The 576,716-nt window shown below is 38.9% G+C and overlaps 2 long non-coding RNA genes and 1 pseudogene across 2 annotated transcripts; all 3 read right to left on the minus strand.

Annotated features, from left to right (window-relative positions):
• Positions 1-11,018: 11,018 nt before the first annotated feature.
• On the minus strand, positions 11,019-28,897 carry LOC119623840 (platelet-activating factor acetylhydrolase IB subunit alpha2 pseudogene; annotated as a pseudogene).
• Positions 28,898-34,120: 5,223 nt separating this feature from the next.
• On the minus strand, positions 34,121-43,056 carry LOC140712790 (uncharacterized). The gene is made up of 3 exons (XR_012094574.1): positions 38,156-43,056; positions 37,255-37,343; positions 34,121-35,265 (listed from the first exon to the last, which is right to left on the minus strand). It is a non-coding gene; the product is annotated as an uncharacterized lncRNA (long non-coding RNA).
• Positions 43,057-45,966: 2,910 nt separating this feature from the next.
• On the minus strand, positions 45,967-303,570 carry LOC140712875 (uncharacterized). Its single transcript, XR_012094686.1, has 3 exons — positions 302,992-303,570; positions 95,645-95,710; positions 45,967-46,697 (listed from the first exon to the last, which is right to left on the minus strand). It is a non-coding gene; the product is annotated as an uncharacterized lncRNA (long non-coding RNA).
• Positions 303,571-576,716: the final 273,146 nt, after the last annotated feature.

The raw sequence follows: 576,716 nt of genomic DNA on the forward strand, positions 1-576,716 counted from the left end.
CCAGACTGTTTTCACCAAAGCCCTAATTCTTAGAAGATATTTAATTGGTTCAAGGTCACATAGTTTGTAGATAAGTGACTTGATTCTGAGTAGTTGTTTTCCCAGAAGAGTGACTATAATTTGACTCACTCACATTAATTCCAGATCATTATGTAAATGGATGAATGGCAGAGGGTGGGAGACAGGTTTCTCACTGCTGGAGTGAGAGTTTACAAAAAAGCAAGGGGAGGAAGCTGGAGTGAGACATGTAGTAATGATTGAAATTGGAGACATCAGTATGAACTCATACTTAACTAAATATACATGCAGATGATTACATATAGAAATATCTAGGCCAGACATGGTGGCTCACACCTGTAATCCCAGCACATTGGGAGGCCAAGGCAGGTGGATCGCTTGAGTTCAGAAGTTCAAGACCAGCCGAGGCAACATTGCAGAAATGTGTCTCTACAAAAATTACAAAAATTAGCTGGGTATGGTAGCACACCTGTGGTCCCAGCTACCTGGGGGACAGAGGTGGGAGAATCGTTTGAGCCCGAGAGGTTGAGGCTGCAGTGAACCTTGATTGTGCCACTGCAGTACAGCATGGGTGACAGAGTGAGACCTTGTCTCAAAAAAAAAAAAAAAAGAAAAGAAAAAAAGAAAAAGAAATATCTATAGACACCTGTGTATTTTTAAATCTACACACATATGTATTTCCTTGCTCTTTAAGCTCAGAGGGCATAGAGGAGCCAACACTCCAGTAACATGAGCAGAGATCTTGGTTTTCATTCTCCAGTAAAAGAAGCAAGGATTCTATCTTAGTTGTTTGTGTTGCTGTAACAAGATACCTTAGAATAGGTAATTTATACACAACAGATTTTGTTTCCTTATAGTTCTTGAAGCTGGGAAGTCCAAGATCGAAGCACCAGCCTTGGCGTCTGATGAGGGCTGCTCTCTGCCTCCCAGATGGCACCTTGTTGTTGTGTCCTCACATGGCAGAAGGTGAAAGGGCAAGAGAGTGCTTCCATTGACCTCCAGCACTTTTGAAGGTTGTCACCTCCCAGAGGCCACACCTCTTAATACTGCTGCACTGGGGATTAAGTTTCAACATAAATGTTGAAGGGGACGCCATTACTTAAACCATATCAGGCTCCTTGAAGAACTGGCTTAAAACGGCAGATGTACGTCTGGGGCATGAAATATACGAGAATAGCCTGAAGCATCTTATAGTGCCATAAAATAAGTAAGTGCTCAAAGGACAAACAAAAATAACACACAATGAAAGAAAGAATGCCAAAGGAATACAACTGAAAGAGCTCTAAGTAGCCAGAGTTAAAACAATTTGACAATAAATAAACAAATAAATAAAGTATTGGATGATAACTTTAAATATAATATAAATATCCCACGAGCCCTACTGATATAAGTAAGGATTGATTAAACAAATGAGGGAGAATAGACAACTCCTCCGTGCAGAAGAATTCCAAATAATTTATGTAAATCTCCACTCTCAAAGATATAGAGCATAACACCTTATTCTTTAGTGTTGCTGCACACAACACCTCATTCAGGTGATCAAGGGTCAACAACAGTGACGTCATGTTGATAGTACGTATCCATGATACGATGTAGTGAAAAATAGTATTTTTCCTCTGTGCTTTTCCTCCCCTAAACCCAGAGCCCCAATCTAATCATGAGAAGAACTTTGGACAAATCCCCAAAGAGACATTGTGTGGAATATCTCGACAGTACTCCTCAAAACTGTCACGGTCATCAAAAACAAAGATAGCCTGAGAAATTGTCACAGTCGAGAAGAACTAAAGGAAGTATGATGATTAAATGTGATATGGTATCTTGGATGGGGTCAGAAGAATGACATTAGGTAAAGACTGAGGAAATCTGAATAAAGTATGGACTTTAGTTAATAAGAAGAAGGAGGTATAAATATTGTTTCATTAATTGTGACAAATACTAATGTAAAATGTTAATAGGGAAAATTGAAATCAGGGTATATGGGAATTCTATTATATTTGCAATTTTTCTGTAAATCTAACACTGTTCTAAAATAAGAAATTCACATGTATAAGAAAAAGTAACTGAAGACAGAATTCCTAGGTAAAGTACTCAGAGAATAAGGGGTGGGCAACAGGAGAAAGAGAGTTGAAGAAGAAAATAAAGGTAGTTATTTTCTGAGACTTTAACTTGAACTAATTAACAGGTTCACCTACTTCATTCATCTGTTTACCTAACACATATCATTTGCCTGTCTGCCTGTACCAGGACCTCTGCCAAGAGATAGAGACACAATGGTCAACCAGGAAATGGCATATCCCCTGTCCTCAGGGAACCAAATGAGTAGAGAAGACAAAATTTACTAAAATAAACATTTGAGTAAATGTAGAATTTCAAGGGTCGTTAGAGTTACAAAGGAGAGGTACACACTACCATGAGAACACAAAAGGGGCATTTGTGTCCATCAGAGAAGCTAAGAAACATGTCACAGAACCAACATGAAACCCACAGTGGTAACATGTGGACCACTGTGAGAATGTAGGGAAATACTTGAGCTCTTTACCAAATATAACGGCAGCATTTGAGATTTCTTTGCTTCATTTTGTTTGTTGTAGTTAGCCCAGATTGACTGTTGTGCAAACAACTTCCATTGGTTTAGTTTTTGATAACTCATTTTATGATAGGCAGCTGCTTCTTATTTGAAGTGAGAGACGAGGTAAGAAAGAATTCAGAAGATTTGAAAGCTACCTGACAGGGTCGCTTCATGATAACAAACAGCCATTCTCAATGTTTGAAGTGGAGGGCATTACTTCCTCAGGGTCTTGTCAGTTTTTTCTCTTTCGTTTTTCGTTTTTTTCAACTGTGTGCTCCCCCTCCCTATTCCAATGATTTCTCCCATAGATAAGAAATAATTGCTTGTTTCTTGAAGAATTTTTTTTAAAAGGACTCTCCTAAGGCTGCGTTTCTCATATTTGGTATGAATATGACTAATGTCTATTCTAATCCTTGAGGCATTCTTAAGAAGAGGCAGCAAACGAATTTTAAAAAGGCTTTAACCTTTTTCCTTTGCTCATTATGTAAATTCTATTTTTCAGCTTCCCTTTTCCCCCCACCATCCACCCTTCATGCTTACTCCTCTCCTGTTTATTTTTCTGAATGAGTTTTCTTCTCTTTTGTCTTTTTTCAGGATAGATGTTATCCTTCACATTCTTTCTGGGTGGAGGGGGATATACTAAGCCTATTAATATGTTTACCTTTTTAGCTATTTAGAATATGGTGAAGGACAAGGAAAATAAAATGAGTAAGCGGTGCCTTCTGAATAATGCCATGGAGCTTATGGTAATGACGGAGCCTTTTCTGAGCATTAAAGTGGTAATCTGGCTGCATTGTTAGAGTAAATAGAGCATTCAGCCTTCTCATCTTTCATATGTAACAACAGCCCAAGTACATTAATTATAACTTCAGAAATCAATGTGAGCTTCTAACACACAGGTACCATTTTCCTAAGGGCAGGAAGAAACAGTGTTAGCATAGAAATAAAATAATCCTCATAGTCACTGCTCACCTTTGCCCTCATTTTCATTCCTGGTTTTATTCAGGAGTAACTAAGCAGGTTAATGTCACAGAACTGCCTGTGATTATCTTTAGTTTAAACAACAGTGTCTGCCCAAGATAAATGCACGTGTGAGATAGATTTCACCCCTGAGAGCAGTTCATCTTTCCTTCTGTGTGCCATTTTCCCTGTACTGCCCCTCAAATGGATTCTGAACATATAGATTACATTATCACATTAAATGAGGATGAGTAAACTTCAAAGGGTTCAGAGTTAAGATGCACCTGGACGTTTAGATTCTGACTTGAAAGTGAACTCACATTAACTGATCCATAAAGCTGTGATGGAGACACCTAATGTCGTTGTCAAATTCCTCTGAGTAGTTTTGAAATGAGCCAAACCAAATGCAGGACTTCAGGGCTTGTGAGTTATTCTCTCTAAAGTGATGCTGCAAAGGAACATAACATAATGATTGACAATTTTACTAAAATCATATATTATAAAAGTGTATTTGTATCAGTACTCACAGCCAATTGTATACCTACCCAGTTGTAACCATTTAGTTGTTACACAAGAAAAAAATGTGTATAAATCGCAGTTTGGGGGCACATAGAAACCATACTATATACAAATTACAATTTGTATTCATTGGTTTATTCCTTTGTCTATTCATTCAACAAATACAGATGGGGCTTCCACTGCATCCAACCACCATGCAATCAGGTGAGTCCATGAGGATATCTTTAGCCACCAGGCTGTGAGCTGAAATGACACGTGTCATTTCTGGGCCAAAGATTTTAATTGCTGGTGCAAGACTCTCCAGAGCTCTCTTCCTCTGCTGGGTGACTGAAAGGTTCATACATCTCAGATGGTTCAGTTATAATACCAGGGGGACTATTAGCCTGGGTTCTGAGCGTAGCCCTCACTAACCCACAATGGATGTGTAGTATGGGTGAAAAACAAATCCTTATTGTGTTAAGCCATGGGATTTTGAGATTGATTTGTTATTGCAGCATAAACTCATTTTTCTTGGCTAGCTAGTGGAGTAGTTAATGCCTAAGTGGTAATCATGATTATAAACATTTCCATCTATTAAGTTCATAGCAAAAATCCTGGAATATAGCCATTATTATCTGCATTGCAGAGATGAGGAAACTAAAGCTCAGAAAGTTAAGTTACTCAAGGTTTCAGGGTTTATAAGCAGCAGAGAAAGGCACTGAACCAAAAGTTGTGTCCATAAATGTTTCTCCTATACTCTAAGTATCATAATCAGAAGCTACACATAAGAAGGAAAAAGTTCTTTTCCAATATTAGAAAGATAATTGCTAATTCATCTATGTAGTTCAAACCTGTACAGTATCCATAAAACAGAAATACCCCTGTAAACAGTGTGTCCCACAATGCATTCTACAAAATCTTCAAGATATTAATAGAACTTGTTCTATGGTCAAATAATTTTGTGGGGCTATCTATACTATTTGTATAAATAGTATGCATCCATTCAGATTCACTTAACTTCTCCTGTCTCCCAGCTGCTACTGTTGTCTTTTTGGCTATAGCTGCTACTACCTCATCTACCAGCATTACCAGCTCTCTTGGCAAGTATCAGACTACAGCAAGGCCCCCATTACTCCTGTTGCTGTGGAGTTAAGACACAGTTCACTGATGTGTCAGCAAGACATACTGGTGCTTGCTAGAAATAGATTGCTACTGCATGGCAGCCACCGCATGGGTGAGCCTGAAGCCCTCCCAATGGGCAAAGATGCAGGTAGTATACAACAATTGGCCACAGACTTGATGTAGAGAAGTACCTGTGATATGGATATGCATTGACTTCTCGGCAGCACAAATGGGCTACCTAGTTGGCTCATTAACTAGAATAAACGAAACTAAAGGATCAATAACTAGAGTGTCTGGGATGGAGCTAGGTAAAGGGATCTGTGGAAATGGGTAAAAACAAGCCAGCTTTGATAGGTTTAGAGATCAAAGAAGAATATCTCTAAAAAGATCAGATTTGAGGGAAATACAATAAGACTTTCCTTGATACTCAATGCCCTCCAATTGCTCACGACTGTAGCTTTTACCATAGAACCCTATTTCTTCTGATCTCAATATGGAACTAATCTATATTTATATGAAAAGCATCACCCTGACAAAATTACATGTCTATTGTGTGCCCTTCAAAAGTGTAATGTAAATGAATAGGTGTTGGGGACAGATATCCACTACAGCAGCAAAATGGTAGAGGAACTAGCTCTGAGCAAGACAGCCCTTTGGCGCTTCCTGGATCAGAGTCATCAGCTCTGCCTGAGGCATCTAATTCTTCAGTAGTATCAGCATCTCTCATGAATTTTCCCATTCTGCCCAGTATGCAGGCTTCTAAAAGCCTAGGGACACACTGGGAACTCTTGAGACAGCACAGGGCTACATAAGGGTATAGCAGCACTGAAATGTTTGATGGGAGAAAGAAGGGCAAGGATAGTAACATTTGTGCTTCTAGCAGTGTTTCCTGAAGTGTTATTCCTTACAGTTGTTTTTCTAGGAAGTAGGGGTCCCTGAAAATATGATAGTAATGCTGAAGATAACGTTGTGAAGTCCCCTCGGATGACGTGGACTTGAATCCTGGCTATGCAACTTACTCAGTAGGTAACTCTGGGGAAATAGTTTAACTTGTCTCAGTTCTCTCACCTGCAAATTGGGTGTAATAGACAATATCCACTCTGCACGTAAAGTTATCATGAGTTTTAATAAGACCGTGGTTCTTTCATTATTTGTATAATCTTGGGCAAGTCAATTAAATTTTCTGAGTCCCGTTTTCTTCATGTCATCTCTATATTGGAGGCTTAGTTCCAATAATCACCATGATCCTTCCAGCTCTGATATTTGAGATCTATGCAAATGGAAGTGTTCATTGGGAAATGTCAGAGAAATGTAAATCTGATTATCCTTATAGTTTATAATATTTGTATTAATATTACTATTTTGAATGCAGCAGTCCTTAGGAACCAACTTCCTCTAAGGAAAGAAAAAGTATGATCTTTGATATTCTCCACCTGGGACTGTTGTCTATGGCAGGGATGTGTCTCTGTAAAGCCCATTGCTAAGAAGCATGGAGCCCCTTTGCTCCTCCTGCTTGAAATTGATGCCCTTTCCTGCTCTAACCACCAGAGGGGAGACATCATCTGTTTCATGTTCTGATTTACACACAGGCGCTACCAAAGACAGGTTTGAAATTAATGAATCAACGCCCTCAGAAGTCAGAAGCAGCAGAATCATCTATTTCTCATTGATTTCTAGGCAAGAAGGGGAATGAAGACTCTGCCCTCTCACCTTCTCTCCTCTGCTCTCCTTGGAGGATAAATGGGGTACTGCAAAGGAAACCTGGTTTCCAAAGGGTCATAAAAGTGCTCCTGAAAGTCACCATGTTTTCATTCCTTTACAATGATGGTAAACTACTTATTAAGCCTTGACTGAGGAGTTGGCACTGAGCTCTGTTCTTCGCTAGTATTTTCTTGTTTAATTCTCACAACAACTCCATGAGGTAAATATTCATCTTATGCCCAGGACATGAGAGCATATAAAAGGTAAATAACTGAGAAATCAGTAAAATGGGGATTTCAATCTATGTTTGACCCGGAAGTATGAATTCTAAGCCAGCAGTTCTCAACTCTTTTGGTTGCAGGACTGCTTTACCTTATCAAAAATGACTAAGGGTCCCCGAAAGTTTTTGTTTGTGTGTGTTACATCTATGAATATTTATTGTATTAGAAATTCAAGCTGTGAACAATGTAAAGCACAAGAATATACAAGCAAACATTCCACTAGTCATTGGGTGATACCATCACATGTTATTTAGCCTCTGGAAAACTCCACTGTACATTCAAGAAAGAATGAGAGTAAAAGAGGCAAATGACATCTCAGTATAATTATGAAAATACTTTTGACTTTGTGGACCCCTTAAAAGAGTTTTGGAGACCAACACAGGTTCCTAAGCCATACTCAGTAAACCACTGCTATAAACTTCTGCATTTTGCTGTATCCTACTGCACACTATGCTAACATGCTTTGCATGTCTAATGTAATGTTCAAGTTGACATAAGTATCTTCCACAAATCAGACAGTATCTATAATTCTCAAATGTGTTCTCTATAGTAAAGAATGCCCCCTCTCTCTATTTTGTATTTATTTATGTATTTATATTTTATATTTTTATTTTTTGAAACAGGGTCTTGCTCTGTAACCTGGTCTGGAGTGCAGTGGTGCAGTCATGGCCCACTGAGGCCCCCATCTCCTGGGCTCAAGTGATCCTCCTACCTCAGTCTCCCAAGTAGCTGGAACAACACGAACCCATCACCACACCTGGCTAATTTTTTATTTTTTGTAGAGTCAGGATCTCACCATGTTGCCCAGGCTGGTCTCCGACTCCTGGCCTCAAGCAATTTTTCCACCTCAGCCACCCAAATCACCATGAGCCACCATGACTGGCCCTCTCTGTCTCTTTTAAATGTAAGATCTAAAGTCTTTATATTTTTCTCTTCAAACAATAATTATGAAAAACCTATACAAATGAAAGGTGGTATTACTATTATTGCCAACTCTTCATAATCCTTCCTCTTTACTTATAGAGTTCTGAAAATCTAAATGTTACCAGATAATTTTGCATCATTGCATTCTGTACAAAAAGATACTATTGGAAGTAGTTCATTTTTGTCTTCAGGAAGTATTTATCCAGTGCCTCTCATGTGCTCATCACTGAGGTAGACCCCAGGTTTACAATGATGAATGTAATGCAGTCTCTGTGTTCAAGAAGCTCAAAGTCTGGAGTGAAGGATAAACAAATCAAATGTAATGTATAAAAACAATGTGACAAGATAGGGATATAGGAGCACATCGGAAGGATACCTAATTAAGCTTTCAGTGATTCAAGAAGATTAAAAGATATACTAGTAATTTCACTGCTGTATTTCAAAGTTTCCATTTTTAATTTTCATTCCATTATCTAACTTGATGTTACTTTAAACATTGACTTCCAGTTTCTCCCTGCTATTTAAATGTTGAAGATTTCCTTTTTTACACTCTGACATATCACTTTGCATTTTCAAAGTCAAGTCTCATTGTTATTCCTTCTCTAGGTCCTTTTGTATCATTTCTCTGATATCCCTGGTATTCATAATATCTCCCAAATGAGTACCATCTGTGAATTTCATCAGTGCGCTGTCTGTTCCCTATTCTGGCTTATGAATGAAGATGTTAAATCAGAACAGACATTGTAGGGCAGCTGCTTTCTGCCGCACCCCACCAGGAATCGTCTTAACGTTTATGACACCTCTTCGCTTGCATTCATTACCTTTTGTTTATAGTCCTTCAGGTAGCTTTGAATCCCAAGTGATAAGGATGATGTTCAAGTGAATTTAAAGTTTTGTGATTAAAATTTGAATTGAGACATGGCTTGCTTTCTATTCAGTTCTGAGTTCTGAAAAGCAGTTATCTAACTTCCTCCCCTCTCTGCCTCTATCCCAAAATGACTCTAGTATTTGCTAATAAACTTAAAATCTGCATGTGGGGGCTACTTTATCTCAGCGTACAGGATGATAAAATGGAAATTGGTGTCACATTCTGATGTGAGATGAGAAACCATGATGTGGAATTTGAAAGGAATGTTATTTTTAAAATCTGTTAAAAGATTCTTAGCATGTGCAAGAGGTGAGACCCTATTTCTACACACACACACACACACACACACACAAATAGTCAGGCATGCTGGTGCCTACTTGTGGTCCTAACTACTCAAGAGACTGAGGCAGGAGAATCACTTGAAATCCAGGTGTTCAAGGTTGCAATTAGCTAAGATCTCATCACCACAGTCCAGCATGGGTGACAGAGTGAGACCTTGTCTCTTAAAAAAAAAGATTCTTAGCCCAGCACCCCAAGGAGGGTAGCAGTAGTTGGATTATTGGAGATTGCAGAGGAGTTTTGGAGGCAGCTGCTGTGTCGTGAGTCTCACTCATTTACTAAAGTGTAGGAGGGGTACTTCCACCTCCACCTCAAGCCAATAGAGAGGGAATTTAGGATGATTCAGAGAACTTGATAACTATCCTCTAAGTTTGTGGGATACTATATTGGGATCTTTCACCCACAACAACATCTGAAGAGAAGAAGGGGTGACTGTGCTAGGCAGCTTGCTCCTCCAGAATTAATCTGAGCTAAAAATGTGAGGTCATGTGTAGGACATACCCAAGGGAAAGCCGCTTGGGCTCATTGTTGGGTTGTCCAAAGGACTCCTTTCTGCTGAAAGGAGTTCAGCAGAAAGAAGCCAACAGCTCCACTCAATTTCTACTAATGAAGAATGAGAGGTAAGCATTCAGCCAGAATAGAAATACATTCCTTAAGTTCAAGGAAACTGCAGGTGCAGATGGGGTGGGAATTGTGCAATTCTGAAGAGCCCATCTGTATTAGTAAACTTTTGCTGCGTAAAAACACACTTCAAGACTTAGCGGCTTAAAACTCACAATTATTTAGGTCACCAAGTTAGGTGGAGCTCAGCTGGGCAGCCCTTACAGTCTTGGCTGGCTCACACATGTGTTGTGGCGAGATGTGGGTCAGGTGAGGGGTCACCAGTCTAATGTAGCCTCATCTGGAATAGTCAGTCTCTGCCTCACATGGTTTCTCATCCTCTAGCAGGCTGTTTTGGTGGCACCAAAGCAGATTTTAAAAGTCTTCCTGTGGCTGGAATATCTTTGATTCCTTCACATTCTGTTGGTCATGGCATGTCACAAGGCCAAACCAGACTCAATGGGTAAGGAAACCGATTCCACTACTTTGTGAGAGGATTGTAGTCTTTTTCTGCATCATTCTGCATGTAACATGAACATGAGCCTGGAGGTACAGCATCCATTTTGTGACCATGAGATTATACACATGCTGAAGAAGGACTCGTGCAGAGGGGGAAATACTCTTGGGGAAACAGATGGAGTTTTAATCACATCTTGAGCCACTACTAACCTGCCCTTACTACCTACCCCCATGCTTTTATTGCATGAGACAAGCAAATCCCTTTCCCGTTTAAGAAATTATGTGTTAGGGTTTTCTGTTACTTGCAGTCAAATATATTCTTGACTGATGCAATACATTTTTATAGACGATGAGCTAAACTGAGTTGTACAACTAAAGAGGGATCAAATTAAAAGAAGAATCATAAAAGATGAATTAAGAATTACGTGACAAAACATCAAAGCAAATAGAATTTTTCTGGTCAGAAAAGAAAATGCAGAACTTGGAGAGAGAGTTTAGCAAAATTGTGTGAATAGTTAGGTGCAAAAACTTATGAACAGGTTGATCTTTATTTTTTTTTATAGAAAGAACAAAACAAGAACGAAGATTACTCTGTAAGATGGTTAGATGAATGAATTTATCTTTGATGAGAACAATGTAAGTATTGAAATTCTGTCTTAGCATGGTTCTGAATCTCCTTTTCTAGAGATATTGAAGAATGGAAAAATGTCTTTTCTACCTAGGATTAGACCTATTTTTATCTTTGTTTTTTTGCACATTAGTAATGAGGCAGATTTTTGTTTAAAGGCTGGCTATTAGAATACTGTTGCCTGAATAGCTATGGTAGATCTAGAATGTAGCGATATTTGAAGTTTACATACATAAGCAAAGAAGCGGAAGCCCAGCTCACAAAGGGATATTTGATCCTCCGTCAAGAGAAAAGCTAAAATCACATGCTCAGTTGGGTTTATTTGGACCATACTCTCACTCTCTGACAAACAGAAAAAGATCTGGATAGGAAATTGTCTTTGCACACACAAAATTCTGGCTTAATTCTCCTTCCTATACAACTGTACCTCAGTTAAAACAACAACAACAATCTGTCTTGAAAAACTCAAGAACCTGGACTACTAAAAATAAAAAGGAAATTTTAACATAGTAAACAAATTTAGTGAGCACCACGTGTATTCTGTTATTAATGAAGACATGATACATTTTTAAAGTATGTATTTTTTAGAAACAAAAAAAAACAAAAACAAAACAAATCTAGAAGGAGTCTTGACTAGAAAAAATTGAGCCCAACTTTTATCCCTCTCAATCAGAAGTGGGTTTTAGCACCAATCAGCAACCCCTCCTCCAGCACACAAAGGCACTGCCATTTGCCTTGTGAGCAGAACATAACACATACACCTTAGCTATTGAATTTGAACATTAAGCAGAATCACTGCAGAGCACATTTTGATGGGTTACTTCAATACCCACCTGGTCTAGTTCACAATATCTGTCTGTACATCCAGTTTATACATATTCTGCAGGTATATTGAACAATATACCATCTATTGTCCCATTATTTATTTTCACATGGCAGTTCTTGTAGCTCAAGCAAATGTTAAGATCATAAAGAGCTCTCTTGAAGGAAAATCTCAGGTGAAGGTACGTTAATGAGAAACCTTAAAAGTTAAACAAATCTGGTTCTTTTTTACTAAACTGGTGGGATAAAAGCAGAATGGGTATTATGAAGAGCAGTTTTATTTGTTTCCTCATGGGAAAAGACCAAACTTTTCTGGACTGCTTTAATTTAAAAACAAAGTCAATTAAAAAAATAAAATATATACCTTGGGATATTACAACACTTGAAATAATGGCAGGTATTATGGAATGGGAAGCAGAGTTTTTTTTTTTTTCATTTTGTTTTTTGTTTTTTTCCAAAAAAGGAAACTATAACAGATTTTAAGGGGAAAACAAACAAAACATACCAGAACTCTGAATACGGGCAGCACTACGCAGACTCTACAGTGCAGAACACCACAAAAGAATCAGTTCTACATTGGTAATAGCATAAGAGTGACGTGGGGGCTAATATTTCAGAGAAGAGGAAAGACTGCAGGCATAGGTTTATTATAGACATGATATTTAGCCACATAAAAATGATACCTTCCAGCTGGGCGCAGTGGCTCACGCCTGTAATCCCAGTACTTTGGGAGGCTGAGCGGGTGGATCACCTGAGGTCAGGAGTTTGAGACCAGCCTGACTAACATAGTGAAACCCCGTCTCTACTAAAAACACAAAAAAATTAGCCAGGTGTGGTGGTGGGTGCCTGTAATCCTAGCTATTCCGGAGGCTGAGGCAGGAGAATCGCCTCAACCAAGGAGGCAGAGGTTGCAGTGAGCTGAGATCATGCTGTTGCACTCCAGCCTGGGTGACAGAATGAGACTCTGTCTAAACAAAAAACAAACAAACAGAAACAAAAAACCTTCCAAAGGATTCCCCGCATGGGGCAAAATTTGTTTTTCACTGCTAAGCATAGGAAGGATTAAGAAAGTGGAACAAATTCCCTTGTAACTATAGTATCTCTCATATTTGAATAGCAAGCATGTTCAATCTGTTGCTACATGTTAAGAAAATATTGAGGATACATATGAATAAAGCAAAATAAGAAAAAAGGCTAAATTATGATCTTTAAAAATGAGAATAAAAATCTGTTTTTAAGCCAAGTAGGTGTGATTCTGATAATTATTATATATGATATAACCCACAGAAAGCGAGGCCAAGAAATAAATCTTCATACTGTTCAGTACTTGGACTTGATATTGTCCTAGAAAAAACAGTGATAAGTCAACAAATGCATCACACATACAACTAAAAAGTCTCCTTCTGGTTTCATATAAATTTAAACAACAATCTTCCTAGGCTAATTTTTTTTCCTAGGCTAAACCTTCTACATGTAGGACCAGTGTAAATCCCTCTACCCTTTCAAACACTAGATGCGAACATCCAGGAACATTCTGCAATGCAACATGCCTTGAGAAAAAGATGAATTCTGTAGTACCAATGACGTAACTGATCAAGGAAGCTGGGAAGAGATTAACACTGATGGGAGCCAGTCAGGCAATGGTGGTTTGTTTCTCCTTGGGTGTTTCCTCCATCTGCTGCACGAACAGTTCATAGAGGGCTCTGCAGAGCTTTGCATAGCCCTCTCCTGTAAGATGCAGAAAATCAAATATCTCATGGCAGGAGACGGCAGTGTCAGGGTGCATGAAGCCCCTATCTGTATGCAGGACCTACACATGGGCAAGCTTCAGCAAGGAAACCTTGAGAAGCTAGTTCACCTTTTGCCTCAAAGGGTTGGGCTTCTTACCTCAAGGTAACACTTCCAATACAAGAATTTTGCCTTGTGGTTGCCTTATATTGATAAATTGATAGAGTGAATGATGGCCTTGATCCCACCTTCTAACTCTACTGCTGTATTTTCATGGTTGTTTGTTCCTACCCAGGCAACAATGACCTTAGGTTTAATATTCTCCAGTTCTCTACTCTTTCGTTTCTGTAAAACATGTCTTGTATCTTCCTCAGTTCCAAAATTCAGTGCGTGAAATGGGGAAAAAAGCTCTCGCCATAACTCATGTTGCTGCGTTAACTGCATCATGGGGTCTCCAACAAACAGAACATTAGGCTTTTTGTCTTTACCATCCAGGACAAATCTGTTGTGCTGAGATATCCATCTGTCGTCTGCTTGAATATCTTCCACTGCATGTGGAATAGCTGCTGTGTTTGAGTCTGCTTGGCTCATTCTACACTCATGTAGAGGGTCCATGGAGGCCCTACAAGGTTGCAGCATTGATGGGTGGTGCGTCTGTCACTCGCTCAATTCCTGTGGCCCTCCTCCGACGTGGACCCCTCGGGCCCCAGCACCAGCAGCAGCCTAGAGATATTTTTATCCCAAAGAAAAAGAATTTAGGTAACTTCTTTATGGGATTTGTCAGCCCTAGATTTCTTTAACAAATTCTTAATTATGCACATAAGAAATAGATACGTATATAAAGCAAACATGATTCCTTCAATAACTCAAGGTAAGCATTCGAGAAGCAAGAGCATATCCTCTGGAATGCTGTGGTAGTAGCTTATGCTTCTATTTCTTTACACTCAGAGTCAGGATCTTGACTTCATGACTCCCCATACGTCTCACACTTAGCTTTATTCAATAAAGGAATCTCTTTTTCTTACAGTGATTTGGTGTTTTTGTGTATCTCCTTCATAATAGAAAAGTAATTCATTTCACTATCAACCATCATAGATTTTATAATTAACATTTTAAATCTTGTTTAAATTTTGTCATAGAGCATATTCATCAGTTTTTGGGATCTATTGTCATCATTTCCTTCATTTGCTCTAGTTTCTATGTACCACCTGAAGAGCCCACTATACTTTTAAGCTTTCAGTTCAGAATGTCTAGTTTTAGTTATTGCAAATAGTGTACTCACAATACAGGTGATTCTTTCAGTCTTTGAAATATGTTATCTTTCTGTAACTTGCAGCATACCCAGCAAATAAGTCTTATTAAGACAGAATACTATATAGAGGCTATTTACCCTCATTTAGCCCAACTTGAACATTAAAATCAGGACTAAAGACTATACTAGTGATGTAGTGTCCATAAAGCTCAGTCACTTGCCCAGAGGATTTACAGACAACAGCAGAATTTGAGAATGACTGAAATCTATACTAAAGGATAAAAACTATAAATGTTTTAAAGTATATTCTTTTTTCCCTTCTTCTTTTCTTTTCTTTTTCTTTTTTTTTTTCAAGAGACAGGGTATTTCACTTTGTCGTCCAGTTTGAACTGTAGTGGTATGATCATAGCTTACTGCAGCCTCAAACTCTTGGGCTCAAATGATCCTCCTGCCTCAGTTCACCGAGTAGTTGGGACTATAGGAGCATGCCACCATCCCTGGTTAATTTTTGTGTTTTTTTGTAGGAATGGGGTTTTGCTATGTTGCCCAAGCTGATCTCAAACTCCTGGGCTCAGCAATCCTCCTGCCTCAACCTCCCAAAGGGCTGGGATTACAGACATGAACCACCATGCCTGTTTGGCAAGTTCTTATATTTAAAAGAAAACTATTTCTCTGCTCACAACACTTTTGATACCAAAGGCATGGGAATTTTTCTTCTTGTACCAACCAGTTCTCCAACTTTCCAGACACAAACTGAGTGTCCTGTAGCTTAATTCAATTCTGACACTGACTACACATAGTTAAGACAGACCTCATAGGTTAAGGGTTCAGTCCCAGAAGACTGCCCTACTGCCAATCACAAGTACTGGTTGTCCAGGGTATCCACACTTCTGTCCAACTTAGCTACAAATCAGGGGTTCCCATAATCCTCCCCTCAGGTTCAATAATTTGTTATAACAGCTCACAGAACTCAGGGAAACACTTTTATTACAAAGTATTTTATAAAGGCTACAAATCAACAGCCAGATGAAGAGGTATATGGCGTCATGTCCAGAAGGGTCCTGAACAGAAACTTCTGTTCCCATGGATTGGGGTATGCTACCCGTCTGACACATGGGTGCATTCGCCAACCTAGAAGCTCTCCAAATTCCAGCGTTTAGGGATTTTTCTGGAGGCTTTATCATATCGGTATGATTGACTATTAACTCAATCTTCAGTTCCTCTTTCCTCCTCCTATGATAGGGAATGGGGCTGACAGTTTCAAATTTCTAATAATGGTTTGGTCTTTCTGATGACCAGCTCTTCTCTTGAAGCTATTTATGAGCACACTAAGAGTCATCTCATTAGAACAAGAGATTCTAATGTCACCCAAAAATTTCCAAAGGATTTAGGAGCTCTGTGTGAGACATTTTTGTCAACCCCATCACTCAAGAAATTGCAAAGGTTTTAGAAGCTTTGTGTCAGAACAAGAGACAGAGACCAAATATATATTTCTTATTGTGTCATAATATTCAATGAATTATAAATAAGACACTTTGTGTCTGACAGTAAAATACTGTTTCTCCCCAATAAGAAATTAGATCTGTGGGAATACTAACATACCCATTTGGATTTTTCTTGTAGTGTGTTCTATGACATTCCCATCAGTTGACATGAGAAATGTCTGTATGGTACCTTGCTTTGGGACCCTAATTACTAAGTATGATTTATCTCTAGTCTTTGATAATGCTTTTTCTCAAAGAACAGTCTCTAAATGCTAAGTCATCATCAATAGCATTTTATGGGGGAGCTTAGCTTCCCATCTTTCCTAAGCACTCAGGAAGATGCCGGCTCGAAGAGAGTTGGATTTACCATGAAGCTAAGAAACTGAAACTTTGGAAATCTTCAATTGCACTACCCCTTTTCCAAGATTCTGTAAATGTGTAAAATTTGCAAAAGTGAAATAACTACCACAATTACTGAAGGCCATGGTTTCTTTCCACTCCACTCTCTGCTGTGTCATACTTTCCTTCAAGTCAGATATTGTTGATGTAGCGGCAGGTAATTTGGGAATCTGACTAAGGGAAAATGGGATTAATCATACATTAATTTGTGTTTAGTGGATGTATTTGTGTAGCTCAGTTCCCTCTGTGTGAAATCAAGTTATTGCTCGTCTTTCTGTTGATGAAATGGCTTCCAGGCACACTTCTACCATTCATTGCACTAACTCATTTAGCTTCATGACATCAAGGTGCAGGGCCAAGGGCCATATCACCATGATATGAGCATGTCCAGTGGCACAGGAAGAATGTGGGATCCTGGAGGGGAAACAGGTTGCAACTGTGTGGAACCAGGAGCTAGTCTGTGGAAAATTTATTAGCAGACATGTAAAATTGAAAAGGGGGCAATTACTTCTCATTAATGTCTATCAGAACAGAATTTCTCTCCCGTCAGAAACATATTCATTATAATATGGTATTTGCAATCACAAACGTTACAAAGATTTTTTTTTGATGGTGACAGTAAAAAAGAGAATTTATCACATACCAGTATTATAAATAGTGGGTACATCTGTAATAGCTCATATATAACACAACATGATAATAATTTTCTTAAATTTGTGAGATAGTGCCAGTAATTAGTGTTAAAATTTCTAAATTATTAACAATAAAAACAGATATTAATCAATATTGCTGAAATGATGATTGTTTTTTATTTTCCCTAGAAATAACTACATTTCAAAACTATAGTCATTTGAAGAAACAATTAGAGAATATGCAGCTAAAAATATTATAGAGCTGTGTCAGGCAGTTGAGTAATATAAACATTGTTATTTTTCGTGATGTTTGTGGTATTTGTCAGCTTTTAAAAATCTATTGTTTGTTGGATTTCTATTCTAATTCTAAATAGTGATTCTGATTATTAAGTTATTATTTATAACTTTAGGTGCTTTTTAAAAAAAAAAAAAAAAAAAAAAGCCTCCCTAACTTGTAAAAGTTTCAGGATGACAGAAATTTAAATCCATTCTAACAGGAGTTTTTTTTCTCTCTTTCTTTTTCTGCTATTTGCTCTGTGCCACCCTCTTGTTCCCAAGAAGAACAACCCTACCTGGAATGCAGGTTGACCTCTTGGGTCTGAAAGCACTCCTTCTGATGCATTCATTTTCCTTATCTCTTTCTCTTTGGTAAAATGAAAATTAAATGTATAAGTTACATTTTTACATTGGCAAGTTCTTATATTTAAAAGAAAACTATTTCTCTGCTCACAACACTTTTGATACCAAAGGCATGGGAATTTTTCTTCTTGTGCCAACCAGTTCTCTAACTTTCCGGACACAAACTGAGTGTCCTATAGCTTAATTCAATTCTGACACTGACTACACATAGTTAAGACAGATCTCATAGGTTAAGGGTTCAGTCCCAAAAGACTGCCCTACTGCCAGTCAGAAGTACCAGTTGTCCAGGGTATCCACACTTCTGTCCAACTTAGCTACAAATCAGGGGTTCCCATAATCCTCCCCTCAGGTTCAATAATTTGTTATAACAGCTCACAGAACTGTTGGAACATCTTTCTCTCTCTCACACACACACACATGCACACACACACATAGTTTAGTGCACTTGACCTCTGTGCTCTTTGCAATATGTACAATGTATATATTGCAGGGATGTCAAATATATATATATATATATAAAATATATGCTGCAAAGGACTATAGATAGATTAAGAGATCTCTATATGATATACCTATATGATACAGATATGTGGATGCAGATAGATATAGTTAGATACAGATATACACATAGAAGCACTGTGTGTGTGTGTGTGTGTGTGTGTGTGTGTGTGTGTGTGTGTAGAGAGAGAGAGAGAGTCAAATCTGGCTTCTTGATATTTTAGTTTAGAAAGGGACATTTTAAAACTCTGATGTAATAGTCACTTATTGGGGGAAGAGGAAGTGGTGTCTGAGAGTTGATAAGAGAAAAATGGACTCTTCCATCAGCTTCCATTTTAGCAAGAGGTGTTAACCATTTCACATGAATTATGAATTATTATGTTAGTGACATTGAAAGCAATCTCCTCCTGTATGATTTTTTCTTCTTCCTCCTCCTCGCCTATCACTGCCACCACCTTTAATAAATCTTGTACATTTAATTTTCATTTTACCAAAGAGAAAGAGATCAGGAAAATGAATGCATCAGAAGGAGTGCTTTCAGACACAAGAGGTCAACCTGCATTCCAGGGAGGGTTGTTCTTCCTGTGAACAAGAGGGTGGCACAGAGCAAATAGCAGATGTAGAACCCACGATTCAGATTAGAAGAATGTTGATGTCAAATGGCAGGTGGTTGGTTAGGGGTTGGAGGAAGTTCTTTTACCAGGGAAGAATATAGACAGACATAAAGTTTTGATAGGCCTAAGGACAGAGCCAGGGTACTTGAGACACAACTAGAGTCTAAATTAGAGACTGCCGAAGGGATGCGGGATGAGCCCATTGCAAACACTCAGAGACATGGGTTCAGGGAGTCCTACATTCAAACCAGAAATTGATGCAGGATCATGGATGTAAAGCCAATGTCAAGCATTTCTAGGGCATGAATGGCTTTCAGAGCAAGGTTACCAGTCAGTGCCCTGGAAATGGTGGAGCAACTCCTCCAAACTCAATGTTCCCTATTTTGAAGGATTGGATTTTGCTGTTGACTGGCCATAACAGCATGAACTCTAGGGAATCAGGTTCTTAATGGTTCCAGGATTAGATACAGATGACATCTTCATCACGGAAAAATTCCAATTTCACATAGGTATCACTACAACTTTCTTCTCAAACTTTAAGGAGGCAGGTGGCACATTTGGAAGGATATGAAAGATTTGAGGCTTCAGGTTGCAATCTTCTTTCCCAGGATGAAGTCCTTCAACCCCATGCCTCTCTCTACTAACTGATAACAGCAACTTTTCATTATCCTGCAAGTAGTTGCTAAAATCATTCATTGATATTAGTGAGGTGAATTTTTAAAAATTATTCATTATATTAATAGTATTGGCCTGCTTCAGAGGTTTTTTCATTTTTCTTCTTCATTAAAGAAACAAGGCATGTATCCTAGATATTAGAGTTGCTATTATTGGAAGGAATAGTAGCACCATCACTTAATTCTACTTACACATTTTATTATGTTTGTCCAACTGAGTATTATTATGTCCCAGAATAATGGAAGATATTCATAACCTTCAATCTAAAAATAAACCAAAGACTTACAGTTTTCCCCAGATACCTCTAGTCTTGAATTCAAGTATTATTCCTTCTTGCACATTCTTCCATTTTGTTCTATGAGAATTTTAAATATTGCTTCAAACCCCTGAAGGTTTCATGAACTTAATCACAGGCTATATTTGAACAGACTTCGCTGATAATTAATGAGTTGAATGTGTTTAACTATTACTCATTGTCCAAATAAATGCAAAATAAAGTACCTTAATTTAAATGTACAAAATACTCATCTATAAATTCATAAGCAATAAAGTTATATAGTTGGATTTGTTCCATTTCTTTGACTAAGATAAAAATAGAATGTTAGCCCCTTGATAATATTTTCTTATACTAAAGAAAGATATCACACTTTTGATTATCTATCAACTTTAATATTTACTGATATGGACAAGCACTAGTGTCTGCTAAATGCGGAGAAGCCTTGACCTACTTTATTTGGTTTTGACATTTTGTATTTTAAAATGTAAGATCAAGAATTGTAGGCCGAGACGGGCGGATCACGAGGTCAGGAGATCAAGACCATCCTGGCTAACCCGGTGAAACCCCGTCTCTACTAAAAAATACAAAAATCTAGCCGGGCGAGGTGGTGGGCGCCTGTAGTCCCAGCTACTCGGGAGGCTGAGGCAGGAGAATGGCGTGAACCCGGGAGGCGGAGCTTGCAGTGAGCTGAGATCCGGCCACTGCACTCGAGCCTGGGCCACAGAGCGAAACTCCGCCTCAAAAAAAAAGAAAAAAAAAAAAAAAAAAAGAATTGTAGATTTTTATCATCTCTCCTTAGCCTTCTTTATAATAAAGAGAACACAAGGACATTTTGGAAAGAGAAATAATACAGGGCTCGTGAGGCCAATTTGGTAGAAAGTATTATTTTAAATAAATTCGAAAATGAGACACATTGAGACTTGTGCAGGGAGAGACATGGAATTTTCTTCAAATCATGTAAAAAATCAGGTGTATTCACAATGAATGCTTGACTTGCAAAGGTTATTTTATAAGCCAGTGCCTCCCATTCGTCTGTCTCTCATAAATCTGCCAGACACTGAGGGACATGAGATATTGGGAATTATCCTTTGGAGTTAATTGGAGAAAGGGCTGTGCTTGTCTATAGGGAAAAATCTACTGTTAAGTGTCAGATTTGGGGGTTACTGATAGAGTATTCAACAGACATGGTTAACTGAGGAAATCAAGCAAATCTAAACCACAGAAGAGAAAGACAATAGCATTACCTTCAGGAGACACAGTTAGGTGACAAGACGAAAAAGGAAATAGTTTTGCAGCTATCAGCATCCTGAACAAGAGATTGCATGAAAAAACTCAAGAAGATACTGTCACAGGGAGCTACAGCAAGAAAGGAGGAGAGCTAATGAAAGGAATGAGGTGTGTGGGGCAACTATTGAGCATATGTGATTGCTAGCATACTTCTATAAATAGATATCTGGAAGGGAGAATTAGATTAAGAGGGAAGTTGGAGTTCCTGCAATCATGGATAGCTGCAAAGTCAGAGAAATATGGTTTAATAACTGGTGTTACCTATTCCTACCACCCATCATAGCATGAATTAATACAACATAACTCCAAAAAGAATTTTGGAAGAAATCATGGAATTCCAGACACAGCTTCCTTGTAATTTATTGTTACCAAGGACAGACCTGTTATTCAATTATTAAGCAGTCTGAACATTTTCTGATTTGGGTCTGAATAACTACAGCATTCAAATCAACATATTTTATGCTTACTTGTCTTAGTTTGAGCTTCCTCCAAAGTAGATCCTGATTGCCTTTCAAGCACATACCTCTTCATCCCCTACCACTCATGATAAACGTTGCAAATGGGTTGTGGGAAAGATATTACAGTGTGATGTTATTGGCATGCTCTTGAGTCAAACTACTGGGTAGGTGGTCTGATGTTGCCATTTACTAGTCATGTGACCTTTGAGTAGTTGCTGGTCTGTGTCTTGACATTCTTACAAAAAAATGCTCATATTAATTCACCTCTTAGAGTTGTGGCAAGTATAAAGTAAATTAAAACAAATACCAGGTTTAGAATAGGACCTGGTACATGACAAGTGTCCAATAAATATTAGCTCTTTCTATGATGGATTTTTTTCCTTATGGCTTCAAAACCCTTCTCAAAACAGTGTTCCAGGCAGCCACTGCCAAGTAATCAGAGTTGACACAAGAGACGAAACCAATTTGTCAAGTCTCTATCCTCCTTAAAGTGAGAAGATGGCAATACAAGCAGAGGAATCTGGGGTTCTATATCTATCTGGCTTTGAAGGCTTGGAAATTAAAGAATCTCAGAGGCGAAAGAAACCATAAAAGTCAGCCACTCCAACCTCTAATTCGTTCTGGAAATTCCTTCTATAGTGTGCCCTAACACACATTCATCTAGGGCCCTGCTCATTCAATGCTCATTATATCATTCAATTTTAGCTTTTAGACATTGCCTTAGGCAGCTTGGGCTGCCATAACAAAATAACATAGACTTGGTGGCTAAACAGCAAAACTTATTTTCTCACAGTTCTGAAGGCTGGGAAGTCCAAGATGAAGACGCCAGCTGATTCAGTTCCTGGTGAGGGTCCTCTTCCTGGCTTGTAAATTCTCATCTCACTATGTCCTCACATGGACTTTTCTTGAGAGAGATGTTTTCCTTTTCTTATAAGGCCACCAATTCTATTTGATTATGATCCTACCCTTATGATCTCCTTTAACCTTAATTACCTTTAAAAAGCCCTAGCTCCAAACATACTCACATCAAGAGTTAAAGCTTCATCATATAAATTTGGTTGGGTGGGAGTGAGGAGCTACAATTCAGTCCATAGCAGAAATTTTTAGTTTTTCTTAATTGAATTACGCCTCACTATTAGTTGCAGTTTTGTTACCAGGAGCAACAGAAATGAGACCTTCCAAGTGAAAGAATTTGAAGAATTTAAAACACTTAAAATACTCTCCCTAGGTTTTACCTTCTGATGCATTGTCCCCATTTATTTAAATAATTTTTTTATCTAGACTTCTCACCATCCAGTGAACACGATATCCTTTGTAAGTTCATATATTTAAAAAGAGTGTCCACAATTGAAAACAGTTTCAAATGTGATCTCTGATCAATATAAAATGCCAGGGAATCAAGATCTTCCCTCTTATACCTATTCTGGCTTTGCTGCAAGTTGAGATTGCCTTTATTGTATTAGTTGTTTAGTGACAGTTTATAGGAAGTAGCTTACTGCCTGCACATTAGGTACTCAGTAGACCCTGGCTGAATGAAACTGGAGCCCATTCTGATGGAATTTTTGTTGTCGTTCTTACAGTAATTTTTCTGGAGATGATTCATATTTTTCTGAATCATCTCCAGTCGAAAGAACTCATAGAAGATGGCAAGCTAGGCCATTTTAGAGTTCTCTTGAAATTTTTCATTTACATGAAAATGGTAGTAAGGGTCTGGACCAGGATGAAGAACAACTATAATGAACCAATATAGAGAATGCCTGCACTGAAGAAAAACTGAGAATATGTTTTTCATCTCTTTCTAGGACTGCATGGACATAGAGAAAGAGTGAACAAGGGGCAAGCTTCTGTTATGTCTTCAGTAATTACTTGAACATGTGACTTGCTGTTTAAGGAATAAATGACATTTACTAAGGATTTAATATATGTCAGCTACTGTGCCAGGCACTTTCACATTATCTCATTAATCCTCTCAACAGCCCTGTGAGGTAGAGGTTATTAGATCCACTTTACAGGGAAGTTATGGGGCTTGCCTAATTTTGCATGCTAAAGATAATTCTTGCTTTGGCTGCCAAATCCCAAGAGCTTTCCATAACACCCACACTAGTAAAACTGGAGCATACCAGGGGATACTGGAAAGCACAGACAGAAAATGGCACACCATCCTGGGATATTAATATTCCTGATGGCAGGTGTATTGGTTTACTAAGACAGCCATAACAAATAACACAGATCAGGTGGCTTAAACAACAGGAATGTACTTCCTCACAGTCCTGGAGGCTAGAAGTTCAAGACCAAGATGTTGGAAGTGTTTTTTCTGCCTTCCCCTCCATTTGGTTTGCAAATGGCCATTATCTTCCATTGTCTTCACATGGGCTTCCCTGTTTGTGTGTGTCTGTGTTCTAATCTCTTCTTCTTAGAAGGTCTCTAGTCTTATTTGATTAGGACTCACCCCCGATGACCTTATTTAACCTTAATTAGCTCTTTAAAAGCTTTTCTGCAAGTATAATCACATTGTGAGGTACTAGAGATTAGGACTTCTACATATGAATTTCAGGAGCACACAATCCAGCCCATAACGGCAGGTAATTCAAAACACTCTAGAAAGGAAGTAAAATATAATACATAATAACCTGGACTTTGGACTTTGATTGCTTTGGTTGAATCCTGATTCTTTCATTAACTAGGTGAGTAACCTTGAGCAACTCATTGAACCTATCTTCCCCTCAGTCTCCCAGTCTTTAAAATGGAGATAATCTTTTGTAGAATTTTGTGTGTGTGAGAAAATAAAACAAGTTAATACATATTAAGAACTCAGAAGAACCCCTGGAATGTAATAAGTACAGTATATGTAGTAACTTTTATAGGATAGATGAAGTAAAATGAAAAATTCTTTAATTTTTATTGTGTATATTTAAGATGCACATGTTTTGTTATACATAGGCATAGTGAAATGACTATTACAGTCAAGCTACTTAACATAATCATCATCTCGCATAGATACCTTTGCATGTGTGCATGTGGTAAAAGCACCTGGTGTCTATTCTCTCAGTGAATTTGCAGTATACAATAAAATATTTTTAATTAGAGTCATGTGCCATGCATTAGGTTGCTAGACTTATTCATTCCACATAACTGCAACTTTATAACCTTTGAGCTACATCTCTCCATTACCCCCTTCCTTAACACCTCTGCCCTTGGTAGCCACCATTCTACTCTCTGTATAAGGGAAATCATACAGTATTTTTACTTCTGTGTCTGGCTTATTTCACTTTCACATAATATCCTTACGTTTCATCCATGTTGTTGGATAAGGCAAGATCCCCTTCCTTTTGAAGGCTGAATAATATTCCAATGTATATATATTGATATGTGTGTGTGTGTGTGTATCACAATTTCTTTATCCATTTATCTGTCAATGAATGTTTTGGCTGATTCCATATCTTGGCTACTGTGAATAACACTGCAGTGAACATGGGAGCACAGCTATCTCTATGAGCTGCTGATCTCATACCCTTTGGATATATACTAAGAAGAGGGATTGCTGAGAACAGAATACAGACCCAGAAATAAATCCAAGCACATACAGTAAATTAATTTTTAACACAGGAACCAAGAAGACACATAGGTAAAGGGTGGCTTCTTCAATAATGGTGCTGGGAAAACTGGATATCCACATGTAAAAGAATGAAATTGGACCCTTACATTAGAACACACAAAAAGATCAACTAGAAATGAGTTAAAGACCTAAATGTAAGACCCAAACTATAAAACTCCTAGAAGAAAACATAGATAAAACATTGGCAATTATTTTTGGATATCCCACCAAAAAATCAGTTGAGAAAAAAAACAAACTAGTGGCACTACCATGAAATAAAAAGGTTCTACACAGAAAAGAAAACAATCAACAAAATAAAAAGGCAGCCTACAAATTGGGAAAAACATATTTGTAAGCCATGAATCTGATAAGGGGCTAATATCCAAAATATATTAGGAGCTTACACAACTCGATAGCAAAAAATACAGTAAATTAAAATAATCTATTTTAAAATGGGAAATTAATCTGAATAGACATTTCTCCAAAAAAGACATAAAAATAGCCAACAAATATAGGCAAAGGTGCTCAACTTCAGTAATTATCAGGGAAATACAAATTAAAAGTACAATGAGATATCACTTCACACCAACTAGGATGGTTATTATAAAAAATACAAGAAGAGTCAGGCATGGAGGCTCAAGTCTCTAATTCCAGCACTTTGAGAGGCCAAGATGGGTGGATCACCTGAGGTCAGGAGTCTGAGACCAGCCTGGCTAACATGGCGAAACCCCATCTCTACTAAAAATACAAAAAAAATTAGCCGTGGTGGTGGTGCAAGCCTGTAATTCCAGCTACTCAGGATACTGAGGCAGGAGTATTGCTTGAATCCAGAAGGTAGAGGTTGCAGTGAGCTGAGATCGCGCCATTGCACTCCAGATCGGGCAACAGAGTGAGACTCTGTCTCAAAAATAAATAAATAAATAAATAAATAAATAAATAAATAAATAAATAAATACAAGTGTTGACAAAGACGTGGAGTAAAGGAAACCTTTGTACACTGTTGGTGGGAAGGTAATCGAGTACAGCCATTATGGAAAACAATAAGGAGGTTCCTTAAAAGATTAAAAGTAGGATTGCCATATAACCCAGAAATCCTTCTTCTGGGTATATGTGTGTGTGTGTGTGTGTGTGTGTGTGTGTGTGTGTGTGTGTGTGTATTCTTTAATTTTTAAGTTAAAACATATCAAAGAATTTTCTTCATTTCAGAAAGCTGCCTCAATCATACATATCTGTTTATTCTCCTGTTTTTTGTTGTTGTTTTTGATTGTTTGTTTTTTGAGGCAGAGTCTCGAGTCTTGCTTCTTCTCCCAGGCTGGAGTGCAATGGTATGATCTCAGCTCACTGCAACCTTCACTTCCCAGGTTCAAGCAATTCTTCTGCCTCAGCCTCCCAAGTAGATGGTACTACAGGTACCCGCCACCACACCCGGCTAATTTTTGTATTTTTAGTAGAGACAGGGTTCCACCATGTTGGCCAGGCTGGTCTCGAACTCCTGACTTCAAGTGATCCACCTGCCTCGGCCTCCCGAAGTGCTGGGAATACAGGCCTGAGCCACGGAGCCCGGCCTCATTTTCCTCTTCTAATGAGCTGTAGTAAAGGAAAAAGTCTAAGAAGTGCTTTCTGCTAGCACACATTTGCTCTTCATGCCAGGCCGACTTCTAAGGTGGCTTCCAATGATTCCACTTGATGGTATTCATGTCCCATGAAATCCACTTCCTGTGAATATAGGCTGAACCTAGTGACTCACTTCTAATGGATAAAATATAACAAAAGTGGTGGAATAGCACTTCCAAAATTTGGTTATAAAAATTAGTGACTTCCATCTTGCTCTTGCTCTTTCTCTCCAGCTCTCTCTCTCGCTCTCACTCTCATTTTCTCTTCTGGCTCTTTTTTCTTGCTTGCTCTGATGAAGCAATTCATCATGTTTTGAGCTGCCCTATGAATATGTCTATGTTTTAAGGAACTTGGGGCTGTTTCTGGCCAACAGCCCTCAAAGAACTGAAACCTCTCAATTCAATAGCCCGCAAGAAGCTGTATCTCGCCAACAACTACATGATTGAGTTTGAAAGTAGATTCTTCCCTAAGCAGATTTCCTTTCATGTCTTAGGGTGACTGCAGCCCCAGTTGGCCCCTTTATAGCAGACTGTGGGAGACACTGAAGCAGATGACCCAACTGAACGGTGCTCAGATTCCTGACCCACAAAGACTATGAGAAAATAAATGTTTAAGCCACTAAATTTTGGAGTAATTTGTTATGCAGCAATAGATAACTAATACAGCCTTCCAAAAAGTGGAGAATATTGTGGGAATAGATGGGGACCATCATGATTCAAGTGGACAATGAAATTTGTGTGAGCACAGCAGAAGGACCCAAAGAACAGAGGGCAAGAGAGGAGCTTGGAAGATCCCAACTATTTTCCAAGAATCACCCGCTCAAGCAGTTTTTCCTCATCAGCATGACTGGAAATAACCGTTAATTAGCTAGCTTGCAATACTCTTACTTTGCACTAGTTGCATTTCAAAGTATTTAAATTGTTCAACCTGCTCCAATACATTTACTCCTACTGTTTTCACCATTAATGAGGCATTCAGCTTTTGGAATCTGGGAGATGACCTAAAGATCAAAGTTAATTTAATTTAAAATCAATGTACCAGAAAAGAAAGACCCTGCCTCCAGTATTGATGTTAGGCTGTGGGCTTTTGTAAATGCAGAAGCAAAGGCACATAACAGCATATGCCATGCTATTATTTCTAACCAGGTGAGAATATATTCATGCAGTCACAAAGGTCTACTGAAAAAAGATCCTGATAATTGGTCTCCACCTGATTTAATACCACTTATTGGACAGACTTTGTTTGATCAAGTGAATTGCAAACCACTTCCTGGATTCATTATTGAGTTTTAAATCCCACTGAGTAGCTAAGACCAATATCAATGAATCCTACCTTCCTGATATTTTAGAGAAAGTCATTCATAAGTGAGATAATCAAAGTGCTTAGATTTATGAGCAAAGTTTCTTATAAAAGACTTATGTTTTTAACTGAGTTCTATTGGCAAAGTTACTTACTCCTGCTGCAAGAAATAAGAAGACTTTGTAATGCAATGTCTGGAGGCATCTATTTCACTTATTATATTTTTAATCCTCAAAGTCTGTTTTCTGATTTGCAATGGTCTGCAATTACATGGTTTCACAGTTAATTATTTTCTATTCATTCACTCATGCGTTTTCTTATTCAACAAATGCTTGATATCTCCTCTGTGCCAAGTACCATGCTATGCCGTGGAGGTTCAAAGAAGTACAAAATAGTACATCAGTCAAAATAAACTGGTTTTGCTAGTATAACTAACAATATTAAACTTACCTGAATGGCTTATCCCAACCAAGGTCTATTTCTTGCTCACACAGTCTGGGCGGTCCATATGATACCTCCATGCTGGCTTGGGCTTCTAAATTTGCTCAGACAGGGGAAGAACAGACTGGGAAGCATGCCAGTAATTAAATACCTCCATCAGAGAGAGACACAAACTCTTCGGTTTGCTTGGCCATATCTGCCTCTAAGTAGAAGTGCATTCCCCGCAACAGTTTCTTTAGGGAAAGAAGCAGAAACAGAACACACTATTGTCTATCATATACAGACTACACCTTCTGCCATTAGCCTATGCAGTCTTGTCGTGGGCATTTATATGATTTCTATAAGACCCTTAAAATGTTAAACATATGTTGGTAACTCCCATTATTGCTTTCATGGACAGTTAAGAGAACAGGGACTCCATTTTAGAAATGATCCCCCTGCCTTCTCTAAAGATACCATGGCCCTTACATCCCTCTCTTCTCCTCTGCCTCTGATAGGAAGGCCTGGTCACCCCTAGAGAGTGAAAAAACCAACAAAGGAGGACATGGCTAAGACCGAGTTAGACTCCGAGAATTACCGTGAAGTTTTTCATCATTTCTGTCATCATTAGACCATTTAACCAATAGGCCTTGAGCATTCCTACTATGTGATGTGTGCTAGAAATGAAATGTTGATTAAAATAGACATGGTTCAAACTGTATAATGAGAAAGATTGTCAAGTAAACGGACAATCGCAATGCAGTGCGGTAAAAGCTATGCTAGAGAGGCGCAGGGAGCTCTGGGAGCACATGACTGGGGAGACCCCGTGGATAAGGGAAAGTCTCTGGAGAAAATGATGTCCAGGCAAAGGCCTCATGCCTGCATAGGAATAAGCTAGGTAAAATAACTGGGGAAGGAGTGATCATTCTAGAAGAAGAACAATGACTGGAGGAAGGAAAGACAGAGGAAGAGGGACACCAAGAAAGAGAAGAGAGAGCAGGTGGAGCTGTTGGCCTAATCAGGGAGCTGCAGGGAGCCAAAGCATAGATTCCAGGTGGGGGGATTTTAAGACATGAGATTAGAGAAATGAGGAGAATCCAGGTTTCAAAGGACCTTGTAAGCTATGAACACAGCTTTGGACTTTTTCCTAAGAGGAGAGGGAAGGCGTTGAAAGGTTTCAAATAGGAAAGAGACTGATATGATAAATACTTCAGATTTGAGGTAACAACTGCCCTTTACAAAAGCCTGGCAGTTATTATACTGGTAAAGTAAACAACCCAATGCCTGTTTATAGCAGTCCTGGTCTTTGGCTGATTTCCCTAGTAGGATGATTTATGAGGAGGTAGATGGAGGATTTGTGTGTTTGATATGATTCGGAATACCGGGAGAGCCCTTAACACAAAACTATATATATTTTCTATTCCCTTCCATAAACACTGAAACCCCATTCTTTATTTCTTTTTTTTTTTTTTTTTCATTTTTCTGGTCAAATATGCATTGAGCACCAGAAATGTAAATGGAATAAAGCTCGTGCACTAAAGAAAATGAGATAAGGGCAGGATTCTTGATTCCAAAAGGCTAAAAGATCTCGTAGCAGGGATAAGATGAGTTTAAGAGTGTGGTGTGTGCGAGGAGAGCAGAGCAATAGGGATCCAGAGGGAGAAACGAACCTTTCAGGCCTGGGAGCCCTGGGAAGGCTTTGTGGAGAAAATACCACTATGACTGGGCCTTAAAAGATGAATAAGATTTTCTCAGTGCTGAGCCGTGTTTTTATCAGAAGTCTTTCAGCTATCCACGAGAGAAACTTAACTCAAATGAGCTTAAACAAAAAGAGGGCAGTTATTGGTTCACACACAGAGACACAACTGACTTCAAGCCTAGCTGGATCCATGGCCCCAGTGTTATGATTCAAGCTTGCTCTTTCTCTCTCCATTCCTAGGACAGATCCTCCCTGGTGGACAAAATGGTGTGAAAGGAAAATAAATCCTGGGACCCCAAAATCACTAAGCCAAAGGGAAAAGTCAGGCTGGGAATTGTAGGGCAAGCCTGCCTCCCATTCTATTCCTAATTAAGATAGAGCAAAGATTTAAAAAAAAAAAGCTACCTCCCTCCCTCCCTCACAATTTGCTCATAAGGAAATCCCCTGTGGACAAAGGACAGACAGAACTCAAAGTCATCCCTTTGCTCATGTGAGGCAAAAACATATCTGAGTGCTTCCTTTGCCCTATTGTTTCACTAAGGCTGGCTAAGGTGTAAGTGACTATTCCTCTAGATTGTGTATTCAGTGAAAGGCTAATCAGAAACTCACAAGAATGCAACTGTTTGTCTCTTATCTATCTATGACCTGGAACACCTCCTCCCCACGTCAAGTTGTCCCAGCTTTCCAGACTGAACCAATGTACATTTTACACAAACTAATTGATGTCTTATATCTCCCTAAAATGTATAAAACCAAGCTGTGAGCCTGCCACCTTGGGCACATGTCATGAGGACCTCCTGAGGTGATGTCACAGGAATGTCCTTAACTTTGGCAAAATAAACTTTCTACATTTATTGAGACCTGTGTCAGATACTTTTTGGTTCACAATGGCTCTCAACAAACCCAGTGCATTAGTTTCTTAGGGCCACTATAACAAATCACCATGAGCAGAGTATAATAGCTTCAAACAACAGAAATGCATTTTCTCACAATTCAGGAGGCCAGAACTCAGACACTGGAAACCAAGGCATTGGCTGATTGGTTCCTTCTGTGGGTTCCTAGAAGGACTCCATTGCGTGCCTCTCTCCTAGCTTTTAGTGTTTGCCGGAAGTCCTTGGCATTTTTTTTTTTTTGAATGCATCCCTCCAATCCCTCCCTCCACCTTCGCATTGCCTTTTTTGTGTTTCTCTTCTGTGTCTCTCAGAAGATCTAAAATCTCCCTCTCTTTTATGTTTTGAGGATACCAGTCACTGGACTGAGGGTCCGCCATAAATCTAAGATGATCTTTCTGGAGATCCTCAACTCAGTGACCTCTCTACAAATATTTCATTCCAAACAAGGTCAAATTCTGAGGTTCCAAATGTACTTCAATTTTCAGAGGGTACTCTTTCACCTACTACACTCAACAAAACCATTCCACTGTCTATAGCACTGGTACCCAATCTTTTTGGCACCAGGTATCAGTTTCATGGAAGATAATTTTTCCATGGACCGGGTACGGGGGAGGATGTTTTGGGATGATTCAAGTACATTACATTTATTGTGCACTTTATTTCTATTACTATTGCATTATAATATTTAATAAAGTAATTATACAACTCACCATAATGTAGAATCAGTGGGAGCCCTGAGCTTGTTTTCCTGCAACTAGACGGTTCCATCTGGGGGTGATGGGGACAGTGACAGATCATCAGGCATTAGGTTCTTGTAAGGAGTGCATAATCTGGATCCCACACATGCACAGTTCACAAGAGGGCTCATGCTCCTATAAGAATCTAATGCCACCACTGATCTGACAGGAGATGGAGCTTAGGCAGCAATGCAAGCAATGGGGAGTGTAAATACAGATGAAGCTTCGCTCACTGGTCTGCCACTCACTTCCTGCTGTGTGGCTGGTTCCTAACAGGCCATGGACTGGTACCGGTCTGTGGCCCAGTGGTTGGGGACCCCTGGTCTATAGCACAAAAATCCCACTACCATCAGCCCCTCATGGATCAAGGGTCAAAGCTTTGGTGGAGGTTGGGCTGTGGAGTTCAGCCTCATCAAAACTACATTGATTAGATTCTTAAGAAAAAAATCCTTCTGATATCAGAACATAAGGCGTGCTGCAGAAACGTCAATGATAGGATCTTGGAACAATCACTGGAAAAGCCTTCTGGGGGATGTATGTATAGTAAGACATTTGGAATTATTATGCCTCCCAACCAAATAGATTCTAGAGGGAAGTTATTCTGTTGGCTTCCATTCTTTTTATAAATGAGGAGCCCAGAAGCACATGGAGAAAGTGATTGAGGGCCCCTGTATCCGACAGCCAGTGGAAGGCATTCTGATGGAGGACAGGTGCCACCTGACCTACATATAGGGAGCAGGAGGCACCCAGCGAGCTGGGCAAATAGAAAGGGAGAGGAGCAATGCCAGGGACATGAACAGATCTTCAAAACACTTTCTGCATTTATTGCTACAGTTATCCTTGCCTTAGTTTACTTAAGCATTTTACCTATACAGCTAAAAGTTAGGCAATTGGTTAGTGATGGTTAATACTGAGTATCAACTTGATTGGATTGAAGGATGCAAAGTATTGTTCCCGGGTGTGTCTGTGGGGGTGTTGCCAAAGGAGATTAACATTCGAGTCAGTGGACTGGGAGAAGCAGACCCACCCTCAATCTGCGGGGGGCACAATCTAATCAGCTGTCAATACTGCCAGAATAAACCAGGCAGGAGAACATGGACGGACTTGACTTGCTGAGTCTTCCTGGTTTCATCTTTCTCCTGTGCTGGATGCTTCCTGCCCTCAAACCTCCAACTTCAAGTTCTTCAGCTTTTAGACTCTTAGACTTACACCAGTGGTTTGCCAGGGGCTCTCAGGCCTTTGGCTACAGACTGAAGGCTGCTCTGTCAGCTTCTCTAGTTTTTGGGTATGGGAAGAGGGGTTCATAGGAGAAGGGCAATGGAGAAGGCTAGGGCGGGTGCGGTAATGTAGAGAATAGTAGTAGATGTTGAAGGTTTTAAGGGTTCTTTGGTGAAGAGCTTTACTGCATCAGCAAATGGTTGTAGTAATCCGTAGGGACCTACAACATTGGGTCCTTTACGTAGTTGTATATAACCTAGTAATTTTCATTCAACAAGTGTAAGGAATGCTAAGTTTTGTGACTGGGACTGGCTTCCCTGTTCCTCAGCTTGCAGAAGACCTATTGTGAGATTTCACCTTGTGATCGTGTGAGTCAATACTCCTTAACAAACTCCCTTTCATCTATAAATCTATCCTATTAGTTCTATCCCTTTAGAGAACCCTGACTAACACAGGTTTTCAGAGGTTACTCTGAAGACCTGTGTGGGAGTCATGTTTGCATTCATCTTCAGTAATATCAGAAAAAGTAAAATAACATAGAACTTTTTAAAACATCAAATTAATTCAAGGTAAAGAAATGTGTTTTATTCCTAATTATATCCTTTCTACCTTTTTGGTATTTGTTAAGCTTTTATTGTATTTAATCATGATCACAGTAGAAGGTAATTTTGTCTTGTTTGATCTAGATTTGTGGCCTATATTTAGCAAATGAAAATGATGATGACTCAATATTGGCTTTCCACAGTTTTGGGTGGAGAAAATATTTACTGACTCATGACATCCAAAGGCCTGGGATCCCTAATTTGACCAACTGCTATGTCTCATTAGGTAGCCCCCAAGCTGAGCAACCACAATGAGAAATCAAAGGGACTTCCCTAACCATTTATTTTCTTAAGAGGAGAGTGGCTTTGATTCTGAATGGACTTTTACTACATTTGGCATGTTTTAAGAAAGCTGTTTAGCTGAGGATGAGATGAAGTTTGTTAATTGCATTATGGGTTGCTAAGGGACGTGCCACTCTGAAGTGCCGCATGCATGTGGCAACTCTTTAGCACCTGTGGCCTAGGGACCTTACCGCCATTATCCTGCATGTTCAAAAACACAAGACCCACTTGTTAGTCAAAGCAGCTGACCTACGAATACCTTCTAAGTCAGTTGAAAAGCTTTGGCGATTTTTCAAACAGGAAAATTAGCCAGGTATTGTTCAGAATGGTTGACCTGTGAATTTGATTTTTATTTGTTTACCTACACAGCCATGACACCAAATTAGCAATAAGTAGACTTCAGCCAGACATCATGGCTGGTGACATCTGAGCTGCACATCATCTACCACATTCCAAGCATGTGTGACTTCCCCTCCCCACGATTCCTGCTATTCAGAATAAGTGGAGGCAGGGAGGTCATGGTGAAGGCTTATTAAAAAAACAGTCAGACATAAAACAATTGTTTCCTTGGACTTAGAAGGACAAATTTTCTTTGCCTAAGCAGGAAGCAAGGAAATATTCAGGAGAGGCTATTGGCCATTGATCATGTCCCTATGGAGACCTGAGTTTATGTGAGTGATACTATTGGATCTACTTTCTCCACCTCTCCCAGACTATTTAAGTTTTGGTCAATTGCAGCAGAATGAAAGGGAGAAGTGTTGAAACTCCAGCAAAGAAAATATATGAGGGTAAACTAGTAGATGAATGCCCTCACCCTCCAGGCCTTAGAACAGAGAAGACAGTAAACATCTCCTACTCTTCTCATTCATTGATTGGTTCAGTCACTGATGGGCTGACCTCATCATTCATTGATCATTTGCAAATCAAAAATTTTAATAGTGACTGTTATATGCAAATTATTCTTAGGACCACGGGATGGAGAGGTAATAAAAATGAGTGCAAAAGGGAAATGCTTTTAGGAAACTTGTTTTAGGCTGGTGTTGAGAATGTTGGTTTCTTGAGAGCCCTTGGGTATCTTTTTGGCCTCAAAAGAGCTGAGTAGGTTGGAGGTTTCTATTTCGGAAGAGATGAAACAGTCCATCTGGCTGATGAGGGCTCACTCCAGTCTTCATATCTTAAGGGAGAAAAATAAATACATCATTCATGTTTCTTCCTCAGGGCCAGTCAGTTCCCCAGGGAAGAAAAACAGATAAATATTTAGGGCATAAGCTTATCTAGGAAGAGTGGGTATGTCCCCTGGAATTTAAACTCACTGGGAAAGAGAGAAAAAGACCAATTGCTAGCCACCCTCATTCACTATTAACAGAGTTTATTGATATTAATAATTATTATTGCTTGTTGGATATTAACAATTTAAGCACATGTTTAGTGTCTACTCATCATCATCACTGGGCTGAAGATACAGAAAGTCAAAGCATAGCTCTTACCCTACCAAAAGTTGCTCATTATCTAGTCAGGGAGGAAGCTTGGTCAAGAAAAAGAAGGCAGAGTCCTGCTTTCAACTGAGCTTTATAAAACACATGAGATGATATAAAATCTTTTCATTCTTCTGGTATGTAATTGGAGGGCTGGTCTATCACAATGAAGATTATAACTGCCATGTGTATTGCATACTTACTATTTGCCAGAGACTATTCTAACTACTTTGCATGCATTATCCCATTTACAACCACGTGAAATAGGCAATGTTATTCTAGATTTGCAGATGAGGAAACTGAATCACAGTTAAATGATTTGCATGAGGTTATATGGCTAGTAGATAGTGGAGCTAACATTCATATTCATGTAGAGTGCACCAAAGTTTCCATGCATAACCAATGTGCTATATTGCTTTGCATCTGAGAGATTATTACGTCAGAACTATGGCTTAGGAGGCACCAAAGACTGGGCAGAGCAAGCACTTCAGGACAGGTTCTATCAGCCATATCAGCCATAGATGGTTGTGGGCATCACATAATCCAAGAAATCAGCCATGTTGAGGGAGATGAGCCCTGGATACCAGACAAACAGAGATAAAAAATGGACTGAGGAGATGTGATGTGCCTTTGGAGGGAGCAAATGTAGCCACATTGACAGATCACAGAAGAAGGAACTAGGTAGTCCTCTAAGCAGGTGAATAATAACAAAATTAACATATGGATGACTTGCAAATGACTGTGCTCATCAAGTGTTTATTTGGCTCCAAACAAAATAAACTAAATATAAACCATCTTAAATAAACAAGGGCACCTATTAGATAATGAAACTGAAGTGTCTACGGGTATGTTAGCTTCAGGAATAGCTCAATCCAGCTGTTCAAATCAAGAATCTGTTTCTTTACCTTTGAGACCTGCTTTTTTTGTTGGCTTTATTCTCAGTTTTTCTTTATGTAGTAGTGTCTTGTTGCTTAGCAACCACAGAGGAAAAAAGTTTCTTTTTTCCAATAGTTTATTATTTAATTAGAGTGCTTCAGGAAAAGGGAAGAGCAAACAAACTTCTAGGATCTGTTTGGTTGGAGAACACAAGCATTAAATTCTGTGCTTTGTAAATAAAGATGTGCAACACTTGGACCATGCATTCAAGGAGTTAATAGTCAAATTGGGGTAATTGACAGGTTTAAAAATAGAAACAGTGTAAGTTGATTGACACTGTGTTTGTTTGTTTGTTTGTCAGGGTATCTCTGTTTCCTAGGCTGGAGTGTAGTAGTGCAATCACAGCTCACTGCAACCTCGATCTCCCGGGCTCAAGCTATCCTCCCACCTCAGCCTCCCAGGTAGCTGAGACTACGGGCATACCATTACACCCGGATAATTTTTTTCTAATTTATTTTTTGTAGAGACAGGGTCTCACTATGTTGCTCATGGCTGGTCTTTAATTCCTGGGCTCAAGCAATCCTCCTGCCTCAGCCTCCCAAAGTGTTGGGATTACATTGTGATGTACCTGATAATAAATTTTAGGGTACACTTGGTACTTAAAAACATGAATCAGAGAAGGCCTCAGTTGGGAATCAAACCTTTTCTTCTGGGATAAAAAAATGTGGAGCTTTCATCATCACACACAGTAAACAAAATTATGGTTGTGATTTCCGTAACAGGGTCTTCGGTAATTGTTTTGTTTTACTCACAGTAAAACTTGTTGAGAATAGCAGGTTATATTTACATCTGCATATCTGCTCAATGATCTGTAGCATCACTCATTGATGTGGTGATGAATCTGAAATCCATCAAGAAAGAATGGAACAATAAGATTTACTTCACAAAGGTTAACCTTAAAATCCAGCACTGTCTTGTTGCTGTGAATAAAGGAACACTTGCTAAGAATCCCCAACTAAAACCACCAACCAAGCTCACTGTCTCTTTCTGGCTTGCTCTCTTTCTCCCTTATGCACTAAAAAAAAAGGATTTATCTTTTAATTTAGCTTTAATTCACAATTTCACAATTAATTAAACATCAGCCTAATCATTATACCCACAAAGCATTTAAACTGATGTTAGGAGAATGATGGGGAAATGAATAATGCTTTGAAGGTCCATTTCAAATTAGTTATTTGATTAATGAATATTTCACAAGGGCATTTGGGAGATGACCTCTGTTGATGACTTAAAGAAAGACAAGTCTGTTTAGGTAATGAGACGACAAAGCGAGTTTGAGTTATCTCTGGGTGTACGTTGTGTAGAATTACAAGGATTAATCCATACAAAATGTATTACTTTTCCCGTGGCTCGTTGGAGATAACATAGAATTGTAAGATCAATAAATAAAGTTTGGCATTTTGAAGATGCTGCTTGATGATAAACTGCAATGTGCACCCCAGACCGCCAGCCATGAGCACAAGCCGCCCACCAGAGGCTTATGAAAGAAAGCTGGGCTTGTTCCTGATAAGGCCTGTGGTGGGGCGGGCTGTTTGCCTCATAAACTCTCCATAATCCCTCCTAGCACCTGACCTTTCGATTTCTTAGATGTAGAGGAAGAAAATTGGCTGTCACCAGCTTCCTATATATTCAAACAAATAAGAAACAGCTTACCTTGTTTTGTGGTTTAGAAGGAGCCTTTTCCCAGCAGTTTCATGATCAAAAGCACATATTGCAAGAGGGAATCAAATATAGGTCAAAGACGCTGACTGCAGCACACGATAAGAATAGGACAATGAGGAGGAGGTGGTGTAATCACAACCAGCCTGCCTTCTTTGGCAAGGAACACTTATGGCAATCTCGCTGTCCTCATCTTGGACAGTTAAGTCACTTTTCATTCTTAATTATGTTAAATCTTAGAACAGTCAAAGCTGAATCAAACATGGAGGTCATCAGGGAGGGTCCCAAAAGGATTGGAGTTATTTGAACATGAAGCAAATACTAGAAAGGGTTTAATTTTTATGGTAAGCAACATACCACTGTTTTCCTCCTGAGTTTTTCTTTTTGTCTTGAAACTATGGAAGTGACTCTCCAAAGGCAGAGTTTCTGTTCATTCCACAAATAATAATCCAAAGCCTTCTAGTGCTAAATCACTTCCTCATAGCAAGTTGAGAACTTGAACTCTTATGGACCCTGGGGGACGCCTGGACACCCAGTACAGAGGGTGAAACAGAGCCTCTGGTTGCAACACACAGGGCAGGTGAGTGGGGCCAGGCTCCAGTGCCCACCTTCCCCCGAAGTATAAAGGATGAGTTAACATCTTCTAAAACCATCTATTAAGCCATTCTAAATGACTCTAACTCTAAGGAAAGACAGACAAATACCCCTTTAGAAACAGGAGACTTTATGACATGGCTTGGAATTTAAGACTAGTTTGGGGTAGTAGAAATTTTTGAAATTATAAGATTAACTGTTCAGCTTTAGGCAAGTCACTTAGTGTCTCTCCTCTAAAAATGCAAGCACTTTTGCAGCTTAGAATTTCCTTTGAATTCAAAACCTCTCTTCTCCTAAGGTTTATTCCTCGACGTGGGAGAAAAACAATTCAGGAATTATGGCATTAAAATTGTGTGTAGTCATTGCCATGTGACCATTAGGCAAACAGATTTTTAGCCTTTTGAGTGGTTGTTTCTTCGAATCTGAGTTCTCAATTTTTGATTTTCATATGTACTTTAACATAAATCATCCAACAGGAAGTTATTTGTTACAGCTTGCATTTATCTGTACTCACTTCCAAATATTATTTGAGACCCAAGTTTCTCATATCATTTCCAGCATTGCATCATGATTTCAGTGCTTTTTGGCATATTTCGTTTTGGGCTTGAAATATTCTAGCTCATGCATTTCTAAGGTTATTGGCTAGGGAAAATCCTTGCTTTCATTTAGCCTTATAAAGAATCATCTCATGCTGAATATCTCCCAGATAACCTTCCTCCAGGAGATGATTTAAAAGTCAAATGACACGACAAGACTGGCTCTCATTTTCCCTTTTCAAGTCCAGAAAGGCTTTCTCGAAATATTTGGCATCCTACTCTCTGGCAAAGCAACATCTGGGAATTGCTCAGGATGTCAAGCACTTCTTGGTTTCTTTTCTCTTGCTCTTTCTTCCCTCAAATGGAGACATCCTTGCCCTTGGAAATGATTCAGGCTTGGGACTAAGGGATTTGAGTAAGTCTAGTACCTCTCTCTGGACCTCATTGTGTCTTCCTCAACATGCCTTTAGTTTGGACTCTGTGTCCTGCTCTAATGACTGATTATAAACCATTGTCCTTTCACATTTGTGTCTTCCTGAGAGTGATGGTGTCCTGCTCCTTGAACTGATGGCTAATGACTAGAAATCTCATATTATGACCTGAAACTTTCCTGATGGCAGCCACTTGCCTGGCTTTGTATTTTAAAAAAAAAAAAAAAAAAAAAAAAAAAAAAAAAAAAAGATCTTGTTCTGGTTCAGAAGCAGGTTAGATCTCTTCAAGAGTGCCCTCAGGGATGGCAGGTCACCAAGACTCCAGAGATCTGATCACTTCCTCATTTGTAGCTGACTTTACACTTCTAACTTTGGCTGCCCCTGGAATTCATTTCTTGACACTAGTCCAAATCAGAATTGGTGCCTGGTTTTAACATCCTAGTTGATTCCATCCTCACCATCATGCATAACAATTTCAACAAAGGGCAACACTCTCTTATACAAATAGCGTAAGTATTTTCCTTGTTATAAATTGATCAACATGTAAATTCTTTTAGTTTTACTGTTTGTTGATACCTACACCACCTTTCAGGGTCTGTATGGGGACCAAGATTTAACATCACAGATATAATTGGACAGTGACAATCTCAGGTTACGTTCTTATAAATACAGCTGTTGTGCTGCCAGATTAGCCATCATCATATCTGGATGCTTCCACTTCTTGCTGAAAAGAACTACTCCCTCTATCAGCAAGCTCACTGTTAGGAATGTCTGGTTTCTTGTTTTAGGTCCTCTCTTTCTGGCCCCAGTCCAACCAGCTACACCCTACCTGTCCACATGCAAATAATGCCAAGGAACCTGATGGAAAAACAGATTGACATAGGACAGCTTTGCTAGCAAGAAATGTCCTATTGCTCAAAAATTTGAATGCTGCCAGATCATTCCCCTTCCCCACTTACGCCCATTCTATACCATATTTTCCTTTCATATCTGGTGCTACCTTCTCATTAGTATCCCAGTAGGAAAGAACCTTCATGGATAAAGGATGCTGACTGAAGTTGTCCTTGTAGAAACCTCTTCCCCTACTTGCATTTTCATGACTGAAACCTGTGGTTATATTTGCTCCCTACCTTTATCACCTGGGCTTTCGTGAGAAAGATGCATTTGAGAAGCAAATAAGATTGGAATCTGAAAAGACCAGAAAGTGTACTTCAGGACTGAATCTCCAGCAGAGAGAAGGTATTTGGGAGAGTAGTTGCAATCTTTATTCAGAAATGGACCCAATTCAGAGGGCTTTTAGTGCAGTAAATCACACACTTGATAATCATCAGACATGATTTTTACAGTGAACTATCATTGTGAAGTCCTATTTTAAGGCACTAAACTTATTGTCCCCACTCTGTAAAAGCTCAAAATCAGGGCTATTGTGAGTTTACCATACCTTTAAAATTGGTGAGTCCTCCCCGCCTCTCCTATGCCCAATCCCTAAAACAAAACACATTTTTGCACATACAGATAGAATACACATAAAGAATCCTTAAGATTTTGGCATATGGCAAATGTTAAATTTGGCCTGTGGAGTAACACCTCCTAAGGAAAAGAGAAGTAAGGAAGCTTTGCTGCATAGTCTTCAGTGCAAACCTGCAAAAGTCCTGGGGTCGTGGGTGATTGTGTGAAGTAATCTGAGCTTGTCTAGCTTCAGATCTATTTTTCTTGGACTATCCAAAGTCAGGTACTTATTGGGGTTTAGATGTAAAGAAAGACAGTCTGTAGCATCCCTGGGATCCTTGGCTGTGAGTATTGTGATTTTGGATGAAGAAACTAATCTATTTCTAGCAATTCTTTTTCTTCTTGGACAGGTTCTTAGGATTTGGGTGCAAAAATGGAAGTGGAAGTAGGGGGAGGGTGCAATACAGTGATTTATACCTTATGTTTGTGGGTTATCTTCAAGCCATTATTTTTGCTACTTTTTAAGTAACTGAGATCCTCCCAGAGAATAAAGAATATAGATAACCTCTTACATTATGGTGCCACTGAAAGAACTTGTTTAAGCACATTTCATTGCAAAGCAGAAAAACCTTCCTAATTAAAAACACAGAAGGGGTCCTAGGACCTACTTGCAGGAAGTTCAACTATGCTTTATACTTGCTGGCTCTGGGAACATAAAAAGTCAAGATGTTCTTTCTGCAAACTATCTTTCTGTACTTGCCCATGGTCCAACAAGATTTTAATCTTCCCATATTCCTATTACAGTTTGCTCGGCTCAAATTTATAAGTGTTTCCAGTATCAACGAGGTCTGGCCAGGAGGGACAGATTCTTGTATGCCCAAACCCTAGCACAATGCTGAGCACACAGTGAGTATGCAATATACTTATATCAAATGAATTAATGAATCAAATGATCTTTAAATAAATTAGAGAGATAGCCCTGCAAAATCTCTTCACTCAAAATATCAAGAAAGCAATGATCTCAAGGAAAATAAAAACAGACTTAAATGAGGAACAGGCACAAAAGTTCACTAATGCGAAGACCTCTGACATACTCGGGATGGTGCTACAGAGGGAGGCAGAACAGAAATAGGCCGAAAGATGCTGGATGTAAAGTTATTCCTCAGAGAGGAATATGATATTGCATGAGACCCCCAAAAGCCGTCTAACATACTGGCTTCATGTTTTAATCAGAAGTATCATGTCTTAAAAGAAGATACTCAAAAAAGGACTACAAAAGATAACATAAAGCTTGATTAGTGTAGAAAACATTTTTGCAGTTAGACTTCCAAACATACTCCATGGAGATGTCCCCAAATAAAGACTCCATGTTCGGCCAAGTTTAGTCAGATTCCTCTGAGTCCTCTTCTTGAGTAAGTTTCAATTTTTAGCAAGAATCCTGCTAAGTCATGTTAGCTATAATCTCTAGCCTTTGATATCAAATTCCTCACCCACTCCTCTTGATACCTAAGCTATTGGCCCAACTTTAGCAAGCGTACTGTTAGGCCAGTTTAGCAATAATCCATCCTCCCATCCTTGATATCTTGTCTTGGTAATTTTCCATCTACTGACTCCCTCACTCTGGCTATGAATCCTCAGGTGTCTTTGCTGTATTTGGCATTGAATTCAATCCCTTTATCTTACTGCAATATTTTTCACCCCTATTATGATAGCCTTAAATAAAATCTTTCTTATCTTCTTCTTTTTTTTAAGTGTCAGAATAACTTTTTCTTTGACATCCCCTCTTTACTTACTAGCCATTCTTCCTCCCAGACTACCTTTACTGACCTCTGAAAAAAGAAGGACAATGACTGCTTCTTCCTGTAGCAACATCCAGAATATTACACAGAGGTTCTCAAACTAGTGAGTTTTCTGGCTACTCCTCATTCAAGGGAGACTTGGTTTTCTTGGAGACCATGGCTTCCCTGATATTTTGTGAAATGATATTTTGTGATATTTTTCTAATTCATTTATAGATTATTTGATTCATTTATTCATTCATGTGACAAAAATATCTTGAGTGCCTAGTATTTTCTCATCATCATGCTAGAAATTGGCATACAAAAATTTGTAAAACTCATAGTCATGTATTTTTTAGGTTAATTTTAAATTAACTTTTAAATTGTTTAAAATAATTTAAGCAATATATTAGTAAAGATCTAATACCCTCATGAACACCCCTGCTCTCTCACCTCTAATCTCCCTCCCTGGAGAGATTCTTGTGATTTTTCTCCAAATTCAAACATAAGGGAACAGGTTCAGGAGGGTCAACCAGATTTTCTCTCTCCTGCAATTTGAAATTGAGACCTCATGGCTATTTCATCTTCATGTCTTTCACTGAAAGTTTTAACCTAATCCTGATGTCTGTGAAAGGAAAATAAAAACTCAGGACTCCAATTCACTATGCCAAAAGAAAAAATTGGATTGAAAATGGAGTCAGGTAAGAAGCTGCCTTGCCTTTTGTTCCTTAGCAGACAGTTACAGATAAGAGGTTAAATACCTCCCACAAGTAGTATTCTTGTGTTCCCCTTATCTTACATGAAGTACTGGTTTACTGAGCATTAGATGAATACACAATTAACTATTCCTCCCTTCTCCCTCCTTTTCTCTTGCAACATGTGGATTACCATACCCTTCCTTTTTTCCCTCCAGGCCATTTTCCCCTCTAAATATTGAAGCCCTGAAAATCATCTCTGAAGAAACAGATCCCAGACTATTTCTGTGATTCTATGTTTATTTCTTCTTTAAACTTGGCAAAATAAACTTCTAAATTAATTGACACTTGTCTCAGACAGTTTTTGGTTTACATGTCAAAGGAGTCAACCTTTATGTACAGTGTCTAGTATGCTGTAGGTGCTCCATAAACATTTGTTGAGTGAGTCATCCTCCATACAGACACCTTGGCTAATCCAGGAGCAACTGCTACTCACATAGAACCTTCTATATCTACTTTGCCATAAATGACAGTTCTCTCATCTGACCTACTCTTGTATAATAAATACACCCTTGTGTGTATATTTTCCATATTATTTTGTTAATCTTGTCTTATATGTATATCATGTCTTTCAACTAGAATAAAACCTTCTTGAGTGTTCAAGGGTGCACCTTACATTGACAATGTGCCAGACTTTGGAGTAGGTCCTGGGGAAGTGATAATAGTCACTAATACTTATGAGTACACATACTTCATTGAGAACTTCAAGTGAACTAACTCATTTAATTACATTACAACTCTCTAAGGCGGGTACTATTATTAGCAACATTTTGCTGCAAGAAAACTGAGACACATCGAGGTAACTTGCCTAACCTATCCAGCCAGTAAGTGGTGACACACAAAGTAACTTGCCTAAGCCTATCCTGCCAGTAAGCGGTGCAGCCAGGTTTCAAACCCATAGGGTTCAACTTCAGATTCCATGCTACTGGTGAGGTCTCTGTTTTAAAGTCTGACTCATGGTAAGTAATAAACACTTTCTGACAAATTAATTAGAATATATGGAAAGATCACATTTTCCCACCATTCACTCAATCTGAAAAGAACTGTGTTGGAGAACATAGGTTGGCAAGTTTGACATCTTTTTAGCTGGTTTGCTTGAAGAGACGCCTGCTGTTCTGGAAATAACTTCAGCATGACATTGTGTTTTGCCAGCCTCCCAGCTAATTTAAACCGTGTGGGTCACAACTATAAATGCTCTGTCCTTTTTCTTGTTGGGATTCTGAATTTGCAGGGCTTACATAAGTAGATGTTGTTAAGGCAAGGATGAGAGATGATTTGATTCGGGTATATTTGCTCAGGAAGGGAGTGCAATAGAGAATTAGCCCTGAGAGAAAGGACATCGGATATCAGTTTTTCATTTTCCAGAGAATTCACTGTGCCTTTAAGCAAGTCATTTTACTTCTGTCGGCCTATGTGCCCTTCTCTAAAATGTGTAAGATAATTCCTATGCCTCCCGGAAGCAGATCAAGAGGCTAGATTATTTAAATACCAGAAAAAATAGAATAAAAAATTCTATTGTTACATGCTCTTATGACACTACACAACAGCAGATTTACAAGAAGTTTGAAAGACTCAATACCTTGAAGCAGCAGGTGGCACATCCACAAGATTAAGCTCTGTTAAGGCACCATTGGGTAAGAGGGGCTGCTTACCTACTTACAGGCACCCACTCTGGATCCCTGAAGTTCAGCTGAAATAGGCTTTGAGAGTCTCTTCTAGAGATATCAATATAAAGTATCAGGAGGAGCTTTATTTCAGAATCTCATGAATACAAAAGAAATTGTTTAGAACGACATGAATACACATTACAAACAGGCTAGAACATTATTACATATACATAAAAATGACAAATTCAGCCAGGCGCGGTGGCTCACGCCTGTAATCCCAGCACTTTGGGAGGCCAAGTTGGGCAGATCACGAGATCAGGAGACTGAGATCATCCTGGCCAACATGGTGAAACCCCATCTCTACTAAAAATACAAAAATTAGCTGGGTGTGGTGGTACGTGCCTGTAATCCCAGCTACTCAGGAGGCTGAGGCAGGAGAATCACTTGAACCAGGGATTCAGAGGTTGCAGTGAACTGAGATCGTGCCACAGCACTCCAGCCTGGTGACAGAGCCAGGTTCCATCTCAAAAAAAAAAAAAAAAAAAAAAAAGTTAAAGTCTATGCACATGAGGTTCTAAAAAACCTCAAGAAATAAACTACCAATTTTTCCTCACTTAGAAACTGATGACAATGCTTAACTAAAGGGGTAAAAAAAAGAGACTCTGTTCTCATTGATTATGGATTTGTTTTTTCTTTTTCTTTTTTTTTTTTTTTTCAGAGTCTCAAAGACTGGTGTCTCCAGGCTGAAATGCAGTGGTGCGATCTTGGCTCACTGCAACCTCTGCCTCTTGGGTTCAAGTCATTCTCCTGCCTCAGCCTCCTGAGTAGCTGGGATTACAGGCATGCGCCACCATACTTAGTTAATTTTTTATGTTTTTATTAGAGACGAGGGTTCACCATGTCGGCCAGGCTGGTTTCGAACTCCTGGCCTCAAGTGATCCGCCTGCCTAGACCTCCCAAAGTGCTGGGATTATAGGCGTGAGTCACCACAGCTGGCCTTTTATGGTATGGATTCTTTATTGAGATTCTCCTGGTTGTGTATGTGTGTTTCTCATAACCTGTGCTGAGGTTGGTAGTTTCTTAGTTTCTTTGCATTATTCCTTAATACTTTTTGTAGATGGTTTTCAGTCTCTGTTGATGTGTTGGTAGAAAGTTCATTCTAAGTAGCATTTATCCATTGATAGGGAATTCAATGCCCTCCAACAGGCTCCCCAAGATGCCTGTAGTCATAATGTTCTACTCCCAGACTCCTATGTCTATTCCCCTCTCTTTGCTCTCTATTGTACAGTGTGGTAGGGAGACATATTTACTCACCTAGTTGGAGGCCAAGTTGAAGACAAAGCCTCATCATTCAGGACCTTCAAAATGCCATTATTCAACATAGCCCTGAAGTTGCAAACAAAAGCAAAACCAAACATCTTTATGACTAATATTATCATACCTTTTATCATTTTCTTTATTGCCTTAATATCAATATGCCTAGGGGATCTTGACTTTCATCTGGGTAATGAAATATAAAACCTGTTGCATGTGTAAGAAAGTGATGAAGTAGAGGGAGGAATGGAGAGATAACTTCAGGAAGTGAAGGAGAACAAACTATGAGTTGAATGTCATATCGGTTTTGCATTAGGATTGTGGCTGTTTCCTTTTCTTTTCTTTTCTTTTCTTTTCTTTTCTTTTCTTTCTTTTCTTTTCTTTTCTTTTCGTGTGTGTGTGTGTGTGTGTGTGTGTGTGTATGTATGTATGTGTGTTGAGAGGGAGTCTTGCTCTGTCGCCAAGGCCTGTCACGCCATCTGGCTTACTGCAACTTCCATCACCTGGGTTGGATTCTCCTGCCTCAGCCTCCTGAGTAGCTGGGATTATAGGCACCCAAATTGTGGCTGTTTTCCCGTTTCCTTCCATCTGAGGAAACAGATACGTGTGATGTACTTTGATGCAGGGAATTATTTTTATTTACTTCTATCCCATTCCAATGATTCAACATTTTTCACAATCATCAGGAGTTATTTGGAATGTGAGAAAAAAGAATAATTTCACACTTGAAATTCTGTGGAATAAGAGGGATGGATTAGGTAAGGAAGAGACCCAAATACATTCACCACATAGCTTTCAGACTGGGCTGTTATATTTCAAAGTATACACAGGTGTGCTAGTATACGTTATAAATGATGAAGGGTTGTCTCAATGCAAAGTAGCTCTTTTGATGTAAGAAGAAGTTGGATCTTGGCATACCCTTTGGCATTTGGATACATTAGCAGTGGACAATGAAACTTAGAAATATAGGCAAGGAGCAAAATGAGTCTTCTGCTTGTCAATGTGCAATACAAGCCTATTTTACATTTGATTTGGATCAGTGCCTCTAATTTACATGTTAGTCAGGCTCAGGATGGTTTGCCCAGCAGCATTTCCATGACATCACACCTGAGAAAATGCACTTGATGAACTGTTATCTGTGTACATGATGATGATCCTTGTGTGCAGAGGTAAGAAAATTAGTTTTATGCTGTTTGTGGAGTGGTGAGGACAAGACAGTCCTGAAATGCAGTGAACTCATCTGTACCACTATTGTTTCATTCTTCCCACAGGTGGGAGGCCAAAATGTCTTGGGAAAGGGTGGGTTCCTAATCCCATCTTAGTTTACAATATTCCACAGAGCAGTGATGGGTCCTACAGAGTTTGTTGGTCGGGCTGAAACTGGAGTTTTCCATCTGTTTGGGTATAGCATTAGCCGTAGCAGGATTCCTTCTTTTTATGCAACTCTTGGGTATGAATGGAGCAAGAATCTGCCTCAGTGCCAGGTGGTGTGGACAGGCCATTGGAGGGGAGAAACAGAGTTGTCTTCAGAGTTGAATTTTGACTCCTCTGCCTCCCAGCTATGTGAAGAACAGGTCACTTAAATTCCCATAACTTTAGTCTTCTTGTCTCCCAAACACCAATAATAACGCTCACTTTATAAGACTGTTTTGAGGATTTTTATGAGATAAAATCAGCATAGAGGGTGTTTAGGAATTGCAAATTTCCTTCCAAATACTATACTCAAATAATGTTTATTCACTCCAATAGCACACAACTATATATGTGTGTGTATATATGAGGGTACTACATATACATATATGTACATTGATATATATGTATGCATTTGGTGTTTTCCCTTAGAATATATGTTTGTGTGTGTGTATATATATATACACACACACTCACAAGACACTAGTGCGTTGTCAACAAAGAAGGGGAAGGAGAAGGAAATTTGCCATTCCTAAACACAATTCCTAAACACATATATACACACACTTATATATAGTTGTGTGCTACTCAAGTGAATAAACATTATTTGAGTATAGTATCTGGTGCCATCCCTTGGATCTAATTTTTTGCTTACCAAAAGCAGACAGTTTTTATCCAGTCTGGCTGCAGGATTAAATATCACATATTTTAAAATAAGAAAACAATTAAGGAACAGCCATTATTCTAATTATTATAATAAAACTTTTATTTTAAAGCAGTTAGTGAAATTTTAAGCATATAAATGTCTTACACACAATAAAAATAGGTTAGGCTTGCTACCAATAATTTCAACCTGAAAACCAAACATTTCACTTAGCCCTCATTGTACAGTATGTTCATTTAGTGAGGCTGCTTGGAAGTTATTTTTAAACTCAGCCATTTAAATCATCATGTCTAGCATACTGTCTAGAAGATGCAATGTTTCATTATCAAACAGAAACATTATGTACTGTGGCATATGAGTCATTAAAGGAACAGCAGATATGTTGTCACTTCCAAATAATAAGGCTTGTTACCATTATTGATTATATGTCTTTATAGAACCTCTTATCTGAGAATCTCAAATAACATTATAATTGAACTATATAAAATTCCAATAATGCAGGGATTCTAAAGGATTTTTGTATTCACAGTTCATGCTTTTATTTACTTAACAAAAATGTACTGAGCATCTACTACGTGCTAGATAGAATCCTTAGCCCTGGGAACTCAAATAAAGAAGACCAAGACAAAGCCTTATGCAAATCAACTAGTATTTACACAAATCTAATTAGACACTCTTTTACTGTCTGGTTTACTTTAACCTCCGGAGTAATCTCTGTACACTAAAAACCCTCCCTCTCTTGTAGAATTAAAAATAGAAGCTGTTGGGATGCAGATTTCAAAATAAAAAAGCAAAGATGATTTCTGAAAACCATGTCATTTGGAAGAAACCAAGAGACCATTCAAAATCTTGCTATATTCTGCTTAAATATATTTTTGGTTTAAGGTAATAATGGGAGAAAGTTGGAGAAAATCCAAATTGGATTTTCGCGGAGGGGTTCTCCTAAAAGCTGTCAAGAATATTATGCTAAAAAAAAACAAAGACCAACATGAGGTTTATATTTGGACTAGTGATTTAAACCATATATGTTGTCGTTTATTTCAGCTCAGAGGAAAGGGAACACAGTCGAAAGACTATTAAAACATGTAATCTTTTTTTCTGATAAATATATAAGTAATTAGGTTTCTACTGCCAGACAGAGAGAGAAACTCTTTAAAAGTTTTTACTCCCATAAAGCTCTGAGACCCCAAAGTACTAGAAACACATGTACATACATACATACATACATACATACATACATACATACATACACATCAGGGGGTATGCATGTAATTGTGTGTGTATAGGTATTGTGTGTGTGTTTGTGTGTGTGTGTGTGTACTTCCTCAAGACTTTTGGACTTTTATCATTAATTCACAGCACTGTGAAAAGGTTGCTCTCTATGACTCAGTAGGCCTAAATTAAATTAAGAAAATGTTGAAACAATGATCAATAAATAAAAACCTATTTTTAACAGATTTTGTATTGTTTAACATTTCTATTTTTAAAACGTTTCTCTGAAATGTCTATAACATTTCAAAATGGTAATTTATTTTAAATTAATATATCTTGTTCATAGATACTGTATTATAGGTCTAATCAGCAATAATGAAAAGATGAAAAACGAATAGAAAACTATACTATCTAATGTGTCTTCATCACTAATCACACCTTCAGAATACCTAGCAATAAATATCCCGAGAACAAAGTTGAGATTCTTGTTTTTAATGGACGCTTCATCAAAATTTAGTTCTAGTACTAGGGAGAAAATGAACATTCTTATAGTCATCTTGATGAATAGAAGCATTTTATATATTCACTTGGGAAACATCTATTGAAGGCCCATATTATGCAGGCCCTGTTCCAAGGGATGGAAGTATCACAGCAACTAAGACATGACACACTGCCCTTTTGGGTACACTGTCCAGGAAGACACTCAAAAGCACAATATGATCAAAACCAACGGAGCATTTACAGCTCCATGAAACTTTGTACCAACTCTTACCTATCCGTTTAGCGAATGCCAGAACATTCTCTCCCTGGAGTGTCTGTCCCCTTGTTTTCTGAACCAGCATTAATCCTGCTTTCAATCTCAGTTTAAACAATACTTTTTTTTTTTTTTTTTTTTTTTTTTTTTTTTTTTTTTTTGGGACGGAGTCTCGCTCTGTCGCCCAGGCTGGAGTGCAGTGGCGCGCTCTTGGCTCACTGCAAACTCTGCCTCCCAGGTTCACGCCATTCTCCTGCCTCAGCCTCCCGAGTAGCTGGGACTACAGGCGCCCGCCACCATGCCCGGCTAATTTTTTTTCTCATATATATATATATATTTTTTTATTTTAGTAGAAATGGGGCTTCTCCGTGTTAGCCAAGATGAACAATACTTTTCTTAAGACACTTTCTGTAACCCTGCAGCCAATTCTAGGTCTACCCGTTTGGTCTCCATAGCCCCCGTACTTTCTGTTTTTTTTTAAATCACAGTGCCTTAGAATGGTTTTTTTTTGGTTTTGTTTTGTTTTGTTTTTTTCTGTTTGTGCAGAAATACCACAAAGGCAGAGTCTGTGTGTCGTCCATTTCATGCTGTACCCGACATCGACAGCAGAAGATTCCCATAGCTGTAGGCCCTGGGAGGAGAGCATTAGAAGACATCTGCGCAATTGGGAACTTCCTGTTTCCTATGAACTTACTCATTTTTATTGGATTCCGGACTTCGCCCAGAGCCTGCTCAGCTCCCTATCTACTCATCTCTTCTTATCTAGAAACCGGTCCCAAACTGCTAGCCTGTGGAGTGCACACGAATTCGTTCTCTTGACCTCAGAGGGGCACTTGGAGTCTAAACGAATCTTCTCAATTTGGAACGCAGACTCTATTTCGAATGGTTGGCCTCCCAGTTACTCCCCCACGTGTGTATCACACTATCCCCCAGAGTCCTATGTTGAATTTTAGTTGAAGGCTTTCTGGTCAGAATTGATGGTTTTGTCAAGTTACAGCGCTGACAGCAGGCCTGGCAAGCACAGATCTACAAAGAGACACCCCACATCAAAGGCTTTGTGTTTGGAATTTTTGTTTCTTTTAATATTTAGGTTTAAATATTGATGAAATTTGTATCTGTACAAATTAGATGAGAAAACAAGGAGAGAAAAGGGCTTCCTAGATCCCATGAGAAAAATCAAGTAAGAGAGTGTGTTTCCTTCCACAACAGGACACATTTTGCATTTCTGCCTTCATAAATATTAAAATTTGAAGTCTAGCAGCAGTTATTTCTGAACAAAAATAACCAGATTTTTATAATAGGGTAAAAAGACTATATTGGCAATGCAACCAGATTTCTTGGTCTACTGGAAAAATACCAAAAATATGATAATTTCACCAAAATGAAAAAACCAGGACAATGCTTTTAGGAAGTACACACACTAGCTCTCTAACACTATGTTTGTACACAAAGATATAGTAAACATGATTTATAATATAAGTTCCTTTTACTTGCTATTGATAATTTTTTCAAAGTATCTATGAAATGCACATTTCAAGGTATATATTATAATTCCTGTTCTCAAAGGGTTCAAGGGGTTCTTCCCTGAAGAAGGGACTTTCCTACCCAGTCTTCCCTTACAGCTAGGTTTGGGCCAATGTTGTGCAAAGAACAAAATTAATTAATGCGGAAAGTTAGACCACAGCTTAAATTATTTCTTCTTCGAGTCCTTGAGAGTTACATGAGATTAAAGAAATAATTTGATATCTGAAATAAGTTAATTTTCTGACTCTTACAGTTATTTAAAATAAGTTATCTTGTTACCTTTCTTTGAATCAGTTAGATAGTAAATATTTAAGAAGAAACATGATATAATTGTCTTCAAATATCTAAGGAAAACACAACCAGCTGTTTTTATCTCAACTCCATAGAAAACAAATAAGAGAATGCATACTTACCCTGAGATAAGACAGTGAAAAAGAAAAGATCTCAGTAGTGATTGAAATACTAGGAACAAGCACTTTGGGAAGCCAAGGCGGGCAGATCATGAGGTCAGGAGATCAAGACCACGGTGAAACCCTCTCTCTACTAAAAACACAAAAAATTGACTGAGCATGGTGGAGGGCACCTGCAGTCCCAGCTAATTGGAGAGGCTGAGGCAGGAGAATGGCGTCAACCCAGGAAGCAGAGCTTGCAGTGCGCCGAGACATCGCCACTGTACTCCAGCCTGGGTGACACAGCGAGACTCCGTCTCAAAAAAAAAAATAATGATAGGAACAGTAAGCTAGAAATCATTGTTGTTGTTTTTATTATCATTATATACTTTTTTCAGATCACAAATGTTGCATAGTTTTATAAAATTACACGTTGTGGAACTAATACCATGAAAAGTGAATGTAACTCCAAAAGATAACTATTCTCAAAGCCTGGGTAGTTCTGCAACTTAATTTTATATATATTAATTATCTTAAATGTCTTTTTATACTGATAATATTTCTTTTTTCTCCATTTTCATTTCTCAATTTTTCCTTTTTTTAATTGCTGTATATTAGTAGTCCATTATAATAGTGTTCTTATATTTTTTAAAACATTTTCCTAGTGATTTTTTTTATTATTTCCATTTATGTTAATACAAGCAATACTGCAATGGATATTTTTGTATGCATTTATATGTATAAATTCTGGGAGTATTTCTGTAGGAAAAAGTTTCTTAAATGCTTGATCTCTTTAAAAATTATCAGTTACTCTACTACTGCTTTCTGAAATTATATGTCCATTTCCACACACCCTTGCAAGTATGGTATTGTCAATTTTTATAAAGATTCTACTAATTATAAGAATGAAATATCTTGTTTTTGGCTTCATTTTTATTTCTTTGCTTATTAGAGATGTTGAGTAATTTGCAAATAATTTTTTGTTTTTACCAAAAACACTTATCCTTTTTCTGTCTTTTCTCTCTCTTTTCTCTCTCTCTCTCTCTTTTTTTTTTTTTTTTTTTTTTTTGGTTTGTTCATGTTTTCTCCCATTGATTTATAGAAGTCCTTTACATAGCTAGTCAAAACCCTCTACCATTAAATGTTTTGTAATGTTTTCTAACAGTATCACATGTATTTTAACTTCAACCAATTATGTTACTTAAAGTTTGCTTGCTCAAAGTCAATGGAACACCAAAGCATGTATTCAGACTTCTTTTTTTCTTTTTGGCTACTAACAGACATATTCATATTATTTTAAGTCTGAGGGTGGAATTAATATATTTTCAGGCATGAATTCTATCCAAAAAAATTTTACCTCAGCCGGGTACAGTGGCTCACACCTGCAATCCCAGCACTTTGGGAGGACAAGGTGGGGGGATTTCGAGGTCGGGAGATCAAGACCATCCTGGCCAACATGGTGAAATCCTGTCTCTACTAACAATACAAAAATTAGCTGGGCATGGTGCCACGTGCCTGTAGTCCCAGCTACTCAGGAGGCTGAGGCAGGAGAATCACTTGAACCCTAGAGGCAGAGGCTGCAGTGAGCTGAGATTGTGCCAATGCACTCCAGTCTAGGTGACAGAGCAAGATTCTGTCTCAAAAAAGAAAAGAAAAATAAGAAAAAAATGTACCTCTAAGTCCCCTACTTTTAGGAAGCTACCAGAAAATATTCTCCAAATATTGCAATAGGAAATCTTCCCTGACCCCTTTGCTGGCCTTGCAACAGGAGTACCTTGCTTATTCATCCTGCAGCTCTCAACCCCTTGCAGGAGGGGAAGCATGCAGATGAGCAGATGCAGGAGCCAGGATGAGTGTATCTGGGTGCCAGCAGGAGCAAAATTCTGTGCAGGCCCCACATTAGTGTCTAGTAGGGGAGTACCCACAGCCCCCAAAGCCCCAGAGGGTGTGTGTTACAGGGCGCTCTTTTAGCTTTGCTGTCCATGGATGGCTTAAGTGTTAAGCAACTCAGTGGGCCCTCTGCTTTTTTGCATGAGGTGGTTATTTTCCACCAGCAAGGGCAAAGGCGAAGGGTCAGTGTGACAGCCTTTAACATCTGCACTTGTGGCACCTGAGCTCTTGTTCAGTGTCCAGGAAAATTCAGGTCTCAAAAAAGAATTGAAGAATGGTGAATGCAGAGGATTTTATTGGTGATGGAAGTGGCTCTCAGTGGCAAGGGGAGCTGGAAAGGGGATGCAGTGGGAAGGTATTCTTCCCTTGAAGTGTTGCCATCAAGCCATCCCTCTGAAGTCAAATTGCTTCTTTCTGATATACAGTTGCTTCTTCTCTTCACCCCTTCTCTGCTCTCTGCCAGTGAAGCCTGTTTTTATGGGTACAGGATTGGAGAGGGTGACGCAGAGTGGGCCATGGGTGGTTTTGAAAAAGGCAACATTCAAGTGGGAAAACAGGAATGCATGTTCTCACTTTGGGTCACACTTCCAGGCTTGAGAGTGGGGCTTCAACAGGGACCCTGCCCTTTTCTGCCTAGAATTCCCCTGCCTCCTGTCCCTATGAACTTGAATAAGTAAACAAATAAAAAAATAATATGTGGAATCCAAACCAAAATGCCAAAATGAGTTCAGCATGGAGAGGTGTGATGAGCACTCCTAAGATGATGAGTGTGTGGGAAAACCAACTCAAACTGTTTTTTCCTTGGCTCTCACACTACAACAATCAATGCATTTTTTGCCTGTGATACATTTTTCCACCAAAAAAGTCAACTAGTAAGTAAACTTCATAAGTTCGTTGCTGATAAAATAAACAAACAATCAATAGTTTTTCCTGTCTTTCAGCAATGACCACTTTGAAATTAGAATAGAGTAAGATTTCTCTATGGAGCAAGGTGGAGCAATGAACTGTGAGAATGAACTGTGAGAAACAAAGGGCACATTGCAATTGAGATTCAAAAAGAAGATTTAAATAGATGAAGAAAAATATTATCTGCCTTCAGAGGAATAAGGTACCTTATGAAGATGTTAGTTTTATGCAAATAACTCATTAACTTTAATAAAATTCTAACAAAATTTCTGAGGAACTTATATACCAAATAAAATTATAATTAAAGGAATATGATATTGTATGAGGAAATTTTCCAAATACAATATGAAGTGAGGAAAGTAAGTTGGAAAATTACATGCTTATGTCTTTCCATTTTATAAATTAACATCTAGGGGCAATCATTATAAAATACCTGGAAAAAATACTCCCAAAGTGACTGGTGCAGTGGCTCATGTCTGTAATACCAGCACTTTGGGAGGCCGAGGTGGGCAGATGAGGCCAGGAGTTCGGGACCAGCCTGGGCGACACAGCAAGACTCTGTCTCTACTAAAAATACAAAAATTAGCTGGATGTGATGGTGCGCACCTATAATCCCAGTTGCTTGGGAGGCTGAGGTGGAAGAATCACTTTAACTCATGAGGCAGAGGTTGCAGTGAGCCAAGACTGAGCTACTGCACTCCAGCTTGGATGACAGAGTGAGACTCTGTCCTGGAAAAAAAAAAAAAAAAAAAAAACTCCCAAATTATGGGATAGTAAGGACTGGGATTCCCAGTACAAATTTTCTGTATTTTTTTCAGTTTTATACAATGAGAATATATTACTTTCTGTATTTTTTAAAAAGATATGCAACAGAAGTAAATCTAGTAATTTTATCAGTGTGAAATAGGCACACTGTTGATGATGACATTGACATTGTTTTCTGTCAGTCACACTTGGGCCCAGCAAAAACATCATTATCCACACTGTTTTTTGTGCAATGGATAATATATTTAATAATTAACTCTCCACAGCATGTGGAAATTATGCTTCAATACTAAGTTTTATTTCACATAATAGATTTCAGTAATGTGTTTCAGCACCCACTATAATTAGTTGATGGGGTTATATTCATAAAGACATGGTCCAACGTAGAATTGTGTTCCCTTTAAGATCTTTTCCATTTGAATGTATCCACTCTGCTGTGCCTGGATCAATCACACACTCATATACACGCACACAGACATATACACAGACACCTTTTTATTCAGATTATCATAATTTGTAGCTTTCGGAGAGTGCTTTTCATTTTAATTTTTATTTCTAACTTGTAGTAGAAAAATGTCAAAAGACTGAAAGTCAGGTAAGGTTTAGAAATATTGGCAGTCAGGTGAGGTTTAGAAATTTAAGAAATTAAATGAAAAGAAATGCACTTTTATATATTCTGATATATCTTTTGTTTGTATAGATATATTATGATATTCTTATAGAGAATCTATCAAAACCTTTTCACAATACAAAAAATGATGCTATTACTATCACTTGGGTTTCAATGAGTGCTTTATTTCATAATGCTAGGCATTAAGGTTGACAGTCTTTTGATAGAAAAAGGTGGAAAAATCCGTGTTGGTCATTTATACAAAAGCTTCCTTTATATGTTGACATAATAAAATATTGATATTTGGAAGCCAAGTAAACATCTTAAGATATTTTAATAAAGTTTGTTTCTCTATTAGTTCTCAATCTCCATGCTACACTTTCATATATAGTGTTATAGGAATTTTACAATAGTTTAGTGAGTTTGATGTTATTATTGCAATATTACAGAAAAAGAAATTTTAACACAAAGATAATTACACAAAGTAATTTGTCAAGCAACAAAGAAAATAGTAGAAGGATCTAGCCTCAATGCTTGCTCATTATAATGCACAGTACTTTTGTTTTCCATCATATATCATATTTGTATCTGTGATATTTCCTCTGAATTTTTCAATATTTCTTCCGAAGTTATCAGAGTGTTAGTTATCTCGACATTTCCAGGCATTTACATTCAACAAACAAGAATGTCACATAATTTATATCCCTGGGAAGGGAAAGTTTATTTTTCTCCTATGCAAGTGAAACCTGGGGATTGTCTTTGTGGCATCCTAGGGCTCTTAAAATAAGATAGTCACAGCCAAGCTCTTTGCCCTGCTTGCAATGCCCTGTATGACAAGGCCCCGAGCTAGCTTTTTCAACCTTCATTTGTGTTGCCTGCCTGCTCCTCACCCTCCACTCTTCAGCCACGTGGTCTTCTGCTGATGCTCAGAATACCACAAGCTCTTAGCTGCCTCAGGAATATCTTACTTGGTGTTCCTTGGATATGGTTTGGTTTTGTTTCTCCACCCAAATTTCATCTCGAATTGTACTCCCATAATTCCCATGTGTTGTGGGAGGGACCGGTGGGAGAAAATTGAATCATGGATGCAGTTTTCCCCATACTGTTCTCATGGTAATGAATAAGTCTCACGAGAGCTGATGGTTTTATCATGGGTTTCCACTTTTTCATCTTCCTCATTCTCTCTTTGCCTGTTGACATCCATGTAAGATGGGACTTGCTGCTCCTTGCCTTCTGCCATGATTGTGAGGTTTCCCCAGCCACATGGAACTGTAAGTCCAATTAAACCTCTTTCTTTTGCAAATTGCCCAGTCTCAGGTATGTCTTTATCAGCAGCATGAAATCTTACTAATACATCCTTCCACCTGGCTCATTTCTCAGCAACCAGCTTCTCATGCTTCAAGTCTCATCTTAACTGCTATAACTGACCACACACGGTGGCTCACACCTGTAATGCCAGTACTTTTGGAGGCCAAGACAGGAAGATTGCTTGAGCTCCTGGGTTTGAGACCAGCCTAGGCAACATATCAAGGCCCTGTCTCTACCAAAAGTAAAAATAAAGAATTAGCCAGGCATGGGTAATGGTGTGCCTGTGGTCCTAGCTACTCAGGAGGCTGAGGTGAGAGGATTGCTTGAGCCCAGGAGGTTGAAGCTGCAGTGAGCCATGATTCCATCACTGCAGTCCAGAGTGGGCCACAGAGTGAGACCTTGTCTCAATAAAAAAATAAACAAAAATTAAAAATTAACTGCCGTAACTTAGAGAGGCCTTCCTTAAGCACTAAATCTGAGTAGGGCCCAGCCTTTCATTGTTTCCCAAGGCACCCTGTTTATTTCCTTTCTCAAATATAATACAACCAGTAATACTTTTATGCCTTTGTTTACTCATTTGCTGTCTCTCTTCCACCTTAGAACTTACGCTCAGTAGGAGTAAGAAATTGCCAACTCACTCATCATGGTAAACCATGTTCCAGGCACATTATTTGGACCACAGTGGGCCCTCATAAAAAACCGAGGGAATTAAAACTTTTTTTTTTTTTTTTTTTTTTGCGTGATAAACACATGACTGCTGGACAGAAAATTTCAGATACCCATTCTTTCACATAGTCCTAATTTCTCTTGCGAGTTTCAGTAATACAAAAGGCAAATTATGAGCCTTGAGCTAAGGTAGTATTCCATTGTCCTCTAAAACCAGGCTTATGAACACAGACTCATGAAATATTCAAAGAAAAACAAAATTGTGGTCAATCTCATTCACCAGCAAATCTGATATTTGTTCAATTGCTATAATTGTAGTGAATACCACTTTTAAAAAGATACCTTGCTTAAAAGGATATTGTTAATATTCACATAATGATTTTTTTCTTTTTCTTTTCAGAGTTTCTAGAAGCCTGTGGTGAGGAAATCTTTTGGTTTTCTAATTAGTTTTGTTTTTTGTTTATTATTGGTTTGTTTGCTTTTTCTGAAGAGTTGATTACATTTCAGAGTACATAAGGCAGACAGTACACAATCTCTTGTATCTTCCTCTAAATTTAACTTTGCAGTCAAGGGTCTTTGTTACCCTATGTTAACTACTTCTGCTTTGGGTTGTTTGAAATTGTGATTTACACTATGGATAAAAATCCAGCTATCAGACTATGTAAACTCTTTAAGAAAGAAAATACAACACATTGGAAGTTTAGTACTTTATCCTCAGCAGCAGGCATGTATCCTGCTCCTACTATATGCACAGTTCTAGCAAAGAGCAAAAATAATGCAAATGGCTATAGGGAAATAGTGCCTGGTATATCCTGCTATTTTTTAATAGGCATCTTCAAAGAGATAACCCCCAAAGAAGTGCTTATCTAATTTGAATTGAAAACATACAGGGGTTTCTTATAAATGGACTGACTTGCCTTGAAGTTGAAATGCCAGGATTAATTATTAAAATAACCTTTTATTTATGAAATTTTCTAAGTTACATTACTCTAAGACAAATGAAAATAAGAAATAAAATTAGCCAGGAAGCGTGCCATGATTAAAAAACAAAACCCCCAAATCCACTAAATTGCACGCAGCATCTTTCCTTTACATCATTATTCAGAAAACTGGGACTAGGACTTTTTTCATAGGCCAGCAGTAAATATGTTGGCTATGACGTCAAGGATCTTTAAAGCAAGCTCAATACAATAAGACTCATTATTCTTTGAGGCACATCATTATTGGCGTATGGTACATTCATTCCATGACTTTCTTGAGTCAGTGGATTACATTTCTCAAAATAATTCCATTTTTTTAATGCCTAAGCAAGCATGCATTTTAATTTACTGCAGGTCTGCGAAAGTTTGTGTAGAGTGACATGTCTTTAAGTAAATATAAATTTATCTTCGGTGACAAGCTAATACACATCACACCAGAGAATTTGGTATGGATTGATTTCTGTTTGTGGGAGAGAATAATTCTGGCATGTTTATTCTTCTATAAAGTTCATGGGGGAAGGGGATAAAGAAAAGATGGATTTTTTGAGTGGTCTTAATTACAAACAGATTACAACATTGATATTGTATGACAGTAATGGAAAAGAATATGCTTCGATTATGCAATGACAAAGAACAGTGGATTAGGGACCAGTGAGCTGGTGAATAAGTCGGAGGCTAGAGTAATTTGCAGGAAGATCACTTAAAGTCGAATTTTCCTAGGCTAGGAATAGCCTGAAATTAGGGCAATCATCTGAATAATTCTCTGCCTGACTCAGGACCTGGGGTTGATCAGAATCAGCAAATCATCTCAGTGGGAACAGAATGGAAGCATATTTGCTCCATAGGGAATATATACTTCTGTAAGACAATAACAGCTGGAAAGCTCCATTTTTGGTCTTAGGAAATACATAAAACATATAGAAACATCATTTCTCCATTCATCTTTGAACCAGGTCATCAACAAACATATGGTTTTTATCTTTTGTCTATTCTACACACAATGTTGTAAAAATTCAAAATGAATATAATCAAAGAGCATCCAGCATAAAAGTGTGATTATAGGGAGAAGGTAAGAAGATAGCACAAACAAATGCACGTTTTTCCACATTTAGTATCTCATGTTTGGATATCATGTATTCATTTTCGCTGTAGAGATATTAAGCTGCCAAATGAGAATATGGGGGAAGTCTATGTAAAACATATCTCTCTTTTTATTACATTTTAAAAGGCTGTCTGTTTTTCTATTTCGAAATTACTTATTACATAAGTTATGCCAGATCTTTTCATTGCCCCTCAAATGGCCCAAATGTAATCCTATAAAGTACAGACAGATACGATTTAATGCCCCAGATTTCTACTTCAATTCATTTTTAAAAATTGCTTATATTTAATGCTTCTTATTAAGCCCATGACTACTCAGTAATCCATTTATCACCTGCATTGGGCTCACACTGGGGGCTCAGCATTTGACCCAGATTCCTGTTTTGTTTTTGTTTGCCTGAATGTGTTATGGCCAAACCTAATTTAGCAAAACAAGAGATTAAACTTAGGGACAAAGCTTCAAATTCTTAACTTCTCAAGAAGTCTTTGTCTCTCCCCCTAAGAAAGTAAATAAATGAAGACATAAGCTAGTAAGACATGTTAAAATGAAATAATGGCTGCATTTAAGAATCAAGGTCAGCTCTTGGTTTACAGTGACAATGTGCATTTACATGTACATACTGTTTCCACAGTCCTCTTCCTGGGGGCGATTTATGGCCTCTGATGGCTGTTCTGAATTAAGCAAATTGTCCGAACACATCAAATATTTAAAAATTCAATATCCACAATTTTTCATGAATCATAAATGTGCTAAAGTTAATTCTCCCAAGTTTAATGACTATATTTTAGCAGATCTATGTATGTGAAAACTTCCATAATAGAAAAAAGTAAATCATTTCATAATTTTTCCCTATGATAAGGTAATGATAATGGTTTGTCCTAATATTTGTTGCACTGATCATGTGGCAGGCCATTTTATACTCATTATCTCGTCTGATTTTCTTAACTACCCTATGAAGTGGGTTGAATGAATAGGACTTTGGGATACAATCATGAGCACCTTTATTTGTCTCCCCATGTCCCTTTAAAATTTGTGCAGTGTCTCAGTCCATTTGTGCTGCTATAAAAATACTTGAGACAGGTTAATTTATAAGCAACAGATTTTTTTTTGTCACAGTTCTGGAGGCTGGGAAGTCCAAGTTCAAGGCCTGAGCAGGTTTGGTGTCTGATAAGAGTTGTTTTCTGTTTCCAAGATGTGACTTGTTGCTGCATCCTCTGAGGGGATAACTGCTGTGTTCTCACATGGCAGAAGGATGGAAGGGCACAAGGGCCTACCTATCCTCCTCCAGCCCTTTTATGACTCTCATCCATGAGAGCAGAGCCCTTATGACCTAATCACCTCCTAAAAACCCACCTCTTAATATTGTTGCATTGGGGATTAAGTTTTAATGTAAATTTTGGAGAGGTGGAAACATTCAAACTGTAGCATAGTGAGAAAGTTCTTAGGACTCTTCATGGAAATATAATCAGGCCCCATATTTTATTCTGACTTCTCTGAAGGAAGCAAAACTTCTACAGTCAATTTAAGCCACAAAATATAAGCTCAATTTTAGTATCTAGTTTATGAGGAATACTTGAAGTAAAAACTACTTTCTTCTGAGTCTAAAAAATATCATAATTCACATTTAGCATTCCATCCCAGAGCTACTTGCCCATCTGGTCATTCTTATAGGATAGGATCTGAGTAAATCACCATTCCTGAAAACATTCATAACGTCTTATAAAAAGCAGCTTAGATCCAATATTTATTAGATACAAAAAGTGTATTTATAAGGTAAGTTAAGGTATAATGACTAATAGGACAAAAAACTCCTATGTATACAACATTAGTGTAAGAAATAGAACATTCTGTGTGCCCTTCCTAGTGCCATTATGGTAATGCATCATTGTGCTGGGTATCTGTAGTTCATGCATTATCTCTATATTTTATTGTATGAACTTATTATAATTTATCTTTCTATTTTACTACTAATGGACATTGTACTCTTACATTGCATTTTCATGATTATTGATGAGATTGAGCATCTTTTCATATATTTATTTTTCATTCTTATTACCTCCTCCTCTGTCTTTTGTGTATTTTTTTATCAGATTGATTTTTGATTCTCTCTCTCTCTCTCTCTCTCTCTCTCTCTCTTTCTCTCTCTCTCTCTGTGTGTGTGGGGTGTGTGTGTGTGTATTTTTTCCTGGTCCTTAACCCATTGACAATTATGGCTATTGATATTTTATGTCAATGCATAGCTTATCTTTTTATTTTCCTTATGATCATTTTTAATAAAGAGGTCTTAAACCTAATGCAATCAAATGTACCAATAATTTTCTTTCTGCTTTGCATTTTTTGTTTTAACAATTCTTTATCGCAAGATTGTAAATATATTTTCTTATATTGCCTTCTAAAAGTTTTATAGTTTTGCCTTTCATATTTAAGTCTATAATCCCACTACAATTGATTTTTGTGTGTGGTGTGATATAAAAGCTCAGTGTCATTTTATCCATATGAATGACTCTCCCAACACCATTTATTGCAAGATCCATCCTTTCCTCACTGTTCTGTAAAGCCAGATCTGTTATCAGATTTCCACATATTTGTGAGTCAGCTTGGGCAGTTCTATATTCTACTCCATTGATCAATTTGTCTGTCCTTGCAATAATGATACATTGTCATAATTACCATAGCTTAAAAATAAGTTTAGACATTTTGTATGCCATTCAGCCACAAGGAGTTTCTCCTTCAGGAATATTTTGGACATTCCTGGATCTTTGCTTTTCCATCTAAATTTTAGAACCAATGTGTCACAGTTCCCACATACACAGAATGAAACTAAACAAAATAAAACACCTTGTCAGGACTGTGATTGTGATTATTTTAAATCCGTAGATTCCATTATGCTATCTATCCATTTTATTGATTAATAGTAAAATTATTAATATTATCACAGAATTATTAATTCCATGATTAAATCATGGGATCTATGAATTTACAATGACTGCAATCACAGTTCTGACAGAGTGGTGTCCTCATCTTGCCTTTATGACATATCTTCATATCAATATCAATGGGGCAAGTCCTTCTTTCTTAACTATGGTTTTTGGTGTTGGCTTGATTAGTTGGGGTTATTAATTTTTCCATAATATTCCATTGTGAAAAAATTTCAATTAATTCCGAATTTTAGAGTGTTAATTGAGTTCCTGGAAAAAAAATTCAACTAAGATTGTATTGGGATTGCAAAATTGTGGGTAAATTTAGGGGAGAATTTACACCTTTATAGTAGGTGGTACCATCCAAGAGCATAAATGTCTCTTTATTTACTTAGACTATCTTTTATTTTTAATTTAAGATCTGAGGCCTTCTCCATAAGTTTTATATCTTCCTGTTTAAGGAATGCTTGTTGCTGTTGATGGTATTTTTTTAAATTATACTTTAAGATCTGGGATAGACAGATTGCCCTCATAGACAATATGAGGGCTGTAATTTATAAAATCATATTATATTTGGGACTTTTGTTAAATAAGCAGATTTAAAAATATTATTATACTTTAAGTTTTGGGATACATGTGCAGAACATGCAGGTTTGTTACATAGGTATACACATGCCATGGTGGTTTGCTGCACCCATCACCCTGTCATCTACGTTAGGTGTTTCTCCTAATGCTATCCCTCCGCTAGCCCCTCACACCCCAACAGGCCCCAGTATGTGATGTTCCCCTCCCTGTGCCCTTGTGTTCTCATTGTTCAACTCCCACTTATGAGAAAGAACATGCGGTGTTTGGTTTTCTGTTCTTGCATCAGTTTGCTGAGAATGATGGTTTCCAGCTTCCATCCATGTGCCTGCAAAGGACATGAACTCATCCTTTTGTATGGCTACATAGTATTCCATGGTGTGTATGTACCACATTTTCTTTATCCAGTCTATCACTGATGGGCATTTGGGTTGATTCCAAGTCTTTGCTATTGTGAACAGTGCTGCAATGAACATATGTGTGCATGTGTCTTTATAGTAGAATGATTTATAATCCTTTGGGTATATACCCAGTAATGGGATTGTTGGATCAAATGGTACTTCTAGTTCTAGATCCTTGAGGAATCACCACACTGTCTTCCACAATGATTGAACTAATTTATACTCCCACCAACAGTGTAAAAGCGTTCCTATTTCTCAGCATCTGTTGTTTCCTGACTTTTAATGATCACCACTCTAATTGGCACGAGATGGTATCTCATTGTGGTTTTGATTTGCATTTCTCTAATGACTAGTGATGATGAGATTTTTTTTCATATGTTTGTTGGCCACATATATGTCTTCTTTTTGAGAAGTGTCTGTTCATATCCTTTCCCCACTTTTTGATGGGGTTGTTTTTTTCTTGTAAATTTGTTTAAGTTCTTTGTAAATCCTGGATATTAGCCCTTTGCCAGATGGATAGATTGCAAAAATTTTATCCCATTTTGTAGGTTGCCTGTTCACTCTGATGATACTTTATTTTGCTGTGCAGAAGCTCTTTAGTTTAATCAGATCCTATTTGTCAATTTTGGCTTTTGTTGCCATTGCTTTTGGTGTTTTAGTCATGAAGTCTTTGCCCATGTCTATGTTCTGAATGGTATTGCCTAGGTGTTTGTCTAGGTTTTTTATGGTTTTAGGTCTTACATTTAAGTCTTTAATCCATCTTGAGTTAATTTTTGTATAAGGTGTAAGGAGGGGATCCAGTTTCAGCTTTCTGCATATGGCTAGCCAGTTTTCCCAACAGATGGTGTTTAATTTTTATTAAATTTTCTGGTTACTTTTTTTTTTTTTTGTAGAAACGGCTATTAATTTTTGCCTTTTGTCCTATATTTAGCCACCTTGTAAAAGTATCATATTAGTTCTAATAGTTTTTCACGTTATTTTACTTTATTGTCTTTCTTTTCTTCTAATCTCTCTTTTTCTTTCCTCACACATCGAGAAGAACTCCAGTACCATGTTAATTAGTAGCAACAATATTAGTATCACATCAAGCACTCCTACTCCTATCAAAACCCTTTTTTCTGAGCTTTAGTTATAGGAGAAGGAGTAGAAATACACACAGAACATCAGCAGGTCTCTTTAGGATCACATAGCTTGCAGTAGTTCGAGCTGTGACACAAGCCTGCATCGTTTCATCCCAAAGACTTTGCTTGATCTTCATGCAGATGTATTGTATTTACTACAATAAACACTAGACTTAATTCACTTCAATAAATATTTGTTGATTATTTACTGGTAAAAATACATATTATTCTAGGTCACTTTTGGTTTATGTCTAAAATTTGTATTATAATTTCATGTAATTATACAATTTTGTTGTAGTATGATTACATTCATAAAAATGAGAATAATATAATATAGTACTTCATCTCATCAGTTCCTCAAAGAAAATTTAAAAATTGAAATTCTTGAAATATTCTCAGCTAGGAAACTCCTCAAACAGATTAGTTAACCAGAAGTTGAACAAGAACACGGCCAGTTTTCAAAGTATTAAATTACCCAAGTAAAAGCGTAGCATCAGTTTTATAAAAGGAATATTTTACTTTTCACTTGAATAATAGACCTTAAAAGCTAAAAGTTAGTCATTTCAAGTTTGCTCATCTTTCAGGGTTGCATTTGATTATTCATAATGAGAAGGCAGAGCCTTTGAAAGTGGACTATTAGAGGAAATACAACTGTAAAAATTTTTTCTAGTGACTGCATGAATAAAGAACCTCATCAATCAAGATGACTCCATTAAAAAGTTGGCTTTAGACACACATCACCATGCAGTTGTCATTTTTACCCCCTTGGGATCTACTTCATTTTCAGACACTTGCAAAACAAGTTTTATCCTCTTTCACTCAATCAAGATTCTAATCCCTTTGTCATCAAGTATTTGGAAAGTATTATAGGAGAGAGATGTATTCAACAAGCATTTATGAGGTACCAACTGGGCCATAGGTGTTGTGCAAGACCTCACGGTATAGAGGAAAATGCAATCATCTCCCTCACTTGTCTCCAAAGCCAGAGAAGAGACGTGAATTGAGCAGAGCCTTCCAACAGCAAGAGATAAGTACTGTAATCAAGGCCCGTTGGATGGCTAGAAAGTACAGGTAGAGAATGTATTAGATATCTATTACTGCATACTGATATTACTACAAATTTAGCAACTTAAAAGCAACACAGATATTTTATATTTCAATACCAAGGGATCAGGTTTGGGGGCATGTTTTGACTGTGTCCTCTCCAAAATCTTACAGGGCTACAATCAAGGTGTTGACTTGAGCTGTGCTCTTCTCTGAGGTTTGACTGGGGAAGTATCCATTTCCAAGTTCACATAGTTGTTGGTAGCATCAGTCCTTTGAAGGTGCAATAATTATGGCCTCATTCTCTTGCCAGGGGATAACCGAAGGATATCTCCAGTTCCTTGCTATGTGGCACTTTCCAACATTACAGCTTGCTTCTTCAAAGTCAGCAAGGAAGAGAGAGACCCCAGCAAGATAAGGACTGCAATCTTGTGTGACATAATTGAGTGCATATAACCACTTTTTCTGTATGTCTAGAAGCAATTCACAGATTCCACCCATACTCAGGTATTAGTGGAGGATCACATCAGAGCATGAACACTACATAATGGGGTCAAGTTTAAGATTCTGTCTGACATAGATCTCCTAATCTGGCCCTGGGTGCTAACTGATGCTTGAAAACATGGATGAGCAGGACAAACATTCCAAACAGAATGCATATACTCAGAGTAAGAGAGCAAAGTCTAGTTAGAGAAATTTAAATAGTCCTTGGACTGTTACATGATGGGGAGGGGGTGAGGCTGGGTTGAAAATGGATGGTAATCATAATGACCAGCATTGAAGAACATTTACCACGGCCAAGTTCCTTTCAGAGAAATTTACATATCTTGTTTTCCCTTAATTCTCATAGTAACCCCATGAGGTTACTTCTATTATTATCCCCATTTTGGAGATAAATTGAAGTAGAAAGAAGTTAAGACATGTTTCCCCAGGGAGGTAAACAGAGACCAGGTTATAAATAACTTCATATCACTTGTCAAAGAATTTTTATTTTATATTGATGATACTTATATATTTATTGAAGACTTATTGGAGATTCTGGGGAGTGTGTATGTGTTTGGGAGTTGTCAGTGAATTAGGATCAGGAAACAGTGCAGCTCGATTTTTAAGATATTGCAGTAATCTAAATAAATGCTGAGGGACTGGTCTGAGTCAGAGACAGTGAGCTTGGAGGAGATGGGCTAGAATTAAGAGATATTTAGAAGGTTCAGTACCAAGGCACTAGTCTGATGTGGGTGTAGAAGGAATTGGGGATGATTCCTAGGATTCTGATGGAGCAATTGAGTGAATGATTGCGCCACTCACAAAGACAGGTTAACAGATGGAGGAGTGAGTTTGGAAGAAAGAGGAGATAGTGGGTTCAGTTAAGGAAATTTTAGTGAATTCAATTCTTGTTAAGGTAGGAAGTAAGGTCATCAGCTAATGTGGGGTGATTAGGGGACAGTAGCCAAGAGTGGAGGACATCTGGAACTGTCACTGTGATGCACACGATAGTAATTTAATCAAAGGTAAATAAAGTCATGGCTGTATATGTAGAGTCTAGGGAGGTTGGAGAGGTTGATCATGGCATCTTGGCTGAATGGGAGGAAAACAAAGCCAGAACAGAGAAGGGACTAGAAGAACTGGCAAAGCATTGACAGAGAATGGAAAGTTCACATAGAAAAAAATCTAAAGCCCTCACCACAACCTACAGGTTCTACACAATTTTGGCCATGGTCATCTTTCCAAAAGCCCCAGCTTATTCCTTGACTAGTGTAATAAGTATGTTCCTGCCATATGGTGTTTGCAACAACTGTTTCCTCTACCCAGATTATTCTTTCCCACGATATCTTCATGCCCCCCTCTGAATTCCTTCAGAATTCTCTTTCTATGTTGCCTCCTCAAACTGTCTTTGCTTGACCGCTTATTTAAAATAGCACCTCTTTTCACTACCCATCCCCTTGTTGAATTTTATTTTTTATTTTTAGCAATGATCACTATTAGCTACTATGTGTAATTGCCCAGTGGGTTCTTTCTGCCCATTGCACAGATAAAATCAATCCACTGAGACTGCAGCATTAGTTGACTTGAGGCCAGCCCATATCAGAGAACTGGAATTATCACTTAAATCAATCTCCCTGAAGGATTGGAGGTTAGGGGTCTTTATGCAAAATTGGTGGGCAGAGGGCTAGGGAATGGGTGCTGCCGATTGGTTGGGAAATGAATCATATGGGTGTATAAATGGTCCTCATATGCTGAGTTCATCTCTGGGTGGGGCCAAGTGATCAGCTGAGTCATGGGGGTCATGAGTCCAGATGGGATCAGTTTGAAAAATATCTCAAGCAAACCAATCTTAGATTCTACAATAGTGATGTTATCTATGAGATCACTTGGGCAAGTCACAAATCTTGTGATCTCTGGCCACATGACCCCTGAACAGTAAGGGATTATAGAAACTACGCCTATGGTTTATCAGAGTTTAGGCCCTTCTCATAATCCTAGCCTTGTGGCCTTTCATTAGTTTTACAATGGCAGTTTAGTTTTGGGAAGAGTAGTATCATCTTTGCTTTAAGGTTAAGTTATGAACTAAATTCCTCCCAAAATTAATTAGGCCTATGCCCAGGAATGACCAAGGAAAGCTTGGAGGTCAGAAGCAAGATGAAGTCAACTGTCAGATTTCTCTTACTGTTGTGATTTTGCAAAAGTGGCTTCACATGTTATGTACTTATTGTCTCTTTATTTTCAATCTCTCCCACTAGGCTATTAGGGCAAAGATAATAACAACTTTACAATACCTTTGATTAAGTAAGTCTTACATATAATTAAAAAACCAAATGATTTTAATGTACAGTGAAAAGTCTTGTAGCAACTCATCTGTTCAGTCCCTCTTCCCTAGAAGATAGCCACATTTATTAAATTCTTGTCTGTCTTTTCAGTTTCCCTATAGAAGTGTAAACAAACATGAGTAGATGCTCTTAGATTCATTCTTCATTTTTTGCAGAATAGAGAATTCATTAACCATATCACTGGGCTACTGGCTTTCTCCATATTGCAGTTTTCTCCCATCAGTACATACAGAGAGTCTTCAGTTTATTTTTGTTTTAGGGATTTGGAGGTTGTGGATTGTTCAATTTACAGTGGCATAATGTTTCACTATATACCATAGTTTGTTTAACTAGACCCCCACTAATGAGCATTTGGGTATTTTCTAATTTATAAATTTATATCTCTTTATTCAATTAATAACTTTATGTATACATTATTTTGGCTATGTACATATATAGCTGCAGAAGAAATTCCCTAAAGTGAGAAAAAGGCTATATACATGTGTAATTTTGATAGATAATGCCAAATTGCTCCCCATCGGAATTGTACCAATTTATACTCCCACCAGCCATGTGTAAAAGTTCCTATTTCCTCACAGTCTTGCTAAACAAAGCTGCAAAACAAGAGTCTTGTCAATCAGTGAATTTTTGCCAGTCTGAAAGTTAAAAAAAATAAATAAATAACATCTTGGTATAGTGTTTTGTTTGTATTTTGCTAAGTATGAGTGAGGCAGAGATTTCTTCCTTCTGTGAAGAGCTTTTATATATTTACATGCCCTTTTCATTTCTAGAAATTGTCTGTTCTTTTATTTTATGAAAAAGACTGTCTATTTTCCCCACTGTATTCTCAGCATTTAGGACGGTACATAATCTATAGTGAGCTTGTTAAATATTTGCTGAATAAATGAATAAATGGGTATGACAAGGGTGAAATGCTAGGCTAAAGAAGTGAAAGAAAGAAGAGGTGGAAGCAAGAAGGGAAAACTTTGAGACCATGGTTGTGCTGGTGGAGCGGTTTGAAATAATGATGTGCTTTTTTAGGTGTTACCATGGCAGCAGGGGTCATAGCCACAAAGATCCTTATAACAGAGAAACATGACACCAAGGGATGAGACAGGTCATCAGCATAGATGAGAACATGAAATAAAACATCACACTGTGAGCTGTTCTGGGAAGAATGTGTATCTCTGAGCCCGCTAAAGGTTGCAGGTAAAAACGACGTTGTTATTATAATCGGGTGTCCCATTGACTTCACCCAAGATGATCCCCTGGGCACCCAATCCTTCCTGCTTTTGGTCTAACTGCACTCCTCATTCTCTCACTCTCCTGTTATTTTTCGTTCTGTCTCTGACTTGGCTACCTTGGTTTATTAACTCTTCTGCCCTTGGATGCACTCCCTCACCTGTCTCTCTGCTCCTTCTCCTTGTTGTTCAGATTCACCCTCTCTCCTTCCCTCTTGGACCCAGAATTCTGGAACCTGCCCCTCTCCCTGCTTTTTGCCCAGAGGGTTGGCTCTTGGATACAGAAAATAAATTTTATTTTCTTCCCTGCTCTTGTCTTTCATTAGCAAATGGAATCATTTGTAATTACCAAAGCTGCATGTTGGCAAATTCCTCTCTCACAAAAATGTGGACAACTGTCATAGAAAATGACTTTCTAAAGTAAGATTACTCTTTAACAAATTGGGGTATGACAATCATGAAAACGAAAGTGTACCCTTCCAGTCTTTGTGAAGCAACTTATCTATTCTGAAGTCTTTTTATAGTGTCACTGCGTTTTTAGTAGATATTTCTTTTGTTCACTCTTTATAATAGGAAAAACAATCCTATTACTGCAAATTCAATTGAATTTAGTAAGAATTTATTGAGCACCTAGTAATGTTCCTAGCATTGTGCTAGAAGTTGTGGGGAAAACAGATGAAGTATATGATATACCCTTGCCCTCGAGGAGTATAGGATTCTAGCAAGAAACAATATGTATGCAAATAATCCAATTAGCCTGGAAACCCACAGAGTTCAAATATGAAAAAGTCTAGAATAAAATAAATCAACTGCATATAAGTTATGCTCCAAACACACTGAAGCATTCATTTTTACTGGACAAACTAAACTTGTCCCTTCTTTAGGACTTTTGTGTAGAAAGCACCACGTCTAAACCCACCAGACGTCTGCTCCTATTTCTGATCACTCATGCCTCTGTAAGACCCTCCATAATGACCAATCTAAATTGTCCAGCCCTCTCCAGCCCCAATCACACTTTATCTTTTTATTTTCTTTGTAGCATTTCAGTCTCAGATTTTCTGGAGATTTTTCATTTCCTTGCTCATTGTCTGCCTTCTGTCACCAAATGAAACTTCCAGAGGCAGAAACTCTTTGTTCTATTCTCTGTTATGTTCCTAGGGACTATACCAGTGCCTGGTTCATGGTAGGACCTCAATAAATCATTTGATTAGTGCAAAAAATGGACAAAATGGGTGGGACCAACTCCTACTAAAAAGATGAAGAGGAATCAAAAGCTGCTGGAATTTCTGGTGTCGCTTCAAGGATGTGGTAAGATGTTAGGTAATATCATATCTGAAGATTACATTTCAGATACTATGAAAATGATAAATGAAGGTGACATTTCAGTGGAGAAAAAAAAGGAAGGACACTGACTGATTATCCAGTTAGCTGGTAGGTGTCTTACAGGAGAGAAGATTTAGTAAGCTTTTAGAATTATTTCTTTTCACTCACTGTAGAGATGCGTCAAAACCAACATGATTCACTTCTAAAAGGGAGAGCTGTGCTTTTCAAACACCATTGTATTAGTCTTTTCTCACACTGCTATAAAGGAATACCCAAGATTGGGTAATTTAAAAAGGAAAGAGGTTTAATTGACTCACAGTTCTGTATTGCTGGGGAGGCCTCAGGAAACTTGCAGTCATGACAGAAGGTGCTGCTTCACAAGGTGGCAGGAGAGAGAATGAGTGTCAAGCAAAGGGGGAAATCCCTTTTAAAACCATCAGATCTTGTGAGAACTCACTCACTATCATGAGATCAGCATGAGGGAAACCACTCCCATAATTCAATTATCTCCACCTGGTCTTGGCCTTGACACATGGGGATTATTACTATTTAATGTGAGATTTGGGTGAGGACACAGAGCCAAACCATACCAACTGTACACTGAAGAGTTTCCCAAACTGGGAGAGAAGAAGGGCTCCTGTGGCCACTGATAATTTGTAAATACCCATAAGGACACTTGATATTTTTAGCCAACGATAGAACCTCCTTCAGGACTCAAAGATAGACAATATTATTAGAGGACATTTGTTTAAAAAAAAAAATCTTCATGACTTCAAAACAAGGAGTTTGGGGGAAACTAAATTTAGTGCCTCAGGAGATAACATGGCAGTGTGGTTGAGTGTATTTCACTGAAATTATTTTCAAATAGAAGGTCAAGCTGTCTTGCTCAAGAAAGAACATAGAGACACTGTTTTTCTTCTTTTTTCCTTTCAATCCAGTCAGTCACCAAATATCATCAAATCTGTCTTCTGATAAATCCCTTGAATCTTCTCACTCTCCACTCTTCTCATTCCTATTTCCTCTGTATAATTCTCCGTAGTTCTTACCTGTCCAGCTGCCAGGGCTCCTAAGTGGATTCCCTGTCTTCAGTTAGAATATTTCCATCTAACCTCCACATTGCAGCAGAATAAATTCTAAGGAGCAAATCTGACACATCATATCCCTGCTTAAACCTGTTCAGATCTACTATCTTGTGGATAAATTTCACACTATAAATGGTGATAGTTAAGGCCACTAATGATTTATCTCTTTGCCCCACCTCCAGCACCATCTTTTAACATACCCCCAAACCTTTCCCTTATAGGCATATGGAACTGCTTGTTGATCCTTCAACCAGCTGTGCTTCCTCCTAATTCTGAACATAAGTTATCTTCCACTATTGGCTCTGACCCACAAGTCCTCTGATGCTCTTACCCAAGAAACTCTTCCTTGTCATTGAGGACTCATTGTATCAGTTGCCCTGAGGAGCTTGTTTTGGCAGAATCCCCACTGCCGAACCAATATTGGCTATTCATAGTGCCTACTACCTCCAGGATCCCACTGTACTCTGTACTTCCCTCTGTGGCATGTATCATACTCTGTCTTAATTGTTGTTTATCACTCTATTGCCCCAACAGCCAGAGAGGTTCTTAAGACCAGGATAGCCTCGTTCATCTTTGTACCCACAGAATCTCATGTATATCTGGCACAGTACTAATGGACACTTAATAAACAGTTAACTTTCAAAATAGGATACCCATCACAAAAGGCAAGGTGAAAAAATTCACTAGAAAACTCATGTTTGCCAAAAACTGATAGTTGCAACCCTGTGGTATCATTCAAGAAAGTGCAGGTGGGGTGCACAGGGTGGGGTTGGGTATAAAAAGTCTATGAGTGTAAAGCTGCCAAGGAGCTGAAGACTCAGCCAAGAACAATTTTAGGTTCTTATTTTCCCAGCAAGGCAGCAGCTGGTGCCTGGCAGAAGGGGATTGGTGTTGCCATGTCACTGAACAGCAATCGTGGAGTGGCCACAGAGCCAGCAGCCTAAATACTCTTCCCTGAGCCAGAACAGTGCTGTAGGGAAAAGGTGGTAGCTCAGTGAGCATCAGCTGGAGAAAGCAGCAGAGGCTATGGTGGCTCCTGGCAGGGAATTGCTTACCCAGGCGAACACTGTAATTAAGACTAATAGGGCACGAGGCCAATCTGAGAGGCTAAATACCCAAAATTTAGAATGTAGCTAAACAAACACACTGTTTATAAAATATCCCAGGCAAGAAACCTGAAAAACATCTTTCCTTTGCTTCCCACCACCTACATCCAGCCAGTCACCAAACCTTGATGATAACATCTAGTATATGTCTAAAGATTTCCCCTCTTTCCGTCATTTTTTCCGGCATCCTTTATCACTTGAATCTAGACTATCCTTAACAGCCTACTAATGGGTTTCCACGCACCAATAAAATTCCTTCAATCTATCCTCCATACTCCTGGAATTTATATTTCTGTAGAAGTTAAACAGGGTCATGTCACCCTCCTTTTTAAGGATAATTTTGCATCCCTAATTGTCTATAAATAAAGGCCAATCGTTTAGCATTCTTAAGAAATTGAATGCTGGTTTTCTCATTTTTAAAATAAGAAAACAATAGAACTCTTTGAGATTAACGAGTTTAATATATATGAAGCTTTAAAAATTGTGTCTAGCATGGAGCAAGGACTATAAGAAGTTAGTTATTATCAGTAATAGTATTTTTTTTAATCACGATGGCCTCCAAGATTTCTTATGATCTGGTTCAATCTCATTGGATAAACAAGAAAATGTGTATCAATGCAGACACAGGACTCACTGGTCTGGATTCAAATCTAGAAAGACACTAGCTGTGTGATATTAGGCAAGATACCTAAGTCTCAATTTTCTCATATGTAAGACAGGAATTGTAGTAGTTTCCACCTTAATGGATTTTCTGTTTTGTTTTGTTTTCTTGTTTTGAGATGGAGTCTCTCTCTGTCACCCAGGCTGGAGTGCAGTGGTGCACTCTCAGCTCACTGCTACCTCTGCCTCCCGGGTTCACACTATTCTCTGCCTCAGCCTCCCAAGTAACTGGGATTACAGGCGCCCGTCACCAGGCCTGGCTAATGTTTCTGTATTTTTAGTAGAGACGGGATTTCACCATCTTGGCCGGGCTGGTCTTGTAACTCCTGACCTCGTGATCCACCCGCCTTGGCCTCCCAAAGTGCTGGAATTACAGGCATGAGCCACTGCACCCGGCCAATGAATTATTTTGATAAGTTTAATGCAGAAGGAAAGGTTGGCAGAGATGATCAAGAAGGATATGCCTAAGAATTAGGAGGAGAAAACATGAAGGAATATTCTTCCAAATGCCAAATAAAAATAACTTGAAGAAGAATATGGTTGAAAGCTTTAAATGTTCCAGAAGAATCCAGCTGAGTGAAATTTCAAAGGAAGTCTTAGATTTGAAATAGGGAGAGTAAGGACCTCAAAAAGAACAGTGTTGGAAAATTAATGCAGAGGGAAAGTAATTTCAATGGCTCAGGGAAATGGAAGTATCACAGTAATGTGTTAGAAAAAAGTTGCTTGGAATTCAGGTTTTCCTGAGATTCTTTTGAGCGTCTACAACTTCTGGAAAAACAGGTATATATAAAAGTTGAGTCCTCAAATCTCAGGCTCGAGATTTGCCACTGACTAAGAAATGAGCAATATGAATCCTAACAAATATATGCCAGGTATAGCATTACTGTGTGTCAGCCTTTGGTTTAAGTGCTTTCGGTATATTCTAATAATCTAATCTTCACAAGCCTAGTATTCCTATTTTGTGTGTGTATGTGTGTGTGGTTTTTTGTTTGTTTGTTTGTTTTGAGATGGAGTCCTGCTCTGTCACCCAGGCTTGAGTGCAATGGTGCAATCTCACTCACTGAAACCTCCACCTCCTGGGTTCAAGTAATTCTCCTGCCTCAGCCTCTTGAGTAGCTGGGATTATAGGCTTGTGCCACCATGCCCAGCTAATTTTTGTATTTTTAGTAGAGATTGGGTTTCACCATGTTGATCAGGCTGGACTTGAACTCCTGACCTCAGGTGATCCTCCCAAAGTGTTGGGATTACAGGCATTAAGACACAGGAATATGGCCAGGCATGAGCCACTGCCTGGTCATATTCCTGTTTAAACGGGGAGAAAACTGAGGTTGGTAGGTGATAGAGTTAGGATCTAGAACCAGTTAATCTGACTCCAGACATACTGTGTCTGTTCATATGTTACAGCCCTTAATTCAATTCAACTTAAAAAATAAGTTTTGAATGTCTGTATAGTGCCAGGTACTGCTAAAGGCTCTTGGGGATGCATTAGAAAATAAAAAAGACAGCCAGGTGCGGTGGTTCACGCCTGTAATCCCAGCACTTTGGGAGGCTGAGGTGGACAGATCACAAGGTCAAGAGTTCGAGACAAGCCTGGCCAACATGGTGAAACCCCATCTGTACTAAAAATACAAAAGTTAGCCAGGCGTGGTGGTGGGCACCTGTATTCTCACCTACTTGGGAGGCTGAGGCAGGAGAATTGCTTGAACCTGGGAGGCGGAGGTTTCAGTGAGTTGAGATCGTACCACTGCATTCCAGCCTGGGCAATAGAGTGAGACTCAATTTCAAAAAATAAAAAGAAAAGAAAAAAGACAATGACATATCTTGCAGACACCAAAACTTTAAAAATGGACCTGACTTAAAGGCCTTGATCTATGCTTTTTTACTTTTTATGTCACCAAGTGTGGGCAACATGTCAAGAACATGCCATAATGTCAAGAATATGCCATCATGTCCAAGGATGGCCAACCTTCCTATTTAAGGAAGCTGTTTTTCATTCTTTTTCACCTGTCAAAAAACATTTTGAGTGGTGGAATTCTCCAAAGAAGCTGTATTGGGGTGGTAGTTGATTTGGTATGAGAGTGGTTTCCAGATGCCATAGGCTATTGGCAACTTTGCTAACTTATTTGTTACCTTAGACAAGAGTATGTATTCTCAGTGGTTCCCAGCTATGTGGGGAGAGTCACAGGCAGTTGTGACTAGGGTCAACCCTCAGAAAACTTGCTTGCCTGACCATGCCTGGAGATAGATTCTCTCTCTGTATTGCACCACTTCCTGTACCTTTTATCTAATAACACTTCTGCTCCAGCAAATGGCTTCAGTTTTCTATTGCAATAAAAGCTTAGTTGCTCAAGGACAAGTTCTCTTTGAGCTTTTGATCCTCCCCTGCTAAAGTCTTAAACCTTAGTTTTTCTTAGTTATCAGAAGTGAAATCAACACCTAATCCTCTCAAAACTCCTTTATGAAACCTGCCCTAGTATTTTTCCACACTCCAGGAATTATGCTGTCTGCTTCCATGTTGAAGTTTGCACTGTATTCTTTATTCAACTTACTTTTTCTTCCCCTATGAACTTGTTCTTCCCCTTCCCCAGGGTGGTCTTTTCATCCTTAGAATCTAGAACGGCAACTGGCACATAGTAGTTTCTTAATGTTTAATAAATTATAAAGAAACTGATATAGTACCCATCATGTCATAGTTCTCACTAAGTAGTGTCTCTTGAGTGTATGAATAAATGAATGAACAAATGAATGAATAAACAAACATAGATGCTAGATGTTTCCATCAGGGACTAAAATGCAAGAGCTACTAGTATGTCCAAGGAAGACCTGGCAGGTAGTATGCTTTAAAATCAATAGAAGAAACTGGGTGTTTTTTTTTGTTTTTGTTTTTGTTTTTTTGATGTTTAAAAGAAAAGAGAAAATAATCAGACTTGAAAAGCAACTACTTTGCCTAATAGTGTTATTAATGTTGTAAGGAATACTGGGCCCATTTGTTGTAAAATGACAACCATTTCACAGAAATTGCTTGGGGCCAGTTTGGGGGATGAAAAGTGTTCATTTTCCCTGTGTGCTTTCATGCGCCATCCCCAGGGACAAAGCAGAGACAAAGAGCTAACTCAGATCCTGTTTGGAAGGACTGGTACATTATTAGATACTCCAGTTTCTTTCCTTAAAAGCCTTGAGGCTTGGAATTGACCTCACGAAAGACACACTTCCACAATGTATCACCTGCAACTGGCCAAAACTTAGAATGCGTCAGAAAGAGGAATCTATGGAAGAAGCCACAGGAAGACAAGAGAAGCCTCACTCACAGGAGAATATAGCAGAGCTGCATGCTGTCACCAGTTGCCCATGAGAACCCAAGAAATAGGAAAAGGCGGGCCTCTGTAATAAAGGGGAACTGGAGGTCAAAATGTAGGCAGCTACAGCCATCCAGGTCCCAGAAAATCTTGCCTTTGCCTTTCTCACGTTTTCTCTCTGACACTCAGGGTCTTCCCTTTAGAATTCATTTTCTTTATTTTTTCACTCTTTACCCAATTTGACTACCTGACTCGCAATTTTGCAATTCCCGTCTTGACCTATGACTCTAGCCCCCAGCCAGTTTCTGGCTAATTGGTCCTTGCTCTTAGAAATCAGATGCTGTGTTCACCTCTCCAGTCTTTGCCTGTTTCGGGCAATCAGCTCTCCCACACTGCTCTTTTCCCAACTTACATTTCAGCTGGAGCTTGACACCAAAGGCAAGTCATTTAAGCATTTTCTTTCTCTCAGCCCCTAATTGTTTACTTTCTGTCAAGAAAAATAATCTTCAGGCCTGAGAAGGCAGAACTTATATGGAGAAGAAGGAAATGACTGAGCCCAGAATAGATAAAAGAATATAAGGGAGGAAGTAAGATATATAAAAATAATATTTTAATTTATTTATACTCTATTTTTAAAAAATAGACTTAAGGTCATTTTCAGACACAAAAAGAGCATTTCTAACAAAGTTGGAAAAACAGGCAGAAAAAAAAAGGCCTGTTAGAAAACTTGGATCAGGTTATCACTTAGAATGATATGCAAAGGGTATATCATAAAATCCAATACACTTGTCGGAAGTTAAGAACAAATACAGGCTTAAGTTTATCCTACTATACATACTGTTTTTTTTTTTTTTCTCACTTTAATTTACATCATTAAAAATTTAGCATTTTGCTACATTGCCACCATAATAAAATTGTTAAATGACCCACCATGTTCCAGTTTATGGTGTTACTGGCCAAAAAAAAAAGTGACATCTCTCAGTTTTTATTGCTTACTTTTTCTTGCTCTTAGTTATCCAGGGGATAATACAAAAGAGATTATTCAACTGGAATAATCTTAGGCCCTTGGTATCAAGGTAATGTCCAGTTCAAACCTGATTCAAAGAAACATTCACCAAGGCTGTGTAAGCACCAAGAATAGAGTCTTCCATAGTTTCTTCCCTGCTTATTCCCTTTCCATTACCATGCAAATCCATGCAATTAAATGGAGGAAAGACACCATCTTGTTCTGGCACCCTAGCCCTTTCTTTGTGATTCCAAAATGTATAATGCGATTGATATGTTCAGCTTTATGTCTTGAGCATCTCAAATTATGTACAATTTATATGCCACTGAGAATGTTTGCTGAGAAAAAAAATGAGAATGGGAAAATAGCTGAGACAACTGAAGGAACAAAAGTAAGAGCAGAAAGATATTATAAAAACTGGATCCCCGTTGACTGCTCTGCCTTGAGAAGATTTTGCCAGGTACCTGCAGACGCTAGTGCTGGGGAAATGGGGTCATTGCTATTGGGGTTTCTAATGGTTATTGATCTTCCTCAAGATTTTAGTGCACTCACATTTTCTTAGCATCCTTCTAAGGTCAGACATTTTGGTGACTTCCAACTTCCTGCTGCCATAAATACATCTACAGAGAACATCCTTACTCATGAAAGGTTTTCCACATTAAGATACTTTCTTTGGCAGAGATTCCCGGTAGAATGAGGAACTTCACCTCTGGACTCAGATTTCCTGCTTTCACATTTTAGCTCCACCATTCACTAGCTGTGTAGCCATAGACAAGTCAGTTGACTCCTCTCTGTCGCAGGTTTCCTCCTTTACAAAACTGGGCTAATGTTGGTGGCTATGCCATGGGGTAGGCTGTAAAACTTAGGTAACGTAATACATAAAAAGGGCTTAGGAAAATGCCTGCTATGTATATGTATAAGGCATTTTACATAATAAATACCCGATAAACACTATTACTATTTCCTACTTGTGGAGGTTAAATTATGAGCTTTCAGTCGTTTGTAAACTCCATGTGCAGATGCTAAGCCTTGGTTGTCTCTGTACCTTCACACCCCAGAACAGTGCCAGGTAGATTAACAGGTGGGTAGGTAGGCTTCTTCAGGGCAGGGACTGACAGTTTTGTGGACTGTTCAATATCTAGCACCTTTGCAGCATTGGACACCCAATTAGCACTCATTACATTTATTGTTGAATGTATAACTTTTAATAGGACTACAGAAAGTCATTTGAAACCCATTAGGGCAAGAGCAGGAAATAGTTCTGTATGTTTGCTATTGTTGCCTGTGTTAAAAAAAAAAAAAAAAAAAAAAAAAAAAAAAAAAAAAAAAAAAAAAAAAACTTCAGCCAAATTAAATTTAAAGGAGTTTAATTGAGCAATGAATTATTCACAAATTGGGCAGCCCCCAGAATCACAGCAGATTCACAGAGACTCCAATGCAGTCACATGATGGAAGAAGATTTATAGGCAACAAAAAGTGAAATGATGTACAGAAATTGGAAGTGAGGTACAGAATGGCTGGGTTGGTTACAGCTAAGCATTTGCCTTATCTGAACACAGTTGGAACTCTCAGGAGTGTATGAATGATCAAAGTACAGCCGCTGGGATTGGCCAAGACTCAGCTATTGTTATAGGTGCATACTCCGAAGTTGGGTTTTCAGTCTTGTCTACCTATTAAGCTAGGTTGCAGCTCATCCACAAGGACTCAAATATGGAAGTACTGAGTCCTTCTCAGGCCATATTTAGTTCGCTTTAACACCTGGAATGCTCAGACTATGAGACAGGCAAGCATTCAGTGACTCAAGGAGGTGGCCAGAACATGGCCAGAACATGCCCAGAGCAGAAGGGCTGCAGGCTGCCTGGTATTGGACAACACAGTGGGAGCCCAGGAGACACCAAACTTCTGGGGACAGAGAGTGTGTGGCACCAGAGGAGGATTAGAAAAGGGGGAGGTAGAGTTGCCAACAAAACAGACTTTGCCTCCTTCCTCTAAGGCAGCCATAAGAAAGGAATAAAATTCTTCTCCAGAACAGTTTCTGACATTGTCAAACTGTGAAAAGGACTAATTAAGTAGTTTGTATTAAAATAAAGGACTGTCCCATCGTGGAAAGAATAGGGGGAGGGGGCTATGGATCAAACAGGGCCTATTTGCAATTTCACCTCCACCACTCATCAAAATGTGACTTGAAGCTGAGCCTCAGTTTCCTGATCTGCAAAATAGGGCCAATATTGCCTCACTTACGTGGTTGTTGTGAGGGTTAAAACTTCAACCGCAACAGAGAGTCCAAGTTTCACAGTATAATGCCTGGCACCTAGTGGGCCCTAAATAAATGGTAACTAGTAATATTAAAATTAATCACAGTAATCAGGCCTCACAATAAAAACGAACATAGGGCTTATCAAACGAATTCTCTCTACTGCATGAAAGAAACATGAGAACGAGCCCAAATTAGCTTGCTATTTTCCAGCAGCGAGCCAAGGAGACTGCCGAAGGTCACAGCAGCCATCTCATAGGGAAAGAAAATGACATGTAACGTTGGGTCCCTGCTCATCGGCAGTGAATACCCACCCAATTAAGCCGATTAAACATTCACTCCTTGTGATGAAAAAGCCCCGTGCAGCTGAGCTAGGCCGCCTTCCCTGCTTCCTCGTCCAGAGCCTCTGTTTGTTAAATCACCCTTCCTTTCCCTTCTACATTCAGAAAATAATTGGCACTTGTTTAATGCCAAATTTACATTTGTTTTGCATGGGAACAAAATTTGCTTGCAAACAGCTATGTGTGTGAGCAAATGGGCATTTGTGCTGGTAAATAAAATAGACATGCAGTTTTCCAGTTTGAAGATGCATTATTCAACAAAACAAGCAGCAATAGCCTTTAATTTTCACTTATTCCTAAGTACTTAGGGACAAACTGTAGCCAGAAAAGCACTTTTTTTTGGTCATTTATGCTTGTTCCGAGGTTTTCTTTCACATTTGTCCCAAATGCATATATTATCAGAACTGACCAGACTTTTAGCACTTTTGGATTAAATCTTCTCAATGAAACAATTTATAGATTTAACGAATATTTGCTGAGCGCCTACTATGTGCTGGTTTATGGAGATTCACAGATGAATTCATGGTTCCTGCCTTTGGGGGATATTACAGATCATGGAGATTGATCTGTAAGTGGAATATGACCTTGGTGCTAAAATAAGTAATAAAAGAATTACCCTAAAAAGGCTCTAGGTGACCAGTTAGGAAGCAAAAACACGGAATAATTATTTCTGCCTGCACAGCTGGAAGAGATGATATTTGATTTTGGCAGTGAAAACAAAGAAATAAAGAAATAGGCTTCTGAAGCTAAGGAAAAAACACAGGGAAGCTTTAAAACAGAATTATTCGAAGGTATTTAGTGAGGGGTGTCAATGCAACTAGGGAGGGATGGTGGGAAGATATGAAGTTGAATTTTAAGGGGCCGTGAATGCTATGTCAAGAGTTTGGACTTTATCAATGTGTATCTAACTTTAATCTACATATTGGTCATCTGAGGATCTCATCAAATTTTTATTTTGGGTGGCTGGCAAGATGGCCAAATAGGAACCACTCTGGTCTGCAGATCCCAGTGAGATTAACACAGAAGGCGGGTGATTTCTGCATTTCCAACTGAGGTACCCAGGTCATCTCACTGAGACTGGTTAGACTGTGGGTGCAGCCCATCGAGGGCAAGCAGAAGCACAGTGGGGCACTGCCTCACCCAGGAAGGGAAAGGAGTCAGGGAACTCCCTCCTCTAGCCAAGGGAAGCCCTGAGGGACTGTGCCACAAGGAACAGTGCACTCCGGCCCAGATAGTACGCTTTTCCCATGGTCTTTGCAACCCACAGAGCAGGAGATTCCCTTGGGTGCCTACACCACCAGGACCCTGGGTTTCAAGCACAAAACTGGGCGGCCATTTGGGCAGACATCAAGCTAGCTGCAGGAGTTTTTTTGCATACCCCAGTGGTGCCTGGAACACCAGCGAGACAGAATCGTTCACCCACCTGGAAAGGGGGCTGAAGCCAGGAAGCCAAGTGGTCTAGCTCAGCAGATCCCACCCACATGGCATCCACCAAGTTAAGATCCACTGGCTTGAAATTCTCACTGCCAGTACAGCAGTCTGAAATTGACCTGGGATGCTTCAGCTTGGTGCGGAGAGGGGCGCCTGCCATTACTGAGGCTTGAGTAGGTGGTTTTCCCCTTACAGTGTAAATAAAGCCACAGGGAAGTTCAAACTGGGCAGAGCCCACTGCAACTCCGCAAAGCCGCTGTAGCCAGAATGCCTCTCTAGATTCCTCCTCTCTGGACAGGGTATCTCTGAAAGAAAGGTAGCAGCCTGAGTCTGGGGCATATAGATAAAATGCCAATCTCCCTGGAACAGAACACCTAGGGGAAGAGGTAGCTGTGGGCACAGCTTCAGCAGACTTAAACGTTCCTGCCGGTTGGCTATGAAGAGAGCAGCGGATCTCCCAGCAGAGTGCTCGAGCTCTGCTGAGGGACAAACTGCCTCATCAGGTGGGTGCCTGACCCCTTTGCCTCCTAACTAGAGACACCCCCAAGCAGGGGTCAACAGACACTTCATACAAGAGAGCTCCAGCTAGCATCTGGCAGGTGCCACTCTGGGACAAAGCTTGCAGAGGAAAGAACAGGCAGCAATCTTTACTGTTCTGCAGCCTCAGCTGCTGATACCCAGACAAACAGGGTCTGGAGTGGACCTCTAGCTAACTCCAGCAGACCTGCAGTAGAGATGCCTGACTGTTAGAAAAAAAAAACAAAACTAACAAACAGAAAGCAATAGCATCAACATCAACAAAAAAGACGTCCGCACAGAAACTCCATCTGAAAGTCACCAACATCAAAGACCAAAGGTAGATAAATCCACGAAGATGCAGAAAAACCAACACAAAAAGGCTGAGAATTCCAAAAACCAGAACACCTCTTCTCCTCCAAAGGATCACGACTCCTTGCCAGCAAGGGAACAAAACTGGACGGAGAATGAGTTTGATGAATTGACAGAAGTAGGCTTCAGAAGATGGGTAATAACAAACTCCTCCCAGCTAAAGGAGCATGTTCTAACCCAATGAAAGGAAGCTAAGAACCTTGAAAAAAGGTTAGAGGAATCGCTAACTAGAATAACCAGTTTAGAGAAGAACATAAACGACCTGATGGAGCTGAATAACACAGCATGAGAACTTCGTGAAGCATTCACAAGTATCAGTAGCCAAATCGATCAAGCAGAAGAAAGGATATCAGAGATTGAAGATCAACTTAATGAAATAAAGTGTGAAGACAGATTACAGAAAAAAGAATGAAAAGTAATGAACAAAGTCTCCAAGAAATATGGGACTATGAGAAAAGACTAAACCTACGTTTGATTGGTGTACCTGAAAGTGATGGGGAGAATGGAACCAAGCTGAAAAACACTCTTCAGCATATTATCCAAGAGAACTTCCCCAACCTAGCATGAAAGAGAACATTACAAAGATACTCCTCGAGAAGAGCAACCCCAATAATCGTCAGATTCACCAAGGTTGCAATGAAGGAAAAAAATCTTAAGGCAGCCAGAGAGAAAGGTCAGGTTACCCACTAAGGGAAGCCCATCAGATTAACAGCAGATCTCTCTGCAGAAACCCTGCAAGCCAGAAGACAGTGGGGGCCAATATTCAACATTCTTAAAGAAAAGAATTTTCAACCCAGAATTTCATATCCAGCCAAAATAAGCTTCATAAGTGAAGGAGAAATAAACTCCTTTACAGACAAGTAAATGCTGAGAGATTTTGCCACCACCAGGCCTGCCTTTTAAGAGCTCCTGAAGGAAGCACTAAATATAGAAAGGAAAAACCAGTACCAGCCACTGCAAAAACATACCAAACTGTAAAGACCATCGACACTATGAAGAAACTGCATCAACTAATGGGCAAAATAACTAGCTAGCATCATAATGACAGGATCCAATTTACACATAACAATATTAACCTTAAATGTAAATGGGTTAAATGCCCCAATTAAAAGACAGACTGGCAGATTGGATAAAGAGTCAAGACCCATCGGTGCGGTATATTCAGGAGACCCATCTCACGTGCAAAGACACATATAGGCTCAAAATAAAGGGATGGAGGAATTCACTAAGCAAATGGAAAACCAGAAAAAGCAGGGGTTACAATTCTAGTCTCCGATAAAACAGACTTTAAACCAACAAAGATCAAAAAAGACAAAGAAGGGCATTACATAATGGTAAAGGGATCAATGCAACGAAAAAGCTAACCATCCTAAATATATATGCACCCAATACAGGAGCACCCAGATTCATAAAGCAAGTTCTTAGAGACATACAAGGAGACTTAGACTCCCACACAATACTAGTGAGAGACTTTAACACCCCACTGTCAGTGTTAGACAGGTCGAGACAGAAAATTAACAAGGATATTCAGGACTTGAACTCAGTTCTGGACCAAGTGGATCTAATAGACATCTACAGAACTCTCCACCCCAAATTAACAGAATACACATTCTCAGCACCTCATCGCACTTATTCTAAAATTGACCACATAATTGAAAGTAAAACACTCCTCAGCAGATGCAAAAGAGCGGAAATCATAACAAACAGTCTCTCAGACCACAGTGCAATCAAATTAGAACTCAGGATTAAGAAACTCACTCAAAACCACACAACTGCATGGAAACTGAACAACTGCTCCTGAATGACTACTGGGTACGAAATTAAGGCAAAAATAAACAAGTTCTTTAATTCCAACGAGAACAAAGACACGAGGTACCAGAATCTCTGGGACAGCTAAAGCAACGTCAAGAGGGAAATTTATAGCATTAAATGCCCACAGGAGACAGTGGGAAAGATCTAAAATCAACACCCTAACATCACAATTGAAAGAACTAGAGAAGCAAAAGCAAACAAATTCAAAAGCTAGCAGAAGACAAGAAATAACTAAGATCAGAGCAGAACTAAAGGAGATACAGACACTAAAAACCCTTCAAAAGAAAGAAAGAAAGAAAGAAAGAAAGAAAGAAAGAAAGAAAGAAAGAAAGAAAGAAAGAAAGAAAGAAAGAAAGAAAGAAAGAAAGAAAGAAAGAAAAGAAAGAGAGAGAAAGAAAGAAAGAAAGAAAGAAAATCAGCGAATCCAGGAGCTGGTTTTCTGAAAAGATTAACAAAAAACATAGAATACTAGCCAGACCAGTAAAAAAGAAAAAAAAAAAAAAAGAAGAAGAATCAAATAGACACAACAAAAAATGATAAACAGGATATCACCACTGATCCCACAGAAATACAAACTACCATCAGAAAATACTATAAACACCTCTACGCAAATAAACTAGAAAATCTAGAAGAAATGGATAAATTCCTGGACACATACACCCTCCCAAGACTAAATCACGAAGAAATTGAATCCCTTAATAGACCAATAACAAGTTCTGAAATTGAGGCAATAATTAATAGCCTACCAACTAAAAAAATTCCAGAACTAGAGGGAGTCACAGCTGAATTCTACAGGAGGTATAAAGAAGAGCTGGTACCATTCCTTCCGAAACTTTTCCAAATGATAGAAAAAGAGGGACTCCTTCCTAACTCATTTTATGAGACCAGCATCATCCTGATACCAAATCCTGGCAGAGAAACAACAAAAAAAGAAAATTTCAGGCCAATATCCCTGATGAACATTGATGTGAAAATCCTAAATAAAATACTGGTAAACCAAATCCAGCAGCACATCAAAAAGCCTAGCCACTATGATCAAGTTGACTTCATCCTTGGGATGCAAGGGTGGTTCAACATATGCAAATCAACAACGGAATCCATCATATAAACAAAACCAATGACAAAAACCACATGATTATCTCAATAGATGCAGAAAAGGCCATTGAAAAAATTCAACACCCCTTCATGCTAAAAACTCTCAATAAACTAGGCATTGATGGAACGTATCTCAAAATAATGAAAGCTATTTATGAGAAATCCACAGCTAATATTATACTGAATGATCAAAAGCTGAAAGCATTCCCTTTGAAAACCGACACAAGACAAGGATGCCCTCTCTCACTCTTCCTATTCAACTTAGTATTGGAAGTTCTGGCCAGGGCAATCAGGCAAGGTAAAGAAATAAAAGGTATTCAATTAGGAAGAGAGGTAGTCAAATTGTCTCTGTTTGCAGATGACATGATTGTATATTTAGAAAACCCCATCGTCTCAGCTGAAAATCTCCTTAAGCTGATAAGCAACTTAAGCAACGTCTCAGGATACAAAATCAGTGTGCAAAAATCACAAACATTCCTATACACCAATAATAGACAAACACAGAGCCAAATAGTAAGTGAACTACCATTCAGAGTTGCTACAAAGAGAATAAAATACCTAAGAATACAACTTGCAGGGATGTGAAGGACCTCTTCAAGGAGAGCTACAAACCACTGCTCAAGGAAATCAGAGAGGACACAAACAAATGGGAAAACATTCCATGATCATGAATAGGAAGAATCAATATCGTGAAAATGACCATATTGACCAAAGTAATTTATAGATCCAATGCTATCCCCATCAAGCTACCACTGGCTTTCTTCACAGAGTTAGAAAAAACTACTTTAAATTTTATATAGAACCAAAAAAGAGCCCATATAGCCAAGACAATCCTAAGCAAAAAGAATAAAGTTGGAGGCACCACACTAACTACTTCACTTCAAACTATACTACAAGGCTACAGTAACCAAAAGAGCATGGTACTGGTACCAAAACAGATATATAGACCAATGGAACAGAACAGAGTCCTCATAAATAATGCCACTTATCCTACAACCATCTGATCTTTAACAAACCAGAGAAAAACAAGCAATGGGGAAAGGATTTCCTATGTAATAAATGGTGTTTGGAAAACTGGCCAGCCATATGCCAGGAACTGAAACTGGACCCCTTCCTTACACCTTGTACAAAAATTGACTCAAGATGGATTAAAGACTTAAATGTGAAACCTAAAACCACAAAACCCCTAGAAGAAAACCTAGGCAATACCATTCAGGACATAGGCATGGGCAAAGACTTCATGACTAAAACACCAAAAGCAATGGCAACAAAAGCCAAAGTTGACAAATGGGATCTAATTAAACTAAAGAGCTTCTGCACAGCAAAAAAAACTATCATCAGAGTGAACAGGCAACCTACAGAATGGGAGAAAATTGCTGCAATCTATCCATCTGACAAAGGACTAATATCCAGAATTTACGAAGAACTTAAACAAATTTACAAGAAAAAAATCAAACAACGCCATCAAAAAGTGGGCAAAGGATATGAACAGACACTTCTCAAAAGAAGACACTTATGTGGCCAACAAACAGGAAAAAAAGCTCATTATGACTGGTCATTAGAGAAATGCAAATCAAAACCACAATGAGATACCATCTCCCGCCAGTTAGAATGTCAATCATTAAAAAGTCAGGAAAAAACACATGCTGGAGAGGATGTGGAGAAATAGGAACACTTTTACACTGTTGGTGATAGTGTAAATTAGTTCAATCGTTGTGAAAGACAGTGTGGTGATTCCTCAAGGATCTAGTACTAGAACTACCGTTTGACCCAACAATCCCATTACTGGGTATATACCCAGAGGCTTATCAATCATTCTACTATAGAGACACATGCACACCTATGTTTATTATGGCACCATTCACAATAGCAAAGACTTGGAACCAACCCAAATGTCCATCAATGATAGACTGGATAAAGAAAATGTGGCACATATACACCATGGAATATGATGCAGTCATAAAAAAGAATGAGTTCGTGTCCTTTGCAGGGACGTGGATGAAGCTAGAAATCATGATTCTCAGCAAACTAACAGAGGAACAGAAAACCAGACACTGAATGTTCTCACCCATAAGTGGGAGCTGAACAATGAGAACACATGGACACGGGGAGGAGAACATCACACACTGGGGCCTGTCAAGGGATGAGGGGATAGGGGAGGGAGAGCATTAGGAGAAATACCTAATGTAGATGACGGTTGATAAGTGCAGCAAACCACCATGGCACGTGTATACCTATGTAAAAAACCTGCATATTCTGCATATGCATTCCAGAACTTAAAGTATAATTTTTTAAAAAAATTTGATTTTGACCTTGTTAAAATCCACCCAGTAGATTTCGGTGGAGCCTGAGATGCTGCATTTCTAAGAAGCCCCTAATTAGATGTATGTTGGCAAATATTTGACAAGAGTTTTGGACCAGTGGTCGGAAGAGCATTTAACAGTTCCGTTGTTATAAATACTCCCTCCTGAGCCTATTTCAAGTGATCAATACAATGCCAGTAAACATGGATTTGGACAAAGATGTGCACAATCAGCTCTTTCAGATCAGTTCAAGCTGGCTCCAGGACACCAGATCTCCTAGGTGTTGTCTAATCCTGTTGCTTTAAGGACCTTTGAATAGGCAGTGTCTAGTGCAGTGGTTCTCAACCTTGACTGCACATGAGAGTTACCTGCAGGTGTTTTATTTAAAAGGAAGGAGAAATGAAGAAAACTTCCTCCCAACCCCATTCATATATTCAACAAGTATTTTAAGACACAGTAGTAAAATGGTCAGAATTGATCTACATTTTCCATCCCTTTTTGCTATATTCTTCTTGTATTTCCACTCTCTCTCCAAGTGACTAGAATTCTCCATCCAGCTCATTTTGCTGACAAATATTGGTTGTTCCACTTTTTCCAGTAATCCATAAATTCTATTTTCCTTAAAACTTTCTGTTTCTAGTTTCCCTAAGAAAAAAAGAAAACCTTTCTTTTTTCACTTCAGGCTCTGGCGATCAACTCTTCATATATGGGTTTTATTACTATATAGGTATTGTCAGACCTGCAGATCAGAAGCTGATTGTCATTGAGAAGATATTTTATTGTATTTGCAGATCCCAAGAGGAATACAAGTCACACTCCAGGGGAGCCCCATGGGAAAGCACTGGGGGAATTAGGAGATAGAGGAAGAGAGCAGAACTGTGGACAAGAGCTTTCCTGGTGGTTTTCATGGGATGGAAAAGACAAGGTGGACGTGCAGATTTAGGATTGCATAGTTTGAAAAATTTCAACAGGATCTGGTGCACAGGGGCTGTGCCTGGTCTAGCGGCAGGTAGATAATGACCCAGAATGTGAAAACCCAGTAGGAAGCTGGTTTGGGATGTGGAGTCTGGATTGGTTGGTGTGTACTTGAAAAGACATCCCAGGCAGAGAACTCCTCCTAAGTGGAAGGAAGGGAAGGAGGGAGGCAGGAGGCCAAGGCAAAGTGACTCAGTCCTATTATTAGGTAGTTCAGAAAGAGGCATGTCTAGCACATGCTTGTATGGCAGATGTTAAACCATCAAGCGGATAGAAGGTAGAAACACGGTTAATACAAATTCATAATGAGATATAAATGACTTAGAGCCCTTTACCTTTCCTTGGGATACCTGAATTTTAAGAGCAGATACTTCTTAGGCCAAATGACTCTTTAGTCAGTGGCGTATTTAATGCTGTTTTATATGAGCATTTATCTTCTTATTCAATTAAACAAAATTCTGAGTACTGCTCCATGCAAGGCAAAATGATAAGTGCTGGAGATGAGAAAGACATACCTGGAAGAGGACCAAGGCAGAAAGAATGAATACAACACAGGTCTGGCCATCCTGCACCCTGCTATATAATGGGGAAGCCTGACAGAAAACCAGCTACTTGGAAAGCAAGGCAGAAGAAAGTGAAGCTTAGAGAATCTAGAGGAAAAAGATTTAACAGGTAACACGTATGGGGTGACCATTTTCTCAGCTCATCTTTGACAGGAGTTGCGTGACAATTAAAAGTGGAAACTACTCACAAGCACCAGAAATGTAGATTTTTCTGTGGTGTTCATTTAAAGGAGAATCATTTTCTCAGCATACCTACTCTCCAAGTAGCACATAGGGTGTTTTGCTCTGAAAATTAAAGAGTATAACTTCTAATTCTTTCTGTAGTGAAGGCTACTTCTTCAGCTTGTGGGTCAGCTGCTGGAATGCTAGAGGGAAGATGGGATCAGTTAGAATTTGTTCACAGAAAGTTACAGAAAAGGTGACTCGTGATGGTTTAATCCATAAAAATATTTATTGATTATATAGCAAGAAGTCTGAAGGTAGGTGGTCCCAGAATTTTTTGGAATTTGTGACAGTAGAAAAAAATAGCCACAATTTCTTTGTAATGCCTCCTATCAAGAGGCCAGAACCTATTTTCCATGCCTTGGGTCTAGACTGCCTTGCATCCTGCTCGAGCTAATAGAACGCAGCAGAAGCAATGTTGTACAAGTTTTGAGCTTAAACTTCAAGAGACTTTGTTCACTTCTACTTTCATTCTTGAATCCTACCTAACCACCTTGTGATTAAGCCTGGGCTGACTTACTGGAGGATTAGAGACCATGAGGAGTAGAAATGAGCATCCCAGCTATGTGTGCTCCCCACCCCTGCAGACCCACCAGCTCTTAGTTGACCTGACAGCTGATCACAGATGCATGAGTTAGACCAGCTGAGTCTGGGAGACCCACCCACCTGAGCTCAGCCCAAATTGCTAGCTATTCAATCATGACCTAAATAAGGTTGTTGTTTTAAGCAGCTAAGTTTTGGGGTGGTTTGTTACTTAGCAAAGTTAGCAGATACAGCATCTCAGTGATGTCACTAGGAACTAGGATATCTCTGCCTTTCTCTCCTGCCAGCCACAGTGTGTTATCAATGGCCTTCATTGTGGTTGAGGGTTGGCTACTGCAGCTCCAAACTTCACATCCTTACACTGTAGCACCACAGTAGGGAAAAAGAAGGAGGGAAAGAAGGCTTTCCATATTGCTCCAGCCTTTCACCAAGAGCATAAGCTCATTCAGACAACTCCTAGATGACTTCACTTTGTGATTCAATGGCCGTGACTGACTCACATGAAGTCCCTAGGCAATCCCTGGAAATGATATAACATGCATAATATTATTACATGTGTATAAGGTGTTTGAATTACCATTACTTTTTTATTGTTATTATTACTTTGTCTCTGGCAGTAGTCTTAACTTACCAGTTTCTGAATAGGGCCAAATTCAGTACAGAAAAGTTGTAAGATAAAGTGAGTTGTGAAGCAAGGAAGAGAATGTTCTTTAGTAAACTATCAGTGAGAGGAAAGCTTTCTGATGTTAGAAGGAAAAAACATGGGCTGTGAGAATATACACAATCTAAGCAAATGAATTATAAATTTAAGAACAGTTACATATAGCAAAAGTCAACTGAGAAGACTAGTAGCCAAGAAGTTGAGGTAATTGGAACTTAATTTTATATATAATTGGCATCTAATTTTAAAGTAAGAACACATTTGTTGGTAGTAGGATTTCTACACACACTAGACAAAGCCGACCGACCCATGCCTCAGAGTCAAGAATTTGATACTATAGAAGCACCCCAAGCATTTGATTTGTATAGGCATCTAGAGAGAAACTTTGAGTGTGTATACACATTGGGGGCAGAAAGAGGGCTCTCCGTGTGATAATCAGTACAGCAGGGAACAGCCTACTCATAAAACCCTTAATTTAATCAGTACCTTTAAGGTTATCATTCTGATAATAGAAAATCCATACCACAACAATGCAGTTACTTGTTTTATTATAGTAACATCCTTGAGAACCAGATAATAGTATTCAAAGGCAAAAGTGTAGCGTCATTAAATGAACAATTTATAATTGGAATTCCAATAGCTGGGAACTGAGGTATAGTCATTTTCTGTAAGAAGCTGTCAAAACAAGGAGTTTCATATCACCTGTGGAGCAAAATTAAATACTCGGAGGCAAAGGAAACTCACAAAAACCTACATCATATCCTGTTTGGGTTGAAATTGAGTATTTCCCCCACTGAATACTTTTAGACTCTGCCACCCCTGGTGTGAAATGTGGGCACAACAATTATATTGCATTTATAATATGAAATGAAAAGGGATTTGTGAGTGAAAACAAAAATCAAGCAAAAAATAATAATAATAATAAATCCAACAAACCAAAATAGGGAGTTTGACTCTTGAGAGAACTTGGAGGTCTCCAATATTTGACTTGCATATATAGAAAGATTAGACTCATTTTGTGCTTGGTGCTTGGTTATTGTATGAATGAAGGAAAAGAGGAAAGGGAGGATAGAGGAAAAAAGTAGGGGAGAAAAGAAGAAAATATGAAAATGAATAAATGAGAAAAATGTGGATCTGGAAGTAAAAACATTGTCTCAAGAACACAGATTTGGGTTCCATGTAAAGAATAAGTTAACAAAATTTCAATCTTTGCCTGAATGATAAAGGGGTTGCCTTGGGAAGTCAAGACATGCATGTCCTTTGAAGGGTTCAAGGAAAAGGTACATGGTCACTTGCTGTGAGTGTTATAAGGAATACTCATGCAATAGATGACAGTGGGACAACATGATATTTAGTGTCATTTCTTTTTTTTATTTTATTTTATTTTTTTGAGACGGAGTCTCACTCTGTTGCCAGGCTGGAGTACAGTGGCACTATCTCAGCTCAGTGCAACCTCTGTCTCAGCCTCCTGAGTAGCTGGGACTACATGTACGTGCCATCACGCCCGGCTAATTTTTGTATTTTTAGTAAAGATGGGGTTTCACCATGTTGGCCAGGAAGGTTTCGATCTCTCGACTTCATGATCTGCCTGCCTCAGCCTCCCTCCCAAAGTGCTAGGATTACAGGCATGACCAACCATACCCAGCCTAATATTATTTCTTAATCTGAGATTATCTGAGCCATAACATGCACAAAATACTGATTCACTTAGTTACCAGGACTAGACCTAGTCAAAACTACAGATAAGCTGGGAGCTTTTTCTCAAAATCTCTACATCTTCCTTACTCCATAATAGTTCTCTTATTTCAATATCCCCTTTCCTCTCTGTACCAGTTCTCACAATAATCATTGTCTCTAAAGCAACAAAGAAAATAAATCTTATTAATTCATTGACTTTATGGGCTTGGGACTCAAACCAGCGATTTCCCCCACCAGATTCTAAAAGGACCATAGAGGAAATGCAGTGCTTAAAGCAAAGGAATGAAGGATGCACTGAGCATGGCCTGCCGGAGATGTTCCTCTGCTTTCAAGATACCGCCCTTCTACCACTCAAGGCTTGTGGTTGTTCATCCCCAGTTGAAATCTGCCTTGTCAATAACTAAAGAATATGTGGCAGTCATAGGGAAGCTACTGCTGATGAGAACTTTGAATTTGCTTTTGCAGATGGGGTTTACAGCATGATTACCTCTTCTACTTCTTATTTCAGTTAAATAATTACGACTCCGGTATCCACTGGCATAAGCAGTTTGTTCTTGGTTCATATTTGTTAGTCAATTGATGTGGTTTGGCTCTGTGTTCCCACCCAAATCTCATCTCAAATTGTAATCCCCGTGTGTTGAGGGAGGTATCTGGTGGGAGGTGACTGGATCATGGGAGCGGTGTGCCCCATGCTGTTCTCAAGATAGTGAGGGAGTTCTCACGAGATCTGATGCTTTAAAAGTGTTTGGCAGTTCCGCTCGCTCTCTCTCTCTCCTGTCATCGTGTAAGACATGCCTTACTTCCCCCTCACCTTCTGCCATGATTGCAAGTTTCCTGAGACCTCCTCAGCCATGAGGCGTTGTGGGTCAATTAAAACTTTTTTCTTCATAAATTATCCAGTCTCAGGTAGTTCTGTATAGCTGCATGAAAGCAGACTAGTACATCAATTTTTAAAATATTTATTAGGCACAGCTAACAAATACTGTAAAAATTGACTAACAAGAGTGATGCAAGAGCTACCCAGCTTCTTGGAAAAAAGAGCATTTATTTAAATTCTTTGTAAATCATCTGTCCCAGCCATACAGAAATGTCAAGATTTTCAAAGACATCATGATCACATGTGAAAAGAATACACATTATCTCACAAAAATGTAAATGAAAGTTTCCCCAGTATCTTGATTCAGATCTCATCATCTCTTGCCTGGATGCCTAAAGTAACCTCCAAACAACAGGCTCCTCCTCTGATACCCATTTTCCTCAGTGCCACCAGTCACCTTGCTAGATCACATCAGATCAGGCCACTCTGCCACTTACAAACCTCCAATGTCTCCCAGTGACCAACAGAATCAAGTCCAGACGCTGTGTCTTGCTATGTATCTTTATGATACATAAAGACCTTGTATCATGCTATGTATCTTTATGATACATAAAGCTGTCATATTTTCTCAGTAATCCCAATTTAAACTTACCTTTCTTATTTTCTATCCTGTAGAATCTCCCAGAAATGTCAACATCTACCAAGTGGACTCTCATTCCTGCAGCAGCAAAAAAAAAAAAAAAAAAAAAAAAGTTTTTGTAAATCTTTTCTTAAACCATGGATCCCCTTTGTTTTTGGAAAGTATTATCACAGGTTTTTAAAAATCCTTTTATAATTGATTTGTTTCTCATTTCCTGACAAACATCACTTCTTTCATCTACACATATACCTAATGGTGAAACTACAGTTAGGTTTCATTCTTCCTTGGATAAGCCGTGTAGTTTTTGCTTCTATGACTTTATGCATTATGTTCCTTCTCTATGGAATGAGGCTTGCTTTTATCCCATCTGGCACACTTCTACTCATCCTTAAGAGACCAATTCGAATATTGCCTTCCATTTGAGACCTCTCAAAGGCAGAATTCTTTTCTTATCCTGCTATACTTCCAGGACATTTTGATACCTCCTTGGTAGTATTCATCACATGACATGTTGAGTCTTTACACATTTGTTTTCTGCCCTGGCTTATAACTTCCTTAAGTATTTCCATCACAGAAAAGGTGGTTGTGATATAATGACAGAGCACTGAACTTGGGGACTTGGACTCAATTCACAGCTCTGCTATTTATGCACAGTTTGAATTGCACTTTAAGCTTATAATATGTAGAATGATTGTGTGAGTTAATATATATTAAAGTGGCACACAGTTGCACTTGCTCAATGTTTAAGTAATGTAAGGGCAGATAAAGAAAAATATCCAGTTGTAGAACTATGAACTATTTTCTGAACTTTACACTTAATCAGGTACATATGGTAGGTACTCAACAAACCTTTGTGAATTAATATTAAATAATAATAATGAACAAGGACATAAAGAGATTAAAGAATAGCCAGACAGTGAATAATTTAGGCTTTGTGGGCAATAGGGTCTCACAGTTACTGAACTTTGCTGTTGCAGTGCAGAAGCATTGGGGTGCAGCTCTGTTCCCATAAAACTTTATTTATACAAGTAGACTTGGCTCATGGCCCATGACTTGCTGACTTCTGGTAATATGTGTTACAAATCTTTTTACCCAGTCTCCGTCTGCTTGGATTGTCTATTGAGATTATTTGTAGGTATTTTGTTATGTGAAAGGCTTTCTTTTTGATGTAGCTAAGTTTATCAAGATTTTTGTTGTTTTATGTTTTTCTTTTTTTAAAAAAATACACATTATTCTGTCATCCACATAACTTAATGATTGTCTCTTATTTTTTAAAAATAAATTTTAAAATTTGCCTTTCACATTTAAAACTTTGATACTTATAGAAACAATTGTTGTGTCTGTGAGTTACAGATACAATTGACTGATTGATGGATTGATTGACAAGGCAATTGTTCCAACATTTTAAAAGACTAGTCCATCTTTTCTCAACTGATTTGTAGTACCACCACTCTTCTGTTGCAAGAACATATCAGTTTCTGGGTTCTCTCTTTAGTTCCATTGGTATATTTGTCTGTTACTGCATCAATTCCACATTGTCTAGTAACACCAATCTACCCTTATTTTTAATTTTTCTGTTATTTTCACATGTATTTTAGAGCCAATTTACTTCTGTGCTAGGGGAAAAAATCTGGTAAAATTTTGATTGCAATGGCTCTGACTGTTTATATTAATTGTGGAGAATTTATATCTACATAAAATTAGAAAGTCCCATCTATAAGGCTGTTATATATCTCCATTTGTTCCATTTTATGGTCTTTATTAATGTTTCTAATTTTCTTCATTTAAATCTTGAACATTTTTGTTACATTTACTTTTAGATACCCTACTGATCTATTACGAATGGTGTCTTTTTCTAATGTTTATGGCTAGTGTTGAGGAACTTATTGAGTTAGATCTTACAGACTTTCCCCATTCTGAGCCCTCTTGTTAATTTGAACAGTTTTTAGATTTTCAATACAGACAAGTATTTTATATGCCAATAAAATTAATTTTATCTTTTTTCTATTACTTGCTTTCTTCTTGTCTTCCTCTTACTCCTCTCCCTCTTCCTCTCCCACTGTCTTTCTTTTTAGTCTTATGTATTTCCAAGGACTCTGGTATAATGCTAAACAAGTTAATGAGAAATAGTTTTGCTGTAGAGATGCTTCTAAAATGTTATCATTAGAAATAATGTTTGCTGTGGGTTTTCAGTAAACAGCCTTTATCAGAATAAGGAAGCCACCTTTTATTCCTGCGTACTAAGATGTTTTCTATCATAAATACCTTCTACCCCCAAGCTCTTGCACTTTCAATCTACATTCTCTGTTAAATGGTATCTCAGATACCTCAGTTGTTCATGACATAGGTATCTCCTTTGCAAACACCTTCCAACTCAACTCCTATACCAAGCCATCTTGATGTTTACTTCCAGTATATATCTTGAATCAATACACACAGGTTTTGTTTCTCATCTCTCTGACCCTAATCCAAGACACCATTATAACATACTATATTATTTCCTCATATCCTAACTGGCTCTCTCCAGCTGCTTTTTTCTCCATCTGGTCCTTCTGCTTACAGTAGCCAAATACAACTTTTTAAGTGTAAATAGGATCATATCACCCTTTTGTTAAAAAAAAAAAATCATGATTTCTCATCGCACTTAGAATAAAATCCAAAAAATGTTAACGTCCTTCAGGGTCTTGCATCCTCGATTTCCTCTCCAACTCTTCGTTTCATCCCCAACCAAACCTGGGTTCCCACCACACTGGTTTTTTCAGTTCCTCAAAGCACCCACACTCTTTCCGGCTTTAGGATCTTTCCCTAGAATACCTTCTCCCTATAATACACCAGGCTATTTCTAATGTATCCTTCAAATCTCGAGCTAAACCCCACTTCCTCAGAGCTATCTTCTCCACCACTTGTTTAGGTCTTCCTGGAATTTTTCTTGAAAGTATTTATTGCAATTTAAAATTCCAAAGCAATTTGTTGGATTGTTGGGGTTTATCTACTCCTCTACGATGGCAAGTTTCAATTTTCAACTACTATTAAGAACCAATTATATTTTTGAATAAAAAAATTAGATGCTGAAGAGTCACCCATAATTCAAAACCAACATTGTGAATCCATTTTTGCTTGTTTGCTTTTTTGCATTTCTTTGTTTAAATAATCCTCTTTCTTACCATTGGAATATGCCATAAAAATCTTTCTTAAAACTGAGGAGAAATTTCTTAGGGAAATTACGGACCTAAATAGCCTAGTTACACCTAAATAGTCTAATTGCCTAATGACTTTACTAAGGGACAGTTCTCAGAGAGGTCATCCATTAAATCATCTCTCTTTATGAAATAGGTTCAACAATAATGTTTTTGAAGTCAATTAGCGCAGTTAGATATGAACAGAATGCAAATTGTTTTTATTTTAGATGCATTAGTGTTAAGCAGTTAAGTAAGTCACATAGCAAGTCCCAAATGTAGCCTTAGACGATGTCTGGAATTTTCATTGTAGTTAGTTGTGTTCCTTGTGTTAGTTCTCTACTAGATAGAATCAGGCAAGAGGAATGATGAGCATTTGACACTCCTAAACTTTAAGCTATGCTGCAGAGATTATAATATCTAATAGTGTTATGAGAATTAATTAAAATAATATTGGAACTACCCAGATAATGGTACACAGGAGGCATTTAATAAATGGCAGCTACTATTGCTATTTGTTATCATACTATCATTATGATCATACTTCTTACAACAATATGTGAATAGTGTTATTACAGAGCTAATAATCAAAGAGCAATGAATGATGTTACTTAGATTATCATTTTTATGCAACTGCAAAAACCTTAAAGTTTCAGTAACTCTCCATTGCCAATTGGTTAAAGTCCAAGTTCTCTAGCAGAGTTTTCAGAATCCCTTACAATGGTCAAAGAAAATGAAGACAGAAGAGTAATAGCAAAAGGTCAATAAACATCAAATTAATATTTGGCATCACTTAACTACGACATAGAAAATATAACAATGGCATGTTATGTTTTACTATGTAATTAGCAAAACTATTTTTGTGCTAATGTATACTGTGGGTGACAAAACAATGAAAGAGGGACTGTCATGTTATCTCTTGCAGAAGTAGAAATCATTAAAACGATTCAGAAAAAAATTAATAATCTATCATCAGGAACTTTAAAGTTATTCTTACTTTTTACCCAATGTTTCAACTTCTAACAATAACAATTGATAATATTTGGATCAAGTACTGTGCTGAGCACATGATGTACATTATCTGATAAATACAACCCAGGAAATAATCCAAACACTGGAAAAATACTCATGCAGACAATGGCCATGATAGCATTGTTTGTAATGTCAAATACTTAAAAATAATATAAAAATTCATCAACTAAAAATGGTTGCATTTATTGACAGATTATGATGCAAACATCATTATGATTATGAAGAAGATATAACACAGAATCATGTACTAGTTACAATTTTTTTTTAGAAAAGCAACAGGCAGAATTTGATTTAATTTCAATTATATGAAGAAAAAAGAAAGCATACAGGAAAGGCTGGAAATAAATATACTGGAATATTAGCAATGATTTCCACTACATTATGGGATTATGGATTATTTTTTAATGTTTTCCTTTATGTTTTTCTAAAATTTCAATGTTTTACAGTAAGTATATATTATTACTTTTACAAATAGAAAAAAAATTTGTTAAGCTCCCTAACCAAACTGAATACATCCCTCAACAGCAGTCCTTCACCATTCATCCCAGACTCTTTTTTCAGACTCATCTCACGCCAAGCCTCTATGCCAACCCATCCTGAATTAGATGCTGTGCTCTTATATGCCGCTGCGCATTTGTAAGTATAAAATTTCTTTTGTGACGTTGCCTCTGTCCCATTCCCTCCATGACTCATCTTTTGAATTCCAGCTTGAATATCTCCTTCTCAAAGAAACCTTCCTTACAGACAAGGAGGCTAGGCTCTTCCTCTGAGAGCTCATTGCTCCTTGAATACACCTCCAGAATAACACTCTTCACTCCATCCTATGCTATAATTTGTTAAATTATCCACCTCACAATAGTCTGCAATCTTCTTATGACCCTAGCATGCAGCACAACACTAGACATGATAGATGATAGATAGATAGATGATAGATAATAGATAGAAGACAGATAGTAGATAGATAGATGAAAGACAGATAGATGATAGAGACATAGATGATAAAGAGACAGATAGATAATAGAGAGATATAGATAGATGATAGATAGATAGATAGATAGATAGATAGATAGATAGATAGATTAGATGAAAGGACATATGGACAATAACATTATATTAAATAGCCCAAAGCCACTCTACAGTGCAGATGCTGAGTGAAATAAAAGTCAAGGGGGTCTTTGAAATAAGAATGAGGGCTGTACAAAGTATCTAACACTCCTTCATTAAATATCAGTACCACGTGTGTCACACTAAAAAAGACACAAATTTCTCCCATTAAAAATATAGGATTAAAAAATCATGGAAACAGAACATAACCACCAAGTTTTTTGCATTAGTAAGTTTGAGTTGAAAGCCCAGTTTCTCATGTTGGCTCTTTGGGTAGGACACAGCATTGCGGTAAGGTTTTTTTTTTGAGTTTTGAAACTATTTAAGGGGTTTCAAGCAGAAGCTGATCTTGAAATGACTTCTGACCAGAGAACTGGGAGATTAAACCCTTTCTTTGAGTGTGATGCAGACAGCAATACCATTTCATAGTGTCCAAATATTATTTTTCATCAAACCTGTAGAAAAGTTTTCAACCTGCCCTAATTTTTACCAATGAATCTAATAGACCTGGATTAAACTGCAGGGAAGATGAGAACATAAATTTCATTCCTTTCATTCCTTGTAATATTAGGGTTTGTATTCTTTCCAGTTGTAATAACCTCTAGACTTCAACAAAATTGAAAACCTTTAAATAGCCTTTCACAACCTTTCGGTGGAGTAATGAAGTTTTAAGTGCTCACTGGGGATTTTTCAGTTCAGAAAAATCTAAGCAGCAGTAGATATTAAAATCTAATGTTTACTTCAACTCTTTTACAGCCTAATGGGTTTTTCTGACAGTGTAATTTTTAAAAGGTTGGGTTTCATTTATTAATATAGTGTACTCATGCTGAAAACCTTTCTTCTTTAAGGACTCTGATGGGAGTCTTATGGTTAAACCTCGGTTGAAAGCCAGAGGGATCAGCAGGAATAGGAAAACAGAAACCTGCAATAGGGCTCACAAAGGCTGGAGCCAAGCAGGTTGTTTGGGTTTAGAAAATGGAGAAAAGTCCTCTTTTTATTACTTGAGCACTACAGGAGGTGAAAAGACAAACACAGGATGTGAAGCCCCTATGTGCACGTTAATTATGAGTGTGTGAGTCACTGGGGTCCACACGGTTGCCCACCAACCAAAAGGTCTGCCGAGGAAATCCAGCTGTTTGCTTGGCTGATGGGACTGATACTATTCTCCTGGAGCTGCTCCACCAGGGGCCAGAGGACAGGTATTTGGAAACCAAGGAGAAATTGCAGGGTGAGCAACAGGCAAGCCCACACTTACGCAGAGATAGGATGTGATTTGGAAAAATTCCATTTTATATATTGTGCTGCTGAAACCAAAATGCAGGGGAAACCTGAGTGAGCACCCACCAAGTAGTTAAAAAAAAAAAAAATGCTACTTCTCATATGCATAATGCCGCAATGTAGTTAACAGAGATTTGCAAGATTAAGTACACTAGAGTGGAAAGGGGCAGGATTTATTTCCATTGACTATGATGTAGTGAAGCTGCTCTCAGGTATATATATTATTGAGCATGTTATTTTAAATTATAAAATAAAAGTGCCACTTGAGAGTGTAATTGAAAATCATATTGTAAAGTAAAGGAGCTTGATGGTCATAAAGGATGGATAGTTCGGCATGTTTCTCATCTTCACATTTCACAAATAGATGGTTTTGTTCTCATGTGTAACTCCAAAATTGGAATCTTGCCCTAATAGATAAGGCAATTTCAGAAAATGTAGACCACATACTGAATTATCCCTTTAACAATTTTATAATAGTATCAGGATTCATTATTATCACTTGAGAGATGTTCATAATTTTTTAGAGAACTTAAAAAATTCAGATAAGTAAAACCAAAGCCAAAATCTCCTACAATCCCAATAGTCATTTAAAAATCTCAGTATTTGAGATCTGACCTCTCAGTAGATTTTTTTTTTTTTTTTTTTTTTTTTTTTTTTTTTTTTTTTTTTTTTGAAACAGGGTCCTGCTCCATCACCCAGGCTGGAATGCAATGATGTGATCCAGGCTCACCACACCTCCACCCTGCAGACTCAAGCAATCCTCCCACCTCAGCCTCCCAAATAGTGGCAGCAAAGGTGCATGCCACCACAGCCAGCTAATTTTTGTATTTTTTAGAGAGATGGAGTTTCACCATGTTGCCCAAGTTGCTCTCTTTTTTTTTTTTTTTTTTTTTTTGAGACGGAGTCTTGCTCTGTCACCCAGGCTAGAGTGCAGTGGCACAATCTCAGCTCACTACAAACTCCACCTCACAGGTTCACACCATTCTCCTGCCTCAGCCTCCCAAGTAGCTGGGACTACAGGTGCCCACCACCACACCTGGCTAAATTTTTTGTATTTTTTTAGTGGAGACGGGGTTTCACCGTGTTAGCCAGGATGGTCTCGATCTCCTGACCTCGTGATCCACCTGCCTCGGCCTCCCAGAGTGCTGGGATTACAGGCATGAGTCACTGCTGCGCTCAAACTCCTGAGATAATGAGATCCACCAGCCTTGGCCTCCCAAGTGTTAGGATTGCGGACATGAGCCAGGGTGCCTGCCTGGTAGATTTTATTTAACATTACGACATGAAGATTTTAAATATATTCTCTTCTACAACATAATGATTCTATAATATTGCTTTATTTTGCTTCAAAATTTTGATAAGAGTCCGAATGAAAGTCATTATAAAATGTTTTTCATTCTGTTTGCAAAGCACCTATTTGAATGATTAACTGTAATCCTGATTTTGTCCAGTTTCTTCAGTTGGTCATTCAACAAATGTATGCCCATAGTGGGCATGCACTGGGGATATAAAACAAAATTGCATCCTTCCTTACCCAGGGGAGTTACAGTCTAATGGTAAGAATACAGATCCAAAAATGATAAAATGATCACTATTTGCTACAATGGAGGTATACACAATTACACTAAGAAGATAGAACAAGGAACACCTAGATGTTTATGAAAGACTCAGGAAAGGTTCCATCCGTCTAAAATAACAATATTTCTATGTCACATTTATATCAGGAAAATTTCTAACTTGTTTCTATAGCATAAAATACAAAACTCTCAGTCTGGCTTCATGGGTCTATAAAATTAACCTAATCCTGTTTCTAACTTTTATACACAAACCCTCCACTCCAGCTAACTCATCTCCCACCTCTGACTCTATTATTGATCATGTTATTTCCCACTCCCTTCTGATTTTCCAATCCTAACTTTTCATCAGGACCCATCTTTTTCATCTAGACCCCCTTGACATACCAGCCAATCTTGATCTGCCTCTCTCCCGGCTTCTAAGGCCATAATTACCATAATGCTTTCCGTTTTGCTTAACTATGCTGTATGTATGTCTTAAACCTCTAAGTAGATTGTTGGAACCCGGAGAAATGATTTTTTTGTATCTCTGGTACATGGCATAACATTACATATGTCATATAATCTAGACATATTATATTTATTAACTTCTTTTACTGGAAGAGTGAATAAGTAATTATAGGAACTATTTAACTATGCTTTACATAGCTCTTCATTATTCATTTAGCATTTTGTAACTGATTCGTGGTGCGTGCCACTTGATAATGTTCGCATAATTATTATATATCTACTACTCAGTTATATACCCATCTACTAAGAGAGACTCAGGGAGACTCACTGGCAAGAAACATGCCTTGAATTCATTTAACATTTAAGAAATATAAAATGAGTACCTTCTGTGGAGTGTCAGGCATTGCACTAAGCATTGAGTAGTCTCTGTTGGATAGGACTGCCATGGTGTCTGACCTCCTTGGGCATACACACTGTGATGTAATAAATACTCTGTCTAAGAAACATGTTGTGCTAAAGCAATACACCATGACAAACAGAATCTAACGTAGCCTAGACGACCAGGAAAGGCTTCCTAGAGGAAGTGACATTTAAAATAAGTCCTAAGGGCTAATAGGAGTCAGCAAAGTAAAGGGAAATTGGTAGGTGGCAGAAGGAATAGCAAGCACAAAGACTGGTGGCTGCGATGAGCATATCATTATTGAGGACCTAGGAAAAGTTTAATATGCCTGGAACATAAAATTAGGAAAATGAAAGATGAATCTGGGGAGGTGAATTAAACAGGTAAGTGTCAGATCATGTTAAAGACTTTGGACTTGACCCAAAGTCTACTTACTTAAGAGCCTTTTGAGAGGCTTAAAGCAAGTGGATCTGTATTTAGAATGTTTGCTTAAGCGAAGTGGAGAACAGAATAGAAGAGAGGAAGATAAGAGTCAAGCAGATTAGTTAGGAGGCTTTTGCTATAGTCCAGGAGGAAGACAATGATGGTCTAAAGTGGATTACTATGGCTGAAACTGAAGTGGAAATTAAAGAACGTTTTAGGAGAAAGAGTGGAGAGAACATGGTGTCAGGACACAAACATCACATAACTGGACTTAGAAAACACAAGGGTTCTGCAACCAGGCAGACTTGCTTCAAGTTTTTACTCTTGCCTGCTGGTCAATTTGGCAAAGTTATTTACTCCTTTCTAGGCCAGTTTCCTTATCTATAAAATGGTGATTTTCCTGGATCTCAGAAGCTGGTACTATGGTCTGAATGTTTGTGTTTTAGTTCCAAAATTCATATGTTGAAATCATAACCCTGAAGGTGATGGCACTAGGAGGTGAGGGTTTTGAGAAATGATTAGGTTATAAGGGGGGAGCCTTCATGAATGGTATTAGATCCTTATAAAGAGGCCTCAGAGAGATCCCTCTCTCCTTCTGCCATGTGAGGTTATAGAAAAAAGAAATGGCTGTCTATGAACCAAGAAGTGAGCTCTCACCAGACACTGAATCTGCCAGCACCTTGAACTTGGTCTTCCTAGTCTTCAGAACTATGAGAAATAAAAAAATTTCTGCTGTTTTTAACCCATCTGTCTATTAGAGTTTGTTGACAGACAGCCCGAACAGACTAACACAGATGGGGAAAGGGTGCACTTTAGTAAGTGAATGTAGGCAAATCTACTTCACACAGTATTTAGTACATGGAAGATGCTCAGAAATTATTAGTCTTTTTCCTTTCTTCTCTCTTTCATGTGTGAGCAAACTTTGTCATCAGGACTGGTACCAATTCTCCAGAAAAATCATACATTGTTATGACCTTTTATTGCAAGTCTTTCAGGGCAATTCTTTAGCTCTATTCAATACAATATATATCTGCACAATGGCAGGACCTTATGCAGATCAAGTGCTGTTGACAGATACATTGACATTAGGTGGGAGAGGAGAGTGGAAGAAACTGAAGCAAAGACAGGGGGATATGGAAAAATAGAGAAATAAAAGAAAAATCCATCAGCATAGAGGATGGATAAAATTTATCACTCAGATGCTTTCTTCAATTTCATCATAAATTTATACAAGAAGAGGATTTTCTTTGGGGAAGACTGAAAATTTACAAGGGAACAAGTTTCTAGCAACTCACAAAAAAAAAAAAAAAAAAAAAAAAAAAAAAAAGATTCTCTAGTAGAACTGTTTTATGGCCTAACCTAGAGAGAGCATATGTTTACATTTGAAGGATTATTTCCAGCATTTATTTATCACTCCAATGAAATGTGAATCCCACATAAATTTTTTAGTTTTACGTTTCAGATGACTAATTTAAACCGTGTGGCAAAATGGCAGCATAGTGAAATTTACCATAGTGACCACATTAATCTTTGATTCCAGTGATTAACTGTGGCTTTCGTTTGGTGAACTTCATTGGACTTTTTGTCACCCATTTCTTCCTCTCCATCATGTGTTTTGAGCTTTCCTAGCTATATTGGATTTATGTGTTTCCAGCATTCCTTTTGAGGATGTCTAGAAATCTAGCTTTCCATAAAAATGCAACATGGCCCATAAGGTTCGAGTACATGCATGATTTGGAATCAGAGTGCTCCATCCACTCTAGACTTGGTAGACACATGACCCAAGCTGGTTTAAGAGCTTTCCCAGAGCCATAAGAAAAGAGGCTTTCATTTCTATGAGATTATGAGATGAAATAACAAGTCAAGCACAAGAAGAGTTTTCTGACCAAGGAAAGCAGAGTAGAGAACTAGAGAAGATAAGACAAAGTCCTGTTTATATTCTTTGAGCACCTGGTCCAGACATTCCTGCATCCACCAAGCCCTCCAACGGTTGGGTTATATGAACCAATATGGTTGCTTTTCTTTTGCCTAAGTGTCTTTGCACAGGCTTTCAATCATAACCAAAAGCAACCTGACATGATGACACAATTTTTGTATTCAATAATACAAAAATGCTTGTGTATTGATAAAACATTTTTCCAGAGGTATTTAAAAATGTCTTATTGGAATTCTATCTAGATTAGCCCTTTAGTCATGTTTATATCATATCTTTTTCAGAAGTGTCAATTTGACAGAACTTTAAATATTGGAGCTTTTACTCAATATAAGCTATAGCCATTTACAAAAAAAGGAAAATACTTGGTCCATTATAGGTTCAAAATGTTGAGGAAACAGTGTAGTTTATTATAAAGGATACACACTTAAAAGTTAGTCTTGGAGTAATATCACACATCAACCACCTAAGAGTTACATAAATTTTCACCAGTTACTAGCTAGACTGCACCTCAGACTTTGCATCAATAAATTGGGAGTGATAATGCTTCCTCACTTATGTGAAGATTGAACGGAATCATATTTATAAAGTTCTACCTCCTTAAGGGTAAATAATCTAGTTTTTTTCCACTTTTCTATCCCTAGGATCTACAACAGTGCCTAGAACATATTAGTTTTTTATTGACTATTTGTGTCAAACAGAAATGTCTAGTACACAATAAGTGTTCAATACAGAGTAACTAGTATGGTGGTGGTGGTGATGATGATGATGCCATACACACAGCTGGTGAGTGTTTGTCACCTGTGGGAAACAAAGCTCGTGGGAAAATGGTTTAAGCTATTTCCCTATCCAAAGTAGACTCCTGACATCATGGAGATAGACAAATATATGGCTTACTGGGATATTTCTTTATAACCCCAGCACATGAATAAAAGCCGTATGTTATCCATTAGTATTATTGAGCAATAGTGAGCATGTGCTGAGTACAATGCTAGATGCTAGGAACACCATGAGGTTCAGTAATTACAACTAACATTAATAGTCATAGCTAAGATTTCCGGAGCGTTTTCTTTCTGCCAGGTATTTCTTGGAGCACTTTGTTTTTTAGCTCATTCATTCTCAAAAACGTTCCATGTGGTTGGTAAAACTATTGTCATCATAATTTTACAAAGGAGGAGACTGAAGCATAGAGTATTTAGAGAACTTGTCCAAGGACAGCAACTGAGTGGAGCCAGATTTTTTAACCCAGTTGGTCTGGCTCCAAGACCCACAGTCTGCTACATTATAAATATTATCAAAGAACCACAAGAATATGAGAACCGGGTTTTAGAAGATGTGGTTTAATAGTAGATACAAGGGTGCTAGTATGCTGTAGAATGGTATTTTCTTTGTCCTAATGAATGAACAAGACATGGAAAAGTATCCCGAACTCAGATTAGATTTCCTCAGCTTAATGTCAGGGCCAGATCTAAAAACAATGTGAAGCTGTTTTTAAGGTCACCTATTCCTCTCCTAAGGCCCCAGGACCTGAATGTTTCTCAGCCCAAGCAAGGCCTTTCCAACCATGTCTGACCTCCTTGGACTTAAAGGTCTTAGAATCTTTCTTCCTTCCTCCCTTTATCCTTATTCCCATCACAAGTTTTTTAATTAATGAATACTATTCCTTGAATAGTTTTTATCTAAACAACTAATTCACACAGGTGTGGAGGATTATTCATGGTACCATGGTCTTTCATCAAAGGGATGAATCTCATTTCTTCCCACCTAAACTATTAATCAGCGCAACAATAACCCACAACACTCAGACCAACTACCACCTAAACTGTTGAAGTAGTTCCCTACCTAATCTTCCAAATTGCAGTTTCTTCTCCCTTTTCCTTGGACACAGCTGAAAGGGTAAGCTTTTCTAATGCTGCTTTTGAGTGAGTCTTCTATTCCGAAATCTGTGGTTGCATACTCAACAACAACAAAAAGTCCAAATGTTGTAAACAGGCATTTGACACCTTAAAATTTGCCTCTGTTGGTCTTTTGGAATGCATTTCCCTCCATGAGCTTACACGTGTTTTACTGTTTCCTAGGTGTGTCCACGTGATCCCACCTCCTCACCATTTTGTATATTCTTCGCTATACCTGGAACCTCCTTTCCCTCCTTTCATTCAATTCATTCTCCTACATTTTTTGAGTACTTGCTGTAGGCCAGTCAATAGTCTAGGTCCTGGGAATGCAGCACGAATCTACAGGACAAAGTATCTACTTTTACAGAACTTTTATTCTAATGAGTAAAAAGAGTAGGTAAATAAACAGGAATTTCAGAGAGCAGTAAGTGCTATGAATACAATAAAGCAGGGTGCTGGAGAGTGAGTTTGGGAGCTGTCATTTCATTGAGTGTCCAGGGAAGAGATTTCTGAGTGGATAATTTTGATCTCAAACTAGAAATCAAGACAGACTCAGCCATGTAAAGATCAGAAAGTTCCAGGGAGAAAACTGAGCAAGTACCCCTGATATTCAAATACTATCCACTCTCAAAGGCCTAGTTCAGATGCAACCTCAGCTTCAAACCTTCTTTTATCCCTCCAGCTTAATTCCAGCCCATAATGTTTTATTGTCGTTGTGGTGTTACCACTTTCTGTCTTGGATTTTAGCTATGTATGCACACTTTTTGACCCTAGTAGAACTTCCAATCTTGAAGATCTATCCTTTTACCACCTACAATGCTTAGCCCAATATTGACATAGACACTCAAATATTTCTTGAGTGAGAAAACAAAGGAATGAATTAATGAACAAAGGAAACATGATGGAATTTTATTTCACTTGTAGCTGAATGGGGAAGACAGATATTGGTGAAAAGGAGTCATGGAGTGCCTCAAAAAGTGCCTCAAAGCCTATGGATGACGCTGGTTCTCTTATGGAGAATCAGAATTCTTAAATTTCCAGTTGTCCCTCTTTGGAGGAGAAAGTCCTAAATAAAATCTTTCCATGGCGTTTTTAAGCTTCCGTCTTTCACCAGACATGTTAAGTTGCTATATTGGGGCAGACTCTGAAACCACAGGGACATTCTTCAAAGATCCAGCACAGTCTGAAGCCTGGGCATGCTTTGATGAATTTAATCATATAGAGCTGGAGGTAATTGTACCACCAGTTTCTTAGTAAAGTTGGTATTCAATGAAAGTGACAAGTCTGACAACTTCATTAACAGCATTGACATTAAGCAATGTTGACTGTCTTACAGTTAAATAGGGAAGAAAAATTATACTTTTGGAACATTTTAATCAAACTACTGGTAGTCTGCATCAGATCCGCCCTTGTGTTTTTTTTTTTTATTGTTGTTGTTGTTGTTGTTTCGAGACAGAGTCTCACTCTGTTGCTCAGGCTGGAGTGCACTGGCGCGATCTCACCTCACTGCAACCTCCGCCTCCTGGGTTCAAGAAATTCTCTGCCTCAGTCTACTAAGTAGCTGGGACTACAGGCACCTGCCACCACACCTGGCTAATTTTTGTATTTTTAGTAAAGACAGGGTTTTATCATCTTGGCAAGGCTGGTCTTGAACTCCTGATCTCGTGATCCACCCGCCTTGGCCTCCCAAAGTGCTGGGATTACAGGCGTGAGCCACCATGCCCAGTCTGCTCTTGTTATTTTGTGTGCTGTTTTTTCAGTTTGCTCCTCCTTCAAGTGTTGCTGGGGAGATGCTCCTCCCCTGCCCCCTCTCTGCATAGTAACCAAAGGAGGTTCAGGAGGAGCTGCTGCATATTGTTCACAACAGATTAGCTGTGAGCTCTCTCTCTCGTATGCAACCTGCCACTCATCGTACCCAACAGACAGTTGCTAACTTTCATCTGTGGAATGCTCACAGCCAGGAAAGATGCCCTGTCGCAGTGTTTATTACCTTTCTATAACCGCTTCTGCCTTCAGATTACTTTCCTGCAGATGAAATGCCTTTCTTCTTGACTTAGAAGGAATTATAAATAAAGAATTAATTTTACTTCCCCAATTAACCCAAGAAAATAAATATGGAGAATATAGCAGGGAATATTCTATAAGACAGTGAGATGACATGTTTATAGCATCATGTTTCAACAATAAATGCAGTTCATTGTTTAGGAAAAATTGTTCAATTTGATTCAAATGTGTTGTTGAAATCAGGTCTTTTTGAAGTGGTGTGAATGCAAGTATTTTAAGATGCTATAAGGGATTTTTCAAATTTTTCAGTTCCTATATTTATGTTATGTTTGTGACAATAATGCATTTAGTAAGAAATCACCATTTTGATAACATCCCTTTGAAATGTCTTTATTTCATACATTTAATATTTTTGTCAATGCCTTGAATAAGTTATCTCTTTAAATGTATTCTTTGAGTGTGTACATGTGTGATATTTAATAAATAACTCCTAAAAGGATATTGTAAAATAATTTGAAATTCGTTGTTAATTTTTAAAGTTGCTCAATAAGATTCGTATAGAGAGTTTTAAGTTCTATTCTTTCTTTACTGTCCTTTAGCAACCCAACATTTTCTCTTTTCAACACAGAAGTAAACTTTGACATGGAATCCTGTCTGAGCCGGATCACATGCCCAAGATTGGTAGTAATGAATCTATTCTCAGGTACAGCTGAGCTGTCACCTCATTTCCCCAAGACGTGGTGTCAGAGGGATAATGCCAACATGTCCGCAATGACATAGTTGGGTCTGCTCTATTGGGATATGGTACATTTTTGAGAGTGTTCATGTCAAAAGGACAGTGACTGCCTTCCATCAGGGAAAGGTGTACTCCTATAAAAAATATAAATTTGATGTTCAAATAAAACACGGAAGAGGAAAATGACTGTGTGAAATCTCTTATTGCTTTTGTGCATTTTTTGTCTTACCTTCTGAAGAGATCCCACAGGACCAGCACTAAGCTTCTCTTCATTAGAACCCAGATTTCAATTTAAATTTTAATTAGAATAGATGACTAGAATATTTACCACTCTCTGTAGTTTCTGCATGGAGCTAATCAGCAACTAGAAGCATGTCCTATGTTTTCATAAAAAGATTAAGAACTTATTCCATGAAGATTTACTGCTATCCATAAAATTATTTTATATCCTACCAGACCACTTTTGTTTTTTGTGGATGGGTCATTTCTGAAAGAAAGCGTCTTTTTTTTCACCCCCATTTATACAGTAACAGAACCAGGTAGGAAACTTCATTTTAAATACATACAAATCTTCAATTTTTGTAGGACCATGGCTTTACTAATAAACATCCCATAGAATCCTGGACTTTTTCCCAGCATTCAAGTGTAATTTTGAATATTATAATCATATATACAAACTAAAGTAAATGTCAGTGATCATATTACACAGGCCATTCTATAACCCAGACTGGTTCCACATTATTCAAGTGATCATTTCAGGGCAACATAATCAACACCTACATGATGATTAAACTATGACTATGTAATCTGCACCTGAATTTTTGACACTTCAGAGTTTACAAAGCAATTGCAGTTGACCAGTTATTCATTCAATCAGCAAATATCTATGGAATTTCTACTCTGTGTCAGGAGCTGTTCTAGATTAGGAGAGTAGGAGGTGGATTTAGCAGTGAATAAGGTTGACAGGGCCTGATTACACACAGCTTATATTTTCTCAAATACTTTGGAATAGAAGTAGAAAAGGTACTATTACCCAAATTTTATAGAGAGAAGGAAGTCAGGCCTAGAAAAGTTATGCGGTTACCTAACAATGCCGCACAGCTGATGAGTGGCCAAACTATGACTCACACCTACTGTGTCTTTACTCCAACATCAAGCTATTGGATGGCAATAAAAATAGGCAAGAAATAAAAGATTTTCTTTAGGACAGTTCTTTTTTCCTCCATGCTTACTATAAGATAAATCTGTCCTAAGATTACCACAACAAATACAGGACTTAAATGGAAAAGAAAGTTAATACAAACCATGACCATTCTCTGTCACATATAACACCCCACTCTCTCTTAGTTTTGTTCCCCCAGAATGAAAGTAGCTTTGTCATTTCTTTTCATTATGAAAGTTATTCATACTATTGTAAAATAAAAATCAAACATACTGAAAAGAATGAAAAAGAAGTAATTGTCACTATCCAGTCACTGTCTCACTACCCAGACTGCCAATATTGTTCCGTCTCAATACATATATATAATACATGTGTATTTATCATAATTATGAAACATGATACTATACATGCTATTCTATAATGCAAGTGCATTCCTTATTAATAAATATAGATCCAAGTGATCATTTTTTAAGATTGTGTAGCATTCCATTCTGAGTATGTATCATACTTTATTGAATCAACTTTCTTTTAATGAACATTTCAGTAGTTTCCATTTTAATAGTGAAAAGCAAAGCTAAAATTAACATCCCTGCATAAAGATATTTATATACTTGTCCATTTGTTGCCTCGGGATAAATTCTCAGCAGTGGACTTGTTGAATATGAAGGTAGACATATTTAATAATTAGGTGTCTCAATTTACAACTTTCAATGTTTACAAATTTACAAATTTCAATGTTGCAATTTTTAAATTTTTATTTTTCATGATTAAAAATATACATTATAGAGAATTAAGAAAAGTATGTAAATTCACAAAAATAGAACTCAATAATTCTACGACTATCAATGTTATTCTATATGTCTTCACATCATTTTCCTTAGTCTATAATATTTTTTAATAAAATTGGGATCATACCGTAAACATGTTTTTATGTTCTTTCTTTTTCCAAGTAAACTTCTTAATTGTAGAGCTTACATATATAGACAAAAGTACACAAATTATGATCAATGAATTTTTAAACACACCTACGTAACTATTGCCCAGGTTAAAAAAAAAAAAAATCAGAACATTACCAGCCACCCCTAGTTCCACTACTCTGCCAGAAATGCCCCTTGATCTCCGTATCAGTCACCACATTCTCCTCATCAAAATACCCGTTATAATCACTTATATTACCATAAATTAATTTTGCCTGGTTTTGAAGTTTACATATATGAAATCATACAGTAAGTATTCTTTTGTATCTGCTTTCTTCACTCAACAGAATCATTCATGTTGTTGCATGCAGCAGTGCTCTGTTCATTTTCATTGTTATATTGCTATATTGTGTTAAAGAAAAAAAGTGATTCAGTGATACTTGTTAAACTACAGTAAGGAAGGCTTTATGCATTTCTTAGCAATAGGTATATGCAATGCTGCAATTAGATTTTGCAGTGTAGGGGGAGAGATTGGGCTTGACTCTGAATACCGTCCGGGTAAGTGAGAATTTATAGCCAAGGAGCAAGGTAGGGATCAGTGGGTGGAGAATTACTAAAAGGAAACATCAGGGATAGGGGAGATTCTGACTAAACTGATTTAACTGGATTCTTGCTGAAAACAACCCAGGGTGATGAGACATCACCTGGGGGATGGTGGAGGATGAGAAACCTGATCAGGTATCAAGGGTGGGGGCGTTCTTGCTAAACTGACTTAGCGGGGTTCGTGCAAAAACTGAATTTTACAAGGAAGTGCACAGATGGGCCAAGGAGAAGTTTCAGTAGCCTGACTCCAGGTCAAGTAAAAAATTTTTGTCAGTTGTTGCACACTTATACCATTTAAAATAAATGCTCTTTTCTGCTTGTGATGAACATTTGGGTTGTTTTCAATTTGGGTTATTACTAATAATGCTAAAATAACACTCTTTTTATTATTATTTTGGTGCACACAGTTATGCTTCTGTATTGGCATGTGCCTTTCAGTGGGATCGCTAAATACACATATTTTCAGCTTCAGGAGAAACTGACAATGTGGTTGCACCCATTTATATTTCCATGAGCAGTGAGAGTACTCAGGTGCTCCAATCTCACCAACACTTGGAATTCTCAATTTTTGGAATTCGTTTTGCCTTTGACATTCAAATGCATGTATTAATATATCACTGAAGTATTAATTTGCATTTCTCTGATGATGTTGATCATCTTTTCATCAATTTATTGACCATCTGGGTATATTGTTTATATAAGCTGTTTTTGAGTCTTTTTCCTCAAAAACCTTTGGACACTAACTTCATTTACTCCCCTTTCCACTTTTTGTGCTAATATGTATTTGCAGTCTACATATGTTTGAATCTGTGAATCCTCCATAACTTATCATTTTACATATTCAGTATTTATTTAGATTTGCCCCCACATATTCACTCAAAAAAAGTGATAAAATTCACTCAAAAAGAGTGATAAAATTCACTCAAAAAGAGTGATGAAAAAAGCAACAAAAAATTTCTTATTGTTCTTCCTTCCTTCCTGTTTTCTTCTTTCCATAAAAACAATTTCCCTTCTGTTTGTGTTTCTTTTAGGTTGGAACTGCTTGCAACAAATTCTGTCAGTTTAACAGACTTAAAACATTTTCCTTTTGTCTCATAAATAAAGCTTTTTTAAAAAAAAACAAATAGAGAATACTTGGTTGGTAGGTTTTTGTTTTTGTTTTCATTTCGAAAATGTTATTCTACTGTCTTTTGGTATCCATCATTTCCTTGAATCATTCTGCTATCATTATTTTATTGTTCTTTTGAAGGTAAGGTATTTTTTTCAGAAATGTTAATGTGTGCTATCATCTGTGATTTCCTTTGTATTTTTTTCTTCGTGAGGTTCATAGTGCATCTTGAACCTCATAAGCCATCATTACCTTTGGAAAACTTGTTAGTATTATTAACTTTGGGAAATTTCTAGCCATTACCTTGTTAAATGTTCACTTCTGCAACTTGCTGCTTCTCTTTTTCTTGTGGAACTTCAATTACATGTGTATTAGCTTCAGTCATACATTAGAATATCTCACTATGTCTTATTTATCTTTTATGCTTGTTTATATATTTTCCATTGTGTTTTTCTTTTTCTCCTTCAATCCCTCAGTTTGAAAATTTTCCATTGATTTATATCCCAGTTGAATGATCCCCTCTTCTTATGTATTTAAACTGTATTTAAAACTAAATATTGAGTTCTTAATTTTGTTTTCTTAGTCTATAATTTCAATATGATTCTTTATAGATGTCAGCTTTCTGGTAAAATGTTTACGTTGTCATCCATTTTTTTAAAAGCATACTAAAATAAATGTTGTAATATTTATTTTAAACTCTGTGTTGTGTTAAACTCCAGTATCTAGATCAACTGGATATTGGTCAATTTCTATTGCTGGTATTTGTGTTGGGTTTTGATCATTTTTGGTCCTACCTTTGGCATTGCTGGTAAATTTTTACATGAATGCCAGATATCATATAAGAAACATTATAGAGGCTATGAATAGTATTTTTCTTTAGAGAAAATGTATGATTTTTCTAGTAGGTATTTACAGGAGTTAGACATCTTGATGCAGTCATAGATCGAGATGATTTCAGGCCAGGTATCAGTCTTTGTGACTGCTGACCTATTATTCTGGCTGTCTTTAATCCAAGGGCTTAACCTTTCAGATGTTTCAAGAGGAAGCCCAAGTTTTCAACAAAAGCTTTTTTTTCTTGGTAGGCCCTGGATGCCAATGTTTAACCTTTTTTTTTTTTTTTTTTTTTTTTGAGACGGAGTCTGGCTCTGTCGCCCAGGCTGGAGTGCAGTGGCCGGATCTCAGCTCACTGCAAGCTCTGCCTCCCGGGTTTACGCCATTCTCCTGCCTCAGCCTCCCTAGTAGCTGGGACTACAGGCGCCCGCCACCTCACCAGGATAGTTTTTTGTATTTTTCAGTAGAGACGGGGTTTCACCGGGTTAGCCAGGATGGTCTCCATCTCCTGACCTCGTGATCCGCCCATCTCGGCCTCCCAAAGTGCCGGGATTACAGGCTTGAGCCACCGCGCCCGGCCAATGTTTAACTTTTTAACCTTTTCAGAATTGTAAAAACGCCAAAAGCTTGGCATCATACTTTAGCCTCTTAGTTCCCACTTTCTATCTGGCTTCTTGGCCTTACTGTGTGTAGCTTGCAGATCAACAAATATCTCGAGGGAAAAACAGCAGAGAATTCCAGGCCTACCCAAATGTGTATCTCTTCTGTGGACTCTTGACTGCCTTCAGCACTGTCTAATGTTTTTACACAGCTTTATTTTGAATTCTATCAGTAAAGAGTTGATCTGATACATGCCATTCTATTACAGCTTCAAATAAGTCTCTCATTTTGGCTATAGTTTAAATCTTCTTGTCTATTAATAAAGAAAATATTTTATTAGTTTACTGGCCACTAGGTATTTTTTTTAATTTAATTTTAGTTTTTCTAAATAACACATACACATAACTTAAAAGTCAAATGATTCTACATTATCTATAATAGAAACTATCATTTTCCTGCGTCATCTCTTTCAACCCTGTAGTATGGTTTTCCAGAGACAATAGTTGACCTTTTAAAGTTTATTATTTTTAAGTTATTATTATCTTTTGTGTTACTATATCCTTATTTAAATTGTAATTTTATGTGGAACTTTCATGATTTTTTATTTTAGACATCATTTAGTGACTTTCTAATTAGAAAGAGGAAGGTTTATTTCTATTATACCACTACCAAAACAACACATACTTTATTCCCCCATATTTTCAATAGTTATATAGCAATTTCTAAGAAGTCAATACTTCTTACACTGTTTTCTACATGAAAATTGTTTAAGATAAGACAAGGCAATCTATATATTTTTTTCTTTTTAACACAGTTTTCCCCCTGGAGTTAATTATTTTTATTTTTATTTTTGGCTAGTTTTCTATGGATTTATCAAAAATTCTTCCCTCAAACACTCTGACACAGCAGAAAGTTTAATCAAACATATCAAGTAAACCATCTGTAATATATAAGTGTATAACCTGGAGAAATTCTTCCCAAAATTTTCTCCACCTTCTTTTTCTGGACCAGTTGGTCTCTGGGTCTACTGCACAAGTATTATCCTGGAAATCCCATTTGTCCCTCTCCTGGGTTGGATTCCCACTTCACTAGATCCCATAGCTTCCTCCTTCTTGATTTGCTCTCTTATTATTGTGGACATATGAATATCTCCAGTAACTTCTTGAAAAAGGAAGTATAGGAGGTATATCTTTTGAGATCTTACAGATTAGAAATCATTTTCTCTGAATCATGAAGGTGCTGCTCTGCTCTTTTTAGCCTAAAATATTGCTGTGGTGAAGTTCAATTCTATTCTTGTTCCTGATCTTCTTAATTGCCAGTGTTCTGAAATTCATGTTTTGTTTTGTTTTCCATTTTGTGAACTCAGCATTTATTTGGCTCTTTCAGTAGGTATACCCATGTCTTTCTAGATACAAACAAATTTCTCGAAATTTCATCATTATTATTTCCTCTATAATGTCTTCCCTTGCGTTTCTGTTCTCTCATTCTAGTACTCCTATTGACAAAAAGTTCAACATCTTAGTTTGTGTTCTGTTTTACATCTTGAAAAATTTCCTGAACTTTGTCTCCAACCTTGATTTATAATTGTTTTTCTTCTGGGGAGATTTTCTTAACTTTATCTTCATTTTTCTATTTATTTTTAAAAGTGTTTCTATTTATTTTTAAAAGGTGTTGTGTTATTTCTAATGTGCAAGGCCCCTTCTGGTTTTCTAATTTTCAAAATCACATCCTGTTCTTTTTTTATTATTTAAGGAAATAATTTATAGTTTTTAATTTGATTTTTATGTTGCTCCCTTCATTGTCTTTGTTTCCTTCAAATCTTCTTTTAATCTGTTGTTTTTATCTCTATAATTTAGAGAACTCTCTTAAAATATGGTAATCATAGTCTATATTTTATACCCAAGTGTGAAGCAAGGCAGGGAGTGGTGACTCGTGCCTGTAATTGCAGAGCTTTGGGAGGCTGAGGAAAAAGAGTCTCTTCAGGCCAGAGGTTTGCCAAGATGATAAAACCCTGTCTCTACTAAAAATACAAAAATTAGCCAGGTGTGGTGGCATGGAAATTCCAAGGTACAATTATTAAGAATTTTGAGATGGTGATCACAGAACATTAAGCCCCAAGAGTGGGGAACCCATCTGAGTATGGGACTTGTATGACTTTACTGGTCACACACTCTCCATGAAGCTGGCCCTGCCATCCCTGAAAGCTTGATCACTTGCTGGAAGCAAAAGGCTTAGAAGTCCCCGCTTAAAGATGCCTCATAAGGGTCAAACTGTTGGTCAGAAGCCCAGAGCCCTATCTGCCTGCTCTTGTCCAGCATTTTCCAACCTTTTTCACCAAAAAAGACATGGCCCTAAACTGCTGTAAAACTTAAGCGAAGATTGAATTGGTCTTCAACAAGACAACCCTTAGCTCTGGATCATCTATATTATCGCATATTAAGGAAATACTACTGGGCTCGATCCTCCAACATTGAATTATTCTACTATTTTTCACATGCAACATTTATTCCTTTTTAAAAAGCTGTATAGGTGAATTTCAAAAAGTTAACCACCCATTCATGGTTTATTCGGTGCTACTAATACTGTGAAAGGCAATGCAAAGTGTTCTGATTAATTGATTTTCAATCGCAGTCTCTAAACTTATTAGCTTTATAGCCTTGGACAAGACACCACCTTTCCACGAGACTCCATTTCATCATCTGTAAAATGGGTGTGATAATATCCAACTCGAAGTACTGAGGTGAGAATGGCAAAGAGATAAGGTGTGTATAGAGCATGGCACATAGCAAGCATTTAAAACATAGAAGCCATTATTTGTGCACTGGTGATAATACCAGTCATTATTATTGGGAGGTGGAGGAAAAATCTTCAGATATGATCTCTAATCTCTGCAAGATTATGAGTTGAAATGGAGAACGAGGTCTAAACAAAAATTGCAAAACCAGACAGGAAAAACTTAGATCCCCACTAGCAGGACAGATCAGGTGGGTTATAGGAGTAATAATGGTGCTGTTGTAGCATTTGGGGCAGAGACACTTCTCAGAGAGTATTTCCAGGCTGTTCGTGAGTTTGCTGACTTTGGAGGTGGACCCTTGTACATATGTTTTGGGGAGAGAGCTACAAAATTTAAATGTACAGCTTTGATGGCCATATATTTGGTGGCTTAGGAACTTACAATGGTGCAATTGTCTATGAAATGTGGATGCAAGAAATAATGTGGTGCATGTACCCACAGTAAATGATAAAAATCAGGAAATGTGAATGGCTTCTGGATATTGCCTTTAGTGCTCAATTCAGCCAGCATTAGTTATATGCTATAGACTCAATGGGGGAAGAAGAAGCATCCTCATAAAATAAACACTTGTCTGCAGATTTTCCAGTTGAAGGCGAGGCTGACTCTTAGTACTGCTGTCACCACTGCATATGATGATTGGACATTAGTGAATCACACAACCTGGGTCAGCCTAAAATTGTCCTATAATGAAATTGAGATATAATGGGAAGTTGGGCTATTTTTGTATTTCCAAAGAAAGAGGGCTCTCACAAAGTTATGTTCCTGTGTTAAAAAGTGACCCTCAAAACAAGAAAATGATACAGGACATTCTAAGCTCTGAGATTAAAAGAGGCAGCAAGACAATCTCGTTTCAGCTCTATAAAAGGATGCTCTTGCAATAGAAATAGCTGTATGGTTACCAGTAATAAGAAAAGATTAAATCAATCAACTTTCTGTGAACTTTAGTGATCTTATACATAATTTTAAAGCTAGGAGCCCTACTTATGTCATCAGGCTGATTTTATGTTTCACTTCAGAAATCTAACTATTCTCAGAGGATCCGTGTATAAAAATACAGAAGTCTGCTTAGTTCTATAATGTTCTAGCTGAGTACTGGAATTTTATTTAAATTTAGAAGATTGAAAAGAACAAAACTTGCAGATCTCTTAGTGAATCACAGGACCTGCTATATATTTGAGTATACAGTTACAAAATATATTTACATTTGACCATGCAGTGTATATGTTTGCCCTATATTGTCTCTAGAAACATATCTAAACCTGACTGGTTGCTCTGCAAGAGAAGAGGCTATTTGCATATTTAAAATGTGTATGCCAAGTTATATTTGTAGACTTCAGGAATTTATTTCTATGACTGTATTGATATGTTATGGTTGCCATACTAAATTATCATAAACTTATTGGCTTAAAGCAACACATTTTTATTATCTTATAGTTCTGGAGGCCAGAAATCTAAAAATAGGTCTACTTGAAGACTCTTCCGAGGATTCTCAAGGAAAATCTCTTCCATCACCTCTTCCAGCTTCTGGAGTCCATCTGCATTCTTTGGCTCACGGCTTCATCTTCAAAGCCAGAATGCAGCATCTTTTCTCTTTTCCATCTCCAGCTCCCTCTCATAATAATCGCGTGATTACATGGGACTCTCCCAGACTATCCAAGATAATATCCCCACCATACGATCCATAGCTCAATTACATCTACAAAGTCTCTTTTTCTACATAAGCTAGCATACTCACAGGCTCCAGAAATTAGAACAGGGATATTCTTATGGGAGGAGGGAATTATTCAGCCACCATAATGGCTCTCATCACAATTATTTTCTGCACTTTATGTGCAAGTGCCTATGTTAACTTTATATATCAGCATATAAACAACTTTGAGTCTCATTCCATGGTTTAAATAAATAAAAGCCCTATTGATGTTGACTCTCCCTCTAACTACTGTTCCTTACTGCTCTGCCCATTCAGTGTCCAGTGACTAGACACACTAACCATATTGACTGTCTCCAAGACATCTTTCTTTTTTCCAGTCTTAAAATCTTAATTGGCTGCTGCCTGATATCTGCCCCCACCATCACTCCATCATAGTTCGGCAAAAGTCAGCCATGACATCCTCATTGTCAAAATCCTATCTTTCTTTAACTTATTGGTAGCATTCCTTACTGTTGATTAGCCTTTTATTCTTGGAACTCCCTCTTTCCTTGGATTTTGTGGTGAACATTTGCCATTTTGTCACCCAAAATTGTATTCTCCCTTTTTCTAGTAAGAGCACCTGACTTTGCTTTAGGGAGCTACACTTCCATCACTTTCAGTCATGCTGAATTTACCTCGCAGTGGCTGGACTGGGCACATGACTCAGGCCTCACCAATTAGAGTACCCCTGTCCTTGGCCACAGTGATTGGTTCAGGGATGAGCAAATGACCCAACCAAAGCCAGTGAATAGCAATCCCAGGATTTTCACTGGGACAATTAAGACACACTTTTTTCAGCAGAATTATAGAAGTTGGCAACTGCTTAACACTGACTAGAGTCTATCAATGAAGCCAACATGGAGGAAAGTCAAAATGAGAGGAGAAAGACTGTGTTGCAATCATTTTATCTCTGTATTTAGCCTTGCCTCAATTCTATCTCTGGGATTTTTGATTATGTAAGCCAACATATTCCTTTCATTTGCTTAAACCAACTTGAGCATCTTTATGATCACTTTAAAGAGAAAGAGTTTCACCTGACATTGTTTCCATCATGACCCTCTTGCCTCTCCAGGCTTTCCTCCTCAGGACTTTTTTGTTCTCTCATTTTTCTGCTCTGCTTTAAGATCTCCTTTGTTCTTTCTTGTCCGTCACACCATCTCCTCTACATTTTCTGTCTGAACCCTGTGCACATTGTCAATTATCATGAAGCTCACACAACCTGTACCCACTCTTGAACTCCATTTCCATTTAATCAACTATGTCCTAACAATGCCTCTTAGACACCCCACAGATAACTTACATTTAATGTGTCCAAAGGCAAACACATTCTCTTTCTCCCATTACTACTCTGAACCAATCAACTCCCTCTTCTGCATTCCTTATCTTGGCAACCACCTGTTACAGGTTGAATTGTATTCCACCAAAAGTTATGTTGCTCTCCAACACCTCAGAATGTGGCCTTATTTGGAAAGAGGATCATTAGGATCATTGCAGATATAATTAGTTAAGATAAGGTTATACTAGAATAGGATGGACCCTTTAATTCAATAGACTAGTCTCCTTATAAGAAGAGGAGAAAGACCCAGAGAGGAGACGGCCATGTGAAGAGAGAGACACATTTGGAAAGTGCCTTGTGACAACAGAGGCAGGAACTTGAGTAATCCAGATGCAAGTCCAAGAATTCCAAAGATCAACACCTACCTTGAGAAATTAGGAAGAAGCAAAGAAGAATTCTCCTCTATAGATGTCGGAGGGATCATTCGCCTCCTGACACTTTGATTTTAGATACGTAGCCTCCAGAAATGTGATAAAATAAATTTTTGTTGTTTGAAGTCACCCAGCATGGCACTTTGTTCAGGCAACCAAAGAAACTAAAATACCACCCAAATTTCCAAAGTAAGAAAGCTGAAAATCAGACAAGCTATCTTTTCCTCTCTTATACTTTCCAGGCTATATTTAATCATTAATTCTTTCTTGTTTTGTTTTCAGAATAGCACTCATAAGTCTTTATTTCAGTCATAGATGGACTATCAAAGTTATCTCCTGACTCACAGGTCTCCTAATCTTATTGACCCCTTCCAATCCAACCTCCTCATCACTGTCAGAATAACCTTTTCAAGCACACAAATCTGATCTCCTCTGCTCAGAAACCAGCAGTGCCTGCTTATTGCCCTGAGGATAAAATACAAAATTCTCAATATAAATGTTTTTATATATTGAAAATATATAAATACTTATATATTATATATTTATAATAAATATTTTTATATATTATATATGTATATAAATATTTTCATATATTTATATATATTGAAAATATTATATATGAAAAGCGGCAGGAGGTAAGGCTTAAGCTGGTGCAGGTAAGATCATGAGGAGCTTATATCAAGCTCCCAAACACAACATCTTGTAGCTGCACAATACTCCTTGCTATCTAAGGCTCTATGTTTTATGTTCATTGCTCTCTGTGTATAAATGGTCCCTCCCGCTTATATGTCAAACTCTTATGCCATCTTCACATCTCACTAAAGAGACCATTTCCTTGGAGGTACCTTCCCCAATCCCTCCCAGAATCCTCAAGCCTTCTTCCTTTGCTCTCACCACCTTTAGTACATTTTCCATCATAACAACTGCAGTACTGTCCTGAAGATGTTGGTTTGCATGTCTGGGTTCTCTCAGGAATGTGAACTGTCTGAGGAAAGCAGCTCTGTCCTGAACTTTGCATGCCTTACATCTATCACAATGACAGGGCAGAGTGAGAATTCAGTAAATATCTGTGGATGGTAGGTGAATTTATTAAATTAAGTAAACCAGAACTGTAAGAAATAGTTGGAAGCAATTGAATATATTAGGATTTGCTTTAATTGGTTTGAAGGTAACAGAAGGGAGTCCTCATTTATTATGTTAATGTTTGCCATTCCTATTCATTCATTTACTTATTCCTTCATTTATCAGACATGTATTGTGGATGTAGGATGTATCAGCCCCTTGCCTGGCCTGAAGACATGAAGACAAAGAAGACGCAACACTGCCTGTAAGGAGCTCACAATCACAAAGGCAAACAAATAATTGTTATTCAGTGTTATAAGTACATAGACAATAGCCAGTAGGATACTTTGGAGGCAATAGTTATGGAGCAGGGCTTTGGTGAGGTGAAGTGGTGGAGAAAAAGTAGAGCAGAATAATTTAATCCTCATCACCACCTTCTTACAGAAATTATCTCTAATTTGCATATAGAAAAAACGTATCCAAAGTAATTAAATAGGAATTCCAATCATTGCTCTCTCTCAAAGAGAATGTAAATGATTCTAATTGTAATCCAGAGTCCTCGGTGTTAAAATATTTCCTTTTATATTTTCTCTCCTCTCTTACATCTTTCATACACCTTAAGAGCTTGAAGTCTCCCTCTCTCCAGACTCCTCTCTCCAGACTCCTCACTCCCAACCTCTCTCCTCCAACTGCTTCCCATCTCCTGGCTTCCAACCTATTGTGATGATTTCTTCCCTACTTCTTCCTTAAGTTCTTTAATCTCCAGGCCAAGGAAGATAACTGGCCCTCTGCTATCCTGCCATGCAGTCAGTGATTCTCTAGGAAAGACAGAAACAGGAGGTTGTCTACACCATCAGTTTCCCACACTGTTCCCCAACTCCTTTACATGGTGCCAGGGAACTTCTAAAATGTGAATTTGTTTTCCAGTTCCAACTACTCTGCTAAAAAGAAAACTCGTTCTTATATTAAATTGGACAAAAATTTTCTGAGTATGTTTGGAAAAAATGTGTGTACATTAATCTACTTTTTCAACTGTTAGTTTTATGAAATCTAAACTCAAATCAAGTATTTCACATGAACAGTGCTTACTACAAGCACTCAGAAAATAACTGTTCCAATGAGAACACATGGACACACGGGGAGGAACAACACACACCAAGGCCAGTCAAGAGGTGGCGGGTAGGGGGCAAGGGGAGGGAGAGCATTAGGACAACTAGCTAAGGCATGGAAGGCTTAAAACCTAGATGATGGATTAATAGGTACGGCAAACCACCATGGCACAAGTATACCTATTTAACAGACCTACACATTCTGCACTTGTATCCGTGACTTAAAGTAAAATTTAAAAAAAAAAGAAAGAAGGAAAGGAGAAAGGAAACCTCCACTCAGGCAGCAGGGAGGGGTGGTATATGTACTGTCTTAACTGAGATATTTTATTTTGACATAGACAATATAAGGCTACCATCGTAGTGTGTTCTGCCACACTTTTTCATCCTTTTCTGGTTTTTTTTCCTAGTCAAAGAGATGTTTCACTTCACAAACAGTATTAGAATGTGTGAAATAAAATTATTTGAGAATCCTTTAAAAAATAACTGTTCTGTAGAGTTTACATTTTAGTTGAGCAATAGATAAAAAAACAAGAAACATAATAAATATGTAAATTATATACCACACTAGAAAGTGAAGTGTACTATAGAAAAAATTTGAGAGGAACATTTTGGAAAAATAAATGTGAAATGTAAGAAAAGAGTTTCAGAGAGATCGCCCAATTAGAAACTGATAGAATATAATCTCCTTTCCCTACACTCTGCTGCCCTAATTAAAACAGATTATAAAGTCATTATGCATTAATGGCAATATATGAGGGCTTTTAAATGGCAATCAGATTTCTGGACTACATATTCAGAGTAACTTGGAAATGTATAGGAAATTTTCCGTAAACACAAATTTCAAATTTGTTCTGGTAGTAATCTTGGCTTTTGAGCTATCTTTAAATGTATACATTACCACATTTAATTGTAGAAAGCACAAGTTTTCTCCATTGGGAAAAGCATGGGATAAATAAGAGGCACAGAAGACCTGAATTCTAGTTCCAGCTCTTCCATTAGGTATATATTTGGTCTTGGGCAAATCATTGAACTCTGTCTGTACCTCAGACAGGCATTGAGCCAAGACCGACTTTAGCATTTAAGAAAAAGGTCTACCTAAAATGATAGAAGTCTATGAAAGCTTATATAAACTTACATATTCAAAGCAGAAACAAATTATTTACATATTTAACTACGTGTTTTCTCAAGTTATCATGAAAATGTCAAAGGAGAGAATTCTAACTTGATCTCTGATGTTGCTTATATGCAGTGGACTATATTCTGTGTACTCTTCTATGCATAGAGCTGGTATATGTCTTTCTCTTTTAATTCTAGGGGATCAATGGGTGGGACTACCATTCTTTCCTTTTGTCCATGAAACCTCATTATGTACTATAAAAGTTTATTAACATTAGGCCTTTTGGAGGTCAGACAAAAACATTGACTATTATTACTCCAAACCACATATCTCTTTTATGTCAAGTATTTACATTTCTGCCCCATAATTAAACCTATCTTGTATTTGTGCAGGATTAGTTGACCTCTTTAGGCTCTAAGTTGCAGATCTTTTCATTATCCCAGCTAGACACTTTCTAAGCATCTTTCTCTTCGGACTCCACCCACCGGTTAGTATAAGAAGGGATAAAGACTGATTAGGATTTCAAGTAACATCTCACCACTGTCCCAGAGAACAACTTCTGTTGCCTTCCCTGAATTAGCTGTTTTTCCACATGTCTCCAAAGCTCTCTTGACTTTTTTCTATCTAAAAATAAGATTTTAAAAACTCATAGTTTATTCCCAATTTTTATTTTATGTTTAAGGACTATGGCCATTCCCGTATTTCTTACCAACCAAATATTTGGGAACCAGTCCAACAAATGAACTTCAGCTTTCTATACAGCAGTCCACTTGGCTGAATGACAGACTGCATCTGGTTCCGAATCTCTTGAATTTTGGTTAGGCCTCATCCAGCCTAAAGATTTCTTCTTGTTAGCACTAATCCAGTGAGATCAGGGACTACTTCCAACATTAGCTCTAGTCTCAAGATTCTCGTAAAAATGGGCATTTTATTCCATGTTCCACATTTAATAGTTCCAGTGACATGTATAGCTCTCAACCTGAACTAAGAAAGCTGATCCAGAGGTTCCTTGGAATCAGAGGGAGCAGAAAGTTCCTATTGTGCTCCTTTTCTTGGCTAATTATATACGGAGGTACAGATCTGCCCCATCTAATAGGGTTGCCACTAGTGACACATAGTTATCATGCATTTGAAACATGGTTACTATAACTGGGGAGCTAGAATTTTCACTTTTATTAGTAAAATTTAAGAACTGACATTCAATTTGGTATTGAAAAACTTTAAAGGAACAATTTGGGTATGTGAATTTTCATGGTCAACTGTTAATTTTATGAAATCTAAACACAGATCAAGTACTCCAGATGGAAATTTAGTGTCTAAATTGAGATGTGCTGTAAGTGTAGAATACGTCCCAGATTTCAAAAACTTAGCAACACAAATATAAAATATTTCATCAATGATTTTATATTTATTTAATATTGAAATATTATTTTGTGCTGGGCGCAGTGGCTCACGCCTGTAATCCCAGCACTTTGGGAGGCCAAGGCGGGTGGATCACGAGGTCAGGAGATCGAGAGCAGACTGGCTAACACGGTGAAACCCGGTCTCTACTAAAAATACAAAAAATTAGCCAGGCATGGTGGTGGGCATCTCTAGTCCCTCCTACTCAGGAGGCTGAGGCAGGATAATGACGTGAACCCAGCAGGCAGAGCTTGTGGTGAGCCAAGATCGTGCCACTGCACTCCAGCCTGTGAGTCTCCATCTCACAAAAAAAAAAAAAAAAAAAAAATTATTTCATATAAATTAAAATATACTACTCAAATTAATTGTACTTGCTTATTTTTGCTTTTTACATGAGGCCACTAAAAATTTTAAATTATATATGTGGCTCAAATTATATTTCTGTCAGACAGCATTGCTCTTGATTAAGCTTGAGAGTGTGGAAAATAAAATAAATTCTTCTCTAGTCCATTGCATTCATGTTTATGCTGGGGAATCTGACTTCTGTTAAGCACCTTCCATACTCCAGAAAGTATTCTAGTTTCTTTACCTGTGTCAGTTTGTTTAATAGTCATGAGAACTTTGTGATGGAACTATAACTGAAACTTACAAAGATTAGGCATCTGGCTCTCAAAATCACAGCTAAGAAATGGCCGGCCTGGGTTTAAGCAGAGTTCTATCTTGAAAAAATGGTAATAATAATATTTTTAAAAAACAGATCTATGGTAGTAGTGATGTCAGTAAGATGGCAGAATAGACTATCTCTCAGCATCACTTCCTCCACAAATATACAATAGAAACTATTCAAAGACAAGATTTCATTCTGAATTCACCAGAGCTCAGGGGGAAAACAGAGAAACTCACCGGGTCCACAGAATCAAGAGAAGCCATGATTCATAAAAGAAATAGTCATTTCAGACTGCACTGCCTCCACCCTAAGCTGGCATAATGCCACTCACAGAGAACTTCCCTAGATCCACAGTTTCTGAGATTAGAGGAGAAAATTGGAGGCAGACACTTGATTTCCACATTGGTCTAAGAACCTTCATGAGAAGCCCACTCCTGTACCATTCCATAGAAACTGGGAGTGCCAAGAGGGTTGATCCATGAGAGTTGAGTTGAAAACAAAGAGCAGGGCACTAATCATATTGTCTGGCATGCAGATCTTGGCCACTACTCTGCACTTTGATCAGCTGGGAAGCCATGTTGAAGAGGCTGGATGGTGCCAAGTGCTGCAGGGGGCACAATCCATGGGAAGACCCCAAATCCTTGGTCCAGTTTTTCACAAAGTCCAGTATTCCTGTGAAGCCTTCTCATGATAGAGAAGAATAACAAAGAGTAAAGAAGGCCTATAAGAACTATGGAACAGCATAAAGCAAACTAACCTCTGCATAACATGAATTCCTGAAAAAATATGAGAGAGAAAAAGACGTTGAAAGCATATTTAAGAAAATAATAGCTGAAAATTTCCCAAATCTGGAAGAAGACAATACCATCCAGGTACAGGAAGCTCAAGAGATTACCAATCAAATTCAACCCAAAGCGAAAATCCTCAAGGCACATCACAATCAAATTAGCAAAAATCAAAGACAAACAACAAATGCTCAAAGCAGCAAGAGAAAATAAACATATCACATTTAACAGATTCCCAATATGGCTTCCAGCAGATTTCTCAACAGAAATCCTGCAGGCTAGGACAGAGTGCAATTCAACCTCTCCCTTTAGGTCTATGAATAGTTGCTAATATTTAATATTTGCTAATATTTAATATTAATATTTGCTAAATATATCTGTAGTAGGGGATGTCAACGCCCTGCATTCAACAATGGACGTGTTATCAAGAAAGAAAATCAACAAAGAAGCACTGGCATTAAAATGCACTCAAGATAAAAATGAACATAACAGACACAGAACATTCCATCCAACAGCTACGGAACAACTTTTTTGTTTTTTCAAGAGCCACAGTACATTATCCAGCATAGATCATGTTAGTTCACAAAGCAAGTATGAACAAATTTTTTAAAAATCAAAATTATATCAAGTATTTTTTCTGACCACAATGGAATAAAGCTAAAATCAATAACAGAAGGAACATTGGAGACTGTACAAATCAATAGAGATTCAACAACATACTCCTGAACAATAAATGGTTCAATAAAAAACGTAAAAGGAAATTTAAAAATTCCTTGAAACAAATGAAAATGGAAACATAATATACTAAAAGCTATCAAAGTAAATGCAGTACTGAGAGAAGTTTATAGGAATAAATGCCTACATCAAAAAAGCAGAAAGATTTCAAATAAACAACCTAACAATGTTCCTTAAGGAACTAGTAAAGCAAGAACAAGAAAAACCTAAAATTAGTAGAAGAAAATAAAGAATAAAAATCAGAGCAAAATTAAATTGCAACTAAAAATATTACAAATAGCCAACAAAATGAAAGCTGTTTTTTTTTAAAAAAGATAAGCAAAACTGGCAAACCTGTAGCTACACTAACTATATAAAAAGAAAGAAGGTACAAATAAGTAAAATTTTAAAACCCACATTACAACTGATACCACAGAAATACAAAGGACCAGTAGAGACTATTAAGAACAACTATACATCAGCACACTTGGAAACCTAGAAGAAATGGGTAAATTCCTGGACACATACAACCTGTCAATATGGAATCATGAAGAAATAGCAAACCTGAATAGAGCAGTAACATGTAACAAGATTGAAGCAGTAATAAAAAGAGCCTCACTGCCAGGGGTGGTGGCTCCCACCTGTGATCCCAGCACTTTGGGAGGCCAAGGCAGGCAGATCACAAGGTCGGGAGTTTGAGACCAGCCTGGCCAATATGGTGAAATCCCATCTCTACTAAAAATACAAAAATTAGCCAGGCGGGTGGCAGGCACCTATAGTCCCAGCTCCTTGGGAGGCTGAGACAGGAGAATCACTTGAACCTGGGAGGCAGAGGTTGCAGTGAACTGAGATCACACCACTGCATTCCAGCCTGGGTGACAGAGACTGTGTCTCAAAAAAACAAAACAAAACAAAAAAAGAGTCTCATAAAAGAAAAGCCCAGGACCTGACAGCTTCACATTCTGCCAAACATTTAAAGAAGAACAAATAACAATTCTACTCAAACTCTTCAAAAAAATTTGAAGAAGAGGGCTATTTTCAAACTCATTCAACAAGGCCAGTATTATCCTGATACCAAAACAAGAAAAGGACATACAAAAAAGGAAAACTGTAGACCAATATCCCTAATTAACTACAGATCAATATCCCTTGATGATAGATACAAAAAACTTCAATAAATGCTAGCAAACTAATTTCAACAACACAATAAAAAGATCATTCATCATGATTAAGTGAAATTCATCACAGGGAGGCAAGGATAGTTCAACATATCCAAATCAATCAATGTGATACATCACATGAACAGAATCAAGAATAAAAACTATACGATCATTCCAATTGATGTTGAAAAAGCATTCAATAAAATTCAATGTCATTTCAGGACAAAAATTCTTAACAAACTGGGTGTAGAAGGAACATACCTCAAAACATTAAAGGCCATATATGACAAACCCACAGCTAACATTACACTGAATGGGGAAATTTGGGGAACCTTTCTTCTGAGATCTGGGACAGGACAAAGGTGCTCACTTTCACCACTTGTATGCAATATAGTAACAGAAATCCTAGCCAGATCAATTAGGCAAGAGAAAGAAGTAAAGGGCATCCCAATTGGAAAGGAAAAAGTCATATTACCCTTATTCAGAGGCAACATGATTCTATATTTAGAAAAACCTAAAAACTCCACTAAAAGCTGTTCGAACTCATACACAACTTCAGTAAAGTCACAAGACATAAAATCAAAATATAAAAATCAGTAGGATTTATATATGACAACAATAAACAATCTGAAAAAGAAACCAATAAAACAATTGCATTTATAATAGCTACAAAAAATAAAATATACATGAATAAGTAACCAAAGAAGTGAAAGATCTCTATAACTATAAAACACTAATGAGGGAAATTGAAGAGAACACGCAAATGGAAATAAATCTCATGTTCACTGATTGGAAGAGTTAATATTGTTAAAATGCCTATTCTGTCCAAAGCAATCTACATATTTAATGCAAATCCTACTGAAATTCCAATGACATTCTTCACGGAAATAGAACAAATAATACTAGAATTCATATGGAACCACAAGAGACCCTGAATAGTCAAAGAAATCCTAAACAATAAGAACAAAGCTGGAGGCATCGAACTATCTGTCTTTAAAATATACACAAAGCTATATAAACCAAAGAAGCATGGTACTGGCATAAAACAGATACATAAACCAACGGAACAGGATAGAGAACACAGAAATAAATCCACAGTTACAGACAATTCATTTTTTATAAAAGTACAAAGGATATACATTGGGAAAAGGACAGTCTCTTCAATAAATGGTGCTGGGGAAATTGGATATCCATATTCAGAAGAATGAAACTAAAACCCTATTTCTCACCATATATAAAAATCAACTCAAATGGATTAAAGACTTCAATGTAGACCTGGAACTATGAAACTAATAGAAGAAAACATTGAGGAAATACTTCAGGACATTGATCTGTGCAAAGATATTTTTGCAGTAAGACCTCAAAAGCTCAGGAAACAAAAGCGAAAATAAACAAATGGGATTATAACAAGCTAAAAACAAACAATCTTTTGTACAGCAAAAGAAACAATAAACAGAGTGAAGAAACAACTTATAGAGTGGAAGAAAATATTTTCAAACTATCTATCTGATAGGGGATTGATAATGGAATACATAAGGAACTCAAACAACTCAACAGCAAAATAATAATAATAATATCATTATAAAGTGGGCAAAGGATCCAAGTAGACATTTCTCAAAAGAAGACCTACAAATGGTCAACAGGTATATGAAAAATTACTCAATATCGCTAATCATCAGGGAAATGCAAATTAAAAACTGAATGATATACCAGTTAAAATGGTTATTATAAAAAAGATAAAAAATAATGAATGCTAGCAAGAATATGCAAAAAGGAGAATGTTGGTACACTGGTGCTAGTAATGTAAGTTAGTACAGCCAATATGGAAAACAATATGGCAGTTTCTCAAAAACTAAAAATAGATCTACCATCTGATACAGCAATCCCACTGCTGGGTATTTATCCAAAAGAAAGGAAATCAGTATATGAAAGAGATATCTGCACTCTATTGCAGCACTATTCACAATAGCCAAGACATGAATCAACTTAAGGGCCTATCAATAGATGATAAAGAAAACGTAGCATATATTATAATATTCCATTATATATATATATGTGTGTGTATATATGTGTGTGTGTATGTGTGTGTATGTGTATATATGTGTATATATGTGTACAGTGTATGTATCTCCAGCCATAAAAAAGAATGGAATGCTATCATTTTCAGCAACATGGATGAACTGGAGGATATTATGTTAGGTGAACTAAGCCAGACATAGAAAGGCAAATACTGCATGTTCTCACTCATATATGGGAGCTAAAAAAAAAAAAAAAAAGTCTTATGGACATAGAGAGTAGAATGATTGTTACCAAAGGCTGGAAATGGAGAGAAGGAGAGGATCAAGAAAGGCTGACTAATGGGTACAAAAGTATTGTTACATAGAAGAAACAAGTTCTAGTGTTTCATAGCATAGTACAGTGACTATTGTTACAATAATTTATTCACTGTTTCAAAATAGCTAAAAGAGAAGACATGGCTTGTTCTCAACACAAAGAAATGATAAATGTTTGAGGTGATGTATATCCCAATTACCCTGATTTGACCATTACACATTGTTTGCATGTATCAAAAAATCACATGTACTTCGTAACTACATACAAGCTTACAATGTGCTTTTATAGAAGCTTTTGTGTATCTTTTCTCATTTAATCATAAAATTAATTTTGTGCTTTGCAAATTGTACCTACCTCATAGAGGGGCTGTGAGTTTGAACCAAGTGGATGAATGTGAAGTACTAAGCATGGTGTCTAGTGCATGTCAATTACTATTAGTTTTCAAATAAAGAAATTACAATGCTCTTTGTCTGATTCCATAGGCAAACTATTTCCATTCTATCATGCTGACTCCAATTTCAGGGTACTTATGATATAAATTGGCATGAACGCATATGCATGTTTTCCAATTCAGTGTCTGACTTTTTTGTTATTGTTTTGTTTTACTTATTGTATTTACTACTCTGATTTTTCTTGACCTTCCTGGTTATTTTGTATGTACAGCCAGTGCCCCTTCAAATATTAATCCCCAAATTAGTCTTCAGCCAAGATTATTTCCCTTTAATGTTGTATATGGGAGAATGTAACCTATGCATTTTATCCCCATTGTCTTATCATCAAGAAAATGGAAGTACCCATAAATTAATGCCTATAAATTTTTAGCTACACTTCAGTCCTCATAGGCAATGCAAAACAAAAATCTCTTGGTGACTCTTCTATGTTTCAAATTGTGTCATATTCTGACTAAGGTAAGCAGGTATTAAAATAGAAACCGAAACTTTCTTTTTTATTATTATTATACTTTAAGTTCTAGGGTACATGTGCACAACATGCAGGTTTGTTACATATGTATACATGTGTCATGTTGGTGTGCAGCACCCATTAACTCGTCATTTACATTAGGTATATCTCCTAATGCTATACTTCCCCCTCTCCCCACCCCATGACAGGCCCCAGTGTGTGATGTTCCCCTTCCTGTGTCCATGTGTTCTCATTGTTCAGTTCCCAACTAGAAGTGAGAACATGTGGTGTTTGGGTTTTTGTCCTCGTGATAGTTTGCTGAGAATGATGGTTTCCAGCTTCATCCATGTCCCTACAAAGGACATGAACTCATCCTTTTTTATGGCTGCATCATATTCCATGGTGTATACGTTCCACATTTTCTTAATCCAGTCTATCATTGATGGACATTTGGGTTGGTTCCAAGTCTTTGCTATTGTGAACAATGCCACAATAAATATATGCATGCATGTGTCTTTATAGCAGCATGATTTATAATCTTTTAAGTATATGCCCAGTAATGGGATGGCTGGGTCAGATGGTATTTCTAGTTCTAGATCTTTAAGGAAATGCCACACTGTCTTTCACAATGGTTGAAATAGTTTACAGTCCCACCAACAATGTAAAAGTGTTCCTATTTCTCCACATCCTCTCCAGCATCTGTTGTTTCCGGACTTTTTAATGATGGCCATTCTAACTGGTGTGAGATGGTATCTCATTGTGGTTTTGATTTGCATTTATCTGATGGCCAGTGATGATGAGCATTTTTTCATGTGTCTGTTGACTGCATAAATGTCTTCTTTTGAGAAGTGTCTGTTCATATCCCTTGCCCACTTTTTGATAGGGTTGTTTGTTTTTTCTTGCAAATTTGTTTGAGTTCTTTGTGGGTTTTGGATATTAGCCCTTTGTCGGATGATTAGATTGCAAAAACTTTCTCCCATTCTGTAGACATAGTGTTTAAATAATATTTAATGGTGTAAACAAAATCTAGAGTCAAAAAGCAGTTTTTCTTCCCAAGAGACTTATTTCAGAATGGTATCAAACATGACAACTGGAATGCTAAATCCTCAAATTAAGAAGACCAAAAAAATACATAAAATACAATAAAATATAAACCAATGATAATAGTCCTTATTACAGGGACTCAAGCACAGAAACTACAGATGCCAAATACATCCTCCTATTAGAAACAGAATTCCAGAAAGCCCAAGCAAAATTGTTAAGGAAGAAAAGCAGATGTTTGGGTTGAGCTTCTCTCCTTCTGTCCTTATGACCCCTTATAAATCACTAATGACTTCATTTTGAAAGAAGCCTAGTGGGCTACTGATGTCTGAAGACGGGAAGGAAAATAGTCAGTACTTTTTAAAATACTTTTTACACTGTACAAAGCACATGCACATACATTATCTTATCTTAGCCAAACAGCTACATGGGAGAAAGAGTGTAAAGCCTCATCATCTCCACTATGGCAGTCGTATTCCTTTGCCACCTGCTTTCACTAGAAGTAAACTCCGTAAGAGAAGGGACTTTTTTCTCTGCTCACTTCTGTGACCTCAGCACTTAATCTTGTGTCTGCTCATCTAGTAGGTGCTCAGTGAATACTGAATGAGTTTTGCAGATGATCTAGAAAACCAAGTGGCAGCCTAAGCACAGCCTGCAGTGAAATTGGCAAACCACAGGCAGAACTGAAAGAGGACGCTGTGCCTCTTCACCTCCTGCTCTCCTCCTTATGAACAATTGACATGCTTCTTCACACATGGGGTACTTTCAGTTGTCTCCTCTTCTCTGTGTCTGGCTTTTCAAATGGTTAAAAATGAGGTTCCAGAAAGTATCAAATCTAAGCAAATACCACAGTTGGTGAGTTAGAGCTAATTTGAGTCAACAGGTGAGGAACCTAATTACAAAACCTCATGGCTGGACTCTCAGGGTGTGGGTCCAAGGTCCCTTCACTCATCATGCAGTGATAATGTCACACAACTGGAAAAACACATTCGAGTGAGCATGTATCCATCTCTACACTGAGTCAGTGCCAGAACTGAACATTTGCATTCAGCTTTAAAGCAAAAGAAGGTAAAGTAGAGGGGAAAGTGGGGAGAAGCCCAGCATAGCTGTCTGGACCTTGGTCTCCTGTGGTGCAGAATACAGCACTTTTAGGGTGCATGTAGGCACTGCCTTGCTGTGAAGCCAGGAAGGACTTATTGGAAAAGGAAGGTTAAACCCCAGGAAGCAAGGAAAGGCATACACATCTAATTTCCTTTGATTTGGTATGATGTTAAATAAAATGCAGCAAGAGCCGGTGTACTCAGGGTGACACTGACACAGAGGGGGAAGGAGTGATCCATTGTTTATAAACAAGCATATTTCAGAAAAATCCAATCTTTTTTAACACTTTGTGGTCAAGACACTGAAATGCTTAGTTCTTTATGTATTCATCCTTTCTTTATTTAACAAGTAAAAACTACCATACGCTGATCTAGGTATAGGATGTAAAAGGTAACAAAGACATGTCTCTTCAAGGAGCTTCACCCTGTTACACAGGAGAGACACTGCGATGGGTTGAATGTTTTTGTCCCCCAAATTCATGTGTTGAAATCTTAATGCCCAGGGTATTAGTACATGCTGAGTATCCCTTATACAAAATGCTTGAGACCAGAGTGTTTCAGATTTGAGACTTTTTTTTTTTTAATGTTGAGATACTTGCATTATGCTTGCCATTTGAGCAACCCAAATTCAAAAATTCCAAACTGAAAATTCTCCAATGAGCACTTCCTTCCTTTGAGCATCATGTGGACTTTCAAAAAGTTTCAGGTTTTGGCACATTTTGGATTTTGGATTTTCAGATTAGGGATGCTCAATTTGTATTAACAGATGGAACTTTGGGGGAGGTGATTAGGTCATGAGGATAGAACCCTCATGAATGAAATACATGCCCTTATAAAAGAAATCTTAGAAATCTTCCTTGCCCTTTCACTATGTGATATTACAGCAAGAACGCACCATCTATAAACCTGAAAGCCCTTACTAGATACAGAGACTGTAAGCACATTGATCTTGGATTTCCCAGCCTCTAGAACTGTGAAAAGTAAACTCTGTAGTTTAGAAGCCACCCAGCTTATGATATTTTGTTATAGAAGCCTGAATGAACTAAGACAGATAGCCATAAGCAAGTACTTGGATTGTAGAGCAATGTCTCTTACATAATTCTAAAATCCTAGTTTCCTAGGGCTGCTGTAACAAATTACAAAAAACTTGCTGTCTTAAAACAAAATACACTTATTCCCTCACAATTCTGAAGCTTAGAAGCCTGAAATCAAGGTGCCAGCAGAGATGTGCTTTTTCCAAAGCTGTAGGAGAGAATCTTTTGCTTTTCCAGCTTCTGGCAGCTCCAGATGTTTCTTGGCTTATGGCCGCATCACTCCAATCTCTGCCTCCCTCTTCACATGGCCTTCTCTTTCTGTCTGTTTCTCTTCTGTGAGTCTCTTATAAGAACATTTTATCATTGGATTGGGGTGGGCACCAGATAATCCAGTATGAACTCATGTCAAGATCTATAATTAGTTACAAGTTATAGTCTTGACATGAGATCATACTGCAAAGACTCTTTACCTGAATAAAATCATGTTGACAGGTACTAGGATGTAGTACCTGTCAACATGATGGCAGTATATGTTGATAGTATATGTCAGAGGCCTCCATTCAATCCACTACAGGTAATATGGATGAATAGTAAAATTAAAGTAAAGTTGTAATAAGAGAGCCTACTTGGAGGGGGAAATTTTTGAGTTGCATATGAAATGATATGTAGAAAATAGAGTTGTTTTAGAGGCAACATTGGGACAGTGGTCTTCATTTTAGGCAGAACGCTAGCATGAGCTAAAGCATAAAGACAATAATTGAATATACAGCAACATCAACATCTCAATGTGCCTGGAGAACAGTGTGAGCAGGGAGGAGCATGAAAGAAGAAGCTGAAAACCAAGGAGGTGGCCAACCTGCAAAGGGTTTAAATGCCATGCCAGAGAGTAGCCTTCGATCCTGCTGGTCAACAGTTCTTAGCTAGTTTGCCATGGTGATTTGGTGGACCACCAGTGTATAGGTCAGCATATACTTGACTTGTAGGTCAAGTGCAAGACTCGTATTTGTCAACATTGAGGGTGTTAAGGGCATATGTTCCGTAAAAGGTTGAACTAGATGGAGGGTGTGACATGAAGAGTGAAGTCAAGCAGTCTCTCTGACATAAGAGGGGTAACATAATGTTGTGCCATGATGTCATGCTGGCCACCAGCATGATGGTATGTTTATCAAGACCTATGAGTATTAGGAGGATATGATGAGGGCAGTGAAAGCTTCTATTTGGAGAGCAACATGGTGCTGAAAAGAAAATCTGTGGGGTTTTTGTAGATACTGTAAGACATTGTGTAGTTGAGTAGTGAGTGTTTTGTTGTTATCATTGATTTATTTAATTATGCTTTGAGTTACCTGATCCTGTCAAGCATGCCTCCCAGACATCTAGTACTCAAAATTAGATCATGTTTAAGTGTCAGAACCAAATTTTATTTTTTATTTTTTCCTCCCTCCCTTCCTTCCTTCTTTCTTTCTTTTTCCTTCTTTCCTTCTCTTTCTTTCTCTCTTTCTTTCCTTATTTTAAAAAAATTCCTTTGGCTATTTATATATTTGTGATGGAGAGGGGAAGATAGCAAGAGTAGAGGCAAGGGGATCAGTCAGGAACACTTTGCATTGACATTGAAAGTGATATCCACTCAACCAGTATAACAGGAGTTAAGATATAAAGAGGGGGACAGATGTGAGAAATAATTGGGGAAGTAAAATCAGTGGGGTTTAACAGTTGATGTAAATTAAGTGAAGATAAAGAAAAGAAAGGGACTGTAATTTAGGCAAAAGTTCAGTAAGTGGTTGTCTCCCCAAGCCCATGGGAATATTCTCCCCTCCTCAATCTATACTCCCAGGTGCGCTGAACTATTTTTGCCTCTTCAAACTGGGCATGCTGACATGCACCTCTAGGTCTTGCTACTTATTCTTTTTCCTACCAGGAATGTTGAGTATTATTATTCTCAAGTTATAAACAGGAAAATGAGGTTCAGAATGCACCTCAGGACACAGCCCAGGTATTTTGCTTCCAAAATCACTTAGTTGTCCAAACATACTATACTATCAGCCTCAGATAAAACATTCCAGGGATAAATGTTAGGTCTTGTACCTGCATGCTGTATTTGATAAAATGAGATTTCACTGAAAGCAATAAAAGCTCCAAATAATAGTGACTTAAACAAGAATGAAGTTTATTTCTCTCTCAAGTATATCAGATGAGTGGTTCAGAGTTAGCATGGTGACTCTGCTGTCTAAAGTTGTCCTGTTCCCTGGAGTATGGTTTGGTTCTCATGATCCGAGGTGGCTCCTGTTATCAGATCTCTATTCGAAGCATAAGGATAAAGGAAAAGAAAAAATAAAGGACAAAGTGCATCCATCAGATGTGGATTAAGGCAAGTTTGTGGAAGTTGCCTACTAACACCTGGACAAGAATGCCTGCCTTCCCCGACACTCAAGCCTGTAGTAGGCAGAGTCAGGGAGAATTATAATGTATTCCAAATGACTCTGCTCCTGCCTCCACCTCATGCAACTGTTGGCAGGAGTAAAGAGAGGGTGGTCCAGAATGCGATGCTTCTAGCTAAACCTCTCCCTTGTCCTTTTGTCAATGCTGTGTCACCACCACTATCTGCTCTGCCGTTATCTGAGTATACCTTTATCCCTGTTTACATTAGTCACCACAAAAACCCTTGGATTCCAGGCCAGTCTTCATCCTCAGGACTCTAATTTCTGCACAACTTTACGAAGAGTAAGGGAATATCCATCTCTTCATCACTCCTCTATCCTGCTATCGTCCTTCATTTTTCTGCTTAGTATTTGTCATTACTTGAAATAATGTATTTTCAACTTGTCTATTTCCTCCCAGTAGATTATAAATTCCATTGGGTTGACAAGGGGCAGAGACTATTAAATTTTTTTAAATTCTGTTTACTGCTATATATCCCTAAAGACCAGATTATTTTTTAATGTTTATTTAATTTTTATTTTTTATTTTTTGTAGGCACAAGGTCTTGCTATGTTGCCCAGGCTTGTATCAAGCTCTGGCCTCAAGAGATCCTCCTGCCTTCGCCTCCCAAAGTGCTGGGTTTACAGGCGTGGGCCACTGTGCTCAGACTGAGATTATTAAGTACCTTTTTGTTGAATGAAAGAAGGAATCTCATTTGTCAGCATTTATACACATAGTAAGATCTACCTGGGAAGCTGGGAAATGTCACATACACCAGACTAGAACTTGGAAGGAGGGAAATAAAGATATTGTGAGACAATTGACAGCCTCCACTATAGAGGGCACTCACTAACTGAGCTCATGTAAACCTTATAAACATGTTTACTCTCAATAAGATAAAACTATAAAGACAGCCTAAAACTACAAAGACAGCATGCATTGTGTCTTCTGAAAAACACGATGGAAAATATGTGACTTACGAGTTTTGGTTACAGAAAGCCGGGAAGGGAAAAAATCATATATATATTTCATATATACATATAATTATATATAATTTTATAAAAATATACATATATTTCATATATAATATATACAACATATTTACATATAATTTAGATACATAAAATATCTATAGTTTATATATAATTTATATCTATACTATATATAGATATAAAATGACACTGTGCTATGCGTATGAGCAAACTAATGGTCAAGAAAGTGACACTTGCTCTAGGGCACAAAGCCCATTAACCCTTTTATGCCAGAGGTTGCAATTTTTTGAATTTTTGCCATCAGACCTTGGCGATGACCTCGAGCTGTGGGATATAAATAACTCTCACATGCTTAGCATTCCAATAATGGAACACTAGGCATAAATGGGTTTTCCATTATTGGAATACTATGCATGTGGGAGTTATTTAAGCGTCAAAATGAAGGCCAAAACTTTTGGTTTCGTGTTCTACCAGGTATGCCATGAAACGTTTTGTCATACTGTTGCGTTGTTGTTGATTTTCCATAGAAGTCATGTGTGGGGAGGGAAAATGAGTATATAAATGGTCAGAACATCCATGTCGTTCACACAGGGTTAAAGAGTAAGAAGTAGAGACAGCTCAGAAGTAATGAGAAGCCAGGGCATTCTGTGTTTGTAAACTGAGGTGTTTTTGGTGAAAGGACTTCTAAAATACTCCATTAACAACTGTTGGAGTCCCACTAGTTCTAGACAGACATCTTTGTGCTAATCCAACAGCTTATGTGCTGTATTATTTGCTTATCAGTAAGCAAATTGCATATGTGCATCTATATGTACCCCATTTTACTGGATTCAAAGGTAAATTTTCAGGTGAAGTTGCATTGGCAGATTGCCTTCTACATTGCTCAAAATAGATTAAATTTTTTTTTTACAAAGGAGTTAACTTTCCATTTTTTCCAGCTTCCCTCATAGGGGAGGGTTGCAGGATGAGTGTTACAGGATGTTGATAATTTTGTTGGTGATGTATGAGACTAAGCCAAACTCAGTTTTCTCCCCTTCAGATGTTGAGTTAAAAGAAGTGCTGTCATGCAGGAATAATACTTTTTTGGCAGGCTATTTGACATGTAGGACCATGATCGTTTTAGAAAGCAAGATGGCTTCCTGCAACAGCCCATTCTCTCTACCCCACTTTACCATCCGGTGCACATAAACACACAAGATCATCAACTTGTTTAAGGTCCTGAAGCCAATTAATAAGTAAGAACAGGGTACAGAACTGCTCGTGTCTTCATGCTGTGGTTTTAAAGTAAGAAGGGAGGAAGTTCTTCCTACTGGGATCTTCATGCTGTGGTTTTAAAGTAAGAAGGGAGGAAGTTATTCATGCTGGGATCACAGCCTTCTGATCCCATCTCATCAGAGAAGCAGGACTTGAGAGGTAGTCCCATAACGTAGCACTGTGTTTTCCCCTGCCAGACCCTGTGTATTAGTTCACTCTCACGTTGCTATAAAGAGAAACCTGAGACTGGATAATTTTGTTAACATTTTTTTTTTTTTTTTAGAAAAAAGAGGTTCAGGAGGGGTGGAGCAAGATGGCCGAATAGGAACAGCTCCAGTCTCCAACTCCCAGCACGAGCGACACAGAAGACCGGTGATTTCTGCATTTTCAACTGAGGTACTGGTTTCATCTCACTAGGGAGTACCAGATAATCGGTGCTGGTCAGCTGCTGCAGCCCGACCAGCGAGAGCTGAAGCAGGGCGAGGCATCGCCTCACCTGGGAAGCGCAAGGGGGAAGGGAATCCCTTTTCCTAGCCAGGGGAACTGAGACACACAACACCTGGAAAATCGGGTAACTCCCACCCCAATACTGCGCTTTAAGGAAACAGGCACACCAGGAGATTATATCCCACACCTGGCCGGGAGGGTCCCACGCCCAGGGAGCCTCCCTCATTGCTAGCACAGCAGTCTGTGATCTAACTGCAAGGCAGCAGCAAGGCTGGGGGAGGGGCGCCCACCATTGCTGAGGCTTAAGTAGGTAAACAAAGCCGCTGGGAAGCTCGAACTGGGTGGAGCTCACAGCAGCTCAAGGAAACCTGCCTGTCTCTGTAGACTCCACCTCTGGGGACAGGGCACAGTAAACAATAACAAACGCAGCAGAAACCTCTGCAGACGCAAACGACTCTGTCTGACAGATTTGAAGAGAGCAGTGGATCTCCCAACACGGAGGTTGAGATCTGAGAAGGGACAGACTCCCTGCTCAAGTGGGTCCCTGACCCCTGAGTAGCCTAACTGGGAGACATCTCCCACTAGGGGCAGTCTGACACCCCACACCTCACAGGGTGGAATACCCCCCTGAGAGGAAGCTTCAAAAGTAAGAATCAGACAGGTACACTCGCTGTTCAGAAATATTCTATCTTCTGCAGCCTCTGCTGCTGATACCCAGGCAAACAGGGTTTGGAGTGGACCTCAAGCAATCTCCAACAGACCTACAGCTGAGGGTCCTGACTGTTAGAAGGAAAACTATCAAACAGGAAGGACACCTACACCAAAACCCCATCAGTACGTCACCATCATCAAAGACCAGGGGCAGATAAAACCACAAAGATGGGGAAAAAGCAGGGCAGAAATGCTGGAAATTCAAAAAATAAGAGCACATCTACCCCGGCAAAGGAGCACAGTTCATCGCCAGCAACGGATCAAAGCTGGACAGAGAATGACTTTGACGAGACAAGAGAAGAAGGCTTCAGTCCATCAAACTTCTCAGAGCTAAAGGAGGAATTACGTACCCAGCGCAAAGAAACTAAAAATTTTGAAAAAAAAGTGGAAGAATTGATGGCTAGAGTAATTAATGCAGAGAAGGTCATAAATGAAATTAAAGAGATGAAAACCATGACACGAGAAATACGTGACAAATGCACAAGCTTCAGTAACTGACTCGATCAACTGGAAGAAAGAGTATCAGCGATTGAGGATCAAATGAATGAAATGAAGCGAGAAGAGAAACCAAAAGAAAAAAGAAGAAAAAGAAATGAACAGAGCCTGCAAGAAGTATGGGATTATGTAAAAAGACCAAATCTACGTCTGATTGGGGTGCCTGAAAGTGAGGGGGAAAATGGAACCAAGTTGGAAAACACTCTTCAGGATATCATCCAAGAGAATTTCTCCAACCTAGTAGGGCAGGCCAACATTCAAATCCAGGAAATACAGAGAACACCACAAAGATACTCCTCGAGAAGAGCAACTCCAAGACACATAATTGCCAGATTCACCAAAGTTGAAATGAAGGAAAAAATCTTAAGGGCAGCCAGAGAGAAAGGTCGGGTTACCCACAAAGGAAAGCCCATCAGACTAACAGCAGATCTCTCGGCAGAAACTCTTCAAGCCAGAAGAGAGTGGGGGCCAATATTCAACATTCTTAAAGAAAAGAATTTTAAACCCAGAATTTCATATCCAGCCAAACTAAGTTTCATAAGTGAAGGAGAAATAAAATCCTTAACAGATAAGCAAATGCTTAGAGATTTTGTGACCACTAGGCCTGCCTTACAAGAGACCCTGAAGGAAGCACTAAACATGGAAAGGAACAACCGGTACCAGCCATTGCAAAAACATGCCAAAATGTAAAGACCATCAAGGCTAGGAAGAAACTGCATCAACTAACGAGCAAAATAACCAGTTAATATCATAATGGCAGGATCAAGTTCACACATAACAATATTAACCTTAAATGTAAATGGACTAAATGCTCCAATTAAAAGACACAGACTGGCAAACTGGATAAAGAGTCAAGACCCATCAGTCTGCTGTATTCAGGAGACCCATCTCACACGCAGAGACATACATAGGCTCAAAATAAAGGGATGGAGGAAGATTTACCAAGCAAATGGAGAACAAAAAAAAGCAGGGGTTGCAATACTAGTCTCTGATAAAACAGACTTTAAACCATCAAAGATCAAAAGTGACAAAGAAGGCCATTACATAATGGTAAAGGGATCAATTCAACAGGAAGAGCTAACTATCCTAAATATATATGCACCCAATACAGGAGCACCCAGATTCATAAAACAAGTCCTTAGAGACTTACAAAGAGACTTAGACTCCCATACAATAACAATGGGAGACTTCAACACTCCACTGTCAACATTAGACAGATCAACGAGACAGAAAGTTAACAAGGATATCCAGGAATTGAACTCATCTCTGCAGCAAGCAGACCTAAGAGACATCTATAGAACTCTCCACCCCAAATCAACAGAATATACATTCTTCTCAGCACCACATCGCACTTACTCCAAAACTGACCACATAATTGGAAGTAAAGCACTCCTCAGCAAATGTACAAGAACAGAAATTATAACAAACTGTCTCTCAGACCACAGTGCAATCAAATTAGAACTCAGGACTAAGAAACTCAATCAAAACCACTCAACTACATGGAAACTGAACAACCTGCTCCTGAATGACTACTGGGTACATAACGAAATGAAGGCAGAAATAAAGATGTTCTTTGAAACCAATGAGAACAAAGATACAACATACCAGAATCTCTGGGACACATGTAAAGCAGTGTGTAGAGGGAAATTTATAGCACTAAATGCCCACAAGAGAAAGCAGGAAAGATCTAAAATTGACACTCTAACATCGCAATTAAAAGAACTAGAGAAGCAAGAGCAAACACATTCAAAAGCTAGCAGAAGGCAAGAAATAACTAAGATCAGAGCAGAACTGAAGGAGATAGAGACACAAAAAACCCTCCAAAAAATCAATGAATCCAGGAGTTGGTTTTTTGAAAAGATCAACAAAATTGACAGACCACTAGCAAGACTAATAAAGAAGAAAAGAGAGAAGAATCAAATAGACGCAATAAAAAATGATAAAGGGGATATCACCACCGACCCCACAGAAATACAAACTACCATCAGAGAATACTATAAACACCTCTATGCAAATAAACTAGGAAACCTAGAAGAAATGGATAATTTCCTGGACACTTACACTCTTCCAAGACTAAACCAGGAAGAAGTTGAATCCCTGAATAGACCAATAGCAGGCTCTGAAATTGAGGCAATAATTAATACCCTACCAACCAAAAAAAGTCCAGGACCAGATGGATTCACAGCTGAATTCTACCAGAGGTACAAGGAGGAGCTGGTACCATTCCTTCTGAAACTATTCCAATCAATAGAAAAAGAGGGAATCCTCCCTAACTCATTTTATGAGGCCAACATCATCCTGATACCAAAGCCTGGCAGAGACACAACAAAAAAAGAGAATTTTAGACCAATATCCCTGATGAACATCGATGCAAAAATCCTCAATAAAATATTGGCAAACCGGATTCAGCAACACATCAAAAAGCTTATCCACCATGATCAAGTGGGCTTCATCCCTGGGATACAAGGCTGGTTCAACATTCGCAAATCAATAAACATAATCCAGCATATAAACAGAACCAAAGACAAGAACCACATGATTATCTCAATAGATGCAGAAAAGGCTTTTGACAAAATTCAACAGCCCTTCATGCTAAAAACGCTCAAGAAATTCGGTATTGATGGAACGTACCTCAAAATCATAAGAGCTATTTATCACAAACCCACAGCCAATATCATACTGAATGGGCAAAAACTGGAAAATTCCCTTTGAAAACTGGCACAAGACAGGGATGCCCTCTCTCACCACTCCTATTCAACATAGTGTTGGAAGTTCTGGCTAGGGCAATCAGGCAAGAGAAAGAAATCAAGGGTATTCAGTTAGGAAAAGAAGAAGTCAAATTGTCCCTCTTTGCAGATGACATGATTGTATATTTAGAAAACCCCATCATCTCAGCCCAAAATCTCCTTAAGCTGATAAGCAACTTCAGCAAAGTCTCAGGATACAAAATTAATGTGCAAAAATCACAAGCATTCTTATACACCAGTAACAGACAAACAGAGAGCCAAATCATGAATGAACTTCCATTCACAATTGCTTCAAAGAGAATAAAATACCTAGGAATCCAACTTACAAGGGATGTAAAGGACCTCTTCAAGGAGAACCACAAACCACTGCTCAGTGAAATAAAAGAGGACACAAACAAATAGAAGAACATTCCATGCTCATGGATAGGAAGAATCAATATCGTGAAAATAGCCATACTGCCCAAGGTAATTTATAGATTCAACGCCATCCCCATTAAGCTACTAATGACTTTCTTTACAGAATTGGAAAAAACTACTTTAAAGTTCATATGGAACCAAAAAAGAGCCCGCACTGCCAAGAGAATCCTAAGCCAAAAGAACAAAGCTGGAGGCATCATGCTACCTGACTTCAAACTACACTACAAGCCTACAGTAACCAAAACAGCATGGTACTGGTACCAAAACAGAGATATAGACCAATGGAACAGAACAGAGTCCTCAGAAATAATACCACACATCTACAGCCATCTGATCTTTGACAAACCTGAGAGAAACAAGAAATGGGGAAAGGATTCCCTATTTAATAAATGGTGCTGGGAAAATTGGCTAGCCATAAGTAGAAAGCTGAAACTGGATCCTTTCCTTACTCCTTATACGAAAATTAATTCAAGATGGATTAGAGACTTAAATGTTAGACCTAATACCATAAAAATCCTAGAGGAAAACCTAGGTAGTACCATTCAGGACATAGGCATGGGCAAAGACTTCATGTCTAAAACACCAAAAGCAATGGCAACAAAAGACAAAATTGACAAATGGGATCTCATTAAACTAAAGAGCTTCTGCACAGCAAAAGAAACTACCATCAGAGTGAGCAGGCAACCTACAGAATGGGAGAAAATTTTTGCAATCTACTCATCAGACAAAGGGGTAATATCCAGAACCTACAAAGAACTCAAACAAATTTACAAGAAAAAAACAAACAACCCCATCCAAAAGTGGGCAAAGGATATGAACAGACATTTCTCAAAAGAAGACATTCATACAGCCAACAGACACATGAAAAAATGCTCATCATCACTGGCCATCAGAGAAATGCAAATCAAAACCACAATGAGATACCATCTCACACCAGTTAGAATGGCGATCATTAAAAAGTCAGGAAACAACAGGTGCTGGAGAGGATGTAGAGAAATAGGAACACTTTTACACTGTTGGTGGGATTGTAAACTAGTTCAACCATTATGGAAAACAGTATGGCGATTCCTCAGGGATCTAGAACTAGATGTACCATATGACCCAGCCATCCCATTACTGGGTATATACCCAAAGGATTATAAATCATGCTGCTATAAAGACACATGCACATGTATGTTTATTGCGGCACTATTCACAATAGCAAAGACTTGGAATCAACCCAAATGTCCATCAGTGACAGACTGGATTAAGAAAATGTGGCACATATACACCATGGAATACTATGCAGCCATAAAAAAGGATGAGTTTGTGTCCTTTGTAGGGACATGGATGCAGCTGGAAACCATCATTCTTAGCAAACTATCACAAGAACAGAAAACCAAACACCGCATGTTCTCACTCATAGGTGGGAACTGAACAATGAGATCACTTGGACTCGGGAAGGGGAACATCACACACCAGGGCCTATCATGGGGAGGGGGGAGGGGGGAGGGATTGCATTGGGAGTTATACCTGATGTAAAATACGAGTTGATGGGTGCTGACGAGTTGATGGGTGCAGCACACCAACATGGCACAAGTATACATATGTAACAAACCTGCACGTTATGCACATGTACCCTAGAACTCAAAGTATAATAATAATAATAAAAGAAAAAGAAAAAAGAGGTTCAATTGACTTATGATTTTGCATGAAGCATAGAAGCTTCTGCTTCTGAGGAGGTCTCAGAAAGCTTCCAATCATGGCAGAAGGCAAAGGATGAAGTTTCACATGGTGGAAGCAGGTGCAAGACAGAGGCAGAGGGGAGATGCTACACACTTTTAAACAACCAGATATCATGAGAACTCATTCATGATCTGAGGACTGCACCAGAAGGATGGTGCTAAACTAGCCATGAGAAATCCACCCCGGTGATCCGATCACCTCCCACCAGGTCTGCAATTCAACAAGAGATTTGGTGGAATCACATCACCCTGTTACCTGTAATTCCTCTTTTATTAGTCCTCACCTACCTATTATGTGCCCTGTGATGGCAGAAATGGTTTCTGTCTTTTCACACAGACATCTCCAAAACCTCCATAGAGCTTAGTGCATAATAGATAATCAATAACTATTATCAAATTGAATCAATTCAGCTTACACAGCTTAAAGGGAATTTATGAGGGTTGAAATGTAGAGGCATAGAAAGGGTCAAAATTAAAGAAGAAATAAATTAACATAGAGAAAACTCATTGAATAAAAACCCAATAAAATATATATATCCTCCCATTGAAATTTTTGTCTTCATAATCAGGTGACCTCAGTTTATGAACTATTTTTTTAACTTTTCATATTTTTATTTTATTTATTTATTTGAGATGGAGTCTCACTCCATTGCCCAGGTTGGAGTACAGTTGCGTGATCTCGGCTCACTGCAGTCTCTGCCTCCCAGGTTCAAGCAATTCTCTTGTCTCAGCCTCCCGAGTAGCTGGGACTACAGGTGCCTGCCACCATGCCCGGGCTACTTTTTGTATTTTTAGTAGAGATGGGGTTTCAAGTTGTTGGTCAGGCTGGTCTCGATTTCCTGATTTCGGGTGATCTACCTGCCTTGGCCTCCCAAAGTGCTAGGGTTACAAGCGTAAGCTCTGCACCTGGCTATTTTTTTTTTTTAACTTTTTAAGACACAGATTAACACTTAAACTACAAGAGGGAGTGTGAACAACTTAAGTTATTGTTCTTGAAGATGGCACTGGCTTGGGTCAGTGTCATTTCAAGCCTCACAAGAAATAGAAGCAAAAGTTGGTTGTCATAGAAATTAAGAAATGATTCATATTCTTAAAGAAGCTTAATTGGAATTTGGACTTGATTTGCAATTTAATATATTTTTAGTTGATGTTGAGGCCAAACTCAAAATAAAATCTTCTATCAATTAAGTGTGTGGAAGGGTTTTCTTTTTTTTTTCTTTTCTTCCTTTTTTTTTTTTTTTTTTTTTTTTTTTTTTTTGAGACAGTGTCTCACTCTATCACCCAGGCTGAAATGCAGTGGCGCAATCATAACTCACTGTAGCCTTAATCTCCAGGCTTAAAAGATAACTCTTCTCAGTCTCTCCAGTAGCTGGGACCACAGGTGTGTACCACCACACCTAGCCAAATTTGTTGAGATCACAGGAGTAAGCCACTGCTCCTGACTGGAAGAGTTTTTAATTAGATTTCATCAAAAATTTATTGTGATGAACTAATGGTAACCTATTTAATATATTTGGTCCAGATTTGCTTCCCCTCCCCCAATTCTACTCTAACTTTTCCTAATCACTCAAACACACACACACACACACACACACACACACACACATTATTGTAGATCTGTAAAGTCTTGCCTTTTATCTTCTAGGGCACTAGAGATTCATTTCAAAAGGTGGTGTTTTGAAAAATGCTCTTAGGTCCTTCAAGTGTGTAAGTTTCCACTCCAACTATCAGAGTTATCATCCTGAAATTCTTAGTGGTAAGCAAAATGATAGCTGTATACCTAAACATTTATATTTCCACACATACGTAAATTATGATGACATACACTTGACCTTTGAACAACACAGGTTCAGACTGCATAGGTTCGCTTACATGTGAATTTTCTTCTGCCTCCGCCACTCTTGAGACAGCAAGACCAACCTTTCCTCTTTCTCCTTCTCCTCAGCCTTCTCAATGTAAAGACAATGACGATGAAGACCTTTATGGTGATCTGCTTCCACTTAATAAATAGGAAACATATTTTCTTTATGATTTTCTTCTCTAGCTCACTTTATTATAAGAATACAGTATATAATGTGTATAACATACAGAATATGTGTTAATCAGCTTTATGTTATTGGTAAGGCTTCCAGTCAACAATAAACTATTAGAAGTGAAGTTTGCAGGAAGTCGCAAGTCACACATGGATTTTTGACCACACAGAGATTGGCACTCCTAATCCTCACGTTGTTCAAGCGTCAACTTTATATTTCTATAAATATAGTACTAAGAGGAAATGTCAGGAGATCTTATGTAAACTTACTGATGCAGGATTTTTTGCTCCTCAGCTCAGCTAAAATCCAGGTTCTTGTGTCACAACCGGGAAAATTAGGCATGCAGACACATTGAGAGGTGAGGAGAGCAGAATTTATTAAAAGAAAGCTCTCAGCAAAATAGAGGGGGTCTTGCCAACAGGATCCCACCTCGCAGATTGAATACCAGGCCACCAACATGAGCTCCACACATAAGCTGAAGAGGCCTGGCTCCTCCCACTGCATAAGGCGTGAACTCCTGGTGCCCCACTCCCATTCTTCCAGTGTGCATGTGGGCCTATAGTCTGAGCTATTCCACCTTGACTTATTTTCTTTACTGCACATGTGTTAAGGGATGGAATTTTTCACTGCAGGCATGTTTAGGCAAGCCCCCTGTATGACCTGGGTGGCATTTGGCTGTCTTCTGTCTCTATCATTATTATATAAGTATCTTACAAATATTTACCTTTTAAATACTTTTACCTTCTTTAAAAGGAAACTATACAGGCAGTACAATTTATAAAGAGATTATCTCGACATTTTACATTTTATACATGTTAGACGGGTCATTACAGATATTTTGCATTTCATTTACATCTATAGTTCCTTCTTAACTAAATACTTTTTAAGTGTAATAATGGCTAATATCTATTAAGCTCTTACTAGGCTCAGAGCAACACACTAAGTGTTTATGTACATTACTGCATTCAATCCTTTCATCAACCTTATGAATAGATACTTTTATCACCTTCATTTTACTCATAAAGAAATTCAACATAAAGAGGTTAAATAACTTGCTAAGTAAATGGCAAAGTCTTATCTCAAACTCCAAATCCCTCTTTCCCTCTTAGTTTTAGAAAATAACTATAAGTTTGATTCATGCATAATAAAGCACCTTCTGTCTATTTTCAATGACCACTTGATTTGTGATTTTATGGCTTTTAGACTGGTTTTCACTAGACCCTGAATCCCACTTCTGTCACTTTCACTTTCTCCCATTTTACTGGGTAATAGCTTTTTTTTTCTGGTTTGAAGAAATTTATTAAAATTGAAAGACGTGTTTAATCTTCTATCCCATAAGCATCCATCAGGCTGCCTACAACAAAGACCACTCTTAACATTTCCAGATTTCAATTTAAATGATACTTGAGGAACATGGGATATCAGATATTTTATTGTCATCAAGTAATCAGTGATTCCTGGATAATAGTTCTAAAGGCCTATTTTATCTGCTCATAACTTTCTGGTAAAGAAAAAAAAAAAGTTCAATTTCTGCTCTCCCGTCCATTTTGCCTTTTTTTTTTCCCCCATTGCCATTAGAACAAGTATCCCCCAAGGAAAGATTCATCATGACTGTAAACAAGGACAGCTATCCCTAAGAACAACAGAATCAGATAAGATGAAAGATAGGGATCCAAGTTGGACATTGAATGATTGCATCTGTCCTTCACAAAAAGGAAGCCTACATTCGAACTTATATGAACTCCTATTTTGAATTAAGCATCATTTTGAAAAAATGTGAAAATCATTTTATATTGGCAGCTGAATGTAAGGAAAACAGTGTGTGGATCCAGGTTATCTTATTTTGGTTGAGTCACTGGATCTTCTGCACAGTGTCACCAGTTGCATGATGTTCCCTAATCCCTGGCTGATTTTTTTAATCTCAGTTTATCTATGGACTGGGGAAAAAAATTAAGACCATGAGCAATAAGAGAATTGTAATTATGAGATACAATCCCCCAAAAAATGTACAAGAAGTATTGAGAAACAAACCACTTGCCAATGTTTCTTTTGATTGTGCTGGATTTCAATGTATTTGAAGGATAGCCAACATTTCCTCTCAGCACAAGACATAAGAAATAGGAAGAATTATTCTCCAACTAATCCTCCCCAAAGCTGAAAACTCACTTTTTGGAGAAATTGACAAGCTTTGCCTAACAGCAAATTGAGCTAGAAGAATTCGAAGATGATGGGAACGGATTTGGAGATATTACAACTGAGTAACTAGCCAATTGGAAAAAACGAATCTGTCATATTCCGAAAGAGTTCACAAGAGGGTTTCAAATTCCTGTGGACTCTCTAACCCATGTTAAAAACTCTCACCAACAGCAAATGGTGCCTTCTATTCAACTGAAGACCTCCATATTGTAATTTCATAGATTCTTTATATTCTTAAAGTTCTAAAGTATTATTGGAGTTAAATGAGGAAAGAAAATGATGTGTCTCCATCCTCTTGGTCAAAACTTCTTAAAATGCAAGAATTTTAACTAAATTTTTCCTTAATTTTCCTTCCTTCAAGCTGAAAACTTCTAGCCCCTTTAATTTTTTGCTCTTATATTTCTTTTGCTTTGTGTATTAGAGCATGTAGATCTGGAAGTGAAATACAGATTTAAATGCTTTAGGCTGAAATAGTTTCACTAAAATGTTCTCCATTTCAAAAAACACTTTTGGCTTTCATTTTCATTTAAACACCCTTGTAAACTGGAGATTTTTTTTTTTCTAAAATGGCTTAAAACTTTTCCATCATAAAATGTAGATCACTTGATTAGATGATATTCAATCCAGTGTATTTTAAAAGAGCTTCCAATAAAAGCAGTTTCAAAGCAGTTTCTAGACTGTAACTATAAAAACGTCCATTTGCCTATTTAGTCTGCCATTGCGGAATGAAAAAGAGATATAAATGTCATTGAAAGACAGATAATTTATTATATTTTCCCAGCTGCTTGCTAGATTCGTTATTTGAGTCTCTTCTAGGTGTAAAATGCTTTATATTAATAAATTCAAATGATGTCTGTTGTCTTGTACAAACACAGATGTCATTTTTGCAGCTAGAACTTGTTTAAGTATACAAAATTTTTAAAAATATGAATTTTGAATTGACAGAGAGAAACATTGTAGTAAGAATGAAAAGCCTATGCCCAACTCTCATATATTCATCTTTCAGTCAACAGTATAATATTTCAACTTATCACAACCTCCACTAAATAAAGTACTTTACTTTTTTGATATGTTGGCATCTTTTGTAATTATTTACATGTCCTATAGACCCTTATAATTACAGTGACTTTTTCTACAGAGGACTGGATTCATAACCTGGTGAAATTTGTTTTTTCTATTAGTCCTTATAAAAATGGAAACAAGCTACGGTATTGGTACATAGGCCAATTGGTCATCTCTCTATTCTCAGCCTTTTGCCTCACGATGATTAAAACAATGGTTCCATCAGAAAATGAGAAGATTCGCTGGACCAATCAACATAACCTAAAAGGTACTTTGAGGACACAGGTCTCAGCTTTTGTTTCCAAAGCAATATAAAGTAATAATACTTCTATATGACTGGAGGGAAACTTTAATATCAGACATTGGCCTGGCTTGGGAATCTAGCTCGAAGCAGTTCTCTACCTATTTCTGCAAGATTTATATTTGCCACATTTCAGCTTATTTTCAGGAGCCTTGTCCAGCAGCCAGAAAGGGAAGCATATTCTAAAACTGCACTTCTTTTCTCAGAAGCATGTTTGCACACTTTAGGATCACGTTGTTATCACTATATCCTCCTGGAAGGTAAAGTTTATCATGATGATGATGATGGTGGTGGTGATGATCATTTGTGAGCACTGATTATCATTTATTAAGCCAGTCATTAGATTAAAAACTTTTTGTTATTTAACCTATATGACAACCCTATGTGATAGATACTATTATTATCTTTATTTGAAAGATGAGGATAAATAGAAGCTGGGAAGCCTAAGCCTTGCCTGAAATCAGACTCCTATAAATGGGGAAAGTCAGTACTCCAATACAGACTTGGCCGAGTCCAGAAAGCATACTCCTAATCACTATGCTATATTGATTTTATTTGTTAAAGGAACACAAAGTAATTGAGTTGAAGGTTCAAGGAAACTATTTTTGTTTCTTTTGAGTCTCCTCTATCACTTCTTGATACCACTGACAAAAGCAATGAAGTCAAAACCTCTATGGTTGCTAAACTCTTTGGAGTTATGTGTTTGAAATTAAAGGAAAGATAAATCCTAGTTGTCTCTTGGGTTCACTATAGAACTTGATGGAGAGTCATCAACCTTCCTGCCAGGATATTTATCATCTTTGTAACTCTAGAGAAGGAGATGATTTTTGCCTTGGACAAATATTTTCCTCAAAGGCATATATTAGGTAAACACTAAATGTCCTCAGTATCATTGAGATCTATTTCAGTACAGCTGTGCTTATGTAAAGGAGCAGAGGAAAGTTCTGACATTATCTTCAACACTGGCCGATTCTCTAGACAAAATGAGAACCCACTCTCACTTCACCTCCTCAGTTTTCAGGTATTCAATGTCTTCATTTTATGCCCAGATATTCACAGCTGTCCTCCACGGCAGCCCCATAAACACAAGTGTCTCCTGTTGTAGTCTTAGCCAACCATTTTTACCTTGGAAATATAATTTATACTACATCCTCTTACAGCTCTGCTTCATATTAATAGTTGTGGAATTCCAAATTTCAGAGCTGAGTAGGATCATAAATATCATCTGTCATAAATATTATCTATTATCTCCTGATGCCAACAAGAGACCGAAGGCTTAAACACATGCATGTCCTAGATTACCCAACTGATGAGTGGTAAGAGTGGAAGATGCCACACCCTGTCTACTGACTCCCAGTCCAGTGTTCTTTGCACTGCACCGTGCCTTTTTCCTCCTATACCATACTGTTAGCCAGTTAATGTAAAAAGTTCATCTGCCACATTGGCCCTCATGAACAACATTCTCCTTTCCTTTCCAGTTACCATATGCATTTCAGCAGGGAATGCTTTTAGAGACAAGAGCACTGAGTAACTTTAGTGATTTAAGGGGCTCCTGGCCTAAGCAGTCCAGTTAGAAAGAGGGCCTCCTAGGCAAGCAATACTTGTATTCATTGTTGAGACACGTTCATCATAGCTGTCTTTGGTTAAGTCCAACCTCAGCTCTAGAAAGGTCTTGAAAAGCCACAGACAATTCATAGAATGAATCATATGATCTAGGAGCCTTTTGGGGGAGTCTTTAGGGTTTTCTATGTATAGAATCATATCATCAGCAAAGAGATCATTTGACTTCTTCTTTTTTATTAGATGACTTTTGTTTCTTTCTCTTGCCTGATTGCTCTGGCTAGGATTCCCAGTACTATGTTGAATAAGAGTGGTGAGAGTGAGCATCCTTGTCTTGTTCCAGTTCTTAGGATGCTTCCAGCTTTTGCCCATTTAGTATGATGTTGGCTGTGGGTCTGTCATAGATGCTTCTTATTATTTTGTGGTATGTTCCTACAATACCTAATTTGTTGAGGGTGTTTATCATGAAGGGATGCTGGATTTTATTGAAAGCTTTTTTCTGTGTCTATTTAGATGATCATAGAGTTTCTGTTTTAAATTTTGTTTATGTAGTGAATCACATTATTGATTTGTCTGTGTTGAAGCAACCTTGCATCCCAAGAATAAAGCTTACTTGATTATGGTAAATTAACCTTTTAATGTGCTGCTGGATTCAGTATGAAAGTATTTTGTTGAGGATTTTCGTGTCTATGTTCTTCAGAGATATTGGCCTATAGTTTTCCTTTTTCATTGTGTCTTTCCTTGATTTTGGCATCTGGCTGATGTCGGTTTCATAGAATGTGTTCTCAATTTTTTGGAATCATTTTAGTAAAATTGGTACCAGCTCTTCTTTGTAGACCTAGTTTTCTGCCTTGATGATCTATCTAACACTGTCAGTGAGGTGTTGAAGTCCCCCACTATTATTATGTGACCATCTAAGTCTTTTTCATAGGTCTAGAAGTACTTGTTTCATGAACCTGGGTGCTCCGGTGTCAGATGCATAATTTAAGACAGTTAATTCTTCTTGTTAAATTGAATCCTTTATTATGACCTTATGTAATGACCTTATTTTCCCTTTTTTACTGTTGTTGGTTTAAAGTCTGTTTTATCTTTTACAATAATAGTGACCCTTGCTCTTTTTTGTTTGCCTTCTGTGTTATAGGTCTTTCTCCATCCCTTTACTTTGAGCCTATGGATGTCATTAAATATGACATGGGTCTCTTGAAGACAGCAGAAGGTTAGGTCTTGTTTTTTATTCAACTTGCCACTCTGTACCTTTTAAGTGGGGTATTAGGCTGTTTGCATTCAAGGTAGAAAGCAGGGTCCATGAGAAGAAAACTTACAGAATTTAGAATCACTAAGCCTGAAAAAGAAGAAAAAACAATGAAAGCTATTTTCAGAATTGCCTTCCGGTCAAGGGGATTTATAATACAGAAAAAGTTACTTGTCTTCCACACTAAAGAAAGAGAAATTGGGCTTAAATTGCAACAAGATAAATGGGTGGCCCCATTGAGAGTCTGTGTGGTCAATTAGATGGCCTCTGGAAGCTTTCTGTAGCTCTGCTATAAGGAATGAGCTTGGCCTGCACAACGTGGAAAGTCATCTTATTAGAGGCACTGGAGGAGAGGTGTATTTCTGTGATGGTCAAGTCAGGCTCTTTACCGAAGGCAGAGGAGTGCAGAGCAGATGGTCTTGAGTCTCCAAATAATCACATTACCTGAGAGTTGATTTTGTTTGCTTTAAAGCTGCTGAGAAATTTTGAGGAATCACCTACCACACACAAGCTTCTATTGTGTGAGCAATGAACACACTATTGTCATTGACAAAGGGATCAAATTTCATCCTGTCTCAAAAAGAGCATACAATTTTGGACCATAATATGGTTAAAATAGCATTCTGCAAACAGGTCTCTAAATCAGTTTCTTTACTAGCACAATAAGCTAAGATCTGCAATTCTCCTCTTCGAGTTACTCCAACTGTGCTATGAGAAGCACAAAGTCAATCTTCACTGCTATCAAAATCTGAAGGTTAAGTTTCCAGGAAAGAAGTGGTTCTGAAGCCATGCTCAATCAGTGATGTCACCTGTCAGAAGTAATTTAGCATGGTAGAGGCACTGGACATTTTAGTTGAAGCCTTCTTTTTCTTCCTCACTCCTGAGAATCTGACATTCAGTCACTGATTTAAAAAAATCATAGGAAGAAAGATGCAGTGAAAGATAATTTATAATCTGCAGACAATGAAATACCTTTTTTATTGCCACCACTGCTGATTTCTTATACATCAGACCTGCTGGCATTTTCTCATGCCCTTTTGAAAACTTACAATTTTTCTGAGGCTAATGAGTGAGGGGCACTGGAATACATGTAAATCACCAATCACATTTTTTATTGAGAGATAAATTTTACATTCAAAGTAGGAGAAGATTATTTCATTATTGATTTCAAAGGCAAAATGAATATTAGATCTATTTTTGTTGTCATTTCGATTTTAAAATTAAAGCCATCTTTTCAACACCTAATTCCTTATAGGTAGTCGGGAAAGCTTCCTGTGTAGGGGTAGGGAGGTCATTAGGTATTCAGACTTAGTAGGTCTCATGTTTAAAAATATTCTTTCTTACTGAAAATCCAAAATTAGCAAATCTGAACTATGTGGAGTGGATTATATTTGCTGTGAAAAAGAGGACAGAGAAAGGAATTGAACAGCAAGGGAGATTCCATTTAAGAGATGATCCTAAGTGCAAGAGAGATAAGTTCATATTTGTCAAGTTTTCATACAAGTGGTTGTCTTCCACTGCATATCTGCCATATTTGGGAACAAATACAGTGCTTGACTTGATTATATTCTGCAAAATTTACCTGACTTTTGTGACAGTGTCTTAGTCCACTCAGACTGCCATAATAAAATGCCAGAGACTGAGTGGCTTGAACAGAAATGCATTTCCTCTTGGTTCTGGAGGCTGGAAGTCCAAGACATGGTACCAGCATGGCGAGCTTCTGGTGAAATCTCTCTTCTTGGCTGGTAGACCATGACCTTTTTACTGTGTCCTTACATAGAAGAGACAGAAAGAAAAAGAGAAAGAGAAAAAGAGAGAGGGAGGACCCTGATATATCTTCCTATATGGGCACAAAACTCATCATTAAGATTCCACCCTCATGACTTTATCCAACCCTAATCACCTCCCAAAGGCCCTATCTCCAAATACCATTACACTGACGGTTAGGACTTCATACAACAGTCAGTTCATAACAGACAGTAAAATCAAAGTTTAATTAAATTATGTATCACACTACAAACTCTGTCTAGGCAAATCTTCCTTTTGTACCTTCAGACTCTTTTAAACATCCTTCAAAAATCCACCTCCTTCATCCCCGGAGCTAAACCTCCCCTGGCTCCTCTCAGCCACACCTGCATCAATCTAAGTGCTTCCAGTTCTCTGCCCCCGCTTTCTCCTCTCAACAAACTGCCAGTTCTCACCCAGGAAGTTAGAAAAGGGACGGTGTGTGGTGTCAGAGGAGTGACTGAGCTGCATTTTGTGTTGTTCGAGGGAAATATGACTTCTTTTTATTCTTCTTGTATACCTGTCTTACGTATCTCTCATCTACTTTCTATGACTCAGTAAGGACATGAATCTACACTGTTCCCAATGCCTTAGACCTAATGGGAAAAAGAATCAGATCGAGACTTACATGAGTAAAGTGCCTTATGTCCTAACCATACTTTCAGATACACTGATTTGTGTGGCCCTCACTATTACCTCCATTTCACAGATGAGGAAATTCAGAACAAAGAAATTGAATCTCTTGTTTGAGGGTCATGAAACTTAAGTAGCATATCCAGGATGAATCCAAGTCCTTTGAACAATAGTCTAGGCCTTCCCATGATTTGCAGTTACCCACCATAGAACAACTTCATGTGGTCGGCAAGACCAGCCAACGTGGTTTGAAAATGTTTTCTTCATAATCTCTGCAATTGTGATACAACAAACTTCCTGTTTCCCCATTATTCTGAAATGCTTTTCAACATAAAAATTGTAAATTTTAATAACTGAAATGATAAACAGGAATGCATACATATGCATATGTTCTTTAAAAGTGGAGAACACAAATTACCCTAATAAGCTGCTGTCACATGCTTCTCTTAATTATGGTCTTTCTATCCAGTTGCCTCTGAGCAGAGACTCTTCATTTTTTTGAGCTCTTAACTAGGTACCTGGCACAAAGCTGTATCCCACGTGAGAACCACAGGTTGCCTACCAACCAACAGCATGTACTTCAAAGCTGGACAAACCTTGGTCCCAAACCTGACTCTGCCAATTAGCCATGTGACTGATCTTGAGCTTTTTTTTTTTTTTCAGGCTCAGCTTTCCCATCTGTTAAACTGAAGTAAAAGTAACAGCTAGTCTTATTGCACTTGTTAAATAAGATAATGCACAGGAAGAACTCAGCACAATATCTGACATGCAGTATATATTACCTGTTGTCATTATTACGGTTACCATTTATTATTAAAGGATAAACAAAGCATAGTTCCCTCGGAAGACTCACAGGATAATGAGAAAACTAAAGTAGAGGACAGGCATAGTGATTCACACCTGTAATCTCAGCACTTTGGGAGGTCGAGGCAGGTGGATCACTTGAGGTCAGAAGTTTGAAACCAGCCTGGCCAACATGGTGAAACACTGACTCTACTAAAAAAAAAAAAAAAAAAAAGAATTACAAAAATTAGCTGGGCGTGGTGGTGCACTCCTGTAATTCCAACTACTAGGGAGGCTAAGGCAGGAGAATTGCTTGAAATCCGGGGGCAGAGGTTACAGTGAGCCCAGATCCCACCACTGCACTCCAGCCTAGGTGACAGAGTGAGACTCTGTCTCAAAAAATAAAATAAATTAAATTAAAATGAAATAAAATAAAAATAGGCTAAAATAATGCTGCTACAAGCAGATTTCAGAAATGGAATGGAGCAAAGAGAAACATAGATTTTCTTCCTGCAGCTCTCACCCTGTTAATTCCCAAATGCCATAACACACTTGCCCTAAGACAGCAAAATCCTGACTGACTTAAACCTCGGTAATTTTTTTTCCCTGGGAAATAGGAATCTCAATGCATGAAAGTACATCTGCAGAAATGGTAAGCATATGGGGTAAAAACCCAAAGCAAAAAAAATAAAAATGTATAACAGCTTAGGACTCCAGCTTGATGTAGTGTTGCAATTCACAGCCTTGTCAGTCTGTTTTATAACACCACTGCTCAAATTTGTGACAAAGTCCCAGCCCCAGAATCCTAGAATGAAGAAATTTGGCAAGGGGCAGCCTCGTTTACATTTTCTTCTTCAGAACATTTTCATTTAGAAGTTTCTTTAATTGGCGTTTCTGGAGTAGACACCCTTGGTTACAAGCAGGGAGGTAAAAATATCAAGGCTAAGTGGGACAGAAGTTAAGTTAGGTCCAAGATTATGTTCCCCAACCCCCTGCATGTGCTGGGTTTCCTAAGATGTTCATTAACAGAGGCCCTGCAGGCTGACCAGGCACAGTGATATTTTTCTTTGTTTATCACATACTTCTCATGAGTCAAGAATTGTTTACAGAACTCACAACTATTAATTCATTAACTCTTTTTTTTTTTTTTTTTTTTTTTTTTTTTTGAGATGGAGTTTTACTCTTGTTGCCCAGGCTGCTGTGCCATGGCATGATCTTGGCTCACTGCAGCTTCTACCTCCTGGGTTCAAGCAATTCTCTTTACTCAGCCTCCAGGGTGGCTGGGATTACAGGCATGAGCCACCATGCCCAGCTAATTTTGTATTTTTATTAGAGACAGGGTTTCTCCATGTTGGTCAGGCTGGTCTTGAACTCCTAACCGTAGGTGATCTACCCTCCTCAGTCTCCCAAAGTGCTGGGATAACGGGCGTGAGCCACTGCACCCGGCCTAATTCTTTAACTCTTATACAACCCTATGAGGTGGATACTTTCATTATTCTCAGTTTTCAGAGGTAAAAACTAAGGCACAAAGAGATTAATTTACCCAAGGGTGCAGAGATAGTAAATGCTGGGGCTTGCACTCCAAAACCAGGCAGGCTCTGGAATCCATACTTTAACCACGTTGCTATGTTTCCTTATGGGGTATGGGGAGTGCTGGTTTTTCACTTCATTACAGCATGTCTGATGTGGTTTTACTGTCCCAATCCAAATCTCGTCTTAAATTGTAGCTCCCATAATCCCCACAGAGGTGATTGAATCATGGGGGCAGGTTTTCCCAAGCTGTTCTTATGATAGTGAATAAGTCTCACAAGAACTGATGGTTTTATAAAAGGGCAGTTCCCCTGCACAGGCCTCTTGCCTGCCATCATGTAAGACACGACTTTGCTCGTCATTCACCTTCAGCCATGATTATGAGGCCTCCCCATCCATGTGGAACTGTGAGTCAATTAAACCTCTTTCCTTTAAAAATTACCCAGTGTTGGATATGTCCTTATTAGCACCATGAGAACAGACTTACACAATGTCATTTATGAAACAGAGATTATAGGTACAGACAGTGACTCTGAATGTGAGTTGGGCATCTTTAGGGCCATCTAGCCTGTAGAATTGGAAAGAGTTCATGTTCCATCTCAAGGGTTAAACTTGATTTTTGCACACTGGCTTATAAGGATTAGACTTCCCCTACCTGAACACTGATAGGTTTACATACCTAAACTTTGCCAAAGGTAAATTCTACTAGGTTTGTGATTTATGATTATAAATCTTAAGGATGTGGGAATTATTATGGTCTTAAGGAAGTGGGAGCGAGCAGTGAGCGTCAAATATAGAACATATGGCTTCTTTTTAAAACAATTTAAGTTGGACTTTATGTAATTTTTCATTTCTCAAATTCCCCTTTCACTCTCAAATTGCAGAGCCAAATTCCACTTTAAACCAGATGATGAGTGGACAGATATTACAGTATAGTCTTTCATTATTTAAAACTGTTGTTAGAGGGGCAAGTAGTATATTCATTCAATACCTTTGTTCTGCTACCATCGAATAACATATCTGAATTCATTCAGCAATTCAGAAGCATTGAGGATCTATTACATACTGGAAAATATGCCCACTGTGTGACCAGTGACTAGCACTTTATAGGTACTCAACAACATGTTGACAAATGAATGATCCCAGAGTGGAAAAGATAAATATGAGTTGCCCTGCCCTCCCAGGGATCACAGTCTAGTAAGAGTCAGTCATGAAAACCAACGAAAATAAGATGCAATGGATTTGCAGAACAATGTAGATACATAAGCACTATAAATGACTACTTGTAGTAGTAATATAAAAAATAGAAGTCCTGATAAAGTAGTTCCAAGATGGTCAAATAGGAACAGCTCCAGGCTGTAGCTCCCAGAGTGAGTGACACAAAAGACAAGTGATTTCTGCATTTCCAGCTGAGGTACTGGGTTCATCTCACTGGGGTGTGTTGGACAGTGGATGCAGGACAGTGGGTGCAGGCCACTGAGCGAGAGCCGAAGCAGGGTGAGGCTTCACCTCCCCCAGGAAGCACAAGGGGTAAGGGAATTCCCTTTCCTAGCCAAGGGAAACCATGACACATAGCACCTGGAAAATCAAGTCACTCCCACCCTAATACTTTTCCTAGGGTCTTAGCAAAGGGCACACCAGGAGATTTAGAGGTGTGCCTGACTTAGAGGGTCCCACACACATGGGGCCTCCCTCATTGCTAGCACAGCAGTCTGAGATCAAACTGCAAGGCGGCAGTGAGGCTGTGGAAGGGGCACCCACCATTGCTGAGGCTTGAGTAGGTAAACAAAGCTGCCAGGAAGCTCGAGCTGGGTGGAGCCCACCACAGCTCAAGGAGGCCTGCCTGCCTCTGTAGACTCCACCTCTGGGGACAGGGCATAGCCAAACAAAAGGCAGTAGAAACCTCTGCAGATTTAAATGTCCCTGTCTGACAGCTTTGAAGAGAGTAGTGGTTCTCCCAGCACTGAGTTTGAGATCTGAGAACGGACAGACTGCCTCCTCAAGTTGGTCCCTGACCCTCGAGTAGCTTAACCAGGAGGCACCCCCCAGTAGGGGCAGACTGACACCTCACACGGCCGGGTACCCCTCTGAGACGAAGCTTCCAGAGGAACAATCAGGCAGCAACGTTTGCTGTTCGGCAATATCCACTTTTCAGCAGCCTCTGCTGCTGATACCCAGGCAAACAGGGTCTGGAGTGGACCTCCAGCAAACTCCAACTGACCTGCAGCTGAGGGTCCTGACTGTTAGAGGGAAAACTAACAAACAGAAAGGACATCCACACCAAAACCCCATCTGTACATGTCACCATCATCAAAGACCAAAGGTAGATAAAACCACAAAGATGGGGGAAAAAGAGAATAGAAAAGCTGAAAATTCTAAAAATCAAAGAGTCTCTCCCCCTCCAAAGGAACGCAGCTCCTCAGCAGCAATGGAACAAAGCTGGATGGAGAATGACTTTGACGAGTTGAGAGAAGAAGGCTTCAGACGATCAAACTTCTCCGAGCTAAAGGAGGAAGTTCGAACCCATGGCAAAGAAGTTAAAAACCTTGAAAAAAGATTAGAAGAATGGCTAACTAGAAAAACCGATGTAGAGAAGTCCTTAAATGACCTGATAGAGCTGCAACCATGGCGTGAGAACTACGTGACAAATGCACAAGCTTCAGCAACCGATTCGATCAACTGGAAGAAAGGGTATAAGTGATTGAAGATCAAATGAATGAATAAAGCAAAAAGAGAAGTTTAGAAAAAAAAGAGTAAAAAGAAACAAACAAAGCCTCCAAGAAATATGGGACCATGTGAAAAGACCAAATCTACGTCTGATTGGTGTACCTGAAACTGACGAGGTGAATGGAACCCAGTTGGAAAACACTCTGCAGGATATCATCCAGGAGAACTTCCCCAACCTAGCAAAGCAGGCCAACATTTAAATTCAGGAAATACAGAGAATGCCACAAAGATACTCCTTGAAAAGAGCAACTCCAAGACACATAATTGCCAGATTCACCAAAGTTGAAATGAAGGAAAAAATATTAAGGGCAGCCAGAGAGAAAGGTCGGGTTACCCACAAAGGAAAGCCCATCAGACTAACAGTGGGTCTCTTGGCAGAAACTCTACAATCCAGAAGAGAGTGGGGGCCAATATTCAACATTCTTAAAGAAACGAATTTTCAACCCAGAATTTCATATCCAGTCAAAGTAAGTTTCATAAGTGAAGGAGAAATAAAATCCTTTACAGACAAGAAAATGCTGAGAGATTTTGTCACCACCAGGCCTGCCCAAAAGAGCTCCTGAAGGAAGCACTAAACATGGAAAGGAAAAGCCGGTACCAGCCACTGCAAAAACATGCCAAAATGTAAAGACCATCAATGCTAGAAAGAAACTGCATCAACTAACGAGCAAAATAACCAGCTAACATCATAATGACAGCTTCAAATTCACACATAACAATATCAACCTTAAATGTAAATGGGCTAAATTTTAAATGTAAATCCTTACACCTTATACACAAATTAATTCAAGATGGATTAGAGACTTAAATGTTAGACCTAAAACCATAAAAACCCTAGAAGAATACCTAGGCAATGCCATTCAGGACATAGGCATGGGCAGGGACTTCATGTCTAAAACACCAAAAGCAATGGCAACAAAAGTCAAAATTGACAAATGGGATCTAATTAAACTAAAGAGCTTTTGAACAGCAAAAGACACAGACTGGCAAATTGGATAAAGAGTCAAGACCCATCAGTGTTCTGTATTCAGGAGACCCATCTCACTGCAGAGACACACGTAGGCTCAAAATAAAGGGATGGAAGAAGATCTACCGAGCAAATGGAAAACAAAAAAAGGCAGGGGTTGAAATCCTAGTCTCTGATAAAATAGACTTTAAACCAACAAAGATCAAAAGAGACAAAGAAGGCCATTAAATAATGGTAAAGGGATCAATTCAACGAGAAGAGCTAACTATCCTAAATATATATGCATCCAATACAGGAGCACCCAGATTCATAAAGCAAGTCAAAAATCAATGAATCCAGGAGTTGGTTTTTTTGAAAAGATACACAAAGTCGATAGACCACTAGCAAGATTAATAAAGAAGAAAAGAGAGAAGAATCAAATAGATGCAATAAAAAATGATAAAGGGGATATCACCACCGACCCCACAGAAATACAAACTACCATCAGAGAATACTATAAACACCTCTATGCAAATGAACTAGGAAACCTAGAAGAAATGGATAAATTCCTGGACACATACACTCTCCCAAGACTAAACCAGGAAGAAGTTGAATCCCTGAATAGACCAATAACAGGCTCTGAAATTGAGGCAATAATTAATACTCTACCAACCAAAAAAAGTCCAGGAGTAGATGGATTCACAGCCGAATTCTACCAGAGGTACAAGGAGGAGCTGGTACCATTCCTTCTGAAACTATTCCAATCAATAGAAAAAGAGGGAATCCTCCCTAACTCATTTTATGAGGCCAACATAATCCTGATACCAAAGCCTGGCAGAGACACAAAAAAAAAAAACAGAATTTTAGACCAATATCCCTGATGAACATTGATGCAAAAATCCTCAATAAAATACTTGCAAACCAAACCCAGCAGCACATCAAAAAGCTTATCCACCATGATCAAGTGGGCTTCATCCCTGGGATGCAAGGCTGGTTCAACATATGCAAATCAATAAATGTAATCCAGCGTATAAACAGAGCCAAAGACAAAAACCACATAATTACTTCAATAGATGCAGAAAAGGCCTTTAACAAAATTCAACCAGTCTTTCACGCTAAAAACTCTCAATAAATTTGTTATTGATTGAACGTATCTCAAAATAATAAGAGCTATTTATGACAAACCCACAGCAATATCATACTGAATGGGCAAAAACTGGAAGCATTCCATTTGAAAACGGGCACAAGACAGGGATGCCCTCTCTCACCACTCCTAGTCAACATAGTGTTGGAAGTTCTGGCCAGAGCAATCAGGCAAGAGAAAGAAATAAAGGGTATTCAGTTAGGAAAAGAGCAAGACAAATTGTCCCTGTTTGCAGATGACATGATTGTATATTTAGAAAACCCCATCATCTCAGCCCAAAATCTCCTGAAGCTGATAAGCAACTTCAGCAAAGTCTCAGGATACAAAATCAATGTGCAAAAATCACAAGCATTCTTATACACCAATAACAGACAGAGAGCCAAATCATGAGTGAACTCCCATTCACAATTGCTTCAAAGAGAATAAAATACCTATGAATCCAACTTACAAGGGATGTGAAGGACCTCTTCAAGAAGAACTACAAACCACTGCTCAATGAAATAAAAAAGAACACAAACAAATAGAAGAACATTCCATGCTCATGGATAGGAAGAATCAATATCGTGAAAATAGCCATACTGCCCAAGGTAATTTATAGATTCAACGCCATCCCCATTAAGCTACTAATGACTTTCTTTACAGAATTGGAAAAAACTACTTTAAAGTTCATATGGAACCAAAAAAGAGCCCGCAGTGCCAAGAGAATCCTAAGCCAAAAGAACAAAGCTGGAGGCATCATGCTACCTGACTTCAAACTACACTACAAGCCTACAGTAACCAAAACAGCATGGTACTGGTACCAAAACAGAGATATAGACCAATGGAACAGAACAGAGCCCTCAGAAATAATACCACACATCTACAACCATCTGATCTTTGACAAACCTGAGAAAAACAAGCAATGGGGAAAGGATTCCCTATTTAATAAATGGTCCTGGGAAACTGGCTAGCCATATGTAGAAAACTGAAACTGGATCCCTTCCTTACACCTTATACACAAATTAATTCAAGATGGATTCGAGACTTAAATGTTAGACCTAAAACCATAAAAACCCTAGAAGAATACCTAGGCAATGCCATTCAGGACATAGGCATGGGCAAAGACTTCATGTCTAAAACACCAAAAGCAATGGCAACAAAAGTCAAAATTGACAAATGGGATCTAATTAAACTAAAGAGCTTTTGAACAGCAAAAGAAACTACCATCAGAGTGAACAGGTAACCTACAAAATAGGAGAAAATTTTTGCAATCTACTCATCTGACAAAGGGCTAATATCCAGAACCTACAAAGTACTCAAACAAGTTTACAAGAAAAAAACAATCCCATCAAAAAGTGGGCAAAGGATATGAACAGATACTTCTCAAAAGAAGACATTTATGCAGCCAACAGACACATGAAAAAATGCTCATCATCACTGGCCATCAGAGAAATGCAAATCAAAACCACAATGAGATACCATCTCACACCAGTTAGAATGGTAATCATTAAAAAGTCAGGAAACGACAGGTGCTGGAGAGGATGTGGAGAAATAGGAACACTTTTACACTGTTGGTGGAACTGCAAACTAGTTCAACCATTGTGGAAGACAGTGTGGCAATTCCTCAAGGATCTAGAACTAGAAATACCATTTGACCCAGCCATCCCATTACTGGGTATATACCCAAAGGATTATAAATCATGCTGCTATAAAGACACATGCACACATATGTTTATTGCGGCACTATTCACAATAGCAAAGACTTGGAACCAACCCAAATGTCCATCAATGACAGATTGGATTAAGAAAATGTGGCACATATATACCATGGAATACGATGCAGCCATAAAAAAGGATGAGTTCATGTCCTTTGTAGGGACATGGATGCAGCTGGAAACCATCATTCTCAGCAAACTGTCGCAAGAACAGAAAACCAAACACCACATGTTCTCACTCATAGGTGGGAATTGAACAATGAGAACACATGGACACAGGTAGGAGAACATCACACACCGGGGCCTGTTGTGCGGTAGGGAGAGAGGGGAGGGATAGTATTAGGAGATATACCTAATGTAAATGACAAGTTAATGGGTGCAGCACACCAACATGGCACATGTATACCTATATAACAAACCTGCACGTTGTGCATATGTACCCTAGAAGTTAAAAGTAAAATTAAAAATACATATATGTATTCCAAGTCAAAAAGAAAAATAGAAGTCCTTCAGAAAGAGGTAAGTTTTTTACTTTTCTTTCTTAATTTTATTAAAATGTTCTGAATTGTAAAAGTAATATATGATTTTGTAAAAAAAAAAAAAAATGCACAAATGCATGAATTAAAAACGTAATAACCTCCCCTGTTCTCTACCTTTAGTCTCAGCATTCCGAATAAACATTAACTATGTTTCTATATAGAGAGTTGATTTATTCCAAAAATAAATCACATATCACTTTGGATTTCCACAAAAATATCATAAATTAATCTCAAGACCAATATTATGGCTGTAACACTTTTTTAAAAGCTACATAATGTTACATGTATTTAATGTACTATAATGTATTCAATGATCTATTACAGAGGAACAATCAGATTATAGCCTTCATTTTATGTTTACTTTTTGTTTTGTTTTTACCTTTAAAAATCACCATATATCTCTCCTTAGATAAAAGTGCTTTTTGTTTGTTTTAATAAATTTTATTGAGGCATAGTTTATAGTCAATGAAATCCACCCATTTTAAGTGCACAGTTTGATACGTTTTAACAATAATGTATACAAAATATATACAGCCATATAAATACCATCCCAATAAAATTACAGACCATATCCACCACCCGCAAAAGGGTTCCTTGTATCTCTTTGCACCCTAGGCCTCAGCAACCACTGACCTGTTTTTATGACTATAGTTTGTGCCATTTCTAAAATTCCAAATAAATAAAAGCATATAGCTCATAGTTTTTATGTATAGCTTATTACACTTAACTTTTTAAAAACACAAACAGGTTGTTTACTAGAAATATTCTCTTAATCTGTGGTTTGCCTTTTCATTCTCTTAACAGGTGGCTTTTGAAGAGTAGAAGTTTACAATTTTGAAGAAATACAGCATAGTAACTTTTCTTTTCGGGCTCGTGCTTTTTGTGTCCTACTTTGTTCTATTCCAAAGTTGTCTCTGCTATTCTAAGTCCTTTGCACTTCCATATAATTTTGAAATTAATTTTATAGAAGCACCCACTGGGAATTGATTTTGATAGCATCAAATCCATAGATATTTGAGGAGAAATGACATCCTAATATATTCCCATATTGTTGATTTCATTCTGTTGATTGGAAGAGTCTGTTGATTAGAATTTTGCAATCGGCAGTATCTCTCTCAATTTATTTAAATTGTCTTTTTAAATTCTTTTTAGCAAGGTTTTGCAGTTTTCAGTGTACAGGCCAGGAACACTGATATTATTAAATTTATCTGATAATTCTATGTTTTTTTTTTTTATTTTTTTTTTTTTTTATTTTTTTTAAATTTATTTATTATTATTAAACTTCAAGTTGTAGGCTACATGTGCACAATGTGCAGGTTTACTACATATGTATACTTGTGCCATGTTGGTGTGCTGCACCCATCAACCCGTCATTTACATAAGGTATAACTCCCAATGCAATCCCTCCCCCCTCCCCCCTCCCCATGATAGGCCCCGGTGTGTGATGTTCCCCTTCCCGAGTCCAAGTGATCTCATTGTTCAGTTCCCACCTATGAGTGAGAACATGCGGTGTTTGGTTTTCTGTTCTTGTGATAGTTTGCTAAGAATGATGGTTTCCAGCTGCATCCATGTCCCTACAAAGGACACAAACTCATCCTTTTTTATGGCTGCATAGTATTCCATGGTGTATATGTGCCACATTTTCTTAATCCAATCTGTCACTGATGGACATTTGGGTTGATTCCAAGTCTTTGCTATTGTGAATAGTGCTGCAATAAACATACGTGTGCATGTGTCTTTATAGCAGCATAATTTATAATCCTTTGGGTATATACCTAGTAATGGGATGGCTGGGTCATATGGTACATCTAGTTCTAGATCCTTGAGGAATCGCCATACTGTTTTCCATAATGGTTGAACTAGTTTACAATCCCACCAACAGTGTAAAAGTGTTCCTATTTCTCCACATCCTCTCCAGCACCTGTTGTTTCCTGACTTTTGAATGATCGCCATTCTAACTGGTGTGAGATGGTATCTCATTGTGGTTTTGATTTGCATTTCTCTGATGGCCAGTGATGATGAGCATTTTTTCATGTGTCTGTTGGCTGTATGAATGTCTTCTTTTGAGAAATGTCTGTTCATATCCTTTGCCCACTTTTTGATGGGGTTGTTTGTTTTTTTCTTGTAAATTTGTTTGAGTTCTTTGTAGGTTCTGGATATTAGCCCTTTGTCAGATGAGTAGATTGCAAAAATTTTCTCCCATTCTGTAGGTTGCCTGTTCACTCTGATGGTAGTTTCTTTTGCTGTGCAGAAGCTCTTTAGTTTAATGAGATCCCATTTGTCAATTTTGGCTTTTGCTGCCGTTGCTTTTGGTGTTTTAGACATGAAGTCTTTGCCCATGCCTATGTCCTGAATGGTACTACCTAGGTTTTCCTCTAGGATTTTTATGGTATTAGGTCTAACATTTAAGTCTCTAATCCATCTTGAATTAATTTTCGTATAAGGAGTAAGGAAAGGATCCAGTTTCAGCTTTCTACTTATGGCTAGCCAATTTTCCCAGCACCATTTATTAAATAGGGAATCCTTTCCCCATTTCTTGTTTCTCTCAGGTTTGTCAAAGATCAGATGGCTGTAGATGTGTGGTATTATTTCTGAGGACTCTGTTCTGTTCCATTGGTCTATATCTCTGTTTTGGTACCAGTACCATGCTGTTTTGGTTACTGTAGCCTTGTAGTATAGTTTGAAGTCAGGTAGCGTGATGCCTCCAGCTTTGTTCTTTTGACTTAGGATTGTCTTGGAGATGCGGGCTCTTTTTTGGTTCCATATGAACTTTAAAGCAGTTTTTTCCACTTCTGTGAAGAAGCTCATTGGTAGCTTGATGGGGATGGCATTGAATCTATAAATTACCTTGGGCAGTATGGCCATTTTCACGATATTGATTCTTCCTATCCATGAGCATGGTATGTTCTTCCATTTGTTTGTGTCCTCTTTGATTTCACTGAGCAGTGGTTTGTAGTTCTCCTTGAAGAGGTCCTTTACATCCCTTGTAAGTTGGATTCCTAGGTATTTTATTCTCTTTGAAGCAATTGTGAATGGAAGTTCATTCCTGATTTGGCTCTCTGTTTGACTGTCACTGGTGTATAAGAATGCTTGTGATTTTTGCACATTAATTTTGTATCCTGAGACTTTGCTGAAGTTGCTGATCAGCTTAAGGAGATTTTGGGCTGAGACAATGGGGTTTTCTAAATATACAATCATGTCGTCTGCAAACAGGGACAATTTGACTTCTTCTTTTCCTAACTGAATACCCTTGATTTCTTTCTCTTGCCTGATTGCCCTAGCCAGAACTTCCAACACTATGTTGAATAGGAGTGGTGAGAGAGGGCATCCCTGTCTTGTGCCAGTTTTCAAAGGGAATTTTTCCAGTTTTTGCCCATTCAGTATGATATTGGCTGTGGGTTTGTGATAAATAGCTCTTATGATTTTGAGGTACGTTCCATCAATACCGAATTTATTGAGCGTTTTTAGCATGAAGGGCTGTTGAATTTTGTCAAAAGCCTTTTCTGCATCTATTGAGATAATGATGTGGTTCTTGTCTTTGGTTCTGTTTATATGCTGGATTATGTTTATTGATTTGCGAATGTTGAACCAGCCTTGCATCCCAGGGTTGAAGCCCACTTGATCATGGTGGATAAGCTTTTTGATGTGCTGCTGAATCCGGTTTGCCAGTATTTTATTGAGGATTTTTGCATCGATGTTCATCAGGGATATTGGTCTAAAATTCTCTTTTTTTGTTGTGTCTCTGCCAGGCTTTGGTATCAGGATGATGTTGGCCTCATAAAATGAGTTAGGGAGGATTCCCTCTTTTTCTATTGATTGGAATAGTTTCAGACGGAATGGTACCAGCTCCTCCTTGTACCTCTGGTAGAATTCGGCTGTGAATCCATCTGGTCCTGGACTTTTTTTGGTTGGTAGGCTATTAATTATTGCCTCAATTTCAGAGCCTACTATTGGTCTATTCAGGGATTCAACTTCTTCCTGGTTTAGTCTTGGGAGAGTGTAAGTGTCCAGGAAATTATCCATTTCTTCTAGATTTTCCAGTTTATTTGCGTAGAGATGTTTATAGTATTCTCTGATGGTAGTTTGTATTTCTGTGGGGTCGGTGGTGATATCCCCTTTATCATTTTTAATTGCGTCGATTTGATTCTTCTCTCTTTTCTTCTTTATTAGTCTTGCTAGTGGTCTGTCAATTTTGTTGATCTTTTCAAAAAACCAACTCCTGGATTCAATGATTTTTTGGAGGGTTTTTTGTGTCTCTATCTCCCTCAGTTCTGCTCTGATCTTAGTTATTTCTTGCCTTCTGCTAGCTTTCGAATGTGTTTGCTCTTGCTTCTCTAGTTCTTTTAATTGCGATGTTAGAGTGTCAATTTTAGATCTTTCCTGCTTTCTCTTGTGGGCATTTAGTGCTATAAATTTCCCTCTACACACTGCTTTAAATGTGTCCCAGAGATTCTGGTATGTTGTATCTTTGTTCTCATTGGTTTCAAAGAACATCTTTATTTCTGCCTTCATTTCGTTATGTACCCAGTAGTCATTCAGGAGCAGGTTGTTCAGTTTCCATGTAGTTGAGCGGTTTTGATTGCGTTTCTTAGTACTGAGTTCTAATTTGATTGCACTGTGGTCTGAGAGACAGTTTGTTATAATTTCTGTTCTTGTACATTTGCTGAGGAGTGCTTTACTTCCAATTACATGGTCAATTTTGGAGTAAGTACGATGTGGTGCTGAGAAGAATGTATATTCTGTTGATTTGGGGTGGAGAGTTCTATAGATGTCTATTAGGTCTGCTTGCTGCAGAGATGAGTTCAATTCCTGGATATCCTTGTTAACTTTCTGTCTCGTTGATCTGTCTAATGTTGACAGTGGAGTGTTGAAGTCTCCCATTATTATTGTATGGGAGTCTAAGTCTCTTTGTAAGTCTCTAAGGACTTGCTTTATGAATCTGGGTGCTCCTGTATTGGGTGCATATATATTTAGGATAGTTAGCTCTTCCTGTTGAATTGATCCCTTTACCATTAGGTAATGGCCTTCTTTGTCTCTTTTGATCTTTGATGGTTTAAAGTCTGTTTTATCAGAGACTAGTATTGCAACCCCCGCTTTTTTTTGTTCTCCATTTGCTTGGTCAATCTTCCTCCATCCCTTTATTTTGAGCCTATGTATGTCTCTGCGTGTGAGATGGGTCTCCTGAATACAGCAGACTGATGGGTCTTGACTCTTTATCCAGTTTGCCAGTCTGTGTCTTTTAAGTGGAGCATTTAGTCCATTTACATTTAAGGTTAAGATTGTTATGTGTGAACTTGATCCTGCCATTATGATATTAACTGGTTTTTTTGCTCGTTAGTTGATGCAGTTTCTTCCTAGCCTTGATGGTCTTTACATTTTGGCATGTTTTTGCAATGGCTGGTACCGGTTGTTCCTTTCCATGTTTAGTGCTTCCTTCAGGGTCTCTTGTAAGGCAGGCCTAGTGGTGACAAAATCCCTAAGCATTTGCTTATCTGTAAAGGATTTTATTTCTCCTTCACTTATGAAACTTAGTTTGGCTGGATATAAAATCCTGGGTTTAAAATTCTTTTCTTTAAGAATGTTGAATATTGGCCCCCACTCTCTTCTGGCTTGAAGAGTTTCTGCCGAGAGATCTGCTGTTAGTCTGATGGGCTTCCCTTTGTGGGTAACCCGACCTTTCTCTCTGGCTGCCCTTAAGATTTTTTCCTTCATTTCAACTTTGGTGAATCTGGCAATTATGTGTCTTGGAGTTGCTCTTCTCGAGGAGTATCTTTGTGGCGTTCTCTGTATTTCCTGGATTTGAATGTTGGCCTGCCCTACTAGGTTGGGGAAGTTCTCCTGGATGATATCCTGAAGAGTGTTTTCCAACTTGGTTCCATTTTCCCCCTCACTTTCAGGCACCCCAATCAGACGTAGATTTGGTCTTTTTACATAATCCCATACTTCTTGCAGGCTTTGTTCATTTCTTTTTCTTCTTTTTTCTTTTGGTTTCTCTTCTCACTTCATTTCATTCATTTGATCCTCCATCGCTGACATTCTTTCTTCCAGTTGATCGAGTCGGTTACTGAAGCTTGTGCATTTGTCACGTATTTCTCGTGCCATGGTTTTCGTCTCTTTCATTTCGTTTGTGAGCTTCTCTGCATTAATTACTCTAGCCATCAATTCTTCCACTTTTTTTTCAAGATTTTTAGTTTCTTTGCGCTGGGTACGTAATTCCTCCTTTAGCTCTGAGAAATTTGATGGACTGAAGCCTTCTTCTCTCATCTCGTCGAAGTCATTCTCCGTCCAGCTTTGATCCGTTGCTGGCGATGAGCTGCGCTCCTTTGCCGGGGGAGATGCGCTCTTATTTTTTGAATTCCCAGCTTTTCTGCCCTGCTTTTTCCCCATCTTTGTGGTTTTATCTGCCTCTGGTCTTTGATGATGGTGATGTACTGATGGGGTTTTGGTGTAGGTGTCCTTCCTGTTTGATAGCTTTCCTTCTAACAGTCAGGATCCTCAGCTGTAGGTTATAGCTGTAGGAGATTGCTTGAGGTCCACTCCAGACCCTGTTTGCCTGGGTATCAGCAGCAGAGGCTGCAGAAGATAGAATATTTCTGAACAGCGAGTGTACCTGTCTGATTCTTGCTTTGGAAGCTTCCTCTCAGGGGTGTACTCCACCCTGTGAGGTGTGGGGTGTCAGACTGCCCCTAGTGGGGATTGTCTCCCAGTTAGGCTACTCAGGGGTCAGGGACCCACTTGAGCAGGGAGTCTGTCCCTTCTCAGATCTCAACCTCCGTGTTGGGAGATCCACTGCTCTCTTCAAAGCTGTCAGACAGAGTCGTTTGCGTCTGCAGAGCTGCTGCGTTTGTTATTATTTACTGTGCCCTGTCCCCAGAGGTGGAGTCTACAGAGACAGGCAGGTTTCCTTGAGCTGCTGTGAGCTCCACCCAGTTCGAGCTTCCCAGCAGCTTTGTTTACCTACTTAAGCCTCAGCAATGGCGGGCGCCCCTCCCCCAGCCTCGCTGCTGCCTTGCCGGTAGATCACAGACTGCTGTGCTAGCAATGAGGGAGGCTCCGTGGGTGTGGGACCCTCCCGGCCAGGTGTGGGATATGATCTCCTGGTGTGGCTGTTTGCTTAAAGCGCAGTTTTGGGGTGGGAGTTACCCGATTTTCCAGGTGTTGTGTGTCTCAGTTCCCCTGGCTAGGAAAGGGGATTCCCTTCCCCCTTGCGCTTTCCAGGTGAGGCAATGCCTCGCCCTGCTTCAGCTCTCGCTGGTCGGGCTGCAGCAGCTGACCAGCACCGATCGTCTGGCACTCCCCAGTGAGATGAACCCAGTACCTCAGTTGAAAATGCAGAAATCACGGGTCTTCTGTGTCGCTCGCGCTGGGAGTTGGAGACTGGAGCTGTTCCTATTCGGCCATCTTGCTCCGCCCAATTCTATGTTTTTATGCTATTAAAAGTATGTTCAAATTTCAATTTTTAATTATGTGTTGCTTATATAGAGAAATACAATTTATTTCTGTATATTGACCTTGTATCCTGTAACCATGTGACCTCAGTTAATCTTTTTATAGATACCTTAGTATTTTCCATTTTCACACTTATTATATAAGAGAAAAAAAAAAGTTACTTTTTCCTTTCCAATCTATATGCATTTTTTGTCTTGCTTTATTGTACTGACTAGGCCCCCTAGCACCATGTTGAACAGAATTAGTGAGTGTGATATCTTTGCCTTGTACCTGATCTTAGAGGGAAAATATTGAGTCGTTCACCAATAAGTATGATGCTACTTGCAGTTTTTTCATAGATATCTTCCATTAGGTTGAGAAAGTTTCTTATAATTTCTAATTTGCTGAAGTTTTTAAAGAATTATGAATGAGTGTTGAATTTTGTCAATACCATTTTCTTCTATTGAAATTGGCACATTTTTTAAAATTTTATTTTTAATTCATTAATTTGGTGAATTTTACTAATTGGTTCCCAAATATTATACCAACCTAGAATTTTTAGAATAAACCTTAGTTGATCATGATAACTTATTTTATATATTCTTGGATTTTATTATATTGGTCAGTGCTGTTCTTATCTTACAATGACTTGGTCCGGTTTTGATATCATGGTTATACTGACCTCATAAAGTAAATTGGGAAGTTTTCCCACCTCTTTGCTTTCTGAAAGAGCATAGAAAATTGCTATTCTTTTTTTTTTTTTTTTTCTTTAAATGCCGAGAGAATTGACTAGTGAAGCCATCTGGACCTGGAGTCATCTTTGTGGAAAGAATTTAAATGTAAATATAATTTTATAAATAACAATAGGGTTATTCAGGTTAACTATATTTAACCTTTGTAAGCTTGGCATTTTGTCTTTTTTAAGGAATTTGTCCATCTTATATAAGTTGTCAAATGTATTGACATGAAGATTTTTATAATTTTTATTTATTGTTCTTTAATGTTTATAGAATCTGTAGTGACATCCCTTCCTTCAATGCTTGATGTTGGTAATTTGTGTCTTCTCTGTTTTTTTTGTTTTCTGAATTAGTTAAATAAAGTTTTATCAATTGTATTGCTTTTTTCAATAAACCAGCTTTTAGTTTCACTTATCTTCTCTATTGTTTGTCTAATTTTCCTTGCTTTCACTCATCTTTATTACTTCTGTTATTCTACTTAGGGTTTTGTTGTTGTTGTTGTTTGTTTCTTCTGGTGAAAGCTTAGATAATTTTTTGAGATCTTTTAAATTTTCTCTAATGCAGGTTTTTCATGTTATAAATATCACAAAAATTTTGGTACCTACATCAATGAAATCTAATATTATGTTTTTGTCTCCATTCAGTTCAACATATCAACCAAGTGTGGTGGCTCACACCTGTAATCCTAGCACCTTGGGAGGCCAAGGCAGGTGGATTACTTGAGGTCAGGAGTTTGAGACCAACTGGCCAACATGGTGAAACCCTGTATCTACTAAAAACTACAAAAACAAGCCAGGTGTGGTGGCAGACACCTGTAATCCCAGCTACTTAGGAGGCTGAGGCAGGAGAATAGCTTGAGGGAGGGAGGTTGCAGTGAGCCAAGATCATGCCACTGCACTCCAGTCTGGGTGACAGCATGAGACTCCATCTCAAAAAAAAAAAAATATATATATATATATATATACACACACACACACACACACATATATTTATTTATTTATATTTATATATATATCTCTTCTAACCTTTCTTGTGATTTCACTTTTGATCAGTTATTTAGAAGTGTGTGAGTTAATTTTTAAATATGTAGTTATAGTCTTGATATTTTTCTTTTGTTGATTTAGAATTTATGTTTGTCATAGAATATATTATATGATTGCAATCCTTTTAAATGTATTAAAAGAGTTGTTTTATGGTCCAGAATGCCATCTTCTGCTGTTTTTTTAAAGTTTATAGAATTGATCACCAAAGTGAGATTGCTATGTCAAAGTGTATGTTTACTTTTTATCTTTAATACATATTGCCTAATTACTTTCCATAAAACATAAAAATTTACACTGCATATTCTCATATTGCCTTTATCGTAAAAAGGTATCAAATAATTTTATTTTTCCCATATATTTAGGGAAAAATAGTGTTTTATTTTTTAATTTTCCCTCTCCCAGGCAACAAGTGAGGTTAAAGGATTCTTCATAAGTATATTGTCGATTTACATTTCTTCTTTCATGCTTTGCTTACTACTATTCTTTGCCCAACACTTTAAGTATATAAATTTTCAGAACTTTCTATTTTTTTATTTTATATTATTTATTATTTATGTATTTATTTTTTATACTTTAAGTTCTGGGATACATGTGCAGGATGTGCAGGCTTGTTACATAGGTACACACATGCCATGGTTTGCTGCACCCATCAACCCATCATCTACATTAGATATTTCTCCTAATGCTATCCCTCCCCTAGCCCCCTACCCCCCGACAGGCCCCCATGTGTGATATTCCCCTACCTGTGTCCACATGTTCTCATTGTTCAACTCCCACTTATAAGTGAGAAAATGCGGTGTGAGGTTTTCTGTCCCTGTGTTACTTTGCTGAGAATGATGGTTTCCAGCTTCATCCATGTCCCTGCAAAGGACATGAACTCATCCTTTTTTATGGCTACATAGTATTCCATGGTGGATATGTACCATATTTTCTTTATCCAGTCTATCACTGATGGGCATTTGGGTTGGTTTCAAGTCTTTGCTATTGTGAACAGTGCTGCAATAAACATATGTGTGCATGCATCTTTATAGTAGAATGATTTATAGTCCTTTAGGTATATACTCAGTAATGGGATTGCTAGGTCAAATGGTATTTCTGGTTCCAGATCCTTGAGGAATTGCCACACGGTCTTCCACAATGGTTGAACTAATTTACACTCCCACCAACGTTGTAATAGCATTCGTATTTCTCCACATACTCTCCAGCCTCTGTTGTTTCCTGACTTTTTAACAATCACCATTCTAACTGGCATGAGATGGTATCTTATTGTAGCTTTCATTTGCATTTCTCTAATGACCAGTGATGCTGAGCTGTTTTTTCGTATGTCTTTCAAATGTCTTCTTTTGAGAAGTGTCTGTTCATATCCTTTGCCCACTTTTTGATGGGGTTGTTTGTTATTTTCTTGTAAATTTGCTTAAGTTCCTTGAAGATTCTGGATATGAGCCCTTTGTCAGATGGATAGATTTCAAAAATTTTCTCCCATTCTGTGAGTTGCCTATTCACTCTATTGATAGTTTCTTTTGCTGTGCAGAAGCTCTTTAATTTAATTAGATCCCATTTGTCAATTTTGGCTTATGTTGCCATTGCTTTTGGTGTTTTAGTAATGTAGTCTTTGCCCATGCCTATGTCCTAAATGGTATTGCCTAGATATTCTTCTAGAGTTTTTAACGGTTGTACATCTTATGTTTAAGTCTTTAATCCATCTTGAGTTAATTTTTGTATAAGGTGTAAGTAAGTAAGGGGTCCAGTTTCAGTTTCCAGCATATGGCCTGCCTGTTTTCCCAACATCATTTATTAAATAGGGAATCCTTTCCCCATTGCCTTTTTTTCTCAGGTTTGTCAAAGGTCAGATGGTTGTAGATGTGTGGCATGTCTGAGGCCTGCTGTTCCATTGGTCTATATATTTGTTTTGGTGCCAGTACTATGCTGTTTTGGTTACTGTAGCCTCGTAGTGTAGTTTGAAGTCAGATAGCTTGATGCCTTCAACTTTGTTCTTTTTGCTGAGAATTGTCTTGGCTATACAAGCTCTTTTTTGGTTCCATATGAAATTTAAAGTAGTTTTTTCTCATTCTGTGAAGAAAGTCAACGGTAGCTTGATGGAGATCGCATTGAATCTATAAATTACTTTGGGCAGTATGGCCATTTTCATGATATTGATTCTTCCTGTCCATGAACATGGACTATTTTTCCATATGTTGGTGTCCTCTCTTATTTCCTTGAGCAGTGGTTTTTAGTTCTCCTTGAAGAGGTCCTTCACGTCCTTGTAAGCTGTGTTCCTAGGTATTTTATTCTCTTTGTAGCCATTGTGAATGGGAGTTCGCTTATGATCTGACTCTCTGTTTGTCTATTATTGGTGTGTAGGAATGCTTGTGATTTTTGCACACTGACTTTGTATTCTGAGACTTTGCTGAAGTTGCTAATTAGCTTACGGAGATTTAGGGCTGAGATGATGGGTTTTCTAAATATACAATCATGTCATCTGCAAACAGAGACAATTTGCCTTCCTCTCTTCCTATCTGAACACCCTTAATCTCTGTTGTACGGTTATTTTTGAGTGAGAAGCCTATAAGAATAATATTTTAAAAAATTTTTTCATACAAAAGTGGAGAAAGGAAGACCTACCTGCCAGGGTTAGTAGGAAGAAAATTGGAAAATATACATAGGACACTCAACATGATGACTAGGAGGTAGTAGGTTACTAATCCAAGATATTCCTGTACTTCCCCGACCTTGAAATCATAGAGTATGATCCTCATGATGTAAAAAAAAAAAAAAAAAAAAAAAAAAAAAAAAAAAAAAAAAAATTCATATAAAAGTAAAAATAAGCTATCTTTAAAATAAACTACCATTGGGGGAGAAGGTGGATGAGCACGGAAACAAAACTAATCTCTGGGTGGTGGGCTTATAGATACATTTAGTTCATCCTTCAATTTGAGAAGCAACATAAGGTAGTGGTTTGACTTATGGCTTTTCTTGGCATTGAATCTTGGTTCTGAAACCAACTGTGTGACTTTGGACAAGTTTTACAACCTCTCTGTAATTGAAGGTGGTAATAATACTTATTTGCTTACTAGGAAATTAGTTTACACGTGAGAGGTACATACTAAGCACTATATAAGTGTTTCCAAGTCTCTAATAATGGATTGTGCACTTTTATAATGGGAAGGAATAAACCTTCTTTGATAAAATTTAAAAAGTATTACCCTGAATTTAGTAAGTTTTTGCTACGCCAGACCCTGTTCTAAGCATTTTATATGGGCCAACTAACTCTCATAACAACCCCAGCAGACAGACACCATTATCATCAGAGGTGGAAACACTCAGAGGGCAGCTGTCACCCATGGAGTCTCTGTAGCCTCACTGTGACACAGGCGGGCAATTCTGCTCATCCCTAGGAGCCTCCCCTATTTTGCCAGGCTCTACAGAGAGCATACCTTGACACTCATTTGCCCAAAGACTGAGCTGCTCAGGCGGAACACAGATAAAGTGGACTGGTTTCATCTTCTTGTCCTTTACTCTTCTGGCAACTCCTTAGGGACCCAGTATGCACACTCCTTTTACACATCCTGTTATCAAAACTAACTCTCATTTCAGGTTTTTACTTCCCATACATAGGAATGGGTTGATGGTCAAAAGACTTGGTTTGAGTGCTTTCTCTATCTTAAATGCTATGTAACTTTGAATAAGTTACTTATTACAGTCTTAAATTAATATATAAAATTTAGTCCATTGAGAGTTTCTGAGAATATTTTTCAGAGACAGGAAGAGAGAGAGGGAGACCATTATCCATTAAGATGCCAAATGCTTGTTTGTGAAAACTTAAAAGAGGATGATGGTTAAAACGCCAACATCTACTATAGACTTTTGTGCTAGACTTGAAGTGACAAAGATCACTGTGAACTACCCGCCTCTCCCCAACTTCCCACCCCTCCCCATGGTGCTATTATAGAGCAATATAGGAAAACATACTTCCGAGGGTCACAAGAGATTCTAAAATTCAAGGTTAGAGTGTTTGACCTGTTTGATTTCCTATAGTTGCATGGTGCAATGATTTTCATTAGGCATAGTCTCCAGTGATTTAAAACTCAATAAAAGCCCGCAGTTGAAATTTTCAATGTCTTCTGCATATTTGTTGCTACTAAGGAGTAACAGGAGAGAAAGAGAAGATACCTACAAGGTGATGTTTGTTTGCTTTCACTTATTTTTATTATTCAGAATAATCCCAATTTGAGTCTTCAGCCAGAGCACTATCAAATGCTATAAAAAATGCTCACAACATTTCTTCTCTGCTTTTTCAAAAATTGCCCATTTTGACGCTACTTAGAGCAATATTAGTGTTTTCAGAAAAAAAAATGCTTCTAGGTAGCATACATACAATTTGGTCTACCACTTTAAAAATTACTCTAACTTATATTTTAGGACCTGGTAAATTTATGGCATAAATTTTTTAAAGCAAATGAATAAAAAGGCTCAGGAAAAAACTCCAACTTTATTTTCACCCTAAGCATTTTAAGCCCAGGGAAAAAAAAAAAAAAAAGGAATGCATTTGTTATTTCAACATTTTACAGACTTATTTGCCTTGCAGGTCGCTAGCAGTTATGTGTGTGAAGAAACCATTTATCATCCATTTCTTCTCCATAAGATCTTTTATGAAGGTGACATTTCTAATTTTCTGGTTCAAAACATTAGCATCAATTGGTGTAACTGTTTTCAGGGTCACCAGGTAAATATCCACTCCATATGACAAGCAACAACAACAACAACATAAAACATCTACTGCCTTTTGTTGAACAGTTCACCAGACATTCTACTGGATGAGTTGCATCTATTATTTACAAATTCACAATGACCCTGCAATGCAGATATTGTTATCCCCACTTTACAGATAAGAAAATTGAGGATTCAAGCATCTATAGATGCTTGATTGAGATCACATAGCTAGTAAGTTTCAGAGTCTGAATTACAAAAACAGGTTGATGTTCTTTCCAATTAATCAAAAATTACCAAGTCATTTTATCAGGTTGGTGCAAAAGCAATTGTGGTTTTTGCCATTCAAAGTAATGGCAATTACTTTTGCACCAACCTAATTTAAAAAAAATAGAGAGCTGTGCAGAAAACTATGATTGATATAGAAGTTTACACCGCAAATTTGATACTGCCTCCAGGTTTCTGTAGTTAGAGATAGTTAGCAAAATATATCAAAAATAATTTGGGCTTTGAAATTTAGTGGACCTGGATTCAAAATGAGCTCCACCACCTGGCAAGTACATGGCTTTGGAGAAGTTTATTAATAGCTACAACCCTACCTTATAAAATTGGGAAGATTAAATTAGATAAATTTCATAAGTATACGGAGCTTATTACCTATACCGGGTCTGAACTTAAGAAGTGGTGTATTTCTTTAACCTGTTATTTTTTTAAAAAACAGAACATACATTTTAAATTGCCTAAAAAATAGTCAAAAATAGTTGTCTCATGACTTCTTAATGCCACAGTTATTATATTTGTTTTGTTTGTCACTTATCAGCATGGACATAAACCACTTTCTTATAGAGAATTTGCAGGATTTTTAAGAGGAGCTGCCTTCCCTGATGCATGTATGAGAATGAATAACTTTTTTTTTACCACCAGGAAAATAAAGACTACTTTCCTTCTTCAGATGCACAGGTTTCCAGTAGGTGAAAGCAGATTGAATGTGGGTCTGACGAAGTTTGCCATGGGGTCTAATAGGAAATGAAATGGAACTGGAACTCAACATGATTTATCAGAGTAATTTTTATAAATACCAAAATGAAAAACTTTTTAGATGTTAGAATAAAAAGGTGAATTTACTGTCTCATTAAAGTTCAGTCAGTACTGGCCAGGCGTGGTGGCTCACACCTGTAATCCCAGCACTTTGGGAGGTTGAGGCGGGCAGATCACGAGGTCAGGAAATCGAGACCATCCTGGCTAACACAGTGAAACCCCATCTCTACTAAAAATACAAAAAATTAGCCAGGTGTGGTGGCGGGCGCCTGTAGTCCAGCTTCTAAAGAGGCTGAGGCAGGAGAACGGCGTGAACCTGGGAGGCAGAGCTTGCAGTGAGCCACTGCACTCCAGCCTGGGCGACAGAGTGAGACTCCGTCTCTAAAAAAAAAAAAAAAAAAAAAAAAAAAAAAAAAAAAAAAATCAGTCAGTACTTTTCACAGGTCATTTGAACTGAACCAAAAGGAAATTAAAAGGAATCAAAATACCGATGTCTGTTAGCGACTAGGTGAAGTCTGGCCAACACCCATAAATGTCATGGGGTTAGGCCGAAGCTGCCTTGAATGGTGGACAGATTTGCTTTCCTAAAAGATCATGGAGAACTGTGTTTACTGGGTCCAGGAAGAAGGGGTAGTTGACTTAACACAAAGTGTTCTTGAACAAGGAGTTCAAGAGAGAGAAAGATTGGTGGGGCAGAGGGGATACACAGGCACGCCCAGCTAATTTTTGCATTTTTAGTAGAGACAGGGTTTCACCGTGTTAGCCAGGATGGTCTCGATCTCCTGACCTCGTGATCCACCCGCTTCGGCCTCCCAAAGTGCTGGGATTACAGGCATGAGCCACCATGCCCGGCCCAGGCTGAGACCAAAGTGTTGTCTGCAGGGAGGGCTTTGCAGGCATGCCACTGGTCTCACCCAGGGGAAATGCCCATGGAAAACCCGTCCTCTGCACAATTCTTTTTTTTTTTTTCCTGACTATACTTTCCTGACAAATTGCAATATTCCATATGATGGAATTTTTAATCTCTGTTCCATACCTTTTGTCATAATTACATTTTGTAATGGCATCATTCTCATGTGTATTCTGCTGGAGTAGTTTTTTGCTCATGGTTGACTTTAAGAAACTCAATACCAGTAGGAAGTGAAATTTATCTGCGTTCTACGCAGGCATTTGTGTATACAGTGTCTGTGAAGCCGCATAAAGACAGGGGTCCTCACGCCAGCTGCTCTTTCAGAATAATAGTGACATATAACTCTTCCAAATGTCTCACAGTTTACAGAGGACTTTTCATATAAGCAAAGAAGGAGAGTTGCATACGATGTATAGGGCTCTACGCCAAGTGTTTCATTCAGCCCTCACCATTACAAAGATCACTATCTACATTATTCAGTTAAGAAAAACCAAGGTTTTAGAGAGGTTCAACGGCCTGTTCAAACCACGCAGTTAATAAATGCTAAATTCTGGGCAAAACCTCATTTCTTTTAAGTCTAAGCTCAGACTACTAGAGAAAGATAAAGTTAGAAAAGTACATTGGGGTGGGAATATATAGGACATTGGCATCCAGCTAAGGAATTTACACCTTAAAATTTATTTTATATGTGAGAGAAAATCATTCAAGACTATGACCAACGAAACTGAGTCTCTTTTTTTTCTTCATTCTATTCATCCCTATCTACATTTTCTCTATGAACCAGCCATTTCATTCATTTATACTCTTCCAATTCCATTAACTCTATTTTGTGAGTCAGCAAACAGGCTCAGGTAAGGAAGGATGGCCATGTCTAGAGCCAGGCAGAGACAAGATTAGAACTCAGATCTCGCCGACCTCAATCAAATGCAGTGGATAGCTCCACGTATCCATGCACATAAATATGTTATGGTAATAAGTATTTGAATATATAAGGTCATATAAAATTTCACCTGAGTATAAATTCCACTGCTAAAAGAGAAATTTCTAAATTTTATACATTTCATGGGGAGAATATCCCAAATGCAACCACAGCCTATAATACAAAGAAAACAGTAAAAACTAAGGAATACAAATAATTGCAGCAATAACCAAGCCAAAGTCATGGGATGTTAAAGGTTACTGAACTTCTTCACAAATATCTTGAAAGGAGTGATCCTGTGTTGATGCTGACTAGTCATCATTTTTCTCAGCTAATATCATTGTTGCACAGAATATCATAAAGTTTAGGAACAAAGAAAATAATTCTAGAATCCTCTACAGGAATTCAAGGAGAAGTGAATTTTTTCCCACTTGTTTTTGCTTTATCATGGCACATTAATTTGATGAAAATTTCCCTTGTGGATATGAGGAATTGTTTTGACCCTATGTACTTGTATGTTTATTTTGATGATTCTAAATTTGGCAAAGCATTATTGTCACCATTGATCCTAGGGAATGATTCACCTGTTAGTGAGTCAATAGCTGCATGGGTTTATGATATCATAAGGAATATTGGCTGTCAAGTTTATTTATAGTAATTGATGATTTTTTAATTATTCTGTGTTCCTGTTCCTAAAATAACTATGCAGTAAGGATCACTTCAGTGGATGAAGAAAAGGGTTGTCAAAGGGGAAAGGGCTTCAGGTTGTGTATAGCTGAGGAGAAACAGAAACAGGGCATGCCTAAAGAGCCCTTAGAATTGGTCTAATGCTGGCAAAAGCCTAAGCATCCCTCAGGAGCCAAATGAACTTTCATCTCCCATGAGAAATGTCCCTTGCTTTTCCTGCATGAAGTGGTTCTCTCCTTCCTCTGCATCTCTTTCGTTACTTGCCCTTTACTGTCTTTTACAATAGATGACCCTCTTCCTCCTACAACAGTGTCTGAGACACAGTGTGTACTCAAAAAGTATGTCAGATTACTGAGTTGGTTTATGAGACTGCTCCTACTGTTACACTGTTCTTAAGTATAAGAACTGTGTGTTTTTATTGACTTTGCATCCCCAGAGCCTGGCTTTGTTCCTGAACTTTCATACCTGCTCAGCAGAAATTTGTTGAGACCTGGTATGGGCAATGGTAAAACTTAGGTGCCATCAGCCAGTGTTCAAATCCTGGCTCTGCTATTGACTAGCCCTGTAACTTTGGGCAAATTACTGACCGCCTGATGCCTCAGTTTCCTTATCTGTGACAGAGAACTTATAATGGATAACAGAGAACTTACAAGGTAGCAATGAGGGTTAAATGAGTTTCTATATGAAAAGTGCTTAAAACAGAGTAATATCAAGAATATCGGTGATGTCACTTACTTCTAGCGGTTGTAACAAGCAATCCTCAATTTCAGTGGCTGAACTAAATGAAGGTTATTTCTCCATTGAAAATGGTTCTTGCCAGGTGGCTATTCTCCAGGTAGTCACTCAAGGACCTAGTTCTTTCTATCTGGTAATGCCATCATCTTTAATGCATGATATCCAAGATTCCACGGATGATGAAAAGAGAGAAAAATTGCATCTGGAAGATTTTCTTAGAGGCCAGGCTTGGTAATGGCATGTGTCACTTACCCTCTGAACAAATCATAGAACCCCACCTAGACACAAGAGGACTGGCACACATATTATGTGTGCTGACATAACATGAGTCAAACTGGTGACTGCATAGCATTCTATCTGCACTATTAAGGGTTAAACAGATGTTAGCTTTATCTATAGGATCAAAAGCTCTACAAACATATAAACAGGTATAGTTAGCTGGGTAGTTTAGTTTCAACTGCTTAAGTACTACTGTTCTAACTTTAAATTAAATCATTTTCTGCACATCTCTCTACATAATCCTGGCACCAGTCCACTGTTCTTGATGCTACTAGCCCATCTGGACTTTTAAATGAGGAATCACAAAGGCCTACAATGGTAAGGCAGGTGACATAAATGAGCAATGCAGTGGGGGTACGTGGGGACTGTAGGGCTCTGGGAAGCAGCCCCTGCCCTGCAAAAAGAGCAACTGCTCAACCAGATGCCATGATGGTCATCAGCAGGAATACCATTCTGAACTTACTCGAGTCCTGAAATTTCTCAAGAAAAGCCAGAAGTCAGGATTCTTATGTGAAGTCTCCCAAATTTAAAATGTTGACAACTATTTCCAGTGTTTTAAAAAACACTGGTTTGGTAAAATATTTGTTTGCCAAAGAAAACAAAGCCTTTTCAAAGAAATGTTAAAGTAACATATTGGACATATTATCTTAAAATAACTGTGAAGGTAATATGTTGATGACAGTTAACACAGTGATAAAACGATGCTGAGAAAACAGTGTGAAAACAGGACTATGATATGCATAAAGAAGGCAGTCAAAGGGTGGAACCTTTTTTATAAGTTGCCTCCTTCACCAGACAGAGTATGGGCTTATTCTGTCACCAAGCCCTGTGTGTGTTCTCCCTAATATAGGACATGGCCCCTATTCTTCGATGGTGGTGAAGTGCATCAACACTGGAACCAGTCTACCTAGGCTTAAAGACTGATGCTATAACTTAACCAGCTGTTACCCTGGTCTTCCTGTTTGTAAACTGAGGCTATAAGTAGTATCCATCTCAAAGGATTGCTGAGTGATTGCGATGAGCTAATACATGTGAAATATTTGGAGCATGGCTCATGTGTAGTAAGTTTTCAGTAAATGTTAGCCATTACCTTATTATTACCTCTGACTTGTGAGCTGAATTTGACCTGTGTGCCTCCATGTTGCAATTTAAACCATGGCATCTGAAACTCAACTCAGAAAGCACTTAGCATCCAATAAAACCAAGCTTAGATAATAGTTACTGCTTCTTGGGAATGCCTGGCTTCTCTTGCTTTGTTTTGTCCTGCCCTCATTCTTTGCTCCCTCCTTAATTCTGCTTCTACCTGGCTCTCAAATTCTGCGGCAACATCTCCAGTTTTCTTTTTCTTTTCTTTGTTTTTTTGTTTTTTGTTTTTTGTTTTCTGTTTTTGTTTTGTTTGTTTGTTTGTTTGTTTTGAGAGACGATCTGGCTCTGTCACCTAGGCTGCTGTGCAGTGGCATGATCTCGGCTCACTGCAACCTCTGTCTCCTGAGCTCAAGCAATCCTCCCATCTCAACCTCCTGAATAGCTGGCACTACAGGCACATGCCCACCATGCCCAGCTAATTTTAAAAAAAAAATTTTTAAAGATACAGTCTTGTTCTTGTTACCCAAACTGGAGTGCAATGGTGTAATCTCAGCTCACTGCTACCTCCACCTCCCAGGTTCAAGCAATTCTCCTGCCTCAGCCTCCCAAGTAGCTGAAATTATAGGTGCCTGCCACCATGTCCAGCTAATTTTTGTAATTTTAGTAGAGACAGGGTTTCACCATGTTGGTCAGGCTGGTCTCGAACTGCTGACCTCAGTTGATCCACCTGCCTTGGCCTCCCAAAATGCTGGGATTACAGGCGTGAGTTACAGACAGGGTCTCACATATTGCCCAGGCTGGTCTCAAACTTCTGGACCCAAGCCATCTACCTTCCTCAGTCTCCAGAAGTGCTGGGATTATAGGTATGAGCCACCACATCCGGCCGATATCTCCAATTTTCAACTTTGTTCTTGCTTTTTGCATCAACAGCTTTAATTTTCTTGGTTTGAACTCAATTTCCCCTAGATAAGGCTTACTGCTCATCCTGACCTCTCACTCCACTAACCATTAGCACTAATCACTGGCCTGGCCAAGCTGAAACTCCCAAAAGAAATAAGGCTTATAGATCTTAGGCAATTCAACCAAATTCACACAGCCAGTAAGGAGAGGAGCTAGGGTCTGAACCAGGTCCTATGACTGCAGCTAGGGATCTCAAACTTTCAGCCATACTACAGTAAATCTTTATTTTGCTGAAACAGAAATCTGAGTCCCAGGTGATTTGGAAGGTAGCTTCCAAGAACAAACCACTTAGCTTGAAAGTCAGACTAACCCAGGAGTCATATCTCAATGGGCATTTTCTGTTCCCAGCTCATTATTGAGGTGTGCAGAATTCCCATGAGGTCATAAAGCTTTGTTTCCTTATTACAAATAGCCATACCATGAGAGATCAAATTTTAGTGCAAGTTAAAAACGCAGTTAGCTATGAGCCACAGAGCTACTTTAGGAAGTTGGTGAATCAAAACAGAATTAAGAAAGCATTCATAAAGATCTGGACATTTCTATAAATGAAACCAAGGTTCTGCATAGAGAGTCACAGAATGATGGCCCACCAGCTACACCTGGTGATTTGGGGGAAAGGAGGAGAAAGTTGTTAAAAAGAGTCTGAATGCCGTTAAATGGAACATGGACTCTCCAATATGTGTCAGTTACCAGCACTCATTATTGAAACTTTCACTCACTAACCTATTATATGGGATAAATAAGTGCAATGAATTAAGTTTCTATATATAATCTTTTGTATTCCCTCTAGAGAGACCTGCTAATTTTACTCCCTTATTACTTAAACAACACATAATAGTCAGTTGAAATAATTTAACAAAATGCCTCCTTTTATGAATTTGTTAACTGATTCAAAGGTATGGCCCTGGAATAATGTCATGTGAGGATCAGTGAACCATCTAGTCAGTTCAGGTTTAGTTTTATCTCATGGGATGTACCCAGCATATGCCAGACACAGTGCTAAGAACTTCTCCATCTATTTCAATTACACTACACTAAAACCCAGTGCATTTTAGTAGTATTGTTTCTATTTTACAGTCTGGAAAACTTTGGTTTAAAGAGGATTAGTAACTTATCCAATATCACATTACTAGGAAACGCACTGGGGATTCTGACTTACCTTCAGTGGTCTTCACCATTTTGTGCTGTCTCCTATTTAGCCCTTGGAGATGATTTAGCCCTTGGAGATAATTTTCAGAAAAAAACAAGTAGTCTAGAAAAGTATCCATCCATTAAAAATTATTCCATTGTCCTCTCCTGTTCCTTGTCATGGCTATGATGGAGTTGAGCATCAGTTGTTTGAAATATTCAATAACAATTCCTTGGATGGTAGTTCTAATTTTAGCTTTCTGTGGACCTGGTTTCTTCAGGCAATGAATAATTTGCATGGCAAGTTTTCTTCTGTGCAAGACATTAGAGTTGAAACCAAGGACACTTTGAATAGTTTCATAAGAAAAGTTGGTTTCAGAATTGCATTAAAACTTTCTAAAGATTCAACATTGATAGTATTATTGATTATGCACTTAATGTTTTTATACTTTTTAAGTATCTATTAAATTCTACTTCAACACAATGACCGTTTATATTTCCATAATGATAGTGGTATGACAGTGACTTTTTATGCTCATTTGAAACTCTATTTTTATTCCTGGCAATAACCTTTGTCATTCTGAGGCCATTCTCTCTCCAGGATTTTAAAAAATATTTTAAAAGAGTGGTGGGGGACGGGTGCAGTGGCTTACACTTGTAATCCCAGCATTTTGGGAGGCCAAAGCAGGCAGAACGCCTGAGGTCAGGAGATGGAGACCATCCTGGCCAGCCTGGTGAAACCCCGTCTCTACTAAAAAAAAATACAAAAAATGAGCTGGGCATGGTGGCATGTGCCTATAGTCCTAGCTACTGGGGAGGCTGAGGCAGGGGAACTGTTTGAACCTGGGAGGCAGAGGTTGCAGTGAACCAAGATCACGCCACTGCACTCCAGCCTGGCAAGAGAGCAAGACTCCATCTAAAAAAAAAAAAAAAGAGTGATGGGCATCAGCCAGGACCCAGGTTTTAATCTCATGTCATCAGACTATTTCATATACTACCCAACTTAGTAGTATCAATGACTAACCCTTACTTTACTTCTGTAATTATTGAAAAAATTTTTTTCTTATCTCACAGTCACTCATTTCAATGCTATTTCATCACAATTCTTGGTAAATTCTGTAGATCAGCATCTGGCCAGGTAATAAATATTCTAGGCTTTGCTGGCACAACAATAAGGATGTCATGAGGTAGTTACACAACAGCAGAAAATTTTTGCCCCACCCTACCCATCCCATTTGCCCAGAATGCCACCATTGTCGATTTCATCATCTGCCCCAGTGACCCAGATTCCAGAACACTCTTTCCTCCTGGAGAGCTCAGCCATCTCAGCTTGGGCAGCTGACCAGAGGACGTGAAGTGACTCACTGAATCCCTGACTCTGGGGCTGAGATTTCACAGCTTCATGCCCAGTAGTTGACAGAAGGGGAGTTTCTGATGGGTAGGTGATGACCAGCATGAGTCTTGAGAAGTGGTGAATTATGGCCACCCGCCAGGAGGCTGGCACTAGGACAGGAAGTGGGCATGGGATTTGGAGATTCATTGGCTTGTCTGTGCTTCACAATGCTAGGCAGCTTTAGCAGGGCCAAGACCCATATAAAACCAGTCGGTGGGCCAGTTTGGGCTGTGTTTTGACATCCCTTGATGTAAATTATCATCTCAGTATCTCCATCTCTTAATCTGTAACCTCTTTCTTCCAATGATCTTGTGCCCACCCAACCTCAGATAATCATTACCATGATTATGTGTTAGCCCTACCAAAAACTGCAACCACTCCCCATAAATCCAATTGTAAGTTTCCACTATCTTACACCACCTCCCATCTTTCCAGAGCATTCCCTTTAGTACTTCAACAATTCTTCAACCCACTGACTCTGACAATCCACTGACTCTACTGTGTTTTCCCTGTTTTCCACCATCTACAGTTTTTCCATATCTGGCTTAAAATTCATAGAAATCACAAGCATCACTCCCTTCTATACAACCCTAATTCTCTTGCCATTTTCTGACTTCATTATCCCACCTGGCACAATCTCAGCCCTGCCTAAATACAATTCTCTGACTGTTCCATACTGTACCCACACAGCTGAACAGAACTGAAGAAAAATACAACCATACTGGCTGGCTTCACTTTATTATTATAATTTTGAGACAGAGTTTTGCTCTTGTTGCCCAGGCTGGAGGGCAATGGCACAATCTCAGCTCACTGCAAACTCCTCCTGGGTTCAAGTGATTCTCCCGCCTCAGCCTCCCGAGTAGCTGGAATTAGAGGTGCCCACCACCATGCCTGGCTACATTTTGTATTTTTAGTAGAGATGAGGCTTTGCCATGTTGGTCTCAAACTCCTGACCTCAAGTGATCCACCCACCTCGGCCTCCCAAAGTGCTGGGATTATAGGCATGAGCAACAGTGCCTGGCCAGTTTAAATTCATATCCCCTACCCACTAGTGGCCGTAGTGCTGCCTGGTCACCCCACATTCACTCATTCTCCTAGATTAACATTACATGTTGCCTCTTCTGTCCTATAAGATCTAATATCTTTTTGTTCTCAGCTGATGAATGTGCTACCTATTTCACTGAATAAATAAATCAGAAGATATAATTCCCATAAGTTCACACCACTGTATCTACCCATCCACTCACATGTGAGCCCAGAGAGTTTCCCTTTACTCCTGGGCATGCTCTGTCCATGTTCCTCCCTAAAGCCAACTTGGGCATTAAATCTCTTCCACACTGCTTATTCAAGAACATTGTTGCTGAAATTCTTTTCTCTCTGCTGCCTCACCAACTTTTTCTCTTTATTGGGTCAAATGTACAAACGTATAAGAATGCTGCAATTTCTGTTAGCTCCAAAATATTTCTTAATACCACATGTGCTTAAACTACTTCCTCATTTCTCCATTCCTTATTGATTAATACAGATACTAATGGACACTTACTGGTTCCCAATTTCTGTCTTCCTCTTCTGCCATCTATTTAAATCAGGCTTTGCACCCTACACTCCACCAATACTGCTTTAGTCAAGGTCACTTGCTTCCAGTTATTGAAGCCAATAAATTACTCATTTTAGTTTCTCATCTTAGTTAAACTTTTAGTAGCATTTGACACCGTTGATCATTTTGTTCTTCTTGAAGCTTTCTGCACTTATCTTCCAAGAGGCCACACCCATATAGTTTCCTCCCACCTCACTGAGGTCTCTTTCTTAGACTTCAAAGTTTCCTCATCTCCCCACCCTCTAAACCTTTCAGTGCCCAAGAGTCCTTACACTGCTTCTCCATTTATATTCATTCTTTTGGGGACCTCATCCAGGCTTATGACTTTAAACAGTATCTCCACACCAACATTTAATTTCTATCTTTAGTCCAGATTCTTTCTTAGACTGCAGACTCATAGTACCAATTTTCTGTTCAGTGTCATTCTTGGGTTTCTAAAAAGTATTTCAAACTTCACATGTTCAGGAGAATTTTATTTATGATAATAAGATTACCTGGGTACCTGAATCAATCTTTTGCTGAAAAATAAAATTACTGGATTAAATTTTTCTTAAAAATATAAATAATCAGGTAATAAAGTAACTCTTAGGACTTAAAGGAAGCAGAGATTTTGAATGATTAAGAGTATTGAAGCTTACTTTCACACCCAGGTACATTGCCCCATAGAATAACTATGAGGTTCAATTTCCATGGTTCATATAGTACATGGAAAAGTTGGGGGGAAAAACCCAGCCTGCCAAAGATCAGAAATCGAATAGGCAATGCTCTCCTTATAAAACTGGAACCCCAAAATGGCTACACCATTTATAAGTGACCTAGAAATAAAACTCCTCCCAGCCACTAGACAACTAGTATTGAATGGAAGAGGGAAAATAATCTAAAAATTTCTAACAACAAATCAGTTCTTTCATGATTTTCAGCCTGAATTGATAGTACCTGTATGGGCTGAGAATTTAATTTAGGATGACTGTAGATTTACTGGTAGTACTTCTAGGCATCTAGTAGAAGCAAATGCAAATCTTCTTAGGAGGAACCCGCATTTATCCTAGGCTTTAAAGAATTCCCACAAACAAAATTCCAAGGTAAATGAAAATATCACAGTTAGAACCAAACAAAAAACAAAACAAAACAACAAAAACCTCTAAATGTGTAAAGAAACAAGTTACCATGAACAAGAATCAGCAGAAACAACAGTCACTAGAAATTTTATTTCCATTCAGAAAATGGAATTTATTCAACAAACTATAAACTGACTGTGTTAGCTACTTTTAAATAACATTTTTTAAAGATAGCCTTGAAAATATATTCCAGGAACAAGAAACTATGAAGAATATAGAAGAAGTTTTAAAAAGAGTCAAATAAGAATAGAAATAAAAATATTGAAGTTGAAAATGTAATGGATTTATTTATGAGAAGATTAGACAGAGTGTTTCAAAGAGAATCTAAAAAAACTGAAGGATACATTTAAATACATTATGATAAATACAATGCAAAGGACAAGGAGAAGGAAAATACAAGAGAATATTAACATATATGAAGAATTGAGTAAAATGGTGTAACATTTATTCAGTCAAAGTAACAAAAGGAGAAAAGAAAGAGAATGGAGAAAACATAGGTGATATTTAAAAAATAACAACTCTCTTCCAGAACTTATGAAGGATTCCCATTCAGAGTCCAGTGAATTCCAAGCAGAATAAATGAAAATAATTTCACACTTAATCATATTACATGCAATACACTCAAGACAGATCTTAAAGGCAGAGAAACAAGACAGATTCCCTTGAAAGGAGTGACAGCTGGTTTTACAACTGAGTTCTCAATTGCAGCACGACAAGTCAGAAGACAAAAGAATGATATCCTCAGTGTACTGAAATAAACTTACAATGTCTAAAGCTGAACTCCTGATCTTGCCCCTTTCACAAATCTTATGCCAAATCCACACTTACCACTCTGCTCTAAGTCAACAGATAGAAGACTATAATCACCATGATCTCCTAACTGGTGTCATTGCTTCGACCCTTGCTTACCCACAGCTATTCTCAACACAACATTGGAGTGAATCTTTAAAATATGCAAATTATATCTCGGCACAAAACCTATCTCTCTCAAAGCAAAGGCTAATGTCCTCCTAATCACCTAAGTGTTATGACCTATGATTTCCCTATTAGCATCGGACCTCAAACTCTACTTCTGCCCCACTAGCCTCTTTGCCATTCAGCAAACCATCCAGGCATGCCTCCATTTGATTCTATGCAGCTATGTTGCCTCTCCCTGTAATGCTCTTTCCCCTATATCTACATGGCTCACTCTCTCACCTCCTTCAAACTTCAAATCTTTGCTCAAATATTACCTTCTCACTGGAGACTCTTTAACTACTATTTAAAATTACACTCTTCTCCCCTTTTAGAACATTCTCTATCCTCTTTACATGCTTATTTTTTTAGTAGCAGAATTGCCATCTCATGAACTTTTCATTTTACTTTAAAAAAATTATTTGTCTCTACCATTACCACCACTATCCTGCAACCCAAATAAAACCTCCATAAAGTGCAAGAATTTTTATCTGTTTTGCTCACTGCTATATCCTCAACACTGAGAACAGTAACCAGAACATGGTAAGTGCTTAATGAATATTTTATCTGGATAAATGAATGGATCACTCCGTTTGTCTTTTTTCTTATTTTTTATAGAATCTTGCATTTGCAAACAAATCTCAAGTACACAGATTGATGAAATTTTAGGCAAATATATGTCCATGTAACCACCACCCTGATAAAAATATAGAACATTTTCATTACTCCAGAAAATTCCCCTATGTTCTTTTGTAGTCAGTACCTTGCCCAGAGGTATTCTATCACCACAGATGAATTTTACTTGTTCTTAAATTTCATATATACATATATATATATATATATGGCATTGTATGACATATACCTGATGTCTTTCATTCAGCATGTTTTTCTTTTATTAAATTGACATACAATTCACATACCATAACATTTGCCTTTTTAAAATAGACAATTCAGTAGGTTTTAGTGTGTTCACAAAGTTGTGTAACCTTTTGTGCCTAATTTCATTCACTGAGCACAATGTATTCAAGTCTCACACATGTTTTAGCATGTTTAAGTACTTCATTTCTTTTAATAGCTGAATTAGTACACCACATTTGTTTGTACATTCTTCAGTTGGTAGGCATTTGGATTTTTCCACTTCTGACTATTATGAATAATGTTGCTATGATTTGTGTACAAGTTTTTGGGTGACCGTATTTTTTTTCTCTCAGGTATAAACCTAAAAGAGAAATTATTAGGGTTTAGAGTACTCCTATTTTTAACATTTTGAGAAATTGCCAAACTGTTTTCCAAAGTGGCTGTATCATTTTACATTACCACTAGCAGTGTCTGAAGATTCCAATTTCTCCACATCTTTGCCAAAATTTTTTATGGCTGTCTTTTTGATTATTGTCCTCCTAGTGGGTATGAAGTGGCATCTCATTGTTGTTTGATTTGCATTTCCTTAATGACTAATGATGTTGATTTCATGTGTTTAACATTTTTATATCTTCTTTGGAGAAATGTCTTTTCAAATACTTCACCTATTTTTAAAATTGGGTAATTTCCTTATTATTGTTGAGGTATATAAGAGTTATGTATAGATTATGGAAAGTAGTTCCTTATCAGATATATGATTTGCTAATATTTTCTCCCATTCTGTAGATGTCTTTTCATTTTCTTGATAGCATCTCTTGAAGCACAAATATTTTTTGTTTTAATGAAGTCACATTTATTTTTCTTTCTTTGCTTGTGCCTTTTTTGTTATAGTTTTAAAATGAGCCAAGCGCTGTGACTCATGCCTATAATCCCAGTGCTTTGAGAGGCTGAGGCAAGAGGATTGCTTGAGGCCAGGAGTTCGAGACCAGCTTGGGCAACATAGCAGGACCCAATCTCTATAAAATATTTTTTAAAAATTAGCTGAGTGTGATGGCCCTTGCCTGTCATCCCAGGCCGAGGCAAGAGGATCGCTTGAGCCCAGCAGTTCAAGATTGCAATGAGCTGCAGTTATGCCACTGCACTCCACCCTGGGCGAGAGTGAGACTTCATCTCTTAAAAAAGTGAAAAATAAACGCATTAACATTAAAAAATTGAAAACCATTGTCTCATTCATGGCCATGAAGATTTACATGTATGTTTTCTTCTGAGTTTTGTAGTTTTGGCACTTACATTTAAGTATTTGATATGTTTTGAGTTAATTTTTGTATATAGTATAAGGTCAGGGTTCAACTTTCTTGTTGTGAATAAAGCTGCAATAAAAGTTCTTAAACAGGTCTTTTCTAGATAAATGTGCTAATTTCTCTTACTATACATCTAAGAGTGAAATTGCTGGGTTATAAGTAGGTATATGTTTAACCTTAGTAGAAACTGCCAAACAATTTTCCCTAACGATTAATGATGTTGAGTACATTTTTACATGTTTAAAGGGCATTTTGATAACTTCTTTTTATCAAATGATAAAAGTCATTGCCCATTTTTATTCAGTCTTTTGATTTTTGGTTTGTAGGAGTTCTTTATTCTGAATACAAGATCTTTGTCAGATAAATGCATTGTGAACATTTTATCTCAGTCTGTGGCAAGGCTTTTTATGTTTTTAATGGTATGTTTTTTGAGCTAAAGGTTTTTGTAATTTGATAAAGTCCATTTTTTCTTTATTGTTAATGCTGTTTGTGTCCTGTTTAAGAAATATTTTCCTGCATTCAGGTCATGAAAATATTCTTTTCCATGTCATTCTAAATGCTTTATACGTTTTGCTTTCATATTTAGATTCATGATCCGTTTCTAATAATTTTTGTGTGTGGTACTTCATAAGATTTACTTTTTCCATAGAAATACTCACTAATCTCAACACCATTTATTGAAATGGTTCTATATTCCTATTGAAATGCATTAGAGTTTTTGTCAAAAAATTTATTGGTTGTGTAAGAGTTTCTATTTCTAGACTTTCTCCAGTTCTGTTGCCCTCTTTGCCTAGCTTTACACCAATACCACACTGCCTTAATTACTGTAACTTTATTATAAGTCTTGATTCTGGTAGTATAAGCAGTCTAACTTTGTTCTTGGCTACCTTAGGTTCTTTGCATTTCCATATAAATTTTAGGATCAGCTTGTCAATTTCTACCTAAATAAATAAATAAACAAATAAATAAATAAAACCTGCTGGGTTTTAATTGAGAATCAATGGAATCTAAAGATCAATTTGAGGAGAGCTGATATTTTAACAATATTATCAATAATGATCTCTTTATTTATTTAACACAGTTTTAATTTCTCTCAGCTATGTGGTAGTTTTCAAGTTTTTATTGTAGAAGTATTGCACTTCTTTTGGTAAAAGTATTCTTATGTATTTGATGCTTTCAAAAACTAATGTAAATGATAACTTTTAGTCTTATTTTTAATGCGTTTATTGCCCTAAGATAAAAAATGTAATGGATTTTTTATGTTAATCTTTTATCTAGTAACTTTGCTAAATTTAGTAGTTTTAGTAATTTGTTTGAACATCCCTTTAGGTTCTTGGATTACATTTTCTTTTAACTTTACTAGTAGTAGTCCTACCGATTTGACATTATGTCTATAAGTCAATCTCTACTTCTTACTTTTAATTTGCTGGGAGGAATCGGAATAAGGTGAGAAAGTAATCTAAATGAAGACGCACAGGACCCAAAGATAAAAATAGACAAAATATTATTCTTGTTGAGTTTTCTTTTTCTCATCTTATCTTTTTTATTTTTCATTATGAATATACTTCCAGGCTGGAAAATCTCTGGCATTTTCTAGAGGAAAGCAAGAATTTACCAGTGGCATCTCTGGAAATTATTCCCAAATTCTCTCTTTTCTATCTGTTCCCTTGATTATCTATTATTCTTGAATTCTGAGGACTAGAAGATTATATCATATTTTCAAATTTTTCCATCCTTTCCAAAATTAGGAATTACCGTGATGGCAACAGAGATATAATAAGAGGCTAAATCTATAAAATGATTTGAAGGTCTTATTGAGAAATAACATAAAGAAGTTAAAAGAGCCCAGGTTTGGCAAGAACTTAGATTCAAATCTCCTCTCTTCCACTTGCTACATGAATAACATTGAATACATCACTTTTGTAAATTTTATTTTCTGCAACTCAACAATGGAGATATTCGTTATCTTCACTCAGGGAGAGGTGAGGGCTCGATAACATGATACCCCAAAACACCTGGGCGCGAGTCAGGTGTGCCATAGACAATCAGTACTAGTTCCTCCACCCCTGTTTAGAGACATACCACACAAACTTTTCCTATGAAAACTTGGACTGTGAGTCACTGGAAATTAATCTGGTATTTTATTTTATTTCTATTTTTAAACTCCAGCCATATCTCAAAATATTATTTTATTTCAGAAGAATTTAAAATGTGAAGAATTTGCTATCATCTCTTATAATAGTGGTGATTGAGGGGGCCACTACAGGTTCACATCACTCCAGTTCTGTCAGACCCTGGTGCTTCACTCCTTTCCTAAATATCCCTTTCCCATTCCTTTTAGCAGCTTTCAAATCCTCTCTATTCTTTTCAAGACCTCAAGGATTTCTCATTTCCATAACTATCAACAAAAGATTTTTTTTTTTTTTTTTTTTTTTTTTGAGACGCAGTCTCGCTCTGTCACCCAGGCTGGAGTGCAGTGGCGCGATTTCCGCTCACTGCAAGCTCCACCGCCTCCTGGGTTCATGCCATTCTCCTGCCTCAGCCTCCCAAGAAGCTGGGACTACAGGCGCCTGCCACCACACCCGGCTAACTTTTTTGTATTTTTAGTAGAGACAGGGTTTCACCGTGTTTGCCAGGATGGTCTCGATCTCCTGACCTCGTGATCCACCCGCCTCGGCCTCCCAAGGGATTTTTTAAAAATAAAAACTATCAGCCATAAAACTACCTAGACCCCTTCTCACCTCTTTATCTCTCTGGCTCTTCACTTCTTATTTATTTGCCTTCTCATTTCAAATGTATTTTCCCCATTCTTTCTACAGAAAATCCCTTTGGTTATCTGCTTTACTTCATACTCTTCAATCTCCCCACAATCTCACTCAATTATGCCTTCCCTCTGTATTTCTTTACACCTTGATTCCTCAATCTAAACAATCTCCTCCCTCTGGTTGTCAACTAGGCTGAGAGTTTGGGTCTAGCCTGTCTTCTCATCCTATGCTAGGTCTTTGAAATTCTCTTGTACTCTATCCACTCTTCTTTGCTAGTGACTCAAATTCTCAGCTCTGGCTCTGACTTCATGCATGAGCTCAAGACCAATGTCTCCTACTGCTGCCTGCTTGGTGTTCTCACTGGGGTATTCCCATAATTCAAATTTAGTGAGGCCAGAATGGAAATGTTATAATGTTATAAACTCTTCTATGTATCCACCCTCCTTTGCACTTCACCCTGAGGAATGCCAGGGCCTCTATGCTAGTCTAGCAGGGAAAGGCAGGAATGGAAACTAGCAGTCTAGAGCTACAAAAAAAACAAACAAAAAAAACAAACAAAACTCAATGATCAAGCTAATAAGGCTAATTACCACAGGAATGACATATACAAGAGAAACTAACATAGTGGAAGCAGAGATCAGGAGCCTAGAACAATGTGGAAGTTAGGCAGATGGGAGTATATGAGTCATCCCTTGGTCAGGAATATGGTTCCATTTAATGGTTGAGGATGCAAAAGGAGAGCTCCCAGGAATACCAAGCTGACAAATGCTGTCACAGTTTCCGAGCCCAGCTCAATGAAAGGAGTGGAAAAAAACGTAGTTTTCCTTGCCTCAGTGATGGAATTTAGTACACATTGATAGAATTTAGTGCAAGGCTAGGGTTAAGTAACAATAGGACAAATACAGAAAGTATGAGGTGAAGGTTCCTTACAGATTAATTGGGTCAAGTGTATTCTCTCAACAGATCTTTACTGGGCACTGTATACAGAATGATGCTAACCTGGGAACTGGAAATACAATTGGGAATTTAAAAAAATTCAGCCAGACATGGTGGCTCATGCCTGTAATCCCAGCACTTTGGGAGGCCGAGGCAGGTGGATCACCTGAAGTCAGGAGTTTGAGACCAGCCTGATGAACATGGTGAAACCCAATCTCTATTAAAAATACAAAATTAGCTGGGTGTGGTGGCACATGCCTGTAATCCAAGCTACTCAGGAAGCTGGAGGCAGGAGAATTGCTTGAACCCAGGAGGTAGAAGTTGTAGTGAGCCAAGATCATACCACTGCACTCCAGCCTGGACAACAAGAGTGAAACTCCATCTCAAAAAAAAAAAAAAAAAAAAAAAAAATCATACTACACAGTACTTTTTATTATAAGCAGTATGGGGAAAACTATAAAATAGTTAACAGACAATTACAACATGGGGAGTGGGGTATGACACCCAGATGGGGAAGCACAGTGGGTCGGGGGGACAGTTAATCCAAAGTCATAATAAAATATTTTATATAGGAAAAGCTTTTAGGAATCTACGAAAAGTTGGTGAGCATTTTTTGTGCTATCTGGTGGTCCAGCATGTTTGAGCCCTGTTTGAATCCAGAGGAAATGTCAAGCCTTATACATTTTACCTCCCTAGTTTAGAACCCAGAAAACTTGCCACCCCAGCCTCCTTTACAGCTGAGGCACAGGTGCTTTCCCTAAATTACACCATTCAGCCTCAGCTATGAGAGATTTGAATTTAGAATTAAGAGAGTCAAATACAAAGGCCCCGCATGGAACAGTTTGGCATTCAAGGCACCCAGCTTCTATGTCCATGTCTACACTAGTGGGAAAGCCAGGTGCTTGGCTCAGGCTTCCCATCTATGCTGATGGCAGTGGAAATTCCAGTCAGGTCAGGTTCCTGGCTGTGGTTCATGTCTAGCACCCAAGGCTAGGTGACATTAGTGGTGACAGTTTCCTCATTAGGTGAGTCCTGCAGTATGGCTTGGGGCACTGTCCATGTAAGTGAGACTCGAGCTTGATTAGCCAGCATGCTCCAAAATTTGACAAGCTGTGTAAGATCCTTTTCTGCTTACTAAGCCAGGTTTAGTTTCTACCAGCTGAAACTAAAAAAATCTCAACAGACACAAAAGGCTTTCTGTAGGAAGTGATGTCTAAACTGAGATGTAAAAGAGAAATAGAGTTTAGCTAGGGAAAGGGCAAAGGGAAAGTGTTTGGAGCAGAAGAAACAATAGGAGCCAGTGGGGTGGTAAGGAGAGCATTGTGTATTTAAGGGACTGAATCTCACAGATCACTTTAAGAAGTCCTTCAGCAAGACTGACTCAGCAAATGAGCAGGATTGAGGCTGTGGTTGGAGATCTCAGTGCCAAAACTAAGAGGCTGGGACAGGCTAAAACCAACTTCATTATTCTCCTAGTCCTGTTTGCTGCCTCCAGGAATGATGTTTTCCCAAAACCCTTTAGCCAAGGTTGAGTCTTAATCACCTTCATCTCTGAATGAGTCATTGGCAAAGAGAACATGGAGAGCAAGTTGTCAATCAGGAAATACTTTCCAACATGCACCGGAAAATGACTTGTGGGCGGTTCATGCAACAGAGGTGTCCAGTGGACAGACCTTCAACACAGCACAAAAGTGTAAGAAAAACCTTTAATCATGTCATTGGCTCAATTTCTCTGTCTCTATGCTTTTACCCAGCTATCCTAGTTCATATTCCATCCACCCCATCCACCACACCTGAAGACCCACTGTTCATTCCAGGTTAGCGAGCACCAGCACCCAAGTGTCAACTTCTGAGACAGATATAAAAGATTTTATTATAAATTCGGCAACACTGGCCTCAATGGACCGATGACTATTTGGTACTTGAAGACCTTAGAGCAGCATGCTCCCAGGATATTAATATATATGGTTATAAAAGTGGCTCTAAAATCAAACAAAACTGACAAACGCTTTTTAAAGCATAGCTTATGTGTTGAGGGACATCTCTGAATTTTTAATGTTCACTGAAACCTTGAAGATGAGGAGAAAGTGTGCAGCATGTTCCAAATGTATTTAACGACTACCGTGCAGGGCTAGTGTCAAGGCAAGTGACCCACAGAATCCATCTCAGGTCATTCTTTCTCCCTGACATGACCCTGAGTCATGTTAAACTAAGTCTCAGGTCAGAATGTACCAGACAAAGAAAGAAACTAACGAACAGAAACATAACTCAGGACGTGTCACTAGTCAAATGACTTCTGATTTCACTGAGATGTTGTTTTCCATTTTATGAGAAAGACCTAGCTCCACATATCTAATATTTTCCTTTTTCACCAGGGCCTTTTACTTCCTTTGTTTTTATTACTAACTTCTTCCCTGTGGTGGTGGTCTTCCTCTGTCTTATGGAGAGAGTTTCTTCATTAAATTCACCGGGGAAGTCTATACTTCCACAGATCCCATCAGATTTTCACATTCTAACTGTAGGTCTGACACATTTTTCAGTAAAGATACATACATCTAATATAAACAAAATCAGTGCTTTGAGGGGCGTAGGGAAAGTTTAATGAGATAATCTGTTCTTAAAAAGGCAGAGGGTACACATCAAAAATAAAAGTTCAGGAACCAAAGATCAGTTATAACTCAGCATGGAGTAGGTAGCGGAGAGAGAAATCCCAGCCCCTCAAAATGCTATGAATCTGCAGCATGCATGGGGAGCCTACTTCCTGATTTGTTGTCTCAACATAGGGAAATGAATCAGATTTACCTTGTCATCTGAGACTAGCACACACCAAACAAACAGAGCCTTCCATATTTACCTGTAACAGCAGTTCTCAAACTTTTACCGGCATCATAACCACTGCAAAACTTGGTAAAACTGATTGCTGGGTCCCGCCCCAAGAGTTTCAGATTCTGTAATGCAGGCATTTCTATCAAGTGCCCAGGTGATGCTAACAGTGTTGTTCTGGGAACCACACTTGGAGAATCAGGCCTAGACAACAGCAAACTAGACCCTGGGGCCAACTCATAGTGACAGGCACTTTTTCTTTTTCTTCTTCTTTTTAAGAACATGTGAAAGGCCTTATAGCAAAATGCTAGAACTGCAGATATTTATATGGTCAGAGAGATACAACTGGGTTCAATATGAAATATTCCACTGTCTGAGGTCCTAAAACAATTTACTTACCCTATCCAAACTTCAAGCATCCTATCTGCAAAATTAGATAAGAACAATCTGTTGTGAGGATTAAGTAGCGCAACACCTATGAAGCTCTCAACAGAGATCTTGGCACTCAGTAAAGGGTGATCACAGTGAGTGTTGTTTTGTCAATTTTCGAAGAACCTTGGTGATATCCTAAGCTTCAAGTTCTGAGCAAACAGAGCCTGGGTGTTTTGAATATCATTTATCAAAAATCCAATGGGCAAAATGTATTAAATCTCCAGGCTTCCAGGACACGAACCAAGAATTATTATAGAATTCATCTCAAAATCACTGAAATTATTTTTTGTTGTTGTTGTTGTTTTGTTTTGTTTGTTTTTTGTTTTAAAAAAGCTTCCTTTTTGATTGGGGAATGTTTTCTCCAATAGCTTTTGCCTTTAGATGGTTCCCATCAGCAACAACAGGAGTTAGAATTTGGAGCCTGCAGGCAAAAAAAAAAAAAAAAAAAAAAAAAAAATGCAGAAGTGTTTCTTTACTCATTACTAACTGAGCTTCCTTAATCTGAAAATTCGAAATCTGAAATGCACCAATGAGCATTTTCTTTGAGTGTTGGGTCAGTGCTCTAAAAGCTTCAGATTTTCGAGCATTTCAGATTTTGGGTTTTCAGATCTGGGATATTCGAACTATACTAATGCTAAAATACTTGCCAAATAAGTAGGTCTCTGACCAAGAACAGTCCTGTATTTTTTGGGCATCCTTGGGTCTCAGTGTAAATAAAATTCTTCAGGGTCTTTCCCCCTGATCTGGCCCTCTCTCTCTCATTAGGCTACATGCATGCATGGTACTTCTTAACATTTTGCACAATTGTTATCATTTCTCGAATTATTTGTAAAAATTTGTTTAATGTCTGTTTTCTCCCATCTAACCTGCTTTTCGTGAGAGGACCATGTCTACTAAGTTTTCCACTATACCCGCTAGCAAAACCCGGAACGTAGATGGCACATAGTAAATATTTGATAAATGTCAGACCAAATGCCCAAATTCCCATTTTGAATAGCAGAATAAGAAAAGCAATATATTTTTCTTGTGGATATTTCAAGAATACACGTATTTGACAAGAAAAAATTAAGCTATAACTCTTCTAACATGTTTTTCATGATTGGATTTTGGAATTTCCCACCAAATTCAGAACTTTATTAATCCAATTTAAGAGACAAAAACAAAAGCTCCTAATACAGGAATTTTTACTTAATAAGAAGGAATGAGCTATTTGGAAATGTTTTATACACACTGGAAAGTTAAATAGCAGTAAAACATCCACAAAGGATTTGGCAAAATTCATTTGAGTCAGTTGTATTATTTTCTCTTGAAAACACTGACCTTTTTCCTTATTACTTTGTTTATGCCCTCCAATATGGATATAAATGTAAATGTATTTCTGGGCCTTTGCTTTTCTTTTCTTATTTTAAATTACCTCTCCACTTCACTACAAATTGTATACTTGGTGTTCCATTTGTGGCCAAAATGCAATTGTTTAATTGCGCAATATGCAATTTGTAATATAATTATGCTGGTCAAATTATTTCCTGGGCTTCTCAATTACTGTGATTACATTTGTTAAGTTTACAAGCCACATGCTATTATTCTCCTTTCCCTCTGGCTGGTAAATAGTTTTATTTTGCTTTTAGTTCTAGGGTTCAGGGCTTTGAGTGGGTGTCTTAAGGGGGAGTAAAATTTGATATCTTGTTTCTACCATTACAGCCCCACTTGTGTTAATGAAGATGGGAGCTGAAGCTGAAAAACCACAAATGACTTTTACTGTTATGCATCCACTCAACACTTAGGAAGAGAGATTGATGATAGTACATTTCAAATTCATCTTCCAGAACATTCCATTTCAGATAGAGAAAATGGCCAACATTTATTGGATGCTTTCTATGTGTCAGGCACTAGACTAAGCAAGCACTTTACACACATTTAAATATTTATCTTCAGAACAAACCTGTGAGGTCAATACCATATTTGTCATGGTGTCTCGGTTTAAGTTCCCCAAAAAGCAGACAAAGCACTTGTACGCAGGTCATTTATTTTAGGGATCAATCACAAGGGAAAAGAGTGGGGACTGGGAAGAGTGAAACAGGAAAGAATGGAAAGCCAGCCCAAGAGTGTGCTGTCTGGTTAATTTACTGTGTGGTCAACTGGAGTTCTAGCTTGTGAGGGCAGCTCTGAGGAATGGCGCGGAAAGTGCTCCAGAATTATGTGTCTGAGGCTTTGAAGAGGAGAATATTTTTCTCTTGTATCCTGCCATTCTTGGTCAAGATTTTTCCCATAGACTATTAAGGCCGTAACAGTGACAGGGTTGCAATGAGTGGGAGGAAGGAGTCCTGCAGGTAACCTACGTGGCTGCAGCAGAGAAGCCATGGGAAAGAAAGTCAGGTGTTCGAAGGGCAGCTGAGGGGAACTGCCATCAACTATACCTAGAGTAATAAAATGGTGGGCCAAGATGACATGAAGTGAGGCACAAGAGGTGTCCTGTAAGTACTGTTTTTCTTTTTCTGACATTAGTATTTCTTTTATTCACCAGCATTTTTACAGCCTTATTGATGTATAACTGACAAACAAAAATGCACATATTTAATATATACAATTTGATGAGTTTGGACACATGCACACACCCAGGGCACCATCATCACAATCAAGGTAATAAACATATCCATCCCTCCAAAAGTTTCCTTATGTTCCTTAGCTCGTGTGTGTTGGGGGTGGGGGGCATGGTAGGAACACTTAACAAAATTTTTAATGCATAATGACGTCTTGTTATTAACTATAGGCACTATGTTGCACATCAGATCTCCAGAACTTGTTCATCTTGAATAACTGTATCTTTATACCCATTGAAAAACTCCTCACTTCCCTTTGTCCCCTTCCCATGGCAACCATCATTCTATTTTTTGCATCTATAAGTTTGACTATCTTAGATACCTCCTATAAGTGGAATCATGCAGTTATTTGTCCTTCTGTGACTGACTTACTTCACTTAGCAGAATATCCTCAAGGATTATTCATGTTGCATAAATGGTAGGATTTCCTCATTTTTTAAGGCTAAATCATATTCCAGTGTAGTATATACCACATTTTCTTTATCCATTTGTCTGTATATAGACATTTAGGTAGTTTTCATATCTTGGCTATTGTTAATAATGCTGTAATGAACATGGAAGTATAGATATCTCTTTGAAATCTTGATTTCAATTATTGTGGATCTATACCCAGCATGGAATTGCTGGATCTTATGACAGTTCTGTTTTGACTTTTGAAGAGCCTCCATACTGTTTTCTATAGCAGCCACACAATTTTACATTCCAACCAACAATGTACAAGAATTTCAGTTTCTCCACATTCTTGCCAATACTTACAACCTTTTTTTTCTTTTTGATAATAGGCATTCTCACAGGTCTGAGGTAATATCTCATTGTGGTTTTGATTTGCATTTCCCTGATGTACCTTTTCATATTTGTGAAGCACTTTTTCATGTACTTGTTGGCCATTTGTATGTCTTCTTTTTATACAAATGTCTGTTCAGGTTCTTTGTCCCTTTTTTAATTGGGATATTTGTTTTCTTGTTATTATGTTGTTTGAGTTCCTTATATATTTATATATTAATTCCTTAACAGATATATGGCTTGCAAATATTTTCTTCCATTCCATGGGTTATCTTTTCACTCTGTTGATTGTTTCCTTTGCCATGCAGAAGCCTTTTGGTTTCATGTGGTCCCACTTGTCCACTTCTTGTTTTTGTTGCTAGTGCTTTTGGTGTCATATCTATGAAATCATTGCACAAGAACAATGTCATGAAACTTTTCCCTAAAGTTTTCTTATAGGAGTTTTATATTTTTAGGTCTTCCATTTAAGTATTTAACCCATTTCTAGTAGATTTTTGGTATGGTTTAAGATAAGGTTCCAACTTCATCCTGCATGTGGACATCCAGTTTTCTCAACACCCTCTGTTTAAGGAGCTATTCTTTCCCCATTGTGTATTCTTTGCACCCTTGTCAAATGTCAGTTGACCAGCTATGCATGGGTTTATTTCTGGGCTCTCTATTCTTTTCACTGGTCTGTGTGTCTGTCTTTATGCCAGTACCATATGTTTTAATTACTGTAGCTTTTTGATGTATTTTGAAATCAGGTAGTATAATCCCTCCAGCTTTTTTCTTCTTTCTCAAGATTGTTATGGCCATTCAGGGCCTTTGTTGTTTCATATGACTTTTAGAATTTTTTTCCTATTTTTTTACATAATACTATTTGGGATTCTGATGGAAATAGCACTGAATCTATAGATCACTTTGTGGAAAATGGACTTTTTAACAATATTAAATCTTCCAATTCATAAACCCAGGATGTCTTTCCATTTATTTGTGTCGTCTTTAATTTCTTTCATCAGTGTTTTTCAGTTTTTAGCATATGTCTTTTACCTCCTTGGCTACATTTATTTCTATTTTATTATTTTAATGCGATTCTAAGTAGAATTATTTTCTGAATTTTCTTTTCAGATACTTCATTGTTAAAATACAGAAAAATGTACGTATATTTCTAACTATGAGATCATGCCATTTGTGAACATAATTTTTTTCTTCCCTTCCAATTCGGATGCCTTTTATTTATTTTGCTTCCCTAGTTGCTCTGACTAGGACTTTCAGTGTTACGTTGATAGAAGAGACAAGTGTAGGCATTATTTACTTGTTCCTGATCTTAGAGGAAAAGCTTTTAGTTTTTCATTGTTGAATTTGATGTTAGCTTCAGGTTTGTCATATATGGCCTTTTTTATGTTGAGGTATATTCTTTCCATACTTTATTTGTTGAGTGTTTTCAACATGAAAGGGTGTTAAACTTTGTTAAAGACTTTATCTACTGAGATGCTTATGTGATTTTTACCCTGCATTCTATTAATGTGGTATATCACATTCACTGATTTGCTTATGTTGAACCATCCTGGAATCCCTGGGATAAATTCCACATGATCATGGTATATGATCCCTTTAATGTGCTTTGAATTCAGTTTGCTAGTAATTTTTTGAGGATTTTTACATCTATATTTATCAGGGAAATTGGTCTGTAATATTTTTCTTGTATTTTCCTTATCTGACTTTGAAATAAAACTTTTTTAAATAAGAAAATTGAGGCTTGGAGAGCTTGTTCAAAGATACAGAATTAGTATCCAGCAGAGTTCATGGTCTTATACTCAGATTTCAGCCTGTATTAGATTACTAGGGCTGCTGTAACAAATCTCCTCAAATGAGGTAACTTACAACAGAAATGTATTCTCTCACAGTTCCTTTTTGTAATTATTTTCAAAAGTTTTGGGGGTACAGGTGTTTTTGGTTACCTGGATAAGTTCTTTAGTGGCAATTGCTGAGATGTTGGTGTACCTGTCACCCAAGTAGTGTACACTGTACCCAATACGTAGTCTTTTATCCCTTACCACCCTTCCACCCAAGTCCCTAAAGTCTATTATGTCTATTATATAATTCTTATGCCTTTGCATCTTCATAGCTTAGCTACCACTTATAAGTGAGAACATACGATGTTTGGTTTTCCATTCCTGAGTTACCTCACTTAGGATAATGGCTACCAGCTGCATCCAAGTTGCTGCAAAGGCCATTATTTCATTCTGTTTTATGGTTGAGTAGTAGTCCATGGTGTATATATACCACATTTTCTTTATCCACTCATTGGTTGATGGACATTTCGATTGGTTCCATGTGTTTGCAATTATGAATTGTGCTGCTATAAACATACGTGTGTGTGTGTCTTTTTCACATAATGGTTTCTTTGTGGTAGTTACCCAGTAGTGGGATTGCTGGATTGAATGGTAGTTCTACTTATAGTTCTTTAAGGAATCTTCATACTGTTTTTCATAGTGGTTATGCTAGTTTACATTCCCACCAGAAAAGTAAAAGTGTTTCCTTTTTACCACATCCACACCAACATCTATTATTTTTTAACTCTTTAATTATGGCCATTCTTGCAGGAGTAAGGTGGTATCTCATTATCTCTCACAGTTCTTGAGGACACACATTGAAATCAAAGGGCCAGCAGGGCCATGCTCCCACTGAAGGCACTGGGGAAGAATCCTCTTCTAGCTTCTGGTGGTTGCTGGCAATGCTTGGCATTCCTTGTCTTGTGGCAACACCTCTCTGATCTCTGCCTTCATCTTCACATGACCATCTTCCCATTATGTCTGTGTGCCTGTTTTCAAATTTCTCTTTTCTTATAAAGAAGCTGTCATATTGGACTTCAGATCGACCTTCATCCAGTATGCTCTGATCATAACTTGATTATGTCTGCAAAGACTAGGGTCCAAATAAGATTCTAAATAAGGTTTCAAATAAAATTATATTCACAAGTTTTGCATAGACATGACTTATGGGGGAACACTATTCAAGCCAATCAAAGTTCTTCCTAGGAGATATGTGAAAACTGTGTATTAATATTTTTATGCATGTGTTTCTTTCCTTAATTGAACACTGGGAATGTTTGAATACCATTCCCTAGAGGAGTAAGTTTTTTATTGTTCTCATTTAAAGAAAGCTTTGTGTTCTATATGCCTTCAGCTTTCACAGATGTCTCTCCAAGAAAACAATTCGACCAGCTGATTAGGAACCATTGCAGCACTCTATTTTAGTGCTAATTCAGTCCCAGCCAGAGTTCACCTTGAATCCACAGTTATTGCAAGGGTGACTGAGGCGACTACCTAGAACAGATGGGCAGACACTGGAGAAGCGCCCAGACCTTTACACTGGATTCATCAATTTGAGAAAATTCTTTATTGTCAAATTTTGGTAAAATTGGCTGCCTTAAGAAATTGACAGGAGTTCTGCTAGCATCATTAGGCATGTCAGATTTGATCATGTTTATTTTGCTAGATTTCTGTCGTGGTTGAGTGAAATAGATCAAGTGTTAAAGGTATTTTATGCAGCTATGATTAGACATTGTTCCCTAACCTTTGTATATGTTATATTTAATCTTCACAACACCCCTTGTGAAGTTAGTTGTAAGATAGTTAGCATCACTCCTATTATTTAAGAAAGCTAAACTTCCAAAAGATAATAAATTTACACAAGGTCAGAGTCAATTAATAGTAAAGCTAGGGATTGATACAAGATTTTTATGACTCCAGAACTTGGGATATTCTTTAATATCAAGCTGCTTTTCACCTGATCTACAGATATGAAATGCCTTCAGGAATGTTGTTTAATGCTCAATGCTCACTATTCTTGCTTTCAAAATGTTTACATAAAGATACATGCAAATTATGAACCAATGTAATAGCAGCTATCAACCATCAATAAGTCTCCTTCCATGTACCAAGCACCTTATACAAATAAAGTTGAAAATATTTTTCCTAGTATAACAGAATCAAAACTCAGAGAGTTTAAGTTACTTGCTCAAGTAGATCATAAAGGTGATAAATGCTATACAAAGATTCAACCCAAGTTTTGCTTACTCTTAAGCTTGCCCTCTCAACTACTTCATCTATTGCTTCTTAACATCAAAGCTTTAAACAAACAACACGGGAGCTCAAAGTAAACCTTCATTTTGAATAGGGGAATTGGAGCCTTTATGCAGAGGTGACATTTGAGGAAAGTATTAAAGCATGAGAAAGATTATGACCACTAATGAATTGTAAGAAGAGTCCAAATATTCACTCATTCATCCACTCATTCAATACATATTTTATAGAGCACATGCTTTGTACCAGGCACTGTGCTAGTGACTGAATGCACATCATAGCCATGATCTCTGTCTTTGTGGAGCTGACAGGCCCGCTTGGAGAGTAGACAATAGCCAGCTGAACAATATCTGAATTCATGACAAATGCTGTGAGCACTGTGTAGGAAACAAAATAAGTTGTGGCAAGGGAACCTTCCTTAGTGAGGGTCAGGTAAGGCCTCTCTGAAAAAGTTACATAGAAACTGATCCCTACCTACATATGAGAAGTAACCAATCCTTCAAGAGCAGAGGGGAGACTGTTCCAGTCAAAGGAATCTGTGCAAAACTTGGAGTGAAGAAAGAAACATGATTCTGAGGAACCTGGTGAATGAGGGAGAGAGACCAACAGGATGAGCTGGGAAGCAGTCAGCCTAGCACAAGGTCTCAGAGGCATGATCAGGCATTTCAATTTTGTTCAAAGGATGGTGGGAAGCTGTTAAAATGTTTCACTAGAGAAGTGAAATTTCCCAAAGATGTTTCTATTATTATTATTATTGTTATATTGTATTATTGTTATATAGTAATATTGTTATTATTTTTTGAGATAGAGTCTCGCTCTATCACCCGGGCTGGAGTGCAGTGGCAGGATCTGAGCTCACTGCAACCTTCACCTCCCGGGTTCATGTGATTCTTCTGCCTCAGCCTCCTGAGTAGCTGGGACCACAGGCGTGTGCCACCATGTCCAGGTAATCTTTGTATTTTTAGTAGAGATGGGTTTCACCATATTGTCCAGGCTGGTCTTGAACTCCTGACCTCATGATCCACTCATCTCGGCCTCCCAAAGTGCTGGGATTACAGGCGTGAACCACTACGCCCGATCATATTATTCTTATTTTTATATGTTAGAGACAGGGTCTTGCTCTGCTGTCCAGGCTGGAATGTGGTGGTACAATCATAGCTCCCTGTTACCTCAAAATCCTGACTCAAGTGGTCCTCCCACCTCAGCCTCCTGAGTACCTAGGACTACAGGCACACACCACCATGCCTGGCTAATTTTTAAATTTTTCTGTAGAGCTGGGGTTTTACTATATTTTCCAGGCTGGTCTCAAACCCCTGACCTCAAGCAATCTTTCTGCCTTGGCTTCCCAAAGTGCTGAAATTACAGGTGTGAGCCACCATGCCCAGTCCCAACTACATTTCTAAACTATCAGTCTGGTCATCCAGTCAAGAGCAGACATGGAAGACCAGTTAAGAGTCAATAGCTGTTAACTCATGCAAAAGATACTGGTGGGTGGCCAAGGTATGGTTGTGGAGAGGGTAAGAAGGAGACATTATCTGAGGATAGTGTTGATTATTTGTGCTGATGGATTAGATATGAGAAGAGGAAACATAAAGACAGAGGAGCAAAATTAAGGATCATACTCAGATTTCTGGCTTGAAATTAAGCAGAGTGGGGTTCCACTGACTAAGACTGCAATAGAGATGGGCAGATGAAATAACTGAAGCAATGCATGTTGAGGGGTGAGGGGAATGAAGGGATCTCTTACTTATGATGAGTAATTTATTTGGATATACAATGACATGCCACCTCTAAGTCATAAACCAATTAAGACAATGGCTGAAGTTGGGCACCAACTTCCCATTCATCTTCCAAGTCAACCTTGCCCAGCTGACATCTCCTTTAGACCTGGTTTCTTTGAGTGTCCACTGAGGACAGTGCAGGAATAAATTCTGCAGATGAAAAATAAAGAAAATAATAACAATGCAACTAGCTCAGATTCTGCATGGTAAATGAGAATGATTGACAGTAGTGAGGGAAAACCAGAAGAGGCAATAATACCTTCTGAAAGGAGAGGAGGACGATGGAAGAAAGCTTTCTACAGGTGGTGAACTATGTGCTGGCTTTGTAAATGTGAATTGCCACAGGAAGAAGACAAGACATAGCATCCAAGCAGAGTAAAGAGTATGGACAAAAGGTGAAGGCACAGTTGTACATGACATTCTTAGGCAGAAAGCTAGCTGTTTTAAGGGAAAGATTTAGGATTAAAGGGATGATACATTTGGGGTCTATTCATAATATCTGTAACCAACCAAATGCTCTACGACACTTATATATGTATATCCCATTGTCCTCTCTCTCTGTCTCTCATACACACACAAACGCACACTCACTCACACACACATACTCACACACACACACTCACACACACAATCCTGTAATGCTGTTTCTCATCTTAATGTTGCAAATTCCTCCTCATCTGTGCCTGGAGGGAAGAGAAGGGAGAAAAAGGTTATGTAGATAAATTGTTCCCAAATGCAGCTAAAGATAGCTCTGAACAGGTGGATCTTAGTGACGACAGCTTTTGCAATTCAGAGCATAATTTCTTTCCCGTTTCCATCAAGACCACCCAGCCACCAGTCTTTACCCCTTCAAATCATCCTAACATCAAGCCAGATTCACCTTCTGGGGAAAACATATCACACCTGTGTATATCACATCACTCTCCTGTTAAAAATCTTTCCTTAGTTTTCCAATCAAGGAGCTCATGCTGTTCTCAATAACCATGAAGCCCACCTGAGGGTATATTGCATAAGGTGGGGATGGTGATCCCTCTAAAAATTTTTAAAGGAAACAGAATTATACAAGGAAGGGCATTGAGTAAATATATTCACCTGAGTATGACTCACCTAGCATTCATAGATAACAGCAACGTATTTGATAGCCTCTATCCTAATGATTTGGGATGTTGGCACAGGAGTAACTGTCTATCAACACCACCATTTAATATGTTTGTTGTTTTGGAAGACGGTGTGTGGGAGGAACCTGAGACAGGTGTTTGCACTATATTTACATCTAGCTGCTGTCGTTCCTTCATAATCAAAAGTGACTACCAGCGATAACTGCTATCTTCTGGTGCAGGTGTGAGTGAAAAGACATATTGGAGCCAATGGTCCCCATGCATGCTGCTTGCCCATAAAGATGGAACCTTGATTTGTGGGTTTTACAGCAATTACTATCTAGAGCAGCACAATCCAGGGGAACTTTCTGCAGTGACGGGAATGTTCTCTATCTGCGCTGACCCATGTGGTAACTGTGAGCCACATGTGGCTGTGAGCACTATTATTGTGACCAGCGCAACTGAGGAACTGAATTTTTAATTTTATTTAACCAAAACTAGTTTAAATTAGTATATCCCTATGTGGTGGCTAATGCTGCCATGTTCTAGACCTACCAAGGTTCCCTCTCCTAGTCCTGGGTCTTGTGTGTGTGTGTGTGTGTGTGTGTGTTTGTAGGTGGTTGTACTAGTTTAAAGTGAGGCTGTGCTAACAAATTACCACCAACTGGGTTGTACACAGCAACAGAAGTGCATCCTCTAATATTTGCAGAGGCCAAAAATCCAAACTCAAGTCATCAGGGTTGGTTCCTTCTGGAGATTCTGAAAGAGAAGCTATTCATGCCTGGCTCCTAGCTTCTGATAGTTACCAGTAAATCTTAGTGTTCTTTGACTTGTAGACACTTCAATCTCTGCCTCTGTCTTCACAACACCTACTTCTTTGTGTCTCTGTGTTTTTATGTCTCAAATATCTCTCTCCTTTCTACTAGTGGGACACCAGTCTTGGATTTAGGGTCCACCTACATCCACCATGATCTTATCTTCACATCTTTAATTACATCTGCAAAGATCATATTTCCAAATAAGGACACTTTCACAGGTACCAGTGGTTAGCACTTGAATATGTCTTTGAGGGAGACACAATTTAATCCACTCCAGTGGTTTTCCATCCCCTTCCTCCACAAGCAGCCCTTCTCTCAGATCTAGTGCTAATCAGATGCAGGCTTACACAAGGACTCAAATCACCTTCCCAAGCAGGGATTCGCTTGCTTATCTCCATGATATCCCAAACTACACATGCCTCTTTTACCCAACCCAATTGCTTCTTCCTGTTATAAACTTCAGACCCTGAACCATTTTAACTCCTTTATATTCAGTTAGTCACCAACAGTTTTAAGTGCTTTCTAATATTAGGTGTGACTCTTTCCTTGGAGCCAGACCTAATTTTTATTTTTTAAAAGGAAGCAATGAGACAGAAATCTTGGAACACTCTCTGAGCATTCAGAGAGTTTCTCTACTGCTCTTTCTTAACTATTTAATTGGAAAAATATTAATATACAGATGGTGCCTGACCTGGTTTCAGCCATGTGACTATGATGTTTTCTCTTTTCTCAGATATATGAGGACCTATGGATGCTTCCTGCCACCTTTTGTGGAAAGGGGCAGCTACAGACACTGGGAAACTGTGGTTCAAGGGAAGAAAGATGCCCTAATCCCACTCCCAACTCACTAGGGGTAGAAGAAGTTGATGGGGTAAGATCCAGCATAACATAACTCCACTGTCTCACTCGAGGTGGGTTTAACGGGCAGGTTGGCTCTGTTCTTTGTAGCAATTCTATATTTAGCAAGCTGGCACAATTTTTAGACAGATTTCTCACAAGAAATTGGCAAACATTCCATGTTTCCTTTACTGCAATATGCAGAATTTATATTTATGACAAAATTGCTCACACATCTTAGTGTAACTTGCTTAGTAGTCACACTTTGTCAATTTCATTTTTTTCCCCAAACAAAAGGAAAAATGATTAATATGAAGTTGAGGGCTGGGAAAGGGAATTTGACCCTAGGTCTCTCAGAATATCAAAGCCTGTCAAGTTTTCCTTTAAGGGGTCACACCCACACCTTCTCAGCCAGTCTCCCAGCCATCTTTGAATCATAGCCACATTACCTCCCAGTAATTCTAGAATTAAAATACCCCAACTGCCCTCCCTGTTCTGGGATTCTACCTTTCATTCTGCACCACTCTACTGGGTTCATCTTCTAAAACATAAAGGTGGTTATAAATATTAGCAAGGGGAAGGGGGAATGGTTCTTAGTGACAAATATATCATTTTTTCTGTACTTTGCTTTATACTTGAAATATTCCTAAACTAAATATTTATAAATGAAGTTAATGAATATCATAGTGTGTCTGAAATATAATTTTAGAAGGCTAATGCCACTCTCACACATAATTAGAAGATTAAATTGATAAACAAGAACCTATTTATTTGAAATTAAAAAAAAAAAAAACTTATAGTTTCCCCACATTTTAAACTCCTTTGCTCAATATTTAAGGTTCTATAACTTTACTTCCTTCTTTCATTATGATTTCATTTCTCACCTCTTCCTTATACACACCATATTATTCCTGGGTTATCAAAATAATAGCTACTTGTTGGGGAAACTGAGACTCAGAAATGTAAATAAGTTTTTTGCTCAAAATCACTCAACTGAGCAAAAAGCCTGTTTTCATTTCTTAGCCTCAGTTTTCTCATCTGTAAAATGAGAAAAAAATCACCCATCACATAGAATAGTTTTGAAGATTAAATAAGATACAGTATATAATTGAGTGCTATTGGCAACCGACAAGTATCAGAATAGACATTTGGACCCGTGTTTGTTTGACATCAGTCCACATTCTTAACCTAACCATAGTGCCTAGCACAACGGTAGCATTCAAAAACTGGTCGTCTTTATTAGACATCATCAGATATAATCACAATCTGTTCTATTATGTCCTGCCTCCCTGCTTTGGAAGGTCCTCTCTTGAGAAGTTTAATGATTTTTTTTTTTTTTTTGACAGAGTCTTGCTCTGTCACCCAAGCTGGAGTACAGTGGCATGATCTTGGCTCACTACAACCTCCACTTTCCAGGCTCAAGCAATTGTCATGCCTCAGCCTCCTGAGTAGCAGGGATTACAGAGGTGTACCACCATGCCTGGCTAGTTTTTGTATTTTCAGTAGAGACAGGGTTTTCCCATGTTGACCAGGTTGGTCTCGAACTCCTGGCCTCATGTGATCCTCCCACCTCGGCCTCCCAAAGCGGTAGGATTACAGGCATGAGCCACTGTGCCTCGCCCAGTGGCAGTGGTTCTGATGGCTGTCACTGCATGAAAAATTATCTCAAGACTTAATAACTTAAAACAACCATCTTATTACATTCACAAATTCTGTGCCAGAATTCCAGACAGAGCACAGTGGGTATGGTTTTCCTCTGCTCCAGGATATTTAAGGCCTCGGCTGAAAAGACTTAAAAGCTGTGGGTGACTCAATGACTAGGGGATGGAATCATCTGAAAGTGCAACTGAATGTCCAGAATGGCTTCCTAACAAGGCTGTCCACTGATGATGCTCTCTGTCAGCTGGGGCTTAGCTGGAACTGTTGACTATAGCACCCACTCAAGGCCTCCTCAATATGGCTGTCTGAGAGTAGTTGGGCTTCATGCATGGAGACTAGCTTCCCACCAAATGAGCGCCCCAAAGAGAACCAGGCAGAAGCTGCATAGATTTTCTAACCTAGCCTCAAATGTCATAAAGCATCACTCCCACTGTATTTTGTTGATTAATGGGAGTCACTCAGGCCAGTCCCTTGCAAAGATGGGGGATATAAATCTGTGCTCTTGATTGGTGAGGTGTCCAAGAATTTGCTGACATGTTTTAAATTACTGTACTAGTACTGTACATAATGAAAGGACTATTTCAGTGAGAAGCTGAACACATCTCCTGGAACCCAAATATTGGAAAGGTCATCTATATTGATGTCAAAGTCACCCATGGTAATGGGAGTATTTGGAGAAAAGAAAAAAAAAAAGGAAGCCTGCAAACCAGGTGCTGGAGACTTCAGAAAAGAGATATGAAGGAGTTACTCAGGAGGATGGGGAATGTGGCAACAACATTCAGGGATAGAGGATGTCTTAGCCAGATGGTACTTATTATTAGGCATAATCAGGTATAATCACAATCTGTTTCCTCCTGCCTTCTCAAAGGAGGAGGGATTTTTTCTCATAATAGTAGAGAATTAATGGTCTACCAGGCAATAGGTATCTAGGATAATGACATCCTTACCTTTGATCCCTGTGACATTTGGAAAGCAGAGAATGATATGATTCTCTGAAAGGGCTACAAAAGAATCAGTGCCCTCTGAGGAGAGCCGGGGTGTAGGTTAGGCAAAGAGATGAGAGGTATTTTTGTGATGACTTCAGAATTATTTACAATGGAAGCCACATTCCAGAAATTCCAGTAAAGTGAGTAAGAAGAGAAGACAGCATAGGAGGAAGAGTTACAGAAGATTAAAAAAAAAAAAAAAAAAAAAAAGAAGTAAGCAATATTTCTGGTTGCAAATAAAGTACAGCACACATAGAATTAAACCAAAAGGACATTTATCATTATCTAACAAGAAATCTAGACAGAGATTGGTCCTGGACTCCTCTGATTCTACCAATCTGTCATTTACCATGGTCAGCAATATCTCCCCTCATGGCACAAATATATCTGTCCCAGCTCCAAGTTTCACATCTTCAGACATCAGCATTTACCTTTGAAATGAAGTGAAAAAAAGCAATAAGGCTTTCTCATTTACCTATCTTTTTAAATCAGGAATGAAAACTTTCCCAGAAGCCTTAAGCCGACTCCCTTAGATCTCATCATCTAAGATACCATCTCACACCGGTCAAAATGGCTATTATTAAAAAGTCAAAAAATAACAGATGCTGAGAAGGTTGTGGAGAAAAGGGAACACTTATACAATGCTGGTGGGAATGTAAATTAGTTCAGCCATTGTGGAAAGCAGTTTGATGATTTCTCAAAGAACTTAAAACAGAATTACCATTTGACCCAGCAATCCCATTATTGGGCATATACTCAAAGGAATAGAAATCATTTTACCACAAACACAGTCACTTATATGTTTATCACAGCACTAGTCACAATAGCAAAGACATGGACTCAACCTAAATGTCCATCAATGGCATTTAGGATATCAATGGATAAAGAAAATGTGATACATATAAACAATGAAATGCTATGCAACCATAAAAAAGAATGAGATCATGTCCTTCACAGCAACATTATTGGAGCTGGAGGCCATTATCCTAAGTGAACTAATGCAGAAACAGAAAAACAAATACTGCATGTTCTCACTTATAAGTGGCAGCTAAACTTTAAGTGCACAGGGACACAAAGAAGGGAACAACAGACAATGGGGCCTATTTAAGAGTCAGATGGTGGGAGGAGGGTGAGGATGAAAAAACTATCAGGTAATATGCTCACTACCTGTGTGATGAAATAATCTGTACAGCAAACCCCAGTGACATGCAATTTGCCCCTGTAGCAAATCTGCACATGTACCCCGAGCCTAAAATAAAAGTTAAAAAAAAAAAAAGAAAGAAAACTTCATTGTCACTCTCTCATCTCTATATCAATCATTGACAAAGAAAAATGGGATACTTATGCCTTAAACCAATTATAACTCATCCCTTGGGCTCGATACATTGCTACACAAACAACAAAATCATGTCAGCAAACAGAAACAAATGGCTGCTAGGAAGACCAGCAACAATGTCAGTCATGTGGAGGGATGGAACATCAAGCAATCGGGAGATGGAAGTACTCAAGAGGGCAGGAGACTTGAAGAGACCTCAGTTTACCTAACTATAAAAAGAAGAGTATTTTGGGAGGCTGAGGTAGGTAGATCACCTGAGGTCAGGATTTCGAGACCAGCCTGGCCAACATGGCAAAACCCCATCTCTACTAAAAATACAAAAAACAATTAGCCAAGTGTGGTAGCAGACATCTGTAATGCCAGCTACTCGGGAGGCTGAGGCAGGAGAATCGCTTGAACCCAGAAGACAGAGGTTGCAGTGAGCTGAAATTGTGCCACTGCACTCCAGCCTATGTGAGAAAAGCGAAACTCCATCCTTAAAAAGAGAAAGAGGAAGAAGAGGAAGAGGAGGAAGAGGAAGAAGAGGAAGAAGAAGAAGGAGGAGGAGGAGGAGTATGACCTCACGAATCCTTAATGTCCCTCTACTGCTGAGGTCCTAATCTTCTACCCACAATATTTATCTCACTCATACTTTTTTAAAATTATGGCTATTTGTCCATAATTTATCTCCCTAACTAGATTACTGACCTGGTAATGGCAGGGATCTTATGTGGTTTGTCTTTATAATCCACATGGTCAGTAAATATTTGAAGATGAAAGCAATGCCCAACACTCTTAAAACCTGTGATCTTTGCAAAACCAATCTGGTTCTCTCTCAGTAGCTCCCCAAAGTGAGAGATGAAAAGAAGAGGCAATCACTGTTTCTCTGTTCATTGAGCACCCACCATGTGCTCCCCACTGTTGTGGAATCTGAGAAAAATGTAAGAGCCATTGGCATAAACAACTCTTAAAAAGAACAAGCGAGCACATGAAACCCCATGCAGCATCTTTAGCCAGGAGCAGCTGTGCTTTCTCTGCTGTATTCCAGAAAGATGTACCCAGACAATGGCCTGGACACACTGAATAAAGATTTATTTTTCTTTCTGTGGGTTGAGTTGCAAAGAGCTAGTGGATGACTGGGAGAGGGTGACTGACAGAGAGAGCAGCAAAGGAAGTGGAGGGAAGCTGGGGAGTTTCTTGTTTGTGGTACAAAACAAGCCATAAATTTAATTATCATTTAGACATAGCCATACTGTCATTATTCAAGGGATTTTTTAGTTATGGGTTTCATGTTATTTAAAACCTGCTAGAGTTTCTTTCCAGTTGGCCAGCTTCCTATGAGACTCAAATAGACAGAAATGATCAGAGAGAGTAGATGCTTGTTACATAAGGGATTATATGTACTTTCAAATTTAACTCAGTGTTTGAAACTTAATATTACAGTTTCTAAAATGTATAAGCACAGTTGGACAAAGAGATTATAGAACACCATGATCTTAAAGTTGGAAAAGACCTTAAAGATCATCAACTCAGCCTTCCTCCTAGTGTTCAGATCTTGTCTATAAACAACCTTAACACATCATCCAGTGAAACTTGAGCATCTCCAATGATGCAGAGTTCACCACCTTTCAAGGCAGCCCATTCTATCTGTGGGGACCCAGGATAAATAAAGAAGTCTTCCTTAAATTAAATATAGGATGCTCTAAAACTCCCACTTAGTTGATCTGTGAGACTACTGAGCAAAGTTAATCTTTCTACCCCATGACAGTCCTTCAGCTTGAAAAAATAGTAACATAACTTTTCCGAATCTCTTTATGGTTCTGTTGATGAAAGTGAATCCTTTCTGTATTCCTCTTAGTGTACAATGCCCACAAATTGTTAAAATTTTTATATGAGGAAATAAGAGCAAATTTTCTCTTTTTCCTCTGAAATACTGCATACTTGTCATTGGTACATTGATGAAGTACAATTTGTGGCACGACTAAAATGCAACACTATTTTGTCTCCTATATTCCCTTTAAAATGTGATCAGAGAAGGTAAACTTTCTCTATATATAATAAAAAACCATGATAGTTTTCTTGCTCTTAGATAATAGATGTCCCTAAGATCAATTTTAGTCACATAGTTTAGTTCAGCAATTGAAATGCTCCATCCAATTTATTCATTAAAACTGTCAGTTTGATATAACATTATATCTATCTTCTCCACTTCCTCAGCTCAAAGTTGAAGGCCACAGTAGGAAAAAGGTAGTGGTTGCATGTATGGGGAAGGTGGTGGTAGTGGTGGTGTCGGTGGTAGTTGGCTTCTGATCTGTTTCTTTGCTTGCTGGCTAATTTCTGACCTTTTCAGAGTTGGAGTGAGTAAGAGGAAAGAAAAAGCCATGAATCATAACTTGGCTTTATCCCGTCTGTGTTTGGTAGATGTTTAATGGTTTTTTTGTTTTGTGTTTTTTTTTTCTTATGTGGGTACATTTGTGTGCTTTTGTTGAGAATTTCATCCCCGGAGACTTCTTTTCTGAAAATCTTTTGACCCTATCACCTCTCTCTAATTCAGTTTGTTGTCTTGACCGTTGTTGCTTGAGACCCTTCCACAGCCCTTAGAATTCAGCATTCTCCATATTCCTGAGCTAAGGCCCTTTCTGTCTTCTAGGTAGACAGATTCAAGATAACCTCGCATCAACTCTCTCTCCTCTGTATGTCCCACCATTGTCTTAATAAACTTTGGGTGTACCAAATGGTCTTATGCAGCCACCTCTAGCCCCAGGTATTAGTCAGACACCCACTTTCCTGACTCACAGTTGTAATGAGCACACACTGAAGCTCTCCAAATGGCTTTATGGAAGCTCTGCATGGTAGGCTGAAAATGAAGGTTATAGTTTTTGCCAAAGAAATTTTCTTCCCACTGTCTGCATTCTGATCTAGTTTGTAGTCATCTCTTTTGCAGTTATACATATAGTGATTTGTGTGATCCTAACTTTGGTCTATAACATCTATTATGTTGGAGTCCAACATGAAATGGAGGGAGGAAGACTTCATCCTTTTCTGCTGCTTTAGACTCGTAAACATGTAACACAAGATATTATTAGCCTTCATATTATTTCAAGCCAAATTGAATGTATTCTTCACTTATACCCTGTGTCAGACTGCCAGAGTCCTCCAAAATCTGTTCTTCCTTCATTCCTAGTAAAAGAATTTTAGCTTGTACCATCACCTGCAGCTGGAAGATGCATTTTCCAGCCTCTCTTGCTGTTAAGTGTGACCCTGTTAATAAGTTCTCACCAGTAGAAGTGAGTTGAAGAGTGTCACTCCATGCATTTAAGGGGAAATCATGAGGTTTGATTCTAGTTAAGATGCAGTAAGCACACCCCATACCCCATATTCCCCTACTTATTACAACTAAAAAGCCTGGACAAAATGCATAAGACAACTATCAGAGAACTCTGAAAACTGCATAAAAACAGAAGGACTGGATAGGAAGCTCAGGACTTAAAAGTAACCCAGCAATATTGTTATTGTTGTTTTTGACGCGTTGGTACCTCTGTTATGTGATGGCTTGGGTTCTAGGGCAGCTCAAAAATGGAACCACAAAGAGGAAACTCCAAGAGAAGCCTGTGTTCTCTGGCCAGATAACCAAGAGTGGTCATTTCTAAAATTTATGCATGTGTTGAAAGCTCATAGGACTGTACACTCCAAAAAGTGAATTTTACTATATAGTAAAATTTAAAATAATTTTTAAAAGGAAAAAAGATTCTCCCTTTTTTTTGTACGTTCTTCTTCCTACACCCTAGGACACTGACATGAAACTGAGTCATTTTTCCATGCAAGCAAAGATAATATCCTAGTGGGTGGCCGAGAAATGGCACACGGAATACAACTGTCCCAGTAGTCTGATCTGCCATCTGTGGGGTCTACTTTTTGTAGCAACTTTACCTCCACCTTCCTTAATGAAACTTGTAATGTTTTTCACATGGGCTTCTACTAAGCTATGTCTTTGCCATCTAACATGGGTGTAGGCAGCTGTTTAAACTTGGCAGGATCCTGCATACTCAGTCTTGTTAAAGGCAGCTTGTCTTCCAAACCAATCTGAATTGTATTGGATTCAGATTGTGCCAACCAATATACTTGCTATTCTTCCCAACAAAATGTCATCTGAAAATGTAATATTGATAAAGTCATTGGTAAACAATTTGTTAAGACCAAGGGGAGGTCCACAGAGTACCACTGATCCCTGCTTTGAAAAGGGAAAAATGGAGAATGGTCACTAAAATATGGAGAACTCATTAAAACTTTTTGAGGGAAATTTTTACCTAGGATGATATTAGTTATTTTAATAGTTAAACAAGTCATTAATTCATCTAATTATGTCAAGTCTAGCTTATTTTTCCCCCATTTTATCCATGAGAAAATAATGGGAGGTTTTTCATCAGCAACTTGCTAAAATGCAAATATACTCTGTCTCTCACATTTCTCTGGCATTCTAGTTTTCAACAAGGCAAATAAGAAATTAATTTAGTTCAACACAACTTGTACCTAGTATATTTATATTTGATATTGGAGATAAACTTTCTCTAGCAGAGACAGACTGTAACAATCAATTCTAAAATTGTGTTCAGGAGCAAGTGTACCTATCTGAGGTTTTCTGAATCTATACTTTACCCTGTTTTTTAAATCAGAATGACTTCTTTAAAATGTCCATACTGCTCTAGAACATCTTTTCTTCTCCTTGATTCCTCAACAATATGCAATAGAGTTTGGTGAGCTGACTTACAAATTCTCAACAACCACAAGAAATAATCTGCATTCATCTGCAAAAAAAAAAAAATGTCGTTTGTGGTACCTCAGTTGTCTGCCTTTCAAACTCTTGTCCAGTATCCAACTGAGGTTTCAGTTCCTTTATACCAGAGTTTATTTATTTCTTACCTCATTCATTCAATACTTACATACTAACAGCCTCCTATACACCAAGTATTGATGGAAATGTTGAAGATTCATCAGAAAACAGGAAAAAAATTCTTCAAGGAGTTTACATTTAATCAAATAAAAATGTAGCATTATATAGTGCCAGAGAGTGATAAGTTGTATGGAGGTAAATATTTTAGGGAAGAAAGAAAAAGAGGCTGGTTTGAGTGTGGATTAAAATTTTAAAAAGAAAGGTCATGAAGGAATTTGCTGATTCATTTGAACAAAGGATTGAAAGAAGTGAAGGAGCAAGCCATGCAGGTATTTATGGTAAGGAGGTTTCAGGCAAAGGGAGCAATAAGTACAAAAGTCCCAAGACAGGAATGTGCCTGACATGTTGAATAAACAGTAAGGACAGTGTTCCCAGAGTGGAATGAATGAGGGGAAGAGGACTAGGAGATGAGGACAGAAGGTGATAAGCAGAAGACAAAATAGAAGAGGGTCTGTTGGAAGTTCTACATGTACTTTACCCTCACTGGGAGCTTCTGAGCAAATTTAAGAAATTATTGACAAAAAGTATTACTCTGTCTCCCTTCTTGAGAAGTCTATGTTTTAATTTATTGATTTAGCAAATATTTATTGATCACCTACAATGTGCTAGATGCCATTGTAAGCAACTATATTAAAACTCCGAGGAACCTTACAATCTATTAGGAAATAAAGCCTTTAGTGTTCATTGTGGGGACTTTCGTTTTTACCCCGAGAGAGAGGGCAAGCACTAGTTTGAGCAGAGGGGTGACTTTAGCTAACTTGGATTTTAAAAGGATCACACTGGGTGCCATGCTAAAAATAAATTATAATAGGACAGGAAGGAAAAAGGGAAAACAATTAGAAGGATGATACTGAAGTAATCCAGGCAAAAGATAAGCCAAGATAATAGTGAAGAGACATTTTTAGATTCTGGGTGTATTTTAAAAGCAGAGCCCACAGGATGGATGTGGGAGTTGAAAGAAACAAGAGTACAGGATGGATCCCAGATTCCAAGTTTTGCCCCCAGCCCACCCTGGAGGGATCACAGAGTCACCGTTTTTTAGCTGAAGGCAGCAGTAGAGGGGAAGATTTGAAATTTAAAAAACAAACAAAAAACAGAAGTTTTGTTTTGAACATTTTAATTTTGAGTGGTTTATTATGTATCCAAGTGCAGATGATGAACAGGCAAGATTTGAGAAATGTCCACACTGGAGATAAAAAATCTGGGCATTGTAAATACATAGATGGAAGCTAAAACCATGATGCTCTATGAAGTCACTTTAATCACCCAGCAGGTTCTTCTTGCCCACTGTACAGATAAAACCAATTCACCGAGACAGTGGTATTGAAGTAGAGAAAGAGTTTAATGATCACAGGGCTAGCCAGGCAGAAGAACAACAGTTTATTATCCAAATCAGCCTCCCTACAAACTCAGAGGCTAGGGTTTTTATGGATAATTTGGCAAGCAGGGGGTTAGGGAATGGATGATGTTGATTGCTTAGAAATGAAATAAAAGAGATGTGGAAAATGGTGGTCCGGGGCTAAGTCAGCCTCTGGGTGGCAGCCACAGGACTGATTAAATCATGAGTCATGGGTATAGGTGGAGTCAATCAGTTGTCAGAATGCAAAAGTCTGAAAAACATTTCAAAAGACTAATCTTAAATTCTACAACAGTGATTTTTCTTTAGAAGCAATTGGGGAAGTCACCAATCTTGTGACCTCTGGCTACATGTCTCCCCAGCAACAAGGAATTATAGAAAAGCAAGCTAGGGAACAATGGCTGGTTATCATTTAACAATGCCTACATCTTCACAGAATTCAGGCCCCTTCCAAAATCCTAAGTCTCATGGTCTGTCATTTGCTTAGCAAAGGCAGTTTCAGTCCCTGAGAAAGGAGGGAGTTAGTTTTAGGGAGGGACTCTTATCACCTTGCTTCAAGGGTAAACTACAAACTAAGTTTCTTGCATGGTTAGTTTGGCCTACTCCCAGGAAGGAATGAGGACAGTCAGCCTGTGAGACTAGAAGCAAGATGGAGTCAGTCATGCTAGATTTCTCTCACTGTCATCATCTTTGCAAAGGTGGTTTCATTACCAAGGAAGTGAATGAAGATAGGAATGAAAAGTGACCCAAACTCTGAGTCCTGGGAGACTTGAACACTTCAAGTTTAAGGAAAAGGGGAAACCAGCAAAGAGGGCTGAGAAGAAGTTGTCAGGGAGGTAACAAAAAGAAGTAACCAGGAGAATAAGGAGTGTTAGGAGCCAAGTAAAAAGGCATATGAAGTAGGACAGAGAGTTACCAAGAGTAACTCATAGGAAATTCAGACAAAGACCAAAGACTCAGTAACTGGAGGTCACATGTGGTCCTCAACAGTAGTTATGGCGTTGTGATGGTTGTGAAATTCTGATTGAAAGGAATTCCAAAAAGAAATGAAAGAGAGGGATTGGAGCAGCAAGAATAGACATCCCTTTCTGTCAACTTTGTTCTAAAGGGAGCAGAGAAATATAGGGAGATATGGGGCAAGCTAGGCTACTTGTTTCTTTGTTTTTCAGCTTTTTAAGAAGAGAAAAATCATATCTTTGCATGATAATGAAAACAATCCTGTAGAGCATGAAAAATGTATGATTTTGGAGAGAAAACAAAACTTCCAGAATGGTGTCCTTGAGTCGGTGAAGTAATGGAATCTCATGGACAACTTAAGGGCTTCACTTTAGATATCAACAGAGTGAGGCTGTGTGCAGCTTCCAGTCCCTATTTTTTCAAAGTAAATCACTAAGCTCCTCCTCTTGTATTTTTGTTATTCTTTCAAGTCATATATGCTGCTGCTCTCTGTAAACAAGATTCATGGTTTTATTCCTTGCTCCTCCCCTCATATATTGATTATGTGATCAGGTCACCTGACTTTTGGATAAGTGCGTAATCATTTTTATTTAATGAGCCTCTTTATTATTCCAGGACTATTCTAAGCTAAAAAAAAAAAAAAAAAAAAAGGCACCTGTACTCATGGAGCTTATACTAACAGGCAAGGAGATATGCAAACAGAGATGATTTCAGATGGTGATGAGGGAGTGACTAAACTACCTTGGGGAGAGAGAAGGTGGGGGACCATTTAGAGTGAGGTGAGGTGTCAGGGAAAGCCTTAATCGCTTAAACTGCAATCTTAATTTTGAAAGGGGACTCATTGTGAGTGGGAAACAGGGGTGAGGGATGGAAGAAAGGCGATGCAGGGGGAGAAATGTAAAGAACAAAGAGAAATCCAGTTTACTTGGAATGTAGTGAGCAAGGAATAGGGTGAGGCTGGAGGAGGTCAGATTGTAAAAGGCTTGAGCTTTGTACTCCATGGAAGGAGATTAGATTTTATGCTAAATGTCCTGGTATGGCATTCTTGAGGCACAAGGCTGACCCTTATTCACATTTTAAAGTGATAGCTCTGATCACAATGTGGAGAATGGATCATAATGAAGAATGGAAGCAAAAGAAACAAGGAAAAGTTAGGAGGTTGAGGTGGGTGGATTGCTTGAGGTCAGGAGTTCGAGGCCAGGCTGGCCAGCACGGTGACCATCTCTACTAAAAGCACAAAAAAAAAAAAAAAAAAACCATGTGTCGTGGCGCATGCCTGTAATCCCAGCTACTTAGGAGGCTGAGGAAGGAGAATCGCTTGAACCCAGGAGGCAAAAGTTGCAGTGAGCTGAGATTGCACCATTGCACTCCAGCCTGGGCAATAGAGCAAGACTTTGTTTTAAAAAGAGAAAAAAAAAAGAAAAAACAAAGAAAGAAAGAGAGAAAGAAAGAAAAAGGAAGGAAGGAAGGAAGGAAGGAAGGAAGGAAGGAAGGAAGGAAGGAAGGAAGGGGAGGAGAGGAGAGGAGAGGAGAGGAGAGGAGAGGAGAGGAGAGGAGAGGAGAGGAAGAAAAGAAAAGAAAAGAAAAGAAAAGAAAAGAAAAGAAAAGAAAAGAAAAGAAAAGAAAAGAAAAGGCCATGGCAGTCCTCCAGGCAAAAAAAAAATGGTAGGGCCTTGTTCTAGGACAGAGACAGTGAAGATGGAGAGAAGTGGATGGGTTTGTTTTCTATTTTAGAGTTTTGACTAGAATGACTTGTTGATGAATTGCATGTGAAGAATAAGAGAAAAAGGGGAATCAACAATGATTCCTAAGCTTTTGGCCTGAGTCATTAGGTCAAGTTGCTATTATAAGGATGGAAAAACAACACAGGGGAGATTGGCTTGAGGGAACAGTAAAACCTTCAATTCCATTTTGGACTTAATTTGGAAATACCTGTCAAACATTCAAGTGGAAATTGTAACTGGGAATTGGCCATACTAAGGATAAATGACACTTTTGTGTCATTAACAATGAACTAGGCATGGTTCTAAGCATTTTACAAACATCTCAGCCTAGAATACACTTAAATGATTGGGACTAGGTGAGCTCACTTATGGAGAAGAGACAGATAGAGAAGGAAGCTCATGAATAAGCCTTGAACACATCAGCATTTAAAGGTCAGTTAGATGCCCTTCTTCTCCAAATCCCTAGGTAAAAGTCTCTGGTTACAGGCTTTCACATAATAGATCAGAATTCTAAATTTTATTTGTTGACAACATCTGCACAGACAGCTGCTTACCTCCCATCTTTTAGTTTGCCTTCCAGAGTCCCAGGCATCAGTGAGAGGAATTCACGTAAATACCAGCTGTATATATAAGCCTTTCTGTTTTCTGTCTAAAAAATGATTGTCTCGAAGGATGCCTTCCCCTTAGAAGCAACCTTAGTCTTAGGTTGCTATTTATCTCTATATAAACCTCTATCAAAACTCTTTCTAGTAAGCAACCTGCTCAATTGAATCCTAGTACTGACATATATAATTCATGTTTCCTCCACTTGGGAAGTACAGGGAGGGGGTTGTGAATTCCCCTGAGAGGCAAAGTCTATAACCAGCACCATCGGTCCCAAGGGAGACTGAGTTAGGGAGGGTTAGTGGCCAGCTCTGGGCATGCAATCACTATTCTGGGGAAAACAACCACAGTTTCCTTATTACTGATGGATCAGCAGTTGTATCTAAACAGAAAAACATCCTCTACAAATTTCAGCGAATTGCATTCTTAGGACTCATTTAATAGCACTTACTTGAACCATTCTTAATGATGTGGTCCAAGTGCTTAAATGGTAGGGTGCATTACCTTTTTTTTCACTATTTTATTATTTGGAGAGATCAGGCTTGGATTGTATTTATGATCAGCTCCAAGAAGCTTAAAAGGGGTTTTGATTCCAAAGTATGTACATAAATCATGTTGTTGTGTTTTTTTGGAGATGATGAAAAGCCAATATTTTTCTTTTATGTTTCAACACTTTACAAAAGTCCTTCTGAAATTTCTTAAATAGCAGTTCTTATTAATTACAAGTGAAGTGTTAAAGAAGGTTTAAATAGGAGGAACCAAAACAATTGTGTTGGTGGCAATACTCTATGTCTTATTTCTTATTTTGTGTTCCCTTGCGTTGCATGTGAACCCTCTATCTTTATCTCTCTGTCTTCTCTCTCATTGTTTCCAATTTACAATCCTTGTTTTATGACATTTCTCTCTCTGATAGCATCATTTCTAACCTCTTCCCTGGGGTTGTCCTGCTGGCTTCTTACCATGGTATCCAGGATGTATCCAACAGGGAAATCAGACTGAAAATGAATCTGCAAGCAAGCCTTTGGTTCATCAAGGAGATAATATGAGTCAGAAAATGTCTCATCTAATTCTCTAGATTCTGCCTTATAATCTGCCCTAAAATATCAAATCCCTGATTTTAAACCAGAACCTGAAATGAATACAAGATGTAGATATTTAAATGGAAATCTTTAGGGGCTTTTCTCTTCCATATAAAATTAATATCTTGATTTTCTGCCAGTTTGTATAGAGATTTCAGATATGCTGATGAATTGGCTTTTTATAAAAGGACTACAGGAATAAACTACTATGGTATGTTTTTATTTGGGGAAACAGCTTCCAATTAGAAAACTGCTTTATTATTATATATATAATATGTCATAAATTAGGTTTGTACAATGGTCTCTTGCTCTAAATATTTTACAAACCCTTCTCTGTAGTTTTAGGTAGAAACATAATATGCAGAGCTACAACATTTCATGGAAAAGCAAATGATTCTCATGGGTCAAGTATTTTAACATCTGAAGTAAATGTAAATTTTTTAAAGAGATGTAGAAGGATATGCTGGTATAGTTGCATGTTGGTAACTATGAAAGCCCTCAAGGATAATCTGTTTTGAAGGAACTATCCAGAATTTGTGAACAGCTGGAGGCAAAGGTCTATGGATGAACATGGACTGTTTTCACTAACACTCAAACTTATCAGGACAGGGCAAATACAGGGCAGATTGGATGCAATTTCATATGAATGGGGGGAGAGGACTGGTGCTGATGAAGAAGGAAACACCTATAGAGAAAACTACTAGGAAACTTTATAATATTCTCATTTTCAACCTAGTTCATTAATTCCATTTTCCTAATAGTCTGCCACATTCTAAAATCCATGTGCTGGGTTTTTTAAATAAGAAATTTAACATAAAAATAGCTCTGAGAGCCTGTTCTGAATCTCCTAAGAAAAACACTAGTGTCCTTTGCAGCTTCTCAGGAAGGGGAAGAGAATTATTCTGACCCCAAAGGTCTTCCTGGTCCCTGACACTCCCTTCAAGGATAGAGCTTTTCTAGCTCTCTCAACTTCTCCTTTATCATACTTGCAATGGATTCATCATTTACCAGTTTTTGTTCAGTAGACATCTTCTCCAATAAACTATTTCAGGAATTCAGGAACCACATCTGTCTTCTTCACTTCCCTTATATGAGAATACTGTATGGCATCTAGTCAGTTTTCAAGAAATACTTGCTGAATGAGAAAAAGGAGCTTGCCTTGAATAGCCACGAACACCAAAAGCTGGGAAGCTGAGAATGGAGTCAGGTGAGAATTGAGCCATGGGAGAATAGAGCCTTTTGAGAATGGATCCTTGTGAGAATTGAGCCAGGTGAGAAGGGAGCCGTGTGAGAATGGAGCCTTGTGAGAATGGAGCCACGTGAGAATGGAGCCGTGTGAGAATGGAGCCACGTGAGAATGGAGCCAGGTGAGAATGGAGTCATGTGAGAATGGAACCTTGTGAGAATGGAGCCAGGAGAGAATGGAACCTTATGAGAATGGAGCCAGGTGAGAATGGAGCCATGTGAGAATGGAGCCATGTGAGAATGGAACCTTGTGAGAATGGAGCCAGGTGAGAATGGAGCCTTATGGGAATGGAGCCAAGTGCGAATGGAGCTAGGTGAGAATGGAGCCAGGTGCGAATGGAGCCAGGTGAGAATGGACCCTTGTGGGAATGGAGCCACGTGCAAATGGAGCCAGGTGCGAATGGAGCCACGTGCGAATGGAGCCAGGTGCGAATGGAGCCAGGTGAGAATGGAGCCAGGTGAGAATGGAGCCAGGTGAGAATGGAGCCAGGTAAGAATGGAGCCAGGTGAGAATGGAGCCAGGTAAGAATGGAATCTTGTGAGAATGGAGCCTTGTGAGAATGGAGCCAGGTGAGAATGGAGCGTTGTGAGGAATGAAGCCAGGTGAGAATAGAACCTATGAGAATGGAGCCATGTGAGAATGGAGCCATATGAGAATGGAGCCACGTGAGAATGGAGCCTTGTGAGAATGGAGCGTTGTGAGAATGGAGCCAGGAGAGAATGGAACCTTATGAGAATGGAGCCAGGTGAGAATGGAGCCATGTGAGAATGGAGCCATGTGAGAATGGAACCTTGTGAGAATGGAGCCAGGTGAGAATGGAGCCTTATGGGAATGGAGCCAAGTGCGAATGGAGCCAGGTGAGAATGGAGCCAGGTGCGAATGGAGCCAGGTGAGAATGGAGCCAGGTGAGAATGGAGCCAGGTAAGAATGGAGCCAGGTGAGAATGGAGCCAGGTAAGAATGGAATCTTGTGAGAATGGAGCCTTGTGAGAATGGAGCCAGGTGAGAATGGAGCATTGTGAGGAATGAAGCCAGGTGAGAATAGAACCTTATGAGAATGGAGCCATGTGAGAATGGAGCCATATGAGAATGGAGCCACGTGAGAATGGAGCCTTGTGAGAATGGAGCGTTGTGAGAATGGAGCCAGGAGAGAATGGAACCTTATGAGAATGGAGCCAGGTGAGAATGGACCCTTGTGGGAATGGAGCCACGTGCAAATGGAGCCAGGTGCGAATGGAGCCACGTGCGAATGGAGCCACGTGCGAATGGAGCCACGTGCGAATGGAGCCAGGTGAGAATGGAGCCAGGTGAGAATGGAGCCAGGTGAGAATGGAGCCAGGTGAGAATGGAGCCAGGTAAGAATGGAGCCAGGTGAGAATGGAGCCAGGTAAGAATGGAATCTTGTGAGAATGGAGCCTTGTGAGAATGGAGCCAGGTGAGAATGGAGCGTTGTGAGGAATGAAGCCAGGTGAGAATAGAACCTTATGAGAATGGAGCCATGTGAGAATGGAGCCATATGAGAATGGAGCCACGTGAGAATGGAGCCTTGTGAGAATGGAGCGTTGTGAGAATGGAGCCTTGTGAGAATAGAGCTTGGTGAGAATGGAGCCAGGTGAGAATGGAGTGTTGTGAGGAATGAAGCCAGGTGAGAATAGAACCTTGTGAGAATAGAACCTTATGAGAATGGAGCCATGTGAGAATGGAGCCATATGAGAATGGAGCCACATGAGAATGGAGCCTTGTGAGAATGGATCATTGTGAGAATGGAGCCTTGTGAGAATAGAGCTTGATGAGAATGGAGCCAGGTGAGAATAGAGCCTTGTGAGAATGGAGCCAGGTGAGAATGTTGTTTTGTGAGAATACAACCTTGTTAGAATGGAGCCACATGAGAATGGAGCCACATTATTAACAACATCAATAACACCAGTGACCTTCTATTAAATGCTCACTATGAGCTCTGTTGCATAACAATGAGGACCACAGCCCCTGCAGTTCATCTGCCTGAGTGTGAAACTGATTACTACCTGGCCATGTGATCTTGAGCATATTCTTTAAACTCTGTGTGTATGTGAGTATGTCTGTTTTCCTATTAATAAAATGAGGATTCTAAATGTAATTGTACTTCTTAGCGTCATTGTGAGAGTTAACTGAAGGAATCTCAAGGAAGAGTTTAGCACAGCATTGGGCCTTCAGTGGGCAGAGCATGTTAAACGCTGGGCTGGAGCTCAGAGAACTCCTTACAGAAATGCTGTAGAGCAGGTGGTATTATCTCCACGTTGCAGAAAACAGAGTTGAAGCTCGACAGGCCCAGTCTCTTGCCCTAGGTCACTCAGTGGTAGATCATGGAGCTGGGATTACACTAGAGTGTGCCTGTCTCTCAAAGTAGAATCTTTGCATTATGCTTCACTGACTCAGAGACAGATGCTCACCAACTCCTAACTATTACCATAGTTCAGCCGCATTAAAAAGCCAGATCAGATCCTTCAGCTGGTGAGAGCGAGGCATAGCCGCACAGCAGGAATGGATCCAGTGTTGAAAGGGAAAATCTGTCATGAGGCTGTCTCACCAGCAAATAGGGGATAAGGCAACAGAAACCTTTCTTTGCCGCTAAGGTGGTCAGTAGGAGCTCCTCATCCAGCCAGGGAGAGCTCTTCCAAAAAATTTTGCCCCCTTCTTTCCAGCCTCTAGAACTGGCTAGGGACCAAAAAGGTGCCAATAAATAAGTGACTTAAAAATCAATAAGCTTTAGTCGAAGTAATTAAAATAGGTACAGAAAAGTCTGAAAGGCTGTTATCTCCCTCTCAGTTAGGGGAAAGGCTGGAGTAAATTAGTTAAAAGTTTTAGAAATATAGAATATACATTTACATACAGTTGAAACATATGGCAAGATATCTCATAGTTCAAAGGTGTACGAAAAATAAGGGACCAACAAAAGATAATAAAACACTCAGGGACATGAAACAGCAAGAAGCCAGACCACAATGGCTTATAGGGGTGGGAAGATGGGAGTGGGAAACAGTGGCATAATAAAAACTAAGAGACATAAGAGAGGGGATAAAAGGAGCTTGGCTGCAGAGGAGCAAAACCACTGACACCTGCACAGCAATACAGATAGGAGCAAGGGAGAAATAACCAGACCTCTCCAACCTCCTCCCTTCAATATCCCATCAGTGTCTCCCGTTGGCCCAATCCAACCAGAAGCCAAAGGGCAAGACAGCCTGAGTGATGCAATCTATAGAGGTGAACTTCTGTAAATTTAGAGAAAAGGTTAAGAATGGATCCAGGGGTGGAGAAGGACTATAAGAGTAATCAGCCTAAGATGTTGTGATAACACATGTTAAAGGAAAACAAAACAGGATAATGTAAGAGGGAGTTCTGAAGTTGGGGGAGGAAGAATAGCTATTACTTTGTAGAGGTGATAAGAAAGGGCCTCAAGCCAGGAGGATAGCTTGAGCCCAGGAGTTCAAGACCAGCCTGGGCAACATAGTGAGATTCCATCTCTACAAAAAAAGGGGGTCCCTCAATGATAATATGGCATTTGAGCAGACACTTCATGAAAAGGAGCAAATCAGACTGGAATATTCCTGGGACAGAAGCAAGACACTCTGCTTCTCAATCACCAGCTTTCTTGCTGTGTCTACCAAACAGCTATATGGCTGTTGATTGAGAAGCAAAGTACACAAAGGAAAAAATAGGAGGAGATTAAATTAGGGAGTAGAGGGTCAGAGCTTCAAAAAACTATAGGACATTACACTTTTCCTTTGATAACTTTGCTTCTAACTCAGTTGGGAAACCTTTGAGAGTTTTGAACAGAAGAGTTACAAAATCTCATTTGCATTTAAAAAATCCCTATGGCTGCTGTCTTAAGGTTAGACTATTGATTAGAGAGGGCAGAAGCAAGGAAACCAGGCAGGATGATAGTACAATGAGCCAAGTGAGAAATGATGTTGGCACTAAACAGGTAAACAGTGATGGAACTGAAAGGACTAGAACGTGGGATGTATTTGAAGCTAATTTGACAAGACTTAGATGAATTGGATGTAGAGCGATATAGAGAAGATTAAAAGAAGAATCTGAGATTCTTAAAAGAGTACTGGAAGAATGGCAGTGCTATACTAGGGATGGGTGATCAAGAAGCAGGAGTCTAGTTTTGAACATGATAAGATTGAGGTTACTCTTGGACAATCAATGTTATATAAGCAGTTAGATATAAGGAGTCTGTAATATATGGGAAAGTCTGGCTAGTAATATAAACTTGGGAGTAAACAGTGAACAGTAGTGGGATGGATTGCAAAATGTGGCCACAAGTTCTCTGCATTTTCTCCCATTAAGAGATGGGGTCAATTTCCATATACTTTGAATCTGAGCTAGACTTGTGACTTGCTGTGACCAATAGAATGCAATAGAATGGAACAGAATTATGCAAGTTCCAAGACCAAGCTTCAAGAGTCCTGGCTGTTTCTATTTCTGTGATGGGAATTCTTGCAACACCATGAAAACAGGTTTGGGTTAGCCTGCTAAAGAATGAGAAATCAGATGGAGAGGTCTCCAGCCACTCAGTGATCCTAGCTGAGGCTCAAGACATGTGAGCAAGGCCAGCTGAGAAGAGCTGAGCTTGAACAGACCAGAAAACCACCCAGCTGCATTCAGCCTAAATGACAACCCACAGAATTGTCAACTAAATAAAATGATAGTTATTTTATGCTACTAAGTCTGGGGATGGTTTGCTACCAGCAACAGATCACCAATACAATTGATATTTAATGTCTTGAGACTGGATGAAATACACCATCCAGTGGTACTCAACCTTGTGTGCTATATTAGCTTTTTATTGCACAGTAACAACTACCAATAATTTGGTGACTTAAAACAACACATATTTATTACTCATAGTTTGTGTGAGTTGGAAGTTCAGGCATAGCTTAGCTGGGTTCTCTGCTCAGAACCTCATAAAACTAGAATCAAGGTGTTAACTGGGCTGTGTTCTCATCTGGAGGCTTGATTGGGAAAGAACCTATTTTCAAGCTCAATCAGGGTGTTGGCAGAATCTATTTCCTCATGGCTGCTGTAGGCCCTGACGTTTTGCCACTTGTTAGCTGGAAGTTGCTCAGGTCTTCAAGGTTGTTTACAGTTTCTAGAAACCATCCACAGGTTCTAAAGAACACACCCACCTCGTTGGACTCCCTGACACGACCACTTACTTCAACATGCCAACAAAGACAGCCTCTTGCTCTAGTTTGCTAAGATGGTGTCATATATAACATAATGCAGTCACAAGAGTGAAAGAATAACATCCTGTCACCCTTACCATACAATGTAATCTAATCATGGGAATGGTATCTCACTATCTTTGCCATATCTTATTGGATATAAGTAAGTCACACGTGTCTTCTGCAATCAGGGAGAGGGTATAAGGATGTGGATACCAGATTTGGTATTTGGGGGGACCCCAGAATCCATTTGTCACAGTTTTGCTTTGAGGTCACCTGGGGAGTTTTAAAACATACTAATACTAGATTCTGATTTAATTCATTGTTTTAGATGGAGCCTAGATATTACGATTTTTCAAAGCTCTCTAGGGAATAGGTCAGTTAATGTGCATGTGAATCAGCCAGTGATCTTCAGGTTCAGTAGGTTTGGGATAGGGCCTGAGATCCTGTGTTTACAACAAGCTCCCATCTGATGCTGAGACTGCAGTTTCCATAAACTGCACTTTGAGTAGCAAAAGTGAAAGATATGAAATAGTCATCCAAGGACTGAGTTGTAGAGCACCCTACTGTTATGAGGTTGGGGAAATAAGAGAGACTTAGCAGAGGAGACTGAAAAGAGATAATTAGTAAGACAGGAGGAGAAGCAGGAGAGTGGCATCCTGAAACCTACGTGAAGAATATGTTTGTCAAATGATTCTCATGGTCAAGTAAGATGAGAACTGAAAAATAACCACTGGATTGGGAACTATGGTGGTCATTAGTGATTCTGAAAAGAGTAGTGATAGTGGAGTGGTGAAAGCAAAGTCTGGTAGGATTGGGTTCAGAAGGGAATCAAAAGATGGAAACTGAAGAAATGAATGTAATTAATTTTTTCAAGAAACTGTTGTATAAAAGGGAACAGAGAAATAGTAATAGCTGGAGAGCAAACAGGCTCAAGGGAGGATTTTATTTTGTTTTTCTTTGTTTTTTTTTAGAGGTAAAACAGATAATTTGTATGCTGATGGAAATTATCTAGTAGAAATGAGAAAATAGTGGTGCTGAGAGGAAGCAGATTATGACTGGAACAATGAGGTTTGGTGAACAAAAGAGAATGTGATTTTGTGCATAGGAAGAGAGTCAGACTTAGATAGGAGCATTGACTATTCATCCATGATATCCAAAAGGAAGGCAGGGTTTCTGGATATAGATGTGGTTGGGTGGGAAGCTTAGGTGGTGGAAGCATGTGCAAGGTATCTTCTGAATGCTTCTGTTTTCTCAGTGCCATAGGAAGCCTCAGGAGGGAGTGAAGGGAGGGAAAGTGTACTGTAAGTATAAGGGATGAGAGATGGGGTGAAAGGGTGCTTTCAAGCTGCAATGTGCTTATAAATCCCCTGGGGATCTTGTTAAAATGCAAGATTTAGGAAGTCTAGGGCAGAGCCTGAGATTCTGCATTTCAATAAGACTCCAGGTAATGCAGATGCTATTGGTCCATGGACCACACTTTGAGTAGCAAAGCTCTTGAACAGGGTTTCTCAACCTTGACACCCTTGTTATTTTAAACAGGATGAGTACGTACTGTGTCCTGCACATTGTAGGATGTTTAGCAGAATTCCTGGTCTCTACCCACTAGATGCCAGTAGCACCCCTTTTCCAGTTGCGACAATCCAAAATGTTCCATTTCTTGTCAAATATCCTCTGGGGAAGAAAAATTAGCCTTGGGAGAGACACTTCTTTAGAAAGATATGAAAGTAAATCGATTAGGGAAATTTAGTCAGGGCAATGGGCAGCACAGCAGACCTACTCAAAGCTTATGAATTTATGTCATTGTGGTGCATTTTTTCCAATGATATTCACCTATGCAGGTGCAGGCATGGAGCAGGATGACAGCAAGATTTGACCAGAAGTGGATGTACTTCAGTTGAGTATGGCAGTGGGAACTGTAAGATAGGAGCTAAGAGTATAACTACTGGAGGATTTCAGGAAGCGTTATAGTGAATGACTATGGTGAAGAGGAAAGTTAGTATATAAGGGTATGAGGATTACTGAAAATATGAGACCAACTGAGCATAGATCCTAGCTGGCTTGAAGAATTGTTGGAGTTGGGATCCTAACAGGAGAGAGCTAGAACAATGGCGGGCAGCAGTCAAGAATGAATGTCAGAAATAAAGATTAAGGAGTAGATGCCACGATTGGGAATGAAAAAACTGGGGCATGGCCATGATGATTGAGGTATGTTAGAAGACAAGACCACTAGGGAAGAAGTGGAAGAGTTAAAAGGCCAAAAATTGGGGATTATCTTCTATATAAATATTGAAAGCTCCAAAAATGTTGTCAGAAGAAGTATTTTTCCATTAAAAGTAATGATAAGTTAAAATCTTCAAGGAACAAACGAGAGTGTTTGGGGAATCTATTGATCCCAACAATTAGGAGAAGAAGCAGGTGATACAGTGTGATGATACGCGTTGGGTCAAAGTTGGGTGTTTCTAGGGAGTAGGGAAGGCCAGTGGTGGTCTGGAAGCAGCAATGTGGAGCAAAAAGGATACTACTAGCACCACCCCCAGGCTCAGACAAGAAGCGATTCCTCAGAGGAGAGTCAGATCTCACTTAGGACAAGGGGTTGAAGAGAGCATTCAGGATATACATTTTGGACTTCAGGGATATGATGAGCTTCAAATGGCACAAATAATAGATTTTGGATATTGAGAAAGAATGGGAGATGCAATCAGACACAGAGATATGTGAGGTTGATAATTTAAGGGGCAGGGGCTGGGCAGCCTGGGAGTCTTGAGTTTTATAACGCCTGATGCAAATCACACAAATTATCATCCAAACTGGGGCATTCTGAGGTGAAAGGGAATGCCAATATTAGGTAAACCTGGATCTGTCATTTCCTTTTGGATAAAGATTATAATAGGGTTGATTCTGACAATCTCTTTGGCAGATTGTGATGGTGAGAATGTAAGCATTGGGTGAAAATGTTACCAAAGAGATGGGGGCATTCCACGAACACAAAGTTTTCTGCAACTGTAACTTTACTTTTGCCAGCTGCAGAGGGAAGCCAGGAAAGGGCTGTATACTGCTGAGGACACCAGAGCTCTGAGCTGCCCACTTCAGCTGTAAATTAGGAAAGACTATAGAAGATATTCTTATTTTTGATTAACTGTTTTCAGTGTAAAACTACTCAATGATGAGAGAAATATTTTAAGAACATTTTCAGTAAAATATTCTAAGTGCTCGCACAGGTCACACAACCCAAAAGCAACAGGGACAGGTGAAAGTTTGTGGTTCCTATCTACTATTTCAAGGGGGAAAAAACAGAATGAGGCCCTCTAGTGGCCAGAATGTTTCCAGGTAGCCAGTTACAGTATCACAGCATGACGGTACTGGAAAAGAGATGTGAGCCATCATCTCATCCCGATGCTTGTTGGTTAAGTAAATGCATGCATAAGGGTCAGGACTATACACACCATGGGTGCACAATAAAAGCTTCACTTAACTCTAAGTCTAGGGGTTGACTCTTACCCAAGAGATACTCTTGCTCTGGATACTGCCACTACAGACCATCCCTCCCCACAAACCCAGCACACAACAACCTCTCTCCAAACCCGTGTGCAAAGTTTGGAGAGGAATATCTGGGGGCCAGGCCATTTAAAATCTTGTAGGTTAGGTTAAAGATCTTGGTCTTTATCTAAGAGCAATGGCAAGCTATTGAACTATTTCAAGCTGAGAGATGGGGAGAGAGGGGGCTTACTGTTATGTTCAAGTATGCAGTTAAGAAATATTGCTGTGTCTTCAGGTATGAGTCTTTAGGGTCCAGGGAGGATTCATAAGTAGCTGTTATGAGGTTATTGTAGTAATAAAGTTGAAAGGTAGGACTGGCATGAACTAGGGTAATGGAGGTGGTGGAAGTAGCAAGAAGTAAACAGATTCAATGATATTAAAGAGTATATTCAGCAGGAGATGGCAGTGTATGAAGGATGAAGGAGTGGGAAATGTCTAGAAAGACACTAGGCTTGCAATGTGCAGTGTTCACAGAAATAACCCATCAAGAAGACACAGGCTGGGGTGGGGTGGGGGTAAGAGCATGAGTTTGACTGTGTATATATTTTGTTGGCATTGCTTTGATTCATACTATTAGAGATACTGAGTGCGAAATTGACTACACTGATTAGGAGCACAGAAGAGAGGCCTGGACTGGAGGTTGAATACAGTGAGTCATTTGCTGGTGACTGTGTATTTAATGTCTCTTTGGGGAATACAGATGCTCCTCAACCTACAACGAGGTTATATCCCCAAAAACCCATCATAAGTTGAAAATATAATACATCTAACCTACTGAACATCATAGCTTACCCTGGCCTACCTTAAATGTGATCAGAACACTTACATTAGCCTACAGTTGGGCAAAATCATCTAACACAAAGCATATTTTATAATAAAGTGATGAATATCGTATGCAATTTACTGAATACTGAAACTGAAAAACAGAATGGTTGTACAAGTACTCAAAGCACAGTTTCTACTGAATTTCACTTTCACACCATTGTAAAGTCAAAAAATCATAAGCTGGACCATCGTAAGTCAGGGATCATCTGTATTTATTTATTTTTTTATTCATTTACTCACTCACTGATTTATTTTTGGCTCTCCTCAATAGACTCCCCTTCCTGATTGCACCCCGATCCCTTTTTGAGAACCTTGTTGAGCTTTCTGCTATGGAAACCAAGGGGCTCAACCAGTTTCCCTCAGCTCAACACTGCCATGGGACCTTCTGTGGGAACTGCTATAGGACTGACCGTGACTTAAGTTTAGCCAGTGGGATACTCTGTGTCAGAGCTCACCGGGGACTCAAGATTGTAGATAAGGCCAGGTGGCAGTCACTCATTAGCCCAGCAGCAGCTCAGGTGGCCTTGAGTCCAGTCTGTTCCTACTTCACAGCCTTTGCTGCAGTTCCTGATGCCCAGTCCCTGCTTCCTGCCCATTATCCAAGCCTCCCATTGAGCCTCCGAGCCTCCCATGTCTTCACATAATTACTTCTTTCTTTTTGGCTTAAATTGAACAGTGTCAGTTTCTTGAAATTAAAAACCCTAACTGATAGCTTTTCTATTTTCTATTTGTTTCTTTCTTTCTCTTCAATTTCCCTAACTTTCTCCTTTTTCTCTCCTGAGTCCTTGTTTGTGATGGGTTGTCACTCTACTACTGCCCTCTTTTCTGTGCTCTTTCTCTTTACCTTTTTCCTCCATATGTCTCTGCTTCCCCAGTTGGTCATAATATCAAACTATTAATGCAGGGTGAAGAAGTAAAGTAAACACACCAACTTCATAAAATCAACAGTTTAAATTTCTGACAAGTTGGAAGGAGAAACTGAAACTGATAGGACGGAATTTAATTTAGATAAATGTAGATTTCTGAGCTGAGGTTCTAAAATGCAGTATAGAAGATGAATGAGCAATGGTTTAACAGAAAATTCTAGTTAAAAAATAAAAAATAAAACCTTAAGTAGGATCTATGCCGACAAAATACAAGGGACATACTTAGGCTAAGTATCATTGTTTATTTGGAATTTAAATTTAACTGGGTGTCCTATTTCTTTAGTGAATCTAGCAGCCCTCAAGGGAAGGCCCTTGAGGTTCTTTTGAGTTGGTTGAAAGCTCAGTGTAGGCCTGGAGACATGGTTGACCTGAGAGCATATCAATTGTGTAATATATAAATGGAAGGATGGTAACCAGGGGAAAGAAAAAGATCCCAGGATCCACTGACCTCAGTAGGGCATGTCTGATCGTTTTATCCCTTTCCAGGTCCCACTCTTGGAGAGATACTGGTAAACTTGAACCCTCTCCACAATGGAAAATGAAAATGGAAACCACATCTTAGGAGGGATAGCTGAAATTACCTGAGGTGAGAAGGCCTGAGTGGATCATGTAGCCAGAACCCCAGAATGACCATGATTCCTGTGTTTTCTACTGAGCCTTGTTCTCCAGCCTTCTCTTCAATTATGTGAGCAGCCTAATATCTTACCAAGAAACTCTTTTTCTTCTTAGGGTGACCAGAGTCCATTTCTATTGCTTGTGATCCAAAGATTTCAAATAATCTAATGGTTTTTTGCCAATATGTAAATTCCTATCTTAGGTTCTAAGATGCAGTATAGAAGATGAATGAGCAATGGTTTAACAGAAATTTCTAGTCAAAAAGACAAAACAAACAAACAAAAAAAAAAACCTTTAAGTAGTATTGCCAGACAAAATACATGAGACATATTTAGGCTAAGTATCATTGCTTATTTTAGATTTAAATAGGGGATCTTTTGCAGAAGAGGATTCAGTCATATTTAGACAGCAAAGCTAAGATCTGAGAATGAAAATCAGATTTTCAGTCAACATGGAAAAGAACTTTTTAATAATCTGAACAACCCTGACTTGCAAAAGGAACGTGGATTGGTAGGAGCCCAGTATTTGAAGAGGTTGAAGAAGAGACAGGATGACCAACAAATAAGAGCAAGATTCCTGACCTAGCTGGGAAAAACGACTGAGTCAGATGCTTTATAATGGTTTATTGTTGATGATGGTGATGTTGTTTTTTTTACCTTAAAGACCTTTCTTCAAATAAAATCTTAAACAGAAATTAAAAACAAAATATTCAAAAGCTGAGCAGCTATGGTGGATGCAGATGGAGACCAAGTTTCTCCTGTTCATTCTTTCCCTAAACTAACAGTTGTTCTAGAATGGAAGCTAGGACTACTGAAGCATAGTTTTAAAATCAGTGGACAAAAATAGCTAATATTTGATAATTTTCAGTCTCAGACACTGCTAAGCACCTCTTATGTATTATCTTACTGAGATCCCAAAACTCTAAGAAGTGCCATCATTAATCTCATTTTACAGATGAGGCAATAGAGGCACAGAGAGAATAATTGACTTATTCAAGGTCACACAGCTAGTAGATGTTAGATCTAAGATTTAAATACAGGGGTCTGATTACCGAGCCTGCCCCCTAACTGCTATGCAATTTTGCCTGTAAAACCTTAGGACTAAACGAAGTTTGATTTCCAGTGTTTGTCATTCCTATTGGTGTCCGTGTTCCCCATCGTTTATTTATCATCAGGTTAATTTAAGTTTTTCTAGGCTTTTCTAAAATAGCACCAACTCACATGAATTTAATTTGTTTTTCATGACCCTCAGTTCACAGCTCCCTCCTTTAACTGGTTTTCCTCAATTAGGATTCTTCTCTAAAAAAATAAACAACAGGCCAGGCTCACACCTGTAATCCCAGCACTTTGGGAGGCCAAGGCAGGTGGATCACGAGGTCAGGAGTTTGAGACCACCCTGGCCAGCATAGTGAAACCCCGTCTCTACTAAAAATACAAAAATTAGCCAGGCTTGGTGGCAGGCACCTATAATCCCAGCTACTCGGGATGCTGAGGCAGGAGAATCACTCGAATCTGGGAGGCAGAGGTCACAGTGAGCCGAGATTGTGCCATTGCACTCCAGCCTGGGCAACAAAGCAAGAGTCAGTCTCAAAAAATAAATAAATAAATAAATAAAATAATTTTAAAAACCATAGGTTCACATTTCCCTGTAAACCAGTTACTTTAAGGTATCAGCTCTTACAGTTGGCTGTAAAGACTGTGTTAGCTGCTGGAATCAATCTTCATTCCATCAGTTTGCTTCTCATTGTGTTTCTTCTATTTTTTCACAGCAAAACAAAGGGAGGAAAGGGGACTTGGTTTGTTTGTGAGGCTTTATTCGACCAAATGAAGATGGAGATTTATCTAGCAATGGCAGCCTAGGGAGGCAGGCAGTGGAACAAAGCACCGGCATCCATAATTGCCTTGGTGTTCGCTGTGACCTTTCTTCCCTTCTGTCGCCAAGCATCAGACAGGTAGGTTGGAGCCAGCAGGAGCAGTCTGACCTAATCAAGTGCTGTCCCAGGCATCCCTAGGAACATCACCAGCTGTGGTTCATGGGAGTCAGTGGCCAGCGTGAGCAGTGTTACTATGACCCGTTCTTCTTGGTTCAGTGTGATCCTTGACTCTTTCATTCTGTCAGCTCTAACCCACTGTTCTCTGTCTCTACGGACAGGCTTATAGAGGTATAAGCCACTAGGACCAGGCTCTGAGTTGGGGGCCTGGGTTCAGGATGGAGAGGTACAGGGGGTAGCCTCCCCACCCCCACACTTCTGTGGCTCCCCTGTGGCCCTGCGAATCACCCATATCCATCCTCAACTCACCTCCTCACCAGCTCATCATCATCTCAGCTCTCTGTGAGGTGCTCACAAATACTGTTTGTCTAACATCACCTGTGAACTCCTGAAGCATAATCCTTTATTTCATATTTTATAAAAAGCTGTGTAAGTTCAGCACTCCATAAACAGAAACATAAAATGGTGAATAGCAAATTTCCCCCATACCGAAGCCATTTCATTTTCTTCAACAAAACAGCTCCTTTTACTTCCATACAGAAAGCCCAAAGAGGGAAATTTCTTCATTGCTCAGACAGCTACAAAATGTGATCACATTATTTCCCCACAGCTAATGTGCTCTTATGGATAAAATTTAAATTTGAAAGTCTGAGCAGATGGCCTATAAAGCTCTTGTTTTCCCTCTGAATTTAATTTCTTCCTGCTTATAGTGGGATTTTTTAAAAAATCATTTGGAAAGGAACAATAAAATGTTTCTATAAATTGTAATAATCATTATCTTGGTAATTGTTCTCCCCTAAAGTTACCCCAGAAGAAAGATTAGAAGCTTGACACTAGGCCTGGACTCTTACCTGTCCTGTTGTATGAATCTATTCTCACACTGCTATGAAGAAATACCCAAGACTGGGTAATTTATAGAGAAAAGAGGTTTAATTGACTCACAGTTCTGCATGGCTGGGAGGCTTCAGGAAATTTACAGTCATAGCGGAAGGCACGTCTTCACAGGGCGGCAAGAGAGGGAGTAAGTGCCGAATGAAGGAAGAAGCCTCTTATAAAACTATCAGATCATGTGAAAACTCACTCACTATCATAAGAACAGTATGGGGAAACCTGGTCCCATGATTCAGTCATCGCCACCTGGTCCCACCATTGACACATGGGGATTATTACAATTCAAGGTGAGATTTGGGTGGGGACACAGAGCCAAACCATATCATCCCAACCCTGGTCCCTCCCAAATCGCATGTCCTCACATTTCAAAACAAAATCATGCCCTTCCAACAGTCCCTCAAAGTCTTAACTCATTCCAGCATTAATCCATAAGTTCAAGTCCAAAGTCTCATCTGAGACAAGGCAAGTCCCTTCCACCTATGAGCCTGTAAAATTAAAAGCAAGTTAGTCACTTCCTAGATACAGTGGGGTACAGGCGTTGGGTAAATTCCAAATGGAAAAAAGTGGTCAAAACAAAGAGGCTACAGGCCCCATGCAAGTCCAAAATCCAATAGGGCAGTCATTAAAACTTAAAGTTCCAAAATGATCTCCTTTGACTTCATGTCTCACATCAAGGTCACACTGATGCACAAGGTGGGCTCTCACAGCATTGGGCAGCTTTGTCCCTGTGGTTTTGCAGGGTATAGCCCCCCCTCCCAGCTGCTTTCATGGTTAGCATTGAGTGTCTGCAGCTTTTCCAGGTGCATGATGCAAGCTGTTGGTGGATCTACCATTCTGGGATCAGGAGAATGGTGGCCCTCTTCTCACAGCTCCACTAGGTGGTACCCCAGTGGAGACTGTGTGGGAGCTCTGACCCCACATTTCCCTTCCACACTGCCCTAGCAGAGGTTCTCCATGAGGGCTCCACTCCTGCAGCAAATGTCTGCCTAGACATTCAGGTATTTCCATAAATCCTCTGAAATCTAGGCAGAGGTTCCCAAACCTCAATTCTTGACTTCTGTACACCTGCAGGCTCAACATCATGTGGAAGCCACCAAGGCTTGGGGCTTGCCCCCTCTGAAGTGATGGTCCAAGCTTTACATTGACCCCTTTTAGCAATGGATGGAGCTGAAGCAACTGGGAAACAAGGCACCATGTCCCAAGGTTACACAGAGTAGTGGGGCCCTGGGCCCACCCAGGAAACCATTTTTCCCTCCTAGGCCTCTGGGCTTGTGATGGGAGGGGCTGCCATGAAGTTCTCTGATATGCTTTGGAGATATTTTCCCCATTGTCTTGGTGATTAACATTCAGCTCCTCATTACTTATGCAAATTTATGCAGTTGGCTTGAATTTCTCCCCAGAAAATGGGTTTTTCTTTTTTATCACATAGTTAGGCTGCAAATTTCCCAAACTTCTATGCTCTGCTTCCTCTTGAATGCTTTGCCGCTTAGAAATTTCTTCCGGCAGATACCCTAAATCGTATCTCTCAAGTTGAAAGTTCCACAGATCTCTAGGGCAGGGGCAAAATGTCACCAGTCTCTTCGCTAAAGCATAGCAAGGGTCACCTTTGTTCCAGTTCCCAACAAGTTCCTCATCTCCATCTGAGACCACATCAGCCTGGACTTCATTGTCCATATCACTATCAGCATTGTGGTCAAAGCCATTCAACAGTTCTAGAAAGTTTCAAGCTTTTCCACATCTTCCTGTCCTATGAGTCTTCCAAGTCACTAGGAATTTCCAAACTTGCCCACATTTCCCACATTTGGAGGCCTTTTTCTGAACCCTCCAAACTGCCCCAACCTCTGCCTGTTACTCACTTCCCAGTCGCTTCCCCATTTTTGAGTATCTTTATAGCAGTGCCCCACTCTCTGTGGTAGCAATTTACTGTATTAATCTGTTCTCAAACTGCTGTGAAGAAATACTCAAGACTGGGTAATTTATAAAGAAAAGAGATTTAACTGACTCACATTTCTGCATGGCCAGGGATACCTCAGGAAACTTACAATCATGGTGGAAGATACCTCTTCACAGGGTGGCAGGAGAGACAATAAGAGCTAAGTGAATGGGGAATACCCTTATGAAACCATTAGATCTTGTGAGAGCTCACTATCATGAGAACAGCATGGGGGAAACATGCCCCCATGATTCATTCTTCACCTGGTCCTGCCCTTGACACATGGGGATTATTATAATTGAAGGTGAGATTTGGGTGGGGACACAGAGCCAAACCATATCACCTGTTGTGTTCATGAGCAATAATTAATACCACTAAATCTTGCCAATTGGGCCCTGATCATTTTGGAATCCATATTCATTCTTACCTAAACTCTGCTGAAATTCACCTTCTATTAAAAAACAGAAGATCCAGGGATGAAATGACCTAAGCAAATTAGCCGTACACAAGAATATAGATGAAATGTTAGGCTCTTTTAGAAAATATTATTTTCAAGGACTGTAAAAGCCATTTCATATAATCTCATTCAGATTCATTAATGAGCTAATTATCTTTTTACTAAAGGAGGCTCATAGGACTTCAACTTAGAAATATTTAGTTGATCGTCGGTTCGGGTGATTACATGTAACAAAATTATGCTGTTTTCCACACTACTTTGTAATTCAGATTCTTTCCTAACTTAGCTAACACTTCTTAATATGAAGGAATCAAGACTGACTCAATGTAGTTTCTAATTTATATAAGGAAAATATCCCTGGTAACACATATATATAGTGTTTTACCTCCTTTTTTTCAATCAGTTACTCCATTCAAAGGTATGTATCTATAAAAAGGCTAAATAAGTTCATAAAACATAGATTGGTATCACCTTTTAATCCCAATGCTATTCACAAGTTGAATTCATTGACATCAGCCTGCTCTTAAAATGTGCAGGGCTCAGAGGTGAGAATATAAACGCAAGACCGCCAACTGTATGTTCATATATTTAAAAGTTATGTTTACTTTGAAAAATATACCTTGTCATATAGTCTTACTTTGGTCTGGAAAATTGAAGGTCAGGTTCAAATTTAAAGCCCTTAGCTCATCAGAGTACTATCCCTGAACATGGCTGCACAGGGTGCATCAGCACCCAGCATGCTACACACTCACCTTCCCTTCCCACCCCCAGCTCCATCCCACACTGCAAGGGACATCAGACATTCACAGAGCATGTCCCTCTTGGCTTACATTTCCAAGCTTCATCGCCACCCTGTCCCTCCCGTCTCTGGAAACAGCTGCCTCTTGGCCACCCTCCAAGTCTAAGAAAACAAATGCTTGCTCCATAGTCTTTGGTTGGGTGAACAGGGAAGAAGCCCGTCCCTTGACAGAGACTCATTCAGCCTCTGGAAGTGAGCTTATTGTCATTATAATAGGAAATTCTAGGGTCACAGATATGAGATGTATGATCTAGAAAGTAAAAAACAGGAAGAGGTTTGGGTAGAATCTTACCTATGTGTCATGTCATGTTCATGGCCTTCTATTGAGTTAACAAAACTTTGAACTCTTTCCCCAAAAGCAGTGCTATAGCCATAAGTGGGCCAGGGGAAGGACTCCTCTAGGGGCAGAACTAGCTGTTTTCTTAGCATTATGAACCAGCCCAGCAGTACTTGTTCTACCTACATTTACTAGGCACTGATAAGTAGCATAATCTATACGCCATACTAAGTGTCACAGGAAGACAAACATCTATGAGATGCATTGCCTGTGCCCACAGAGCTTACAGTCTATTTGGGAAGATCAAAAACACAAAAATAACTATGCTACAGAGATAAAGTCCTAAGGGACAAGGAAGGGGTACAAATCAAGTCAATGGTTTATTCTTCCCAAAAAGTAGTTAGGGACTAAGAAATATTAAGTGAAGAAGTCTTCTTTAAACACTTAAATGAAATATTGTGCTACCTTTCTAAATCGGCCTTCATGATACTCCTTGGAGGAAGGTTAGTATTATCCTATGGAGCACTGTGGAAATGAACAGGTTAAGATGTTGGCTTCCATCCCTGAGCAAATCTGATGCAGGCAGGATTCGAAATAGAAAGGTTTAGCTCCCAGATCAGCACATTGTGTGCCAACCCATCTGCCCACATCAATGTCTATTTAAAAGTGAAGCAAATCAGACTAGCTCCATCTTCACCTGTCTTACCGATCACCCATAGCAAGGGAGGGATGGAAAGCCCCCAAGTTAGTCTGGAAAATTGAGCCTCCGTGCAATTTCTAGTCGTGTGTCTGCTTGGAGGCACATAGCCAACAAAGCCATCAATCTGGCAGTTTCTTAACATTGACCCAGTATGTATTTGCTGGGCTATTTGAGCCATCTGCCATGCAAATGTCCGTTAAGGAAACAGCATAAAGTTGTGGTAATACGTTGTGGGAATACCGGGTTAAAATGCCATTTAGCAGGAAAGCACCACTTTCAGCAGCAATTGTCCACAGGAGAACAAAGAGCTGGGAGAGCCAGGGCAATAAAAAGAGAATAGAGGAGTAGGAGACCAAGGCTCCTAACCTTTGCCTTCACTCCAGGCTTGTTTCTCTATAGCACCTTCAGAGGCACAGGTCTTACTGACAAAGATGCCTTGTATGGTTTCACTGCATTAAAATATGCACATATACATGTGTATGTGAACTTAGATATATACACACATACACATGTATATGTGTGTACACATGTATGTAAAAGTGTATATTATATATGTAGGTAAAGAAGCTAAGTTAGGGAGATAAAACTATAGGTATTATTTTCCTTCTTGAAAATATGTACACACACACATATATATATAGCTATACTATATATAAATTATATATAAAATTTGTTACATGCAATGTAATTATATGTTATATATAAAAATACAAAATTTTAAGGAGAAAAACAGTATTCATAATTCCATCCCCCTAACATAGCTCCCCAACCCTTCTAAATATTATCTTCTGATGTTGGTCTATATGTGAGTAATATTTGTAACTATCTAGTGAGCCCTTACTATAATATGTTGGATACTATATTACTTACTAATTGCAGATTTCTCTAATATTTACATCAACACTAAAAGATTAATATTTCTAATTTTATAGATGCAACAAATAAGGCTCAAATAAATAGTATTTTGATGGTTTCAAGGACATCCAGCTCATAAATGAAAGACCCAGACTTAAGTCAGTTCATCTGCTTCTAATACCTATGTCTATTGCATTGCAGCCACCACCCCATGTGTATGCACTCTTTTATTCATGATTAACACAAAAATAAAAACTATTTTGTGCTTAGCTTTGCTTAGTTAACAGAACATCATAAGTGTTTATGTTTTTATATAGCCTTCATGCTTATCACTTTTATTAGCTGGATAATAATCCATCTAATAATTTATATTAATTTATTAAACATTGTATTTTTTATTTTTTAACTTTTATTTTAAGTGTAGGGGTACATGTGCAGGTTTGTTACATAGGTAAACTTGTATCATGGGGGTTTGTTGTACAGATTACCTCATCACCCAGGAGTTAAGCCTAGTACCCATTAGTTACTTTTTTTATCCTCTCCCTCCTACCACCTTCCACCCCGATAGGCCTCTGTGTGTGTTGTACCCCTCTATAGGTCCATGTTAAACACTGTATTTAAATTTTCTCTATCTCCCCGTCTTTCTCTTTCTCTCTCATTCTCATCTTTGTTATTTCTCTCTATGGTTAATACTACAATGAACATGTTGGCATGTACAGTTTTTTGGCTTCTGTTGTACTATTTCCATAAGATAAATTTCCAGGAGTGGACCACTGGATCAAGAGGTATGACCATGTTTATGGCACTTGGTACATATTTTCATAGTGATTTTTTAAATTATTCCATTCGAAGCATATGAGTGTTTCAACTAGGACAACCACACCAACACTGCATGTTTCATTAAAATTTCTTGTTGCTAATTTATTAAACTATAAATGGCACCTCAAGCTTCCTTTGTGACTTTTACTCCAAAGTGGTGATGGCTATTTTCTCATCTACCCGTTTACTGCTGTGACGTCTCATATAACTGTTCTCTTTCCCTAGACCATCCCTTCAAAGGTGCTCTGTGTAAATACATATGTACTCTTCATGCGGAGGAAATATTAACCCTTTTCCTTATTCTCCTATTCTTGAGGAAATGCCAGGAAAAAAAAATTAACTTGATATATAAAATTTTAGTGACAAATCCTTCTACAGAACGAAGCCTAAAACTGAAATAATCAAGAGATTGAAGCATGAGCAAGCTATTTGGAAACATATAGATAAATATCAAAAGAAACAGCTGAATGATTTTTAAAGTAGTAGCTTCTGGGGGGCATGCATGGTGGGGGACAGGGCAGAGAGCTGCTCTTTTTTGTAAGTCTGACATAACTATTTGACTTTCTGTGTGGCAATTACAACTGATGAGAAAGATCAAATTAAATTTATAAGTTTTCTCAACAAATGAATTAGCAACTAACATAATCCTCTGTGTGTCTGCTTGAAAAAATATTCCAATTAAGCTTTCTTTTCTCAAAAATTAATTTATGTTTTTCATCTCCTTCCCATTGCTCACAGCCATAGGATGCTAAAAGGAAGGGATAAAATCTGGCCACATTGTGTTCAAGGTTACTGTTACAGTCATGTCTTTCTGAATTCCAGATTCTCTTTATTTCCCTGTTTTAATGTATTTTGCATAGATTTAATTAGAGATCCTACATTGCAGTAGGGATCCATAACAGGAGGGGGCTCTCTCTCTAGAGAAAAACTGATGTTCATTAACAAAAAATGGATCTCAAAATTAATTTTATTTATGAAACCCAAGATTCAAATACACAAGAGCTGTGCACTGTCACCCTACTCTCCTATAAGAGCAAATAAAAATGATTGAGATGAATCACATCCACTAAAACCAAGCTTATTTACAATCTGAGACACCTACATTGAATCTTCACTCTGTCACTTTTCAGGTGCCTCACTTTGGGTAAGTTATTTAACCTTTTTTGTCTCCATTCTCTTATCTGCAAAATGGAAATAATAACATTTGCCTATTGTAGTTTTTGTAAAAATATTATGAGCAAATAACATTTAAAGGGCTTAGAACAATGCCTGTCATACAATAAGAACTCAATAAATGTTTCTGATAAGTATTATCTTTGTTGTTATTCTCATTTTGGCAGCCTAAGTGTATAGGAAACATTGTCCATGATCAAGCAGCATGGCATAATTATGATTAAGGATCTTTATGGAATTAGAAGTCAAACATATTTAGATACTAACATTGGCTGTGCTGCTTATCAGCTAAACAACTCTGGTTAAGATACTAATTTCCTCATTTGTACATTGAATCCTGATATCTGGTTCTTAAGGTTGACTGTGAAGATCAAAGATGACAATATATCTGAAATCTGCTCTTCCATTTTTGGCATATATATATATATATATATATATACACACACACACACACATATATATCTCTCAGAGATGAATGAAGCAGGGCCATGGGAAGAATTAGAACAGTTACCTGAGATGGTTGGAGCTGAACCATCTTCTCTTGTCTTAATGGCGCCAACTGCAGGTGATTAGTGGAAGAGCAGTGGAACAGAGAGGATATTGAACATGTTTGTTGCTTAACCCACAGTAATTGTTGAGCTGTGCTGTGCTAGGAGGTAAATGAGGTCACTTCCCTCAATGATATTAATGTGGAACAAGAAACAAAGATAAACATAATTAGAATACTGTGTTCTAAGTACTGGAATAGAACTACGCAGATGGCTGCAGAGAGGAGAAGAACCTAGGATGTGGGGAGGCTGCTTGGAAGGGAGGTATATATCTATTGCTGTATAACAAATTGGTCCAAAACTTAGTAGCTTAAAACAGCACATATATATTATCATATTGTTTCTGTGTGTCAGGAATCTGGGCACAGGTTAGCTCGGTCCTTGTTCCACAGTTTCTCGTAAGGCTGCAACCACGATGTGAGCATAAGTATGCAGTCTCATCTGAAAGTTCAAATGGGGATGTATCCACTTTCAAGCTCTCGTGGTCATTGGCAGAATACATTTTTTGGTGTGCTACTGGACTGAGAGTTTTAATTTCTCCCTGTGGGATGAAGGCTGCCCTTTGTTCCTTGCCATGTGAACCTATCTGGCATGGCAGCTCGCTTCATCAAAGCATGCAAACCTAGAAGGCGGAAAAGGGAATCTGCTCATGAAATGAACACAATTGTTTGTAACCTTACCATGGAAGTGACATCCCATCACTTTAGCCAGTGCTTGAAAAATCACTAGGTTTAGCCTACTCTCAATGGGAGGGGACTACCAAAGGGCATGAATACTAGGAGCGGGGACCATTAGGGGTCATCTTAGAAGTCAGTGGACTCCAAAAGAACTCATGAGCTGATTTTTAAAGCAGGAGAACATCACGTCAGTCTACAGGGATGGAAAGTAGGAGGTCATAGAGGAGACAGGGCAAGCAAACAAGAAATGAAAAAAAGATAAATAACTTGTCTCAAATCTTAAGATATGTTATCTCTTGTGGAAAAAAATGGAAAAATGATAAGCTTCAAATAATCGAATGAAAAGGAGACAATTGATAAAGATAAGGGAGAATAGGGGTGAAGTTTGAAGGGAAAAACAAAGACCATTATATTCTTACCTGTGGAGTGGTTTGAAAGCCACACTGCTGATGAGGATTATTTTCCTAAATTCATTTTGAATTGGTGAGTGGAAGAGAGGTCAGTGTGACAGAAGTGGGCAGCGCTCATATGGGGATGACTGATGGCAACATAGCTGTCACAGTCTGTTTCCCTGGCTTTTTATTTTTAACTTATTTATTCAATAAATAGGCCTCCTTTTTAAACTGCATGGCCATTTAATTAATTAATTAATCACAATGTCAGTTATTATACTTTCCTGTATTTTTTTAGTCTCTACCATACCCCATCTTCTCACTTTGTTGTTTCCCTAATGTGATTATAAAGAAAAAGATTGCAAAGATTACTGCCATTATATTGAATATTTCAGGCTAGAACTTGACATTCTCACTGGTCCCCATTATGCCAGCCAAAGAAAGAAACAGTCAAAACATATTTGAAGTTACCATAATGAGGAAAAATGATTGATAAGTACTCTCCACTGAATTTTTAGATTCAATTTGGTCACTCTCCTTTGCCTCAACGTCTGTAGCTATAAAACGGGAGTAACATAACCTACCACCTCTATCTGTTAAAAGAGATAATGTAGTACAGGTGGTTTGAAAATTATGAATTTTACATATAATATACAAAAAAAGTTATTCATTCCAAAAATGGTCATGAGTGCACTGTACTAGTGTCTAATAGAACTGAGTCTGTCTGCTTGAGTGGTTCAAGGGTGGCAGGAATGAAAGACATTTCAACACTGCCTTAGAATACAGTTTCTCAAGTACGATAATGAAGATTTATACAAAAGTGATTAAGGCTATTACTAAATTTATCACATCATATTTTAAATAGTTGCCCTATCATAGTAAAGTCACACATTAGCATTTTAAAATATTATTGAGTACCTTTTTATTGAGTACCTAGTTTTGTTTGATGTGTAGTGTGGTGGTTAAGCACGTGAACTCTGGAGACAGCCTGCCTGAGTTCAAACTCTGACTCTGATGATAACTGTGTGAGGTTGGGCAAGCTGCTTAACCATGCTGTACCTCAGTAGCCTCTTTTGTAAAATATAGATAATAATAGTTCCTATGTCATAGAGGTGTTGTGAGGATGAAACAAATTAATACAAGTGAAGTTCTTAGAACAGTAGTTGGCATATAGTAAGCAAAAGTATAAATGTTTGCTTTTATAATATGGTCAAAGCACTGTGTCCAGCCCAAAGGATGAAGCAATGAACAAGAATATAGTCCCTTCCATCCAGTACCTTGGAGCTTGATGAATGAGTATCAAGATCCACAACACATCAAATCATCTAGACCAGAAACCTGGAAGTTATCTTAGATACATCCCTTTTCCTGAATTCTACCGCTGTACTCCCAGCCCTCACAGTCAGTCACTGGGTCAGATCATGTACACTTTCCTGTCTGTTCCTTTGTCCCTGACCCCACAGTCCCAGGATTCATCCAGTAACTGATCTTCTGTCATCTTCATCAGTGTCCTTGGTCCCAATGTATCCTCCATGATGCTGGTGGTATGTCTGAGCACCCATACCTCTGATTCCAACCCCTCCAGTGTTTTCTCACTGCCTCCTGGAACAACTACAAATTCCTTAGCAAGATCCTTTATGATCTGTTCCTTGCAGACCTCAACTTGCTTACAGGCTGTATATATAATGGTTAAGGATAGACTTAAAAGTCAGACAATCTGAATCCAGTTCTACCATTGATAAGCTCTAGAATTTTGATCAAGTTGCCTAACTTTGCTGCGCACTTTTTCCTCATCTATTAATGGGGATAATATCTACCTCATAACACGTTTGTAAGAATTAAATGATTAGACATATATGAAGTACTCTGGCATGGAGTAAGCACCATATGAATGTTAACAACAATTATTATCTACCCAGTTTCAAACTCTTTTTCCTTAATTCTGCCATCCATTACAGCTAAATAGAACACTGTTCATTCCCTACATACTCCCTTATTTATCTGTTCCTCTCTTTCCTCATATCATCCTATGTAGTGGACAGACCTAAGGGGACCTTCAGTCAGTCCTTTATCCTGGTGTTCATACCTTTGTGTAGTCCCCTCCCCTTGGGTACAGGTGAGACCTGTGATTGCTTCTAACCAATAGAATATGTTAAAGGTGATGAGATGTCACTTACATGTTTTTGTTACATTATATAAAACTCTGTCTTGTCAGGCTAGAGATTCTCCTTGATGGCTTGATAAAATAAGAAGTCATATTGGGAAAGACCACATGGCAAGAAACTGGGCAGCCCCTAGGGAGTGTGGCTGGCCTCTAGGACTGGAGAATTGACTCCATCTCATAGCCAGAAAAAATCTGAGGGCCTCAGACATACAACCACAAGGAAGCAAAAGCTGCCAACAACTGAAATGGGCTTATAAATAGGTTCTTCCCCAGTCAAACTTCCAGATGAGAATGCAGCCCACTTGACATGTTAAATGTACCCTTGTGTGACCTTGAGCAGAGAATCCAGGTAACCCATGCTCAGACTCTTGACCCACAGAAACTATAAAATATAGGTGTGTGTTGTTTAGCCTTCCACATTTGTGGTAATTTGTTACCACCCTCAGCCATCTTCACTTGGTGAACTCCTACTCAAACTTCTGTTTGTGTTATCTCCTCTGTGAAGCCTACCCTAATGCTCCCAGGCACAGATGGGCTCTCCCTCCTGACACCCCAATTGCACCTCTTACACCTTTCCATAACAGAACTAGTTGCACTGCATTGTTACTGTTTAAGTTTTAAGTCCATAAAAATAAAGCTGTATTTTCTGCATCTTTGATTTCTCAGTTTCTAAAACATAGTGACAATTTTGTAGAGAAAAGAAAAGAGAGAAATTTAACAAAAAAGTAGGAGATCACGGCAACTAGAACTGCTCAATAAATGTTTGTTGATAAGTGAGTGAAAGTATTTTGATTATTTTATTCTCTGGTCTATTGAATTCTACAGAAATGCTTTCATTTCACCCTGATAGGCATCTCAAATATTGAGGCTATCATCGTAATAGAAGAGTGAATTATCACTAACTTGGATTGCCAGCAAAAAATGAAAATAGCATTGAGAAAAGAACTACTACACTAATAAAAATATTTTTATTTAATTTTATGGCTAAAAGAAAGCTTTGGTAAAATAAGGTCTAACTATTAGATTAAGAAGTGATGGGGACAATTTTTCAGTACGCCAAGTACTGGAAATGCATATTTTAAAAGATCAGTTGATAGGAAGCATGATAAAATTCAACCAACTTTGAAAATATCTCATTTAACTTTATTCGATATAAATAAATAATAGAAGAACTGACAGTTTCCCAATTTCTCAAAATTTTTATAAAAAATAATTTTTAAATATTTAATCTCTTTGAAGGAAAAGTAAAATAGTTAACTTGCCAGTTCTTTTTTTCTAGGGTAATTGTCACTTTGGATTACTGAGAGGTTAATTCATGAGAGGGCTTAAGTTGATTATGCTTATTGTGAAATTATTGTTTACTCTGTGTGTGTGTGTTATATTGCATCCAAGAAGAAATAAAAACAGAAGAGGTCCACTATAAAGAAAAAAAAAAGTATTAACCCTTGCCAAAGCATAATTTAACCACAGATAAAGTCTGAATTTTTTCCTAGTGTCTGCTTTCTGCAGGTCAGGGCCACTGCAGGCAGGCAGATGATGAACAGTCCAGCTGCTGAGATTGGAATGATGGATGGATATATGGATGGACACATGCTGATAACTTTCAGTGACAGCAGCTGCCCTACAGTGTTAGGTTAGTTGCTGAGAGGAATAAAGTAAGTATTAACTTCTACCAATAACAGCTATTTCACATTGCATGTGTGTCCAGCAACTTCTCAGTTAATCCACTGTTGCTTGAGGAGATATTTCAAATGTCAAACATGTAATGCCCAGTGCCCAGCACATGGTAAGGATACATTAATATTACTCGAACGTAAATCTGAATTGCTGCTCTAAAACTGTTCCCTGCCTTTGGGAACTGAATGCTTGCCATTGGAACCAGCATTACCTACACTTACATTAATTTGGATGGCATGCCGGCCTAGTAGGCTAAACACTGAAAGTTTAATGATGAGAGTTGAAAGGAAATCTGTTTTAAAACTTATGCTTGCACAATTCCAGTGAGAAAAGCACAAACATTGGATTTTATTATGGTCTTTTGGATTGAAGAAAAAAAAAAAGACAGTAAGTTGGTAAGGGAGAGGTGAAGTAACTAACAGTTTTAGCTGAGTAGCCAATGCACTATATTGCTCCAAGCTTTGGTTAGCCTCAGGGCTCTTTGATCTTGGGCCACCCTGTGTCTACTGCATAAGAATAGAGATTGCATTACTTTTCTGTTGCTGCTGTAACAAATAACCACAAATTTAGTGACTTAAAATGAAACACAGGAAGGGCATCAAGATGACTGATTAGAGGCAGCTGGTACTCACCTCGTCCACAAAAAAGAATCAAAATAGCAAGTAGATAATCACACTTTGAATAGATCATCTAAGAGAGATCACTGGAATTCAACAGAGAAGTGACAGGAAACACCTAAGGCAAGGAATGAAAGGGAAGGAGGCAGCCTACTCTCCCAGGATCAGCTGAGAGCCTGGTAAGGCTTCCCAGTGTGGGGAAAGGGAAAGTGAGAGAACTCTAGCAGCAGTCCATATTCCCACCATGGACTCTTGCAATTCTAGCCACAAGAAAGCTCTTTGAACCTCATAGACCCTGAGACTAACATAAGGAACTGCCTAGAGACCATGCAATAGTACTGTTCCAGAGAGGGAGCTCACACTGGGTCCCACACACCTCCTGAGTCTTAAGCAACTCTAACATGGCATCATTTTGAGAACACAGCCCCCCACCAGACTGCATCCTGCCCTGGGGTCCAATAGGCCCTTCATCTCCACATTCCTGGTGCCCCAAGGATATCTGCCACCTGCAGCTACTGCTGCTCCTGGCTGCTGGGACCAGGGCCAACGTGCAAACCATTGGCAGTAACTTTGCTGTCCCCAGCAGTGGGGTTGGCATGCATTTACAAGTGCCCTGAGGACAGGCTATGCCACCTGCAGCTCACACATGGAACCAAAGCATACACACTCCCCAGCCACCTGCCTACAGCTGCTGCCACTGAAAGCAATCCCACCCCCACTATCATCAGGGCCAGAGTGCAGCTGCAGCAGAGCCCCCAGTCTGAGTATTCCCCTAGGGCCTGGGGATCACTGTGCCCCTATCTACCACCATCAGCACCTCCACACACCAACTGAGGCCCTGAGAATGGGGCCACCTGGCCCAGTTTCACCCACCCCAGTGCCCAAGCACACCACTCAGGGACCTGGGGATGGTCCTGCCCTGTCCACCACTGTTGGCACCTGAACACTCATTTTTGGGGCCTGAGGATGGGCCCGCACAATCTGCCACTACCACTACAGCTGGCACGCTTATGCTACCTGTGGGTCTGGGGACTGGCCTGCCCAGCTTGTTATAGCCACTCCCAATACCAGTGCAGAGTGCTTGGAAGCCAGACGGTTGTCCTGACGCTGCTACTGCCATTATGCATGTCATGCCCACTGCCGAAGAGCATGAGGACCCATCCACCTGCCCTGTCTACCACTGCCACTGTCAACACACATGTGAGCCACCTAGAGGCCCAGGAATCAGCCTGCCTGGACCTGCCAACACCAGTGCCAGTGTATGACACCCAACAGCTATAAAATACACATTTTTCTCATCAGTAGATGAAACATTCTCTGGGATATACCACATGTCAGGGCACAAAACAAGCCTCAACAAATTTTTATAATTTGAAATTATATCAAGTATCTTCTCAAGCCCCAATGGAATAAAACTAGAAAAATAAAGAAAACTAGAATAAAACTAGAAAATAAAAATAAAAACTTGGGAAACTATGAATACATAGAAATTAAACAACAAGCTTCTTAGTGACCATTGGGTCAAGAAAGGAATTAAGGAGAGAATCAAAAAATTTCCTGAGACAAATGAAATTTGAAACACAACATACCAAAACCTATGGGATACAGCAAAAACAGTGCTAAGAGTGAAATTAATAGCAATAAATATCTACATCAAAAAAATTGAAAGACTTCAAATAAACAATCTATCATTGAAGTAGAAAAGCAAGAAAAAACAAAACTCAAATTATTAGGAGCAAAGAAATAATAATGATCAGAGCAGAACTAAATGAAATAGAGACTAAAAATAAAAATACAAAGCAACAATGAAATGAAAAGTCAATTTTATGAAACGATAAGCTAAATCTGTAAATCACTGGCTAGATTAACCAAGAAGAAAAGAAAGAACACCCAGATAAGTCAAATCAGAAATAAAAAAGGAGTCATTACAATTGATACCACAGAAATACAAAGATAATCAGAGACTATTATAAGTAACCATTAACAAATTAGAAAACCTAGAGGAAATTGATAAAGTCCTGGATACATACAACATACTATGATCAAGTCAGGAAGAAACAGAAAACCTAAACAGACCAATAACTACAATAACTAGTAATGAAATTGAATCAGTAATTTAAAAGTCTCCCAACAAAGAAAAATCCAGGATCTTATGGCATCACTGCCACTGCCACTGCCAAATTTTACCAAACAATTAAAGAACTAACACTAATTCTCCTCAAACATGCAAAAACAATTGAAGAGGAGAGGATTCTTCCTAACTCATTCTACAAGGCCAGCATTACCCAGAAACCAAAACCAGACAAGAACACAACAGCAACAAAAATAAAGCTATAGGTAAATATCCCTGATGAACATATATGCAAAAATCTTCAACAAAATACTAGCAAACAGCACATGTAAAAGATGATACACCATGATCAAGTGAGATTTATTCCAGGGATGCAAGAATGGTTCAACATACTCAAGTCAATAATGTGATATATCACATCCAAAGAATAAAAGACAAAAACCATATGGTCTTCTCAACAGATGCAGAAAAAACATTGGATAAAATTCTACATAACATCATGATAAAAGCTCTCAACAAACTAGGCATAAAAGGAATATACCTCAACATAGTAAAAGCCATATATGCCAAACCCACAGTAAACATCATACTGAATGAGGAAATGTTGAAAGCCTTTCATTTAAGAACTGGAACAAGACAAGAATGTACACTTTCACCTCTCCTATTCGACATAGTACTGGAAGTTCTAACCAGAGCAATTAAACAGGAGAAGAAAATGAAAGCCATTCACCTTGGGAAAGAGGAAGTCAAATCATTCCTCTTTGAAGATGACATGATTTTACATCTTGAAAACCCTCCATCAAAAATCTCTTAGATCTAATAACAAAATTCAGTAAAGTTGCAGAATGCAAAAATCAACAAATAAAAATCAGTAGCATTTCTGTGCTGTAATAACAAACTGGCTGAGAAAGAAACCAAGAAGGCAATCCCAATTTATAATAGCTGCCAAAAAACACCTAGGAATAAATTTAAATTTCATTTAAGGAGATGAAAGGCCTCTACAGAAAAAAAAAAAAAAAAAAGACCAAACATGGGTAAAATAAACTGAGGAGAACCCACACAAAGGGAAAGATACCCCATGCTCATGAATCAGAAGATCAGTATTGTTAAAATGACCATACTACCCAAAGCAATCTACAGGTTGAACGCAATCCTTATCAAAATACCAATGTCACTTTTTAACAGAAATGGAAAAAACCATCCTAAAATTTGTATGGAACCAAAAAAGAGACCAAATAGCCAATGAAATTCTGAGTAAAAAGAATAAAGTTGGAAGCACCATACTACCTGATTTCAAAATATATTATAAGGCTATTGTAACCAAAACAGTATGGTATTGGCAGAAAAACAGACACATAAACCAATAGAACAGAATATAGAATCCAGCAATAAATCCACATATTTACAGTCAACTGGTATTTGACAAAGACACCAAGAACATATATCAGGGAAAGAATACCTCTTGAATAAAAGGTGCTAAAAAATTGGATTACCTATGCAGAAGAATGAAAACGGGATGTCTGTCTCTCACCATATATAAAAATCAACTCAAGATGAATTAAAGACATGAATATAAGACCTAACACCATAAAACTATTAGAAGAAACCATATGAGAAACATTTCGGGACAATGGTCAAGGCAAAGATTTTATGACTAAGACATCAAAAGCACAGACAATAAAATATAACATAGGCAAGTGGGACTATATAAAACTAAAATGCTTCTGTACAGCAAAGGAAACAATTAACACAGTAAAGAGACAACCTGTTGAATGGGAGAAAACATTTCCAAATTATTCATCAGACAAGTCTAATATCCAGAATATACAAAGAACTCAAACAAATCAACAGTTTTTTAAAAATCCCATTAAAGAGTGAGCAAAGGGCATGAATAGACAATTCTCAAAAGAAGACATACAAATGGCCAATAGGCATATGAAAAAATGTTCAACATCACTAACCTTCAGGGAAATGCAAATCAAAATCACAATGAGATATCATCTTACTCCAGTTAGAACGAATCTTATTAAAAGGACAAGAAATCACAAATGCTGTCAAGGCTGCTGAGGAAAGGGAACTCATTCACTATTGGCAGGAATAGAAATCATTACTGCCAATATGGAAAACAGTATCGAGATTTCTCAAAAAACTAAAAATAGAACTACTATACGATTCAACAATTCCACTACTGGGGATATATCCAAAGGAGAGAAAGTATATCAGAAGGATACCTGCACCTCCACATTTATTGTGGCACTATTCACAATAGCAAAGATATGGAATCAACCTAAGTGTCCATCAACAGACAAATGGATAAAGAAAATATGGTATATATACACAATGAAATACTATGTAGTACTAAAAGATGAAATCATGTCATTTGCAGCAACATGATGGGACTTGAGGACATTATGTTAATTGAAATAAGCCAGACACAGAAAGACAAATATTGCTTGTTTTCATTCATATGTGGGAGCTAAAAGTTGATTTCATGGAAGTAGAAAGCAGAACTATAGTTCTCAGAGGCTGGGAAGGATTGCAGTGAGGAATGAAGAGAAGTTGGTTAATAGATACAAACATGCAGTTAGAAGGAATAAGTTTTAATTTTCCACAGTAGAATAGGGTGCTATAGTTAACAAAAATATATCATATATTTCAAAATAGCTCAAAGACACGATTTGAAATGTTCCCAGCACATAAACGTAAAATGATAAATAAGGTTATGGATACCCTAAATACCCTAACTTGATTATTACACATTCTATTAATATAACAAAATTTCATATATACCCCATTAATATGTACAAGTATAAATAAAGAAACAAACACATTTAATCTCTTACAACCTTGGAGGAATTTTAAGAACTTCAAAATCAGTCTCACTAGACTGAAGTTAAGGTGTCAGCAGGGCTAGCTCCCTCTGGAAGCTCTGAGAGGAGAATCTTTTCTACACCTTTTTTCAGCTTGTAGAGGCCTCTGCATTCTTTGACTTTTGACCCTTTCTTCCATCTTCAAGACACATTACCCAGTCTCTGCTTCCCTCGTCACATTGTCTTCTGCTCTGATAAGGACCCTCGTGATTGCATCAGGCCCACACAGATTATCCAGGACAATCTGCTCCTCAGGATGCTTAAAGAGCAAAGCCTTTTTGGTCATGTAAACTAACATCCCCAGGATCTGGGGGTTAGCACTTGGAAATCTTGGGAGACCACTGTTCAAACTTTCACTGGGATTTGGCCACAAGTCTAGTTGACAGAATATTCAGCGTTAAATAAAATGATGCAAATTTAGGATCAGGACCAAATGTTGAACTAACAAAATGCCCTTTCAAGTATAAATATAGTACATTGCTTTGATGCTTTCAGCCGGTAGTTTCTCAACCTATCTTCCCTCCAGAGGGAAAGGTAGCATGCCAGAACTTATTACAATAAAGATTGCATACTACCTATCCCCATGGTATGACATGGCTGAGACCGCTGCTTAAGCCCTCTTACGGGCCCACGGAGGTCCCTGGAATCAGTAATTTACTAACTTTATCCATGAGGATTATTTTCAGGTACCGTAGTGATCCGAGCAGATGAACTTATTTCTGATTGTGCTTGACAAACTCAGAGGGAACTTACATTTATCAGCATAAAAATGTCCCCACATCATGCTTTCTCCTGACTAGCTTCATTTCCTTTCTCAAGCTCAGCCAACACAAAATACAATCAACTCCTGGGCTTTACATTCTGTGATTGTGCACATCAGGCCTTATTGTTTCCAGTAGGTGAGTAAAAATTGGGAGCCAGGGGATACTGCATTGCACTGAATATGATTCATTTCCCCCTGGTTTATTTGGCTCCTGATATCGTCAAAGACCAGTGTTCTGTTATACTTCCTATATTATTCAGGAACAGATTTACCAGCTGGGAGCAGTTTGCCCTCCACTCTGTGATAAATCCAAGTAAAGTTTGACCTGCCAATCTTGTGCCCCCCATCAGGATATCCATGGGCAGAGTTTCTCAACTTAATTAGAATCTGTCTTAATGGGCTCGCCAGGCCCTAGGAGCCCAAAGATGCTCCTACACAGCAGTTTTCTTTCTCTCCCTCTTCTTCTAGTTTGGCACAGCCTTGTCAACAGGTGTGATCAACAGTAAGGAAGCCTGCAGTGCCAGTGCTCCCATTCTGGTCCAGGATGAGAACCCACGACTGAAAAGATGGTACTCACAGCCTCAGGCAAGCTGCCATGAGATCGTCATTCCTTGGCACTGGTGCCTGTGGCGAGCATCTAGGCAACTTTTGATTGGGCACCATGCCCTCCAAACAGATGGGCATGAATGTAGGCAGGCAAGAGACCATTTATTTATATCAACCGTATTTGCTGAGGGCAGGGTTCCCAGCTGGGAACATCAAAACTGCTCTTTGTCCTGGCCGTCTGCAGCTCTGATGGAGGTGATGCTGCCTTGCAAATTCAGCTGGATTAATTTTGAAAAATAAGAACAATGTTTCTATGAACACCAGGGGACATTCTTGGCTCCCTTCAATGGTTCAGAGCACAGAGCAGGCTGGGCCCAAGTAATTTTAATAAAATCTCTCGTCCCTGTTTGGATTGGATGGGAAAGAGCCAAGAAAGCTTTCCAAATCGGGCCAAATTTAGGTGAACAGAGTTAGCCCCACATGGAAGCTGGTTTTGTGAGTTCTTCTATGCACAAGGCCAAGTAGCTTCCAAAGAAAATTAAGCTGAAGTCACCCGGACTCAAGAGCTAGGAAAGGCATTCTGATACTGCCCTGTTTTTCTAGGCATCCATTAACCTTCATGTTGTCCCTCCTGTAAATGATGAATGGGATCAAGTGTGAGCTGAAACTGCAAGAGTAGACATTAGGGCTGGCTTCAATGAGAGTTTCAATTGGCTTTAAGGATAAATAGATAAATTTTAAAAAAGAATTATTACCTACATTTAGACACCCGAGCAATTGTAGGGGTCTCTAAAGAGTACAACTTTATTATTAATATCAGTATTAACTACTAAAATATACTTGCTTACACATCCAGCGTTGTCTTAAGCACGTTACATGCAATCTTTCTGTTAATGTTTGCAATAGCTCTATCATCTAATAATAGCTCCATAAAGGTGCTATTATTAGTATCATTACACAGATGAGCAATCTGAAGCTTAGAGAGACTTATTCAAAGTCCCGCAGCTAATACCTGGGATAGCCAGGGTACAAACCCAGGACTGCTTGACAACAAAGCCTGACACTATGTTCCACTTCCTCTGGAAACACAGGAAGCTGCCAGTCTGTTTGGTAATTGGCTTGCCTAACTCGAGGGTGTTTCGTATAATAGTAGTTTAGGCTGATGCTTGTCAAACTTTCATGTGCCTACAAATTATCCCGGGGGGGGAAGTGCTAAGGTGCAGATTCTGATGCAGTAGACTTGGGAGGATGTCTGAGATTTCTGCATTCATAACAAGCCCATGATGCTGGCACCCAGCTACACTGAGAGTAGCAAGGTTTCAATTTAGAATGAACATTGGATCTCAACCTGAGCAGCATGTTGAAATGTTCTGGGGAAAGAATTTTGATGCCCAAATAGTACTTTCAGAGATTCTGATTTAATTGCTCAACAACCTTTGGGTTAGCAATTCTCTTACCTACCAGTGTTTTGTCATTTGTTTGAAATGGGAATGCTGAATTTTAAAAGTTGCCCTTGGTTACATTCTGTACAGATGGAAAATAAGACAATGAATGAAGATGTGTTGTTGTAGGACCCTTCCAGTTCCTAGTCAGTTCATTTTCCTGATGCTGACTATTTATAACAATGCTGGAGGCAGGTGATGGGATAGACCCTGCTATTCACACAGTCGTCCTTAATGTGAACCTCTGGGAGCAGGAGCAGACTGAGATCAGCACCACCGTTGCAATTGTTTAAGAGCCAAGTGTTGACAAACTGTATGTTGATGGAGGGGATGAGAAATTACAATTAGAGACATCATCTTTCTATGATAGGGGTTTTTTATTGTTATTTTTGGTTGAGAAGATCTAAATAGGAAAACCTAAGGCCATTCAAATCTAAACCATATCAAACCTTTCTTTAATCAGTTGCACATAACAAGCAATAGTATGGATCCGATGTTCAATGATTGTATTTATTAGAGAAGAACAATTGATTCCATGTTGGCAGATATGTGACCATGGCTCTTTTTAGGGTTTCCTGCTAAGTGTGATCAAACCAAAAGGACTACAGATTATTAAATTCAAATCAATATTTTTGCTGGCAAAAGCAAAGCATTCAGTGAGAAAAAAAGTATCTGCTTTTCAGAAGATCTCAGCCTCATGTATTATTGATGCAAAGATGATCAGATAAAAACTGGAACTTGGCAAGCTGTCAAATAAAAAATGCAGAGTGAATCAAAAATTTATAAAACAGTATTGAGTTATTACAATTCTATTATAGATACCAGTAATCATTTTTACTGAAACAAACCCCTTATATGACTGTACAGCTGGGACGTTAGGGTATGAGGATTTAAAACTCAACCTCATTTTGAGTGGAGGATACCACAAAATTAAAAATTAAGTGTAAAGAGTAAATTATTTAGGCACTGTTCAGTGGCAGATTGAATAAAAACAATACAGTTTTGTTGTTGTTTTTTTTTTTAATGGCAATGTTTTCCTTCTTGGGCCACATTTTGCTGACTTCCTTGAAAAATTACTGGCATTAGATTCAGAGCAGGATGAATTCCTTTACAGGATCTGTAAACCTAATCTGAGCATGTGCCAAGCACATGCACGATGCAAGATGCTGGGGAGGAAAAACGACTTGGTGAAATATTTTGTCACTTACAGATTTTCTTTCATAGAAAAAAAGATTCCAACTCTATAGTTTTATTAGCTGTCTCATCTTGTGTAGGGCCCTTCTCTCCCACTTGCTGGAACTAACGTCTGACAATGCCAGAAACATATTCAAGAATGGAAAGATGACTGTCACCATTCTTAAATATTCAGAAGATAATTGCCAAAGTTAGAGCACCTTGACATAAAACATCCCTTTGGCCCCCAAGCCAATTTGCCTATCCAAGATCAAATAAATAGCTATAATGATAAAATCATGCAAGTCTGGATACATAATCAGCATTAGAAAAACAGCACAAAGAAAGTTTAACAGCGCCACGCATGATGACTCATATCTGTAATCCCAGTACTTTGGGAGGCCGAGGCAAGTGGATCACTTGAGATCAGGAGTTCAAGACCAGCCTGGACAACATGATGAAACCCCATGTCTACTAAAAAAAATGACAAAACATAGCCAGGCATGGTGGGGTGAGCCTGTAGTCCCAGCTACTAGGGAGGCTGAGGCAGGATAATTGTTTGAACCTGGAAGGTGGAGGTTGCAGTGAGCCAAAATCATGCCACTGCACTCCAGCCTGAGTGACAGAGTGAGACTCCATTAAAAAAGAGAGAGAGAGAGAGAGAGAGAGAGAGAGAGAGAAAGAAAAGAAAGAAAAAAGATAAGATGAGGAAAGACAAGAAAAGAAGGTTTAACAGTGAGGCCTGCATTCTGTCCTCGGCTTTTTCTCTCTGCCTAGGCAAAGAACAAAGAGGGTCTCTTGGAGCTGAAAACAATTCCAAAGCAAGGTAAGTATAGAACACAACCAGAAACATTGGCTCCGGTCACTTTGTCTTTTAGAAACAGAATTGACTCCACTTAAATGGATCTTAAAAAGAGGCAGAAAGGGAGAAATGCTTTGCTTAATCAGACCCAGAGCCAAATTACCCCATATTATGACCAAGATAAGAAAGTGTGATAAACTTTCATCAGACTTCAATAGGCAAAACTTCCATGTAAATTGCATGTTTGCCAATTAGCCTTAATATTGCACATAGAACATTTTACCTAGAATTCTGATGCCAAGAAACCTGCAGGATTCATCAATCACTATCATGAAATAGCACAAAAAAACTCAGATTCTCTGCTGTGATATATGAATTATGTTGAATCATTATTTTTTGACTTAATGTTTCATTCATGTCACCGTGACTATTTTCAAGAACATAAGGAAAAAGCGAATACAAGGAGAATTTTAATTTCCTACCGAGAACCAACTTTAAAAAGTTCCCATGGCACTTGCATTTGTCTTGGGTAACTGGTTATGTGCTCTGCTGTCTTCCCAATATTCGGAGTTAATTATTCAGTGTTGATTATCCCAATTACTAGGCTAGTGAACTCAACAAGAGCCAGATGAGGGTTGGAGATCAAGTGAGCCATGAGATCTCAAGTAAGAACAAACTCAGTGTTTGAAATGGGTCTGCTATTGCACGCTCTACCTCTGTCAGAATCCAGTGAGGAAAACAGAAGCCACACTAAGTATTTCACACAGAAGAGATTTAGTACAAGGAGTTGATTACATGTGTGTGAATAGAGGGCACAGCCTTTTGGACAAAGTATAAATAAAAATCCCTAGGGTGAAATGCTCTCCAACTGCACACAGGAGTTTGGTAGGCTTAGCCAACCACACTGCTTCAAATTGCATTTCAGCCATTTGGATCTCCTGACTTGCTTCTACTGGGAAGAATAAACTCTATCCTCATTTCCTATCATCTATTGCAGCATGGAGTGACTGAAAATTGTTCAAGCAATTACTAGGTTTCACCAACCGGGTGCTTTTGGCCATAAGGGGCCTTTTGGGTTTGCAATAGCTCTACTGTCATTTCCCTTCTTTGGCTGATTCTGATACAAATTGCTAATGGCTTCCAAAGTATGGTCCTCTATCTCACTAGAAGGGAAGTCAGATTCCTTCAAAAATGTAGTTCGCTCTTAAGGTATGTGTAGCAATGATGGGAGTGGAAGGGAAGCAGAGGATAGGGACAGAGGAGACACTCCCCTGTAACACTAATCAACACCACTGATGAGTCCTGTTGGTTCTGCCTCCTAATTATCTCTCATATTCATCTCTTTCACTACTCCCACAGCCACTGTGTTCCTCCAGGTCATTTTCTCTCTTAGCTTAAATATCACAACATCCTCCTAACTGATCCCTCTGCCTTCTATCCGGCTGTCTCCCTATTCATAATTCTCCATAGCAGTGGTTCTTTACCAGGGGTGTACTGCCACACCTATTCCCACCCCCGACCAGCAGATATTTGAAAATGTGTGAGAGTGTTTGGGGTTGTTGTGATAATGGGGGTGGGGCATGCTGACTGACATTAAAAGGCAAGATCAAGGACACTGAAATGGCTACTTGCGTTCGTTTCCTATTGCTGTGCTAAAAAAGAAAAAAAAGTACAGCAAACTTCACAGCATAAAACACTCATTTACCATCTTTTTTTTTTTTTTTTTTTTTCTTTTTTGAGACAGAGTCTCGCTCTGTCGCCCAGACTGGAGTGCAGTGGCCGGATCTCAGCTCACTGCAAGCTCCACCTCCCGGGTTTACGCCATTCTCCTGCCTCAGCCTCCAGAGTAGCTGGGACTACAGGTGCCCGCCACCTCGCCCGGCTAGTTTTTTTTGTATTTTTAGTAGAGACGGGGTTTCACCGTGTTAGCCAGGATGGTCTTGATCTCCTGACCTCGTGATCCGCCCGTCTTGGCCTCCCAAAGTGCTGGGATTACAGGCTTGAGCTACCGTGCCCGGCTTCATTTACCATCTTACAGTTCTGCAGGTCAGTGGTCTGACCATGGCGTGACTGGTCTAAGATCAAACTTTCAGCAGGGCTGCATTTCTTAACTAGAAGCCCAGGGGGAAGATTCCCCTTCTCAGGTCATTCAGGTTGCTAGCAGAATTCAGTTCCATGTGGGTGTAGGACTGTGGTTCCAATTTTCTTGCTGGCTCTCAGCAGGATTATTCTCAGCTTCCAGGGGACTCCTACATGTGTTGGCTCATGGTCTCCTTCATCTTCAAAACTAGTAATGATGGATTGAATCTTTCTCATGCCTTGTGCCTCCTGTCCTCTCTTCTGCCATTCCTTTTTCTGGCTCATCTGTCTTCCTCTTCCACTTGTAAAGGCCCATGATTAGACTGGGTCCATCCAATCTAGGTACTCCAGGATAATTTTCCTAACTTAAGGTTTATAACTCTAATTGTGTCTGTAAAGTTCCTTTAGCCATGTAATGTAACATGTTTACAGATTCTGGGAATTAAGACATGGACATGTTTGGGGAATCATGAATCTGCCAGCTACACCTGGAATGACTGATCTTCATAAAAAAGAATTGTTTCATCCTAAATTCTAAAAGCAGCCCTGTTGACAAATACTGAGTGGGTGGTCTTTCTAAAATGCAAATCTGATTGTGCCTCTTTTTTGCTTTAAAATCCTCCAGGAAAATTCCCATTGCCCTGAAGACAAAATCCAGGGCTTACCATGTTTTCAAGAAAGTTCTTTATAATAAGCATCTCTGCTAATCTCTAACTCACATCTCACCATTCTGCCTCTGTGTCTGTCTCCTGGCTCCTGCCACACTGGATGATTTTCTGACCATCCCACGGAATCCCTTACCTTTTAATGTTTACCAATGCTATTTCTTCCACCTGGGGCACTCCTTCCCCAAACTCTTACCCACCTCCCTTAATGCAGCTAATTCCAACTCAACTTTCAGGTTTCAATTTAATACCTTAGTTCCATGTGAAAGCCTGCCACAATCCTATAAGTTAGAGTTAGAAATCATTCCTATATGCTCTCATAGCATCCACATGGCCACACACACATCATTTATCATACTGCTTTGTAATTTTTTTTTTTTTTTGCCTGTCTTTGATTCCCCATAAACTCTAAGCTGTAAGAAGGCAGTGATGGTGTCTTATTTGCTGTTTTATCTATAGCACTCAGCTCATACCTAGCATATGTTTACCATCAATAAATGTTTATTCATTAAATAAATTATTTCACCATGTAGACTTTTATACAAAGGGTGCAATAAATTTGGTTTCGACTGCTCTATAATAGAGACATAATTATAACAAGAGTCACACAACAAATTTTGTCATTCAGGAGCATTTCATTTGAACTCTCTATCTGTATTGAAGTAGAAATTATTATTGAGCCAATGTTATGGAGAAAATTGAAACTCAAAAAGGATAGCCAGGTGTGGTGGCTTACACCTGTAATCTCAGCACTTTGGGAGGCAGAGGTGGGCAGATCACGAGGCCAAGAGATCAAGACCATCCTGGTCAACATGGTGAAACCCTGCCTCTACTAAAAATACAAAAAATATTAGCTGGGCATGGTGGTGCGCGCCTATAATCCCAGCTACTTGGGAGGCTGAAGCAGGAGAATCGCTTAAACCCAGGAGGCAGAGGTTGCAATGAGCTAAGTCATGCTATTGTACTCCAGCCTGGCAACAAAGCAAGATTCCATCTCAAAAAAAAAAAAAAAAAAAAAAAAAAAAAAAAAAAACACAAAACAAAAAAAGGATAAACACCTGCAAGAGCACTTGGTCCTCAGGTGGCAAAGCTAAGATTCAAGGCTAGTTTCTGATTCCAAGCCAATACTATGGTACCTTTCTGAACCAAAAATAGTACCTTATAGTTTATGAAACATTATGCCACAGAGTCCTCATAACCTCACTCTTAAGATTAAAATGTTGATCTCTTTTTTGGACATGAAGAAAGATACTCATCAAAGTTAAGTGACTTGGCCAAAAACCCACAGCTAATATGTGGCAAATTCAGACTAAAAGTCAGATATTTTAATTATATTCCTCTTGTTCTAACTATACCATCTACAAACTGGGAAGAGGCTAGAACTTGGAGAGTGGAATAAACTACCTTGGCAATGTGTTCTCAAAATATTTGTGTCATCATCTCATACCTCCCTGTACACACACAGCCAGTAAAGAACTTAGACCAATGAAAAATCTATTTAGAGAAAAAAAGAACTCCTCTATTCATGAATCACTTATATATCATGCAGGTGGCAAAAGGAGAGAGAAAATGTTATGTGAATTTAACCTCCAAAAAGATGATAGGTGGTGAACAATGGCAGTTAGTTAGCTTGAGAACAAATGTTGATTATCATAGTTGTCAGAATACATACAAGGTACAGAATCCAACCTTGAGATAAGAAATCTGTCACTACAGTATATGGGTCAGGACTCTGTTGGGTCCACTGTAGCCAGCCTCCAACAGGGCCTCTAGCAGTCTTTCCCTCTTGGTATTCATATCCTTGTGTATTCCCCTCCCACACTGAATCAAGATTGTCCTAGTAAACAACAGAATTTCAAGGTTAAGTCATAAAAGACATTTTCATCTTCCACCTTGGTCTCCAGGATCACTTAACTTAGGGAAAGCCATCCATCATATCATGAGAGCACAAGCGACGTTGGGGAGAGGTTTCTGTGTGAAGAACTGAAACCCCCTACCAATAGTCAGTACAGGCTTATCACCACGTGGCTAAGCTACCTCAGAAGCAGATATTCTAGGCCCAGTCAAGCCTTTAAGTGGCTGTAGCTCCAGCAAACATCAAAATGAACATTATGAGAAATCCCAAGTCAAAATCACCCAACCAAGCAGCTTCTGAATCCCTGACCCATAGAAACGGAGAGATAATAAATGTATAATGTTATCTTTACCCACTAATTTATTACACAGAGATAGATAACAATACAGCAGCAAGTGACACAACTCCTATGTGAACTAACTTTAAACAAACTTGGACCTCTTAACCTCTATAAGTAAGGAAAGTCTCAGGAGACATGGCCTTAGGGAGAGTGGAAGTAGGTATTCCAAAGGGGCCAGGCTCCTTTTTCTTTCCCTCATCTCTGCTTCTCTCTGCACATACGTTGCATTCTCTTAGTCTTCCTCCACCTGACAGAAAACATGGCCACCAACACAGTCAGGCATTACATCTGACTTTCTCCCATCCCAAGTTCTAAAAGCATGGAAAGTACTCCAGTTGGCCTAAAAACGGATCACTTGCTCATCCTAGACCAATCAATGGAGGCCTAACTGGTGGAATCAGTAAAAATATCTGTTTCCATCCAAACCACATTATTAGGGCAAGGAAAAGAATGTTTCTTAGAAACAGCATGGGGTGGGCAGTTTCCTTGGAAGAGAAACAAGCAGTCTACTACTCACTGTGTGTTCACATAGGAGAATGAGGACACATACCTATGCATGCACAAGGGGTTTCTCTATGCTAATCCTGGGGTGACAGTTAACATCATTATTTTCATGAATTATTTTATCACCTGGCCCTAAGGACAAGCTTCTCTCTAGCCAGGAGACCGCATCAGCCAGATTTCCAATGAGAAGTAAATCTTATCTTTCAAAGAGAAAGGAGAAAAAATAGCCTAAAGCAGCCCCAAAGTAGAAAATATTTCTGAGATTTCTTTCCTGAGAACCTAGGGTCTAGATGATGAGAGAGGAATAACAATAATAATGATAATAGATGTCATCTATCATGCACATGTCAGGTACATTAAGCCACTGGATATCATTTTGACTCATATCACACAACTGATAAATGCCAGAGCCAATGTGACTCCTGAGTCTGTCTGTTGCCAAAGTCTGAACTCTTAATCACTATGCAAAATACCAGAGAAGGAATTACACAAGCCCAAGACTCAACCAAGACCATGGTTAGGTCCTAAGCTAAAGAAAAGAAGAGCAAGCTACCCCCAGCTCAGAAGCTATTTTCTGTAAATTTCATGTCAACCAAGACCTCACCTCAGCATTCCCCTGAGAGCCAGGTGGAAGAACCGAACTCCAGCTTACTCCTGCTGCTCTTGTCTATGAAACAGAGCAAGACCCAATGCAAAAGTTTTCAGAATTTTGTTATAACAAAATCTCTATTTTTCATTGTCTTCAGAAATAAGTTCTGCAAATCAATTCCAGCTTTGGGTGGCTCTCAGAGGCAGTTACATAAAAAGAAAGCCCACGTGACTCATTCCTGCTGCGAGTGGGCCACTTTTCTCTCTTGGAAAAAGGGGATTTAAGTGTTCATCAAGGCAGGCATGACATCATCACTGACATGTCAGGCCAACCTTCAGATGAGGACCATGTCTGTTTTTGTTAACTGTGTCTTGGGGAAGTTAATACTTCCAGGTCAAAGTTTCTTTATCTGAAAAAAAAAAAAAAAAAAAATGTGCCTCTATCTCATATTTCACAGGGTGATTGTGAAGATCAAATGAGACAACACATGTGGAAACACCTAGCAAAGTACTTAATGCTATAGTTTGAATGTTTGTCCCCTTCAAATCTTCCATTGAAATTTGATCCCATGTTGGAGGTGGGGCCTAATGAAGGGTGTTTGGGTCCCTGTTGTGGATCCCTCATGAATAGAGTAATGCCCTTCCTTGGGGGTGAGTGAGTTCTCACTCTATGAGTTCCTGCTAGAGTTGGTTTCAAAAAGAGCCTAGCACCTACTCCACTCTTGTTTTTTTCTCACCATGTGATCTCCGCACACACTGGATTCCCTCGCTTTCTGCCATGGGTGGAAGCAGCCTGAGGACTTCACCAGATGCCCAACTTTGAACTTTTTCAAACATCAGAAATAATGTGAAATGACTGAAATAAACCTTTTTTCTTTATAAACTACCCACTCCCACATATTCCTTTATAGCAACACAAAAGGGACTAAGAGACACTTGATAAACATTTGTGGCATTTGTCTTTCATCATCATGGCTTTGTTTAGCTCTATGTTACAGTGCATGCAGCTTTTCTCCTCAAGGAGTTTCTAAGTTCCACTTGGCAGCATCATTGTCTTATTCCCACTCTGTATCCCACACATCAGTCCTGAGCAGGTAGGGCTTGATGTGCTAATAGTGGGTTGTGCTGGACTCCACAGAAAGCAAATTTTCAAAACCAGCAAGCAGGATGTTTTCTGTCATGCCACAATAAGCCATCATCTCAACTACACAATAATAATATAGATGAACACTTGAAAATTTGAACAGATATCTAACCTAATTGACTCAGTGGCTATAAGAGACAATTCTATGGATACATATAAACACTTTAATCCTACCTGACAAAAACTGTGTCAATGTGTGGCCTCCACTCTCATCTGGGCAACTATGCCCTTTCTCCAACCCCTGTTGACAAGGCAACCCCAAGGTGGCCACATTGCAAACTAAATAATTTCCTCAAGTTTATGCAGTTACACAGTTGGCTAGACCAGAGACATCAAAATATAATGCAACTAGGAATCAGATGAAGATTTGGACTAATCAGATCCTTTCCCTCGAGAACATGAACTTAGAAATACCATGGAACAAGGCAGTGCCAGATGGGCATTCAAACTGAAAGAATACCATTGGAAGACAAATAAGAGCAGGGTATAAAGACTGGAGTCAGTCAGCCTGGATCCATGCGTTAGCTCTGTCAGTTCCTGCCTATGTGATCTTGGGAAAGGTACTTTCTCCAAGTGTTCTCATCTGTAATATGGAGATGATAATAGGACTTCCTTCGTGGAGTTAGTATGAGGATTAAAATGTATATGAAAAGTACTTGGATGGCTGACATACAGTTAGAGCTATATAAACAATGGCTGTCAGTATCAGGTAGACTCCAAGATCAAGGAAAGCCCATACCATGTGCAGACCACGATGAGAAAGTAGAAACTATGAGAATGCCTAGGAAGCTCTGAGGTCAATACTGACAGAAGAGTAGGGTATGTGCATGGGGAACCCATGAGTCACACAGACCTTCTAAAGCATGAGAAAGACACACAGAGCATAAGATATCTTCGAGCTGACCCCTCTTGAATGTCCTTCAGCTCCTTGGAGGATGGGTCAACCTGCCTGTTCTCTGAGCTGGGAAACCTAAAGAACCTAATATTTGGTGCAAGATGGAGCCTGAACAAACAGAATTGTGTTTTTACTGCAAGTCCACAAAGGCTTCATGAAGATGATGTATCCCAATTTTTTTCAGTGAAGAGATAAAAATGATACCATGAAAAAACCACACTGACATGCCCCTTACCTCGTCATAAATTGCTGGTGAAAGCCCCAGGTTGGCACATCTGAGCTTTCTCCATCTAGCAAGTGATAACCCTTATCAAAGGAGCAGAGTCTGAAGCAAAGAATGTCTTGCAGCCCCGATAAGCTCCAAGGCGCTGGGCCAGGGTAATGGACCATAGGTGATGGAGCGGGGTCTGCCAAGCTCAATAATATGGCATTGTGGCTGCATTGGAAAATGTTTTAATTTACATTTTCAAGCGCAAAATATTTTCCCCTCATGCTTTAGCTAAATTAGGTAGTTAAAGTCTGTGAAGTGGCAGTAATTGGAAACAATGGATTTTATATTTGACATTTATTATTTTAGTGAAATCTGTTTTACATTTACATCAAACATCTAAGGACCCCTGCAGAAGTTTCCTTTGCTATTGCATTATCATTTGGCTCTAATAATGCACTTTGAATTCCCAGTTCTCAATTATAATTATATCATTTCAGATAGAGTAAGAGATGGAGTAGAGAGAAACCTTCACTGGAAATTGTACCCCTGTGCTTTCCCTTCCTTGTGTTGAACTTTGATACATTAATAATTTGCTCGATATATTTTTATCCTAATTCTTTACAGTTTCATATTGTTCTCTAATTACTTTATATATTTTGATCTTACTTCTCCAAATACCTACTTAGGGACAAAGATCATGTTTTGTCCATATATTTGCTTGAATACAAGCACATAATGAGAATCAAGAAATGTTTCTCTACTCAGAATAGATCAGTGTTATCTTATGGGAAGTGGGGAGTAGAATCCAAGGGAGGACAAAATTCCATTTTGTTTAAGGAAAGATTTTCTTACAGAGCTGCTCGAGATGGATTAGGCTGATTCAGAAAGTAGTGAATTCTTAGTCCCCAGAAATGTTCAAAGAAAACTTTAAATAATCACTCTTCCTATTCTCTAATTTGACTCAAAGTAAAAATTGTAAAATACATTTGGGTCAGAAGTTCTATAGATAAGTTTGGACTTTACCTAAAGCTCTGCTGTAATGGATGTCCCATCTGAGACCACTTTGTAACAAGGAAATGGGCCAAGAATGAAAAGGTTTGGAGTCAGAAAGAATTGGGTTTGACTCATAGCTTCATATCTTAATTCTGTGTGATCATGGGCAAAATGACCTAATCTCTCTAAACTCAAGTTTCCTAATCTTGCAATGGCATTAATAATGTAACTATTAATGAAAATTGAGAATAGGTATCCTTGTAATGAACTGGATGTCCTGAAGAGCCCCCAGTACTTAAGAGAGCCCACTTCTTTTGTGGTGAGGGAAAGTCAAAAAGTACCATTTAATTCTTGACTTTCATAATTACAGAAATACAAACTGAGCAAACTTTTGAAGCAGAACTCAAAGACAGCCACCAGAAATTAAAAAAAGAATGGGTACCCTTCAAATCACAGGGAAAACTGAAAGTGACAGAGAAAAAAGAAAAAGAAAGGAAACCTAAGACAACAGAAACTATAAAGCAAAATGACATTACAAAAATAACCGATATTTGTTAATGCAAATTAAAGTATTAATGCCAGGAACTAATACTTTAATACTAAAGTAAAGTATTAGTTCCTTATTAAGCATTAGTTCCTGACTAAAGCATTAGTTCCTGGTACTAATACTTTAATTTGCGTTATAAAGTCCTTACTTTGTTGGTAAGGACTTTACAAACTTCATCTCCTTTAGTTCTTACAGTGTCCTAGAGACTGGCATTATTTTTAGGCCCACTTTACAGGTGAGAAAACTGAGGCTTAGAAAAGTAGAAATTTCTTAAATTTACCCAAGGACTAATATATTTGAAGCCAAACAACCTAGCTGCAGAGTGAATACTCCTAAATATTATACCACCCTGTGGAAGCAAAAGAAAGGAATATAATATATATGTATGTCTAAATATTATCACATATTTATATGTACAGGAAATAATTGATCATAAATAAAATATGAAACAGTATTTATCTCTAGGTAGTAGGATTATGAGTACTCTTAATTTTTTCATTTATAGTTCTGCATTTTTCAAATTTTCTGCAATGAACATGTATTTATGTAGTCAGGGGAAATGCCATGAAATTTACAATAGATTGCCCTGCTTCTTGTTATATTAGGAAGCCTAATCATGGTATAAATTCTTGAGATTTTCCTGGGATGTATGCTTTCTGAGGGAAAATGTTTTCAAAATGTTCTCATCATATCTTCCAGGGGAGCCAGCATTAAAACTAGGAGATGAAGCATTTTGGTTTGTTGTTTCTAGTGTTTTCTATACAGATTTAAAAAAAAACTAAAAAGTTTTCAGTCTAAGGCAAATTTATATAACCACTCATCTTATGCTCTCATTTGACTCAAAGTAAAAATTGTAAAATACAGTTGTCAGAAGCTCTATAGGTAAGTTTGGCCTTTACCTGAAGGTCTGGGGCAATAGATGTCCCATCTGAGGAATTCCAAAAGAACTCCCCAATCCAGGGAAAGGTCTCACCTCAGAGGCAATGTGTGAGAGTTGTAGCTACACACATTAATGCAGCAAACAGCAGTCACATGGTCACACAGCAACACATTCTCTTCCAAACTATTTCCATTTCGTTAAATCACAGAAATTGCCAGAAAGGATTGTAGTGTTGAGTCCCACCTTTCTCTCTGTAAGTGAAGAAACGGAGATCCTGAAATACTGCATCACTCTGTTTCCATCATGACCTTCGTAGACCAAGCTACAGCCATCACTCGCCTGAATTCCTGTATCTGTCTTCACCTGACTCACACCCAGTTCAGCGCCCTTCAACTCCAGTTACCACCATTGCTGCTCCCCTGACTCTCCCACTCACGGATTTTTATTGTTCTTAAAACAGAGAAGAATGCTCTTAACATATTTTACAAGGTCTCTCCTAATCTGACCCTTCCCCTCCCACATTTACCTAAATCACTTTTTTTTTTTTTTTTTTTTTCTTTTTTTGAGACAGAGTCCCCTTCTGTCGCCCAGGCTGGAGTGCAGTGGCGTGATCTTGGCTCACTGCAACCTCAGCCTCCTGGGTTCAAGCAATTCTCCTGTCACAGCCTCCCAAGTAGCTGGGATTACAGGTACGTACCACCACACCTGGCTCCTTTTTGTATTTTTAGTAGAAATGGAGTTTCACCATGTTGGTCAGGCTGGTCTCAAATTCCTGACCTCGGGTGATCCACCTGCCTCGGCCTCCCAAAGTGCTGGGATTACAGGCATGAGCCACTGCCACCAGCCAATCACTCTCTTCTTTAGTTCTCTAAGCCCCAGCTGCACTGTCCAATTTTTCAAACTAGCTGTTCTCTGCCCCGCGCCCCACCCGCTCCCCGCACACACACACACACACACACAAAGGTTCCTCTACTGACCGTGCACTTAGATAATTTCCAGTGAGAGGTTTCCTAGACTCCAGTCCAAGTTAGATCCTTCTCTCTTATCGTGTAAGTATCCTTCCTAGCTCTTATCACGGCTGTAGCTTTGCACTTCTTGCCTGTATTCCTCCCACTGGATTGTGAATCCAAGAGGCAAGGACATGTCAGTTTCACCCAGCATTTCATCATCAGCACTAACCCAGTGCCTGCCACATAGGATGCTGCATGGACACTTGTTGGATGAATAAATGGGTGGTGCACAGAGAGCCAATGACAGAGCAGGGTCAATGTTTCATTCCACACTATTTCTTTAACACACTGGGGGAGAAGAAAGGCATGCCTCACACCCCAGGGATTTGCCTGCTCTGTGTTGTCTAAAATTATTTCTTTCCCATCCTAGAAATATGTAGTTTTAGAATCATTTAGCATCCGATGTCATCTAACCCAAGCTTCTTATCTAACAGTCAAAGAAACACAGGCCCAGAGAGGTTATGCAATTCTCTCAAAGGCACATAACCAGTTAGTGATAGAGTCAAGTCTCAAATCCAGGTCTCCAGCATTGTTTTCTGTAGAGCCCCTGTCTCTTTCACACAGAGCTGCCTTTGTCCATCAATTATAGTTCTAGCCCAGCTCTTGTTTTTCTCCCAGATTTAAACTGTCAGACCTGGTCCTTCTGACTTCTCTCAAAGTCGTCCTTCTCCACCTTCAACCCTGCGTCCCTGCTGAATTCCTTCATCTTACTTAGAGTTGCAAAATTACTTGTTTGTGTTTGTCTCAACACGTTTCCCTGACATTCTGAACTCTCCATAAATCAACCAGTGACAAAAATGTATTCAATCCCTCTTGTATTCTCAGAACGAAGCTGGCTGCTACAGGGAGTAAAAGGAAGACACAAATGTCCTTTTGACCCTTAAGAAACAAAATATCTATTTGAAGAAATAAGGCTCGCACATCTAATGCTACTAGGGGAAAAAAACAGTAATAATAGTAATCAAGTTTGTGTAATACAGACTCTGAGTGCTACAGTAATTCAGCCAAGGAAAGATGAAGAATGGAAGGTGGAAATTGATCTGCAGCTTGAAGGAAGTTAAGAACTTAGATCTGCAGAAAGAAGAGAGGGAAAAAAAGCAATTTAAATTGTCATTTTCCAACAAGGCAAAAGGATGGAAGCATCATCAATGATGCTTGATGTTGGGAAGCATCATCAATACATTTTGTAAAGGATCAACTCGAATGGAGAATAAGCCCAGACATGGGGGTGTAAAGAAAGACAAGGGCATAAGGTCTTGTTCCAAATCCCAAAGGGACTGCCAGCAGACAAGTTGGGGAAGCTTGAGGGACAGTGTGACTCTCAAACACTGCTATGGCCTCTCCACTATTCAGTTGTCAATGTTAATAGTTAATGGTAAAGTTAATCCTTATTGAACTCTATCTATATGTCAGACATTATATTAAGTGCTTTGCATATGTTATTTCATTTATTCTTACTTAATCCTCTCAATATTCCTGTAACAGTAGGTAGTAGTATTATCCTCGTCTTACATATGAGGAAGCTGAGGCTTTGTCAGAGTAAATAACTTACCAAAGAAGATTATATAAATGGATTACATAGAGCCAGAGTCTCAACCCACACTCTATACTTGGGAGCCTGAGCAAAAATAAAAACGACTCAAAAATTTCCAATGCTGTTTCTAAAAACCAAAATAATAGCACAGAGTATGAACCCAGAAGTATACTCGTTCTACCTAGTATGTGTAAATCTTAAGGAATTTTACTGAATTGCACAGGCATAGAGAGATGTAAAGGGGTCAGTTCTCACAACTTTATGATATTAAAATTTCATTAGTTTAGAACCATTAAGTCAAAAGGTAAACGAAATTTTTTTTCTAAATGCATCTGAGTTGCTGACTCAGAAATCACAGGAATTGCTCTCCATTCTTTCTCCACCCGTGAATATTCTTCTTGATGTCAGTAACAGCATTTTAACATGTCTTTTATAGGTAACAGAAAAGGTGATCTAAGTTTCAGGAATGGAAGGAGGGAAGGAGGGAGGGAAGGAGGGAGGAAAGGAGGGAGGAAAGGAGGGAGGAAAGGAGGGAGGAAAGGAGGGAGGAAAGGAGGGAGGAAAGGAGGGAGGAAAGGAGGGAAGGAGGGGGGGAAGGAAGGAAGGAAGGAAGGAAGGAAGGAAGGAAGGAAGGAAGGAAGGAAGGAAGGAAGGAAGGAGAGAAGGAGAGAAGGAGAGAAGGAGAGAAGGAGAGAAGGAGAGAAGGAGAGAAGGGAGGGAGGGGCAGAAAAATTGTCTCCTCTTATTGTCAAATCATGCTTGCCACCGCCTCTTATCTTGCCTCCATCTCTGGTAATGTATGTTGACAATAGTGACACCTCCTGGCGAAAACAAACTTGACCTCCTGCAGGATTTCATTTTGCTCACTCACTGCAAATTACTCTTGACTCTTCTTGTTGCCTCCAGGTGCAATTTTCTTTTGCTTATCTGGAAGACTGTACACTAGAATGGCCATCCTCAGCCTCAGAAACTCAATAACCCAGTGCTGACCTAACTGAAGAACTCTGTCTGACATGCAAAGCCCCGGAGTTTCATCCTAAAAACGTCAGCATGATTAGCCCAGAGACCCAATTCACAGCCTTCCTACTTACAGCTACATTAAATATAAATAAAGCAAACTAAATACCAGCTACTGAGAAATAGTTCAATTAAATCCTACAGTGAGAGTGCCTCTTGATTTTAATGTGTTTAATCCCCTGGGAAACATAGTTGTTGTATGCCCTTCTTGTAGAATTTTTTTTTTTTTTTTTTTTTTGTCTCATACTTGTGCAAATCATACAGCCACCAAAAAGGCTAAAAGCTGTTAGTATTATTGTTATCTAAAACAGTTTTTAAAAACTGACTGTGAAAGGTTTTGTTTCATCTCATTTCCCAGACATTCTAGGGCATGATCCACATGGTTACTCACCTTGGAAAATATAGTAAAGTATTTTGTACCTACTTTGAAAGCAATTCAGCATTTTGTTTGTTAAACTAGACCCCTGAGCACGTATAATTAAAGGTGAAAGTAGCTGACTGATCAGAGAGGAAAATGGAGACCTCAAGCCCTATGGCATTTTCCTTTCATCAATTTTATAAAATAGCTTAGGCCCATCTGTTTTTCTCTCTCTCTCTGAATCATTCAGTGGTTCAGAGTGTAAAGAGTTTACCTTGAAACTTGTTTGCTTCTATTCCATTCATAGTCTGCACAAAGAAACCCCTTCATTTGGCCAACTAAACCTTGTAAGTTCACTGGTTGAAAAATGTCTATGAACTTTCCCTTAGTTAAGCTTTTATTTTGAAAAGACTCCTATGAGATACCTGCATATTAAATCTCAGGTGAACTTGCATCCCAAATTAATAAAAATTCAAACCCTTGCTCCTTTCCAGATCTAGTGATTCTTTTGACACATAAACCTTGGAGATTAGATTATATCTTTGTTATTCAAGAAAAGAAAAACATTGATTTTTTAAAAAACAAAAGTTCTTCTTGCTGATCAAAAACAAAATGGTGGATGAGTTGCAGCAGTTATATTTTTGTCTCTGTGTTGTTTTACAGTGAAAATCATGGTTAAAATTTCAACTGCCTTCTGATACAATAAAGATTCCAAACATGGGCATTTCAAAACTTCATGCAAAGGCAAATTGTGGTGGGGGTGATCAATTTATAAAAGAAAAAAAAAAATCTCTCTGCTTGCCTTAAAAGAACACACATGAGAGATAGACACTGGAACTAGAAGAATAGCTTTGTGATTAGCACAGCATCAAAACGATAGATATGGAACACGTCAGCATATAACACACAAATAAATATATATTTGGACTTTATCACATAAGCTTATTCATTTACTCAACAGTGAATAAAGTATTTGCAGTGGGTTAAGCAAAATGGTAGGTGTTAGAAAACAATGGTGAACCCTGCCCTCGAGTGACAGCAGTCTAGTATGAGATGATAGGATTGTATGAGACATACTGAAAGATTAGTCATTGTTTATCTGAAATTCAAATTTAACTCAGTGCACTGCATTTTTACCTATTAAATTTGGTAACCTTAATAGAAGGTAAATGGGCAATTTCTTCTTTTTTATTGTTATTTTTCAGAGACAGGGTCTTGCTCTGCTGCCCAGGCTGGAATGAGGGGTGCAATCATAGCTCACTGCAGCCTCTAACTCCTGGGCTCAAGTGATCCTCCCACCTCAGTCTCCCAAGTAGCTGGGATTACAGGCCAGAGCTACCACACCCAGCAGCAATTTCAATATAATATGATATATTGAAGTGATAAGAGTGATCTGAACATTAAAGAAGTACATAAGGATATCTCTTTGAAATATTTATTTTATTTCCTTTGGATACATACCCAGAAGTGAGACTGCTGGATAATATGGTAGTTCTATTTTCAATTTTTTGAGGCATCTTCCTATTGCTTTTGATAATCTACCAATTTACATTCCTACCAACAGTTCTCTTTTTGCCACATTCTTGCCAACATTTGAGAAGAGCCATCCTAACAGGTGTGAGGTAATATCTCATTGTAGTTTTGATTTGCATTTCCCTGATGATTCATGATGTTGAGTACCCCTTTTCATATACCTGTTGGCGATCTATCTTCTTTGGGAAAATGTCTCTTCGCCTCCTTTGCTCATTTTGTAATCAGGTTACTTGTTTTTGTTTGTTTTGTTTTGTTGTTTGTTGCTATTGAGTTTTATGAGTTTCTTATACATTTTGGATATTAACCCCTTATCATATATATGATTTGTAAATATTTCTTCCCATTCCATAGACTGCCTTTTCATTTTTTTATTGTTTCCTTTGCTATGCAGAAGCTTTTAAATTTAATGTAGTCCTACTTGTTTATTTTTATTTGTGTTATCATGTTTTTGATTTCATAGTCAAAAGATCACTGCCATGTTCACTGTGGCATTATTTGCAATAGCCAAGATATGAAAACAACCTAAGTGTCCATTAACAGATAAAATGATAAAGAAAATGTGGTGTGTAAATACACAATGGAATATTATTCAATCATAAAAAAGAAGGCAGTCCTGCCTTTTGCAACAACATGGATGAACCTGGGGAACATTAAACTACATGAGAGAAGCCAGGCTCAAAATACATATACAGCAGGATCTCACCTCTAAGTGAAATCTAAGTAATTCGGGTTCATACAAGTAGAGAGTTGAATAATAGTTGCCAGGGAAAGGAGGGTGGGAGAAATGGGTAGATGTTGCTCAAAGGGCACAAACTTTCAGTTATAAGATGAATAAGTTCTGAGGATCTAATGTATAGTATCGTGACTGTATTTTATAATACTATGTTATTCACTTGAAATTTGCTGAAAGAACAGACCTTAAGTGTCCTCATGCCACTCCCCCACCACACACACAAAATGGTGATGGGCATGTTGATCAACCTGATTGTGTTTATCATTACACAATGTATATAAATATCAAATCATCATGTTGTCACCTTAAATATATACAATTTTTATTTGTCAATCACACCTCAATAAAGCTGGGGGAAAAAAAAGAAGTGCATAAGGAGGTACAGGTAACCCTGACTTTGAAATTGGGATCTGAAAGATAAATAGGAGTTAACCAAGAAAAGAGAAAGAGGTAAGTGATTCCAAGAGAAAAGGCAAGTGCAACATCCGGGAGGAGAGAAAGAGACTGACACATGTCTATCATCGTTGTTCAAAATAAATGGGCATAAGGTGATGAAGCAGGAGAGATTGGCAGATGCCAGACCACAGGGAACCTCTAAAGACATTTGGATGTTGTATTTAGGACAAAGGAAAGTTTTAAAGGTTTCTAGGCAGAGGCATTTTATGATCAGATGTGTCATGTAGGAAGATTATTCTGGATGAATGCTGGAAAATAGATAGACATCTGGCAAGACTGGAGGCAAGGAAACCAGTTGAAATAATATGCTTAAGGGACACTAAAGGAGCTAAAATCTTAACCAAACTATGAACTAAAATCTTAGCAGTAAGAAGTGTACATCTTAGTCTAAATATAGATATATAAAGACCCAACAAGTCTATGAATAGGTATTATTATTCCTGTTTTATAAATGAGGAACATGAGATTTAGAGAAAAATAAATAAATAATTGGCCTGTAAAGCTAGTAACTGGTGTAGTAAGGATGATATCCAGGTCTGGAGGATAAGCCATGGGCTGTGAGATGGTGCCACTGACCATGACTGGAAATACAGAAGAGGGTATACATTTGTGAGAAAAGTGCTGGGCTCCTTTTACACTTACTGAATTTCAAGTGCCTATGATACCTGAGGGCAACTGGATAGATGGATTTAGAGCTCATCTCGAGATGAGGATTGGCGAGATGAGCTCATCTGGAGACAGGGATTGGGGAGATGAATCATCAGCCACGCAATTATAATGGAAACTCTAAGAGTATAGATAAGGTGGATTACAGAGTGAAACTAGAAATAGCCCTAGGGAAGAATCTTGAGAAACCCAACATTTAAGGGTCAAGTGTGGCCAGGACAGTAGAAAAAAGCCCCAAGAGTATGGTGTCAAACAAGTCAAGTGCTATGGACTGAATGTTTGTGTTCATCCAGCCAAATTCACGTACTGAAATCCTAACCCCCAAGTTGATGATGTTAGGAAATGGGGCTTCTGCGAAATGACTAGGTCACGAGGGTAGAGCCCTCATGAATGGGATTAGGGTCCCTATAAAAGAGGCCCAGAGAGCTACCTTGCCCCTCCACAAATGAGAATACAGTAAGAAGACACATGTATAAGAAAGTATGCCCTTATTAGATACCAGATCTGCTGGTCATATATTCCTAAGCCTCAAGAACTGTGAGAAATAAATTTCTGTTGCTTATAATCTACCCAGTCCATGGTAGTCTGTTACAGCAGCTCAGATGGACTAAGACAAAATTGGTACTAAGAAGTAGAAGCACTGGCTGGAGGCCATGGTTCACGCCTGCAATCCCGGAACTCTGGGAGGCCGAGACAGGTGGATCACTTGAGGTCAGGAGTTTGAGGTCAGCCTGGCCAACATGGTGAAATCCCATCTCCACAAAAAATACAAAGATTAGCTGGGCGTGTCGGTGCATACCTGTAATCCCAGCTACTTGGGAGGCTGAGGCAGGAGAATTGCTTGAACCGGGGAGGTGGAGGTTGCAGTGAGCAGAGATCACACCACTGCCATACTCCAGCCTGGGTGAAAGAGTGAAGGAGACTCAGTCTCAAAAAAAAAAAAAAAAAAAGAAAGAAAGAAAGAAAGAAAGAAAAAGAAGAAAGAAGAAGAAAAAGAAAGAAGAAGAAGAACTGCTATACAAATACCTAAAAATGTAGATCTGGCTTTGAAACTGGGTAATGAGTAGAAGGTGGAAGAGTGTTGAGCTGAATGCTAGAAAAAACCTGTATTGCCATAAACACACTAAGGACAATTCTGGTTAGGGCTTAGGAAGGTTATAGAGAAAGCCTCAATCTTCTTAGAGAATATCTGCGTGGTTGTAAACAGAATGTTGGTAGAAATATGGATGATAAAGTTTATTTTGATAAGGTCTCAGATGGAAATACAACCACTTAGGTATTCACTATTTGAAACTAGAGGAAAGGTGATTCTTATAAAGTGACAAAAAGTGCATCATGTTCATGTCCTAGTTTTTTGTGAAGGTAAACTTGTAAGTAATAAAACTCACAAGATATTTGGCTGAAGAAAAGTCTAAGCACAGTGTTGAAAGAGTAGCTTGGCTTCTCTTGAATGTTTGTAGTCAAATGCAAGAAAAGAAAAATTATTTAAAGATGGATTTTTTTTAATTAATAGGAAGCCAATCTTAAAGATTTGGAAAATTCACAACCTGGCCACACTCTAAGGAATGAGGGAGTATGTTTAGGAGACAACACCAAGGATGTTGTGAAACAACCTTTTGATAAGATTAAAATTGTACTGGTAGAAACCAGGCACTATTCATCAACACAATGGAAGAATGACCCCAAGGGCATTTAAAGACTGTGGGGGTTGTCCTTCTCATCACAGGCCCAGAATATCAGGGCATTGGAGGCAAAAGGATTTCAAGGCTCTGCTTCTCTCATCCTTGCCCAGTGATCCCAGGCAGTTCACCCAGATGCAGCATGGACCAAGGTGGCTGCCCCCTCAAGAAGGCACAGACGATAAACCTTGGTGACAATCATGTATTGCCATTTCTACTGACCTATAGATTGTACAAAATATGAGGGTATGGCTATCGCCATCTAGATTGTGAAGGATGGAGCCACCAAGGAGAGTGTTAACTTCAGGGTAGGGCTATCAGAATCCCCACTAGGGCAATACTTAGTGGCACCATAGGGTTAAGACCACCATGGTAACTTCAGACCATTAGAGCCACCAGCCTGAAATTCCACATGGGAGAACCACTGGCACAAAATTCCCACCTATGAGGGGCTGCAGCATAGGCTGCACCTATCATAGCTGTGGGTGGGACCACCCAGAGCTCTGAGGGCCCAATCCTTACTGCAGTGTGTTTGGAAGGTTACATATCAATTCAAAAAACATTATTCTGGAGCCTTAAGATTTTTTAACGTATTTTTAAATTTCTTTGGCTTTTGGGATATAAGTGATTTTTGGTTACATGGATGAATTGTATAGTAATAAATTCTGATATTTTAGTGTACCCATCACCCAAGCAGTGTACATTGTACTCCGTGTGTAGTTTTTATTCCTCATCCACCTTCACCCTCCCTCTTCTGAGTTTTAAAAGTCCATCACTCTGTATGCCTTTGTGTACTCATAGATTAGCTCCCACTTATAAGTGAGAATACATGATATTTGGTTTTCCATTCCTGAGTTACTTCACTTAGAATAATGGTCTCCAGCTCCATCCAGTTTGCTGCAAAATATATTATTTTATTCCTTTTTATGGCTGAATAGTATTCCATGGTGTTTATATACCACATTTTATTTATCCACTTATTAGTTAATGGGCACTTAGTTTGGTTCCATATCTTTGCAACTATAAGTTAGGCTGCAATAAGCATATGTGTGCATGTGCCTTTTTCATACAATAACTTATTTTCCTTTGGGTAGATACCCAGTAGTCGTATTGCTTAATCGAATGGTAGATCTACTTTTAGTTCTTTAAGACACTGGAGCCTTAAGATTTAATATTGTTTGCTCTGTTGGGTTTTGGACTTGCTTAGGACCTGTCAACTCCTTCCTTCTTCCTGTTTTTCTCTTTTGGAGTGGGAATGTCTATCCTATGTCTGCCCTGTCATTGTGTTTTGGAAGCACATAACATGTTTGATTTCATAGATTCACAGCTAGAGCTATTTGACTTAGAATAACTCATACCTTGAGATTCACCTATATCTTATTCAGATTATATTTAGATAAAACTCTAGACTTTAGACTTTTGAGACAATGCTGGAACAAGTTAAGACTCTGGGGGCTACTGGGATGGAATGAATGTATTTGGATATTAAAAGGACTGCAATTTGGGGAGACCAAGGGCAAAATGCTATGGTCTGAATGTTTGTAGCCCTCCAAAATCCATAAGTTGAAATCCTAATCCCAAGGTGATAGTATTAAGAGATAAGGCCTTTGGGAGGTGATTGTGTCATGAGGGTGTAATCTTTATGAATGGATTTAGTGTCCTTTTAGGTGAGGCCTCAGAGAGCTACCTTGTTCCTTCCTTGATGTGAGGATTCAGCAAGAAGTTGCCCTTTATGAAGCAGAGAGTAAGACCTCACTAGACATCAGAGCTGCTGGTGCCTTAATCTTGGACTCCTTAACCTCAAGAGTATGAGAAATAAATTTCTGTTGTTCATAAGCTACCTACATCATGGTATTTTCTCATATTAGTCTGAACGGAACATTCCAAGATGTAGGTAGTGTCAGCATTATAATACGAATTATGTGAGATGTGCTAATTGGAGAGGAAATTCCGAAGGTCAATCTGTTGTATATAGCAGAAGACAAAAATGTTAAAGCTAATTGAAAGAAAAAGAGTTAACTTAGTAAATTTAGGGGTAGAATATACTGGTGCACCGGAAAAGACAATTAAAACAGGAGAAAGAAGATGGTGGAAGTGTGAACTGCTGTGCCTTCTTGCCAGCCCAGCAATAAGGCAAGTCTAGAACACAGTGGGAGTGTGATCCAGTAGGGTTAAGGTTAATTTTAATAAAGACTAAATTTTACATGTTAATAAAGTTCAATAAAGATCAAACTCACTTCTGGTTGACCTAGTCATGGGGGTCTCCACTACATGCTGTTGGTATTATTATGAAAAACAAACACAGACATGGAGCTATTTTCAGTCAAGTTTGTTCTGCCTTAAGGGAAAGTTTGGGAAGGTGCTGAAAGGAGGGAGGAGAGGACTGTGTGCTGCAAACTAAAGGTGTCATCAGGACAGAAAAAATTTAAGCTCTCCCTAAAGAAATTAAATTGAGCCTACCTGCTGGAGAGCTTCTGGGTACAGCACTAATCTGTTGTTCTCCTATTGTCTTTGAACAAACTATGCACAATTGTAAAATGTACTGTTAAGAGAGGAAGAGCACCCCTACAAAGAGCTGGAAGACAAAAGGGCTACATCCTCAGTGTAAGAGTAAATGAGAAATAAACTCACAACACAGAAAGGGACGGTGAAGAAGTGTCTCCATCTTGGCAATTTGTGAAGAGGAGATTAAAAACCCTCCCCTAGGTATATGAGCCAAAGCACAGGCTTTGGTCCGAATTCATACCATCAGTGTAGCCAAAAAAGACCTCAAGCAGAAAATGTAGTTTAAAGTGATTTCAGGTTAGTGGACCCAGTGACTGGCAGAAAGAAGGAAACTCAAATCCTTCGGAGAAGTTGGTATCAACCCAGGCTTACAGTGATTTGAAATGCCATGAATTATAAAATATGTTAAAATGTGAAAAAAAAAATCTTAAAGTGTATGCAATAATGTAGTTATTTCACCCTTATACCAGTTGGCCTGGAAGGAACTGTGGGTTTCACCTGATGACCTGTGAAGTTAGCTTAGGATCAGAACTTTTAATGGGCTGCCCTAGGATCAGAGCTTAGACTGTTTTTACTGTCTTAGTCTCATTTAGCAGCATTGGGCCTACCCAAAAGGAATACTGAGAACAGAACAGGAAGTCAACAACTTGAGTCAATAATCAGGGTAACTGGCACCTTTAGGCCATACTTGTTCCAGTTCAAAAGAATTCTCAGGACAGGTGTGTGTCTCTGGGTTCACTGCAGAAACCAGATCACACACTTCTTCCAAGAAGTCTATAAAATAAGAACTAAAGAAATTCAATGGGTTTAACAACTACGTCACTACTCCTCTTTCCAAGAACAATTTTGATGGAGTTGGAAAGAAAGAAGAAAAAATGCACTGGGTTGAAGTTGTAAAGGAGGTTAATAATCAGGTAACATGTAGAACAAAGTAATAATCATCTCCGTTCTAAAGGAGAGGACAGAAATTTTAATTCCCAAACATGGTATCTGTCCATTTTCTCTATTACTTAAGGTCAAGATAATGCATTCCTATAAAACTTGCTGGGGATTTCACTGGTGAAGGAACCTAGTCTAAAAGCATTTGCTGTTTCCAACCAAAGGCTCTTGAAATGAAGGATTTATTTATGAATGTGTAATTTAGGTGTTTTAAACTGGACCACTGAAGAGGCATAATAAATTCTTGAATGTTAAGTGATGTTTACCTTTTTGGTTCACTGTGAAAGAATGTTTAAATTAATTCAATTTGCTTTATTCCACTGACTAACATTCATGTATATCTTAGAGTCTAGTATGTATCTAGTTAACATCAAAGTGCTCTTTAAAAATTTTCTTCAATCACATTCTCAACTGTCACTGTCCTCTACCACCCTCACATTATTATTCTAAATTAGTGAAGTCTTGTTGCCCATGTAATAACTGTGTTTAGACATACACAGAATATTTCTTAAAGTTCTAAACTCTAAGATTTCCAAACCTGAAGAAAATATAAAATAGGTGTTATCCTTGCTACAGGAGTTGCCCGGCAAAAGATCCTATTTCCCTCTTCTCCATAGAAGCAAAAGTCATACAGATATGTTAGAGTTAGTGGTTCATGTTTTTTGTGTAGAGGATATATTTTATTCTGGTTTTGCCACTCTAGCCAGAGAAATGTTTTGAACTTGTCTCCCTAAGTAAAATAAAACTGGTAGGGCTAATAGTAGGAGGTCTTAGGAGAAAGTTGGCCAATAAAAACCTCATCTCCCACTTCCGATATAACAGCCCTAGTAGAGAGGACCTTAAAAAGTTAAGACTGGGTTAGTGCATCAATAAGATAGCAGAAAAAGAATTTTCAGTGTTCATCCTCTTGCAGAAATATCAATTTAAATAACCATCCATGTAGAAAACTTCCTCAAAGGGTTAAGAGATATAGCATCTGGATGGGGTGCAGAAATAAGAAAAAAAACATTGAAGAGTGTAGGACAGGTTCACATTATTTACCTCACCTTTCCACCAATCCCAGGAAGCACAGCATGAAGGGAGGTACTCTCCACATGGAGGAAAGAAAGTGAACATTCAACTTTGCTGCAGATCCAAGCACTAGGCCTGCTCTAGTAAACAATAGTACCAAGCCAGCCTCCATAGAATCAGGACTCAAGCCTGCCACAGTGTCAGTCTGACCTCCACTGCCCCAGGCTCCAGGTTTGCACCCATGGTTTGAGGCACCAAGCCCACCCCTGCAGACCTAGGTTCAAGGACCATCCTCACAGACCCAGTCACCAGGCCCACCCACATGGACCCAGACTACAGTCCTGCCCCAGTAGACCCAGGTTCCATACCCACCCCCATAAACTCAGGCACCAGGCCAGTCCCTGTGGATCTAGGCACCAGTCCAACCTGCCCAAGGACTCCAGCAGCAAGTCTGCCCATGAACCCCATTAGCCAATCTGCCGAGAATCTCTAGAAGGGTTTTTCCTGTCAAAGGCAGCTTACAAAAATGGGGAGAGGGGCTTGCTTCTTCAGATGTGCAGAAACCAACACAAGACTACAAAGATTACAAATAATCAAGGAAACATGACACTATCATAGGAACAAAATTAAGTACCAGGAGCTGATCCTAAAGAAATGGCAATTTGTGAACTCCCTGAAAAGAATTAAAATAATTATCTTAAAGAAGCTCAGCGAATTCTAAGAGAACACAGACAACTACAAGAAATCAGGAAAACAATACACAAACAAATGAAAAGTTCAACAGAGATTCAAACCATAAAAAAGAACCAACAAGTTCTGGAGATAAAGAACACAATGACTGAACTGAAAATTTTCATTGAGAGCCTCAACAGCATACTCTATCAAGCAGAAGAAATAATTAATGGGCTGAAAGACAGGTTATATGAGACAACTTTACCCAGTCAGAAGACAAAATGAAAAAAAAAAATGAGGAAAGCCTAGGGGACCTGAGACAATGTCAAGTAAACCAAGATTTGGATTATAGAGATCTCAGAAGAAGCAGAGAAAAAGACAGGGACAGAAAGCTTATTTAAAGAAATAATGACAGAAAATGTTCCAATTTGAAGAGGGAAATAATCATTTATATCCATGAATCCCGAAAAACTCCAACACATTAAACATATAGAGGGGGTTCACCAAAACATATTATAATCAAATTCTTCAAAGTCAAAGAGCAAGAGAGATTTTTGAAAGCAGCAAGAGTGAATTGCTTATACAAGGGGTGATTTCCAAGTGACTGTAAGTGGATCTCTCAGCAGAAATCTTGCAGGCTTGGAGAGAGCGAATGATATATTCAAAGTGCAGAAAGAACACACAAAAAAGAACATTCAAGCAAGAATACTATACTCTACAAATCCGTTCTTCAGAAACAAAAAAGATAAGGACTTTCCTAGACAAACAAAAGCTGAAAGAGTTCATCTCCACTATGTCTGCCTTAGAAGAAATGCTAAAAGGAGTTCTTAAAGTTGAAAGAAAAAGGTTCTAACTAATGACATGATAAGTTGTGAAAGTATAAAACTCACTGTAAAAGGTAAGAATATAGTTATATTTACAATATGTAAATACTGTAATGTTAATAAATCACATTTAGGCCGGGCGCGGTGGCTCAAGCCTGTAATCCCAGCACTTTGGGAGGCCGAAGCGGGTGGATCACGAGGTCAGGAGATCGAGACCATCCTGGCTAACATGGTGAAACCCCGTCTCTACTAAAAAATACAAAAAACTAGCCGGGCGTGGTGGCGGGCGCCTGTAGTCCCAGCTACTCGGAGGCTGAGGCAGGAGAATGGCGTAAACCCGGGAGGCGGAGCTTACAGTGAGCCGAGATCGGGCCACTGCACTCCAGCCTGGGTGACACAGCGAGACTCCGTCTCAAAAAAAAATAAAATAAAATAAAATAAATCACATTTAACTCTTTAGTATAAACATCAAAGACAAAATTACTTTTAAAGTGTAACTACAATAATTTATTAATGGATACACAATATAAAAATATGTAAATTGTGACATCAATAACATAAAATGTGGAAGCAGAAGTTACCATGTAGAGTTTTTGTATGCAGTAGAAATTAAGTTGTTATCAGGTTAAAATACACTGTTACAACTGTAAGACTTTATGTAAGCCTCCTGATAACCACAAAAAAAATATCTGTACAAAATATCTTGTAAATATCTTTACAAAAGTAAAGATAAAGAATTCAAAAACATAATACTAAAAAAAAAGCCTAAATTATTAAATCACAAATTAAAACAAGAGGGGAAGAAAGAAAAAAGGAACTATAAAACAGTCAGAAAAAAATTAACAAAATGATAAAAATAAGTTCTTATTTATCAATAATTATTTAAATTTAAATGGATTAAAGTTGGCTATATGGATGAAATAATAACAAGATCCAACTATATGCTGTCTACAGGAAACTTACTTTAAAGACACACATGGACTGAAAGTGAAAGGATAGAAAAGATATTCCATACAAATGATAACCCAAAGAGAGCAAGAACAGCTATATTTATCAAACAAAACAAACTTTAAACCAAAATCTGTTACAGGAGACAAGGTCATAATAAAATGATAATGGAGTCAATTCATCAATAGAATATAATGATTGTAAAAATATATGCACCCACCATTAGACACCTAAACACATAAAGCAAATGTTAACAGAACTAAAGGGAAAAATAGACAGCACAACAATAATAGTAGGGGACTTCAACACCTCATTTTCAACAACGGATAGATCATCCAGACAGAAAATCAATAAGGAAACAGTGGACTTGAACAACATTATACATCAAATGGACCTAATAGACATGCACAGCACATTCAATCCAACAACGGCAGGCTGTACATTCTAAAGTTCACATAAAACATTCCCATGACAGATCATATGTTAGACCACAAAGCAAGTCTTAACAAATTTAAGAAGATTGAAATCATATCAGGTATCTTTTCTGACCATAGTGCTTTGAAACTAAAATCAATAACAGGAAGAAAATTGGAAAACTCAAATATGTTGAAGTTACACAACACACTCCTAAACTCCTAGGTCAAAGAAGAAACAAAAAGGAAAAACAAAAAAAACTTAAGACGAATAAAAATGTAAATACACCTCAACAAACTAGAGAAAGACAAATAAACTAAACCTGAGTTAGCAGAAGGAAGGGAATGATAAAATTCAGAGCAGAAATAAATAAAATAGACAATAGAAAAAAATAGGAGGACCAATGAAACTATAAATTGGTTTTTTTTAAAAGATAAAATGGACAAACTCTTAGCTAGACTAAATAAGAAAAAATGAAAGAAGACTCAAAGAAATAAACTACAAATAAAAGAGCAAACATTACAAATGATACCACAGGAAAAAAAAATTACACTTGTTCATGTTGTCTGATCTTTGTAAGATCATAAGAGATTACTATAAGCAATCATATGGCAAAAAAATTGGATAACCTAGAAGGAGTGAATACATTTAGAAAAAAGAGCCTAACAATATAGAATAATGAATAAAAAGAAAATATTAACAAACCAAAAATGAGTAAGATTAAGTCAGTAATCAAAACCCTCACCACAAAGAGAAGCTCAGGACTTGACGGCTTCAGTGGTGAATTCTACCAGACATTTAAATAAGCCTTAGCAGCTATGCTTCTCAAACTTTCCAAAAATGATTAGGGAACCCTTTCAAAACCATCATACAAGGCCACCATTACCTTGATACCAAAGCTAGATAAGGACACTGTATGAAAAGAAAGTTACAGGCCAACATCTATGATAAATATAGCAGCAAAAATCCTCTACAAAATACTAACAAACAAAATTCAATAGTACAACAAGATTAGACAACATGAACAAGGGGGATTTATCCCTAAGATATAAGGATGGTTCAACATACAAAAATAAATATACCAAATTAACCAAAAGGAAGGACAAAAGCCATATGGTAATCTCAATAGATGCAGAAAAAGCATTTGATAAAACTCAACACTCTTTCATGATGAAATCTCTCAACAAATTAGGAATAGAAGGAATATACCTCAACATAATAAAGGCCATATATGACAAGCTCACAGCTAACATTATACTCAATGGTGAAAAGCTTAAACCTTTTTCTCTAAGATCAGAAACAAGAAAAGTATACCTACTCTTGTCACTTCTACTCAACACAGAACTGGAAGTCCTAGCTAGAGCAATTAGTCAAGAAAAAGAAATAACACACATCAAAATTGTAAATGAAAAAGTAAAATTATTTCTGTTTACAGGTTACATTGTCTTCTTTATAGCAAAACCTAAAAGCTTCACCAAAAAGAAACCTATCAGAAACAATAAACAAAATTCAATAAAGTTTCAGGGCACAACAAAATCAACATATAAAAATTCATTGTCTATACACTAGCAAGAGCAATTAGAAAAATCAAGAAAACAATCCCATTTACAATAACTATAATACATCCTTTAAGGGGTTAATATCTAAAATATATACAGAGCTCAAACAACTCAATGGTAATAAAATAACTCAATTTTAAAATGGACAAAGAATCTGAATAGACATTTTTCTAAAGAAGACATAAAAGTGGACAACACGTATTTGAAAAATACTCATCACTAATCATTAGGGAGATGCAAATTAAAACCACAGTGAGATATCACCTCACACCTGTTAGAATGGCTGTTATCAAAAAAAATAAATAAAAGATAAGTGTTGGTGAGGATGTGGAGAAAGGGGCACCCTTGTACACTGTTGGTGGGAATGTAAATTAGTACAGTCATTATGAAAAATAGTATGGAGGTTTCTCAAAAAACTAAACTCAAACTACCATATCATTCAGACATCCCACTACTGAGTAAATATATTCAATGGAAATAAAATCGGTATCTTGAAAATGTATCTGCATTCTCATGTTTATTGCAGCATTATTCACAATATCCAGGATATAGAATCAGCCTAAGTGTTCATCAACAGATGACTGGATTTAAAAAAATATAGTATATATCATATATACAATTAAATATTATTCAGTCTTAAAGAAGAAAAAAAACTTGCCATTTACAACAATATGGATAACCTGGAGGACATTATTCTAAGTGAAATAAGCCAGGCACAGAAAGACAAATATCATATGATTTCACTTATATGTGGAATGTAAAAAAGTAGAACTCATAGAGGCAGAGAGCAGAATGGTGGTTGGTAGGGTTTGGGGAGCATGGGGACAATAAAAAGATGTTGGTCAAAGTGTACAATGTTTACATTAAACATAATAACTTCTGGAGATCTAATGTATAGCATGATGACTATGGTTAATAATACTATATCAGATACCTAAAATTTCCTAAGAGTGGATCTTAAAAGTTCTCACCACAAAAAAAGGTAACTAGGTGAGGTGGTGAATATGTTAATTAGCTTGATAGTGATTATAATTTCTCAGCATATATATATATATATATATATATCTCAAAGCATCATGTTGTATATCTTAAATATATACACTTGCATTTGTCAATTATACCTCAATATAACTGGAAAATAAAGAAGGAAATAAATCAATTTTTAAAAAAAAATCAGAGCTGCTTTTATTCACTGGGGACCAAAGGTCAGAGGTCAGAGTCCCAGGCAGAGATAGGAATGTGGTGACGTGCATCTTACTGGAGTCACCTGATACTCTGAGACTCAAGTTGACTTCTCATGACTTCCTGTATAAGAATGTGGCAAACAACTGAAAATGGGAACACAGCAGCAGCCAAATCCCTGTCCAAAAAAGATTCATTTGTATCACATCCATTGCTATCTACTTTCTTTCTGAGAAAAACATCTAGGTTGTAAGAAGTGGTACTTTCAGGTCAGAAATAAGAGGAACAAATGAGTTAATGAGTACCTTGTCTCTATTTTCCTTTCGTTGTATAGCCATCAAATCAGTAGGCTTCTTTTCCCTTTTAAATTTTTTGCTTGATAAACACTGAATTGAAATGGATACCTTGGGCTATGCTTCAACTACTCGATCATTTGCAAAAATAGAATTTTTAAACATTGTGTAGTTTCATTTGCCTGGCTGGTGAGCCCCAAAGTTAGAATATTATGAGTGCCTTATTGTATTAATTTCCTATTGCCACCATAACAAATTACTACACTCTTGGTGGTTTAAAACAGCACAAACTTATTCTTTCATAGTTCTGGAGGTCACAAATCCAAAGTCAGTATCACTGGACCAAAATCAAGGTGTCATCAGGGCCACACTTCCTTCAGAAGTTCTAGGAGAGAATTTGTTCCCTGACTCTTGCAACTTCTGGTTGCAAGCATTCCTTGGTTTGTGGCTACATCACCCCAAATCTTCAAGGCCAGTGTCTTGAAATCTTTCTCTGTTCCATCGTCATATCACCATCTTCATTGTATGTGATCACCATCTTCATTGTATGTGTCAAATTTCCCACTGCCTTTGTGTTATAGACGCCTAGGATTGTATGTATCCTTATAAGGCTCCTTGGAACCCCAGAGACTAATCCAGGACAATCTCTCCATCTCGAGTCTTAATTTAATCATATTCACAAGGGCCTTTTTTGCCCATATAAGGTAACTGTCACAGGCTCTAGTGATTAGGACATGAAGATCTTTGAAGGCACGTTTTTCAATCTACCATACTCACTTCTTACCTATTATCTCACAAATACAAAGTCAGGTAGATAGGTAGGTAGAGTTTAAACCCAAAACAAAGTAATAAGCTATTGGTTTATTCTTCTTCAAACCTTGCCATGAAAGTGGTAATATTCAATTATCTGGAAAATTCACCTGAGAGGAATTCTTTATTCACACAATGCTGAATGTATAAGATGTATTGAATAATTAAAAAAAAATCTCTCCAGTAGTTTGATTTCAAAGTACAGGATTTACTTTGGGTGAATATTTTGTCATCAGGCTTTAGAAAGAATGTAATAAAGAAAGATGCAAACAGAGAACTGGAATTATGCCGCAATCTCTAGTTGTGGTACACTTACCCTCACTATCTGTCAATTTAGGTAGGTGTGTGAGGAGAGGAGAAACAAAGGAATTGTCCAGCCTTGGACTTAAATTTCCTATAGAATTTTATCCTTAAATTTATCCTTAAATTCCCTATAGAAATGATGTGACAAAGCAAATGCCATTTGCTTTTATATTGGAAGAGGACACGAGTCCCTGGGGTAATAAAACTCAATTCAATTCAATTCGCAACCCAAGAGAGTATACAGAATTGGATTCAAAGTTAATCCATTCAGAATTTAAATACATTTTAATATCTTAAAATGTGTTGGTGAGTCATTCACACAAGATGGTGTGGTGGACAAGATTAAGGGGTAGAGATAGATCCGGGACAATATTATGCCCTTAGAGCCTACAACTCAAGAGGAACCCAAAGTGACCCTGAACCTCAAAGACAGGGAGGAGGAGAAATATTGCCCATAAGGCCCTCAAAAGGAAATCTTTGCTTTTTGTTTCTACCTTTTATTTCTATTCCCATTGAATATTTTCTAGTCCTATAATAAATTTGATGTTCTGAGTGGGTGAGGGTAAGAGGCACTCTGAGATATAGAGCAGAAAGCACTAAACAGAACAACAAATTCTCTCTCTCTCTCTCTCTCACACACACACACACACACACACACACACACACACACACAGCTTGGGAGGACTGTGTGAGGACATCCATGTACTATGCCTAGGGTAAAGTGACTCATGAAGCTAAATCATGCCGACGTTTCTAATTCCAGATCACCAGGGATTTAAATTGTACAATGAGGAAATGACTCATTGGATAACTTCCAGAGTTTTTCTTAAAATTTAATTGCAGCATACCTAACACTTTTATAAAATATATACATTTTACTTATGTTTCTTAGTCAAAATATTCCTCTAACCTTTTTTTCTTTTTTTAGTAAGTGACGAAAGTGTTCTTGTTGTAATTAATGAGAACAAAAATATTGGGGAAACATGCCTAAAGGCTTAAACTATAATTCTATTACTAATATATTCCCTTGGCTTGCCTTTTGAACTCTGCTGCCTCTTGCCTTGCAGCTGTGTTTAATGAGTAGAGAGATTATTCAAATGAGCCCACAGCAGAGCATTATTTCTGAGGCTCTAGCTATCTTGAGCAGGCATCTTCTCCTACAATCAGGCAGTAAAAGCAGACCATCACTCTTCAGTTCCCTGGCCATGTAAAATAATTCCGTAGACACCAGATCACATCCCTAGATTGGGAGAGAAGCTACTAATGATGCCGTGGTCTGACAAAAGGACAGCAGAAATAGCCTTCAAGGTGAAAAATGAGAAGGCACCTGCGCTAGGCTCTACCGTGCGTCAGCTTTCAATTTGTCACTACCTGTCAGTGATGGAGACTGTTAGTGGCTAATAATGAAAACATGCAGCCTTACAAAATAGTCTCTCTAAAAATCACTGTTTGTGGGCATATGGCCTTTGTCCCAATAACATCACAATGGGACTCACTGCAAATGGGCAGGCCAATGTTTAATAATTTTTAAGATGTTACAATGAGTTCCTACTCACGTAAGATTTAAAAGTCAGAACAACTCTCTAGGGGAGAAACCCCTGAGACAGTTACAAAGTTGCCAAGAAAATTTAATAAGAACTAATTTTGAGCTGATAAGCATTCAATCCAATATGGTGGGATTAAGCAATAAGAATTCTTCCTGGGAATTTACAGAGAGATAAGCATCTCATGAATAAGTAAATTCTGAAACAGGAGGCTACCGGGTGTTTATTGATTTTGAAATCATTTGTTTGAGAAATTGCCCTTGAGGAAAAACTATTATGGCTGATAATATAATAGTTATATTCAGAGACAACCTATTTCTTTGGCTGATGGCAGAATAGAAAGATTATCCACCCAATACAAAATTCATAAGCAAAACTTTAATCCACAAAATTCACTCATTATTCTAATCTTCCATTTCCTAATTCCTATAAATGTCCAGATAGAATTTTTAGAGTCAAAAATAAGTAAATGCCTAAATAAACAGAGCATCCAATTTACTAAATACTTTTGCTACAACTGGAATTGAAATGTTTTGCAAAAAGGCTGTGTCCAGAGACATTCAAAGGTTCATACGCATTCATACCAATCCTTTACACTATCTGAATCTACCTCTGCAACTGGGGATAATAATTATAATTTAGAGGGAACTTCTGTGTCATTTAAATATTTTCAAAACATTTTTTTTCAGTTTATCATTCTCACCAAAGTGAAAAAGCAAGAAAAATTCAATCACTTTTAACAATGGGGGAAGCATAAGTTTTATGGTAAGTTCTGAGTTAGGCAGAAAATTTCATCACAAAAATCTTGTGTTTACTAATAATTGGGTGGTCATTTTTTTCCTGAACATTCCTCATAAAGGATAGCTCCCAGTTGCCCCCTTTTTTGACTGCTATCCAACATAAAGCAAGCTAACAGGATTCAATTTGGTTATCAATAAAGACGCAGTGGCTAGAACAATATTATCTTCCATGACAGTATCATGATGCATCAGTACCTGTATTGGGTTCCACATGAAAGTGAGCTTCCCATCCTCTCCTGCTTACATCTAGTCTCTGGGGAAGAATGAGTTCTCTTCATGGCAAACTCTCCCTCTCTCTGTCCTCTTAATTCCCTCCTTCCTGTATCTTCCAGGACCATACTGCATCAGTTGTGCCCTCTTCTAGATTTATCCTTGCCCCTTCTGTTTGCTCTTTCTCCTTAGTCTATTAAGAAGTGACCTGACTTCATTAAAAAATAAAACCAACCTCTCTCAATTTGCTAACTCATCTTCATCCACACATGACTTGCCAGATTCTTGAGTAACTACACTCTAGTCTCCACTTGTGACTCATCAGGCTGCTTCATTCTTTGATCCATTTTCCACCAGCACCAACACATGGAAATGTCTCCCAAGCCTCAATCATGCTTGACTGCCTCAGGTTCTCATCAACGTTTGATGCTATTGGTCACTGTATCAATCCTTCTCTCTGTCTTCCATGACCTGGTTCTCCTGCTCCTGCCAGGTTTGTTGGGCACTAAGGCCAAATGCCTCCCCAACTTCTCCTCCTGTATTAGTCTGTTCTCACACTGCTATAAGGACATACCCGAGACTGGGTGATTTATAAAGGAAAGAGGTTTAATTGACTTACATTTCCACAGGGCTGGAGAGGCCTCAGGAAACTTACAATCATGGCAAAAGGAGAAGCGAACATATCCTTCCTCACATGGCACCAGGAAGAAGAATGAGAGCTGAGCGAAGAGGGAAGCCCCTTATAAAACAATCAGATCTCATGAGCAGTTACTATCACGAGAACAAGATCGGGGAGCCACTCCCGTGATTCAATTATCTCCACCTGGTCCCTCCCATGATGGATGGGAATTATGGGAACTACAATTCAAGATGAGAATTAGGTGGGGACACAGCCAAACCATATCACCCTCTAAAGAAACAGTACACATCCTTCAAAGTCAACCTATAATGCCACATTGTCTGGAACGTTTCTTGACTCCATCCAAGAAAAGAATCATCCACACCTTGCACATATCTCTATAATACCTCTTCACACATCAAATGGAACTTCTGTTTATTAATTCACCAAATATTGTTGCATTTCTTCTTGATGTGAGGTTCTGGTTTTGGCATTTGGGACATTTTTGCAGAAAATGATCCCACTACTTAAAATGCCCTCCCCTCCAGCTTCTCAGGTACCCTCCTCCAAGATACTATTCAAAGCCACTTTTCCCATGAACACCCAGTGAATGCCCCAACCAAAGCAATGCCTTACATTTTTAAATGCTCACAACCATTAATTTGCATCTCCAACTCTTATCTGCTTTTTTCTATTTGTCAAGATTATCTGTATGCAGAATTTTTAACCTCTGTCTTCCTGTCTGACCTCGTCTCTGACTTTCCACCTCATCTGAGGACTTTGGCTTCCTTCTGCTCCTGGCAGTTATTCACTCCTACTGCCCAGAACTTGCTCCCTCAAGATCTTCACTTGACTTTTGCATTATTTACTTCCTTTGCATTATTCAGATTCAGGGCTCAGAGAAGCATCCCAGAACTCCTTTCCTGTCCCAGCTACTCTCAATCACATTACTTCTGTATTCATGTTTTTATAACACGCATCATCAGTACCTATCTTATTTGTGGTTTATTAAATTTGTTTACTTGACTGTAAGCTCAATGACAGCAGGGAACTTGTCTGTCTTGTTCACTGCTGACTCCTCAGTGCTCACAGCACTTAGTAGGACTCAATAAATATGTGCAGAGTGAACGAAAACCTTGTGGCCTCTATTAACTTGGCAGTTACTTTGAGAACATAGAAGTTCCTTTTTATAGCTTTTAATCCCCCATGGTGTATGGTCCCTTTCCTGAAGGATAATACTCATTTAAATATTTTTGAAGGAATGAATGAGTACATAAATAAGAAAAGAATTCTTTGGATATATTCTGATAAAAAAAACCTTGTAAACCACTGGCTTTCGACCTTCACTGCCCATTAGAATCACCTGGGGGGGCTGTTTAAAAATGTCAATGCCCTGGTCCCACCCCCAGAGATTCTGCTTTAATCAGGCTGGAAAAGCACTTGGGCATCAATATATTCTTAAGCTCCTCAGATGATTCTAATAGAAAACCAAAGTTAAGAACCACTGCTCTAAACCCTACAGAAGAATGTCAAATCCAAATAAAATGTTGAATTCTGAACAAGACTTAGTCCATTGATTTGATTCTTGAATTGCTCTTCATGAGGAATTGTGAGCAAGTGCCCTCTTTTGCAAAGGCCTACTGAAAGAGAACACTTTGAAGCAAAAAAAAAAAAAAAGAGAGATACTACTTTGGTGCTATATACTAAAGGAGGTGGCCTTTCAAAGCAAACACTACATAGACCCATCTACTCTTCACAAGTTCTTTGGGAAAATCATTGTCTATAGCACATGCAGGTCCCCACAAGCCAGAGCAGAAAATGTATGCTATGTCATAAAGGCATTTAGTATGACTTTGGAGAGATTTGGAGCCTATATGCAGAGGAATGGATTATACCTTCCTATCATGGTATTAATATGAATGGTGTAAGCCTATTGTGTTCAAGATTCAATAACCTGCAATGATTTAGGCAAAGAGGGTGTTTGTAAAAGCAGAAGAAAGCCTGCCTAATTAGAAAAACAAGGAATGGGAAAATAAATAAAGGGGTTGAACGAAGTCAGATCTGGCTTTAATTTGCCTAGAGACATCCTAACACTTGCTGCAAAATAAATCGAATTTTTGCTGTATACATTCAATATTTGTTAATAAGCTGACAGCTAGTGATTTTCTGTATTTCCTGCACAAGCAGGGAGTGGTGTATGTATTGTCAGGTTGGTGCATGCAATGAACCACATGGAGGCAACTTTCAGTCTGCAAAAGCACAGCCTGGTCTCCAGAGAAGACTGCCCCCAACTTGTACATCAAGAGGAAAAAAGACAGCATAGGTGAGATCCATGCGCTTCATATATTGTGTTGGGAAGGAAAATAATAATTTTTAGAGGCCATTTGACAAGGAATTTCTACCCTGCTAGTCTGGGTTAGCATTTCTGAATGTGACAAATAACAGGGCTCTTGGACAGCCCATTTTTTTCTTTATTTTGATACCCTTACAGCAGTAATCATGCCTCTTGTCAGGTGTTATAAAGATAAAGACAAATGTTCCCTATTGCTATTCTGTCAATGCAGCTCAACCAAGCCAAAGAAAGACGCCCCTGCCGGATGTGGGGAATGCACCATTTGTCTTGTTTCCATTACAGATGGAAGCACATCCTGTCCCACCAGAATCCTCAGGTCAGAAAAATAGAAATCTGCTACTGACAGTGTCAAGGCTTGCTTTGCCTGCTCCAGAAACTAGTGCACCTTGCGCATTCCCTCCACGCTGACGCCAAGATTTCTTTTCCTTTTCTGGGACTATTGATTAGACTGTACAATATATTCATAAGGTCAAATAGCAAAACAACTCCTTTATCAAATAAGATGGGCTTTGGCACTAGTGTTTTTTTTTTTTTTTTTAAACAGAAAGACTCCATACTGTCATTTATTGATGGTAGCAATATTTGAGAAACATAAAATAATTTTCAAAGATGTGGTTCAGGAACCCATCTGAAAAATTGTTGATGCCAAAACAGATGGAGTTTGGCTTAATTGTTGAAATAAATTGCCATATGGGACAAAACACAGCTGATTATTGCATTAACACTAATGTTAATATGTTTCATCATTCTGTTGTCATTGTAGCTACAGTTGTCACCATACTCTAATCAATATGCTTATAAGGAAATACAAATTGTGGAATTTGGGACCCAAAGGAGATTTCAGAGATTACCTAGTTATTTTATAGATAAGGAAACTGAGGCCTGCAGAGGATGAGTGCTGTGTATAAAGGCATGTGCCCTATAGCCTAGAAATGAAAGATAGTCTGAAAACATATGGCACATATCAGCAAGGCATTCATTAAAAGCAAGATGATTATAACTCAAGGTGAAGTATCACTACTGCAAATGAGCATGATAGGAGACTTGGTGTAATGAGATGAAATAGACAGGACTTCCCAATTCCAAAAGCTTCTTTTTCATGCTTAGCATCTCTTTGTTAAGACCCAAGATACTCTGTAATGATTTCTTGAACTTTTGTAATGATTTCTCAGCTAGCATCTTCTTCTGAGGATATTCTCCATACAAAATAAAAGCATTTCTGGATGACAGAAAACACACACACACACACACACACACAAATAAGCCACCGGAGATGGTGGGGAAAGAAAACAGGACACGAGAACAGAGTTCAGTTCCATTTCCAGGTGTGGTGAGTGAAGTTTTTTCCTCTTAGTTTTTCTCATAACTGTTGATCCTTCTGTGGTCCTCTCTTCTCTGTAAAGTGGGAAATGAATGGGAATTGATCTGAAAAGCTATTTCAAAAGTTATTACAGGATTGTCAGTAATCCTTCTAAACCTAACCTCCATCTCAACTGCCACCCCTACACCTGACACACAAAACCCTTTGAAAAGCTAGTGTTGGAAGTCTGAAGTGTCTGAAGTGTGAAACAGTAAGCCAGCGGCCACCCCCTACCCCAGCCCCAGCTCGAGGTCAGTGACCCAGAAACAAGTGAGAGGAGGCTTCCAAATTCTGTGAAAGTAATTGTACAGGTGCATTGAATGGATGCTCTGTTTCATGATTTGTGTTTCATCCCACTGCAGCAAACTTTTAAGAGATGTCCAAATCCTTTCATTATCTCTGGCTACCACCCCTGACAGAGTCCTCTGTTACAGTACTTTCCACCTTTAAGTTCCCTTTATTATTTCTTTTTCTATCTTTTCCAGCTAGTTTGTCAGCTCCTGGCCAAAAAAAAGAGAGGAAAAAATATGTAATTGTCTATGCAACTCTGTGCTTAAGACAATAGGCAGTAACTGGTACTGAATATATGCATGGATCTAGAATTTATTGAGCTCCTGAGTTGTAAGTGCTGTATTAGGCAGTGGGTGTTTATATGCTTGTGTCTGCTGTGTATTTGCTAACTATGAACCAGGGTAAGAGTCAAGCTGCTATAACAAAGAGACCTGAAGATATAGTGACATACTTAACATAGAAGTTTGTTTTTCTCTCACATAACAGACCAGTAGTAGGTGAGTGGTCCAAAGTGGATAAATGGCTCTGGTCTGCAAAGTTACTTTGGGGCCTGAGCTGGTGGGTTATATCTGCCATCTTCAACATATGGTTTCCATCTCTGGGCCTCACATGGCTCCATTTCCCAGCCTGTAAAAATGGGGAGGGAAAATGACAGAAGGAAAGAGTGGAGAGCCAGCAACTTCCTTAGCACACATTTCTTCCACTCACATCCCATTGGCCAAACTTTGTCACATGAGCACACCTTAGTTGCAAGAGAAGCTGGAAAATTTAATCTCAAGCTGGACAGCCATGTGCCTAGATAAAATTCAAATGTGGGAGATGGGGAACAGTATCAGTTAATAAAAGGAAAGAAGAGAAAATGGATACTGAAGAACTAGTTGCCTCCACCACAGTGTTTGTTTTGGAAGAAGAAGATGCAAGAAAAGAAATATAGTTTAGATTTAACAAAATACAATTAATAGAGTTATGAGCTATATCTACTACATTTTGCTATCCCAAAGTTAGCACTGAAAACACTTATTTGCTCACAATCCTGTGGATTAGCAATTTGGGTTAGGCTCAGCTGGAATGGCTCCTCTAGTCCACAGGGTGTTGGCTGGACCCAATCATGCATGGTCAGCTGCCTGTTTACATGTCTCGGGGTTGACTGGCTTTTGGCAAGAGCAGTTGTCCCAAGAAGTAACTAGTCTTATGCTGCTCATCATCCAGCAGGTAGCCCGAGTTCATTGGACACAAGATTACCAAGAGCAGCAAGGGAGAACAAGGTTCCGAGAGTAAGTACTTTCCAAGGCTCTACTTGCATCAGATGTGCTAATGTTCCACTGGCCAAAGCAAGTCATGTAGTCAAGCCCAAAGTCAAAGAGTAAAGAGATAGATTCACTTCTGAATGGGAGTCGCTGCCAACTTACATAGAAAAAGGGGCATGCATATAAGAAGAAGAAAAATTTCTGACCATTTGTGCAAACAATCTACCATGGAAGCTAGACTCAAAATACATCAATAGCAAGTATCAGAGCACCTTCTACAATGCTTTATAAGAGATGGCACATTCTAAACTTGTTACCCAAATTTTTTGAAAGGAATAACTAAATGGATATTATCTGTAGTATCAGAAAAGGTACAAGTCTCAGTAGAATAAACCATTTTATTCTCTAATTTAAGAAATAAACTATTTTTTTTCAAGTATCACAGGAACATTATGAAGACAAAAATAATTCACTTTCTGGGGAAAAAAAGGGATATGCTCTCCAGAAAGGGGATCTTTTGAACTGAATGAATAAGATTATATTAGCCCTAAAAAAAAGTTGGAGAACATTTTACATATCCCCACCATTTTATCTATCTAATCCAATTCCATAAGCCTGTGTTGAGTACATACCACATGCTAAGCCCTGTGGCAATTTTGTAATGACAAGGGATATTAAAGTATCATGAATTTGGAAATGTTCTTATTGGATTACTTATAAAGTGAGTTTGGTGAAAGTACTCCCAGTTTTTGGTAAAGAAACTGAATAAGAAGAGTGCTTTAGTAAAGCTATCCAAGGATACAGTGGTGCGACCCAGGGCAGAATCCAGAGCCACCTTTGCCATACACCAGGGCACTGGTGATGAGAATAAAGGCACAGAAGACAGGAGGGGGCTAGATTGGGATATCTCTTATTTTAGGAATTTAGAAATGCAAAATTAGGATCACGAAGAACTAGATGCAAATTATTAAATTAACCCGATGTACTCAGCATACAAACATTAATAATATGCTTTTGAGGTTTCCCAGCAGAAAAAAATCCAAGTTCTTACATACCCTATAAGGCTCTGCAAAACCTAAATGGTCCATCTCCTACCATCTCCTTCTCCCTCTCTCTGTTTCTGCCACCCTGCCTCATTGCTGTTCCTCAAGAACACCAAGATATCCCTTCTCAGAGCTGTGTACCTCCTCTCCCCTCTAGTTGGACCACTTTTCCTTCCCAGAGCTCTGCAAGCCTCCTGCCAAGTTTTAGCTCAGATATTACCTTACTGGAGATGCCCTTCCTAAACATACTGTATGAAACACAACTTTCCCTCTGTCTTTCATACTCTGTCTCCTTAACATGTTATCTTTTTTTTCTCACTCTGTCATCAGGCTGGAGTGCAGTGGCATGATCTCAGCTCACTGCAACCTCCAACTCCCTGGTTCAAGCGATTCTCCTGCCTCAGCCTCCCAAGTAGCTGGGATTACAGGTAGGCACCATCATGCCCAGCTAATTTTTTTGTGTGTGTGTATTTTTAATAGAGACAGGGTTTCGCCATGTCGGCCAGGATGGTCTCAATCTCCTGACCTCATCTCAGCCTCCCAAAATGCTGGGATTACAGGCATGAGCCACCACACCTGGCCCATGCTATCCATTTTTATTCTTAGCATTTCTCATCTCCTGAGTTGATAGATACTTACTGTCTGTCTTTCCTACTAGAATATAAGCTCTTCAAGATTTGGTCTATTTTGTTCATCATTTTATTCCTAGCACCCAGGATAGTGTTCAGCCTATAGTAAGTGTTCAATAAACATTTGTTGAAAAAAGTATTCTTCACTGAGATATATATAGATATAGATATAGATATATATAGATATATAAAATGGATATATATATGAGATATGGAAATTATGGAAATACATATATGCATATATGTATAGATGTATATACACATATAGGCTTTTCTGTGCCAATGAAGAACAACTGCTACAGTGTGCTCCTGGGCTTAATTAACAATCTCTTCTTGTCAGGGCATGATTATCACTCTAAAATTTGTTAACTTTATGGTTTTGGTCTCCTTTTGTTACTCTGTTGCATCAGTGTTCACTGATTGTTTGCAATTTGGATTTCACACAGATTCATGAACTTCACTTTTTTGTGAGACCAGGTGGAACTCATTAAAGAGAATCCTTATGACCTAAAATTGCTTAAAATGCACTCTTTCATGTAAAGAGACTTTCTGCCTTGAAATACATAGATGTTATCTATAAACGTCATTTCTATTGATCTAGATGGTCACTTCCTATTTGCTATTACTCAGATATAGACAATAGTGAAAGACAATGCTCCCTGTACCTCAGATGGTGCATAACAAAATGCCCCCACACCCCTGCTACACAATATCAATTACAGATATATAATAAAAATGTTCAAAGCACCTTCCAATGTATTTGTTTCCTGTAAGAAAAGTAAGTCTTTCAGATTAATTACTATTTGGAGGCTTCTCCCCATTAAAGAAAAGCTATTGTTTGTTGTGCAATTATTTTCTGCCTCTAAAATATCTCCCACTTAACACAAGTGAGAATAAAAGCTTTCAGCTTCCAAGCTCACTGATGATTGGCATTTAACCCTTTCATGCCTAGACACATGTGGATTACCGAGTACAGGTAGACCACCACGGAGGAACTCCATGGAGCCTGGGAAAGTCAACAGAAGGGGCCATAGTGGGGAGAAAAGGCACAATACTCGGGTAACACAATTTCTAAGACAGCATCTACCATCCCAGTTCTCAATTCTGAGCCCTTCTCTCCTTCTGCATAACTACTTCTCCAGTTCAGACCCTTATAATCTCTTACCTAGACTATTCCAAGGCCCCTTAACTAACTTCTTCCCCTGACTCTAGTTTCTCTCTTCTCTAATTTCTCCATGATGAAATTACCTGAGTCTTCTTCCTAACTCACACATAGATCATATCAGGATCAAACATGGAAACCTTCCGTGTTTCCTCTTCCTGAGTCAACTCCATACTCCTGAACAAACCCCTAAACCTCCTCATGATTTAATCCAAGACCACGCTCCCAACTTCATCTCCCAGTGCACACCCTCACTTAGTCTCAACACTCCAGCAAAAGGAGAGCTACACGTCAGTGACTTTTTGTGTTTTCTCACCTTGCCTCTTTTTGTTTCTTTTAGCGAAAATCCATTCCCTTGATACCAGCTCACTTCTCAATGTACAGACCACAGTCAACCTAATTCACAAAAACTTCCCTGTTCCTTTCAGTTTGAATTAACTGCTCCTTTCTCTGTGCTCCACAGATTTTGCAAATGTCCCTCTATTGCATGTGTCTCATACTCTGCTTTGCTTTTGGTACAGAACATCTCCCCTACTACAGTGCCAGTGCTTTAGAAATGCATTTATTTCTGTATCCCTTATGGGGTTTTTACTATATGTTAGAGATGATTTCAAACGCGGCAGGTGCCCAGCTAAATTTTTTTGTATTTTTAGTAGAGACAGGGTTTCACCAGGATGGTCTCGATCTTGGATTGAGGATGGTCTAGTAATTTTTTAACCCTCATAACAACTCTAGTGAGTAGTTACTCTTATCCCCATTTTACAAATAAGTAGACCAAGGTACAGGCAGGTTAGGCAACATGTCTACCACAATGGTAAGTGTTGGAGTTAGTCAATCCGACTCCAGAATCCTTATCCTTAATATGCGAAGTAGATATTTAAACTCATCTGAACAAATGCATTTAGGTAGTTCCAAAGACTGATAGAAAATACTATAAAATCAGGCAACAGCAATATTAATGAGTAACAGACTAAAGCCCAGAGAAAGTGAGCTGCTTGCCTAAGTTCCCACAGTGAGTTACTGGCAAAGACAAAATGAGATCTGGGTCTCCAGAGGCTGGCCCAGCACTCTTTAAACTAGATAGATCATGGCTCCTGTGTGGTGCCTATGAAGCAAAAGGGCAAGAAAAAGAAATGAGAAATCTAGTCAAGTCTTGTTTAATTGTAAAAGGTAATGAAGAATTCAGGCAAGGATGGGTCTCAAGACACTGCAAGCTCACTCCCTAATAAACACATCTCTGCAGATGAATTTTCTTAAACTATAAAATGCAAAAACCTAAATCCATGGATCCAAGGAAAAACGTGGGCAAAATGCAAATGGACAGAACCTAAAAAACAACAGCTAACTCTTTCTTCAGTACTTAGCATAGGCTGGGAGCTGTATTAGCACTTGATCTAATTTAATCCTCAAAATCAACCCTTGTTTTTTATAATTAGCCTCATTTTATAGAGAAACAAATAGTCACAGAGAAGTGAAGTAAGTTTCCCAAGGTCAACAAGCAGGTAAGAAGTAGCACTGGATGCATATTTCAAATCAGTGAGTTTTTCAGATAACAGAAGCTTATTCCTTAAGCTCTAAAACCATTTTGAATTTCAGCACTCTCTCACATAGTACACACTTCCCTGTCCTCCAAAAAAGGAGGGATTGGAATAATTTTAATCTATTACTTGGTCCCCAAAGTCATCATTATGCATGTCCCTATGCAGCAGCTCCTTCCAAAATGGTTGTAAAGAAACAATTATCAGACAACAATGCCTCATTGACGGAGGTATGTCTAGTGTACAGTGTCCAACAATAAATGACCTTTCTTTTTTTTGAGACACAGTTTCACTCTGTCGCCCAGGCTGGAGTGCAGTGGCACAATCTTGGCTCACTGCAACCTCCACTTCCTAGGTTCAAGAGATTATCATGCCTCAGCCTCCCAAGTAGCAGGGGCTACAGGCACGTACCACCAAGCCCAGCTAATTTTTGTATTTTTAGTTGACACAGGGTTTTGCCATGTTGGCCAGGCTGGTCTCGAACTCTTGACCTCAGGTGATCTGCCTGCCTCTGCCTCCAAAAGTGCTGGGATTACAGGTACGAGCCACCACATCCAGCTAGCAATGACCTCTTATATATTTTCTTAGTCTCTTTTCCTGCCTTTGTGGTTTTCCCATCCTTTCTCTCATCAAAACACAGCAGCTGCTATTTCTCACAGTTAGGTCTTTCTCATATTCTCCCCTTTTTGTCATGGGCTGGGAAACCACATAAAAGGCATGGTTAGAATTTGGTCACAACTTACAGTTATCAGCATTTGAGTGAGAGTCTGAGATACCACACCCCAAGTAAACTGCTTGAGCAGAAGCAAAGCAATGCCTTTTCTTTTGACTCATTAGAACCTCTTTCTTTAGCTGTGTTTCTGATCATTTAAATGTTAAACAAATGCTGGGAGGGGTGTGGCACTGGAAGGATTTGGGGATTGGATGGTAACATTATCTTATAATGATAGATTTTTTACGGTAAATAAAAAAGCAACCATTTTAAAAAATAGAATATTTTAATAGGATCACATTATAAAAATTGAAATGTTGCTTTTAATCTTTCTTAAATATTTAAAGAGGTGCTATGGTGAGATACAAAAGCCTAGATTTTATACCTAGAAATATCTAAGCTATAATCTCTCTCCACTGTTTTCTGATAATTGACTTTGCACGTTACTTAATTTATCCAAGCTCCTATTTTTTTATTTTCATATCTTAAATTGTGGATAAAGATAAAATATATCTCATAAAGTATGTAAAGTACCTGACACATAAAAGTTAGCTTGAAAATCCCATATAATAGAGTTGAGATCATATTTTTATTACTCCAACTTAAAATATGTTTAGCTTCAAATTTATACTTATGGTGTAGAATATATAACTCATACTTTTATAGCAAAAAAGATAAAGATCTCATGCTGTCTTCTAAAGCTAGCAGAGTTTCATATTCAGAGAATTTGTATGATTTGAACTTGCCAATCATCATTTAAGCCTGATGGCTTAAATTTAGAAGTTTCTTGCTAAATATCTGTTGGATGGATGGATGGATGGATGGATGGATGGATGGATGGATGGAATGGATGGATGGATGGATGGATGGATGGATGGATGGATGGATGGATAGATGGATGGAAATACTTATATTTGGGAACAAAGTTAATATTTAAACAGGATAAATTTTTAGATGGATATATACATGTATTAGTCTATTCTCATGCTGCTGATAAAGACACACACAAGACTGGGCAATTTACAAAAGCAAGAGGTTTAATGGACTCACAGTTCCATGTGGTTGGGGAGACCTCACAATCACAGTAGAAGGTGAAAGGCATGTCTCACATGGTGGCAGACAAGAGAAGAGAACTTGCACAGGGAAACTCCCCTTTATAAAACCATCAGATCTCATAAGACTTATTCACTATCAAGAGAACAGTATGGGAAAGACCCACCCCCATGATTCAATTACCTCCCACCAAGTCCCTCCCACGACAGGTGGGAATTGTGGGAGCTACAATTCAAGATGAGATTAGGGTGGGGACACAGCCAAACCATATCTATCTACCTATGTATCTATGGAAACTCATCTTTGGTAGGAAAACTATTCTGACTGGATTGGAATCATCATTTAATACAAGATCAATTTGGCAATACCTATCTGGACTTGAGTTTAAAGTATGCAGGAGCTCAGCAACATGGAGCTGGAAGGAAGAAATGAGAAGCCAGGTGGGATAAGAATGGAGGTAAGGGTGGCATAGAGTCTGGACTACCTCCAGCTACAGAGCTAGGGAAGTTCAGCTAGAGAGTCTAAAGCTTAGAATCCAAGGGGTACAGCAAACTTGGCACAATTCAGTAAAACTATTACTCTTTAGTAAACTAGTCTGACAGATGAAGTGCACAACAATGGAAAATTCAAAAAGGAGGACAGCAAGAACTCTCAAGATGTGGGAGGAGAACTGCAAAAATGGTCCTAGGGGATCTATTCATTTCCTATAGAGCTGGGGCCTGCAGCCTCAGATTCCAGGATAATGCCCTAGCCCTCAGAGAAAGGAATTAGAAGGAACAAAACAAGCTGATGTTGGGGCCAGAGGAAATGGGCAGAGAGGTATGACTGACAAAATATTGGGGACCAAGGCAAAGGCCCAAGGGAAGGAAGGTGCCAGGCCAGATGAAAGCAATGGAGTAGTCATGTGACAAAACAGTGCTCAGCTCTTGTTTAACTATTAAGGGAAAATTCAAGGAAGCAACATGGCCCAGCACCCATGGCTAGGCCCTAGTTTCTGGGTCCCAGGTCTAGGTTTGAGACTCATTTTCAAATCCTCCTGAATACTAAAAGTGAGGCTATGTTTCTGCCTCACTTGGGATTACCTTCAGAATCAGAACATACTTGATGATGGGTAGGGAGAGTCAACAACACTAGTAATGAGAAATTGAAAAGACAGAAGCAAGAGAAATAATGTGGATAATATGTTTCTAAGATAAATGTATTTTGAAAAGATGCTTGAGATCAGAAAATAAATCGTCTTTATTCATTGAAACTTCATAATGATGCCCTGCACAGGTGGGCACTACAGTCAATCCTCAGCAAAGGTTAAACGGAATCTATTCTCATGAGTACAAATTAACTACTCCAGTCACTAATTGTTACAAGTGCCACTTACCTTCTTTCCCCTGTATATCCATAAACAAAACTATCCTGCCATATCCCCCTTGCTACTCAAAAATATTTTCATAACTTCTGACCTTATCTCCATCTGTGCCCTGACTGCTTTTCAAAGAAAAGTGTTATTTCCCCAGCAATTATCTGTTCATCTTAAATCCTCTTATCAAAGATATTTTGACCTATATAGATTAGAGCTCTGAGCTCCTGCATAATCTTCTCATCACAGCATGCTAAATTTAATTAAACAAACATTTGTTTAGCAACTATAATGGATATTAAGTTCAAAAGAACAGCAAGTATTTGGAGCAAATATGATTATGACAAGTTCCCTGTCCTCAAGAAGCTTTAAAACTAGTCAGATGAGCAAATATGAAAAAATGAAATAAGCTAAAACCAAATGAAACAAATAATACAATGAAGATACAAAGAATATGGATGAATAAGCAATTAATTCCTGCACAAAGTATGTATATTATTAATATCAATATCACCTCCCTTGTGTATTTCCAGGAACCTCAAACAAATTGCATTTATTCTCTGCTTTGGTATTTATTCCAAACTCTCTGAAGCAACTTTGTTAGACTTCCTACCAGCTTAGTTACATGTCATTCGCCTCCAAGTAGACCAAAAGCTGATGCAATCTCTGGCCCAGAGACAAGTTTTTGAACACAGGGGCACCTAATCTCTATTTTTTGAGTTGAACAGAAATATACGTACACATGCAATGAGTATGTATTGTTTGAGGAGATAATAATTATTCTTAATGCTTTTTGATTCTGAAATATTTCCCCCAAGCATCTAGGATTAACATGTTGATTTAAATAGTTCATTTCCCACTGGTTTCAAAACAACTGCTTCAGCTATTTTTAATAAAGAAAATTTAAAAATTATTATTCAATTTTCTGATGTAGCAGCACAAATAATTTGTGGGGGGATAGCTAAACAAATCATTAATGTAAGATATGCAATGTATAAAATCTATAAAATGAAATTTTAGCTGTATCTAGGCAGAGAAAATATTAAATAAAGTTATAAACAACAAAAACTCACTCTTTGTAAAAGGCAATAATTATAATCACTTGGTTATTAGTTTAGGCCAATATTGAAATGTATTAAAAGAAAATTCAATAATGTTTATCATCTATATTAATTTAAAATAATTAAAATCTTGAAATTGGGGCCAAATCCAGAATGTGAAAAGCTAAAACCAATAAGTGCATAATTTCCACTAAGTTATCCTTCTCCATGGCACTGAATACAGAAGATTTTTGAGGTAAACACTTCATTATTTAAAAACCTCATCTGACCCTTACCAATGTAAACCTCTTCCCCAAGTCATACCTCACACTAGGAATCCAAGGGCTGGCTAGCGGTTTCCACATTCAAAGTTCCTGGATCTCCAAACTTTACAAGTTATTTCCCTCAATAATTTTATAAGCAAGAATGGCTGGATAAATTATTTTCCTCGTTATGTGACTGTGGTGAGGCTAGAGTCCATAATAAACAAGGAGGAAAGAAGGAAAGGAAGGAAGGAAGGAAGGAAGGAAGGAAGGAAGGAAGGAAGGAAGGAAGGAAGGAAGGAAGGAAGGAAGGAAGGAAGGAAGGGGAAGGGAAGGGAAGGGAAGGGAAGGGAAGGGAAGGGAAGGGAAGGGAAGGGAAGGGAAGGGAAGGGAAGGAAGGAAGGAAGGAAGGAAGGAAGGAAGGGAGGGAGGGAGGGAGGGAGGGAGGGAGGGAGGGAGGGAGGGAGGCACTGAGGGAAGGAAGGAAGTGAAGGAAGGAGGATGGATTCCATTTTATCCAATGGATTTACAATTTCAAAATCTCTAGAAATTATCCTAATGGCATATAGCAAATAAGGAAACATTTATTAAGAAAATCTAATAGATCTTGATAAGAACAGCAAGAATCTGTGGCACTCGAGCTATGGCCCACTTTCTCACTCCATACCCCATCTTAGCACAATGGAAGTTCTACTCTGGGAAGGTGCATCCAAGAAGATAAGCCAAGAAGGAAAAGAGGAAGGGAGGGAGGATGTATTCTATTTTATTCATTGGAGGTGTTCTTGAAAAGTTGTCTATATTAGTTGGTTAGGGCTGCTTTAACAAAATACCACAGATTGAGTAGCTTAAATAACAGAAATTTATTTCTTCACAATTCCCGAGAATAAAGGTCTGAGATAAAGGTTTCAGCAGGATTGGTTTCTTCTGAGGTCTTTCTCCTTAGCTTACAGGTGGCCGCTTCTTCTCTGTGTTTTCACATGGTCTTTTCCTCTGCACCTATCTGTGTTCTGATCTCCTCTTCTTGTAAAGATACCAGTCATATTAGATTAGGGTCCACCCCAATAACCTCGTTTAACCTTAATTACCTCTTTGAAGACCCTATAATCATATACAGTCACATTCTGAGGTCTGGGAGTTAATACTTCAACATATGAATTTGCAGGGGCTGGGGGAACAGAGTGCAGCTCATAGCATTGTCCAACATTTTTTAATTAAATGTTTTATATTTATAGAAATAGTTTGACTCGTAATGGCATTTTGCGATAAGTTCTTAGTGAACAGAAAATTACCCACTGCTTTATCCTCTATGTTAGTTGGGGGTTTATATAGTACAATGAACTTGAGAGTTATGCTCAAATGGTTAAGTAACATTTCAATAACTGGAACATAATTTTTTCATATTTGTTAAACTTGGTACTAAAGTTATAATTTATTTTATAATAAAATATCTATCCTTTCTATTCCACTGATTTTAAGAACTAGACTTGATTTAATTCTATACTACTAAAATCTTCTTAACTCTAGTACCAAATTAAAACTAAGTGCTGTTTAAAACTGTTGGGAGTCTTTTTAAACATCCAATAGTGCAGCCCTACCAAAAGAGAGAATACAGATGGGATTCTTGGGAATGGGGTATATATAATTTTAAAATCATGAAAGAAATTTAAAAGATAAACTAGAGAATATCAACTTAATGCAAAGAAAGCAATAAAGGAGAAATGGAAGGAAAAAAAAGACATGATATTTACAGAAAACAAACAGTTGAATATAAGACATAAATTCAAACAAATGACAATAATATTAAATATGAATGAATTAAACAATTCAATCAACAGATAGAGATAGTAAGATAGGATAAAAACAAGTTCCAACTTTGTGCTTCCTCCAGGAGACACTCTTTAGAACTGAAAATACAAATGGGTTTAAAATAAAAAATGTGGGAAAGTATAGCAAGCAAACAGGAACAATAAGAGAGTTAGAGTGACCAGATAATACGAGACAAAATAGACTTTAAAACAAAAATATGTTACTGAAAATAATGTAGATAATTTTACAATGGTAAACGGCTCAATTCACTAGGAAGATATGATAAATAGAAACACATATGTACCTAATAACAGAGATTTCAAAGTACATAAAGCAAAAACTGATAGACTGATGGGAGAAATAGACAATTCAACAATAATGGTTGAAATCTTCAATATGCCACTTTCAATAATAAAGGGAACAACTGAGGGGGAAAAGGAGCAAAGTAAACTTAAAGCAAGCAGAAGAAAGAAAATAATAATTATAATAGATATAAATGAAAGAAAATAGAGAAACAATAGTGAAAAATCAACAAAACCAAAAGTTACTTTTTAAAAAGGATCAACACGATTGTCAAACATTTAGTTAGACTGAGCAAGAAAAAGAAAAAAGACTCAAATTACTAGAATCAGAAATAACAGATGTAACTAATTAACCTTCCAGAAATAAAGAAGATTATGAGGAAATAGTATGAAAAACAGTATGCAACAAGTTAGATCATTTAGATGAAACAAACTCCTAGAAAGACATAAACTATTAAAACTGACTCAAGAATAAGCAAAAATCTAATAGACTTACAACAAATAAAGAGATTAAATTAGTAATTTTAAATCTTCCCACAAGGGAAAGCCCAGGACAAGATGGCTTCACGGATAAATTCTACCTCACTTTTAAATAAGAAATAATAGCAATTCTCCACAAACTCTTCCCCAAAAATAGAATAGCAGAAAGCATTTTCTAACCCTATTCTATGGGGTCAACAATATCCTGATACTAAAACCAGACACAAACATCACAAGAAAAGAAAACTGCAGACAAATAGCTCTTATAAACACAGATGAAAAAACCTCAACAAAATACTAGCAAACTACATCTAGACATTAAAAGGATTATTCATCATAATCAAGTGAGATTTGTCTTGGGAATTCAAGGATACTTTAATAATGGCAAAGTATTTAATATAATGTAGCCTATTAACAAAATAAAGGAGGAAAGCCACATAATCATCCTAATAAACACAGGAAAAAACATTTGGCAAAATTCAACATCTTTTCATGATTAAAAAAAAACACTTAAGAAAAACACTCACAGCTAATATCATACTTAATGTGAAAGACCAAATGCCTTCCTCCTAAGAACAGAAACAAGACACAGATGTCTACACTCACCACTTTTACTAAACATTTTACTTGAAATTCTAATTGGGGCAATTGGGCAAGTGAAGTAAATAAAAAGCATCAAGATTGGCAAGGAAGGAGTAGAAATATCTCTATCTGTAAATGGCATGATTTTTTATTTAGAAAATTTTAGTAAATCCACCGGAAAATGATTCCACCTAATGTCTGAGTTCAGTAAGGTTTCGGGACACAAGATAAACATACAAAGAAAATAATTATATTTTAATAAGCAAGTAATGAACAATCTGAAAATAAAATTGAGAAAATAATTCCATTTAAAATAGCATTGAAAATAATGTTTAAATCACTTGAGAATAAATTTAACAAAAGAAGCACAAAAGTTACACTCTGGAAACTACAAAACATAAAAAGAACTTAAATAAATGTAAAGATATCCTATGTTCATGAAAGAAGTAAAAGAAGACCTAAATAAATGGAAAGACATCCTATGTTCATGGATTGGAAGAATTAAGACAGCCACACTCCCAAAGCTAATCTACGCATTGAGTGCAATCTCTATAAAAATCTGAACTGGCTTCTTTACAGAAATGAACAAACTTAGCTTAAAATTCATATGAAAATACAAGGGACACAGAACAGCCAGAGCAATCTTGAAAAAGAACAAAGTTGGCAGACTCACACTTACTAATTTTAAAACCTACTACAAAGCTGTATCGAGCAGGAAATGTAGTACTCTTACAAGAACATAGAGGTCAATGGAATAGAACCAACAGTATGGAAATAAACCCTTAATTTGTAATCTACTGATTCTGACAAGGAAGCCAAGACAAATAAATGGGAAAAGAACAGTCTTCTCAATAAATGGTGCTAATACAACTGGATACCCACATGCAAAACAATAAAGTCATACCACATGCTTATACTACACACAAAAATTACTATTGATGACAAATCTAAACATAAGAGGTGAAACTGTAGAACTCTTAGAAAAACAATAGGAGGAAATTTTCATGACCTTAAGTTAGACAAATCTTCTTAAATAAAACACCAAAAACGCAAAAAACAAAATAAAAAAAGTAAAGTGGACTTCATCTAAATAAAAACTTTTGTGCTTCAGGAAAGGTCAAGCATGGTGGCTCACACCTGTAATTCCAGAGTGTTGGGAGATCAAAGCAGGAGGATCACTCGAGGCCAGGAGTTCAAACCCAGCCTCGAAAATATAACAAGACTTCATGTCTACAAAAAATGTTTTAAAAATTAGCTGAGCATGGTGGCATATGCCAGTAGTCCAGCTACTTGGGAAGCTGAGATGAGAGGATCCCTTGAGCTCGGAAGTTCAAGGCTGCAGTGGGCTACAATCATGCCACTGCACACTGCACTCCAGCCTAGGTGATAAAATGAGACCCTGTCTCAAAAAGAAAAAAAAAATCATCAAGAAAATGAAAAGACAACTGACAGAAGATAATATTTGCAAACTATATATATATATACCTGATAAGGGACTTGTATTCAGCATATATCAAGCACACTTACAACTCAATAATAAAAACATGTTTTTAAATGGACAAAGATTCTAAAGGAGACACATAGATGGCTAACAAGCACATGAAAAGATGTTTGACTCCATTAAACATCAGGGAAATGCAAATCAAAACCACAGTGACATACCACTTCACACCCACTAAGAAGACAAAGAATACCACAAGAGTTAGTAAGGATGTAGAGAAGTCAGAAGCTGCGTAAACTGCTGATGATAATATAAAATGGTGCAGCCACTTTGGAGTATAATACCATTTGACACCACAATTCTTTTAGGTATATATACAAGAGAAATGAAAACATACATCCACACAAACACTTGTCCATGAGTATTCATAGCAAACAACTCAAATGTCCATCAACTGAAAAATGAAAAGATACAATGTAGTGTATTCACATATGGATTTTATTTGGCAATGAGAAGAAACGAAGTACTGATGCATGCTATGACCTGGATGAACTCTGAAAATATGTTTAGTGAAAGAAGTCACAAAAAAAACACATATTCTATTATTCCGTGTATACGAAATGTACAGAATAATCAAATCGATAGAGACAGAAAGTAGATTAGTGGTTGTTTAGTGCTTGGGAGACTAAGGAATGATGGTTAATGGGTACAGGGTTTCTTTTGAGAGTGATGAAACATTCTAAAATAAGATTGTGATGACTGTGACACAATTCTATGAATACACTAAAAACCATTGAAGTGCATATTTTCAATAGGTGAATTGTACGCTATGTGAATTATGTCTCTATAAATCTGTTAAAAGCATTTTTAAATCAAGTTTGAGATTGGAGTTTTAAACCAGACTATGCTTTTAACAACTGAAAATGCCTTGAAGGTGATAGAATATCAGGAGACATGGATATAGCAATAAAAGGAATTGTCACATAGCATCCCCTGGGTGCACTCCAGCTTTTTACCCTCACAGGCTAAGAAACCTCTTGCGCTCCAGTGTCTTCCTCTGTCAAATGAGGTTAATAAGAATATTTCTATCATAAATTTGAGATTATTAATAATATAAATACAGAAAAAGTAATTACAATAGTTCAATATATACTAATTTTTAAGGAACTAAAAAATAAGTTTCACTATAGCCCATTTGGGCTTGTAATTGGGACAAAATTTTTAAAACTTTTTTTTTTTTTTTTGAGATAGAATCTTGCTCTGTCTTCCAGGCTGGAGTGCAGTGCTGTAATCTCAGCTCACTACAACCTCTGCCTCCTGGGTTCAAGCGATTCTCCTGCCTCAGCTTCCTGAGTAGCTGGGATAACAGGTGTGTATCACCACACCTGGCTAATTTTTTTATTTTTTAGTAGAGAAGAGTTTTCACCATGTTGGCCAGGCTGGTCTTGAACTCCTGACCTCAGATGATCCACCCATCTCAGCTTCCCAAAGTGCTGGGATTACAGGCATGAGCCATCATGCCCAGGCAAATTTTTAAAACGTTTTATATTTATACCCCTTCCAAGGTAAGGCTCTTTAATAATCTAGTTACAGATATAAAAGTCATGACACACAAAATTAAACCTTAAAGTAGAGAAATATGAGACACAAAAGAAGATCAGCAAACAAGAAAAATTCTTGAAAAATTGGATCTGGACTATGTTGGAGTAGAGACAGATGTCGCTGAGGGTGTCCTGATGTCTTCACCTGGATATTAACAGCAGAGACTCATTTATAACTAATTAGAGTTTTCTCTACAGTTGTGCAACTAGTGATAGCAATTGTTTTAATAAGCTGTATACAGTAATTCCACACCTCCTCCACAAGTGAACTCATTATATTATCAAATAATCTATTTTCATATTAGTAAAATATAAACTATTTCTTTATACTCCCACCTTCTAAAAATAATTTAGAGTTTCTTGCAAGACTACATGAGTAATCACAAGATAACATGAAAGTGAGTTAAAAAAAAAAAAACAGAAATGTTAACTATAAATACATAAATGCCAAGAAATGCAAAGGATTCAAATGTAGTTGCTCAAGATAAAACACTATGGTTCTAATCTGTCTTTTGGTAGCTACTGGGAAGGCAGAACTTTGATTTTTCACACAAATCTGTTTCCCAGCTCTTTTACATTATCACTTAAACCAAACTCTTCTTTCAGCCATAGTATATTGGCAAGATCACAGCCCCTGAAAACATATTCCCCAATGTGATCACTCTTCCATAATACACTAGCTATATGACCTCGGGCAAGTAACTTAACTTCTTTGAACCTCTGTCTCCACCCGTAAGGTGTAGATAATGCACCTCTCCCAAAGTTCTTTCACAGAATCTCTGAGATGATGTACATTGATTGTAGTTCCCACTCCCTCCCAGCCCAAAACAGCTGCTCAGTACTTGCTACAACTCATCTTTCTCCCTCCTTTCTTCATTCCCTTCCTTACCTCTCCTAGTTCAATGTGGATGAAATATAAATAGATTCCCAAACACAGCCATCCCTCGTATTCATGGGAAATTGGTTCCAGAACCCCCGTGAACACTGAAATTGTGGATGTTTAAGTCTTTTATATAAAATGGCATAGTATTTGCATACAATCTATGCACATCCTCCCACAAACTTTAAATCTTCTCTAAATTACTTACAATACCTAATACAATGTAAATGGTATGTAAATAGTTGTTTTACTTTATTTTTCTTTGTATTATTTTTATTGTTGTATTGTTATTTTTAATATTTTTGATCCATAGTTGGTTGAATCCTTGGATGCAGACCCCACAGATACAGAGGGCTAACTGCATTTCCATTCTTTCGATATTTTTGTTATTAAGACTGGAATAAAGGGCAGTAGGTCAAGTTATTTTTTTTATTGCCAACCTTAAAGGACAGCAAAGTAGGAAACACACCCAATGGATTTCCATTTTTGCACCAATTTTGAATTGCGTTGTATATTCCCGAAACACTTGGAAGCCACACCCAAGTCTATCGAAAAAAAAAACACTTTATGATTTGGTTTCCCATCTGTCAAGTGGGAATAGTTATAATCAAACTTCTTGCCAAATAATATTTTTGTAAAAATCAGATGAGTTATAAAATGTAAAATATTTAGAAAAATATAAGGATATTGTACTGAAGGTCTTTTTTCAACTATTGATATGGTTCATTCAGTGAGAATTCAAATTTAAAACAGTAAGTCCACCCACCCACCCCCATAACTCCCACTCACACCTTCCCCAACCCAAGCCAAAAGGTTATCACCCATTCTTAAATTGAATTAAAATTTTGTTTATTTTTAAGGGGAGCATGCTGTGTTAAATCAAGAGTAATAATTCGTAGGCATCTCCCTATTAGCATTTCTAAAATCTTCCAAGTTAGAATTAGAGAATTTATTGCAGCTTTAGGCTATGCTGAAGGTATACCCACAATAATTGATGCCTCTGAAAGCACACACAGAGAAAAAAATAATCTGAATTATTTCAAGCTGTTTCTCTTCAAATTTATGAAATATTGATGGAAAAAATAAATAGGTATTAATGCTGTTTTAGTAAATATTCGGTCTGGTGGAAAAAGAGCATAATTTATCTCCAACCTGCAGGATTAGCACTAGAGTTGCCACTGATTCTGCATTAATAGCCAGAGGCATGTTTCATAAAATCTCTATGCTCCAGGTTCCTCAGGCAGGAAATGAGTACTGAACTCTTAAGGTATCACTGTGGAGAACACAGCTTAAAGTCTTCAACTCCTATAGAGTTGCTCTGCCCAAAAAACCATGAACCCGACACTCAATCATGTTCTGTTTCCACTATTTTCCCAGTGTCTGCCTATACTACTCAGGGGTTCCATTCTTTTGCAAGTCTTAGATAACCCAAGTGACAGAATTTAAACACAAGTTCTGAGAGGTAGTTGCCAATGTTAATTTTTTGGGTGATGGATATTAGAGCCATGGTGTCTAATTCTCTTGACTTTACTGCATGATCCTGTCTTGGCTGCTAAAGCTCCAGCCATCATATCTTTATTCTAGGCAGAAAAAGGTAAGAAAGACTGTAGAATAAAGGCATGGAGTTGTCCATTGTATCACAAAAGCAAAGGCCTTCTCAGAAGTCTCAAGGAAAGCTTCCTATAAACGTTTCCTTGGTCTAAATAATATTTCATGGACACCCATAGCATCTAGGCAGTCTGAAAATGTTATCTTTGCAACTTCTATGAAAGGAGCAAGGGGGAAAAGGTTGGAATGAGTATTTAGAGAGCTATCACAATATCTGCTCAGAAGCTCTCAATTAATATTTGACAGAACAAGGTCATCAGAACTGATTCTTGCTCCACTGGAAACTGGTATGGGTCAGATTTTGGGACTTCAACATAGAGTTCCCTCAAAGAAACTATAATGGTGAGCCAGTAATACAGACAGTATCTCGGCAGAAAATGTAGATGGATAGATAAATAGAAGATAGATAGATAGATAGATAGATAGATAGATAGATAGATAGATAGATAGATAGATAGACAGATAATACAGATATCCTTTATTCAATGGAATAAAATGTTTTGTTATCAAGCTCAGGTCCCCTAAACAGCTCATCCTCTCCCCACCCACCTCTCCTTCCCAAACACACAAACATCCACACATATACAACAAATATACATTACATTAAGACAGGCACAGTGGCTCATGCCTGTAATCCCAGCACTTTAGAAGGCCAAGGTGGGAGGACTACTTAAGGCCAGGAGTTCAAGACCCCTCTGGTCTACATAGCAAGACTCCACTTCTATAAGAGTATAAAATAATTTTTTAATAAATAGGAAAATAGAGGAAATAAAAGTGAAGAAATGTTAGAGAAAGCCAACATACACACCCAAATCATTGTACACATCTGTGTACGTGGGGAAAGGGTACAAAATGGATATGATAAAAACAGTTGTGAATCATACATTTCTGCTCCAGAATGTGGAAGATATTTTGCACCCACAGAAAGGGGAGAAATAAGTACCCTGTCCCAGCAGCATGAACTTTGGGTCTTGGTTCCTTTCCCACTGCCCACCTTCGTTCTCTTTTCCCCTGTTCCAACTCACCTTTTCTCACTGAAGGGGAGAGGGATGGAGAGAGGGTCAGGCAGAGAAGGTATGTGAGGTCTTAGGGCATCACTCAGACTGTGTTTGGGAGCACCTAGGCTTGCTTCTTCTACCTCTTTAGCATCTCTCAGATCACCAGATTCTATTCCCAGTGACACTTGCTAGGTTCAGGCCTGAGTCTTCTCTAGCCCCAAATCACTGCAAGGGTCACCAGCTGTTAACTGGTCTCCCTGTTCCAGTGCAGATCCACAGTTCCCAGGGTTATTTTCCCCTCATTCTTTAAGAAGCAGATAGATAGATAGATAGATAGATAGATAGATAGATAGATAGATAGATAGATGTGTGTGTGTGTGTGTGTGCTCACGTGCACATGTGTATTAGTCTGTTTTCATGCTGCTGATAAAGGCATACCTGAGACTGAGGAAAAAATGTTTAATGGGCTTACAGTTCCACGTGGCTGGGGAGGCCTCACAACCATGAGACCTCCCTCATGGCGGAAGGCAAGGAGGAGCGAGTCCCATCTACATGGATGCTGGCAGGCAAAGAGAGAACTTGTGCAGGGAAACTCCCATTTTTAAAACCATCAGATCTTGTGAGATTTATTCACTATCATGAGAACAGCACAGGAAAGATCCACCCTCATAATCCAATCACCTCCCACCAGGTTCCTCCTATGACATATAGGAATTGTGGGAGTTACAATTCAAGATGAGATTTGGGTGGGGACACAGCCAAACCATATCAGCATGTTCATATATACATGCACACATCCATGCATGTACATCCATAGCCACACGTGTATGCATATATATATATAGAGAGAGAGAATTGTTTATGTATGCACATACATTTGAATTATAAAAATCAAGTAACAACACAAGGCTTAAAATGACAAATGAACATGGCTTCTCCCTCAATCCACCTCCCAATTCCAGTCCCACTTTCTAGAAGCAACCTTTTCAGACTCTTAGCTCCTTCTTTAGGTAGTTGCCTATATTGCTAAGTAACGTATTTCCAACATTCTTCCTTTTATTTTATTTTTTTTTTTGAAAAGGGATCTTGCTCTGTCACCCAGGCTGGAGTGTAGTGGTGTGATCTTGGCTCACTGCAGCCTCAACCTCCCAGGCTCAAGCAATCCTCCCACCTCGTCCTCTCAAGCAGCTGGGAATATAGGTGTGTACCACCATGCCCGACTTATTTTTTTTTTAATTATTTGTAGACATGAGGTTTCACTGTGTTGCCCAGGCTGGTCTTGAACTCCCGGCAAATGATCCTCCCACATCAATTTCTCAAAATGTTGGGATTACAGGTGCGAGCCACCACACCTGGCTGTTCTTTCTTAATGTATTAATTCAGCATCATCTATTTCTGTTGTGATCTTCCTTCGGCACAATTCTGATGGCAGCATCTGTCACTACATATGGCTGTGCAAACAGCATTGCTAGTCACCAGGACGTACCCTTCACTTTGGTACTTCCTGGAGACATGCAACATGGTGGCCCTATCTTCCGCTTAGATGGAAGTTTTGAAAGCTGCATGTGGCCTGGGCCAGAACTGCCATACTCAGTCTCTCCAAGGCCACAATCAGTAGGCATGCACAGTTTCAAAGTAACTGTGATGGTTAACTTATGTATCACCTTGACTGGGCCATGAGATGCCCAGATATCTGATAAAACATTATTTCTGGATATGTCTGTAAGAGTATTTCCATAAGAGACTGGCATTAGAATTGGTAGACTGAGTAAAGCAGATGGCCCTCCCCAGTATGGATGGGCATCATCCAATTCACTGATGACTTGAACAGAACAAAAAGTGGAGGAAGGTTGGGTTCTCTCTCTCTCTCCCTCTCTCTGACTGAATGTTGAGCTGGGACATGGATCTTCTGCTCTCCTTATTTCTGGTTCTCAAGACTTTAGACTCAGACTAAAATCTATACCATTGCCCTTCACCTCTCAGGCCTTTGAACTACACTGCCAGCTTTCCTAAGTCTCCAGCTTGCAGATGGCAGGTGACAAATCATAGGACTTCTCAGGCTTAATAATTGCATGAACGAATTCTTGTTTGTGTGTGTGCATGCCTGTGTACATATGTGTGTGTGTGCATGTGCATGTGTATCTCCTATTGGTTCTGTTTCTTTGGAGAACCCTAATACATTTCATATGTGTCATGCATGAGATGACTATCAGACATGACTCTGGTAGGGTAGTAAGAAATTACTCCAGAACTTGGATATTAGATGAGGTTGCATACAGGTGGTACAAGAGACTTAAAAAGTCTCTTCTCAGGACTTACCAATACCCAGTGGTCTCCACTCTCAACAGGCAAACAATCATCACTACCATACCATTAAATCACTCACAATGAAGCTGGAGGGACTCTGCTCACCCACAGCCCACAATCTGGAAGCCATCTCCTATTCTTTGTGGAAAAAATCCTCCCATTTGCACTTAGTTCAGAAGGGCATAACTTGTAGAAGGGGTGTGTCAAAAGATGAGACATCTTTAAGCACAGGAGCTACGTCTGTCTTTTTGACTGAAGCAGATCTAGCTCTGAGCCAGGGCCTGGTGGATATGAAGGGAGTGGGCATGCATTCCATGAAGAAGTCATGAAAGTTTGTTTTCTGCTTCTATCTCTTTAGCAAGAGCCTTGTCTATTCCATGAGAGGCTATATCCACTTCCAGGAGGCAAGATAAGAATCTAGGGGTACACAGAGCTCCTTTCCCTCCTCCCTCCCTCTCTTCCTCCCTTCCTCCCTTTATTCCTACCTTCCTTATTTCCTTCCTCTCCTTCTTCCTTTCTTTCTTCCTTCTTTCTTTTTTTACTTTCTTTCAAGTTTATGTTTGTTTTGCGTACCCATGAAAATTGTGAACTGGGCCTGATCTGAGGCTTGAAATATGGGATACTCTGATTTAAGCAAATAAGAAAAAAAAACAAAGAAATCAAAATACACAAGGCAGCATCTAGTCGGTATAAAATAATTAAAATATAGACTGCTTTTTACCCATAAAATAAATCCTAGTGGGTTACAATTTTGAAGCAGCTACAACCTCCTCCATGAGGGAAGGTTCTTTCTCTTTCCAAAAGGTAACTCATTGCTGTAAGAACTCTGGTAGCAAACATAATGTCAGCAAGGTCTCTAGTTAGGAGGATGTTAGTTAGGTCATAAAGGCAGTAGTGACAGGACGTACATAACAGAGAAACCTGGTGTATCTATCTTCAAGCACAGATCAAGGAAGTGGTGCCCATATGGCTAGATTTGAAAGAAAATGTATGTATACGATCTGGTTAAATTTATCTTTCCTGGCTGGGCGTGGGGGCTCACACCTGTAATCACAGCACTTTGGAAGGCCAAGGCCAGTGTATCACTTAAGGTCGGGAGTTCAAGACCAGCCTGGACAACATAATGAAACTCTATCTCTATCAAAAATACAAAATTTAGCTGGGCATGGTGGCCCATGCCTGTAATACCAGCTACTCAGGAGGCTGAGGCAGAAGAATCACTTAAACCCAGGAGGCAGAGGTTGCAGTGAGCCGAGATTGCACCACTGTACTCCAGCCTGGGCAACAGATGGAGACTCTTTCATAAATAAATAAATAAATAAATAAATCCTTCTTGTTGTGCTCTGAAATTTCACCATTAGATATGTAGTCCTTTGCTATTCATATTGCTCACTCCCTGCCATTAACATGTAGATGTTTCTGAAAGAATTAACACATCCAGTGGCTATAAAAACATAAGTATACAAGAGACAGAAACAGGAGGTAAAGTACAACAAAGGCCCATCCTCAAAAGTTTACCCTAGGGTGTTTTTTAATTACATTGCATTTTTTGCAGATGAAACATAATTAAAGTAGAGATCTAGTAAAGGCTTCCATCAAACATTTTTTTAAATGAGCATTCACAATGATATTTGATTAGCATTTTCATTACCAAGTTTCCTTTATCCTTGTCTATAAATGCCAGCCTATAAGCTGGGCCTGTTTGGTTTTGCTTTCCTTCATAGCTTCATGTTGTAAGCCCAGAAAATCTGGCCACCAGAAATTTATTTTTAAATGGATTAAGTGCTCTCCCAGGAGCAATCTTTAAACTTTTCTATCTATATTTTGATAAAACTTCACATGAAGTCAATAACAAATTAGAACATAAATATTTAACCAGCTCAAAGATAAAATGAGAGCTTCTCTCTTTCTCTCTTTTTAATGTTGCTGGTAAGGTGCCAAATAGAGAGGAATTAAGGGTCTTGGGGAATATGTCAAAAGCCTTTGCTTGTGCAAACAAGAAAAACCATGCAAAAGGTCACTAAACTGAAAGAGAAGTGGGTGTCACCTTGAAGTTGATTTCATTCACTTTAGGAACCTCTAATACTCTCAGACAACTTCTCTCCATCTTTTTCTAGAAGTCTTTAATGCAGGAGGAAAAGCACTAATAATTTTTCCACGGGCCTTTTGCCCTTAATGAAGGCATGCTACTAGCACTCTGCTACATTTTTTTAATGTACAGGAAATTTTATTCATTTTCAAAGGATACAAAGAAGAAAAGGGCTCTTCGTTTCTAAAGCAATCAGAGGAAATGAGGAGCAGAGCATCCCCCATTAAAAGAAACAAATAATTGGTGAAATAAAACTGAACTGACATGCTAATATATGCAAAGATGATTTCAGAAAGTGATGACTTAAACAAATAAACCCCAGCATAAGCCACCCATTTGCTAAGAGTCACTCTGAAAAGACTTTACTAAGATCATTTGTGCATGGAGATGGTCTATCAAGGAATAAATCTTGTCTATTCCATATGCCGAGATAAGACCTCATGCCAGGGAGGATTTTTATCAGGCTTTCATGGTAATTTTAGATATTTGATTGTAAATCAGAATGTTTGTTCTACCTAATGAACAAAAGCGCTGGATTAGTCATAGCTTGTATTAAAAGTTGTTTTTGTTTACAGCATGGTTGAGATTTTAATGTTCTCTGAGTACCCAAAGAACATTCTCAAATGTCATATTTGTCTGACACACAAATAGTTCCCCCTTTAAATGAGCTAGAAACTAACAAATTAAGTCTCTGCCTGCTTTTGACTAACAGGAGCATCTACACATTGTGCTCTCCTTAATAAGCAGGTACAAGGGGCAGTCTGGGAGGCAGTGGTTTGCTCTGATTTGCTTCCATTTCATTAAGGATGAAAGAAGGCATTTGGTGTCATGCCATTGAAGGTGTACTCCCAGGGGTAACTTAACATTGTTTTCATCTAGCCTAAGTGTAATACCACAAGGGATATTGAAGGGGAGCCCCGCCACTACCTTCAATCCATGTCCACAGGAAGGCACGACTTGAATTCATTTATTCATTCACTCACTCATTCAATAAATATAATTTAAGCACATGCCAGGCACTGAGTCTGATGTTGCAAATATAACAATGAGCTAGAGAAACACACTCCCTTACCACTTGCTCCCCACACATATCTGGGCTTACACTATCCCATTGTATGAAACTTGAGCAAAAATGAACATGAAGGCAACAGTTTTTCTATCCAACTGACAGTTATTAGCAAAGGAGGGAGCTAGTATCTTCCTCACAGAAATCAGAATGTCAGCACTACTGGAAGTGTTGAAATAAGATTAGAAAGAAAGACCTTACTTGGCTTACTTCAGTGGTAAAGTCAAGACTAGAACTCAGCCTTTCTATACCTCCCCACGGGGCCTCCTTCCCCATCCAAGTTTGCTTCAGAGAAAGAGGTCTAATTTTTTTAATGATGGATGCGTAGCTTACATCATGATGTAGTTAATGATAAAAGCAAGACTTCAATGCATGCATACTTTAAATAACACATGAGGCTTATCACTGATGATATCTTTAATTATACCAAGGCAAAACTGGAGACCATCTAAGGGGAAATACAGATTACTTGTTAAAATTATTAACAGAGTTAATGTGCTTACATTTGTTTATGTGTACTGGAATCAGCTCAAATATTTGACTGCAATGATAATAAGTGTAAAGATCAATTAAAAGTCATAGAGATGAGATATTAGATTTCCAGACCTTAATAGGATTTCATCTGCACTTGCTATATTATGTTATACAATTATAATTGAGCTTCCGTCAAATCACAGAATCTGTCACCTCACCAATTTATTTTCCAAGCACTAATGAAACTTATTTCCTGTTGAGAATGCTTTTAAAAGCATAACCCTGAGGAAGGGAGGTGCACATGGGCCAACTGGCTTCTATTTACTTAGCAAACTTAAGTAAAAGCTTGGACATAAGTAAAATGAATTTGACAGTGTTAGGAGGGTCCTTAGTAGCCATTTGTTCTTATTATAAAGAGCATGTAAGTGCTCTCAAAAGGAATTGTAAACAACATATATAACTCACGCTCACTTTGAGTCACACATCAGATTAATTCTCTGCCTCTTTATTGTTAGGTAGTCTAGCTAGAGGCAGGGTTAATATAATATTTTCCTCTGAATTTTCCTTATTTTTTCCCCAAATTGCAATCATGCATTGAATTATAAAACAAATTTCTCTGAAAAAAAAATATATATAGTGAGGTAGCTTTCACTTGATAAAATGTGAATTCTCATTCCACTTTTGTTTAGAAAAGTAAAAACAATATCTAGAGACTGCAGTGTAATGCAGTGATAAGGTGGCAAATTCCAGAATGACCGAAGCAATGATACTCTTCGGAAACACTCTCAAAGCTCCTGTAATAATAATCTTATGCACTTCATACTGGCTTGAGATAGTATAGCCACGAATGAGAAACGGATGCTTGGCCTGGGGAGTAAGGAATGGAATTCCTTAGAATCCTTTATTTATGGACAATCCCAAGGGATCCTAGAGATCCTGTGACTTGGCCCTCAACAGGAAACTCCTACATGACAGATATATGGCTAGATCCACTTGAACATATCCACAAGTAAGGAGCTCACCTGATTAAAACAGTTGCCAGACAACTGTCAGAAGTTCTTTGGGCCTTGCTCATGTCTGCCTCCTCGTATAATAATTTTAATCCTACTATCTGAAGCCATGCAGTCACTTCTGTTCAGTCTAGAAGCATATACTCTGCACCCCTCTGTGCCCAACAGAAACATTGAATAGGTGGCGCTCAGCTGCTCTCCTAACTCTCACCTCGAGGTTGTGGTGGAGAATAACTGGGCTGATAAACACTCTCAGGCCTCTTCAAACTCCATAATGCAAGGCATGTATTTCATAGAATGTCTTTACTTACTATATTTTGTCAACATAATGTTTCAATTGATGTACTTCTAGCTGGTCACTCTTTCAAATGGAGACAATAAAATTAATCAAAACATTTTAACAGCTATGCTGCACTAAATATTTGAAAATCGCTCTCATGCTTTCCCTTTCCTCTACCCCTTCAAACTAAATGTGCTTAATTTTCTTAATGCTCCTCTTAAAGAGTGTTTTCTGAGGGATACCAGTCACCCTTCACATCCAATCATCACTGAATCTTGTTGAACATCCCTCCTAAATATCTCTTCATCCCATAGGCCTGCCCTGGTCCAGGCCATGGTCATCTGCCATCTGCTGACTGCAGAAACTTCCTTTCACCTCTCTCTGCCTCCATCCTTGCTACCCTCCAATTATTATTGTAGACTGTCACCAGAGTGGTCTTTCCAAAATGTGATTCTCACCATGCCACACCCCTGCTGAAAACCCTCAATAGCTCCCTGTTGCTCTGAGCATGAAGTTCAAACCCTTTATCACCTCTACCATAAACTCTTCATAATCTCATCTCTCCTTAACTTCTTCCTTCTCACCTCTCTCCAGTCTCCCCTGGAAATATTAACCCTTAGGCATAGAACTCTCTATCTTGCCTCTAGGCCTTTGCCCATGCTATTCCCTGTGCCTGAAACGTTGTCTCCTAAGGCTTTACCCACAAGTCCATCACCTGGCTAGCACATGCTTCCAGTCTTGGCTTAGATGGCACTTCCTCAAGGTCATCTTTCTGACCCTTAGGATGCCCAGCCCTGCACTCCAAGGCACACCCTGCATTTCCCCAGGCCTCATGCTTATCACACATATTTGTCAATTACTTATTACACTGCCTCTCTTCCTCACTAGAACATTAGTTTTCCAAAGGCAAAACCCATGTCATCTTATTTACTGCTGAACATGCAGAGCTTAGCATGATGCCTGACATGGAGCAAATACTCAGTAAATAACTTTGGAGAAAAAAGGAGGGAGAAAGAGAGGGAGAAAAATGGAGAGAAGGGGAAATGCCATCTGCCATTCGAAATCTTACCCACAGCTAAGCACAGTATTCTACCTAGGATCTGCTAAGAAAAGTGAGAAGCGAGGCCAGGCAGTTATCTGGGTCTGAGGGTGCTGTCCCCTGAAGACACAAAGTTCTAAGGAAGTTTACATCATTTATCTTACAAGTATTTATTAGGCATTATGTTATTTTAAAATTTTCATATCATCCCAGCACTTTGCAAGGTCAAGACAGGCAAATCACTTGAGGTCAGGAGTTCGAGACCAGTCTGGCCAATATGGTGAAACACCATCTCTACTAAAAATACAAAAACTAGCTGGGCGTCGTGGTGGGCACCTGTAATCCTAGCTACTCAGGAGGCTGAGGCAGGAGAATTGCTCGAACCTAGGAGGCAGAAGTAGCAGTGAGCCAAGATTGCACCACTGTACTCCAGCCTAGGTGACAGAGTGAGACTGCCTCAAAAAAAAAAAAAAAAAAAAAAAAAAAATTCCCATCATAACTACAGTTTAGAATGGCAGCTTAGAATTAATTATAGAGCCAGAATGTCTGTATTTCAATCATAGTTCCAGCACTTAATGTGTGACATGAGGCATGTTATTTAACTTTTCTGGGTCTCATTTTTCTCATCTGTAAAATGGCAGTTGTAGTAAGGACACTTCACTGGTTGTGATGACTAAAGTAACTCATACATGTAAAGCCCTTAGAACTGGGCCTGCCTCATAGTAAGTGCTTTCCTCTCTTCATATCCAGACACCAAGGAAAGGCCACATGAGCACACAGGGTGAAGGTAGCCGTAAACAATCCAGGAGCAAGGCCCTCGCCAGACACCTAATCTACCAGCACCTTCATCTTGACCTTCCCAGCCTCCAGAACTGTGAGAAATAAATGTCTGTTGTTAACCCACCTACCCTAGGGTATTTTGTTATGGCAGCCCAAGTGACAGTCATGAACTGCTCTGCCTCCGTTTCTGGATCTGTGAAATGGTACTAGTAGTGGTTGTGTCTCAAGATGATTGTGAGAGTTGAGCCCAGTATGTCATCTGTGTCATGACTCGGAGGGGAAGGCACATGGAATAGAACCTGGAGCCACTTACTGGTGCTGGAGTCCTGGGCGGCTCCAGTTTGAGACCAAGTTTCTTCATTTATAAAATGAGAATGATAACCCCTGCTGATCCTGTTTCTAAAAATTGTTCCAAGGAGTCAATGAGACAGTACTAGTGACTCAAATGACACCTTATATTTGTTTTAAAAAATTTAATAAAAACAGAAGCTACGGTTTTGATATCCCAAGGCCAACCACTCACGGCCATGTAGCCAAAACTTCAGTCATCATGATTTCCCAGAAACAATAGTTTTAATTAGAAGCAAAACACAAAATGTGAGCTTTTTATCTTTGTTGGCATAATTCAGTGAAATTAAACCAATCACCTATGGACAAATCAGCTTAAACTGCTCTATTTGCCTTTAAAAGAACATTAATGTATAAGAATGAATCACAAAGAAGTCCAAAATACTTCCTCCTTTATGCTTTATAGGCTGTGCTGTAACTACTGTAAGCCAGGCTTCTTACCAGTTTTGGTTCAAAGTCTCTCAGTTCTTAAACTGTTCATTTGTATGCATAACAAACTTTTTAAAAGTTTAACTTGATTTGATTTCACTTTTGGCATATTAAATAAATATATAAATATTATAACATAATGTCAACATAAATTTTATAATATAAATTATTATATATACATTTAAGAATACAATAATATTAATGGTAAGTGTAATTTAGTGAACACAGACCATATAAAAAGCACTATGTTTACTATTTTAGGTTTGTGATATTGCGTCTTAAAAGAGAATATCTACTGTTTATTGAGGTCTCTCGTTGGCTAGGCTCTGTGCGAGGTACACCCTTGCTCTAAAAATAAACCCTGGAGAGCTCTCCTGTGTCGTCTTCTTCTTCTTCTCATAAGGACACTGATCCCATCATGAGGGTCCACTGTTGTGATCTAATCTAAACCTAATTATTTGCCAAAAACTTTACCCCCAACACTATCACCTTAGGGGTCACGGCTTCAATATATGAGTTTTAGGAGACACATACAATCAGTTCATAATGACAGCTTTGCCCGAGGTTGCCTTGTGGGCCAACTGCAATGCTTATGCTCTCAACACACTCACTTCACCAGTGGTCCCAAGAGCCAGCAGAGCATCAGACTTCCTTAGGAAGCACAGGGAGCTTCTCAACTCTCAAGACTCCAATTCAGGTCTAGAATGTGATCCAGAAATCCAATTTTACAAAGCTCCTCAGTAACCCTAAGTCAGTGATTAGGAACCACTGAACACCCACTTCAATGTGATGGGCCTGCTTCTGTAGTACCCCAAGCATCCAAAGGATAGAAGGCTGGGATCAGGGCCACACCAAAGACAAACTCTGCCCTCCTCACCATTTTTCCCAGGGCTGACTCAGCTATTTCCTACACCTTTATTGAACTCCAATTCTTTAGAGTTGAATCGTCAGCAAAAATTTAGTGTTATCTATTGAATTTCAGCAGAGCTCGATTCCCCTGACATGCACTGTTTGTTTAGACTTATTCATCTCTCTTTTGATCTATTAGTGAAAACATTGTTTAAAAAGGAACATTGCTGATCACTGAGGGTGCTATTTGCTTTAAAATTTTCCCTCCAAGCCATGGACATGGGTATGCTTTAGTGTTGTTGAAAGCATCATAATGTGCACAATTCTTGGGGAGGATGAGAATACCTGTTACCATATTTCTATGCTGCACTTAAAATGCTAGAGTGGTATCGGATACACTGTCACAGAAACTGCTCTCCAGCCTCCAGTGACTTGCATGGAATATGGACAAATGAGGACTGCAAGAGAGCCTTAGGAACACCATGGTTACAACTGTAGTTTAAACCCATAAACCACAAATGCATGTCTGACCAGAATTAAAAAGGATCTGAGCATTACATCCTCCTAAGTGGATTCCTCCATAGAATAATGTTGGAGAAGAGTCTAGCCCCGAGTACTTAACTTTGCAATTCAAAAGAGTTGTGACTTAGCTTCCCTTATATAACATGGGCAGCTTTTCATTATGTTTATTTGATGCAGTGTTATTGAGGCAATATTTCATATGAATAATTCATTTCTACTCCAACTTTATCTAGCAAAGTCAAAAGCAAAATCCTAAATTTCAAAATAGATCAAAGAGTTTTTTAAATAAAAGAAATGCCTTGAGTTGCCCTCTCTCTGGATCTCCCTGTCTTGTCTAGGCATTAAGCAAGCACTTACTATGGGCGACTAGGTACTGAAGTTGTTAAACGTTCACAGCTCTCCCTGCATTTTCTTTGGCGAAGATGAATCTTAGTGCCCCAGTTTTGCACTGTTTCCTCTTGTTCTTATCCAGAAATTGGGTTCTATGAGAGCAAATTACAGCTGAGTAATTTGTTTTTTACATATTTTTAACTTTGGTTGTGCGTGCCTGACTTTCTGAGATCGTCGTAGCCCTGATTACCTTCTGTTCCACTGGGCAGTCTGATGAACACAGCAGGCAAGCTGTGGTGAATAAAACAGAGCAATTACATTTGGATGCTCAAGACTGCCAGCTGCCTGGGGATGCCTCACCACAGCCTCTCCATTGTGGTTATCCTCCTTTCAGATCTTACCAAGTCATGCAAGAAAGTCGCCCTTCAAAATGATTGACATCCAAAGAATTGCCCTGGCTTTATCCAGACACAGGAGCTGCAAACAAGAGTGGAACAGAGAGAAAAATTAAACATGGGAGAAAAAAAAAGAAAGTATTCAGAATCACTGAATCATACTTAAGCATACTTTTTTATAAAAATAGTTTTAGGCCAATGGGAGAAAAATAAAAATAACTAAAAGATCATTAAAGTCATCAAAGAAAGCTTACTTCATACATGACTGTGTTGGAAAGAACCTCTGGGGCAGTAATTTGGCCATTTCACTGCTTCTGAGAGGGAGATCATCTTTTCTGGCTGGGGCAGGTAGACATTTGCGGAAGAATATAGAGACAAGAGTATCAACACAGAAGTCAGAAAAATCTAGCTTTAATTTCTACCTGGGCTACTTACTAAGTAGGGGACTGCTGTGGTTTAGACATAGTTTATTTGTCCTACCAAAGTTTATATGAAAATTTGATCCCTAGTGTTGGGAGATGGGGCCTAGTGGGGAAGTGTTTGGGCCATTCAGACAGATCCCTCATGAATGACTTGGTGCTGTTCTATGGCAGTGAGAGCTCTGGCTCTGAGGAAACTGGATTAGTTCCATCAGGAATAAATTAGTATCCATGAGAGTGGGTGGTTATAAAGCCAGGATGCCCTTGGGTTTTACCTCTTTCTACCACGTGTCCACTTCCGCTTTGACCTTCTCTGCTGTGTTATGACACAGCATAAAAGCACTCACCAAATGCCAGGGCCATGCCCTTGAACTTTCCAGCCTACCTGCAAAACCATGATCTAAATAAACCTCTCTTCTTTAAAAATTACCTAATCTCAAGTATTCTGTTATAGCAACACAAAATGAACTAAGACAAGTGGCTGGGGCAACTTCATATGCATTTCTGGATCTCTATATTAGGAGAATAATGCTATGCACTTTTTGAGATGTTCGGAAAATGTAAATATGTTTAAGTGTCTAGTACATAGTAGGAAATGGTAACTCTTATTCAGCAACCTTGATTATTAACAGTTTACTCTTCAGAATTATGTTAAGATGTTCTAGTGTGCTCTACTGTTGCCTAGTCAACACTACATGTTGAAGATAAATGAAAATATCCACTCCAAAAACATATTCCTTTAGCTGGTTGATTTGTGAAGTAAATATTCCATAGTTGTCCAATCTATAGGCAGAGCCTGGTTCCATGATGGTGGCTTGAAATAATATATACTAATTTCCCATAGTCCCTTTCAGCTAAGCATAAATAAAAGTTGTTGGAGACTTCCTGGGAGAAATTATTTTCCTGATAAATTGAAGAGAAATGTGAGGAGAAAACTCTTTTCTACTCTCTCTTCTTTCTGTCATCTACGGATATCCTTCAAACTGCTGTAGCCATCTTAAATCTTAAGGAAAAAGCCAAAACAGATTCTGACTTTGCTCACTAACATTGTTGAGCTACTGAACTAACCCTGCAGTAACCTAGTGCCAACTTCTTGTCATGTGAGATAATGAAGTGCTGTTACTATTTAAACCATTCATTATTTATAACTGAACAAGCACAGCCCTTGTTTCCTTGTCTTCCCAGAACATCAAGAGACTCTTTCCATTTTGTACTTGAGTAACTGAGCAGGCATATGCAGGTATTATTCAACAGAGGTTCATCTTTATGAATAACACTAATTCATTTTCAGGGAAGTTGGGTAGCTCATCCAATGTCACAACCATGAAGTGGCAGAAAAGGGAACCTAGGCCAGTCTGCCTCCAAGGCCCATCTCTCCAGCATACTATAGCTACACAAGTAGCTATTAGCCGGTCTGATAGGAAAGATGTTAAGTTGGTGAATGTGATTTTCTATCTTTCTTTTCAGTTTATATACTGAGCTGTGAACTGCACATCTCCACACTTTGACCTCCCTGAGCAACCTCATGTTCTGAACCTTTCCCTTTTTCTTCCTCCTTCCCATCAAAATGTGCCTTTTCTGGATTCCACTTTCTGAGGAAGCCAATATACTTTATAAGGTTAAAACTAGATACTTAGTTAAGGGCATTATTTTAATGGGATCCTAGGTGGAGAATGCCTTCAATGTAAGTTCTCAATACTCTAGTGGACCAGAAGAGGAGATGGTCCTTTCCTATCACAGGGTCAGATACTTCCTCATCCACAAAGGTCTGGTAGTTCCATAAAAGCTAGCTGAGATTCGGAGCATGCCTAGAATTCATGTATTACTTAAGCAGGTGCTTATTAAGTGCCTCGCTTACTATACCAGCAATATTCTAGATGCTAGGGATATAGCACTAAATAAAGCACACAAATTTCCTCCTTTCATGACATTGAAATTCTAGTTGGGGGGGAGATAATTAACAAATAAATATGTAGTATTCAAGTGGTAAAAATGTTATAAGGAAAAATAAAGTCAGGTAAAGAGGATAGATTGGTGGAAGTGGACTGTCTCATCAAGAGTGATCAGGACACACTACATAAGGAACAGAAGTAAATGTTAACAGCATGACAATAGAAAAGTCATGGGAGAAGAAAAGTCAATGGGAAAGGAGAGACAAAGGAAACTATAAAAAGGCTAATTCTTCTCACAAAGTGGGAAATCAAGAAACGCTGCTAAAACTGAACCGAACAAAAAAGAGGACTTTACTGTATTACTTAACGTTCTAAAGTAGAAAATGAAGTCTTGAGAGAAGAAAGCGTAGGAGAAGGAACACTGTAAGGGACTAAATCTTCTTTTTCACTTCTAGGAGTCAGTAGAAACTGTGAAATTGGCAAAATAGGTTTTATCTCACATATTCATTTTCACTGATCATTGGTGGCTGCCTGGGGCCCTCTTGAGTAGAACTTCATATACAAGGCCCAACTCAATGAGACAGTGTGCTGTGATCAGTTAGTGCTATCTGCCCAGGTACAGAAAGGATCAACGACATCATGTATGTCATCTCCACTTGCAGCAACACTAGGTCATCTGAGTACAGAGGGCGAAGAGAAAGCATTAGCAGCAGTAAGAATGGGATATATCAGATTATAGAGAAACACAACGGTGAGGGGCTTAGTAATACAATAAATTCCTATGTGAGGCTTTTTGTTTAAATTGACAACATTCTGAAATATACAAAGGAGATAAGCCGTAGAGAAGACTGACCAAAAAATAGAGGTTTATATCTGTATTGTGTAAGAGTTGGGTGTCTTAGTTTTCGAATCCTGCCTTTCCCACGTCTTACAGAATTTAGGCAACAGAGTTTTGAAGACAAGTGCCTCCCTTGGCTGGATTGTATCCAGTGACTCATTTAAAGTCAGTGAAATGTATTTTGGGTATTGGAAACCATCGATGGAAAAAACTTACCACTGCTCCAATAAAGCCCTCCCTGCTGTACCAATTACCTAAACAGAAGAAGCCGAGATAGCACGGTCCCAGCTGTACCATCCCGCCAAATCCTGAGAACACAAGCAAAACTTGAAGTCTTATCTCTACTTAAATCATGTGGAGTCTGGTGACTTTGCTGGTCTCCTGCTCAGCTGCAAACCATGTGAAACCCTGAGCAGTCTCCCTTGGTGGCTAATGTCTCTAATAAAAACACAACCCCCAGCCTGTGTCAGTGCTCCCAAGGACTGGCATTAAATAAAGAGGATAGGAACCCTCATGGTTATCAGAAGGGCACAGTTAGAGAGCTGTCTGCTCACTAAATGAAGCGAGAATAAAGTTTCGTATTCTTTCGGCACCCTAAGTACTTCCTCACCTTTTCATGAAGCAGTATCCAAAGAGGTGACTATTGCAAAGAGCCCTACACTAGAGTTCTCATTCACACCCCAGTTCTGAAACCTTTATGTATTCGTCCAACCAATATTCACCCTAACCCTGTGCTGAATGATGAATGACCCAGTCACCCCCACCCCTGTACACCAGGCTCCACCAGTAACCAGAGCACCACACTCTGCAGTGTCAATTCCAACAGGCGTGGATTGTTTCTGAAGAGCCAGGCAGGTCTCCTTCTGCTGAGGATTTCATTGCACATGTAGGATGATCAGAGGATCTTTGACCCCAACCAACTCTACCACCTGGTCCAGGAATCCTAAATTAAAGACTCATTTCTTAGGTTCCTTATTAAATGCCCCTTTAGAAATGGCTCAGCACAGTTATCAGCCATTAACACCTTAGCATGACATGTTTCCAGATGAGACCCTACTGTGTGCCAAGGGCTGTGGCAGGTGACTTATTTAGACTCTATAATCCTCAAAAACATTCCAGTAAGGTCTAATCAGTTAATATAAATATATACACATGTACATGCATGCACATTTTTTGAGGACCTACTATGTACAGGACATTGTACTTAGCTGCTGAGCAGGTGAAGAATGGTTTGGTGTGCAGTAAGGGTAAACCATGTACAGCCCTGAGTACCATGTAGTAATAGTGATAAGATGCATACATTAAGCAAATACAATATACAGTGAATGTATTCCCATGACCAAGGCACAAAGTACTATGTTTGGGATTTAGATGTGCTACAGAAAGAACAGGAAGGGTGTTCCAGGCTGGGATCTAGCCATTCATTCACCATGTATTTATTCAGCACAAACAGACTCACTTATACTAGAAACCATGCTGGACTAAAGAGTTTAAGCTGAGAAAAAACAGGATACGCGTGGGATATGTGTGCAGGTGAGAGGTAAAAAAAAAAAAAGAGAGAGAGGGAGAGGGAGAGGGAGGGAGAGGGAGAGGGAGAGGGAGAGGGAGGGAGGGGGAGAGAGAGAGAGAGAGAGAGAGAGAGAGAGAGAGAGAGAGAGAGAGAGAGAGAGCATGTGTAGAGATCCGTAAGTAATTCCATCAGGATAGGAAGCATAAAAGGGAGAAATGGGATATAAAATTAAAAAGATCTAGTGGAACCAGATCATGAAAGGTTTTGTATGTTATATTAGACAGTTTAGAGCTTATTCTACAGTCAACAAGGAGCCATGGAAGGTTTAGAGCTGGAAATTGATGTAACCAGGGCTCTGTTTTATAAAGACTAACTTGACAATATATGGAAGAAATTAACTAAAGATAAATATAGTGGGAGACCATCAAGGAAATTACTGAGTGCCCTAAGAGGGATAAGGGCATGAGCTCTTACCAGTGGAAACACAGGAAACAGAGAGAGAAGGGTAAATGCTGGCACCATTGGGTTCTGAAATTGGCAACATGAGCAATAAGCCCAAGTTCTGGGTCATATTGCTACCAAGTAGACTGTACAGGGCCTGGCATAGCGTAGCCTCAGGATAAATGTCAGAGTATAAATAAATGGATGAATGCAGGACAGGGAGGAATGAAAGATGACTGATGTTTGGGGCTGGATGTCTGTGAATGTTTTTTGGAACAGGTTTGAGAAAACAAACCATCATGGATCAATGCCATTGACCGAGAAAGATGGGAGATAAGAAAATATCTAGATCTAGATCACAGGGCTTGGTGAAAACACACAAGGGGTCTGTGACTTTAACAAGAGAAGGCAGTAAAGGAGAAGAGCAAGGAGCTGCTGCTCAGCTGCCTCCTAGGAAAGGGTGTACAGAGTTGAGAATCTGTGGTTTTGGGGGGTACATGACCCCCTGAGGACTACCAGGGGCAAAGGAGGTTGATAATCACTGCATCAGGACAAGTCCTGGCATGAGGCACTGGTTACAAAGATGGATTTTGCAGTCAGAGAAAATTCAGACAAGCCTGTACAGGAATTCTGATTATGCCACTTAGTAATCAGGTCACACTATTAGAACATTCGGGGCCTTGATTTGCTCACCATTAAATAGAGATAATATTACCAAATAGAGTTCTTTAGAGACTGGATGAAATGGCATATGTCCACCAAAAACTCACTCTCCCCCAAAACTTGCAGAGTGTGAGTTGTTACTGGGAGGAAACTGCTCAGTCAGGCATTGCATTTCTCAGTCCCCTTTGTGGTCAGGTATGACCATATTCCGAGTCTTAGGAGAAGATGGGATTTTTAAGGAGCAGGAGAACCTTCTCCACATACTTTTCTCCAATCACTTGACTGTATGCAGAGGCATCTGGGGACCTGGGGGAGAGTGGGCAGCACCACAGACAAAGCCTGAGTTGCAAACCATCCTGTAGAAGAAAGCCAGCCTAAGATCATAGCTCTGGCATCAGACAGTCATGTGAACAAGAAATAAGCCTCTATGGGGTCAAACCACTGTAATTTTGTGATTTATTTGTTACGGCAGGAGGGCTCATGCTAACAAATGCAGCAAGGATTACAACTTAAATAACAGATAAAGCATGTAGCTCTTTATCTCCTCCTGGTAAGTACTCAATAAACGTTAGCCAGAAGGAAAAAGAAAGAAGAAAGAAATAGAACTTGTGATGATGAGCAGAGACCCTGGCTCATAGCCTTCCAGGGAGCTCTAAGATCCAGGACATCCAGCTCCTCTTTCTTTCCTTTGACACATGAGACGTATATTTTGACCTAGTGGAAGTAGAGATATATTTTCTCATCTAAAGACAAGAATATTTTATAGGAATAAAGGAATGAATGACTCACTGTATGTGAGAGAGTTCATGGGCCTCCTGAACCCTATCTTTGTACAACCTGTACATGTGCATATGTGTGCCAGTGTGTGTGCATGTGTGCGTGCGTGTGCACGCGCGCACACACACACACACACACTCACCCATCTCATCTCCCCATTTCCAGTCCAGGTAAAGAATCTTTGGCTTGGCATTTGGAGCTGCTGACAGTCTCCTGTATCTGGCCCTAGAGTTCACCATCCAGGCCTCTTCCCTGTGGTAGGTAGAATAATGGCCCTCAAAAGACGTCCATATCCCAGTCCCCAGAACCTGTGAATATGTTGCCTTATGTAGCAAAAGGGACCTGGCAGGTGTGATTAAGTTAAGGATTAGCCTGGATTAGCCAGATGGGTCCAGTGTCATCATAGTGTCCTTATAGGTGAAAGTGGGAAGGAGGTGGGTCAGAGTGAGAGGAGATGCAATGATGGAAGCAAAGATCAGAGAATCAGAAAGAGATTGGAAGATGCTATCCTTTGACTTTGAAGATGGAGGAAGAAGCCAACAGCCAAAGAATGAAGGTGACCTCTAGAAGTTGGAAAAGGTAAAGAAATCGATTTTCTCACAGCTTCCAAAAGGAACAAGCCCTGATGACACCTTGACTTTAGATCCACAAGACTGATTTGAGACTTCTGAACTCTAGAATTGTAAGATAGTAAATGGGCACTATTTTTAAGCTACTGTGTATATGGCAATTCATTACAACAGCAATCAGAAACTAATACACCTCCCCAGAACCAGCCCCAGAGTTGCAGCTGCTGGTCTCTTCCTTGCTTCGACTTGCCACACTTGCCACACAGAGATAAGATGCCACTTTGGGCTTACAAGACTTAGTCCCTAGAGCTGAGAATCAAGTCCCAATTCTGATGTGCAGAGCCCCTTCACAGCACAGCTGTCCAATCCCGTGATCCAGCCATTATCCATCACGGGCCAAACCAACCATGACAGTGCAGTAGATAACTACCAGCTCTATTAAGCTGGGAAATGACTTCTCAGCAACCTAAAGGATTTCACAGTCATCAGATTACTAGTCTATTACTGGGAAGAATTGACATTTTTCCTTTAATTCTTCACCAGGTAGCCAATTAAGCAGAGGACATCATCAGATAATACTATTTTTATTGCAATTTCTATGTCCATTAAAATTGTTTCTTGTATTCAACAATATAATGGGTGAGTTTCCAAATTTACTTCGTGTTTTAAAAGATTATAATAAGCACATAATGGCTCAAGAAGTAGGATCAGGCTGTTCTTATCCTCCTTCCATTGCTGAAACAGTTGTGTCAGGCAGGGGGTTGTTACGGGCTGAATTGTGTCCTCGCCACAAAATTCATTTGTTGAAGTCCTAACCCCCAGTATTTTAGAATGTGACAGTACTTGGAGACAGGGTCTTTAAAGAGGTAATTAAGATTAAATAAGCTCATTGCGGTGGGTTCTGATCCAATATGACTGGTGTCCTAATAGGAAGAGGAAATTAGGCCATTAACACACAGAGAGAGGGAGGACCATGTGAGGGCACAGTGAGATAGTCATCTGAAACCAAGGAGAGAGCCCTCAGAAGAAACGAAGCCTGCCCAAACATTGATCTCAGGTCTCTAACCTCCAAAATTGTGAGATAATAAATTTTTGCTGTTTAAGTCACTGAGTGTCTGGTACTTTGTTATGGCAGCCCTAGCTAACTAACACGGGGGGCTATCTTTATCAGCACTCGAGAAGTTGCACTAAAGATTTCTCTACTAGGCAAATAGCCAGAATTAATATACTAAGACTTTGTTTCCAATATAGTCAACTCTTTTATAAAAGCAGCAAATCAATATCTTATATTTTGTTCATTGCATCAACTAATTAGGTGAACGGAACCAACATTTTTCAAGTGCTTGCTATACACCAGACACTGTAATAAACTGTTTAGGTCTGTTATCTCATTTAATATTCACAAGAGACATTGTTGTTTCTCTAAAAATAAATAAATAAAAACACAGATAAGGAAATGAAGTCTCAAAGCAGTTAAATAACTTGCCCAAGTCTGCATAGATACTTTGTGGAATTTATATCCGGGTCTATGGGTTCACGGGTTCATGACATCCCCCCCCAGATTTTCCACAATCTTTTCCAGACGGCTGCATCTTTGTGCTGAAAGTGGTAAGGGCTCCAAAGGTAATATGAAGATTAAGAGGAGCCCTATTCGGTGTCCTTCGAGGTGGCAAGCTATTTCTAGGAAGGGGTTACAGAGTCGTCACAGGAGAAGGAAAAGAAAAGTATGCTTCTTTTTTATGTACACATAGGAAACAAAAATCTAGCTGCCTATTGAGAGGGTATGCACATCATTTCCCCTCCCTTGGTAATGAGGCTGCTGCTGGTGCTTCGGGAGTGCGATAAACAAGTTGTAATGTATTAGCGCAAGTGGTTGCAGCAGCATGCTTCTACAGCTGGCAGAATTCCTGAGAAATGGCTTTTATGGCACCAATCTCCTTGGAGACCTTAAATAACAGCCTAAAATGTATGGTACAAAGATCACAGGGTTTATTACTTCAGTTTCAGCTGGTGTTCTACAATTTACAGTTTTCCTGATAAATTGGGATCCATTCAGCTGGTACATATTATGTAGGATGGTGGAATTGTCTCTTCTGCATTGAAGGATTAGAAATGAGCAGATGCCTTGATTGGGTAATAACAGCACCAGCCCAAGTCGTGCGTGTCAGACAGGGCTCGAGTTGAATGTTTGGGCTCATTTTAAAGAGGAATGGGTTCCCACAGTAGGACTGCAGCCCTTCCTCCATCTCCCAAATACCTTCTAGGCTCAGAGGACCCAGGCACTGAAGTTAGTTATCTCACGCTTTCATCAGGACCTGGCTAAGGGTAAACAAATGCCACATGTTGTGGTCCCTTTTCGGGGGTGGGTGGGTACGTGGGGTCCTTACTGAAATATGCATATTAAAATCCTACTTCAGAATCCAGCAATGAAGGAATGACTTTTTATACAGAACCTATAAATATATTGTTTCCTATTTTCCATGAATTAAATTACACTGAAATCTGCTTTTAGTGGCTGTGGCTATGGCTGCTTTCTATATACTTAATTAATCTGATCTTGTTCAAAATCAGATTTTACAGGCTGTGAACAAAGAATATTTGAGAGAAGGCTGTGAGTTTGTGCTCCTGATTTCCACCCAGTTAATCAGAGTCTGTCAGTTTTTTTAAAAAATTTTTGTAAGAAAGAAAAGGGACAGCAATTGCATCTTGTTATTGTTGTCCTTATTGCTGTTGTTCCATTAAAAAAAAAAATCAAACTATGATGCAGGAACAGTAACTTTCTCTCAGCTGAAAATCTGGTATAGATTTTAGCATTTGGACTTTGGAGCCCTTCCAAGTCTTGTCTGGCTATTAATCTGCAAAGGATGAAGGATTTACACAAAGGGCCTCAACTCTGAAGTGTCATTAAGTTCTATTGGGTCAATAATTCCTGAAAATGAATTAAAACAACAAAGTTCAATAATTTTATAGACATTGTTAGCCTATATCTTTGGAGAGGAAAAAAAAGGAAAAGAAAATAAATGGGCCTGGGTGTGAGGAATCGGAAAAATGGTTAGGAGAGAAGAACTCTGCCCCTAATAGATTCCAGATATTCCTTTGAGCTCACAAGCCACCCAGTTTTCTGTGGTGAGAAACACTTTCCAACGTGTGATTGCAACTATGGCTTACTCCTAGGTAGCTAACTTTCTTTCTAATGGATCTTTCGAAGATAAGGAAACATCCCCCTTGATATCGCTGGATTCCCTAGAAAGAAGATGGGGCAGATGATCAAATGGGCATGCAGTTGCTGGAACTCGTGCCTCAATAACATCGTTTGCTGCTGTAGACCCATTGAGAGTTGGTTCAGTTAAAGGCTCATGTCTAGTCAAATACAAGGTCATGAGCAGCCTCACAGTGAGTTGTATCTAAGACCAAGCTAACTATTCTTGATAAATGAAAAGACAACCCAGGTTGTTTACTGTTTTATAACCTATGGCAAGATTCTCAATGGTCTTGTCTCCTGGGAAAGATGCATTCTGGAAATTAGTCCTCTAAATACAAAGGTTCTGAGTGCAGTGACCACTCAAACAGAGATGAAGGAAAGGGGGAGTGGGGAAGGCAGGAGCAGACAGATGCAGTGATTGGCCCAAGGGGGCTGTCTTAAGTGCCAGGCAGGAAGCATTTCTCCTGGATCTCACAACAACCCCATGAGGTAAGAATTGATACTATTATTCCAATTTTACCCATGAAGAAACTGACACTCTGACAAAATAAATGACTCATTCCAAGGTTCACGAACACTAAGTGATGGAAGCAGAGTTTGAAATCCGGGAATCTTTCTCCACAGTGCCCCTTTTTTGCATTAGAGTATAACCCTTGGTGGAGAAACCTGAGTTGATTAAGCTCACCAACCAACCTGAGACTGAAATTTGGGAGCACAGTTCATTCATCATTAGGAACTGCTTGTAGAGTCCACATAATTAAAGATGAATTCACACATCAAGACCTACTGATGTATCTACACACAGGAAAAGACCCACTGGGAACTCAAGCATCTTACGGCCGACAGCTAAATGATTGACCATGGCCATTTAAACTATGCTACGGAATCATCAAAAGTGGAGTTGCTTCTTTAAAAACCTCCTCTGTGATATTTTAATAACCTTCCCTCATTTTCTGGTCCTGATTCCCAGCTATCCCTCAATGGCTAATCCCTTTCTCTTGTCACTGGCTCCTCGTACTCTGAACACTTTCAATTACTAGGTTGTTAACTGAAAAAAACACAGCCTCACAGACCCTTTGGGATAACCCAAGAAAAATGGCAATCATCTCTGTAAGCAAGAAATGGCCTCACCTTAAAAGAGAACCAATCAAAAACATGCAGACCTCATACCCTGATGACTTCTCAGAAGACAGCCAGTCATCCATTGAAGTAAGCTTATTCTTTTTCTCTTTCTTTCTTTCAAGTAAAACTTCCAGCAGCCATGCTCCTAAAGACAGTTAAGCACAGCCAGAAACCTATTAAAATTACAACCAACTACTTGAAGGACTGAGGTCCTTCCAGCTCTCACAATGATGTAAAGTAGCCACTTCCTGAAGAATAAACACTAAGGGGCCTTCTGTGACCACAGGATGAGAAAATGCAACCCAACTTCATTAGCAACTGTGTCTGGCCTTCCATTCCAAAGCCAGTTTCTGCCTGTCCATGGAGAAACTGGGGGAGAAGATTATATATCAAGGCCTTTGTAGCTGACAGCTCTCTCAGAGTCAAGGTTCTCCCATACCCATCTTCCTAGTGAGAAATTAGATGGAGAGAGGGTTGAGGGAAAAGTTGAGAAGCCCGTTATCTCTTCTTCATGTTGGAATGGGAGAGAGGACCAGAGACTTATCCACCAGAAGGCTTCCCCGCTTGACATTCTTCCATCAGTTGCTCCGACACTTTCTTGGGGTTTCTTTGAAGAGGGTGTATTAGTCTGTTCTCACACTGCTACCAAGAAATATCTGAGACTGGGTAATTTATAAAGAAAAGAGGTTTGATTGGCTCACAGTTCCACAGGCTGCACAGGAAGCATGATGCTGGCCATCTGCTTGGCTTCTGAGGAGGCCTTAGGAAACTTACAATCGTGGCGGAAGATGAAGTGGAAGCAGGCTCGTCTTACGTGGCTGGAGCAGGAGGAAGAGAGAGAAGTTCTGCACACTTTTAAACAACCAGATCTCATGAGAACTCGCTCACTATCCAGTACCAAGGTGAATGGTACTAAACCATTAATGAGACTCTGCCTCCATGACCCAGTCACCTCCCACCAGGCTCCACCTCCAATACTAGGGATTATATATCCAAACTGTATCAGGGGCTATGTTGGATGACCTCCTAGCCTCCAAAGACAACTCTGGTATGGATTCAGATTATTTCCAAACTCCTTCAGCCAAGCTCTATATCAACTACCCGTGATATACAAGGCAATGGTAGGAGGCAACACCTAAGACCCAATCCCTGCCATAGCAAGGAGTGCACAGAAGACTTGGGAAAAGAGGTCAATAGACAAAGTATTATACTAAATACAATAAGGGCCATGACAGAGCCAGATGTGATTTCACAGGCACAGGTGGGGATTTGGGGAATTAGCAAATCGGATTGGGGTTAAGAACTAGCGACTGAAGGTGAGGACTAAGCTGAATCCTAAATAACAAATAGGGAGTTTGAAAAGAAGAAGGGGGTGCCATGGACAGATGGTTCAATTACTGTTCTTAACTTAGACATAACATTATCTTCTAAGAGAGAAACTAATGAAAGTTAGTATATCATGAGGATGTCCCCATAAGAGCAGTGATCTTGCCCCCCATGTTAACAATTTCACTGTAGCACCTAAGAATGGGCGCAGACAATAACAAAGATGTGAAGTCAACCCAAAAGGCCATCAATGATAGACTGGATTAAAAAAAAATGTGGTACATATACATCATGGAATACTATGCAGCCATAAAAAGGGAAAAGATTATGTCCCTTTCAGGGACATGGATGGAGCTGGAAGCCACTATCCTCAGCAAACTGATGCAAGAACAGAAAACCAAACACCACATGTTCTCACTTACAAGTGGGAGCTGAACAATGAGAACACATTGACACATAGGGAAGAACAACACACAATTGGGCCTGTTGGCAGGGATTGGGGGAGGGAGAGCATCAGGAGGAATAGCTAATGGATGCTGGGCTTGATACCTAGGTGATGGGAATCACCATGGCACATGTTTACTTATGCAACAAACTTGTGCATCCTGCACATGTGCCCCAGAACTTAAAAGTTGAAGAGGAAAAAAAATGGGTGCAGAAAAGGTGCGCCATAAATATTTTCTCTGAACATGTGAAGCACACTTGGCTCAGGACATTTGCACTCCTTCAATGTTCCCACTCCCATCTGCATGGCTCACTCTCTCTCTTCCTTCCCATTATTCTAAATGCCTTTTCCCTACTTGAGCTTTTCTCATAGCACCTACCAACTGATATCACATACGGTTGGTTGTTTATTGCCTGTCCCTCCTACTGGAATATAAGCTCCATAAGAGTAGGAACTTAATCATTTTTGCTCAGTCAATATCTTCATCAACTATTAAGTGCCTGGCACATAGCAAGCACTCAATAAATACTTGCTGAACAAGGGAATGCAGTTGACTACTCCCTTAAAGCCATTCTAATTCCTCCAATTCTCTGTTCACCAAATGACTATAGTTCCTCATTCAGTTCCTCCTGAATGCCAGGAAGAGAACACTCTGAAAAGTGCTCTGGTTTTTTTCACTTTCACATGAAGGCCCAGGCAGTATTATATAGATTCTAACAAACATGGAAGAGTTTCTCATTGTCAATAAGGTCAGGTCCAAATCTGCTGGAATGTCATACTAAGCTCTCCATGACTGGGCTTCTGTTTTCTCCTCCAGCCTCACTTCCTCCACTTTCTACTTTCTACTTTAGACTTTGATGCACTGAGCCACTGGCTCCAGCGAATGGCTACATTCACTCACCCAACATTGAATGGGATGACCTACGAGCCCAACACAGTAGTTCCTGCAACTTGAGTGTATTGTTTTCTCTTCCTTACCAGCCTTACCCTGGCTTTACCGAGTTAATACACACCTGTTCTTTAATGTGCAGATTATCAGAGCTGGGATTCAGTCATAGAGGACCAAGCCACAGGAAGATCAGAGAAGAGAACAAGGCAGGCTTATCTCTGGGTTACCCAGGAGTGTTCAGATCATGAAGCCTATCCACAAATGAGGCAGAGGAGACCAAAGACAGCTACCTTCTTTATTTGATATGGTCACCTGATGTTAGCTTTTGGCCTGCATTATCCTTCATATTTGTCACTATCAATGTTTGAAGTAGCAAATTTGTAAAAATGGCCAGGATCATGCAGATCTGATGTGCGGAGGTATGGTCCCAATGTCTGTGCTGGAGGGGATCTGGTGACCCTCAATTATGCCTCTTATGTTCCAAATTATTTATTGTGGTGCTTAAGGCTAAAAGTCCAAGTATTTTCAGCTCAAGAAGTTAGAAGATAAGTTCCCCAGATACCTGGACATCTGCAGCAATAGGACTCCCTAGGTCACCGGGTTCTTTGAAGGGATGGTAGTATTTATGGTAGCTGGTTCACTACAAGAAGATAAGTGATAGATACATGAATGGGGAGAGCAAGTTTCTGAAGCTGGTGGCCACTATCAAAGCTGGCTTGGCTCAAGGCCAACAAGGCCTGAAGGCAAAGTCCAGGGACCTTGGCCCAGCTGTCTTCGCAGAAAGAACTGAAATGCCTCCTGGACACCTGGTCTTTTCTTGGTATTCCTGCAGCCCCTGGGGCATGGGCACAGATAGATGCCCCTGGTCTTTGCCTCTGTGAGAGTGTGTGTGTGTGTATGTGTGCACATGTATATATCTCAGGAATCTGGCTTTGCACACTAGCTCTGCTTCCCTCCTATTCCCTACCCTTCACCATCTCTCCCTACAGTCTCTCATGTCTCCTTGTCTACCCACTGGAGTTTGGGACAGGTCCTGCTTCAGGCTTCCTTCTCAAGGTGGAGCCAAGAAAGGGAGCAGACTATGTGGGTAAGTGACTGTCTTAGCGTGCCATACATTTGAAATGGTTCTCAATTCAATAAACATTGGATGAGTTGAACAAATAATAATGATGTTACTAATAATAATGGGTCATAGTGATTTAACTCAGTCTATACATTTCTCCCAAAACAGTGAATAGACGGGCATTTTATAAAAATTTGATTTATATTAAATAACAGCAAAACATCATTTTTATTCATGACATGGATGAAATGCATGAAATTGAGATGACATCAAGCATTTCCAAGGATGTGCAGAAGTGAGTCCTCTTTTACATGCTGCTGGAAGTGCTGTAATTTCCTTGGAGGGCACATGATTCAGCAGTTCTGCCCCTTGGCATCTATCCTAGAGAGATACACATAGGTGCCCAAGGAACCTTACAAAGGTGCTAGTATTGTTTTTCATAGCAGAACACTGGAAATGATCTAAATGTCCATCAATACAGAAATAGCTACATAAATTCTATCATACCCATATTATGGAGTGTTACACAGTCATTGAAAAGCATGAAATGTATCTATTTGTACCATATGAATAGATTGCCCATGTAAACTCCATGAACTCAGGTGGTTTGGTTTTCTTTCTCTTGGTTGTCCAATGTATTCTCTGTAATTTGGAATAGGGCCTGGCACCTAGTAGCCACCCAATAAATTATGTGTTCAATAAATGGAAGATGAGTAAAATGCATGTCATGCATAGCAGAATGATTCTTTTATATGTGATAATTGTTATTTAAAACAGAAAAAAATAGTTTCTATTTTCTACTAATAAATATATGTGTGTTAAGGCTTAGAAAAATATCTAGAAGGATGTAAACAAATATAATTCACTGGGAGCAGGTAGGGAGGGCAATAGGGACTTTAGCCTTAACAATAATGTTTTAATTCTCATGAGGAGAATATTCACATATTACTTGGCTAATAAAAAATTAATTTAAAGATTTTTAAAATTCACAATTAAAACTATGGCGCTTGTTTTTGAGGGAGAGAAAAACAATTAGCCCAGTGCTTTTTAATTTTTTCCTTGTCTAGAAGTGGAATGAGTTTCAAGACTTGAAGATAGAATCCAGTTTGCAGGTGCACGAAAATTGGGGTGCGTGAGAGTAGGAGCCAGGCAGGCCATTGCAGGGCTAGAGTGGTGTTCATGGAGATTGGGATGAGGAAATGGGTCCCAGAAATTTTTCCTAGGAAAAAGAGAATGGCAGAACTTGCAAAGGGATAAAGAAGACAGAGACATTATAAAAGACTACAAAGCCAGGGTGACTAACATTGTTGAGTTACCAGCAGAGGGACTGTTCGGAAGAAACAGCTTGCTTTGAAGGGAAACAGTTAGTTTGGTTTGGGAAATTTGGGGCTTGTAGTGACTATGGCATGTCCAATTAAAATCCCTTTTAATCGGGATATTGTACTGGATATTGGCAAGGGATACTGTAGAAATAGTATAGGTGATGCTGATTTGAAAATCATTTGCATAGAGAGGGTAGTGGGTAATGGAGCAATCTAATTAGAATGAGTTCTCCATTGGAGCGCATGTAAGGACTAAAGGAGAGGGAGCAGCTCTCTAGTCTACAACTACCCCCAGTTAGGGTAATGCCCAGCTATGATGCTTCTCCGTCAGTACCCCTGCATGTCACTCAAAAGGATGTCAACAACTGAACCTGGACCAATGTAAGTAACAGGAAGTATCTATTACCAAGTTCATTAACAAGAGTCCTGTTTATATCTCAGTCGTCAATTGCAGTCAATTGCCTGGACAAAGATGTCCTTAACTGGTAAGTCGTTATTGCCCACAAGAGTTACAGCTTGTGTGAAATGCAACAATCTCATATTTCCTGGGAGGGTCCCCTTCCCTTTATGTAATATAAGACTAGTTATTGTACTGTGTCACAAGGGATGATCATCCACAAGAACAGTAAATCACTTCATCTATGACATAATTTCAGGATGAGAGTCCTCAAAAGTAGTATTGCATTGATGCTCAAAACTCTACTAAAAGGCCAGCTCCCTTCTGTTTAACATCTGGTTCTCAATTAAAGTGTACATAATCCCCATAGTGATGGCACCATGGAAGCTACTCTAACACTGGAATCAACCCAACTGAGGATCAAATCCCAATTTTACCACTTCAGCTCTTTGAACTTGCCTCTCTAAGCCTCTGTTTGGACAGCTGTAAAATGGAGTGATAATGTGTGTCTCAGAGTTGTTATATAAAATAAAGGAAATGATATATGTGGATCACATAACACATGATAGCCCCAAAATAAATATCCATCCCCCTTTCGCTTGTCTACTTTCTGAGGAGACAAAAGGAGACAATTCCTGAAGGACAGGGATGAGAAAGGCACACCTGGCCTGTCACACGGATTTGGTTCATCGTAGAACTACACACTATTCTAAATGATGAGTTTGCTGATAACTAAACTTTGATGAGATAGGTCTGTGATCAACTGGATTTTGAACATAACCAAAGTTTATCCCATGTAAAAAAAATTCAACCTGCACACACTAAGAAAGGAATACATAAAATGAGCAAATGACATAACTCTTGTTTCCAGAATCCCAGGTAAGAGAAGAGGATAAAAGTAGAAGAGTTATTTTGTTTAAAAGGACAGTCCCAAAGCATTCACCATTTCACATTTAAATGCCATCCCACTTAGCTTTTCCTGTTGCTCTCCATGACAGAGCCAGTCAGGGCATGTGCTAGAAGTAAAAGGGATACAGGAAGACAAGAGGAGAGGCAAGAACAGTGATCAGAGTGGAGCCAAGATCCCAGGGCCTGCTGTCTTACTGCACCTGCATGGAGCCAGAGCACCTGGCTGCATGGGAGAACAGTTTGGCCATCAGTATGTTCCATCCTTATGGTGCTCGTGGCTTGGGTAGCTCCTGAACTTTTCATGCTGTGTTTGCATTCTTGGCTGTCAAATGGACCTAATCATTCCAGAGGGTTGGAAATAAATTAATGACAGGAAAGAAAAGAATTGTCTCTTCATGTACCTTTCCCAATAACCCCTAGCCAGAAGATAAAACACACATTATTATCACCATGTGCACTATTTCAGAACCATTTTAACCAATCCTCCCAGTCTTCCTTAAATTTCATTAAATTATTAATGTATTTAGCCAAATATATGGTGAAATTTAAGTAAATTTTGATAACATAAAGGAAAACAGGTTTGTGAGTGGCCTAAATTCCACAGTCCAATCCTCGCTGTGCCATTTATTAGCTGTGTAACATTAGGCACGTGCCCATTTTTTCTGTGCCTCAGTTTCCTCACCTGTAAAGTGGTAAATGGATAATATTACTGCCTTCTTTATTATTAGCACCTATTTCATAGGTTAATTTAAAGGACTAAATAAGTGAACAGACACAAAGCTCTTAGGCCAATAGATTCTACTAAAGCAAAAGCATATATTGGGCATACAGTTAGAGTTCAGTAATATTAGCTATTATTATTGTTGCTGTTATTAACAACAGTTTAATATTATAAGATTGTGAGGCATCGTAAGAAACCATCTAACTCCTGCACTCTGAGTATTATCTTCAGCTCTATCTCATCAATTACTCCATGACTCTGTTAATTCTATCATTTAACCCATTTTTAGGATTTTCTTGAGTGTATGTATATATATTATTTACATGTGGCTTTTAGCAACCCTGATAAAGCATGGCACAGTGACCACATGTCCTAGATTTTCTTGGATAACCCAATTTTATTCTTTTTGCATTAAAAGACTTAATTTGTTAAATGCATACCTAAATCGGATTTAACTTTATATTACTGCAAGATTTCCAAATATATAATTTTACAAATCAAGCATAAATCTTTGCTCTTGACTTTACATCCAAAAATGATTATAACGAGTATACGTAATTTTAAAAGAATAGTTTCTAATAATTCCCATGTTAGTAACAACACATCTAAGAATTACAAATAAAATGTGTTGAGGGCTTTTGACCTAGAGATTCACTTTGTCGCTAAGGAAAATTGCTTGCACCCTGACCAGCATAGTGCTTTACACAGGGAGTAAGCAATTAGAGCAAAACCTTTCTGATTCACCCTAATGACCACAAGACCCAAAGAACACATGATCTACTGACTTTTGCTTATTAGTAAGAATGCGAAAAGATGAGATTAAAAACTAAACAGGCTATTTTATACATATGTTTTTTAACTGAGAGATAACATGTGTTTTTATCACATGCAACATGATGTTTTGAAGTATATATACATTAGGGAATAATTCAGTCTAGCTAATTAACAAATGCATTACCTCACATAGCATTCCACTGTGTAGATGTGCATATATTTTCTTTATCCATTTATTTATTGATAGACACTTCTTAGGTTGGTTCCCTATCTTGACCATTGTGAAGAGGGCTGCAATAAAGAACATGAGCAACAAAAACAAAAATGTAGAATTACATCAAACTAAAAAGCTTCTGCACAGCAAGAGAAATGATAAAGAGACAACCTACTGAATGGGAGAAAATATTTGCAAACTATACATCTGAAAAAGGGTTAATATCCAAAATATATACAAAACTCAAACAACTCAGGAGCAAAAAATAATAATAACCTGATTTGAAAATGGCCAAAAGACTTGAATAGACATTCTCAAAAGAAGACATACAAATGGCCAACAGATATATTTTAAAAATTAATATCGCTAATCATCAGGGAAATGCGAATCAAAACCACAATGAGGTATCCCCTCACCCCAGTTGGAAAGGCTATTATCAAAAAGACAAAAAGATAACAAGTGCTGGCAAAGATGTGGAAAAAAGGAAACTCATCTATACAGTTGGTGGGAATGTAAACTAGTACAGCCATTATAGAAAACAGTGTGGGGGCACTTCAGAAATTAAAAATACAACTGCCATATGATCCAGGAATCCCACTACAAGGTATACATCCAAAGGAAATGAAATCAGCATGTTGAAGAGCTAACTGCAAACAGGCTATTTTATATATTAGAAATACATCTCAGTGTTATTTGCACTTGTTTATTTTCCAATTTAGGATATTTATCCTAAAGGCACTCAGGAATCCAAAACTTCTCTTTTTTTTTTTATTATTATTATACTTTAAGTTCTAGGGTACATGTACATAACGTGCAGGTTTGTTACATATGTATACTTGTGCCATGTTGGTGTGCTGCACCCATCAACTCATCAGCACCCATCAACTCGTCATTTACATCAGGTATAACTCCCAATGCAATCCCTCCTCCCTCCCCACTCCTCACAATAGGCCCCAGTGTGTGATATTCCCCTTCCCGAGTCCAAGTGATCTCATTGTTCAGTTCCCACCTATGAGTGAGAACATGAGGTGTTTGGTTTTCTGTTCTTGCGATAGTTTGCTGAGAATGATGGTTTCCAGCTGCATCCATGTCCCTACAAAGGACACAAACTCATCCTTTTTATGGCTGCATAGTATTCTATCGTGTATATGTGCCACATTTTCTTAATCCAGTCTGTCACTGATGGATATTTGGGTTGATTCCAAGTCTTTGCTATTGTGAATAGTCCCGCAATGAACATATGTGTGCATGTGTCTTTATAGCAGCATGATTTATAATCCTTTGGGTATATACAGAATCCAAAACTTCTTTAAAACAAAGTAAAGTTTGTCATCCTTGCTATTAATTAGGGTGTGGTGGGGAGACAGTTCTCAAAAGAAGATTAAATTGGCTATGGCTCAACAGAAAAATACTAGAAGAAACTACTCCTTAGGTTTTGAATGAGAAGGCTTAGACTCTCCATTCCTGGCTCTGCCATGGACAACTTGTATGGCTTTGGGCAAATCACACATTCACTCAGCTTTATGATTGGAGTGAAACAGCACTAGGCCCTCTTTTAGAGTTTAGCAGCCTATAAATTATATGACTACTCAGTTTTGTTTTATTAAAAAAAAAAATGCTTGGTACTGGTTGCAGATGTTTCAAAAGGATCCTTCTTTTGACAGTTTATCTTTGCCTTCAAGATTTAATGGGGGTTGCTTAACTGCTTTATCTTGTTTAAATTGTAACCCTATCTCTAAATCCTATCTGGACAGGGCAAAAGAGACCACAGCCCCTATCAACCCATAGAAATTCTCACTGCCACCCATGGACATGAAATCTGTCATACTAGACCCATGACTTTGTAGTCCACTCAATTTAGCTAATGCATAAATAATTCCAACTTGGAAATCTCCAGTGGGGGCTACAAAGGTCATGTTGTTCTCAGAAAGTAAAAGTCTCCTGGAGAAGAAAAAGAGATAGGTTTATAAATACTTCTATCTCAAAGGACTTTATATGAAATTCTATTGGAGAAGTGCAATGTACTCCAGGAGTTTGAAAAAGACAATAATTCTGGAAGACTCAGGGAAAACCCCATGGAGAAGTTGGGATTTTGGCTAGTTCCCAAACTGGGTTGGATTTAGACCAGTCAAAATGGCAATCCTTCAGGAGGAAGGATTGTTATTATAAAGAAACAGAATCAGAAGAGGAACATATAGTGGGTTCAGTTGTGTCCCCCAGAAAATATGTCTAAGTCCTAACCTCTGCTACCTGTAAATGTGACCTTCAGAAATAAGATCTTTACAAATGCAATTAAGTTAAGGATCTCAAAATGAGATCATCCTGGGTTTCAGGTGGGCCCTAAATCCTAAGGAAGTATTCTCAGACAGAAAAGGAGAAGGCACACAAAGACACAGAGAAGAAGTCCATGTGAACACTGGAGTGCTGCTGCCATAAGCCATGGAATACAGGACCCATAATGCACAATTTTCCTGAAAGTTCAGAAGCTGGAAGAGGCAAGAAAGGATTCTCCACTAGAGCCTTCAGAGGGAGTACAGCCCTGTCAACAGCTGGATTTTGGACTTGGAGCCTCCAGAATTGTCAGAGAGTAGGATTCTGTTGTTTTATGCCACCAGTTCGTGGTCATTTGTGGCAGCCATTCTGGGGAACTAATACTGGAGGTGTTTCCAGGAATGAAAAGTGAGGGGCCCACCTGGTTCTCTCTTAAGTGGTGTTAATTAAAGGAGTGGAGACTGTGGGGTGAAGGGCAAGAGAATAATTAAGGGATAAGACTTCAAAGACAGTTACAAATGGTGTAGCAAGCTCTTTGAATAGGACTAGAGACACACAAAGGCATTTGAGGCATAGTGAGAGTATCAAGACCAGGTGACTCAAGTTGTGTGTAAGACAGATGTGTAGGGGAAGAGATTAGAGACAGGAAACAGAAAGTTCAAGGAAAAGCAACAAGGGATTAAATCAAAGCAACAGCCACAGTGTTTAGACTTGGCAGATGTTGGGCTGAGGATTTCGTGTTTAGCTCAATGGGTTAGGGAGTGGGAGAGAGAAGTCCAAGTGATTCTTATGGAAGCTCCAGTCATAAGGGTTTAGACAAAGGAAAAGAAAACAGTTACTGAGACAAAGAATTCATCAGAGAAGAAGAAAGAGAACCAGTGGAATACCAAAAGAGGCTAGAGACTCGAGTAGGAGGCAGCATCTAATGATACAGACAGATCACACAGGCTTAATATAGAGAGCTTGGTGATTAAGTGGTTTCTAGTGATTTTTGAGAGCCCACTAGCCATGGAATAGCAGAAATGAAATACAATTTATAAGGGTGTAAAAAAAGAAATAAACATACCAAGTTTAGTGTACCCATTTATTTTTGGTAGAATAGAATAATGTGTGAGATGTAAATTAATTAATTAGAGTGGGGTGGGGAGGTAGTTCTCAAAAGAAGACTAAATTGGCTATGCCTCAACAGAAAAATTCTAGAAGAAACTACTCTTTAGGTTTTGAGTAAGAAGACGCAGACTCTGCATTCCTGGCTCTACCACAGATCAGTTGTATGGCTTAGAAGTGTCAAGAAAAGGTCCTTTAGTCCTTACTTGGGCTTCAGTATGTTAACATGCTATCTCCAGTGAGCCCCTGCTAACCTGCAAATGGCATGCAAAACATTAATTCAATAGCAAAGATACATTTGCCAGATAAGCTAATTGTCACTCAGAAAGAACTGTCATTCAAGGAGGATGCCTGAGAAACTGGAATATTGCACAAACCTGTGTTTACTCAGAAAGAGATCAGGACAAAACCAGAATTTGCTTTAGTAGGGTGTGCAGCAGATGGTCCTAGAGAGCTGGAGTTGGGGAGGGAGGTAGCGTAAAGCCATAGGAAAACTAGAGGTGGGAAGCAGGGATGGAGCAGGGTGAAACAAACGCATCAAATGACAACTTTGCCTACTTTGCTTTTCTGTCTAGGGACAGCCTTTGGCTTGCGGGTCCTGCAGTCACTCAGTGATTTGTTCTGGTAATTATCTAGCAAGTATCCCCCAAAGAGAATTCAAGGAATGGGTAATAATCTGAAAGTACACACTGCCTCTGATTTCTGGGCCTTTTTCATATCCTCAAGAGTATTTTTCAACACTTTTCAAGAAAGTACAAGACAATTGCTGCCAATCTGAGAAGATTTCACCAAAGATCCTCCTGGAGCATCAGAAACAGAGAATTTCTAAGTGGAAGAGACCAGAGGTCACCCAGCCCTGCTCTCTGCATAATGCCGCATAGAGCTGATCATTAGCCAATATGCATTCCATAGAACAAGTCCTCAGCTCCTCATTTTCTCCTGCTGTTTACCATCCCAAATATGGAGGACCCATAATGCACAATTTTCCTGATAGCAGATAATATTCAGAAACACTATTCTCATTTACAGAGAAACATAAATAAGGTTAGAAAATCCAGATACTGGAAAGAAACCCCAGTCTCTTTTCTTCCTATCCCAGGGACTCTGCCTAAACCCTCAAAGACTAGTAAGAACTTACTATAGCTTTAAAATATTTTCTTCAAAATTCCAGTCATTTTTAGTAGCTGAGGATTAGGTAGAGGAGGTATGAAAAATAGAAATTTTCTATTTTGTAGAATATTAGACAATTCATAATAATAGTTGGCTTGGTTATTGTACACTTTGAAAGGAGGGCATAACTTGAATGACCACCTGTGAACTCTGGGCTTTCAAGGGCTCCGGGAGGTGCCTCAAATTCCTGGGAGCCTCATTGAAGACAACATTAGGGTAGACAGTGAAAATCCTGTGGATATGATGTGAGGATCTGAACGAAGAAGGGGAACAAATACTTATCCCAACCTCAGAAGTCATTCATTCAACACATATTTACTGACTTCCTTCCAGATATTGGGCTAGAAAGTCAAGGAACTCATTATGGGTTAGGAAGAAAGTAGATGATCCAACTCTTATAGTCATGAATTGTTTTTAATGTGACACTGCACAGTGTTCCTCAAAAGTGGAAAGAATTGTTCTCAAGTTTCAGAATTGGTGAAGTATGAGAGCAATGGCACAGGCTATGGAACAGATGGTAGCAATGGCCCATCTCTGCCACAATTACGAATTGCTTGGAGTGCCTGGAGATGAGGGATGCTCCAGTTTCCCTTAGCAGTAGGAGCCTTCATTGGAAGAATAGGGCCTGGAACTTACTTGGTAGGGAGTAGACTCTGAGACGCTGTCAATGAAAACTCTGGTTGACTGATTGTCTGGCTGTCCAAAGCCTGGGTTCTGCATGGGTGGTCTGATGGATAGCTCTTGTTTTTCCTGTACAGTATTGCTTCTCCCTGTTTTGCTAACAGAACCCCTATTTCCTCTAGGAAAGCCATTCCATGCAACTCAGGTGAGGATAACCCTGCCATAGGTTTAACCTTTCAAAATACTTCCTGGTTCCTGTGACCAGATATGATTCCTGTGGACAAAATCCTCAAAGGACTTTTCTAGCAGAGCTCTTTTTCTGCTTGGCTAGGGGAAAAGCTTGTCCATGAGGTAAAGAGAAATATGGAACCATGAAGACATTGAAACACCTGGATTCAGCCTTACCTGAAGGTAAGGTCTATCTCTGGATGTTTTCATTACTTGAGGGTTGGCTGCTTGGAATTGACAAAATAGAACCCTATTGACAAAATTTTAGGTTGTTTCTAGTTTTGTGCTGGTATACATAACATTATAAGCATTCAACATTTTTACAACAAAGCTTCATCCTTAAGACAAATTCTAGGAAGCATAATTGCTTGTCAAAGGGTATGACATTTTCAAGTTTTTGATAAATGGCAATGAGATTTTTTAAAGACACCCAAAGAAGTTCTCTTTGTCCTTTTTGCACCATTGGGAAGGAAGATTCACTACTAAGTGACATCTCTAACACAGATGTTTTGGAGTATGTATTGGTTTCCTATTGCTGTAGTAACAAATGTGCCACAAACCTGGCAGTTTGCAGCACTCATTCACTATCTCACAATTCTCTAGGTAGGAAGTCCAGAGGGCTTGGCTGGGTACTCTGCTTAGGATCTCACAAGGCCAAAATTAAGGTAGCTGACCTGGCTCTTATCACCCATGGACGCTGTGGTGGGAATTCCAGGCTCATTCCAGGCTCATTTGGGTTGTTGAAACAATTCATTTTCTTCTCATAGTTTCCATGTGACCACTTCTATCTTCAAGCCATCAACTGTGAGTTGAGTCCTTCTCACCTAGAATGTCTCTAACATCTCTCTCTGCCACATATCTCTGACTCTAGTCAAAAAAAGTTCTCTGCTTTTAAGGGCTCACATGATTAAATTGGCCCCATATAGATAATCCAGAACAATCTCCCTATTTTAATGTCTATAACCTTAATTCCATCTGCAAAGTCCCTTTAGCCATGTAATATAATATATTCACAGGTTTCAGGGATCAGTGTGGACACTTTTAGAGTAGCCATCCTGCCTGCCAAAGGGTAGAACCATGAAACCGCATTAAATAACTCTACCATGCACAGTCACCTGACTTACCATCTTTCATCCCAAGGCAATGTTTGGAGGTACTAGTTCAGTCTTTTCAAAGTGGTATGGGGAATTGTTCTCTTCACACCTACTGCTCAAACCCCAGCAAGTTCCCAACTGGACAAAAGGATTGTCTTGTGAAACTTTCTATTATCTCTTGTTGCTAGGAAACAGTGTTTCCGGGTTCCTCAGGGGCAGGTTTCCCTTCAGATTTAAATTCAGTGCTGTACCATTGTAATAAACTACATTTTGTCATATGCTCAGGCTGTTACCAGTCAAAAAGAATGCAAAAATTCAAGTGATTTTACATATAAATATAAGTCTATGCATAACTGTGTCCCACACATGTGTCTAGGTGTCTACATACATGTGAATATTTTTGTGACTAAGTTGTGTTTTTTTTTCTCCCTTGAATCTTACTCATTTATTTCTTATTAGTTTTCTGCAAAGGTTTTCTTCTTCATGGCTAATTTCGAAGGAAATAGTGTGAGAGTTTTCAGCAAAAGCAGTTTCCATGGTTACACTGAAGTCTTACTAAAAATAGTGCATGATGTAATCAGCAAAACTTTAGCTACTTAAGGAACTAGACAAAATGGATCTACATTACTGTATGAAGTTTGTTCTGTCCTTCAAGCTGTGTCTATGACACATGAGGAAAATACACTGTGAATTATTTTTATTGCCCTGAGATTCCAGCTCCTTAAACACTTTTGTGGGCAGCTCACAAGCTGTTCAGTCTCTGGAATTATTTCTAACACTGTGTGAAGGAAAGGCAGACAGAGACAGGGAAGAGGAGGGATGAAGAGAGGAGGGAAGGACGTAAATACTTACCTTATCTTGGGGTAAATACTATACATTGCCTCATTTCTCTCCCTGAGATAACATCTCCCTTTTTTCAAACAGATCCTTTAAATTCACTATCAAGGCTGCATAGTAGAAGGAAAAGGTATTACTCTAATTTGATTAGTCCACACCCTCTAAATTCTACAGCTAGCAACCTACTCCATTTTCCTCACTTTATCTTGTGCGCTTTCTTCTCTTGAGTGATTGATTCAAGGTTTGGTACCAGAAGGAATGACAAGAGGGAGACCCATTCATTGTATTATTTCTCTTCTATTATTTCTGCTCGCTCTCTTTTATATAGTGATAGAAGAGTGCAGGCACCTGAGATTAAAACAGCTTCCCTTTTGCGTTTGGAGTTCTTTGTCCTCATTGTGTTTGAACTGTCACTGGGCACAGCTGGGTCTCTGTTTCCAATATCCTTTTTCCACACTTCATATAATTAGAAAGGAGAATCAAGAATGGCAGTCCCACCTGCTTCCAAGGCCATTCTGCTCCCACCACCAATGGTTGAAGCTGGAAGCCAAAGAAGTGGTCACATGGATCATTGTCCCCCTCCTGAGCATCTCACTTCATCTGTCTGACAACAAAGCCAGCCCAGCCCCTGAGATGACCTGTTTAATTTTTTATGGCATTCCCTCTCTCCTCTTCCTACAGTTGTTCAAGGGGCAGGGAGCACTTTCCAAGCAAAATCCAATCTCAAAACTAAGTTTTTACTTGGTTTTTACTTATTCTAGAAAAGCCTTAGAAATATTCCTGGTTTCCTTTTGGAGCCAAAATAACAGTGTTTGTTTCTTGTCTACTTGGGGACTCAGCAGGTACCTCTCAAAAGAACACCATCATTTTATTTAGAATCTATAGTACTGGAGAGAGAGGTGTGGAAATGTTTTTTGAAACACCACAGCTATTGCATATATTGGCAATTTTTAAAATGTATTTCTATATCAGGAATATTAACAATCATAAGGTCAGAGCAATTTAAAAATCTATAGACTATTGCTAGCCTGGACTAACTCTACTGTGTTTCTTTAAAAACACCATCTGCTTAAGTAACTGGCTTTAGAAGGGCACTTGATGCTAATGTTTTTAAATAGCTTTTTATGACATACCTTTAAGATTAATTTGTTCCTCATTACCTTCTATGGAACACTAACTCCTGAATATAGTCTCAGGGATGGTACCATATCTGGCCCAGGAACACTCAAAGTAATACATACAGGCAATATAATTCAAACACAAAGCACATCAAGTGAGGATGAGATGTGGTGAGTTGAATGTATTAAGTTCCTACAGCTTTTTTTTATTGATGTAGCTACTTGAATGGAGACGTTCAGTAAAAGGTTCTCATTTGAAGCCTAATTAAAGAAATCTATTTTAAAGCGAGATGGCGGTAAGAGGAGAAAAGATAAATGAGGGCTGGAGGCTGATGTTACACAGTAATGGCCATCCAGGTGTTCCAGGTGGGTGGATTGGAAGATGGAAAGAACTACTTCCTACAGGAGTTATTTGTATTGAGAGCAGGTGTTCAGTAGAGAAGTCCCAAAAGAGGCAATGTGCCAGATCTTTTTACCAAGTTACTGAGTCCCTCCAAGTGCACTCTGCATCCTCCCCTATGCTGTTCCCTGCCTGGGAGAGTGTCAGCCTCCTCTGGGATGGACCACATCAGTGAGCTATTATACCCACTGGTTTCTGCTTGGGTCAGCCAGTGGGGCTTCCTGAAAGGAATATGGGGCATGGGACTGGGAGGAGAGTGAGGTCAGAAGAATTATTTCCCTGGTTCCTTGACTGTGGGATTTTCTTGGGATAAAACCATAATTAATTGCTTTTTCTCCTGATCTTTCTTCAAACCTGGGGATCTTACCAGTCACAGCTAGTAGGCCTGAGTTACTATACTATCTCTTGTGGTCCTCACTTCTTTGTTTTTCTTTTTAAAGAAAGCAAAACAAAACACAAAATCTTCTTTACATCATTTTAACCTGAGTGTTTCATCCATTTCTTGTTGGTACTCTAATACCAGAATCTTTAGCAAATGAACTCCTGATCAACTCATATTTAGAGGATCTCTTCTATGAAAGTTGAGTATTAAAAAATAAAACTGTTTCAGCATAAGGAGTTATATGGGATGATCTAAAAGTGATCTTGAAAGAGGGACACTAAAGATAACTACTGTTATAGGAAATAAGTTGTTGAGGGCAGGATAGAAATCAGTGGGGTTCATTGAAATGGGACGTGAAATACATAGAAGTGCTTAAAGAATCAAAATAAAAAAGCATGAGGACTTCTGGATGTCGAAAAATGTTACTTTGTGAGCGATTGATTTATTATCCATATTAAGCTCAATTACTCACCTCACATTATTGTTTGACATTTTGGAGACAGATATTCTAAGCACATTATTCCTTAAAATAAGTTCAATGCTCTGGAACACTATGATGCAATGTTGCTTATCTTGATGTTGATGACGATAGTAAATACCATAACTATGATCCCAGCTGCCAACCACTAAACTCTTATTCTGCTCAAGATGCTAGGCTAAGCCCTTTGTACTCCTTTGTCCTCTCTCACAAGAGTCCTTAGAAATAAGCCTTGCTATTTCTTCCATCGTCAGGAAAATAGAATTGAGAAAGGCTACTAGGCATAGCATGGAAGTGAGGAATTGGCATTCCAATCCAAAGCACCTGCATCCTTGTTTCAGTCATCTTCCAACCTCCTCATTCACTACCCAATGCATGCAAAGTGCATGTGGCCCAAGAAAACACACAGCTATGCTAACCTGTACTATCTTAAGTGACCACAAAGCTTAGAGGTTCCTTGGCACCACCCAGTGAGCAATTCAATCTCCCCTTCTCCAGTGTTTTTGCCTGACCTCCATGCATAAACTTCCATAAGCTGATCCCTTCCAAATTTCTATCTCTAAGCCTGATTTCTTCCTAAAATTCCAGTCTCAGATATCCAACTCCCTTCAAAACATCTTAGTTTGGATCCCTAATAGACAAATCCAACATGTCCAAAATTTCTCTTAATTTCACCACTCCTCAAAATCTATTGCTTCTCGTGTTTACCGTCCCTGTTAGAATGTAGGAACATTTACCCAGTTGCTCAAACTGAAACATAAGATACGGTCTTGACTCCTCTCTTTTCTCTGTACCCTCCTACAACCCAAGTTAAGTTCTGCCTTGAATCTGACATCTCGCCACTATGACTCACTAGCATAATTCAAAGCAGCGTTACATTTTGTTTAGATTACTGCAGGTGCCTTTTCCCTGGTTGTCTTACTTCCATTCTCATGTTTTCGAAGGTACTAAACTACACATCAGGCAGCATGAGCTTTTCAAAATGCAAGTCAGATCTATTATTCCTTTGACCAAAACTTCTATATCTCCCAGAATCAATTTCATGGCCCACAGGCCCTAGAGGACCTGGCTGTTGAGCCCTGCTATCCCATCTCTCACCAATTCCTGCCCCATTCACTTTATTCTAGACATGCTGATCTTGTTGTTTCTCCAAAATGACCATCTTTCTCATGCCACGGTCTTTGTACTGACTATTTCTTCTGCCTGGAATGCTCACCTCTGAGACTCCTCACTTCATGCAGGTTTGTACTCAACAGTTGTCTTCTTAGAATGGCCCTCCCTAATCTCTACCAAAAATCACCACACATTCCCGGCCTTTGTCATTCTCCACCTTCTCTCCTTACTTTCCTTATCTTTGGACACTTTCTATGACCTGATGTTTGTCATACATGTATTTGTTTATTGTTCATCTCCTTCTCTGGAACGTAAGCTCCATGAGGGTAGGGACTTGATTTGTTAAGTTCTCTGCTATATCCTTAGACACTAGAACCATGTTTCAACTATAGAGGCACTCATAAGTATTTTTTAATAGATTAAAAAAATGAAGGAAGTAAATAAGAAAAAAAGAAAGGAGGGAGGGAGGATGGAAGGAGGGAAGGAAGGAAGAAGGGAGGAAGGGAGGGATGGAAGGAAAGAAGAAGGGAGGAGGGAAGGAAGGAAGGTAGGAAGGAAGGAAGGAAGGAAGGAAGGAAGGAAGGAAGGAAGGAAGGAAGGAAGGGAGGGAGGGAGGGAGGGAGGGAGGGAGGGAGGGGGGAAGGAAGGAAGGAAGAGAGGGAGGGAGGGAGGGAGGGGTAGGGAGGAAGGAAGGAAAGAAGGAAACAAGAAGGAAGGGAGGGAGTCTGGAGCCTATGAGAGGACTTCAGAAAGTTCATGGAAAAAATAGAAAAGATAAAACATAAATAAAAATTTTACTTCTCAACATAAGTTCCATCAAATTCCAGCCACTTTTGTAAGCAATGATACTAGCCATTTAGTATATCCTTGTATTAGTTAGTTCTCACACTGCTATAAGGAAATACCCGAGACTGAGTAATTTATAAAGGAAAGAAGTTTAATTGACTCACAGTTCCATATGGCTGGGGAGTCCTCAGGAAACTTACAATCATGGTGGAAGGGTAACAGGCATGTCTTACATGGCAGCAGGCAAGAGAAAGCAAGTGTATGAGGGAAGAACTGTTAGACACTTATAAAACCATCAGATCTCGTGAGAATTCACTATCACAAGAACGACATGGGGGACATTGCCCCATGATCCAACACAAGGTCTCTCCCTTGACACATGGGGATTATGGGGATTATATTTCAAGATGAGATTTGAGTGGGAAGACAAAGCCTAAACATATCAATTTCTAAAAAAAACTGAGGGTTCTTGGAATTTAATCATGTCAGGGTAGTCTTTTTTACATTATTAACTAAAGAAAAATGGGAGCCCTTTAAAGATTGTTTTAGATTAGGAAATGGAAAGTCAGAAGGAGCCAAATCAAAACTGTAAGGTGGATGCCTAATGGTTTTCCACCGAAACTCTCACAAAACTGCCATTCTTTGATGAGAGGAGTGAGCAGGAGCATTGTTGTGGTGGAGGAGGACTCTCTGGTGAAGCTTTCCCTGGCAGTTTTCTGCTAAAGCTTTGGCTTTCTCAAAACACTCTCATAATAAGCAGATGTTATTGCTCTTTGGCCCTCCAGAAAGTCAATAAGCAAAGTGCTGTGAGCATCCCAAATAACTGTTTCTATGACCTTTCCTCTTCACCAGTCTGCTTTTGTTTTGACTGAACCACTTCCACCTCTTGGCACTCATTGCTTTCATTGTGCTTTGTCTTCGGGATTGTACTGGTAAAGCCATGGTCTATCTCCTCCTGTTAACAATTCTTTGAAGAAATGCCTCAGGATCTTGATGACACTTGTTTAAAATTTCTTTTGAAATCTCTGCTCTTGCCTGCAGCTGATCTGGGTTCAATGGTTGCAGTACCAATCAAGAAGAAAGTTTGCTCAACTTTAATTTTTCAGTCAGAATTGTGTAAGCTGAACCAATTGAGATATGTTTGATGTTGCCTATTGTTTCTGTTGTTAATTGTTGGTTCTCTTCAATTAGAGCATGAACAAGGTTAATTTTTCTTCCCAAATTGATGTGCATGGTTTGCCACTATGGGATTCATCTTTGACATTGTCTCATCCCTTTTTAAAAGGAGTTATCTGCTTGTAAACTGCTGATTTCTTTGATGCATTGTCCCTATAAACTTTTTGTATGGCATCAATGACTTCACCAATCTGCCACCCAAGCTTCACCATAAATTTAATGTCATTCTTGCTTCAATTTTAGCAGACTTATGTTTCTCTGATGGGGACTCTTTTCAAACTGATGTCTTATCCTTCTTAGTGCCTCAAACTAGATCCTGTTCCGACATGTTATAACAAATTAGTAGGAGTTTATTTTGGTGCAAAAAATAAAGTCATGTATAGTTTTCTCATAATACCCATTTTCCATGAACTTTTTGAAGACCACTTATATTGTGGTAAGCAGAATTATTGCTCCTCAAAGATGTACACATCCTCTCCTTGGATCCTGTGAATATGTTAGAGATAGAATTAAGTACATAAGTAAGATGACCTTAAAATAGGGAGCTTATCCTGGGTCATCTAGGGGGTGGGGGCAATGAAATCACAAAGTTCTTAAAAGAGAAGATGGCAGAAAAGGAGTACAGAATGGTGTGATGTGAAAAAGGAAGAAAACTCAATCATAGCTTGCTTTGACAATGGAGGAAGGAATGAGCCGAGGAATGTGGGTGGCTTCCAAACGGTGCAAAAGGCAAGGAAAGAGATGTCCCCCTAGAACCTCCAGAAGGAGACATAACACTGACAACACCTTGATTTTAACCGGTGAGACCTATATTGGACTTTAACCCTTGGAACTGTAAAGACAAAAATGTGTGTTGTTTCCAGCCATTAAATTTATAGAATTTGTTACAATGGCAATAGAAAACTAATAAAATATATGCTCTTAAGCTTAGATCTATACCATCCCTCCTGACCTTTCCTGTTACTCTCTTGGTGATTTGGGGATATTCCTTTGTCAATATAATTGTATAATTATATTTCTCTTTTTCCTAGCACAAGAAAAGGCACAGCCTCCATCTCTTGTCTTTATGTTAGCTATTAATAATGATAACCATATTTTTTAACCAAAAATGTGATGTAAAATGAAAAATTTATGTGTTTCCTAGCTATATGACTTTGGGCAAGTTACTTAACCTTTCTGTGCCTCAGTTTCCTCACTTGTAAAATGTATATTATAAGAATAATTGTTTCTCACACATCTAGAAGTAGATTAAAAATGCTCAATAAATGTTAGTTACTATTATTATTAATGCATCCACTAGGATAAAATACTGAAGTCAAGTCCCTTCCAGAAAATCCAAGACACATAGACTCTACACTATTAAGCCATGTTAACACCAAATTCTATAATTTTCAGAGATGACTGTAAACAGTTTTGCAGGTGATAGTTTTCTTGTGCTTTCAATAATGATTTAAATTATCACTCAATAAAGATTTGACATTACTCAGTATAGGCAAAGGCATACAGGGAAATGAGCACTCTCACACTCTTTGGGCCTCAGTAACCTTCTATCTTACTTTTGCTTCTCTGTATTGCTCAAATTTTACACAGTAAGTATAAATTGTATTTAACATTAAAATTAAAAAGCTGTTTTTATTTTGAAAAAACTAAAACAATTTAGCCTTGCCGATTACAATTTGGTAATTGTCTCCTAACCTTCTCTGGGTATATTTGTTGCAGAAAAGCTATAATGGCATATTCAGTGTTCTTGTCCTCAACCCTGATGAAAGATTAGTCCTTTCAATTTCCAAGAAGCACAAAGAAAACAAAACCTGAGCCATAGGTTGTGAATATGTATAAAGAAGTAATAAAATCTATTGTATTTTTCCTACACAGAATAAGGTTGATGTGAAACTCAGTAATGTGGTTCTTTCTTGAGACATACAAAGTGCACGGGTTATACTGTCAAAAAAAAAAAAAAAAAAAAAAAAAACACACCAAAACAAAAATAAGCCAGACATTTTTTCCAATTGTTTGCATGAACTCACCTCTTTTGAGTAAACAAAATTAATCACCATGTATTATGAGAATATGTGAATTCTACAGCTGCTTCCCACATTTCGTATTTGACACTGAATAGTGCTTATGACAGGTTTCTGATGAGTTATTTCAAATTTGGGAAATTAAAAAATCATCTTCCATGGCTATTCTAATTAGGGAGAATGAAACTAAGGGTGTTGAAATGATCCATAGGAAGATTTTTATTTTTATAGATTCAAGGAGTACAAGTGAATCATAGTGGTAAAGTCTAGGCCTTTAGTGTAGCCATCATCCCAATAGTGTACATTGTACCCACTAAATAATATCTCATCCTTCCCACCCTCCCACTGATTCTCCAGTGCTTACTATACCACTCTCTATGTCCATGTGTACAAATTATTTAGCTCCTACTTATGAGACTCTGTGTTGACTTTCTAATTCACTTAAGATGATGACCTCCAGTTCCATTCACGTTGCTACAAAAAATGTAACTTTATTCTTTTTTGTGACTGAGTGGTATGCCACATTTCCTTTCTTCAATCATCTATTAATGTGGTTCTACATCTTTGCTATTGTGAATAGTGCTGCAATAAACATACAAGTGCAGACATCTTTTTGATATAATAATTTATTTTCCTTTGGGTAGATAATAAGTAGTGGGATTGCTGGGTCAAATGGTAATTTTACTTTTAGTTCTTTGAAAAATCTCCACACTGTTTTCCATAGAGGTTGTACTAATTTACATTCCCACCAACAGTGTGTAAGTATTCCCTTTTCTTTGCATCAGCAGGAAGACTTTTTTTAAACAGTGATGCTTTTCTATTTGTTGATTTATTATTTTATTCACAACTTTATGCATTTATTCAACTATTATTTGTGGACCTAACATTTGCTAGATGCTGGCAATACATCAGTGGACATTCAGATATGGTGGCTTTCTTACCCTTCATGTAAAAATGGAAAAGAAGAGTCAAAACTACAATTTCCCTGGAAACCTGTTGACAAAGACTAGTAAAAACTCACAATCCACATCCTTCGATTCTTCATATTTTGTCAACTTCATTAAAAACAAAGAGGACCTATATATGTCTGCCAAAAAGGACATGATGGATATCTGACAAAATGCATTAAAAAGAGACCAAAGGCAAGCATTTTGTCCATTTATTAATTATTGCTTTGATATGGTTTGGCTGTGTCCCCACCCAAATCTCATCTTGAATTGTAAGTCCCACAATTCCCATGTATTGTGAGAGGAACGTGGTGGGAGGCAATTGAATCATGGAGGTGGGTCTTTACCATGCTGTTCTCACGATAGTGAGTAAGTCTCATGAGATATGATGGTTTTAAAAATGGGAGGTTCTCTGCAGAAGCTCTCTCTTTGCCTTCTGCCACCCATGTAAGATGTGACTTGCTCCTCCTTGCCTTCCACCATGATTGTGAGGCCTCCCCAGCCATGTGGGACTCTATGTCCATTAAACCTTTTTCTTTTGTAAATTGCCCAGTCTCAGGTATGTCTTTATCAGCAGCATGAAAACATACTAACACAGTAAATTATTATAATGCCCCAGTAGAATGGTACATTGCTGAAAAGATACCTGAAAATGTGGAAGCAACTCTGGAACTGGGTATCAGGCAGAAGTTGAAACAGTTTGGAGGACTCAGAAGAAGACAGGAAAATGTAGGAAAGTTTAGAACTTCCTAGACACTTGTTGAATGGCTTTGACCAAAATGTTGATAGTGATATGAACAAAAAGGCCCAGACTGAGGTGGTCTCAGATGGAGATGAGGAACTTGTTGGCAAATGGAGCAAAGGCGACTTTTGTTATATTTTAGCAAAGAGACTGGAGGCATTTTGCCCCTGCCCTACAGATTTGTGGAACTTTGAACTTGAGAGAGACAATTTAGGGTATCTGGCAGAAAAATTTTCTAAGCAGCAGAGCATTAAAGAGGTAACCTGAGTGCTGTTAAAGGCATTCAGTTTTATAAGGGAAGCAGAGAATAAAAGTTCAGAAAATTTGCAGCCTGACAATGCAAAAGAAAACAAAATCCCATTTTCTGAGGAGAAATTCAAGCTGACTGCAGAAATTTGCATATGTAATGAAAAGCCAAATGTTAATCCCCAAAACAATGGAGAAAATGTCTCCAGGGCATATCAGAGGTCTTCACAGCAGCCCCTCTCATCACAGGCCCAGAGGCCTAGGAAGAAAAAATGGTTTCTTGGGCTGGGCCCAGGGTCTCTGTGCTGTGTGCAGCCTAGGGCCTTGGTGCCCTGCATCCCAGCCACCCCAGCTATGACTAAAAGGGGCCAAGGTACAGCTTGGGCTGTGGCTTTAGAGAGTACAAGCCACAAGCCTTGGCAGCCTCCATGTGGTGTTGATCCTGCAGGTGCACAGAAGTCAATAATTGAAGTTTGGAAACTTCTACCTAGATTTCAGAGGATGTATGGAAACACCTGGATGTCCAGGCAGAAGTTTGCCACAGGGACAGGGCTGTCATGGAGAACCTCTGCTACAGCAATGCAGAAGAAAAATTTGGGGTCAAACCCCCATACAGAGTCATTACTGGGGAATGGCCTAGTGAAGCTGTGAGAAGAGATCCACTGTCCTCCAGACCCCACAATGGTAGATCCACCTACCACTGGCACTATGTGCCTGGAAAAGTCACAGACACTCAATGCCAGCTGGTGAAAACAGCTTGGAGGGAGACTATTACCTACAAAGCCACAGGAGCAGAGCTGCCCAAGACCATGGGAACCCACCTTTTGGTTGAACATGACCTGGATGTGAGACATGGAGTCAAAGGAGATCATTTTGGAGCTTTAAGATTTGACTGCCCCACTGGATTTCAGACTTGCATGGCACCTGTAGCCCCTTTGTTTCGACCAATTTCTCCCATTTGGAATGGCTGTATTTACCCAACACCTATACCTCCATTGTATTTAGGAAGTAATTAGCTTGCTTTTACTAGCTTGGTTTTACAGGCTTATAGTCAAAAGGGACCTGCGTTGTCTCAGATAAGACTTTGGATTTTTGAGTTAATGCTGAAATGAGTTAAGACTCTGGGGGACAGTTAGGAAAGCATGATTGGTCTTGAAACATGAGAACATGAAATTTGGGAAGGGCCAGGGAAGGAATGATATGGTTTGGCTGTGTCTCCACCCAAATCTCATCTTGAATTGTAAGTCCCACAATTCCCATGTGTCATTGGAGGAACCTAATGGAGGTAATTGAATCACAGGGGCAGGTCTTTCCCATGCTGTTCTCATGATGGTGAATAAGTCTCATGAGATCTGATGGTTTTAACAATGGGAGTTCCCTGCACAAGCTCTCTCTTTGCCTGCTGTCATCTATGTAAGATGTGACTTGTTCCTCCTTGCCTTCCAGCATGATTGTGAGGCCTCCCCAGCCAGGTGGAACCGTAAGTCCATTAAACCTCTTCCTTTTGTAAATTCCCCACTCTCAGATATGTCTTTATCAGCAGCCTGAAAACAAACTAATACATTCTTTCTTCATTAAAACTTTTTTGAACATCTACTCTGTGTTTGGTACTTTTCTAGGTGGTAGGGATACAGCAGTGAACAAAACAGATTTCAGGTCCATTCTTTTGGAGCATAACTGAAGAATAACATTAACTGTAGTCTGCCCCCTGAATCTGTGGGCTTTGCATCTATGGATTCATGCTACTCTGAATCAAAAATGTTGTTTTTAATTTCATTTGTCCTGAACATGCACAAAGTTTTTCTTGTCATTATCACCTAAATAATACAGTATAGCAACTATTTATATAGCATTTACATTGTATTAGTTACTATAAGGAATCTGGAAATGATTTAAAGTATATGGGAAGATACGCATAGGTTAGATGCAAATATTACAACATTTTATATCAGAGATTCGAGGATGTGAGGATTTTGGTATCAGGGAATAGTCCTAGAAACAATCCCCCATGGATACCAAGTGGAGACTGTACTTGCATTTAGTAAGATTAAATATTAACATTTAGTAAGAGAGTCAAAAATTTAGGAAAATGGGTTTCTGAGTGCCCTTCTCCCTCCATTTTTGCCTGCTGAAACATTGTGCTTTCATGGACATCCAGCTCAAATGCCAAGTTCACCATTTCCCCTCCTCTATGTCTCCTTTATATCTTGCTGTTTCCAAGTTCTTCATGCCTTCATGTTGTTTTGAGTCCACTGTAGATTACAAACCCCTTGCCTTGTTCATCTCCTAATACAGCGCCTAGTATATAGCATGACCTCAATAAATTATTCTTCAATTAAGCAATGTAAATGAAAGGATAAATATCAAAGTGGTTAAGCATATTTCTTTCTTTCCAAAAGGAAAACTAGATTCAGTTAATGTTCCTCCAGTACTTAAATAAAATTTTTTTTTTTTTTTTTTTTTTTTTTTTTTTTTTTTTTTTTTTTAGACGGAGTCTGGCTCTGTCGCCCAGGCTGCAGTGCAGTGGCGCGATCTCAGCTCACTACAAGCTCCGCCTCCTGGGTTCACGCCTTTCTCCTGCCTCAGCCTCCCATGTAGCTGGGACCACAGGGGCCCGCCACCACACCCAGCTAATTTTTTGCATTTTTAATAGAGACGGCACACCCAGCTAATTTTTTGTATTTTTAGTAGAGACGGGGTTTCACCGTATTAGCCAGGATGGTCTCAATCTCCTGACCTCATGATCCGCCCACCTTGGCTGTCCAAAGTGCTGGGATTACAGGTGTGAGCCACTGTGCCCAGCCAAATAAAATTATTTTTATGATAGAGGTTTTCATCTGCCTTCTGTGTAATATTAGTGTCAATTATATTTGACAAATCTGTCTAAACAGAGCCAAAACTAAACTTTTTTCTTTGATTTCCAAAACCTACTTCTCCTGTTGTTTTCCTTACATAATTTAATGGCACTGATATCTTCCTGGTTGCTCAAGTTAAAAACGTCAGTTCCTGTTTGTTCATCAGGCTTTTTGTTCATTTACTCTCCAGTACTCACCAATTCCTTTTCTCCTTTGCAAATATTAATTCCATTACTTGAAACTTTCTCTTCCTTTCAGTCTTCACTACTATCCCCTTAGCAAGTCTAAATTGTCTCTTGCCTGAACTGTTGAAGTAACATCCAACAAGCTCCCATCAAGATTGCCATCTTCAATCTCACCTAAAGTTGTCTTTCAAATGACACATTTTAGGTCACTCAGTTATAAACATCTTCAGTGAATTTCAAATCACATTGTTGGAAGGTGTTTCACTGCGGAAGTGTCCTCTGGTTAAATAATTTAAGGTAACATTGGCTTACGCACATTTAAACAGATTTCTTTGCTGTAAGACTCCTCAGAAACTGATACTCTACTGTGCATAATGAGTCTCCAAGAAGTAGTAAGTATTTCACAAAATATTCAATTTGAGACTGAGAAGAACTGAGTTATGGGAAGCTGAATGTGATATTGAAGACTCACTTGTCATCCATGGTGACCCCTTTTTCTATCTTTCTCAGTTATGGAAGTGGGAAAAATACAAATACTGATGTCCTAGCCTTCCTGGCTGCCAGGTGAGGCTAAGTGACAATTCCGGTCAATATCATGTAGACAGAAGTCACGGAAAGCACTTCCTTTTCACCCTTTTCAATTCTTGTTCTTCCTTCCTGGAATAAAGATGTAATGCTGGAGTTAAGGCAGACACCATATACTTCTACTAAGGATGGGAGAGCAGGAGGTGAGAGTATCCTATTTCCCTAATGGCATTATTGACTTGTAAACCAACCCTGAACTTCCCATAAGAAAGCTAAATTCCTGCGTCATTTTAAGCTACTCCAGGTTTTCTGTTGCTTGTGGCTGAATGCAATCCTTGAATAGGATTGCAGTCCTAACGAATAGTATCTCACAGACATTGAGCACAGTTTTGGAAATAATAAAATACAAAATAAAGTTTAGACTTCTAAGCATGGCATACAACCTACATTTCTCATCCATCTCCTTTGCTTCTAACTCTTCGATGATACTAAAATGCTTAATATTTCCAAGTATTTCTATAGCTTTATATAATGTGTATGATATATATGGCCATTACCAGGTCTGTTCACTGTGGGTAGCAGACTCTTGACTGCCATTATTAGTTGTCTTCTTCTGGTTCAGATGGCTTTCTTTAGTAACACTTGTAAGTACTGCTTATTGAACTAGCTGTAGCCATGTCTGATGCTGTTAGTGACTGAACAGATCAGTGCACACTTGGAAACTTCAGGGAATAGATCTTTCTTTTCCCGCTCACTGTGAACACTAAACCTGCTAACCCAGCAGAGAAATGCCTTCTATTCCTTCCTGAGTTGGAAGTTTTTTTGTTCACTCAGACTGTATGGCGATGGACCTTTCTGGACAGAACACTGTCTAAGACTGTTGTTCTGTCATTGTCCCCAAGGACACATCTCTGGGCTGCACCATCAAACCACCCCACTGGCTATAGTGGCTAGATTTGGCTTTACAGTTATTTTACACCCACTAGCTCTGTCCCTCAGTCTGACCTGCCCTTTTCTTCATCCAACTGGTAAACAACTCCTCATCCTGGAAAAAAAAAAAAAAACTAAGCTGAAATTTTGCGTCCCCTGTGAAGCTCTTCCCGTAACATCCAGTGTTTGTTTCCCAGGCCTATTTCTTCCCACAGCACGTTGAACGTGCCTCTATTGAAGCACCGATCACTAGGTAATGTAATTTTTTATTTAGATGACTCTCCTTACCAATGATCTATAAGTTCTTTAAGAAAATGTATCACACCTTTATATTTGAAGCCCCAGAATCCTACAGTGTTTGATATATGCTTAGTGTTCAGTCAGTGTCTGATCAGTGAATAACTGACTCAACCAATGAACGATACACAGTTGGTAAGAATATAGTGCTTATAAACAGTTCATCTTGGCCAAGGTTGAATTTCTTCTCCTGCCAATATCATCTTAGTCACCAGGAAGACTAATGAAAGGACAGAACCCAATTCTAAACTGACTACAGTCATTGCTTTATTATACATTAAGCAACACGTTATTTTAATGAAATATCTACAATATGAATTACAGTACGATTGTCATAAAGATATTAAAAACTTTCTGCTTACCTGAAAGAACATATACGTTATAACTTATAATGTTAAATGTCACTGGTAAGAAGTGCTCCAAAAGATAACAGTACAAGTAAAATCACATTTCTTTCATTGTTGCCAATAATATAATCGTTTGAGTTATCCCTACCACACAGGAAGGAAGGTCAGCATTTTCCTGTCCAGGTGTCCTTGCCAATTGTCCAGGAACTCCATAGAGCTTCGAAAGGTAAATCACTTCTCTTCCTACTTCAGGGACGCAGAGGACTCTGTGGGTCAGCATCACCCAATGTCGCTGTTTCTCACACCACAGGTGTCAATGCTCATGCTCATCCTCACAAAGTCCCACAAACCACGGGCTCATGTCTGTTCCAAGTGACACCATGGCCAGTTTCTGTGGCCCTATTCCCTCAATACTCCAAGGTTGTAACTGTGGTGAACAGCTTTTTAAGTTCACATAATTCCCTCTTCGTAGGGCACAAGTTAGTGTAAGAACACCTAAATTCATCTCCCTCCCACAAGGGGATGAGACCTAACCCATTCCTACAACTCCCAAGAAATGAGACCTCCTCCCTGCCACTCAAAATACAAAAAGTCTCTTTATCTTCTTCTTTCCTGATCATTCAGGCTACTTTTCCTATATGACTCCACCAAGAGAAGCTCTCAGTGTTTCTCAGGTGCTCAAAGCTACCTTTCTGAAAAGAGCTAAAATTAGTAATTACAATGTGATGTTCAACATTTGCATAGTCTGAGCCTGTATCCAGATCCCCCAGCTAAATTGCAGTTTAGTACCAGAAGAGCTAGCAGCCCCATCCTAACAGGAAATATAGGGGAGCTGGACGTGTGTCTACAGTGTGCCTTTCACAGGATACTTCTGGTATACATGGCAAACGGCTTAATGCCTAATTGTCCAACCTGTGGCCAGAGGTCTTTCAAATGGGAAACTTGTTTATAGTGGCAGATGCTCTTGCAGCTCTTTTCTGACCATTGATCTGGTGCTGGGAGCCTGGCCTTATATTCTGTCCAGAGTCCCAGGGAAAACCTGTCCTGAGGCAGCTTCTGGTTCTTCAGATGCAAAATGCAAATGCATTAAAACATCACAATAGGGAATATGTTCAAAGATTTGTTAGTCAGAGATCCTGGGCAGAGAGGGCACCATGAGTCAGAAGGGCAGACCTCTGTCCGCAGGTCACATGAGGTAGGAAGGAAGAATCAAGGAGAAAGAGAGAGACAGACAACTAGCAGTACATATAATCACATGGGTGATTTTAAGTTTATGAGCAAATGCCTGAATGGTCCTTTTAAAGGATGAAATGGTAAAAGTGAGGAGCCCAGCCTGCTAGGCAGGAAAGATAGACCTCTAAGTTCTTACCTCTGGCAACTGGCTTGAGCTACTTGGAGTGTGGTATAGAACTGGAAACTGTCAAGACTGACTGAGACATGTTTCTGGTATGAGAAAGTTAAACCTATATTTAGAATGGATGCTGAGGCAACGTAAAAGTATAAGAATTCACTACGGCCCCTAGCAGGCAACTTGTACAGCTGCAGGGGTGGTCACACATTTAATCTCAGGCACGACATCCCCGGGTAAGATATTCTGCTACATAAGAAGGAACATCAGGACTTTAAAGCAACAAGAATGGCCATACTCAAACCATCAAAAAACAAAAGAACTAAAAGTAGAACTATGATTTGATCCAACAATCACACTACTGGGTATCCACCCAAAGGAAAAGAAGTCATTATACGAAAAAGATACTTGCTCACGCATGTTTATAGCAGCACAATTCACATTTGCAAAAATGTGGAACCAACCCAAATGGCCATCAACCAATGAGTGAATAAAGAAACTGTGGTATATATACACATATATATGTGTGTGTGTGTATATATATGTGTATATAGACACATATATATGTATCTATATACACATATATATGTATCTATATACACGCATATATATATATATACACACACACACACACACAATGGAATACTACTTAGCCATAAAAAGGAATGAAGTAATGGCATTCACAGCAACCTGGATGGGATTGGAGACGATTATTCTAAGTGAACTAACTCAGGAATGGAAAACCAAATATCATATATTCTCACTCATAAGTGGGAGCTAAGCTATGAGGATCCAAAGGCATAAGAATGACACAGTGGACTTTGGGGACTCCCTGGGAAATGGTGGGAAGGGGCTGAGGGGTAAAAGACTACAAATTGGGTTCAGTGTATACTGCTCGGGTGATGGGTGCACCAAAATCTCACAAATCACCTCTAAAGAACTTACTCATGTCACCAAATACCTGTTTCCCAAAAACCTATGGATATAAAAAAATTAATAAATTAAAAAACAATAAATAAATAAAGCAACTTTTATTTCTGCAGAGGACAAGAAATAGAGATGGAAGCCTATCAAGAGATGGTATCCAGACCAAGCAGATGGCTCTTGTCAACAGTGCAATATACATAGATGTGCACACTTGAAGCAATGCATTAACTTTGGACAATGTTCCTGGCTAACTGTGCTTTAATAACTATGTACCTTTGGAGACATGAAGTCAAGCCCATTGTTTAAAAACACTGACTTATATATTCTCATCAGCACGTAGTTTTCCCTGCTCAAATCTGATTTAAATTGTCTAGAAACAGAGATTGTACAGTGATACTGATATATGTCATTATATGCGATTTGCTTGTCAGACATTTTTGCTTGAAAAATAGAAATTTTTCAGATAGTAAGATACAGAATGGATTTGCTAATATTTTACTCCCTGATAAACATTGATAATTTCACTATCTACAAACAGAGTCATCAAGACAGATGCCCTTGGGTGATTGAAATCTCTCTGTGTAAAACGTTATTTACTGGCTGAAGGGTCTTGAAAATGATGCTATTTTTTAAGTCTCTCATAGGTGAGCCATCACCCAGAAGCTACAGGCTGAATGGGGAATCTCGTTCATTTCTCTGATAATTCTCCTTGCAGGTGGCAAAATGTGTGTGTCAAAGGCAGCCTTTTTCCTATAAATCTTCACAAACTAATTTCAGAACCAAAAATAAAAAGCACATGTACATTCTTTTTTTAAATAATCTTATTAAAATCCTTTTCAAGTCCATGTATCTCTGAAATCCTATAGAAACTGACTGTGGAAGTAAGAAAGGTAAGAGAAGAGTTTTAAAGTTGATACTTGTAGAACTAATTCTGGCGAACTAAGTTTTCAGCTTAACTAGAACGTCTCTAGATTTATTGTATACTCCTTGAGGACTGTGACTGTATTTGTAGCATACTTTTCTTTGCTATGCCAAAACTATTTCCCACTTCTGGTACTAATTTCCTTATCTGATCAGGTTATTTAGTCACAATAAACAAAAACAAATTCTGCTACCTTAAGCAAAAATGATTTGATTTGAAAGTAAGAGAGTAACTCCCAGATGAAGAACTTGGCTTGAAAAAGCCGGAAACTAGGGAAGCTCTGGGAGTCCAGTTTCAGCACCTGAGAACTAACCCTTCAGGCTGCCATCGTTGGGGGAAAATCAGCATTTTGGGCCTTTTTCTATTTTGCTCAGGATTCAAATTCCAAAGATAAATCATACAATTGCCTGTTCTTTGGCCTGTGTCCACTCTGTAAGGGAAATCAGGAACTTGATGAACAATCCTTCCATATTGTATCTGATAAGTAAATTGTAATTACTCAAAGTTAAAAAGGGTACTGTTTAAAAAAAAAAAAAAAGAAAAACCCAAAAAACAGAAAAGCAGATGCTGGGAAGCAAAGAAAGGGAAAAAAAGTAAATGAGACAAATTCTAGGTAACCTGAATGCCTCTCAAGAGGCTTTACACGTTTCTGTGGCATTCCCCAGAGGACTAGGCACAAAGTCAGGGCAGAATGCAGATGTACTTGTTATACTCGATATACACTTTATTGATTGGTTCCTATCACCACTCACTAGACTATTACCTCCATGAGTGTGGGGACTGTGTCTTTCATGTATTATAATATGCTCAATGTCTACCAGAGTATCTGGAACAGTGAGCCCTTAATAAGTATTTCTAAAATAAATAAATAAATTTTAAAAGCTATCTCAATTATTTACATCATTTTTCTTTCCTTCCTCTTTGCACTTGTTTCCATCTCTTTCTATTCATTTTTCTCGTTTATTCATTTTTTTGGTTCTTCTTAGCTTTAGCCTGAGGCTAGTTTTTAGATCACAGACATGAACACTCTTGAGTGTCCAAATTTTTAGAAACAAGAAAATCCACAGAGCCAAAGAGATTTGCATGAATACCATGTTGGTGGCAGTATGGATTATTTGATCAAATTTCCTATCATCTGAGTGAGAGAGTCTCTAGAATAATACATTTTTTAAAAATCAGCTTGTAAGCAAATTAGAGGCTCTTAACAAAAATTTACTCTCAGCAACTCACCACAGGCACACCTCATTCTCCATATGCTTATAATAATCTCAGGATTCAGAAAATCTGTTTGTTATAGGAGATAGCAACTTGGAAAACCCCTTTTATTGGAGAAACCCCAAGCCAGAAATACCATATAGATCTGATTTCTGAATTTGGCCTTTAATGCAGTTCAACTTGCTACATTAAAGAGAGCCAGAGGGAGAGAGAAATAATTATGTTCTTGACAGTTCATCTAATAGTTCAAATTTTAATTATATGTTCTTATTTGGAAAGATACACATTCCAAGGAACATTCCTGCCACATAGCCGTTCACCAGCATTCCAGTCACAATGATCCTAACTAGCCTTTTGTACAATTAACAGAATTCCACGGACCATTGCTGACACTTGGTATGGCCTCTGTGTCTTGACAATGCAACTATTATGTCTAGATTTACTAACACATAGGGTGAAATCCTAGAAGGAAGGCCAAGGGAAAACTTCTTAAGATAGCCTAATTGTTTGTCTTCCATCTTTACTATTGCCAGATAATATGGGCCTTAGTTCCCTTTGCAATTTTACTGTGTGGTGGATTAGGAAAACAAATCATGAGCGGAAATGGTGAAAAAATTCAACAACTTTAACAGACAGCACTAGGCTACATCAGTACTTCTCAAGCTTTAATGTGCACACAAGTTACCTCGAGATGTTGTTAAAAATGCAGATTCTGATTCTGTGGAGCTGGCCCAAGAAGCTGCATTTCTAACAAGCTCTTTTGTGGAACAGCTGCCACTGGTCCAAAGACCTCAATTTGAACAGCAAGAACCTGACTAATAAGTTCTGATCTATCCAAAGAATTATAAATTCATCTGCTTAAAACCTCCTTCTCTTTCTGCTAAAACTTTTGACACATACTCCTTGCACACCCCAATTTTCCTTCAGACTTCAGACTGTGAAAATTAGCAGATACAAATAATTTCCTCTTCAATCCATCATCCCGACATGTTTTTGTCCCCGAGTTTTACATCCCACCCTCATTTTGCATGAGCTATGAACCTGATGTTACAGAATTCTAATTTGCCTCATACCTCAAATGTAATACAAATTTGCAATTCTTCATGAAAGTGTAGTGATACTTTGTTCTCTTTATGATATCTTTCTTAATAGAGTTACCTTCACTTTTTATAGGGATAAGGAGCACCCTCAGGTATACATAGGGCATTAAAGTATTTCCTCTATTTGCATATATATATATATATGCAAGAACAGTTAGCATGCCCCACAAGAAGAGCCATGATAGTTAGTCTGATAATTTTTAAATTTCAACCCACACTCACCGAGGGCAACAGAATCTCTGCTTAACTTTCAATTCTCCCATCTTTTACACCTATTATGCAGCAGTGCTTTTTCATCTCTATTCAGAAATGGAGATGACATTCCATCCACCAGTAAACTTTCCACAATGCAAAGAAATCATTTCAAAGAGGCTCATTAGCTACTGCCTGGCTTTGTACTAACACTGGGCTGAGACAAAAAAGAAAGAAAACAACTCTGCCCAAGCTGCTGCCTTATCAGCTCACAGCATGTCCTTAGGAGATTTCCCTGAGTCCTTCTGGGACCAGAACAGTTAAGTTCACGACTCCTCCTGCCCTCTCTCCCAGACTTGATTGATGGCATGCTGCTTTCTTCCCCTCCAAAGATGACGTTTGTCACCAGACAGAGGGATCAGAATTGTAATCCTTCTTAGATTCTGTTGAATTGGAGTTTACTGCTTTGACCTTTGCAATGATACATATTTTTTGAATGACTGTATGTTCTATTTCTCCAGGGAATTTGAAGTGGTGGGGGCCAAGGAGCCGGTGTGGCCGGGGAGCCGTGCTGGAGGAGCGATCTGGAGTGATGGTGATGTGGTTTTTGACCTTCTAGACCAGAGATTTGTACTCTTGTGACTGAAGATATCCTGTGGCTATACAGATTAACATTGCAGAGGTTAAATGGCAAACCTGAATTGCATGTAGCAAGAAACTAGGGAATTTTTCAAGTCCAACCCATACTCTACTAAGGACAATGATCTCATCTATAATGGCTGTCTGGCACACCATGTCTGCCTAGATTATTTTTCTCTGTTTTATACCCTCTGCCCTAACAGCCACACTGGGCTTCTCCAAATGCTAGGATGGGACATTATTTCATCCAATAAAAAGCCACCCAATACCAGCAGAGGTTCAGCAATGGGTAGACATGGTGACACACAGATGCTCTTGTCACTATCACTGAGTAACGTAAGCCAAACTGGAGAACATAAAGTCACAACATGGCACTACTAATCGCATGCTCTTCTTATACTTCTTGATTCCTAGGTCTGACCTTGCAGGGCAAAACATCCAGAATCAGAGTCTAAACATTTGTCAGGTGCCACTCTGTACCCAGCACTGTCCTGGGCCTGGAAAGGTCTCACAGGCTCCAGAGCCAGCTGGCCTGGGAGCTCACAGATCTTCCTCACCACAAGATCTTCAGTAATTCTGTTAATTGTCTCTCCCATTAAAGGTATAAAATAATTTCTACCTCACAGGATGTTGTGAGGGTTACAATTAGAAGATAGATAGATAGATAGATAGATAGATAGATAGATAGATAGATAGATACTATATCTTGGAATAATATGAGCTATTTTTATCGTGGATGTTACATTTCATTTTTATAACACTGAAGATAGACTTTGCTGCACCCATTTCACAAATGAGCAATCTGAGTCTCAGAGAGACATTGAGAGGAATTGCATTAACTTCCTCAAGTCGTTTAATGTCCTGGCGTTAATAAATCCAAAGTAAGATCTCCAGAAGGAATAAAGGACTTTGCAATAGTTCCAGAAGTTGCTGAATATTTCAGAATCCCAGCCTAGGCGGTATTCTGTAAAACTATCCTGTCATTGGCTATGTGCAGCTTTTGCTACTCACCAAGGCTTGATTAATTTGAGGATGCTAGCAAGTTAAAGAAAATTTTTGTGCATTAATACCCAGGGTAAGTATTAATACTTAGCCATCTTAATATCTTACTTCATGTTCTCTAACAGACAAAATCTCCCAGATAGAAGTTACCCAGGGAAACACGCAAAACATTGACAATGATTACTGTGTGTGGCCTGAATAGGATCAGGCCTGCGCTTTGTTTTTCCTATTTGTTTATTTTCTTTTACCCTGCTCAGCACCAACTCAGAGAATAAGTACCAGCTTCACTGAGGATTCCCATACTTGCAAGGTAAGTCCAAAATTGCAAAATAAGTCTTGGGTGAATAGTAACATAAATGCACCTATAGAAACTTGGAAAAGTTAGGAAGGAGAAAGAAATAATTTTGTGCCTAAAAAGTACTTATTGGAATTTTGGCAGCAAAGTGAGAATTAAAATTAGGAATGGGGGCCCACTTCAAAGCCTGGGGTAACAGAATCATCACTGGGCTGGAGTTTGCAGTCCAGCCTCCTGGGTTCATATTCAATAGGTGATGATTGAGCTCCTGCTCTCTGAAACCCTGTGCTGGGAGTATCCTGGGGATAAGGAAATGAATAAGACGCTGCCCCTTTCTCCTTGACAGGGGAGTACCTGTTAGCCACATACCTATTATAAAATAGGGTCCTACCTTTCCAGTTCATCTCCCAGTCCTAGCCCACTATTTCTCAATGCTACTCTAAGCTTTTGCCACATAAACCAAGCCACCTGCTCTACTCCATGCTTCAGTTAAATCACATAGCATGGAATTTGGAATGGTTTGGGCTGGACTGCTGGTTTTGTCATTCAGCAGTTGTATTACTTTGGGCAACCTGCTTAAACTCACTGAATTTCAGTTTCCTCATCTGAAAAGTGGGGTTTATAATACTCGTTTCTTTAGAAAATTATTATGAGTATTAAAAATGGATTATGCCTGGGTGCTGTGACTCAAGACTGTAATCCCAACATTTTGGGAGGCTGAGGCAGGAAAATTACTTGAAGGCAGAAGTTCAAGGCCAGCCTAAGCCACAATGCAAGACCCTATCTCTCCAAAAAGTTTAAAAAATTAATTGGGCATGGTGGTATGTGCCTGTAGTCCCAGCTACTCAGGAGGCTGAGGCAGGAGGATCACTTGAGCCCAGGAGTTATAGAGGCTGCAGTGAGCTATTTTACTGTGTGGTGGATTGGGAAAACAAATCATGGGAGGAAATGGTGAAAAATTCAACAACTTTAACAGACAGCACTAGGCTACATCAGTACTTCTCAAGTTTTAATGTGCACACAAGTCACCTCGAGATGTTAAAAATGCAGATTCTGATTCTGTGGAGCTGGCCCAAGAAGCTGCATTTCTAACAAGCTCTTTTGTGGAACAGCTGCCACTGGTCCAAAGACCTCAATCTGAACAGCAAGAACTTGACTAATAAGTTCTGATCTATCCAAAGAATTATAAATTCATCTGCTTAAAACCTCCTTCTCTTTCTGCTAAAACTTTTGACACATACTCCTTGCACACCCCCATTTTCCTTCAAACTTCAGGCTGTGAAAATTAGCACTACATTTACTACATTGCTACATTAAAACTACATTTATACCACTGCACTTAGCCTGGGCAACAGAGCAAAACCTTGTCTCAAAAAAAAAAAAAAAATTGTGTTTGCATTAATACAGTATCCAGTACATATTTAAAGGTCAATACATGGTATACTTATCAATATATCTGCTGTAGTCAGGCTTTTAAGTAATTAATAATAAAACCAGTAACATGTACTAGAAAAAACAGATCGTCTTAAGGAAATGAAGTTTATTTGAAAGATACGGCTGTGTCCATGTCTGCACCCTGTCAACCCCAAGCTCACATAAGCATCTTGTTACACAAATGACAGCATGCAAGATGGTTATAAGCTCTGAGCCCAGGGTCAGGATTTGATTCTTTGCTGCTTGACTCACAAGCTGGAGGACTTTGAACACATGGCAGAACATCTCTCTGCCTCAGTTTCAACTGTAAGATAAGGTCAATAATAGACCTGGTCTCCTATGAGTGTCGTGAGGATAAAACGACATCACTGTACAGAGGGCTTCTCACCTAGCACCCAGCACAGAACCTATTTCCCATCATTGTTAACCACGTCCAAGTGTACAAAGTTGCATTGCCTGGGATAATACTTGCTTGGAAGTAGAAAGTTCCAGAATGGAAGTATAAATCAAGTGCCCCTCAGAGTCAAGGTGGCTTTGATTATGCGTGGCCAGAGAGACCCAAAAAGGCTCAGTCATTTCTCCTGCTTTAGTCCCACCCCCTGTGAATTAACAGAGCAGCTGGACAAGGTGGTCTCCTAAGGCAGACGGCATGCCAGGTTTCCTTTGATGTTAGGAAATGGCCTGGAGAATATACTTTTCAGACTCAGTTGTGGGAAAATCCTGTTTGGGTGAATGGGGAGGAGGGTTGGGAAAATCCTGTTTGGGTGAATGGGGAGGAGGGTTGTGATGAGGATCAGAAAGATGGGCCATGTGAGTGACTCCTCCCTTAAACCATCCAACCCCCTCCCCTGGCCAACACAGCTCACATCATCAGCACCCTTATTGCAGTTCTGCTTATTACTTTGCAGAAGTAAGTTGAAACACCTTTCAGCCAAAATGCAGAGTCTGTGACATTATCAAAAAGACAATATAATACCTGTACATTAAACTGTGTGGCCAGATTCTGGCCTAGTTTGTAGTTATGATGCAGGGAAAAAAAAAAAAAAAAAGGCCAAGTAGAAATCAGATTAAAAGCCAGTCTGTAGTAACATAAAAACAAATGTCTAAGAGTGTAGACTGACCCACTCTTGAAGAACAAGGCCCTCACAGAAACAGAAACACAGGTCTTTCTCCATAGTCTTCCCCAGGGCCACAGCGTCAGCTCATAATCTCTGCCTCCATTACCTTTTCAGGTGTTTCGGGTGGTTTCACTTTAATTGTGATTCAAATGATTCCATGGTTCAATTCTACTGTTGTTCTGTGGACTGTAATGACACATTTTTAATAGCATCTTTTGGGCGCCTTTTCCTTTGATTTTTCCAGCTTAATGACATTATTGGGAGGGCTTTGGGGACTGTTATGCAGATGTACTTCCTGGCAAAGTTGCTGCTTCAGGAGAAGTCATTACTTTTTTGTGGCCCCCATAGGCCCTCAAGAGGCTGCTCCTACCAACGGCTTCCTGCAACAGTTACCTCATGAAAAATATGTTATGTGTCAAATTAACTTCATAGTGCAGACCTCAGCTAAGCAGACCCAGGACATCTCCCTAACGGAACTTGAAAGGTACCCAGAGTTTTAATTAAAATCAAAAATGTAATTGTGCTTAGTTTACTCCTCAGAGATTATCCACAAAATAATACAAAGATCTTGCCTTCCATTTCTGACAGAATAAATGAAACTTGATTTCTTCCTCCCTGTAACGTTCATTACCAGGAAAACTACATTTTAATTGTTGTTGACAAATATTCTGATTTATGGGGTGCGTAAAATGGAACGCAGTCTAGACAGCGTGTGTCTACTTAACTTTTTCTTTGCAAAATTTTGCTTCAGGAAGCTGTGCTAGTTGTCTGTCATGGGTTTTCTTTAGGCCAAAGCAAATTAAAGTAAATCACCAGATTGGATCTCGACTAGTAAAAAGAACCATCTGTTAGGGAAAGATGTGAGTGGTAGGCAACAGAGTCAGTACTTGCCAACACAACGAGGGCGAAAAGATCAACTGGAAGAATGGCAGTGTCCAGGGGTTTCCAGCCAAAAACTGGTTCTCTTTCCAGCATCCAAATCATGCATTTTTAATTCATTGCATGGCAAAAAGACAAGTCAGACACTAATTGGTGCCATAAAAGCAAATTCGCACCATACCAGGAACTGTTCAGCTGGAGAGACTTTGCATCACTTTCTACACGGAGCATTTCGCATTCTGTTTAAAGTTTACAACTGAAACCTGAGGACATAGAAGTGGTTAAAGAATCCATTTAAATTGCAGGGGCCATTCATAATGCAAGTTTCACTAGAAACTCATTAGGAGGTAAACATGTAGGTGACCTGTTTCTAAAGTTAGAATATAGTAAGTAACTGGCATATATGGAGGGTTTCAATTCATATATATACACATACATACACATACACACAATGTATACACACACACATATACACAGTGTGTGTATATATATACACACACACAAATATACACAAATACATAGTTTTTTTTATATATGTGTATAATCTTTCAGACATTAATGATGTAAAATATTTATTACCATATCAATAATGTATTGATTCTGACGGTGGGCATTTTTTTTTTATTATTATACTTTAAGTTCTAGGGTACATGTGCACAACGTGCAGGTTTGTTACATATATATACATGAGCCATGTTGGTGTGCTGCACCCATTAACTCATCATTTACATTAGGTATATCTCCTAATGCTATCCCTCCTCCCTCCCCCCACCCCCCAACAGGCCCCGGAATCATGGGCATTTTTAATGTATGTGACTTTAAGGAAACCAGAATAACTACTGATTGCTCATAACACTATATGTTCACATATACATTAATATCTTTGAGAATCATTAAGTGAAAGAATCTTAAGACCCAATGTGTTTCTTTCCACTAGAGGTTGTTAAGTTGCAATAATACAAAAAATTACTGTTCTGTTCTCCCAGCTTCTCCTCCTAGAAAAGGCAAAATGGATGTTAATAGAGGGTCCCCAATGCCCCTAGTATGAAGGTGGCTGATTACACACTTTGCATACTTCGGTTTCAAGATTTTTTTTCCCATGGCTGCTTTCTCAAACTTACATCCTGACACACTTTGCTTTTTTGCATTTTTAGTTCAAAAAAGCTCTTTCAGGCATAATTAAATCATTTAATGTTCCTGAGTGTTATTTCCCTTTTTAAGAAATGCAATTTCATATCATTTCTTTAATTGGAACTCCTATTAGTGTTTCTGCCTTAGAATGTACCTGTCTTTATGAAGTTCCTGCAGGTGTATTTCCAACGCTTGGGATTTTAGGAAGTTAACTCACTACTGCCCCCTGTGAAGACAGGGACAGACCATCAGACCTCACTACTATACTTTCTTTAGTGTGTTCTGAGATTTGAACATCACTGTGGGGACTCCCCATTACCTCTTAGGCCCGTTCCCCATCCCTGCATCCTGGGGAGAGAACAATATGATAATCAAACCTTTTCTTACAGTTGCCATTTGAAAGGTCCAAGTAGAAAAATGGAATTCCTCTGCTTCTATCGCCTTAAATTTTTTATCTTATGGCAAGGCTGGGGGAAAAGTTTTAAAATATTGGTTATAGAGACCGAAAGAGTGGTTGGGGGCCAGGAGGTACCATGTGCAGAATCCTGAGGAAAATTTGGTGATAACTGCTCAATTTGGCATCTTTACCAAAGATAAAGCACAATAGCTGTTGTATTCGTCTTCTTGGGCTTGATGTGGTTTGTTTCTGCATCCCCACTCAAATTTCATCTTGAATCGTAAACCCCATGATCCCCACGTGTCAAGGAAGAGACTTGGTGGGAGGTGATTGGATTGAGGGGGAAGGTTCCCCCAGGTTGTTCTCATGATAGTGAGTGAGTTCTCACAAGGTCTGATGGTTTTATAAGGCAGTTTTCCCTGTTCTCTCTTGCATACTCTCTCTCACCTGACACCACGTGCCTGCTTTCCCTTCTGCCACAATTGTAAGTTACCTGAGGCCTCCCCAGCTATGTGGAACTCTGTGTCAATTTAACCTCTTTTCTTTGTAAATTACCTAGTCTCAGGCAGTTCTTTATAGCACTGTGAGAATGAACTAATACAGGCTGCTATAACAAAATACCACAGATGGGTGGCTTAAACAACAGAAATTTATTTTCTCAGAGTCCTGGATGCTGAAAGTCCAAGATCAAGGTATTGGCAGGTTTGATTTCTCCTGAGGCCTCTTTCTTAGGCTTGCAGGTGACCATCTTCTGCGTCTTCACAGGCTTTTTCTCTGGGCACATACATCCCTGATGTCTCTTTCTCTTCTTATAAGGACACGAGTCCTTATAAGAATATAGCCCACTCTTATGACCTCATTTAGCCTTAATTACCTCTTTAAACACTCTATCTCCAAACACTGATATTCTAAGTTTCTATGGGTTAAGACTTCAGCAAGTGAGTTTTTAAGCAACACAATTCAATCCTTAGCAGCTGCAAATGTTTTTAAATATGGAGGGAACACTCAGTGAGAAGAAAATCAATACATATACCCAAGATGCAGAGCATCCCACTGGGAAACATGAATAAAGGAAGGCTCATCTTTGGACTTCAAGTGCTTTTTCTGTGCCCAAATGAGCTCCATAAAAATCTATGGGATTCACAGTCCAAGACAATATATTCAAGAAAGAGAAACATTCAAGAAATGGATAATCAAAGTTAAGTAACTGTTCACAGGATGTTCCTGATTAATCTACCCTGAAATTCTTTCTAAGCCCAGAATTAAGGCTTCGGATAAACTCTCAGCATTTCTAGACTGTGAGCTCCTCCAAGGCAAGGCTTCAGTGTCATTCATACCTTCGCATCCTTCATGCCCAGCAAAGAACTCGACCACATTCTGGGGGAATATGAGTGCTTCCTGAACAACAGCAAAGCCTTTGTTAGCAGAGCAAATGAGGAGACTGTGGAGAGCCTTGAGTCCTGCTGATTTCATTATATTAGGTGGAACTATCTGATGTTTCTCTCAAATTAGAGCTTTGTCTGCCAGAGTGGTATTTGAAATAGCATGCGTGACAACGGTGAATAAAATGAAGAATTCGCTTTAAAATTCAATTTATTCATTCCTAATGTTTACTCAGAAAGTATTTGCAGAACATATTAAGGCATTAAAAGTTTCAGAGGGATTAACAGCCCCTTGGAACATCAGGGGCTCCATGGAAATGATCTAAATATTTCCCCAAAACGCTCATCAAATTTCAGCACGCTACTTCTTTTAAATGGACATCCTTTATTAGAGAAATATATGACATGCTCTTATTCTTCTGCTTCTATATCTCATTAAAATTGTGCCAGATGGAAATTTCCACTAAATTTCCAATTTTGTCCTTTATTCGTTTTTATTAAATACCAGCCATTCAACCAACTCACCCTCAGACAAATAATTGTTTTTTAGTAACAAGCTCTGATTTCACATAGCATAGCGATGAAAGGAATCCTAGAGATTTTCAGTCTACCACATTAACTTTTTACTTGAAGACTGAACCGATGGGCTGGGCACAGTGGCTCACATCTGTAATCCCAGCACTTTGGTAGGCCGAGGCAGGCAGATCACCTGAGGTCAAGAGTTTGAAACCAGCCTGGCCAACATGGTGAAACCCTGTGTCTACTAAAATTACAAAAATTAGCCAGGCATGGTGGCGCATGCTTGTAGTACCAGCTACTCAGAAGGCTGAGGCAGGATAATCTCTTGAACTCGGGAGACGGAGGTTGCAGTGAGCTGAGATCTCACCACGGCACTCCAGTCTGGGCAACAGAGTGAGGCTCCATCTCAAATAGACTGAGCTGATGAGCATGATAAGCCCAGGAAAGAATCAGCTCTACCCTCAGACTCCAAGTATTTTCTTAAAGGGATCCCTGATGATGGCTCTACTGTCCAAGGTTCCGTTTACATTTTTCTAAAAACTTGAACCAATTTCCCACATGTTCTCTTTTATCTTTATAATACATCTCAGAAAAATCAATTGTGGTGCCCCTGTTTTGCCAATGGAAACGCTCGCATAAGCAGATGTGAAGCATTTTCTTACCAGCTGTGTGGTGCACAGAGGTAGACTTACACTCCAGGTCTTCAATGACTACAGCACTTTAACAGCTTGGAATGGAATCTTCTTGCAGGCGTCTGTAATCAGCAGAGCTCCTGGCATTTTGTGAGCACACAGTACAACACAACTTGATGTGGCAATAGACTTCAAATCAGCCAAGTTTCAGTGTAAAATTCTCTGCAATGGTTCAAGACCACTTGTTTTTAAAGGCCCTTCTGTAAATATTGTTTTCATGATAGAAAATTACCAGGCAGAGTCACATTTAACAACTTGGAGATGACAGTGGAAGATGTTAATAATCCCTGACCCATAAGGCACAGAATCATGGCAATTATTTGAAAGATAGAAGTGACTTTTTCTCTCCCTATAGACAAGTCATGCATGGCCCACTGCAGGACTCTGTGTTAAATGCCTTTGTTAACACTATCTCTAAATGAGGTTTAAGTTGGAACCTTGTGAGCATAAGTCATAGGGCTATAAGGAGTCTTAAGAAGTATCTTATCCAGTATTCCATCCAGTGCTTGAATCCCCTCCATAGTAGCCCCAACTGATAGTCATTCACTCTTTGCTTACACATTTACAATGCTACAAGGGGTCATTTCTCCATTGGATAAACTGATGAGCGACTTCCATATGTTCCAAAGCCATAACAATGAACAGAAATGTCTTAGTGTAACTTCGGTCTATTTGTTCTAGTTTTACCTTGTGGGGTCCCAGAGAACTGATCCAATCCTTTTTCCAAAAACTGGTTCCTAAAATAGTTTGTGATACCTATCCTGTCTCTTTGGATCCCAGCTAGATAATCCCAGTTTCTCCAGCCACACTTAATAGGACCTGGATTCATGCTACCATCTCTTGTGTGGTCATTCCACTGAACCTATCCATGTCAATATTTATTCACTTGACAGATCTTTATTAAGTGCTGACTATATGCCAAGAACTCCCCCAGTGTGTCCATTTCTTCTTGTGTGAAGCCAAAAACTAAATATGCTATAGATGTGGCGTACACTTCTGCTAACAGGCTACGAAACTTTGGTCAAGTCATTTAGCATCTTCCTGGATGAGTGTCTTCTGGAATATCATTTCTTATTAATCTGGGCACCATAGTTCTATTAATATAACTGAAGACTTTTTTGTTGTTTTTACTTTTAGTGGTTGTTTTTAGCTAGGAATAATTATAGTCACCATGGTAACAATCCCCAAATTTCCAGGACTTAATGCATTAATGATTTCTTTTTTGCTCGTTTATCAGTTGACTGAGGTCACAGGTCAAGAGGGAAAGGCTGGAGAGGGACTCTGCTCCACAGAGTCTTTCATGAATCCAGATGTTGGCACCTCCTAGAGACTCAGTGTTCCCTACTGGTTCCAGCCCCAAGTCAAGGGAAAAGTAAGAGTATAAAGAAGGCTTAGAGCTCTTAACTACCTTGACCCAGACGTAACTCATTTCACTTCTTTTCATAATCCACTAGCGAAACAGTCACACGGGAGGGTTGGTAAATAGAGTCTGGTTCCCAAAAAGAAGAGAGATACATGGATTATGTTGGTTACACGCTTGTCTGCCACAGCTTTTTTGGCAGCGATCTCTCACCATGGCTTTATATTGAAATGACAGTTCAGTTAAACTCTAAATCTCTTACAAAAAGTTGCATGAATTGTATGGTGATTAATCTGTGAAGTTGGTTTCACTCAAGAGTAGAACTATGTCCTTACATTTGTTAAATTTTTATCTGATCATATTCAGACCATTTGTTTTTGTTTTCACTCTTTATTCTGTCATGGGCTATATTTACTATCACTTCCATGTTCATATCATCTTATCTATACACTTCATAAAATTTTTGTTATATTCTCATCAAAGACATTAACGGAAAAGTTAAAGTACCTGAAGCAGAGGACAGAACTCTATGTCACACTCCCTTTTAAGGTGACAGAAATGAGCATCTTTTGCAGTCATTCATCCAATTATGAAACTGTGTACATAATTGTATATATGTGTACATATTTACATATTTATATGTATTTTTAGCTATACATATATGTAGTCGTCCTGCTAAAATCCATATTTCTTCATCATTTCCTTGCTTGAAGTAATTTATTTACTGGTTGAACAATTTTTATTAACCTTTACTATGGTTCAGGTACTTTTCTAGAATTTTGATATATTTCTCTTTAATCACAACTACCTGTACCTTTGTCTTATACAGAAAGAAAGGAAAATGATGAGAGTTAAAGATATCCACTCAAGCTATCTAGTGTGAGTCAGAATTTCAACATGGTGTCTGCCTCCAAAGCCTGCTTTTGCATAGACTTTGCTGCTTTTCATGCCACTGGATCATCTCTGTAATCTTCCCTCTCTGGGATCTGAGGGGACAGGTTCACGGGGAGAGGAAACCTCAACAGTACATATCTAGCTTATTCTCCAGGGACCATTATATCATTATTTCCCCAAGACCTAATGTCAGATTAACTAAACCATGGATTTCGCAACATCTGGTAGGCTTTTTATTGGCCTCATCTCTAGGCATACTTTTGACACTGTTGGCCACTCCTGCTTTTTTGAAATATTTTCTTTCATTGGCTTCAGTGATACTTCACTTTCCTGGTTTCCTTTTTTCCCTCTGACCATTTCTTCCTTGGTTTCTCTTCTACTTAGCACTAAATGTTATTGATCCTTAAATTTGAATTCTAGGCCCTCATCTTCTCACTCATGCCTGTGGCTACCTCACCACATTTATATATTCCAGACTTTCCTCTGAGCCCCAGTATATTCCAGACTTTCCTCTGAGCCCCAGACCCACATATTCAGCTCCTTCCTTGGCTCATCACATGCAATAGCCCAAAAGCAAACATAGCTTCTCCAGCAAACCCAGTTCTTTCCCAGGGTTTCTTCACCTTGATGAATAGCACCCCCATGTACACCAGAATCTGAGGACCATCTCTCTGCCCCTTACCTGTCAGCATCCTATCATTTTTATGTTGTAACTGTCTTTACATTTATTCCTTCTCTCCACCTCCACTACTCCTGCCCTAATCTAGCCCCCTTCCTACTATCTCTTCCGACATAGCCTATTTGCTGATGTCCCCTGGTCTCCTAACAATCCACACCCCACATTGCAACCAGAATGATCTTGCCAAAAATCTATTTACTTCTTCCCCTGCTTGAAACTCCTCAGTGGCTCTCCATTGTTCCCCAACTTCAAGTCACACTGACCTTTCCTTAGACCCCTCAGGTACCATGCTCCCTCCTGCCATAGGACATTTGCAAATGTAGCTCTTTTTGCCTGAAATGTCCTTCTCTTTTCATCCCACCCCTTGCCTGACTTACATCATATTCCCACTTCACCTCGGGGCAAACACCACTTCTCAGGGAAGACTATGTTGGTTTCCTTGTCATGTGTTCGCACTTGCATATCTGTCTTCTTTCCTTTGTAAGAGCTACCAAAGTTGTTGTTTTACATTTATTCGGGTGATTTTGTGATTAATAAATATCTACCTGCCCTCCCAGGCTGTAAGCTCCATAGGAGCAAGGTCCACATCTTCTTTTATACCCTGTTGTATTCCCAGTGCCTAACACATACTTAGTGCCTGGCGTTTTTTGTCTGTTTGTCTTTGAGACAGGGTCTCACTCTGTCACCCAGGCTGGAGTGCAGTGGCATGATCACATCTCACTGCAACCTCAACCTCCTGGGCTCAGGCAATTCTCTCACCTCAGCCTCCAAAGTAGCATATTTCTGTTGAAAAAAAAATGAATGATCCAATCCATGCTCTATATCTAATCATTTGATTTCCAGGAAACTGTCCTGATTGCATTAAAACTAAAATATCTACTTCATTATTAATTTGGTCTTAACAAAAATTCATTGTGGATAGGCTGGAGTGGAAGCCAACATTACACCCAACCAGTAGAAGCATATCCATTTGCATGCATGAAATCTACCCGATTGCTGCACAGTGCATGATGAAACATAAACTCCAATGCTGAATGTTTTCCGATCATGAGCTATTAATAATTTAACAAAATTAATTCAGAACACTTCACTCAACAGTGAAACAGAGATGAGGAGGAAATGATGCGTGCACCAGGCTTCCAGGATTGAATTAAATATGGCAAACAAGAAAGGGAAAATCTACTGATGCTTGTTTAGAGTGCAAGTCCCCACTTAGAGTTGAATACAAATTTTATGTCTTTCTAAAGATATTAAAGAACAAACATCAGAGATATAAATAAAAATCTTTGCTTTACACAGGTGAATGATTGAACATGGTAATAGTCATTCGTCAGGTCTCAGAAAAGGAAAGAAAAATTGAAGGGGTTCCTTTTTTCCTTTAACATGAAGCAGTAATCAAGTCAAAGAAAAGCTTTCCATAATTATTATTATCAGGAGTAATCATTAGGCATATAAAGTGGGGCAGACAAACCACCAAGCATAGAATTACCCCTTCCCAGAGGATCCTACAATTTTCACAACCACAGCATGGGGAAGCAGGACACATTCGAAAAACAGGTGAGCCAGCACTGAAGCAAAGTCTCCAGTAGAAATCTTACTTTGAATAAAGAAAGCAGAGTTCTGCACCCGAGACAATAGTGAGAGAGAATGATGCTAGGCAAGCAGCCATGATCATTATCCGGAAGGAGTAAGATGAAGGGGAAACGAGAAGTGTGGCCATCACAGCGTAACTCTCACGTCAATGGGAAATATGGGCATGCAGTCTAGTGCTTCCCCAACATCAGAACGTTTCAATCACCTGAGAACTTGTTAAAATGCAGAGGGCTGGGACCTACACCTGGAATCTCTGATTCAGCAGGTCAGGGGTGGGCCCAGGAATCTGCATGTCTAACATGTTCCCAGGTGATACTGCAGTTGCCCCTGCTGCCCCTGCTGCTCTGAGGACCTTTCTCTAAAAATCACATGCAAAACTTCTGATAATAATGTTTACTGTGTGCCTGCCACTGTGCTAAGGGTTTTACATAAGTCATCTATCTCATTTCATCTTTATAGCAACACTGTGGAGGAGGAAGAATAAATATCCTTATTTTACAATGAGGAAACTAAGGCATTAGGTGGCTGGACAGCCCAATAGTGGAAAGTTCTAATTCCTTTTTTTTTTTTTTTGAGACAGAGTCTCTCTCACTGGAGTCCGATAGAATGATCATGGCTCACTGTAGCTTCAATCTCTCTGGCTCATGTAATTCTCCCACCTCAGCCTCTGGAGTAGCTGGGGCTACAGGCACCTGCCACCATCCCCAGTTAATTTTCTTGTATTTTTCATAGAGACAAGTTTTCGCCATATTGCCCAGGCTGGTCTCAGATTCCTGGACTCAAACAATCCACCTGCCTGGACTCCTAGAGTGCTGGGGTTACAGGCATGAGCCAACCATGACCAAACAGTTCTAATTCCAAAGCCCAGTGATCTTCACTGCTGTGCTGTAGTCTTCTCAGCATCAGACCCAGTTCTGAGAACCTACCTTCAAACTACGGTATTATCAACTCCAAAGAAGTCATCATTAACTAACCCCATCCTCAAAAAAAGTTAAAAATTACTAAATTGGCTTCCAAAGTCTACAGCAGCGGTAAGTCCATAAACACACCTTAAGGTGGCTGTGGTTGAATGTGCGGCAATATCACACTGCAAAGGGGGAGTTAAAGATGCTATGGACATCCACACCTAACAGTAAGTGAGAAAGAGATGGAATAAGAGAATGGAAAACTCCAGTGGGGTCCCATGAGGGACTGAGAGCTGACTAGAGCAGTATGGACTCCAACACAAATGATTAATACTGAAGACAACCAGGAGACATCAAGGAATCTAAAGATAAGATGGGGACAATCAAAATAGAAATCAGCATTGGTTATAAAAGTTCAGGACAGGAAGAACACGGCCATGGTAAAACAACGACCCAAGCAAGAGCCAGGGACAAGTAATAGGGTGGTGGAGGAGGAGCTGATATCTCATATAAATTAATTCTTCTCCCAGTACCTTGTATTGCCCTCCAAACAGCACACAGCCTAGAGAATAGGGAGAGGTTAGGAGAACAGCTTTGGAGTTTAAGAGACTCTACCTGGTTGACATTGGTTACAAAACCCCTCTATACCTCAATTCCTCATCTGTTTAATGGAACTAATAATTCCTACATGAAAGAGTTGTGAGAAATTAAATGAGATAATGTATATAAAGCACTTGGCATCATACTAGCTCAGAATATGTTGGCTTTTTTATTATTGCTATTGTTGCTTTGTTATTATCATTGTTAATATCATCATTCTCATGGGAAGAACAATTATTTCAAAGGAAAAATACAATGGCCCAGATAATCATCAGTGAAAAGTCCGCGTGAACGCTCCCTGTTAATCAATATGTTGGCAGTTTGGGTCATGCAGTTTCTTATGAAACAGGTGCTCCTAATAGAATTACCAAAAAAAAAAAAAAAAAAAAGTAAAATAAAATAAATAAAGCAGCATTTGGTGCCCTACTTTTCTCTAGTACAGTTTACATGTTCTTCTAATTAAATTTTTCAGTAAACTCCGTTCCACAGCCGTGCTGGGCTCGCTCAGATGCACTATAGAATGATTCACAGCATCGATATAAACTTCTCCGCTCCAAGTGCCAAATTCCTTGCTGTAGGTGCAATATCAAAATTCATTTATTATTTCACCCTCGCTTAATTAATTCCATTGCCAGCTACCTGTTGATGATGGAGTTCTGTTGATAATGCTGAACAAAGTTTTAAGGCAAATAGTTTTAATAACTTGTTTACTGCTGGGTGTTCTGCCACTTTTGATTAAACTTCATGAGGATTTATAACCATCTTCTCCCCCACATGCCTGTAACCTTTAAGCGATGTCTGATAAAAAGCAAAGGTTGTGAGTTCCAAAAGCCATTGTTTTAATAAATATGATAGACAGCTGACCCCGAACATGCAGCTATTTCTCATCCTTTCTCCACTCCCCCATCCCATATACTTATTTTTTACAGCGATTCTCAACAAGGATAAAATTAACACGAATAGAATTAATGGTTTAATTTCACAAGAGAAAGGAGAGAGTTTACGATGTCTCACTGGGGAAGGGGGCTTCTGTCTTTGCTGATGACCCAAACATGTCTGCCAAGGAGAAATATGGTGTCCAGTCTCCCATTGAACTGCCACTGGAATGGATTGGCCATGGCTGCTGGCTTGACAGGTGCAATACATATTAATTAGTGTGCTTGGCTACAGAGGGAGTAATGATATACACTGCTTCTCCGAAGCGTTAAATTGTAGTGTTAGTCTTGATGATGCCTCATCTTCTCCATCACGGCAGGAAAACATTTTGAGTTACACGTATCCCTGTATAGGCAAAGGAATAAGGGCCTGTCTGTTGTCAGGAATTACAGGTGCAAAAAGTGAAGGCTAAGATGGATCATGAGTCAGGCACTAAGCATTCCCTATGTGAGTAGGTTTTTTAAAATCAGTATTTCAGGTAGCACAAACCAATTCTAAAATGTTTGCCATTATTAACAGATAAAGTGGAAACATTTTCTTATTGACAAGATATTTGATTACATTGGAAATAGATTTGAAAACCTCCTTGTCTGTAATAACCCCAGAAATATGTATTAAATATTAGAAAAATTGTGCTTGTTACCCAGTATTGATGGACAAGCGCCTATAACAGGTTGGGAATGAGATGGTTGTTTGGGGGAACTGAAGATAAATTGCTGTTAAAATTTAGCTCTGATCAGAAACAAACAAAAATATACAAGGAAGCCGCAATAAGCAAATTAACGTTAGCACTGATTCTAGGCTTTCGACAAAATGCATTTTGAAATGGGTATGTTTAGTTGTTTACACCTGAAGTTACAGCAAAACAATAGCATTTCACCAAGAAAAGAGGCTCTAATTAAATACTGATATTTTCCAAATCCTTAATTATAATGGCTTACAGTTCTGCCTAAGGGCTTCTCTAGAAGCTAATTTGCTGGAATATCACCACTTACACTTTTCATTTGTTGAAGATCTTGCTCCCTCGCGAATTGCCTTTTTTAGTTTGTTGTTACTGCATTTGGCATTCACTTTCTGGGAATGCTTCCTGCCCCCTGTATAGAAAAGACTAGCAAGAAACTTGGCAAACAAAGTTTCATCCTGGGTGGTATTCTTTCCCCTCCTGCATGGCTTAAATGTGTTGATATCTGTTTTTGTACTGCAGCTGCAAAGCAATGGTTTTTGGCAATGTGAATACAAACACATTTCTTATTCTCTCCTGGAGCCCTGGGTTCTAGCAACATATCCCCAAGCAAATGTTTCTGAAGCTACAGCTAGCAGAGGGAGGCAGCACCCAATGGGCATGAAATATAAACTAATTATGAGTTTCACTAAATCAGCAGGTATCTGGGGACTGGGCTTGACCATTTCTGCAAAGTGCTCCAGGTAATCTTGCAGGACACAGGCAGCTCTAGTCAGTAGGCCATGCTGTTTCCATATTCTCTCCTCCCCTACAGTACTTCCACCTGCTTTCCTAGAGAAGCACAGAGCCCGCCTTTCACCAGGCCCATAGAAAAATTTGTCTACTCTCTGGAGGTGGGCTCTACAATTATAGTCCTCTCTATCGCCTGCCTACAAGATCCTTAAACACACAGACCCTAGCGTGTAGGCAGCTGGCAGGAAGTAGTGACTAATAGGTAAAGAGTCACCTCTTCTCCCCAACATGGAGTCAGATCTCTAGAACTTTACCCTTGGTAGAGTGGACCAAGAAGTGAATGGCTGGCCAATGGGATGTGGGTAAATGCTACTCTCTAGCCTCAAGTAAAAATGTGCTCCTCTATGATCACCTAGACTAGAAACTCTGTCTAGTTGTTATAAAACAATTCATAGAGGCAGCTACCTGTCTGTCATTAAACTGTGGATAGTTAATGAGATCCCTAAAAAAGCCTAACATGTGGATGTTCTTATCCCGTTATTAAACACTGCCTTACTAGTGTGCAGTTCCTACCTACTTTGAAAGATTTCAAAGTTCAATGCCTTCAGCAATAATTAAGGTATATCCAAAGGCAAGCCAGGAGATAGGATTCAGGAACATATTGGTCCCATGAAAATTAAAAGTTCACCAACTAAATATTGAGAAAAGTATATCAAAAACTGAACAAGCTTTGATTCTTCTCTATGAGCTCCAGAGAGTCTTTAAAACTCTACTTTACATACAAAGTTCCATATCTGCCCTAGACCTTGGCTGTGACCTAATAATTGGAATTACAAAGCTTCCCCTAGGCACAGTTAAGGGTCAAACAGAAAAACATTATTTGTATGTAATTATGCTTTTGCCCAGAAAAACAGAAAAGTCCCTATTGAAACCTCTAAAAATATATATCTTGAAAGCATATCTAAATAAGGGAGATTTAAAATAAAAATGCTCATGCAATTTGGAACCAGAAAGATCTGAGTTTCCATATGGATTTAACAAGGAGATGTGTGGTCTTGGGTGAGTCCCTTGAACTCTTGGGCCTCAGTTTCCTCAATTGTAAATGGAGGATAGTAGTACTTCTCTAAAAGGGCTATTAGGAGGATAAAATAAGATTATATTTACAATGTCGGCAGAGTGCTTAGTGCTACTAAATAGATATTATACAAGGTAGTTACATGATAATATTAATTGCTATAATTATTGCCATTAAATTCTAAAATCTACCATGACCCATAAAGCTCTATATCATCGGAATCATCTCCACAATCATCATAGCATGTGGTTGGCTGAATTATGGCTATCAAGAAGATTCATTCCATGCCCCAATCCCCAATCTGAGGAGCTCTCCCCACCATGAATATGTCACAGCGAGTAGGTTTAAAGGGCTAATTGACATTAAAATAGGGAGATAATCCTCGATTACCTATGTGGGCCCAATATAACCACATGAGCCCTCAAAAGCAGAGGCAGGTAGGGCAATCAGAGCGATCCAAAACCTGAGGACTTAACTTGCTGTGGCTAGCTTGAAGATGGAGGGTGCCCCAGGGATAGTATGAAAAAGAAATGAATTCTGTCGATGACCACTGAAGAGCCCCAGCCTCAGGTAGAAACTGCAGCCTGAGTCAATATTTTGATTTCAGCCTTGGGAGACCCCAAGCAAAGAATCGAGCTGTGCCCAGGCTTCTGACCCACAAAAACTGTGAAATAATAAATGGGTATTGTTTTAGGTAACTAAGTTTGTGGCAGTTATGGCAGCAGTACAGCCATCTACCCCTTACCAAAACACACTTTTGGAACATGCCATGTTCTTTCTACCCCAGGGCCTTTGCACAAGCTACTCCCTCTGTGATCTCTTTCTCAACTCTTCATCTGGCTAACACCAGTTCATCCTTTTGGTGTTAGATCAAATTTCACCTCTTGATAAAATTAGTCGTTACCTAAAGTGGGTCCCTCCATTAAGACTCTATTCCAAGACCCTGTTGGTCTCTTTCTAAGTTTTTGCCAGACTTTGTAATTTTCTTTTTTCTTATTTTTCCTTACTTGACTATAAGTGCAGAATATACCATGACTCAATAAGTAACTGTTGAATGAATATGAATTAATGCCTTACCCCATTCCATCCTCATAACCAATTTGCAAGGTAGATACTATTACTAGCTCCATTTTACAGATGAGAAACTGAGAATTAAAGAGATTAAGTAGCATTCCCAAGATCACACAGCCCTCACTGATGGAGATCAAGTATGACCCTAAAAGTTCATGGTCTCAAGTCTCTGAGCTCTCATGCCCCCAGAGAACTGTAAGTTCTACAAGTAGGAAAACACTGACATCACAGTGAGCCACCAGATTTTATTCTCTAAGTCAGACATCTGGAGCACTCTAAGATTTAACAAATTCTTACATCCAAAATTGTGCCTTATGCACATCGGCTGTAACATAGTCTCTGTAGTAGTGTCCTAGAATTGCCACAAAGTACCACAAATTTACAATTCTGGCATCTAGAAATCCAAAATCCAAATTCAAGTTGGCATCCGAGCCATTATCCTTCTTAGCTCCTTTTAGCCTCTTGTGGGCTGCTGCAATCCTTGCTACTTCTTGGCTGATAGATGTACCATTTTGATCACTGCCTCCACCACAAATGGCCTTCTTCCTTCTGTGTCTATGTCTTTTCCACTCTTCTTATAAAAACACCAGTCATGGCTGAGCACGGTGGCTTACGCCTGTAATCCCAGCACTTTGGGAGGCCAAGGAGGGCGGATCATGAGGTTAGGAGATTGAGACCATCCTGGCCAACATGGTGAAACCCCGTCTCTACTAAAAAATACAAAAAATTAGCAAGGCATGGTGGCACGTGCCTGTAGTCCCAGCTGCTCAGGAGGCTGAGGCAGGAGAATCACTGGAACCCAGGAGGTGGAGGATGCAGTGAGCTGAGATTGAGCCACTGCACTCCAGCCTAAGTGACTGAGTGACACTCTGTCTCAAAAAAGAAAAAGCACCAGTCATGTTGGACCACGAACCCACTCTACTCCAGCATGACCTCAACTTCACTTTACTAATCATATCTGCAATGACCCTATTTCCAAATAAGGTCACCTGCTCAGGCACTGGGGGTTAGGACTTCAATATATCTTTTGGAGGGGTACACAATTCAGCCACTAACAGTCTCCAAACTATAATTTGTGATTTTGATGTTTATCAGAATGAGGTCTGTTCTCTGTGTTCATGTTGATCTATTCCCTTCTCTGCTGATATGTGGCTTCTTGTTACCCAGGTAGACCACGGCGGCTAAGGTCAGAGGCTGCCGCTGCTGTGGTGAAGGCTGCGACAGGAGGGAGCAATTAGAGAAAAGGCTTGTTTGTGAAATCTGAACTCTGTGTCCTCATTACTTTCTCCCTGACTTCCTGCTTCATCCTTGCTCTCTGCCCAGGCTCTCGGGTGGTCATTTACGGGAAGGCATGTGACCACATGTGGAAGTGTGATCCCCTTCTTGAACATTTGATTTTGCAAATGACACTTTTACAAAAGCATCTGCAGAAATCTGGTTAACTTCTTTCTTGACGGTTACAACTGGAGACAAAAATAGAAACACGTATAGCAACCACCAAAATTAATGGAGCCAGATTATTAAAACACTAAAATACCCACTCCTGACTCTGCAGCCAGTCACGACCCATATGTGTTTTATCGTACTAGCAAGAGACCACTGCACAGCTTGAAGTGTGACTCTGAGGTCACTAACACAGGAAATTCTCCAATTGTTTGACAGCTACCACTGGGTATGTGTGTGGAGCTGCATATCAGCAGGGGGAAAAAAAAATCTGTGCTTTAAAATTAGCTGGTCAAAATTTTCTAATAATAGAATGTATAAGACGAAATCCATGGAATATGCTATAAGGGCATTGTTATGATCTGGATACGGTTTGTCCCCACCAAAACTCATGTTGAAATTTGATCCCCAGTGTAGCAGCATTGGGAGGTGAGGCCTGGTGGGAGGTGTTTGGGTCATGAGGTCATGGGTCATGAATGGCGTGGTGCTGTTTTGGCAGTACTGAGTGAGTTCTCATAGGAAGGAGAGAGAGTTGCTACAAAGCGAGGCTACTCCTCCCATTTGGTTCTCTCTTCACCCTCTTTGACTTTCCAGCATGCTTTGATGCAGCTCAAAATCTTCACCAGAAGCTGAGCAGATGCTGGTGCCATGTCTCTTGACTTTCCCAGCCTGTAGAACCATGAACCAAATAAACTTCTTTTCTCTATAAATTGCCCAGTCTCGGGTATTCTGTTAAAACAACACAAAATGGATTAAAACAGGTATCTACTATATATTGGGACTGGAACAAAAAACTTCCGGCTTTTTAGTACAATAAATAAGTTCCTTGAGCTGTTTGTTCCCACTCATCTCAGCCTTCCCTCTAGCCCATTACCATCGAAAGGAAAGCAGCGAGAATAAAATCCTCTAATACATGAACCATGTTGTCTTTTGTGGAGTTACTGGCATTCTGGTATGAGTGTTCCAAAATAATAATTAGACCACAAGATAATGAAAACTGGTATATCTTGCACACTGGCAAATGTGAATGAACTCTGCCCTTAGCAGTGGGACACAGGCATTAACCCTTTAGTGCCTGGATCTTGGAGGTGGTCTCAGGAGTCCAGGGGACGGATCAGGATGGCCAGTGCAACCAGAAGGCTCTCTGGGACACTGGGTCATGGTTACTATGTACCAACAGATCAATTATATCAGTTTGAAGCAGGTAAAGACAGCATTGTCTTTATTTATACCCCGAAGTTCACCTTTAATGTTACAATCCAGAAACACGGTATATTATGAAGGATGTGGGTAGAGATTTTCTTTGGGGTAAGATGTGAGTCCTCCAGCTTTTCCTTGCTACAGCTCCCCAAGGTGCTTTATGTCACTGAGCTGTGGCACAGTTTTAGCTGGACCTCAGCCATCCATGCTAGGAAGGTCTCACTGAGACAGAGGAGTACCTGTGTCACAAGAAAATCATCCCCCAACTCACAAAAGGTGGCATTTTCCCAGCCATTTCCAACATAATTTGTAGCATTTTTATAGGAAGCAATACTTTTATAAGAAATAAATATATTCAAAAACATTCAAATTAATATACATTCTACTTGATAATGCTTGCTTGGAATTTAGCTTCAGGTGTCCCCAAGGACACCTGAAGTACGTGTAGGTGTAATGTCTCATTACACCCTGTGATGTAGTTGTCAGAGGTCAAAACAAAATAATGGTTTACTCCTATAGTGAGGAAGGAACAATGAGAAAATCCATAAACTGTTTTTGTTTGGCTCGGAAGAAACAAACTGATAGTCACATGAAAAATTCATATTCTTGAATTAGTTGACAATTAAACTCAAATTTCGCATTGAAATACAGTCTGAATTTCCAGATTTTCTTAAAAATTTTCATGATCTGGCCATCCTGCACCTGCCTTCCCACATTACAACAGTCAGAGGAGGAGGGGCTGGCCCAGAGGCCATCCCCATGCACCGCAGTCTCCACCCACTTGACTCAGTTCTATTGCCTGTCTGGCTCTGGTGGGCTTTGAGTTTTTGACCCCTAATTTTTATCTGTCCATTACCAAAGCCAATTTTTTTCTGCAAGGAAAGTCTTTTGTATTGATTAAAAGTTTTCAGGACATCAACCAAATTTCCTTTGGTCACTGCATGTGAAATTCAATACTCAAAGTATCCAAAAACATCTTCAATTGGAAATCAAGTCAGATACATTTACTTAAACAAGCTTTGGCAATAGGAGGCTGAAAAGAAATGAAGTTCATGAACATACTTGTTCCTCTCTAGATGATGCCATTAGTTAGTGTCCAAGTGTCAACATATAGCAAATATTGTGCTAATTCTGGTACTAAGGAGATTGGAAATAGGAATGTCTAATGTTTCAGAAAACTCAAAGGAGCAGAAGAGGGTTGGCTGAGAAATGGTAAGTGAATTTACTAAACATCTCCTGTGCACACTGTATTCTACCAGGCAAGCTATAAATCAATATCTGTTACAGGCATACCTTAGAAATACTGCAGGTTTGGTTCCAGACAACCACAAGAAAGCAAATATCATAATAAAGCATGTCACATGAAATTTCTGATTTCCTAGTGCAAATAAAACTTATGTTTACACTATATTGCAGTCTATTAAGTGTGTAATAGCATTATGTCTAAAAAAGTGTATATAAATTAAATTAAAAATATTTCATTGTTATAAAATGCTAATGATCATATGAGCCTTCGGCAAGTCATAAACTTATTGCTGGTGGAGGGTCTTGCCCCAATGTTGATGGCTTCTGACTGATTAGGGTGGTGGTTGTTGAAAGCTGGGGTGGCTGTGACAATTTCTTAAAATAAGACAACAATAAAGTTTGCCACAATGATTGACTTGTTCTTTCAAGAAAGATGTCCCTGTAGCATGCAATACTGTTTTATAGCACTTTCCCCTCAGTAGAACTTCTTTCAAATTTGAAGTCAATCCTCTCAGACCCTGCTGCTGCTTTATCAACTAAGTTTATGTCATATTCTGAATCCTTTGTTGTAATTTCAACAGTATTCACAGCATCTTTACCAGGAGTAGATTCCATCTCCAGAAACCACTTTCCTTGTTCATCCATAAGAAGCAACTCTTCATCCATTCAAGTTTTACCATGAGATTGCAGCAATTCAGTCAAATACTCAGGTGCCACTTCTAATTCTGGTTCCGTTGCTGTTTTCACCACATCTCCAGTTCCTTCCTCCACTGAAGTCTTGAACCCTTCAAATTCATCCATGAAGGCTGGAATCAGCTCCTTCCAGACACTTGTAAATGTTAATATTTTGGCCTACTCCCATGAATCACAAGTGTTCTTAATGGCATCTAGAATGGCAAGCCCTTTCTAGAAGGTTTTCAATTGACTTTGCCCGAATCCATCAGAAGACTCACTATCTATGGCAGCTATCACCTTACAAAATGTATTTCTTAAATAATAAGATTTGAAAGTCTAAATTACTACTTGATCCATGGGGTGCAGAATGCATGTTGTATTGGCAGGCATGAAAACAACATTAATCTACTTGTACATTTCCATCAGAGACCTTGGGTGACCATGTATATTGTCAGTAAGCAGTAATATTTGGAAAGGAATCTTTTTTCTGAGCAGTAGGAGGTCTCAATAGTGCAACCTGTTAACCACGATGTAAACAGATGTGCTGTCATCTAGGCTTTGTTCTTCCATTAATATAGCACAGACAGAGTCGATTTAGCATAACTCTTAAAAGCCTTAGGATGTACAGAATGGTAAATGAGCACTGGCTTCAACTTAGTCACCAGTGGCATTAGTCCCTAACTAGAGACCCAGCGTGTCCTTTAAAGCCAGAAATTGACTTTTCCTCTCTAGCTATGAAAGTCCTACCTGGAATCTTCTTCCACTTCAAGGCTGTTTCATCTACACTGAAAATCTGTTATTTAGTGTAACTATCTTCATCATTGATCTTAGGCAGATCTTCTGTATAACCTGCTGCAGCTTCTTCTATGCAAGAACTTGCTGGGGCTTCATCTTGCACTTTTTTTTTTTTTTTTTTTTTTGAGATGGAGCCTCACTCTGTTGCCCAGGCTGGAGTGCAGTTGCCTGATCTCAGCTTACTGCAAATAAACAAAGCCTGGATAACAGCATATCTGTTTACATCGTGGTTATCAGGTCCCATACTGAGACCTACTACTGCTCAGAAAAAAAAAAAGATTCCTTTCCAAATATTACTGCTCACTGACAATATACATGGTCACTCAAGGTCTCTGATGGAAATGTACAAGGAGATTAATGTTGTTTTCAACTGGAGTGCAGTTGCATGATCTTGGCTCCAGGATTCAAGCAATTCTCCTGCCTCAGCCTCCTGAGTAGCTGGGATTATTACATGTGTGCACCACCATGCCTGGCTAATTTTTGTATTTTTAGTAGAGACAGGGTTTCACCATGTTGGCCAGGCTGGTCTCGAACTCCTGACACCATGCAAACCTCCTGCCTTGGCCTCCCAAAGTGCTGGGATTACAGGCATGAGCCACCACACCTGGCCCAACTTGCACTTTTTTATTATGAAAACAGCTTCTTTCCTTAAACCTCATGAACCAACCTCTGCTAGCTTCAGACTTTTCATCTGAAGCGTCCTCACCTCTCGCAGCCTTCATGGAATTGAAGAGAGTTAAGGTGTTGCTCTGGATTAGGCTTTGGTTTAAAGGAATGTTGTGGTTGCTTTGATCTTCTATCCAGAGCAATATAACTTTCTCCATATCAGCAATAAGGTTGATTTGCTTTCTTATCATTCATGTGTTCACTAGAGAAGCATTTTCATTTCCTTCAAGAATTTTTCTTGTGCATTCACAACGTAGCCAACTGTTTGGCATAAGAGGCCTAGCTTTCAGCCTATCTCAGCTTTCAACATGCCTCCCTCACTAAGTTTAACCATTTCTAGCTTTCTATTTAAAATAAGAGACACGTGACTCTTTCTTTCACTTGAACACTTAGAGGCCATTGGAGGGTTATTAATTAGTCTAATTTCAATATTGTTGTGTCTCAGAGAATAGGAGGGCTCATGGAGTGGGAGTGAGATAGAGGAATAGCCAATTGGTGGAGCAGTCAGAAAACACACATTTATCAATTAAGTTCACCATCTCATGAGCACAGTTCATGGTACCCCAAAACAATTATAATAATAATCAAAACTCACAGATCCCAGATGACTATAACAGATAATATTAACAATAAAGTTTGAAATGTTGCAAGAATTACCAAAATATGACACAGAAACACAAAGTGAGCACACGCTGTTGGAAAAATGATACTGATAGATTTGTTCGACACAGTTGTTGCCACAAACCTTCAATTTGTAACATATGCATTATCTGCAAAGTGCGAGAAAGCAAAGTACGATAAAACAAGTATGTCTGTATTTAAGGTACAGGCATAATTTAAATATTTTATAAATAAGGAAAACAAATTCATTGTGCTACACAAAGAGTGTTTTAGGGAAGATTTATAGACTGCCAAATATATGCACATATTTCTGCAAAAATAATCAAAACTATCTAGTCGTTTTCACTTCTCTACACGGAAACAACAGCTAGAGTTGACTGTAGAGTTTTCTCTGTGAAACCTGAGTTGGGTTTTCCAAGAGGAAAAAGATGATTCCGTTAAATTGCCTATAGATTTTACCATTGTCTACAGTGAAGGGGAAGGTAGACTTTGCAATAATTGCTCAAAAATCTCTCAGCTCCCTCCTTCCTTTCTCTAAATCTCTATACTGTCTCTATCCTGGAACAAAGACATTCTTTCCAAATCCAAGATCCAATACATGTCCTTTCCTTGGACTGTTATAAGCCATGAACTGGAGCTTCAGCTTACAAAAGTACTTAATCTTCAAAGATAAGGTTTGAAAGAAAGAAACATTTATAAATACACATTAATTTTTGAACATTTATAGATGTTTATTTCACAGTTAAACACATAGTCTTGAGTAAAACAGACAGTCTTGCTAAACCCGAAGGAATAAAATGGAAAAAAAAATAGAATAAAATGGGAAAAAAGAATTTTGACTCAATTGCTTTGTAATAGATTGGAGAGGGATGAGTTGGTGTACATTTAACTTATTAAGTAAACATGTTTTAAGTACTTACTCTACGCCTATGTGCTCTAGGCTACGTGCTAAATACTGGGTATACAAAAATTTAGCGTCCAACTTAAAGAAATTTAGTATTACAGGAGAATAGAACACAATAAATGTTACAATAATAATATATGTGAAATGCCATGGGAACAATTCAGAAAGAAGCATAGTGGACGTATCAGCCATTGCTGCATAAGGTAGCACCCCCAAACTTGGACTCAGAGCATCAACCACTTATTATTTCTCACAGGTCTAAGGGTCAGCTGAATGATTCTGTTGATTGCAGCTTGGCTCAATTATATATGCAGTCAGGTGGTGGATGGCCAGCCCAGGATGTCTTTGGCTGTATCACTTGGGCTGAGCTGTTCTGTGTCTCATTTTCCAGCAGAATTCCCCACATGTGTCCTCAGAGAAAATTCAGAGGATCAAGAAGGGGGAAAAAAATCAGAAATTGACATGTGCTTTTTTTTCTTCCAGGCCTCCGCTTGCTTCAATTTTGTTACTATTCTATTAGTCAAAGCAAATCAAAGACTAAATTTGATGTCAATTTGGAAAGGTGCCATCAAGTAACAGGACTTAGGTGGCAAAGGCCATGGGAGACCACCTCTTGCATCAGTGTGACCTGGATGTGAGACATGGAGTCAAAGGAGATCATTTTGAAACTTTAAGGTTTAATGGCTGCCTTATTGAATTTTGGACTTGCATGGGTCCTGTAGTCCTTTGTTTTGGCCAATTTCTCCCATTTGGAATGGGTGTATTTACTCAATGCCTGTACCCTCATTTTGTCTAGGAAGTAACTAACTGGTTTTTGATTTATAGGCCCATAGTCAGAAGAAACTTGCCTTGTCTCCAATGAGACTTTAGACTTGGACTTTTTGGTTAATGCTGAAATAAGTTAAGACTTTGGGGGCTATTGGAAAGGCATGATTGTGTTTTGAGATATGAGGATATGAGATCTGGGAGGAGCTAGGGCAGAATGATATGGTTGGGCTGTGTCCCCACCCAAAATCTCATCTTGAATCACAATCCCCATAATCCCCACGTGTTGAGGGTGGGACCAGGTGGAGGTAATTGGATCACAAGGGCAGTTTCTCCCATGCTGTTCTCATAATAATGAGGGAGTCTCATGGGATCTGATGGTTTTATAAGCATCTGGCATTTCTTCTGCTTACACTCATTCTCCTGCCACCCTGTGAGGAGGTGCCTTCTGCCATGATTGTAACCTTTCGGGACCTCCCCCACCATGCAGAACTCTGAGTCAGTTAAACCTCTTTTCTTTATAAATTACCCAGTCTCAGATATTTCTTCATAGCAGCATTAAAATGGACTTACACAATAGGACATAGACACAAAGAGTCCATTTAATTGGGGTCATTGACTCAATTACTGTACCACAGTGGAGAAAGAAGAAAGGATATGTTGGGCTGTCTTCATAGGATGAATAAATTTTTACATGGTACAGACAGGGAAAGGATACTCCAGGTATAAGAGGAACAGAAATACAGTTTCTCTGTTTTAAAGAATAGATTGGAAGAAAGTGAAGAACTGGAAGCTGAGAGAGCAACTAGGAACTGTTGCAGTTGTGTAAGTAAAAAGAAATGAAAACCTGAACCAATGTGACTGAAGCAGGAAAGAAAAGAAGAGGAGAAACTGAGAGGCATCATGACAGTAGAATCCATAAGAATGAATGGATGTCATAGTAGGGAAGAAAGAAGAGTCAAGTATGACCCAAAGTAGATATGTTGAGTATCTGAGTTGAAGACAATGCTAGTAACCAGGCCATAAAAGAGAAGCAAGTTTGAAGTCAAAGAGAAAGAATGGTTCTGTTTTTGACATCTGTGTTTAGAGATACCTGTGATAGTAGTGAGGTCTAGTAGTCATAAAGAAGAAAATGTTCAAAGATTAATGAACACTGTTGACAGCAGTTGTAGTAAATTGCAAAGAGATATGAATATGGAGCTAGAACTGCTGGAGTCCCAGCTCTTCCCCTTATTAGCTGTGTGAAAATATGAGGACAAAGCAGAGAAGAAAATATGGCAACACAGGGGGCTACCAATTGTTAATTTACTGAAGGTTTCAAATTCTTGTGTTTGCTTTTACTTTAATGCTGCCCCTACCCTCAGCCCACACCACCTTGTTCGTTTTATAAAAACCAGTTGTGCCTACAAAATTATACCATGGTGGGGGAAGGAAAAGATCTGTGTATCCACAGAAACATGCATTTCACCTACAGGTTTCTTAAACCATTTGGTATTTTTTTTATATCAACGAATACTGTTCAGATAAGCTACTGCTATAATTTTTTTCCTTAAACCTTTAAGTTACTATAATTTTAAAAATAACCTTAGCTCTTTTGCATTTATATTAAGACTTATTTTTGCATTATTTCATCAGGAAAAACTTGACTCAAATAACTTTTAGATATGATTTCTAAAAGGTGACTGAGTTGGTAAACATGATTTTATTGGATTTGTATGCTAAAAAGTGTTCCAGAGAAAGACACGGACAATTTTATGTTGAAAGTGTATGGAAAAGCAGAGAGGGTCAGTGTACCAAACATTGCCTTCACAAATCACCTTCAGTAATGTACCTACCACAGAAATTTAGGTTAACTCTGCAGGGGAGAGAGTGCAGAATTACTAAGGAGTCTTTGGGGTAACCAAATCTAGGCAGGCCAGTCATATTCCTGAACAGGACTAAAATTTAGTTAGGTTTGAGGGAGCAGAGAGATGTAGATTGAATAAGAGAGAGAAAGCAATGCAGAAGAAGGACTGGCAAAGGAGATGGTTCATGATGATGACCAGCAGGTGTTTGCAACTGGAATCAAGAGTGGATGGAGGGCAAAATGCTGAGACAATCCATAGCTCCCTGGACTAACCTATGAAGATCACACTCATTAGTTCAGCCTTTACAGCCTTCCTGGGCTTGTTCCTTACCACTCCAAGCTTCTCCTCCCTACTCCAGCCAAATAGGACTACCTGTTATCCTACCAGCCCACTACACCTCAGAACTAGAGTTGACATCAGCCAAAATGTAGGGGGCAGACAATGGAGAATTCAGTCCTCAACACTGGCTGTGCAGTAGTGTCTCCTGTGAAGTTTTGTCAGCCTTGTTGTTTGTTTTTAATATATCTGTCCTCCTGCTCCAAAAGAGAGAAGACAGATATATTAAATTCCTTGGCATCAGGCTCTAAGTGTAATGCAAGTTTGTGGAGACAATAGTGAAGAAAATCAACATTTGTTTTGAGGATAATTTTAGTAAGTCCAATAATGATTGACACCTCCCTACAGAAACACGACACACAGGTCACAGAAAGGGTCACACATTTCTCCTGCAGGTGGCAAATTAATGACTTTTTGAAAGCTGCCATCTTCAAGAGGCTGCAAAAAGTATCCTAGCCAGACATCACAAAAGAATAAAAGTCAATGATCCTCTCCCAATCTTTTATCTTTTAGCATCAGCAGAGGCATGCTTGCGCTGTGACTTAGTTATATTTGCTGTGAGGCTGTACTCAAAAGAAGGAACATTAGGCTCCTGCTCTCTTTTTTCAAGGTATTAACATGAGAATGACCTTGTAAGCAGGACAAAACAACAGACCAAATTTGGTTTCCAAATAATCTGCATGTAGGTACCAGCAGCTTCTTATAGGAATTGTTCAGAAAACAAGTTGCAAAGATGAATGTAAGGGAAGCCCTTTATACTGGAAGAAAGATGTTGCTGAGTATCCTGAAGACCACCCTCAGGTTCAAGGAATTGCTAGAAGGACTCACAGAATTCAGAAAAGCTGTTATCCTCACTGTTACAGTTGATTACAGCAAAAGGATACAGATTATAAGGTTGATTATAGCAAAAGGATACAGATTATAGGGCTGAGTCCAGGCGAAACCAGACACAAGCTTCCAGTGGTCCTCTCCCAGTGGAGTTGTATGGATGACACTTAGTTCTCCCAGTAATAATGTGTGACGTGTGTACACAGAATTGCCAAGCAGAGAGGTTCATCAAGACTTAGTGTCAGAGTTTTACTGGGGGTCAGTCACGTAAACATGGAGCACCAGTGTGGCTGAGCTTAGTTACTCAACCTCCAGCACCTCTAGAGGTTAAATTGATACTGCATGGTCCAAGGCCCCCCTCATAAATCACACTGTGAATATAAACCATCTCGTGTGGTTCAAGGCCACAGGTGAACACAGATATTCATGTCAAGCAGGATATTCCAAGGGCTTAGAGGTTATCTCCCAAGAGCTGGACAAGGGCAGAGCCTTTTTTGAAACATGCAGGGTTTGGACATCCTAGTCCAGCTGAGTCCAACCTTTACTGCACAGAGGGAGCAACTTGGGGTATACCTTCAGGATCATTCACTGGAAAATTCTACTTTTCTTTCCACAAAGGGAAGAGAGCTCAGCTCTGGGGACTCTCACATTCCTTACTCTTATAGTGAAGGTCAAAAGTGAAATCCAATCATACATAGCTTTGAGTTTCCCACTTTATGTCTAATGAAGCACAATACTTTGCAATCTCACATATTATAGTAGAATATAATATATACACTACAAAACAAGAATGAAAACCCGCCTTTCTGTATTTTCTACACTAATTAACCTTCTACTGAACATTTTGAAAAGTTAAGAAATAATGTTTAGCCTTGAAATACTCTTTAGCTTTTGTATTTTCCTTCCTTCTTCTGTGCAGTTGGTTATCAAATACTTGTTAAAATATATAGGAATATTGTGTTGAACTATTATGAGTAATGAAATGCAAGCCAAAACATCTTAATTCTCCCAAAGAGAGATTCATATAATGTATACATGAGGATCCTGCCCCTCGGATTACACTCTGTGAAATCACTGTTATTTTTTAACATAAAACTCTGAAGACGTTTATCTGTCTTTTTTCCTGCCTACTTTAAAATAGTTGCAAATTAGATCTGCGCTCTTTGATTCAGGTTGATTTCTGGGTATCTGTATTCAATTCTTTCACAAAAGGGCAAAGGCAGCTTCTGGATATGCTAAGAATCCTTTCTTTTTATGGGTTGAGAGAACAACAATCCGCAACACTAGGAGAACTAAATAAGGATGGGAGTTTTGCATGGAACCTGGACTCTCCCACACTGTACCCAAGCCCATGCCAAATTTGTACAGGTGTGCACCACATGAACAGATGAGCAAGTGAGATGAGAATAGCTCTCAGGATCTGGCTGAGCCCATAATGATGAATTTCTCCCAAAGTGGACCTAAGCATCTGTTATGTACTTCAGGTATTTGTTTGCTTGATAGCAAAAGGGTACTTAAACTGCTAAGCTTATACCCTATTAGGGATTATGGGGATTTTTTTGTGGTTGTTGCAGTTGTTGTCTTCTTCTTAAAGAAAGAAAAAGGACACAATGAGATGACACATCAGGGGTGTCAATGTAAAGGGAGTACTGAGCCCACTAGAAGGGAGCACAGGATTCGAGGTGTTCTAACACTCAGAATATTACAGTGGTTCTATCACCACCATTTTGTTCTGGGAACACCTTGTTACTTGGGAGGAGTGTTAAATTGTAAAGGTTATTTAATGTGGCTTTTACAATAAGATTTTTTGAGAGAAAAAATGTTTATTTGGAGAATAAGTTTATGAAGGTTGTTCCCTACTCCAGATCCTGGATATTTTTAAAGATATTTCCTCAGGAATCCTCATGCTGTAGATTTTTGCTCTTCTACCAACTTTGCAGGCTCCTGAATCCGATTTTTTTTCCTGTCTAATTTTCCACTCATTTGACAAATGGCTTTTAGTGCCAGACACTCAATTAATCCCTGCCCCCAAGGAGCTTAAATTCAGATGGGCAAAACAGACCATTAATATAATGTATATACAAATTCAGTATGTTAGAATGAGATGAGGGTTGTAAAGAAAACTAAAACAAGATGAAGGCACTGAGAAAGTGCCAAGGGGTTGAACCAAAAGTCTTCTTTCTCGTGTTCCTTCTGTTATTCTTTGTACTTCCCAGCTATTCTGATGTGCTGATTCAGCTTGATTTGTTACCAGGATGGATAAAGTACATCCTACCTCTTTCTCCCTTGCCTTCTTACTGTGTGTACAATGTGCCCATAATAAATAATATTTGAATAAAGTTTTCATATCCATTTTGCTTTTAATCCCCAAAACAACATATTTGAAGAAAAACCTCGGAAAAGTGAATGACTTGGTTAAAGTCAAATAGATACTAAATAAGAAAACAGGACAGCATCCACTACTTCCTTTTTCAAAAACTTAATGAAAACTGTACATCAAATATAACTTTATTGCTCTGAAAAATGAATCAGAATATTATAATATAAATAGTGTAAGATGACTACCCCTATTTTTTCCTTTTCAAAAAGGAAAGACATGTCTATAGGGTTTTCAATGTTTTGAAAAAAAAAAATGAGAAATTGTCTAATTGTCACTCTTACTGAGGCAGAAATAGTTTGGGCTTAATGTTACAACTAGAATCCCTTACCATACTTACCCTGGTGTGATTATTATGCATTGTATATCTGTATCAAAACATCTCATGTACGCTATAAATGTATACACTACTATGTACCCATAAAAATGTTTTTAAAAACTACAAAAAAAAAAAAAAAGAAAACAGGACTGTTGCACTCAGGTTCTCTGAAACTAACTTGCATGGACATATTTACAGATCATCACTCCCATTGTTAGACACCCAAAAGAAAAACTAAATATGAATAATGGGCCAGGTGAAGGAGAGAAATGGTTCAAGCCAAATGGCAAAAGAATCATTCCTGAGGGCAACAGGCAAATTGTTTTGGTTCACACAATGGGCACTCAAGAAATTATTCAACAAATGCTTTTTGAGTGTCTATTTTGTGCTAGACACTGTGCTAGGTGCTAAAAGTCATCCTCTACTTTGCCTGCAAATCAGATATATTAGAGTCAAATCAATGCACAGTGGCAGGCTGAGGAATAGTGTTTTAAATTGAGAAGAGGATATCATATTAATAATTGTCTTTTAAGTCTATTAACTTTAATAGGGGTCTAGAAAAAAGTTACTCACATATGGAGAGGAAGAAGAAATAAAGGACATAGGGAGTGTAAATAAACTAAATTTAGAACCAAGGGCAGAGTTAAGTGTTAAATTAGAGAAAGTGCTCACCATTACCTTAATAGTAAGTTCAGTAGGGTTCAGTAAGGCAATAGCATTCATCACTGAAAATTCCTCCTAAAAAACCTTAAAGAGGCATGTCATGGGAAGAAGTTACGGTGTAATGGATCAAGCACAAGACTTAATAGTTTCCATCCTGACTCTGGCACTTAGCAGTTTTGTGACCTTTATCTATAACAGGAGGTTAATAATCCTTTTCCAGAGGGATTGGGATTGCATAAGGTCACACATGAGAATGTGGCACCAAGTGGGTGTTTTTGTCAGGGCTCCTGAAACTGCACGGAGAAGAAATGTATCTCAAAAGGGTATTTACTGGCTTGTGAAGAAAAAAAAAAAATGCAGGGCCAGTGCTTTAGATATGTCTAATGGCAAAAACTCAGCTGAGGTCACCAGGATGCCAGCTCTTTCCATCGCTCAGTTATGCTCTCATTTGTGTTAACTTCATCCTCAACTGGTGCTTTTCTTGACAGAACAAATTGGAGGTTTACAGCTCCAGACTCAAATCTTCACAGTTACAGAGCTCTTCGATATAATTCCACCCAAATCCCTAATTGAGCCTTCTTTGGCCTAGATTGGATCACAGGATTACCTCTGAACCAGTAGGTGTGGACAAGGAAATTTAGTGCTCTGATTACCCTGCTTTGGGTCATCAGGCTTCTTTGAAGCCAAAGATAAAGTCATCCTCAATCAATCTACACATACTGAAGGACAGAAGGGTGATGTCCCAGAGGAAACCCAGAAAGCTGTTGTGAGATGCGAGAAGATATAGTGGCAAACTAAAGCCACCAATATTGGGTTCAATTAATATGTGTCACTTCTCAATATGTGGGATTTGGGTATTGTGTCTCTGAATAGATCAAAAATTATATATAGAACTTAGCTCCCGAACTAAGCACATTTTCTAAATAATGTTTCTTCTGCAGGAAAATGTAATAATAACCGTACTTGCTTTCTCTGAGCACAGAGAGCCCATTCAAATAGCCTTGTGCTTCAGAAAAAAAAAAAAATCACTGCTATGAAAAATGCATTTCTGCTTGGCTCATGAGCTGGAAAGAGGATATTGGAATATTAATATTTAGTGCATGTACCTAGGGATGACCCTGTGTGCATAAATATGCCTTAGCCTCTCCATTTATACCTACATCAAGGGGAAAAATTAAATTATGATATACTGCTGTGAAGAGATGAAATGAAACATGAGACATATATTAAACTTAAAGAACAGAAATGAACCCACAACACAAGAAAATTTGGAATCTCACATACTCTGCTTTCCTGTCTGTTTCTATTGACTAGTTGTGAACTTGGTGATATATAAAATTAATAGCTTTTTACCTTTAGCTTGGCCCAAAGTACTTGATAAAGCCAAGTCTCTCCCACATTAACAATAATATTCTCCTTTTCCTAGCACCTGATTCCTCTGTTTCATCACAGCCACAATTCTAGAAAGGGAAGTGTACACTAGCTGTTTCTACTCTCTCAACACCAGCCCCCATTCACACGAGTCCATTGCTAATTTGCTTTGTCTCCACAAAAACCCATGTTGAAATTTGATCCCCAATGTGGCAGTGTTGAAAGGCGAAGTCTAGTAAGAGATGTCTGGGTCATGGAAGCGGATCCCTCATGAATAGATTAATGCTGTCCTACCAGGGTGAGTGAATTCTCCTTCTGGTTCTAGTGGGAATTGATTAGTTTCTGAGAGAGCATGTTGTTAAAAAAAAGTCTAGCTTCCTTGGATTCACTCTCTGGCTTCTTTTCTTGCCCTGTGATCTCTTTGCACATGTCAGCTCCCCTTCTTCTTTCTGCCATGAGTGGAAACAGTCTAAGGCCTTCACCAGATGCAGCTGCCCAATCCTGGACTTTCCAACCACCAGTATTGTGAGCCAAATAAACCTCTTTTCTTTGTAAATTACTCAGTATCACATATTCAGCACAAAACAGCAACATAAAACAAACTAAGATGCTCATGAACACCTAATTTCTGTGACTATCACATGAACACTGCCCGCACCAGTGAGCTTTTCCTAAGTTTAACAGTTCCTTCCAATTCTGACTCTATTTGTCTGTGACATTCTCTACTTCTGGAAACTCTCATTGCTGGAGTTCCACTTCTCCAGTCCCTCCCGGGTTTCCCTAAGCTCCCTTGGGTGCTCCATTTTCACCTCCTTCATAGCCTGTTCTTCTTCCTCCTCCTCTATCAATGTTATTTCTCTAGGTTGGTTCTTGGTCTACATATTATCCCCTAATCCCACGCCTTCACTTACCCCTTACATGTTGATGGAACCCACATTTTTATCACAAGCTAAGACCTCTCACCACTGACTCTCCCACAGTTGCATGGACCATAAAGAAAGAGAAAAGGATCAGGAAAAGAGTTCTGGAAAATAGCAATATGTAAAAGCCACGTGGAGAAAGAACCCTGAGTGAGGTTAGCATTGTATAATGAAAACCAGGTGAGAGTGGCATGCTGATAACCAGAGCAAGAGAGACTTTTTGAAAGAAAAGAAGGCACAGAAGGGATTGTGCACTACAACAAGATCAAGTGAAATAAGGACTGAATACTGTCCCTTTAAATCAACAGCTAGAAGCTCCTTAGTGGCCTTGACAAGAGATATTTCAGTGGTTAGGATAGAAACTAGACTGTGGTAGATGAAGGAATAAATACAAAGTAGGAAAATTAATACAGAGAACATGAGCTATTCTTCCAGGAACTTGACTGAAGGTGGAACATAGTTAAATGGAGATGAGGAGTGCCAGGGTGTTTGCTGATTTGGTTGATTGAGTGGGTGGTGGTTTTTAAGCTGGGAAAAAGTTGAGACTGTTTGTTAAAGGGGAAAAAACACCATGAAATTAGAAACTGTAAATCTAGGAATCAGAGAGGGAGGAGGGGATACTCGTGGTGAGTAAACATCCCACTACTGCCACTGTGTTCTATAAGAAACACAGAATTGGATGAGGTCCAGCTGTTTCTCATGCCTTCAATCATTTTTTATCAGGCACAGGTTAAAACTTCATCCTCAGCCTTGCATTCAATGTTCTCCTTAAAGTCTGATTTCATCTCTCCCACATTGCATGCTACAAGTCCTACTCAAAACGATGCTGGGGGTCTTTCTTTACCTCATTCTCTGCTCTCTGCAGGTTTAAACTCTATTTTTTAAGACATAGTCCAAGTTTTATTTCCTCTTGGTTTTCCCAACTACATCTTGGTTCTCAGCAATTATTTCAGTTACAGAACTTCTGTAGCACTTCTTTTTTTTTTATGAAGTCTTGCTCTATCGCCCAGGCTGGAGTGCAGTGGCAAGATCTTGGTTCACTGCAACCTCTGCCTCCCAAGCTCAAGTGATTCTCAGCCTCCCGAGCAGCTGGGACTACAGGTGCATGCCACCATGCCTAATTTTGTTTGTTTGTTTGTTTGTTTGTTTTGGACTTTTAGTAGAGATGGGGTTTCACCATGTTAGTCAGGATGGTCTCGATCTCCTGACCTTGTGATCCGCCCACCTCGTCCTCCCAAAGTGCTGGGATTACAGGCATGAGCCACCGTGCCCAGCCATTCTGTAGCATTTCTATGGTTATTAATTTTTCCTGACTCATATAGTTATTTATCTAATCAGGTATATATTCTTGCTCCCTAAATCACCCATAAGCCCACAAAGGGCTTTACCCTCCAACATCTAGTAGAATCTCTAGCTTAAATTGTGGGGCTCTTGTACAAGGGCCAACTGCAAGAGAGTGGTCTTGTAAGCAGTAGCAAAAGCTGAAACTGACTCTGGTCACTGGCACCCTTGTGAGATTAATTGACTGGTAGGGTAGGGAGCAGCAGGAACCAAATAAGACATAAGATGCAGAAGATACAATCCTAACAGCGTCCGAGTTAGTCAGTAAATATTTATAGAGCAACTACTATGCACAGAGCACAGCCCCAGACACGAAACATACGACAGTAAACAAAGTAGACCAGGTCCCTGCCCTCATGGAGCTTACAGTCTAGAAAAGCAGATAGACATTAAACACACAATTTCAAATGTGACAAATGAAAGAAAAAGGAAAAAGTACTTTAAAAGAGTATTGTATCCTGTATATTCCTGGTGGCTTGAGCACAACTCAGTACATAATAAGTACTGAAGTGGGAAAACAGACATAATTCCTGCCTCAAGAAGCCTATGGTCTAATAGTGGTATTTATTTTCTGTTTATTGCAACTGGGATATCTAAAATAAGATTTTAGATTGTAATGAACACAAAAAGAGGCTTTTGAGCTAGATGAATTCTAGAATGTCTTCATGCTTCTCTAAAATCCAAGACCTCACACATTAGATGAGCACAGATGTTTGTCGAATTGAACTGCCTACATTAAGGTGAGTTTTTTCAGAGCCATAAATGAAGTAGATTAATTGGAGCCACTCACTAATTTCAAATTTTCTGTTTGCAAAGCAAAGGGATATACTTCTCTCATTTCTAAAAAAGACCAGAATTTGGGATACTTACTGACTTCCAATCCTGGGAAAGGAAAGCAAGATGAGGGAGAGAGAGACCTTCAATTGAGCAGCTGTTGGTAAACAGTCAACTTTCCATATCCACACAGGAAACTGCATCATGTGTCACACTGTCATTTTAATGCAGTAATACAACCACAAGATTACAAAGTTAAATTTATGTAAATTATGTTTTGGAAATTACTGGAGCAGACTGTGGGGGCTGTTTGTACTCAATCTGCTAATGAAAGGGCCCGTTTCACCAGCAGAAAATCAGAAGAAGAAAATATTTTGCTGCATTTCCTTTGGTCTATTTCAAAGATATAAATGATTCCATTAAGAATTTTCTCCCCAAAGCTTTAATGTGGAAGAGATGGGGAGCAGACAGAAGTCTGCGTTCATCTATTGTTAAAGAGGCCACTGTGGGAGCTGGGGAATGCTCCCTTTGGTTTATTGTCTATTCAGCAAGGCTGGTGGTATTTTTGCTGCCAACTGATTAATCTATCAAATCCCCAATGTCTCAAGGAACCATACACTACTCAGGCAGTGCTTATGAGAATGATGTTCCCGCATTATGAATCTAACATTCATTTTCATAGATGGCAGCATGACTAATGATGATGCCTCATATTTCTATAACAATTTACAGTTTCCAGACCACTTTCACATACATCATCTCATTTGATTCTCGTGACAATCTTGGGAGGTCTGGAGGGCAGGAATTATTGTCCTTATATTTCAAATAAGGAAGAGGAACTCAAGGCTCAGAAGGGATGTCACTTCCCCAACCAAGTAAAAGGCAAACCCATGACTCTAATATAGATCTTCTGATACTGGTTTCAGTGTTCTTTCCACAGAAAATTTCCCAAAATTTGTTCTGAAGAACATTGGTCTTGAGAATTATGCCATGAAACCAAAATCATTTTACATTATGTATCTCTTGTATCAGTTGTGTCTCAGTGTAGGAGACAGAAACCTCTCTAAGTGCTTCAAGCAGAAAAGGAATTTGACATGAGAAATGTGGTGATTACAAAATTGTTGGAAGGGCCAGAGGAACAGAAATCAGGGGTTGCCCCAGTCTATTTACCTCACGGGCCCATCATTATACTGTCACATGACAAAGCCAAAACTGTCTATAAACAATGACTTCACTTAGCAGCATCAACAACAGTAGGAAAATTGCCTGCATCTCCCTTTCACTTCGCAAATTTTGTGAAAATGCATGTAATCAGCCGACCAGAATTCTCATCCAGAAGCCTCGTTGCAAGGGAGTCTGGGAAATGTAGTTTGTAGGTGGAATGGGCTTGAGAGTGCCAATCACAGTCTCTTAATCATACCCCTTTTAAAAATGCATGGTGTTCATTAACATTTTAAGGCTACAAAAAAAAAAAAAATCCTGCAGTAATGGAAACTATTAAACTTTAACCTTGCTAAATTCAGCTTTTCCCAAAATTGTTTGACCATGGAACTCTATCTGGCAGCCCCTCATTAAGCAGAACACACTCGGGGAAAAGCTGCACTGCAGCAAGCTGGACATAGCCACAATACAGCACACACACATGTACGCCAATATGTCCATCAGACAACTAATCAACATAGAATCAGTGAGCATCTGCTGCAGGCCTATAGTAGAATGCGGACAGCTCCACGGACCAATTCCACTCAACGTAACAAACATGTGAGGCAAAATCCTTTCCTTTGGGGTGATTACAGTAAGAAAACCACCTACAGGCATAGGCCCCAGAAATTTAAGATGCCAGAATCAATTCTAAGTAGCAAATGGGTTTGGTCTAGTAACTGCTATAGAATAGAAATCATCGTCTATCACTGAAGATCAACCAGCCAGCCATTCGAGTTTTTGGAAGCAACTGAGTATTGTTGGATGAGTCAAGCACTCCGCTACAGCACCCACCACTCACTACTGTGTCATATCTATCCAAATCACAAAATTATGTTTCTTCCTCATGCCTGTGGGCATTTGAGTTTGACACACACAGGTAGACACATACTGTTAGAGAAGTCTTTGTGGAAAACGTGGGAGTTGAATTGAGCCTTAAAGGCTGAGTGGGGCAGCATCTGCAGCAGTATTTCTCCTGGGATTCAAGAGAATATTCCTGTTATCTAGGTTAGTAGGCATGGTGTGGTTAAAGATTAAGCCCTAAATCAGCTACCTAGGCCTCGCTGAGTGCTCTAGCAACATGCCTCTTTGTAGTGGAGAAGTTTTAATGAGAAAGGAAGCCTATTAAAGGGAATATTGAGTAATTAGGAGACTATGTGAGGCTGGTCTCAACTGTGATTCTGGGGAGAAAGTGCACCTTTTCCAAAAGCAAAGAGAGTGCAGAAGGAAGAACCACCCAAAATAACTCTTTTAGTCTATAGGAGAGAAAGAACACATGATATGTAATGGTTATTCCATCTCATCATTATAATGGATTATATATATTCCTTCCTTCCTTCCTTCCATCTATCTTCCAATATATTCCATCTCATCATTTATCCACCATGAATAAAGCAATCTATTCTGCATTCAGACTTAGCTTTTAATCAGCTTAAGTAAAATACTTAAAATATTATTTCCCATGCACCCATATTTGGAAATTGTACCCTATAACAATTTGGGATTTTTCTTTCTGAGTTTTCTCACACTGAGGAAACCCTACACTTGTAGTCTATGTTTTTAAAAACAAAAATCCTTTCAAAAAGAAATGCATTTTCAGGGGAAGTTTTAAAAATCCTAAAGAATATTGGCTGGGCATACTGGCATAGTGGCTTATGCCTATAATCCCAGCACTTTGGGAGGCTGAGGCAGGTGGATCACGAGGTCGGGAGATAGAGACCATCCTGGCAAACATGGTGAAACCCCATCTCTACTAAAAATACAAAAATTAGCCAGGAGTGGTGGCATGTGCCTGTAATCCCAGCTACTCAGGAGGCTGAGGCAGGAGAATCACTCGAACCAGGGAGTCAGAGGTTGCAGTGAGCCAAAATCACACCACTGCACTCCAGCCTGGTGACAGAGAGTCTGTCTCAAAAAAAAAAAAAAAAAAAAAAATCCTAAAGAGTATTAATTAGGAAATATAAAAATTAATTTTTTTAAAGACAGAAGCATTATTACCCAAGGCCATAAGAACTGGCTTTTTGAAACTGAAGAGAGATCAGGATGAGTGAAAAACTCTTCAATACTATCTTATCAGACCACATTGTCAGAATTATTTTCAAGGAGATCAGCATGGAATAGGAGACTACTCGCTGTAAACATTATCTAACTAGTTTTCTACCATAGGCATCACTGGTAACTTGACTGAACTATTTGAAAACAACCCATACCATTCACTGCTTGGAGACTTAGTGTCTGTTCTAAAGAAAACCATACATTTCATTTGTTACCAGCTTCCTGAAAGTGTAAACCCTTGTCAATAGCAAAGCTTATCCTCAAGCCTCTCAGCAAGCAAAGGGAAGAGCTGGGTGCAGGATGTGGAGCTCTGGCTTTTTAGGCCTATATGCGATACAGCAAAAACCAATTCTCCTCAGATGTCAGCTTTTTGTTCACTCAATAAGTATATGTTGATCATCTGCTATGCACCAGGCAGTGAGGCAGCTACTGGGGATACAGTCGTGTATAAAAGAGACATGTCCCTGCCATCATGGAGTTTACAATCTAGTGTAGAAGTCAGACAAGAAGCCATCAACCAAAGGAATACATCGTTTAATATAATGAATCATGAGAAGAGCTGGAATTCTACTAAAAAAGGGTTTTTCAGGGATAGCCTGTCTGAGGATCTAATATTTAAGCTAAGATCTAAAGGACTGAATAGTCCTAAAAGAGGTCACAACAAAAGTGACGGCTGCACTGAGAAAGAGCTTGGCATGTTTGGAGACCTAACATAAAGCCAGTGGGAGTGAAGCAACGAGGAAAAGGAGATGATAAGGCCGGGGAAGGAAACCATAATAAAGAGCCCCCATTTCATTCTGAAAGTGACAGGAGGCCACAGAATGGCTTTGTGTTACTCTGCTTGGGCTTCCATAACAAAATACCATGGTCTGGGTGACTTAAACAACAGGTATTTATTTCTCCCAGTTCTGGAGGCTGAGAAATCTGGGACAAATTCCATCCCTTCAGTTCCAGGTGAGGGCCATCTCCCTGGCTTGTAGGAAGCATAGAAAGCGCCTTCTCACTGTGTGTTCATAGGGCTTTTCCTTGGTGCACACACATCGAGAGAGTGCAAACTCTTCAGCATCTCTCCTTATAAGGACATTGATATTATCAGATAAGGCCCTACCCTTATAAGCCTATTTAACGTTAACTATTTCCATACGGACCTTATCTCTAAATATGGTCACATTTAGAGTTATGACTTCAACATATGAATTTGGGGGGAACGCAAACATTCAGACCACAACAGGCTTACAGCAGGGAAATGGCATGGCCTGATCAACTGATTTCATTTTTTAAAGGTCACTTTGACTAATTTGTGGAGGGTGACTAATAAGGAAAAAGAAAAGAAGCAGAGAGAACAGGAGTTCTGAACAGAGAGAACATGACAGACCAAGGTGGTAAAAGTATTGCATCAGAGAAAAATGTGGGAAAGAATTGAGTAACCAGGTATTTTTTTAAAAGCTTGTTTAATATTTAAAGAAAAGGAATAAATAAGATTTGATTATTAAAAAGGAAAATTAAAACAATGCCTCTTCTAAGTGACTTTTTAAAACAATATCTGTAAGCCACCCAAGAGGGACAACCTGTGTGGGTCCCTGTATGGCAATGTTACAGAATTGTTTTGATCATTAGCCTTCTTTCTTGTAATGTCATTGCGATTCATGGTTATGGGGAAATTCAGGAAGGTTCCAAGTTTCAGTTAAGATAGGCCATGAAACATAAAAATACTTATCAGAATGTACATTAGGTTCCTATTTCTGAGTAACAAATTTCCACACAATTAACAGCTTAAAACAACACCTGTTTATTGCACCAGCATTTCTGTAGATCAGAAGTCCAGGCATGGCTCAGCTGGGTCCTTCACTCAGAGTCTCATAAGGCAGAAATCAAGGTGTCAGCTGGGCTGAGTTCCTTTCTGGAGCTAGGGGTTCTCATTCAAACTCACGTGGTTGTTGGCAGAATTCAGTTCCCCGTAGATGTGTGACTTAGCCCCCTGTTCTTTTATTGGCTTCCAGATGGGGTCCACTTTCATCTCCTAGAAGCCACCTGCAGCCCTCTTTTAAACACTCAGCCCATTAGGTCAGATCTGCCTGATAATGGCCCTTTTGATTAACTCAGCTAATTAGGGACCTTGATTACATCTGCGAAGTTCTTTATGCCATACAACAGGACAATCATAAGAGTGATCTCTCATCGTGTCTCAGGTTCCAGTCACACTCAACAGGAGGGAACCCTTGATAACAAGGGTTATCAGGGGATCTTTTTATTCTGGCTACCATAGAATATCATTGAATCCTTGAACCTTGTATAGAGACTTCACATTATTACAATCTCTTGCTATGCAATGCTTCATAATATACCCCATAATTGTTGAAAATCATGAAGGTTGAAATTTTTGTTAAAAAATAAAAATCAGTCAACACATTGGCTGGAAAATGAATCTGTTTTAAAATGTTCATGTTTTTAAAGGGTTAACTTCTCAGCTAAACCTTCAGGGCTGTTTCAAATCATCTCAATGTCTTAGATATTGTTTTTTGCAGAAGCTGTCTTTTGGAGTTTGTCTTAAGTGGAGCTCTTTTCTAGAGACTTCGGCTCTCTAAGTTCTATTTTTCCTTCAGTAAGTCATAAGAAATCTATTCAGTAGAATCCAGTTGAACATCTGGCTCTTTGCTTCCTCCCAGTCTCTAGAAGAGCAGTTTCCAAAGTCTGGTTTTGGCCAATCCCGACACCCTGTCAGAAGGTCTTTGAGGTCCTCCTTGTCCAACTATTGGATGCATAGCCATGTGCAGCTAGATGTCCTCCACAGACTTCAACCAAAGCAACATATCACAACAAATGGAATGCAGTGTCCGCAGTAAGCCAGACATGAAGATATGCAAAAATTTAAAACAATGCCACTCATCTCATTCAGTATTTTTGTTTTGAAAATGCCAAATAGAAACAATACCAGACTTAGATAAGGAGTAACTTTATTTGAAAAGACAATTGCAATAAGGACAATGCTTTGACCCCAGGATGGGCAAGTGTCTTAAAATCAAACAGAAAAAGGCTTTTCTTATATAGGGAAGGGTAAGCAGAGATGGCAGGGACTGTATGGGTAAGGAGGACAAGCAGGTGGGTGAACAGGTGGCAAAATCAGATACTTCAACAAGAAATGTTTCTTTTGTGGTTAGTTCTCAGAAGGAGCTGTTAAGGGAGGATGTTTCATGGCTTAGTGCTTTAGGACTTGCTCAAACTTGGGGGGTTGCCAAAGTTTGGGGGTCCATGGGAAGGAGAGAAGCCTGATTAAAATTTGGTTAAGCAGAAGTTCTGTAGATAAGTAATAGATAATCTTGGGCACTTGGTCAAAAACTATAGTCATTTTTCATGAAAATAATTATGTGTTTATAAGCAATGAGTCTGTTATTTTGTGGATTAATATTTTTTAAATGTCTCAGGTTTAAATTTTATGCAGTAAATGTCAAGAGATACAACCCCCATAAACAAAAGCTCTTTGGAGGCCTAGACAATATCTAAGAGTATAAAGGGATCCTGAGACCAAAATGTTCAAAAACCACCGCTCTAGATTATTCTAGATAACTTTGCCCATTAATCCTATAACAATGACAGGACTTAGAGGTTTTTTCATCACTCCTTTCATATTGTAAATAAATTGAAACTTAGGGTGACCATGTGACTTGCCCAAGATCAGTTAGCGAAAAGCATCACTAAGTTTTAAATAGTAGTCTCCTTATTCCTAACCCTATGTTTACCCTATTATTGCTATACATTTTCAGATGTGTCTATTTTGTATCCAACCTTTGAGACCAAGTCTCTGTCTTATACTTCTTTCATATACTTCAGGGAAGCTGGCATACGTCCCAAATAATCAAATGATGGGTGCTCAAAATTCTTCTTGGATGAATGTATACAGGAATAAAAGAGAGAAGGAAAAACAAAAGGGAGAGAAGGAAGGATGGATGGATGGATGGATGGATGGATGGATGGATGGATGGATGGATGGATGGATGGGAGGGAGGGAGGGAGGGAGGGAGAGGGAGAGGGGAGGAAGGAAAGTCTTTTATGAACCCATAGGTCTTGAAACCATTGCACTCTCTCAGCAACACCCACATACAATAATCTCTTACTTATTTCCAGGCTCCAGGGACACAAAAATCTGGTCTACAAGAAACTCAATATCTTCCTTAAAAGTTTACACTGAAGACTTACATATCCCAAGAAAGGTTCATAGAAGCAGCAAGGCTTGGACCATCCTCATGTGCACAACCTCCCCAGAAACCAGAGCAGGAACGTCACTGCTGCTTTGCTCTGTTCCCCACACACCTATGGCTTCACAGACTCCTGAAACCTATGGGGGCTCAACTGGACAAAGGGAAAAGGCAGACGGAGCAGTGTGTCAACACAAACAAGAGGTCCAGTCATGGCGTGATGGAGCAGAGGTACCGGGAGGAGCCAGTGCCAGAAAAACAGATGGTAACTCCTCCAACAGTCTGCTTTTAAAAAGCCAAAGAAACAAGAAAGGCTATTGATCTTTTAAGAAAAAGGAAATAAAAGGTAGGAAATAGTTGGGTAAAATCACTTCTTAACAAAGAAACACTGGAGCGCCTGGCTAACTCAGTCAGTAGAGCATGAGATTCTCGACAAAGAGAAAGCATCCCTTCTTGTGTTAAGGCCATACTATTGCACAGGGTTTCATTCAAACTTTGCACAGGATTTTATTCAAACTTTTTCTGCTGTCCCAGAATTATTATTCAGACCTCAGCTCTGGAGATTAGAATGTAAAGGTGGGAGTCTGTGGGTGGTGTGATATTAGCTTGACTCCAATTGCTGACTTCATGACCACTGCTGAGGGCTTCAGGGCAGGTCCATGATGTTCATTTGTTTTCCTTAGTCAAGTTAATGCCTGCTAACTTTGGCCAGAAATTAATTAATCCTGCTCAGGATGCTAGGAAATTCTAGATGTAGCTTGCAGGTCTATCTCATTTCTCCACTGTCTTCACTCAGTTCACACAGAATTTCAAAAACTATCTCAAATCCATATATTTGCTTTTCCTACACTGCTAGGGCTCAGATTGCCATTGTTGCTCATCGTGTCAGTCAAGATCCAGTTAGGAAAATAAAATCCAAGCTCTGAGTGGAGGAAATTAAATAGAGAGAGCACATCACAAAGGTGTTGGGAGAGCTGCAAAGACAATCAAGGAATGAGGATGTGACCCAAAGACCTGTAGGGAGCACCTGTTACCTCCAGGGCTGGGGGAATCTTGGAAGGAGATGGTATTGCTGAAATTCAAGAACTGGGGAAGCCAGGTAGAAATAGAAACCATGTAGAAGACTGCCCTGCAGGATCTGGGACCACAGACAACGGGAATATCCAGTGGGTCTACATGGAAGCAGCTGACACCAAAGAGGACCAGCATTGCTGGGGTTGCCCCATGAAACAAGCATGGACAATGGAAAATACCCTGGCTTCTCCATTTTTCTAGTTCTCAAATCTCCCTCCACAGCCTCCTATCGGTACAACCCACACAAAAGCAGGTTGGGCGAGGAGTTTGGGAAATATACTTTGTTTTGTATGAGAAGGGTGGAGAATGGATTTGAAAACAAGCAGGCAAGTGACCAGCACATTCATCAACCCCATGAAAGTTTCCTCCCAAATGGTCTCTTGGTTTTAATTCTTGCTCACCTCCCATCTTTTCTCTAAGCTGAGATCTCTTTAAATGGATTCTTATCACTTCCCTGCTTCTACCTTTCAGAGGCTTTCTATCACTTTGAGGATAAAATCTAAACTCTACCACGGTCTACCAGCCCCCGTGAGGTCCTGCATCTGCCCATCTTCCCAGCCTCATTTCAGTCACTCTCCCCCTCACTCACCGAGCTCCAACCCCATGAGCTGTCTTCCACTCCCTCCAACGTGTCAAACTGCAGGCCTTTCACACCTGTCCTTCCATCTGTCTGGAAAGATCTATTCCTGCTTTGGCTAAATGCTACTTTGTCCTGTGGCTTTCAGCTTACATGTCATTTCTTGGGAGAGGTTTTCCCAGACCTTCCCCATTTCAGTTAGATGCAACTTTTGTGGTCTCAATCCCTGTATTTTTCCTTCCTGGCACTTAACAATATTGATAGGAATATATTTGCTTGTGTCTCTTTTTTTTTTTTTTTTTTAACATTGGCTTGCCACTTGTCTGGAACCTAAACAGTGGGGATCTCACCGGGTCTTGTCCCTGAGGTGGCTGTTGCATCTAGCACCATGCCTGGCATAGATAGATGCCCATTAAAGAATGGTAGAGTATAAACACAGAGGGACAGTGTGATGAAAGCATGTTATTTAATTCATAAGCTTTTCCAAAGTCCATCTAGTCCCCGTTCTACCCCTTCGTTGAGAAATCCCGGAACTAACCATCTTTGAATAAAGTCTCCCCAATGGTAAATAGATTTGCAAAGCTGCTATTGCTAAATAGAGCTTCAAGGATACATTTTTTTGACTTCTGTGTTTGTAAGGACAAAAAGTTCATCATGTCCTTTAGAGAATAACTCTTGCTGAGAAAACAGGAGAATTCTGAAGCTGCTGGTTACCTTTGCACAACAACATGGTAAAAAGCTTCCCCCTTTTTATTTCCAATCAACTCTGTAGCTTGTCCTTATTTTGTGTGTGTGACTATGATTCTGTTATGCTTTGTAATGTTCATTTAGTAACATAAGGATATCACAGTATGTTTATATTATTCACAAAAGACCATACCATTCTCTCTGGATGTGAGCACATTTTAAAAAAGAAAGAAAGAAACAAAACAAACAACAACAACAACAACAAAGCTCTTTTAAGTAGGTTTCATTTTTCAAACAGGAAAGGCTACTGGTTTAATACAAGTCAAGGATACATCCAGGGTTGTAACCACGGCCCCTCCTTGTGGCAAAACACATGCAATGACTCCAAATACCATCTCTATTATATCCGCTCTATCTAACCTTTATCAGCAAACCAACAGAGGAGCACCCTACCCAGGCAATCTTTGTCTGGAATTTCAGCCATGGCTTTGAGACGTTTCTCATCATTTCTTTACCACACTCCCTAAAGCATTTTCTTAGTGGGGCAGCTCTCAGGTCTTTAATTCCAGCTCGTTATTTCTCTTCTTACAGAGCTAAGCGTGTTATTAATAACAGCAACAAAAAAAATAAGTATGGTGTGCACACTAATCTAAAATTTTGAGCTGGCAATTAGTTGGAGTGAAATGCAATTAGATGTTTTCCTTCAAGTCCTAATTTACATGCTGGAAAACATGGGCAGCCTTCGCAAGTAATTGCAAAAATAAGCCCTGCTTTTTGTGTTTGTGTACAAATACGAAGCTACCCAGCACACCTGCCTTTGCCTAAATAGAATAGAGTCCCAGGGGTCTCCTTGCTTTATGATCACTGAGATATACAGCAGAAAAGGAACTGATCAGCCTTTAGGTGAAAATGTGTTTTCTCCCACTGCAGAAGTTTAGTATTAATTGATATGAACGTTACCCATGGAGAACTGGGGTGCATAAATAAGCCTGACAGTTTCTCCATGTAACCCCATGAGGTGAACTGAGGCTCTTCAGAGCTGCAGCACCCCTTTTTGTGCACTCGGAGTAATAGCTAATACAATTCAATCCGTTAAACACTTCATGAGCATCTGCCCTATACAGCACTGCTAGGAGCCCTGGAGGGAACATATCAAATGAGATACTGCTGACATCTTCAAGAGGGTACAGTCTAGTAGACCAGACAAGACACAGATGCAAATACCACCAAGGGATGGGCTCCGTGGGTGTAGAACAGTTACACCCTGGCAGCTGCACCTCAGTGTCTCCTGAGGAACAAGAGGTGGAAGTGTTTCAGCGAATGTATCAGCACCCTCAAGAAAAAATCTAGTTTCAGCTCAAAGCTCAATCAAGAAGTTATTCTTGTAATACAAGGATATGGAGGGGGAACTTCCTACCATTGCAGAAAAGCAAAGTACAGAAAGAGGAAAGAAAGTAGGGTGATTTTGCAGAACATAAAAGCAAAGGAAAAATCCAGGACTATGTGTTTTCTGCAGAAAGCATTAGGGCTCTGATAGAAGAAAGCAACATCTTAGTACAGATATGTGTTCAAAACAAAGAGTTACACATAGAATCCAAGAGCCAGTAGAACTCGGGTGATACAAAGAGGAAAAAATAAAGAAGCCAGCACAGAACAGAAAGCCACACTACTGAGAATTTTATTAATTCCTTAGCGAGGAGAAAACTAGCAAACATTGAAATCCTCCCCATATATAATGTATAAGTCCTTATTTACAAGTAATTTTGCCTTCTAACTCCACATGGTTCTCATTTCATTGCATGGGTTCAGTTATTATTTACTTATCTATACCCCATATTGTTTCAAAAATAATTTAAAGCAGTTAACATTTTTATTATCTTCATAAAGTCCAAAGATAAAGATCTCCTTTTAGATATTGTCATATACACAAAAATCTAAACTGGGGAACCCCATCTGATGGCAGTGATTATGAGAGCTTGTACATGACACAGTGTCAGGACTTTGTCGTGTCTGAGTGCACTATAGATTACAAAAATGCAGTGCTGTAGTCAGAATACAAACAAAGAAAAGAAGTAATCGCAGCTGGAGAGACCAGGAAGAGCCTCATGTGGGAAGTACCGCTTGCAGGATGGATGGGAGTATAGGAAGAGAGGCATTCCTGACATGGAGAATGGTATGTGCAAAGACATGGAGGTAGGAAAGGACGTGACTGTACACATTGTAGAAAAGAAGAAAACAGAAATGCTTTGTCATTTATGTTCTCAATTTTTTTTAAAGCCCTTGCTCTTGTTGCATATCAGGAATACTCAGGAGATGAAAGATAGCACAGAACATTTTTCCCTATGACAGGCAATGAGAAGCTAACGGAGCCAGCCTCACACTAGGTGAAGGTCCACTGCATAGGGTTATGGGTTATGATGGGAATTCAGAGTGAATATTCTTCTTAAAAATATTCTCACTTCCTTATATTTGGCTCACCTTAAATTTCTCTACAGGAGCAAAATGTTTCATTTTACAACTGGCAATAGTGTTTTAAAGGCAAATACTCTTAGAAAAGGCCACAGCGGCCAGGGGTGGTGCCTCATGCCTGTAATCCCAGCACTTTGGGAGACCAAGGTGGGCAGATCACCTGAGGTCAGGAGTTCGAGACCAGCCTGGCCAACATAGTGAAACCCTGTCTCTACTAAAAATACGAAAATTAGCCAGGCCTGGTGGCAGGCACCTGTAATCCCAGCTACTCGGGAGGCTGAGGCAGGAGAATGGCTTGAACCCAGGAGGCGGAGGTTGCAGTGAGCTGAGATCGTGCCACTGCACTCCAGACTGGGCAGCAAAAGCAAAGCTCTGTCTCAAAAAAAAAAAAGAAAGAAAGAAAAAGAAAAGGCAAGAGAATGACTGTTATTCCCATAACATAGCTATCTATCTGTCATGTCTGGCCAGTTTAGCTAAAGAAAGAAGCTTCAGGCCTGAAACAGGGACCAGGGACCAAGTTAAGGTCCAGGTTTGAGTTAGGATGCAAGCAGGGAGAAAAGGTCCAGAAGAAGGTTGGTAGTCAGAATGACTACTGTGGCCAACTTCCTATGTATGTGGGAATCAGTTCTTGGTACAGAAATGTCCCCTAGATGCCTGAGTCAGGCAAGGAAAATCCAGTCACTAAACATTGGTGTAGCTCTCAAATAATAGCAAGCCTTCCTATAAAACTCAGCACAAAGTTATCCAAAGTCCTCAAAATTGCTTTTCCATTATTTGTTGCCTCCAGGTTTTCATGAGATCTTTTTAGTCTTCAAGGAAAGACCAAAGCTGTGAACTGCTGAACAATTATTTAAAGAAAAACTCATTTTAAAACATGGGCTTATTTTAATTTATTAAAATATGCAAGGTAATGTATGCTGGTTTGGAGGAGGGAGAGGTGCCATAGAAATGAAGAAATCGAAGGACCCCTGCTTAATACCATCCCAGAAGGTGTTTCTAAACAAGAGTGGCATTTTGTGGGAAAAGAAATGTAGGTTGGTAAAAATGAGAGCTGCTTTTATAAAGGGAGCATTGCTAAATGGGAAGAGGAGTGTGAGGGCTGTCATCTACAGTCTCACACTCTGCAGGATATGTGAAGAGGGATCACAGGTGATTAGAAATGTTTTGAGCTAGCTAACTCTCCCAGGTAAGGTTAAGCTTAGCAAGAAGACTCCTGCAAGACTATGGCTCCAGCTTTGATCTACCCTCAGTAAGCAGCTGGCCTTCTGACCTTTATCAAAAGCATGTTTGAATGGATGAAAACATGATGTGGAAGATAGTAGTTAAGAAGTATCCAGGTATCCATGGTTAATTGCATTAACCCTCACTAGTCTATCTGTACATTGTGTGAAGGTCCTTTTGTTCTTTGTATATGGGTCCTATAGGCACAGAGCATAGTCCAGGGAGCTCCCCACTTTCTTCATCAGTGATCTGGAAATTTACTTATTTCTGGACACCAACTGTATTGTTACAGTGTTAATGTATTCTTTTATGTTCCCTGCTGGGAATGACTTTCAATAATGAACAACTATCCTAATAGGATAATTTCCTGGTTTAAGTTGACTCATGTCAATAGGCAGGTAAGAAATAGCAGGATCCTGTATCAGGGTAAAGATTTTTTTTAAAAATACATAATTCCTAGAAAAAATATGGATGTTAAAATCCACAGGGCTTGGTTATTCATTGGATTTGGTTGATATCAGGGTAATGATTTTTTTAAAAATACATAATTCCTAGAAAAAATATGGATGTTAAAATCCACAGGGCTTGGTTACTCATTGGATTTGGTTGAAGACTAGGGGATTGTGAACTGCGGGACCGAACAGAGGATGGTGACATGGGTTGAAGTAGAAAATGGACTTACATGCAAAACTCAAGGTACCTGAGAGTCATTACATTGGTAAAGAAAGGTCAAGCTTTTCTGTGGCAACAAATCACCTCAAATCTCTGTGACTTAAACTTTTATTTCTTGCTCCTATTAGAGCCCAATGCAGTTTAGACAGCTCTCCTGAAAAACTCTCCTTAAAGGAGTGGCTCAGGAATCCAGGCTCCTCCCACATTATGAATCTACCATCTTGCAGAGCACTGCTTCCAGTCATGAGGATAGGAGAGAGACGTGTAGAATCGATGCATATTACTCCCACTCACATCAATACAAGAGCTAGTGTTCATTCATTTGGTCCCAAACTAAATGCAGGAGAGGCTAGAATTTAGTCTTCCTGTGTGCCCAGGAAGAAGAACAGGGTTAGATAAGCATCAAGCCTGTCTCTGCTACAGATGCCCAAATGACAATAGCTAGCAGGTAGCCGAATAGACCCATCTGGGGTTCAGGGAGAGGAGGACATGAATCAGAGCTGGAGGCGTAAATGTAGACATGGTCAACCACTTAAACCTAGAAAAATACGTGAGATCAACCAAGGAGAATATATATGAGAAGAAAAGGAGGGAAACCTAAGGATCACCAAATTTTAGAGTCAGAGAAGGGACACTGAAAAAGATGGCCAATGTGGAAATTCACAGGGATGAGATGAGGAACACTGAAAGTACAACAAAGAAATTCTCTTCTAGGAATTGAGATAAATTCGGCATTCATTGAAGTGAAGCTAGTGAAGTGACCATATTTACAGACCCAGAAATGTTAGCTCATTCTGACAAGAAACTTTCATTCTTTCTGGGTAATAGAGGAGTTCTGGGATTTGTGGTTTGGATGCTGGGACAACAGCATTCCTAGGAATTTGTAATGGAGTCATAGAAATTATATTAAGATAACAAGAAAACACGTCCAGAACAGTTCGTATCTCTAAAAGGGAAGGTGAACTGAGCTGGGAGCCATAAGAAGTGAGTTCTAGCTCTGGTTCTATGTGGCCATGCTGAGGTCATTTCGTCTCTCTGGATGTCAATCTCTAAATCTCTGAATGTGGGGATGGCCCTTCCGGTAATAAGGGTGACATTCACTGAGTACTCATGGTGTGCCAGAGCTTACTCTAAATTCTTTTCACAGATTATCTCGTTTATTCAATTCTATTCATTTCAATCCTGTGAAGGAGAAACTATAAGGATCTCCATTTTACAAATGTAGAAACTGAGGCTGACAGAAGTTAAGTAAGTTACTCATGATCACATGGGAAATTCTGGCACAGGCAGATAGAAACCCAGGCTAACGGTGCTCTCAAACTTTCACTCATTTATTCAGTAAATATATAATGAGTTCTTCACAGACATAGCCCCTGCTCTTAAGGAGCGTTTTTCCAAGAAACAGAATGCTAAGCACAGAAGTCTTTGCCCTCTAGCACCCAAGCTGGGGGGCTAATCAAGAGCCAGGCTTTCCTAAGCACACACCTCCTCATCTGAATTCTAAATAGAAGAAATGTTAAGCCCAGAAATTGATGGGCCCTCAGTACCCGTGAAAAGGTGCTTTTCCATTTTTTAGAAGATGACTCTCCCATCTTTGTTAGCTGAGTAGTTTGGTAATTAGGTTCTTTATCACTTTGTCAAAATGGAGTAAGAAGAGCTAAACAAAGCTAGACTTCAATGACCTGTATTCCATCAATATGAAGAAAATGAATAAGGTGACCCAATTTCTAAGTTCTTTTGAAGGTAAAGAGTTTAATCTTCTTGCATACAAAGAAAAGGTGTTTTTCTTTTAAATCTATTTATCAATTTATATAGTGTAATATTCTTACTATAATAAACCATAGAATTTAATGCATTCTACAAGATTATCAATATGATCATGTAATGCAAAATACCAGAAAAAAGCTACAATATCACAATAAATCAAACTGGTTTACTATTTTACTTTTTAATTTCAATTTAAGTGCACTTGTTGTTCCCCTATAATTGTCAGTAAAATTAAATTCTCATTTCCAATTAGAATAAAATCAAATGTTTAGCTGCTGAGCCTCTCTGAGCTCTCCATAAATCCCGTTTAACAGGTAAAATAAAAGCTATGTCTGGCACCCTATCAGTCTCCAACAGTGTTATTATATACACATCACACACAGCAAAAAGATGGTGACTTTTTTAAATTTTGAAAACCCAACTCCAAAGAAGATGCCTTGTTAGTGGCGATGTTTTTCCGTATTACCGAGTGTTTTCACTACTATATCCCTAGGGCCTAGTCCAGTGCTGGGTCATGGTACATATGCACTATTTAGTTGTTGAATGATTTGAATAGATAAGGGTATATTATTTACTAAGTAAACAGCAGTAAACAAGGCATATAAGGTCCTTGAAATCAAGAAGTTTACATTTGTATAGTGAGGGGCAAGAAATGTAGAAAAAATAAGATAACTTATTCTGGCAAGAGATTATAGTTACTAGTATGCTCTTTCTTATTTAAAAAAATAAATTCTTATTTATATCATTGGAAGTCATCTTCTTTAACTGAATAAATAAAACTTCTGGAAGAATGAACATGGTATGATAGAAGTAGGCATCCCACCAGCCCATTCTGTCTACTCAAGTCTGGTAATCCACCTTGACCAGCCTTGCATTCTGTTCCTTTAATAAACAGATGTCCACATCACTCCAGCTCCAACAAAACAACTACTAAAATTAGCCTGAAATGTCCAGATGTTGCTAGTCTTTCACACAAGGACAAAAAAATTCCGTTATTCTGCACTGCAGGAACTGAAGATTAATGTTATCTGGATCTATAGATATACAATTGCAATGGTACACATAAGTATGAGTTGTGTTAGCTAGACGCATACCCATCTTACCCATCTTAAATGTTTTACTCACATAGTTTTAACTTGTCCCCATCTGGCTGAAAGTAAATACAGTAACCCCAGGCAAAATTAAACCCGAGAAAAGTCTGTCTTAGGTGCCCAGCCTTATCTTTCTGTGCCCTGCTATCTTATGCTCACATAATCACTACATCAGTCAGGGTTTGTGAGGAAAATGGAAACCATTCTAGGTATTTCAAGCAGATTCTAGTTCAATTCAGGGAATTAGGTACTTCCAAAATTGTTGGAAGGGCTTGAGAATAGCAAACAATGAACTCAACTAGAACACCAAAGAAAACTATTTGAAGACAAAAAAAAAAAAGGCTCAGCTTTTGAAGTTCAATTTTCACATTTAGGCTAAATAAAGTAGCCCTGACTTTCTCAAAGAACAAAAATTGCCCATCAAAAAATCTATTCACATGCTCTGTGCCTTTCTAAGGAATTCTGGCTTCAAAAGCCACTTTCTAAAATTTAAGCCCTTCTTGATAGTCACATCTTTACAATTCCATGGAAAATAGCTATTTACTCTAAAAATGTCATTTGTAATTTGAAAACAGAAAAAGAAAAGTTCATCCCCCATTGAAAGAGCTGTTTTCAGCAAAAGAAACCATCCAACAGTCAAAGATAATACAATCATTAATACCAAACTTTGTCTTTGTCACCATTTTGTGTAGGTTAAAATATTTTGAAAATGCCCCCAGCCCTGCCCTGTACCCTTTTTAAGTCCCAGGAACGTGTAATTTGCTTAAGAATCACAGGTAGTAACATTACTCACTATAATAACACTAGATCTACAATCTACCTTCTCATTTACAACAATTTGACAAAATCATTCCATAAAGCAATTTATGCTGTATCACTCTATTCCCTTTAAAGTAAAATTAAACTATAAAGAGAAAAAAAAATAACTAAAATAAAAATGCAATTTAGAGCCTACATTACTTCTAGCACCAAAGCCTGTTCTATTTCTCTATTTGTATTTCTAATAAGGACCCGTGGTTTCCAATTCTCTTTGAAGCTCTGCACACGCTGGTATTCCCTGCCATGACAAACACCTATGTCAGTCCTTTGCTTCCAGAGCTGCAAATATCTGCTCTCTTTTCAGATGGTACTTGGCCCCAACTGGCTAAGACTGTGGCCATAATCACAGCTGTGGAAGCAATGCCTCTGTGGGGGATTTTATAATCTCTATGCCTTTTCCTAAGTCCGAAGAAAGAAGATGACATCTGCGCAGCTCCTCTTCTTAGTGCCTTCACTACTCGTTATCCCCATAAGGATTGGTTACTCATTAAGCAGAAGATTGGCTTTACACCTGTCACTTGGCTTCTTCTGTTTTCCTTGCTTTATATTTGGATACAAAAGGGTGCATTCCTTTGCCGCTTAAATATATTCAACGTTAATTTCCAAAGGACAGGAACATAGTAGACCATCCCTCCAGGGAGCTGGTGTTCAGATATTTTGATCCAGATTCTACTTTGGCAGAGAAAAAGACCCCATGACCTTCCTTATCTTTACCATGTCCACAAAAGAACAATGAAAATTAAAAAATAGAGCAGAACCAAAAGCCATTAAAAATGATAACAGTACAGGAATTTTCCAAAATGACTAGTCAAAGTACAACCTAAAAAAGTCTTCCTATTTATTCACTTATGTAACTGCAGCAACTGAATGCAGTGACTCATCCAAGATCATACTGGAGAAGCACTGATAACGAAATATCTCGTCCCTGATTTCAAAAATTCCACCCAACTACTTGTATATATGGAAGACTATGGTTTTGTAACAATAGTCAGCATCATGTAACCACCAGAGAGTATTGTTATTGTTATTATTTCAAGCAACAAAAACACATTCTGGACAACTTCAGTTAAAACCGCCCTGAGGGAGGGAAGAAATTGGTTGAAAAAGGAATGAAAGAGAAGCCAATGTGTTTTGGAAAGAACGGGAACCCAGCATCTATGGAGATAAACAGCAGGAAGGCATAGGCAGGCTGTTTAGTGAGCCACCATGCAGGGAATAAGAGGAAGCCATTTCCATTTTGGCCCATTACACTGAAGAGTGGAATTTCAGGAAGACATCCTCTAACCAGCTCTGAACTGTTTTTACAACGCCACTTCTGGCACCAAATGTGTGGGTTTTCCCTTACACCAACCAATTCTCCATTCTCCAGATACCCACTGGGTATTGTATAATTCAATTCCATTCTGACACTAACTACCCAGGGTTAGCATAGACCCCACAGATTAAAGGCGCAGTCCCACAAGTCTGGGCCACTTGAACTTCTGATCGACCACTCTAAAGCCAGAGGGGTCCCACAACCCACTCCTTGGGTTTGATAATTTGTTAGAATGGCTCCCAGACCTCAAGAAAACACTTTACTTGCTATTACCAGCTTATTAGAAAGGGTACAACCCAGGAACGATTACATGGAAGAGATGCACAGGGCAAGGAGTGAGAAGCATGGATAGGGAAAGACACAGAGCCTCCATATCCTCTCCGGGCTCATCACCCACTCAGCACCAAGATGTGCTTACCCACCCAGGAGCTCTCCAAACCCTGTCATTTAGGGTTTTTTGTTTTGGTTTGGTTTGTTTTTTTAGCAGAGGTTCCATTATACAGACATGATTGACCTAATCATTGGCCATTGATGATTCAGTCAATCTCCAGTCCCCTCCCTCTAGGTCAGTTCTACCTCTAATCACATGGTTGTTTCCTCCGGCAACCAGTCCCCATCCAGAAGCTATCTAGGGGACCACCGAGAGTCAATCATTAGCATAAATTCAGGTATGGTCAAAAGGGGCTCACTATGAATAACAAAAGATGTTCTTTTTACCCCATCACTCAGAAATGTCAAGGGTTTTAGAAGCTCTTGTGCCAGGATCCAGGGATAAGCAAATATATATTTCTCATTATATCACAACATCACATCAGCCTTGCTGAAGTCACATACTTACCCCTTGGCCAGTGGAGGACTGGGCACTGTGATTGGCATTGTCACCAAGAACAAGGGGAACTGAGGCTGTGCTGGAGAAAACACAGATGTCACAGGAGCACAGATACACAGGCTTCCAGGTTTCATAATAGGGTGCAGATCAAACTCTGAGAAATCTCAAGTCATGTGATAACCTTTAACAGCCCAATTCATAGCTTAGATGTAAATAATTCTTAGCAACCCTTTGTTATGGACTGGACTGTATCCCTTAAAATTTATATGTTGAAGGCCTAACCTCCAGTGTGACTGTATACAGAGATAGGCCTCTATGAGTGTAATTAAGGTTAAATGGGGTCAAAAAGGTAGTGCCCTAACCCTATAGGACTGGTGTCCTTATAAGGAGAGGAAGCAACATCAGGGGTGCACAGAGGAAAGCTCATGTGAGGACACAGTGGGAAGACAGCCATCTGAAAGACACAGAGAGGCCGCTAGAGAAACCAAACCTGCCAACACCTGGATTTTGGACTTCCAGCTTCCAGAACTGTAAGAAAAATTAATTTGTGATGTTTAAGCCACCCAGTCTGTGATATCTTGCTATGACAGGTCTAGCAGACTAATACACCTTTGGGATTTTTTTAAACAAAGTCTAGAGAATTGTGTGTCGTTTTCAATAAAAGTTGGAGAGACAAGCCTCTTCCGATACATCACGGCCCCCACAGTCATCCAGATGATCACATAACAAGCCTTGAGAACTCCTCCAAGAGAACATGTTCAGTTAAGCAACTGTTCTAATCTTGCTTCCATTTAAACCTCAGCACATCTTATAAACTCAACAAGATAGGCTGTTGAACAATTATCACCAAAGTCATTTTCCTCAAAGATGCTATCAGCCTGACTAAACCTTTCACAGTCCAAGTGTAAGATACATACTAATTTAATTCTGTTTAGCAAAGAAGTACCAAATGCTACTGCTTGCTGAGCACTAAACTAGCCTCTGATAATGCAGAGAAAAATCAGATTTAGTCCCTGACCTCGAGGAATCAGAGAGTAATGGAGAAAACAATGTGAAAACAAATCATTAAAAGTCACTCTTACAATATTTATATAAGGTATAACGGCATCACGTTTTTTCAAACTCAAGTGTTATTATTCTACATGGGAACAAAAAATGATGCCAGAGAATACAATACCGAAATTCATAGGGTAAATATGGTTCATTATCCTGCAACCTCAATTGTATTAGAAAACATGGGGACTAAAATTATGCCATTTAACTAGTAAAGAATAGTATTTCTATAATTTAGTCTACAATGAAAAATTCAAGTTGGAATGGCAGACCTCAGGAACTACCATCATTCACTCTGTCTTGTACTGGGGCTATTTGGATAGAAATTTTTGAAAATCACTAAAAGGAATCCAAAGTCATCATTCACTTGTCCCCTTGATTCCCTCTCCTTACTGATAATATAAAGTGGGTGATTTATTCTTACAATTATTAATAGTTTGTGCTTTTTAATCTTTGTGGAATTCATGTGTATAATACTCAGTTGTTTTCCTCAATCAACTTTTTTTTTTACTGTGATTCAATGTCCCTTGAAATTAAAAAAAATTCCACTTGCCCTACTACAATGTTTCCAAAAGAATATTAAAATACATATGCAAATGAATATTTAAATCCATTAAAATATGCAAACTCCTTTGCAGAGTTTAGTTGTTAATTGAGAAAAATCCTCTCAATAGAAGAGATGTCTGTTTTATATATAAAGATATATATCTAGGAAGCATCTCATCCACCAAGATAAAATGAATTTGGCTAGCATCTAAATACATCCAGATATCTTCACAGGCCAAAGACAAGTAGAAAATTATTTAAATGACTAACAGAATTTACTGTCTGAAGTCCATACTTTTATCAGACTTATAAAACATTTTTTCCAGATACATATTAAACTAGATCGAAATTTGAGTAGTTTCTTCTGGAACAAAGAACTTACCAAAAATAAAAGACACCAAACTGAACAAGGAAAAACTCTCTTTTTTGAGCTGTTTCTCCCATTGTGCATAATCCCTTGTTGATCTCATGATGTTCTACATTTCTAAGTCTTAAAGTCAGTCAATAGACAGGTATTTATTAAGTACCTGTTGGGTACAGCAGCTGGTTCTGAGAACTGTGGGGAAATAAGAAAAGCAATAGAAAACATGTTTCCCCCTGATACGAGGTTTATTTGCAGGGATAAAACCTACCCTCTGCTGCTTAGCATCTCTAGAGGCAAAAGTCTTTTAAAACTGCTTCGGCATCCAATCATATCTTTGACTCTCAATGGAAAGTCAGTTAATGGAGTTTCTAAGAGCCAATCAAGTAACTTAGATAACCTGTAAACCTAAGTAAACCAACAGGGCTTCAGGTGACATAATCTCAACCTCCAACTTCCTTCCAAAGATAGTTTTATTAACTAACTTAAGGAAAAAGCTATATCATACAGTTTATATTTTTATAAACTGCACATTATTTATTAAATTAACCAGAAATTGTTCCAGGAACTTTCCATTGTTCATGGATATAAAACAGCAATGAGAGTAACTTCTATCTTTATATTATTTTTATTTGCAATACTTGTTTTCATTTTCATTTGCTAACTCCTCGTCTTAATGTTCTGGCATTATTAACATTGTTTTATTTTCTACTTTTGAGATTTAGAAATACCAAAGGACATAAATAATCTGCAAAACACAAAAGAAAAACAGAAGTTGAAAGTCTGAGACACTCCTTAAAAATGAACACAAAACACTTGGGTATGTTTGAGCAATATGACATGGACTATGGAAAATGTTTGCTATGATATGCACCAATGACGATGAATTGGTTCTTTTTTCAGAAAAAAATACTGGTACAAACCTCCCTAAACAAATTAATATTCCAATCTTTATTGACTCATTTGATGGGAAAAAATAAGTTATTGTACAAGGGTTTCTTGGTATTTGTGTGTTATGTTGTGTTGTTTATTTGTTTTGCACAAAACTGAGATTATAGGGTTGAACCGAGATTTATTACTGTGAGACTAGGGAAGATGAGGAGACTAAGAGAAGAGAAATAAGAAAAGAGTCATGATTTAAGAAAAGAAGTTTATATTTGAGCTAGTGCATTCGTACAACGTATGACTATGTGAAAGATTCTCCTAGGAGGCAAGACATATGAGAAAAAGGGATATTATAACCTCAAGCTAACAATAAACTGTAATATGGTAAAGTTCTCTCCTTGAACAACATGGTTCTCCTCACCTATACATAATTTTAAGTCATTCTTGCACAATATGAGAATAAATACAGTGAATCCCTTTGAAGGTGCCCCTACTAACAGACCCACAAATCACAACTGGTCACAGGAGTAGAAGGAACATCAAGAATCTAGTTGAGCAAAACTGTGATTTTTTTTTTTTTTTTTTGAGAATTCACTCTTTCTCTATAAACATCTACTTCCTCCCTGTTACTTGGATCACTTGTAGCAGTAAGTATCATGGAGCCTGTCTTTCTGGATTGAATTCTCGGTTTAGCCAAGATTGCTGCTGAAGATTATTTTGTGAAGACTGAATACGATATGATATACAAAGTATTTAACATATAGTGATGGCTCAATAAATGTCAGGGAGAGACAAGGACAGGTAAGAGGTGGGTAGGTAGGGAAGAAAGAGGGAGAGAGAAAGTTTTCTCTTCTTTCATTATTTAACTTTCACTTTTGAAATAAAAGTTTATATTACATGGAATCCCAAAGGTGTTACCACATGTGTGAAGTCATAGTTTAAATTTAGGGAGTTTAATTTAAAAACACAGAGGTGTTGGGTAATTTACTGATTGTAATTGAAAATTCTGTTGAGTAGTAATGCTGTCTGGCAGTCTTTTTGTTCTTAGATGAAGGCAACCTCATTCAATAGCAGTCAAACATTACAATTTGAAATCAGCATCTTTCATTGTTCTGAGCCATTTATTCTTCAAATCAAATTCACTTTTTGGTTAGATAGGATCTTAGTAATAATATTAGGCAAAGTCTCAGTATATGAAAACTGTTAAGAATAAATAATGTGTGTACAATTAAAGTATGTAGACAGGCTTCTGCTTCCAGCCATTACAGAATGGTACAGGCTAGTACCACATTTGCCTCCTGCTAAAGACAACTCTAAAACTGGACAAAGTGCATACATCAACTGTTTAAGACATTGAATAGCAGACAGTACAGAGCTAGTTTCCTTATGAGTAGGAATCTCATTAAGTGGAGACTGGTGGACTCACTGAGCTGAGGAAACAATGGTTGGAATTCTAGGTGATCAAAGTGATTGGAGCAGGGTACTGGAAAGAGAAAGCTGCACAGATAAAATCAGGCTCAGAATGAAGGTGGGGATTCAGAGTGGGTTCTTGGCCAAGGTCTAGACTGTATAAGGTAAAATGGAAGAGACTGCCTGCTTAGGGACCGAGCCACAATTTTTAAGAAGGTATTTAAGAAGACTTCTAGAAGGAGATAACGGAGGTCATGCAAGGCTGGCCCAGCCTGAACAGAATACTTTGCTGAGTGCCTTGTGCAATTCATTAAACTCTAGAAAGATCATGCATTAGGAGTAAGCATCAGACCATAGAATAAGTCCCACACCCTAGGACTGAGTGTAAAACTAAAATAGACTCAACCTAACAAAAAATAAAACCAAGCCTAGTTGGACTAAAAGAACCAGCCAGTAATTTAACTGCTTGCCACAACAAAACTCAACACCTTCTAAAGGAAGACATTATAATCCAGACTCCCTAAATATATCAACTTTAATGCCTAGAATAAAATCAACACTTACTAGATATGTGATTAAGCAGGAAAACATGACTCAAAATCAAGAAAAAAAAATATGCAGTCAATGGGAATAGTCCCCAAGATGAACCAGTTGTTAGAATTAGCAGATTAGAACTTTAAAGCAGCTACAGAAATAAATTCAAAGACTTTTTTGAAAGATTGATATAAGGAGTAAGAAGATGAAGAAACTTGATAGAAAAATGTAACCTATTGTTTAAACCCAGACAATAATTATAAAAGTAAAATATCTACAATGAAAATTTTACTAGATGGTCCCAAGAGGGAATTGGAGCTTGCAGAAGACAGAGTTAATGAAGTTAAAGGCAAATCAATATGATTTACCTAATCTGAAGGACAGAGATGGGGGTAGGGGAATTAAGGAGACCCAGTTTTCTGTTAAGCATCATCAATCAGGTCAGCATACATGTAATTTGAGTCCCAGAATGAGAAGAGAGAGCAAAACAAAACAGTTTTGAAGAAATCCTAGTCCAGAATTTCCCAAATGAGTTAAAAAAAATCTATTTACAAATACAAATAGCTCAGGTTTTATAGTTGAATATATTTTGGACCTCTTTCTATTTCTGGTCCCACTAAGATTCAATTATTTTTATTTAAATTTTTATCTTAGTGTCTAATGCCTTTTTTACACTATGGGTGGTTATAGTAGAAAAACTTCAGGATGTTTTAAAACTTTTCTTTGCTGTTATTTCTCAGTAAAGATCTAGAACAAAGCTTTTTTTGTAAAATATAAATTACTATTCAAATATAAAAGAGTAGAGTCTCTATGGCATCTACCCCATTTTCCAAATGCAGATACCACCCTACTGTCACTGTGAAATGCAATGTTATTTGAAAGTTGAAGTGTTACCTTCTTCAGGGTACCACAGTGAGAAATACAACTTTTTTTGTGCCACACATTTTCAGCAAGATGGGGAGGAAAAACTCCCTCTAGTCTTCCTACCATTAATTCACTTCAAGAGATCTCTCTCCCCACCTAAAAATAAAATGAGTCGGCAAAATTCTTCTTGTTTTCTCTGCCCCCACAAAAATAAAACTTACTCACAAGTGTCTTTAAATTTCATGTACAGTTGGAGGCACGCAGAATCTAGTGAATCTTAGAATTGTGAAAACTCTACTTCAATCTTGCAAAAGCCCTGCAGCAAAAGTTTAATTCATTATTATTCAATATCAAAGCAGACCCCATCTGACCTGAAAACCTGGCTCTGACTGCTATAGACACTGCCTGCCTCTACAAAAACACTAACATGCTGGCTGGGCATGATGGCTCACGCCTATAATCCCAGCACTTTGGGAGGCCGAGGCGGGCAGATCACGAGGTCAGGAGATGGAGCCCATCCTAGCTAACACGGTGAAACCTCGTCTCTGCTAAATATATATATATATATATATATATATGTATATATATATATATATATATATACACAAAAAAAAAATTAGCTGGGCATGGTGGCAGGTGCCTGTAGTCTGGGCAACAGAGCAAGACTCCCTCTCAGAGAAAAAAAAAAAAAGAAACACTAACATGCCTCTTCACTCTAATTATAAAATTTACTTTATCATCAAATTGTTATGTATTACAGCTAAGTTCTGATGACTTTTTAAAAACCTATTCCACTCAAATATTATTGTGCCATCAAACTTAAAAGAATCTTCTGAAGACATTTAGGCAAAATGAAAGTTCACAAAGCCAGTGAGATCTGAAACTATTATTCTGGGCAGAATATATAAACGTTCAGACTTATATTATCCCCCTCTCATAGTAAAACATAGGAAAAGGCCTGATGTGTCTGCAGCAGCCTGAGTTCCTCCATAACAAAGCACTTGGGAGGGTGGGAACACGCTCCAGTGATACCGCATCTCTTAAACTCACCATTGTATGTCTTCATAGCACCATATTCCTCTCCTCTGTTGCATTTACCAGAGTTTCCATTTTACCTTTATTTCTGGTAATATGATGAAGTCTTTCTCAGTTACTAAACTATAAGCTCTGTGCTTGATTTTTCTCAACATTGTACCTCCAGCATTGAAGCATGGTACCTGGTACCTGGTAAGCACTCAAGAAATATTTGCAGAATAAATGAATGCAACCCACCCAGCATGTTCTCCAGAGCTCTTCCTTCATGCAACCCGTCCATAAAGTTCTTGAGGACTCCTCTACTCAGAGATAAATCTATTCCAGGCCAGTAAACTATCCAGGGACTACAGAAGGTAAACAATTTAGAAAGCACTTTCAGTGCTGTTTTACCTTAAAATAGCATCATTGTGACGCCCATGCTATGGTTTGAATGACAGTGTTCCTTCCAAAAGTAAAACTTAAACCCCATCATGGTGGTATTAAGAGGTGAGGTCTTTTTGGAAAGTGATTGAGAGGACTCTGCCCTCCTGAAATGATTAGTGCCTTATAAACAGGCTAGAAAGAACTGGCTTAGGCCCTTTTTGCCCTTCCACCATGTGATGATACAGCATTCAAGGTGCCGTCTTGGAGGCAGAGACCAGGGCCCTCAGCAGATACCAAACCTGCCTATGCCTTGATCTTGAATTTCCCAGCCTCCCAAACTGTGACAAGTAAATTTCTGTGATTTATAAATTACCTAGTCTCTGGTACTTTGTGTCACAAACAGATTAAGAAAATTTATTTTAGGGATGAGGTTTGAGGCTGAGATTTTAAAGTCTTCTGATACAGTCACACCTAGAACTCCAGTCTCATATTCCAAATCTTGTGGTCCCAGTTTACAGTCCTAATCATCTCCTCATGACACCACAGCCATAGGTCAAGGAAAAACAATGCGATTAGTGACCAGGACTGATAGAAGGAGAAGGAATTTTTCTTGTGACAGATCACGAAAATGCAGCCATGAGTGATTGCTGGGTTTGCCCACACGGGTTGTGTTGGGGATGAGAACAACTTAGTATTTCAGATACATAAAAGGGTCTTGAACCTCAGACCAAAGGGTCCCTTTTCTGGCAAAATTTATTTAAACTTTTCTACTTACTAACAACTTAGCTTTCAAAGCAGTTATATACTTTCATCTGTTTTTTAGCTTTCATAAATTAGAGGAAAACCTGACAATATTCTTCCTCTTGAGCTCCATCCGACACTATCCAAAACCAGGGCAAAGTACATGAAACTTCATCATGTCTGGCTGCATTTTAAAGATTTCAAGAGCATGTTCCCTGGGATTTGCTTGACTATGCACTACCATGCTTCCCTAATACGCTTGTGTAATTATTGTATGAATTATTGATTTTGAAAGATTCATATTCTCTGCGATTTCTCATTGATTAGTCCAGGGTTGATTTTATTGAAGGCTAAACAAGGACCTCCAGGAATTGAAGAAGCACAAAAACGAATGCAATTCTGAATTTCATTGTATCTACTGAACCTTGTGTGATAACTTTGCAAGCATTCGTGAGTGAAGCTTCCTAAGTATCAGCACAAAGCTGGGAAGCTTCTGGCAATTTTAAGAAAGATTTTTAAGTTACATAATAAAAGTTTATTGAAAGCACCTCTGATTTTCTTTTGCTGCCCTTTTTTTATGGGTTTGGTTGTTTTGCTAAATTAGGTTTGAGGTTTGCTCGCTTTGTTATAGCACCACATTAATGAGGCCAAAATGTCAGGCTCCATCTCTGTAGTGACAAACTGCGCCCTTAACCTCAGGGAGCTTCTCTGGTTGATGGAAGCAGAGAGGATATTTGAATTCACACAAATCCATTCCACAATACTGTATAAACAATTTTAGGGCCTGAGCAACTGAGATCAACATCACCTTCATTTATACAAAATAGCAAATTGTTCCCCTCTGTTATAAAGCAAAATCCCAGAGGAAATTATTAATGTCATAGAAGAAATGAGGTTGAAAAAAAAAAATTAGAAGGTCCAAAAATGATTAACAGAGAACCATACGATGGTTTAGAAAATGGAAATTTTTAGCCATTTAGATTGATATGCCCCAGTGATTACTCACATAGATGTGCTAAACAGTCCAGGTTGCACAATGAGTAATTAAAATCTGATTAATTCTTATCAGGTTAGCAAAGGGTGCTGCTTTTTAGCCCCCAAACAAATTGGCAATGCACCTGAACATTAAATTTAATTTGTCATTTTGCACATTTCACTGGTTCTATTGTAATATACTTAGAAGCACATTTGCCACTCTGTCCTCTTCTGACATCGACCCTCCCTATACCATGTACATTAGGTAAATACTAAAATACAGACAGGACAAAGTACTTTTAAAATTCTTTCATTTAAAAAATCGCAATGAAATAATTATGATTCAAGATATCAACATTGATTCTTGGCAGTTGCTACCAGTAGAAAATAATCAAATGTGGATATACAAATCACTATTTAAACAGCAAAAATTTTGATAATTAGCAAATACATTGAGGGAAAAATATGGGGAAAAATCTGAAAGGGGAAAGGGATTTAAATTTAAATAGGATTTCTTTAATGTTTCCCCCATTATGCAAAAGTCCATCTTTAATTCATATTATAGTAATTTGTAATGCTGTGTCAAAATAGATATGCAAAAAGGAGATGCATTTGAATTGTAAATATGATCCCTAAGTTTGAATTTAATATAGTGCCCTAACTGAGTCCTGTATATGGAATAGGAATTTTGAATCTGTTTTGAATGTCACAGGATCAGCAATCATGCATAGTGTTATCATTGTTCATTATCCACCATGACTTGTGAAAAAAACATGAAATGGCATTAATCATTATTTTCTCCTAATAATATACTTTCAATGCAAATTTCACCATTTTCCAAATATCTAGAAATAAATTCTTCTCCTTCACCACCCTGGCAAACCACCCCCTCTCCTTTATTCTTGATTTGCCTCTGGGAGCCTTGGTGACTGATGTCCGTTATAACATGAATTGCCCCAAAGGGAAGATTTAGACCTTTAAAGAAAAATTGAACTCTTGACCCCACATTCAAATACCTAGAATCATAAAAACACTGGGCCCCAAGAGACCTTAGAATCATTTAATCCAGTCCCTCATTTGTCAGATAGGGAAATAAAAGTTCGTTTGGTAAATTGACTTGCCCAAGGTCATCCAGCCTGTTAAGGGCATATGGGGAAATGGAAACCAGAGCTCCTGACTTCAGGTCTAATGTTCACTCCCATGCATAGAATGAGCAGCACATTACCTTTAGAAATAAGGGCTTTGGGCCAGGCACCGTGGCTCACGCCTGTAATCCCAACACTTTGGGAGGCCAAAGTGGCCAGGTGTGGTGGTACACACCTGTAGTCCAGCTGCTTAGGAGGCTGAGATGAGAGGATTACCTTTGCCGGGGGAGGTCGAGGCTACAGTGAGCTGTGATAGCGCTACTGGACTCCAGCCTGGGAAACACAGTGAGATCCCGTCTCAAAAAAAAAAAAAAAAAAAAGAAAAGAAAAGAAAAGAAACAAGGGCTTTGGGATCAAGAAGACCTGGGTTTGACTCTTGTTTCTGTCAACTGTTTCATTTAATTTTTTAAATGTGTAAACTAATGGTGCATACTTTCATAGTATAATTTTGAGGAATATTTTATATGAAAATATACATACACACACATAGATACACACACACTCACTTATAAAGGCAGGGACCCAGAGTGGAATACTTGCTACTCACATGTGTGAGTAGTCATGGGATGAGAGGGGGTGTGTGTGTGTGTGTGTGTGTGTGTGTGTGTGTGTGTGAAGCAGACAGAGGAAGCTAATTGCTTAACTAGAAAAGTTAAGCTTAACTTAGGACATACTAGGATAAGAAAGGGTCCTAAGTACTGTTAAGGCCTGGTCAGAGCTGAAATAAGAGAATCGTTGCAGCAGCTGCCAATCTAAAGGGTCCCTAAACCATCACTAGATATGAAAAGAAGTGAAGACAAGTGTATTTACTAGAACTCTCATCAGTGAGAACATAGCATGTGCTGAACGATTTGTGAGGCTGTTGGGAAATGCATCTCCACAAAGGTCTTGCTCTAGTATTGCTCTATTAGTCTGGACTTTTTGGTTTTAAATAAGATAGTCATACAATTTATCCTCTCAATCAGACACTTCTGAGCGTGAAATAGGACTTTATTAATAACTATGCTAAGACAATAGGTGTAAACTAGAACAGTCCCAAACAAATGAGGAGCCACCTCACAAGCTTTAAGTGCTGGAAATCAAATTAAATTGGATCAAACAAAAAGCACCATCCATTGGTGCCAATGTTTGAAAAGTCTAGAGGTGTGTCTGGCTTGAAGGATGCTGGGAACTAGTGATATCTCCAAGATTCGTCTCTCTCACTCCATCTCCCTGCTCTGCTTTCCCCTATTCTGGCTTCTTTTTCAGGCAGGCTTGGCCCACGTGATGGTCCCTATCCCCTCCAGGCTTACTTCTTGTATCCTAGCCACCTTGTTTCTTCCCAACACTCTACCAAAGTGTCAGGACAATTATTTCATGGATCCAATCTGGCCACAAGCTCATCCTTGACCCAGTCACTGCAGTCAAGAGGGATTGGAATAAGCTGCTGGGTCAAACCTGGATTACAAGGCCACTTCTGGATTTTGGAGAAGAGGAGCAGAAAAGCCATCTACCCAAATGACATGGACAAAGCTTGGGCAATGGATGCCTCCCCAAAGGAAAGGCAAGGCATACATTTGTAAGAAGGGGAATTATGCTGGGCAGGTGAGACCAATATTCACTAATGACAGGACTTTTGTTTGGTGCATAATAATAGACAACATCTTTTGTAGGGTACCTATATGCCAGAAAGCATCCTAATGGCTTTATATGGATTATCTCACCTACATGTCAAAACAACCCTATAAGTTAGATACTATTATTTCATGCATATGGATGATGTATCTGAGATATACAGTGAAGAGTGGTAGAATATGCCAGCCCAGAAATATGCTACTTTGGCATAAGGATTATTTTAAGCTAGAGGCACTTGGAAGACAAGAGAAACAAAAGTAACACTCTGCCCTCCATGTCTCAGGAGAAAAGAAACACTCTTTTCACCAAATATGGAAAGTGGAGGCTGAGAAAAGTCTATACAAACAGAAATTGTTAAAATAACTCTTATCTTCCTTTCACTTCCTTCACATTTCAGTCACTTCTCCACAATTGCCACTCTTAGTTCAACCTACTACATAAGCAGTTAGGTTTTGCCACTTATTTGAGTCTTTCTTTTTTTACAAAGGCTCCCAGGCACAACATAAAAATCTGTATGCTTTTCTCCTGTTGATCTATTTTGTGTCAGTTGAATTCTCAGGCCCAGCCGGAGGCCCTAAGAGAGTGGAGGTAAAGTTGTTCCTCCCCTACAACAGAAATTAAGGAACTTGTCCAAGGTCACAAGCCAGTGCGTGAAAGAACCAAGATCTGAAGCCAGTGAGCAGAATTCCTGGAGTCCCTGCTCTTATATCTAACCAATGATGCCATCCCATGCAGAGTGTGGCATCCATGTTTGGGGTCAGAGTTCTGTCACTTAGAACAGTACAGGTGAGGATCAGAGCTGCTGCCTGTGGTCTTGCATTTCCAGAGTTCCCATAGCTCTAAATAAACGTTGAACAAAAATTTTATTACCAGTGGGAAGCTATGCCCCCAAATTTTCCTGCCCTTTATTGCCATGCCCAGGATACTAGTGTGTCTTGGTCCAGCTCAGAGTGAGTGATACAGTTTGGATGTTTGTCCCCTCTAAATCTCATGTTGAAGTTTGATCCCCAGTGTTGGGGGTAAGGCCTGATGTTTGGGTCATAGGAACAGATAGCTCATGAATGGCTTGCTGCTGTCCATGTGGCAATGAGTGAGTTCTTGCTCTATTAGTTCCCTCAAGAATTGATTGTTAAAAAGAGCCTGGCCCCTCCCCACTCTCTATCTCTTGCTTCCTTTCTTGCTATGTGACATGCTGGCTTCCCTTAGCCTTCCGCCATGAGAGGAAGCAGCCTGAAGCCCTCACCAGAAGCAGATGTTGGCACCATGCTTCTTGTATAGTCTGTAGAACCGTGAGCCAAATAAACCTCTTTTCTTTATAAATTACCCAGCCTGCAGTATTCCCTTAGAGCAATGCAAACACACAAAAACAGTGTGTTAGAAGAACCGAGAGCTAGTAAAAAAATAATAATAATAATAAATAAAAAATAAATAAAAAACCATTCTCTGTATTCATTTACAGCCCCAAAGTCCTGATAGAAATTACCTGAGCACCTGACAGAGTACATAGGCCGAGTAGTCAGCCAACTTCTTAGGATACCGGAAGCCAAAAGCAGCTTTACGTGTCTGGTTTCATCTGTATCTCTAAAATCTCAGGAAGTCACTTAACACACTGGGAGGAAATCCTCCAACAGTGGGACCTATGAATTCAAAAAGTCTTCCATTAACCAACAACAGCAAAAAAATAAATAAATAACCTAAGAGAATGGGGGGAAGAAAAGATGGGGGTATCCTTGTAGACTATGTTTTTATAGCAAAGAATTTCTCATTACAGTTATGAAAAAGACACTTAAAAGATTCCAGAAATAATCTGGTTGTATTGATGCAGAGCACTACTTGGCAACTTTTAATGCCAGTGTATTTAAATATATTTAGCCATGTTTACTTGCACATTCCTAAATTAGACCTGAATAACTGGCTGATAGATACATAGTACAAAACAGCTTGTTTGTAACAGGAAAATTGTTCAATCTATCTTCCTTTATAACTGAGCCTCAACAGTCTTGATTTATTGGTGTGGTTCAGGAAATTTGTCCCACATAGAGTTATAGGGAATCACTTTCATTTGTATGCTAACTGCTTTTGATTTTTTTTTTTAAGCATCGTCAGTGACCTTGGTGATTGATTTTCAGTCTAGCTATAACCAGTTCTCGTTATACATATTCCCCAGTAGGAAAGAGATTAGTTTAGCAGACAGTACATGTCATGGCACAAAGAAAGTTCTGGTCACTCCATTGGCATTTGAAAGTTTCCAAGGAAGATATAACACATGAGCACAGCTTCTGAGCTTTGGAAGAAAAGATTATAACAATGACAAAGACAGGTGATAATTCTTTAATGAAATTATATACATATTCACAATAAAGCATATACCAGCTAAACAATTAGTCAAGAATTTAGATTCTGGGGTCAAGACTCAGGGTTCAAATCCTGGCACCACCACTTAGTTATGTGGCCCTATGCAAGTTGCTTAGCCAGCCTAAATCTCCATTTCCTCATCCCAAAATCATAGCCACTAACAATATCAACAACATTGAGTTGTTTATGGATTAAATAAGGTGGTTTACGCATAACACATTAGCACAGTTGTTTGTTCATAGGAAGCCCTCAATAAATATTAGTTGTTGTTGTTGTTGCCGTTAGATTTACAATGGAAATAAATACACATATACCACTCTGGCCACCAAATACCTAAGAACTTAAGGGGACTCACCCAGACGAGATCTACAATTTCCACTTACCCTGTCATGATCTCTCTACATGTGGGCTACCTCTTTTGGTGATGAGCAATCTACATTTGTCACAATGTCTCAGTCAGGTATGAGGTTGGGCTCATGATTCCCAGCGGCTTTTAATTAGTACAACAATTTACAATAGTAAGTTTTCATTCATTTCAGAGTCTTGCTTCCAGACCCATATGAACAAGGTCTTTGTCCTATACATTGTCTTCTGGTATCTTTTGCCAACCACTATACCACCAAGTCTCCCCCAAAAGACTTGTAGTATTACTAGTTATAACTTGGGAAATCTGAGGATGGGCTTCAAATGTCACCTGAGGCAAGTGCAAGACACAGCCCATGTCCTATCCTCATCTCCCAGCATCCCAGAAAAATAAATGAATGCAATGAAAACTGTATGAGTCTCAACAGGTAGTGGGCATTCCTGTGGTTTCTGCCCACAGTCTTTGATGACAACCACTGTATTTTCTTTTGAGCAGTCCCTCTACCCTACTGCATTCTGTTACAGTGAAGTTGTCAGTTAAGGTACCCTGCCTCTCCTGAACCAAGAATGGACCTGACCTGTATTAGTTTCCTAGGGGCACTGAAACAAATCACCACAACCTTAGTGGCTTATGATAACAAAAACTTATACTCTCACAGTTCAGATGGACATAAGCCCAAAATTAAGCTTTTGGTAGGGTTGGTTCTTTCTAGAGGCTCTCAGGGAGAAACCATCCCATGCTTCTCTTCCAATTTATGGTGATTGCTGGCAATCCTTAGTGTTCCTTGTGATTTGTAGACAAATCACTCCAATATCTGCCTCTGTTCTACGACATCTTCTTTTCTGTGTCTCTGTGTCTTCTCTTTGTCACTTATAAGGACACTCTCATCATATGTAGGGCCTCCCCTAATCCAATATGGTCTCATCACCACCTAATGACATCTACAAAGACCCTATTCTAAATAAGGTCACATTCTGAGGTTCCAGGTGGACATAAATTTTAGTGGGACACTTTTCAACCCATTTAATGACCCAACATAGACCAACTCAACTCTCTTCTGAAAACCAAAAGAACTGAAACTATTTGCAACACATTCATTCCACCAGAAAAACTTCTGGTCCCCAACTTTGCATGGCTTAGATAAGAATTTTCTTCAATTCTGTGCATTATCTAATGTCCTGCTAATAAATTCCCATGTAGCTTAACCAGTTGGAATCAGGTACCACTACTAGAAACTAAAGAAATCTAAATCAGAGACTACAACATTTGAACTCCCTACATCCTGAAATGTACCGGTAAGAACAACAGGATGTCAAGGCCTGTTTTTCCACTTTCTGCTGACTGCATATTCCTTTGGTCACAATACATCCACTTATCTAACTCAAAAGATTTTTACTTCTGGAAACTTCCCTTGCTCTGCATAGTCATTTTTCTAAAAGGGCTTAAAAGTTGATACAAGTATGTAGGTGATAGTTCCTGGCATGTTTCCAAATCCTAAAAATGCTGACAGACTGACTGAACTAAGAAGATATCTTATAATCCTAGGGCAGACTAATTAAATCCTACACATTGACATTTTTGGCTAAAATATGATAACTACACTAATTAGCCCGTTAGAAAATGTTTGTATCTCATTGTGCCAAATGAGAGGGGATTCCTTATAATTGTTCCTATAGGATTGCAAGCGACTGCTGTGGGCCTGATTTAATTGCTGGAAACGTCGTTCCCTCCCAAGTTCCATCACCTACTTCACTACCACAAAGGTCCTACCCGAACAGTGAGGAGTCATCGAAGCTGGACTGGCTTCCCAAAATCATGGCTCATTACCACTGCACTCCGAAGTTTTTAGGAACATAATGAGTTTTTGAAAGTGAAATGAATCTGGCCTCTGACTTCCTACTGGATCCCACACTGTCTTGAGACACGAGGAAGCCAAAATGCCAACAAACTCGTACAAAGAACAAACAATTAAAACATTATGAACTTTTGAAGACACTGTGGAAGCTACGCCATATGTTTATGAAGAACATTTGGAGCTTTCCGAAAAGCATTTATTTAGATAGAATCCCTACGGATTTGCTAAATGTCAGGCAGCAAAATTAAAATATCAGCATATGGCAGAGAGGTCAAAATGGAATTAATAACATGGAGACTTGTTACTCGATTCGATACAATTTAACAAATCTTTATGGACACCTACTGTGTGTCAGGCACTGTAGTAGCCCCTGCAAGGGACGCAAAAAATAAGCAAAAAGAGCCTCTATGCCCCCAAAAGTTTATAATTTGGAGAGGAGGGTAAGAGAATAATGGAAATTCCAGAAATACAAGAAAAAAAATCTAAGTGCTGTAAGAACACACCAAATAAAACACCAGAGGGAAGAGGATTACAACCGCTGCAGGGATGGGGGAGGCTCTCATAGAGTAAGAAAAGCAGGGATCGCCTTCAACTGGCAGATGTAGAAAATATCGACCAGTCAGAGGGTCAACCCAAGCAAAAGGAGAGAGATAGAACAACCCAAGGTGCATTCAGAGACGAGAGATTCTTTTAGTTTTTCTAAGATACAGGGCTCAGTCAAGAGGGCGATACGGCTGGAAAAGTAGGTTGGAGCAACCCCAAAGAGGACAAAGGGTGAAGTGCAAGGTCTTTTTTTAACTCCTGGAGTACATGAGGAGTCACTGAAGGTTTTTGTAATAAAGCAGTCCCTACAGAACTCGCCTTAGAAAGATTAATCTTGAGGCAATTTGAATGATAAACAGGAGCCAGAGAGAGCCATCAGTTGGGAGTCTAACTGAAATTTAAACAGAAGAGTTTGGAAAGAAAGCAGAAAGGAAGGTAGGAGGACATACATGCAAGAGGTATGGGAATGTGCAAACCCAGAGTAGAAATTCCCAACCCTGGCTGCGTGTTAGAATCCTAAGGACACCTTCATTCAAATACTGAATCCCAGCGCCCACCCCAGACCAGTTAAATCAGAAGCTTTTGGGGGATGGGGGGCAAGGGATTAGGATATTTGAAAAACAGTTGAGGCCGAGCACGGTGCCTCATACCTGTAATGGCACTTTGGGAGACTGAGGCAGGCAGATCACTTGAGGTCAGGAGTTTGAGACCAGCTTGGCCAACATGGCAAAACCCCATCTCTGCTAAAAAGACAAAAATTAGCCAGGCGTGGTGGTGCACACCTGTAGTCCCAGCTACTTGGGAGGCTGAGGCAGGAGAATTGCTTGAACCCAGGAGGCAGAGGTTGCAGTGAGCCAAGATCACACCACTGCACTCCAGCCTGGGGGATAGAGCAAGGCTTCATCTTAAAAAAAAAAAAAAAAAAAAAAAGAGAGAGAGAGAGAGAAGAAGAATGAAAAACAGGTGATTCCAATATGCAGAAAGCTTTGCAACTCACTCTTCCAACTGTGGATCCAGGAACCAAAAGGCTTGGCATCACCTGGGAGCACATAAGCAATGTGGACACTCAGAACAATCTACTCAGAATATGCATATTAACTAAATGCCTGGGTTCCAGTCCCATGCACGTTTAAGTTAGAGCGGCACAAGCAAGTGCTCCTGGGGCAGGCCCTGAGATGTTGCAGTTGCAACCAGCACCCAAGTGAAGCCAAATGCAGGTCCACAGGCCACATGTGAGAAAATATTAGAAGTCCAAATCTTGAGATGCTACCCCAGACTTACCAAACTATCAGCTCCAGGGATGGGTTTCAACAATCTGTGGTTCAACAAGCCTTCCAGATGATTCTGATATAAATTCAACTTTGAGAACCACTGGTCTAAAGCAGTTCTCAGGTGACTCTGATAAAAGAACAATATTTTAAAAATTAATGATCTGGAGGAATTGGCTGGTAAAAGAACCACGTTTTAAGAATTAATGATCTAGCGGAATTGACACTTGTGGGAATGTGTGAGGAAAAGAAGAGAAAGTCACCCTAGATGATCACAGTTACCCTCTTAAACTCTTTTACTGGGCAGTAAAGCTAAGCCGTGGTTTTCCCTTGCAAAACACCAGAAAGAATCCTTGTCATTTTGAGGCTCTGCCCTAGGGCTGATCAACCTTTCTGTTCTCCAGTTTCCTTTTCACTGAGAAAGGACCCCAGCTGAGCATAATAGTAGCTTATCTTGTTTGGACATGTGCCCAGAAGACAAGCACAGCATTCAATACTCTCCCACAAAAGTCCCTAATGTGGAAGGAAGAGAAAGGCAGTGAGAGCAGGTTTGGTATGTGGAGATAGGACAAGGGACCTCAGACACAGGAGACACAGACACGGCCCGTAGAGGTTCTCATTCTTCACCTCCGACAGTGCCCTGCAGAAGCTGATTCCAACATTGGTACATGTTTTGGCTGGCTACAGCCAATGGGAGCAAGAGAACTAAGTGCCTGGTCAACAGTAGGCTCTCCATAAGCCTCAGCTCCCTCCTTCCCCATCTTTGGCTAACATCTGAAGATAATCCTAGAGAGGCAGCCATTAAAGGAGGATGAGTTTTAGCAGTAGACACACGTGGGTTCTAATCCTAACACTGCAACTCACTAGTTGTGATGTTAGGCAAGCTGCTTATAACTTTTGTAAGCCTCAGTTTCCCCATCTGTAAACTAATAGTATCCATATCTGTAAAATAGGTAATATCTGCTAATATGAGAATTGCAGATTAGATAAGCAGTGTATATGGAGTGTCTGGTAAGTCATACTTATGGCTAATACATTGCTCCCTATACTTAAAAAAGCACTAATCTAAGCTTCTTATAACTCATTTAGTCCACACAAAATATTTTATGATATGGACTGCTATCATTTAACTCACTGTACAGAAGAGGAAATGAGGTATAAAGAGTCAAGGAACTTGCCCCAGGACACACAGAAAGTGGTGGAGCCAGAGTTTGAAATCAGGCAGTCAGGTTCCTTGTCCTTTTTTTACTGTCTTCACAAAATACAGCTATTTTTTTTCATGTGTTTAAAGAAATAGCATCTTGACTCCTTGCCTAACTGAACAGATGACTTCACCTTGGCATTTACTTGGCTTTCCTGGTAAAGGTCCAACCCCTCTTCTTTTTCCCTAAGAGGGAAATTTCAAAGGCCACTTCCATGTGAGTCAGTGCAGGTTCTACAAACAGAGAAGTGAAGGTCCCACGGAAGGTGATAAAGAACAATCAGGTATACGAACCCCCATCACTTACATTAAATCATCAAAAGAGGTGAACTCACAGAGACAGCGAGTAGATGAGAGATCATCAAGGGCTAATGGGAGAAGAGAATGAAGAGTGATGTCTTAATGGTTACCAAGTTTCTGTTTGAGGTGATGAAAGAGTTTTAGAAGTAGATAGTGATGGTGGTTGTGCAGCATCATGAATGTAATTAATGCCACTGACTTGTACACTTAAAAATTGTTAAAATGGCAAATTTTATGTTACATGTACTTTTCCACAATTTAAAAAAATGGAAACCTCCATCTCTACCATTTAGCTAGGTGTCCCAAGCCTCCTGCTCCAGTTCCTAGCTCTGCACCTTATTTTTGGACTCCTCTCATCACCTCAAATGGTGTTCCCTGAGCTCCAACCTAAACTCACACTGACACCGAGAAGATCGGGGTCTTTACTATACCTAGATACCTCAAATCTGAACACTTGGCTTTGATCCCAGTCCTCAGAGCATTCAGGTTGTCACATTCCTTTCTACTTATTATGAAATCATTGGTCTATCTGTCAAGGACAGGAGCCAAAAGTCTTTTTCAGACAGTGTTAGGACATTCTTAATGCCCAGAATCCATGAGACCTAAAATGACCAATATGAATTGAATAAAAATATAAGTCCTCTCTTGTATTGTATGGACTCTCTCCCTGAAATGAAGAGGGTCCGGCTTGATGCTTGGTACAACAGCAAATTGTTCTGGGCAAATTTTCCAGAGCAGGCCGAGATCCCTGTATCCCTCTACGTGAATTGTCTACTGTGGTGACTTAATTTCATGTTCTTAGTTTTAAGGAGAAGGGATTTGGACAAACGTTCTAATGCAGTAATTAGCGGTTACATTAATAGCATTGATTTCCCATTATGTTGTCCCATTATTCTAATTATATTTCTCTTTAAACAATTTTCAAACTGTAATCTTCTACTCAGATGAGCCTAATACCCTGAATAACCTCCCCTCTCCATTGTGCACCCTAACTTGTTAATGAGTGCTATTTAACCTCACATCACACAATTGTAAGAACCACTCCAGAAGGCCCTGGGTAAATGTCCTCTCTGGGGCAATTACCACCAGGACCCAGAGCCAACATTGAAGTAATCAAAACAAGTAGTCATTTGAAAGGGCTCTCTAAACAAACAGCTCCTTGACATCCCATTAAGATGCTTGAAATCTCATCCCTGAAGAGTCCTTTGGGGAGATATTTTGTGGGCAAGGGGGGATTCAGTCTACAAGGATACTGAAAAGAATAATGTTTTAAATCATACCAATCAATGATCCGGAGAAAATACCACTTATCAAGAGCCTAAATATGTACCAGATACTCTGGGATTAGCGCTGACACTTGTATATCATTTATTCTATGTTTCTGGCACTATTCTAAGTGCCTTAGATATACCAACTCATTTAATTTCCCCGCAAAACCTTTCTGATGTAGGTAATATTAGGATGCCCATTTTACAGATAAGAAAACAGAAGCTAATTCAAGATCATTTAGCAACAGGAGACACAACCAGTATTCAAACCCAAGCAGCCTGGCTCCAAGATCCACGCTCTTCACCTCTGTCTGATACATTTCTCTTTAAGTCGTTTCATGAGGCAGGAATTTTATACCTGCTTTGACAGACAAAGAAGCTGATGGTCTGAGGGGTTAAATAACTCACTCAAGGGCACGTGGGGTACCCAAGTGTGTCTTATTCCAAGAGATTCGCCCCTTCCCTCCTGCTGCCCATCCAAGAAGAATGTATCATAACCTCAAACTATGATGGCTATTTAGGAACAAGAGATAAACAACTGGGAAATGAGAAATCATGTAACAGGACACATGGTCTAATAACTAAGGGAATTAATGACAAATAGGTACTGCAGTGCCTACTAGCTGATCAACAAACTATCTTCTTTCCTCCTCAGCATACAGACTGCATTTCCCAGCACCCTTTATTATCAGGTATGATCAAGTGACTGAGTTTTGGCCAGTGGAATGTAGGCAGACAAATCTTGTAGTACAATTCTCCCTCTTTCTTTCCTCTACTTCCTGGCTGAATGGGGAGTCCCCAAAAATTTAGATGAGGGAGGAATCTAAATTTCCCGGAGTGAAGGAGCCTGGGTTCCTATTGATCACATGGAATGCTGTCCAACCACAAACAGGTTCAAGGGACCATGGCAACAAGAAGTAAACTTGTACTGTTTTAGGTCACAGAGATTTTATGTTTATCTCTTACAGCAACTACTACTACCTTAACCAATATACAAGTTGAATGCCATCATATAAAAACTTAAAATATATTATTGATTTACAGTTGGGTTGTAGGTAGAAGAGAAATTAGTAACTTGAGCTGGAAAGCTGGAGACATGGGATCTGTATCCACAACACTTTTGGTAAAAGTGTCCCTGCAATAACAGCTCCCATGCCTGCAGGCTTTTACTCCAAATAACATGGGCTGCCACTGGAGATGTTAAGAAGCAAAGTGACATGATTGGACCTTATTCGAAGGATAAGTCTGGCTGTTGTGTTCGGTCAAGAGCAGAAGCAGCACAACCATTAGTAAGTCTACCGCCACTGACCACAAAGAGAAAATTCTCGGGTTGAAGATTTTCCTGTTACAGCTAAATGACGCTTGGCTCCCCTAAAGAATATGTCTGAGCCACCAGGCCAGGCAAAGGTATTACCATCGGTTCTGAGAATATCACTCTTTCCAATCAGTGACTGATTCCAGAAACAAATTGAATATGGAGAAATGACCTGTATCACAATATTCAAATTTTTCTCTCTTTGTTAAAACTTTCTTGCATATGGTCTTAACATTATGTTTACAATAAAAAGAAATTCCGCAGATGTCCAATTTATGTAAAGGATTCTTAAATACCTAGTTTTATTGCCTACAGAATTGTGACTTCTCTAAATTTTGGATGCATGAAAATATAAATGATCCTTAGGAATCTGCCAACAGCAACAGGGGCTGAATGATTTACACTTAGCCACCCTGAGATAGACATACACAGTTCACTTCTACCACTGAAACTCCTCAGTTCATAAGCATGGAGCCCATAAAGCCAGATAGTATAAACATCATCTTTAATGCTTCTTGGAATCATGTCTCTACCCTACTCCTCAAGGAAGCCCAGAAAAGATGTTCCTGTGTGGATACACTGCACCTGTTTGTCAATTACAAATGGCTGAATCAAGTTTATTTTATCTCTGTCTATAACTATTATCACATACTAGTAAAATTCTAAGAGACTCACAGGGCCAACAGTAGGGTATTTGGAAGACTATGAACAAGTAAGAACTCGAGCAAACAGTGTTTCTCCTTCCCTTTTACCCAAATTCCAATTTAGTTGGTAGTTAACGGAGAAACCACGAGACTTCAAGTACCTGCCTTATCCCAAAGGGTAGGCATGTTTGTCCATAACTTGTTCCAATCCATCTCATCACTGACATGTTCATTTTAGAAGCTCAAGCTTTTGTGGTAGGCATTATTTTTAAAACTTTTAAAAACTAGGTGGATGACCAGAGAGCCATGGATTTCCTCAGAGAGGAGAGAAAGGACTCTTATCCAAGTCAGTATTCAGATAACACACACACCTGTCAAGGATGAAATGATCCCTTGAAGGTGCTGAGAAGGAAAAGCTAAAATGGGACACCCACTGTTTTCCTGTTTGTTGGGCACCATTCAAAGGTAGAGTTAGCCATTATTGAAATAACTTACACTGTGGAGAAAATATCAAAATAAGCCTATTACACTAGGACCCAACCATTACAGCCAAGGAAGTAATACAATAAATCCTTTGAAATGAAGAAATATAGCAAGAGGCACTTGAAAACGGAGAGATGTTTTGTCACTAAATTGCAGCATTAATAGTGCTTTGATGCTCCTTGCTAAATTGTATATTTCTGACACTCAAAATGAATATTAAGAAAATCATACTTATTTTATAAGACTCATTAGAAAGGAAGAAAATAACATGATATTTTAAAACCATAAATCTCCTTGATAACTAACTGTGAATCTGACACTATTGGGAGAGGGAAGCAAATTGAAGGGGAAAGAATGATGCTAAACTGCGTTTATAATCTTGGGTGTAAATGAACTATTATCTCATCAGTAGAGGAGAAGGCCTATTTAGAAGACTAACTACGATGCTGAAGGCTGGCAACGTTTCTTCCCTGATAATGATAGGAAACTAGGAGTCACTGAAGAAATTGTATCTTTTCTTCATTATCAGCAGGACCCTGGTGTCATTTTTACATACCTGCGGTCTTTTTTTTTTAACCAATTTTTCTTCACTATAGATACACACATTTATCTCAACTAATGAAATACCACTTGAATTTACTCTATTTAATAATAACCATAAATTCAAATAATCCAAAGGAAACTGGATGCTCACAGGCTCTCAGCTTCATAGACGAGGCCTAGCTGATCACTTAGACCATTTTCAGACTCTCCTTAATGTCTGCCTGGCATTCTAGATGTCTGTTTACCCAATCTCATTTTAATATGTCAAAGGAAGTGGAAGTCATGACTCAGCTCTAATGTGGCAGCATCTAAGTATTAAACAAAAATGCAAATCTAACAGGACGTTCCGTAATGAGATGTAGCAAGCTTATTTTTCTTCATATCATTACTAATTCAGTCTCGTTCATTTGGGGGAGCATTTGTGTGGCACACAGTCATGCTTAAACTTTATTTTATTACTCCTAAGCTACTCTGACATCATCAGTCAATGTGAAGGCCCGATTCTGAAATGTGTTGGCTGAGACATGTGTAAACACTTGGGAAGATATGTTTTCCCACACAGCCACTGTACTAAAAGTGGGGAAAGGTCTGTGTATAAAAGCAGCACATGGATTTCAGAGTTCCCAGAGTATTCAGACATACGCAGTGATGCTTTCTTATCTGTCTTAATTGTTCATTCTAAATTCCACATAATTCTGTCATCAGTTAACATAAGGAAGTTGTCCCAAAGGGTATGTGGTCGTCCTTGAGTTCTCCAGAGCCTAACACAAGCTCTTGGGTGAAGGTAGTATTTGCGAGGTGATCTCAGAAACACCAAGAGCAAATGGGGAGAGCAAGAGGGAAGGAAGGAACACCAGTACAGGGTGGATTAGTAAGTGACTACACAGTGGGCAACTGCGGCTCTGTCCCACTGGGGGCCCTCTGAAAGGCTGAGTAGACAACACCTCAGAATTGTTGAAATACGAAGAAATTAGGTGTTAGTTTTTCCCTTTCCAACTTCAGTGGCTACAAGTTACTCTCTTGCGGGGCTCAGTAGCCAGAGAACACCTGAGGGCAGAGCAAGGCATAAGTCATCAGTAAGTAAAGGCATTTTATGCTGATGACATCCAAGAGGGCCAAAGGAACATGGCAGCAATGGTGAGCAAGTGCTATGGTGCTGGGATTTGGCAGGAAGATGCCAGATGTGGGTTTGAACTCTGGCTACCCCCTTACCCACTGCATGACTTACGCAAGTTACCACAGCAGGTCGTGCAACAGAGAAACAATTCCATCTCTCTCTCTTTCTCTTTCTATCTCCATCTTAACTCATCAGAATCCCTTGTTACATCCAAAACAAAAATGTCGTGTGATGAAGTCTGTGGGCCACGGATGTTGACATTATCTAAGGGAGAAGCTGACTCTGCTTTCTATTATTCGTAAAGGTAAAACTCTCTTCTCTACTCCTCCAGCAAAGCTGCAATCCTCTTAGGCCAATGGTAACACCAGCTCTAATTGTACCAGTCACCTTTGTCCCAGCTTCCAGACCATTGTCTCTATAAGGTGAAAAAGAATAGTAGCTATCATCAGGTAGTCCTGTCTGTTAAATAAAAGGAACACTGCTTCTAAGTTCCAGTGAGTGTTTGCTGATTTTTTGATAATGCCTAGCTTTTCATATTTTGCTCTTACTTTGTTTCTTCTGTTAAAAAAAAAAAAAAAAAAAAAAGTCAACAATCTATGCTCCCAAGGCTACTCTTTAGCCAAACAGTGTCTCCCTATATCTGGGTTCTGCTGCCATTTGCAGAGTGTCAAGAAAGCTCTCATTTCCATAGGCCATCAGAAAATATGACCCTCACTTCTATTTGTATATGTAGGTAAATATTTCTAAACTGTTCCTTCCAACTCTGTACTTGCAAACTAATACTTCAGAGAAGAATTATAAATGAAAGCAACGTGCTGTCTTCTTCCCTTGCACGAGCTGTACTCCTGACATTTCAGAGGAATGGTAGGATTGGAGGAAGAAGAGAAAATAGGGCAGGCAATGGAAAATCATGTCATCCATGAATTTATCATTTCATACATTTATTTGCATTGGTGACACCCATCTTTCTATCACATTGGGCACCTGCCTAGTATACTTACTCATATTTACTACTTTACATGGGAAGACCAAGGTGAAAGAATTGTTTGTATGGCCCTCAACTTTACAAAAAGAAATGAATGGTTAATGAGAATCTACCCACTTGGTGAATTTTCATATTCCATTCTGATGTGGCTGCATGTCTGAATGGCAGGCTGAATTATAAAGAGTTGATGCTCTGGTCTGATGCCGCAATATCTAATGAATTGTTGCCACTATAAACTTTTTATGTGTTGCACTGCAGAAGTGAACCAATTAAAAAGTTTTGCCAATTTGGGTCCTCTGCATAAAGTATCTTCTGCAAGAAGATAAATGTCTTTGATGCCTTTAAATGTTTGGTGAGCTAAGACTTTATTCAAATTGGCTGTGTAATATCTTTAAATATACTTTCCTGTGATGTTTTGCTCTTGCATTTGTACTAAATGAATATTTGGACATCATTAAACAGGAACAACTTACTGAATTTTTTTACCCCCCTTTTGTAAAATAAAATTCCAAGACAGACTTTTTAATTTGTTTTGAGTCTCCCTTTTATTAAATTTGTTTGTATCTCTAACTATTTCATTCTGACCTCCCTGGCATCATTGTGAAGAAATGCTTTCAGAAAAAGCTGATAGTTATGTTTCATGGAAGCCAAAGTTCTTCTTGCAAATTAAAATTACATTCCACTTTGCTGAACACTAAGAAAATCGGCTTTGGAAAATTACCTCGGCTCTAAAGATTGGACTGCCACTTACCAGTCAAACTCTGTTCCACTAATGCACATCTATGAGCAAACATGCTTGGCTCTGACTCACACTGGACTAAACAAAATCTCATTAATAGAGTTGGCCTAAAGAAGCACTTGAAAAGAGAGCTAATCATGTTCTACATGATGGAAAATGTCACACAAAATCAGAATGGAGGTGAATTTTTGGACAAGTACTTCTATCACAGGACTGTACCATCTTCAAAAAAAGAGGTTAAGATGTGTTGAAGCTGATCTTCCAAGTCTTCCCAGCACTTGACTCAGGTTGTTTTAACAAGCCATTCTTAAGATGAGGACAAGTAGAAAAAAGAAAGTGGGGAAGGTGGCAGCATGCATGCAACAGAGAGAAAAGTACTGTAACAATGGCCCAGGCACTAGAGTGGGCACTGAAGTTACAGATGTGAATGGGAAACCAACTCTGCCCTCCAGGGGGGCCTGCAGTTTAGAGGAGACAGAACAACAAATGACCCAAAACAAAAGAGCTATTATAAAACCATGAAAGCATTGTTTGCATTGGGACTTAAACAAATGACGAATCTCTAAACTCAGTTTAGGGGAGTCAAAATCTTACAGAAGAGTAATATTCGAGATGAAGCTTCAAGCATAAGTGATTCCCAAAGACAAATACAGGAAGGGCATGGTAAGCTTAGGGAGCAGCGTGTGTATATCTAGTTGCGAAAGTAGAGGTTTGGAAGGCTAAAAGGAAGACGTAAAGCTAGGCAGGTGACATGAGGCTGCCTCAAGAAGGACCTTGAATGCCTTGAAAAAACTTGAATTTGGCTCTGCAGCTAATCTAAAGCCAGTTAAGATTGCTGTGTAGAGAAACAGCATAATTATACTTAGTTATTTGAAAAATCTCTCTGTTCACAGTACGGAGCAAAGATGTGATAGTCGCAAAAATACAGTCAGGCAGACCTCTGGGAAGGACAGGGTCCCTACCACAGATATAACAATGTGCTTCATGGGACCATGTCTATTAGCATTCCCCAGCAGAGGGTGATGACAAGAAACAGCCTAGATAACTAAAAGCAAATGCTATGAGCAAGCCAACTGGTCTATATTCAGGCTTTCTAATGGTGCAGTTTAAATCAGAGAATAAATTGTAGAACTGGAACTCTCAGTCAATTATCACAAACATTATTTCTTAAGTCAAGCTTTTGGTAAGTTTTAGGCAGCTGTGAGTCAAAGGTTCTACTCCCTGACACTTTCCTGGCACACATGGATTCCTTGTAAGTGATTAAGAACATCCACATGCTTTAACTTCCGTGCCATGCTATCTCTGACAGATCTAACCTCCCCAGCCATTTCAGACTGTAACTCAGTAGTCCTCAACATGCTTCAGTTGTGAACTCTAGATTTCCTTCACTGTCAAATCCTGATCATCCAGGTGCTATCTTGCCTTTATCCAACATCGACTTCTCAATAAGTTTATCAGTCCAATTTGCTTTCCTTGAGCACCTTTGGCAGGAAAAGGCAGGAAAAACATGAAGAGATAATGCTTAAACTATACATGTCCCTATGTATCTGTGCTGAAAGCAGGTTAGGTGAGGGAAAATGTAGAACTTCCATGAATGTCACCTTAACGAGGTCTTTATTACTCAGATTATATTGTTGGTCTGTCTAGTAATATCATACCTAGGACGGTGGGTGGTTTATGAGCAGGAGCTTCAAAGAAATAGAAGCTCAGAGAGGTTAATTAGCACCTGGTAAGCAGCAGAGTTAGAATTCTATCCCAGGTTTTCTTGAAGCTAAAGTCTGGGATGTTTCTTTAGGACATTCCACCATCTGGGAAGTAATGCTCCTTCCTAATTCTGTTTTGGCTTTCACTCAGGAATATAAATAGATTTCATAAAAAAGAGAATGTGAGCAAAGAGTGGGTTCAAACTGCCCAGGTGTGTCCCTACACCCAAGTTCCCAAAGTTTAAGAACATACCAAGCAGTGTGGTGTTCATAGTTTTTCATTGTCTTTCCCCCAGTCTTTTTCTGTTTTTCTAGGTAACAAGCCAATTTCTATACCACTTTCTTATTTCAAGAGTTGGGCTTTGTATGTGTTATGCCAGTTAAATATTCCATCTTCTTATAACTAGATATAAAAACCAATAAATGGAGGTATGAATTTCCACAATTTCACATAAGAATGCATCTGCCTTTGGTTCCATCAATTTATATGTGGTTATTTCTTATCCTAAATAGGTTTTCAACTGTCAGGATGATCCTTTTCTCACACATTTCCCAGACAAAAATTTTGTGCAGAGCTATCTCTACCCCCAAGAAGCACGAAAAATATAGGTTTCCTGACAAGGAAGAAAACATGATAATTGATGACTGAGATAGGCTGCCCTTCTCTAGAGGTTTTTAATTACCACCTTTCATTTACATAACACTTGAAGCTCCTCCAAGAGCTTTCAGGTACATTATCACACTTGTTCTTCAGCAAAACCCTGCAAGGAGAGAGAGCAAATATTACAATCATCACTTTCAAGAATAAGTCACTAAGATTGAGAGAGGTAAAGTGATTTGATGAAGTCACACAATTTGTTAGGGATGGAGCTAGGGCTAAGACTCCAGACACCTAACTTCTACCCCAATATTCTTTCTACCACCACTCCTATAAAGCTAACTAGAAAGATCTGTGTATGGCATCTCTTAGCGGTCTGAGGCATATGAGTTGATGGCCAAATTAGTATGTTAATTTCTTTTATGAGCATTTCTCTTCTTTCCACAAGACACATCAAAAAACTATAGTTTTACTAGAAAGAGATATGGAGTGGGGTTGTGGGCCTCTATTCAAGAAAAGCCTGTTGGCCTTGAAGTCAGACAGTCTTGGAGTCAACTCAATCACTTGCTAGCCATGAGACTTTGAGCTTCATTTTCCTTAGCTATATATATGACACTAGTACCTATCTCATGGAGTTATTGTGAGGACAAGGAGGATGCATGTAGAGCACTTAGCACCATGCCTGGCACATAGTAAGTGCACAATAAATGATTGCCGCTCTGCAGAAGGTTGCTGTTGTCATCATCAGCATTGTTATTATTTGTATTATAGATCATGCTGAGTATAATTCTGAACTCTGTGGGTAATAAGCTCCACATACTGCTAACATGTCATCTGGGGGTCCTATGGGCCTGTACTTTCCTGGCCCTGACTCAAATAATGAGGTTTGCAATTTCATTGACTGGGTGTGCTAATTAGAAGCTTTTAAAAGATTTCTCTTGTCCATTGAGGCTACTAAATAATCTCCACATGGGTCAAGCTCTGTAATCACCCCGTTGCCTCATTGATTGTGTAAGTCAGCAGTTGGAGCCATGATAGAAGATCTATGGTGAACAGAACAAAAAGCGTCCAAAGACCCGAAATTGAGCTTGTCTGTGGGCTGTTTCATTCTTTCATTATACCCGAAACTCGACTTTCATCTACATGATGATTAAATAATAGTACATTTTCTTAACCAGCATCCTGTCCATTTTTAAATACATCTTTTATTAGATGGTAGAGCTTATAAAATATTCATCAACACAAGCTACTGCAGTTTTTTTTGTTGTTTTTTTTTTTTCTGCTGACCTAACCTCAGAGCTGCTCAAGTGGAAATTAGATTTCTTTTTTTTTTTTTTTTTGTTAACTCGCTGAAACTGTCTGCATTTGCTAGATTTCCTAAGGATCAGGAAAAAAGTAATTCCATAGGATTAATAAGGGCAACGTACATTCTATTCCAAAAAGACATACAAAAAGGGGGCAGAAATGCTATTCAGTGAGGATAATTGATATTGTAGGACGACGTTCTGCCTCAGCTCATTGTGTTTTGAATGAGTACACAGGTTTTTTGAATCCCTATGGAGAATACCTTCTGTGTGTCTCACATCTTACCATGAATTAAGGAAGACTTTTAGGGACCTTGTGAAATATAAGATGCTTGTGGTGTTGATCGGCAAAAACAGACATCTGATAGCATTTTCAAAAAGAACAAGAGAGATTTTGTGGTTTCGTCGATTTTGCTCCTAAGGTAAAGGTAGGAAGACCTAATAACTGTTCTTTATCTGAACTCAACTTCTGCATATCGTCTGTATTCTTTCCATTCTCTCTTCTCCCTTCTGTCCCCTTTTCTCCTTTATTTCTCCCTCTTAATTAAAACGTTCAAAGTTCCAGAAAGTTATTGGATTGATGCTGAAAGTCTTGCTCACTTTTTTTTTTTTTTTTTTTTTTTTTATTTTTTGAGACGGAATCTTGCACTGTCGCCTGGGTTGGAGTGCAGTGGCACGATCTTGGCTCACTGCAACTGCTGCCTCCTGGGTTCAAGCAATTATCCTGCCTCAGCCTCCTGAGTAGCTGGGATTACAGGCATCTGCCACCACGCCCAGCTAATATTTTGTATTTTTAGTAGAGACAGGGTTTCACTACATTGGTCAGGCTGGTCTCAAACTCCTGACCTCATGATCCACCCACCTTGGCCTCCCAAAGTGCTGGGATTACAGGCATGAGCCACTGCGTCAGACCCATTTTTCTCATTCTTTTGTGGCCACTACAATGCCAGGACCTCAAAGAACACTCTCGATAATCCCATGTCTTAACCTCATCATCCTGGTTTTGAGAAAAACTTTGCTGCAGATCCATGGAGACCCTGTTGATAAGAATGCTTCTCAAAACACTCAAAATAAACTAGAATGCTCAACTTCATCAAACAAGTCTCTGGCTCCTCCACATTAAAAAAGGGACCAGGCACCCCTCACCCGTGTCTAGTGTCTCAACCATGACATGAGCTTAAGTTGAGTTTCCCTATTTTAATAAGATTAATTGGTTTTGTTTTTTGTTTTTGTTTTGTTTGAGATGGAGTGTCATGCAGGCTGGAATGCAGTGGCGCAATCTGGGCTCACTGCAACCTCCACCTCCCGGGTTCAAGTGATTCTCCCACCTCAGTCTCAGCCTCCAAGTAGCTGGGATTACAGGAGCCCACCATCAGGCCTGGCTAATTTTTTGTAATTAGTAGTGATCAGGTTTCACCATGTTAGTCAGGCTGGTTTTGAACTCCTGACCTCAGATCATCCACCCCCCTTGGCCTCCCTAAATGCTGGGATTACAGGCATCAGCCATCATACCTGGCCTTTAATAAGTTTTCTTTGTTTGTTTGTTTGCTTTTTGAGACAGAGTTTCGCTCTTGTCAGCCAGGCTGGAGTGCGGTGGAGCGATCTTGGCTCACTGCAACCGCTGCCTCCCAGGTTCAAGCAATTCTCTTGCCTCAGCCTCCCAAGTAGCTGGGATTACAAGCGCCCACCACCACACCCAGCTAAGTTTTGTATTTTTAGTAGAGACAGGGTTTCGCCATGTTGGCCAGGCTTGTCTTGAGCTCCTGACCTCAGGTAATCCACCCACCTCAGCCTCCCAAAGTGCTGGGATTACAGGCGTGAGCCACTGCACCCAGCCGATAAGGTTTAATAAGAAAATCCACTCAGCATTTACATCTCTGAAAGGAAGGTAACTTGGAGTGACACAGAAGAGCTTGAAACCCTCCTTCATGTTAGCAAGCATTGCACCAACATTTTCTTGCAAAGAGATATGTTTCCTGCCCACTCAAACACTAATTTTAAGATAATTGAGATTTATGCCATTGATTATTAAGAAAATTGAACTCTGTAAAATGACAATGTAATACAGTACTATCCTAATGGTTAAGTTTTCTGTTTGTAGTTTATGGTCCTCAGGGACACATACCACTAATTTGCCTGAAATTTTTCTATCTCTGAAGTAACCTTAGCAACAGGATAGTGCCAAAGAGTGGTATTTCTACTGACACACCTTTTCCATTTGATTAGAATGTTTATTTTAGGTTCACGATAAAATGGAAGTGGTGGTAATGGCCATGCCCTCTTGGGAAAGCTTGACTTTTTCATTTTAGTCTCCTGTCTTCATGTCACTTTCTCTGCCTCTCCTCTTTGGAACCTTCAGAAATGGAGAATTGGTGTCACTGACTTCTACTCAGTGAGCTACAAGCTTTTGGGAGAGCTTCAGAGTTGCTAAAATGGGTTGAAAATCCAGATACCTTGCTAGCATTAGCCCAGTTTTGTCATCATAAGCCCCTAAAGTGACTGAGCCTCAGTGACTATACCCTCCAATTTCCTGAGTAGGGCTGGGGAGATAACCCCACTTCTGAATAGAGTTCAGAACTTGGGGGCCTGTTCTTCTCCATAAGACCTCTAAACTTGACCACATCCATCTGGCTCAGGTGATATGTCTGAAGACCCAACCCAGGACCCAAGGCTGTGAAGCTCAGTGTTCAATTCTACCACCTTGTCCATCAGACATCTGCCCCAGAAAGAAGAATGTCCTGGCTGGAGACGGAAGTGAAACAATGAAAGGGGTGAGTTGGTGCCAGCTGCTTATTTTTTCCACAATATTCAATAAATGGGCTTCTCCTCGCCCCACTTCTGTTTTTAAAGTTCTCGTCTTAATCATTCACTATGGAGCTGGGTTAAAATTCTATTTACTACAATATCTACTATACTTTTTTTCTTTTCATATTTTAACATTTCTGAATTCTTGAAGTACTTAAAAATGAACATGATCATTGATTATAGTATTTCTTTCTTTCCTAAAAGGCTGCTATTAAATCAAGGAGTGTCTCATAATCTGTCATCTTAAAATGGCTGAAGGCATATCTTCTTCTGACTAACCTCAGAGCCATCTGGATCAACACCCAAAGGTCTGCTTATCTCCGAGGATGTTTATGCCTTCCACAATCCTATGAGAAAGTCACTCGACTCTGTAAATTCAATCTGACAGCTGGACTCTGTGCCCAATCCAGCTCCCTCCATCCTAAAAAATCTCAGCAAACACAGGCCATTTCAACACCCCATTAGGGTGGCTTACAGTCCTAAGTTCTTGTCATATCTTGTTTCCTCTGGCAATGTTCCCCTACCCCCACCTGTTTGTTCTGGGGTTCCTGTAAGTCAGTAAATGCACTTCATCTCTGCTGAATATCCATTAGCTGTCAGATGTTCTGCTGAGTATTTCTAGGCATGGAGAAAGAAGAACTTCATTGAACTTTTTAAAACTTATTTTTGATGTTTTCTCTTGATTTTAAATTGACATGACTGGCATATTATAATCTCTGCAGCACGTATGACCTCTTAAGAACACCTCTTAAGTCTTACCCTCTGTCTTTTGCCTGTTGCCAAATTTTCACGACATCCCCAGTTACTAACCTCTTGGGGCACTCACCGTTAGCCACATCTTGACCTCACAGCCTTTGCCGCCCTCCTGCTTGGCTTTCCCCTGTTTCCTACTGATGGGTCACCACAGCCCCATCCTTGGCTATGTGCTGTTGGATTTCCAGAATCCACACTGGCCATCTCACCTTAGGCAGCCTTGTTTATAAGGCTTACTCATTGTCTCATGAGTTAGCTGAGGTAGGGTGGCCTCAGAATAGGGGATCAAAAGCACAGATATAATTCACAAGAATGGGGTCATGTTTGGGTAGGCTATTATTTCTCTGAACTTTAGTTTCATCTGTAAAATGAGGATAATGGTAGTTACCATTAGCATTATAGGAGAATAAGAATATGTCAATAGTTGAACACATTTTCTTTTTCATTGTTATTATACTTTAAGTTCTAGGGTACATGTGCACAACATGTAGGTTTGATACATAGGTATATATGTGCCATGTTGGTTTGCTGCACCCATCAACTCATCATTTACTTTAAGTATTTCTCCTAATGCTATTCCCTCCCCCAGCCCCCCAGCCCCCCAGCCCCCAGCAGGCCCCGGTGTGTGATGTTTCCTGCCCTGTGTCCAAGTGATTTCATTGTTCAATTACCACCTATGAGTGAGAACATGTGGTGTTTGGTTTTCTGTCCTTGTGATAGTTTGCTGAGAATGATGGTTTCCAGCTTCATCCATGTCCCTGCAAAGGACAGCAACTCATCCTTTTTCATGGCTGCACAGTATTCCATTGTGTATATGTGCCACATTTTCTTAATCCAGTCTATCACTGGTGGACATTTGGGTTGGTTCCAAGTCTTTACTATTGTGAATAGTGCCATAATAAACATACATGTGCATGTGACATTATTGTAGTATGATTTATAATCCTTTCTCAGGAGAAAAGTTGTCATGAGAAAGAGTAATAAAACTTACCTTGTATTGGTCATACTGAGGACAACTTGGATCTATTGAAGGAAAACAGAAATTGGCTTAAGAAAACAAGAAAGTTCTAATCATCTGTGCTAAAAGACAAAGGAACAGATTGTTGTGGAAGATGAGTCCTCCATCATTCAAGGTGTTCAAGCTAGACTACATGCTCTAGAAGGATTGAGAACTGACCACCCAATCCTTATGCTTCTTTCTAACTCTGAGTTTCTAATGTGTAGAAAAAGGCAACCTCTCAGGATTCATTCATTCATTCAATCTTAACTATCAAAAAATACATGACTCCAAGGGGTGGTTTGGTTTGGAGATGTCAAAAACACTTTTTTTTCAAACCACCGTAGATGGTCTCTGTCTTAAACACCAGAAACTAAACTATGATTTGTACAGTGTTAGAGAATAAAAGGACTTTTCTCTGAATGGCCAGAGTATAAAAGCCTAGTGAGTTCATTCTTCATTTATTTATTTCTGGTGTGATTGACAATAAGTTCAATTTATGACTATAACTGTTTTCTGCATTAGCCTTGTTTTATGCCTTTTTATCATTATCAGAGTCAGACATGCCTCACAAAACTTGATATCTATACAAATTCCTCAGATGGGTAAAGACAGACTATCATAAAACAGCTTAACAAAAGAATTCGCCTATTTTACATTACATAGAAATAGATATACTATAAAAGAAAATTATTACTTATGATAGAGTAGAGAAATGATTAAACTTAATTCTATCTGGATTTTTCTCTTTGGTTCATGGGTCAATCCAACAAGGCTTTTTGTTTAGTTCATTGGATCATAAACAGAGCTTCCACAATGGAACAAGAAAAGATTTTCAGCACATTTCCCAAAACTAAAATACTTTCATGGCTAAAAGATTGGCATTGTGGCTTCCTTTCACTGAAAGCTGATTCCATTATTAAAGGATAATCAGATTTCTAATTTCAAGGGTTTTTTTTTTTTTCAAAGAACAGGTTTGTTGGCAGATGCTGTTACTGTCCTTCAAGATCCCTCTCCCTTTCTTTCATAAATACGAGAATCTCTGATTTTTATCTGTACTCTTGGTCCCCAATAATGAGAGAAACTGCCAAGACTCCTTGCAGCTAGGCACGACTGTGTGACTAATTCCTTCTGAGGTGATGGGAGAGGCAATGATGGCTTCAACTTTCAGCCTGTGCCTTGAAGGAAAGGCTCATACCCACCCTCTCTTCTTCTCCTTTGCTGCTGGATAGAATGCCAGGAGCTAGGGCAACCGTCTTAGACTGCAAGGTGCAAGTCATGAGTAAGAAGAGCAAAGCAACAAGCCAAAGTCCCGAAGAAGACCTCCAAAGCCCTACACAACCTTGCATAACCTCTCTTACTTCTGCTCCCCCATCTTCCCATTGATCACTCCACTACAGCCACACTGGCCTCTCTGCTGTTCCTGCACAAGCCAGACATGATTTTACCACAGGGCCTTTGCACTTGCTAGACACTCTTTCCCCCAGGTAACCACATGGCTCACTCTCTCACTCTCTCCAGGTCTTTACTCAAACACCATCATTCCAGTAAGATATTCTCTAACAGTGGTGACTGGCAAGATGGCCAAATAGGAACAGCTCCAGTCTGCAGCTCCCAGCGAGATCAATGCAGAAGGCAGATGATTTCTGCATTTCCAACTGAGGTACCCCGCTCATCTCACTAGGACTGGTTAAACAGTAGGTGACAGCCCACAGAGGGCAACCAGAAGCAGGGTAGGGCGTCGCCTCACCCGGGAAGTGCAAGGGGTCGGAGAACTCCCTCCCCTAGCCAAGGGAAGCCCTAAGGGACTGTGCCGTGAGGAATGGTGCATTCCAGCCTAGATACTATGCTTTTCCCATGGTCTTCGCAACCTGCAGACCAGGAGATTCCCTTGGGTGCCTATAATACCAGGACCCTGAGTTTCAAGCACAAAACTGGGTGGCCATTTGGGCAGACACCTAACTAGCTGCAGGAGGATTTTTTCATACCTCAATGGCACCTGGAACACCAGCGAGACAGAACCATTCACTCTCCCGGGAAGGGTGCTGAAGCCAGGGAGCCAAGCGGTCTAGCTCAGGGGATCCCACCCCTACAGAGCCCAGCAAGCTATGATCCACTGGCTTGAAATTCTCGCTGCCAGCACAGCAGTCTGAAGTCAACCTGGAACACTTGAGCTTGGTGTGGGGAGGAGTGTCCACCATTACTGAGGCTTCAGTAGGCAGTTTTCTCCTCACAGTATAAACAAAGCCGCTGGGAAGTTCGGACTGGGCAGAGCCCACTGCAGTGCCACAAAGCCACCATAGCCAGACTGCCTCTCTAGATTCCTCCTTCTGGGCAGAGCATCTCTGAAAGAATGGCAGCAGACCCAGTCAGGGGCTTATAGATAAAACTCCCATCTCCCTGGGACAGAGTGCCTAGGGGAAGGGGCGGCTGTGGGCTCAGCTTCAGCAGACTTAAACATTCCTGCCTGCTGACTCTGAAGAAAGCAGTGGATCTCCCAGCACAGTGCTCAAGCTCTGCTAAGGGACAGACTGCCTCCTCAAGTGGATCCCTGACCCCCATACCCTCTTACTGGGAGACACCCCCCAGCAGTGGCTGACAGACACCTCATAAAAGAGAGCTTTGGCTGGCATCTGGCAGGTGCCCCACTGGGATGAAGCTTTCAGAGGAAGGAACAGGCAGTAATCTTTGCTGTTCTGCAGCCTCTGCTGCTGATACCCAGGCAAACAGGGTCTGAAGTGTACCTCCATCAAACACCAACAGACCTGCATCAGAGGGGCCTGACTGTTAGAAAGAAAACTAACAAACAGCAATGAATAGCATCAAGATCAAAAAAAAAAAAAGAAGAAAACAAAGGACGTCCACATAGAAACTCTGTCCGACGGTCACCAACATCAAAGAACAAAGTAGATAAATCCATGAAGATGAGGAAAAACCAGCGCAAAAAGGCTGAAAATTCCAAAAACCAGAACACCTCTTCTCCTCCAAAGGATCACAACTCCTCGCCACCAAGGGAACAAAATTGGATGGAGAACGAGTTTGACAAATTGACAGAAGTAGGCTTCAGAAGATAGGTAATAACAAACTCCTCTAAGCTGAAGGAGCATGTTCTAACCCAATGCAAGGAAGTTAAGAACCTTGGAAAAAAGTTAGAGGAATTGCTAACCAGAAAAACCAGTTTAGAGAAGAACATAAATGACCGGATGGATCTGAATAACACAGCATGAGAACTTTGTGAAGCAAGCACAAGTATCAATAGCCGCATCGATCAAGTGGAAGAAAGAATATCGGAGACTGAAGATCAACCTAATGAAATAAAGCGTGAACACAAGATGAGAGAAAAAAGAATGAAAAGAAATGAACAAAGCCTCCAAGAATTATGGGACTATGTGAAAAGACCAAACCTACGTTTGATTGGTGTACCTGAAAGTGATGGGGAGAATGGAACCAAATTGGAAAACACTCTTCAGAATATTATCCAAGAGAACTTCCCCAGTCTAGCAAGACAGGCCAACATTCAAATACAGGAAATACAGAAAACACCACAAAGATACTCCTCGAGGAGAGCAAACCCAAGACACATAATCATCAGATTCACCAAGGTTGAAATGAAGGAAAAAATGTTAAGGGCAGCCAGAGAGAAAGGTCGGGTTACCCACAAAGGGAACTCCATCAGACTAACAGTGGATCTCTTAGCAGAAGCCCCACAAGCCAGAAGAGAGTGGGGACCAATATTCAACATTCTTAAAGAAAAGAATTTTCAACCCAGAATTTCGTATCCAGACAAACTAAGCTTCATAAGTGAAGGAGAAATAAAATTCTTTACAGACAAGGAAATGCTGAGAGATTTTGTCACCACTAGGCCTGCCTTATAAGAGCTCCTGAAGGAAGCACTAAATATGAAAAGGAAAAACCAATATCAGCCACTGCAAAAACATACCAAATTGTAAAGACCATCAACACTATGAAGAAACTGCATCAACTAACAGGCAAAATAACGAGCTAGCATCATAATGACAGGATCAAATTCACACATAATAATATCAACCTTAAATGTAAATAGGCTAAATGCCCCAATTAAAAGACACAGACTGGCAAAATTGGATAAAAGAGTCAAGACCCATCAATGTGCTGTATTCAGGAGACCCATCTCACATGCAAAGACATACATAGGCTCAAAATAAAGGGATGGAGGAAGATTTACCAAGCAAATGGAAAGCAAAAAAAAAAAAAAAAAAAAAAGTAGGGGTTGCAATCCTAGTCTCTGATAAAACAAACTTTAAACCAACAAAGATCAAAAAAGACAAAGAAGAGCATTACAATGCAACAAGAAGAGCTAACTATCCTAAATACACATGCACCCAATACAGGAACACCCAGATTCATAAAGCAAGTCCTTAGAGACCTACAAAGAGACTTAGACTCCCACACAGTAATAGTGGGAGACTTTAACACCCCATTGTCCATATTAGACAGATCAATGAGACAGAAAATTAACAAGGATATTCAGGGCTTGAACTCAGCTCTAAACCAAGCAGACCTAATAGACATCTACAGAACTTTCCACCCCAAATCAACATAATATACATTCTGCTCAGCACCACATCACACTTATTCTAAAATCAACCACATAATTAGAAGTAAAAACTTCTTGGCAAATGGAAAAGAACAGAAATTATAACAGTCTCTCAGACCACAGTGCAATCAAATTAGAACTCAGGATTAAGAAACTCACTCAAAAACTGCACAACTACGTGGAAACTGAACAACCTGCTCCTGAATGACTACTGAGTAAATAACAAAATTAAAGCAGAAATAAAAAGTTCTTTGAAACCAATGAGAACAAAGATACAATGTACCAGAATCCCTGGGACACAGCTAAAGCAGTGTTTAGAGGGAAATTTATAGCACTAAGTTGCCCACAGGAGAAAACGGGAAAGATCTAAAATCAATACCCTAAGATCACAATTAAAAGAACTAGAGAAGCAAGAGCAAACAAACTCAAAAGCTAGCAGAAGACAAGAAATAACTAAGATCAGAGCAGAACTGAAGGAGAGAGAGATACAAAAAACCCTTCAAAAAATCAGTGAGTCCAGGAACTGGCTTTTTGAAAAGATTAACAAAATAGACCACTAGCCAGACTAATAAAGAAAAGAATCAAATAAACACAATGAAAAATGATAAAGGGGATATCACCACTCATCCCACAGAAATACAAGCTACCATCAGAGAATACTAGAAACACCTCTACACAAATAAACTAGAAAATCTAGAAGAAATGGATAAAATTCCGAGACACATACACCCTCCCAAGTCTAAACCAGGAAGAAGTCAAATCCCTAAACAGACCAATAACAAGTGTGAAATTGAAGCAGTAATAGCCTACCAACCAAAAAAAGCCCAGGACCAGACGGATTCACAGCCAAATTCTTCCAGAGGTAAAAAGAGGAGCTGATATCATTCCTTCTGAAACTATTCCAAACAATAGAAAAAGAGGGACTTCTCCCTAACTCATTTTAAGAAGCCAGCATCATCCTGATATCAAAACCTGGCAGAGACACAACAAAAATATAAAATTTCAGGCCAATATCCCTGATTAACATTGATGCGAAAATCCTCAATAAAATACTGGCAAACCGAATCCAGCAGCACATCAAAAAGCTTATCCACCACGATCAAGTCAGCTTCAGCCCTGTGATGCAAGGATGGTTCAACATACACAAATCAATAAACGTAATCCATCATATAAACAGAACCAATGACAAAAAACACACGATTATCTCAATAGATGCAGAAAAGGCCTTTGATAAAATTCAACACCCCTTCACACTAAAAACTCAATAAACTAGGTATTGATGGAACATATCTCAAAATAATAAGAGCTATTTATGACAAATCCAAAACCAGTATCATACTGAATGGGCAAAAGCTGGAAGCATTCCCTTTGAAAACCGGCACAAGACAAGGATGCCCTCTATCACTACTCCTATTCATCATAGTACTGGAAGTTCTGGCCAGGGCAATCAGGTAAAAGAAAGATATAAAGCATATTCAAATAGGAAGACACGAAGTCAAATTGTCTCTGTTTACAGATGACATGATTGTATATTTAGAAAACTCCAGCATCTCAGCCCAAAATCTCCTTAAGCTAATAAGCAACTTCAGCAAAGTCTCAGGATACAAAATCAGTGTGTAAAAATTACAAGCATTCCTATACACCAATAATAGACGAACAGAGAGCCAAATCATGAGTAAAGTCCCAGTCACAATTGCTACAAAAAGAATAAAATACCTAGGAATTCGACTTACAAGGGATGTGAAGGACCTCTTCAAGAACTACAAACCACAGCTCAAGGAGATAAGAAAGGACACAACCAAATGGATATATTCCATGCTCATGGATAGGAAGAATCAATATTGTGAAAATGGCCACACTGCCCAAAGTAATTTATAGATTCAATGTTATACCCATAAAGCTACCACTGACTTTCTTCACAGAATTAGAAAAAACTACTTTAAATTTCATATGGAACTTAAAAAGTGCTTGTATAGCCAAGACAATTCTAAGCAGAAAGAACAAAGTTGGAGGCATCATGCTATCTGACTTCAAACTATGCTACAAGGTTACAGTAACCAAAACAGCATGGTACTGATACCAAAACAGATATACAGACAAATGGAACAGAACAGAGGCCTCAGAAATAATGCTACACATCTACAACCATCTGATCTTTGACAAACCTGACAAAAACAAGCAATGGGGAAAGGATTCCCTGTTTAATAAATGATGTTGGGAAAACTGGCTAGCCATATGCAGAAAACTGAAACTGGACCCCTTCCTTACATCTTATACAAAACTTAACTCAAGATGGATTAAAGACTTAAACATAAGACCTAAAACTATAAAAACCCTAGAAGAAAACCTAGGCAATACCATTCAGGACATAGGCATGGGGAAAGACTTCATGACTAAAACACCAACAGCAATGGCAATAAAAGCAAAGCTTGACAAATGGGATCTAATTAAACTAAAGAGCTTCCACACAGCAAAAGAAACTATCATCAGAGTGAACAGGCAACCTATAGAATGGGAGAAAAATTGCTGCAATCTATCCATCTGTCAAAGGGCTAATATCCAGAATCTACAAGGAACTTATTCACACACACACACACACACACACACACACACACACAAAACAACCCCATCAAAAAGTGGGCAAAGGATATCAGATACTTCTCAAAAGAAGATATTTATGCAGCCAACAAACATGAAAAAGAGCTCATCATCACTGGTCATTAGAGAAATGCAAATTAAAACCACAATGAGATACCATCTCATACCAGTTAGAATGGTGATCATTAAAAAGTCAGGAAACAACAGATGCTGGAGAAGATGTAGAGAAATAGGAACGCTTTTACACTGTTGGTGGGAGTGTAAATGAGTTCAACCATTGTGGAAGACAGTGTGGCAATTCCTCAAGGATCTAGAACCAGAAATACCATTTGACCCAGCAATCCCATTATTTGGTATATACCCAAAGGATTATAAATCATTCTACTATAAAGACACATGCACACATATGTTTATTGCAGCACTGTTCACAATAGCAAAGACTTGTAACCAACCCAAATGCCCATCAATGATAGACTGGATAAAGAAAATGTGGCACACATACACCATGGAATACTACGCAGCCATAAAAAAGGATGAGTTGATGTCCTTTGCAGGGACATGGATGAAGCTGGAAACCATCATTCTCAGCAAACTAACTCAGGAACAGAAAACCCAACACCGCATGTTCTCACTCATAAGTGTGAGTTGAACAATGAGAACACAGGGACACAGGGAGGGGAACATCACACATCGGGGCCTGTCAGGGGGTGGGAGCCTAGGGGAAGGATAACTTTAGGAGAAATACCTAATGTAGATAATGGGTTAATGGATGCAGCAAACCAACATGGCACATGTATACCTATGTAACAAACCTGCATGTTCTGCACATGTATCCCAGAACTTAAAGTATAATTTAAAAAAGAAAAAGAAAAAGTGAGGAAGCCTTACCTAGGGAAGGAGACAGAACACTCTTCCAGACTGAGGGAACAGTACATGTCAAATCCCTGTGCCGGAGGAAGACTGGCATATAGAATAGCCCAAGGGAGGCCCATCAGCTGGAGCAGACAGTGGGAGTGCACGTCCTGAGGAGCTGCAAAACTAGAGCTAAGGAGTTTTGACTTTTTCTCACAAACAACGCGAGCCCAAGAAGTGGTTTTTGTTGTTGTTTTGTTTTTGTTTTTGAGACAGAGTCTCACTCTGTCACCCAGGCTGGAGGGCAGCGGCACAATCTCAGCTCACTGCAACCTCTGCATCCCGGGTTCAAGTGATTCTCCTGCCTCAGTCTCCTGAGTAGCTTGAGGAGACAAGAAATGTTTCAAGCAGGAGAGTGACATGAAAGGTATCTGTCTCCTGGCTTTCAGAAACATCTCTGGAACCTTAGCACCTCTCTTCAACAGAGATGCTCCCCCGAGACAAGGAAAGACTGGAAGCTTTCAGGATGCGATCTCACTCCATTATGAGTCTTTTATTCATTGCCTCACAAATTAGTTGCAAGAACTTGCCCTGCAGACAAGGGGATGCAAATGCAAGTGACATGGAATTGTAATAACATAAACATTAGGAAACAATGCAAACCAGTTGGGCCCCCCGCAGAGAAATAATTTCCCCCGCACTCCTTTTCAAATTGTCTTCATGGAAATTTCATAAAATTTGCCATTATTAAAACTGAGTAGCAATTATTTCTTTCTTTGGTTCATCAGTTGTGGGAGAAAAATTAATTGTGTTCTCCTTCTTTTCTGGAGTTCATCAGACAGCAATAAGGCAACAAGGATTGACAGGACCGGAGGCAGGAGAACTTGGGGGGCGTTATCACAGATGTGGTGTGAGAGGCAGGAGCGGGTATGAGAGTGGTGGCGGCAGATGCGGCCCCGGCTAACAAGTGTGCTCAGGAAACCCAAGTCATTACGGTGTGTTGACATAACATTTGCCAGCTTCACAGGGGCCATCATTGTAAATTAGATTTAATATTGATCAGGCCCTTCACAATCAGGGCCAGGAGAAAATTGGACACAGAGTTCTTAGTCAAAATTGGCTCTTAAGATTCTGCTTTCTAATTAACATAGAAGAACAGAAATCCAGGGCCTGTCTCTCTGACCCAGCGTGGCATAACCACTTTCTTGGTCTCTGAGGGCAGTGGAGAGGTGACAGCGATTCCCACTGTCTTTCTATTTCCCCTCCCAGGTTGGTTCTGCTGTGCTGCAGCAGAGGAGGTAGACAGCGTGAGAGGCGAGCTGTGGTGAAGGGGATGAAGGGTTGCAGAGTGCAGACGGCTGTGATTCTCCTCTCAGTCTTTATCTCAGAAAACCAAAAACTTTCACTGAAAGAAATCAGGTTTGCCTTTAGTTTTTTTCTTTTTAAAAAAAAAAGAAAGAAAGAAAGAAAGAAAAGAAAAAAGAAAGAAAGAAAAAAATTTTAAGAGTTCATTCAGGGTCAGGAGTTTAAAGAAGTGACCAGTAAAACTCCCACCAATACTGGCTTCTATTGACCCCTCATGAAGCTTTGCAGTAGAGCGGCATGAGTGTGAAATCCTGGCTTTGGTACCTGAGGCTGTCTGACCTTGGGCCAATGACTTAGTATCTCTGAACTTCAGTTTCTTCCTCTACAAAATAGAAATAATAATACTACCTCCCTCAAAGAGCTTCTGTGGAGGGTAAACAGAATAATGCATTTATGGCTGGGTGCAGTGGCTCATGTCTGTAATCCCAGCACTTTGGGAGGCTGAGGTGGGTGGATCACTTGAGGTCAGAAGTTCAAGACCAGCCTGGCCAACATGGTAAAACCCTGTCTCTACTAAAAATACAAAACATATGTGTGATGGTACACACCTATAATCCCAGCTATTCAGGAGGCTGAGACAGGAGAATCATTTGAACCCAGGAGGCAGAGGTTACAGTGAGCTGAGAACACACCACTGTACTCCAGCCTGGGGAACAGAGCGAGACTGTCTCAAAAATAATAAATAAAAGAATAATACATTTAGGATACATTGAGCAAATAACAGCTATATTTATCATTATTATATGTGTATTCTTACCACTGTTATCATGCTTTGTTCTATTAGATGATAATATTACCAACACTAATAATAACAATAGGATCATCACATCTAGTTTTTTACTTTAGAAACAATGACTGGCCATGACAATTTCAAAGCAAGTATCAGAAAGTGGCACCTCAGTACATTTTAGCCATTCATGCTTCTCTCTACCAACTTCAGTCCCAATCTGGGGGCCTTGAACTTCAAGTTTCCTTTTTTTTTTTTACATTTCTGTGAGCTTCAGTCAGACCTAATACTTCCCAACGCTTACTGTGACCTTTCATGGACTTCCCAGGCAGGGAAGTTACTAGAGGCAGAGAGATGATGTCTCATTTATCTTTAGACCTCTGACACCTTACATAGAACTTGGCCCATAAAAGCAGGCCCCAAACGAGGGTAAGACAAGTGAGGCTGCCTAGGCATAAAATCGAGGGAGGCAATCACTCTCAGGCACCAACTCGACACTTTCATAACCCTGAGAGTAAGCATTTCCTTAAATCTTGTTCCCCAGGAGCCTCGCCTGCCTTGCCTAGTCCTGACTTTGCTTAGAACAGATGCTTCATCAAAATGACATGAATAAGTGAATGAAGGAAGCCTAGAATCCCCCAGCTATTCTCTTACCCAAACTTCCAGCCCTGGACCCACAGACAAGACTGCAACCTTTGCCAGCCTCGGTACTCATGGGAAGATTCTGAGACCAGAAAAATCTTAGGAATCTGCTTTATCAAAAGTCAATGCCAAAAGTAGCTATTTTTGAAAATCTAAACAGCAGTTCAGGTTTATCTCACCTGCGAAAAGTTCTTCCTCCAAGTTTCATGGAGTTATTGGTTTTCAGAATTAATTGCAAAACTCAAATTCAGCCAGAAACATCTGCTGCCCTTACATATAAGGCTAACCAGGGAACTGAAAGAAACAGGTCCCAGGGCTCAGCTTCCCATTTATTGATTTATAAACCCTGCTTCCGCCTGTTCCCTTGAATGATTTCCAGGAAGAGTCAATCAGCCCTATGATCCTGTGGGATTTTATTCTCTGTCCCCCAGGAGCATTTCTTGCACAACAGACATCTTTCTGTAAGGAAAAAAAAAATTGTATTTCCCTTTGACTGTAACCCTTGATTCAATTCCAGCCTCCTCCTTCAAGTCCATTAGATTTCTTCCCTTGGAAACATGGGCCTCCAATCCATCCCTCTTGTTTCCCATTTTAGTGGAATTATCTGCCCTGGGACACAAAACTATAACTATGAAATTTGTTTCCAGAATAAGATCATGTGTTAAAATTTTTTAGTATTTTATCAGAAGTACAATGCATGTGATTAAATGTGCATATATGAAAAAACATCTAGACAATGATAAACCACAAAAATCTCAACCATTTATTGTGCATTTACTATGTGCCAGACCTTATTTCAGTTTGTCCTGCCACCAATGAACTCAGTTTTCGCTCCTATAAAATGTGCTGTGTGTTAGGTTCATGACTACACCAAATGTCATGCTCAGGGTCGGGTTTGAGCCCATGCTGCAGTCCCAGGGGAGTGGGTGGATGGACGATAGCTGAAAGAACACTCAGGGGGCTGCAGGCAGGTGAAATGTGGTTTTATTCAGCAGCTCTCTCATCAGCAGCTCTCTCATTAGCAGCTTTCTCACTGTCTGCCTCTGTCTCAGCAGCCAGCTCCCACACACTGCTGCATGGCTGGCCATAGTGTTAGCAGCTTAACTCTTCCCCTCTCTGTGCACGAGCCACTTCCTGGCTCCCCACTGTATGTCTGCCAGTCGGTCACTCTCCCTTACAGGGGTCAGTAGCTCCTTTCTCTCTGTGTGCCAGCACCTGCACAAGAGCCATGCCAACTCATGCTATGCTGAACCGAGCCAAGCCATGCCCAAGAGCCCTGTGCACAGTGTCAGCAGGGCAGTTATACCTTCTACAGACAATAGTGGCATAGAGCCAAGTATGAGCTCACACAAACAGGTTATATAACAAGTGGAGTATGTGTCTGTGCCCTAAACTCACTGAGTCACTCTGGCCCGGATGTCTGCCTCGGCCTATCCTTGACCAAAGCATATCCATGTACCTTACACTGTGTGATAAACCTTCTCTAAATTTGAAGGCATGCATTGCAGGGCTACTCCAATACTCTTAGGTGCTAGGGGCCTGACTTAGTTATACATTCGAGTGGATATCTTATTTTTTCCTAGTTGGCATCCATTCCCCTGTTTTTGGAAACAATGCCACAATTTTCCTTCAGAAACCACCTCTCTCAGGCCATGCACACTGGGTGGAACAAAGCCTTCTATGGTGTCAGAAGTAAATATGGGCCTTAAGTCTGGCCAGTCAGAATGGTGCCACATCTTCCTGCCCCCTGTGATTGTCCCAGCATGGGCATGCAATTGGAGCCAGAATGGTGGCAGTGCAGTCCCAACCCACTAGCTGAAATTACCAGAGAAGAGATTCTTTTTCTGCACAGGATGGCAACAAGCTGGGTGTTGCTGTGTGGCCACTTTGCCAACATGCCGAAAGACCCTGCCTGCAGAAAGCAGACCTGGAGCTGGGAGAGAAAGATTCCTAAACACCTTGTGTGCACTTCTGGAGCCATCTGTGCCAGAAATTGGACTTTTAAATTACATAAACCAATTTATTTTTACATAAGCCAATATCTGACCTAGGAGACACTCATTCACAATAGTCACTGAAGCAGTGATTTAAATCAGTTAAAGAGCGGTGACTTCCATAACAACCCAACACCTTGGCCCAGATCAGTTACTGCCACTGTCTTCACCATCAGTTTTGTTGGTCATACACCCATGTGATCAGTCCAAACTGACCCTAAAACAAGCTGTTGCCTATTTCTTCATTAACTATCCTTAAGTATGTGGAGGTGGGGTCAGGTGGATCCCATCTTCTTCCACAGAGAGAAACTTCAGCACAGAGAACATCAGGTGATTGATTATTACCTCCTGCTGGGATTGATCTGCATCTAGAAACCAAGATTTTTCCACCTCCAGTTAAATACTCGAGTGGCAAGAGCAGGGGTGTTCTATTTTGCACTCCAGAATGGTTGAGATTAGGTGAGCTGCACCTTCACACCCAGGAGCTGCAGAGGCTAATGAAAGCTGAAATGAGCCAGGGGCCAGCATGCTGAGCAAGAGGAAATGGATGGACTGGAGAGAGTGGCTGCTGCAGGGAGCCCCTCCCAGGCAGCCATCGCTAATTGTATGACCAATAGCTGACACCACGGGAGGCTGGAGGCTTGGCAGAAGTCGAATGTTGCCTAAATGAGACCACCTCGAGTTTTTAAACTTCACACTTGGTCAATAAGACCTGATCGGCCCATGGACAGGGGGCAATGCTAAAATGGCATTTACATAAATATTCAGCCCATAGAGCAGATTCCACTAGAAAGTTCTAGAAGCCCATGATAGCTAAGGGCACAAGGGCACTCCTAAAGGACCTGAAAGCAGACTTAGTTGAACCTTTTATAAGGTATCTATGAGATTTCTGGTTCTATTTAGGTCCTCCTCTACATGTATGTCTTTTCTTTCTCTTTGCTTCTTTGAACTGAGGCATCTCTGCTGAACAGTGTTAGTAAGAAGCAATGCTGGATCGAGTAACACATTTTTAATGTGAAACAAAGCTTTAATCACCATAGTTTTTTACAAGATAATATCTTCCTTGCATTTGGTTTAATAGCACTTTGTCCACAGCTTTCATCAAAACAACTGCCCATGTGACTGACTGGGAAATTGTACTAAATGTCAGAAGATCTCCCCAGACTCATAAAGTGCTTCCTCGCCAATCAGGATTTTAATTTTGGATGGGGAAATAATAAATACAATAATTATTGAACACTATGACATTAACTGATAAAGATACCTGCTTTCCTTGAATTATCAATTTCACATTGGCATAAAAAGTAGATTAGTGACAATTTAATCCTACATCTGGTGACCTTTAAATAACGCTGTTAACACTCCTCAGCTTTGTCACTAGAATGTCATCAGCCTTCTCTCTAAAAGAAATGCTACCTAAATATTTCATTTTAGAACTGTCTCCAAAGTTTGCTAATGTTCAGTATCTAATAACAAATCTAGACGAGTATAAAAGACCCAGACACACCAGGCGACTTTGCCAGCAGCAATTTTTTCAATAATTCTATCATAACTTACCACATAAGAGAGAAGATTAGCTAGAGTCAAAAACACCTAGAACCATAATGTACTTTGTGTCCACAGAGACATCTGCTCACTGTCATGCCCTTTTGCTGGGCAGGTATATTGGTACCAGCACTGAGAGGTCGATTGGCCAAATCCATCAAGATTTCAAATGCATACCCCTTTCAACTCCGTGATTCTACTTCTAGAACCCTTCTCCTATGGGTATATTTATTTATACATGGGCACAAAAGACTGTCCATTGCAGCAGCATTACTTGTAACATCAAACATATTTTAAAATTCTGAATAACCTTAATTTCCATTAAAAGAAGAATTATTAAAAACATTGATATATCTGTAAAATTGTGTTTTATGCAGCCTCTAACAAAGAATGAGCTTCTCAATGCACTGACATGGTAAATTCTTCATGCTATATTGTAAGCGGAAGAAAGCATGCTGCAGAGTGGCACTTAGATTTCTGTCTGGAAATTGAGAGGGTCATAACATCACCCTCCACACAGAGGTGTTAGAAGGAGGGAATGGGCTCCTGATGCCGAGTATTCAGCACCAGGCTTGCTCTAGCAATTCTCTCTCTACTGGATTATTTTCAACAGACGAAAATGCTGCTTTTCCTTCCATGTAATAAGCAAACAAACATTCTCCTAACCCCACTTTCCCCACTGCCTGTTCTCTTACTCTCTTTATTTTCCTCAGAAGCAAACTACTTGAACCTTCTGTTTCTATTCACTACTATCTTTGATTCCTCCCTAAAGCCCACTCTGACCCAGATTTCAGTTCATACTCTTCCATGTCTACTCTCTCAACACCTCTGTTGGCCTGCTGGGCAGTTCTCCGTCCTCCTCTCATTTGACCTGTCAAGGTCTGACCCAGCCATCACCCTTCCTGCTCTACTCACTGTCTTCACTTGGCAATTAGGACCACACACCTTCTGAGCTCCTCTCTTACCTCACTGCTTGCTCCTTCTGTTTCCCTTGCTAGTTCCTCTTCTTCTAACTGTTTGAGATTGGAGTGCCCTGAAATGCAGTTCTCAGACCTCTTCTCTCACTGCACTCACTCCCCTGGCAATCCCAGTCCATCTTAAAGTCTTGACATGCCACATATATGCCCTCAGCTCCCAAATGCGTACCACCAGCCCAGGTCTCTCTCCTGAACTTCTGACTCAAACTCTCAACTTGCCTTGGATGTTCAATTGACATCTTAATCTCAGCATGTTCAAAAACATGTACGGATGCAATCCCCATCCAGATGCTCTCCACTTCAGCTCATCTCTTCTCAGCTGATGCTGATTCCACACTTCCAGTTAATCAAGCAAAACTTTGGTTAGTTGTCCATGATGCCCTCATTTCTTTAGTACCCCACATCCAACCTATTAGGAAATATTATTGGGCTACTTCTAAAATACTAGGACCAGAATCCAACTACTTATCACTACCGCCCATGCTACCACTGTGATTCAAGCCACCACCATCTCTCACCTAAATGACTGCAATTGCCTTCAACAGTCTACCTTTTCTCCAAAAGGACTATTCTCAATACAGCAACAAAAGTGATCTTGTGACTTCCAATTTTACTTAGCTTTAAAAACCAAAGTCTTCACAACGGTGTACAAGGCCTTATATAATCAACTCACTCTTCCTGAGTCAACAATTACCTCTCTGACTTCATATTCCTCTACCTGCTTCCCCATCCCACCCCGTGCTCACTCTGCTTTCACCCAGCTGGCTTTCCTGTTATTCCTCAGTCATGCAGAGTCCTCAGAGGCCATTCCCTCTGCCTGGAACACTCTTCCCCAGATACCCACAGCCCATTTCCTCACCCCCTTCAAATCTTTTTCAAGTACCACCTTCTCAGTAAGGCCCACCTTGATCACCATATGCAAAATTACAACATGTCATCCTCCTGACGCTCCTGATCCCATTTGCCTTCCTTTTTTCCTTCTCCCATAGCACTTGTTCTCTTTAATCCACTGCATCATTTACTTATCTTCTATATCAGTTGCCTATTGGCTATATCCCCTCTCTCCACTAAAAAATAAACACATAAGAGCAGGGATCTTTGTGACCTTTTGCTCACTGATGTATCCCAAGAACATTGAACAATACATGGCACATAGTAGGCGCTCAATAAATATTTGCTAAGGGCCAGATGCAGTGGCTCTTGCCTGTAATCTCAGCACTTTGGGAGGCTGAGGGAGGCGGATCCCTTGAGCCCAGTAGTTCAAGACCAACCTGGGCAATGTGGTAAAACCCCATCTCTACAAAAAAAAAAAAAAAAAAAAACACAAAAATTTAGCCAGATGTGGTGATACATGCCTGTAGTCCCACCTACTCAACAGGCTGAGATGGGAGAATTTCTTGAGCCCAGGAAGAGGAGGTTACAGTGAGCCATGATTATGCCACTGCACTCCAGCCTGGGCAATAGAGTAAGACTCTGTCTATTTAAAAAAAAAAAAAAAAAAAGACATGATAAAATTAGCGAGGATTTATTAAGCATAGATATTCTTATAAGCACTCAACTAAGTACATTGCATATATGATCTCATTTCATCCATGGTAGGAAGAGTAGGAAAGGCAGGTGATAGGGTGGGGAGCGAGGTACTATAGTTCCCATTCTCATGCTGAAGAAAACTGAAAAACTAGAAGATTAATAACTCACCAAGGTCACATTCTAGCATGCAGCAGAATGAATGAAGGGAAGGAAAGGAAGTTGAATGCAAGTCTGCCAACCTGATAAAAAGGAGATCTTTTCCCTACTGCTCCTCTTAACAGAACCCAACCAGTCAAAAGCTACATATCTGCTCAACATCTTGCTGTATCCTTTTTTTTTTTTTTCTTTATCTTTAGACGGAGTCTTGCTCTGTTGCCCAGGCTGGAGTGCAGTGGCACGATCTCAGCTCACTGCAACTTCCCCTCCTGGGTTCAAGCGATTCTCCTGCCTCAGCCTCCTGAGTAGCTGGGATTACAGGTGCGCACCACCACGCCCATCTAATTTTTGTATTTTTTAAGTAAAGGCGGGGTTTCACCAAGTTGGTCAGGCTGGACTTGAATTCCTGACCTTGTGATCCACCCACCCCGGACTCCAAGGTGCTGGGATTACAGGTGTCAGCCACCAAGCCCAGCCACTCTATCCTCTTTTAGATTTCCACAATGCAAACTATTCAGATGAAGGTCACTCAATTGAATAGTGCTTTAACTTTATATACATAAAAATTAAGTGTGGTCCTAGGTAAAACGACAGATAAGGTCATAAGTCTTTATGTTTCTTTCAAGCTTTGTGACCTTTTATTAAGTTCCAAATAACCTTTTGCCTCTAGGAGTGGTAATTTGGTTTGTTTGTGTATGCTGTGAGAATCTGTATCTCTCCCTTTGGCCCACCTTATTAGTTTTAGTCATAAGCAGTAATCAGTGAAACATGAGGTTTTTTAATGAGATAGTTAATTCCAGTTTGGAACTCGTTGGCATTTTGGGAAATTTTTTAAATGCCAGCACATTTGCTTTTGGGTCTATGAATATTATTTTGTTCTGGAAGCTCCTATTTAATGTGTGAGATTAATATTAGGGCACTGCCAAAAAAGAACACACTATCTTAATAGGTAAAAAAAAAAAAAAAAAAAAAAAAAAAAAAAAAAACAATAATTTCTCCTCCATACACTGAATAAGCTCTGATTTTTTTAATTAACTGGTAAAACATCTAGGATCTAAGTGGCAAAATTAAGTTGGAATGTTTTAAGGAGGAAATGCACAGATTTCTGTAGAATTTTTCTAGGATCAGTCATGCTAACATTAAGTGCGAACTCATAATGCTGATTTGGAGACCTCACTGCATTAAAATGTTGGGTGACAAGGCAGATTCTGTGGATGCTCCACCCATATCCTTCCACGCCATACCTTTCCCTTAAATACCAGCTCAATTTCTAAAGGCTGGCATCTGCATCCCCTGCCTGAGAATTTTCTTTGGCTTTCTAAACCTTTTCTCCCCAAGCACACAGAAGTGTCAGGAAATTTACACCTCTGGGAGCGGCCCTCAACTAAGGATTGATAGGAATTAGTACATAAATACCCCAGCTCCAAAACCCCACAGGATGACTCTGAGGTGCCTGTCTTATACTGGCTTCTACTGTGGCCCAGAGATGTTCCAGGTTCTCACAGTGGTAACTTGCCTGACAATATATTCTTTATTAGCTGTGTCTCAATTCTCTCTCTACTCTCTAACCAGTGTACCCTGGGGTCACCTTCCAAGTAATCTACTTGTATTTCCAGGAGCCCAGAAATATGCCACTCCAAAATATGCCTCTTCTGGTGTAAGGATTACAATCTGAGACCATTAGAAGAAACAAATACAGGAAAGCTCTCTATTCTCCTCTATTTGCATAAAAGCAGGACACAGATTTACAAAGACAAAAGATGTCCTGGCCCCCGTTTCTACCAGGGAGAACAAAGGTTGGCCACTGAAGAACTTTAGACCCTTATCAGCCTAGAGATAGTACCAGAGGAATCTACATTAACCAGCTTTATTAACAAGACTTTATCTGCCAGTTATTTGCCTTCCCCAAGTTGCTGCCCCCCAGAAACTCAAAATCCTTTCCTTTGTGTTGTTCCTTCTCTAAAAAGGTACTGTGCTTTGTTGAAGATGTTACCTAAGCTGGAATTCAAAGCCACCTCTTTGAGAACTACCCATTTCCTGAGTGCCTCCCATCTACATAAAATACGTATGTTAATAAACTGTTTGTTTTTCTCTTATCTGTTACAGGGGTCTGTTCCAACCAAGAAATTATGAAGGCTGAGGAAAAAAATCATTTTTCTTTCCTACACATTTGAACCCTTATATCAGAATCTGCTTCAAAGAGAACCCAAACTAAGACACCTGCCTTCATTTGGGGCTTAGCCATAAGTCAGCCACGGCTGTTATTCATTCCTTTTTCAGGGAATATTTTTCAAGCACCCATGACATTCCAAGCATTGTTCTTGTCATTAGAAATCCAGCAGTGACCAACTAAACAAAAATCTTTGCCTTCATGGAGTTTACATTCTCATGCAAGGAGACAATAAACTATGTAAAATATATTGTAAGGCAGATTTTGATAAGTAGAGGAAAATAAAGCCAGGTTAGATAGGGAATGCCAGTGGGTAAAGTGTGCAATTGTAAATAGGTAGCCAGTGAAGGCCCAAACAAGAGGGTAAAATGTGAACAAAGACTTGAAGGGGTTGAGGAGCGATCTGGGAAGGAAGAGCATTAGTCTAGGTGGGAGGAAACAAGTGCAGAAGGGACTGGAATATTCCAAACCAGTAAGGTCACTGGGGCTGCAGCAGAGTGAAGGAGAGGGAAAGTGACAGGATGAGTCATATCTACTATTGTTAGGATTTACTGTTGTTATTTTTGTCAATATTACTATTTAATAGCCTTCGTTTGTTTTAGCATTTTCTTATGAACATTACAGAAAAGTTAACAATTTTTTACAGTGAACACCCATCTACTCACCACCTGGATTCTACCATTTTGCAATACTTCCTTTTCATGCATCTATCCCTCTATCCATCTCACTATCCATTTACCAAGCCATCGTTTCTAACGCAGTTCAAAGTAAATTGCAGACATTTAGCAAATGCAGCCATTATGGAGATACAGTTTCTCAACCTGACAGCATTGCAAGGTGTATACTATCTCCCCATTTTACAGAGGAGGAAACGGAGATGCAGACTGGCTGAATAACTCTGCTAAGGCAGTGACACAAACACATGGCTGCGTGGGGATTCCAGTGCAGGTCTATTTGATGGCAGTGCTCATATTCTTTCCACGGTGAACCAACTGCCACCCTCGACCAGTGGATTCATGTGGAAGAACAGACAAGGAGTTGGGAGTAGCTATACTTGTCTCTAAAGGAAGCTAATTCCTCTCACTATTTCCTCTGCATCTGAAAGGCAAAAATCCAGTGATGTGCTGGTAAATGTTTACCACACAGCTCTTTGGATGGAGGTGCAGAGATGAGGAAAGCCTTGTTTGCAACATTTGCCAATTTCTGTGGCATTAACATTCCTACCATGGCAGATTTCAAGCTACCAGCCTGATGTCAGGTTGCAAGCTGGTATGAGCTGGCTCCAGCACACCACTGTGGATTTTTTAGTGTCATACTGTAGTTAACAAGTATCACTTGTAACAAGTAACAAGCACCAGATTCAGGATCAACATCCGGTGTCTATACCCAGTGAATGCTCAGTAAATTTCAGTGGTGGTGAGGACAAAGATTGGCAGCCTCCTACCCACACCCAGCATCAGATATCTGGGCACATGCATACACGCGCGCACACACACACACACACACTCACCCTTTCTTCCCAAGGTGGATAGTAGTATATTTGAATAATGAATACAGGACACTATGTATAGCACATTTGTGTAAAGCAAACTTCTCCACAAAAAAGCAAATAAACCTCTTTCTCCGTGTAAATCCCAGTTCTTGATCCACTGCTCTGGTTCTTTTTTTTTCTTTCTTTTTTTTTTTCCGCTCACCACTTCTACACTTCCTTGCACATTAACAATGTTTTTCTTTGGCAAGAACAGCCTTGTTGTTCCCTGGCACCAGAGAACATCATATTTTTGCATGGGTTGAAGTCATAAATCACTTAGAAAGCAGACAACCTGTTGGAGAAGTTAGCCGTTCTTTTTCTTTTTTGAGCTTCCTTTGATTGAGATGTTCTTTCACCTTTGGAACATGTCCCAGGGCTGCCCCTGACTCATGCTGCCTGTTCCTTTTCATCATGCCAGCTGAGGACCCCCTGAAAGCCTGATTCCTTTTATCCCTCAACCCTAAATGTTCTCTGTATTCTTCACTCAGATTTCCCTCTGCAGCCTTTCTTCAGGGGTCTCACACACCTCAGATCACATTCCTGACACCATTACCTAAATCCCTTTCAGTATTGACTTTTAGTCTTTCAGTACTGACTAAAGCCATGTGTATTGACCTTGGTAGGTGATTCTAGGTTCGACTTTGCAAAGACAGGCTTTTCTGAGTTGACTCTTGGGTTATTTTCTCCTTCCCTATGACATCCCATCTTCACCCCAGTTCCCTCCTATCCCATATTCTTACTCAATGCAGGGCACATCCCCAGCAGTCTGTAGTGCAAATAACAATCATCTCTAACAGAATCAGCGCGAACAAAGTCTGACACTTATGACTTTAAAGTATTTTTTATAGTACGGCAAATCTGGTTACCATGCAACAAAGAACAGCTAATTGTTAAGAATTAATAATGAGAAATAAGTATAGATAATGGTTTAGCTGACACTGTCATATTTTAGTACAATATGTTCTGAAATATTTGCTCCTTTGGGTTGTGAATGTGCTATTTTTGTCACTAATAAGCCTATAGAAGCCTAGTGGAAATGAGAAGTTCTCTCAAGGAAAGTGAGGCATTCTGAGATTTCTCTGATAAGGGGAAAGGGTCAATGTGCCTGTAGTTTCTGTGCTTCATTAAAATTCTGCTTCCGTACTGTATAATGTGAGTAATATTAATTTTCTAAACATTCATGTACAGCAGCTGCTAACTAATTTCCATAACAGTGTTCCTATTCTACAGGCATTTTAAAAAGGGGAAAGAAGATGACTGCTGACTGTCTGCCAAAAAGAAAGGCTCAATCTAACCCAGTTCTGAATCATTCCAGACCGAAAGAAGGAAATCATTAGGGACACTGACTTCCCAGTCAGGGGACTGTCTGGAATTGAACAAACTGCCTTAGCCTCTGGGGATGACGCACCTGGTATAAGCTGGGGGCTCATTCACTGGGCAGTCCCCTTCCTCTAAATGCCTTCATGGTGGCCCAGTTCATGTGCTCTGGACCACCAATGATCAGAGCATTTCTGCAGCCCCTGTCATACTGGGTTCAGCTACTTCCCCTTTCTTCCTGATCCATGCCACTGAAGTCCCAGCAAAACAAGTGTAGTTAAACCTGTCTAAGGTGCTTCAGGGATGGCAACATACCTGGGAAACTTTGGGCCCCTTGTATTTCAGAAGCTTGCTCTCAGGGTATCCTCTACCCGCTCTTCTCCAGAAAACACTGGGATGCCAGCCTCTCAGTCAGGATATAATTCCTAGTGTTATATACTTTCTCAGGCTGAACTTTTCCTCTCCTTCTATCCTGTACTAAGATGAAGAACAACTAGTCTCATGAATTTGAATACTATTAAATCTTCCTCTAATTCTCTCCGGCAGTCCTGTCCTTTGGGGGATATTTTCCAACTCTGCATCCATTCACCACATTTGCAATCCATTGTCTCTCTTCAGACTCTGGCCCAATTTGTCTCTCTAACCTTACCTCCCGCTACTCCTTCCCAAGTGTCCAGCAATCCCACCACACCAGTCTACTGGCCACTCCTCCATGTAAACTACATCAAGTTAGTCCTCCAAGTCTTAACTGAACCTGGAATCTCTGAATAGATAACCCACCCTCCTTCAACCCTAGTAAATTTTTACTCTTCGTGTCCTCCCGACTTCCATAGACAAAGTTAATCACCTCCATTTTCAAGCTTGCCTAGTCTTTTATTCAAACCAACCAACTTAACATTTGTCTTATTGTTGGCTACTTGGTTGGTTGGTTGGTTGGTTGGTTGGTTGGTTGGTTGGATAGTCAGTTGGTTGGGTCAGTTGGTTATATGCAAATCTGCTTCCTTTGCTTATTTGTGGCTGTTAGAATGCATGAGCCTGTGTTTTACCCATGTTTATATGCACTGTGCTTGTAACAATGTAGGTACTTTATAGATCCTTGTTGAAAGGAATTTGCCATCAAAATACACCTACACAAGGATACGTAAAAATAGGTGATCATAAATTTTGTCAACTCACATACACCCATAATTAGAGTCACCTCAGGTAAAACTAAATTACCTTTGCTTCTATTTTATAGGTCTCCTTATCTTAAAAATGGCTGCTATTTACTGATTATTTGCCATTTACATAGATTAGTAAGCATTTTAATCAAGGTCCTCCAGAGAAACAGAACCATCAGAATGTGTGTGCGCATGTGTGTTTAAAGGGATTTATTGTAAGGAATTGGCTCATGCTCAATTCCTTTGTGAAGAGTTCATCCTCCATTATGGAGGATGAAAAGCCCCACAATCAGCCATCTGCAAACTAGAGACCCAGAAAAGCCAGTGATGTAGTTCCAGTATGAGTCTGAAGGCCTGAGAACCAGGAGCACTAATGGCATAAATCCTGGTCCCAGGCAGGGAGATGACTGATGCCCCATCTCTAGCAGTCAGGCAGAAAAAAGCAAATTCTCCCTTCCTCTGCCTTTTTGTTCTCTTGAGGCCCTCAACAGATTCGACGATGCCCACCCACATTGGGGAAGACCACCCACTTTACTCAGTCTACCAAGTCCAATGCTAATCTCTTCTGGAAACACCCAGAGTAAGGTTTAATCAAATATCTGGGCACCCTGTGGTTCAGTGAAGTCGACACATAAAATTAACCGCCACAGCAATAAGTCAATGCTAATATTCACTGACAGTCCTACAAGATGTTTATTATTACCTCCATTTTACAGATTTTGAACTGAAGAGTCAGGGAAGTGAAGCCACTTGGCCTAAGTGGCACAGCCAGTGAGTGGCAGAAATGGAACTCCAACCTGGGTCTGCTTGGCTCCAAAGTCTATGCATCTCCCATTCCACCTACTACCACTCAGCACAAAAAGGCTACCTCTGCCACCTCACTTCACAAAGCAGTCCCAAGACAGAATCAGGAAATAGCCAAGAGAGGAATTGCTCCTTAAAACATTTTTCTCCCCTACCCACGCTCCATGTGATCTGCTTTTCTGGAGTATGTGACCAGGGCTATGTAAACCCAAACACCAAAAATGAATGTTGAATGAGCACTGTTGCTGCAGAAAGGCTATAACAGAGTATCATAGGAGCTTCAGCCATGCCCTGGAAGAAGTGACATCTATTTTCATACTTGGCATTTTTCCCCATGCTGTCCTCTCCTCTGCCTTTCTGTCTCCTCCTGTATCCTCCCACATTGGCCCCACTACTCTCATTCTGCTCTCTGTTATCATGTAATCATCCCTTCCCCCTTTTCATATTTTAAAGCTCACACAGCTGGTCCCCAGAGTCAATGCCTTCTCAAACTGTCAAAATTGTCCAACACGAAAAATTGAAACAATAAACTAAAATGAATGCAACTGAAAGTGAAAACTACGTGTGTGAAAATGGTCAAAATGCAAAGTTATTGTTCTCTGGTCTACTATCACTGAAAATTCAGTGACTAACGTTTTCTTCATTCTTTACTCCAAATGTAGTGCTGGCCTCAACACACACTAACACAGTTGGGGCGGGGGGGGACATTCTGCACACAATCTCCTTTGGAAGCCAGCTAAGTGACCAAGGATGAGTTATTTATTAACATCAGAGCTGCAAGTTCACCAGGAGTCACAGCAATACTAGGTTCTAAATAATAAAAGTAAGAGATGGACTCCATAATTCATTTGGTGAAATCTCCATCAGATTTAACTGTTACCTGAGGGTTGGTGGATTATTTTATTTTTTAATGACTTCCTTTTTTGAATACATAGAATATAAACACCCTTCCAAGGTACACTTACAGTGAGACTAGGAAAGAGTCAGGAGCTTAAGAAAGGGGATGCCTGAACAGCTAGATCCAAAAAACTAGGCATTTACATGGCGAAGAAAGGGCTAAAAAAGAGATGGCCCAACTTCAAGAAGACTAGGAAGAAAACCAGCCCAAAGATTCTGGAAAGAAGATCCTCAACCCAAAATGTTTCCTCTAGCAACTGGCACAGAATAGATACTCCATATACATTTGCTGAATCAACACATGTAAAAAAAATGAACACAGAGTAAAAAAGTTAAAATGATTAAGGGTATAAAATGTAATCACTTACTTCACTAATTGTTTTAACATTTCAAAACCTTGCAGTGAAGTTTATTAAGCATTCAGGAATATCTAAACAGAAGCAACATTAAGATGACAACTAAATATGTTCTGTAAATTTTGCTCAATAAAACGCTTTTGAGAATTTACTGTGCCCCCATGGCCAAACACAAGACTTGGGAGGATTCTAAGATAAATTGGAGGTGGTCCCTGCCATGCAGATGACCATCTGGTGGCAGTCCCTTGAGCAGGTAAGGCAGAATTCCATTTCAAATGACCAAAGGAAAACACCTCCACCCAATGCTATTTTTCCATTATCCCTCACAGGGCCTTAAATTATATCATTACAGATTAATTCTTTCAGGTCTTGAAGGTTAATTGAATCTCTTAAAAAAGGTCAAATACTCCTAGGACAGGTACCTTCTTAAGCCATTATCACCTGAGATCGGACCCAAGCATTCAATCATAGCTGGCAGACAGCATACTAGACAGAAAGGATGGGGGAGCAATGGAGGGAGGGGTTTCAAGGAGGAGGAATTTGGGAAAGGAGGCACATAAGAGCCTCATTGATTAACTTTATTTGCAGGTTTCCTCATTTTTCCCATGTCCTAACCTATTGAGACTGGCATAGAAACTTCATACAAGCCTGCACCAGCATCCCCCATACATCTTTCTGAAATATCTTTTCCAGTTCGTCACAGCTGGGTTTCTAAGCTTGACACCTGCATTTCCTATCCTGCTTCTGGTTCCTGAGACAGTACTAATGCTAACAGGAAATGCTTACTAGTTACTTAGTTTGAACCAGCCAGTATCCTATGAGCTTCACAAGAATTATCTCATTTAAGCATCCCAGCCATTCTTTTCTCATTGTACAGGTGAGAAAACTGAGGGTCAGTGATATGGTTTGGCTCTGACCCCACCCAAATCTCATCTTGAATTGTAGCTCCCATAATTCCCAGGTGTTATGGGAGGGACCCAGTAGGAGATAATTGAATCATGGGGTAGGTTTCCCCCATACTGTTCTCGTGGTAGTCAGTAAGTCTCATGAGAACTGATGGTTTTATAAGGGGAAACCCTTTTACTTGGTTCTCACTTCTTTCTTGTCTGCCACCATGGAAAATGTGCCTTTCACCTTCCGCCTTCCACCGTGATTGTGAGGCCTCCCCAGACATGTGGAACTGTGAGCCCATTAAACCTCTTTTTCTTTATAAATTAGCCAGTCTCAGGTATGTGTCTATCAGCAGCATGAAAACGGACTAATGCAGTCAGAGAAGTAATTAGTTCCGATCACCTAGCTTTAAATTGCAAAGCCAGAATTTGAATATATTTAAGTCTGATTCTAGAGCCCAAACTCTTAAACTTAAAACTATAATAACCTATAACTCAGGTTGAAATCATTACAATAACCGTATTAATCAGGCAGATCAAGGAAGCAATGGTCCCATCCTAACTTGGGTTCAAGGTCCAGTTCGACTGTGGGACCTTGGTCTTTAGCGTTCTCATCTCTAAAATAGCATTAGTAAAATCTACTTTGTAGGGTCATATGAAATCAGATGAGTTCATAAAGAAAGTGTTTGGCACAGAGTCAGTATTTCATAAATAGTAGCTGTAAGCTATGAACTTGCCATGAGCGCTTCTGTTCTGGTAATGTTCCCTCCAGGGGATGCTCAAGCTTCTAATTCCTCCTCTTGCAACATCCAATAGTCAGCAGTTCTTGACCTGACTATGCATTCAAATCTCCTAGGGGTAAATACATACCTGTGTGCGTCTGCATTATATTTATAAAATATGTATCTGTGTCTACATACATGTATATATGAACACATACATGTCCAGGGAAGAAGACAGGACATCTCTCTTTTATAGGTTCCCTAGCGTAATGCACAGCAGTGCAACCCTAACTCACAGCAGGGTTGAAAGCCACTGCAGTTGAAGAACAGCTAGGAAGGGTCAAGGCCAAGGACTTTGGAGATGATACAACTAGGAAATGGATGTTTCTGAAGGAGACGTGAAGTACTTAAAAGTTCTAGTGCCCAAGTTTGGAGTCTGTTCCTCAGGAATCCTTCATTTTAGATTCTGTCTCTTTGTAGGAGCCCTCTCTTGGCTTATTAAAATCCTAGCCATACCCCAGCTCCTGGACTCTGAGCTTGCCTCTGCCACTTTCTTGCTGCCTGGATTCCCTGATGAGAGGCCCTGACTCCCTGCAGGGACCCAACTTGTCACTGGTGCTGTCTTTAGCTAGTCCCGGGTAGAGGCTGTGGATGGCCACAGAAGCCAGGCCTGCACCTCATGGCTGACCTTCCAGTAGCAATACCAAAGTACAGAACAGATGTCCTGCCTTTTTTTCTTTTTTTTAGACAGGGTCTTGCTCTGTCACCCAGGCTGCAGTAGAGTGGTGTGACCATAGCTCACTGTAACATTAACTTAGACTCAAGCAATCCTCCTATCTCAGCTTTCTGAGTAGATAGGCAGACAGGTGCATGTCACTATGCTCAACCAATTTTTCAATTTTCTGTAAAAATGGGGTCTCTATGCTGCCCAGGCTGGTCTCAAACTTCTGGGCTCAAGTGACCCTCCCACCTCGACCTTCCAGCATGCTAGGATTACAGGCATGAGCTACCACACCCAGCCTAGATGGCCCAGTTCTATCCACCCAAAAACATGACAAGGACCAGATTGGTCTTGTTTCAGGTAAAGACCCCTTTAAGTCCCAGGCTGAGATAAGACTGCTAGAAGCCCAATCTCTTTCCCCAAAATGAAAAATAAACATGTATTAGACAGAGTTATTGACTACTACAGGCTGATCACACACTCACAGTTGAAAATCTTGTCCTTGTCCACCCTCAGTTCAGCTGACAAGGCCATTAGCCTACCCCAGATGGGCCTGCTGCCCTCATAATGAGCAAAATGTAAATATTCTTTCCCCTCCCACTTCCTCTCCAGATTCTTCAGCTCCTCGTTTATTATTTCCCCAAACTATGAAAGACCCGCAGAGAAAAGCATGTTCACTACCCTCCCCCTGCCCTGAATTAGGAATCCAAGCAGTTAATAAATTATCTGCATGTATATAAGAGCCTTACAGGTTTTTTTTTCATGAGAGGTAAAATGTCCCCATTTATTCACTCACTTGTCACTCAAACGGGGCTGAGTACATATTCACCAAACTTGGCAGCATTTCACTCTGAGACTGAAAACAAACATGATAAATTTCTCCTCCAGAGATAATTCTGGTGATGTGTATAGGCCACTGAAAATGAGAATGTTATGACTTTAGTGCTGTGATAATATATGGTAGTAATTATATTAACAAGGGAAATTACATCTCTCTTCAGCAATTTCAGCTCATACCACCCACATAAATAGTGGGCAGCAGCAAAAGTGCTGAAATGGTGCTAGTAAAATAGGAAGAGCAATATTTGCTGAATTTAGAACCTACTTTAATCACTTTTTTAAAGTGTATTGAGCTCCTACTATGTGCCAAGCACCCAGTGAGCACAGTGGGAAACATGAAGATGAATCAGACATGGTCCATGACCTTAAGATGCTTACCACATATCAGGAAAATAAGAGAGGCACATACATGATTGTAATGCCAGGTAGGAAGTGAGAGATGGTGAAAGGGGAGGTGCAGATAGAGTCCTATGAGGACTGAAAAGAGGAAGCTGTCGCTTCTAGATGAAAGTATGATGAGGCTCTGACTTGCCTGGAAAGCAATCAGGTACCCCAGAGGTGATGGACAAGCAACACCTTGCAGTTTTCCAGCATCAAGATAGGACGCAGACAATTAACACTGGAAATTTTGCCCCCTGACGTAGCCCCAGAGAATATCCACCAGAATGCTCCACAGTTGGATGGCAATGAAAGCAAACCCCATATTCCATAGCTTCAAAAATCCTTCTGAAAGGCCTTTCACCAAGAACTTATAAATGTGTGGATTAATGGACTATAAATAGGGATTAAATGCACAAGCAAAATTCCATAATTCATTCTGAAGTTTTATTGGAATAAAATTTGAGATACTCACTCTGTTCACTTCTAGCAATTTGATCAGCTTGTTTTCTTCCTCCCATGTGCAAGAAGACATAGGGAATTCCAGAAGAAATGAGACACAGTCCAGACCCAGGGGCTTGGAATCTCATAGAGGAGAAAGAAGCATGCCCAAAATGATCATAAAGATGATCTTCTATTTTAACAACATGATCTAGTGAAAACAGTATATGGTTTGGAATCAGACAGAATTGGGCTACATTCCTGCTTTGAAGCCTATCAGCTTTGTAACCTAAAAAAAAAAAAAATTATTGACTCTCTCTAGGTTGACATTCCTTTATCTGGAAGGCGTTCAAACCTTAGGACTGCAGGAAGGATTAAGTAGTATAGCATTATGGGAGCATTTTGTCTAATGTCTACAGATGTCTAATGAATCTGTTGAAAAATATGTCAAAAATGGGATGTGTTATAAAAAAAATTATAAAGAAAATCAGACAATTATCCTCAAAGAAAGAGACCACCTTAGAGTTGGAAGAACAGGGAAGGCTTCATGAAGGTGTCATTTGAACAGGACCTTGGAGGACTGGTAGGGATTTGTCAATATGTGGTCCATTTTGGCTTAGGAGGATAGAGCAAGTATGGCTGTGCCGAGATATGACATTGTATTTTCAAGTGGCTAAAAATTCAGTATGGCAAAATATTTGGCTGAGTGATTCACTCTAGGCAAATCAGTAATTAAACATGTATTGACCCCAAAATATCATACCCTAAATAATCAAAAATCCAATCAAGGCCAGGGCAAAGAACACCAGACAAGACAAAGAATGACAATTCTTCCAGAACATAGAAAAAAAGAGCTTCAAGATCTAACATAACATTTATGGCACAATTTTTAAAAATTCAAACAAAAGACCAATCCTTCTTATAAATATTAATGTAAAAATACTATAACACATGGAGAAGCAGAATTCAGAAAGCATTATAAAAGGATAAAATATCATAACCAAAGGGAGTTTACACCAGAATTGAAGGAAGGCTAGGGTTAAATATTAGGAAATCTATTTATAAAATTCAAATTTAAAAATTAAAAATTGTTTAAACAGATGAGAGGACAAACATATTACCATCTCCATGGGTACTAAAAGGTCATGTGATAAAATATAATCTCTATTCTTAACTTTAAAAAAACTGATAAAATATTAATAGACACCCCATTAATATGGTAAATACATAAACATATATATTAACACAAAAGTTAATATCACAATTAATAGAGAAATACCAGAAGATTCCCACTAAATCTGGAACAAGTTCACTTGTGCCATAGTATTTCATATTACCCTGGAGCATCTACCTAGGCAATGAAATTAGGTAAATGAAATAAATGACAGAAAAAAATGATTTGCAAATAAAATGATTGCCTAGAAACCCAAGAAAATAAACTGAGGAATTATTATAAACACTAAGAGAATTCAGTATGGTACTACTAAAAAAATTAATATATAAAAATCAATAGCCTTCATGTATACACATAACCATTAGAAGACATAATGGGAAAGACCCTTATTTTACAAAAGCAAAAATATATGTAATATACTTATGAATAAACTTTATAACAAATGTGCAGGAACTATATAAAATAGTGTAAAAATGTCTTTAAGGGTGGGTATGGTGGCTCACATCTGTAATCCCAGCACTTTGGGAGGCCGAGGCGGGTAGATCCCCCAAGGTCAGGAGTTCAAGACCAGCCTGGCCAACATGGCAAAACTCCATCTCTACTAAATATACAAAAATTAGCCGGGTGCAGTGGCGGGCACCTGTAATCCCAACTACTCAGGAGGATGAGGCAGGGAGAATTGCTTGAACCCAGGAGGCAGAGGTTACAATGAGCCAAGATTGCACCACTGCACTCCAGCATGGGCAACAGAGCGAGACTCCTTAAAAAAAAAAAAAAAAAAAAAAAAAAAAAAAAAAAAAAAAAAAAAACAGTCTTTAAAAAGGCCCAAACAAAAATGATTTAAACTAATGGAAAGGCATACCACATTCTTAAAAGAAACTCTTACCATCATAAAGATGTTAATTCTCATTCCGATTAGTAGTTTACACAAACCCAAAAATCTACCAAGGGGATTTTTTTGGAAATAAAATAACTGATAAAAAGTTTATAAGGGAGAAAGAAGGAAGAATAGTAGAAGATTCTGGGGGGGGAAAGGAGAATTATGATATAAGATTAGCCCTACCAAATATTAAAATGTAAAATAAAGCTACAATAAGTAATATGGCACAAAAACATAAAACAAATATGCAGATAAATAAAAGACTAGAAAAGACCTGAGAAACACTCAAAAGCAGATTGAAATGTATATATACTAAAGATATTTTTGAATCAGTGGTAAAGATAAGATATTGAGGATAAGTGAAACCTGGGGATGGTTTCACTTCCCAATACTAATGGGACAACAAAATATCCATCAGAGAAAAACATTACATTGGATACCTACTTCACAATTTCCACAAAAATACCTCCCAAACTGATAAAAGATTTGAAGGTGAAAATGAAACCTTAAAAGAATTATAAGAAACAATGAAGAGGCATTTTATTTTTATTTTTTATTATCTTCAAGTGCAGAAAGACATTTCTAAGGATTATTTTAAAAACCCAAAAGTTATTAATACATTTGACTACATAAGAAGATTCAAAGTCTCCATACAGAACAAAAAACAAGTTATGACACCAACCTGAGAAAAATTTTTGCAACTCATAACAAAAGGATTTTTCTAATATATGAAGAGCATCTACAAATAAATAAGTAAATGATGAATAATCCAATAGAAAACAATTAGCAAAAAATATGAACAACTTACTAGACAAAATATAAATAGCAACATAAATACATGAAAAACTGCTCACCTTATCCACGATAAGAGAAATTTAAATTCAAACTGCAGCTCTATATTATTTTTCACCTAACAGATGGGCAAAGATCTGTAATGTCTGATAAAGCACTCTTAACAAGGATGTGGGGAAATAGCCATTCTCTAACATTTCTAATGAAATTGTAAATTGCCACAACCACTAAGGAGAACAATCTGGTAACATCTATCAGCACTTAAAATATCTATACAGTTTAACACAATTGGATTTTTAAGAAATCGATCCTGCAACCACCATAAATTAAATGCTGTATGTTCAGAGATATTCACCACAGTATCATCCCTTTGACAGGGGCAAAAAGTGTCCTTTTGGACTGTTTGAGTAGGGCCCTATTTATCACACACACAGTAAGTCAATTAAAGAGCACAAGGCACCTTTGTCACACAAGATCTGGCACTTAGCACAGCATGGCACAAATTGTAATCCTAAACATCTATTCACACGCCAAACACCATTCAGGTCCCAAGGAAAAACTTCTCCACATTTTTTGCACTATATCCTCAAAACAAAAGGTAACTGTATACAAATACTACGGAAATTTGTGGGTTTCGCCACTACACTGCTTTGAAGAGCAGGAAAAATGTAAGCTATGGAAACAAGAGCAAAGACAAATTAATTAACTTGTCCAACCTTCTCAGCAGGAACGCAATAGATTTTTCCGCACCCCGCCGCCCCAACTTGAGATAGAGTCTCGCTCTGTCGCCCAGCCTGGAGTGCAGTGGTGCAATCTCGGCTCACTGCAACCTCCGCCTCCCAGGGTTCAAGTGATTCTCCTGCCTCAGCCTCCCGAGTAGCTGGAATTATAGGCACGCACTGCCACGCCTGGCTAATTTTTGTATTTTCAGTAGAGACGGGGTTTCACCATACTGGCCAGGCTGGTCTCAAACTCCTGACCTCAGCTGATCCACCCACCTCAGTCTCCCAAAGTGCTGGGATTACAGGTGTGAGCCACCGCACCTGGCCTGCAATAGAGTCTTGCATTCTTTCTTTACAGCTGATCGCACATTTTCTTGCTTTCTGTTTTTGAGGTTTTCTTCAAATTACGATAGTATCCACAGCAGCTGCTGAGTAACAATTGGTTGAGGAACATTTTCCAACGTAAACAGTGAATGTTACTGATTACTTCTAATTGTAACATGATATGGATTCTTTACAACTGGGCCACTGAATGAACATTGAACACCAGAACTAAACAGTTTTATTTTTATACTAAATGAGATTTTATTTAAATTAAAACATTTTAGTAATGTAATATTAATATTTTAACTAAAATATTAAATGAGATTTAATTACATTTTAAAAATAAATATCTAAGGCATTCAACTAATTTAAATTTTTATTTTTTATACTTCATCATTAAAATTTTCTTTTTTCTTTTCTTTTTTTTTTTTTTGAGATGGACTCTCACTCTCTCACCCAGGCTGGAGTGCAGTGGCATAGTCTCGGCTCACTGCAACTTCTGCCTCCCAGGTTCAAGCCATTCTCCTGCCTCAGCCTCCCGAGTAGCTGGGATTACAGGCACCTGCCACCACGCCCGGCTAATTTTTGTATTTTTGGTAGAGACGGGGTTTCACCATACTGGCCAGGCTGGTCTTGAACTCCTGACCTCAAGTGATCCACCTGTCTCAGGCCTTTCAAAGTGCTGGGATTACAGGTGTGAGCCACCAAGCCCAGCCTAAAATTTTCCTTTTTAAAATTAAAAGTTTTTATTTAGATGGTTATTGTAAAAGAAAAATAACTTTTTGAAGACATATAAAGATTAATTTTAATCAATGTTTACATTATTTAATATTTACATTTTGATGACAATGTATACAAATTTTGTACACTTTTTTTTTTTCTGGAAACAGGATCTTGCTCTGTCATCCGAGCTGGAGTACAGTGGCACTACCATGGTTCACCACAGCCTCAACCTCTCAGGCTCAAGCAATTCTCCCACCTCAGCCTCCTGAGCAACTGGGACCACAGGTGCACATCAGCACACTCAGCTAACTCTTTTTTTTTTTTTTTTGGGTAGAGATGAGGTTCCCCTATGCTGTCCAGGCTGGTCTTGAACTCCTGGGCCCAAGTAGTTTTCCTGCCTCAGCCTCCCAAAGTGCTGAGATTACAGAACTGAGCCACTGTGTGGGCCTCAATTACATTTTTTATCCAAAAACCATTATTGTCAATAGAACACAAGTATATGAAAATCTCGACTATAATAATGTAATAATTTTCTTAAAATTAAGTTGAGAAGTTTTATAGAATATATAATAAATTGTTAATTACACACTTTATTGTTAATCCAAATATTGGTAGTTCATTGCCAGAATACCCAGACATCAACAGTAACAATTAAGCTTAGTCGTCTATATTTTGATAATGTTCAGTTGTGTAAAATTATAGCTTTATGCACATTTTTTCATTTCCATTTTGACAAATATATTTGTCAAAGTAAAGGGATAGGACATATTTTAGTTTCCAGTTTGTGAGCTTGATTCCTAACTTTGAGCTTGATTCACAGCTCAGACACCTTGTGTGGGGGCTCCACTTATACTCTTGCCCTGAGCACCACAACTGTTATGGGAGGCTCTGAGTGCAACACTGATTTTTTTCTGAGTAGAAAAAATCCCACTGGATACTCAATGTCGACTATCATAGCACTTGCTAAATATACTATATGTAAAATGTTTTGTTTAGTTCTGACTACTATAACAAATTACCATAGACTGGGTGACTTCAACAACAAACATTTATTTCTCACAGTCTAGAGGCTAAGAAGTTCAAGGGCAAGGTGCAGGCAGATTCAGTATCTTGTTAACCAGGGCCCACTTCCTGGTTTACAGATGGCCGTCTTCTGGTTACATGCTTCCATGGCAAAGCAGAGAGAGAGAGTGTAAGCTATCATGTGCCTCGTTATAAGGGCACTAATTCCATTCTTGAGGGCCCCACCTGCATGACCTAATTGCCTACTAAAGGCCCTGCCTCCTAATATCATCACATTGGAGGTTAGGATTTCAACATATAAATTCAGGAGAGACACAAGCATTCAGTGCATAACATTTTTTAGAGGATGTATGTGTTTGTGTATGGGCAGATGTATGCAATATCTAGAATGATACACAAGAAACAGGTATCAATAGTTGCCTCTGGGAAATGAAACCTTCCAGAGTAAGGACTGCAGTGCCCCTAACACCAGATGAGTTGCCATACACATGATAGATGCAATAAATAAATGTGTCAAATGACTCAAGCAAGCAATCAAAAAGGGGAAAATTGGCAAGGCATGGTGGCTCACACTAGTAATCCCAGTCCTTTGGGAGGCCAAGGCAGGTGGATCACTTGAGGTCAGAAATTTGACACCAGCCTGGCCAACATGATGAAACCCCATCTCTACTAAAAATACAAAAACCTTAGCCAAGCATTGTGGCAGGCACCTGTAATCCCACCTACTTGGAAGGCTAAGGCAGGAGAATTGCTTGAGCCCAGGAGGTGGAGGTTGCAGTGAGCCGAGATCACGCCACTGCACTCCAGCCTGGGTGATGGAGTGAAACTCCATCTTAAAAAAAAAAAAAAAAAGGGGGGGTGGTGGGGAAATCAGCTCATGAACATTTTACTAATTATCCTTTTGCATATGTTGAATTTTGAACCATATACGTGTTTCCCTAATTCATGGGAGGAAAATTCCAATGACTGATGAATTTCAACATTCCAAGTAGTTCTGATATTATCATGTCACAACCAAATTCCATCAGAATTTCCTAACCATAAATTCTACTATTCAGTGTCCGGAAATTGGAATTACCAGTGGACTTATGCATATTACCTTACGTATGTCTGGTTCTTTATAGCTAATCACTTTCTATCATAAGCACAGTATGGTTCATACACGGAGATTTTGAGAAAATGTCAGTATCTCTAATCACAGATTAAAAACCTGCTGAAGTTTATACGACTTCAGTGCTAAGTTCTGTTCACTTTCCACAACCCACATGGTTGTTAAAAAACACATTCATGGTCGATCATTTACATTGCTGTGGGAAGACAGCTTTATTCTATGGAATAGACAGTAGATTCACTTCTTCACTAAATGGTCAGCGTCCATTAATGTTACAGCATCCGCTAAAGCTGAGTTGGGAGCTAGTTCCAAATTCACAGTTTATGAAGAGAAAAGAGAAAATGTGTTTTGCCTTCTCTATTGTTTATTTTACAGTGTCTTGGTTTAGTTATAAACTTTGTCTCATAATTATAGTAAAATGTAATAGGTTTGCCTGAAAATTCTTCTTAGGTGATGAAACTTGCTTTTAAAAAAATCCTCCTTTCCTTGCCAATAATTTTTTTCCTCTGTAATCTACTTCCCTCTGACTTTTTATTGAAAACATTTCTTTTTCTAGGGTTACATTATCACATTTTCCTTAATTCCATAATCCTTTCAACTTGCTCATCCTTTATGCACTGTGTTTTTGTATCCTTTTATTTTCAAGTCCTTTTCATGTTGTCTCCCTTTTATTTTATTTCCACTGGAGCTTTTATTGTCATCTTAGTCTTTATTTTTCAGCCTGACCTAGCAGCAAGGAAATGAAAAGGGAAAGTAGTGCAGCCACGCTTCCATGGAAGTGGCAGACAGGTGCCAAAGAAGAGTACATCTGGGGAAAAAAAAAAAAAGGCTGGATCAGGTCCTGATTTTTTTTTTCTTTCTGGTCTCCAAAGTGTAATACCTTTGAAGATGAAAAATAATGACATTTACACAGGAACATATATAAAAATGTGTCTTGGTGAACATAGAAATGCCAAGAAAACAGGTTCCTTTAATTAGAATCTTGGTTCAATGTCCAATAGACCAAGTCAAATTTACTCTGAAGGCATGAGTGAGAGCATCACCCTGTAGGAAGCCAAACTTGACAAATTAACTCTGTCTCTATCTCGAAACCAGCTCACTAGTAAGTGAAATCCAGAATTGCACCTGAAGTTTGTTAATGTTGATTTAGATGAAGCAAGCCCAAACTCCTTAAAGATCTCTAAAGCAAGATGCCTCTTCGATAAATCAGTAAAAATGGTCACAGTATGATTCTCAGGCAGGAAGATCAACAATCAATATTAGAAATTTTGACAAATAGTTGTTCACATCTCTATTTAATAGGCATTTTTGTGTTTCAGATCCAGCCACTTACACTCTTTCCCTGGAGCTCATACTCATTTAATTTATCTTTCACCTGCCTGTCTTCCCACAGGCAGTGCCTGCCTCTTGCATTCATCTATAATGCTACCCCGACTACCTCAGAACTTCTAGAGCAGCCACAGATCAAGAATGAACAATTAAAAGAAGAAATGATCTCTCTTGAATGGGAACACTTACATTTTATAAAGTTTTTGTTGCCTTTGCAGTGAACCAAACTAAATCTGAAAATTTATCTCACAAAATCATGATGAGGAAAAGCAAGGCAGTTGTGTGTATGTGTGTCCGTGTATGCATGTGTGTGTTCATAAGTGTGTGTGTCTGTGTGAATGTATGTCTTTTTGTCTATATTTGTACATGTGCCACAAAAAGGTAAAAAGGAAGAAAACCAGTAAATCAGACAGTGTTTTAACTACCCGGTCCTAAATTTCTAGTTATTTACATATATGTAGGATTGAATTTTTTATTTAAAAAATGAAAATCTGGATGTTAAGCATACATAGTAAATTGAACGGCTTTCCCTTTGCCCTAAACTCTTTTTTTCATTTACTTTTCCTTCCCTCGCCTGCCAACTTTCAACCTCATTTTCCTTTTCCTATCTGGTATTTCCTAGATGTTCTGTTCAGTTTAATTTATCCAAATGTCATACCCAATAAGTTCCTGAATCTCCACTCCATTCCGGCTGAATTATTGTATTACTTTTAAATAACTTACATCTGCTCCTGATTCTCCCATCTGCTTCTCCTCCTCTTTACTTTCTCATCATGAGGACTGGCTCTAGTTAGGGACAGTGGCCAAGCACTAACTCAAGCAGTTACTTCATCAGGCCGGACTTCACCGATTTTTCATTTCTGAGCTGCTGACACCAAGTTAGTCATCCTTCCTGAATCTCTCTGAAAAAGCTGGCCCTAGGCAAATTTGTAAAGTAGGTCAGATATATATGAGTGCTGCCATACACACTTACAGTGCTTTCTCATTCGCTTTTGTCACCCTTCTGCAGGGGTACCCCCCACACATTGGACTTCGCAATTTTCTCCCTTTACTCCCATCCTTCAGGAAGTCCATGTCCAGTGTCCTTTTTTCTATTGCGTCATTTCTAGGAGAAATCTGGTAGAAAAATTCTAGCAAAATGTTACTCATAGACAATAAACATTTAGTATTTCATCCTCTATGGAATGAGTTTCAAGATTTATGTTTCTGTGTTCTGTTGCTAATATAGGCACGTGGGACAGCCCCAGCAAAGTCATCATCTGAAACTGTGAGTTGAGGCACTTGTAAGTAGAGTTGGCTGCTCTCTTAAATGCTAGAATTTGAAGGAATTTGATGGCATTTTTTAAAAAGAAAGGAAACTAACATTTCTCAAGTTTTTGCTACATGCCAGGAGAAAATTAGATTTTACCCTCATTTTTACCAATGAAAAGGTAGTATACTTGCCCATGCTGAAAAAAAAATCATATGGCTATAAGAAAAAGAGATGAGATTTGGACCTGGGTAAAACCCATCAGCATAGTCCCCCCAAAAATCATATGGTTATAAGAAAAAGAGAAGAGATTTGGACCTGGGTATAACCCAGTAGCATAATCCCCCCAAAAAATCATATGGCTATAAGAAAAAGAGATGAAACATGGACCTGGGTATAACCAGGCAGCAGAGACCCCCAAAAAATCATATGGCTATAAGAAAAAGAGATGAGATTTGGACCTGAGTATAACCCAGCACCATAGCCCCCCCAAAAAATCATATGGCTGTAAGAAGAAGAGACGGGATTTGGACTTGGGTATAACCCAGCAGCAAAGCACAGTGTTCTGTCTGCTTCACCATTCTGCTCCTTGGGTTCAGGACCACAGAATGTTAACTTTCCTCTGTTTGGAGTTTCCAAGCACCCAACACACATGAAGTGAGCACAATTTTATGTGTCAAGATAAATGAATGGAAGTGAGTAAAATATTGAGGTGAGTAGGGAATGGTTGCTGGAGCGTAAAGTCTGGATCAGAGATATAACCCAGGAAGTGCTCTGCTAGGACACTTTCTTGAAGTCTTTGTAGCACATGAAATGGATCTCAGACTTTACACAAAAGACATGGGGGAGCTGGTCATTCTATAAGCTATAAAGCCTATAAGATACAGGCTTTGAGAGGGATGAACCTAAAGTAGTGTGGCCAGCTGGGGAGCTACATTGCTGTTAGCCAGGCAAGAGTTGATAATGCGCTCCAATGAGGTAATGAAGAGAAAGGGAAACAGCATTTAGGAGGCAACGTAGGTCAGACTTGGTAGTCACTTGGATTTATAAGGAGCAGAGCAGAGAAAGAAATCGAAGATGTACATTTTTATTGTGTGTATTCCCAAGTTCCACATCCTTTTTCTAACTCAAGGGAAACTATTGTAATAAACTTAGATGCCTTAGAGCAGATTCCCAAGCTAAATTTATAATTATTTGGGACTGGCAAAATTCTGCCTAACTTAACCAGTCATGCATTCATCAAGCATAATTTTTGACCAGAAAAAATACCGCACTCACACAATTAAGGTATGATTTAACCCTAAGAAAAGGTGAGAATTCTCTTACTTGGAACCTTGTCTTTTCCTACCTCAAGAGGTGTTCCTGACAGAGACAGTCTTTATAATTCTCAGTTATGTTTATGGCACTTTGATTTTAGAAATCATTCTAAACACAGATATTTCCATAGTAAATATTCCCAACTGCTATCCTTGGAAGAGGTAATTTGATTAGTGGTATTGTATTGAATTGCATTATAATTGGTTTCTTCAAATAAAGCCTATTACTACATTTAAAAAAAAAGAAATCAAGAACTAATGTCTAGGTAATCTGCTTTGCACAAAAGTGATAGCAGGATGGGGTTAACAAGTGTTTATGGAGAGATAACCAGGAATGATGAGCTCTCAAGTTTTGATGTTTATTAAAGAGTTTATTGGAATCTCATAGAGTAGTAACAAATGATCTAATAAAACAAATAAGATTAAGCAGTTCCAGTAAACAAAATTACACTAAAACTCCAGAAGAGTAGAAGCAAACCATTTTTATTTCTTTAATTCTCACAAAACTCATATTAATATTTCCAAATCTTATAAAGAGTTCTGGAATTAGGAATTTGTTTAAGCATGGGCAAAAGTGTTCAAATCATAATTCATGTTATTCATGAATTCATTTAATTGACTATTTAGCAATGTTAGCAAACTTTTAAAAGGAAAATAACTTTTGCAGGCATAATATAAGGGAAAAAACCTCTGAAAACTCAGCCACAAATAAGTGGTGTAGGCTGGCACTGTTTTCTTAGAAAATAAAAACTAAATAAACAAACTTGAATTAAAGAGAGGAGGTGGGGTTGGTTAAGTTAGAAAAAACCAACTTCCTGAAGAAAGAAAGGCTTCCTGAAGGAAGTTGTGAGACCTTAGGAGATGTTACCAGCAGGCTCCTTTGCTGATCTTTTTAATGGAAGTTAATGGCTGCAGAGCAAATACAGGCAGACAGGGCCATGAGCAGCTTTCAGGAATTCCCAAATCTAACATGGCCCAGAAGCAGAAAAATGACTGTTGTGTCCAAACAAGGTTCTAGCTAACAGAGCAAGCAGCCTGAAAGAGTCAGATGGACAGAAACAAGGGACATCTCAGCAGCAAAGGAGTGGACCATGTCTTCAACCAACAACAGACATCCCAGTGGGCTCTTTTGTCTACAGATAAAATTAAAGACCAAAGACTCACTAGATACAGTGCTGTTATGTGAAACACCCCAGAATCCAGGCAGTGATAATGTATTCACTGACACTGAGTTTCTACCACCTTGTCCGCGGGGACTTGCACTATAATTAAGTTGTTCTAGGGAAATAAAGACAGTTCTCTTTCTTGCCCACCTGAACAGTGGACTGGGATTTATACCTGCTGCATGCAGGAATTTTTGTGCAAAATATTTGCACCAAGAATTTAGGGCCTAATTATTTTGAGATGCTTGGCCAGATATGCAGGATAAGGTGAACTCTTAGAAGCCACTATTAATTTTAGAACAATTGAGAGACTCTGATGAGACAGAGTTTAAAAGAATATAACGTAGTGCTTTAAATCTCCTAAGCAGATGTGGTCAGCTTGGTAGAAAGAAAAGAAGGTAAATGCAGTCTAGTAAGAAACCAAGAAAATTTATTGGAATCCAAGAAGGTACCCAGAAAGGCAGTCCTATTGGTGGTAATTTTTAAAGACCCCATTTGTGGTCCTGCATTTCTGAACCTCTTTCTGGACAGGGAAGTGTAATTATGAGATGCATGGGTGTATCCTCCCAAAATTTAATATGTTGAAACGCCAACTTCCCACTCCATTGGGATGGTATTAGGAGTGTGGGCCTTTGGGAGATAATTAGGTTAATATGAGGTCATGAAGGTGAAGACCCATAATGAGTTTAGTGTCATCTGCCATGTGAAGAGACAGCAAGAAAACAACCATCTGTAAACCAGGAAGAGGGTCCTCACCAATAACCTAACCATGCTGGCACCCTGATCTCCAGCTTCTAGCCTCTAGAACTGTGAGAAATAAATGTTTGTTGCTTAAACTACCAAGCCTATGGTAATCTGTTACAGCAGCCCAAACTGATAAAGACAAAGCGCTGTTCCAGGGGGACATATGAGGTTTGCAATTAGTGCAAGACTTACTTAGGTTCCTAACTGTAAATCAGACACTGAGCTTTGAATTTTATCTCTGGGCTGTTTGGCACTCAAAAGAAATGAGAAATATTAATATAAATAAATTACGTGACTCACAGCTTTTTTGGAAAAAAAAAAAAAGCAATATATGCCAGTTCTTCCAGATGCCAATTTAAAAAATTAAAGAAATACATTATTTTTGGCCTTATTCCATGGATACCACTCATTATAAAACACAATGTTTCCTATAATGGAAATGCTTCCTTTTATTCAAAATATAAAGGTAAAAGTTTTATAACTTTTTTCTTGCTTCAACCTTTAATAAAATCTTAAATCTTAATAGTGTCATCCATCTTTGCTACGTTTATAAAACCATCTTTTCTCTTGTTTTCTGCTAGAATAGGGTCTGTAACTTATGACAGAAACCAAGTTCCCAGCACAGTGGCACATATAAGTGCTTCCCAAATGTGTTAAGTTTTATCAACAGTAAGTGATACAGTGGAATTACTTTGATGAAGAGGGGTTGCTAACCTATACTAATAAACTCCAGCTATATAAACTGTAGGGATCTGTCTTAGTTCAGGCTGTTATAACAAAATACCATAGATTGGGTAGCTTAGTTCTCACAGTTCTGGGGACTTAGTTCTCACAGTTCTGGGGACCGGGAAGGTCCAAGATCAAGGCGTCAGCAGATTCCATTCTTGGTGAGGGCACACTTTCTGACTAGTAGATGGCTGCCCACTTGGTGTATCCTCACATGGTGGGGAGAGGAAGGTCTGGTGTCTCTTCTTCTTTTTATAAGGGCACTAATCCCATCACGGGGGCTCCACCATCATGACCTCCTCTACACCTAACTACCTTTCAAAGGCCTCACCCCTAACACATCAGGTGTTTTAGGGCTTCACCATACGAATTTGGAGAACACAAACATGCAATTCACAATAGGATCTAACTTGAACTATCAATAAAACCTAAAACACCAAGTCTTTTAAGTAGATATCTTTGCTAATACACATCAAACGGAGCTTATTATCTGTGTTTTCTTATTCTGCACTAAGGCAACAGCAGTCTTCCCACATTCACAGATTTTTATTTTTAATGGTGGATCTTTGGTTCATTTACAAAGTAAGATTTGCTGAGTCAACGTAAAAGCATCTAAATGTCTTAGAAATATAGCCCAATCACTAAACCAATATAAAAGAATCTATTTCCATACCTTTGTTAATTACACAACATGGACACCAGCTCATCAGAATGGATACCAGCTATAAACAAGTGCTATGATCATCTGGGTATGCGTCAGGAAATACCTGTGGGTTACCAATGGGTTTAAAACCCAAAGCGCTCAATAGCTATTTGTTGGATGACATTGAACTGAACACTCCCTGCCATGCTATAAGGCAAAAACTGGGTTAAAGGCAAAAACTGACTTTTAGTCATTAGGTATCACTTCTACTGCCTAGTACTGTACCTGATAAATAGTAGACAGTGAATAAATAAATTAATAATTGTGATTTTATTCATACAGAGCTTTCTAGAAGTAACAGCTATAAGAGCATTCCTATCAGAATTTAAAGTCTTTGCTCAGGTAGAAATTGATTTCTTTTTTTAACCATTGAACCACACAGACAACAAAGTTATAGATGTAATTTGAACCTCAAAAGGGCATTCAGATTTTCCCAATACAACTAAATGTTGGGGCTAATGAGGCAGAGACAATATTTTCTTATACAAACAATTTTTCAATTATACAGGACAGTAGCATCTAATGACTGCTACCAACACAAAATCACTGGGTGGCCAGCTTCTATTTTATGCAGTGAGGTTAGCAATTATTCTGTAACACTTAATTTCCTGTTACTAATGCTTTCCCAGAAGCACTTAAGCATGATGGCCTTATGAATATAGTTATTAGTGGAACCTCACTCAGTGTTTGGATTCTTTTAGAAATTTGATAGAGATAATATTCTCCCAAAGGTTACTGTCCAGATAACAAGTCATTTTATCAGCAGGCCTGAGCTTCAGCCAGCTGTCATTAAGAGTGTCTCGTTAACCAGTGAAGGACTTTGTAGCTGGGTCAGGGCCGTTGAAGTCTGGGGCAAGGTTGCTAAGGTAACGAATCTGTCCAAAGACTTCTCTCAGCATCAGCCTTTCATCTTGTTAAATTTATATAAGCAAAGCACTGTGAGAAGAATGCTAATATACCAAATGACAGAAACAATTGAACGAAGATATTTTTTAAACTTGCTAGGTGTGTGTTTAAGCTCCTTTCTAAAGATACAATATGTGTGGGTTTGGAGAAGTTCATGGAAATGAGCTAAATTACCCTGGGTTCATATATTGTTTACATTAGCATGTGAAACACATGGCTCTACAAAGCACAATTTAATTCAACTATACACATTGATTGAGTGCCTGCTTGGTACCTGAATTCATTTTTCAGTGTTACATTTGAGTCTGAGAAGAATTAAATTCTAAGGAAAGTGAAGCTTAGCACCCTTCCAAAGAGTCCAGATTCAGTGACATAGAATAGCTTCAGTTCTTACATTAGGGAGTAATGGTGATGTTAACTTGAGGTTGTTATATTAAAAATATACAGGACATCAAAAACTAATGGGGTCATGTGAGAAGGATATGAGAACCGACTCGAACCGCCCCTTCTGGCCTGAGGTGGGACAATGTGAACATCAAAAAGAATAATGATAGCAATGAACTTAAACATATCAAATACATAAAAATCCGTGAGTTCATACTGGTACTAAAAAAGAAAGATTCACTGGCCACTACTAGAGGTTGCTAAGGCCATCAACTCATTACTGAAAATTGACAAATAATGAGAAAGAAAGAAGCATATATTTTTCCTTTCCTGCATGAACTGTATTCCTACATAACCAAATAGCTGATAAGTTCTTTAAAAATAATTTCATCTAATAATTGCATATGAAATAATAGGATTAAAAAATCACTGTTTTGCAACACTTAATGAAATAATGAATTTCGACAACATATATCAAGGAGTGCCAAAACAATTAGATGAAAAGACTGTGGGGAACTTAATGATGGAGGGATTATGTTGACAACTCCTGAACTCACTAATCAATCACAATAACATTAAAGACGGGACAATCAGACATGAGGCGTCTCATTATGTAATGCAAAGAGAAGTGCACACATCAACTAAGAAATAGTCTTGCCTAAAAATATTGAACCTAAATCTAATCAACCCTCTAGTTCTAGCTACAAGAAATAGAGGAGGAAGTTAAATATCACAATCTAAAAATTGGGACATTCCAAAGACAAATGACCCAGTTTCCCAAAAAAATCAATAGCATGAAAAGAAACCAGGGAGGGGAGCTGCTTTAGAATAAAAAAAGCTGTAAGAGACACAACAGGCAAATATAGTGAGTGGGTCTTTTATGAAATCTGAGTTGAATAAATCAAATGTAAAACAACATCTTTGAGAAAACTGAAAAAAAAATGGATATAACAGATTTAAATGATATACAGTTATTATGTGTGTTAGGTATAATATTTGGTTACACTTTGAAAGGTTCCTATCAGTTAAAGATGCACACTAGGGCCAGGCGCGGTGGCTCACGCCTGTAATCCTAGCACTTTGGGAGGCCGAGGTGGGCAGATCACGAGGTCAGGAGATCGAGACCATCCTGGCGAACACGGTGAAACCCCGTCTCTACTAAAAATACAAACAAATTAGCCGGGTGTGGTGGCGGGCGCCTGTAGTCCCAGCTTCTAGGGAGGCTGAGCCAGGAGAATGGCATGAACCTGGGAGGCGGCAGAGCTTGCAGTGAGCGGAGATTGCGCCACTACACTCCAGCCTGGGTGACACAGTGAGACTCCGTCTCAAAAAAAAAAAAAAAAAAAAGATGCACACTAAAGTATCTACAAGTGAGATAAAATGGTGTCAGGCATTTACTTTGTATAAGGTAAAGAAGTTGGATAAAACAAAGTTGGCAAAATGTTTATAATCATCAAAATTCTGGGAAAAGAAACAACTGTGGAAAACTGGGTGCCTGAATTACACTGTTGGAACTGCCTGACTAGCATGTTTAAAACCTTTAATATTGGGAGAACCAGTAGGGCCTGTCTATTGCTTTTATAAAATATTTTTACTTCTAGCAAGAATCTATGCTGAATAGAATCAGCCAACCTGCAGAGTTTAAAAGTTTATATTTGTCCTGGCCTTTATTCTGAAAGAAGACAACATGTCAGTTCCTAAGGATAGTCTGAACTCTAAAACTTGTCTTTATCAGAAAATATGAACAAAGGAAGAATTTGATACATTGGAAAAGCACTGTCCCAGGATACGGTTAAATGATTTGGCAACCAGAAGAGCATACCATCTAATCACTGTCAGTTACCTCCGAGGAACCTAAGCTTTCTGCTAGTTCAGGCTGCTGCAAAGCAAATGAAGCAGCATCCTTACCATGCCAGATATTCAGGTTGCTGAACTCAACACAAAAAAGCTAAAGGTTAAAAACCAAAACCACATTGCCACTCTTCCTATTAAGATAAACTGAAATTACAAAATAAGTATTGATGCGATATTATTTAAGATCTTCTAAAGAATTAAGTTATTTAGAATGTGACAGTGATACTATATAAAGAGCTCTTACAAGTCAATAAAAAAGATGAACACCCCAAAAGAAAAGTGGGCAAAGGACACAAAATCAATAGAAATACAAGTGGCCAACAATAAACATTTTATAAATGATTTTTTTCAACATTTAAAAAATCAACCTCAATGAAAATCAATGAATGCAAATTAAGACAAGGAAATACCATTTTGTCTATCAAGCTGGCAAATGTTTTCAATGATAAATAATATTGACTTTTTTCTAGGAAGCAGTTATAAAAATTGGTTCAACATTTCTAAAGGTCAATTTGACCAAATAGTATCAAAATCATTACCTTTGAACCAAAACTTCCATTTTCTGAAATTAACCCAAAGTAAATAATCATGAAAATGCAAGAGGAGTTAAGTAGAAGAAAGTCCATTCCAGTATTGTTTATAATAGTAAAAATTAAAAATAACATAGATATTCAATAACAGGAACTGGTTAAATAAATTATGATGCATACATGAAATAGAACACTAGCTGGCATTAAAACTATCCAAATATTGAATGATTCAGAAACATGTCTATACTGTTAAACTGAAAAATAGGATTATTAAAAGTAGTATGTATTATGTGTACATATGTAAATATATGCAAAATAGCTACCAAAAAATATTTACTTCCAAATGGGAACTCTCTTTAATGTGATTGTAATTATTTTACCTAGAGTGTTTACAGTGAACACATAAGTATGAGAGCCGTGTTTTTAAGACTGGAGAGACAGAACTTTCCAAGCACTAGCTTCACTGCTGCAACTGTGCTCAATTGTTCTGTTACTCAATCTGGGTTTATTGTACCCTACTTCCTCACTGATGGAACATAGGAGGGAAGCCACAGCCTGCCATTTTACCTGCTGGCCCCACCAAGAGCCCTAGGGAAGAGACTTACTGGTAGCTGGCCACTAAGTGTGAAAAGCCTTTATCATCCAAGTTGCTATACTTAGCATTTCATTTTGCCTCTCAACTGTTGCAGCAGTATCAACCCCTCTATGTTAACTCCCTGGCTGAGGCTAAAATTCAACCAAAATGGAGCCCCCATGTCCTTTTCTTCCCTGTCAATGGTTCTCTATCAGAAATATCCTGCCATGGAAACATTCATCCATCTAGCCTGACTTCCATTCCAATAAATGCTTAATCTACTGGTTACAATTTTTTCATAACCTTGGGCTCCTATTTCCAGGGCAAACCTATATTACCTCTTAGCTGTATCCATTTGGGGCTTTTAAACAGATAATGTCTTTTTTCTTCTCTGGTAAATTTGTTCAAAATGTTGGAACTCAATAAACAGTTTTTAAACACAGGAAATAATTGTTTTCTCATTGAAAGTTACTCTATTTCCAAATTAAGACATAGTTTTTAAGCCCCTATCCTTAAAATTAAAAAAAAAATTAAGGTCATAAAAATAAGTTAAGTTGGACATTGTACAAAGTAGTGTAAGGATGTTTATTCAATACCTTCTGGGATCTTCTCATTTCAGGCAAATCACTCCCATTTGTACAGTATGCCTGTATAATTCTATACGTTCATTCAACAAGCATTTGTTGAATGCCTACTAATGGCCAGGAACACCCCTTCCACCCAAGTCCTGCAGGTTCAAATGTGAATAGGCACAGATACTATCTGAGGTGCCCATGGATTAGTCAGGAACATACTGACATGTAAGCAAGCAACGTAATCCAATGGATGAGTACAATAATGGAAGTGTGTACAAGGTGTTATGGGGACAACTAAATATTCACTTAATATTCACTAACAGAGAGTTTCTCAAGTGAGGTTTTACTTCAGGTATTAGCAGGTGATGCACAATTTAAAAAAAAAACAAAATGATTCTTTAAGCCCTGAACAGATTAGGCTAAAGAGTTAAACGTGCTTCTGTGCTGTAAGACTTAACAGAGCTTTCTATATCTAATGTTCATTGTGAATTTCCAAGGATGTTTCTGAAGATAGTGTGCACAGCATTTCCCAAACTTATTTGACCACAGAAAGCTTTCTTCACAGATCATCTTGATCAAGAACTTTAGATTTTACAAAGTGCTTTTCTATGATATGCAATTTTATGTGCCCAAGACTGCGAACATCTTATGAGGAAGAACTGGAACTACTTTTCAGGTCAGGGAATGGGAATTATCTTATTCATCTTGTATCTCCAGAGTCCAGCACAGTGTTCAACACATAAAAGATGCTCAATAAAAGGCTGACAAATTCACAACTGAGTGCATATTGTCATTTGCACCACCACAACCTGGGGGAATAGTTCAAACATGGATTATCCTCATTTCACAGAATAAAGAATGAAGGTCAGAGACATTAAGTGACCCAGCTGAGATCTTAGAATGAGCTAGTGATACAATGAAGATTGGAAACAGGATCCCCTCCCAGGTCCAGTACTCCTCTTCTATTTGTATGACTATACAACCCTCACATTTCCTAGCTAGTCAAAATTTCAGATATTCTGTTCTACATTTAAATCAGGCCAGGTAACATTCCAGTTTTTCATTTGGAAAAGAGTTGTAGGTAGAGAGACTATTTACGTTTTATAGACATAAAAAAGATGACTATCTACCTAATAAATAAAAGAACCTAAAACACAATCATGATATAAGTGAAATTCACATAACATTAAGTATAAGTGATTAAACATTAATATCCTTGAGCTACAAATAGCTTATTTTGGAAGACAAGGGTGTTTACAATGATGGGAAGATCTAATTTCTGTTAAGATTTTATGCAAGAAGAGCCACAGCCTGGCAAAGAAGCTGGAAGGTTTCTTCCACATAAACAACACTCAGAAAGAGAAGGTGCCCATGAGCGCTTGATGCAGGTCCCTCCGAAATACCACAAATGCAAGCACTGTCCAGGTATTTCTCAGCTAACAAGTCTGGTGACACCCTAAGACTGCATGTGAGGAAAGCATAAAAACAAAGAGGAGACCAGGACAGAGTCACGAGTGTACTGAAGCAAGAAAGCACCTGAGCAGTACCAGTTTCACAGGATTATGACAGGAGGAGCCTCCTAGAAGATACTCCACATCAGACCAGCACTAGGGTTATTTGCTTAGCTACACATGTTGAGGGTTATCACTGGTCGCTTAGTGAGAAGAACAGTGGTGGACATCGGAACATTCTCTTTTCTGTAGTCAGTCTCACTGAGTTAGAACCCTACCTCTGCTGTGATACTTGGGCCAAGTGACTTTCATCTATTACATGGGAATAATGATTTCAGCTTCCTCACAGGATTATTGTGATATTCATGAGATAAAAGCACAAGCATTTACCAGAAGGCCTAGAACACAATGGATGCTCAATATTTTTACCATAGCAAAGTGTTATTTTGATAAGTAAATAATTCTAGTATCTTAAAACATAAGACACATTCAGCCATGCAATCATTCTCACTACTGAAGGTAGCTTGGTCATTCTTAATAAATGCATTCATATCCTCCATAAAGCTCCTGGTTCCAGGACCTTTCCGGGAATTGATAAAGAAATTAAAATAAGTTGACACTGTCTAAATGGTAGAGTCATCACTGGGTACCCACAGTGGGTAGAAACATGGAAGTAACCTCCTTACAGAATGTTATCTCAACAAGTCAGCTCTGATTGGGAATTCCAAGTAATAAGTACTGGTCCAAACAACCAAGCCCTCAAATAGATCAGGGACAGCATAGTTGGAATTTATTCAACTATGAGCTTTAGCAAAAGGCCTCTCTCTGGTAATTCTTCTCAGCAAAGATGATCTTGCTCTTCAAACACAATCACATTACATGGAATTGTGGCATTTCTAGGGCTAGGATCACTACTCAAGTTTCTTGAGCCACAAGGTTTTGTCTTACTTACACAGTGTTTCTTTATTTTAGTTTCCTTATCTAAATAGAAATCCCTGATAAAATAATGTTTTTAAAATAATGAAGGTAACAGGTTGATGAGCACAGCCTTGATCAGCCAGCAAATAATTCCAGCTGGGTCTCTTACATCTAAGCCATGTATTGACTAATAAGCACCCTCTCCTGTCACATGCAGTGGCTTGCATGCATCACAGAGTTATTTGCAAGTTAATATATATCAAAATCACATATGCCCACACACATTACTTCTGTGCATCAGGGGACCTCAAGAGATAATACATCCATCTTCATTTGTGACAGTGTATGCACCCATAGTTCATAAATGGTGATAAATGAATTGTCATGCCGTCCCAATGGCATAATACACTTATCCCCTATTCTTTCCATATTAATACATGTTCATTTTGGCACCAGTCAAATCTTTAAAATGAGGGATCTAACATTTGCCTCCTATTGGTAACCACAGAAGAATGCTAATTTCACCTCTCAACACCCAGTATAATTTGTTTGGTATGCAAATTGTCAGAAGAATAGAGGAACCAAAAAGTAATAATAATTTCAACTAATTATGCCTTTTGGATATGCCCAGACAAATCTAGATGAAAAATACTTACATGGTTTATATTTCAGTAAGTCCAAGAAAAGGTAGGCATCGGCATCTACCCCGCTCTAACACAGGCACCAACACAACAGGGAAGGGAATCGAGGCAGGCGGAACTGTTCAGGCTGATGAATGTGCCTGTGAACTGTTTTGTTGTTGTTGTTGTTATTGTTATTGTTTTTGTTTTTGTTTTGAGACAGAGTTTCGTTCCTGTCGCCCAGGCTGGAGTGCAATGACATAATCTCGGCTCACTGCAACCTCTGCCTCCTGGGTTCAAGCGATTCTCCTGCCTCAGCCTCCCAAGTAGCTGGGATTAGAGGTACCCACCACCATGCCCAGCTAATTTTTGTATTTTTAGTAGAGATGGTGTTTTGCCATGTTGGCCAGGCTGTTCTCGAACTCCTGACCTCAGGTGATCCGCCCCCGACTCAACCTCCCAGTGAACTGTTTTTAAAACAGCCTAATTGGTGTGTTTATAACTTTAGCATCTGCCTCGTACTAAGTGGTTATTCACTAATAATTGTCATCCTTACCTTATTTTTTACAGCCAACTCTCTATTTTGCGGGGGCTAATGGTGGTTTGGAGCTTAACCCTGTCCAGAGCCTTTCAAGAGTGTGTAATACCTTTCAGTCTTTATTTTTTGAGACGGAGTTTCGCTCTTGTTGCCCAAGCTGGAGTGTAATGGCATAATCTCAGTTCACTGCAACCTCCACCTCCCAGGTTCAAGCCATTCTCCTGCCCCAGCCCCCCACAAGTAGCTGGGATTACAGGCATGTGCCACCATGCCCTGCTAATTTTGTATTTTTAGTAGAGACAGGGTTTCGCCATGTAGGCCAGGCTGGTCTCAAACTCATGACCTCAAGTGATCCACTGGCCTCCACCTCCCAAAGTGCTGGGATTGCAGGCATGAGCCACAGCATGCCCGGCCATTTCAGCCACTTCACAACTTTCAGCACCTGCACCCAGTGATGTCTGGCAAAGGAGATAAAACCTGGGGTCACTGAACCACAAGGCTGAAAGGGAACGTAGGCATCATGGGCTCCATGCTGCCTGCCCACAGTCTCCCCCACTTCTCTTTCCACTGTCTCTACCTCCCTCCCTCATGTCCCAGCCTCACCCTCCCTTCTACCCCTCAAAGCTTTCAGTCTGTTTAGCTGGTAAAATAATATTTAGGACTAAAGATAAAAAACAAATGGCTAAAATGAGGAGTTGCATTAAGAGTGAATCTTGTGAACTAATTCTCATGAAGAAAGATGACTCAGCACTAATTAGTTGTTTCCAAAATTTTCTGATTATGCATCCTATGGGCAAAAAATAAATAAATAAATAAAAATTAAAGCACACACTATATATATAAATACATTTCATATATATAAGACTGTCCTAAAACATGGTGTACATTTAAACAGATACCAAAAGGAGATAAAAGTGGGAACAGAGCCTGCAATCCCAGCACTTTGGGAAGCCAAGGTGGGTGGATCACAAGGTCAGGAGATTGAGACCATCCTGGCTAACACGGTGAAACCCCATCTGTACTAAAAATACAAAAAATTAGCCAGGCGTGGTGGCACGTGCCTGTAGTCCCCAGCTACTCAGGAGGCTGAGGCAGGAGAATCGTTTGAACCCAGGAAGCGGAAGTTACAGTGAACGGAGATCACACCACTGCACTCCAGCCTGGGCGACAAAGCGAGATTCCATCAAAAAAAAAAAAAAAAAAAAAAAAGTAGAAATAGAAATTTTTTTTTTTTTTTTTTTCCACAAGCACCCAGCTTGGAGAACACAGACCCTTATGAGCCACTCACTTTCATGAGTGTCTCCCAGATCCGGGGTGGTTCAGTTTGCCACTTCAGGCAACATCCTTGTGATGGTGTCTTGTGAAGGAGACCTTTGGACACACTCCTCCTCAGTCAGAGTGCTACAGACCCTGCAACGCATCTTTTCGTAATCCTTTGTTTACCAGGGGGTTTGTATTTCAAAGCAATATTCTGGTTTTGGTGAGCATAGAAGCAACACTTAGGAAACATAAGTCAAACCTTCCTAAACTACATTTGCATTAAAAAACGAATGCTTTCTCTCAATCACCTCTCTATGTGGGACTAACAGGTGGCCCTGGGAAGCAGCCAGGACCAAATAGAGGCTTCCATCAAAACCAAACAAAGAACAGGTGAGGCTTCTCAAAGGGGTGGTCTCCAGGGTTGCTGAATGCACAACTCTCCGAGAAAAGAACGCTGGAGGAAAACACTGAACTGACAAAGTCAGTGATTTATAATCTCTCATTCCCATAAAATGACTCTCGTTATTCTTGGGAGCTTTGACTCTGAAGCGAGCTGTAATGGGCCACTGGGCTAAAAATGAAGTGCAGATTTATTTCTATAATCACCACCAGTCAAACCCTTCCCTGGGAAATCACTAACTTGGCTTTTAAAGTGCTGGGATACCTTTAGAATGCTCGAGATTTATCTTTGGGATTGAGGGCTTTTGTTGCTCTGGGAAATTCTAACTGAGTTGTAGATGCCTCCACCAGTGGACTGGGGAGTTTTGGAAAGACAACAGAGAAGTAGGGCTTCACTTCCCTTTCACACTCAGTTCTGAGAAAATTCCTATGCCGAAGAAATGGTAAGTAAACAGCAACTACAGATACATCAAATACTGGGCTGAGACTCCCTGATTCAGCTGCTATCCAGAAGGCCAAATAAGTTCAATCTCAAAGTAAATTTAAATTCTGAAATTGAATTTGATTCATGACAGTTTCCTACATTCACAGCTCTTGGCCATCAACAAGCTGAAGGTGGGGTGCTTCCCTTGCTGTGCAAAGAATCATTGGACCTAGAAAATATTCTGATATACTCGTATAGCAATAAATCTCAAGAGTTAAGGTACAAGATACTTACAAAAAAAGTAAAACAACTAAATAAATAAGAACCACAGGATCCTTAGTGTAATTCGAGCTCACAGCACATTATGTAACACTGCCCTTACTCCAGCACACAGGTGATCAAGCAACCACTGGCGTTCTCACTAATGCCTCTTGGCAGATGTCTTAACTCATAATAAGTTCATTTATTGCCTGCATGCATGCAGTGTCCTTTCCCTGACTTTTGCTTCATCTTTAATGAACCTTCCCAACTTTCGACTTCATATGATAGTGAAGGAAACTCCAGGAAGTCTCCAGAACTGAAAACTACAAGTCTCTACTGTGGACCTACCATTATATTCAGAGAGGAATTCAAAAATCAAAGAAATTTAGAACTGGGAAGAATATGGGGGCACACTTACACCACTTTTTGACAACAACTTCGAAGCCCAGTAGGAAAATGTCAGTTGCCCAAGGTCACCCAAGCAATCAGTTGCAGTGTTGGGAGTAAAATCTGGTTCTTCCAGCTCTGCCATAACTCCTTAAAACATTCTAGAGGATGAAAGACCCTGAGGAATGAGAGAAAAAAGACATGTCTTTGCTTTGAATGGGTCAAAGGTCTGAGCAGGTCAGAAACTGTTGCCAACATCTAGAGCTTTAGCCCATAACAAGGCAAGACTGCCAGGAATTGCTCTAACATGGCCTCTTCTCTAACTGGCCAATTAATTTTTTAAATGATTTATGATGATTCTCAAAGAAAATGCTTTTCCTGCAAGAGGAATTAATATGCTGAACTTAAAATATTTGCACTAATTACTAAAGGTCAAAATGGGATTGTGCAGAAACATTAATCAGGGGGCCCAAGGGAATAGGAATACATTGGACAAATAGTGTACAGCTCTAATCAAAATACTGAGAAAGGTGCACTGTGTTGCTTATGCAATTGCAAACTGGAGCAAGGACATTCTCTCTTAAATCTAGACCATGGAACCAATGATGACTAGCAAATAACCATATTTCAGTGGCTCCTAAGGCCCTTAAGAGAAACTCCAAAGTCAGTTATTAATGCAGTAAAGCTGTCCCTCCTCATCAATTTCTACCATTGTTTTCTTTCTATCCATCCACCCTGACCTACTTGCAGTCCCTCAAACCTGCCACTCCTCTAGAGCTACCCACTTACTGTTTCTCCTGCTTAGAATACTTCTCCCCTGACTATCCCAGCCACTCCCTTTCAGATGGATGAAACCTATTCATCCTTTAGGTCTCCTTAAATGCACATCCTCTATGTAGTGAGGTCACATTGCTTACCCCAATTCGTCATACTTCACTGTATTCACACACTTTTTTTGGATGACTTTGAAATTTCTTCCAACAGTGAGTTACAGAATATTTCCCCAGGCTTTACATTTCAGTTCAGCCCCATGACTTTCTTTAGCCAATAGACTGAGGCAGAAGTAATAATGTCCCAGTTCTGAGCCTAAGTCTTAAGAGGTCTCATGTATTTCTGCTTGCCTTCTTTGATTCTGCCATAGCCGTGAGAACATACCTGGGCTAACCTGCTGATCCCAGGAGGAATATAAGATCATCTAGAGTAGAACCATCCAGGCAAGCCTCATCAGCCAAGCCCAGACCAGATCAGCTGTTCCACAGATGACCATGGACACATAAGTGAGTCCAGAGATCTGCAAAGCTCCTTGGCCTCGGCCACCCAACCTAGAGATACCTGAGAAATTACAAGTGATTGCTGTTTCAAGCCTTTGAATCTGAGGCTGACTTACTACACAGCAAGAATACTTTTTCCCATGATAGAAGTCATTACACCTTATTAAAATCCTTGGATTAATTTCCTTTCTCTTGAGGATTGCATATTCCAATACAATTAAAACTGTGCCTACCTGGCTCCCCATATTATTTCATGTTTTAGCACAGTCTATTGGTACACAGTGGAAACCCATTAAATAAGTGGTTGTTGAATGAATATGTTATCTTTGTGGAACATTTTCTTTAGAGTCTCTCTCTAGCCCTGATAGCAAACTGCCCACCTACACTTTTCAAAGCCCTCCCACACTCGGTACTGCATTTTAACCTGACAACAATCCGCAAACTAGATTATGCTTATTTGATCACATACTAGACAAAATGCTTGTGAATACAAGGTGCTTTTTTGCTCATCTCTTATTGTTTAATCTCATTGTGGTTTTATAGTCAGTACTAAACAGATGGATGAGCATTTACAAATAAAGCTTATTCTTACATTTGGCATCAGATTCTCTGTTCCTCCAAATCTCTCCAACCTGTATAAATTACATTCAAAGTCAGTCTTTGAATACATGCAAACCTGTTAGGAATTAAGATCCCATTCTGCCGTAAATGATTATTGGAAACCTGAATACAGGAGTGAAAATTGCACTTACATAGTCATCAAAGAGCCCATGTCATGCACCTGTTTCTTCATGGTGCTTTGGAAAAGGGGGAGATACAGGGAATTTAACAATCCCTTGTGCCTTTATATCACATTCCAACTCTTCACTTGCACTGAACATTCATAATTCTAAGAGTTTAGCATTGTCAAGGACTCAGCTACCACGAACTAAGAGAAAATGGAGATTCGATTCATTTACTCCTTTTTTTTTTTTTACTTTTTATTATTGTAGCAACAATGTGAGTGTACATAAAGCCACTGGACTGTACATTCATTTGACCCACCTTGCTGCTCTAGAATCACCAAATCCTTCACCTCTATGCCATTTAAGGTAAGAGATTACGTTTGAGAGGAACAGTGCCTGTCTCCCTGGTGGACAGCCACACTTTCTCTTCTTCCATAATCTCTGCTCTACAGTCTGCCCAACACAGGAGAGGGGAGTGAACAAAAAGTAGCCTTTGTGCTAGAACATTCCAATCAACCATGAAGAATAAAATCCTCTGGATACAGCCACCAGGACCAAATGTGTGCTGAAGAGAAAAATCATGACCAGATTATTCCATCAGCCGGCTCTCAAGAGATCAACACATCCTTAGCACTTGTTGAGAGGGGAGGCCTAATTCCTGAAAATTATTGTTTCAAGGCTTAGAATCTTACAAAAATAAATAAATAAATAACTTCTTAGAATATGCATGTGGGGCTAAAGAGGAAAGAAATACTCCACCTCCTGGAGAAATGTAGGCCCCTCTAGAAATGCCTGGTCTGGCTCTGCTAGTAAGTGGCCATTGAGATCACAGAAAACTTCGTGAACTGGGAACAAATTTGCCCCACATGCTCAGTGCTCACCAACAGGGAGGGGGGTACTTCCACATTTGGGGTGCTGCAGAGTCACCTTTGGCATCTTAGAATAGTTTTAGAAATCATTCAGATTCTATGGCATTAAACCCGACATCTATATTTTAAACAAGCCCCCTGGTAGTTCAGATGGAGGTGATCTGTGGACACTTTAGAAACATCTCTATCCCTGTCTTTGAAGCAAAACAAACTAGATGCAAAAGGAAACATCCCCTCCCTGAGGCTCCCCATGATACTTATGTGGAACCCGGAAATAATGACAACATGTATGTCCTAGTACGAGCGTGAGGATTAGACTAGATAACACACGCAACAACTCAGAAATTTGCCTGGCCTATTGAAGGCATTCAATAAACGTCGGCTACTATTTTTCTACAACCTTTTATGAATGGTTGATTCCTGAGTCACAAACAAGCCACTAACTTCTTCCAACCCTTCACGTGAGAAGGTGAAAACCTTGACTTCAATTGAGGTCTGTTTTTCTTGGTAGATTAAATGCCTTTCCTCCCTCCTTTATCTTGTGAACTCCTTGTGGATCTTGTCTTTTCAAGATTCTTTTCCAAACAATGCCTCTTCCAAGGAGTGTCCTCACCTTCCACAGGGCCAGCTCCTACCCTCTCAAAGGTGACCTGCAGACTCACACATACCTCCTTTTCAGGGCCTGTTGCGTGGCGCTAGAACACTTTGCAGACTTGTCTTCCCACTTGATTGTGACTGGCTCAGAGTAGAGTTCATTATTTCTCTAAATAAATGCTTCTGGTTATCTACTTGTACCTCCCAGTCGCCCAGTACAGCACCTGGGACCCACAGGTCCTTAGAAAATGTTTGGGGAACAGTGAAGGAATAGAAAAGGAAATAGACTAAAAGATTGGATGTGACGATGGCTCTAGAAATGCCAAAGTCTGTGTCCAGAACCTAAAGTAGAGCATAAACCAACGCAGGGTCTCAGCATCCAGGTGATGAGGCTGGTTAAGAGCAGGGCTCCAGAGCCAGCCTACCTGAGCTTGGATCTAGACTCTCCCCCTTACCAGCTGGGTGACTTTGGACACTTAGTCACATCTCTGAGCCTCAATTTCCTCATTCGTAAAATGGGATAACAACCACTGCTACCCTCACATGAGGCTTATGTGAGGGATGTATGTGAGGGTTAAACAAAATAAATAATAGGAATTATGTACACACAGGTAAGTGTTCAATAAATGTTAACGACTGTTGTTGTTACTAATGATGTAAATTGCAGGCTATGGAATCAGACAGACTTGAATTTACATCCAAGTTCTACCACTTACTAGTTTGTGTGACCTTGGGAAAGTTTGTTACATTACATTTTGTAAACATCAGCTTCCTCATCTATAATATGACAATAATACCTGCATCAAGAAAAGAATACATTTTAAAAAATGGTTAGCAGCCTGACGCCTGACACCCACCAAGTGCTCCACGAAGAGTCATTATCATCAAGGCAGTCACTACAAAAAGGGCAAACTGAGGCAGGGACCGAGAATGGAATCCAGATAGAACGTAGACCAGTGTCATGAGATCCAGCCAAAGAAATGGTGTCCTGGGTCTATTGAAAGTGGCCTGATTGTCTTCTACTCCACTTAATGCTTGTGGACAAGTACGTGTAGGGACTACCACCTCCCAGAGCAAGACAGAACGCTTCGAGGACCTGATATCCTGCCCCCTACCCCAGAATGGGCATCCTCTGCACTCCCACAGCTGTGTTTCCACCATGTTGTTCTCAACTTAAATGTATCTATCTGGGCGTCAGTGTCATGCCTCACATCCTTGGCTTCCACACTGCCAGGCATATTTAAGGAACTCAATAATGTTCATGGACTTGGCCTGGACACTTGAACAGCACGGATAGAAGACGTGTTGACATAAAAGAGTCTCAATCCCAACACAGGTTCTTCAGCCATCAATTTAATGCTGATGTCTACATGAGCTTGTGTCATTTATTTTGCTTTAAGAATTTTGAAATTATCTCCCCCACAGTTACCAAGTAAATAGGTTTCAACTCCTCAACCTTAGACTGCATAAGATTTCTGAGGTTCACAAACCTAAGGGAAAAGTCAAATTTCCTTCTGTTACTTTCTCACCTCCACCCCTTGCACCCAAAACACAAAGTTTCTAAACAGTTTTTCTGGTGGCAAATCAGCTGTTTAAAAGTAGCTATTTTTAGTAAAGTTTTCAAGTCAATCTTCCCCCAAGAAGATGGGAAGAAGAAAGCAAACACATTGTTTCACCATCATATATACATACACACACGAAGAAAACGTAGTTCCTGTTAGTGAAGTCTATCTCTGTGTGTTTGCGAAAACTCAGTTTGCAGCCAGGTAAAGTGATATTTATTTGAAGGAGCTTATTGCTGAAAGTGAATCATAAATCTGCTGGCTGTTGAGACTTCAAGGCAGAAGAACAGAGGCAATTATTAGTCTGAATGTTCCACTGACGATATGAAATCTTTGTCTTTCAAAGCATTTGTTTAAGTAAGAAAAAGTTTGCCCAGCCTGGAGAACATTCTATTGTGGGAAATGAAACTTCTGAAACCTCCAAAGCTTATTTATATATTTGCTAGGCTTCTCTCTGCCAACTTTCTCCTCTCCCAGAGCGTCCGTTAATGCTAAGAAAAGCTTCCGAAAAGCACACATTATAAGCAGAGAAAAATCTTAATGAATGTAATATATTTGGCAAATCTGTTTTATCTACTGAGGAGATTTCCTTCCTCTCTTCATCACTCATCTCTTTTGTTTCTTCTTTTTCGAATGTTGTTCCCCTTGATTTGTCCTTCTTCCTGTGGAATTCATTTTTCTCTCCTCCCAAAGATAAAAAATAGAATCCCAAACAATATCTTGACATTCATTCTCTTGCCGTTGTGTTCTGTTTCTTTCTACCTACTCAATTTTCTTCCTTGGGAGAAGAGGGAGACGTTAAGAGCACAGCGTTATCTTCCCCTCTCTAGGCCAACCAGAGGAGACATATCCAGGGCAAAGCCAGCTCCCAACTATGTATAGGTAAGCTGTACACTTCATAGGTGGTCCTTGGCCAAGGAACACGGCAAGCTCACCTCCCGTGCCACTCAGCATGCCCCTCCCCTGAGCTAGTGTGTACTCAATAAGTACTAAGCCATCTTAGGGCCAGGCGCAGTGGCTTATGCCTGTAATCCCAGCAGTCTGGGAGGCCGAGGTGGGCAGATCACTTCAGGCCAGGAGTTCAAGACCAGCCTGACCAACATGGAAAAACCCTATCTCTACTAAAAATACAAAAATTAGCCGGACATGGTAGCACATGCCTGTAATCCCAGCCACTCAGGATGCTGAGACACGAGAATCGCTTGAACCCGGGAGGCAGAGGTTGCAGTGAGCCGAGATCACACCACTGCACTCCAGCCTGGGTGATAGAGTGAGAATCCGTCTCAAAAAAAAAAGTTACTAAACCATCTTAATATAGGCCTGAACACCCCAGCATCAGCTAACAGCCATAGAAAGCAAGTGTTTACTCATATAAGGCATTCCAAATCCAAATTCAAAAGATTGAGAGTTATCTGGACAATTTCTCCCTGACACTAATAAGCTTAAGTGACAGCAGAATGTGTTTGTATATCTTTGTACACAATTTGATTCTCCTTTCTATTGAAGCTGTGCAACCTAAGAATACAGCTGTGACCTGAGATTCTCTTAACACCTTGCTAATCAGAGCATAGTACCCAGGCCAGCAGCAGCAACATCACCTGGGGAGCCCTAGCCTCAGGCTTACTGAATCAGAAACTTTATTTTAACAAGATCTCCAGGTGGCTTGCTTGCACATGAGGGTCTGAGAAGCTCGGTTAACACCAAGCATAAAAGTGGCACCTGAAGATTGGGTTTGAGAAGTGAGGGGCTGCACCTGCTAAGCCTGCTGCTTCTGCTTTGTGAACCCTCTGCAGGGCGGTTGGTACCTCTTAGGTGTCACCATGCTCCCCATCCCCTTCCCTGACTCTAGTTGTTGTCACCTCTCTATCTGTTGGCTACACCAGACTATGAGGGCCTTGGTCTTGGTAACTGCAGGTGACACTTGTGCATGGACCAGCCATGCTCTTTCCTTCCTCCCAGGTCTGCCTGTACCTGTGTGAGCTGTTATCACAGAGACTGATAACTTGACATTTACAGTTTCTTTCCCAGAAAGGAACACAAGGCATTTCATGAAAGCTGCACATAATCCTCCTCAATCCCCTGTAGAATGGGGAGGGAAAGTGCATTTTAAAATAATTCCATTTTGGTTATCCCACCTCAATGCTATTCTCTCCCCTTCTAGAATAAAAGAAAATAACTAAAGAGGCATTGCCCCTGGAGAAGTGTGTGTGTGTGTGTGTGTGTGTGTGTGTGTGTGTGTGTGTCCGCGCGTGCGCGCACAATAATTCTGAGTTTCAGGGAAGGCTTCTAGGTTGAAGTAACTTCTGAAACAACTCCAGATTCTTCACGGGATTTCTTCTGACTCTCAGATGACAGGCACTTATTTAGGTACTCCTCTTCCCCACACCTCAAGCCCTGGCTGCCCCCAGGAGCCCATATTCCCACGGGCACAAAGACTGGAGACAGTAACAAACTGGTCCCTTGAGCTTTGCCTCAGCTTCACCCTAAAACACAAACCCAAGCCACATCTTTAGCCTTTCTGCCAACAATTTCCCCACTCAGGTGTTCTAAGCACTTCTCCGAAGGCATTCTCATGCATTTTAGTTTTTTTTTTTCTCTCTCTCTCATCATCCCAAGCAGCCTCCCTTATTAGGTGATTATCTTGGAATTACAACCTCTTTATTTCTTTTCTTTTAGGTAGGCACATGAGGACATCACAGGGCAGGGACTGACTGGTTCAAACAGTGAACTTCTCCCAGACAGCAAGGAGTCCAATCAGTTCACTGTGGTTTTCCCCGTGAGTAAACACAGTCCCTGGAGGCCACAGCTCCTCTTCTGGACACCCTTGGCCAGCCTAGTGAGGAAAGCAAGGTCTGGAAGCCTCCCAAGGGGTCACATCTCCTGTTGGGTCACTAAGTATTCACACCTCCTCCTAGCGACACCTATAAGTGCTATCAGAGTGTGTACTCCCATACAGGCCTAAGATTTTTAATGCCTCCAAAAACAAAAGTAAAGAGAGACACTCTTCTACCTCAACATGGCCACAGAGTTCCACGTTAGCCTCCTAGAAGGGCAGGGATAAAGGAGGTGAAAATGGAATAGGTAAGGAGTAGGACTAGACAACTCAATGTCACACAGAGGTGCTCACCATTTGTAGTTCATTGAATGAAGCATCTGGGTCTCCAAAGTCCTCTGGCATAGCCTCTTTAAGAACACAGCAGTGACTTCCCGAACTCAGCACCGAGCCATCTAATATTCGCAGAGATCTTCCTGCTTCTTTCTGAAGCCCCCATCCTATCATCAGATGATAGAAGCGCCTTCTCTCCCTGCCACCAAAATGAAAGTTGCCTCTCTGAAATAAAACCTTTCACCTGAGATTCCATTTAATTTAAATCCCGTTAATTCAGCTGATACAGAGATGTGTTACCAACAAGAAGGAATGCCTTTGTTTGACTGAGCCCCAGCTGGGAGGCATAACTTCGACTCTGGCCTTGTGGGCGATTTTTCTGTGAGCCTTGGGGGCTTGAAGAAAGAAATTCCAATTTGAATATCTTAAAATTCTTGGAAGGATCTGGCTAGCAATAGGGAGCGCCTTGCTTCCCACAGATTAACTCAAATGGACAATAAGATCAGTCCAAATGGTTCCTATGCATATTTCTGGAATAGTTCAAAATGGAATGTCCTTTTCCACAATGCATGTTTTAACACATTCTTTAAACCTACTAAAGAACAAAACCTAAGAATGTACTTCATTTTCGTCTTAATTCATTCCATAGTTAGAAGCTATAAGATTGGATGGAACATGATCTTAGATGATTATTATTTCAGTTATGCACAAGAAATATTTGCTGTTTCCACTAAGTGCTTGGAGGCATCATGTAGGACACCAAAGTGTGAAACTCAGTCTTCTACATGTGGTTGTAACCCACATAAAGCCAGGCTGGCCTTTTCTCACCTAGAAGTCAGCCTCAAAGAAATACAGTCAAAAATAGCCAAAAAGGAATTTAAATATTTATTGAAATCTATTGAAATTTACCCAAAGAGATCACACTCATAACACATAGCAAAATGTATTGAAACCATTCCTCCTGCCACTTTCTCTCTACATTAATATCTTATTTGTGCATGTGTGTATGCATTCATTTGCCACTGCACCTGCCCCTAAAGCCTCTCCTCTCCCTCCTATGCTCCCCAAATCTCTCAAACTTAACTCACACAAGATTTTTTTCTCTGCCTCTCTTCCCCACATCTGTATCTGTTACTTTTCTCCTGTCCGTAGCTCTCTGATATTTTCCATGTAAACCTGGGTGGTCTCTCTCAATTTCTCCAAGTCTCTTCAACAGCCACAATCATATACAATTGACCCTGGAACCCACCTGGCAAGGCCTTCTCCCTAGGAGAGGTCAGAGGGAGGCAGACTGCTTCTCCTCTGCGAGCAGAGGAAGGGAAATACTGTGACTATTTGAATTACAGTCTTTCTCTGCCAGAGGGGAACTATTTAATAAAAATTAATTGAATACTTATTTTTAAATCCTACCCAATGTGAACTTTATCATGAAAATGGACATGGGCCCTGTCATCAAAGAGCTTACTCTCTAGGTGGGAAGGTAATGACCCAATAATTGAATAATTACTATTATGATGAGTGCTGCGGCCACCAGCAGAGTATGACTCTAATCCGGATGTCCCCTTAAGATGTCAGTTAAAACGGTCAAATACCATTGTGTATCTAGTGGAAAGTCCAGAGCCCTCTTCAAGATCTCTGCAAAATTTCTGCAGAGAGGTAGATAGGGGAATGGGACATGCTTTCCTGCCTCTGCTGAATTCTCTCCCATTTCCTGCCTCTGCTGAATGCTTGTTTTGTGTTCCATGCCTTGAGGTCAATCTTTTATCTTCCTGTCTTCTCACTCAAGTAACCGGGGAACAAAGCTTGTGATGTGTAGCAAAACTTGCACATTTCTACAAAACTTTTCTAGGTCACTGCCAGAAAGTTACATTTCTGCATGATACAGCAAATACTTAAAACTACGTATCAGTCATGTCTCATCTTGGAATTTATCATCACGTAGGAGATTTCTCACTGGTCTTTCTAGTCTAGCACTCAGTCTTTGACTCTTGCCGTTTCTCTGTCTTCTGTCTTTCACACACACACATACACAGAGAGAGAGAGAGAGAGATTGTCCAAGTCATTGCACATTCCTCTCACCCTATTTTGCACAAAAATTTAGCACTCTACAACCCTTATGTCTAAACTCAGTTCCAAGCCCAACCTTGAATACCCAACACTTTCAAGTAACCAGATGAGCAAAAGAGCTAGCTGTGTGTTCAAAAGCAAAAAGAATGGCAAATTTATAGTCTTTCCTTTAATAGGATCCACCCTCCTATATTAAGTGACTAAAATAATTATACTAACAGTGAGAGAGATAAAAGCTATCCCTATCTGTCCAATAAGAAGATTAGACCAAATACTTTCTAAGACCCACTAGATGATATGTTCCAAAAGATCAGGGACAGTGTCTGTCTTGTTATCTGCTATATCCACTATCTAGCACAGTGCTATCTTTCTCAACAAACAAGTGCTTTTTGAATAGTATATTAACATCATTTTCAGTGCTTACATTCTGTGAGTTCTTTAATATTTGCAGTTCTTTTATATTGGTTAGGATTATGTCAGCTATGAGTAACTGATGCAACAACTCGAAATGGGTTAAATGATAAGGGAATTAGTAACACACAACATGCAAAGTCTAAACATTAAGCTGTTTTAGCGTTAATCAAATCAGCAGTTGGTAATATTTTCAATATCCAGGTTCTTTTTGTCTTTCTTCTTTTTTTTTTTTTTTTTTTTTTTTTGTTTTGTTTTGTTTTTTTGAGATACAGTCTCCCTCTGTCACCCAGGCTGGAGTGTAGTGGCACAATCTTGGCTCACTGCAACCTCTGCCTCCTGGGTTCAAGCAATTCTCCTGCCTCAGCCTCCTGAGTATCTGGGATTACAGGCATGTGCCACCACACCCAGGTAATTTTTTGTATTTTTAGTAGGGTTTCACCATGTTAGCCAGGATGGTCTGAGTCTCCTGACTTCATTGTCCACCCACCTCAGCCTCCCAAAGTGCTGGGATTACAGGCGTGAGCCACTGCACCAAGCCTGTCTTTCTAATCTACCATCCTCAGTGAGGTCCTCAAGAATATTCCCTCATGACTGCAAATAGTGTTAGCTCTTTCAAATGTCATATCCACACACAACAATGCTGGTTTCCAGTCCTTCATCATGAGCAAAGATAACTTTCTCAGAAGCCACTTTGTAGACTTTACCTCATCTCACATTTCACTGGCCAAAATTACATTACATGCTCAGTCCTAAATCAATCAATAGCAAGAGACAAAACATAAGACTTATCAGGATTCAGCTCTTGGAGCTAATACTCCAAAGTCCTTGAGGAGCACAAAGCCCCTGAAGAATTTAGCCACTCTTTTCATGAACAAAACCTGGGTTCTGTTAATAAAGATAAAGGAATGAGTATCTGCTAGGTAGTCAACAAACAGCATATGTCATAATTATGATCTCATCAAAAAAAGCAATTCCAAACGTGATAAGAATTGTTCTGAATACAGTACTGATTCCAAGTAAATGAGTGAGCCACTGAGACACAGTATAGAGACTTCTGATTCCAAAATGGTGGTATACACACAAGCTGGCTTCCATCCCTATCCTCACACCCTACAGAAAAATAAAACCCAATATGCAACACTGAGATTATCACCAGTGATATCCCAGAACTCAAATATAAGGATGAGTCCATTCCTGAGGACACAGAGAAGTTTAAAACAAAACTCTGAGCAGATAGAAAATCAGATTCTCATATCCTTCACTCCCCTCCCCAAATTTGCTCTACCCCAAACACATGGCAAATGTCCTTTGACTTATGGTTTCTACACTAGAAAAAGTAAGATAGAGGTAGACAACCAGTTTCTCCACCATCTCGGGCTCTTTGGCAGGAGACCTGTCTATGCCTTAACCCACAGGAAGCAATCTAACTACCTGAAGGGAGACATATCCCTGAGGACAGGCAACAAAAAAAGGGGGCAAAGTTGGTCCACCATCTCCAGCCTTGAAAACTCTGCTCTATAACTCAGCCAAAGGAGACACCAGAGGAGAGTGGCTGTTCAGCAGCACTATGCTATAGGAAGTATGTTCCATAGGTCCCCTGAAAATGAACCCTTAGCCAGCCTTTCCATACTGTCAGGATAGGCTTTTTTGGGGACATTTCACATTCTGAACAGGCAGCACTCTAATTATTTGCTAGAGCCAAGACAAACCTGAGCTTTAGGCACCATCTAGTACCAAAAAGAAGACAGTGGCCTAACAGAAAAAACATATATAAGAAATTCAACAGGTAAATTACAAGGAATCTCTAAGCAACATAACCAATAAAAAACAAAACAAGTCAGACAGAGAAAACTATAATAAATAACTAATTCTTCAATACAAAGATATAGACATCCACAAGAAACAACAGGAAACCGTGACCTCACCAAATGGACAAAGCAAGGAACCAGTGACAGATCCTAACAAGATGGTGATATGTGAGCTCTCTGATCAAGAATTCAAAATAGCAGTTTTAAGGAAACTCAGTGATCTCCAAAATAATACAGAAAATCAATTCAGAAATGTATCAGAGAAATTTAACTAAGAGATTTAAATAATTTTTTAAATCAAATAGAAATTTTGGAACTGAGAAATACATTCACTGACCTGGAAAATTCACTGGAGGCTCTCAACAACAGAATGAATGAAGCAGAGGGAAGAATAAGTGAACTTGAAGACAGGCAATTTGAAACTATACTTTCAGAAGAGAAAAAAGAATGAAAAGAAAAAAAGATTGCCTACAAAATATAGAAAATAACCTCGAAAGATCAAATCTAAGAATTATTGGTGTTCAAGAGGGAATAGAACAAGACAAATAGTTAGAAAGATTATTTGAAGATGTAATAACAGAAAACTTTTTTTTTTAAAGACAGAGTCTCGTTCTGTCTCACAGACTGGAGTACAGTGGTGTGATCTTTGCTCACTGCAAGCTCCGCCTCCTGGGTTCACACCATTCTCCTGCCTCAACCTCCCAAGTAACTGAGACTACAGGCACCCACCACCACGCCCAGCTAATTTTTTGTATTTTTAGTAGAGATGGGGTTTCACCATGTTATCCAGAATGGTCTCGATCTCCTAACCTCATGATCCGCCCACCTCGGCCTCCCAAAGTGCTGGGATTACAGGCATGAGCCACTGCACCCAGCCAATAACAGAAAACTTTCTAAACTTTGAGAAAGATGTAAGTATCCAGGTTCAAGAAGTCCAGAGATCTCCAGATTCAACCCAAATAAGACTACTCCAAAGCATGTAGTAATCAAACTCTCAAATGTCAAGAACAAAGACAGGATACTAAAAGCAGCAAGAAAAGGGAGCAAATAACACATAAAGGAACTCCAATTTGTCTGGCAACTGACTTCTCAATGAAAACCATACACACCAGGAGGGAGTGGAACAACATTTTCAAAATACTGAAAGAAAAAACCACCAACAAAGAATACTTTATTCAATGAAGCTATCCTTCAAGTATGAAGGATAGTCCTTCCCAAACAAAAGCTAAGAAATTCACCACCAGACCTGTCTTACAAGAAATACTAAGAGCAATTCTTCAATCTGAAAGAAAAATCCACTAATGTACAAAACAATTTGAAGTTATAAAACCCACAGGTAAAATTCAGAACAGAGAAAACCCCAGAATACTCCAATACTATAATAGTGGTGTGTGATCCACTTATAACTCTAGTATAAAATTGAAAAGACAAATTTATCAGAAACAATAATAGCTGTAACAACCTGTCAAGGGCTAAGCAATATAATAATATGTAAATTGACACAACCAAAACTCAAAATGTGAAAAGGTGTTAGAGTTCAGTGATTTTGGGTTTCTTTTTTTTTACATTTTTCTTTGTTTGTTTTTATTCTCTTTTTATGATCTAAAATAAATTGTTATCTCTTTAAAGTAATTTCTTATATCTATAAGATCTTTTTGTAAGCCTCACAGTAACCACAATGAAAAAACCTATAATAAATACACTAAAAATAAGAATAACAAAGTGAAACATATTACCAGAGAAAATCACTTAACCACAAAGTATGACAGTAAGAAAGGAAGAGAGAAGACTTATAAAACAAACAGAAAACAAGCGATAAAATGGCAGTAGTAAGTCCTTACTTGTTAGGACTGAATTTAAACTTACTAAATTCTCCAATTTAAAGATACAGAGTGGCTGAATGGATAAAGAAACAAGATCCAACTATATGCTGCCTACAAGAAAGCCACCTCACCCATAAAGACACACACAGACTGAAAATGAAAGGGTAGAAAAAATATTCCATTCAAGTAGAAACTAAAAAAGAAAAAAAAAGGTCAGAGTAGCTACAGTTCTATTTGATGAAAATGACTACAAGTCAAAGGCTGTAAAAAGAGACAAAGAAAGTCACTATATAATAATGAAGGGGTCAGTACAGCAAAAGGATATAACAGTTATAAATATACACCAAACACTAGATCTCCCAAATATATAAAGTAAACATTAATGGATCTAAAGAGAGGTACAGCCTGCAATAAAATAATAGTAGGGGACTTCAACACCCCACTCTCAATAATGGACAGATCATCTAGACAGAAAATCAACAAACATTAAAGTTAAACTACACACTAGATCAAATAAGCCTAACATTTATAGAACATTTTACCCAATTGCTACAAAATACACATTATTTTCATCAGTACATGGAACATTCTCCAGAATAGACCATACTTTAGGCCACAAAACAAGCTTCCACAATTTCAAAAGAGTGAAAACCATATAAAGTACCTTTTCTGACCACAATGGAATAAAACTAGCAATGATAACAAGAGGAACCTCAGAAACTACACAAACACATGGAAATTAAACAACCTGTTCCTGAACGACCAATTGGTCAATTAAGAAATTAAGAAGAAAATGTTAAAATTTCTTGAAACAAATGAAAATGTAAATATGCCATACCAAAATCTATGGGATACAGAAAAAGAAGTACTAAGGGAGAAGTTTATAGCAACAAACACCTATATAAAAAAAGTTGAAAGACTTCAAATTTAAAAACCTAATAATATACCTCAAGGAACTATAAAAACAAAAACAAACCAAACTCAAAATTACCAGAAGGAAATAAATGATAAAGATCAGAGCAGAAATAAATAAAATTGAGACTAAAAAATGCAGATCAAAACCACAAAAAGTTGGTTTTTTGAAAAGATAAAATTGGCAAATCATTAGCTAGACTAAGAAAAAAGGGAGAAAGACACAAAGAAAATATGAAACAAAAAGAGAAGATGTAATAACTGAGACCATAGAAATCTAAAAAATAATCAGAGATAATTACAATTACATGACAACCAATTTGAAAACCTACAAGAAATGGATAAATTTCCAGACAGATACAAGCTACCAAAATTGAACTATGAAGAAATAAAAAATCTCAACAAACCAATAATGAATAACAAGATTGAAGCCATAATAAAGGTCTCCCATCAAACAAAAGCCAGGATCTGATGGCTTTACTGGTGAATTCCACCAAACATTTAAAGAAAAATGAATATCAAACCACCATGGCACACATTTACCTATGTAGCAAATCTGCAATCCTGCACATGTACCCCTGAACTTAAAAACTGAAGAAAAAATAAAATAAATTAAATGATAATATTTTGCATATTTTGGGTTAAATGAATATCTATTAAAATTAATTTCACCTAAAAAAAATGAATACCAATTCTAACAAAACTCTTCAAAAATTGAAGAAGAGGAAGTACTTCCAAACTCATTCTATGAAGCTCTGATACCAAAACCAGACAAGGACACACATATACACAAAAAATAAACTACTAACCAATATCATTGATGAACATACATGTAAAAATCCTCAACAAGATGTTAGCAAACCAAATTCAACAACATATTTAAAACATCATTCACCATGATTATGTGGGATTCATCCCACATAATTATATTGATTATTGATACACAAATCAATAAGCATAATATATCACATTAAAAGAATCAAGAACAAAAACCATATGATCATTTTAATAGGAGCTGATAAAGCACTTGATAAAATTCAACATCCCTTTATGATAAAAAAAAAAAAAATCAACAAACTGGGTATAGAAGGAACATACTTCAAAATAATAAGGGCCATACATGACAAAGCCACAGTCAACATCATAATGAATAGGGAAAACTTCAGAGCCTTTTCTCTAAGATCTGGAACAAGACAAGTATGCTCATTTCCACCACTTTTATTCAACATAATACTGGAAGTCCTGACCAGAGCAATTAGGCAAGAGAAAGAATAAAAGCCATCCAAATTGGTAAGGAAGAAGTCAAATTAAGTCTTGTACAGAGACAATATGATCTTATATTTAGACAAACCTAAAGACCCCACTTAAAAAAAATTAGATCTGATAAATATGATAGAGTTTTGACTTACAAAATCAACATACAAAAATCGGTGACATTTATATACACCAGTAGTGAACAATCTAAAAAGAAACCAAGAAAGCAATCACATTTACAATAGCTACAAAGAATATTAAATACCTATGAATCAATGTAACCAAAGATGTGAAAAATCTATTCAAGGAAAACTATAAAACAATGATGAAAACACTGAAAGAAATTGAAGAGGACACAAAAAAATTGAAGAATATTCCATGCTCATGGATTAGAGGAATTAATATTGTCAAAAATGACAATATCATCCAAAACAATATACAAAGTCAATGCAATCCCTATCAAAATACCAATAACATTCTTCACAGAAATAGAAAAAATCCAAAATTGATATGAAACCACAAAAGACTCCAAAAAGCCAAAGGAATCCTGAGCAAAAAGAACAAAGCTGGACTACCTGACTTCAAAATATACTACAAACCTAAAGTACCAAATCAGCATGGTCTTGGAATAAAACAGACACACAGACTAATGAGACAGAATAGAGGGCCTAGATATATAGCCATGCATTCACAACAAACTCATTTTTTATAAAGATGCTAAGAACATACAATGGGGAAAGGAGAGTTTCTTCAATAAATAGTGCTAAGAAAATGGGATAACCATATTCAGAAGAATGAAACTGTACCTTCATCCCCCTATCTCTCACCATATGCAAAAATCAAATCAGAATGGATTAAAGACTTTAAGACCTAAAACTGTGAAAATACTAAAAGAAAACACTGGGGAAATGCTCCAGGTCATTGGTCTGGGCAAAGAGTTTTTATGTAAGACTTCAAAAGCACAGGCAACTAAAGCAAAAATAGACTAACGAGATTACATCAAGTTAAAAGGTTCTGCACAGAAAAGAGAACAATCAAAAAAGTGAAGAGACAACGTACGGAAAGGAAGAAAATATTTGCAAACTATCCATGTGACAAGGTATCAATAACCAAAGTATATAAGAAACTCAAACTCAATAGCAAAAAATAATAATAATAATAATAATCTGATTTTAAAATGGGCAAAAGATCTGAATACACACTTCTCAAAAGAAGAAAATCAACAGCCAACAGATACATGAAAAAAATGTTCAGCATCACTAATCATTAGAGAAATGCAAGTCAAAACCACAATCAGATATCATCTTACCCCAGCTAGAAAGGCTTTTATCAAAAAGACAGGGAAAAACAGATGCTGGCAAGGATATGGAGAAAGGGGAACCCTAGTAAAATGTTGGTGGGAATGTCAACTAATATAGCCACTATGGAAAATAGTATGGCGCTTCCTCAAAGAAAGGAAATCAGTATATTGAAGAGTGTCTGCACTCTCATGTTTATTGCAGCACTATTCACAATGGCAAAAATATGAAATCAACTTAAGTGTCCATCAGTGAGTGAAGGATAAAGAAAATGTGATACAGCCAGGTGTGGTGGCTCATGCCTCTTCTCCCAGCACTTTGGGAGGCCAAGTACTATCCTGACCATAGTAACCTAAGGTCAGGAGTTCAAGACCACCCTGAATAACATGGCAAAACCCTGTCTCTACTGAAAATACAAAAATTAGCCGGGTGTTGTGGCAGGCCCCTGTAATCCCAGTTACTGAGGAGACTGAGGCAGGAGAATCACTTGAACCCAGGAGGCGAAGGTTGCAGTGAGCTGAGATTGTGCCACTGCACTCCAGCCTGGGCGACAGAGTGAGACTCCATCTCAAAAAAAAAAAAAAAAAAAAGAAAGTGTGATATATATACACAATGGAATATTATTCTGCCATAAAAAAGAATGAAATCCTGTCATTTGCAGCAACATAGGTGGAACTAGAGGTCATTATGTTAAGTGAAACAGGCAAAGCACAGAAAGATAAATATCCCACATTCTCCACTCATATATGGGAACTTAAAAAGTGGATCTCATGAAGGTAGAGAAGAGATTGGTGGTTACCACAGGCCAGGAAGGGCAGTGGGGAGGAAGATATAAAAAGAGTTTGATTGATGGTTACAGATATACAGTTATATAGAAGAAATGGGACCTAGTGTTCAACAGATCAGTAGGGTGACTATAGTTAATATTACTTGATTGTACATTTCAAAATAGCTGAAGAGAATAATTTGAATGTTCCTAGCATAAAGAAGAGATACATATTTAAGATAATGAATATCCCATTTACCCTTATTTGCTCATGTGAATGTATCAAATTATCACATGTATCCCAAAAATATGTATATCTATTAGGTAGCAATATAAATAAGTAAACAGAGTGAACCACCGAATAACCTAAACATGTCAAATATTGATGCATTCATCTCTTTTACTACAAGCCTTTAATAATGTTTTGCATGCAAAATAATTGACTTTTAAGAGAGTTAAAGATTGTCAATGTCTGTCTCCTTTATTTAGGACTTCTGTTTTAAATGAACACTTTTCAGAGGAATCTATTCCCATGCCTTATACCAATGGCACTGAGACAAACAAAAACCATATACAATGGATTATACCAAATTCTAAGCTTTTTTGTTTTTGTTTTTGTTTGTTTGCTTGTTTGTTTTTTGAGATGGAGTCTCACTCTGTTGCCAGACTGGAGGACAGTGGCACTATCTCGGCTCACTGCAACCTCCGCCTCCTGGGTTCAAGCGATTCTCCTGCCTCAGCCTCCAGAGTAGCTAGGACTACAGGCAGGCGCCACCACGCCTGGCTAATTTTTGTATTTTTAGTAGAGGTGGGGTTTCACCACATTGGCTAGGATGGTCTTGATCTCTTGACCTCGTGATCCACCTGCCTCAGCCTCCCAAAGTGCTGATATTACAGGTATAAGCCACCCCGCCTGGCCTTTAAGTTGTTTTTCATTTCAAATATTATATAACGTCGTACCTTAGAAGAAGTCATTATCTTTTGGAAGTTTTTCTTCTGGATATTAAAAGAGAACTCCTAAGAGCTAGTCATTAACAGCAGTGACTACAACAAACATGGACAGGCACTGAGGCTACAAGTATAAAGTGCCAAGCCACATAGTGGAGTTCCAACAGGGAAGACAATCCATTTCCACCAGACTTCATGAATCAAAGACTCCAGTCTAATTGGACCAAAGCAGGACTTTTATTGACTTATCAGAACATTCTTTGTGATTCCCCATAAACAGGAAACTTCTTTCTGATTGAAATTTTGGTATCATCTTCTTTGAATTTTTATTTTTTCAGAAACAGCAAAAAGTTTAAAGGCTTCCTACTTGCTTGCCAAATAGCACAACATGATAAATATGACAGCACCCAAATTACCATTAGCAGAGTCCCAGTAGCTCACATCTGCTTGCGGAGTTCCCTTTACAATCAATCAGGTGTATTGAAAAGGTCTTTGTGATGCAGAAGGGAACAAAAGTCACCTGTGTTTTTCAGTTTACTCTAATTTGTACACCAGATATAATTTGCTACACCGCAGGTCTCTCGCTCAAAGAGGTTCAAAACAACAAAAGTAAAAATAATCATTGCTCTTCTGAGAATGAGATAAGTGATAGAGAATCTAGCTGTGATCAGCTGGGAATTACATTAAAGCTAAACCAGATGCAGGAGCGAAGACTTTCAGTGGAGGAAAATGCCTTTAAGTTTACCCACTGTAACCGCTCATTTCACAGACAAAAAAAATGAGACCAGTGGCCTTGTGGTTAACAGGGCTAATTGGAGACAGAGGGTGATTTCATTTCCTCCTCAGATGAAACTAGACTATCAGTAAAGGGATATGAAAGGTATAAATCCTCCAAGCGTATAAGAACAGGAGAGGAGACAATAGATGCCAGACCAGAGAGGGACAAGTGGCTGTCACAGACTTAGCAGACAGAAATCTGGGAACTGCCTCCAGAAGGAAAGGCCACTGGCAAGAAAGTCTGCTTGTGCCTCTGAACTTCAGAAAGACAGGAATTGGCGATACCAGGTACGTTTGAAGGGGTGAGAGGTGGGGATGAAGACCTAGAAGATTTATTAAAAGTCAGACTGAGGAGCTGGGAAGTCCCCTAGGTCCCCTTCGCAATTCAACTCACAAGGAGATTGTTCATTCTCCACTTTGGCAGAAGGTTGGAAACAGTGAACCAGAGAAGCTTCCACACTAAGGCAATGGAGGGAGGCGTGAGGCATGGCAGGGGAACTGGACTGAAATAGTAATTATGACAATGATTACAGTAAAACATGTACTTTATTGAGCTCTCATGATATTTCACATTGTAAGTAGTTTATATGTATAAACTCATTTAATCTTAACAATAGTCCTATAACGTGGGTACCATTAGTATCCTAACGAGGCAGGAAACAAGTTCCACAGCGAGTCACAGGTGACGCAGCACAACGCTGGAACCAGCCAGCCTGATTTTAGTCTGATTGTTAACAACGGACCCTTATGCCTTATGGTTTCCAGAAAGCCATCTTTCAGTTGCACCAATCCAAAGTAATCAATTAGATTATCCATTTTTAGAGAAGTCAGGAAACCACTGAGGAAAGATCTATAGGCCCCTGCCTGACCAAAGCCACCAGTCAGCCAGACCCACCAAGCACCCAGAGCTTTTACTCAACTCTGTAGAAGCTTAACATTAAATATGAACAGACAGCCAAGGAAACAATAAGCTTGAAGAAAGTCTCTAATGTGAAAAAGAAGAACCTAAGCAAATGGGAAAAAGGAAGTTCAGAGAAAACAGAAACAATGATTGTGGAGAAGAAAAACTAAAATGAAACTAGTATATCCTCAGTGAAATAAGATATCGTGTCCAAGAAACAAGTGCAGAGTGCTATTTTAAAATTAATAAGTATACATGTAATGAGAAAAATATTTTAATTTTAAAAAAACAAATTTAAAACTCTAATGAGAGAATTAGCAGTTAAAGTTGAAGAAATTAGAAAATAAAAAAACAGATGATAGAAAAGATAAGAAAATTATATAATCTAGGACCCCAATATCTTATTAATAAAAGTCCCATACAGAAAAGGGAAGGAAATAAATTATCAAAGAAATAACACACGATGTTGGGTGCTGTGACTCATACCTGTAATCCCAGCACTTTGGGAGGATCCCAGGAGTTTAAGACCAGCCTAGGCAATATAGTAAGACTCGGTCTCTAAAAAAAAGTAAATAAATAAAAAATAAATAAATAAATTAGCCAGGTATGGTGGTATGTACCTGTAGTTCCAGCTATTCCAGAGGCTAAGGAGGGAGGATTGCATAAGCCTGGGAGGTCCAGGTTGCAGTGAGTCGTGATTCTGCCACTACCCTCCAGCCTGGGTGACAAAAAGAGACTCTGTCTCAAAAAAAATTAACAAATAAATAAAATAATAATAATACTTTAAATTGCACAGAACTGAAAAAAAGAAAGGGCCTATTGAGTGTCCAGCATAGAATGACAAAAACAACTCCAGTGTATATTTTTATAAATTTTCAGAATATCAGGGATTAAAGAGAAGATCCCAAACACTTCAGAGAGAAAAAGAAAAAACGTACAAAGGATTTAAAATCAGAATGACATTGGACTTCTCAAGAGGAACTCTAGAAGTTGGCAGACCAGAGAGAAATATCTTCAAAATTCTGGAGAAAAACTATTTCCAGACTAACTCTTGCTATTTATTTCTGCAACCTCTGCTCTGCCTGACCCTGCCCTGCCAAATCTAACTTGTACTCAGCTTCAAATCAGGATGAAATTAAGCCTATTCCTGGGGGGTCAATGAACTGCCCACCCTGACTTAGTTAGGATGGCAGCTCCAACCAATCCCCTAATTCCACCACTGCCACTGTCACCATCCCAGGGAATCCAACCCGTGTAACTTTTCGGTGGCATCCTCTCTGGGGATTTTCATAGTCTGTAGCAGACCCAGGCTATTCCACGTTCTTTTGTTTTGTTTTGTTTGTTTTGTTTTGTTTTGTGACAGGGTCTCGTTCTGTTGCCCAAGCTGGAGTACAGTGGTGTGATCTTAGCTCACTGCAACCTCCGCCTCCCAGATTCAAGCGATTCTCATGCCTCAGCCTCCCAGAGTAGCTGGGATTATAGGTGCGCACCACCATACCTGGCTAGTTGTATTTTTAGTAGAGACGGGGTTTCACCATGCTAGCCAGGCTAGTTTCGAACTCCTGGGCTCAAGTGATCTGCCCCTTGGCCTCCCAAAGTGCTGGAATTACAGACGTGAGCCACTGCACCCAGCCTATTCCACCTTTTATAAGTTTCTAAAAACTAGTCTTTTGGAACTAGTAAATTAATTTATGTATCTGTATTCTATTGCTGCAGCAACCAATTACCATAAACTTAATGGTATATAACAACCCAAGTGTATTATCTCACTATTCTGTAGATAGAAGTCCAGGTTGACTAGACTGTTTTTTTGGCTATGCGTCTCCTAAGGCTGAAGTCAAGCTGTCAGCCAACTGGAGAGCTTACCTAGAGCCTCGGGAGAAGAATCTGCTTTCAAGCCTGTTCATATTGTTAGTAGAATTTGGTTCCTGGCAGATGTAGGGCTGATGTTCCTGCTTCCTTACTAACTGTCAGCCAGGAACCCCTCTCAGCTCCTTGAGGTCCCTCTCTGTCCTGCATACATAGCCCCCTATTTCTCATGGCTGGCAACAACACATCAAGTCCTTCTCACACTTTGAACCTCAGTGCTTCTGCTGCCGCATCTCTTCTGCTTCCAGCCAGAGAAAGCGATCTGTTTCTGAGGGCTTATGTGATTAGGTTGTGCCCAACCAGATAATCCAGGATGATCTCTCTATTTTAAGATCTGTAACCTTAAATACATCTGTAGAGTTCCTTTTGTCATGTTACATAATATAGTCACAGATTCCAGTATAAGACATCTTGGAGAAACTATTCTGTCTACCACAATTGCTAAAGGAAAACCCAATTTCTTATAGCAACAGATAAATCTAGCCAGTCCCTGGCCCCTCATGTTGGAATGGAAACATTTACACTTTTATATTTTTTGATAAGAACAGTGATTAGTAATGTAACAAAATTTTCTGAGTGCCTACAATGTGGCCAACACTGTCTAGGCTGTGGGAATTCAAACATGATTAAGAAATAAAGTCCACTCTCAAGATACAATCTAGCAAAGGAGACAGAAAAATAAACATAAGATATGTTGAAAAGGTACCTGAAGATAAACTCAAAATTTTTTTTAAAGCACAGTAGTATGGACCAATCCGGCCTTGGGCACGGGGCAAGTTTCTTAAAGGAGATAACACTGAATTGAATGTTCAAGGATAATCGGGAAGAACTAAGGGGTCTGGGAAGAGGGAGAAGAGGGAAAAAGGCAGAAAAATATAAATATTTACATATATATAAACACATGTATTTTAAAATACAAAATATACAACTGAAAGCAGCAATTCTTCTCTTAAACGTTGTAGGATTTTCTGGACAGGACAAGTTCCTAGAGAATGGTATGAATATTAAAGAAAAGTGTAACTTCTCTAATAATTTGACAGCATATTGTATTCGCACATGCTTCGAACGTTTTCTAGATACTTGCATACATGCCATGTTATATTTCATCAGTCCTGTGAGATTAGAACAGCAGATATTGTTATTTCCATTTTATGGATGTGAAATATAGAGTTCAGAGGAATTAGGGGTTTTATCGGAGATAACCCACTTGTCACCTGATGGGACTCAGCCAAAAACCAGGCCTTCCAGACTCAGAAAGTCCAGTACTTATTTCATTGCAGTGTGAAAGTTCTGTCCAAATTTATTAAGCTCTTTGCTTCATGTTTAAATGCATGTGATATAATTATGGATTTATGAAATCCCAGAAAACAGACCAATTGATTCTTACTTTTTGCCTTTGAGCTTATTGCACAAAGAGGAAGCAAAATTATATTCTCACTCAGACATTATTGCTTTGTTGATTTTCATGTTTCCCAAAATGAATAATTTTTGTTGTTTTAACACCCCATCATTAAAGAAAGACAAGATCTGATCTGTGGAAGCATCGTGATTGTCGCAGGGAAGCCTCCTAGAGGAACATGCGGGCTATTGATATTCTCTCCTCAAGCCGGAAGCTGTCTCTAGAGATCCATGAGAAACACGGAATCACAACAAAGACTGGAAAACAAATTGATAGAATCAGAGATGGCTGCAGACCTGTGAATAGCTTTTCACGCTGTCGCTGTTTCAGTTTAGATTCAGACTTAAGTTTTGCAAATTGATGGGGGGAAAAAAAACTAGTTTTATCTCAGCATTTTACTTTCCAGTTAAAGACCAAAGTGTAGGCTTCTACATTCAAAATGGTTCCTTTCTGTTGCTTTGTTAAAGAAAATCACAAAGCGCCTTTAAATTTTTCCCCCTAAAGAGGCCCATATATTACATTGCAATATTGGGAGCAAGCTCAAAAAAGAATATGACTTTCTTTGTACAGAGGTTTTAATATTTTCATAAAGATCCTCTCTTCAACTCCTCAAGCATTTGCCTTTCATTTTGTTTTATTGAATTAGACTGCAAAGCACTCGGGCGTGAAGCTCTTTGTCATCTCTAACCAGGCTTACATTGATTCCACGTATCCGTGTGCCTAGTCGGGGTTTATTAATCTATACATCTATTCCACTGAAAAAGAGAACTCTCTAACTTATTATGTAAAAGGATAAACCACCTCCACAGCCCATTTGCATGCAGGTATGCTTAAAAGTAGATTTGTTCCCTCAGACTGAGAGCTGGCTTCTTTAACAGCATTAAACCAAGGGAAAAATGAAATTATATTATGATTTCTCATGGTGGATTATAGTACAACCATGACAAAAGCAGACCAATAATTCCTTTTCTATTTCCTTAAATATAAACACATTTTAATATAAAGAGCTCCAGACAAGTATAAGCAAGACTCTGCACACACATGCCCTCAAAAATGCAAATCACACCGTTAATTCACCACCTGCAACTCATTCAGGTCAGAGTGCCCACAGCCAAAGCAGAGGATTTGCTGAGGTGGCCAATGGATTTATCCAAGTGGCCAAACAACTTGTTTTCCTCCTAAATATTACTCCTCCCAAACACTGAAGAGAGAAATGTATAAAATGGGCAGCAAATTAAGCCAGAATTTCAGAGTCAGAAGACCATGGCTGTTGTTTATAACAGGTTGTCAGCTTAACTTCTCTTCAATGTTTTTGCATTTGAAGCAGGATAACTAAATAATATGTGCTGATAGCCCTTTCCTTAGTCAAAGAAAGTTTTTTAGGTATTTCTTAAGCTTCTCCTTCACCTAATTTTGATTCAGAGGTAACTTCTCTACTACAAAGGACAGGTATCTGGCTCATCCATTCTATAGATATGTGTTTAAATGAACTTAATGTTTGTGATTCCCAAAAATTCATATGTTGTAATCCTGACCCCCAATGTGAAGGCATCAGAAATGGGGCCTGTGGAGGTCACTTGGCCATGAGCATGGAGCCCTCATAAATAGGATGAGTGCACTTACAAAAGGGATTCCAGAGAGCCAGCTTGTCATCTTTCCATCATGTGAAAATATAATGAGAAGACAGTCACCTCTGAACCAGGAAGTAGCCCTCAGCAGACACCAAATCTTCTAGCACCTTGACCTTGAACTTCCCAACTCCAAGAACTGTGAGAAATAAAGGTCTGTTGTTTAAGCCACCCAGTCTATGATGACTTGTTACAGCAGCCTGAACTGATGAAGACGTTTATTGAATGCCTCCTCTGTGCCAGGTCCTAGTGTGGGTGCTCAGAGTACGGTGATGAGCAAGCCAGATGAGATCCCTGTTGCCATGGAAGATGGACTGCAAACACATGAATGACCTAGAAAACTTTAACACAGTAAATTCTATGAAGAAAATTCACCATCACAAGGTGAAGACAATGACTGACGAAGCAACATTACATGGGGTAGTCAGCAAAAAATCTAAGCTGAGATCTGAATGAAACGAGTCAATCAAAGAGGGGAAGTTGTCTAGGCAAGACAACAGCAACGGCCTCAATGGTGTCTTCACTGCTTGCATATGTTGTGTATATGAACTTTCTTTTGCGCCTCCTTCCCTGCATAACACATTTCTCAGATTTTTCTGAATGTGTACATTGGGATTCCACCTCTCCATGGACTCTTCATCTCTAACTCTTCCTTCATCCTTCCCACCAGGAGGAAATGCCTTTCCACAAAGACTATTTTGAACCCTTTTCTTATCCTATTATCAGTCCTTCTCTAGGTTGTTTTAATCTAACTTTGACGAATATATTGGTTAAAATCAAGAATTTTATTATTACTTGAATTTTTTTTTAAAAAAAAGCAAGCTTCAGTAACAACTACGTAGTCCTGTCCCACAGTCCCAAACTGGATAACTTGATTTTTTTGCCCTTTACCCACAGCATGTGTAAATGAGGGATTGCTTTACCTACCCTATGTAGCTACCATTTCTCCACCTCAAAGATACAAAACTGTGGGCCTCTAATCATAGAAAATCTTGTGAATCAGTCTCTTCTTACACTGCTATAAAGAACTGCCTGAGACTGGGTAATTTAGAAAGGAAAGAAGTCCAATTGACTTATAGTTTTGCATGGCTGGGGAGGCCTCAGGAAACTTACAATCATGGCAGAAGGCAAAAGGGAAGCAAGGCATCTTCTTCACAAGGCCGCAGGAAGGAGAATGGACTCAGGAGGAACTACCAAACACATAAAACCATCAGATCTCATGAGAATTCACTCACTATCATGAGAACGGCATGGGAGAAACTGCCCCCATGATTCAATTACCTTCACCTGGTCTCTCCCTTCATATGTGGGGATTATGGGTATTACGTATGGGGACTACAAGATGAGATTTTGGGTGGTGACACAGTCAAACTATATCACCTTGTTTACATTTTACACATAATTAAAATTTTCCTGCTTTTTGCAAATGTGTTCCATCTCTCAGTTTGATTTATTTCATTGGCCCCATATCTTAAAGGGGCTCTGTTCAACATTTGGTATTTGATAGATCCCATGGGTCTTTGTTGCTGACAATGATGCTGCCAGCTCCAAGGCTTTTTATAGAAAAATGCATATGTGTCCCTAATTGCTTTTCTTCTTAATGGGAATTCGATGAGAAAAGTTCTTAGATATTCTAAAACATTCATCATAAAATAAGTCCCTGTCCCAGAATTGTGCTCAAAACCTTAAGTCATTTTAAGATGTGTTGGCTGGGGTGTGAGTTTTGTCTATCCTTGTATTTGTTGAATATAAAAATCAATAACACCACTACTCTGCACATTTATCTAATGTAATAATCAATATCAATACCTTTCCTGATATTTACTTAATATAATAATCAATAACAATACTGTTTGTTTATTTGATGCCATTGACCAGGGTAGAAGACCAAATGTATGTGCCTTATCTACCCTATGTACCTTCACACTGGGCCATCCACTGCTAACATCTCTTCTTTGTCCTGCTTCCCACTCTCCAGACCTGAGCAGAACATCATCCTACTTCTCTTTGCTCTGGAAGGTGACGGTCAGTACATTGACATTTTGGAGGAGGCGGCCAGCATTGATGGAACCTCTGTCTACATTATTCTAGGTACTGTGAAGGAAACAAATATAATTCACCTCTATATTTGTTAAAGTAACACTAGCTACTACCCTGAGAAGCCCTAAGACCCTGGAGGCTTAATACGTGGTAAGTTGGTAAGTTGGTTGCTTATCCTCTAACAGCATAATGTAGTTATTCCTTGTTGGTGGAATATTTTCCTATAATACTTCAGAGACCTAAGCCCCTTCCATCGCAGATTTGCCCTCCCCTAAATCCCTCAATCCTCTACATTCAGCCAGTACATAGGAAAAGAACATCGAGGACCATGTGTAGGATATTTTATGTCAGACCTGAAAGTCTGAAAGTCTGAAAGACCTGAAAGTTCATCACTTCTGCTTATATTGCTTCAGTTAGAACTCAGCCTCATGGTCACATCTAACTGCAAGGCAAAGCAATCTGAGGACATAGTCTAACTATATGCCCAAAAAGAGGAATGGATTTGAACAGTTAGTCAGTCTCTGCCACTATCCCATCCTTGAGCTGCTTATAATTCAAAGAGGACGACAAGATGAAGGATTATACATATAATATGTGAGGGACAACTAGAGGCAGAATTAGTCAGTGAAAAGTTTCTAAGGAGAGACTTTTAAAATGGGTAGAATAAGGAGATAAACATAAAGAGTCATCCCATGAAGTAAAACAATGCAGTATGAGCAAAATTAGAGGTAGAAATAGGCACATATCGGCAGGGGAATGTAAAGCGGTCATTTTGACAGGTGCACAGAGTCAATGCCAGAAAGCAGAGAGCAACATATCTGGCTAAGGACAACAGGATGAAACCACCCCAACTAAGACCACTGACTCCTCCACCTCGAACCTGTGTTTGCCTTGCACTTGAATTCTGCTGGTCCACTCAAAGGTACTTTACCACCTTTTTATAAGTAATCTCTAAATCTCAGCTGACATTTCACATCTGACTTGAAAATGTAAGCATTACCCAGAGAATGTCCCTCACTAATTTTGAATTTTTCAAAGAAAAATGAAAAGTAATTCGCAGATTAGAAGAAACTGGTATAACCTAAATAACCATTATGCTTGTGAATCAAACCACAAGTCTTTGTGATACAACAAAGCTAGTAAGTCACGGAGAACCACATGCTCCAGTCAAAGATATATATAGGAGTAGATAATTAAATGTCTTGACCAGGCACATGGAGTTACAGCAAAATCAAAGTAGAAATAAGATGCAACCTCTAAATACCTAAAGAATTAGGAGGACCACAGCTACAATCCAATCCACCCAACAAATTTAGAAGTTCCTAAAGATTAATTCAAATGTGGTCGCAAGGAAAGCCCTTATAGGTGTGTATTTCTGAACCTACTTATAAGGACTCTTGTTGCCATGGGAACATATCTCTCTCCCACCTGTACTGATGTTCCAATGTGCTCAAATACTCACCTTATTGAAATGAGAACTACATCAACTCCAATATATTTTGTATACAAATTAGGACTGTCCTGTCCCCTTGTAGAAATTTTAGGATAAATCCCTTTTGGTGATTTTGAATAATTTTGAAAATCCAAAGAAAGCTATGGCTCCTGTCACTCCCTTAACCCCCTAGATAAATTCACATACGCATATAAAAGGTATTTCAATTATATGTAAGGGAAGCATTCCTGAGAACCTCTTATAACTTAAAATCCCTATTTTTCAGCACCAATTTCCCTTAGGAACACCATAGACTCCTATGAGGCAGCACAACACTCTACAAAGACTATTTGCTCCCTATAACAGCTCAAATTCCCAATTTTGCAAGTAAGGAAAATAATGCATAGAGAATTTAAGCAACTTCTTATCATCACCCACCTCAAACTGACAGAGTAGACCTGGAAGTCATGCTGTCTATGTCCAAAGACCTTGGACATACATATAACCAAAGTGAGATGCTGCCCCACTCCCATCCCTCTTCTAGTAATATATTCTTTCTACCAAAAAAAAGGAAAAGGAAAAGGAAAAGAAACTATGCTATCTTACTTCCAAAAACTTAAGAGTGGGATCAAATACTGTGCCTCCTCTCTCCCAAACTCAATCCAAGCTACTTATTTTTATACTTGTGCTATTTAATTATTAAACCAACAACCTGGATATCCCATTGTTTCTTCATTTTTAACCTCCTTGAGTTTCAGGTCTTACATTCAAGACAAAGCCCTCCTGGACCTAGTATTGTTTTACACTCTCCAAACATTGTCACAGGAACAGCAGCATTCTTCTCTTAATTTGTTGCAACTCTGGAGTCCCTAAGGTTCGCTGTCAGACATCTCACTGATTGAAGAAAGACTATAATCAAAGCTCTGTCTGTCCAAGTTAATAAAGATCTTCTTTCATTTTTAATTTAAATTTCCTCTTCTTGGTATTATATGAGGCAAAAGCTCAGGGTCATATCAAATTAAATTGAGAAACTTAAATGTTTTGATTGATTTTAGTTTATTTTCTGAAATCTTAAGCAATCCAATATCCCACACTTGATTAGGTCAACTGTCATGTAATTCAAAATAAACCTAAACATTATTTAACACATTTTAAATTTAATCCAGATGCATAGGTGTTAAAAGATATGTTAATCAAGAGTTCCCCTCCCCTGCCTCTTCAGAGAGGCACTGTGGCTGATCAGTACCTTTATATATTATTCCAGACTGCATATTTGGCTCCAACCACAAGAGGAGGCTTGAGATGATTTCCACCCCCCATTATTTCTGTCAGCACTTCTCAGTATACTCCAAATAAACACATATTCTAAGTAAAAACACTGTTATTACTGTTAACCACAATTTAAAGACCATATCATATTTCCATCAGCCTATCTCCAAGCTATTCCAAATAAACATGCAAATATAGTAAAAGTACTATGTTTGCTATACAAATTGCAGATACAACTTTAAGACAGATTCTTTAACAGGCTCTACCCTCCTTCCAGATAGAAATTTTAAAGTTCTCATTAGTGCCAAACACTCTCAATAGCAACTCTATGGCTTACTTTCACATTTTTCTTAACTAAAAGTATTGAATGTGTGACCTGAATTAACATTACTTAAGTGGCATGAGAATGTTTGTAGCCAAGAAACTAACATTACAACAGATTCAGAGCCATGGAAAAACACAGAGCCCTAGCAAGGACTTAGGCAACAGTCCCTAATAGAGGTGCCTCTTCAACTCAAGGCACAAACAAGGCTTCCCAAGTAGAAAAAGCCAACTGACGATGAGCTCATAATCCAAAATTGTAAAACACACAGGGAAACCCAAAGCCCTGAGAAAGCAAGCGTGATAAAGGGGGAATTTATAGCTGGGAAAAATTAAGATAATTGAACAATCTAAAATGAAATCTTGAAAATAAGTACATTAATATGCCACAAGATAAATAAAGAAAAAGTATTAATAAGACGAGATCAAGGTGCTTTGGAAAAAGAAAAGGCAGACTCGAGAAAGAAAAAGCTAAACAAAACAAAATTTTTAGAAATGAAGACTGCTATGTCTCCGCAAAATCCAACGTTGAAATCCCAACCTCCAAGGTGATAGTATTAGGGGTAGAGCATTTGGGAAGTGATTAGGTCATGAGGCTCTGCCCCCATGAATGGGATTAGTTCCTTATAAAACAGATCTGAGAAAGCTCCCTTGCCTCTTCGGCCATGTGGGGACACAGCAAAAAGGTAGCAGTCTTTGAACTAGGCATTGAGTCCTCACCAGTCACTAAATCTGCCTCCTTCTTGATCTTAGACATCTCAGTCTCCAGAAGTGTAAGAAACAAATTTCTGTTGTTTAGAAACCACCCAGTTTATCATATTGTCTTACAGCAGCTCAATCAGATTACGACAAAAACCATAGTCATTCAAATAATCTATTGATGACTTAAACTATACACTAGACACAACAGAAAAGGAAATTAGTGATCCGGAAGGTAAAGAGATAAGGCAATCACCAAAAATTTGGGGAAGAAAATAGTTAAGAAACAGAAAGGATAGAATAAGAAGCTTTAGCATACATATAATAGGGTTTCATAAAGAGAGATAATGTCTTTAGAAAGAGACAACATTCAAAGAGATGACAATGAAATGTTTCCTGAAATTAATAAAGGCATAAATTGTTAGATTTTAAAGGGCATAGTGAGTTCTTAGCAGAACTTTTTTTTAAAATATGCATCATAGTGAAACTGTAGAGAAACAAAAGTAAAGACAATTTTTAAAACTACCTGGGAGAAATGACTGTTTACCTACAAATAAACTACAATCAGACCAACAGCAGGCTTGTAATCAGCAGAAACACCTGTCAGAAGACAAAGCAAAATTATTTTAAATGTGCTCAGTAAAATAACTGTCAACCTAGAATTCTCTACCCTGTGAAACTAATATTCAAAAGGTGAGAGTAAAAAAAAAAAAATGGGCATATAAAGAATAAGGAAATTTGTGATTTATAGACAAGTCCCCTGCCCTACCACACTATGAAAGAATCACAAAAAACTGAATTTGAGCAAAAAGCAGAAAAGCAACAATGGAGTGGGATACAAGAAGCAACTGTGGGGAAAAAAATCTATTTTTATTTGCAAATCTGAATAAATAGAGGCTCCATAAAATAATAACCACAGTGACTAATTTTGAAAGGTAATCTAATAACACAGCAGAGCTAAAACATGAGAACAATATATAGATGGCATTTTCTTCCGAGAAAAATTACAGCATTCTAAGTTTCTTGCCTTTTTTCAGGAAAACTATCGAGGGGAAATAAGCCAAGTTGGGTTATAGATGGGGAAATGTACTTAAGATTTATTTTTTTCTAAAGCTTCTGACAATAAAATCATACTCTTCTCAAACAAGATTAATATCAATTGCTTGAAGGGCATTTTTCAAATAATATTCTTCCCATTGGAACAGATTAGCATTTTTCAAGAAATTGAAAGAGAATTGCTTATGTCCAGAAATGAAGAAAGTTAACCTGTTTCCTCCTTACCTGTTTGTGAGCGAGTTCCAACAGAATTAATTGTGCTATTCAGTTTCCAAGATTAATATTTATCAGTGACCCAAACTCTAAAATTCTTTATCAAAATAAAATAATCTCAGTATTTTCATGTACTTTACAAATTCAAAACATGTATATATATATATTTCTCCTAAGAATTGCAAGTCCTAAAAGCTCTTAAGAATGGCATCTCTCATATTCATCTAAAAACTTCCTCAAGTGCTCCTTTCACTTTTCTTGGGGGAAAATCTACAGAAATAATAATTATTGACTGTTATTTATGAATTAAATAATTAGTCAGAATCAGCACTGCCCTAACACCAAGGAAGTCTACTCTCACCTGAGAAAAATAGGTGCATCTGTAAAATGATATTCTAGGGGCTTATTGCACTAACTACCACTGCCTCAAAGAATCATTTGTATGTAAACACAAATTACTAAAAATTTAATTTTGCTTTTTCTTTTGGTGCTTTTGAGAGACTAAATTGCAACTCACAAAGACAGTTATTAAGGTCTGAATAAAAAAGGTTTAGATTAAAAATACCATGTTCACATTCAAGAATCATTGTAATCAGTCCATTAAACAGCAGCATTGCCTATATTTTTATTTGCCTCATTACTTAAAACGAGATAGCAGTTATTAGCTATGTTACAGTGGTTAAAGATTTTATTGTTTGTTGATGTTGAAAGTTAGCTTTGTATCAATTTGTTGAAAATTTATTCTATTCATTTAATATTGATTAACTGACAGAAGATAGTTTGAATTGTTTGCTTTTATATCAAGTTTTTTAAAAAGGAAAGTTAGAAATATTCCAATGAGGAAGGTGATTGTATTCATCAAGATAGAATGGGTTATGAGCAAGAACAAATAATCTGAATCTCTCAACAACAAGGGTTTTTCTCTTCCTTGTAGAAGTATCAATTGTTGCTTGGCTGTGGATCTACTGCCCATCAGCTTCACTGTAAGATCGAGAATGATGAAACAACCTTTAACTTGAACAAAACAGGTTTCCATAGCAGGGAGGGAAAAAAGCATACGGCAAACCATGAGATGGCTCTATAAGCTATGTTGGAAGTGCCACATCTCACCTCTGTTCTTATTTTATTGGCCAAAGCAAGTCACATGGGCCAAGCCTAAGCTCAACAGGAAAGAAATATATCATCCTCCCACAGGGAGGGAATCACAAGGAGAAGCATCAAAATATATGGTGCACAGAACACACCATAGTGAGCACTCCAACATTTTTCACAAAGATTATGAAGGAATCACTGCAATACACCACTTGTTTTCCAGGGCAAAATTTGTCCTGTTTCTTTGTTGAAGAGAAAAAGTGATTATCATTTAATAAAAAAAAATTGTTCAAATAAGTCAAACTTATTGAGTTGAGACATTAGACAATGCAACAAAGAATGAAAAATGTTATCCTTTACTAAAAAGTAAAATTTTGGGTTCAAGATTACAAAGACTCAATTGTCCCCTGACTTCCTACTCAATATGGAATGAGAGGAAATAGAATGTCCACTGTAGCAGAAGACTTTAAAGATATGATCATTTATGAAAAAGAAATTTTCCAGAGAAATCTTCTAAGGGCATTTCAGCAAAAGAAGCATATATTTTAATTTCATTTTGCATAAGCAATGGAGAATTGGCTTAAGAGGCAGAGGTTAAAAAAGTGAAGTTTAAACTAATTTTGACAATTGAGCACTGCCAAAATCAATTGCCATCTCAGGCATCCTTATGATTCGTACCTCAAAATCTTGGAAGTGTTTAGAAAACTAAGAGTATTCATCTTAAGTCTCAAAAATATTGTCGTGTTGTGGGCCACGGTAAGAAACCCCCTAATTCTAGAACAAGTTATCAATATTTAAGCCTGATCTCTTTTGTTTTTATTTGAGGAAATAAATTTTATCACAGCAGTTACTTGGGACAATTAGAGCAGGGTCACAAATTAGAAGCTATATCTTTGGTTTGTTTAAATGCCAATAGTCCCTTGCCTCACGTAGCTTTAGGAAGTTGATGACTATTGAGACCCTGTCTATTTTATGACTATATAACAAATTCAAAATTAAATCAATGTGAGATTCCTAATGTTCAGATTCAGAAAACGATTATAGAAACTTTTAGCACTGTAATCACAATAAACATCAGGAACAAAAATAAGTTCAAAAGTGTAACTCACCCTCAAGTTACACATTTCAACATTTAACATTCAAGTCAGCATTAAATGAACTTCATTGTTCATTCATTCAATAAACATTGGTTGAATCCCATTAATAAGCAATTCTGTTTTATTTTTCTAAGAAATTTAACTTCAGCCACATTAGCTTTTCTCAGAGCACATTTTGTAAACTGGTAGTCCCATAGGATTTAATTGATGGTTATATGGCAAATAGATATTCAAATAAGTTTGGGAAACACCAAATTAAACAAAGTAAGTTCATTTATTGAAAAGTTCTCAAAGCTATTAAAAAACCAATGTGAATCAAGAATCTCCAGGACAGAGCTGCAGCATGCAGTACTTCCAAAACTTATTTGACCACTGAATCTTTTTTTTTTTTTTTTTGAGAACACCAAACACCAACATGTTCCATGGAATACACTTTGAAAAGTGCTGAATTAGACTTTTCTAGATAATGCTTACATTAGGTGATTCTTAGAAATATTATCTAGAGTTGACACTGTCAATTTGCTCAAAATTATTAAATCGCTTCATTTAAACAGAAAATGACTAGTTAGACAGTAAAGACCATCACATAGCTGATTCAACCCTCATCGCCTTGAGACCACATTTAAAGAACTACTTGACAATGTGCTCAAATGCTCCATTATCAGGAATTTATAAACAGAGGGGAAAGCAAGAAGAAAAAATTAATTGATGAACGTTTTCGTTATCCATATTGTATCATATAGATGCAGGCAATGCTAACCCAATCTCAGGGGTCCCCACAATGATCCTGTAACAATATCTATAAATGACAAGAAGTCGCAGTTTCCCCAGAAAACCAGTTCAGTTAGAGCAGGAACTGCTCACATTTTGTGAGAAGGAGCTAATCTTTCTCTTCCTCCAAGGCTCTAAGGAGTCAATAGGATTAAGACTCTGACAGGGAAGAACATAAAATGAGCTCAGCAGCAGCAGCCCTCTCCACTCAGCGGGAGAGAAGGAAGAGATGTCAGCCGACTTACCTTCCTTACCAGCAGGGGGCACAATATAAAAGAAAAGGTGATGGCACAGTGTCTCTAGTTAATGACGGTGTGACATTATCAAGTCCTGTTGGCCACCAAACCAGAATACCTTCTCAATGAAGCCTACCCTGACCACCCCATTAATACAGCAACCTACCCCTTCCCCGCCCAGGGAACTCCCACCTACCTTGTCTTACATTTTTCTACAACTCGGGTTTCATCCTAACACATTGTATAATTTGCATATTTATCATGCCTAATGTTTATTGTCAGTTTCCCCCACTAATGTAAGCTACACAATGGCTGCATAAATATTCATTGAATTAATGAAGAAAAATAAATGCTCAAAACTTTGGTCCTGGGAAAGTTTCTCTTATAGGCTTTCTGGAGATGTCCATCCCGACACTGCCTGCCTCTGTCTGTACATTTCCCTAACAGAGAAAAGAAGAATGGAGAAGGCAGCTGAGATTTCTGCTCCTCCACCACCACCATCATCCCCAGGCCCTGACCCACTTCCATGTGCTGAAGCCATAGTCTGCTATTACCTTTACCGTTTTGTTATTTACCCCCTTAATCAAAACACATTAAAAGGACGAGAAGGACAGAAGTCCCTTTTCTGACAGTGTTCTCTAATCAACTGTGAAGCAGAACACAGTTGCAGCCTAACTGTGTTCAGTCCTCACTGGATGCCCCACATCTATACCTCCCTTCAGTCTATTCTCCACACATCAGCCGGAGTGGTCCTCTGAAACATAAGTCAGATCCCATCACTTCTCAGCTCAAATGGCCCCTATTTCTCTCAAACCAAAAACCAAAGTCTTCACAGTTGTCTACAAGACCCTATATAATCTGGCCTTCTGTTTCCTCTCAAATCTCTTTTCCAGTTACTATCCACTCCCACTCCCTCACTCCACTCCAATCTCCTCACTGTCTCTCAAACATGCTAGTGTGCTCTTAGCCCAGGGCCTTTGCACCAGCTGTTTCTTTGGCCTCAAATGTTCTCCTCTCAGCAAATATCCACCTGGCTCATACCATCACATCCTTCAAAGTTTTGCTCAGGTGCCACCTCATCAGAGAGGCCTTCCCTAACCTCCCTACTGAATACACAACCTTGTCCCTGGCTGTCCTCACCGTGTGCTCACTGTATCTTACCCTGCTCCATCGTCTTCTTGCCTATCACACATAATTTACTTACAGCACATAACTTAGTATGTTTATTGCCTATCTTCCCCATTAAATTATTATTATTATTACTATCATTATTTTTTAGAGATGGGGTCTTACTCTGTCAACCAGGCTGGAGTGCAGCGGTGCAATCATAGCTCACTGCAGCCTTGATCTCCTGGGTTTAAGCCATCCTACTGCCTTTGGTTCCCAAGTAGCTAAGACTACAGTCACAAGCCTAACATTTAAAAAGAGAGAGAGAGAAAGAAACGTCATCTTCAGGACAGCAGGGAATGTTTGTAATTTTTGTTCACTTTTTCATCTCTAAAGCCTGAAATATTATCTAGCACATAGTGAAAGCTCAATACTTGTTGAATGAATAAAGAGTGGTTAAAACAATGGATTTTGGTTACACAGTTCTGGATTTTGATCCCAGCTCTACCATAATCTTTGGTAAATTTTGAAAATTCTCGCAACCCCAATTTCCTCATCTGTGAGACAAGGATAACAATACCCAACTCATAGAGTGCAATGCCTTGTATATCAAATAAGTGGAGGCCACTATTATGCAACGCGGACCTGCTGGAAGCAGAATGTGAGAGCAAATACATGTTGGGATGGATTTTTGTTATGTTGGGAGATAGAAAATGGAGAGAGAATGTACTGAAGTTCCCATGCAGCTCTAAGTATGTACCTGTAAAATCAACATGGATTAAGGATAAAAATGGACATAATGTAACCAAAGTGATCTTCTACATAGTTGATCTGATGAATAAGGCAGGCAACAGTAATTAAAGCAGCTGACCAATATGATGGTTTGAAGATAAAATAGTTGCTTTATGGACTTCATAAAATATGGTCAGTACACACTATAAGGTATTTTTCTTTTAAACACTTCAGAATCAATACTTCTATAGTATCTCAAGGTTATTCAGGATGTCTCCATTTCATGCATTCTAGAATGTCATTATTGACTGCACTTGACATTCTTCTCTGTGTCTGTTAGACTGGCCTTGGCAGCAAAGAAAGGCCATATGGTGCCCATCCATATGGATAGGCTGGCTGGATTTTAGAATCTTATTCCCTACTGATGTTCCTGTTGTGTGAACAGAATAACTTCTATTTAAGAGTAAAACATGTGGGATTCCAGCCCTGCATATTGTATCAGTTAGAAAATGTGCTCAATTGTGAAGAGCAGAGACCTGAAAACAGGGCTTAAACACACTAGGTGTGGTACGGGGGCTCCGCAACCTCATCGTAGACTTTCCATCCCTCTTCTCTGCCATCTTTGAGTTGTGACTTCTTTCCTCAAGGCTGCCTCATACATACAAAGTGGCTACTAGAACTCCAAACGGCATTTTCTCATACCTGGTAGGAAGAAGGGAAAACACAAGGAACAAAAGGAGCATGCTGGCTGAGTCGTTGCCTATTTTTAAGGAGCATTACCAGAAGACACATCCAATAACTTCTGTTTGCATCTCGTTGGCTAGGATTTAGTCTGATGTACCTCTCATCTTCTAGGAATCCTGGGAAATCTAGTATATTTCAGGTAAGCAAACTACTTCTCCAATAAAATCAACATTGTATACAAGAAAAAAGGTGATAGTCAATATTGAGTAGGTATCTAGCAGTCTCTTCTCCAGATAAATACTTAATTTCTGCAATAGAGGAATCAAAAAATTATGAGCTATGGTCATAGCTCACTAATGACTTTCTAGTTACCTTTGCACGAACCTAGAAATTAAAATCTTTCTATTAATTCTCCAAGTGGTGACTTAAAGAAATTATTTTCTATTAAAGAAATCTTCTTTTTTAGGAAAAGAAGATTTGGTGTCTACACTGCTAGTACCCCAGTTCAGCTTTCACTGAACATGACTCTATTTGGCTAACTGCATAGGTAATCTCAATTGTTCCTCACTAGGCTGGGTGTGGTGGCTCATGCCTGTAATCCTAGCACTTTGGGAGGCCGAGGTGGGTGAATCACTTGAGGTCAGGAGTTTGAAACCAGCCTGGCCAACATGGTGAAATCTGTCTCTACTAAAACTACAAAAATTAGTTGGGCGTGGTGGCACATGCCTGTAATCCCAGCTACTCAGGAGGCTGAGGCATAAGAATCACTTGAACCCAGGAGGCAGAGGTTGCAGTGAGCAGAGATTGTGCCACTGCACTCCAGCCTGGGTGACAGACCAAGACTCAGTCTAAAAAAATACAAAAAAAAAAAAAAAACTTTAAAAAAAATTCTCACTGAGCTCTGTAGAAAGAAATAGCTCTCAGAACTTCATCATTAGAATCATCATTGCTGCTGCAATGCTCCACAATCAAAAGCCCTTCGTGTGACCAAGAAGCTTGCCTGCCTCTTACCCCTACACAATACATGCTGTAGAATTCATATTAGAGGAGTCATATTTGTTTTTGCACGTAGAAAACTCTAAGAATACTTTAAGAACTCACTGGTTCTTTCAGGTCACCAGGGAACGATTTTGGTAATTTCACCCTAGCTAACAACTTCTCTGAGTACCATTTCAAGGACTAATTTACTAAATGGTCCCTCTGTTGCTTGAAAGAGTTACAAAGTTTCACAAAGTGTCTCACTTACTCCCTTGCAGTAGCCCATGTACTAAGAAGATCTGGCTTCAAAAACTCATTATAGAATTCCTGTGGTTGATAGTTATTTTCTAATACTACTCGAGGAATGGGAAAGTATGCAAGTCAACAACTTGTTCAAAAGACCAAGTGCATAGCCACTGGAGACAAAGCAATGAAAAACACATTCATGTACACACACACCCACATTTTTCCTCTCTTCCAAGTTCAATGCTTTCCTTTTGTTCTCTAAGCAAAATAGACCCCACACCCACACGATAAGCCTTCGATTTTTGGTCTGACTTTTCTTCCTCCTTCATGGAGATGGCTCTATGGGGCTTTCAACTTGTCAGATATAATCTATTCTGGCCACACAGTCTTGAGAGGACAACAGCCACAGAATCTGTGGTGTCAGATGAAAATGGCGTAGAATTCAAGTGCAAAGCATCGCAGAGGTGAGGAATATGAGGTTCTCCCTCCCTGAGAAGGAATGAACAAGATCCAGACCTGGAAGAGCAGTTGCAACAAATGACAGGGGCCTCTGTGGACAGAGTGTAGCCCAGAGCCTCAGCTGCCCAAGTGGACAATTCCCAAAGGCTGCAAGTCCTCACATCTCTCTGTCACTCCCACTGAGACATTTTGAAAAGAAGGCCAAATCGCCCTTCATCAGGATGTGCTGATACAGACAGACAGCTAAGCCAAAGTGGCTTTGGTGAACACACTCTATGGGATGAAATGAGTTCCCCTGTGGTCTGCTGCCCTGTTGCTGTTAAACTGAAACTAGAGAAGCTCAGAGTTGCTAAGAGATTGTCACATTGCTATGGGAAGAATTTACACAATTGGCGCCCTCAGGCAAGTAGTGCTGAATCTGTCAGTATTCAAGCCTGTGTAATTTTTTCAGCTATTTCTTTATTCCAGTCTATGTGGAGCACAGCCTTTTCTCTGCACCTTCAGAGTGAGCATTTATAGCACTGCCAGTTCTGAGGAAGAATGAAGATTGGCTACCAGAAGTGTGGGTTCACGAGCTGACCCCAGGGGCAAAACTGGGAAAAAGGCAAACTGTCAGCACTAGGACTGTGGACAGCTCCAAAAACAGAGAAGGGGAAAAAACCTGCAAGGTGAGCCAGGGCAATGGTAGAAGTAAGGAACTCTCCCTAAATATTAGGAGTCATGACACAGCTAGGGTCTGAAACTTGCTGAGCAGTTCAACTGCTGAGTTTGCACTAGGAATAAAGATCAGGATTAAATAGCAGGGTGACACCAAGGTGTAACATCAATGTTGCTCAATTTGCCCTTCCCCTTCTCTGGTAATCAGAGAATCAATATCCATAGCCCCAACTGAGGGAGCAGGGTGATCATGTGAGTTACATACCTTTGCCACAGATCATTGGATCAGAAGAATATCTGGCTCAAATGCAATCAATTCATTAGCTGACTGGAGATGCATCTGATCCACTCTCTCGAGAAGTTAATATAAAAGATATACCAATTGTAGCTAGTCAAGTAGTGCTGGACACTAGATCTCAAAAGCCACAGAGATTAAGCACCAGTCGACACCACAACAACTCAAAGTCACATGCAATCCAGGGTCATGAAGGAGCAGAAACTGAGAGCCTTCGAAAGGAGCTGGTATGGGAAAGAACAAAGAAGATATGCAGAGAGTGGCAAAGATGAGATACCATGTGATCCAAGAAGGAAGGGAAAATGGGCAGATTAGCTGTCTGACAGCTTTCAGGTTCTCAAGAGATCTTGTGGTTATTCCTTCACTCGGGATCTCTGAGATCTCCTACGTCTTTATAATCTAACCAGGAAATCCTAATCCTGCAAGGTCCCCCACAGTCAGCATACATCTCATTGTTGTATTTGGCCAGTTGTTCCAGATTCTTTGGATTGCAAAGGTCAGGAGACTCACTTCAGGGGAAACACTGGGAAGAAGACCAACTGTCAGCACTAGGACTATGGATAGCTCCAAGAATAGAGAGGGAAAACATCTATCCTAATAATGAGTGAGTTATCATAAAGATACTCATGAACTGGGTTCAAGGCCAGAGAAATGTCTAGGAACCAAGACAGGTTAAGAACAAGCTGCTCTTTATCTCTCTGTCTTGCTCAGAGCCTTCACAGTCTCTCTCTGAGAATGTCTCTGCCCCTTGCTGTGCTGCCCCTCTATACCAATTGGTTTATTCTTTCCCCCCATTCTGTGTAGCTTTCCTCAACTTCAAAGATTCTGCTCTCTCATAGCTTTTACTTTTTCATTACTTCAGCCTGTTGTGACCCCTCGTGGTCCTACCTTACCTCATAGCTTCTCGTTCTAGATTCTTTCTGTTTCAGATTCCACTGCTAACTGTATTTTCAAGTTCAGCTTCAAAAAAGGGAATATGATCAGCCCTGCTCA

Source organism: Chlorocebus sabaeus, chromosome 11 (genome assembly GCF_047675955.1).
Source record: "Chlorocebus sabaeus isolate Y175 chromosome 11, mChlSab1.0.hap1, whole genome shotgun sequence".
Taxonomy (NCBI): Eukaryota; Metazoa; Chordata; class Mammalia; order Primates; family Cercopithecidae; genus Chlorocebus; species Chlorocebus sabaeus.